Source organism: Taudactylus pleione, unplaced genomic scaffold, assembly GCF_031769625.1.
Source record: "Taudactylus pleione unplaced genomic scaffold, aTauple2 ptg000190l, whole genome shotgun sequence".
Classification (NCBI taxonomy): Eukaryota; Metazoa; Chordata; class Amphibia; order Anura; family Myobatrachidae; genus Taudactylus; species Taudactylus pleione.
In genome coordinates, this window is record NW_028284592.1 from 1285001 (window position 1) to 1777500 (window position 492500).

General features: G+C 43.9%; 3 protein-coding genes across 3 annotated transcripts in view; 1 reads left to right on the top strand and 2 right to left on the bottom strand.

Moving 5' to 3' along the window:
• The first annotated feature begins 106331 nt into the window (after window positions 1–106331).
• On the top strand, window positions 106332–110153 carry LOC148519342 (relaxin-3-like). The gene is made up of 2 exons (XM_088476627.1): window positions 106332–106713; window positions 109616–110153. The coding sequence occupies exons 1-2, from the start codon at window positions 106467–106469 to the stop codon at window positions 109981–109983; spliced, it is 615 nt and encodes a 204-aa protein (XP_088332753.1). The 5' UTR covers window positions 106332–106466; the 3' UTR covers window positions 109984–110153.
• Window positions 110154–140013: 29860 nt separating this feature from the next.
• JAK2 (Janus kinase 2) lies at window positions 140014–391666 on the bottom strand. The gene is made up of 24 exons (XM_088476585.1): window positions 391163–391666; window positions 336494–336739; window positions 287354–287477; window positions 284055–284172; window positions 238240–238385; window positions 231901–232222; window positions 228982–229101; window positions 219525–219682; window positions 211137–211248; window positions 208828–209014; window positions 206692–206819; window positions 201829–201963; window positions 201201–201288; window positions 199005–199132; window positions 192988–193126; window positions 191656–191807; window positions 187920–188070; window positions 187442–187578; window positions 179375–179564; window positions 176482–176606; window positions 171915–172087; window positions 170722–170839; window positions 161768–161881; window positions 140014–143742 (listed from the first exon to the last, which is right to left on the bottom strand). The coding sequence occupies exons 2-24, from the start codon at window positions 336711–336713 to the stop codon at window positions 143635–143637; spliced, it is 3393 nt and encodes a 1130-aa protein (XP_088332711.1). The 5' UTR covers window positions 336714–336739; window positions 391163–391666; the 3' UTR covers window positions 140014–143634.
• Window positions 391667–490610: 98944 nt separating this feature from the next.
• RCL1 (RNA terminal phosphate cyclase like 1) overlaps window positions 490611–492500 on the bottom strand; it is a 29639-nt gene continuing 27749 nt past the window's right edge. The window contains exons 8-9 of the mRNA XM_088476628.1: window positions 492469–492500; window positions 490611–491915 (exon numbers count right to left, since the gene is read on the bottom strand). The exon at window positions 492469–492500 is cut by the window's right edge and continues 72 nt beyond it. Of these exons, the coding sequence (XP_088332754.1) occupies window positions 491768–491915; window positions 492469–492500 (180 nt within the window). The 3' untranslated portion in view covers window positions 490611–491767. The remainder of the gene's footprint in view (window positions 491916–492468) is intronic.

Sequence of the window (492500 nt, forward strand, 5' to 3'; positions counted from 1 at the left end):
AGCAGAGGCCTGGCAGAGCATCACCAGGGATGAAATCCTGCGTCTGGTGATGTCTATGCGTTCCAGACTTCAGGCTGTAATTGCCTGCAAAGGATTTGCAACAAAGTATTAAAAAGTGAAAGTTAGATTTAGGATTGTTTAGTTTGTCCCATTACTTTTGGCCCCTTAAAAAGCGGGAGGCACATATAGAAACCGTTGTAATTCCTACAACGTTCACCTGATTTGGATGTAATTACCCTCAAATTAAATCTGAAAGTCTGCAGTTAAAGCACATCTTGTTTGTTTCATTTCAAAGCCATTGTGGTGGTGAATAGAGGCCAAAATATGAGAATTCTGTCAATGTCCCAATATTTATGCACCTTACTGTATATATATAATGTGTGTGTGTGTACTATGCATGTATATATACATACACACATGTTGGTAAATAGGGATCGTACAGGAGCTTCAGGTACATTTAAGGGGACTGAAGCAGGTGTGGAATGATGTGTAAACATTCATCATGTTGATAGAATGTCAACATGGTCATAATGTTGAAGTTGTCCGTGTCGACATTCACGTGGACAGTGATGGAATGTCGACATATCATCCCTATTGGCCCAGTCCTCAATGACCTGCTCTTGATGGCTGCAGTGACTCCAGCATGGCTTCCAGGTTCCAGCGGTCATGACCTCTGCGGCTCCAGTCTTCCAGTGAGTATCCCCCCCTAACCCTAATGCCTACCCCTAACTTATAGTGCCTTTCCCTAACCTCCCCCCCGCAGTCTAACTGTAACCTCCCCCTAGTGCCTAACCCTATCCTTTTCCCCCCGTAGCCTAACCCTAACCTTCCCCTAGTGCCTAACCCCCCCATGTAGCCTAACCCTAATGTTGACATGTGCATCACTGTCAACATATCACACCACACCTGCTTCAGTCCCCTTAAGTGTGCCTCAAGCCCCTGTACCATCACAATTTATGTGTGTATGTGGGTGTGTATGTATGTACACACCCACATACACATATATATAGCAGTCAAATGGGCAGCACTCTGGATGGCTTGTATAAAACACACTAAAACTCAGTTTAAGTTATCAGTGCTTCAGAACTTGTATTCATTCTTTCATCAGGATTACTGAAAGGACGACTACAAGTTCTGAAATGTTGATAACTTAAATAGATTTTAATTGTTTTATACAAGCCGTCCAGAGTGCCGCCCATTCGACTGCTAGATGGTTCCCTCCCTTCACAGGCAGAGGTAATTAGGAGGGCACCAGACGCCATAGCACTATCCTTTGCACAAGAGTGCTGGTCTACACATGCACAGTCAGCGGCATAGCAGGGCTAACTCCTGAGCGGCACGGTGCCGGCACGGTGCTGCTTAAGTGTGTAACGTCATGCAATTGCGTAGAGGTACTGAGGCCGCCGGCACCTGAAAATGCAGCACTGCTCGGAGCGTCCAGGGAGAACGCTGCATTGACCCCACATTACCAGTCACACTGCTACGGCACTTGTCACACCCCCTTCAGTGGCATACAATAGGCCCATCAAAAATTTCAGCTCCAGGCCCATGTGGACATTAATCTGGCACTGCCGGGACAGACAGCAGCACTCTAGAGACTGCAGAGAGGTAAGTATAACCATGTGGGTGCAGGGTATGCAGTGTGGGTCCCCCTGTACCCAGGATGAAGTCAGGAAGCCGGTTTCCAACAGTGAAAGCCCAGCATAGGCTGAATGATAGGCATCTAAATACCGACGCCTATCATTATCCCCACGCCGAAATCCCAGCATACCAAACGTAGGTAAGCTGGGCGTCGGGAGCTCATAGCCGCGGAAATGGGGGGGGGTTAGGTTTAGGGACTCCTGGGGGGCTTAGGGTTAGGCACTTCCCCCTCCTGGGAGGGTTAGTGTTAGGCTAGGGGAGGGGGGGTTAGGGTCAGGCATCACCAGGGGGGATTCGGGTTATGCACCCCCCTGGGAGGGTTAGGTTTAGGCGCAAGGAGTAGCGTGGAACCATGGCGCCTGGAGAGAATGCATGTCATAGTGCCCCCCCCGTACTGAACTGCGCCAGTGGGGTACGGGCAGGCTGTAGGGGAATACCGAAGTGAAGAGAGAAACAGCAAACAGTGACAGTATCACGCTGGGCGTAGAGGTCCAATTGGATGAATAGAATGCTTCGGTGATCTGGCATTAGGGAGTAGCTCCTTTGGCACTGCTTTATTTATGTATAGCACCTAGGATCTGGTATTTATCTCCATTAAATCATTGTTATTAGTCAATAGAGGAGATTGTATTATATATTCTGATCATTTAACTTAAATGTACAGAATACATGTGCTAGAGTGAAATTCCACAGGGTGCACAGCTTATTACTGCAATTACTGCCCCGAGGAGCTTTCACTGGAGTGGGAACACCTATGGGAAGCTCCCTTCTCAGCTATGCTCCTACAGTGACAGAAGCCAACAAAAAAAGGAGAGGAGAGGGGTGGTGACAGAAGCCAATAAGAAAGGAGAGGGGAGGGGTAGTGACAGAGGCCAATAAGAAAGGAGAGGGGAGGGGCATAGAGCCTATCACAAGGTAGAGAGGGGAGGGAATTAAAGAGGTGAGAAATGAATGTAATCTTTCTGACAAGAAATGGGAGATGACAGAAGATGATCACAGAGGAGGGAGAGTCGGAGGGGAGGCAATCTGGGCAGCTTGAGGGAGCAGTGGCGTATCTATAATGGGTTCAGTGTGTTCGGGGCCCCCGCACCGCACACACTGCACCCATATTATTTTAAACCTACCTGCCCGTGGTCCCGCGTCGGGTATCAGCGCTGCTCAGAACACCGGAAAATGGCCACCGCTCCATAAATTCCGGAACCCTGGATGGCACATGCTCCACTAGGGGCATCTTAAGAGAGGAAGAGGCCCGTGTGCACTCCCCGTGTGGGGCCCCCTCCTCTCTTCCCGGTGGCCGGCAGCCGACTGATGCGGCTTGCCAGCCACTGGAGCATTAGTAGACTCCGGGCACTAGAGTGTGCCTGGAGTCTACTGCGCATGCGCAGAACACCAGAAAAATGGCCACGGCGGCCATTTTCCGGTGTTTTTAGCCGCGCTGACACCCACCGCAGGACCACGGACAGGTAAGTTTAAAATAATATGGGTGCAGGGTGTGCGGTGCAGGGCCCCCCTGGACCTGGGGGCCCTTGTGCCCCGCACACACTGCACCCATTATAGATACGCCACTGTGCTCCACTGGAACCGCCCTCGCTACTCCTCTGGGTTTAGGGTGTGGGGATGGGGGGTTAGGTGTAGGCACCCCTGGGGGGAGGTTAGGGTTAGGGTACTTACTTACCTTAGTCAGGATCTTCATCTGCCGGCCTTCCACCATTGGAATTTCATCCACCGGGCTTAGGTCTGGCGGTGATACATACAGATTCCCATGCACCCATTATAGATACGTCACTGATATTGATATAGATGTACTAAAACAACATCAAAACATTGGTGTTTATATTATATATAAATATCTATAGTATTTAGAAAAGAAGGCACTCAAAATAAAATAAAACTTATCCATAGCAAAAAATCAGCTCCTACCTATTATTTCATAGACTCTACTTGATAAATGTTATTTCAAAGCTGATTGTTTGCTATGGGCAACTTCTCCACTGGTTCACTTCTCCATGCTTTACACTGCTTGATACATAAACCCCTTAATGAAAAATCAGAAATATATAAAACCCTGGGAAATATATAAAACCCTGGGGCTCCGAGTCCACCCGAGCCGTGGCTCGGGTGTTCCCGCCTGACTCGGATCCCACTTCAAGGCCGAACACCATCCTCCCGACGTTGGATTCTCGCAAGACTTGGTACTATATAAGGCGCCGTGACCTGGACTCGGCGCCATTTCACTGTTCACTCACATGCTGTGCACAGCTCTGCAAAGTCTCTCTACTTAAAAGTCTGTGTCCAGAACCAGAGTGCCTGTGCTGTTAACTGTTAAGTGATTGTGGGGGCACACTGATCCAGAGTGGCTGTGCTGTTAAGTGACTGTGGGGGCACACTGCACGCTGGATGGCTGTAGTAGCCTCCAGACTCACAAGTTAACTTGTTAAGTAACTGTGTATGTGTAAAGGGGCTGATGTATGTTGCACTATTCTGCTGATTAAAGCGGTTGTGTCCGTCTCACAAGTGGCTGTGTGTACAAGGCATGCTGATGTATGCTGCACTGTACTCATGCAAATCTGCTCCAGTATAAAAAAAGTAAAATAATATATATTTTTTTTAAGTAAAAGAAAATTAATAAAAGTAAAAAAACCTGTTTTTTTGTGCTGTATCTCACTGTGCGCTGTGACTCCTTGGGCCATAGTCCTCTGTGTACACAAGCATCGTGACTCCTTGGGCCTTAGCCTTCTGTGTATACAAGCACCATGACTCCTTGGGCCGTAGCCCTCTGTGTATTAAAGCACAGTGACTCTTTGGACTGTACACCGCTGTGTATACAAGCACCGTGACTCCTTGGGTCATAGCCCTTTTTGTATACAAGCATCATGACTCCTTGGGCCAAGCACGGTGACTCCTTGAGCCTTAGTCCTCTGTGTATACAAGCACTGTGACTCCTTGGGCCGTAGCCCTCTGTGTATACAAGCACCATGACTCCTTGGGCCTTAGCCCTCTGTGTAACTGTATATAAGCACTGTGAATCCTTGGGCTGTAGCCCTCTGTGTATACAAGCAACGTGAGTCCTTGGGCCATATCCCTCTGTGTATACAAGCACCATGACTCCTTGGGACATAGCCCTCTGTGTATACAAGCACTGCAACTTCTTGGGCCTTAGCCCTCTGTGTGTACAAGCACCATGACTCCTTGGGCCATAGTCCTCTGTGTATATAAGCACCGTGACTCCTTGTGCCTTTGCCCTCTGGGTACACAAGCACTGACTCCTTGGTCCGTAGCCCTCTGTGTAACTGTATACAAGCACTGTGACTCCTTGGGCATTAGCCCTCTGTGTATACAAGCACTGTGACTCCATGGTCAGAAGCCCTCTGTGTATACAAGCACAGTGACTCCTTGGGCCTTAGCCCTCTGTGTATACAAGCACCGTAACTCCTTGTGCCTTTGCCCTCTGTGTATACAAGCACAATGACTCCTTGGGCCTTTGCCTTCTGTGTATACAAGCACCGTAACTGTGATAAGTACTGTGACTCTGCAGTGAGTAGTGATTAGTAAATACATAATATTAGTAACTTAGTAGTTTTTGTAGAACTTGAGTGTTTTCATCAATATGGATCACGACAACCAACTGAGAGGAGAGCAGAAGCAACAAGCAAATGCTAGCACACAGCTGCTGGAACCAGTCATGATGACGATACTTGTCCTTCACTATCATCTAAAGCTGACGCTTAAGGGCGTAGAGGCTTTAAAAAATTAGGGTATCTGAAATTAAAAAAATTGAGATTTTTACAGGAGTAAAGGCAAACAAACCTCTAAAGGTTAGTGCAGAAAAACAGAAAATTGGTTACATACCATTCACCACACGCAGTATCAAGGAAAGGCTCAGGCCTTGCGTTTGTTTGTGAGTGGGGTGCAACTGTCAGTGAGGCATCTTCTGCCTCTCATGACAATGAAAGACCTTTTCACTCAGACTATGGAAGAAGTGTAAAAAACTGAAAACCACTAAGGCAGTAGATAAAACTGTGCATTCAGAAACAAAATGTCAGAAATCCCTGAGGAGAGTCGTGTGTCCATGAGTGCTATGTGTGAGCCTGAGCTTTCAGAGAAGCTGCCTTTCACAGTTTCTTCTCCCTCTGTATTTGTGGGGATGAGCAGCATAAGTATTGCTGATGACATAGAAATTGAGGATGTCAACGTGGAATTGCAAGAGGATGAGGGGGATATTTATGTAGCTGATGCCGGCACTAATGAGGATATTGAGGATGAGTATGTTGTTTGTGTAAGTCAGGCACCAGTGGAAGCAGGAAAAAAAGAAGAAGTAGCGCTGGTAGACAAATATAAAAAACTATTTATTATAACACAATATCAGGTTATACAGTAATTATAAACATAGAAAAATACCAATGGACCTAATTGGGTATGTAATAACAATAAAAAATAATAAATAATAATTAATAAACTGCTAAAAAGGACAGGACGATGACAGTAATTTCTTCAATATGTAATTTCTGACATGAATCAGTCCAGGTAGTGAATGTAAACAGTAAGGAAAAATAAAAATAAAATATCACCCAGTCTGAAAAGGGTCTGCAATGTTCAGTCCGATTAAGTTAAATGTATTCCTGTAGTGCGTTGTGCGTGCAACACAAGGGAGTGAGGATAGGAGATGTCGGAGTATATGGATTGATTAGAGGGTGTCGTGGTGTAATTCCCGCTCTGGTCCCGTGGCTCACCTCAGCCTGAATAAGCTTCTTTTGATGTAATCTCCATTTAGATCTCCTAGAGCTGTTCCCGCAATGAGCTATATGTGTGGCACTGTGGGTTTGGAGCCGCGTGATGGAGCGGCACTGCAGGGTGTTAGCCGCCTGGTCCTATGGCTCACTTTTACCTTGATGGATTATTTCTCAGGATACAGATTATTCCCCCTTGACTTGTAGGAACTAGTGGCTTTAATAGGTTATTATTAGTATCGACATCACTGAGATAATATATACTGTATACAGTATATATACTCCTTTGCTTGTGCGACGTCACTCCCTTTCCCCTTTCCCTTGTTACTTACATCTCTTAGTTTTTCTAAGAGGTTGTCAGAGGTATGCCTCTTATTGAATCCGGTGATATACAGGACCAAATGTAATATGGTGAGAGTTTAGAAATTGTAAGAGTTTTCTCAAACTTTTTAAACTTGGCCAATGTAATAGAGTTTGAGAACAAAGCAACAGAGCAAACTTGCATGCTTCCTCCAAGTTCTATTTGACACTAGTAAGATAGCTGTGGCACAGGTGAGGGGCAGCAGATTTAGGAGCAGCAGTTCTTTACCCTGACTTCTCTGATTCTTATATGTGGTAGACTTTCAATCCTAAACGCAGTTTATCTACAGACCTATTTGACACTAGTAAGGGTACAAACTATGTTGTGAAAATCAGAAATTTCAAACTAAGAAGATAATGTAATCACAATATTTCAGTACAGACTTTTGTGGATATATTATCTACAGTTTCAGGGTATAAGACCCCTGTTAATAAATACATTTTTATATCTATATTTCTGTATATATATGTATGTCTGTCCTGTTTTATCTGAAACCAGGTGGCATCTATTTTACAAAATAGAATAAAAGTTACATTTTATACTCAATTTTTTCCATTTATGTACAAAGTGCTCACCAGAGTTTTCCCTTTTTTCTAAAAACTATGAGATGTCATAGAAACAGGACTTCCCCAATTGGACTCTCCTCAGGATTTGTGATTTCTGATAATGCCACAAATATTGTGAAAGCATTACAGCTGGGTGAATTTCAACACATCCCCTGTTTTGCTCACATGATCAACTAAGTGGTGCAGGTTTTTTTTTTAAATGACAGGGGCGTGCAGGAGATGCTGTCTGTGGCCCAAAAAATGTTGTGACATTTTCGGCATTCAGCAACAGCATGTAGAAGATTGCAACATCCACAAGAAGAAGTTTAATTTGCCCTGCCATCAACTGAAGCAAGAGTTGGTAACAAGGCAGAATTCTACCCTTCAGTGGAAGGTGTAACAGCAAAAAGCCATCTGTAGCTATACAACAAGCCATGACATTGGGAGAAGAGGGGAAATGTACATTAGCCCACCACGGTGGCAGTACTTTCTGTCTTGTGCAAGGTGCTCAAACCATTTGAAGTAGCCACATGTGAAGTGAGTGCTGACACTGCTAGCTTGAGTAAGGTGATTCCCCTAATTAGCCTTTTGGAAAATCAGCTGGAAAAATAGAAGGAGGAGATTAAACAAAGTGAATCCGCAAAGTATGCTGGACTTGTAGAACAAGTCCTTTATGCACTTCACCAGGATCCACAGGTGGCCAATATCTTGAAATCTGATCACTACATTTTATCAACCTTGCTTGATCCTAGGTTTAAGTTGTATGCTGTGTCTTTATTTTCAACTGACCCAGATCTTAAAAGATACAAAGAGCTCCTGGTGAGCAAGTTGGCAGCTCAAGTGACACATGGCACTATGACGTCTCCTCATTCAGTTTCTCGAGCAGCAGCCAGAAAAAAAAAATCAGCTTTCCCAAAAGACCCAGTGGTGATGCAGATAAGTCAAGTCAACATTTTGACATTTGGTCTGGTCTAAAAGAATTGCCCAACATTAGTGACACCTCTACCATAGCTCCATCTGATACGATTACCATCCAAAGAATGGTGGAAGATTATTTTCATGACACCATACAAACAGACATGTCACAAAAGGCCTGATTCAGACCCACTCGCAAGCGCTATGCGCTCGCAAGTGGGTCGATGGTGGCTCAGTGCGCACTGTGCGTATGTGAGCCCTGGAGCGAGTGCAAAAAGTGCTCGCTCTGGGACTCACTACAAAAGGGGCGGCTGTCGATGTTGATCAACAGCTCGCCCTATTTTGTAGGCATGGCAGGGGGGTGGCTTCACAAACGGAGGCGTTCCCATGCGAACACCTGCCAAGTGTGGGCGGTCCTAATGACATCACTAGTGATGTCAGTAGGTGGACTTCCTGCTCTAATAGTGCAGGAAGTCCACTGGGGTTTGGGGCAACGAGACCCTACCGCAAGGGTCTCGTCACAAGCCTGATGGTCGCGATGGTCTTGACCATCACGACCATCATCATGGGCGCTCGCATAAGCTGTGGGTGGTAACTCACAGCTATGCGAGCGGCCAAGAGGCCACAACAAAAAAAAAAACACGCCCTGATTCAGAGCGAGCGCACGCTTTTTGCGAGTGGCTCTGAATTAGGCCCAAAGTCCCTTTGAGTTCTGAAAGGAATGAAAGGCAATTTGGAGGCTCTTGTACAAACTGGCTTTACATTACTTAACTGCCCACCCTTCAGTGTGTACTCAGATAGAGTTTTTCAGCACAGCCGGGAACCTTGTGAGCAAACGGCGTAGGAGACTTCTTCCTCAAAATGTGGAAAATGAACTGGAAATTCCATGATGAAGACCTTTCCCGGCAATTACATCACAGTACAGAGACTTCTGTTGCGGTGGAATCCAGTGGGGATTAATTAATATTGTGTTAGGATGATGTACACGCTGATAAGGTTGAAGATGGGAATGACAGTGACATCTTGTTACTGTAGAGCTGTTGCCTTAAGCCAATTTGTAGTTTGTTTTGTGGGGGCCCAAACAAACCAAACACTTAAGCCACAAAAGTGGCAGTCCCTGTTGCTGAAGTGCTTGGTTTGTTAAAGTATGCATGTCCTTTTTAATATCAACATAAGGGTGGGAGGGCCCAGGGACAATTCCATCTTGCACTATCTTTCATTTCTGCCACTGCTGTGTAGCAATGTTTCATAGATGTGCTTTAAACTGCGGTGTCTGTGCCGCTGCTCCGTCACTTAGTAACCAGCCAGCTCACTACAACCTCTGGCCAATAATGGTGAAAACAATATTGTGAGCTGTGAGATGGTCTAAATTGACTGTAAATGACTGGAAATTAATGTTATTGAGGTTAATAATACTCTAGGAACTAAAAAGCCCAAATTAAGAGATTTTAGGGTTTTTTTGACAATTTTTGTCATGGTGGTTTGGCAAATCCAAATCCAAAGCTGGACAATGAATCAGACCCAAATCCAAATCCAGCAAAAATGGTCCGGTGCACATCCCTACTTTAGAACCAACCTTGTTGCAGAAGATGAATGGGTTTTGAAAGTTACACTGGACTTGACCCTGAGGTAGAACCTGCCTTAAGTTTCCCTGTCAGAGATAAATCTTTCAGTGACCCCTATGACAAAACTTTAGAGAAAGACCAGTTTAAAATTGCAGATGTGGTTTATTGTGGCACTGGTTAAGGCATAAAACTAGGGTGACCTATTTTAGAATCTCATAACCTCCTTAAGGCCACTAGTATAACCATACTTATTATTGGCCAAATATCTGACTTCATAGGAAATACCTACCAGGCTTATAGGTTGGCCAGAGCCAGCCTAAAAGAATAGTCCCTATGCTATTAGATATACCTACTGTGGTAGATGCAGACCTGCTTGACACTGATGTTTTTGATGAGATTAAAGCCAGTTTTTAAGGCTAAAGATCCTTTTCCAACTTCAAAGTAAGTCAAGATTCTAGAAAGCCCTTTTCCCAAGGGGGCTAACCTTTCAACATTGGGTGTTCTGCCCAAGAGTTTATGGGTGCTTCCAGAACCCAGAGAGGAGGCTTCTCCAGCAGGGAAATATAATCCAGAGGTGCTGGGGCCTCCACTTGAAACCCATTGAAAACAGCAAGTAATAGTAGTATATACATCCCCACAACTAGGAGTCTCATCCTGCTTTGAGGCAGATTAGCACAGACAAGTGGCTCCTACTGTAAATAAAGAATTGCTGCATCTTGCTGGAGAAGAACCTTTTGCTGACTTGAAAACTGGAGAAGATAGAATTACAGGATCCATCCTTGAAAGGATGGATGACCCACCTTTTCCTATAAGAAAATAAGATGGGTCATACACACTGGTGTTAAACGAAAAGTTGCTGAAGTTTCATATAACAAAGAGCAGGTTCAGAATCTTGGGTTTCTCTGACATCCCTCTTTCGCCAGAGACTGCTACTGCCTCAAAATATATTTAAAAGAATCTTTCCACTCTCAGTCAATCGCAGTCATAGGAAATTGCCTGTTTCAGTTGATGATAATGGTATTCAGCCTCACAATTGGCCTTTATATGTTCACATGTCTGATTTCTCATTTCTCACTTTTACAAAGAAAAGAGTGAGATCTAAGTAATTGAGTAAAGTGTCCTGATTTGGGTGGACTAGTAACAAGTCATCCATATACAGTATATTATAAAAGAGTCTATTGTATAATATATTTTATATGGATGACTTGTTACAAGTCCACCCAAATCAGGAGACTTTACCCAATCACTTAGATCTCACACTTTCTTTTCTTTGCAAACTGAGGTTCTATATAAACAAGTTTCAATTGGTTATAAACTCCTCCCAAACTCGTAAATACCCTTTCTTTCTCCCTTGCTGTGCCTCAATAGAAGAGGTCAGAAGTCCACAACTCTGTAACCCGTATGCTGCTTTACTACAATATAGCCTTAAGGTATCTAGCCAAAGTTATTGGGAAGATGAAGGCCTTATCTCTAGGATTCCTGGATGTCCCTCCTCTCTGCATACAATCCCAAAACATATTGAGATCCTTGCTCCAGGGCTCTTACACATGATCAGACAAGATATATCTGACTACTCCAATTGGCAGGAGATGGCCAGTTGGGCCAGCTTACTTTCCCCTCTTCTAAGGCCTATTCTAGACCCCCCTCCAATGATTACCATAGATTCCTCTCCAACAGGTTGTTATTGGGTACATTTACTAAAGGGTGGGTTTGGTGGTGTTTTCAACCTGCTATCCATCGTTATAATTTTCACCTCCAAACTGCAGATTTACCATTTGGCTATTGGGAAGATCCTTTTAAAACTGCTGGTGTTGGGGGGTGAGTTTAAAATGGCCAAACTCACCAGCGGTTTGCACCAAACCACCAGAAAAGCCTTCCGCAAAACCACTACACAACTGCAGCATCTATGTAGCCAAACAGTACTCCTTTAACAAAGGCAATCATTATGTGTTAATAAAAAATACCATTAATAAAATTCTGCATTTCAGGAGAGGCATCCCAAATAGAAGCCCGTAGGCTTCTATTGGATAACGCCATCGGGCTTAGTTCATATGGATTATGCGGTAAAACCCCTAAGAACTCCATTATCGGAGGTTTTAGAGCATTTTCCTCTTTAGTACATCCCGCCCCATGACAGGCTCAGATGGCTTCAGCCTTGTGATATATCCAGTTAACCTACATCAATTCAGCCAGCTGAAATAGAATGTTGTCCATTATAAAAGCAGACAGTTTTTATAATGGCCACCTAGAAAATAGGTAACAGAAAGTACACCACAGTGGGTTACAAGATTCAACTGCAAAAATCTGTGTATAGTTCCGAACCTGGTCACTACATTCACATTACAGGGCTCCTCAATTAATACAATGTATACCACAATCATCACATCAACAAAACTATATTACTGCTTACGATGTTTTAAGCTCAATTCACACATTAACTCTATTACAAATACAACATTTGCAATAAAATACAGTCTGTAATCATTAGGACTTTAAGCAGTCAGCTACAGTAAGTTCTGGCAGCAAGAGGAGGCAGGGGGCAGTTACTAAGACAAGACCCAAAGAGAATAGACTCTTACCTAAAGTGAGTTGTATCAAGCTTTGGCGAGAGATAAAAAGTGGAGATGCTGCTCAAAGCAAACAATCATCATCTAACTGTCATTGCAAAGACTGTGCTAGAGAAATGGCAATTAGAAGCTGAATGGTCACTTTGAGCATTTCTCTCCAAGACTTGATGCCTCTCCCCCTGGTGTGTACTCATTTCAGCAATCTGTATCCCACTTCTAACACCAAGTGATTGTTAGGGAAAATGTGAAGAAAATATCAGAGATTTAAATTACTTGAGGTCTATTATTAAAAATCTAAGCATAAATTATATAATTTAGTGAGCAATGCTAAAAAGGGCCTGATTACAAGCCTCCTGCAATCCCTACATAATGTTCACATAGTTGAGCAATTACTTGCAACTGAGCAAAAATTTCTGAAAACCACCATGATGCATGTGTTACACAGAGTGTATGCATGAAGGTGCTGCTGTATTCAATTCAGACAGTATCAGAAATGTTTGTCACAACAAAGAGAGCTAGGGGTTGTCTCGGGTGGCGCACATCATAAATAAAAATTAACTTTTATTAATTTATTAAAATATTTTGGTATTGAAGCGAAATATAGTAACTCATCACAAACACATATACATATAATAGTGACAACACAAAGAAATGAAAGGAAAAGTGTGAAATAAAATGAAAATCCCACTGTATATCTTGTTATAATGATCAAATATTATGATCCCATGTAGAAATCTAAATGGCAATGTGCTATAATGAAGATTGAATACACAATACTGCAAAAAAGGCAGAGATATTCTCAGTATCTATTCGTGGCACCCTTACAGATAGACTCCCCATCCAACCATATGGGAACATATGTCATTGTTAGTAAACCTATCATGGGTGCAAAATCGTTATCTTAGTTGAGTGATTAGTCACAACCCTGCAGTGTATTAAAGTCAGTATATTACTTTCATTGGTCCCACCACCTGCGTATCAATGATATATAAATCAGGGGTGCGGATTCACTGTCATAACTAAATGATGAACACTGACCGTACAGTATATTAGAGTCAGTGTATTCCTAAAACAATCCTACCGCCTGTATATCAGGCATAAGTAATATCACAATCTGCTGGTTGTAAGGAACATCATTGCACGTTCTTATCTGACTTTATTTTACTGCCTATGGATTTGATGAATTACAGCCTTACAGTATTTCAGTAATCGTGATAATAATATCCCTTGTCAGGTAAGTTGAATAATCGATTATCTGCTATACTAGGTTATCACTACATGTGTATTCCATTTAATTCCACATCGATATAAGTATCGACGGTTATAATAGGAAAATATTAATTGCTTCTCAACAATATGGAAGCATACGTATATGTAATAAAAATTAGCACATTGCCCAAACTTTAGAATGTAAGATATCAATCAGCCATATATTGCTGTCAACATAATCACAGTGATTTCAATGACTTTCTCATTACATTGCTAGACTTCATATTGAAGAAAAACTATTGTAATGAACAGTACTATCTCCAGGTAAGAGGGACGGCGATGGGCACAGCTTGTGCCCTGACATATACGCTAACCTCTACCTGGGATGGTGGAAGAGGGAGGTACTTTTTAAAGAATCACATGATACATATACGAAACATATTTTGTTGTATTTGAGATACATAGATGACATCCTGATGTTCTGGGAGGGAGATAAAGATCTGTGTGAACAGTTCATTGGTATGCTGAATCATAACAAATTGGATCTGAAGTTGACCATGGAAATGAGCCAGACACAAATTAATTTTCAAGATTTGACAATACATGTGGGAGAAGATGAAATGATATCTACTGATATATACAGAAAATGCACTGCCACTAACAGTGTACTTCATAGTAGCAGTGCCCATCTTCCCACAACCATCAAGGCCATCCCGAAAGGAGAGCTACTATGAGCAAAACGTAATTGCTCACAGTCAAATACTTATGAAGAAAGGAGCAGTCAGATATGTAGTAGATTGGAGAAGAGAGGTTACAGTAAAACAATTATCAAATGAGCTTTCAAAGATATTAAGAAATATCCTGGGAATCTCTACTAGTACCTAAGAAGAGAAATCCAGAAGATGAGCCAGTTAGATTCATAGGGACTTTTAACATACAATGGAAACAGATTAATCAAATCTTGCAGAAACACTGGCCTGTTTTATATTCTGATAGAGATTTAGCCAAAATCTTACCCGCAAAAGTACAAACGAGCTAGAGGAGGTCACGTAACTTAAGAGATCGATTAGTACATAGTCACCTTACATCTGTTAAAATGCCAAGGTACAGCAAGAAGGGATCTCATAAATGTGGTCATTGTAAATCTTACCAATATATGATACGTCAAGAACAATTCCCTGATAAATTTGGCAAGAATTGGAGTATTACAGATTACATAGACTGCAACACTATTGGAGTTGTATACCATCTGGAGTATCCCTGCGGCAAAAGTTATGTAGGAAAAACCAGTAGACCTCTTAAAATCAGGATATTGGAACATGCTGGTACCATTAGAAATTCAAGACAGGATCGAATGAAATTCAAACCTCTAACCTCTGTGGCTAGACATTTTTTGAAATACCATGAAGGGAGTCCTCAACGATTGAGGGCTTTTGGTATGAAAAAAGTCAACCTAGGAATCAGAGGAGGTGACCTTGATGAAGAGATCCTAAAATGGGAAACAAAGATGATTTTTCTTATGGATTGTATATACCCCAAAGGACTAAATGAAGGGAATAGTTATGGTGCCTTTCTATGAGGTTGGGCATTCCCCTTATGGGGAGTCGTATCTTATTAGGAGCTATATGGGTAGACTAATCTGGAGAATCTTTCATGGCTGGTATATATTCTTTGATAATGGTATGGAACTGGAAACAGCATAAATATTCCATACATCATTTCCATATATATGTGTTGGATTTCTACATAAAAAAATATGGATTTGACTATATTTTTATCACTGATAGTGAGATATTTGTACTACAACATTTTTATTTAAATATAGTATTATATAACATCAAAGTATTAATAGGATAACAATGATAGTATAATGGTAGTAATTATGAGGGTGGTTGACACAATAATTTAAGGATACTGCAGTATTAGTGACACATCCTTGGGGAGAGTAATTTATTCAAGATAAGCTTTGATATATTTTTATATTTTTAATTTTTTTGTGTTTTTGTGTTTTTTTTTCATTTAGTGGTTGTTTTCACTTTCATCACTAGTTTGGATAAATATTTGATGTTATTTTCACTGAATTAAGAATTCACTTTATTATTATATATTTTTCATTTTTTATTTTCTTTTTCTTTTATTATTGTGAATTGTACACAATATTTGAAATATATGTTAGTGGCACGTAACATGTGATTAGTATACATCCACCATTTTCAGCACCGTGTGTGCATAATCATTTAATTTATACTTAGGATGCACAGTCACTTTCACATATACTAATGAGAGCACTTAGTATGCTCAGTCACTGTCACATACACTTATGAGAGCACTATTTTATCAAATGAAGTTCACTAGTCACTTTAGTATATTATGGTTATTAATGTTTAGGATCATAGATATATATATATAGGATTCAAATGGAATCAGATCTACACAAGTAAAATTATTATTATTATAAAAAATTTTGGTGTTTTTGAATTTAAGTAATGGTATTGAATATTAATTTATAAAATATTTAGGCATTATTATAATTAATTAAGGTACTTGTGAATTAATATTTAACTGTGATATCAAGGATGGGAAAGGTTTTTTATATAAATTTTTGAATATACTGAATTATATAGGTAATACTTTGTTAGTTAATATGATCTATATGAAGGAAATTGATTACATATAATCAAATATATATTGGAGAAATGGTTGCATAAAGATAAATGTAATCATTAGGAGAATATTCCAATATATATTGATTACAATGGCTAAATTAAATACATGGGATATATTCAAATATCAAAAGAACAATAACTCGAATATACAGCGTAGTTAGAGAATCCTGATTGGTGGATTAGAAAGGACTATTTATGTTTGAATATTACCGGGAATAGTTCAAACAGTCAATGTCAGGGATCGATGATATCATTGGTTAGGCTTATAATGATAGGTCCTCTTGTAGAATAAAAGGCTGGAGAATGAGGCATTCTGGTTAGCCTTGAAAAAGTAAGTCCATAGCGAAACATGCGTTGGCCAATGTCCCACTGTTAATATCATAATGAATATATTAAATGTATGATGAGTTCCTATGTTTAAATGTGGATTGTCCTACCTGACAGCGTAGACAGCTATAGCTCACAGTAGCGGTATACTGATCATTTTAACTGTCTGGCTAGGCTGAAAGAGCGGAAAGGGATACAATGTAAAGCTGCAAACTGTTACAGTTTAGCAGTTACGAATTTCAATCATTTTATAACCTGCAACAGTGTCGCTTTTTACTAGCAGTCTGCAAGCTGACACCACCGTGTATTAAGAACGTTAATTGAATTGAGTTACCTTGCCCAAATGTATAGGCAATATTCATTCATTACGCTAGCCCAATTGGATTGGTAGTGTTCACTTATTTAAGTGTGATACTAATCACTCCAGCCCAAATGCACAGGCAAAATTCACTTATTATAGTGTGATTTTATTTACTCTAGCCGGAGTGTGCGGGCAGCTTTTGCTCAGGATAGTAGCTGATCTAGCTGCCTCACAAGGGGGTTGGTGTCAGCGATAGTTGGTGATATATTTTGGTGTGGTGGTTAGGATCTAATAACTGCCTATTATAAGTAGTGGGTAATACATAATTTGATAACCCACTATGAAGGAATAATGAATTGAATTTACCCAGCACATCAGTAATAATATAGGTGGTAGGAGAAACACAAGATTATGTTGACAGCAATATATGGCTGATTGATATCTTACATTCTAAAGTTTGGGCAATGTGCTAATTTTTATTACATATACGTATGCTTCCATATTGTTGAGAAGCAATTAATAATTTCCTATTATAACCGTCGATGCTTATATCGATGTGGAATTAAGTGGAATACACAGGTAGTGATAACCTAGTATAGCAGATAATCGATTATTCAACTTACCTGACAAGGGATATTATTATCACGATTACTGAAATACTGTAAGGCTGTAATTCATCAAATCCATAGGCAGTAAAATAAAGTCAGATAAGAACGTGCAATGATGTTCCTTACAACTAGCAGATTGTGATATTACTTATGCCTGATATACAGGCGGTAGGATTGTTTTAGGAATACACTGACTCTAATATACTGTACGGTCAGTGTTCATCATTTAGTTATGACAGTGAATCCGCACCCCTGATTTATATATCATTGATACGCAGGTGGTGGGACCGATGAAAGTAATATACTGACTTTAATACACTGCAGGGTTGTGACTAATCACTCAACTAAGATAACGATTTTGCACCCATGATAGGTTTACTAACAATGACATATGTTCCCATATGGTTGGATGGGGAGTCTATCTGTAAGGGTGCCACAAATAGATACTGAGAATATCTCTGTCTTTTTTGCAGTATTGTGTATTCAATTTTCATTATAGCACATTGCCATTAAGATTTCTACATGAGATCAGAATATTTGATTATAACAAGATATACAGTGGGATTTTCATTTTATTTCACACTTTTCTTTTCATTTCTTTGTGTTATCACTATTATATGTATGTGTGTTTGTGATGAGTTTTTATATTTCGCTTCAATACCAAAATATTTTAATAAATGAATAAAAGTAAATTTTTATTTATGATGTGTGCCACCCGAGACAACCCCTAGCTCTCTTTGTTGTGACAAATAATTTGTTTGGTTGTCATTAGGCAGCACCCCCTACACAATATAATATTAATCTATTATGACAGTGATTTATGGGGTTCCATTTATACATAAGTAAGTGATGTGACTGGTGCAGTAATTTGTTTCTTCTTTGTTTCTCCTTTTTGCGGAAAAATAAGTATCAGAAATGTGGCGGAAAAGTGATGGACATTCCTGGGGAGTGACTGGGAGGTGGCTAGTAGTACACGGTCAAATGGTCCGTACAGTGGGTGTATTATGGGAGTGTTGTGGGCATATCTATGCAAACAGCCATGAGCATAGGAGGCCAGACGGAAAAACTGCACCTGCCATAACCTGACAATATCCGATGGTGGCATATAAGGATGAACTAGTTGTTATTACAGCGTGCATGGGTGCTAACAGCAGAGCCGTAACTAGACTTTTTGGTGCCCTGTGCCAGAAAGAGCATTGGCGCCCCCTTCATTTTTCAAAGGGACATAATGCACCCAAAAAAGGGCCATGGCTTAATGGGGAAGGTCCAGGGAAGAGATAGGAGAGGCCAGGAGATGCTGGGGATTAAATAAGAGGAACTACAAGCAAGAATGTTAATAAACAAAAATTTTACAGGCCCAAACAGTGCCCCCTGACTTGTGGTGCCTGTGCGATGGCACCGGCCGCACTACCATAGCTACGGCCCTGGCTAACAGTGGGCATCTTAGTTCTTGCACATCAAAACCACATGGATGTACACAAGGGAAGGAGTGTGGAGGCCATTTACTCACAGATGGATGACCACCAATAGACACTGCTGCTTTTATTTTTGCATGCAACGTAGAATAAGACTCAAGTGTTTAATTGCATTCAGAATGCAATGCTTACTAGCACGTACAGTTCAGGAGTGATATATAGTCTAAGAATTGTTGATATTATCTTACGTGTACTTGGTAATTTATGCTTGGGTAGTATTTCCAATTACTTAATCAAAAAACATAAACATAACCAATCTATTTGACAACAATAATAAGATTGGCAGACTAACAGCAATCTATAGTCTGTGAGAAGTGCGGTTATACCTGTCTCCTTGACATATACATCACATTGCAGTACATTCTAGTATTAAAAAAATATATATTTTCATTTAGCTAATACCATTATTTTAAATTAATGGATATGTGATTAACCCTTACATAGTTGATGAATGTTTTTCTTCCAACTTTTTAACTTTCCTCATTAGTGGACACTTTCTGTGTAATTCATTAGAGAAAAATAAAATTTGCTATTACAGGACTCTTCAAGGCATGAGGTAAAGACTATTACTTTTAGCCTATGACCACTAGTCTCATAAAGTACGTCCTTATCATCTCTGATCAATTAGTGGCGCATCCAGCTGTTCATTACGGTAGTTTCATCTGCTATCTAATGAGCTGGCCCTGCAGCCACTAATTGAACTGTGTTTCTTCACATAGATGCAGACTTTGTGTTATTTGCCATAAATTAGTGAACAAATGAAGATAAAGAGATCTGAAACCTCATGCTGTAGCCAAACATGTATAAAGGCTCAGCAGGTCTATTTTTAGGGGCCAGAATGTGGGTATTTTTCAAATTAAAAAGACATACGCAATTTTTTTTTGTTTTTTGTCTGTATGAACTTTAGGTGTATAGTTTCCTGAATACTTGGCACAGAAGCTCCGGAGGGAACAAGTTCTACACCCATGGCCTGCCCGAACAATAGTGCTAAAAGTCAATGAACACATATAAACACATATATATCTATTATACATTAGCTGGGAATGGAAAGGTCACATGTTGATGTAACAATGACGAACAGAAGAAAGCCTGAAACCAGAGGTGACATTCTTTAGTTATTAGCGCTGAAAAGCTTTGTCTCCACATAAATCTCTGCAAGTACACAGATTCCCATAAGTAGGAGAACTGTTCACTTTGTGTCAACTTTACGTGAAGCACAAAATAATTGCTTGAACATGTCTGTTACGGAGATCGTTATCCGGATCCTGCTAATTTGATGTTATTTGGTAGTAATTGCCCACATTTTGTCTTCATTATTCCTGAACCATAGATGTGAAACCCACATAGTCACTCAAAACAGTCATCATTAGATAGATAAGTGAGTGGAAATGAAGACGACCCAAAATGAAAATAAATAGACCTATGTCACAGGAGCTCTAATAACATCTGCAGTACTGAAAGGGCTTTGTTCTTGTTAAAGTAAGTATTAAACCCAGCTAAAAATATTCAATATATTTTCTTTTAGTTTTATGTGATAGAGACATTATCTTCTTTTTACATTTTATTGGCTCATTAAGTTCCTGTACAAGTCATAATGAACTAGCCACACTTATCTCTGAGGGAATGTCAATGAAATCCATCATATCATTGTACCACGGGGACATACCAGGTTACTGAATAATAGCATATGTTAGAGGCACAAACAAAATATAAAGCATCTGATCCCTGTTGAATTGGTTTAAGGCTGATGTGTGATTTTTTTTCTAGCTTGGTGACAGTGACCATATCTATTTTCTTCCTGTCTACACGGATGACATGTTGACATAATAGAATGACGGCCTAATGTCCCTGTTGGCCCAGCACTTGTTTACCTGGAAGCATCATCTCCAGCATCGTTTTTGAGGTCCCAGAGATCATGTGACCAGCGGTCATGTCACCAGCACTTCTCATGGAGATCAGCACTAGGCAGGGTAGATGGGCCAAGTGGTTCTTATCTACTGATCCCGAAACCTCCCCCTTGTGCCCGACCATTACCACTCCGCAGCCCACCCCTAACCTTCCCGATGGTGCCAAATCCTAGCCGACGGCATTCTGATAATTTTGACATTTCACGTGGCGACATATCAGATGTCAACATTGTTGACATTCTTAGGATATCGACATGGTGTCTGTCGACATTGTGGTTTCGACATTATGAATGTCGACATGATAACTGTCGACCATGTGACCAGCTCCCCTGTAGGTGTGAAATTACAAAGAGTACTAAAATAACGACTGGAGTTTTGATTGAAGTTAAATCTGTGTCTAGATTATTACGTTATGCTGGATTAATTTTCCAGTGGAAGATGTGAGGAATAACAAAGAGCAAATGAGACAATGTGCAGCTCATGTAGAGAGATGTACACATATGTACTCTCAGTGTACCACGTATGTGTTGAGTCTCAAGATGCAGTCCTCTCAAAGAATGCAGAATCTCTTGAAGTAATATATTTGGCATACATGACCGCATCAGGATGTAGTTATGAGATCGGCGGTCGCATGGCTGGCGGTCTCAATCCCAACAGCGTAATCCCGGCAAGGGATTTAACATAGGCGTCAAATTACCAATGCATATGTTAATCCCGATGCTGGAACGTTGAGGATGCCGGACCGATCGTCCTCTCTACCAGGTAAGTATACACTTAGCCCAGGGATGGGGGGGTTAGGTTTAGGGACCCTCGGGGGGATTTAGGGTTAGGCACCCCCCCCGGGGAAGGTTAGGGTTAGGCTAGAGGAAGGGGGGGTTAGGGTTATGCACTAGGGGAAGGTTAGGGTTAGGCACCCCCCCCCGGGAGGGTTAGGTTTCGGCTGCGGAGAGGCGGGGTTAGTTTAGGCACCCATGGGGGGAGGTTAGGGTTAGGCACTAAGGGGGGAAGTTAGGGTTAGGCACCCCTAAGGGAGGATTAGGGTGGGAGAGGAGAGGGTTAGCATACTTACCACGTGGTGTCGGGGTCTTCACCTATCGGCCTGTCACTGTCGGGATTTGAAGCAGCTCTTGAGCCGCCGATACTTCAATCCCATTCCGACTGCATCACAACACTGTACAGGACATGCATTTAAAGATCCAAGAGAAAGAACTATCTATACACACAAGCTAAATTGTGCCACATATAATATATATTGTTAACAAGTGGAGTCTATGTGGGAAATGTATCAAACCTTGAAGAGAGTTGAAAGAGATAAAGTACCAACAAATCAAATCCTGTCATCTTACAGGATGTGTTTAAAAAATAACAGGAGCTGATTGGTTGGTACTGTATTTCTCTCCAAGGCTTAGTTCATCTCCCCTATGTCTGGACATACAATACAGAGGTATTATCCCCAGTGTTCTATACAATATAGACACCAGATCTTACAAACAAAGTATTTATGAGGACAATGAGCAAAACCCTGTAAAAACCCCTATTTGCACAACTACCTAATAAAAGTAAATGCCACATTATTTCAATTGGCTAACCAGCTAAAAGTGGTATTAATATATAATATCTTTTATATCAATATCTTGGACAAATTAGTAATTTATAATTATGAATTTATTTCGGAATAAATTATCTCAAAGGTGGCTCTGTCTGCCACTATTTATGTAGCAGAGCTATAGCAACATAAGGAAATAATTATCATATTACTATCACACAACATGCATTAATAATAAAACAATAATATGAATAAAAGAAGACACTAGACAGGTACACAGTTGAAAAACATTTTATTATCACCAATTTGTTTCTGCCTTTTCTACAGTTGTTAGAACAAATATTTTGCTGCTAGTTCTTAAAAGAGACTTCACACAAATTGTTTAACATTTCATCTATTTGTTTAATAAAAGTTACACTTTATTTAGCAGTGTTCTATTTACAGACACTTCTTCTTTTTGTGCATTTGAACCATAAAGTTGCCTTAACCTATGAAACACAAAATAATAATGTAATAAAATGTCATATAAACAAGAGAAAATTAAACTTAGGGGTATATTTACTAACCACTGGTTTCATATTTTCTGCGGTTTTCTATTGGCTTTGCTACAGTATCTGCAGATTTACTAAAGCCAAACCTGACAGAAAACCATAGAGAAACCACACTTTAAAATAAACAATCAGATCATACTTTCCTCGGGAGGCAGCTGAATGTCTGCATACAGCGGGGGGCGTGGCCAGGTGATGATAAAGCATTGGGACAGGGCCAAGGGCGTGACCGCGTGATCGCGTCCCCACCCCCTCTTCATAATGCAGTTAAGTTTCGGCATTGTGAAGCAGGGGACAGGGCCATGATGATGCGTTTCAGCACGAATCGCGTCACCCCCCCACTGCAGAGGTTTCTATCATTACTGCGGGGGAGCTGGACAGGTCGGTGGCTGCCAGGAGACTTGCCTGCCTTTCAAGGGGGCAGGGAGCAGAACCAGATACTCAGGAGGCTCCCGGTCTAATCGGGAGGGCAGACAAGCCCGCATCAGATCACCATCAAAGTCTCTAACATTACAAGTAAAGAAACTCTTTATTTACTAAGCATTTGCTTTAGAAACCATTGAAAAACTGCTGATAAACCCCTGCTGATAAACCGGCGAAAAATAAATCAGGTGGTTGTGAGACAAGATGGCTTCAAATGCATGTTGTCTGATCTATCAGGTCAATCAGAAGCAGAGGAATCACAATGCACTTATAAGGATGGAAACTGTTATATATTGAAAAAGAAGTAAAACAAAATATTACATTGATAATTTCCTTATATGGGAAATACTATTTTATTAATATGCTAGAAGGAAAAGTATTGTTTTATTTTAGTAATAGTACAAATACTACAAAATGATTTATTAATTGTATTAAAGGACTATATTAAGGAATTGCTAATTGGAGTTTAAAAATGCTTTTAACAACAAGGGAAACATTTATAATTGTATGATGTAAAACTACAGCCATAGCCAAAAGTTTTGACAATGACACAAGTATTGGTTCTCACAATGTTTGCTGCTGCAGTGTTTTGAGACCCTTTCGTCAGATGTTACTATGGTATACTGAAGTAAAATTACAAGCATTTCATAAGTGTCAAAGGCTTGTATTGACAATTACTTTAAGTTTATGCAAAGAGTCAATATTTGCAGTGTTGACCCTTCTTTTTCAAGACCTCTGCAATTCGCCCTGGTATGCTGTCAATCAACTTCTAGGCCACATACTGACTGATGGCTGTCCATTCTTGCCTAATCAATGCTTGGAGTTTGTCAGAATGTGTGGGTTTTTGTTTGTCCACCTGACTCTTGACCACAAGTTCTCAGTGGGATTAAGGTGTGGGGAGTTTCTTGGCCATGGAACCAAAATTTCAATATTTTGTTCCCCGAGCCACTTAGTTATCACTTTTACCTTATGGCAAGGTGCTCCATCATGCTGGAAAAGACATTGTTCATCACCAAACTGTTCTTGGATGGTTGGGAGAAGTTGATCTTGGACGATGTTTTGATACCCATTGATACCATTCTGTATTCATGGATGTGTAGCCCACTCCCTTGGCTGAGAAGCAACCCCACACATAAATTGTGTCAGGACACTTTAATGTTGGCATGACACAGGACTGATGGTAACGCTCACCTTTCCTTTTCCGGTCAAGCATTTTTCCAGGTGCCCCAAACAATCTGAAAGGGGATTCATCAGAAAATAACTTTACCCCAGTCCTAAGCAGTCCAATCCCTGTATATTTTGCAGAATATCAGTCTGACCCTGATGTTTTTCCTGGAGAGAAGTGGCTTCTTTGCTGCCCTTCTTGACACTAGGCCATCCTCCAAAAGTCTTCGCCTCACTGTGCGTGAAGATGTGCTCACACCTGCCTGCTGTCATTCCTGAGCAAGCTCTGCACTGGTGGTGCCCCGATCCCGCAGCTGAATCAACTTTAGGAGACAGTCCTGGCACTTGCTGGATGTTCTTGGGCACACTGAAGCCTTCTTCACAACTATTGAACCTCTCTCCTTGAAGTTCTTGATGATCTGATAAATAGTTGATTTAGGTGCAATCTTACTAGCAGCAATATCCTTGCCTGTGAAGCCCTTTTTGTTCAAAGCAATGATGACTGCATGTTTCCTTACAGGTATCCTTGGTTAACAGAGGAAGAACAATAATTTCAAGCTCTACCCTCCTTTTAAAGCTTCCAGTCTGTTATTCTAACTCAATCAAAATGACAGAGTGATCTCCAGCCTTGTCCTCATCAACACTCTCACCTGTATTAACGAGAGAATCACTGACATGATGTCAGCTGGTCTTTTTGTGGCAGGGCTGAAATGCAATATAAGTGTTGTTTTAGAGATTAAAGACCTGATTCAGAGCCGCTCGCAAAAAGCGAGCGCTCACTCTGAATCAGGCCAGTCGCTTTTTTTATTAAAACTGGCCTCCTGGCCGCTCGCTAAGCTGTGGGTGACCACCAACAGCTTTTGCGAGCAGCCACGTGATGGTCACAATGGTCGCGACCATCGGGCTTGTGAAGAGACACTTGTGGTAGGGTCTCATCTGCCGCAAGCCCCAGTGAGCTTCCGGCTCTAATAGAGCCGGAAGCTCACTACTGAAATCACTGGTGATGTCAGTAGGGCCACCCACAAACGTCAGGAACGCCTCCGTTTGTCCAGCCACCCCCCCCACCCCGCCTACAAAACGGTCAACATCGACAGCCACCCCGTTTTGCTGCGAGCCCCGGAGCGAGTGATTTCTCGCTCGCTCCGGGGCTCGCATACGCACTGCCCGGCCATCGACCCACTTGCGAGCGCATAGCGCTTGCGAGCGGGTCTGAATCAGGCCCTAAGTTCATTGTCATGGCAAAGAGGGACTTTGCAATTAATTGCAATTCATCTGACATTCTGGAGTATATGCAAAGTGCTATCATAAATAAAAACTGAAGCAGCAGACTTTGTGAAAACCAATACTGGTGTCATTCTCAAAACTTATGGCCATGGCTGTACTGCATCTATCTGGCCAATCAGTCAGAGAAGAATCACAATTTACTTTCAATAAGGGCAACTATTATGTATTGAATAAAGAGGCAGAAACTGTAACATTGATAATTCTCTTTGGGGGAAATACTATTTTTTATTTTTTGTAAAAGATGTTTTTATTAAAGTGAAAACAACTCAATTAGAATCATACACTAATATAAAGAGGGAAATAAGCCCTTTCACAGAGATAAGTGACTATATACTGTAAGTGAACATGAGAGAAAAGTGTATTTTAAAAAGCAAAGAGTAAACCATAAAAAAAGTGAATATGTAAAGGAAAGCAGAGTAGGATCACACAAAAAGCCAAAAAGGGAGGGGAAATGGAAGGGGGTTCACATACCCAATATATATAAAAGTGTTGAGAGCAGGGGTGTATTTCTAATGGGTGCAGGGCAATGGCAGAACTAGCGGCGGTGCAGCCGGTAGCTTACAGCGGGGCCTGCTGTTGTGCAGGGGCCCATAGCCGCTGCACCTGCCGCCACTGTCCCCCAGGCCCCACAGTATTTAATTGTAGTGCAGATCGCAGTGAAAGCGGTCCGCACTACACAGTAACAAACACCGCCGCCAGCGGCGGCTGTGTGTTGATTATAGCAGCCAATGAGAGTCAGACATACTGTCTGCTGAGTCCACGGAAGGAGCCGGCTGGAGCTCACTCCTTTCGGCTCTCCCCGCAGATACGTCTCACCCATAGTGCAGAGCGGGCCGGGAAGAGCGGACAGCAGCGGTCACGGCAGGAGCGGGGATTCAGGTAGATTGTGTTTTTTTTGTGTGTGTGTGTGTAAGGAGGACAGGCACTGACACTGGCACTGCATAGGGGGGGCGCTACTGGGGGCATTGTATAGTGGGGTTGGCCACTACTAGGGGCACTGTATGGGGGGTGCTACTGGGGGCACTGTATAGAGGGGGTGGGGCACTGTATAGGGGGGGCTACTAATGGGGGCAATGCATAGGGGGGACTACTATTGGGGGCACTGCATACGGGGAATACTACTGGGGGCACTGCATAGGGGGGACTACTACTGGGAGTAATGCATAGGGGGGACAACTACTGGGGGCAATGCATAGGGGGGATTACTACTGGGGGCACTGCATAGGGAGGACTAATACTGGGGTCACTGCATAAGGGGAACTACTACTGGGGGTACTGCATAGGGGGGACTACTACTGGAGTCAATACATAGGGGAACTACTACTGAGGGCACCACGTAAGGGGGACCACTTCTGGGGGCACTGTATAAGGGGTATTACTGAAGGCACTGCATAAGGGGACAAGTACTGGGGGCACTGTATATTGGGCACTACTGGGGACACTGTATAGGGGGACCACTACTGGGGCATAGCATAGGGGGGCCTAAAGCATATTCTTACACCTGGGCCCACCACTCTCTAGTTGCGCCACTGGTGCAGGGTGTGGGGTGCACACAGGCCCCTGGGTCCTGGGGAGCCTACACCGCACACCCTGCACCCATATTTGTTTATACTTACCTTTCTGCTGTCTTCATAGCTCTTCTCTGCAGCGCTGGACCGGCACTGCAGAGGATCAAAAATCACAGGGAAAATGGCGGCGGCCATTTTCCCCGTGACTTGCGCATGTGCAGTAGATTCTGGAATTAACCCAGAATCTACAGTGCTCTCTGTGCACTGTCAGAGAGTAGGGGGGCCAAACGGAGGCTGCACACGGGCCCCCATCCTCTCTTAAGACACCCCTGGTTGAGAGTAACATTCAATTTACAGATCATATAAGGAGAACAGATGAAGAAAGCATTTCAGTGTATAGGTATAAAGGACAGGGCCCTCTTAATGTATGGGCACACTGGGCAGCTGACCAGGGTCCTACGATTCTAGAGGCCCGTTTTGGCTGGTACGTACTGCACTATTTTTTATCAGTCTGTACTGGCAAATGAGGTTGCACCAACTTGTATAGGGCGGTTGCCCGGCAAAGCCTTTCCCCATCTGGTCTGTATAGCAGCGCTGCTGAAGTGTTAGGCTGACAGGCGGCTCCACTATGGTTTTCTGCACTGATGCTCGCATGAGGACGTCAGTGCTAATGTAGAGAAGGATGGAGGAGTCACCACACACTGGCAGCACTGTGGCTGTTTTATTAAGATAATATACAGTATACTTAGTATCATTGAATGATGCTACTATATGGTACATGAACCAGTGAAGAGAGTTTAAAAAACGTAGTGTAAGATTCAATCTTCCCACTGGCAGTGTGTGCAGCCAACCAAGTGTCCTCAGGGTGCCCAGTCAACATGAAACTTACTGGTGCTGCCGGGGCTGGCACAGGGTGCATTTGTGCCCTGTTATAGCCCTGCTCATTAGCGTAGCTATAAAGGGTGCAGGGTGTGCAGTGCACACGGCAGTGATGTGCGGTGAGGTGAGGCAGGTTAGAAAAAACTGCAGAAAAAATTATAAATATATTTTTTTGTATTATTCTAATCATTTTTATAGTCAAACCTCTGGAGTAAGAAGTGTATAGCAGGTGAGGCACTGCCGCCCCTGTCTACCTTATCTTACATCCCTCATCAAAACTCACCAAATTCCCAGCACTATATACTGCTGCACCTTTGTTTGTATAATTCCCACATGAACCCTCGGGCTCATATATGTATCTATAAATATGGCTCTGATACCAGCCAGTGCCTCCCCAGCCATTTACCTCACCACACGTCATTGGCACATGGGCCCCTAGATCCAGGGGTGCAAACCCTGCATCCATAATTATACTGACTACTCCTGAGTCCCACGTCGGCCAGCACTGCAGAACTGTAGAAATCATTGGTAATATAGAGCTGCTGGCATTTTCCTGCTGTTTTGCACATGCGCAACAGAGAAGCACAAAGCCAGAGTCTACTGCTCTGCCAGAGGGGAGGGAGCCTGTACGGAGCCTGCACACAGCCCCTCTCCTCTCTTAAAAGTCCTCTGAGTATGCTGTATATTCTGTAGTATACAGGGGGCTCCCAAAGTGTCAGAGATGTGGGGAGCTGAATCCTTGACTGATGCCTCCTGTTATATATCCCTGAATATAACCCCAGCAGCAGTAACCCAGGAACTGGCAGCAATCACAAATATCAGCCCTCACTCAGTATCTCACAATGAGATGCTCCTAAATATGACATGAACTGGGGGGGGGACACTGGACTGTGATTCTGCTATGGGACATGAAATCACAGATCATAGCAGAATCACTATCACAGTTGCATTATGAGGGACAATTTCAGTGTAAATAAGGAAGAATAAAGAGCACAATGAGGAAGTAGCTATTTAACGGGATGTAGTTTGGAAGTCGACGGTGTAAATCCCGACCGCCGGCTTCCAGACGTTCTAATCCCGGCGTGGTGCTAATGACAGGCGTCTAAATCTAGATGCCTGCCATTAACCAGACGCCGGAAGACTGACACCCGGCATCCCAATCGAAGTGATGCCGGGCGAGGACAGCCGCGGGGGGGAGGGTTAGGTTTAGGGCACCCGGGGGGACTTAGGGATAGGCACCCCCCCCCAGGAGGTTAGAGTTAGGCTAGGGGAAGGGAGGGTTAGGGTTAGGCACCCCCGGGGGGAGGTTAAGGTTAGGCACCCCCCGGGGGACTTAGGTTTAGGCGCGGGGAAGGGGGGGTTAGGTTTAGGCACTTAGAGGGGGGATTAGGGTTAGGCACTTGGGGGGAGGTTAGGGTTAGGCACCCCTAAGGGAGGGTTAGGGTTATGGGGTGGAATTAGGTTAGCGATACTTACCTTAGGGATGATCAGGATTTTCTCCCTTGCCGGGCTGCCACTGTCGGAATTTGAACTGCCTGACATGTGTCCAGCGGTAATACCTACTACATCCGGTTTAACTGGCTTTCACTTATGAGTTCCAGCCAATTATAAATCAATTATCAACAAAGAAATTTTGCAAACATTTGTGTTGATTAATAATAAATTATTCATGAATTCATACTGTACGGTATACCAGTTAATTATCATATATTAAAATGTTTGTGTTTTTCAAGGCTTATAATGCTCAAAAGGTTCTGTTGATTAATCCTCGCTTTACATCACGTTTTTTATGTTTAAACATTGTTATTGTTGAAAGTACCAATAAATCTAAAGGTTAAATTTTTATTCCCGTGAATGGGTAGATAGATAGGTAGGTAGGGGCCCCAGAGCATTGCTTTGCCCAGGGCCTACATTGCTGTTAAGGCAGCCCTGATAAGGGAGAGTAGTACCTTACAAAAATACTGTATATCACGTAGAGGCGAGTAATTGATCCATTAAATATCATTCAGTGTTTTCAATTAGTTTGTAGATATGTCTGAGGGTCTAATTGGTGGAGATATAGGCCCCATTTAGTGTGACATTTAGTACGCCCTTTTCCACATCTGGCAATGAAGAGTGTCTATAGAAATACAATAATTTTAACAACCATGTCTTCAAATAACTAAGGGAGGATGGAGATCTGTTTGTCCAATTCAATAGTATGACCTTCTTAGCCACCGTAGCCATGACTGTGAGAAGTGGGATAACAGTCTTACTAAAGGGGCAATATTAATTAACTGTCAATTAGTGTTTTTTTGGATGGCTGGGTAGCATTTTTTATTTTATGGCTAATATAAATGGTGCCCACATAATAAAATAGTAAATATTGCCCCGTCATAAATGCATACAGCTCCAGAGTCAGGGAAACATCTGAAAAAATGTTTGCCTATTACTGAAATAAGTCTAATTTTGTAATATTGTAAGCGGTAAAAGGAAAAGAAATAATAAAGTAATGCAGTAAGTAAATGTCACTATAAATTGTGTGACAGTGCCAATACTAGAACATGGATATGTAAACAGCAGTTAAACAAAAAACACAACCATATTTCTTAAGTATATTTTAGCTTTTTACAAATATTTCTTTAAAGATGTAATTGACCTACTTATTACGTATTTTGATGAAATTGTAATTAGTATTAGTAAAACTAGTAAAGTTGCTCTGTAACAAATTGTGCTATTGTTGTGCCTCGAAATACAATTAAACAATGATTGAAAATCCCAGGGAACTGATGTTTGTGTAGGAGTGTGGCACTTGCAGGGCTGTAACTAGCAAAGCTGTCTTAACAGCAGTGTGGGCCCTGGGCAAAGCAATGCACTGGGGACCCTACCCACCCATGACACCTATTAGACACACATCATGCAGTTATCAACGTTATCACAACAGGTAGACTGATGCTCTTTCTGAATGCTGTAGTAATAAGTAATAACAGGTAGAATGTCCCTGAGGTACCCACACCTCAAACCACATTAAATGCACATTAGTTATGACAGGGCACCCCATTAACACAATAATCCCCTTCAGTAGTTGCCTACTTATATTGACGGCAGCTTTTGTGTTGACTTAATATGCATGGGAATGTAACCTACCAGTTTCTGAGCCTGTCATAAGTCATGATGACTAGGACACTTTTGATAATGTAATGTATGTTACCTTACATTATCAAAAATGTCCTAGTCATGACTCATGACAAGTTCATAAACTGGTAGGTAGGTTGTATTCCCATGCATATTGAAGGCAGCTTTGTGTTGACTATAGTGGTCCTATCACTCAGAGAGACCAGACCCCGGGACGATGACGGACGGATCCTTGACCTGCTCCAGTGACCTCACCACCACCAGTCTGGCACCAGAGAGACAGTCAGACTATGCGGCAAGCGGCAGCAGTGGCTGAGTGGCACACTACAAGGAGGAGGAGCCACCAGCAGATGGCCTGGGCGGAGCTGCTGCGTCTTGCGCATGAAGTCAAGCTGTCGTCTGACTGGCGCATTAAGTGGACTGGTGAGTACTCGTGACTCATCAATCAGGGGTGGGGGCTGGGGCACGGAAAGGGGGCGGGGGGGCAGGGGTCGAATCTCTCGTCACCCGGGGGATGGGGGGGGTTGAATCGGAACACACAGCTACAGTGCTTTTTAAAAAAAAAACAAAGTTACTAACTGCCCGCGGCTGCAGGGGGGCTGGCGGGCCCCTTGAAGCTTTGGGCACTTGGGCAACTGCCCAACAAGCCCAATGACAGAGACAGCCCTGGTAACTAGGGGTGTGCAAGCAGTGCACCAGCACAGAACACAATGCCCTGCATCCGGCTATCAAGGTGCCTGGAACGGCTCCCTGCAGCTAGAATCCCTGCAGCAGTGCCATCTGAAGAGTCCTGAAGATGCACCCGGGCATTGCCGTTATTCCCAGTGATGGTGGACCCGTCCCCTCCTCATTATGTCATGCGCTCAGGGGGCCTGCATAGGGCACTGGGACACACAGTTACCATGCTGGGCACTTGTCACTGTTATAGCACAGTGTTACTAAATGCTATGGGCCTGTTTCATAGTCATACCTAATGCCAATGTTTACATACTGTAGATGAGCAATTATATGTGTGTGTGCATGTTTAATATGTGGCGGGGGAGGGGGGAGGCGCCATGTGGCTTGGTGGGGGCCCCAACAACTTAGTTTCCCCAGGGCCACCACAAGCCTTAATCCAGCCCTGCATCAGGGTGTAGCAAATGACCACTGAAGAGGCCTGGAGAAAACAGCAATTGTATGATAGGGAGACCTGGAGATAACGGAGACCAGAGGCAACAGCAATTGGATGTTGAGGAAAACTGTTGTGTCAACTGCAACTGACCATCGATGAACTCTGGAGGCAATAGCAATTGGATCTTGATGAAAATCGGAGGCAACAACTAAGCCTTAAAAGATGTGGTGCAGCATCAGGTAGCAAGGTCTGAAAATGCCTCCACTGGTATCACAACTAGCACCAGTTCCGTACAAGCTAACCTTTTCTGCAAAAGATGACAAAGAGTGATGATGTTAAAGCATATTTAACAATTTTTGAAGGAACAGCTGGAGAGAAAGTTGGCCTAAAGATGAGTGGGCTGGCCTTTTAGCACACTTCCTGTCAGGAAAACCGCAAAAGGCGTATTTTGACATGATCCTCCCTGATGCCTTGGGCTATGACAAACTAAAAGGAACTGAAATAATAACTTGTTTGGTTGTTACTATGTCTGTTCGATGTTCGAGCACATCAAGAGCATCAATAGGGTTACCAAGTGGATAAGTCTCTCCGTTCCTAAATGCATGACCACATCCATCTCACCAAGAGATAGTTGTTATGGACCGATACCTATGGCTACTGCCAGCAGCTCTGGGCAAGTAGCTAAGCCACGGGACCCTAAAATAACAAGCCAGTTTATGGAAATGGTGGAGATGTATGTGGCCATTTGATTTGCTGTATGAAAGACATTCAATAGGACTGCTGGATGTTGCAAAAGAGACATGGGAGGGGCAACCCAGTATTTATAAAACTGTTATTGGACAAGTTTCTGAGATGTAGGAAAGAATAGCTGCAGTAGTGCCGATAATGAAGGAGCACATGGAACAGGCCCAACAGGCACAACAAAGGGTGTACAATCTTGTCTAATTACTTAACTTTGCTCCTAGGGACAGAGGGCCTGATTCAGAGCCGGACGCTCTGACCAGAGCGCTCGCTCTGAATCAGGGCCCTCCTACCTAAAAATGGAGCGGCCCCCTGGCCGCTCGCATAGCTGTGGGTAACCACCCACAGCTTATGCGAGCGGCCAAAAAGATGGTCGCGATGGTCAAGACCATCGCGACCATCGGGCTTGCGACGAGGGTCTCTCTGCCGCAAGCCCAGGAGTGCTTTTGGCTCTATCAGAGCCAAAAGCACTCCCACTGACATCACTAGTGATATCAGTGGGGCCGGACCCAGACGGCAGGTGTTCCCATGGGAACGCCTCCGTCTGGGCAGCCACGCCCCCTGCACGCCCACCAAAGGGGGCGTGCTGTCACTCACCATCGACAGCGCGCCCCCTTTGGTGCGAGACCCATAGCGACAGCTTGGCTGTCGCTATGCGGGTCTCGCGCATGCGCACGACGGGGCTCCCTCCGTCGTGCGCATGCGCATTAGGGCACCATCGACCCGCTTGCGAGCGCTCAGCGCTCGCGAGCGGGTCTGAATTAGGCCCAGAGTGCTTATTTTAGTTCACATAGTAGAAAGTAAACTTTTGACAAAGTTTCAGGGACCATTTGACATCACAGAAAAAGTGGGTGAGGTTAATTCTAAGTGTACCAGCCTGTGAAAAGAAAGCCAGAACAGATCTACCATGTAAATCTGATAAAACCTAGGAAGATAGAGTAGCTCTGTCAGCCACCCCAGCTCTGTCAGCCACCCCAGTGCCTTGTGTGAGTGAACTTATTGAAGGACTGGGAACAGCACAATACATAATCACTATAAACTTAACAAAAGTATACTGACAAGTACAATTGACAGTCAGGGCAAAAGTAAAGATACCAGGCCTGCTTGCTTTTAACATTATCCAGAAATGTTATTCTGACTAACAGGTAAGGGGGTTTTATGTGACTAATTTATTAACACTATCACTTTCAGAGTCAGTGACATTTTCTCCTTGCCTTTATCTGTCACTTTACATTGAATCAGCCTGAGTTCATCTTGCTACTGCAACCATCGAATATCTTGCCTCTTAATAGATCACATTTATATTGGCATAGTTTTTGGTGCTGAAATACACAAAGTCTGGACTTTTTTATTTGAAAAGTTCTAAAAGTTGCATCACCAGTTTTAGGTTGCTATTTTTTACAGTTCTTCAGGAATACCAATAGTAAACAGCTTGAATAATCATATAACGGTGGTATCTAAAGTCCTGTCTTAATATGTCCCTCAAGTTTATTTTGAGTCTGGCTGTAGGAGCTATTTTTTTTTACAACAATGTTGCCAAAATAATGTAATCCCAATGTGCCCAATGTGTCTAGGCTGTAATTGAACTGAGTCTAAAGGCCCCAACACATGGAACGATATAGGCAATGATACGATCTCGTTAATGATTTCCCTTGAACTTCTGAACCCTCCCCGACAAATGATTGTGCATACACATGGAACAATTCTACAAACGATCAAACTACATAGATGGGTTGTAACGACTGCAAATCGTTAACGATATATCGCTTGGCAGCAAACAACCTCACGATGCATCTTCTGTCTCCCCGTCGGCTCGCAAAAATGGTGATGGGGAGTGGCCAGGAAAAGTGATGACAAATCGTTCGTCGTCCATGAAAACGTTCGTTGTGCGTACACACGCAATGATTTGTGACAAATCGTGAAAGATAGGTCATGATTTTTCTGTATGTTCAAAAGATCACAGACCATGACCAACGACCAGCAGGAGCGCGCATGGACATCATTATCATGCCTACACATGGCAGATTTTAAACGATTTGTCGTTCCAATCGGTCGAAAACGGCAATATTGTTTAAAATATTGTACCATGTGTAGCTACCTTAAGTCACACGCAGCTCTGAATACAGCCAAACTCAGAATGCAAATGGATTGCAAATGAGACTATATGCATGTCATAATGCGTACGCATCTATTCGATCGCACCGCCCCATTATTTTCTTTACGAGACAACAGCTGTCATTATTGTTACTATCTGCACCTACACCTACCCATGCTGGGTGCAGGAAAATGCATACACATGGATTAAAGACAAGCCCAAGTGATCTGTAAAAGCATGGGGAAGAGCTACAATATTTAGGGGTCTATTTACTAAGCAGTGTTAGGAGACAGAGTGAAAAGTGATAAGGTGCCAGCCAATCAGCTCCCAACTGTCATCTCACATGCTGTGTTTGAAAAATGACAGTTGGGAGCTGATTGGCTGGCACCTTATCACTTTTCACTCTGTCTCCTAACACTGCTTAGTAAATAGACCCGTTAAAATTTCAACGCCAAGGGAAAAGGCAAAGTCAGAGTCATGGGTCAAAGATCTGGATAGGTGGCAGACAGAAGGGTGCTGTGACAAGATCCAACAACCAGGAAATGTAGGTTATCCAAACAGCATGTGTCTGACAATTGCACCCTGATCTAGGTGGTTCATCTACATAGCTCAGAAACTGATTTCTGTGTGACCGCTAACCTAGATGTCTTTTTACAAATGCCTGTGTATGTCCTAGTCCACAGCTCACATTGGGATGAGACGGGGTATATTTACTAAAGTGCAGGTTTATAGAAGTGGAGATGTTGCCAATAGAAACCATTCAGATTCTACTTAACATTTAACTAGCACCTTCTAGAAGTTAATAGCTAGAATCTTCTTGGTTGCTATGGGCAACATCTCCACTTCTAAAAACTCTCACTTTAATAAATTTACCCCATAGCCTCTGATTGATTGCTATGGGCAACAACTCCACTTCTATAAACCTGCACTTTAGTAAATATACCCCTAAGAGCGTGTTTATTACAGAGTCATTTTTCTGTATTGTATTATATAATGCATTTCTATAGCAGTACAGTAGTATTGTGGTACTTGATGTTGCATTTCTATTTACTGTATTATTTAGTGCAGTCTAATACACACAGCTGTTCCTCGTATACTGCAATTGTAGACATTTGAGTAGGGAAAAATTTCTTATATACTTCCCCATCCATGTTGGATGGGGAAGTATATAAACTAACTGTCCTATCTGCAGCATTCACTCTATTATGATATATCTAATAACGGCTCTATGCTCACTTAGTACAATTATTTCCTTTGGACCATTTTTATTGAAGGGGGATGGGTAATATTGGCCCTAGCCTCCGTCATAGAATTTACTCAACATCACAAGCAATTGGAATGCCCCCTGGGATTTTGAAGCCCTATTGACAAAATGATAACACATTACAGACTTACAGATGGGGCACATATTTTCCAGTCCTCTATTCTTGAAACTGTTTTTAAGAATGACTGTAGTCAATGACCAGAGAGAAGCCTATATATACAGGATTCATACTGTTATTATTTCAAAGTGGAATGACACATATCACTGAATGGGCTCTAAAGAGGTGCAGAAATGAGGAGTGATTGGTAAGCATGGGTTATGTCATATACTAATAATGGATTAGAATATGAAGTACATATGACAGTCCTAAAACAATTGGGGGCAAATATATTCTACTAGAGAGATTATAGCACCTTGTGCTAATCTAGACTCAGTATTATTGGATCCCAGCCACCCCAGTAGTTGTGTAATAGAATATTATTATAGGTATAACAAGCACAAACGTATTTCTCTATGGTTGTGTTGTGGTCTGTGGAGCTGCTGTGGAAGAAAGTAGATAAGATGCAATGCGAATTGTCTCAGCTTCTGTATTTAGCCATCACACTGTGATCTGCGCAAGATGAACTTCCATTAAAAACAACTGTAAGACAACAAAACAGGGAATCTAAAGTAATGATGAGAATTTGTTCTTATTAGAGGAAACATGAAACATTTGCTTCCTGACAGTATTGATTAGGGCACTAAGGTCCTGTGCGTTTGTCTCAGACTTTGACAGGTACAATGAGCAGCTGTTTCTTTGCACAGCCCTCACACATTCGTATCATTTATACAGGCACACAAAATAAAAGCTCAAATTAGGCCCTCTGAGGTAGGATTTCCGGGCATTAGTTGCTACCATGATTCATTATGACGGCATTGTATGATCCCGTCAGTGTGGATGTGTCAATTACTGTGAATTGCGTGCCGTATTTCTCTTAATTGGTCAGCGGTGTTTGACAGAGTATAAACTTGTGTTTTCGGACCAGACTGTAAATCTGTAACTGTTAGGGGGGTGAAATTGCAAACTGTAAATTGCTGTCAAAAGTATCATTATTATCATTATAATAAAACCTCAGTCATTTCTTGTGGCTGTTCTTACCTAATTAATAGGAAAATCTAAAAGGGCAGAACTGTATATCGTAACTTTTATTTCAATATGACCAATGTTGTGCTCGGTGATTGTGCACAGAAGTGAAAGTTTAATAGTCAGCATTTATATTATATTTGGTGTATAATTGGTATGTTATGATATTTTCATTTCATGAGGATTATTTCCATCCGATGCATGTCAGCACAGAAGCTCATTAGCCCACATGTCAGCAGTGTTATTTCCATTGTATGGCCAGCACCATATATTAGATTGCAATATATATGATTTTCTAGATTAGCACATCATTGGAAAGACAAAATCTAGTCATCTACATTTCTGGCCATATGATGCCTGAACTTTCCTTCTACGGTTATTGAATCATTAATAACATGACTTTTGAATGGAATCTACTCCTGAACTGCCACAACCTTGAAAAACAAGCAATTGTCTTAGCTGTAAGCAAGATTCATTAGCTGTACCAACCAATCAGCTCCTAACTGTCACTTTTCTAAAATGTACTATACAACAAATAACCAAATGACTTTTGGAGGAAGGATTGCTGTTGCAATGTGCTTGGCCATAATTTGGGTATAATACAGTTTGCCCTATCAAATATGTCCATATAATATCAATTTATTTATATAGTTTAAAAATGTGTTTTGCCAAAGCAGGAAGAACTTTTAGTACTAACTTTCATATGTGCAGGAAAGCTTCCCAAAAAATAATAGCTACATTTTATTAGCTTGCTTTTGTCCAACTCCAGGTTTTACCTACACAGGAAAAGTGCAACTTGCATTCTTTTATATGACGTATTCAAGTATAACTACTGGCTGACATGTAACGGTGCAATACTAATCTCAGCATTCTACACATCGAAATGTTTTATGTGTATATATATATATATATATATATATATACACACACTGGAACATGTGTTTATAAACCTTTTTATTTTCTATAGCAGAAATCTAAGCTCACATTACTCTTCGTCTTATATAGTCTTATAGTTCAATGTTTCAACACCCACATAATTGTGTCCAATAAAACATGATTGAGTTGATTTTGAGATTTGATTTATTAGTTGTGTGTTGCTCCACCTGCTACCCACATACTGTATATAGAACATTTAGGCTTAATATATTTTTCTTGTTTAATGTTATTCCTGTTGTTGTCGTCATGAGAATCAAAATGAAATAAGCACAGAGTATCTATTTTTTTTGTATTGTTGTCTATAGGCCTGATTCAGTAGCATAAGCAAATGCGATTACGGACGCACACCGACCAATTGTTTATTTATTGCTCATGTGCATAAGCCACACTGTGGGTGCGCAGCTATTGCACTGCGACTACGAACGCACAGAGGAATCCATGACAAAGTGAGTGACAGGCTGTCGGCGTTTGGGGGGGTGGTTGGAAGAACGCCATTTGAAAGCCGTTTCATGGGCGTGCATAAATTAGCCACTGCGAGTGCATACACAGCATGAGAGCTCTCTGTGTGCGAGGAGTCTTGCAGTGACTGGTGTAAATGCTGCGTGACGGGTCGATGCACGTCGATGATACCGATGTTTAATCAGAAGAGTGACATTAGACGGATATGAGAAAACATTAGGTATTTTTTTGCGTTCCGTGCAAATTCACAGCTGCGATCGCAATAGCATAGAATATATGCTAGCAATAGTTCTTCACAGTATGATATTATCTTTATAGTAAATCTGTTTATAATTTAGTGTTTTATGTTTTCCTACAATATAAATGTTTTGAGTTTTTTTCTTTCTAAGAATGAACTGTACTTTGGTTTCCAACAAAAAAGTATTGCAGGACTCATTGGCCTAGACCTACAGAAGCGGACAAGAGTTACTGCAATGAAAAGGACATACGGAGCTTCTCTTCTCTTTACTTTAACATCTGTATTAGGTAATAACTGTACTAGTGACATTTATTTATCTATTGTTGGGTTTTAGATACGATAATTATAATTTATCTCTGCTAATCACGGTAATAAAAAATGAAGGGTCGCTGGAATTGATTACAAAATACATGTAGGGAGACAGGGGCTCTGATTCGTATTCATATTTATTTGTTATCATCAGCAAAACAAGTTTGACAGACGAAATTACGTTGCACAAAAACACGCTAAAAAACAATGAAATAGCAATCCATGGTAGAGGTTATTTCAGACAGTTACATAAAATAATGATGTTAAATTAACTAAGAGATACATTCATAGCATTCAGCATTCACACAGCAGATGGACAAAAACTAACCCTCAAATGACTCGTACGTGCCCGTAGTACTCTGAACCGCTTTAAAGACGGAAGCTTATAAAAAAATTCATGAAATGGATGGCTTGGATCCAATATGATACCCTTGGTTCTCTTTAGAACCCTAAGCCCATAAACATCATGGATAGTTGGCAACTGCATGCCAATGATTTTACTAGCGGTCCTAGCAACCCGTTCCAGTGCACTCCTTTCACTTGCTGTGCAGTTGCCATACCAGACAATAATACCAAACTTCAGAATGCTCTCAATTGAGCATCTGTAAAAGTTTAACATGTTACTTTACTAACTCCTGAAGCCCTCAGACCTCTTAGGAAAAACAAGCGCTGTTGCACCTTTTTAATTAGGGACAGTGTGTTTAAAGACCATGTCAAATTTGACGCAACCTGGATACCCAAAAATTTAAAAGACTCAACTGTCTCAACATCCTGATTGCTAATAGACACTGGCAATTTCTGCTCTAAACATCTCCTATGAAAATCAATTACCAATTCTTTTGTCTTATCACCATTTAGGAGCAAGTGATTATCACCACTCCAAGAAACCAATTTTTTTATCTCCTTTCTATAATGGGACTCATCATTCCTGCTAATTAACCCGACGACTGCAATATCATCAGCAAATTTAATGATTTTCACAGAATCAGAAGTCGACACGCAGTCATGGGTAAATAGCGAGTATAATAGGGGGCTGAGAACACAACCCTGGGGAACACCAGTCTTAATCAACACTTCCCCCGACACAGCACCTCCAATTCTAACTACTTGTGGTCTGTCAGTTAAAAAATGTAAAATCCAATTACAAATAAACCCACTTAACCCCAAGTCAAACAACTTAGATGTTAGTGAGACGGGAATAACCGTGTTAAAAGCAGAACTAAAATCGACAAAAAGTATCCGAACATAAGAATCCCTCGCTTCCAAATGAGCTAAAATAAAGTGAAGTACTGTAAGTACCGCATCATCAGTGCAACGATTTTTCCTATATGCAAACTGAAAAGGATCAAAATCTGCTGGGAAAGAAGATTGAATATGTCTTAATACCAGCCTAACCATGAGATGAGTTAGTAGTGGTCACTAATGCAAATTTGAGATACTACCCCATAGTGTTGCAGCACTTCAGTAGTCCTGTGTGACTAGGGGTTATTCTTATAGATGCGGTGTTAATCATGCTAAATGCTGGACTTAACCCCTGCTCCTCTTGTGTCATGTTGTTGTATTACCCATAGAAGCTCATAGGCTTCTATGGGTAACGCCATCAGGAAGATGGCATTACCCATCGTGACCAAGCCCAGGAGTACATCACATTCTGGGGCTTGGTGCATATGAGAAACGCGGTCAAACATGCATTTTAGGGGTTTGACCACATTTCTCGCTTTGCTGCATCCCGCCCTGTGACTTGATAGTGTGCTCTACCTCCAGGCTGACAATACCTCATATTCACAACCTGCACCTGAACTCCGAGAGAAAATAAAACCCAGGATTGTTTAGAATTGTCACATTCTACTTTTTGCTATTAGGTCTTCTGTTGGTCCTTTTTTACAGCCTTCAATGCTATTCCCAAAACTCACTTTAATAAATATCATTGAAATGCTTTTGTTGTTGATCATTGTACTCTTTGAAATTACTGGCAACATTGTTATGAGACTCATTAACAACCCTTTTGCCACCAATCACACCTCATTGTGTATTCTAAATGTGGTATGAGGAGTGGGACACATTTTGATTTATTCTATTTAATCTGTGTCTATCACCTTGGGACTTCATTTATTTTGTGCACAGCCTCTACAGATCACTGCACTGATAATTGACACTGCATGGTAATGAGGCCAAAATTACTGTAGACTTGGGTATTTTAATAGTACATTGATTCTGTCTGGTTCTTAAAATATTTAAATGGTGAAGTGCCTGGACATATATTTTGATTGTTATAAAAAATATACATTTGATGAACTGTTGGTTTTATTACCCCCCACACCATACAGTGCAATTATATTTAATGAGAGATTTTATTTTCTTATTATGTTGATTTCAGTGCTTGGGAAATTAGAAGTAGTTACTGCCAGTCTTATTTTACTTGAAGGAATAATACATTTTTATAATGCAATAATGTCAGTTCAAAAACTTGATAGTTTTCAGTCTAAAATTAAGTAATTTTGGAAAAGAGGACCTGATTCAGACCCGCTCGCTAGAAGCGTTCGCACGCTAGATGTGTATGCTAATTCTTCAAGGCAGGCGATGGCAAGGCATTAGCACGCCCACTATGTCTTAGCGTGCAGTCGCATTGTGTATGCAGACGCCCACCAGCCTGTCTTAAGACGCCCACTTGCGCACGTCATATCCAGTGTATGCAACAATCAGTAACATCAAGTAACATCAGATGTGATTGCAGCACTTGGTCAGAGCCGTAACTAGACTTTTTGGTGCCCTATACCAGAGAGAGCATTGGAGCCCCCCCCCCACCTCCCATTTTTTAAATGGGGACATAAGATAGTGCACCTGAAAAAGGGCCATGGCCTCATGGGGCAGGACCAGGGAAGAGATAGGGGAGGCCAGGAGATGCTGGGGATAAAAGAAGAGGAAGCTACAAGTGAGAATGATAATAAACAGGAAAATTGACAGGCCCAAACAGTGCCCCCTGACCTGCGGTGCCCTGCGCCATGGCACTGGTCGCACTACCCTAGGTACGGTCCTGCTTGTGGTTGACCATACCCTGCCGCAAGCACTGCGAGTGAATACTACCAAGTGACGTGTACAATGACGCTGCCTTTTAATTATGCACGCCTCTGAAACAGCGTTAAGATCCTCAGGCACGCCTGCGTTCGCACCTTCACTCCCCCATTTCTAGTGGCCAGCCCCTGTCACCACCCATAAACGGCTTTTCCTGTCACTCATTCATCCGGGCTATCTATGTGCAGCGAGTGAACGCTTCCCGTTCGCTCGCGCTGGCTCGCGCACCCGCATTGCGATGCATACACATGCGCAGAATGCAAACAATCGGTTGGCTGCGAGCGAACGCATCCTAGCGAGCGGTCTGACTCAGGTCCAGAATACAAGAAGTGTAAATAACATTAGTTTGACAAAATATTTGTTATATTGAACCTTTAAACTTTTTAATGGATTTTTTTAAGCAAATAAGTGATATCTTTATTTTTATGCGTTGTTTTATTGTATTGGCACATTTTCTATCAAAGTATCTTTCTCTTTAAGGAAAATATTGACTTTAGATGCAATAAACTGTTCTTGCAGAAATGTAGTGTAATTTGAAACAATATTTTCAGTACATTTATTTATACTATTTTATAGCAGCAATCCTACACAGGTTTACTTGTTTCTTTAAATAGAGAGTAAAGTACATTTTAAGTATATCTCTGATAATCATTCTTCTTAGCTATCCTTCTACAAGTCATTATCTCATTTTCAAAATTTCTTTATAGCAGCATCCACCTAGGCTGCCAATCAAACACAGTCATTTGAAGGCAGAGGGAAGATGCATAGGATTTTATAGACCTCTCAGGGCTCTATTTATTAACATTATTTTTACTAAAAATAATGTGAAAAATTGTGTTTTCAAATCCTTTTCACATTATTTTATTATCACCTACAGTTACTAAAGGGCAATTGGAGTAAAATTCGTAAAATTCTACTCCAAGCCCTAATTATCACTTATTTTTAGTAAGCACATCGCATTTCCCATAATTGTAATGGGAAATGTGATCTGACCAAAGTTACTAAAAATAAAATGTGAAAAAATACCGGGGAAAGCCCTGTGATAATAACGCCACCTGGAGGTGGCGTTATCCAGGGTCTTCCCCGGTTACCGGACTCCTGCTTCGCTATAACAGGCAGAACAGAGCCCAGAGCCGACCCCAGTGATCAGCTGTGTAGTCTAAACAGACCACACGCTGATTCACTGTAAAAAAAATAGAAAAGAAAAAGAAAAAAAAAGTTACCTGAGTCCAGGGACCGGAGTTCGGGGCTCCGGTGATGTCCTCCCTCCAGTCAGCTGGTCTCCCATGGTGCACTGGGGCCTGGTTGTCACCTGACAGGATCCCAATGCAGTATGGGATGTCACCTGACCGGAGCGACAGAGGACATCACCGAAGGCCCAATAACTGCAGGTAAGTGTAATTAAGGGAGGGGGGACCGCAGGGGGTCTGCGATCGTGGAGGGTGGGGCTTAGCGATGGGGGCGGGGCTTGGCGACAGGGGGGGTAGCAGCGGCGGCCGTTCGGAGCATGCGCGGGGCACTTGTCATGGTATTTTTTGCGAAAATACTGTGATAAGGCTCCGGAGGGGATTCGCAGGGACAGAGCTTTATAGCAAGCTCTGTCCCTGCAAGGGATTTGTAGTAAATCCCTGTGATATTGCCTGAATTCGGTAATATCACACTACAATCTGCATTACAAATGCGGATTGTAGTAAATAGAGCCCAGAGTGCCTTCAAAAGAGCCTCTTGTCTCTGCATAATGTTTACTGTGACTGTGGTTGCAATGGTAGTCCAAGACACTTTGCAGAATTATAAAGCAATAATAGCCTGGAGAAACAACCAAGGATTAATAGTAAGTAACAATACTAAGATAGGCTATGGAAATGAGTAAATATTAAATTATAAAGGGGCCTAATGTATGCCAATAAAACATTCTTCACACCATTACACCACCATTAGAAACTGGAACAGATGACAGAAGGCAGGATGGATCCATGCACTCATGATAATACACAAAAAACTATTTATGCAGCTTTTTCCCTTATAGATAACCACCAGCCCAAAACCTAAAACAACTTATTACAAATAACAAGTGAAAAAATGGCTTCTATAATAAAATAACAGAACTTAAAACACAATGGGCCTAAATTATGAGTTGGACACAATGTCGAGTCACAGTTGCAATTGAGATGCACAATCTCAGAAATGTCTTGAAAATGTATTGGGCCATCCTGGGCGGTAAAACGGATGTGGCTATGCAGACGCAAAGAGATGCACTTTATGGGCATGTTATGGGAGTGTCATAACTGAGATGGTTCACCTTATTGGCATTTTATGGAGGGTCGCAACGGAGATGGTCCACATTATGGTCATGTTATTGAGGGTCGCCATAGGCAAACGCAGGGGTGGGGGGTTCCATCTGCCTGGAAACCTCCCTCCCCAGCACATACCATGACCACAGTAGAAATAGTAATATAATAGAATTTTACTAGTGCTACATGTTCTTCTCAGTATCACAAATTAAATAATTAGCACCACCTGTGGATCTTTTAACATGTATCAGCCAGTAATAAATAACCTGTGCACCAACTAGGAGATCTGGAAAACATGCACTGTTATGGATGCACTGCTATAGAGCCCAATATGTACATATATGTCCAGGGAAGTGCTAGGTTCTTCTGCTGCTCCTCCAGGCTCCCGGACTTGCTCCCATGCTCTGGAATGGTGCCCACATCTAAAATAAAAACATTCAGCTCAGGCAGGATGGCCCTACTGCTGCATCAAATGACTTACTGTGATCCTGTATATGCTGGATTTGTGACACACAATACACATGTATGACACATATTAAAGCTGGATAAGTACTAATTCTGCCCTATTCACGGACTGGCCACACTCGCTCTAAAATCAAGCATTTTGAAACCCCCATCTAGAAATCCTGCGTTTGCCACTGGTCTCAACGGAGATGGTCCACCTTATGGGCATGTTATGGGAGTGTCGCGCGTGTGTTGCTGATAGTGGTTGCGCACTCAGATGCATAATCGCTCACATTTGAGGCCATACTCTGACGGAGAATCAGCACCTAGCATGGGGCTAGTGCAAGTTTCGATGGTGCAACCAATGGTGGTATCTAAAGAAGTACCAATTGGTATTTGAGCATCTAAAGATGCTCAAAGTGGGCGTCTCAGTCCTTGCACATTCAGGCGCATGGCTATATACCAGAGAAAGGCTTGTAGTGCTATTAACATATAGTTGCAGAAGCAATACCGGCAAAAGACACACAGACGGACGCTGCAGCATCCAACTCAGAATCAGGCCCAATTCAAGTCCCCCCAAAAATGGAATAAGGCCCAAATGAATAAAAATATTGAATAAATGTGAAAATATCCTCAATGTATATGGGGCATATTCAATTGGGTGCGAGGTTTAGCAAGGTAACAAAACCTTGCTCCCCTCGTGCCCAATTTTGGAATACCGCAGGTATGCGAGCTCCCGATACCCACGGTATCCAATTCAGCTCTGAAAACCCGCGCCGCGTAATTTTTTTTTTATAATTCTGCACTTACCTGCCCGGGGGTCTCTAGTGGCCTCCCCTCTGTCTTCTCACTGGAAAGGGGGCTGCTGGGAGTCCCGGGGGCTACTGGGAGGCTCCAGGGGCTGGTGGGAGGGGCAAGGGCTGCTGGGAGATGTAGTTATCCCAGCACCCATTCTGGGGGGCCACACTGACACGGGGGGGACACATACACCGGGGGTCACACACACACTCACTCATACACACTCAAACACACTAACATACTCACCGCTACTGCAATAGTCCGGGACCCGATGAAGAAGACAGCACTTCGGAAGGTGAGTAATTACTGACTAATTAAGCTAATTGGAAACTTCCAATTGCTTAATTAGTCCTCAGGGGGAAAAAAAATCACACTTGCTCTGGAGGAGCGAGAATTAAAACCTCCCGCTGCGTAACAAAAAAAGAATGCACCTATTTGAATAGCAAAAAACCTGCACCTGCAGGAAAAACCTCGCAGGTGCATGTTTTTTGCTATTCTTGCACCCAATTGAATATGCCCCTATGTCTTTGTTATTCTTTAATCTTTGTTTTCACAATAATATGATGCTTAAAAAGTGATGCACATAAATCTAACAAGGAAAATATAATCAGCATAAATCAATACAGAAAAATCTAGTCTAAAATCATCACATAATGCTGGTGAAAGAAGACAGTGATAGTGTACACTCACCACCACCATAAACGGGCAGAAGTATATACAGTGGCGGGCTGGGCCGGGGGGCAGGGTGCCATGTGCCCACCGGGCCGCAGCGTCATGTGGGCCGCGGGCAGTCTGTGTCACTGTGACACAGACTGCACCGCGTGTGTAGCGCTGACTGGACGGAGTTCGGTCAGCGCTACACAAGTGACAAACACACAGCCGCCGGCTCCGGCAGCTGTGTGTTTGTTGTAAGCAGCAGCCAATGAGAGTCTGTCAGACTCTCATTAGCTGTTGCTGCGCCCACTGCAGGAGCCGCTCCATCTTCCGGCTCCCGCAGTGGGCAATGGGAGAGGCGTCATGACGTCATATGACGTCTCTCCCATAATGCAGAGTGGCCCGGCCTGGGAAAGACAGACGGAGGAGCGGATGGCGACGGTGGGAGCGGGGATTCAGGTAAGTGGGGTTTTTTTTGTTTTTTTTTACTACGTGTGTCTACTGGGGGGGAGGCTGGCACTACAAGGTGGAGACCACTACTGGGGGCACCACAAGGGGGGAACCACTACTGGAGGCACTGCAAGGGGGGGGACTACTACTAATGGGGGCAATACAAGGGGGGGACTACTACTACTGGGGGCACTACAAGGGGGGGAACTACTGGTGGCACTACAAAGGGGGAACCACTACTGGACTGGGGGCACTACAAGAGGGAGGGACTACTACTGGGGGCACTACAAGAGGGAGACCACTACTGGGGGTAGTACAAGGGGGAGACCACTACTGGGGGCACCACAAGGGGAGAACCACTACTGGAGGCACTGCAACTACTACTAATGGGGGCAATACAAGGGGGGGACTACTACTACTGGGGGTACTACAAGGGGGGGAACTACTGGTGGCACTACAAAGGGGGAACCATTACTGGACTGGGGGCACTACAAGAGGGAGGGACTACTACTGGGGACACTACAAGAGGGAGACCACTACTGGGGGTACTAGAAGGCGGAGACCACTACTGGGGGCACCACAAGGGGGGAACCACTACTGGGGGCAATACAAGGGGGGACTACTACTACTGGTGGCACTACAAAGGGGGAACCACTACTGGACTGGGGGCACTACAAGAGGGAGGGACTACTACTGGGGGTGCTACAAGAGGGTGACCTCTACTGGGGGTACTACAAGGGGGAGATCACTACTGGGGCACTACAGGGGGGAGGGCACTACAAGGGGGGACCACTACTGGGGATTATAACTGGGGGCACTTCAAGGGGGGGACTACAACTGGGGGCACTACAAGGAGGGGACTACTATTACAAGGGGGAACTACTACTACTACTAGGGGCACTACAAGGGGAGGGGACAACTACTAGGGGCACTGCATAGGGGGGAGGGGACTACTACTAGGGGCACTACATAGGGGGGTGGGGACTACCACTGGGGGCACTGCATCGAGGGACCACTGCTGGGGGCTCTATAAAAAGGGAAATACTGGGGGTACTGCATAGGGGGGAGACTACAACTGGGGCCACTGTTTAAGGGGCACTGCATAAGAGTTACCACTATTGAGGGCACTGCATGGGGGGTGGACTGCTACTGGGGGCACTATATGGGGCACTGCATAGGGAGTACCACTAATGGGGGCACTATATAAGGGGCTTACTACTGGGGGCACTGCACAGGGGGGACCACTACTGGGGGCACTGTATAAGGGGCACTACATAGGGGGGATCACTACTGGGGGCACTACTGGAGGCCTGCATAAGGGGGTCCTCTCCTTGGGCACAGGGGGGCACTGCATATGGACACCACGATAGGGCTGTTCCTAATCTTTATTTTTACTTTACATTAATCCCATATGGACCCGCCTCCTCCCTGGAACACTTGAGGGGGGGGGCGCCATAGCACGCACGTTCTTCGGGCACCCTGGCTACACGCTACCCCTATGCCAGGGCCGCCTGCATGCATTTGCCCCCCAGGCTAAAAGTTGCCAGCCAGCCCCTGAGTATATAAGTGTATATAGATAAAACTTACATCAAATAATGATGTAATGAGAGTTATCTGTAAATGTCTCATTTGGGCCTCTAGTTTTAGTGTCCTCTGCTTTGTATACTTCCCTTCTTCTGTATAAAGCTTATATCATATGGCCGTCTCCCTTATCTGCTATATGTATTGTGGTGCATTTACACTACTTCTGTGTATTCTCTGATTTTGAGACAATGCGAATGTACAGTATGTATATGAAGATGTAGCCTCCAAAACTGATTGCAGTATTTTACGTATGGTCTCACCAATAACCTATACAGAATACAGTGACATCACCAACTTTCTTTTTATGCTACTAATTCCTCTTCCCATGCAAACTATCATCCCACTGGCCTCTTCTACTGCTTGGCTACATTGTCTCCCTACCTGAATAGTGACTTCTAGATCTCCCACCTTCTCTGTCTATGCCATTTTGCGCATTTAGGCAGGGTAGACACTAGGAGACCCACCAACGCGACACCCTCTGGTACGATGGCACAACATATCGGGCAGTCGGTACACACTGCACGATCCAGTGAACGACCGCCCAATATATCGTTCACCTGCACCATTCACCTTCCTGGCTTCTGCAGCTGGGTCGCTCTATCGGCCGACCCTGATGTCAGCACATGGGAGCACGCATAGTGCTTACACAATAGACGCTCCGGATATGTCAGTCCAGTCCGGCATATCGTCCAAGAAATCGTACAGGGTGTACCCAGCATTACTTCCTGAGTCAGCCAGCCGGTCATCATAGGATTTTTGTTTCAAAAGGCTAAATTGCAGGGGAATACAGCTTGGATAAAGATCCATGAACATGTCAAGCTCCACTTTTTTGTTTTTGTTTAAATATTTTTTTTTACTTAAGTTGTATTAATGTGTAAACTAGTCACTGAGACAAATAGCAATTGCTAAGCAAGGTGTCATGCATTTTTTAATAGTTCCAGAATTGAAAACTGTGAAAGCGCTCGCCTAATACTCAATATTTAGATTGATGACCATTGTAGATAATGGTTTGCACAAATACCTCATTAACCTATATAAAATGAATTTATGTACAGGACACCTGGGAGTGAGGAAAAGAAATTGTGAATTGATGGATGAACAAATATGACTAATGATAATACAATCATTTCTTTCTAAAGGTAAGAAAATTGTGTTTTATTTCCAGTAACCAAGTTTGTCTTTTATTATTTTTCTCCATCTGCAGTTGGAGAGGCAGATCCTGACGCAGAAGCAGACGTGGGAAAGGCAGGTGGTGACCATTCAGATGGCAGTCCAGATTGCCTAGATGCAGGCGTTGCTTATGTATTATAGAACTTATTAGATGTGGCAGTACTTGGAATGACAACAGTGTTTGCAACTTTTTAATCAAAAAAGGCCTTGACCTCCAAAAATAACCTGATTGACAATGCTAATGGTTTATTTGTAAATAACAGCAAAATCTACATCTGTATATGCTATGTTTCCAGGGTATAATGTAGTGCAATAAATATGTGTAGTCACATTTCCACTTTTTATTTGGAAATTGTCTTCCTCTGCAAACTTTCTTTGTTCTAGGGAATAGGATTGCAACCTAGCAAGGGTGAAAAAGGGTAAAGTGGAAAACTTTCTCACTTACCTCATTCCTACAGCGCAAGCGGCATGGGCTCCATCTTTGTGATGCTCATGTATGTGTGTAACGTGCACGCCAGTGATTATGAGAGTGATCAAACTCCACCCACTCAAGTCAGATTTTTTATTAGATGAAGCCACATTACTTTAACACACAAGGAAAGAAGATACAACTAGGTCAGTTCCAACATGAAAACTGTTTACTAGCAACTTCAACAAATGTAAACAGCAAAAACAGTAATGATAAGAAACAATAGAAGATGAAAGCCTACAAGACAGAAAACACAATCACATGTAGTCATTAACTGTGTATGCAGAAGGTTAAAGGCAACTCGGTCAACAAAGCAGCAACAGGACTTGAAGGAAAGTTGACTGTAACAGTAGATCTTTTGCAGCTACATTGGCGGTAACAGGATGAAAGGGTTTATGGCATATGATAAATAACACCTCTCAGAGGAACAGTGAACCAAAGATAAGAAGAAAGGTACTGTACTCTACCAGATGAATGGATCTCTGGCCCTCATTCAGAGCCGTTCGCTATTTGCGTTCGTTCGTTCGTTCAAAAACAAGGGGTGGCTATTCAAATGATCCGTTCGCACATTGCAGTCTGTTCACACCTCTAAGTCTGAACGAGCGAGCAAAACATACGCTCTTTTATTTCGTAAAAACACCCCCTGGCCACTCGCACCATACGTCATGTCCGCTATTTATTAGATTAATCGAGTACATCGAACAGGATATGAACTGCTCGCTATTCTTGTGGTTGGTTTTTTCAACCGCTATTTTGCGAGCAGTTCTGAGTAAAAAAAAAAACAAGTGACGTGGTCATTGACGCTGCTATATTAATTATGCACACCCATAAAACGCCCGTTTTGACCTTTAAGCACGCCTGCGTTCTGATCTCCACTCCCCGTTTTCAAGCACCTTCCCCTGTTACCACCCACATACGCCTCATTCTGTCACTCAAAATAGCAGGCACTCGCTTTATTGCGTAAAAACGATTTTCGGCCGCACTGACTGGTTCGCGCATGCGTACTAAAAACCGTACGCATGCGCAGATGTGCGAACATCGCTCGGAACGAGCGTACTGCCGCTAGCGAGTGGCTCTGAATGAGGGCCACTGACTCTTCTTAATATTGCCAAACTCCACAAGTGGGTTTTCAAAAAATAAGTCTTTGTGTGACCCTTAAGGATGATGTGATAACCCACTTGATCTGAATCACCCAAGGGTCTGAGATGTCCATCACACTGAGCTCGCCGAGGAGGGACACCAAAGTGCCAACTCCTCCTCAGTGATAGGAGCCCGGTGCTGCACTGTAGCATTATGTGAAGCACTCGGCTCCTGACACAGTGATGGAGCCGGAACTTTTAAACAGACTTGTCCCTGGGGGCAGCCCGCATCTCCCGGACCCCCGAAGTGACTAAAATGGGGGTTCTGCCTGCGAAGCCATGCCCCCACCCACGAAGCCATGCCCACTGCCCTGCAAAGCCATGCCCCCTATTTGCCATTCCCCGCCCCCTATCCGCACTCGGTGTCTCCTCAATGAGAGACGCCACTGAGATGAAGCAAGCTTCCATGCTAATACAGTATTAAGATGTCAACATTCATAGACACCAAGAATCCCAAAAAAAGAATCAATGTCTCGGGTGCTGGAATAATGTGGGCAACAAGGCCTGTGCAAAAACACCCCATTCAGCAGTGTTAAAGCGTATCTGCAGGTAGCCTAGGGACTACAAAATCCAGGGTTAAGTATTATGAATGACTAGTAGCTGAGGTTAATCCTGCTTCAAATTTGGTGGCAAGAAAATCCAAAGCCAAATGTAAAAGAGAAGAGAAGTACCTGCAGAGGTAGCTCTCCAGGGGCTCTATTTACTACAATCCGCATTTGTAATGCAGATTGTGGTGTGATATTACCGACTGAATTCGCATTGTGAATTCAGGCAATATCACAGGGATTTACTATAAATCCCTTGCAGGGACAGAGCTTGCGAGAAAGCTCTGTCCGTGCGAATTCCCTCCGGAGCCTTATCACGGTATTTTCACAAAAAATACTGTAACAAGTGCCCCGCGCATGCGCCGACCGTCCACCAATGCTATCCCCCCTGTCGCCAAGCCCCGCCCCCGTTGCAAAGTCCCGCTCCCCACAATCGCGGACCCATCCCTTAATTACACTTACCTGCAGTTATCGGGCCTCCAGTGATGTCCTCTGTCGCTCCGGTCAGGTGACATCCCATACTGCACTGGGACCCTGCCAGGTGACGACGGGCCCCACTGCACCATGGGAGACCAGCTGACCGGAGGGAGGACATCACCGGAGCCCCGATCACCGGTCCCTGGACTCAGGTAAGTTTTTTTTGTTTTGTTTTTTACTTTTTTTTACAGTGAATCAGCGTGTGTCTGTTTAAACCACACAGCTGATCACTGGGGCCGGCTCCGGGCTCTGCTCTGCCCGTTATAGTGGAGCAGGAGTCCGGTAACCGGGGAAGACCCTGGATAACGCCACCTCCAGGTGCCGTTATTATCACAGGGCTTTCCCCGGTATTTTTTCACATTTTATATTTAGTAACTTTGGTCAGATCACATTTCCCATTACAATTATGGGAAATGCGATCTGCTTACTAAAAATAAGTGATAATTAGGGCTTGGAGTAGAATTTTACGAATTTTACTCCAATTTCCCTTTAGTAACTGTAGGTGATACTAAAATAATGTGAAAAGGGTGTGAAAACACCCTTTTTCACATTATTTTTGTAAAATTATGGTAATAAATAGAGCCCTAGGTATTAAATGCATTAATAATAGCATAATATCTGGATCCTTGTATTGGCCTCAATGAATAATTAGGGCCACAGAAGATGCTGATAATTTGGAGTCAGTGAACAGTCCATAATATTGTCATCCACATGCTTTGTGGCAACACCTGTATGAAATCTAGAGTCCCCTGGGAACAGTCCTTGGTCAAACCTGGGGTAATTTTGTGACCCTTGTGCAAGTGACTGGTCATAAGGAACTAGACTCTGGAGGTCTAAATGGACTAAACTAGTATGAAGTGAGACACTTTGTTTACTCTGATTGTGTGCAAAACCCTCAACAATATGGCTGGTGGGGGAAAGGCGTATGGGAGACTGAGTTCCAACCATCAGGGTTCCCTAGAGGGGAGGTACTCTTTACTCAGGCCCAAACTTGTTGGAGGGGCCCGGGTCCAGCCCCCCTTAACAGGCAGCTGGGATATCGGCAAGGGAGAAAAAGGATTGACTTCCGCTCAGCAGCAGCAGCCTCTCTCCCCAGCACATGCTGCTGTGTGCTGGGCTGCGGAGGGTGCAGGGGGCTGTTGCCACTGAGCAGCAGCAGTCAGTCCTCTCTCTCCCTGCATGATGTGCGGAGTGAAGTGATTGCACTGATCGCCCACCCCCTGGATCTGCCCTTGGCTGAGCAGTCCACAGTTTTTCCACATTTTTGTATGGGATGTGGTCATGCATCCCCAATTAGGCCACACCCTCACTACCCAGGCCTGTCATTGCTCTCAATGGGCCTTCCAACCATGAGACCATGAGATTGACAGTGCATCCATGCAGAATGCTCCCTGTGTCCATAGTATGGACAGAAAGGAAATCTGAACACTGGATAGAGTCACGAAAATATCTACTCCTGAAGCCCAAGGGTCTAGACTATATATTAAAAAACCTCTGTTATCAAAGCCATCCTAATCAAGGTGAGGTCTTGGTGTGGAAGAGAATTGGCCAGCTTGTTTAGTACACTGGAAACTAACCACAGTTAGGAAAATTGAGGTTTTAATCACCAACTCACAAATATTTAGGGCTTCTCAGCAAAGGAGGAGAGAACAAATCCTCCAATTTTGTTCACATAAGAGACCAATGTTCAGACACATCTGAAAAGATAGGTCTCAAAGGTGACTGGGAATATGTTCAAAGCGAGCATACTTGGTTTCTCAATTCCAGGAGATTGATGTGACATTTGGTATCCTGGACAGACCATGTACCTTTTATTGCTTAGTCCTGAGTGATGGTTTCCTCACTCTCAGATAAGCATCTGAGGAGACTATTACTATTGGTGGGGAGTCCCAGAATGTTACATCCCAGTTATGCTTCTTCAGTCAGATAAGTAGATATAATTGAAATGCATACACACAGTTTCGAAGCAAGAGGGACGTGACGTTGTTGCACATGGCATTCTGGGAGCAGGCAGCTGGCACAACGGTCAAGTGAGAGAGAGGATTGACTCCTGCTGCTCAACAGCAGCAGCCTCTCTCTACAGCCCAGCACATGCTTCTGTGTGCTGGGCTGTGGAGGGTCCACAGGGCTGAGCAGCAGCAGTCAGTATTTGCTCTCCCTGCATGATGTGTGGGGGAAAAGTGATTGCCCTGATCGCCCCACCCTCTGGATCTGCCCCTGGCTGAGCAGCCCATAGTTTTTCCACATTTTTATATGGGGCGTGGCCATGCATTCCTGATTTGGTAATGCCCCTCAGTACCCAGGCCTGTCATTGCTCTCGATGGCCCTGCCAACCATGAGATTGACAATCCATGCAGAATGCTCCCAGTGGACAGAGTCATAAATATATCCACTTCTGAAAGCCCAAAGGTCTAGACTATAGAATAAAAAATTGATAAACAAATGGGATCGTATTACTTGGAATCTCAAGCGAAACTCACTTCTGCATATCACGAGTTCAAGAGTAATCCTAGTCCTGCTTCCTGACTGTCATATTACCATCAGAAAACTCTATTTGATAATGTTTTGTCCTCAATGGAGTCAAAATATACATTTAGCAAGGAATCTAAATTTTATAGCCATGGAAATAAATCCAGCAGATTATTGTCTTATTTATTGAAGGGTCATCACTCACCCACATTTATTAAAGCTTTAAAAAGTAATGATGGAACCTTAGTTAGATCTAATGCTGGTATTACAGATACCCTTAAATCATTTTATTCGCAACTATATTCTAAACCTGCTATAGATTAGTCAAAGAAAGCGGCTTTTTGGTCCAATATTCATGTACCTGGTATGTCAACAGATCAGGCCTCATCGCTGCTGAGACCAGTGACTACAGACAAAGTCACGGTAGTGATTTCTTCTTTAAAGAATAATAAAGCTCCAGGTCCTGATGCCCTCACAAATGATTTCTACAAGATTTTATCTTCTAAAGTTTCTGAGACCCTTACAGAGGTATCTAATACTATTCTATCTGGCAATAGTCCTCCACAATATTTCAATTCCGCTATCATTAGTCTTGCCAAAGTCAGGTCGTGACCCAAATTGCCTAGTTTGTACCGTCCGATTTCGTTATTGAACACTGATTACAAGAGTTTTACTAAATTGCTATTGAACTGGTTAAAATTGATTTTGCCATCTGTCACGCTTGGCGCTGGGGAAGTGGAAACTCTGGGTCCGGGTTGCGGGAGGAAACGAAGGCGAGGGGCCTGGATATATGTTCTCCTCATCCACAGCTCTCGAGTGTTGACGAGACCTGGGCAATGGTGCGGAGTCTAACCCACAGGATGGTGTTCGCCAGTGACCCCTCCAATCGGGATTTGGGCTTAGCTGCACCCTGTGAGCAGGTCGCGGTCCTATGACCAGGTACCCGAGCTCAGTGGGAATTGGAGACACAAATAACCGTGGCCCTAATAAGAGATGCCTAAGATTTAAGGAGTGAACTACTGTGGAGTGATCCACAAACAACGTAAAGGAGTCTGGCAATACTGTAGCACAAAGTTCACTAGTGACACGTTTAGCACACAGGCAGATGGTAATTAACTGTTGCACCTGGTTCACTAGAGACTTGTTTAGCACACAGGCAGATGGTAATACACTGTTGCATGAAGTTCACTAGAGACACGTTTAGCACACAGGCAGATGGTAATACACTGTTGCATGGAAGTTCACTAGAGACACGTTTAGCACACAGGCAGATGGTAATTCACTGTTGCACAAGGTTCACTAGAGACACGTTTAGCACACAGGCAGATGGTAATACACTGTTGCAAGAAGTTCACTAGAGACACGTTTAGCACACAGGCAGATGGTAACTCACTGTTGCACAGGGATCACAGTAACGTCTTGGCACACAGGCAGAGATGGAACACACTGTAGAGGAAATAGAACGCCAGGAACCTGGACCGGAACTCAACTAGGGACTAGGAGACAACCGTTGTTCAGGCAGTTTGCAGAAAGGTGGATGCAGGCTATATACCCCACAGAACCCTTTGATAGGTGCACAGCGATCAGCTGACGCTCACCTATCCCAGTCACATGGGCCGACTGACATGGCGGCGCCCATGCCGGGAACCCCGATTCCAGACACCGGACCGCCCGCAGTCCCCTACGCACGGGGAGAATGCTCAGCCGCCGCGCCAGCTGCCCGACCGCCCGGGAGATCAAAGGAAGCCGGCGAGGAGGTAAGGCCGCGCTGATCCCCGGAAGAGCCCTGACACCATCTATTATTCATGCTGATCAATCTGGATTCATATGTGGTCACCAATCTGTTGTGAATATTAGAAAAGTGCTTTCAGTCATGCAATGGGTGGGCTCCTCTGGTTGTTCTGATAATAACGTAATTCTATCATTAGATGCCGAAAAGGCCTTTGATCTAGTTACATGGGATCACTTATTTGAGTCATTGCGGAGGTTCGGTGCACCAGAGGACTTCATCCATTTATTACCTAGATTATATTCTGATCCTATGACACAGGTGATAGGTAATGGTTTTTTGTCCTCCCCATTCTTTATAGAGAGGATCACCCGCCAGGGGTGTCCGTTATCACCACTTCTTTTTGCATTGGTACTGCCCTGGTGATTGCCCTTAGAGATTCCTCTTTGTTTACTGGTATTGCAGTGGGTAAGATGGGGGCTAAAATAGCATTGTTCGCAGACGACATGCTGTTATTTATATCTAACCCCTCTATTTCTGTTCCTGCGATAATCTCTCTGATTGATGACTTTGGATCTTTTGCTGGGTACAAGGTCAACCACTCTAAATCAGAATTACTCCCTTTATCAGGTGATGTTGCGCGGTTTGGCCTTCATCCGACATTGTCCCTTTTTCCAGTTGTCACGACTGCACTGACATATTTAGGAATTCGGATCCCTCCATCTTTGCATGATTTATACTCTATTATATTTTAAGTCTATTTTGGCATCTATATCTAAGTTTTTATCTGGTGGATAAATCTACCTCTATCTTTGCTAGGCAGAACCACTGTAACCAAGAGTATAGCCCTAAGTTGCCTTATTTATTACAAATGCTCCCTTGAGTCTTGCAAAAAAGGATGCATCTTACGTTGACTCTATTTTCTCCAAATTTTTGTGGAGTAATAGGAAACCAAGAATAGCATTCTCTAAACTACAATTGCCTCACTCGGAGGAAGGGGTAAATTTGCCACATTTACAAACATTTAGTAGGGCTAAATTTTTTAGGTATATATTGGACGGGTTCTGGTGTCGCTCTATGGGCCTGATTCAGACCCACTCGCGAGCGGCTGTCCGCTCGCAAGTGGGTCGATTTTATGGACTGAGCATGCGCACGACGGAGGGAGCTCCGTCGTGCGCATGCGCCAGACGCGACGAGCGAAGGAAAGTCCTTCGCTCGTTGTGTCCGATCAAAGGGGGCGTGCTGTCAATGTTGATTGACAGCACGCCCCCTTTGGTGGGCGTGCCGGGGGCGTGCCTCCCTGCCGGGGGCGTTCCCACGGGAACGCCTCCCGTCAGAAGCCGGCCCACTGACATCACTAGTGTTGTCAGTGGGAGTGATTTTGGCTCTGATAGAGCCAAAATCACTCCGGAGCTTGCGGTTGAAAACCTCAACCGCAGGCTCCGGCTCACAAATTCGATGGTCGCGATGGTCTCGACCATCGCGACCATCACAATGCACGCTCGTATAGCCTGTGGGTGGTGACCCACAGCTATACGAGCGTCCAGGAGGACGCTCCATGAAAATGGAGCCCGGCCCTCATTCAGAGCGTGCGCTCTGCTCAGAGCGTACGGCTCTGAATGAGGGCCTATATTTGTTAATTATAACTTGGAGTTAGAACTGTTTTTTCCATTTTCTCCCAGTGCATTGCTTCATTCCCCCAAGAAAGATATCCTTGCTAGGATATTTTCTAGTATTTTAAATAAAAAACAATATATTAATATTATGGCGCTGGATATCAAACAATTTAACACTATAGAAAATGTCCAGTTCTAGAACTACTTATTAATTTTTAACGTATTGTTGGGTAATTGGGTAGCCTTCTTCTGTAAATGGTCAAAGCCTTCCAGAGTCCTCCATACCGTATGTACCGGAAAGACAAGAGGAAAACATACAAAATATTCCCCAACTCTGTTATGATTCCTGGAGGGAATCGATGGTATAAATGTAGAGCCAACTGATGACAGCCTTGAGGGCTGGAATGTATAGTACTAGTTGTGCCGAGGGCAAGAGGTGTGATGCAGCCTGTGGGCTGTAGGAGCAGCCTTAGGGGCTGGCTGTGGCCTTTATAGTCGTGACCAAGGGACTGGTGATGTGAAGCAGCCTTGGGACTGTTGGAGCAGCCTTGGGGGCTGATTGTGGCATTTATAGTCATGGCCAAGGGACTAATGGTGTGATACAGCCTTTGGGTTGTTGCTGCAGCCTTGAGGGCTGATTGTGACCTGGGGCCCCAGGGCCGTTGCAGCCTTTGGGCTGATGACACTCAGGTGATGTATGCAACAGAACGTAGGGCTGCTACCAGTGCTGCCGGGATGACCTGGCGATGGTGTGCTTAATAACGCACCTGGAATGCAGAGTTGCTACCAGTGCCGCCGGGATGACACTGGCGATGGTGTGCTAATTTGCGCACCTGGAACGCAGAGTGGCTACCAGTGTCGCCATTATGACACTGGCGACGGTGTGCTTGATTGTGCACCTGGAACGCAGAGTTGCTACCAGTGCCGCCGGGATGACACTGGCACTGGTGTGCTAATTTGCGCACCTGGAAAGCAGTGTGGCTACCAATGCCGCCAGGATGACACTGGTGATGGTGTGCTAATTTGCGCACCTGGAATGCAGAGCTGCTACCAGTGCCGCCGGGATGACACTGGCCACCGGATGGTGACAGACACTTCTGGGATAGGAAGTGCTCCGTGCTGCCCAGATGGTACAAGTAGCATGTGAGGATGGGATGCAAGTGGAGCCGCCTGGATGGAATAAACGGCACACACGAAACACAGCTAAACTGACTCAGGAACTCGACTGACAAGCAGGAGACTGGAACCGGAAGTACGAAAAAACTTCTATCACCGGCATGGAGTGATGGACTGGCTGGAATTTAACTGGTACAAGGCCCAAACAGAGCAAGTCTCCCTTAATGATAGACCAGTATGCAGCTGTGCACAGACAGGGGAATTAATTAGCATGCACCTGACACTGCCCACAGACAGGCAATAATTAATGCAGTGCTTTAGGCTGGAAGGTGCAGATCCTGACAGTACCCCCCCTTGACGAGGGGTTAAGAAACCCCTAGCTCCAAATTTTTCCGGAAAATCTTGAAAATATGTTCTTACTAAGACAGGAGCATTCAATGATCTCACAGGCACCCAGGAGCGTTCTTCTGGTCCATACCTCTTCCATAGGACCTGGAACTGAAGGGCCCCTTGTGAGAGTCTGGAGTCCAGAATTTTCTTCACCACAAACTCTTGATGTCCTTGGATGGGTGGAGGTCTTGCTGGTCATCTAGAGTTGTACCTTTGAGAAGAGGACACCGGCTTGAGTAAGGAGCAGTGAAACGTATTGTTAATCCTCAGGTTAGCAGGCAACTACAGACGGAAGTCCACAGGATTGATATGAGAGATAATCCTACATGGTCCAATGAATCTGGAACCTAATTTCTGCGATCGTTGATGGATATTAATATTCTTGGAAGACAACCACACCAAATCGCCTACTTTGAAATTGCACGGACGTCGATGTTTATCTGCCCAGATCTTAGCACGACCGGATGCTTTCATCATACTTTGGTGAACTTTTTGCCAAACAGAGCGGAGCCTCCCCACCAATGTGGAGGATGGCATACCAGCTGAAACTGCCTCAAAGGAGTTTGCTCTAGGGTGCAGCCCAGAGTTGCAGAAAAAAGGTGAAACCGATGAAGAGGAGTGACAAGAATTATTAAATGCAAATTCTGCAATGGGAAGAAGAGTCACCCAGTCGTTCTGGTCCTTCTAAATGAAGAATTGGAGATACTGGGGGTCATTCAGACCCACTCGCGAGCGGCAGTACGCTCGGAAGTGGGTCGATGTTCCCCACTGCGCATGCGCACGACGGAGGGAGCTCTGTCGTGCGCATGCGCGAGACCCGGCGAGCGACGGGCTTTCCATCGCTCTGGGTCTCACACCAAAGGGGCGTGCTGTCGATGTTGATTGACAGCACGCCCCCTTTGGTGGGCGTGCCGGGGGTGTGCCTGCCAGACGGAGGCATTCCCATGGGAACGCCTACCGTCTGAAGCCGGCCCCACTGACATCACTAGTGATGCTAGTGGGAGTGATTTTGGCTCTGATAGAGCCAAAATCACTCCAGGGCTTGTGGCTGGGAAACCCGACTGCAGGGTTTCCTTCGCAAGTCCAATGGTCGCGATGGTCAAGACCATTACGACCATCTTGTTGGACGCTCGTATATGCTATGGGTGGTGACCCACAGCTATATGAGCATCCAGGAGGACGCTCCATTTTAATGGAGGAGGGCCCTGATTCAGAGCAAGCGCTCTGGTCAGAGTGTCCGGCTCTGAATCAGGCCCACTGCTCCAATGACTGGTTCATCCGTTCTGTCTGCCCGTTTGACTGTGGATGGTGCCCAGAAGATAGGCTGATGTTCATACCCAGAGCTGAGCAGGAATTCTTCCAAAACCGCGCCACAAACTGAGTCCCTCGGTTGGAAACGATATCCATTGGTAAGCCATGAAGTCTGAATATGTGGAGTACAAATAGTGAAGACAATTCTTTAGCAGAAGGCAGTTTGGTGAGAGGAACAAAGTGAACCATTTTGCTAAAACGATCGACAATTGTCCAGATGACAGAGCAGCGGGAGGAAGATGGTAGGTCCATGATGAAGTCCATGGCAATATGGGTCCACGGCAGGAAAGGAGTAGGAAGAGGAAGCAGGAGCCCAGACGGAGCTGTGCGAGGAGACTTTTTGCGAGCTCAGACATCACAAGCCAAAATTAATTCCCGAGTCTCTTGACCCATAGATTGCCACCAGACCGAACGGGACAGCAATTCGGTAGTTTTTGCAATTCCTGGGTACCCTGACGGCTTGGAAGAATGTAAATCCGCACCGCTCTCCGAAATCTTTCCGGAACGAACATGACTCCAGGCAGCGTTTCTGCTGGAGCATCCGACTGACAGGTACAAATAAGATCCGCACGATCCCTGGTCACAGCGAAATGGATATTAGAGGTAGAGATGATGGTTTCTTCCAGTCTGGTGAGTGATTGAATTGGTTGAAAACTGCGAGATAGCGCATCTGCCTTAACATTCTTGGAGCCAGGCTGAAACGAGATGACATAATTAAAACGAGTAAAAAAGAATGTCTGGCATTCAACCTTTTGGTGGTCTCAATATAAGAAAGATTTTTATGATCAGTGAGCACAGTGACGACATGATTCGCTCCTTCCAGTCAATGCCTCCAATCCTCAAACGCCCACTTGATAGCCAACAACTCACGATTCCCTACAGCGTAATTCCTCTCAGCTGAGGCAAATTTCTGTAAAAAATAAGTGCAGGCATCTACTTCGACAACAAATGGGAGGTCAGTATTAGGATGCCGAAGAACTGGAGCGGAGGTAAAGGCAAACTTTAAGGAGTCAAAAGCCTGAAGAGCTGTGGCTGGCCAGTTTGCTACGTCCGCTCCTTTCCTAGTAAGCTCCACAATAGGCGCGACTATGGATGAGAAGGAGTCAATAAATCTCCTATAATAATTGACAAAGCCAAGGAAACGTTGCACTGCTTTTAGATTGGTGGGTTGAACCCAATCTAAGATGGCCTTGACTTTGCTTGGATCCATTGAAAATCCTTGAGAGGAGATAATGTACCCCAGGAACGACACTTCTTGAACTTCAAAGTTGCACTTCTCAGGTTTCGCATATAACTGGTTCTCCAGGAGTTTACGCAGCACCAGTCTCACGTGCTTGCAGTGTTTCTCCAGGTAGCTGGAAAAAATTATAATATCATCGAGGTAGACCACTGCGAATACCCTGAGATACTCCCTCAACACATCATTAATGAAGTCCTGGAAAACAGCTGGGGCATTTGACAGGCCGAATGGCATCACCAGATATTCATAATGGCCGGAATGGGTGTTAAAGGCCGTTTTCCACTCGTCACCTTCTCTAATGCGGACCATATTATATATGCCTCTGAGATCTATCTTGGAGAAGATGGAGGCCCCCCGGAGCTGATTGAACAACACAGAAATCAAGGGCAATGGATAGGAGTTCTTCACAGTGATATTATTTAAACCTCGAAAGTCAATGCACGGTTGAAGAGAGCCATCCTTCTTTTGCACAAAAAAGAAGCCTGCTCTGACCGGTGATTTGGAAGGCCGAATGAATCCCTTCTCCAAAGCGTCCTGGATATATTCTTCCATAGCCTTGCTTTCAGGAAGGGAAAGAGCATAGAGTCTGCCTTTGGGAAGCTTAGCACCGGGTAGGAGATCAATCGCACAATCATAGGAGCGGTGAGGAGGAAGGGTGTCTGCCTTCTTCTTAGAAAAGACTTCCGGCAAGTCCTGATACAGAGTCGGAATCCTGGAAGCTGATTCGGATTGGACAGCAGCCGCTAGGCAGACAGGGAGAGTAAGGCAGGTAGAGGCACAGGAATCACTCCACTGGAGAATTTCTCCAGTCGGCCAGTTGATGACAGGGTTGTGTCTTCTGAGCTAAGAAAGACCTAACACCAATGGAACTAATGGACACTAGAGTAATAAGAACGTAATCTCCTCAGAATGCAGGGCCCCGATGGACAACTGGATGGGAGAAGTTTGAGAGACCACGACAACTGTGGAACGTTCTTCTCCATTGAGCTCAACTACCGAGAGAGGTTGTGCTAAAGGTTCAGATGCTAGTCCCAATGATTTGAAGGAGATGTCCATAAAATTCCCTGCTGCACCGCTATCTAAGAATGCTGAAATGGAAACTTGGCTGCCTTTTCCTTGAATAACGGTGGGGATAAGGACTGAATTTGCAGGAGAGACAGATGCAAGGCCTAGGTGTAGCTCTCCTACGACACCTAGACCCTGCCTTTTCCCGATTTAACAGGACAATTCAAGGCTGTATGCCCTTTTCCTCCACAGTATAGGCAGAGGCCCTGGGAGCGTTTTTTTCATTTCTCTTCGGCAGAGAGCCAATAGGCACCTAACTGCATAGGCTCTCCAGGATCCGGCTGAGTTACCCAAACTGGAGAGTGAGGAGCAGCTGTAGGAAGCTCCTTCTCCATTCTACGTTCTCGGATGCAGCAGTCAATACGAATGACTAGATGCATGAAGTCTTCCAATGTCTCCGGAATGGTATGCTGGACAAGAATATTCTTAATCTGGTCTGAGACACCAAGATTCCAACCGGTGTCATTCGCCCACTTACGAAACTCTGTGCAGTAATCCTCTGCAGATCTTTGATTTTGTGACAGGGACCGAAGTTTCGACTCTGCTAAATCCGTCTTGTCTGGGTCATCATAGAGGAGGCCTAGAGCGGCAAAGAAAGCATCCACCATCTGCAGAGCACTATGAGCAGGAGGCAGACCAAAGGCCCAGGTCTGAGGGTCACCTTGGAGCAAGGAAATAATAATTCCGACCCGTTGAGTCTCTGATCCAGAAGAGGCCCTTACGGTTGCCCAAAAAACGATCCAGCAGATTGAGTTTAGGTTCGAGGGGCCGAGCTGAGGCAGAAACAGAAACTGAGGGGGGAGCTGCCCGTGTCTCTTCTACCTGGAGAGAAAGTTCCTGGACCTTTTGTGTTAGACCCTGTATTTGGGCAGCCAGAATTTGAGCTAGGTTCTAACCTGGCTCCATGATCACAATCCGTGGCCTTTATAGTCATGGCCAAGGGACTGATGGTGTAAAGCAGCCTTTGGGCTGTTAGAGCAGCCTTGGGGGCTGATTGTGGCCTTTATAGTCATGGCCAAGGGACTAATGGTGTGACACTGCCCACAGACAGGAAATAATTACTGCAGTGCTTTAGGCTGGAAGGTGCAGATCCTGACAAACTCACAGTAAAGCGGGCTGGAATGTTCCTATCTAGGTATCTTTTCCTCCTCCCTCTTGGTTCTATTCCCCAGTGAGTTAATAACAAACGAGAAACGTGAATAGGAATGGGTGCGTACCCTACTTACAAGCAGGGATATATCCTGAAGCTCATCAAGGTTTCTTTAGTGGATCTTCCTATATATTTCTATAGCAGGATATGTAGTGCTTTCCTCCCCTGTCTAATGATGCTGAGAGTGGGAGAGCTGTGCAATAACTAAATAACTAAGGCCCTGATTCAGAGCCGGACGCAAGTGGCTGCTCGTTCGCTCCGAGCGATGTTTGCCCAACTGCGCATGCGTACGGATCGTAATACGCATGCATGAACCACTCAGTGCGGCCGAAATTCATGTGCTCGCAAAATAGCGAATGCCTGATAATTTGAGTGACAGAATGAGGCGTATGTGGGTGGTAACAGGGGAAGGTGCTTGAAAACGGGGAGTGGAGATCCGATCGCAGGCGTGCTTAAAGGTCAAAACGGGCGTTTTATGGGTGTGCATAATTAAAACAGCAGCGTCATTGACCTCGTCACTGGGTTATTTTATAGCCAGAACTGCTCGCAAAATTGTGGTAGCAAAAACCAACCACAAGAATAGCGAGCAGTTCATACCCTGGTCGATGTACTCGATTAATCTAATAAATAGCGGACATGATGTAGGATGCGAGCGGCCAGGGGGCGTATTTTTCCAAAAAACGAACGCAAGTTTTGTTCGCTCCTTCAGACCTAGTGGCGTGAACAGACCGCAAACAGCGAACGGTTCATTTGAATAGCCACCCCTTGTTTTAAAACGAACGACCGCAAATAGCGAGTGGCTCTGAATGAGGGCCTAAATCCACTAAAGAAACCTTGATGATTTTCAGGATATAGCCCTGTTTGTAAGTAGTGTACGCACCCATTCCTTTTCACTTTTCCAGTAGTTTGTTCACTGGAAACTAACTACAATTAGGAGAACTGATGTTTCAATCGCCAGCTCCCAAATATGTAGGACTTCTCAGCAAAAGAGGAAAGAACAACTCCTCCCATTATTTTCACATAAGAGACCAATGTTCAGACACATCTGAAAAGAGATGTCTCAAAGGTGACTGAGCATATGTCCAAAGTGAGCATGCTTGGTTTGTCAATTCCAGATTGATGTGATATTTGGATTCCTGGACAGACCATGTATCTTTTATTGCTTGGTCTTGAGTGAAGGTTCCCACCCTATCAGATAAGCATCAGAGGAGACTATTACTGTTGGCAGGGAGTCCCAGAAAGGTCTGGGAAGAAGAGGAGGTAAGGAGGTCCACTTGGTTATTTTCTGGTATTCTGGAAGAGTCAACCGAATCTTGTCTAATTACATATAATTTCTCCAGAACAAGGACCTCATGGGTTTTTAGACTGTTGCATAACAGAGGTATGTGAAGGAAACCAGTGCAAAAGGTCTTCAACATCCCAGTAACCTTGACTAAGGGGCTGATTCATCATCGCACGTATATGCAATGCTGTTCGCAGATTTCCGATAATCGTGAATCTGCGTGTGTGCAGGACCCGTTCTGCAAATGTGCAGAACGGGTCCTGCGTAATCACATGCAGCCCCTTCTATGAGGCATTTAAGGAGCGGGGCAGGGGCGGCCGGCATTCCCAGAAATGAGGGCGTGTCTGCCCCATTTTTTGGGAGTGGCAAGGCCAGAGCCTACGTCTACAGACGCAGTTTCCTGGCCTCACAAGTCGGCCAGCCTGAGTAAGCTGAGGCTTACTCAGCTAGCCGGCGGCCGGGCGCCGTCCACAATTGCGACCTCGGTCGCATTGCTAGGATCGCAAATGCAGCAGGGGGTGACAGACACCACTTGCTGCATTTGCATATTAGCATGAATGGAATTGCAAAGCTGTCTGCGTGCAACTTTGCAATTCCGTCCTTAGCTGAATTAGCCCCTAAATTCACTAAAGAAACCTGGCATAATAGAAACCAGGAAAAGAAAGCTTAAACCTCTGATAATTAGTCTAGAGGAATGGCTATGGGGAAAGATGGCGTATCTATTAGAAACCCCCAAATTTTATTGTGTGACAAGTCTTTAAAACTGGCTTTTGATCATTTATAGAAAAAAATGTGGGTGCTGAGCTCTAAGGGCTCTATTTATTAACATTATTTTTACTAAAATGGTTAGCGACGGGGCGGGGCTAAGCGGCGGCCGGTCGGCACATGAGTCAGCTCTTGTCACTGTATTATTTGCGAAAATACCGTGATAAGTGTGCGGAGGGGATTCGCAGGGACAGAGCTTTCTCGCAAGCTCTGTCCCTGCAAGGGATTTGTAGTAAATCCCTGTGATATTGCCTGAATTCGCAGTGCGACTTCAGTCGGTAATATCACACTACAATCTGCATTACCAATGCGGATTGTAGTAAATAGAGCCCTAAGTGAGCTCTCGGTATGGGTGGACTACCAATGAATCATCATCCAGGTAAATTATAAAATAGACTCCCATTTTGTGGAGATAAGCTATCACTGCTTTCATGAGCCATGTAAAGGTATAAGGGGCAATGGAAAGACCATCACCATCTACTGATAAAGGCTGTCTCTCCAGAAGAATCTCAGGAGACAGCTGTGATTGGGATGAACAGAAATTGAGCCACAGGAGAAGATGGAGCAGCAGTACACTGCAGCAGCTGGGCATGCCCGCTAGAGTGATGAACAGGGGGCGTGTCACAAAACCACACCTATTTCGGAAAGCGCATGCGCCAAAGGCCCGCTTTGATTTTTGCAGGATTTTTTTTGTGTGTGTGGTGGGGGTCGCCGAAGGGAACTTTTGTCCTGAGCTCCACTAGGTCTAGAACCGGCCCTGGCGTAGACCCTTGTGTTTTGGTTAAGGTTCTGATTCACATGTTTTGGTTTTAGTTTTGGCAAAGCCACACTCAAGTGTTTTAGTTCGGTTTTAGAATTGAGAAAAATCGATAAAAATAAAAATCGATAAAAGCAGCTAAGCTCATATAATTTGGACCTGTTTACATGCTATCTAAAACCCAAGTTCGGTTTTTAAATCCGAATTTCAAATTTATAGCAGACCCGAGCGGTGACTTAATCCAAACTGGGATCCGATTCCACTCGGAATCCCTAAGTTCGGGTGTGTTCGTTTTTCAGGAAAACCAAACTGCACATCTCTAAGTATGACTACTATACCTGTAAATTACATACAGTACTACTAATGGAAATGTGTATAAATATTTTACTCTTAACATACAATACTGTAAGGAATAGTCTTAGACATGTACAGGAAGGTTGCATTTGTGCACACGCAGATTTGTCAAACAAGTCACTGAAATCTTACAGGAGTGATTCACATCTGACATTCAAGAAAGTGATGGAAAATGTCCTGTATGGAATATTTTTTTTTTTTTTTTTTAAACAAGACAAGAAAATCTCTTATCCCATACCAAGTGCTGACACCCTAATAATCCTACTTTACAGGTTAATCGCTTACTTTCACATTGTACGCTTCATTGTAGTTGCCATATTATGTCAACAAGCTTCTGTTTACGCCACAGCCAGAAATAATTCATGCCGTAGACAGAGTAATCATTTATGTGCACCATTGTAATTGGATTGGGTGTAATAGAAACTGTAATGTACTTTACCAACTGTTTACAGACAAAATGCCGGCATGCTGCATTATGTGTGTTTAGACTTAATAAAGGGGATCTCTTAAAAATAAAGACACCAGGTTTTCTTTTATCAGTGTACAGTATAGACCACAATTTATTCAATAAAAAAAAAAAAGTATTGCCTCCAACAGGGCCCACTGTGCTGTGATAAAGTTTCACCTTGTACATATTACTACCAAAACATAGGTGTCAAAGAGATCATTATATCTATTGTCATTTTGCTTTAATCAACATTTTATAACATAAATTCATTTTTATATTAAAATGGCACTTTTTAGGAGGAATCACCTCTTGAAATAAAGTAATCATCATATTGCTGCTGGAATATAAAGTTGAATGTATATATCGTGTACAATATCCTAATTATTTAATTTTTTTTTTTGGATGGCGTCAAATATATTGGTGCAAAATCAAAAACTAAGCTGATTTAAAAGTCAGAATTCTTCTATCAAATTGCTGACACAATTGTTAATTAAAAGTAATAGTCAAACTAATGTTATGTATGCAATGTTTTTTTACATTTGTTTCCAATGGGATGTAGTCATGTGACCGGCATCTGCAAGGCCACCATTCATAATCCCGACAGCGGAATGCCGGCTAGGGATTTATGATAGGTGTCAAAATACCAACGCCTATCATAATCCCGATGCCGGAATACCAAGGTCACCATCCCGAACGAAGGTTAGTCCGGGGCACCCTTAGCGCTAACCGCAGGGGGGAGAGTTAGGATTAGGGAGTCTAGCGGGGGTAGGGTTAGGTTTGGTGGGGGAGGAAATTAGGGTTAGGCACCCCTAGGGGGGAGGGTTAAGGTTAGGCATCCCCAGGGAGAAGTTAGGGTTAGGCACCCCCCAGAGAGGGTTAGGTTTAGGGACTAAGGCGGGAGGTTAGGGTTAAGCACCTCTAAGGGAGGGTTAGGGTTAGGGGGGACAGGGGAGGTTAGGGTACTTACCTGCCCCTGTCGGGCATCCGCCACCAGCATTTCAATCCCATTCCGGTTCCAATATGTAAATGGAATTATTAATGTCATTATTTGAATTAAAGTCACAGACCCATGAACAAAAGGCGTTTGCTTGCTGCATAAATAACTCTTGTTTACTTTAGGAATATATATAGTGGTGATCTATTCTGCTTTTTCTTTTTATACTCAAGTTGCTATTAATGATATACAGATGGCAATCACATGACATATGATCAGGGGAGGTGTAAGAGAGGAGAGAGCCGTGTGCAGTCTCCATGCAGGCTCCCTCCTCTGGCAGCGCAGTAGACACTGGCTTTGTGCCAGAGTCTACTGTGCATGCGCAGGTCACTGGGAACATAGCGTTCGCGCCATGTTCCCAGTGACTTTTCTACTGCACATGTACAAATTACTAGGACAATGTCCACCACGTCATTTTGCCAGTGATTACTGCTGCTCTGCAGTGCCAGCTGATGAAGGACTCTGGGGAGGTAAGATTCATTATATGGGTGCAGGGTGTGTGGTATGGTTCCCTCTGGACCCAGGGGCCGGTATGCACCACACACCATGCACCCATTATAGATACACCAATGCCTATGAACCATACTTGCCTACCTTTTGCTTCTCCTCCCCGGGAGAAACCAGGGGAGGAGAAGCAGGTGGGTTGTGATGGGGCGGGGCCTGACGGTTAGCACCATTAATCCCCACCTCCTTTGCGTTAAATTGCCGTGATTGGCTTACATTTAAATAGGGGGTGGGGCTAAATGAGGCGATTCATGGAGAATCGTGTCATTAAGCTCCATCCCCTACACAGGGTCCCGCAATCGCTGCGGAAATTCTGCCCACTTCACAGTGGGCAGAATGCAGGAGAAGTGCCTACCCTCGAAAAATCGGGAGCCTCCTGCGAATTCCGGGAGGGTAGGCATGTATGCTATGAACGTTGTGAATGAGCTTGAGTGCTAAAATACAAAGGCATTGCAGCTGAGAAGCTCCACAGTCATTGTCCCCACAGAGAGATTTTGCAAAGTGAAGATTTGATTATATAGGAGGAGATATTAGTTTCATGTTATATAGATACAAAACTAAAATGTGTATGTGGGATTGCAGCATTTCTACAATTATAACATGCAGGACACCTGCCATATATTTTAGAGTTATATAATTCGTTTATAATGTTCTGTAAGGAAATCACGTTGTCGTGATGTAATGGGTCAGTACAGGAGGATTTGCTCATGTTAAGAGTAAAGCTGGCCACACATCTAAAGATTATCTGTCCAACCAGCCAACTAGTTGATGGTTGGAATGAAAATCTGGTAACGTATGGGAGTAACTGATGATCAGCAATTTGCTCCCAAATGCCAGAAAACAGATGAAAATGGTCGTCAGACAAGTTTGTTAAATGTTTGATCTAAACAATTTATTCAAACAACAGTTTTTGTCCATTTTCCGGCGTTTGGGAGCAAATTGCTGATTGTCATTTGCTTTCATCCAACTGTACTACAAAATATACTTTAACTATCAGCTCTATTCTATAGTGTCTGCTGGTATTTGTCTCCTCATAGCTAAGAGGCAAATTATAATCCATAAACAATGCAGAAGTGATATGAAATATTAAGTACATTTTGCTAGAGGACATTTTGCTGTAGAGTATCAAAACTGTGAAAGAAACCACGTTTTCTAGTTTCAAGCTAATACATTGTGGTGGGATTGTCTCTCACCTGAATTACCAACAAGCTGGTGGAATCAGGGCCTAATTCAGACCCGCTTGCGAGCGCAGGACGCTCGCAAGCGGGCCGATGGTGCCCAAATGCGCATGCGCATGACGGAGGGAGCTCCGTCGTGCGCATACGCAAGACCCGGCGAGCGACGAGAAAGCCGTCGCTCGGGGTCTCGCACCAAAGGGGGCGTGCTATCGATGGTGAGTGACCCAAGGGTTCTGGGTCCTTTCCCCACATTTGCACCCCAAAATAAAGATTTTGCACTTCTTTTCACCTGCTATTCATTGGAGATACTTTTTTGCTTAATTCAATGCATCGAGTTTCTGCTTAGGCTAAATCGTCATGGAATTGAATTAGGCAAAATGTTTTTAGGCTATACTGTATTTTCCCCAAAAAACAGGCGATAAAGGCTTTTTGCCTCTAATTGAATATGTCCCTTAATGTGTTCCCACTAGGTACTTTTAGCAGGGCACTATGGGCCTGATTCAGACCCGAAGGCAAGCGCTGTGCGCTCGCAACCGGGTCGATGGTGGGCCAGTGCGCATGTGCACATGCGCGAGACCCAGATAGCGACGGCACTCTGTCACTCCGGGTCTCGCAACAAAGGGGGCGAGCTGTCGATGTTGAGTGACAGCTCGCCTCCTTTGGTGGGCGGGCCGGGGGAGTGGCTGCCCAAACTGAGGCGTTCCCATGTGAACGCCTCCGTTTGGGGGCGGCCCCACTGACATCACGAGTGATGTCAGTGGGAGAGATTTCGGCTCTGTTAGAGCCGAAATCTCTCTGGGGCTTGCGGCCACGAGACCCTACCACAAGGGTCTCGTCGCAAGCCTGATGGTCGCTATGGTCTTGACCATCGCGATCATCTTACTGGCCGCTCGCTATAGCTGTGGGTGGTCACCCACAGCTATGCGGGCGGTCAGGAGGCCGTTCTAAAAAACCAGAAGGCCGGCCCTGATTCAGAGCGAGCGCTCTGTCAGAGCGTCCGGCTCAGAATCAGGGCCTATGTCCTGCCCATTTTGTTAACTGTGAAATGCATTCTGCCCATTTTGTGATTGATGAATTGTGCCCCGCCTTTTCAAAGTCAGACACACACACACACTGTGGGATGGAGCTTTAGGGGAAGGCGGAACAAAGGGCCGGGTGCAGCTACTCAACCCAGCCCCCAGTAGACGCACGCAATAGATGGTATTTATTTATAGCTCTTTGTCATAACAATTTTACCCTCATATATTTCATTTGCTATTTAAACCACGCGCACATTACGGAAACCATGCCAGCATTTTTGTCACGCCCATTTTTACATTGTATTCGCTAGTAGAAAAACTGGGCCACTTGCTTGTGTATGCCCCCCAGGCTGAAAGTTGCCAGCCAGCCCCTGTCCTTGCTCCTGATGCTGGACACAGTGGCGGAACTCCTGGAGACAATGGAGTAATTTGCCGCCGGGCTCCAGCAGTGCAGTGTTTGCTACGATTAAAAAGCCAAGTACCTGCCTGTCTGGAGTCCTCATTTCAAGTACCCATTTTACTATATATATATATATATATATATATATATAATACAGGGTTAGAGTTAGATATTAGGGGGAGGGTTAGGTTTAGGCAGCGACAGTGGAGGGTTAGGGTTAGGCTACGGGAGGACAGGTTTAGAGTTAGACACTAGGGGGAGGGTTAGGCTGTGGCAGTGCAGTGTTACCGTTAGGCTATGGGTGGACAGGGTTAAGGTTAGACACTAGGTGGAGGGTTAGGGTTAGGTGGTGGCAGTGGAGGGTTAGGGTTAAGCTACGAGAGTACAGGGTTAGAGTTACACTAGGGGAGGGTTAGGGTTAGGCTGCAGGTGGGGAGGTTAGGATTAGGCACTAGGGGAAGGTTAGAGATACTGACCACCGGAAGCACTGCAATATCACCCGGAAGTCACCATCAGCTGACTGCCAGACTCGGAAAAAACAGCCAGAGCTGCCGGATGAGGTTATCACTGCTAGACCACCAGGAACGTTTTGCCAACATGCTAATCATGTTGACATTTAATCAGTGTTGACGTGATGAATGCCGATATGATCGATATTGACATGCCAAGCATTATGAATGTCTACAAAACATATTGAACCCCTTATGAGATGCTTCAGCAAACTATCCCTGCCTCTCCGTCGGCCTGTCCCGACTCTTAGGGTCTGCAACTGATGCAGGTCTTACAAGCCGGTGCTTGTACACATGGCACCCAACTCCTCCCAGCAGTCTAATCCTCCATAAACAATATATAAGATGGGATAACTTGCACCCTCTAACTGCAGCTTAGTCCCGCCCACAAGTGCCTCACTTCTTGAATAGTATACAAAATACAAAAAGAGCAGTCCAATGAACTGTAGTGGAAAAATGGTACTTTCCGCAACAGTAGCAAAGAGTATTGTGTGCTGTACCTCTTTCCATTTGTGATTTTTTTTTATATTACCTCTATTTTGATAATTTTAAGCAGTTTATTTTAAACACAAAAAAAATAGATTAAAAAAAATAAAAAATCTGATATTTATTGAAACATTCTATCATCAAAATTCATCCAGGTTTTGTCCTTCTCAATACGTTAAACTATTTGTAAGCAGGACATTAATACATTGTGTTTAATAGTGATACTATTAACAAAATCATTATTTAGATACCCACACAAAATACAGGACTGCATCCGAGGTCACTCACAATTCACAATAACAATTAATTGAAAACACGCTGAAAAATGGTTTGACATGTATAATGGCTAGAATGTCCTGCATCTCTTATATAATTAGATACAGATGCATGTCCTTTTATTTCTGCTTTTACCAAAAAAATTTCAAACCAGATGCAAAGGTAAATGATTAGCATGTTCTACCTACCAAATACTTAGGGTGCTGCTTGATGTTTAGTCACACAGCCTGAATCAGTGTTGCAAGAAACTCTGGGCCTGATTCAGAGCCGGACGATCTGACCAGAGCGCTCGCTCTGAATCAGGGCCCTCCTACCTCAACTTGGAGCGGCCTCATGGACGCTCGCATAGCTGTGGGTTACCACCCACAGTTTATGCGAGCGTCCATGATGATGGACGCGATGGTCAAGACCATCGCGACCATCGGGCTTGCGACGAGACCCTTTGGTAGGGTCTCGCTGCCGCAAGCCCTGGAGTGATTTTGGCTCTATCAGAGCCAAAATCACTCCCACTGACATCACTACTGATGTCAGTGGGGCCGGACTCAGACGGTAGGTGTTCCCATGGGAACGCCTCCGTCTGGCAGCCACGCCCCTGGCACGCCCACCAAAGGGGACGTGCTGTCACTCACCATCGACAGCACGCCCCCTTTGGTGCGAGACCCGGAGCGACAGCTTGGCTGTCGCTATGCGGGTCTCGCGCATGCGCACGACGGAGCTCCCTCCGTTGTGCGCATGCGCATTAGGGCACCATCGACCCGCTTGTGAGCATCCTACGCTCGCGAGCGGGTCTGAATTAGGCCCTCTGCACAATGGGCCTGATTCAGCAGTGCAGGCAGATTCCTGATTGCAAATGTGCAGAATGGGTCCTGCTTGCTCGCACACAAGCAAGGCATTTAATAAGCGTGTGGGGCCGCCCGCTTGCCCGGAATCGGGGCGTGTCCACCCTGTTTTTCCGAAGTGGACGTACGCAGTCTGCTGGGCTCGCAAGCCGGCCAGCCTGAGTAAGCTGAGGCTTACTCAGCAGGGCGGCACCCGGTGCCATCCACCATCGCAACCAACGACCACCGATGGTTGTGATGGTGATCCCAGCCTGCGACCTCCATCGCAGTGCTGGGATCGCAAATGCTGCAGGGGGTGTCATACACCTCCTGCTGCATTTGCATTATTGCAAGGATAGCAGGCAGCTTTGCAATTGTTATCCTTGCTGAATCAGGTCCTGTATACGGATCTCATGATTTTTAGCAACTGTGCATCCATTGGAGCCCTCATACACAACGTTTAGCAAGTACGGGTGATTCACATTCGTATGCATCTCAGTCGCATCTCCACTTTCAGCTTTGTGATGTAACTGGGTGGCAACAGAGAGGTGGCAGGATAAGGGTGACGTGGGTGTATCGTGGGCGTGTAGACAGGGTTGCTGGCTGGCCAGAGTTGTGCACATGCAGAGATCAGTCCGATTTCAGATAGATCTCTTGTACCAAGGATAGGACTGATAATGATGACGGCTACTTTCACCAGCACATGTATGGAGGTGGCGGTTGCATAGATGTGGCCAACTTTGAAAACAGGCTGATATTCTCCTTTATTTCTGGGCACGGAAAGTGGCCACAGATGCGCAAAGCTCTGAATCAAGCCTATAGTTAGGAATAAATACAATTTGATGCATACTTGCCTACTTTTGAAAAAGCATTTCAGGGAGATTGTGAAAGCACCACCTATGAGCACGGCTGAAAGTGGGCGTGTTCTGCTACTTCTTAGGGGCGTGTCATAAAACTGATTTACATCCAAATGTAAATGAGCCCCAAAGCAGTTAGTAAGATCTACTTGTTGATGAAAACTCACTGATACTTTTCAGAAAACATAAGTAACTATAGGGATCATTGGCCCTCATTCAGAGCCGTACGCTCTGAGCAGAGCGCACGCTCTGAATGAGGGCCGGCCTCCATTTTCATGGAGCGTCCTTCTGGACGCTCGTATAGCTGTGGGTCACCACCCACAGGCTATACGAGCGTGCATTGTGATGGTCATTGTGATTCGACCATCGAATTTGCGAGCCGGAGCCTGCGGTTGAGGTTTTCAACCGCAAGCTCCGGAGTGATTTTGGCTCTATCAGAGCCAAAATCACTCCCACTGACATCACTAGTGATGTCAGTGGGCCGGCTTCTGATGGGAGGCGTTCCCGTGGGAACGCCCCCGTCAGGGAGGCACGCCCCCGGCACACCCACCAAAGGGGGCGTGCTGTCAATCAACATTGACAGCACGCCCCCTTTGATCGGACACAACGAGCGTCTGACACTCGTCGCGTCTGGCGCATGCGCACGACGGAGCTCCCTCCGTCGTGCGCATGCTCAGTCCATAACATCGACCCACTTGCGAGCGGACAGCCGCTCGCGAGTGGGTCTGAATCAGGCCCATTGTGTCTTATAACTAATGCAGGGAAATGATACGGGTTGGGCATGGGAGATCGGCAGTTGGGATGTCAGCTGTCAAAAGACATCCCAATGCTCAGACAGGAGTTAGGTAAGTATGTTAACCCTCCCCCCTTCACCCCCTAATCCTAACCGTTGTTTCCTGCATCCTAACCATAACCCTCTTTACCCCGCACCCTAACTCCGTTAGTGCCTAAACCTAACCCTTCCCCCTTAGTGACTACACGCGCAATCAGCCGATTGTTGCGCTCTGCTCATGTATATGTATCGCAGTGCGCGAAGACTCCACTGCGATCGGGACAGCGATCGCAGTGACTACGCAGACCCATCGCAGAGTAATTCACAGGAAGTGACCGTTTGGAGGTGGTGATGAGGGGGTGGTCGGCGAAAACGCAGGCGTGCCAGGGCTTTTCAACACCCTTACAGGGGCGTGCATAAATTAGCCATTGCGGTGCCATACGCAGCTTGGGCTTTCACTGTGTGCGATGAGGTTAGCAATTCCTGAGTAAGTGTGCGTGAGGCTGCGATTGTACTCGATGTTACCAATGGTTTTGCAGACTTGCAAAGTATTACGGATGTGTGTAAGGTAAAGTGGGCAACCTTATGTTTGGCTGCGACGGCATTGTGATAGAAATCATTACCATATTTTCGCAGTGAGACTGCGTGCGTAATAGTAGTTGTGATCGCAATAGCGATCTATAATGAATCAGACTCTAGGTTCATTGTTGCAATATACTTACTTACTGTAATAAGCCAGCCTCATGCATGTGTGGTCAGTCCATTGGCTTGGTGATATTGAGTGCTTGTTAGCGATTGTGCATGTGTGTAAGTCGCACTGCACATGTACAGAGAATGTAATGCGTTACACTCTCTCAGAGGATTCACTCGCAAAGTAAGTGACAGGTAGACAGCGTTGGGGGAAGGTAGTGGCAGGTAGCTAGAGAAACACAGGTATGCCAAACCATATAAATACTGTTTTCTGTGCGTTCTTTCTGCAATTTGGCAAGTATGATTATGATTTAATAAATAAATAAAAATTAGTGCTATTGGTTGTGTATGTATGTATATTTTTTAGTGAGTTCCGCACTGGATGCAATACGTACACTTCTTATATAAAACTTTTTTTAAATAAATGTAAAATGTATATAAAGTATAAAATTCAATTGAGGTTAGCGATGTGATCGCTTTCAGATGTTTGTAGCCCTTTAAGGGGATGTAGAGAGTCCCGTCCGGCACAGCGGCAGGTGTTACTGGACAGGGGAGCCTAATTATGGAGGTGCTAGCTAGCCCTAATTGTCCCAATCTTACCTCCTGGCATCCAATGCTGTGTGGCAGGTCTTCTTGTTGTTGCTGCTGCCGGGATTATGAATGCTGGGTCTGGTTGTTGGCGTGGCAGGGGGGCAGTAAGACAATGATAACACTCACCAGCATCGCAATCGCGGGTCTCCTGTGTGTCTTCTGATGCTCTCTCCAATGCATTTTGTACCATTCTGGGTACTTTCTCAAGGAGAACATCAGAAGACATACTCAACGGCGAAATGTTTTTTGATCTGATTCTTGTCCCTTCAAGTCTTTAGGGTTTGTCCTCTATGGGCTTCAATTTCTAAGTGGCATTTCAGTGATGTTACCTCACTTTGGTTAATATTACTCAGTAAACAGCATGAGACAAAGCTGCCGTCTCTCACCGCTCATCTTTGTACTGATAATTGAGAAACTTGCTTAGTATTTATGAACATTATAGTCATCGAAAAAGTGCATTATCTGCCAATGATACTATGTTGACAATTACACAACCTCATGTTCCCTTGCCATCCGCCAAGAAGGGGAAGGGGCAGTGGATACAAACTACTCAGGTCAGCTGCTAAGGAGGACATTGTCCCCCCGTGGGGGAACTGAGACTCCCTCTAAAGCGGTCGAGGAGGGGATGTGAGGGCAGGGGAAGCGTGCACTCATGAGAAAATCTTTCCCCATAGGTGCCAGCTACTGTGGGCCTCCCTTCCATCTTCCTTGTGCACTCAGGAGACTTCCTCCTTCCTTATCCGCCAAGAAGGGGAAGGGGCGGTGGGTACAAATTACCTTGGTCAGCTGCTAAGGGGGACTTCCTCCTGAGTGCACACGCCCCCGCCCTCATGTCCCCCCCTCATTGCCATCCTATTGGTGCAGGCTGCTGCAGCTTCTGACAAATTACCCCCTATGCGGCCACCGGCACCTCCTGTGCAGCCATCAGCGCCCCCCTGTAGAGCATGCTGCACAGCACATACTATTTTTGTCTTATTTTTTAACAGGGGTCATGGCCATGCATTCTTGGATTGGCCACGCCACCTCTCAGTACCTATGCTACCTGTGTTGGATCTTTACTTCACACTTCATGGAAACTTTAAATTGCTCCTACAAAGCACAGATATTTAGACAACTCCACATACATGAGAAAGTAACATATGTAGTAGGGGGGCACTGGGGATCTATGGCAGTGGCAACATATATAGTCAGAAACAAAAGTCAAATAACTTAACTAGATTAAGTAAAATAAGAATTAGAACACTACAACTTTATGTGGCCATGGGAAGTGAACATATAGAAAAAGGATGCAGAGCCTGGATCTTGAGAAGGACAAAATGAGCACAGGGCTCAGGAAATGCAATTACATTGATCTGTTAAGGGGTCTAATGATTATGCCCTCCTAGATTACTCTAACTCAAAATAAGAGAAAAGAGCCTAAAGCTCCCAGACTGATCAACAACAGTATGTAAAATATCATAGATGTATCTCGGTAGATGGCTGTATAAAACCAACAGAAACCTGAAATGAAAGAAAAAGAACAAGCAATCAACAAACAAGCATTCCACAATCCTAGGAGCTGTTTTTCAGGTAAGTGAGGAGAGAAGTGTTTGTCAGATGGAAGGCTTGGATGGAAGGTTTGCCATTCTGGGAGAGGGATCATTGAGATATCATAAACCTCACAGGAAAAACCTCTGAAAAGCAGCTGTCCCCACGATCAGTATCGCAGCTACAGAAGTAGCTGTGTTACTTACCTCCTCCTCTGTCGGGAGGATCCCCCTTTGCATCCCCAGAACTCCTTCCCATAAGAAGGAGTGGGGCTACAAGAGCAACGCCATCTGAAGATGGTGCTTGTTCTCGTGAGCAAACTCTGAAAACTTTCAGTTTTCGGAGTTTGCTGAATATCGGACCCCTAATGATGAATGGCTTGGTAACTAAAACATGCGGAAACTAGTGTTTTATTCATGGTTACATGGTTACCGGGCCATTTATCGTTTGATGAATAGGCCCTTATGTTATTGTTATATATATATATATATATATATATATGGAATCGGTATGTAATGCCGGCTGTTGGGATGCCTCTTGTCAAAATACCAACAACGGCATCCCTATGATTGGTATCCAAACTTACCCGCTCCCTCTCCCCCTAACCCTCCCTTTTTGTAGCCTAACCCTAACCCTCCCTTTTTGTAGCCTATCCCTAACCCCCCCCCAGTGGTGCCTGACCCCAGAGATATCAGTATACCGGGCCCCAAAATTTCTGTTGCCAGCCCTGGACACAGGCAGGAAAGTAGTAAGCAGAGAGGAGAGGCATTTCTGAACTTTGGTAACGGCACTATTCCATACACATCTGGAGCTGTTCAGCAGGGGGAGACTCTGCTCTGCCTCACCACATTGTGGTCTAAGCCCAAGGAGCCGGAGAAGGGACAGAAAGCAGCATTTATCTTACTAGAAGGCAGGGGCGCCGAGAGGGGGCGGAGCGGCTACAGATTACCGGGGCCCGGGCTTCCTGAGGGGCCCGGCGGGGGGCCGGGTTCGGCGCCGTTCCCCCTCCCTTACAGCAGCCCAGCACACAGCGCGTGCTGAGCTGCAGTGGAGACTGCCACAGCAGTCTCCTATGCCTGTGGGGGGGAGCGATCACACTGATCGCACCCCCCCTGGCTTTGAGCAGGGCTGAGGGGGCTCAGAGCGCCCCCCTCCCCAGCGCGCAGCGCCGCTTCGATGCACTGCAAATCTTTTTCTTTTTTTCAGGAAGGAGGCGTGGCCACGCCTCCCATTATTAGGCCATGCCCCCTATTAACCGGGCCCAGCGCGGCTCTCAGCGGGCCTGCCAGTAGGTACATCTTGGTAAAATACTAACAGCTGGCTATTCCTGTGCATTGGGGAGAAGTATCCAGGGAATTGGACCGCGCAATACACCTTGCTGGAGGACATTGTATGTTCTATACAGTGATTACATACCTCATTCGCTCATTTTGAGGCGAAGTTTTCACCTGCTTACTCAATGCAACCTATTTTCACCCTATTCAATTGTAAATCAGGCGAAAACGTATATTGGAGTATGCAGCGAATAGCAGAACTTACGAAAAGGTCCAATTTTTGGGGGGAAAATAAGTCTGTACCCCCAATAAAGCCTAACTCACCTGGGGAATCAATAAAGAAGTGTATTAATAACACTAATAAAAGTAATTAGGGTACTTAAATTGAGTCAAAGGGCTATTATATGCATAGTTGGATAAGTGTGGAAAAATGATGGAAAGCACATAATTAAAATTAAAATGGGTACTAGTATATTTTGATGTCGATACAGTGCAGATTTAAACAATGTTAAAAATACACCTGCTGCAGCCACCTGCAATCCTAAAAACATCTGCCCAATCCATACAGCACCCCAAGATGCCTATCCCAGTACTTTAGACCCATTTTCCAACACTTGTTAAATTTTTGCCCCAAAAATGACATGTCTTTTTTGTGGTGAATTTAGAAAAAAATATTTTATTTTTGCCTACTTAGTCATTAGGGGGAGGGGGTCCAAAGGGTTCTGAGCCAAGTCCCACATTTGTACCCCAAAATATGGATTTTGCACCTCTTTTCTCCTGCCTTTTGATGGAGAAACTTTTTCGCCTGTTTTTGCCTATGGAGTTTTCACCTAGGCGAAAATGTCCTGGAATTCAATAGGGCGATACTTTGGAAACAGGCGAAAACCGCGCATCGGCAAAAACTTTTTGCTAATCGTGGCTTTTTGCCTCTAATTGAATATGGGTTTAACACTATTTTATACACTTGTATGTAATACAAGTATATTGAAGGTGACTGGACTCATACCTTTTATATATCTGTGGCCACAGTATATTTCTTTAAGTATTATATTATAGTTTGGATGATTCTGCATGACCTGTACTGCAATGTGATATTTTTATATTCTTTTTTTATATTAGTGTAATGTGGAATTAAATTAATTAACAGGTTTTATATTAATTTTTAAACCAGCAGTTGTATGCGAGAGCCTTTATTGTATTTGGATAGTGTCCTTGCAGCCGCCTAGGATGTTGATATTGCTAGGAACTGCAGAAGAGTCTCAGTGGTTGAGCTTGCTGGCTGCTCTTCGGCAGGTCCTAGAGAGCGCCGAATCAACTTGCCTGCTTGCCCATGGATTGAGCCAGAGCTCACCTCATCTAACACCTTCCCCTAGGCAGGATTAGCATATTCACTGTTGTTCCTACCCTCAGTTAAAATCCCTGGCTAAGGTTCCTCCAAGGGAAACCACATTGTACTATCTCTTCCTCCCGGACTATTCTGTTCGCACACAAGGATATCTTTTTTAATGTCAGGAAAATATCAGGAAAATTCACCTTATATTGGGAGTAATTCAATGTAAAATTAAATAGAGAGATTTATTTTTTGGTCCAGAAATTTAAATTAATATTTTGGGATAACACCTACGTACAATCTTCAAAATATGAATGAGATTCGCAAGAAAAGGGTATAGATTTGCAAGTGAAGTATAGGGAGAAGAGAGGTTAAATAGATTATTATTATTAGAGTATTATAAACAAGAGAAGTATAATTTATATTCCCTATTACTAACTAAAATCACTTTAATATCTGGATTGTATCTAATTAAAAGAGCTAGGGGTTTGATTATAAGTGCAAAGATAAGAGGGGATAGTGCAGGCCCTTGCCAGGATGACAAGAAAAGAGACAAGACCTGGTCAAATGAGGGCAGATGAGTCCATTGGTAAAATACAAGTGGTTAAAAATTGAAAAGAATGTACTCAACTGACAAAGATCATCTTGATCCTACAATAGAAATCCTGTACATGAGAGTAGGAAGTAAAGTGTTTAGCTAAAGGATACCATAAATGTCTTGCACTATAACATTATCTAAGCAGAGATAATGTTGTTAATATAATTATCTTGTTCTATAATGGTTTAGGAGAATGTTCATGTGCTGTTAGAGATAAGGGTGAACAGTACTTGATCTATCCAATTTTGGATGTATTAACATGTTCAAATACAGGACCGTAGAGAAGGCAGTGCTAACGGTGTCATGGTCCTGGGCCCGGAGCCCAGGGGGCGTCACTGTTGCTGCCCCACGGCGCCTGTATCTGACTAAACTGGAAAGACACCCTGTGGCCCAAAGCACTGCTTTAGTGTAATTCAAAGGAGGCTCTGGGCATGCTCCTGCAGTGTTAAGAGCCACCCCGAGCGTTTGGGCAGATCTAAATATCTTGCTGGCAGCCCGTGTTTTGATGGGTTCGGTGGCGAGCCAGCACAGAGCAGCAGGGAGCCATACTCTGTTACTATTCAAACACCCCTCCAAAAATCTCACCCTTCCTATGTCGAGCAAATTTTACCTATGTTGATAAATAAATAATCTTGGTTTTAATTAAAGGCATATACATTAATGTACCTGAAAGATTAGTCAAGGTACCATAGAGTATGAGATACCTCCTTGTAAAAGTGTCCATGTATGGCACATAATAATAATATTACAGATATTATGATACACTTGAAACCACTGAAGTTTTCATTGGATACCTCGCTGTTTAATAGCATCCACACATTCCCTTGTATTACTTAGGCCACACCTACTCTAGTCTTATATTATTTAAATAACATACAACCCTCTAAGAGTTCTTTTCTCAATAGTTACTGTACTTACTGTCTCAAGACTATATGTATATACTGTATTATAGCAAACCCCAAATAACAAGGCAGACATATATGTATAAAATGTATACCTGTATATTACCTGGACATCACATTTGTTATATATGTTTCCAGTAACATAATCTCACACATAGCACACATAACAGTTTAACATAGATGATACAATATCTGTGTGTAGGTACAGGGACGATTTTAGACCAAGCAGAGCCCAGGGTGAAAATTTCATACAAAAAAAATTAACATATCTCAGTTTAAGCATAACGATACGTGGTGCGAAGAATGGTGCGTATCGGACCTCTGACCTTTGGCTTTTTTTACCCAGCGTGCATACTTTTTCCTGCATTTTGCTTCTTAATTCAATAATAGTGTACTAAGTACTATACTTTGGATTAGTAACATTAATGACCTCTGTATACCCGATGCTACATTACTGACCCCTCTATATCCTACTTTACAAATACGGAGCCCTCTATACCCTACACTACATTACTGACCCCACTATAACTTATACTACATAACTAACCCCTCTATACCCTACACTACATCACTGACCTCACTATAACTTATACTACGTAACTAACCCCTCTATACCCTACACTACATTACTGACCCCCACTATAACTTATACTAGATAACTAACCCCTCTATACCCTACACTACATTACTGACCCCTCTATAACGTATACTACATTACTGACCTCTCTATACCCTACACTACATTACTGACCCCTCTATACCCTACACTACATTACTGAACCCTCTATAACGTATACTACATTACTGACCTCTCTATACCCTACACTACATTACTGACCCCTCTATAACGTATACTACATTACTGACCTCTCTATAACCTACACTACATTACTGACCCCTCTATACCCTACACTACATTACTGACCCCACTATAACTTATACTACATAACTAACCCCTCTATACCCTACACTACATTACTGACCCCTCTATAACATATACTACATTACTGACCTCTCTATACCCTACACTACATTACTGACCCCTCTATAACGTATACTACATTACTGACCTCTCTATAACCTACACTACATTACTGACCCCTCTATACCCTGCACTACATTACTGACCTCTCTATACCCTACACTACATTACTGACCCCTCTATAACGTATACTACATTACTGACCTCTCTATACCCTACACTACATTACTGACCTCTCTATACCCTACACTACATTACTGACCCCACTATAACTTATATTACATTACTAACCCCTCTATACCCTACACTACATTACTGACCCCTCTATAACGTATACTACATTACTGACCCCTCTATACCCTACACTACATTACTGACCCCTCTATACCCTACACTACATTACTGAACCCTCTATAACGTATACTACATTACTGACCCCTCTATACCCTACACTACATTACTGAACCCTCTATAACGTATACTACATTACTGACCTCTCTATACCCTACACTACATTACTGACCCCTCTATAACGTATACTACATTACTGACCTCTCTATAACCTACACTACATTACTGACCCCTCTATACCCTACACTACATTACTGACCCCACTATAACTTATACTACATAACTAACCCCTCTATACCCTACACTACATTACTGACCCCTCTATAACATGTACTACATTACTGACCTCTCTATAACCTACACTACATTACTGACCCCTCTATACCCTACACTACATTACTGACCCCACTATAACTTATACTACATAACTAACCCCTCTATACCCTACACTACATTACTGACCCCTCTATAACATGTACTACATTACTGACCTCTCTATACCCTACACTACATTACTGACCCCTCTATAACGTATACTACATTACTGACCTCTCTATAACCTACACTACATTACTGACCCCTCTATACCCTGCACTACATTACTGACCTCTCTATACCCTACACTACATTACTGACCTCTCTATAACGTATACTACATTACTGACCTCTCTATACCCTACACTACATTACTGACCCTTCTATACCCTGCACTACATTACTGACCTCTCTATAACCTACATTACATTACTGACCCCTCTATACCCTATGCTACATTACTGACCCCTCTATACCCTACACTACATTACTGATCCCTCTATACCCTACACTACATTACTGACCCCTCTATACCCTACACTACATTACTGACCTCTCTATACCCTACACTACATTACTGACCCCTCTATACCCTACACTACATCACTGACCTCTCTATACCCTACACTACATTACTGACCCCTCTATACCCTACACTACATCACTGACCTCTCTATACCCTACACTACATTACTGACCTCTCTATAACCTACACTACATTACTGACCCCTCTATACCCTACACTACTGACCTCTCTATAACCTACACTACATTACTGACCCCTTTATACCCTACACTACATTACTGACCCCTCTATACCCTACACTACACAGTAAAACATCACTATACTACCTATCTGTACTAAATCAGAGCGAGAGAAACACTGGTAAAAGTATGACAAAGGGTAAATTGTGGGAATGGGTATGAAATACCGCCGGCCGCATGGTTCGATTCCCGTCAGCGGCAGCCCAACATGAGCAGAGTTCCGAGCAGCGGAAGCTCGACAGCGCTGGAAATCCCGATCGTGGATAGGTGAGTATCTACTAATCTAACCTAACCCCCCTAACCCTAACCCTCCTTAGGGGTGCCTAACCCTAACTTCCCCCCCAAGTGCCTAACCCTAATCCCCCCTCTAAGTGCCTAACCATAACCACCCTCTTCCCCGCTGCCTAAACCTAAGTCCCCCGGGGGGGTGCCTAACCCTAAGTCCCCCCCGGGGGTGCCTAACCCTAACCCTCCCTCCCCCTAGCCTAACCCTAACCCTCCCGGGGGGGTGCCTAACCCTAAGTTCCCCCCGGGAGCCCTAAACCTAACCCTCCCCCCCTAGTGGCTGTCCGCTTGCGGCGCCCGGCATCACTACGATCAGGATGCCGGACGCTGGTCTCCCGGTGTCTGGGAAATGCCGGGCGTCTACATCTAGACACCGGCATTTCACCCTTGCCGGGATATGACAGTCGGGAAGCCGGCTGCCGGTATTTAGGCAGTCGGCTTCCCGACTGCATACCAAATTGGGCATTAGACATTGACGCACTGGACAGAGGAGAGAGTCTGAAAAAAGTAAAACACTGGGGAAAGGTAGGGATTCTTACAAGACACACCAACATGAAGGGGGGAGGGGGAGTGGTGGGCTAGGCAACAAAAATGCTAATCTAACACGTACTCACCTTAGTAGTAGTCTCCATGATCTACATTACTACTCTCTGGGCTGCACAGCTCTTGACTTCCTCTTGCAGCTGCTGGACCACAATAAAACCAAGGAGAGATCAGTCACTGGCCACAGACAAGAGAAGAGGCAGCAGTTGCAGGGAGCAGGCGCACGGCAGTAGTACAGAGCATGGAGAGGCAATATGTAGCAGGGGGGAAAGCAGCAGCACCACAGATCAGGAGGGAGCCGGTATGCAGCTAGGGCAGTGGTCGGGGAACAGGGGTAAATTACCCCATTTGGGGTAAAACTGAAATTCCTGGGGGTAATGGACAGACAGCCGGGCATGCATATGAATCATTGCATGCTCTGAGGTTCTGGTTTTGTTGTGGGCCCGGGGTGGTAAAAGGAGACACTGAAGCAGATTTAAAATTAAACGTGGAGTTTTTAATGAGTGGCTTAACAGACATGAATGTGGAAAAACAAACAGTCCGGGTATAGCACTAAAGTGCACCTGGGAAACCGTAGTGAAGTAATGAGAAAAAGTCCAGGTAGTGATAACAGAAGGTAGTCCAGTATTCCAGGGTTTGTGAGGCTGAAAAGAATTGCACGCTGAAATGAGTTGCAGACTGAAGTGAGTGGCAGGCTGAAGTGAATGGCAGGCTGAAATGAATTGCAGGCTGTGAAATAAAGTCCAGGAAACTGCAAGTGGAGGCAAGGTGGAGGGTAACAGCTGACACAGGTACTCAGGCAAGGGAGAGGCAAAGGAGGAGGCAGGAGCCAGCGGGGTTGGAACAGGCAGGGTGAAGCAGGCTAGGTAATGATCCCAACAGACAGGTGAATGAGCACAGGAACTCTCTCTCTCAGCTCTCGCTGAGAAACACGTTGCACTGGCAATGAGAGGAATCTAGGCATTCCCTTAAATACCCAGTGCTGCACTGTGACAGGCCAGAGAGAGCATGTGACACACAAGGATAGGGCGTCTAGGTCACATGACTGGAGGCAAGATGGCAGCGCCCATGCCAGAGTGGAATGGAAGCACCACCAGGCCTAACCAGACCAGAGTGACAGTATGCCCGCACAGGTCTACGCGCAGCCAATGCACCCTGCCAGATACCAGCGCCACCGCCAGACGCCCCCCTCGCCATAGCATCCTCACAGGTAATACCTGCCAGCCGGCATGCCGAGAAACCCTGGTCATGACAGTACCCCCCCCCCCCCTTATGGGTAGCCTCAGGACACACACCAGGCTTTTCAGGATGGACAGCATGGAATTTCCTGACGAGTGCGGGAGCATGGATATCCCGGGCATCAGTCCAACAGCATTCTTCCGGGCTGTAACCCTTCCAATCCAGAAGGTACTGTAATCGACCCCTGTGGACACGGGAATCCAGAACCTGGGAGACCTCGAACTCCACACCTCTAGCAGTCTAGATACGAGGGGTAACAGGGAGAACTTTGAGGAACTTGTTTAGGATTAATGGCTTAAGTAAGGAAATGTGGAAGGAGTTTGGAATTCTTAAGTAAGAGGGAAGCTGAAAGCGATAAGCCACAGGATTTATGATTTCTGTGATGGAGAAGGGTCCGATGTAACGTGGGGCAAACTTCATGGAAGGGACTCTGAGGCGTAGGTTCCGGGTGGACAACCAAACCTGGTCTCCAACTTTCATGCAAGGTACCTTCCTTCGCCTCCTGTCTGCTTGTAGTTTGTAACGAGAGGACATCTTCTCCAAATCAGTGCGCACTCGAGCCCATATGGACGCAAATCTCTGTACAGTATCCTCTATGGCTTTAACATCAAAAGCCGGCAGGCTCCGGAATTCAGGTACTCGAGGGTGAAGACCGTAAACCACCTGAAATGGAGTTTGATTCATAGAGGAATGATATGAGGCATTGTGCGCGAATTTGGCCCAGGGCTGTAACTTGGACCAATTGTCTTGGGATGATAACATGAATATTCTTAGAAAAGTCTCAAGGTCCTGGTTGACTCTTTCCGTGGATCCATTACTCTGTGGGTGGTAGGCTATGGAAAAATTTAGTTTTACTTGCAGAATGGAACATAAGGCTCTCCAAAACTTTGCCACAAACTGAACGCCACGAACTGAGACTATTTCCGCAGGAAGTCCTTGCAGGCGGAATATGTGCTGGACAAACAAATGAGCCAAATCAAAAGCTGTGGGTAATTTCTTTAGAGGGATGTAATGGACCATCTTCAAAAATCGATCCACCATGACCCAGATGGTGGTGTAGCCCTCTGAACTTGGTAAGTCCGTTATAAAGTCAATGGAGAGGTGCATCCATGGACGTGATGGAATGGGTAGAGGCAACAACTCACCCACAGGGGCTTGACGGGAGGATTTGTGCTGGGCACATGGGGTACATGAAGAGACAAACTCCAATACGTCAGTCTTCATCGAAGGGCCACCAGTAGGACCATTTCAAAAATTCCAGGGTCTGCAGAGTACCAGAATGACCTGCAAAGTGTGAGGAGTGAGCCCATGTGAGCAGCTGCTTCCTTAACTCCGGGGCCACAAAGGTTTTCCCAGTAGGAGGCTGTAGCTGTGTGGTAGCAAACACCCTTGATTCCAGCATGGGGGTACTGTGTGAGGTTTCAGTATTGCTGTCACAGAGAAATGATCTAGAAAGAGCATCTGCTTTCTGATTGAGGGCTCCAGAGCGAAAAGTCAGAGTAAAATGGAATCGAGCAAAGAATATTGCCCATCGGCCAGATGAGGACTTACACACTGGATATTTTTGAGGAAGAGGAGGTTTCTATGGTTGGTGAAGACAGTAAAAGGGAATTTAGCTCCTTCCAACAGGTATCGCCACTCTTTAAGTGACAGCTTAACTGCCAAAAGTTCTTGGTCACCAATAGCATAATTTTTTTCAGCAGGAGAAAACTTCTTGGAGAAGAAGCCACAAGGGTGAACTCGGTTATCCTCATACCGTTGAGATAGAACTGCTCCCACTGCCTCCGAAGATGCATCTACCTCCAAAAGAAAAGGTCTATCCACGTCTGGATGTCTTAATACTGGAGCAGTGCTAAAAGCTTGTTTCAAAAGCTGGAAGGCTGTCTCAGCTTCAGGAATCCATAGAGTAGGATTAGTGCCTTTACGAGTCAACGCTGTGATGGGAGCCAACAGGGACAAAAATCCTTTAACAAAGCGTCTATAGTAATTGGCGAATCCGAGCAGTCTCTGGATGGCTTTCAATGCCTGGGGTTGGGACCAATCTAGAATTGCCTGAACCTTTTTGGGGTCCATTTCCAGACTGGAACTGGAGATGACATAACCAAGGAATGGCACACTGGGTACACTGAAGACACATTTCTCTAGTTTACAATAGAGATGTTTTTTCTTAAATGAGACAGCACTTCCTTCACATGTTTATGGTGCTCCTCTAGAGAGGAGGAAAAAAATCAGTATATCGTCCAGATAAACGACTACGGAGACATACAACAAATCCCGTAAAATCTCGTTGACGAAGCCTTGAAAGACAGCAGGAGCATTGCATAAGCCGAAGGGCATCACGAGATATTCAAAGTGTCCATCTCTGGTGTTAAAAGCGGTTTGCCACTCATCTCCCGCATGGATAAGAATAAGGTTATAGGCCCCTCGTAGGTCTAATTTAGAAAAAACTATGGATCCCTTGACTCTGTCGAATAACTCTGTAATAAACGGAAGAGGGTATCGATTCTTGACTTATGTCATTAAGGCCTTGATAATCTATACATGGTCTTAACCCACCATCCTTCTTCCTGATGAAAAAGAATCCAGCACCAGCAGGGGATGTAGAGGGACGAATGAACTCTTTCTCTTAATTCTCCCAGATGTACTCGGACATTGCTTTGGTCTCTGGCAAGGATAGAGGATAGATGCAACCTCGAGGAGGCATCTTATCAGGCAGCAATTCGATGGGGCAATCCCATTCCCTGTGAGGAGGTAAGATATGAGCTTGTTGTTCAGAAAAAACATCAACAAACAGTTGATACTCTTTGGGAATAGCTGGAGGTACTAACGAGACTGTTTTCCTCATAGGTCGTATCTTGGTAAGATAAGATCTCTGACACTCAACTCCCCATGAAAGAATTTGCATAGAGCACCAGTCTATCCTGGGATTGTGCAGACGCAACCAGGGTAACCCCAGAACGACTTCTTGGGAAGCCTCAGGAATCACAAAAAATTTTAGATACTCAAAATGGAGTGCTCCAATGCGGATTAGCACTGGTTTAATCTCCTTGGTGACAACTCAGTTAGCCAGAGGATGTCCATCTACAGCAGTCAGAGAGATTGAATGATCCAGGGTAGAACAGGGAATTTGTAATTTATCAACTAGACTAGAGGTCATAAAGTTTCCGGCTGCTCCAGAACTAGTAGAGCAGTGACAAAGGCAGGTTTAGGCTTGACATGTATGGCCAAGATCAGGACAAAGTCTTTGGAAGTTGGGGACAGACAGATTACTCCTACCTTGATGTCCCCAGGGTCAGTTAGGAACGGACATTTCTCAGTTTGCGGGTACAGGAGGCCACCAGGTGACCCGATTCTCCACAGTATAGGCAAAGGTTTTTTGATATTCTTCTCTGGCGTTCTTCTCTGGAGAGGTGGGTATGATTCACCTGCATTGGCTCTTCATCTGTAGGAGGAGGAGATGGACAGGTAGAGGAAGGAAGAGTGACGGACATAGTACGGTCAGTTCTTTGTTTCTCAGCCTGACGTTCTCTAAAGCGGAGATCGACCTTGTTACAGAGAGAAATCAGATCATTGAGATTAGTAGGAAGGTCACGGGTGACCAAGTCATCCTTCAGACGGTCGGAAAACCCATGCCAGAAAGCTGAGGTGAGGGCTTACTCATTCAACTTGAGCTCTGATGCCAAAATCTGGAACTTTACTACATATTGGCTGACCGGACGGGTTCCTTGTTTCAGTGACATAATGCTAGTTGAGGCTGATACAGTTCACCCATGTTCATCAAAAATCCTCCTGAATGATGTTACGAAGTCTGTATAGTTGTCCAGTAGAGAATCTGAATGCTCGCAGAGTGGGGAAGCCCAATCCAAGGCGGGACCAAACAATAGAGACACCGGGTAGGCCACTTTGGTTCTAGCAGTGGGAAAGTTGTTAGGCTGTAGGGTGAATTGTATATCGCGCTGATTCAGGAATCCACGGCAGAGCTTGGGGTTTCCATCTAATTTACTTGGCATAGGAAGGTGTAGTCGAGGGGATGCCCTGTAACTGGTATTATCAGGTGGAGTAGTAGAGGTAACTATAGTTATATTAGTGGTAGACAAAGAGGTTTGTAGATTATCCTGTCGTTTGGATATTTCTTGTAGAAACTGAGCCATTTGATGTTGCATAGCTTCCAGGTTTTCCAAGTGGTCTGCAATACATCTGAATAAATCCGCTCCAGACTCCTGTCCCGTGGCCAGGTCCATGGGGCCAGTGCAAACTGTGAGGTTCTGGTTTTGTTGTGGGCCCAGGGTGGTAAAAGGAGCTGACACTGAAGCAGATTTAAAAATAAACGTGGAGTTTTTAATGAGTGGCAAAACAAAAAGTCTGGGTATAGCACTAAAGTGAAGCAATGGGAAAAAGTCCAGGTAGTGATAACAGAAGGTAGTCCAGTATTCCAGGGTTTGTGAGGCTGAAAAAAATTGCAGGCTGAAATGAGTTGCAGACTGAAATGAAGTGCAGACTGAAGTGAATGGCAGGCTGAAATGAATGGCATGCTGAGAAGTAAAGTCCATGGAAACTGCAAGTGGAGGCAAGGTGGAGGGTAACAGCTGACACAGGTACTCAGGCAAGGGAGAGGCAAAAGAGGAGGCAGGAGCCAGCGGGGCAGGAACAGGCAGGGTGAAGCAGGCTAGGTAATGATCCCAACAGACAGGTGAATGAGCACAGGAACTCTCTCTCTCAGCTCTCACTGAGAAACACATTGCACTGGCAATGAGAAGAAGCTCGGCACTCCCTTAAATACCCAGTGCTGCACTGTGACAGGCCAGAGAGAGCATGTGACATACCATGATAGGGCGACTCGGTCACATGACCGGAGGCAAGATGGTGGCGCCCATCCCAGAGCGGAACAGAAGCACCACCAGGCCTAACCAGACCAGAGTGACAGAAGGCCCGCACAGGACCACTGCGCAGCCAATGCATCCAGCCAGATACCAGCGCCACCGCCAGACGCCCCTCGCCATAGCGTCCTCACAGGTAATACCTGCCGGCCGGCATGCCGAGAAACCCTGGTCGTGACACATAAATAGGTCACTGGCACCAGGTGCAGTGGCGCACCCGCTGCATTCGGCATCGGTGACCTCCAGCACGGCTCCTTCCCTGCAGCGCCGCATTAGCCAGAGGCTGGAGTTCTCTTCTGAACTCCAGCTTCCGGCTCTCCCCATGCGCACTATGGGAGAGACGTCATGACATCTCTCCCATAGTTCCGAGGAGCAGCCGGGCAGACAGGACGGCGGCGAATGCAGGAGCGAGGATTAAGGTGTTTTTTTTTTGTACAAGCGGCACTACAGGGGCATAACTATGGGGGCACTGCTACAGGGGCACTATATGGGGGGCACTGCTACAGGGGCATAACTATGGGGGCACTGCAACAGGGGCATAACTATGGGGGCACTGCAACAGGGGCATTATATGGGGGCACTGCTACAGGGCATAACTATGGGGGCACTGCTACAGGGGCATAACTATGGGGGCACTGCTACAGGGGCATAACTATGAGGGCACTACTACAGGGGCATTATATGGGGGCACTGCTACAGGGGCATAACTATAGAGGCACTGCTACAGGGGCATAACTATGGGGGCACTGCTACAGGGGCATAACTATGGAGGCATTGCTACAGGGGCATTATATGGGGGCACTACTACAGGGGCATAACTATAGAGGCACTGCTACAGGGACATTATATGGGTGCACTACTATAGGATTTCCTTCCTTTCAAACCAAGGGTGTAACGTCGGCGTATCTAAATATATTTTGGGGTAAAGGGTAAAAAAGTTCCCTGACTCCTGAGCTAGGGGAAGGCAGCACGGACCAGGGGAAAAGGTGAGATAGATGGGGCAGCACCACAGAGCAGATGAAAGGCAGCACGGATGATGGGGTGGGATGGTGCAGAGGAGAGGCAGCAGCTGCATATACCAGGAGGGGAGGCGGAATGATGCGAAGACTGATGGGCTGGGGTGTCTGTGAACTTTCAGGATACGCTCCAGATGAAGACCCTGTCAGACCGCCCCTGAGCCATCCCTGTGTAGATACATTTACTTCCATTACTGATCTTTTCCTGTGTCTCTCATATCACTCATATGTCCATGTGCTGAGTATTATCTCATCATGACATTTTAATTTACATCTCCAATCCTGAGGTCTCCTTCGCCCCATTGATGTCTAAAATCACTGAGATTTGTACCTCATCTGGTTTCAAAATTTTCTTTGATAAGTCTCTAGATATATGGCTTTGCCCTGGAATCACGCAACCTTGATGGACCTGGAATTTGCCTCTAAAGTGGGAACCCACCTCCATCCCCTACTTGGGATCACGCAACCTCGATGGACCTGGAATTTATCTCTAAAGTGGGAACCCACCTCCATCCCCTACTTGGGGATGGAGGTGAGTTCTCCCCAAAAATATATCCAACTTTATCAGTGTAACATTACTAAATTAACTTCTACAATTGATGCAGAAATAAAGCTGTGGAAATGCCCTTATCTTTCTTAGTTTGGCCGGCTCTTCTTTAAAAGTTGAATTTTCTTAAAATGTTATATTGCCTTCAAACATTGCCACTTCTTTTGTCTTGCAAAGACAGTTCTTGTATAGATGCCATATTTCACTAATTCTTAAAGGGTAATAAGAAGCCACGTCTGAGTCTTATAAAACTGCAACAACATACCAATCATGTAATAGCGTCATCCAGACCTGAATACAAAATACTCTTTTTCTGTCTCTGATTCGTCAAAAACTGTATTATATTTATAGGATGGATTGGGTTGAAGCATCCCTACAAAAAGACTTGTGTACCCAACATTTCTCTGCCACATGGGAGAGTTTAATATCTATTTTATCACCTCATATTCGATTATTGGTACTTTTTAAAAAAAATAAAATACTCTTTGGTATGAGACTTGTACTTATGACAATGACCCCCCAATCCTTTAGTAACATGGGAACCCTTTGTTCCTTATGAATCAACGTTCTAAGATGAATGTCTGGGCCCAATTCAGACCCGCTCACTAGGCTGCGTTCACATGCAGCCTGCCGATGTTTGCAATCTGACAGGACAAGCGTTTTGTGGGTGGTAACAGGGGTTGGTGGATGGAAACGGGAGAGTGGTGGTGCGAACGCAGACATGTCTGAGCATTATAACGCCGTTTAAGAGGCGTGCATAATTTAGACGCAGCATCATAGTACACGTCACATGGATGAATTTTACACTGAAGCACTCGCAGTGCTTGCGGTAGGGTATGAGCAACCATAAGTGCTGCGATTGCATCCAATGGTACTCGATGTTACCAATGGTTGCATACACATCCTGGAGATGACGTGCGTAAGTTGGCATCTTAAGACAGGTTGGTGGGCGTCTGCATACACACCGCGATCACATGCCAAGACATAGTGGGCATGCTAATCCCTTGCCATGCGATCGCCTGCCTTTGCCGGATTTGCATATGCTGGGTGCGTGCGAACGCATCTAGCGAGCCGGTCTGAATCGAGCTCTCTGGGATTCATTCAGAGCCGCTCGTAAGCAGCCGCTCGTTCGTTCTGAGCGATGTTTGCACAACTGCGCATGCGTACGGATTGTAAAACGCATGCGCGAACCAGTCAGTGCGGCCGAAAATCGTTTGTTCGCTAAATAGCGAATGCCTGCTATTTTGAGTGACAGAATGAGGCGTATGTGGGTGGTAACAGGGGAAGGTGCTTGAAAACGGGGAGTGGAGATCAGAACGCAGGCGTGCTTAAAGGTCAAAATGGGCGTTTTAAGGGTGTGCATAATTAATACAGCAGCGTCATTGACCACGTCACTTGGTTATTTTATAGTCAGAATTGCTCGCAAGATAGCGGTAGGAAAAACCAACCTCAAGAATAGCGAGCAGTTCATTCGCCTTTCGATGTACTCGATTAATCTATTAAATAGCGGACATGACGTAGGATGCGAGCGGCCAGGGGGCGTATTTTTCCAAATAACGACCGCATGTTTTGTTCGCTCGTTCAGACATAGAGGCGTCAACAGACCGCAAAGAGCGAACGGTTCATTTAAATAGCCACCCCCTTTATCAGAACGACCGTCCGCAAATAGCGTCCGGCTCTGAATCAGACCCTCTGATCCAAGCTCTTCGTGTTACTCTTTGTTTCATTTATTGATATTTTTAGATATTGATAGCACATGTGATTGTTATTATGCCATGTTATTTTATAAGTATGTTCATAGACTTACTGATGTCTAAATGTTTTGCTGAAAAATAAAGTTTAAAAAAAAATTAAGGAAAGGGATTAAATCAGCTAAGGAGGCATACTGTAGGGGCATATTCAATTGTGTGCGAGAATAGCAAAAAACCCGCACCTGCGAGCGTGGTTTTCGATGATGATTTTAAGAAAAATCACCGGACCTTGCTCTAACACCCCCGCGGCACCCCCCCCTGAGGACTAATTAAGCAATTGGAAGTATCCAATTAGCTTAATTAGTCATTAATTACTCATCTTCCGCATCTTCTTCTGCATCCAGCGTCGGGAGCCAACTCTTCTGCAGCAGGGTACGGTAAGTATGTCAGTGTGTGTGCTGTATGTAAGTGTATGTAAGTGTGTATGAGTGAGTGAGTGTGTGTGCGTGACCCCCGGTGCGGTGTGTGTGGCCAACCTGGAATGGGCACTAGGAGAACTACATCTCCCAGCAGCCCTTGCTCCTTCCATCAGCCCCCGGGACTCCCAGCAGCCCCCTCTCCAGTAAGAAGAGAGAGGGGAAGCCACTGGGTGCCGCGGAGATCCACTGCCAGGTAGGTTTTTTTTTACGCGGCGCGGGGTTTTCAGAGCTGAAAACCCGCGACCACAATTTTTTAAATTGAATACCGCAGGTGGCGGGTGCGCGCGTATTCCGGAATGGGCGCGAGGTGCACAAGGTTTTTAACTCGCTAAACCTCACGCCCAATTGTAAATACTCATTAGTCTGAGAAAACTGAAAGTCAATTTAATGAATCTGCAGGTTCAAGAAGTATGTGGCATGGAATGAAACACATTACTGATTACAAGATTAAGAATTTCTGTGCTCATGGTGTGGGTGCCCCATCTGTAGATGAGTTTGCAAGATTTGACAAAGTAAGATGTTAGGCTATGTTTGAGTAGAACAAATGTTAGGGAAAGGCTGCGGGTCCTGATTGTATCCCAGGGAGGATACCGTCTAACCTTTACTGAAAATTGCACTCATAATCACAAAGCCAATACAGGGATATTTTGCCCAGCCGCCATTATTTAGGGTAGGGCACAGTGATCCTAGTCCACCTTCCCAAGGACCCTTCTCTGCTCTTCTGAGATAAATGCCTGGGAAATATACCATATGTACTTCTCATATGAGAGAGATGTTATAGACTGCAATTTGCAGGAATCAGCATGACTCCGGCAAATCTGTCCAATGTTTTAAAGCAGTAATCATTTAAAAGGCAAAACCAAACAGGCTATTACATTTCCTTCTATGTGGGGGTAGTGGATACGGGATGTAGTCTGGAACCCGACGATCTAAAAGCCGACTGCCGGCTTCCAGACTGCTTTATCCCGACTAGGGCCGAATGACAGAGGTCTAAATGTAGACGCCTGTAATTTGCCCGACGTAGGGAGACCGGCGCCCGGCATCCCGATCGAGCGAATGCCGGGCACCGCAGCGGACAGCCGCGGGGGGGGAGGGGGGTTAGGCTTAGGGCTCCCGGGGGAGATTTAGGGTTAGGCACCCCCCCGGGAGGTTATGGTTAGGCTAGGGGGAGGGTTAGGGTTAGGCACCCCTTGGGGGAGGTTAGTGTTAGGCACTCCCCTGGGGGACTTAGGTTTAGGCAGCGGGGAAGGGGGGGTTAGGTTTAGGCACTTAGAGGGGGGGTTAGGGTTAGGCACAGGGGTGAGGTTAGGGTTAGGCACCCCAAAGGAGGGTCAGGGTTAGGGGGTTTAGGTTAGGGGGTTTAGGACGATCGGGATTTCCTCCTTTGTTGGGCATCTGCTGTCGGGAATTGAACCGCCGGCCGAGCAGCCAGCGGTAATACATATAACACCCGTGGATACATGAACAGATAAGCCTTGCACATATGTGTAGAAAGAAAACAATATGAACAAAAGATTAGAATCTAAAAATATGATGTGATATAAAGACTCCTAGCTCCCATGAATTGATTACGAAATGAGAGTCTAAAGTTAGATGATTAAAAAAAATAAAAAAATCACTCCTATTGCCTCCTGTCAAGCTGGAGACCACTTCCACCTTTGCCAGCTACTTTAATTACATAAATGACCATGCAAGTAAGAAAGATTGAAATCAAACTGAACCGTTAATGAGTGGAAGTAAAACAAATGAATATTTATTTAACTAATACATTCATACAAACTGAAACTTTATTGCAAATGGTTACCTATATAAAGTCAGCGGTGGGCCTAACCATTCTACAAGAGTGGCAATTATAATGGTCTATACATGCCTTACACTAACCATTACAAATTGTGTGATATCAGTACACCAGCAAATTAAAACAAATAATGTTATTAATAATAATATTACCTGTTCCAAACTGATGGAAACTAAGGACTTAAGGGGACTCATTTATTAACAAGTGTTATCACCAAAATGAGTGATAAATGTCACTGTGTATGGTAAATGGTGCTCCAGCCAATCAGCTCCCAACTGTCAACTGTTAGAGAAATTACAGTGGGAGTTGATTGGCTGGAGCACCATTTATCATACACAGTGAAATGTATCACTCGTTTTGGTGATAAAACTCGTTAGTAAATGGGGGCCTTAGATTTTTGCAGAATACAAATGTACATTCTTGAATAAATCTATTATATATAACTGAAGGGTGCTACAAAGTTATGTTATCACATATGCATGCAAATCACACAACATGCATGAAGTGTGTAATGGGTGCCATATGCTCCCTGTTTTGCACTGTGAGTCGGGGAGGGGGATGTCCTACACACTCCACCACCACCACCAACCCACCACCCCTCACAGCTCTCACTGGCAGTTTTTTCAGACCCGGGGTACAGCAGGTAGGCTATCTATCCTTCTGCCAACACGGAGCGCAACATAAAATGTATGGGAGCTAAGAGTTTATTTTAGAATCAGTAACATTGATACCACCGCCCAATATCTGTCAGACCGATTTTTATTGGTTTCAAATTGATCCAAATCGATGTTGCGTTTACTATTAGATAATTTTTATTTTATTTTTAAGTTTTAGTAAATGTTTAAATTTGCCCCAGAAACACAACATCGATTTAGATCAATTTGAAATTGATTAAAATCGATTGATATATATATACCATTAGTAAATGTACCCCTCTCTCTCCTGTTCGGTCACCTATCTCTCTCTCTCTTTCTTGTTGGGCCGCCTCTCTTTACCCTCCTTCCACAAATAGGGATGACGGTTCTGATTGCAGCAGAGTTCCCTCAAATTGGAACTGTCCCCAAGAAAATGTGATGGTTGGGAAGTACAATATATATGGGGGGCCCAAAGCCCAAGAGTCAGCATCTCGCCTAGCTCCTCTTGAAATCTTAATCCGGCTCTGGATGGTAGGACAGGGTTTCAAGTTTCAAGATGTATTTAGCAAATCACAGGGACATGGTATGTTATAATCTATACTATTACTTATAAAGACAAATGGTGAGAAGTAAAAAAAAAGTGTGCATGCTTTGCAATATATTATGAGTGGTACCATTTTGGCTAATATGTTGGTGACTATTATTTTATTATTGTTTACTTATTATTGTTTTAATATTGTTTATTATAGCACCACTCACTAATTTACAGATGCAGTACAGAGAATATATGTCATTTGTTGTCTCTGTCTTCTTTGAGGCCACAATAATTTACATATATGCATACATTTAGGGCATACTTCATTTTGATGGTACCTCACCCTGCAAAATTGGTATGATATGCTGGTGGCTGGAAATCCCGATGGTGGAAGTCCAATGGAGTGAAATCCCAACAGGGTCGGTAAGTAGCCCAACCCTCCCTTGGTGGTGCCTAACCCAAACCTGCCCCCGGTGGTGCCTAACTTTAACCCCCCTCCCCGTAGCCTAACTATAATCTCCCCCCCAGGGGTGCCCAAACCCACCCCCTCATCCGCGGCTAAGTATCACACTTACCGGTCTTCTTACCTTCGGGATGGTGGGGGTCGGATGCAGACGTGGTACCATCAGTGCTTAAAGTGGCTAGAGAAGTGGGGGAACTCACCCTCCTTCTCTCCCAAAAAACGACAATGCACACGGTGAAAAAAGGGGTGTGGCTACCAGAAGAAAGGGGAGTTGCCACAAAATAAATGGGCGTGGTCAGTCACACAATTGTATTCCCATTTCAAATTACACCACTCAGTAGCACAATCTTGATTCACCCAATTCACATTACACCACATAGCAGTGGCCCTTATTCATGTATGACACACAGCAGTGCCCTTTTTACACAATGCCCACATTTGTGCCCCTTATACACAATGCCCACAGTAGTAGGGCCCTTTATACAATGCCCACAGCAGTAGTGTCCCTTATACAAATGCAATGCCCATTGTAGTGATGCCCCTGATGCAGTCCTCCCAGTAGTGGTGCCCATTATGCAGTGCCCACAGTAGTGGTGCCCCTTATGCAGTGCCCCCAGTAGTGGTAGTGCCCCTTTTGCAGTGCCCCCAGTAGTGGTAATGCCCTTTATGCAGTGCCCATAGTGATAGTCAGGGGCTGGCTGGCAACTTTTAGCCTGGGTTCAAATGCATGCAGGCGGCCCTGGCAGATGAGTAGCATGTAGCCAGGGTGCCCGAAGAACGTGCGTGCTACGGCACCCCCTCAAGTGTTCCAGGAAGGAGGCGGGTCCATATGAGATTAATGTAAAGTAAAAATAAAGATATGGGGCAGCCCCGTCGTGGTGCCCATATGCAGTGCCCCCCTGTGCCCCAGGAGAGGACCCCCTTATGCAGGCCTCCAGTAGTGCCCCCAGTAGTGATCCCCTATGCAGTGCCCCTTATACAGTGCCCCCAGTAGTGGTCCCCCCTGTGCAGTGCCCCTTGTGCCCCCAGTAGTAAGCCCCTTATATAGTGCCCCCAGTAGTGGTACCCCCTATGCAGTGCCCCTTATATAGTGCCCCCAGTAGCAGTTCACCCCCCATGCAGTGCCCCCAATAGTGGTAACCCTTATGCAGTGCCCCTTAAATAGTGGCCCCACTTGTAGACTCCCCCTATGCAGTACCACCAGTATTGCCCTTTTTATAGAGCCCCCAGCAGTGGTCCCTCGATGCAGTGCCCCCAGTGGTAGTCCCTTCCCCCCTATGTAGTGCCCTTAGTAGTAGTCCCCTCCCCCCTATGCAGTGCCCCTAGTAGTTGTCTCCTCCCCTTGTAGTGCCCCTAGTAGTAGTAGTCCCCCCTTGTAGTGCCCCTAGTAGTAGTCCCCCCAGTTGCAGTCCCCCTTGAAGTGCCCCCAGTAATAATCCCCAGTAGTGGTCTCCACCTTGCAGTGCCGCCAGTAGTGGTCCCCCCTTGTAGTGCACTCCCCCTGTAGTCCACCCCCTTGTAGTGCCCCCAGTAGTGATCTCCCCCTTGTAGTGCCCCCAGTAGTGGTCTCCCTCTTGTAGTGCCCCCAGTAGTGGTTGCCCCTTTGTAGTGCCCCCAGTAGTAGTAGTAGTCCCCCCCTTGTAGTGCCGCCAGTAGTAGTAGTCCCCCCCCTTGTAGTGCCGCCAGTAGTAGTAGTCCCCCCCCTTGTAGTGCCCCCAGTAGTAGTAGTTCCCCCCTTGTATTGCCCCCAGTAGTAGTAGTCCCCCCTTGCAGTGCCTCCAGTAGTGGTACCCCCCTTGTAGTGCCCCCAGTAGTAGTAGTCCCCCCTTGTAGTGCCCCAAGTAGTAGTAGCCCCCCCTTGTATTGCCCCAAGTAGTAGTAGCCCCCCTTGTATTGCCCCCAGTAGTAGTAGTCCCCCCTTGTATTGCCCCCAGTAGTAGTAGTCCCCCCCTTGCAGTGCCTCCAGTAGTGGTTCCCCCCTTGTAGTGACCCCAGTAGTAGTAGTCCCCACCCTTGTAGTGCCCCCAGTAGTAGTAGCCCCCCCTTGTATTGCCCCCAGTAGTAGCAAATCCCCTCTTGCAGTGCCTCCAGTAGTAGTAGTCCCCCCTTGTATTGCCCCCAGTAATAGCAGTCGCCCCCTTGTATTGGCCCCAGTAGTAGTAGTCCCCCCTTGTATTGCCCCTAGTAGTAGTAGTCCCCCCCTTGCAGTGCCTCCAGTAGTGGTTCCCCCCTTGTAGTGCCCTCAGTAGTAGTAGTCCCCTCCTTGTAGTGCCCCCAGTAGTAGTCCCTCCCTCTTGCAGTGCCCCCAGTAGTGGTTGCCCCTTTGTAGTGCCCCTAGTAGTAGTAGTCCTCCCTTGTAGTGCCGCCAGTAGTAGTAGTCCCCCCCCTAGTAGAGCCCCCAGTAGTAGTAGTTCCCCCCTTGTATTGCCCCCAGTAGTAGTAGTCCCCCCTTGCAGTGCCTCCAGTAGTGGTACCCCCCTTGTAGTGCCCCCAGTAGTAGTAGTCCCCCCTTGTAGTGCCCCCAGTAGTAGTAGTCCCCCCCTTGTATTGCCCCCAGTAGTAGTAGTCCCCCCCTTGTATTGCCCCCAGTAGTAGTAGTCCCCCCTTGTATTGCCCCCAGTAGTAGTAGTCCCCCCCTTGCAGTGCCTCCAGTAGTGGTTCCCCCTTGTAGTGACCCCAGTAGTAGTAGTCCCCACCCTTGTAGTGCCCCCAGTAGTAGTAGCCCCCCCTTGTATTGCCCCCAGTAGTAGTATATCCCCCCTTGCAGTGCCTCCAGTAGTAGTAGTCCCCCCCTTGTATTGCCCCCAGTAATAGCAGTCGCCCCCTTGTATTGGCCCCAGTAGTAGTAGTCCCCCCCTTGTATTGCCCCTAGTAGTAGTAGTCCCCCCCTTGCAGTGCCTCCAGTAGTGGTTCCCCCCTTGTAGTGCCCTCAGTAGTAGTAGTCCCCTCCTTGTAGTGCCCCCAGTAGTAGTCCCTCCCTCTTGTAGTGCCCCCAGTAGTGGTTGCCCCTTTGTAGTGTCCCTAGTAGTAGTAGTCCCCCCTTGTAGTGCCGCCAGTAGTAGTAGTCCCCCCCCTTGTAGTGCCCCCAGTAGTAGTAGTTCCTCCCTTGTATTGCCCCCAGTAGTAGTAGTCCCCCTTTGCAGTGCCTCCAGTAGTGGTACCCCCCTTGTAGTGCCCCCAGTAGTAGTAGTCCCCCCTTGTAGTGCCCCCAGTAGTAGTAGTCCCCCCCTTGTATTGCCCCCAGTAGTAGTAGTCCCCCCCTTGTATTGCCCCCAGTAGTAGTAGTCCCCCCCTTGTATTGCCCCCAGTAGTAGTAGTCCCCCCCTTGCAGTGCCTCCAGTAGTGGTTCCCCCCTTGTAGTGACCCCAGTAGTAGTAGTCCCCACCCTTGTAGTGCCCCCAGTAGTAGTAGCCCCCCCTTGTATTGCCCCCAGTAATAGCAGTCACCCCCTTGTATTGGCCCCAGTAGTAGTAGTCTCCCCCTTGTATTGCCCCTAGTAGTAGTGGTCCCCCCCTTGCAGTGCCTCCAGTAGTGGTTCCCCTCCTTGTAGTGCCCCCAGTAGTAGTAGTAGTCCTCCCTTGTATTGCCCCCAGTAGTAGTAGTCCCCCCCTTGTATTGCCCCGGTAGTAGTCCCCCTCTTGCAGTGCCTCCAGTAGTGGTTCCCCCCTTGTAGTGCCCCCAGTAGTGGTCTCCCCCTTGTAGTGCCCGCCCCTCCCCCAGTAGGCACACGTAATAAAAGAAAAAAAACCCACTTACCTCAATCCCCACTCCCGCCGTCGCCATCCGCTCCTCCGTCTGTCCTTCCTGGGCCGGGCCGCTATGCATTATGAGAGAGACGTCATATGACGTTATGACGCCTCTCCCATTGCCCACTGCGGGACCCAGAAGATGGAGCGGCTCCCGCAGTGGGCGCAGCAGCTAATGAGAGTCTGACAGACTCTCATTGGCTGCTGATCAAAACAAACACACAGCTGCCGGTGCCGGCGGCTGTGTGTTTGCCACTTGTGTAGCGCTGACCGAACTCCGTCCGGTCAGCGCTACACACGCGGTGCAGTCTGTGTCACAGCCCCCGGCCCTGCCCGCCACTGGTGATAGTGCCCCTTATGCAGTGCCCTCAGTAGTGGTACCCCTTATGCAGTGCCCCTAATAGTGGTGCTCCTTATGCAGTGCCCCATATTCAGTGCCTCCAGTAGTGGTGCCCTTTATGCAGAGCCCACAGCAGTGGTAGTGCCCCTTGTTCAGTGCCCCCAGGAGTGGTGCCCCTTGTAGTAATGCCCCCATAGTAATGCCCCCAATAGAAGTGCCCCCAATAGTAGTGACCCCTGTAATTGTGCCCCCAGTAGTAGTGCCCCCTGTAGTTGTGTCCCCTAATGCCCCCTGTAGCTGTGCCCCCTTAGTAATGACCCCAGTAGTAGTGCCCCCTAAGTAATGCCCCCTGTAGTTGTACCCCCTAAGTAATGCCCCCAGTAGTAGTGCCCCCTAAGTAATGCCCCCTAAGTAATACCCCCTGTAGTTGTGTCCCCTAAGTAATGCCCCATATAGTTGTGCCTCCTAAGTAATGCCCCCTGTAGTTGTGCCCCCTGAGTAATGCCCCCTGTAGTTGTGCCCCGAGTAATGCCCCCTGTAGTTGTGCCACCTAAGTAATGCCTCCTGTAGTTGTGCCCCCTGAGTAATGCCCCCCAGCCCCGTATTGTGAAGCCAATAAAAAAAAAAGAAAGAAAACGTAATACGTTCCTTAAGTCCCGCTCCCGCATCCACTGCCATTGCTTGGTCCGCTGAGCTGCTCCTCTGAACTATGGGAGAGACGTTATGACGTCTCTCCCATAGTGCACTGCACTCAGCGTGAGCCGGAAGCTGGAGCTCATGAGTGAGCTCCAGCCTCCGGCTGCTGCTGGTGCTGCAGGGAGGTAGCCGGGTGCCCGCTGGTAAGAAAATCTCAGTGGGTGCCTGGCAAATTCAGTCTCCCTGCGGCGCCGGGGTAAGGTGGGTCAGAGGAGGCAGAACTGGTTCCGTCTCCAAAAATAAGTGACGGAATGCAGTTCCACCCCGTTCCAGCCCACTTTAACCCCTGGGTATCATGATCCTCTTTGGTATATCGTCAACAGTATTATGCCGGGCTTCGGAATTCTGGCATTGGTATATCGACACCTGGGAACCCGTCCGCCAGCATATTCCCGAAAACACCGACAAATATGAATTGATAAATAGGCCCCTCAACAGTGCCGGATTAACGGGGGGGGCGACAGGGGCGATAGTCCCTGGGCCCCCACACGCTAAGGGCCCCCACACCCATCGGGGTTAAAGTGGACCGGAGGAGACGGAACCAGTTCCGCCTCCTCCGGCCAACCTAGCCCTGGCGCCACAGGGAGGCTCCATTTACCAGGAGTCGGAGGCTTGAGCTCACGTGAGCTCCAGGTTCCGGCTCACGCAGAGCACTATGGCAGAGACGTCAGGACCTCTGGCATAGTGCAGAGGAACAGACGGGCGGACTGGAGTGGACGCAGGGCTAAGGTTAAGGTAAGTATGAGCTTTTTTTATTTTAAGTGCAAGCGGCCTACTGGGTACACTGGCGGCATTACTACTGGGGGCATTACTGCCGGGGGTATTACTACAGGGGACATTACTCGGGGGGAGCATTACACCTGGGGAATTACTCGGGGAGGGGGGAGGCATTACTACTGGGGGCATTACTGGCAGGGGGAGCATTACTACTGGGGCATTACTCTGGGAGGGGGAAGGCATTACTACTGGGGGCATTACAGGGGGGGGGCATTACTACTGGGGGCATTACTGGGGGGGAATTTACTACTGGGGGCATTACTCGGGGGGGAGGCATTACTCGGAAGGGGAGGCATTACTACTGGGGGCATTAATCAGGGGGCATTACTATTGGGGGCTCTACTAGAGAGGGGGCATTAGTATTGGGGGCACAACTACATGGGTATTACTACTGGGGGATTTATACAGGGGGCATTAGTACTAGGGCATTACTATTGGGCACATGCCCAATTACTACTGGGGGGCATTACTATTTGGGGCACAACTACAGGGGTATTACTACTGCGGGCATTTATACAGAGGACATTACTACAGTGGGCACTAGTAATGGGAGTATTGCATAGGGGGCACTGCATAAGGGGCACTACTACTGGGTGCACTGCATACAGGGCACTACCACTGTGGGCACTGACACTACTGGGGGCTCTGTATAAGGTCCCCATTGTGCATACCCAAAGTTTGTCACATTTAATAGGGGCCTCCACATGTATGTTGCCCAGGGGCCCCCACAGACCTTAATCCGGCCCTGCCCCTCAATCCTTCAAGCACAGCAATCTGCATCATAATACGATTTTTACATTTGGCTATAATGTTTTTTAATAATATTTTAAATGCTCATCTTCAGTGCATATTAAGTTGGGTTATGAAGCCTATAGAAAAAGCACAAACAGAGAAATGTAATGAAATAAGCAGAATAGAATAGATGCACTAGGCAAGTGGGGACATTTCCAGGGTCAGAACTTACTAGCTGGGTATATGAGCAGAGGATAACCATGTACCATGAGTGATATCAGCTATGGCATAGATATATACTGGGAGGGAAGAAGCCCTGGCTGTGGTGAGAGGTAGGCAGATGATGGAGGACACAGGCGTGGGAGGAGAGGGGAGAGGGGTGAGTCACGGTGTGTGAGGGGGGATATAAGGCAGCAGCGGAGCGCGGTGCAGGACACTAGCAGTGACAGCAGGACCAAGTACCAGGCACACGCACGCAGCACCCCGGGGTGACAGCACTGCACAGCCTCAGCAGCGCCCTCACCAGGCCAGGCTGCCGGGGAGGAAGCGCTTGGTGTCGCCGGCGCTGTCACACTCACCTGAGTGCATATGGCGCTGCTCAGGGGCTCGCTGCTGTTCGCGGGTGTCCTGCTGGTGCTGGTGCCGGCGCTGCCCGGAGAGCTGCGGGGACGGAGGAGCCCGGTGATCGCCTCGGAGTACGGGGTGAAGCTGTGTGGCCGCGAGTTCATCCGCGCTGTCATCTTCACGTGCGGGGGGTCCCGGTGGAAGCGGCTGTCCCCGGAGCAGGAGGAGGAGCAGGAGCGGAGGAACCCAGGGTACCGGGTGAGAGTGGCAGGTGAGGAACACATGGGGGGTACTCTGCACACTAAAGGGGGGCTAGGTGAGTAGAGGGGCAGCGCTGTACTTACTGGCACATTTGTGCCCTGTGCCCCCAGTAGCTGGCGGTGTTGCAGTGTACACAGGCACATTACCTTGATACAGAAAACTTTTTCTATAAGGAACAAGCGCACAGAACGGTGTAATGAGGCAGATTTCCCGCTGTCATGTAATTGCTGCAATCACTATCATAATAAGACCGTCCATATGTTCATGTCCCTATTCAACCTCTATTACTCCCATCAGTGAGACACCTCGGACACCCTGAGGATCCCCGGCGTCCCTGCTGTCCAAGGTGCTGTTACGATTATTTAGCATTTTGACAGTAAATTCTCATTCATAATGCACAGTTCTGTGGACAGGACTGTAACCTATGCTGCATAGATTGCCTACATTCATTTGTTTCCTCCTCCGGGTAGACATAATAAAACTTCCCAAAGAAAGTTGAGCGGTATATTTACACTCAAATCTACAATATTCTAACTGTAATTTATGCTTCAGCTTGTACATAGTCACATGTGTAAGGAAATTAAAAGGATTTTCATTTATTTTAAACTCTGCAAATCGTGTGTGTGTGTGTGTGTGTGTGTCTTTTTAACTTTATTTTGTAAGTTTGTACGAAATCTACAGTATAAACAAGCACATCTTCTAATATTACAATGACAGACTGTCCACATTTTAACAGTGTTGACATTGTTAATGTCGACCTAATTATTAAATCCCCACATGTACCCTGATGTTAACTGATTTATAATAACACTTATTATTCAGTTAGTGGCAAACGTATTCAAGTAGAATTAACCTCAGTCATAAGAACAAATAGGAGTGAGAATAAAAAGTTTATTTTGTATATAAATTATTTAATTAGACCCTAATCGGTTTACAAAGAAACAAATTAATTTAATGTGTCTCAGAACTGCCAATTCAAGCCATGTACAATATGGTAACTTGTCCTTGCTAGTAGCATTGGTAGGGTGATTGTTATAATGACTTGGACCAGTTTGAAACCTGGTTGGATCATTTCAAGTAGAAACAGTAGCTCCATCCCCTGAAATAATAGCATGAAATGTTAGACTATGATATGTGTTTGCGCATGTCAGATAACAGAGCTGTTTTATGTGTAAGGTAACCTGCTTTAAAATGATTGACTTTTTATTTTAATATGTTTCTTTGTAAATTAACTTTGGTACACTGCATAGTAATAGGTTTCATATATTTTAATATGGGAAAATAACAGTTGTCTTCTTTAAAGTAGTAATACTATGGATAGAATATTTAGAAATGAATACTCTGTTATGACATTGGATTTAATAGTATATTGTTCTCCCTCAGGGGGAGATGTATCAAGCCTTGGAGAGAGATACATTGGAGAAGTTGCCCAAAGCAACCAATCAGCTTCTGTCATTTAACTAGCACAATCTATGAAATGACAGTTAGAAGCTGATTGGTTGCTTTGGGCAACTTCTCCACTTTTTCTCTCACCGAGGCTTGACACATCTCCCCTTCAGGCTGACTAGCATTCACCAATATTTCAGACACTGCAAAAACCCAGATGACAAGTTTTCAGTCTAAAAGTAACAGTGTACAGATTAATAATTTACAGTAAATATAACAGATTATTTGCATAGTCTAGTATACAACGAACTTAATAACTGCCTGTCCATAATCTATAGACAAGTGACCACCATATGTGCAATTTATAACCAGTAGCATGAGAGCAAGTAAAGCAGTTTCCAGAGACATGGAGACATAGGCTACTGACATTTTCTAGTACCATTTTTACAGTTTACCTATTAAATAGCCACAGTGCAAGAAACTTAAGGCAATGACTATTTATTTCACCTGAACAATCTAATCATTTGGAAGTGGGGGCAAAAATGTAGCTTCCTGTTATTTGGGTGACAGGGGTACAAATGACCAAGAGGTCTGTTTGGCCCTATACTAATGGAAAATGTTTCTCAAAAGGACTCTTGCACATGGATTAAACAAATTATTGAAAACGTTTCTTTATTTCTAGCTTGAAATATACAGAACTTGATACTTATTAGTGCTACTCCTATTTTTTGCTGTATAAAAATGTGACCTTCCAAACCTAGAAATACATGTTTCATTGTAGAATAAAGTCTAAAGCATTTTACTAATAGGGTCTTTTATTGTGTCTAACACAACATTATACAGTATTCACACTTATTTATTACCAGTTATTTATATAGTGCACACATATTCCCAAGTGCTTTACAGAGAATATTGGCCATTCACATCAGTCCCTGCCCCAGTAGAGCTTACAATCTATATTCCCTATCACATGCACACACACATACACACTAGGGTTATTTTTTTTTTTTGTTGGGAGCCAATTAACCTACCGTTATATTTGTGGAATGTGGGATGAAACTAGAGCACCCAGAGGAAACCCATGCAAGCACAGGAAGAATATACAAACTCCACACCTATAGGGCCCTGTTGGGAATCAAACCCACTAGGGACTGACCATGACAAGCACAAGTCACCCATTTAAGGGTGAATCCACTGACAAAATAGGACAATAGTTGTGATCATGTCATGATGCAGCACAGATTGGTAAACTTATTTTCTCTTATTTTGTGTCACATAGGCAATTATATATACAGTTTGCATCATTATGGTAAAACAGTGTGGTTATGACAATGTGAGATTTTACTACAGCCACTAAAATGTTAAAAGTAGCTATTGCCAATTACTCTGTTGAAGTTGCAGTTAACTCTTCTGTTTAATTATCTTCCACCAAGTTTTGCTTAACTGCCATATAACATATATTTGTAACAATGAGTAAAACTTGTTGCTGTTTGTTACTTTTTTGTAATTATATTTTTGTTTCCAAGATGGTTTGCAGGATTCCCCAAATAAAGAACTAAATCAACTGCAGTTACAGGCACTCATGGAATCTCATCTGGAACAGCTACAAAAGTCAGATATTCCCATAAGACAGCAGCCATTGCAGAACTCCTTTAATTCCTATGATGATTACAACAATTATGTACCAATATCTGAAGGGTTTAATGAGTATATACGGCAGGTGGAGGATACAACCCAAAAGGCTCAGAGTGGATCAGAAAATATGGCTGCTGTAGGTTCAGATGGCTTTCCTTGGATCAAATTCTCAAGAAGACGAAGGGAAACGTCAATTGGAGTGGCGGGCATTTGTTGTAAATGGGGCTGCACGAAATCGGAGATCAGCACATTGTGTTAAGATGTAAATAATACTTATAGATTTACTTAGATCTCATGTACAGTCTACACAGACTTACCATTAATGTGAACTACCAGAGTATTTCACATTCATTGACTATACAAAATATTTGGTTGATTGCTCTTTGTACTTTCACCATAGGCCTTTTTGTGGCTTATATACGTTAATGTGGTTATTATGAGATTTATCAATAAAAAATGTTCTCTTTTGCTGTGGAAAATGTTTTGATCATTTTGAAATTGTCAAAATACTGTAGGTGTCCGTTTAGATGTATTTGGAATATGAAAGAACAGAAGAGGTCAGTTTGATGGCTGTGGAATGCCACCATAATGCACATATCACAGAGGGATTTATAACTGATAACATAGTGTTTTATTACTGATAATATAGGATCTGGCAGATTGTTCTTATTGATAAAGCACCTAGGGCCTGATTCTGAGACGCACACAATCCGTACTTAATGCTGATGTGCACATAGTTTAGCGATTTTTTGCAACTTAGAAAAGAAATGAAAAACCCTAATTGCATGCTGCAAAGTGGCGCTGCAAGCTCTGGAGGGGGCGTTGTGAGACCCTCAGCCCGGCACAAATCCAGTGGGGGCATGATCAGTGTGATCGCTCCCCCCCACGGGCAGAGGAAAGGAGACTTCTACTGCTCAGTGGCAGCAGCAGTCTCCTTGGTCTCCTACTGCAGCCCAGCACACAGCAGCATGTGTTGGGCTGTTGACAGGTAAGAGGGAGGGGGGGCGGCAGCTGACCGCACCTGCCGGCAGGGCCGGCTCCAGGGTTAGTCGCGCCCTGTGCCAGCTGGGTGTATCGCGTTCCTTACCGCGCGCGACCGAAAAATGGTGGTGTGGCCTAATTACAATAGGCTACGCCCCCTTAAGTGACGTTATTTGGGGGCGTGCCCGCATGGCACACCTCCAATGTAACATCAGGTTGGGGGAAGCCCAACACTCGTCACTAGCTGGGCTTCCCCCAGCCCTCTCCCGGCACTGAAAGGATACCGCGCATGCGCGCAGCATCCATTCAGTCTCCAGGGTCCGGCACCGTCGCACAGCTGCAGCAGGGGGGGTACCCAACCTCCAGACCAGACCACCCATGGGCCACTTCACCCCATGGGTGGAACAGCGGGACAGTGTTGTCCCGCTGAAATCGGGATGTTGGGGAAGGGTGCATCCTCTATGGGGTGGGGCCCCTGTTCGACTGCACTGATCGAACACCCCAAGAGCTCGCCCTGCCCACCGGGCCCCTCCAACAAACCCGAGCCCTGGTAATTAGTACCTGCTCCGGTCACGGTGGTGTCAATGCAAGCGGCTGCATTCACAGACACATGGCCGCAGTCATAGGAGGCCAGAGACAGACAAAGAATCTGCACCTGCCATGGGGCTGGTGCAAGTGTTGTTGGTGTGCTAATGGCAGCGTCTAAAGATACACATGGGGTATTAGAGTGCAGAGATGCTGAAAGTGGGTGTCTCAGTCCTTGCACACTCAGGCGCATACTTGTACACCAGGTGAAGGGCTGATACCAGCATTTGCACAGACTCACAGCTGCGTCTCCGGCAACAGGTACAAGAGCGAACGCAGCTGCGTCTATTTCTGAATCAGGCCCTTAGGCCATAAAAGGGAACCAAAGCAATAACTTACATATATATGCTCTTAATTGTATGGGGGTTAATCTATATTTGATTTTATTAAGAGAGTGACTGAAAAATGACAAATATTCTTTTTGTCACTACACGTTGGGCCTGACTCAGAGGTGGACGCTAATGAAGCTGCAACTGTATATTTCTGCAGCGTGGCTGCATCTTTATGCTAATGCCGCAGCTGAAGGGGTTAATTCAGAGATACCTACTGGCTGCGGCACTAATCCGCCACTTTGTGTATTAAAAACATCGAACATTGCACCATCCCTATGCAAAGAATGTCCGTCTGAACATGACCATCGAAATCAGTGCAACTGCGGCAAAACCATGACACTCTCACGACACACCCGCCTCTGGCTAGCCACCCCGTTACCACCCAGAAACATCCACTGAAACTGCCCCTCTCTGCGCCCAATTCGTTCTGCGACTTTTGGTAGTAACCATTGGGAAGCATGCACAGTGTGACTTAGACAGGTGTGCAGACTGAAAACATCGGCCGCTTGCATCAAATATCGAGACTTCATCCACTTCTGAATCAGGACTTTTTAAAAAATTAATTTCACTTTATTTTTGGAATTATATTAATTGAATCCATTTTTACACAAATCATAGGGTCTATGTACTAAGCCTTGGGTGGACATAAAGTGAACAGAGATAAAGTACCAACCAACCAGCTCCTAACTGTCGTTTTTCAAACACAGCCTGTGACATGGCAGTTAGGAGCTGATTGGCTGGTACTTTATCTCTGTTCACTTTATCTCCATCCAAGGCTTAGTAAATAGACACATAATAGTTAAAAAAATATATATTAAAAGTAGACTACAATTATTGTTCTATTCTTAATGTTGTCAAAGTGTAATTTGCTACCACGTTACAAATATTCAAGAGCCGGTGGGAGTTTTTGTCTCACACTAGAACTGTGAAACCATCATTACTTTTTATGCATTTGTGTCTTTTAAACTGTGAGATTATTTTGTTTTACATTTTATTCATTTAATAAAAAGAGTATTTATTCCTGTATGAAAACAGTTAAAGATATCAGGGGGTATATTTACTAAAGTGTGGGTTTATAGAAGTGGAGATGTTGCCCATAGCAACCAATCAGATTCTACTTATCATTTATTTAGCACCTTCTAGAAGATAATAGCTAGAATCTGATTGGTTGCTATGGGTGACATCTCCACTTCTATAAACCTGCACTTTAATAAATGTATCACCAGGAAAGAGGATTATAGAAGTCACACTCAATCAGGAACACCGTCAGCGTTCTGAATTGAAATCCTTCATTAATATCCCATTAAAGTGAGTGCATTTGTGAAACAGAGGCACCTGGTGTAGGGTTGATTATCTGCTTTACACAACTGAAAGTTTCTTTTTGTTTGCATTATGGAATATATTCATCATTATCACAGTTGTTTAAGCAGTCACTGGGCCTGAATCAGAGGTGCATGTAATGATGTTTTCAGCCTGCACATTCATCCGAGTCGCACTGTGCATGCTTACCGATGGAGCAGCAGAACCAATCTGGTTGCAAGAGCTGGGGATGTCAGTGGGCATTCCTGAGAAGTAACAGGCGGGTGGCTAGCCAGACTCACGCATGTTGCGAGTGTGTCCCGTCTGTAGATGCAGTTGCACCGACACAGGCAGAAATGTTGAGATGGATAATCCATAGGGCTGGTGCAATGGTTGATGATGCGACCAATGGTGCGTCTTAATACGCACAGCATCTAATTAAGGCAGCAGCCGGTGGGTGTCTTTGCACAAATACCATTGGCTGTGGCATTAGAATAAAGATGCTGCAGCAAAATACACAGTTGCGGCTGCAATAGTGTGCACTACTGAACAGGCCCTGTGTGTTCTCATTTTTGGATCAAAAAAGTGGAATGCTATTGTATGTTAGGAGACAGAGTGAAAAGTGATAAGAAAGTGATAAGGTGCCAGCCAATCAGCTCCCAGCTGTCATTTTTCAAACACAGCCATGTGAGATGACAGTTGGGAGCTGATTGGCTGGCACCTTATCACTTTCTTATCACTTTTCACTCTGTCTCCTAATACTGCTTAGTAAATAGACCCCCTTGGTGTCATAAGTATATATCACATGTGGTTTATTTACACTATGGGCCTGATTTTGTGTCCAACGTAGACACAGCCGCTGCCATGTCATGCTAGTGCCGTGGCTGATTTATTTTAAACTGAGACGCCCACTTTCAGTGATTTGCGCCTGTGGAAATCACCTTGATGCGTCTACAGACGCACCATCGGTCACACCATTGAAATTGGCAGCAGCCCTATGGCAGATGCAGTTTCTCTGCACATGGCATCTTGCGTGAGCGGCTTTGTGTCTTTGGACGCAGCAGCTGTCAGCGACACGCACACATCTGCCTAACCACCGCCACTGTTACCTCCAAGGTATCCCCACTAAAATCCACACTCCCTGTATCCAAATATGTTCTACGTCTCTATGCGTTAACAATGGGATGCATGCGCAGCACTTACTACATCGACCAACTACAAGTACATCAGTATTGTATGCGATCAGTGTGTGACTCAGAATCAAGCCCTATGCGATATATGATTATACATGAAATTCATTAGCTGTTATTTGTAGGTGGGAGCACCATTGTTCAAATTCATTTTACTTGATAACTTGATTTTATTTGATTGGGTAAATTGTCAGTTCTCTGCTATATTTCCCATACAACCCCCATGATCAGCAATGAAGATCAAATTTCCACTGGGATCAATAAGGTTATGTTAGAGTATGTCAGGTGATCATGTTGGCCAATGACCATGATCTGTAGGTGTGTGCATTTATCGACCAACCTCATTAACCAGGCTCCATGCAATTCAATTGCTTGATGCAACTTCTAAGTGATTGTCTGTGTGTAAGTAGCTTAGGGCTATAGGGATCTATTGCCATCTTGGAGAGTCCTCTCCTAAGCAATCATGTAATACTGTATCTCAAAAAGATGAAGCAGCAAATTACTTAGGGCCTGATTTTGGACATGGACGCAGTGTTGATGTTGAAGTAGTTGAGCGATGATTTGCTACTTAGAAAAAGTCCTGGAAACCCTTACTGGGCATGTACAAATCCAAGTGTCCAATACCATTCACCATTGCGTACGGTATCGCTAACACTTGAGAAGGGGTTTGTGTTCCCTGGGTGTTTCAGGGTGGAGACTGGGAGGCGACCTAAAGTGATCGCAGAAAGGGGCCATTTCATGGGCGTGTTATGGGAGTAGACCCTAGGCTATCACAAATGTCTTGGGTGTGACTGATGTGTTGATGTTGGTGTGTTTACAATAACCATTGCAAATGCCCAGACCACGCAGCCTGAACATGGGAGTCTCACAGCTTGTTCCAACACACTGGGGAGCTCAAAAGGAAGGCTGACATTAGCATTTGTATATTCCAGCAACCACTATTGAGAGAGAGAGACTGCGAACGCTGCTGTATTACCAACTATCTCTGAATCAGGCCCTATGATATATTGAAGCCATTGTGAGACAATACACCAGTTTGTGTTATTTGCAGTGTAGTAGTGTAGCCAGGGCCTGATTAAGGGGGGTAGGGGGTTGACAAGGGCAGTTATCCTGGAGCACCCACATAGAGTCACTCTGACCCTGATATTGCCAAGAACAGATCCCCAGTAGTGTTCATTTTGTCATCGAAAATTTTGACTAAAAGTAAGAGGACTAAATTGTAACAATAATGATAATATAAACGTTTTAATATCGAAAATTGTGACAAGACCTGTTATCAATTTTAAATAAGTGACTAAGGGCTCTATTTATTAAAATTATTTTTAGTAAACTAAAGTGAAAAAGGGTGTTTTCACACCCTTTTCACATTATTTTAGTATCACCTATACTTATTAAAGGGCAATTGGAGTAGAATTCGTAAAATTCTACTCCAACCCCTAAGTATCACTTATTTTTAGTAAGCAGATCGCATTTCCCATAATTGTAATGGGAAATGTGATCCGACCAAAGTTACTAAAAATAAATTGTAAAAAAATACCGGGGAAAGCCCTGTGATAATAACGCCACCTGGAGGTGGCGTTATCCAGGTTCTCCCCCAGTTACCGGGCTCCTACTCTGCTCTAAAAGGCAGAGTAGAGCCCGGAGCCGTTCCCAGTGATCAGCTGTGTGGTCTAAACAGACCGCAAGCTGATACACTGTAAAAAAAAAATTCACTTACCTGACTCCAGGGACCGGTGCTCGGGGCTCCGGTGATGACTCCCCTCCGGTCAGCTGGTCTCCCATGCTGCACTGTGGCCCGGTCATCAGGTGATCGGGTCCCAGTGCAGTATGGGATATCAGCTGACCGGAGGCATGGAAGACATCACCGGAGCACCGATGGCTGCATGTAAGTGCTATTAAGGGGGGGGGGGGTCGCGGGGGGTCCACAATCACGGGGGGTGGGGCCTAGTGTCAGGGGTGGGGCTTAGCACCGGGGGGGGTAGCAGCGACGGTCGGTCGGCGCATGCGCGGGGCACTAGTCACGGTATTTGTTTGCAAAAATATCGTGACTAGAGTGCGGAGGGGATTCGCAGGGACAGAGCTTTCTCGCAAGCTCTGTTCCTGCAAGGCATTTGTAGTAAATCCCTGTGATATTGCAATGCGAATTCAGTCGATAATATCACACTACAATCTGCATTACAAATGCTGATTGTAGTAAATAGAGCCCTAAGGGCTCTATTTATTAACATTATTTTTACTAAAATAAAGTGAAAAAGGGTGTTTTCACACCCTTTTCACATTATTTTAGTATCACCTACAGTTACTAAAGGGAAATTGGAGTAGAATTCGTAAAATTCTACCCCAACCCCTAAGTATCACTTACTTTTAGTAAGCAGATCGCATTTCCCATAATTGTAATGGGAAATGTGATCTTTCCAAAGTTACTAAAAATAAATTGTGAAAAAATACAGAGGTAGCGTTATCCAGGGTCTTCCCCGGTTACCGGACTTCTGCTCTGCTCTAACGGGCAGAGCAGAGCCTGGAGCCGACCCCAGTGATCAGCTGTGTGGTCTAAACAGACCACACGCTTATTCACTGTAAAAAAGTAAAGAAAAAAAGTAAAAAAAAAAAAAACTTACCTGACTCCAGGGCCAGTGATCGGTGCTCTGGTGATGTCCTCTCTTTGGTCAGCTGGTCTCCCATGCTGCACTGCGGCCCGGTCATCACCTGACAGGGTCCCAGTGCAGTATGGGATGTCAGCTGACCGGAGGACATGTAGGACACCACTGGAGCCCGGTTCATGCAGGTAAGTGTAATTAAGGGAGAGGGGGGTCGCGGGGGGGTCCGACAGGGAGTGGGGCTTGGTGACAGGAGCGGGGCTTAGCACCCTGGGGGTAGCAGCGGTGGCCGATCGGCGCATGCGCTAGGCACTTGTCACGGTATTTCTTTGAGAAAATACCGTGACTAGTGTGTGGAGGGGATTTGCAGGGACAGAGCATTCTCGCAAGCTCTGTCCCTGCTAGGGATTTGTAGTAAATCCCTGTGATTTTTGCCTGAATTTGCAATGCGAATTCACTCGGTAATATCACACTACAATCTGCATTACCAATGCGGATTGTAGTAAATAGAGCCATAAGACTAAAACTACATTTAAAATCTAGTGAAAATTAACACTGCTCTGGCCCTAGATTTACTATTTAAGTAGCAATGCCTGCATCACAGACTTTTACCCAGCGGGTGTTTAGCGTTACACAGGGGACCTGACATGGGCCCGACACAACAGGGCAAGGGTCATCTTGGAGAGAGGTGCCTTCCTGAACGTAAACGGAGATGAGTACACCGTGTTACATAAACTGTAGGACAGGAAAATCACAGATTAGCTCCATTTTATTACACTGATGTCCATTATTTGCAGTTTCAGCAATTTGGCCGTTAATCAGTCAGTTTGTAATTTTTTAATACTGTCTTTTATACAGTATTATCACTATGTGTACATACTACTGTGCATACACTACTTTCTATTTTTGAAGTAGGGCTATTTAAAATTTTGAAAGAACAAGTATGTGTTCTAGATGGGTTGGGTATGGGATGCCTGTGCTCGGGATGTCAGCGGTAAGAATACTGACGTCTGCATCCAGACATGGTTATGATGTTGACACCTGTCGGCCAATATCCTAACCCTCTCCCTCTCCCTCTCCCTACCCGTAACCCTCCCTCCCTGCTGCCTCAACCTAACCTCCCCCCTAATGCCTAAACCTAACCCTCCCCCTAACCCCAGTACGTACCGTCGGGATGCCGGGATTCTGACAGGTGTCGGGATTCCGGCGCCGGCATTCTAAGCGCCAGCTTAACACTGCTTTGGCCCTAGATTTACTATTTAAGTAGCAATGCCTGCATCACAGCCTTTTACCCAGCGGGTGTTTAGCGTTACACAGTGGACCTGACATGGGCCCGACACAACAGGGCAAGGGTCATCTTGGAGAGAGGTGCCTTCCTGAACATAAACGGAGAATAGTACACCATGTTACATAAACTGTAGGACAGGAAAATCACAGATTAGCTCCATTTTATGACCGCATTCCATTCTAGATGTTTGCAGAAAATTAATATGTTATATGTGCTAAATATATATACCTGTGTGAAGGAAATATGATTGTGTATTGCACGTGTTCTAACAAACTTAAGGCATTCATTTGTATACGATGTATGAGAGGTAAGTCAGTATATAACTCATTCTCACTCTACTGAGCCTAGATTACTAAACACATAGCTAAAGGTTTCATGACATCAAGTTCTCAAGAGAATTTTAGAGAAAAGTTCTTCAGTAAAATCCATCACAGTTCTAATTAAACAGTTTTCAAAAATTATGACGAAAATATTGACTAAAATTAGACTAAAAACTGAAATCCACTGAGTAAATGTTGACTAAAACAAAGCAAAAACCGAGACTAAAGTGTGACTTTAAAACAACTACAATTTTAAATAAGTGACTAAGGGCTCTATTTACTACAATCCGCATATTGAATGCAGATTGTAGTGTGATAATACCGAGTGAATTCGCATTGCGAATTCAGGCAATATCACAGGGATTTACTACAAATCCCTTACAGGGACAGAGCTTGCGATAAAGCTCTGTCCCTGCAAATCCCCTTCGGAGCCTTAACATGGTATTTTCGCAAAAAATACCGTGATTAAGTGCCCGCGCATGCGCCAACCGGTCGCCGCTGCTACCCCCCCGGTGCTAAGCCCCACCCCCGGTGCTAAGCCCCACCCCCGCAATCACGGACCCCCCCATGACCCCCGCTCCCTTAACAGCACTTACCTGCATGCTCCGGGCCTCCGGTGATGTTCTCCATTCCTCCGGTCAGGTGATCTCCCATACTGCACTGGGGCCCGATCACCTGATGACCGGGCCGCAGTGCACTATGGGAGACCAGCTGACCGGAGGGGAGTCATCACCAGAGGCCCGATCACCGGTCCCTGGAGTCAGGTAAGTAAATTTTTTTTTTACTGTCATTTTTCAAGCACAGCCTGTGAATTGGCAGTTAGGAGCTTATTGGTTGGGACCAGAAGATTAGCGTGGAACCATGGCGCCTATAGAAAGTGCATGTCGTACCGTTCTCCCCCCACCTCCCTGTACTTAACTGTGCCAGTGGGGTATTGCCAGCCTGTGGGGGAATACTGAAATTAAGAGAAAAACAGTGGCAGTGTCATGCTGGGCATCGAGGTCCCATTGGGGGAATAGAATGCTTCAGTAATACACTGTCTGACATTATGGGGTAGTTCCTTTGGCACTGTTTTATTTATATCACCTAAGATCTGACTTTTATCTCATTTGCATTGTATTTGAGATTGTATTATATATTCTGATCATTCAACTTAAATTGACAGAATACATGTGCTAGAGTGAGATTCCACAGGGTATACAGCTTATTACTGCAATTACTGCCCCAAGCAGCTTTCACTTGAGTGGGAACACCTATGGAAAAGCTCCATTCTCAGCTATGCTCTATGCACCTATATTAATGTGAGTACTACTAACCATGTTCTGTCTACCACCATTATTTCAGGTCTTCTAATACAGTATTTTTTAAAAGATCTTTCAAATAACACTTTGTGGTCATGCCTAGGAACACCACCATCAGGGCCTGGTCCTTCCCCATGAAGCCATGGCCCTTTTTTGGGTGCATTATGTCCCTTTGAAAAATGAGGCGGGCACCAAATAGTCTATTTACGGCTCTGGTTTAAGTATTTTGTCTGATTCTAGACTGTGTGCACCTAATAATGGTGTCTTTGTTATGCCTTACACTATGCTTTGTGTATATATAATTTTGTATATATATATATATATATATATATATAAATTTTCTTATACTTTTTCAAGCATATATTAATTATGTATGTGGTATTCACTTTTTTCACATCCACACATTGTTAGTATTTTTTGTAGGTGACATGTACTGTATTTATAGCACTTTATTACAGCGGTTTACTGTATCTTAAATAGTTTTTGTTCACAGGTATATCCAGTCACCAGTTTTTATTAATTGTTTTATTCGGTTTACATAGTATGTTTGTTATTATGTATACAGTGTTTCCATGGCAACGCCGCCGGGGCCCGTTGCGTCACTCCGGCCGGATGTATGTCACGTTTCCGGAAGTGCCCGGATGGACACCGTAGGCAGTGGCGTAGAGAGCGCCGCCGGCCCCTTGTAAAGAGTGGGCATGGCGTAATTGTGGGAGGCGTGTCCATGCCCCCTTGAAATAAATTAAACCAAAAAACATACTTTTGCAGCGCCGCGTAGGGGCACTGTGAGCCCCTGAGCCCGGTGCAAAGCATTTTCTAAACTCTCACTCTCACATTTGGCCCATGATATTTAATTACATATACAATACAATAAAAGATAATATTGCCCGTACATCAAAGATAAACAAAATTGCTTATTTTATTAAGACATTAAAGTCCTTCAAATATCTGATTCAGTTGCTAACAGCAGGTGACAGTATAGTAAAGCATATTTTCTTGGAAAAAAGCTTATTTACAGTAATCTTCTGGTAAGCAATGATTTATGCATTTGTTACAAAGGTACACTTCGTACCAGGAATGAGGAAGTTGATAACTTGCTACCTAGTTCCCAGGCTTTGTGTATCTTGCTAGTATAATTCAATGACTCGAAAGTACTATCTATCAATTCTGGGACGATTCTATTGCCAAGATTATACTGCTTTCATTCATTTTTACAAAGCTTATACTTGTATTTCCCTGTATAACTACTGCATGTCTCTTTCCATATCAGACTGAAATTGTTGATTTTGGATAGTATTTTTTTACTCTGATTCTGTGGTGCGTTTGATCATTACCCCTAAATTGTTCTACTACCTTCTCGAGTTCAGTAGCAAAGGATCTTTTATGGTTCATAATTACAGTTTGAATGGTGAGAATGCCTATTTTTTAGAGGGAGCCACTCCTGGTCAGATCATATTTGTGTTCTTTGATTCTCAGTGTTTTCTGCATATGTTTGTGTTATTTTGATGTTATGTCCAGTTTTTGTAACTTTGTGATCTTGCTGCTAAATCATAGCTCTGGATGGGTGGTAGGAGGGTTTAACTTTGTTCTTCATAGATCTTTGATTTTGCTTCTGCAAATGTTAGGTCCTAAAATGAGCCTGTAACAGCAATATTTATAGTATCCACCAGAGGTCAGTAATACCACTTGTTAAATATTGTTGTTTTAAAGCACAGTGTATGTAAATTTGAAGAGTGTATGGAGAGTGAACTGCCCTCTAAGAGGAAGTCTTTTACATCTAGGGCCTGATTGTCAGACACAGTTTAGCGATTATTTGCAACTGTGCATGTTCAAAACATTCTGAAAACTGATAAGACGCATGCGTTACACAGAGATTACGCACAAAGGTTCATTTGCAATCGGAACAGTCAGCATCAGAAAGGTGGAAGAAAAGTGATGCCCATACCTGGGTGGTGACTGGGTGGTTTGAAGTAAATGCAAAAATAGTCTGTGTCATGGGCGAGTTATGGCAGTCACGGGTGTGCCAGTGCAAACGGCTACATTCACGGACGCACAGCGGCAGGCATAGGAGGCCAAGGTCAGACAGAAAACCTGCACCTGTCATAGGGCTGGTGCAGGTTTTGATGATGTGACCGATGGTGGCGTATAATAATAAACCAATCAGTATTACAGTGTACAGAGGTGCAAAAAGTTGGCGTCTCAGTCTTTGTGCATTGAGCAGCACAGATGTACACAAGGGAAGAAGTTTGAAGGCCATTTGCATAAACTCACAGACGGGCGAGTTCACTTTTTCACTCGAATGTAATAACCTGCTCGTTGTGACAAAATTTCTGTCATTTGCCACAACTGGCAGGCTATTATATTTGGCCTATTTTGTTTATTAAATGAGATGAGCAGATTATTTTTATTATCGCATATTTACAGTATGTAGCACTACCAACTTACACATCGCTTTACAGGGAGAATATTTGTCATTTGGATCAGTCCCTGATCCATTGGAGCTTACAGTCTGAATTCCTTTGCACACATAAAAGGATCCAAATTAGTCAGAAACCAATTAACATACCAATATGTTTTTGGAGTATGATAGGAACACAAAAAAAAAAAAAAAACATGCAAATGTGGGGAGAAGATAAAACCTCTACACAGATAGAGCCCTTGTTTGGAACCAAATGAATGACACAGATGAGAGATGATAGAAGTTTTATTTACTAAACTGCTTTTTTTAAGTTTTGAACAGGATATAAAGAGGCAATTTTGTAAAGAATGTATGATATATATTGCCTTAAAAAAACAATTGGTGTTTTAAATCCCACAGCAAGATTGTCAAAACACTAGTTTGTGAGAGCACTGTTTAATAAATATACCCCTTAATCTTATGTGTCGATTCACAAACGGCACAACAAATTGCCCCCAATTCACCCCGAAATTGCATTTTTTTTTTCACAGTCCCATAATTGAGCCTATCAAAATACACAAGTCTCCAGGACTACCATGTCTGACATATACACACTAATCACGGGCATAGTCTGCATCGCCTGCGATTGAGTCAACCCCTTAGGGTTCCATTTCGGGGATGTGTAGCTATGGTCTGATCAGGTGACGCAGCTTTATTCCACAGTGGCTGCTGCTGCCTACATGGTGGTACTACAAAAGTAAAGGTGCCCATCCACTAGCAGACATGAAAACGACTGCACGATTACGACATTGTCTGTGAAGAGCCTGCACTGAATGAGCATTCGTTTCCCCAGAGTCTCTCAGCCACACAATCTCCCTCTGCACCATCTCTCAGCACACCATCACCTCCCCCCTGCATCATCTCTCATCCACACCATCGCCTCCCCACCGCATTCTCAGCCACACCATCATATCTCCCCGAGTCGTCCCAGACACACCATCGCCTGCCCACTTGCTGTCTCTCAGCCACACCATCATCTTCCCCGCGTCGTCTCAGCCACACCATCATCTCCCCTCGCGTCGTCCCAAGCACACCATCGCCTCCCCCCGTGTTGTCTCTCAGCACACCATTACAGATACACACACACTAACACACATACACCTTTTTCACACAAATGCAGCCAGCCAAATAAATACATCACTGACATCTATTGTTTTTAAAGTCCCCCCCTCCACCCGGCAAAAAAACTAATGAATACCCTGCTGCAGAGCAAAGAGAGCGCCGGGGAAGGAATAGTCACTCTGTCACCCGGCAGCTCTCGAGATGGGAATGACTGCCTGGGAGGAGCTGCGCGCTTCTGCTGCAGCTCCCGCTACAGTCAGCACCAGCAGGCACAGTTGCCTGCCCATTACACTATAAGAGTGACAAGTCTTTGGTCCGGGGCATAATGGTGGCGGGGGGCAGGTATGATGCCCTGGCCGGCGGCGCCCCCCTCTGTTGGGCCTGCCATGGCGCCCAGGGCATGTGCCCAGCTCAGCCCCCCCTAGTTACACCACCGGTTATGAATAATAGTGTAAATCTCCCCATTCACAACTTCCCTGCCTGTTTTTTCTCCCTATGCAATACTTCTACCCTCTTCCCCATTATACCACATCTCTACCTCAGTTTCAAAACCTCTCCATGCAAGCTTATATCCATCCTCCTACATAACTCCACCTCCTCTTTCTTCAGTAGCTCAGCTTGGCTCAGCCTTGTCCCTCATTACTTACACTATTCCCTTTCTTGCCAGCAGGCATGTTCATAATGCTGTGCTCCCGAACATGTTAATCTCTCTCCTTTCTACACAAGCTGGAACACCCCACACATTGCTATATCGCAGTCACAGGTTCTCTTTCTCACCCACTTTCTCTTCCTGCCTGCTGGGAACATCTCACCTATTCCTAATGACCTATTGCTTTCTAATTTCTTCAGCACTTTTGCCATTACTGAAGGATAAGAAAATCTGGCGTTAAAAAATGTCTTTGTGAATGATGTTTAAATATTATTTATATAATTACACTTCAATATTATAATATATTTATAATATATATAATATAATTTATGAATGCTGCTTCAAGCAAAATGGGGAATACAGTGCAACCACAACAGACACAGGAAAAATATATACCAACATGAAACACTGTCATATATACTTTTATTTAAAAATGCATATATTAAAAATAATAACAATTTATCACTCATAAAACATAGAAGAACTTTCACCACGCCTCACAATTAACACCACAAATTAATAAGGAATGTGTGGAAAAAGCCTCTCTTTTCTCTGGATATTATCAAACTAATTATATTAGCGGCTCGGAGTAGTCACAGTTATAGCTTTGTAGCCAGAGATGGTTAGTCATTGTCTGTAGAAGTTCACAGAGGGGAGTGTATCCAATTAATCCAGTGCACAGTACAAGTTTTACTCCCTAATTGCCACAGAGTTACTTTGTAACATTAGTTGTTTTGGCTGGTTACAATGTATCTTTTAAACTATCCAAGAGAACGGTATATCTTAGTTCTTTTCCCAGCAACAAAGAGACATTTTCTCTGTCACTCTGTGGGTATTAGCTGGCAATCAAACTTCCAAGCATAAAGGGAGAGTGTATAAGTTTTTATCCTGATCCACAGGATATTGGTTCTCTTTGTCAAAACCTCAATCTCCTCTTTTTGTTAAAAACAAGGAGCTTTCATTTAAAATCCACAAATAGTTGTTGAAAGCAAATTAGGGACTGTTTAAGTAACAACATCTCACGCTTCGTACAAGTTGTTAGCGGCACAGCAGCAATCCAAATTAGGGAGGTGTTGAATCCCCAAATAAGAGGCTGTCAGCACCAGTTGTTTTCCATGCGTTTCTCCGCCTATGTTAATCAGCGGCTTCCTCAGGAAATAGTAAATATGCTCCTTATTAATTTGTGGTGCTAATTGTGAGGCATTGTGATAGTTCTTCTGTGTTTATGGGGCATATATATCAAAGCTTGATGCGAGATAAAATTGTGAGATATATATCACCAACCAATCAGCTTCTAACTTACATTTTGCAGGCTGTGTTTAAGAAATGATAGTTTGGAGCGGATTGGTTGGTGATATATATTTCACAATTTTATCTCACATCAAGCTTTGATATATAAGCCCCCCAGAGTGATAACTTATAATTATTTTCAATTTTATTCTTGTTTTAATATGTTTTAATATATGTATTTTTTAAATAAATGTATATTTGCCATTACTGAAACTGGTTTCTCCCTCTCTACTATTTCCACTTTCGATCTCTCTATGGAGGTCCTTCCCTCATTGGTACTAATGAAACTACTAGCTGTCAACCCTCTTTCTCTTTTATTTGAGTCCATACCTTCTGCCTTTTCTTCCCATTTTGGCTTTACGTGGAAGACATCTATCCCCCTGTGGGCCTGATTGAGTCACATGCAAAAGCGCCCACAGCAGCATCTATTGGCGATCACCCATCTAGGAGTTTATGCAGATGTCACTACAAACTCCTTCGCTTGTATACATCCATGTGGCCGAATGTGCAAGGACTGACAAACCAATTTTTAGCGGCCTTGTATGCTACAATACCGACTGGTGCATCTTATACACCACCATTGGTCACACCAACCCTATGGCAGGTGCAGTTTCTCAGTCTGACCACAGCCTCCTATGCCTGATGCTGGCTGTCTGGGAACACAACCGCTTGCATTTACACCCTCTGAAGGGACCATTTCTGCGTGCACTACTAACCACCTCCAGTCACCGCCCATCACTTTTCCACAGCATTTCTAATACTGTCTGTCCCGATGGCAGCAGCTCCTTTGTGCATACAGTACCGTACATTCTATGTAACACATGTGCCGTAGGGCTTTTCAGAAGTTTTTGCATAGAGGCAGTTGCGAATAAAAAATTGCTCAACTACATCCATTTTGTTTGTGGACTGTGTGCAATTTAGAATCAGGCAAAGTTTCTCAACTCAATACCTCAGGGTTTTTTTTAGATATACTGTAGCATCAAGTGCTATCGTGCTACCTACTTTTAAGACGACTTACTTGCCGAATATTACAAAACATTTGTACAGAGTAACTTCAAAGCTAAACTCTTGCTCCTTCTATAGAAAAGGCAATGATAGGTCTGTTACAGGTCAGGGAAAGACCAGCCATCATAAATCTAACAGACCCATAACATTTATCCAGGTTGAATTTAAAATCTGCACAATGTTATTCTCTGCATCCGGGTCAGAAGGTGTCATGCCCGGTAAGTCCACTTAATATCAGACACCAATATCATAATGTCAAACAATACATGTATTTATGGACTCCAGGACCTTGGTCATCAGGGTGGTAAAAACTGCACAGCGGTCTCATCTTTGGACTACTCTACTCTACCTGTCCATCCCTAATTCACAGGAGGCCAATCTCGGGATGATCTGGATGGGGGAAGGAGGGCCTGTAAAAGTTATTTTTTTTTTGTGGGGGGCTCTGAAAGTTTTATTTCTTTCCTGTGGGCCTGTGCTTTTGGATCCAAAGCCTAGGTCACAGGAAAAAATAACTTTCCAGGCCCCCTCACACCGCAGGAATAAAACAACATGGGGGGGGGGGACAGGAAAGTTATTTAAATAATAATATTTTTATTGCTCAACTCAATCCAGGGATCGAGAATTTTTCAACCCCAAATCCCAGGATTGAAAAAATGAGGCAGGATTGGCTTTCCTACTAATTCATCTCCTGTACTTATTCTCTAAGACAGTGGTTCCCAAACTGTGCACCGCAGCACCCTGGGGTGCCTCTGGATACTTGCAGGGGTGCCTAAGGTTGGTGGCCCAGCACCAAATCAAATTATTTATGGTCAATGTAATGTAAATATGTGAACAAAGAGAAGCAGAAACCTGCCCACCACTATATAACTGAACCTAAGGATGACAGGTAACCACAATTTTTACTTCACTTTACCATTTTTTTTCCTGAATTTCTGAATAACAAAATGTTGGCGTAGGGGTGCTGTGAAAAAAAATACTGATATTCTAGGGTGCTGTGGTTCAAAAAAGATTGGGAACCACTGCTCTAAGATCTTGATCTGTGTAAATGATCATGGTCTCTATTTATGAAAACATGAACTGGTTACTAAAAGATATCACTATATATCACATTGATGCAATATAAAGTTATGTTTTGTAGTCATTAATGTTTTCTTACCTGTCCGGCGACGTTCTCTGGTAAACAACCCCTCTGCGATCCCAGGATGCAGCGTGAAGAGATACTGTATCAGAAATCCAATATGTCTTCTTCCCACTGCACATGCCCCGGCGTCTGAAACCAGCAGGTTAGGTCTGCTGCAAAGGACGCTGATCTAAATGGGGCAGAGCCAGCTCCGGGTGATGGCAGGGAAGTATTCAACTTCTCTTCTCTTTTAGCTTTGCAGTGCAGATTACGCTATCCTGAGATGGGGAATCTGTACACAGCAGAGGAATTGAAAGCTGAGCTTTCCGTTCTTCTATGAATACTACTGTATCTTTGTCTCAGTATTCCTGGTCCTTCCCTAGTTAATCTACTTTGCTATATTCTGGAATTTTATGTTTTCCTTCACAAGTCCATGGACGCAGAGAGGAGGGGGCGAGTGGGTACTAAATACATTATGTAGAGGCCCAGGACCGTCCCCCTCTCTTACCTGTCAGTGGCAGCACTCTGTGTCTCCCCAGCCCAGCACATGTTGCTGTGTGCTGGGCTGCTGTGGGTCCAGGGAATTTCCTCTGGCTTTCCGGTGGTGGAGGATCACACTGTTCATGCCCTGGGTGAGGGGCACATGGCACCCCCATGTGGAGCGCTCCACACCTTCTAACATTAGGCCATGCCCCCATGTCCTCCTCCCTGTGCACAGAAAAAACAAATGCACAGTTGAGAGGGTGGTGGACCTGGAGTTACTAAGGTCACCCAGCAGAGGAGAGTGATCAAAACAGATCAATGTCTAAGGGGTCCTTTTAGATGTCTGAAGCCCAGTTAGTAATTTAACATGCAGTTTTCTGCTAGTTTTAAAATAAAATGGCCAAAGGGGCAAATGTTGGTGTTTCAATGTTGGCAATATTGGGAGATGAAGTCTTCTTGGGTTATGTCTGTGGTTTCTATTTTGGTGTGCCTTACAGGAGAGTGTGCCATGATGCCACTAGACCATGCTCCTTTGTCTGTGGATGCAACAGGGAAAGGATTAAAAACCCAATTGAATACACCACAGATCCTGTCACTAATTCAATACATAGACAGCTATTTAAACTATCCTATGATGAACCCACATGCAGTGCGGAGAAACACATAAGGACTGTGGCTACACCTCTTGATGAAACTGCCAGGGTCTAAGATGGAGAAACGCATCAGTTGACCCATGACATCACTGACACTCAGGTGGAACGCATGCCCGATACCGGAATTTGCTTATCAAAAGGTCCCGGCAGTGGAGTGGCCAATAGTGCTGGAGGGTAGGACCCGGACCAGTGAGAGAAGAGGTCCCTCTACCTTACGGGACCCCATTCCACCACATACACCAGCGGACCACAGCCGGTCAAATATGCTGTGCGGTCACTGGTCTCATGTACACTGCAAGTGGTTAGTTCACAGGGCTCTGCGCTATCATTTTCAAGTGCTGAGGTGCTGCAAGATTTTTAGCACAAGTGTTGAGCCACACAGTTTATTTGCATCCACATCAAGTACCCCATTTTGGACTGACAACTTTAGGGGTAAGAAACACCTACATGGGAGCACTTTTTCCCTTTAAATTGATGTTACTATATATATGCTGCATTAACTATCATACTCCGCTTTGCTACTAACCAACTGCTATAAGCGCTGATTAATACATCTGCTTATGCAACTTCACTATTATTGCAGATTACTGGACTTTATATGACTAGCCTGTGGCCACAGAAAGTTCTAATATATTGTTTGCATCTACTGCATGTGTCTTTGAGAGTATATATATATATATATATATATATATATATATATATATATATGAAATGTATCTATTATTATTAATATAATAATAATACTTTTTATTGATATAATTCTTGTTGTGGCTATTTTTATTACTGGTGTTTCTATTATAGTTAGTTACCAGAAATACTTTGATGGGGCAGCTGTCATAAGTTCTAAATATCTACAGATTATATATCACTAGCGCCCATATTTTAATTTTTTAGTGTGGGCTACAACTGATAAAACTGCTAACCGCAAACTGGCATTCATGCAACCATTTATTAAAATGGAGTAACAATATTGGATGCACCGCATCCTCATCTAATACCCTTTTCACACAAACTTCAAAGTCCCAGGTTTTTGCACGTGAACACGCATAGACCCATGATATTGGTATGTCAGAAAAGAAACAAAGCGAGATGATGTCTCTGGTCCACGACGTTGCTCTTTAGCAGAGTAAGGCCAGGCGGGATCCTGAGGAGAGGATGCCAGGGCTGAGGGGCCAGGTGCCAGGACTTGTAAGACACCAGAATGGGAGCAACAAGCTGCTTGTTATGCTTGCCTTGGCCAGACGTAGCTGCAAGGATAATTGTATCAAACAATCTGGCAGAGTGCAGTGAGCAACCCAGATATATAGTATGTACAATATGGCACAGTGTAGTGCGCAACACAGATATACAGTATGTGATAGCCCTTACAAATATAGGTAGATGTGAGGTACAATAAACCCCCTATACCTCAGTCTTCCAGGGTTATACTGAAAGAAAGGGAAAGGTATAAGATGACAGTTTGAGAAAAAAAAACAGACAGCAGCGCTTGCACAAGTCACATACAATGCAGAGTATACAATATAACTGCAGTGGGCACTAAATTCAACTACACAGACCGCAATGGCTGGTAGGAAATAGCGCTGTATAACCTGGCCCTTCGGAGAGGTATACAGGTAGACCCTACCCATCATGGCTGCCGTGAGTCTCAGAGGGGACAGAGGGTGAGGGAGGAGGAGCTCAGGTGCGGCAAGACCCAAGACCGCAGTGGAATGGCATCTTGAGCTGGTTGAGGGGCCGCAGGGAGAGCGCCTTCTCCCCTATGCTGACATCAACCACCGGGTCCCTGGCCTTAATCTGTGCCCTGCGAGAGTATTGTAATGCCCTGGTGGTCTAGTGGCAACCGTTGTCCACATCAGCGCCTCCAATCTATCTCCTGAGACCGGAGGCAAGACTGCGCATAGATACAAGTGGGGATCCAGGTTACCTGTCCCCTTGAGTCCCGGCTGCAGTCTGGGGTCCATGGATCCCTGCTAGCTAGGTCCCCCCAGAGCCCCATCGAGAGTACTTAGCCGAGGGCTGGTTTTGCGCCGCTGCAGAGGGGTAATGGAGCAGCAGTGCAGACGTCCAGAGGACTGACCAGCTCTGCTGCTGCACTTAGTAAAAATGTAAATAAAATCATTAAAATAAAGCTTGGGCTGCTTAATAGCAATATTCTAAAGGTGGTCCAGATCTTGCTGGACACCAACGAAACGGAGTTGCCTTCAGGCTGTGGGAGGGGTATAGGGGAAAGGACTGGAGCATCCAGGGACAGGAAAAAGCTTTGCTGCTGGTACCCGGTCCTCCAAGTACCACCTACACCCTATTGTCTCCTATTGTGACTATGGAGCCCTGAAGAAAAAAAAAAAACAGGATTCTATACGTAGGTTTTTGCAAACAGAAACAAATAAAATGTGTAGAAATTATAGTACCCCAAATAAGGACATGGAGGGGAGAGATCTGGGCAGAAGATCCCCCCTCCTGTTAATGTCTGGTGATTACCAGACAAATACTATAGGGACACAGCATTTTAAAGAAGTGTCTCCTCTTTTTCAAACAAGGTGTCCCCAAGTGTGTGGGTACAAGGATAGGGTTGATTGTGCATTTGTAGCACCTCCCCCATTCCCTGGCTTTGCTAACAGTGCAGGGTGATATTGTCTGGTGATCTCCAGACAATAAGATAGAGGTCACGTAATTTGAAAGTGGGGGCTAAATTAATTTGGTTTACCCTTTGGTGATCACACATCACCTAGATTAACTTCTCAAGGGCTACATCAATTGATAGAGGGTATTTCTGTGCATCAAATGAGAGTAGCCCTGACTTTGTGGGTGCCAGGACTGAGGAGAGTGATTTTAGTGTACTCCCCTGGCAGTGTACAATTGTCTTCAGTATTTTAGCTGTGAGAGGAGCATAATGCATATTGCACTCCTCCTTGATGAGTCATAAAAAGACTTAACTGAGGACTAATGTCCATTCTGCCCTGAGGAAGAGCTACTGCAAACAGCTCAAAACACATTGACTACAAATATTGGACCCTAAGGAATGCTGAGAAGAACCAGCACAGACAGTGTAATGATTAGCATTACTGCCTGACAGCACTGAGGTAATGGGTTTGATCCCCACTACGGAACTGTGTGGAGTTTGTATATTCTCCCTGTGCTTGCATGGGTTTACTCCGGTTTCCTCCCACACTCCAAAAATATACTGGTAGGTTAATTGGCCCCCAACAAAAATTAACCCTAGTGATCATGTGGTAGGGAATAAAGATTGTAAGTTCCAGTGGGGCAGGAACTTATGTGAATGGCCAAATATTCTCTGTAAAGCACTGCGGAATATGTTTGTGCTATATAAATAACTGGTAATAAATACAACTTTTGAGGCGGACAATCCAGGACCTTCACCACACCAACACTTTTTTGAAGTGTGGTTCTGGTTAGGGATGTGCAGGCTCTGATAGGTTCGAATGTGCACACCGAGTTCGGATTTATTCCTCCAAAAATGGGGTCTCAGAAAGAGGCAAAACATCATCTTTCATGGACAAACATCAATTTCCATGGACTTTTGTCCAGGAATGATGATGTTTGTCCATGAAAGATGATGTGCCTCTTTCTGAGACCCGATTTTTGGAGGGAAAAATCCAAACTCGGCGTGCACATTCAAACCTATCAGAGCCTGCACATCCCTAATTCTGGTACAGTTCCATTTACTATTGTTTTATTGTAAACCGTACTATTTTTTATTAAACCAGTTATTCTTTTATGTGCACTGTGTGGATTTTCAAATTTTATTGCATGCCCCTTGGGGTATGACTTCCTAATTTATTGATAACAGCCCACATGCATGAAAAGATACATATTACGCAATCAAGTCTATCACAATAAGCAGATTACATTGAAAAATTCTCACAAACACTCATGGACCTTTATTCATTCATTATCTTTATTATTATGACAGTATCACACTATTGTTGTTTTCTTTTTGTTTTTTTTATCTGGCATCAACCAAAAGGAGATCAAATCATTACTACTTCATCTTCGAAGAGAAGTGTTATTTCTTCTTATATTTACTTGCTTATATGTATTTAAACTTAGTCAAAGTTAACAGCCTAGCGAGGTTCCTATTTATATTGTTGCTGAAATATTTTGGTTTTATTTGGGTGAAACCAGGAAACACTCAGGTTGCTTTATTCCTTTTCTGAAGCACAATTCTAGCCCTCTACACCCCTTAATTCTCAACTTAAATCCCAAGCCTGGCATTCCAGGCTTGCCACCCTTGCAGTTATTCTGCCCTGCAGAGGGCCAATGAAACTTTCTCCATAACAAATACCTTGGTTCTTTACCATTCTCTATAACCAAGGAAATGCTAAAGCTGGGTACACACTCAACGAGGTGTACCCAGCCAGATGTCGTCCACGGCGGGTCCTGGCATTGGCAAGTGCGTACATACTTGCTGATGCCGGGAGCGACGACAGGGGCCATGCTGCATTCGGTACCATGGCCCCCACTGACTATCTCCTTTCAGACCTGCATGCACCTCCAATGGGTAATGCCGCTGACGCCCACACGGGAGCACGCATCGCCAGCGACATAGCGGGTACACACTGCCCGATGAGGATGCTATGTCGTCCGATCTGCCAGATCTTAAGGGGTAGATTTACTAGAGAACATGTTGTCAAAGCCATTGATCATTGGCAGCTTTGACCGATTGTTTAAAAACTGCAATAGGAATAAATGCTAGCTTTATTCTTATATCCATTTTAAAGCTATCAGTCAAAGATGCCGATGATAATCAGCTGCTTTGACAAACCGCTCCTTTAGAAATCTGCCTCTAGAACTCTAATAAACATCGTGGTAAACCTCAGGCACCTCTTCGAAACATTCAACTTGCTTTTACTGCCCACTTCCATCACCCTCCACTGGTTCCTTCGCTGCTTCTCCGGCACCTAGTTACATAAAGAAGCCTTTAACAAGTCAGTAATTACATAATTTTATATAAACCCCTTCATTTGTTTTAAGATGCTGTTTTCTAAGGATATGCTGCTAGGGTTAATATAAACAAATCTGCAGTTATGAATTTTGCATAACAAAAAAAAAAACTATAACACTGAGGGGGAACCTATATAAAACCCCAGTATTAAAAAGAGCTTATTTCATTTTTAAACTTCATCTTTAGTGAGCCGGTTTTCTCTAAGGTGCCAATTCAGCTCTGTCATAATCTGTTTCTTTATGATTATGGCATGAACAGATTCCATTGCATTAATTACAAGAATCAATTTTAGATTGTTCTCATGAAAGATATATCTGGGAATTCAATTAGACCAGATATTTTTTTAGGCAAATAAAACATGATTTTAACACTTGAGGCAATTCAATCACATCCAGTCTCCTCACCCTGATTGCTGCACTGTTTTTTTTTTTTAAGGGGGAGTAGGCCACACCCCTATAAGTGCGGTCTTCGTGGCCAATTGAATTTCCCCATAGTGTTTTCTCGAAATGTTTTAATTGTGGCGTTACATGTACCAGACACATCTTAAAATGGTCACTGTACACACACGGAATGAAGACTGAGATTCGATCATGTACACTCCTCAAAGTTTTTAAAACATACTTGTTTTCGTCTTTATTGACGTTTAAGCAATTCAGGTGCAATGAATAAGCTGAAATGGTACAATGGCATGCAGCAACCCTCTAGTTTAGCAAAAACTGGAATATATATATATATATATATATACACGTAAAAAGTATTTTTCAGTGAACAAGTAATGGATTAAAAATGTACAGCTGTTCTGCGATACTGAAAGAGGCATGCCTGGGCCATGAAGCACCGGCAGTGGACAGCTGTGACTGGATGAAGAACTTATGGGCCAATTAATCAAAATTGTAAATCTTTGAGTCATCACACATTGATTTTGTATGGCATAGAGTAGGTGAAAAGATGGTGTGGGGGGTTTATTTACCAAGTTTCCTGGTGAGTTGCCGCCTAAACTTTAAAAGGGCAATAATATTAAAAGCACTGTCCTTATAAATTTAATAAATAAACTCCAACACCAACTGTCAAACATGGTAGAGAAAGCGTAAAGTCTGGGGCTCTTTTGCTGGATCCCAAGTCAGCGATTTGCAGTGTGACAGGCAGACTAAAACCGAAAGGGCTGCTACAGCATTTTGCAGCGCCATGCAATAACCTCTGACCTACACATAGTTGGTCAAGGGTTCATCCTACAACAAGATAAAGTTATGTCAGAACTACTTTCGAGGAAAAGAACAAGACTTTAGGCTTCAAATTATTAAATAGCCAGTGCAGTCTCCAGACTTAAACCCCATAGAGCTGGTTTAGGATGAACTGGACAATATGGGTGAAAGCAAAGCAACATACAACATATTTGTGGAAACTTCTGCAACAGTGTTGGGAAGAACTTTCCGAACAATCTTTGACCTCCGTTCTAGAAAAAATACCATGTGTGGTTATATCTGCAAAAGATGGTTACTTTGAGAAATCAAAAACTATTTATTCTATGCTTTCATTTCTGAGGACATAGACACATTAAACTGCATAAATTTCAATAAAAACTTGTAAATAGTCTTCTGGTCAAAAGCTTTAGAACACCCTCATTTTTCATCTCATGATGGTAGGATCACCTCTGGAAGAGAGTACTGTGTTTACTTTACATTTATAATGAATGGTTTAGGATTAAAAATTGACTATTACAATGAATTATGAATTGCCTCCTTACTATACGGATTTGTTTATTGAATTTATGTTTTTTGAATATGTTATGTGGACTAGTTTTAAATTCATACACATCAGCAATAAACAGTGTATATATAAAGCTATATAAGACAACAGGAACTATACACCTCTGAGGAAGTTGTGGGATCTACATAACAAAACACACAAGCTGCATTTATTTGCTTTTAGGATTAATATGGCAGTGGAACCCAGATACAGGAACTTTCATATATATGCCAGCCATGATGCAAGGAGACCGGGATATTGCTTAAGGAGAATTCCCAGCACCATATAGACCAGAGGTGGGCAATAAGTGGCCCTTCAGCTGATGTAGACCTAAACATCCCACACTTGTTTTTCAGTGAGGACTTAAGGTCCACTGGTTCATTCAAATAATGTATTTTGTGGCTACTATTAAATATTAAGGGGTCTATTTACTAAGCAGTGTTAGGAGACAGAGTGAAAAGTGATAAGGTGCCAGCCTATCAGCTCCCAACTGTCATCTCACAGGCTGTGTTTGAAAAATGACAGTTGGGAGCTGATTAGGTGGCACCTTATCACTTTTCACTATGTCTCCTAACACTGCTTAGTAAATAGAACCCTAAATGTGGTATTTAAATACATTTTGTTGGGAGAGAATTATTTAGAGCACTGTACATTTAACTGTTTGGTCATCTTCTCTCTTAGTTTTGCTAGCCCTCCCTTAGCCCTAGTTGCTGAGAGAATATTACTTGGGACGATTCATGTACCCTTGTTAGTGCAGATGTCAGCACTCTAACTATAATAGAGTGGGAAAAGGCAGAGAAGCTGTTAAATTCTTTTTAGATAACAGCGATTATTCTGAAGATCTTAAAATGTTTATTTTAAAAAGGTATTGCTTTAAACTTACAGAATAATTATTTCTATTTTAATGGTTATTATGTAAAAATATTGGGTACAGCTATGGGTACCAGATTTGCCCCGTTATGCAAATCTCTTTATGGCATATTGGGAAACTTTGTTTATTGAAAGCCATAGAGACGGGGGCAAGCCTGGTAGGATGGTAGTGTTTTATTGACAACATTCTTTTTATCTGGCGAGGGGACTCTTTTAAATACTTTTTGCTAATTTTTACATTTTAATTCTTTTAAAATTAAATTAACTTTAAATCTCAGTACATCTGAAATTGTGTTTCTTGGATCTGGTGATTTACATTAAAGCTGGCACTAACTGTACCAAGACACAAGAAACACACCGATTCAAATTGATATATAAATATCAATAGTGAACACCATATGAGGTGCCACCAAAACATACATCTGGGACAATTAAACAGGCTAACAAAACTGTACAGATGAGTGGGTTTTGGATGATCAGATAAAATAAAATGTGTGCCATGTTCCAGTTTCAAACCAAAGTATATCCTGTTGAGCTTTTATGTAATGCCAGCTTTTATGTAATGCCAGTTCTAAAGTAAAATAAATCAATAGAGAAGAACTTTTAAAAGAAAAACCCAAACACACTGAAAGCGAGAATAAATACGATTGGGCTTATATTACACAATATGGGGCACATCATTAAATATTGGAGAAAATTATCAGAAGTAACTGGAAAATATTAGAGGATGCCCCTATACTGGGAAAAGTAATACCTATTAAGACCACCTTTATTTATAAGAAAGCGCAATCATTAAAAAATAAATTCATGAAAAGCGCTTTAATGGAAAAAACAAGTACGAGTGAAAGAATACTAGGAAAACTACTACTTAAAATGAATGGAAAAGAATACAGAATTAATGATTTTATCACTTGTAATTCCAGAAATGTATGGGCAGTTTAGTCTACGTAGGACAGACCTCAAGGAATTTAAAAATGAGAATGTCCGAACATATTCATAATATAAGAAAAGGCCTCTCAACACATTCGGTTTCGGACCATTTTGCCAAAAATCATGAGAAATGTTTAAAGAAAACAAGATTTCTTAGTATACAATGTATAAAAGAAAATTGGAGAATCAATCAACATCGACAGCACGCCCCCTTTGGTGCGAGACCCGGAGCGACAGAGAGCCCGCCGCTATCCGGGTCTCGCGCATGTGCACGACGGAGCTCCCTCCGTCGTGCGCATGCGCAGTGGGGCAAAATCGACCCACTTGCAAGCGTCCTGCGCTCGCGAGCGTGTCTGAATGACCCCCATTATTCCATGAAGACCTATGGGAACCAAGCACCTTACATTCTAAACCTTTTATGTTCAAAACTTTTTATACTAATTTTTCTGTATATTTTATGCTATTGTTGAAAAATTGTTTATAAATGACCATGTTAATGGAACAAGGTAGCACTGATGATTGTCCTTTTAAGTGGTTTGGTCTAAATAGTATATTTATGTTTTTATTATGCACTATGTCACTTTATCTGATAATGTATGTTTAGCGCTATTATTATTAAGAATGTAATGCATTTAATTTTTTATTGTGCTTTTAAGTGATGGAACGCATGCATTACTTCCAGTAAAAGATGGCCATGGGTAAAGGAAGTGTGCATCTTGTATACTCAGACGTCACTTCCGGGAATGATGGCGTCTGAAACCGAAAGTAAAGATGTGTCCTCATACAGCTAGCCTCCTTGCGCGTTAAACAGCCCTTCTAATCGAGTCATGTTGTGGCGTGACTCGGTAGCACCGAGCGTCTTTGTGCTACTTTTTACCTTCAAATGCATCTTGTTCACATAGCGATGTGAATAGCTAGCACAAGCTTCTGCTGATTAAAGTGATATGCAGCATGCCTATGTTCTCTGTGCATCTAAGGGTGTATCTGCATGCGAAACGCTACATAACAGTGTTATAGCTGCTGACACTGTAACGTAGCGTTTCACATACAGATACACCCGCAGACGCACAGAGAACATATGCATGCTGAATAACATTTTAATCAGCAGAAGCTGATTGTGCTAGCTATTCACATCACTGTGAACAAGATGCATTTGAAGGTAAAGCGTTGCACGAAAGACACTCGGCGCTACCGAAGCACAGGGAGCTCTCGCGTTGTGTGGAGAGACTTGTAGCGCATGGAGGATAGATGTATGTGGACAAATCTGTACCCATGTGGTGCCCACTGCAGCACCTTGTTATCGTGAGAGGCTGTTTTTGGTCACCCCATTTGTGATTTGTATTTTTATGTGACTGTTATTATGTTTTTAGTCATTATATGTTCTTAATAAATTTGTTCTCTTGTATTATTATCCTGGTTTTTGGATATATTTTTTTTACAACATCTTCTGAGGTAATAGCGCCATTCCTCCCACCCATTTTTCTTTGTCTGCTCCTTAAAAACAAACAATAATAATAATAGGATTTCTTTTTCCCATCAGGCCTGCAATATCCAACTGTTTGTATATTTTACTCCAGAAATTGTGTATTTAAAATATCAGAGAGAAACAAAGGAGTAAATCAACACTAACAAATGACACAAAAAACAAACACATTTAGATTTCTTTAATAAACAAAACATGATTATCACACCTAAAAAAAAGTAGAATATGTACATCTTATCAAGCCTGATTTAACCAGTTTCCTATGAAGTGATTGTTCATTCTTATTTAACATTCAGTACAATGATAGGCAAGCTGTGAATCCATGCTAGCAAGCAAAGCATGATTGGAGAATTACTGGCAATAGCTGCATCACTACAGATTGCTCAAGTCTAACTTAGAATTATACATAAAGCGGTCATTAAAAAAAAAAAAAAAGGTGACCTATTTTAAAAGCTTATATTTTCTTTTATAATAGCCTAATGAATAAAATAATATTTGTGACAAAATAACAAAACAAAAAAAGAAAAAATAATCAAAACAAATTGTGCTCATCCCTTGAATTTAATAAAAGGTTATAGTCCAGAACTGAACAAGCCATTTCATTTTTTGTTTTCTTTTGGAAGATGCAAATTACATATTTATAAAGTATATACATATCCCTGAGTTTTTACAGAAACAAAAAAATATTTAACATACTTCTTTTTTTACATCAAAATTGTCCATTTACCTTAAATTCCAAACCATAGCAGGACAGATTAGGCATGGGAACAAAAGTTTATTTTATTTTTTAACTGAAAAACACACACAGTAAAGCTATACACAATTATTAGACCATAGAGCAATATTAACACAGTGAAACATACTTGTAGAGTTGACCCAAGACAAAGGACTGTCCAAATCACAGATTGTGGCAATCTGAACATCACAATTATTTTCAAAATCTGGTAAAAGACTTCGATACTGGCACTTGGCTCTATCACCTGTAAATGCAACTTAAATAAAATATTAACAATATTCTGAGGTAATGAATTAAATCAAAATACAATTTTTAGACAAGTACTGCAAAACGAAAATGCCCTTTAACAGGGAGAGGGAAAACTATGTTGGACTTGAATAAATTTTAACTAGCCAAAGCAAAAAAATAAAAACAGCTTTGGAGACATTTTGTAAGCGTAACATATTTTTGACAATAGCTATTTTGCTACAATATACATTTGTTTTCTGTAGATTTTGTGCTTATTTATTGCCCATTTTCATTTTATAGTTCAATCTGTACTTCATCCCTGCATTTACGAATGAAGGATGCACATATGTATAAAGAGGCCTGACTCCAGCTTTTCTTGGTCACAGTATTTTTTTTGTAGAGAATAAATAATCCACATTAGTATATAGCAAATAGAAGTATATATGGCATAAAGAGTATAAGGAAAAAAAATTACCTTATTTTTACAATTAAGGAAGTGGGCGTTGGTTGTTTTTTGTGATTGATCAGGAAAGCACAATAAGAGACTATTTAACAGGTTAGATTTCAAAACTAACCTCATAGTTTACTCTGGCCTATTTTATATGCCATCGGGTATTGTAGCGCTCCACTATTCTAAGTCTGGTCAAGTAGAATTTACATCAAACACCTACTGTAAAGGCCCCCATACATCAGCAATTGATTGCAGTAGTCGTGCAATTTGCAATCGATTGTGTATAAGAAACTTTCCCTTTTTCAATCGATTGTGGCAAATCTGCAACCGTTGGAAAAAGGGAAAGTTTATACACAAATCGATTGCAAATTGCACGATTGCTGCAATCAATTGCTGATGTATGGGGGCCTTAAGTCCTAATTTCACTTTAAGGGTAAACACACTTGTTAAAGTTTATTATAAGGCAAAAACATTTTCAGCATGTTATTACCAGTTTTCTTTAATTAGCTACACTGTTAATATTGAGGTCTATGGAAGGCTTGGCTGAGCTTGTTGGGAGTCCATACTAAACTACTAGTTTTGATATGCTTTCAATAATGCACTTAAATACACATTGACTATGACATTTTACATAAATACTGACAGACTATTATTGAACATTTTTCTAAATCAAGTTCATGCATTTACTGTGCTATGAAAAAGACACATGTAAACTGTATAGATGACGCACACAATAGTTTAACGACTGACATTTGATTGGTAAACTAAACTTGCTCTATTTGGATATGGGTTGAACAAATTGACAGGCAATAAAAACGTGCAGTACTAAAAAACTAGTGCCGAGGGTTCACTGTTAAATGAAAAGGGATGTATAGAAAATTTGCAATGTTAAAAAGATCTGATAAAATACTGTAAACAAATATTACATTTTAATTTATATATATTTTTTTGGTGTGTGCACCTTTCGCACATATCAGTCCATTTGTATCTAAGAAACATACCATACCTACTTGTGTCACATGACTAGCTCTGAAAGTGTTTCATGCATGACTGAGAATAAAGGCAAAACAAACCAAAGCTCCAGAACTCGCTGCCTGTGATTAAAGAACATCTAAATGCTTATTGCAGAAGTGGTTAGATGAATCCTTTGCCCATCGAATGCCTACTTCTTATGGACTGCTGTGCAAATACAGAAAAAAAAAAAATCTATATTGCCCACATAGTCTCTGAAACCTCAACAAGCAAACCCAATTTAGTCTGAACTTCAGCTTGTGCAAACTCTCATAGTGCAAATATCAGTGTTAAAGGTTGGATGGGCTGTTCTACACTTCATACACAACAGTGGTGAAGAGTTTTGTGTTTCTTATACACTGTAAAGAAACAAAAAACTGAATACATGTCATTCACAATCGCACTAAACCTCTTCTGGCATTTACATTGGAAGGTGAAACTGGCCATTAAGGAATTCTGAGCAGGTTTTTAAATACACATTTCTGACTTGCAACAATAGGTAAAGAATGGCATAAAATTATGCATTTAATGACTTAATGTATATGTCTTAGTCTATAGAAGAAGTATTTAAAATACGTTAAAATAACTTTGTTGCAAATTATTATAAAATATTTTACCCCACAACAATAAATGAGAGTTTTCAGAATAAGTCAATAGTAGTTCCTTGTGACAGCGATATTTCCCCCATTTGGGCGGCCTCATGCTGTGACCATGGTATAAAACATTTCTTTCTTTACATATTGCTCTTTTCTTACTGCTCACTGCATAATGTAATCCAAAAACTACTCCAGTTCCCTCCCATCCATGGTAAAATGGAAGTGGGATATTTACAATATGTCTATGTCAGGAGTTGGTCAAACTTCAAACCAAATTTAAACATACATTCTGGCCCTAAACCAGGTCTAGATTGTTTGCTATACATTTTCTTTCCTAATACGAATGTATACGTTTTATTTACTAAATTTATTTTTGTTTCCTTCATTTTCTCAGTTTGTATGATGATTTTGATTTCATTTGGCCAACATCAGAAAAGTTATTGGAGGCAACCTTGATAAAAAAAAATACAATGAACAAGTAATGTTTGAAACTGCTTTCTGCCTAGAAAGGTAAATCAACATGAGTAACAAAATCCATCCACAGAAACAGAGTTTTGGAACATTTGTATAGCAGTCTGTCAGTGGTCTATGGCAGCAATTTATTTCAGATTTACTTGCTTACAATTCATTACTTTGGCCTGAGTTGCCCCAATGCCAATAATGCAAGCATTTTATATTTTGGTGTTGTCTGAATTATTGATGATGGCCTCAAGATGTACTTTACACATTTCCAAAAGTCTGTCAAATTGAACATTATCCATCTCTATTTAACACATAGGGTGGTATCAAATTAGCCCGGAAGCGCCACCAATTGTGTTTTTTATTTCGAAACCGGATGTGTCTCGAGAAAAAAATCCACGTAAAGTGTTTTTTCCCCCGCCGCCAAGGCAAAAACACATAGTTCCGTGCATTTATCACGGATCCTGTGTGTTTTGGGCCAGAATATCCTATTATTTTGTCAGAAATAATAGGATAGGGAGTAAAAAACACATTGGCGAAAAATTCCAGTTTTTCAACACTTGCGGCAAATTGGATATCTACCCACCAGTTTGAATGAAGTGAGTCTGCATTGATGCAGAGTACTCCAAATCGGTGCTTCAGTGCTTGTTTCAGGATTGATTATAGGTAAGTATCAGTATTAAATGTAAGTGCTAGGTACAATTACAAAGGCACAATGGTAAGTAGCAATTATATTTATGCTGTGGCAGTGCTCTCTTCTGATTTACATAACCAGAAGAAAACCATCTCCAGTAATGTTAATGAGCAATAACACAGTAAGCAAAACTTCTAAGGAAGCATCTGACAATGATATAATCAGGACTGCCTAGTTATGGAACATGGTCTATTTCACAAGTAGCTTTGTAGAATTAAATAGTAGGATAGGATGTACAGACAACTCTCACTGCTAGTAGAATGTCAAAAAGTGCATAGAGACCATTTTATCTAAGTGACCACCTTGCTGTGCCCAGACAGGTAAAAGATTGTAATCAGTCAGCCTCTCCTATTTTACAGTATATACAAAAAGCACTGTAGCAAAGGTATAAACTTAATATCAATGGTTGGGTCAGTCAGAGGTAAGAACTGCATAAAAATTACATGGGTAAAAATCACATTCAGCAACAAGCATACAAGATATATATATATATATTACATTAAAAGCACTTGAGCTATGAAAATGATGGGGAATGCTTTATCCCTTTCCCTTGTGATATCTTAACAAAAACAAAGAAGCTAATTCATGTCGTCTTAGGTTTCATTGGCTAGTAAATTGGTTTTATAGGTACACAACTAGTTATATTCCAAAGTGTATTAAATATGTTCTTATTTTGTTGCAAATTTACAGAAAATGACCGATGTACATATTTATAAATGTTCAATATGTGCTAGATTCAACAGAAGCCCTTGAAAAAAAAGCTAATGTATAGTTTGTCACTGTACACAATTCCTGTGCATTTCAGGAGGGACGTATCACAATAAATCTCCTCAAACAAGATATATTCTGTCTGCGTAGTTTTAACACAGCACTGTCCATTTACCATGTTCATCCATATCTTCACTGTCTGTTACAAACATCAAGAACTGAAGACAGTGATTCAGCTCAATAAAATTGTCTATTTGCCATCTTAAAGTTGGGCTAGCTCAGATTGTGCATGTCATCCTTCCACAGTCTTCATTCCAGGAGCTAGTAAGGCTTGCACATACCATAGAGATTTGCAATGCATCTCATTTTGTTTGCATAAGGCAGGCTATGTCCACATGTGAATTTATCAAGTCATGCAACCATCACACTCCCATGTATTCCCATGATCGTTCAATTCTTATAGTGAGATCCAGAAAGGATGGACGTTGATTAATGTTGTTATTCCAGCACTCAGTCATGATGTGAAAAATCTACAAAAATGAAAGGGAAAATGAATACACAATTAAATGTTTTTTTTTTGTTTTGTCACTTAACCTTCCAATTTAATAATGCCGCTTTTGGACTGAAATGCCCAGTCATTCTCTCAGTCTCTACTGTTGCATAAATGAAATAATCCAAAATGGTGTTTCATCATTCATCTAGACCTTTTTATCAATCTTAACAGATAAGAAAATTGATTATTAATATTAGAAATTTTGTAGCATGCAGCTATTTTTGCTGAACTGTGTATTATTTGACAGAAAGGGGTGAGGGGAACAAAATTATTCTATATATATATATATATATATATATATATATATAAACACACATTATATATATATATATATATATATATTAGGGGTGAGCGGGTTCGGATTTCTGAAATCCGAACCCCCCCGAGCCCCCCCGATCCGAGTCCGATCCGAGTCAGGCTCGACTTTTCCCGCCTGACTCGGATCTGACATCGAGGCAAAACGTCATCATCCCGCCTTCCGAGTCTCGCGGGTTTTGGATCCTATATAAGGTACCCGCGTCGGCGCCATTTTCTCACTCGGCTGTGGACAGTGAAGAGGGAGGGTGGGAGTTAGTGCTGTGTAGTGTAGTGTAGTGTAGTGCTGCTGTTGTCCACTACTTCAAAGTCCATAGGGGCTGGCTGTGTTGTGCTGTGCTGCTGTTGTTAATAGGGGCTGTGTCCACTACTTCAAAGTCCATAGGGGCTGGCTGGACTGTGTTGTGCAGTCAGTTCCAAAGTCCTGTGCAGTGTCCCAGTCCTAAAGGGGTGCTGTAGTGTTGTCCAGGGGGTGCTCTGTCCATCAGGGGTGCTCCCCCCAAGTGCTAAAAAAATAATATATTTTCTGTGTTTGTGAATTGTGTGCGCAGTAGCCGCACGTGCATCAACAAAGTAGTGCCAAGCGTGCGCCTGTGTCATAAGTAAAGGGCCGGCTGGCTTGACCGTTAAGGGTGCTGTAACCCCCGAAAGTACACTCCAGTCCAAACCAAAAAAAAAATTATTTTCTGTGTTTGTGAATTGTGTGCGCAGTAGCCGCACGTGCATCAACAAAGTAGTGCCAAGCGTGCGCCTGTGTCATAAGTAAAGGGCCGGCTGGCTTGACCGTTAAGGGTGTTGTAACCACCGAAAGTACACTCCAGTCCAAACCTAAAAAAAAATTATTTTCTGTGTTTGTGAATTGTGTGCGCAGTAGCCGCACGTGCATCAACAAAGTAGTGCCAAGCGTGCGCCTGTGTCATAAGTAAAGGGCCGGCTGGCTTGACCGTTAAAGGGTGCTGTAACCCCCGAAAGTACACTCCAGTCCAAACCAAAAAAAAATTATTTTCTGTGTTTGTGAATTGTGTGCGCAGTAGCCGCACGTGCATCAACAAAGTAGTGCCAAGCGTGCGCCTGTGTCATAAGTAAAGGGCCGGCTGGCTTGACCGTTAAGGGTGCTGTAACCCCCGAAAGTACACTCCAGTCCAAACCTAAAAAAAAATTATTTTCTGTGTTTGTGAATTGTGTGCGCAGTAGCCGCACGTGCATCAACAAAGTAGTGCCAAGAGTGCCCCTGTGTCATAAGTAAAGGGCCGGCTGGCTTGACCGTTAAAGGGTGCTGTAACCCCCGAAAGTACACTCCAGTCCAAACCAAAAAAAAATTATTTTCTGTGTTTGTGAATTGTGTGCGCAGTAGCCGCACGTGCATCAACAAAGTAGTGTCAAGCGTTCGCCTGTGTCATAAGTAAAGGGCCGGCTGGCTTGACCGTTAAGGGTGCTGTAACCCCCGAAAGTACACTCCAGTCCAAACCAAAAAAAAAATTATTTTCTGTGTTTGTGAATTGTGTGCGCAGTAGCCGCACGTGCATCAACAAAAGTAGTGCCAAGCGTGCGCCTGTGTCATAAGTAAAGGGCCGGCTGGCTTGACCGTTAAGGGTGCTGTAACCCCCGAAAGTACACTCCAGTCCAAACCAAAAAAAAAATTATTTTCTGTGTTTGTGAATTGTGTGCGCAGTAGCCGCACGTGCATCAACAAAGTAGTGCCAAGCGTGCGCCTGTGTCATAAGTAAAGGGCCGGCTGGCTTGACCGTTAAGGGTGCTGTAACCCCCGAAAGTACACTCCAGTCCAAACCTAAAAAAAAATTATTTTCTGTGTTTGTGAATTGTGTGCGCAGTAGCCGCACGTGCATCAACAAAGTAGTGCCAAGCGTGCGCCTGTGTCATAAGTAAAGGGCCGGCTGGCTTGACCGTTAAAGGGTGCTGTAACCCCCGAAAGTACACTCCAGTCCAAACCAAAAAAAAATTATTTTCTGTGGTTGTGAATTGTGTGCGCAGTAGCCGCACGTGCATCAACAAAGTAGTGCCAAGCGTGCGCCTGTGTCATAAGTAAAGGGCCGGCTGGCTTGACCGTTAAGGGTGCTGTAACCCCCGAAAGTACACTCCAGTCCAAACCTAAAAAAAAATTATTTTCTGTGTTTGTGAATTGTGTGCGCAGTAGCCGCACGTGCATCAACAAAGTAGTGCCAAGAGTGCGCCTGTGTCATAAGTAAAGGGCCGGCTGGCTTGACCGTTAAAGGGTGCTGTAACCCCCGAAAGTACACTCCAGTCCAAACCAAAAAAAAATTATTTTCTGTGTTTGTGAATTGTGTGCGCAGTAGCCGCACGTGCATCAACAAAGTAGTGCCAAGCGTGCGCCTGTGTCATAAGTAAAGGGCCGGCTGGCTTGACCGTTAAAGGGTGCTGTAACCCCTGAAAGTACACTCCAGTCCAAACCAAAAAAAAATTATTTTCTGTGTTTGTGAATTGTGTGCGCAGTAGCCGCACGTGCATCAACAAAGTAGTGCCAAGCGTGCGCCTGTGTCATAAGTAAAGGGCCGGCTGGCTTGACCGTTAAGGGTGCTGTAACTCCCGAAAGTACACTCCAGTCCAAACCAAAAAAAAAATTATTTTCTGTGTTTGTGAATTGTGTGCGCAGTAGCCGCACGTGCATCAACAAAGTAGTGCCAAGCGTGCGCCTGTGTCATAAGTAAAGGGCCGGCTGGCTTGACCGTTAAGGGTGCTGTAACCCCCGAAAGTACACTCCAGTCCAAACCAAAAAAAAAATTATTTTCTGTGTTTGTGAATTGTGTGCGCAGTAGCCGCACGTGCATCAACAAAGTAGTGCCAAGCGTGCGCCTGTGTCATAAGTAAAGGGCCGGCTGGCTTGACCGTTAAAGGGTGCTGTAACCCCCAAAGTACACTCCAGTCCAAACCAAAAAAAAATTATTTTCTGTGTTTGTGAATTGTGTGCGCAGTAGCCGCACGTGCATCAACAAAGTAGTGCCAAGAGTGCGCCTGTGTCATAAGTAAAGGGCCGGCTGGCTTGACCGTTAAAGGGTACTGTAACCCACAAAGTACACTCCAGTCCGAACCAAAAAAAAATTTATTTTCTGTGTTTAGCCGCACGTATATATCAAATCGATATAACATAAATGGAGGACCAAACTTTCTCCGATAAAAATAAAATAGAGAAAGATCAAGAACCACTTCCTCCTAGTGCTGAAGCTGCTGCCACTAGTCATGACATAGACGATAACATGCCATCAACGTCGTCTGCCAAGGCCGATGCCCAATGTCATAGTAGAGGGCACATACAATCCCAAATGGCAAAGTTCAGGAAAATGACCTTGAAAAAGACATTTAAATCAGCTGAAGAGAAACGTAAACTTGCCAATATGCCATTTACGACACGGAGTGGCAAGGAACGGCTAAGGTCGATCCCTAGTATGTTCATGACTAGTGGTTCAGCTTCACATGACGATGGAAGCACTCCTCCCACTAAAAAAATCAAAAGAGTTAAGCTGGCAAAAGCACAGCGAAGAACTGTGCTTTCTAAGAAGATATCACAAATCCCCAAAGAGAGTCCAAGTGTGGTGGTGGTTGCGATGCCTGACCTTCCCAGCACTGGACGGGAAGAGGTGGCTCTTTCCACCATTTGCACGCCCCCTGCAAGTGCTGAAAGGAGCACCCACAGTCCACTTGCTGATATGCAAATTGAAGATGTCACTGTTGAAGTACAACAGGATGAGGATACTGGTGTAGCTGGCGCTGAGGAGGAAGTTGGCGAGGAGGATTCTGATGGTGATGTGGTTTGTTTAAATCAGGCTCCGGGGGAGACAGTTGTTGTCCGTGGGATGAAAAAGCCCATCACGGTCATGCCTGGGCAGAAGACCAAACATTCCACCTCTTTGGTCTGGCAATATTTCTATCCAAATCCGGACAACAACTGTCTTGCCATATGTACCATATGTAAAGGTGAAATAAGTAGGGGTAGGGACGTCAACCACCTAGGAACATCCTCCCTTATACGGCACCTGCAGCGCGTTCATATAAAGTTACTGTCAAGTTCAGAAACTTTGGCTAAGACCGTAAGCAGTCCAGGGACACCTAAATCCCGTTGTCCTGTTGTATCCAAGCGCCTGCAAACCACACCGTCAACTCCCTCCTCGTCAATTTCCTCCTTAGTCAGGATCGGAAGTAGTCCTGCAGGCCATGTCACTGGCATGACTGACTCTCCTATCCGGGATTCCTCTGGAGGATCCTGCATTGCTACGCCTACTGCTGCCGCTGCTGCTGTTGCTGCTGCTGGGAGTCGTTCATCATCCCAGAGAGGAAGTAGGAACACCACTACTTTTACTAAACAATTGACCCTCCAACAGTCCTTAGCGAGGAGGATGAAGTACGACAGCAGTCATCCTGAAGCAAAACGTATAACTGAGGCCTTGACTGCTATGTTGGTGTTAGACGTGCGTCCGGTATCCGCCATTAGTGCAGTGGGATTTAGACAATTGATGGAGGTAGTGTGTCCCCGGTTCCAAATCCCGTCTAGATTCCACTTCACTAGGCAGGCGATACCGAGACTGTACAGAAACGTCAGAAAAAGTGTCCTCAGTGTCCTGAAAAATGCCGTTGTACACAATGTCCACTTAACCACGGACATGTGGACAAGTGGAACAGGGCAGACTAAGGACTATATGACTGTGACAGCCCACTGGGTAGATGTATCACCTTACGCAGCAACAGCAGCAGCGTCACCAGTAGCAGCATCTCAGAAATGCCAGCTCGTTACAAGGCAGGCTACGCTGTGTATCACCGGTTTCAGTAAGAGGCACACCGCCGACAACCTCTTAGAGAAACTGAGGGAAATCATCGCCCAGTGGCTTACCCCACTTAGACTCTCCTGGGGATTTGTGATATCTGACAACGCCACCAATATTGTGCGGGCATTACATCTGGGCAAATTCCAGCACGTCCCATGTTTTGCTCACACAATAAACTTGGTGGTGCAGAATTTTCTGAAAAGCGACAGGGGCGTGCAGGAGACGCTTTGGGTGGCCCGAAAAATTTCTGGCCACTTTCGCCATTCAGCGACTGCGTGCCGAAGACTGGAGCGCCAGCAAACACTCTTGAACCTGCCCCGCCATCACCTGAAGCAAGAGGTTGTGACGCGGTGGAACTCAACCCTCTATATGCTTCAGAGGATGGAGGAGCAGCAAAAGGCCATACAAGCCTATACATCCACCTATGACATAGGCAAAGGAGGGGGTATGCACCTGACTCAAGCGCAGTGGAGAATGATTTCCGTGTTGTGCAAGGTTCTCCAGCCCTTCGAACTTGCCACACGTGAAGTCAGTTCAGACACTGCCAGCTTGAGTCAGGTCATTCCCCTCATCAGGCTTTTGCAGAAGCAGCTGGAGAAAGTGAAGGAGGAGCTAAGACGGAGCGATTCCGCTCGGCATGTGGGACTTGTGGATGAAGCCCTTCATTCGCTTTGCCAGGATTCCAGGGTGGTCAATCTGTTGAAATCAGACCACTATGTTTTGCCCACCGTGCTCGATCCTAGGTTTAAAGCCTATGTGGTGTCTCTCTTTCCGGCCGACACAAGCCTGCAGAGGTGCAAAGACCTGCTGGTGAACACACTGTCAGCTGAAGCGGAACGTGACACGTCAACGGCTCCTTCTTCATTTTCTCCTGCAACTGGGGCTGCCAGGAAAAAACTTAGGTATCCTAAGCAACCCGCTGGCGGTGATGCAGGGCAGGCAGGACCAAGTTTGGGTATCTGGTCCGGACTGAAGGACCTGGCAACAATTTCTGACATGTCTACTGTCACTGCATATGATACTGTCACCATTGACAGAATGGTGGAGGATTACATCGGTGACAGCATCCAAGTAGGCATGGCAGACAGTCCATACCTGTACTGGCAGGAAAAAGAGGCAATTTGGAGGCCCCTGTACAAACTGGGTCTATTTTACCTGAGTTGCCCCCCCTCCAGTGTGTACTCCGAAAGAGTGTTTAGTGCAGCCGGGAACCTTGTCAGCGAAAGGCGTAGGAGGTTGCTTCCACAGAATGTGGAGAAGATGATGTTCATCAAAATGAATTATCAGCTCTTCCAGGGAGACCAGCCTCCAGAAGGTACAGAGGGACCTGTGGTGGTGGATTCAAGTGGGGACGAGTTAATACTTTGTGAGGATGAGGATGTACACACTGAAGAGGGTGAGGAATCGGTGGATGAGGAGGATGAGGATGACATCTTGCCTCCATAGAGCCAGTTTGTGCAGGGACACATTAATTGCCAGCTTGTTTTGTGGGGGCCCAAACGAACCAATCATTTCAGCCACAGTTGTGTGGCAGACCCTGGCGCTGAAATGATTGGTTTGTTAAAGTGTGCATGTCCTGTTTATACAACATAAGGGTGGGTGGGAGGGCCCAAGGACAATTCCATCTTGCACCTCTTTTTTTTCTTTGCATTATGTACAGTTTGGGGCCTAGTTTTTCAAACTGCCATCCTGTCTGCCACTGCAGTTTCACGCCTAGATGGGTCACGTGTTTGTGCCGCCCACTCGTGTCGCTTAGCATAGTCATCCAGCTACCTCGGTGCAACGTTTTGGACATAAAAACACTATTGTGAGGTGTGAGGTGTTCAGAATAGACTGGAAATGAGTGGAAATCAAGGTTATTGAGGTTAATAATAGCATAGGAGCAGAAAAACCTACAAATTCTGTGATTTTAGCTGTTTTTATGCTTTTTTTAAAAAAAATACAGATCCAAAACACAAAACCCAGAACCCAAAACACGGAAGGGTGGTTTTGGCAAAACCAATCCAGATCCAAAACACGAAGAAAGATCCAGATCCAAAACCAAAACACAAAACACGAAAAGTGGCCGGTGCACACCCCTAATATATATATATATATATATAAGTTGGGGGTGTAAGAAAAAACATTACATATATGAGAACAGTGTGTATATCCATACATATACAGATGTGTCCTCTCATCTAGCGTGATATGCCTGGTGTGAGTGAGCCCCCAGGTCCCGTGCAACTCAGCAAAAAAAGATGTCCAACGCTAGCAATGTGATGACTAGGACGCACCAGGAGACTGTGCTGAGTAATTTGATATGTGAGAATTGTACATCTATGTGATGCGTCCTATTTGCATTGCGACTTAGATGCATTTTTGGCAAAAAAAGACACAAAAAAGACGCCCGATATCAGCAGAATCTCATGGGACCAAGCGCACCAAGAGGAGCTGTGTGGCGCGACTGCAGCAAAGACTAGCAAGGATACATCTGTACACACACAGTATGTGTAATATATTATAAATTATATATATATATATATATATATATATATATATATATATATATACACACACACACACAGAGTTAGGACTCTCCCTCACCCATGGCACTAGAATTTCTAGCTGCGTCTCTGGTCGTGGAATACCATCCAGTTCAATTAGTACAGTATGCATAATCAAACTATTGTTACTTAAATAATTCATTTCAGAAAAAAGGATTTGAATGATAAGCTGTGCTCCTCATTTTGTGTTTTATTACTTATTAACTCATTCTTGAACAGCCAATGGTATAATTTACGATCCATTTAAAATAAAGTGAATTACTTCACTATGGTAACAAAAAAGAAAGTCTTAAATTAAACAACACATAGCAAACTTGTCACAAGGATATAAAATATTTATGGTCATGAATTAGTTAATTGCATGGCTTTCAGTGGAACCTTAGTCAAGCAGTGAGTGGTAAAAAGAAATAATAGCACTATAAAATCAACAAATAACTTGCCTTTCAGGTAAGCACATATTTAACTGCAACACTCTTAAATATTTGAGTGATTGGGGCCTAGATTTCAACTAATAACAATATTATCATTAGAATGTATGCAGAAAGCATTTGTATGACATTAATGTATGACATTAACATAAAAATATTTTGTCACAAATCTGGCTATTTCATTAGTCTTGTACGCCAAACTATTCCTATTACACAAACCTGTAGAGTACAAACGCATGGGTCAATGCAATTTGACATGAGCTAAAAACCCTGTGGCGATGATTGTTAGCTCTTCAATTAGAAATCCACAAAGTTAAAGGGGGTCTCAATAGGAGCTAATGTAGATTTTAGTTTGTAGCTCCAGAGTAAGTGAGATGTAGGGAAAAATCCTTATTTTAAGTAAAAAATGTTGAGAGACAGTCCAGTGCTCCTGGGACACCCCTCTCACTGAAAAATAATTTAGACATTTTTAAAGAGGAAAATATGGACAATAAAGACATGATTTTCTCTAAAAAGCAAAAAATGAATAAAAAATGGTAATATGATGTGGGACATGTATGCTGGGGTGTTGTAGTAATGGGAAAGAGGTTTTTGAACTTGCAGATGGTAGTTACCAGTGTTTCTTTACTTTTTAAAGAAACTTGTAAAAAGAAATTTTAATGTACCCCAAATACTATAGACACTTATTTGCTGAAATATACTTGCAGGCTAAAATTTTTCCATCATTTATAAAAGCTACAAAAATCAACCGTTTGGCACCATTTAACTACATCCAATACCATATAGGTGGATGCCAAGTTCAGTAACTTATCACACTTTTTGTTATATTTATGAACTACCTCATAAGATTGGCACAACACCAGACTTCTGACAATCTTTACAATGTATACCACATCAAAACCATGAAGCTATAGACCTGTGAGCCTGACCCGTCATTCGTAAATTATTTGAAGGAAATCTAAAGAATGATATTCTAGAAAAAAAGTGACCACATGGTCTAATTACAGTCTAAATCAGGGGGAGGGAACCTTTATTCTGCCGAGGGCCATTTTGATATATATAACATTATTTGCGGGCCTTGTGTAGGCCACGCCCCTCCGTGTGATGTCACACGGGGGCGGTGGCACAATTGCCGGAGATTACAGCAATGCCCGGAGCATCCTCAGCTGTAAGGGCAGCGGTGTGACCATCTGAAGCGTCCTAAGGATGCTCCAGGCGGCACTGCTGCATAGATTCTGGCTGCAGGGTGTCATTCTAGGCACCCTGCTAGCCAGCTGAAGCTAGCAGAAAAAAGCTCAGAGGGCCAGACCAAATGATTCCGTGGGCCTTATATGGCCCCCCGAGCCTGACGTTCCCCATCCCTGGTGTAAATAATGAGGTGGCAGATTTCCAACTGGATCTTGACAAAGAGACTGATGCTATTTATATGTATTTTGAGAAAGTGTTTGTTACAGAGAATAGTTTCAAGACACATCAACCTGTCTAGGGAACTGGTTTCAGGTTAGAAAGTATAGCCGCTCCAAGGTAAATATAAACGGAACATGTTCAGACTGGGCATACATTTCTACTGGAGTACCACAAAGCTATTGTCCTTTTCAAACATTTATTAATTAACCTGCTGATGGCCTAGAAAGTAAAGCTGCGTACACACTTAACGAAGTGTGTATCCAGCGATGCGATGGATGACCACACCGCCGACTGAGCCAACAAATTGGGTGGCTGGTACACATTACACGATCCAGTTCCCGACATGTCAGCACCAGCTGCATCCCGTTGCATGGGGTCTCCAGTCGCATTGTCAGATTAAAATGCATAAAAGCGCTCTAATTAAGGTACAGGTGTAATGTATCTTATTTATCCAATAAGCGTAAAAGGAGGTTCAACACTCTTGTATTCTAATAATCACTTTTGCAGTTAAATTGTCCCATATATATTACAATCCTCAAGGTGTGAAAGAGAGCATATACTGGTTGGAACGCGTTGGTGGTGCTGCCATCCAGTACCTAACTGGGGGAGCAGAAAACCCCTATAAGTTTAAGATTGTGCCTTTCATAAAAGGTCCCTGATGGTACACGACCATTTTTATCTATGCTATGTTTCTAAATAAATGTAAATGGTTTTACACTATATGTGCTTTCTCCACTTTTGTCTTTTAGGAATAACTGACGCTAATGGATAATAGTATGGAAACCAAGTGGAGAGACCAGATTTTTTGAGACCATACAGAAGGATCAGGATTGAAATATATGCGACAATTGAACTGCAAAAAGTGACTATTAGAATATAAGACTGTTGAACCTCCTTTTACGCTTATTGGATAAATAAGACACATTACACCTGTACCTTAATTAGAGCGCTTTTAACCATCTTTTATTTTGTGCACATATACGTTTGTGATTGGTGAATATCACACAGGTTATCAGCTGCCTGTTGTAGCGTGGATCGCAAGCATTTATTATATTGCATTAAGATGCATGTAAGACTGACCTGACAATGTGACTGTTGACCAAACGGGAGTGCATATGGGCCGAATAGTGCGTACACACTAGCTGATTTTGACGATACAGTATGTCGGCCCAATCTGTTGGATCTGGCAAAATATTGTCTAATTTGTACCCAGCTTAAGGTGTCTATATTTGCTGAGGACCGTAAAATTATTAACGTTATTAAAAGAGAGCGGGATGCCAGATTACTAAAAGACAATTGTATACCTTGATAGAAAATGTGTCATGAAATGACAAATAAAATATGGATAAATATAAATGTAATGCACCCAGGCAGCAGTAATAACTAAACCACTTAAATATTATATGTAATGAATTGGGAAGGAGTGGGCCAGCGTCCCATATTCTAGTCACTTGCTGAGCAAAGTGGGCGGCCCAGGGGTTTTAAAACGCGATTCGTAATGAATCGTGTCACCAGCCCTGAATCCCCCCTTGTAAAATATTGCAAATCGCGACTCTGAACAGTGGGGAGCAGAGTCACAATCACAGTGCCAACTAACAAACCCCCTATTCCATTGGCTTTTTAAAATATGGCAAGTATGGACTTAAACCATATTAGTTAACTGAAACGGAGAAGCAACACTTGGAGAATAAAATCTGTGGATGCACAAAAGGGGGGTAAAAGTACACAATGCAAACTTATTATCATCACTGCTTAAGTCACTCGTAAGTCTATTTTGGACACTTCACCATAAGGAGGACATAATAGGGTTCAGAGGCAGGCAATCCATTTACTAAAGAAATTGAAGGATTAACTTAAACAGGTTAGAAAAACTAGGTTTATTTACTTTAGAAAAAAAAAGTACCTCACGGGCAACCTTATTAATATGTATAAAAATATCCCAGCCCAATAAAAGGATTTGTTTAATTAACTTTTTATACCAAGGACCATAGAAGGGGTCATCAATTTGGAATAAAGAAATAACGGTTTCATCAACTGCAAAAGGAAGGGATCTTTACTGTAAGGGAAGTTACTCTGATATCCCTTGCCACATGAAGTGGTTGTAACAAACTCACTTTCACAATTTAAAAATGCCTTTTTTGTGTCAGAATAAAAAATGGACTGAATGCCTTTCTTGGTGTTTTCTGTAGCTATAATTGGTAGATTAGATTATGTAGGGAAAATCTATATAGTCACCTTTTTATGGCGTCAGGAAGAAATTCCCAGTCACCTGTGCGGTCAAATTAGCAAATGGCATCCTCTGGATCATTGCATTTAGAATAAATTAATTATTCTACCTTACTAGCTCTATGAATTGTGCCAGCATGGTCATACAGCCCCTCGCTTGTTACTTTAGGCAAATTGCTTAAAACAAGAGATATGGTAAGAACTTACCTTTGTTATCTCTGTTTCTACGAAGTCCATAGGGTCCACAGGGTTGACCTTGGGGTATAGCTGGATCTGGATCCACGGGCACCACGCAGCTAAAGCTTTGCTGCTCCCAGGATGCACTTGGGTCCGTCCTCCTCTATACCCCGCCCCCGACCACAGGCACCTCAGTTGGTAAGCAGCTAAGGCCGGAGGAGGAGACTAAACAGAGAGAAGGAAGACTGGAACACACAAGAAACCATACTCACAGAAATGGGAGACGGAAAACCGGTGACCAGCCACACAGCCCATTTGAAGCCAGGTGCGTCAGGGCGGGCGCCCTGTGGACCCTATGGACTTCGTAGAAACAGAGATAACAAAGGTAAGTTCTTACCATATCTCTTGTTTTCTACTTCAGGGTCCATAGGGGGTCCACAGGGATGACCTTGGGGATGTCCCAAAGCAGTTCAACTAAGGGCGGGGACGCTCCTGTGCTGAAAGGAGTACCCGGCGCCCAAAGGATGCATCCTGAGAGGCGAAGGTGTCAAACGCATAGAACCTCAAAAACGTCTGAATTGAAGATCACGTGGCCGCCTTACACAGCTGAACAGCGGAGGCGCCACGTCTAGCAGCCCAAGAGGGACCCACAGAACGAGTGGAATGAGCCTTAACAGAGGCAGGCACAGGTAAACCCGCCTCACAAATAACGGAATGAAGCCAACGGGCTAACGTTTGCTTGTTGGCAGGCCAACCCCTCTTGTGAAAACCGAAGAGGACAAACAAAGAATCAGACTTCCTAACCGAAGCAGTCCGGTCCACATAGATTCTAAGTGCCCGGACTACATCTAAGGAAGCCTCACCAGCAGAAAGATCAGGTGACTGAAAAGATGGCACAACAAGTTCCTGATTAATGTGGAACTTTGAGACCACTTTGGGCAAAAACTCAGGACGCGTGCGGAGCACCTCCCTGTCCTGGTGAAAAATCAGAAAAGGAGGGCGACAGGAAAGCGCCCCCAATTCTGACACCCTCCTGGCAGAAGCAATTGCCAGGAGAAAAATGGTCTTAAACGTCAGCCACTTGAGCTCCACCGACTCAAGCGGCTCAAAAGGAGGACCCTGCAAGACCCGCAGTACCACCGCCAAGTCCCAAGGAGCCACCGGAGGCACGAAGGGAGGCTGGATCCTGAGAACACCTTGGAAAAAGGTGTGAACATCTGGCAGTGTAGCAATCCGTCGCTGAAACCACACGGACAAAGCAGACACATGAACCTTCAGAGAGGCCAGGCGTAAGCCGAGGTCCAAACCCGATTGAAGAAACTCCAAGATTCTGGAAACCCAAAACACCTGCAGATCATAGTTTCTGGATTCACACCACTGAAAATAAGTGCGCCACACCCTGTGGTAAATCCGCGCGGAAGCAGGCTTGCGTGCCCTAAGCATGGTACCAATGACCAAACTAGAGAAACCCCTAGACCTCAAGACGGCTGTCTCAAGAGCCATGCCGTCAAAGACAGCCGACCCAGATCCGGGTAAAGGCAGGGCCCTTGAGACAACAGGTCCCGATGCTGAGGGAGAAGGTACGGAGCGTCGATGGAGAGGCACCTCAGATCGGAGTACCAAGGACGTCTGGGCCACGCCGGAGCTACCAGCACGAGCGTGCCGCCATCCTGCTTGAATTTCCGCAGAACCCGAGGAAGCAGGGATATCAGAGGAAACAGAAACGCCAGGTGAAACGTCCATTTCACCGACAGTGCGTCTACCAGACAGGCGCCTGAGTCTCTTGTACTTGACCCGTAAACGGGCAACTTGTGATTGTGACGGGAGGCCATCAAGTCCAGCTCCGGCAGCCCCCACCTGTCCACGAGTAGCTGAAACACCTCTGGGTGAAGCGACCATTCCCCGGGATGCACGTCGTGACGGCTGAGGAAGTCCGCCTCCCAATTGAGGACTCCGGGAATGAAGACTGCCGAGATCGCTGGAATGTGACACTCCGCCCAAGCAAGAATGCGAGACACCTCTGACATTGCTGCCCGACTGCGAGTTCCCCCTTGGTGGTTGATGTACGCCACCGTGGTGGCGTTGTCGGACTGCACCTGAACCGCCCTTCCGTGAAGAGCGGGGCCGGACGACTGCAGGGCCCTGTATACCGCCCGCAGTTCCAGGATGTTGATGAGGAGAAGAGCTTCTTCCGCGGACCAACGACCCTGAAGCGATAATGAGCCGGTCACTGCCCCCCAACCCCGGAGACTGGTATCTGTCGTGAGCAGGACCCAGTCCGGGATCCAAAAGGGGCGCCCCTCGACCAGATGCGCTGTCTGAAGCCACCAAGCCAAAGACTGCCGAACCTCCGGGGACAACACCAGCATCTGAGAGCGGATCCGGTGAGGTAACCCGTTCCATTCCGATAGAATCAGCCCCTGCAGGGGCCGGGAATGGAACTGGGCAAATTCCACCATGTAGAATGTCAACACCATGGACCCCAGAACTCTCATAGCCGAATGGACCGACAGGCGGCAACCGCTCAGGCAACTGTGTATCCGCAGCTGCAGAGAGGAGACCTTCTCCGGAGTCAGGAAAATCCGTTGCTGACGAGAATCCAGCAGGGCTCCCAAATGAACCATCCGCTGTGATGGAATCAGGGAGGACTTCTTCCAATTTATCAACCACTCGTGTGCTTGAAGACAAGCAATGGTCAGGTGGAGATGTCGAAGAAGCACCTCCGGGGAGCTCGCCAGCAGCAGAAGATCGTCCAGGTACGGCAACAGACGTAGACCCTGACCCCGAAGGTGGGCAGCCATAACTGCCATCACCATGGTGAACACCCTCGGAGCCGTGGAAAGGCCGAAAGGCAACGCCCAAAATTGGTAGTGATGGTTCAGGATAGCAAACCTCAGATACCGCTGATGTGCCGGTGCTATGGGCACATGGAGATAGGCGTCCTGGATATCGAGGGAGACCATATAATCTCCGGGTTCCATCGCCAGAATGATGGAACGTAACGTTTCCATCCTGAACTTGGGAACTCTGAGGTATCTGTTCAGAGACTTCAAATTCAGGATAGGGCGATGAGAACCATTGGGTTTCTGTACCAGAAACAGAGTAGAATAGTACCCCGTCCCGCGCTGAGACTGCGGAACGGGAACAATGACCCCTGCTTGTAGCAAGGATTCTATAGCTACCTGAATCTGGCCAGCTTTGGTCTTGTCCAGAGAAGGACTCGTGCAGAAAAACTGGTGGGGCGGCCTCAACCGAAAAGACAGGGCGTACCCCTGAGAGACTACTTCTCGAACCCAGGCATCCGTGGTGGTATTGTGCCAACACTGGGCGAATTGGAGAAGTCAGCCTCCCACTCTGGGCCCCCCAGAGAGAGGCCCGTCCCATCAGGCAGCTTATCCTCCTGCTTGGAAGAAGGGCGCCGAGCACTCCATGCCTGCTTCTTGGGCTTGGGTGCGGCTTTGGTCGCCGAATGTCTCGGGAAGGACTGGCCCTTGGCCTAACCCTGAACCCGAAAGGACCGAAAGGCAGAGCTCCTCACTTTAGCCAGCGCAGAGGCTGAAGGGAGGAAAGCCGACTTGGACTTAGCCAAAGTATCCACTATTTTGTCCAAATCCGGACCAAATAGTAAATCACCATTAAAAGGCAAGGCCTCCAGACCCTTTTTTGAATCTGCATCAGCCCTCCAGGACCTCAGCCACAGGGAGCGCCGAGCAGACACCGCTGCAGCCGACACCCTAGAAGTGAGCAGGCTGGCATCCAAAGACGCTTCTCCGATATAGGAAGCTGCATCCCGCATCTGTCCCACTAACGCTCTCTGGATATCCGGAGCCTCATCAGGAAAGGCATCCTCCAAGGCATTGGCCCAGGCCTCAATGGCTTTAGCCACCCAGGAGATAGCCATGGACGGACGAGCCACCGCCCCGGAAGGAGAATAAATGGACTTTAAACAAGTCTCCACCTTCCTGTCCGTGGGATCCTTCAAAGAGGAGATAGACGGCAATGGCAGCGTCGCGCTTTTGATCAAGCGGGTGACGTGGGAATCCACCGCCGGCGGAGTCTCCCATTTCCTGCAATGAGCTTCAGGAAAAGGATAGTTCGCCGCCAACCTCTTCTGTGGATGGAACCTCTTACTGGGTAATTGCCAGGCCGCCGCCATATGATCCGTTAATTGATCAGACAGGGGGAACACAGTTGAAGTCACCTTGGCCTTTTTAAAATTAGGAAACTTCGACCTAGGAGCCGATGCATCATCCTCAACATGTAGGATAGCCCGCACCGCCCTAACTAAGGCTGGAACATTAATGGAGGACTTAGCTTCCACCTCTTGCCCCATGGCATCAGAGTCAGAGTCCTCATGGATTTCTCCATCATCTGAGGACACTTCCGAGTCCGACAACTGCGCAGCTAGTGAACTCACAACCGGACGTTTAGACGCCCTTGGTGGCACATCACTTTGCAACATCGACTGAAACGCCGAGGATGAAGCCGCCAGACTCTGTACGGAGCTGGAGAGAACATCCACCCAAGGCGGAGGAGCCGTCGGAGCAAAACTCTGCAAAGGCACTACAGACTGACGCGTCACTGGGGGAGACTGCACATACACAGGCAGTCCCGAGTAAGGACCCACAGTCTGGGCCCCGGGGGGAGACCGCAATATTTGCGGAACACCCGGGGAATGGGGGATGGTGGGCTGAGGCAACGCCCTAGAAGGGACCGCTGATGGGACTGATAACCGGTCCGCAATAGACGCCAGCACCTGTGAAAACATCGCCCAAGGAGGGTCCTGTGACACAGGGGGGTTGGAGGGGCCCGGTACCAGCTGGCACCGCCCGCACAGACCATCCTGAGATAAGTCCTCCCCATCAACTCCAGCAGCACAGCGTCTGCAGGAAAATAGCACAGGAGCCACAGAGCGCTCAGTCTCCTCATCAGACATGATACCGTAAATACACAAGAAATACGTATCACCAGAGGAATTACGGTTTTTAACACCCGCGCACTCACCAGTATGCGACACAACAACCCAGATATGGTACTGTGTAGCACACAACAGTATGTGACTGACCCCACAAATACGTGATTTATATAAGTGAGGGTCTCAGAAAAACGCCCTTCCCCCACACACCTGCGGGCCGTAGGAGAAGGAAAGGGATTATAAGCTGACAGCAAGGAGAATAAGTCACAGACAGGCAGCACTAGCAATAGTCACATATAATGCAGAAAAGCGCCTCCGGTCTGTCCCCAGAGACCGGAGGCTTCTGACTGCATATAAAGTATCCGTGGGTCGCCGCATGCTTACCTGATCCCCGTCGCGTCCGGCAGCAGTCAACGGAGTCCCCAGAGCACGGCTAGTACAGGCTCTGGGGTCCCGCCGCGATCCCCAGAGCTGTACTGGCGTTGCGGCGCCAGCGGGGAGAAGCGGCAGCGTGGACGTCCCTAAAGGACAGTCTGATGCTGCCGCTCTAAAAGTGTAAAAAAAGTAGAAAAAAATTAAAAAATTTCTCTTTTAAATTAAAGCTTAGGGGCTGCTCCTGCAGCCCCACTGCGACAGGGTGACCCGACTCCGGCCGGGCACCAACTAAAACTGAGGTGCCTGTGGTCGGGGGCGGGGTATAGAGGACGGACCCAAGTGCATCCTGGGAGCAGCAAAGCTTTAACTGAGTGGTGCCCGTGGATCCAGATCCAGCTATACCCCAAGGTCAACCCTGTGGACCCCCTATGGACCCTGAAGTAGAAAGAAAATATTTGTGTAGACAGGCCGCTCTCGACTCACTTCTCCCACACATCCCTTCTGGCATGCCCATTCCTTCTATACCATCCTACTGCCCAGCTTTCCCAGTATAACCCAATAACTATGTATCCATTCCTACATGTGGATGGCTCGCTGTCTGTCTGAAGAGGTTTGCTTATTTTACTATTTGTATTCAAAACGTCAATAAAGGAAAAAAAAGTGTACAACGAAAATCTAGATGATTATTTCATGTGATATGACGACTAGAATTAGCATCTAAAATAAATATAGCTGCTTTACAGTGGTGTTTTTTTTTTTTTTGCTGTGGTGGTTGAAGGTAATAAAAAGTGCTAAATGAAACAAGTAGTATACGTACCTCGTTAGAGCAGCCCTCAGGCTGTGGCAGTCTCCCATTATTCTTCAACAGCTCTATCAAGTGAAACACAATCATTTGTCCTTGTTTATCATGCCCAATCATCCTCATGAACTCCTAAAAGATACACAAAACAGGAACAAAAAAAGAAAAGGAACAATATGAAGATCCAGTAATCTGAGCCAATTAGGTTAAGGTAGGAAGTATGTAACATATTCTAAGCTTTGTTTTTTAAAGCAATATTTTGACACAATTACATAATTATAAACATACAAGTGTAGTGTCAAATAATATTTAGAACCACCAAGAGAAGATTTGTAGTACAGAACTCAAACATTAATTCAATATATAGTTCTCTAAAACACAAAACAATACATACATTGAGGTACTATATAATTTCCTTGAACTGGGTACACACTATACGATATATAATTTGGATGCAGGTTAGAACGATATATCATACACATCGTATAGTGTGCACACCCAATCAGTCTTTGGCGGCTGTCATTCATCACAGTGTCCTATCTGCTGTGCTGCACGTCAGATGGGACAATGCATGAGTGACCAGGTGCTGTTACAGTACATGCAGCATGTAACACCACATTTTAGGAACATCCACTAGGTATGTAAATCATCTTTCTACAATCCACTTATGAAGAGAAGGGGTTTGTGCAGTCAGCCAGTTCTAAGCAGCAGAAAATGGCTTATAGAAGACAAAGAAAATGAGAGGTGAGCAAGGGTAACTAATGCAAAAAAGGTGACACCTAGTGTGCACTCCCTATCCCTGTCGGCTCCTCCTTAGTGACAGGAGTCGAGTGCTGCAGGATAATGTCACACTGCAGCACCCAGCTCCTGTCACTGCGAAGGAGCTGGCATTTTGGTGTCACCTCCTCAGAGTGTGACAACCAGTGCAGCCTGCACCCCCGTAGCGATGCCATTGAGGATGCCTAAAGGATAGGGCTCAGGTTCAAGATGAATTGAGAAACATATAACATGGATGCAAAGTGGCTGTACTAGTGGGCAGCCACGGAAGCCAGATTTACTACTTTATACTGAAACGAGAATCTGTAGGACTAGTACAGGGGTTTGCGTGTCTGCCAGCAAAAAACCACATTGCTCATTAATTTTACATAAACCACAGCAACAGTAATTAGTAGCATCTGCACTCGCACCAACCCCATGCTAGATTCAAGAGATCAGTTAGAAACAGGGGTCCCTACTCTCTATGCATGACTCAGAATCGCATGGAGCCTCACGACAAAAGTCAGGACGGTTAGCACGATCGCATTGTCAGTGCCCACTTCCTGGCCCAAAAAGCCCTGTTTCACAGAGAGACAGATATGACCAAGTTCCATCCGAAACAGAATAGGGAGGAGATACACAAAATAGCATAAATTCGCATCTGCGCAGTATGAAAAAAATTGCCTTTTGTGCCCATGATCAGAGATCGATCAGACTCTGCATCAGGCCCAATGTCGTGAAAAACATCTGCTATGTAAAATAAATAAATAAATGATTCATTACTACCCCAACTTTTTAAACGTGCGACATCTCTTCAATACTGGACCTGTCATCATGATTATGCAGAGTATCTGTTTTGCCAAAACCATCTAAGGGCCGTATTCAATTGCTGGTGAAAAGTCACGGACTTTTCGCATGCCAGAGTATTTGCCGTCATCGCTTGTTTTGCCTCCGGAAAAGTATCATGCTCGTCACCGCTTTTCGCCCTATTCAACTGCAAAGGGCATGAGAACGCGTCCCGGCGAAACTGAAATTGGCGAAAAGTCCTGTCAGATTTGGGGAAATCATCCTGACACCCCCTAAAAGATGCACTGATAAGGGGGAATCACTATGGATACCCCCGAATAGCCCTGCTGAAGGTATTTGGGGTGCTTAAATGATCTCAATTGGTGCTATTTAGCGTCTTTGCACAAGTGGTGAAGAATAGCATTTAGCAGTTTTTTTTTGCTAAAATATGTAGTCCCAGCAAATTTGGGGTACCTGAAAACGGGTGCAAGCATGGTTAAAAAAACCCGCTAAAGTGCGTTTTTAAAAATAGTAACAAACGCACCTTCAGCAAACACCTACAATCCAAAAAACACCTGGGGCATACTTGGGGGACTCTCTGGAGTCTTTTTAGCTAGTTTTTAAGTTTGTCCCCCAACTTTGTTTTTTTTTTAGACCCCAAAACGAAAGTACTTTTTTGGGGTGTACTAAAGTAATTTTTAAACTTTTTTTGACGCAGTTTACCTTTGGGGGACTGTCCCAAGACTGCAAGTGTGTTCCCACAACTTTGCACCCCAAACCCCAATTCTGCACTTTTTTATGCCTCCTTTCAGAGGTGAATCTTTCCAGCTGGTTACAAGGCACAGACTTTTCGCACCGGCAAAAAGTCTTTGGAATTGAATATGGGGAAAATTTATTGCCTGGTGAAATGACGTCACCGGCGAGAACTTTTCGCCGGCAACTGAATACGGCCCTTAGTCTATGCATGTGAAATATAGAACACTTTTTTTTCAGGATAATACTGTTTTTACGTAACAATGACACATGATTTTTTATTTTACGGGCATCATCTAAAACAAACAAACAAAAAAAAAAAAAACAGGAAAAAAACCTGACACAGACGTCATCTCCATAGTTACTTTTATATACTCAGAGCAAATACTCTGAAATGTATTTGCCCAATTATGTTGAGCATAGAACCAAATATGTGTACTTTATGCAAAGCCTTGGGGCAGATTCCGTTCGCTGTGAGGTTCTATTACGAGCACAATAGTTTCTAGCTCAACAACTAGAAACATAGTGGTCATATACATATGGGATCAGAAATGACGAATCATGCAAGAGGACAACTCATACTTGGCTACATTTAGGACCTTTCCTTTGGGACTAAGCAGTGGGGAAGCGATTCGTAACGAATTGTGTCATAAAAGCACTGTATACACACTTCTAAATAAAGAGAATTGGCAATCAGGAGTCTCCCGAACATTCCTGGGGAGCAGGCAAGTATGGTGCGATTCCCTCATCTGCAGATTGACATCATATTGCATTTAAAAAATGTAGAACACCGCACAAATTCTATTCGACAACCACCCTATAAACATACAATCATTATTTATTATCCAGAAATGTATATATGGGTGGTGTGCTACCAACTACCGTTTTACATAGATACAACAAGGAAAAAGAAAAAGAGGTAGTATATCGGTGCACAAGTCGATTGGTTACAAATTACTTAAAACATAACTTTTATTAGATATGTATTATAATATATATCACCCCTCTAGGGAAATAAAGCGTCGAAGTATTAAAATATATAGAGAAAGAAGAAATTAGAGTTAAAATTAAACTGAGGGTCTTCTCTTTAATGGGTTTATTAATCAATATCTTCTAGTGAGAAGATCAACTATCTCATCTGTGATCGGATATAGTTTAAATTATACGTCTGTTATTGATCCATATCTTGGATCTCCTATGTGAACTCCCACAGTATATAATTTGTATAATCTATAAAATTTGTAGATTATACTCCAAATGTTGCAGATTCAGCTGCTTCTATAATATCGGCACCTTCATATCAATTAACATTTACAATTATATTCAAAACATCGATGTTATGCCGATTAAATCATTGGTCCAATTATCGCTATACTAATGTTTGGGTTGCCTCTATAAATAGGCAAATAGATCCCTGATGTTGCGCAACGCTTGTACGTCGATTAATAGATTATATTACTGCAGTCAAAAAACAAACAAACACTACAGCCACTTTATCATAAATCTCGATAAATAACAGTATTCAGTTTGAATCTCAATATTACAGATTCAGTTGTTGAAATATCAGCAGCCTTGTATCTTATATAGTATCAGCCGTTTACGATCAATTATCGGTTGAGAGTTGTATAGCTGAAATCAAAAAATCGATGTTATGCCCATTAAATCATTAGTCCAATCATCACTTTATTGGTATTTAGATTACCTTTATGTATAGGCGAATACGTCCCTGATATTTAAATATCTTTATAGAGCTGCTTCTATATTATCTGCAACTTTATATCACTTAAACATTTACAGGTTATATTGCCAGATTCAAAACATCGATGTTATACCGAAATGTTATACCACTAGCGAAATGCGCATCGGACTTTCGCCGGAGCATCCCACCGGCCGCTGGTCACATCATCATCATTGATGATCCACAGACTGGTTGGTCATTCACTGTAGCCACTTATCCATGTTTTAATTGTTGCAGGGCCGGGAGCTGAGGCGTGGCTTCAGTGCTTTTCGGGGAAGCTACATGCCTCCGCCCGCGACTGTCAGGAGCCCCTAAAAGCCAGCCGCACTGTCTGCCTGTGCGGCTGGCTCTGTGTAAGTATTAGAGACTTGCAGATCTGAAGTGTCCCTCTGCCGGCGCCTGTCCCCCGCCCCTGCCGGAAGATCTCTGCCATAACCAAGGAGCAGAGACCGGCATTGTGTGTCCTCTGCCGCCGCCCACCTGCCAGTCAGTGTGTGTCCATCCCCCGCGGAATTATAGTGAGACACGGGAGTCGGACAGCCCTTCATACTACTCATATATCTGATCCCTGGACCTTATTTTTACTGCTCTGGCCTCTTAATTGCTGGGGCTTCCCCCCTCCCTACTACTACTTTTACTGCCACTTGCTCCTGCACTTCTCCCTGCTACTCATCACTCCTATGGATTCCTATACATTCCACCTTTACAATCCTCAGATGGAGTCTGCAGCAACTGGTGAGTAATAACAGATTTCAGTTATTATTCCTCTGCACTGTGTACCCCTCCACCCCTTGTTTACGCCACCTCCTCTGTGTGTCTCATTATTTTTAAGTTCCTCACTACTGTGTACCCCACAACATTTTTCTGTAGGTGCCAATGTGTTTTCTTTTTTTCATGCAAAGCCTATGTATTAATTTTATTCCCATTGGTGCCATTGAGGGCAATTCAATTTAGCGCACTGATTAATAGCGCCGAGCTGTTCTCAAAGCTATTCAATTGACCATGATGTTAGTCGGATTTATGCTCGCACCCTCCCAACTAAAGTGCCAGCCACAGTGCTGTATTTTTAGTTTAGCGCGGTGCTGACAGCATCATGGCCGGCACTTTATATGAAAATTGCTGGTTATCGCTCCTAAACAGCCGACTTAAGGCGCGCTAATCAGCATCTCCTGACTAAGTGCCGGGGAAAACAATTGAATAGCTCCAGGAACTCCTTCCTGGCGCTATTCACATCACGTTTAATTGAATTGCCCCCAATGCGTGCAATTTTTTTCATGTGTTTATTCTGTTATTTTCTTGCAAAACCTATGGGGAGAATTCAATTCCTTTGGGTAGTGTTAAAACTTATGGGCGCCTAACGGATCAAACCTGTCTAAACTCATTGTATCAGCATCAAAACTGTCATTTTGGCATCCAAACCACGGACTTTCCGCACATTTTTCTCACCACCTCAGGAGGTTGCGAGAAGAAATGTCACCCACAGAAAAGCGTGCTCCTTCAGGCGCCTATTAGCATAAGCGTCACCCAGAACAATTGAATTCCCCTGTATGTGTTTTATTTATTTCTTATGGGGCCTATGTGTTTGAGAGTAACGAGAGAGGTAAAAAGGCGAGATGAAAGGATGGAATGAGAGATGGATGCAAGACACATGTCCCCTTTTTGAGTGACCACACCCCTCATGACACATAGACACGCTCTTGCGAAGTGTGGCCACGCCCATTTTTTGGGGCATGCCGGAGGCGCGCGCACAGTCCGGTTTCATACCCCCACTTCAAAAATCCCACTTCGACCACTGATACAAATTATATACTGTGAGAGTTCACATAGGAGATCCAAGATATGGATCAATAACAGACGTATAATTTAAACTATATCCGATCACAGATGAGATAGTTGATCTTCTCACTAGAAGATATTGATTAATAAACCCATTAAAGAGAAGACCCTCAGTTTAATTTTAATTCTAATTTCTTCTCTCTCTATATATTTTAATACTTCGCCGCTTTATTTCCCTAGAGGGGTGATATATATTAATACATATCTAATAAAAGTTATGTTTTAAGTAATTTGTAACCAATCGACTTGTGCACCGATATATTACCTCTTTTTCTTTTTCCTTGTTGTATCATATTGCATTGCCAGGTTACAGAAATCTAGTCTCTAATGCATTTCAAACCAGACCAAACTTGCACAGAGCATTTTTGTTTTTCAAATTTGCATTTATTTTGCTCAGTATACACATTTGGACAGAGCAGCTAGTACCCTAATCCATTTTATCCTTTGCACTTAACGATCTAACACAATTTTCCAAAATTATCAGGATTCCAAAACACAGCAGTATTGTAGTGATTAATGGAATGTAGGGTCCACCCATTCCGGCAATGTTCAATGTCCACTCATCTGGTAGGACATCCAAAAAAACTTCCAGAGTGCCTATGGTATTTGCAGTGGCGGAACTCCCGGAGACAATGGAGTAGTTTGCCGCCGGGCTCCAGCCCTTAAGGGTGTACCTGGATCCATTGTCCCCCGGGCCGTTCCAGGCACTGCTATGGAGATGGAGCGCCACCTACAGCGGCGTCAATACGAGGGGTGCGGTCGCACCCCCTATTTGCCAGGCGCCCGCAGAGTGTGTTACCAACGGGTGCCCGGCTCCTTCTTTCCCCCCGGTGTTAGCCGGAGGAACGGAGCTCACTCCTGAGCTCCGCTTCCGGGTCCCGCAATGCACTATGGGTCCCATAGTTCCGAGGAGCGGGCGCCGGGGACAGACGGCAGCAGGCACTGGAGCGGGGTTTAAGGTAAGTATTGTTTTTTTTTTTGGTATGTGTGTGTGCTGGCAGGGGGGGGGCTCACTACAGGAGGCGTTACTGGGAGCACTACAGGGGGCATTATGGGGGCTTACTACAGGCGGCATTACTGGGGGCTTACTACAGGCGGCATTACTGGGGGCTTACTACTGGGGGCACTAAAGGGAGTTTACTATTGGGGGCTTACTACTGGGAGCACTACAGGGGGCTTACTACAGGGGGCTTTCTACAGGGGGCATTACTGGGGGCACTAAAGGGAGTTTACTATTGGGGCTTACTACTGGGAGCATTACAGGGGGCTTACTACTGGTGCCCTTACTACTGGGGCACTGCAAAGGGGGACCACTACTGGAGGTACTGCATAGGGGGACCATTACTGGGGGGCACTACATAGGCGGCACTGCATAGGGGGACCACTACTGGGGGAACTGCATAGGGGGGCGGCAGCTGGGGCTGGCATAGGTGCTGGGGGATGGTACATTTTAATTTGGGGGGGGCACCAACATTTATCTTGCCTCCGGACACCTGGGATGAAGTTACGCCACTGGGTATTTGGCATCATTTTCCCACTAGAGCAACGGTGATATTAGCCACATTGAAATTGGCCAATGTGGCATGACCTGCAACCAATGTTCCAGCTCATTCCAATGGTGAATTAATTTTTTTGCATTTAGGGAAAATACACCTGTGTTTGCATGTAGCAAACAAATACTGGCAACCTTTGTCTAGACAACAAATTTCAGACTTAAGCTAGGATACACCTCTTTCCAACTTTAAATCTCTGCATATTTAACTCTGCATTACAACATGGTTTTGCCAAGGTGTAAATAGCTTCACTTTTTTGCCCCATAACATTGAGATCACCAAACTTTCAGCAACTTAATATGGGGCCCCAATCTAAACGAGAACCACCCCCAATAACATGATGCCACCTCCAACAAACTTCACATTTAACAATACACACTGAAAGCTACTGTTCTCCTGACATCTGCCAAACCTATAACCTCACACTGGACTTACAGGTAGTGTGGTTTGATTTGTAATGTCACGTCATGCTTGCCATTGCGCCATTCAATTTCAGCTTTGCATCAGTCAAAATGAGATGTATACGTATGTGTTTGCATCTATTTATACTTGAAGTATCACACAGGTGACATGCCCAAGCAGATCCATCAAACTTAGTGGTTACCAGCTATTCTCTTCCAAATTCTGTATTTTCCTACTACAATAAACTCATCCAAAACCGCACAATAAGTGGGAAGAGCAAGAAAAGACCACGGTTTACAGAATAAAATAGAACATCTTGCAAAGTATGGCTAAATAGGAAAATTAGCCATTGAGCTCTACAGTTTAGACCTGTGGCAAAATACTAAATCCATTAATCATCCACCAAAAACGGAATCGGTATGTAATGCCGGCTGTCGGGATACCTAAGGTCAAAATACTGACAGCGGCATCCAGGTGGTTGGTATCCTGTCAGGGGTCGGGAAAGTATACTTATCCTACCCCTTCTCCCCCTAACCCTCCCTTCTTGTATCCTAACCCTCCACGTTAGTGCCTAAACCTAACCCTCCCTCCTTAGTGCCTAACCCTCCCCTCTAGGTTTGCCTAACCATAACCTTCCCCCCCCCCCAAACCTAACGCTAACTCCGCTATGCTACCTAAACCTTACCACCACCCCCCCCCCCGCGACTAACGCTAAGGGCGCCCGGGACTAACCTCGTTCGGGCAGTTATCCTGGATTCCGGCACCGGGATTAAGACAGGCGTCGGTATTTCGACGCCTATCTTAAGTCCTTTGTCGGGGCTTCCCCCGTCGGGATTTAGAAAGGCGGCATCGTAGCCGCCGCTCTCATAACTATATCCCACCAAAAGCAACTTTCTTTGGTTAACTATCAGACTGTCATTTACAAAAATGAAAGAACCTTTCTTTATTATAAGCCAGCTGACCTGCCAGCTAAAGCAAGCACATGCCTACTTTTTTGTGTCCAGTCATTGCTCTGAAGATGGAATAAACTGGTCCATTGTGAAAGCCTCCAACTAAAGTGTTATTGCACATAACAGAACGGAAAATGTTAGTAACTCTGATAATTTGCTGGTAATGTTAGTTTTATACTCTTTTTATGACATACTAACCGAAGGTGGGCTTTTATTTTTCTCACTGTAAGTAAACAGCTCATAAAGAACAACTCCAAAACTCCAAACATCTGAAGCCACAGAAAACTTGCTCTCTGTCAGACTCTCTGGAGCATACCTGTAAGGATGACATGAGCAAACTTGTGATGACAAATAATACATACTGCAGCTTCAGCAATTTATATAATATTGTCTTTTACCATCATTTTCAATCACTAACTAAAAATTCAGCATAACATCCTGTTGTCACAAAGCCTGATTTATATCAATATTTGCTGAAATGTTCCTCATGAATGGTCATTGCTGTCCTACATATACCTTTTCTGTTACTTTCGGGCAATTTAAATGATCATCAGGGGCCCAAAAACAATATCAACTTCTAGGTTTATTTGTTGAAGATAATTTCTAGCACAGAACAGTGATTAATGGGTTTATAATTTGGTAGCTCCAGCCGGGTAATAATTACACATTACAACTGTTTGGAAAATGTTATTATACAAAAAACACTATTTTGTTTGTAATGAGATTTGAAGTTTGTATATTATAATTGTAACAATATAAAAAAAATAGTATAAGAGCCATGCTTCATATTTACCACAATAGTGGACATGTATAAAACTTCGCGTAGAAGAAAAAAATATTGCAGTATCCATTGTAACCGGAAGTTTTATTTCACTTTTAATCATCATTCTAAATAAATGAATATGACTGGTGGTGGCAAGTTTTTCTAAACAACCCCAATTCCATATAAACAGAAAAATGTGTTCCAGAAGTTTCTTAATTAATGGCCATAGTTGTATATGCATTTGTAATTAAATGTTTCACATTACTAAGTCCTGCAACAAAGTATTAGATCAACAAAAACATTTATTGCAGTGTCGCTAAATATGAACCTAATAAATCTGCATTATTTATGTTACCTAGGAGACAAAAAGCAATGATAGGGACAAAAGCAAGATCCTCTCCTAAGCAATGCTTAAGTTTTCTAAAAAATATTGAATGGGTGTTATTTTGAAAAGGTTCCCTTGAGTGTAAACATTGCAGTTATTTCATGTATATTATTTTTATATATGTCTATTATATAGTCATTGCAATATACTGCTATATTCGTAGATGTTGTTTACTCATCAAAACTAGTTTTCTAAGCTGAATCTGGAGTACACCAGCTAACGAAAACCATTAAATCCACCTACCAGAATATAGGACTTTCTCCAGGCTCTTTAACCTTGTAGTACTCTTTGTCTTGTGGTAGTACTTTTGTCAATCCAAAATCCCCAATCTTAACTCTGTTCTCATTTTCAACTAAAATATTCCTTGTTGCCAAATCTCTGTGAATATACCTTTTGATAGTGAGATATTCCATGCCCTGTAAATCCAAAGACTACAATGTTCAATAAAATACAGACTTCAATTACTTGTTCAACCAATTGTTACAGAAACTTTGCAGTCATTGCAGTGCGCACTAGGGCCAGGGTCGACCAGGAGTTGGCTGCGCCAGCTGCTTGTCACCACCTGCGAACTACTACTAAATACACTGGTGATGTCTTTATTGAAGGAGGATGACTGTAGAACAGGCCCTCAATATATGAAGTAGCCGAGTCACACATCACACAGGAGAAACAAGGAGGATGGACCCAGGCCTTCTACCCAGCAGAGTAGAACATTAACGACGTAGCACTGTAGCAAAGAACAGATTAGTTTGTTATAATATGAGCTGTATACATGTACAGTACACTTCATTTACTATTAGGGGCATGTGGAAAAGTCTGATGTCTTAATGAGCATCTGAAGGAGTCTTCTGACATATAAAGGGCATGTGGAGAGGTCTGATAGCATGAGGGGCATCTGGAGGAATTTGATGATATATAAGCTGCTTTTGGAGTGGTCTGAGGACATGTGGAGGGTCCGACAGCTTGTAAGAGGCATGGTGAGGAGTCCTATGACATATGGGGGATGTGAAGGCCTCTGATGGCACATAAAGGTATGTGGAGGGATCTAATGGACATGTGAAGGAGTCTGATGGCACCTGACAGGTATGTGGAGGGATCTTACGGCATGTAATAGGAATATAAGAGGTATCTGAAGGGGTATGATGATATTTAAGTCGATTTTGAAAAGGGCTGATGGCATATAAGGGACATGTGCAGGAATCTGATGGCCTTAAAAGGGGTATGCGTATGGCATATAAGGAACATGTGGAGAAGTCTGATGGCATGCAAGAGGCATGTGGAGGGGTCAAATGGAATAAAAGGGGCATGTGGAGTGGTCTTTAATGCATATAAAGGAGTCTGATGGCATAAGAGGCATCTGGAAAGATCTGATCACATATATGAGGTATCTGGGAGGGTGAGATGGCATATAGGGGGCATATGGGAGAGACAAGTGCAGGAAGTGTATGGCACAAGATACATGTGGAGAGATCTGATGACTTATAAGGGGGGATGTGGAGGAGTCTGGCAGCATATAAGGGGCATCTGGAAGTGTCTGATGGTTTTAAAAAGGTATGCGGAGGGGTCTGATGGCATATTAGGGACATTTGCAGGAGTCTGATGGCATTAGGGGCATCTGAAAAAGTCTGATGGCATATAAGGGACATATGGAGGTGTCAGATGGCATAGAAGAGACATATGCAAGAATTTGATAGCATAAGGGGAATCTGAAGTGGTCTGATGGCATAAAAGAGACATGTGGAGGTGTCTGATGGCATAAAAGGGGCATGTGTTGGAGTATGTGATAACTTTACAGGGGTCCAGTCTGCTGTTCTTGTGCAGTTTATTCTATTGTATCTGTACTTACATGCTTGAGAATTTCTTTTTGCACTCTGCGTTTGCCCTGACCTGTGTCTTTGTTCATTCCTGTCTACTTGTGTGTCAATCAATTAAGCCCAGTTACTCAATCTCTCTATACTTTCCCTTTTACTTAAATGATGTAAATGCTTGAAAAAAATGTCTCAACTCCATGGTCTGAACCCTAAATTTTTCTAATTATAGTAAAAACACAAAAACAATTACAACTCTAAAATAATGACTACATGCACACAGTATCTAAATGAAGACAACAGCTGTTATGCTCCTTATACTACCCCATCGTATGGTTGGCTATGCCTCTGTTCAGTGGCTACACTCACTTTGGAAGATGGTCATGCCTCTTCAGTGTGCTTTTACCATTGCATTCCCCTTGTGGGCAGGGACTGGCTGGCAACTTTTAGCCTGGGGGGCAAATGCATGCAGGCGACCCTGGCAGAGGGGCAGCGTGTAGCCAGGGTGCCCGAAAAACATGCGTGCTACGGCGCCCCCCCCCCCCTCAAGTGTTCCAGGGTGGAGGCGGGTCCATATGGGATTAATGTAAAGTAAAAATAAAGATTAGGAACAGCCCGTCGTGGTGCCCATATGCAGTGCCCCAGGAGAGGATCCCCTTATGCAGGCCTCCAGTAGTGCCCCCAGTAGTGATCCCCCTATGCAGTGCCCCTTATACAGTGCCCCCAGTAGTGGTCCCCCCTATGCAGTGCCCCTTGTGCCCCCAGTAGTAAGCCCCTTATTTAGTGTCCCCATTAGTGGTACCCCCTATGCAGTGCTCCTTATATAGTGCCCCCAGTGGCAGTCCACACCCCATGCAGTGCCCCCAATAGTGGTAAACCTTATGCAGTGCCCCTTAAATAGTGGCCCCAGTTGTAGTCTCCCCCTATGCAGTACCCCCGGTATTGCCCTTTTTATAGAGCCCCCCCAGCAGTGGTCCCTCGATGCAGTGCCCCCAGTGGTAGTCCCCTGCCCCCTATGTAGTGCCCCTAGTAGTAGTCCCCTGCCCCCTATGCAGTGCCCCTAGTAGTAGTCCCCTCCCCCCTATGCAGTGCCCCTAGTAGTTGTCCCCTCCCCTTGTAGTGCCCCTAGTAGTAGTAGCCCCTCCTTGTAGTGCCCACAGTAGTAGTTCCACCCTTGTAGTAGTAGTCCCCCCCCCCTTGAAGTGCCCCCAGTTATAATCCCCAGTAGTGATCTCCCCCTTGTAGTACCCCCAGTAGTGGTCTCCCTCTTGTAGTGCCCCCAGTCCAGTAGTGGTTCCCCATTTGTAGTGCCACCAGTAGTCCCCCCAGTAGTAGTAGTCCCCCCCCTTGTATTGCCCCCATTAGTAGTAGAGCCCCCTTGCAGTGCCTCCAGTAGTGGTTCCCCCCTTGTGGTGCCTCCAGTAGTGGTCTCCCCCTTGTAGTGCCAGCCTCCCCCCCAGTGGACACACGTAGTAAAAAAACCCCAAAAAAACACTTACCTGAATCCACGCTCCCGCCGTCGCCATCCGCTCCTCCGTCTGTCCTTCCCGGGCATTATGGGAGAGACGTCATATGATGTCATGACGCCTCTCCCATTGCCTACTGCGGGAGCCGGAAGATGGAGCGGCTTCTGCAGTGGGCGCAGCAGCAGCTAATGAGAGTCTGACAGACTCTCATTGGCTGCTGATTACAACAAACACACAGCTGCTGGAGCCGGCGGCTGTGTGTTTGTCACTTGTGTAGCGCTGACCGAACTCCGTCCGGTCAGCGCTACACACGCGGTGCAGTCTGTGTCACGGTGACACAGACTGCCGGCGGCCCGCATGACGCTGCGGCCAGGGGGGCACATGGCACCCTGCCCCCCGGCCCAGCCCGCCACTGCTTGTGGGCCATTCATGTCCCATTCCACAACTGGCTAGAGCATTATACATAGCTTCCAAGTAACTACTCTGATTTTTGTATCTGTGAACAACTTTTCTACAAAGTGCAGTTGTTGTACACAACCAAGACAGAGTTGCGACTAATTGCTGTGACAGGCACGGTATTGTGAGAGAAATGGAACGTTCATATTTATTATCTTCACAATTTTTTTTATTTTTTTTAAATAATTTATACATGGGATACCTTTTAGTATCACAGCTCTACCTTGCACGAGTCAAAGTTTAAAAAGCAGTTTATAGGTTATTGTTTTAGTGTGATGCCCAACAGTCACAAATTCTTATTTTTTTTCTTGCACTTAATGCGGAGTTTCCCAAACCCTGCCATTACAGTTCATATTTTAAGGACATCCATGCTTGAGCATAGGTGACTTATAGATGTGTCCTCATACATCATTGCTGCAGTCGCGCCAAACAGTCCCTCTTGGCGCTCCAGGTCCCATGCAACTCTGCTAGCGCCAGTACTATTTTTCACCCTAAAATGCGTCTTAGTCACAATGTGACACAATCTAGGATGTGCCAAGAGACTCTGCGGATTAGTTTGATATGCAACACTTATATATCTGTGTGCAACAGAGTCTGAATCTTATCTGAAATGCTTTTTTCCATGCCAAGTTCAGTTTTGCTTCGTACACAAACTCAGTCGCTCACAGATATACAAGTTTCCCATATCAAATTAATCCGTACAGTCTCCTGGTGATTCATAGCCGCACACATTTTCGGGGAAAAAAAAAGACGCCCGGCACTTGCAGAGATGCACGGGACATGACGGTTCACTCCCACCATGGATATTAGTACCTTCGTCAATTTGGGTTAACCATCTGGCCTCAAGCATGGATATTCCTAAAACCTGGACTGTAATGGCAGAGTTTGGGAAACAGTTTTAATGTGATGGGAACAACTTGAAACTAGAAACTAAAGACAGATCAAAAGTTATAACAAATCAATCTAGAATGTTATGGTGAATATATACATCATGGCTCACGTTAAGCACAATTTTTAGGGAAAACTATTGCTTTATATGATCTGCCATAACAAAATTATGCAGCCACATGTAAGAATTACCTTGCATATTTGGATGGAATACTGTAGAAGCTTTTTGAAGTCCAGTCTTTCCTTATGTTTTTGCAGATAGTCTCTTAGACTTCCATATGGCAAATACTCCATAATCAATCTAAGGTTTCGACGTCCTTATAGTAAAAAAACAAAAACTTTGTCATTTGTAGTAACAACAAGGAATCAAATGTACAAAGTAAAAAAATAAATAAAAAAAGAGGCAAACATTTAGGCAATAACTACTTAAACTGTTATTTGTAAATCCAAAAAAGTGCAACTATGTATAAAAGATGAATAAACAGAATAGCAGTAAACAAAGTGAGCCATTCATTACAGTTTGTACTATAAAAGATTTCCCAGCTATAAAGACAACATTGGCTCACTTAAGGGCCTACAGTATTTATCATTAAATATTTGCGTGATTATCCCTATAGGGGCTGTAGTGCTGCCAGATTTACCAAGCTCTTGGCTCTGAAATGATAACGCTATCTCCAAATGGCATTACCCTATAATAGCCTATGGGCTATTAGTTTGCATATTTTTCCGGAGAGGGAAGTGTGCGCCGGGGGATCCGAACCAGGAAGCAGTGTGATAAATGTACACTATCACACTGCTAACTGTTCTTTGCCTGGAGGAGAACTTATTGGAGCCCGTCTCCTAGCAACAGAAACTTAGTAAATTTGCGTTAAAGTATTAATTTTCACAAAAAATATTTATCACATCCACATTAAAAAAGTGGAGACATGAAAATAACTTCTTGTATGTTCATTTGACAAACTATATACCTAAAATTACTTTAAGCTGTTACACTACAATCCCTGCAGTGCGGAAGTATACAATATCTTGCATTTATGAAATCTACTAAGATTGAAACCACTTTCAGAAAGTTGTATATATAGCTCTATATAATTATTTGCATGTACGAGGTTTGGCTATTAAATAACAAGACTGTACTTGTAAAAAAGAAACCATACTGGGCTTGATTCAATTCAATGCGAAATGAATAGCGTTGGGAAGGAGTTCTGAGTAAGGATTTCTTCTCGCACCCCTCCAGGGGTGCGAGCAGAAATCTGACAAAACTCATGGCGCTATGCGGTTTTCTGCCCTTTGCGCCGCGGAAACAGCATTGTGCCGGGCAGTTTAGTTGGAAAATGCTGGTTCTAACGACTAAACACCTTGTTGAGAACGTGAGAACGTGCATTCTCCGATATAACAGCACGCTGACTTGAATAGCCCCGTGAGCTCCTTTTCTGCGCTATTCAATTTGCGTTGAATTGAATCGTGTACATCATGTGAGTTCAAAGGGAGTGGGGGAACATTAACATTGGACTATCCCAAAAGATATTGCAAGTTCCATCCCTCTTGCACAGATAGTTTGCTGTCACACAGCATTCAAAGATATTGTATTCTTCCGGTTTGTTGCAAAAATGCTTAGTTCAAAAGTAGAGCAACATGTTAACTTAAAATTTCTAGATAACTTGAACAAAACTCTCACTGAATTTTTCCACATGCAAACCGTGGGTGATTTTGTGTCATGTGCACGTATTTGAGTGGCACAAAAGATTTAGGGACAATCATGAAGATATCAAAGCTTTTTAACATCCAGGAAGACCGTGCATATCAAAAACAAATGAAAATGTGGAAAAAAAAAATGATAATTGTTTGAATTGACTGTCGACTCTGAATGATGAATCAATATTACTACAAAAATGTTCTATCAACTGTGCAGGAAAGAATCAGAAGAGAGAGGCTAGAGTTGTGAAAAAATTGTTTCATCCTCCATCAGGACAACGCATCAGTCCAGACAGCTCTCTGTGAAGCAGTTTTTGGTCGAGGAACAGATTGCAGTGGTAGAACACCCTCCATACTCACCAGACCTAGCACCGTGTGACTTCTTTCTTTTCCCTAAAGTCAAATCTGTACTCAAAGTAACCCGTTTTGCTTCAGTTACTGTGATAAAGAACAAGTCAACAGCTGACAGATAACGAGCTACAGCATGGCTTTGACCAATGGAAAATAAGAATGCAGCAATGTGTGGATGAATAAGAGGAGTACTTAGAAGGGGTACGGCGTTAAAATGTACTTAATATAATGAAACAAATTATAGCATCAGCCTTGTTATTTAATAGCCACACCTCAGATCCTCCTAAAATTCCCTAACTTAATCGTAAGTCATTAATGATTTTTTTTCCATTAATCAAAGTAAAGATCATTTGAACATTGTCTGTTTTAAGAAGAATATTACTGCATTTTAATTACAGAGCAGAGCTTTTAGTTCCTTCTAGCACGCCTCACCCAAACTTTACTAGTGGTTTTGTATCACAAATTCAGAAACACTCAGACAATGCTGACATATAATAGAATTGAAAGACCAAAAATGGCATTATGTTACTGTATATTTCCCTATTGTGCAAAGAGGTGGCACCAACTGTAATGGATTAGTACAGATGAGTATGACAATACCCACCTGCCTTCTTTGTGATTCCTTGATGATTTCAGAGTCTGGGTTGCAAGGCCGCCATCAGGGGGGACTGTCGGGGAATCCCACTTCCTATCCAGCTATTCCTGTGGTATAGACAGACCAGGTACAGAGCCTCCTGGTCTCCCACCCTCACCCTGCTCCCACACCTGCTCTCCCACCCCACCCTGCTTTCCCAAATTCACCCTGCTCTCCCACCTTCACCCTGCTCTATCACCATCACTTCTACTGTATATTATAAATTGACACGTTAACACCCACCCTCACAGCCCAAACGTTGATATTTTTTTTAATCTGGTTTACGCACATTATCCAGAGCAACGCTCCACCTCTGACAAACTCCAAAGGAGGGGGGGCCCTGCTTATTTTGTGAGTCCCTTGCTGGATTTTTCCACAAACCGAGATGTTTCTGAATTGACTCACCTGCGCTGTAGCACACTCCCTTGTATTTGACAATGTTCTCATGCTGGAGGGATTTCAAGATCTCAATTTCCCGTTCAAAATCCCTCAAATACTCTTCAGTGCTATGCTGGAGTTTCTTCACAGCTACGACTTCACCAGTGTTATCTTGCAGGGGGTCATACCGGCACAGTTCAACACTTCCAAAGTTACCCTAAAATTAGGAAGTAGCCTTTCACATAATATTCACTGAAATTCTGCATATTGTTCTGTTGATCCTGGTATAGGAATCCAATAACATTTGCACTAACCTTCAAGAGCGCACAAGACAAACATTTTGAAACACTGAGAAAGGAACACCATATAAAAAAAACAGCCAGTATGGGTGTTATGAGGAACAACTACACAGAAAATGTATTTTAGTTCCTAACTCCATAAACATTTGAACTGTAGCATAAGACACCACTTACATATACAGGTTGAGTCTCCCATATCCAGATACTCCGAAATACGGAATATTCCGAAATAATGAATTATTTTGGCATGACTGAGATAATGAAACATTTGATTTTTGATGATTCAATGTGCACAAACTTTGTCTAAGGCACACATTATTACAAATAAAGTATAAAATTACCTTCAGGCTGTGTGTATAAGGTATATATGAAACATACAGTCAGGTGCATAAATATTGGGACATTGACAGAATTTTCATATTTAAGCCTCTATTCACCACCACAATGGCTTTGAAATGAAACAAACAAGATGTGCTTTAATTTCAGACTTTCAGATTTTATTTGAGGGTAATTACATCCAAATCAGGTGAACGGTGTAGGAATTACAACGGTTTCTATATGTGCCTCCCACTTTTTAAGGGGCCAAAAGTAATCCTTTTCCCCTCCCAGCACACATTCACACATAGGAGCGCACGTGAAAACCCCCCCCCTCGTCCAGCTTGTAACAAACAGGATCTGGTACTCCTGCTCCACGTGCAGCACCACCATAGCCCCACTTTCCGCCCCAGCCCACCCGGAACCCCCCCCCTTTTTTTCCCCCCATCCTGCTCCCCATTCCCCCTCCCCCACACATCCCTATAAACATACCCTCTAAGACTTGGAGCGCGGACCACTCTGTTCATTAGCCAAAAGTAATGGGACTATCAACTCAAAAGCGATTTCATGGACAGGTGTGGGCTATTCCCTCATTATTTCATTATCAATTAAGCAGGTAAAAGGTCTGGAGTTGATTCTAGGTGTGACATTTGCATTTGGAATCAGTTGCTGTCGACTCTCAATATGAGATCCAAAGAGTTGTCACTATCAGTGAAGCAAGCCATCATTAGGCTGAAAAATCAAAACAAACCCATCAGAGAGATAGCAAAAACATTAGGTGTGGCCAAATCAACTGTTTGGAACATTCTTAAAAAGAAAGAACGCACCGGAGAGCTCAGCAACACCAAAAGACTCGGAAGACCACGGAAAACAACTGTGGTGGATGACAGAAGAATTATTTCCCTGGTGAAGAAAAACCCCTTCACAACAGTTGGACAAATCAAGAACACTCTCCAGGAGGTAGGTGTATATGGGTCAAAGTCAACAATCAAGAGAAGACTTCACAAAAGTGAATATAGAGGGTTCACCACAAGATGTAAACCATTGGTGATCCACAAAAACAGGAAGACTGAATTAGAGTTTGCCAAACAACATCTAAAAAAGCCATTACAGTTCTGGAACAACATCCTATGGACGGATGAGACAAAGATCAACTTGTACCAGAGTGATGGGAAGAGAAGTGTATGGAGAAGGAAAGGAACTGCTCATGATCCAAAACATACCAACTCATCAGTGAAGCATGGTGGTGGTAGTGTCATGGCGTGGGCATGTATGGCTGCCAATCGAACTGGTTCCCTTGTATTTATTGATGATGTGACTGCTGACAAAAGCAGCAGAATGAATTCTGAAGTGTTTCGGGCAATATTATATGCTCATATTCAGTCAAATGCTTCAGAACTCATTGGACGGCGCTTCACAGTTCAGATGGACAATGACCCGAAGCATACTGCAAAAGCAACCAGAGAGTTTTTTAAGGCTAAAAAGTGGAATGTTATGCAATGGCCAAGTCAATCCCCTGACCTGAATCCGATTGAGCATGCATTTCACTTGATGAAGACAAAACTGAAGGGAAAATGCCCAAAGAACAAGCAGGAACTGAAGACATTTGCAGTAGAGACCTGGCAGAGCATCACCAGGGATGAAAATCAGCATCTGGTTATGTCTATGCGTTCCAGACTTCAGGCTGCAATTGCCTGCAAAGGATTTGCAACAAAGTATTAAAAAGTGAAAGTTAGATTTAGGATTGTTTAGTTTGTCCCATTACTTTTGGCCCCTTAAAAAATGGGAGGCACTTATAGAAACCGTTGTAATTCCTACACCGTTCACCTGATTTGGATGTAATTACCCTCAAATAAAATCTGAAAGTCTGCAGTTAAAGCACATCTTGTTTGTTTCATTTCAAAGCCATTGTGGTGGTGAATAGAGGCCAAATTATGAAAATTCTGTCAATGTCCCAATATTTGTGCACCTGACTGTACATTAATTTCATTTCTGTACACAAACTTTGCTTGAGCCACAAAATTATTCAAAATATTGTATAAAATTACCTGCAGGCTGTGTGTATAAGGTGTACATAACACATAAATGCATTCTGTGTGTATATTTGGGTCCCATTCCCAAGATATTTCATTAAGATATGCAAATATTCCAAAATACAGAATATTCAGTTATCCAAAATACCCCATGTCCCAAGCATTTTGGATATGGGAGACTCGACCTGTACTACTACACAATTTGTAACATTTATGAATCACGCTAATGAAACACAAAGCAAACATCCACATCCCTAACCTTACTGTGCGCCTTCCAACAAAGCTGCAAATAGGCCAGTTAATTAAAAACCACAAAACAGAGCTCTCAATATATTAAACCACACATTAGCTCAGTTAATTGCAAGAAATTAAAGCTCTCCCAATTCATTCATCAACAAATCAGAATAAGTATTAGCATAGTAAGAAGAATTTAGCACTCATCCCGGTTCAATTGCAGTCACTCAGCACCCATCTCACTTCATCATATGAGATACACTTTAACACTACTTGAATCATAAAAACAAAATTATAGCTCCCATAGTGCTGCTGTCACTTTTACATATTAAATATTAAAGCACTTCTCAGTGTGCCCACAAAACAAGACATATACAGGTATATCATTTCCTGTGATATAAATGATAGGCAGATTTTAGATCCTAACAGAACAGAGCAGAGTTTCCAATGTCAACTCAGAACAGATATAGGGGTGCAATGGGTGTGACGTCCGATCCCAAATTAAAGTATTTGTGCCAGAAAGTTTATAGGCCAGGGATGTTCAACTCATCAATCGCTGGATGTTGGGTGGTGGATCAACAATGTTTTCAATACATTATACAGTATATTTAATACTGAAAGGAACAGTCTACAAACTACTTATCACGATACTAGTTTATTCAATACGCTATATCAAATAGACTTGTATAGTCAGTGCCAGATTAAGGTCTACATGGGCCTGGAGCTGAAATTTCTGAAGGGCCTTTTGTGTGCGGCCGCAGGGGTGTGTGACTAGTGCCGCGAGTGTGTGACTAATGATGTGGGGGTGTGGTCTTCACAGAGGGTGTGATATTTGGAGAGGGAGTGACTAGCGTCTACCTTCAAAAACCCTCAATCTCCCTCCGCTCTTCGCTTAATGTGATAGTCTACAAATAAATGTGTGTTAATGTGACTGTTATATGACAAAAAAGAAAAATGGCACTTAATGATGATGTAAATATGAAACCCCTCTATTATGAGGGTCACCTAGTGATGTCATGAATGGGAAATCCCTCTATATGCAAAAAGAGAGACCTTACCTTACTAATAGCTATAGGGATATATCTATTCAATTATGTGGTCTACCCCTGAAAATTAAAGCTGGGTACACACGTAAAGATTTTCTGTCCAACCATCCAACTAGTTGATTGGTTGGAATAAAAATCTGGTAACGTATGGGAGTAAATGATGATCAGCAATTTGCTGAAATGCCAGAAAACAATGGTCGTCAGACAAGTTTGTTAAATGTTTGATCAAAACAATTTGTTCAAACAACAGTTTTTGTCCATTTTCCGGGAACTTGGGAGCAAATTGCTGATTGTCATTTGCTTTCATACCTCACCAGATTTTCATTCCAAACAATCAACTAGTTGGATGGTTGGACAGAAAATCTTTACGTGTGTATGCAGCATAAGACTCAAAATTGTGGCAAGAGAGATTCTTGGTCCGCTCGGATGTATCCATTTTAATCCCTAGGACAAGGGCTCTGATAAGAGCCCGTCCTGACGATGAGAAAGTATTAAAGTAAACGTATCCACAATCACTTTACTTCTATCTACATACCTCCTTGTGACTATTGGAAAGCCGCACATGCGCAGCAGTTGCAAATGTGCTGTAGATAGAAGTGAGGTGATTGTGGATGCAAAGCACTTCGGGACGTCCTGTAGCCCACCAGAGAGGGATTGCAAAATCCCTTTTCGGCAGGACAGTCCTATAACAGGTAAAGATGGTGTTAGCTCATGCAGACCAGATCTATAAATCTTTCATGATCTTGGTAAATACCGTCCCCATGTAAATCTATGGGGATGGATGCTGAGTGAGCAGGTGGATGGAAAACAGGAGATCTCTTCAATATCTCCTGCTTTCCTCTTTTGGCAAACTTTGCAAAGCATTTTGGGACGTCCTGCACCAGAGAGGGGTTGCAAGATCTCTCTTTAGCACGGCATCCCAATAGCAGGACAGGACGGCTGCAGCAGAAGTGAGCAGATTGAGATATCTCCTCCTTTCCCCTTTGGAACATATATATATATATATATATATATGCAACAGAAGGGTGAGAGCAGCACTCTCGACGCATAAAAGATATTCATAAAATCAGGCCTGACGAAAAAAAAGTAAAAGTTCTCTGAAAAGTGCAACTTAAGAGGCTGCTGTTTAAATCATTTTTATGTGTCCAGAGTGCCTGTCTCACCCGCCTGTTGCTTGTACCATTGGTAATATATAAAAACTTTATAATATAAAAGCAATCAGTTACATACATTCAAAGTTTAAAATAAGCAGCATGGAACAAGCTTGGTGCACTCGCTGATCTCCAAGGACCCATTTGCACCGTTTCCCGAAAGGACTCCTGTAACACTCTGTGTTCCGGAGTCCCTGCCGGTTAACTGAACAGAGTATAACTGATTGCTTTTATACTATAAAGTGTTTATACACTTTACAATTGTGTTCTGCTTTCCTGTTCCTAGAATACACAATACCGGGCTGGGTGAAGCTTTTAAGAGAAGCGACCCTTTTAAGGAGCAGAGGTCATAGACTAAGCACAAGTGGACTCAGGCCCTGATTCAGAGCCGGACGCTCTGACCGAGCGCTCGCTCTGAATCAGGGCCGGCCTTCTGGTTTTTTAGAACGGCCTCCTGGCCGCTCACATAGCTGTGGGTGACCACCCGCAGCTATAGCGAGCGGCCAGGAAGATGGTCGCGATGGTCAAGACCATCGCGACCATCAGGCTTGCAATGAGACCCTTGTGGTAGGGTCTCGTTGCCGCAAGCCCCAGAGAGATTTCGGCTCTAACAGAGCCAAAATCTCTCCCACTGACATCACTCGTGATGTCAGTGGGGCTGCCCCAAACGGAGGCGTTCACATGGGAACGCCTCCGTTTGGGCAGCCACTCCCCCAGCCCGCCCACCAAAGGGGGCGAGCTGTCACTCAACATCGACAGCTCGCCCCCTTTGTTGCGAGACCCGGAGCGACGGAGTGCCCGTCGCTATCCGGGTCTCGCGCATGCGCAGGATGGAGCCGGCTCCGTCGTGCGCATGCGCACTGGCCCACCATTGACCCAGTTGCGAGCGCACAGCACTCTCGACCGGGTCTGAATCAGGCCCTCATTGCGCAATTATCCAATATATATATATATATATATATATATATATATATATTCTATACACACATAATATATATATTTTTATATATATATATATATATATACACAGTATATATGTATATATATATATATATATATATAAATACACACACATCTATATATATATATATACTACAAATACTGCTCAGTATATATGTGTACTACATATACAATATATACACATACATATATGTGTGTGTATATATATGTATATATCTTGTCAGTACATATATATACTACATATACAATATATACACGCACTTTTATATATATAAATGTATTTAACTATATATATATATATATATATTATATATACACACACACATATATCTTGTCAGTACCTGCAAACGGATTATCAGCAGCACTGCAGCAGCCAGCAAAAGGCTTCTGTTCTGTGTCCCCCGATCACCAGCAGCCAGCATGACACCTCAGAGCTACAGTCCCTAGCCGTCGAACAGCCCTCACAGATGAACGATAGTACGTGGCCGGACTGCTTCTTTCTGGGCACCGCCGCGGACCGTAGACAGGGTGGAACTTAAGTGACGTCGCACGTCGTGACGTCACAAGGCGCGGGACTCTGTGTATGCGGTGCAGGGAAGGCTAGTGAAGCCTTTCTCTGCGCCGCTATGTAATCAATTTGTGCCACTATTTGATCCCGGGGTGGGAGGGGGAATTGCGGATCTCGGTTGAGGGGAAGGAGTCTTGGATGCCCGCTAGCAGGCTGCTGTAGCAGGAAAAAAAAATCCTGTCTACAGCAGAACAGAAGATGCTGTGGGCCTATTTTAATGAGGGGCCTGGAGCTGAAGCTCCATCCGCCCCATTGTTAATCTGGCCCTGTGTATAGTGACAAATAGTTTGTAGACTTCCCTTGTTCCCAGCGTGCCACTTGCAGATAGTTAACTGCAGAGAGGACTTGAGGAGCCAATTCTAGGACAGTGGCATGATGTTATATATGGGGACACTGTGGCATGATGTTATATATGGGGGCACTGTGGCATGTTGTTATATGAGAGCACTATGGCATGATGTTACATATGGGGGCACTGTGGCATGATCTTCTATATGGGGGCACTGTGGCATGATCTATATGGGGGCACTGTGGCATGATATTAAATATGGGGGCACTGTGGCATGATGTTAAATATGGGGGCACTGTGGCATGATGTTAAATATGGGGGATCTGTGGCATGATGTTTAATATGGGGGCACTGTGGCATGATGTTCTATATGGGGACACTGTGGCATGATGTTCTATATACTGAGGTCATGGGTTCGATTCCCACTAAGGCCCTACCTGTGCGGAGTTTGCATATTCTCCCTGTGCTTGCGTGGGTTTCCTCCGGGTACTTCGGTTTCCTCCCACACTCCAAAAATATACTGGTAGGTTAATTGGCTCCCAACACAAATTAACCCTAGTGTGTATTTGTGTGCACATGTGATAGGGAATATAGATTGTAAGCTCCACTGGGGTAGGGACTGATGTGAATGGCCAAATATTCTCTGTAAAGCGCTGCGGAATATGTGTGTGCTATATAAATAACTAGTAATAATGATAATATATGGGGGCACTGTGGCATGAGGTTATGTAGGGGACTGTGGCATTAGGCTATGTAGGCATTATGATCTCCTCTCCACACCACCCTCCATTCTTTACCCATATCTGTCCCATCATCTGTTAGTCTCTGATCCTTTGTGCAAAATTTGTTTTCACTAAGGGTGCTGTGGCCCAAAAAGGTTTGGGAACCACTGGAATAGAGTGGTATGTCACATGTAGTACAGTGGAAATATGATAAATGATTTGTAAAGTTCTATTTAAACTACTTGACTGTAACTAACTAGAACAATGACAATTGCCTACAAATGAAACATCAATGAGGACCAATACTGTATTTAACTGCCACAACCATAACCAGGCCTTAGCTAGGAGTAGAAAGTACTTTAAGTACGCCTACTGTAATCTCCATTTTAGCCATAACCACATCTTAACTTTCACAAGGAGGAGGACAAAAGTGTGTGCTACTGAGCTACAAAATCTAAATATATATATATAAATTACCTTGCCAAGTTGCTGCAAGAATTTAAGATGTCTCTCCTCAAAATTAGTTGGATCACGGTCTTCAAAGCCTCCAGAAAAGCCAAATGTTCCAATTCTCATATTTGGAAGTAAATCACTTTCTGCCAATAGCTCATAGTCTGGAAAAAAATAAAACGACAAAGTAGTGAACATTACCCAAATCACTTCACAAAATGTGAAACAACTGCTGGAAACAAAGACAGTAACTGAGTAAACACTATTGCAGAAGCTCCCAAACTCTGACCTTAAGGCAGCTCAACAGTTCAGGTTTTAGAGATTTCCATGCTTGACCACTGGTGATTAATTAGTACCTCAGTCAATTTGATTTAACCAACTGTGCTCAACTAAGGATCTCTCTAAAACCAGAAGTATTGGGGTGCGCTAAGGACAGCATTTCGGAACCTCTGTTCTATTGCATTTGCTAAACAAGTTTCTTGCACCACTGCTTCTGGATTCCTACCTGGAGTGAACAAGCTGTTAAGCTCCCTTATAACTGCTCGAAATGAAGGTCGGAAATCTGGCTCATAGTCCATGCAACTATTTATCAGGTTTGCAAGCTCAATCCATTTTGGCGTTGGAAGTTGATGTCTATCTTCATAAAATTGCAACTTCTAAAAAAAAATGGCAGAAAAATAAAATAACCATTTATTTATTAACAGGAAATTTCCACTTCGTATGTAAAGTTCCACACAAATCCATTTTAATTTCAAATTCTTACAAGCAGGTCCACTGCAATGCAGACACTGAGAGGGAAACATTATTTCATTCAGATCTAGGTCTGTGTGTGATTTTTGCTGTACATACTGTAATGTATGACATAAAAGCCACACAGCCATGCCATTGTCTATGTCAGTGGTCAAACTCGGTTTTCAGGACCCCACACAGGTCACATTTTCCAGGTCACCCAGCAGGTGCACAGGTGTACTCATTACTCACTGACATTTTAAAAAATCCACAAGGGGAGCTAATTATTTCACTTGTGATTCTGTGAGGAGACCTGGAAAACATACACTGTTTGGGGTCCTGAGGACAGAGTTTGTAATTAAGAACACCTGGAAGATAGAAATAATTTTTTTTTGTTTCCATTTTCTCTCCTTCCTTCATTTCCACCACACCACTGGTACCTGCATAAAATACCTGTTGCCAATGACTGCATTAATATTGGTGGCTGATCACGCTTCTGCTTTACAGTAGCCACAAAACCACTACAATTACTATTCTGCTTCCTTATGTACAAACTGTTCCCCACACCTCTTAAGCTGGGTACACGCTGTGCGATGTGTACCTAGCCGACATATCGGATCATGGGTACACACAGAACGAGGTAATGGACGGAACGATAGCTTGTTCAGTCTATAATTACCTGCAATGGGGCCACTTGCGATATCATCAGCACCTGCAGCACGGGCGACCGATGTAACAAGTGTCTGCAGTAGCGCGCATATTGGCCGTACACAATGAGCGATGCGGCCGATATGTCGTTCCGATTAGGCGAGAAACTACATATTGTGCCGACATTGCTACAGTGTGTACCCGGCATTAGATTGCAAGCTCCTATTGACAGGACCATCTTTACTTTTTTTTTCAGGTCACTGAATGTTATTTATTTGCATCGGGATCCACTCAATCTGCTGTGGTGCTTTATAAATAAAGGATAATATTGATAAATATATATTAATAGATCACTCGGGGGTCTATGCTTTGTAGAACTGTGCGTTTTAGCAATAAGTATGTCTGTTTCTCAAATCACAGTGCAGCTTCCCTTCCCCCTACTTTACTGACTGTGCTCATTTCCTGTCATTCATACTGTTGGCAGTAACTGAGCAGATGAGAAATGCTGGAGACGACGGAGAGGAATATGACAATGGCAGCCTAGCTAATAGTGTGTGAGGGGAAGGGAAGCTCTGTACTGTAATTTCACCATTTCTCTTTACATGTTAAACAGTGCAGAGCTCCTTAAATTAATGGGGAAGGAAAACCTATGCTCTCAACTTTATAATCTGATTGTGTCAGAAAAATATTAACTAACACTGGTTCTGTTATTACTATGAATCACCTCACTCGTTATACCTAGGAAAAAAAATATTGCTTAATGCTAGATTTGAAACAAACACCAGTGCTATAGACTAGTAATTAGGTAAGGACTTGGACAGGGCATCTAGGCATATATTTATTTAGTCGCTACTATAAACCAATGTAAAGCGTGCCTTGATCAAGTCCACCATAACCAAATTGAATTATATTTTTTCATTGAAATTCTGCGGACAAAGCTTTTTTGACCAAAGCCATGATTATAGTTATGTATTGGGATACAGAATTACTCCTACATGTTTCAAGTGAAAAGAAAACTATACAAATCTTAGGTGTAATGGGAAGAATCCCCACCTCAGTTCTGCCATTCTAATCCCCTACAGCTAGCTAAAAATGTTGAACCCCAGGGCATTGTCCCAGTAAGTGGCAAATTTCATCCCTGCATTTAGGACAATTAGTTATTTCTTCTTTCCATTGTATTCAAGCTGATGGGTGATAAATACATTCTATACAGAACATATCAATGCATTTGCTAGAATCTAACAAATAATGTAAGCATCTAATTGGTCTTACATTTATTCTGTTGTATTCATTATTCTGTATTGTGTTCTGAATTTATTAACCACTTAACTGGTCACATTTTTATATGTTTATAATGTAATTAAAATCCTAATCCTCATATGTAACCTGTGCAACATAATGTTCCCATTTATGCCATAATGTGAGGAGGTCGCCAGGTGTAACTTGAGGATGTTTGCATATAATGTTGAAAGTGTATAATTATTCATTTTGACTGAGTTTAGGATGTTTAATAGATAAATGGGAAAAAAATAATATCAGACATTTATTGCAAATGGAATCGGTATGTAATGCCGCCAGATCTATTCCCGGCAGATGAAATACCGACGCCGGAAGGCCGAAGCATGAAGATTCTGACTGGGGCAAGTAAGTTCCCAAACTATTCTCTCTCCCCCCCAATGCTAACCCTCCCTTAGTGGTGCCTAACGCTAAAACTCCAGGGGTGGTGCCTAACCCTAAGACCCCCCCAGGGATGCCTAAACCTAACCCCCCTCCCTGCCCCCTAAACCTAACCCTCTAGGGGGGAGTGCCTAACCCTAACGCCCCCTCCCCCTAGCCTAGCCCTGACCCCCCCCCCCCACAGCTACATGCTACGATTCCCCACTTACCTTCGTTCGGGATACCGACCGTTGGAATTTCAGCGTATGTCTAAAGACAGGCGTCGGGATTTAGACGCCTATCTTTAGTACAAGGTTGGGCTTCCAGCATTGGGATTACGTCAACCGGCATTCCGGACAACGGTAATTGAACTGTATCCCTTGCAAACAACATTTCTCAAACACAGCAAGACACAATGGGGCTGATTCAGAACTGGTACCAAAGCAAATTTTTACCTTGGCAAAATTATGTTGTACTGCCGGTGGAATAGATTTAAAATGTTCTGAGATTTATGTGAGGAGCGACCAACCATTTTAATGATGTAGGAAATGATGCACACAAACTATATTGTTCATACACGCTTACCAATTGACGGCACAATATGTATGTTCAGAAGAACCCATTTCAATTTGCCTGCCCAGTTTTGATGACATTTTCAAAGGTTAATGTGGCCAACATATTGTGCGGGCATTTATTTGTCCGTACACACAACAAGATGTGGATGACATATCTGCGCAATGTATTGCAATGGTCGGGTCAATACATCATTCATCTGCTGTACAAATGATATATCGTCTAGCGGGTACCCTGCATTAGAGTTGGGAAGGGCGTGTCCTAGCTGTACTTTAAATGCCAGGGTAAAAATAAAGCCGCCCCATATTTGAGGGCTAAATAGAAATGAAGAATAAATGTATTTGTACAAGCTTACATTGTAGCATGGTTTGTCTAGGTGCAAAGTGGCTCTTTATTTTAATTTTTCTTACTTTGCTCCCACATCTGACTAAGCGCCTATGGCTGCAAAAAAAATCCCATCTCCCAAGCCAAAAATAAGTGAATTCATAAACATACTTCATTATGACACATTTTAAGTAGATATGAGAAATATTTTACTATAAACACATTTAGATTCTACTGAGCTACTGCACCGAAATTAAGTATCCGTGATCAGGAACTGTTTCTGATCACCATATACTGTAGATTAAACTCACTCTTTGTGAATCCAGCGCATTCAGAGGCTTGTCACCACCGCTGCATATTTCCCACAAGGTGGTACCAAAACTCCACTTGTCTACCATTGGGTTGAGATTTTTCGGATTGTCAATGCATTCAGGAGCTACCCAGGGAATTCTTTCCAGAAGGACTTAATGGGAAACAGGAGCAGTGATGTATATTATTAGTACACATTATTACCTTCAGTTTATAAGGCACCACAAAATGTACACAGCACTGCACAAAGTAAACATACAAAACATTTTACATTAATAAGGAATTCAAACTGAATCAAAGTACACAATGGTACCACAACATAAAGAAAAAACAATATATATCACACCAGACTGGGAGAAATAACTGGGGCAAAAATAGGGCAACTCACTGAAGTGAGTCACGGGTGGGAATATTGTACCCAATGCAAATAGAAGCAGACACAGTCAAAGTCACTGAAGGCGGGGAAGGTGACAAGTGGTAGAGCACTGGTGACATGGAGTGTGCTAGGGAGGAAAAGGAGTCAGGAGAGCCCTGCCTGTAAGAGCCTACTAAGGGGAAGGGAAGAACAGTTGGAGGGAGAACTGGGAAAGTTAAAAGAAGAAAGGCCAGAGAAGTATCAATTTAAGGAGGGCTAGTACGGTTTAATAAACTATACACTTTAAAGGCACATTAAAAACTGGGGAGTCTGTTAGAAAGTCTGAAAAGGCAAGGGTGTGATCTCTAATGGATGGGGGCACCTTTAGCAAAATGGAGGCGTGCGTGAGAGGAAGTGACGGGGTGGAGAAGCATTGGTCAGAGGAGGAGCGGAGAGGGCAGGAGTTAGTATGGACAGAGATGATGTCAGAAAAGTAGGTGGTGCTTAAAGGCTTTGTAGTCGAGGGCGAGGAGTTTGAGTAGGTGGAGAGCCAATGAGTTATGTTGCATAAGGAAAGGCAAACGCCGTGCAGGGGAAGGGGGTGTGTGGGGAAAATATGAGCCGGAGGAGAGGGACAGGTTGAAGAAATGGTCGAGGTGACAGTGGGACATCGGCAAAGAAAGTGGAGGAGGTAGGAGGGTATGGCATCAGTTGGAGGGATGAGATGATGAGAATAAAATACAATGGAGTACTATAGATGTTAAGTATATAGGACATTATGCAACAGGGAAGCTTTACTCTTGCCTCTAAATGTTATAAGCACATGTATTAATGCATATCAATATACAAGATTTTGTCAATGTTTTAATGAGCACTAAATTTCAGTTTGTTTGTACAAGTCCTAACTCCTTTGACAAAATGGCCACACAAAAGCAAAATAAGTACACTTATAAAGAAACTGGCATGCATATATTTTTACTTTCTCTTGGCAGAACTGCAATACTGATTCCTGGATCGCTGAGCTTAATAAAAGCAGGATTTCCTGTTTTCCGGTCTTCTTCTCTGACCAGCAAAATGTTCTTTAGACATACGTTGCCATGCACCAGATTTCGATCTTCCTAACATATGAAAAAGAAAAAAGAAACACCTAAACTATAATTGAAAAAAGTGTAACCAATTCTTTGCACTGTTTCTATATTAGGGGAGAAAATAATTACAAGATAATGCATAGAAAACAAACTGCTTGGATAGTTGACAAGACTATATCTGGCTATAGTTATGCTTTAGTGGTAGTAGCAATAGTATATACAAGTTGCATAAACCCATAGTAGTATAAACTAATGCTGGGTACACATGGAACGATGTGCTGCATCAACGATATCACTGAACGACTTCCCTTGCACTTTCTGTAGTGCAGGACAAACTATATAGGATGTGTACACTGATAGATATATATTATAGATATCTTTCAGAGAAGTCATTCTGCCACATCTCTAAACAGGCAATTCTTGATGTTATCGTCCAAATTGGCCTTCATGTACGGACGACCAAGATATCGTTATCGGTCAGCAGGAGCGCAGACCGTTGGTCGTTCATTGCATACACACGGAACAATATGAATGATATATCGTTGAATATCATTATCGTTCAAAGATATCATCTCATGTGTATGCCCCTTAAAACTTCAGTAGAGTGTGGATATGACCATGCAATTAGAATTTCAGTAGACAAACAAACCAAACCCAACATGGCAAATATATCTGTGGTAATCTGAATGTATTTGTACAATTGTGCTTTTATACTTTACAATGTACAAGATCATACACAACACCATCTGTGTTATAGACTTGGCTTTCATGGCTAGATGCCTTCCATGTATTTTCCTGTAAATAGGAACTCTTGTGAAAACTTCCCCCCATTTCGGAATAACTGGATGCAGCAATACATAACATATTTTCCAAGATTAAGTTAACATACAGTAACTGTAGAAATGGTAGTCCGATTACTTGTGTGTGAACATTTAAACAAAGAAGCCACTTTTTTCACTTATGTTGCAGCGCTTGTCTTTAGAATACCTGCTCTAGCCAAATGAATCTATGTTGCAGCTAGCTCCAATATGCTCATTTACATCAAAGAAGTGGGGACTTAAGCTTGGTACATACTGGCCAATATAGAGCTCCTTCAATCGAATGGCTGATATACTGTGAGTCGGCGTTTGTGTACCAGCGATATGTCTGAACAACGTCGTCCACAGACATATCGTGTGGGCTGTGCAGCACAGCCAATGCCAAATATATCTGCAGATATCGGTGATGTGCGGTGAAGTCAATGGCTGGGGAGGCACGCATGTATAAAAACACAGTTTTTATATCAAAATGCTGTAGCATGGCAGAGTTTATGTATGATAGCGGACACTCTGCCTCCCCTGACTACATGTCCCTGGCAGATATACAGTATTAGTGCATCGTGCTGTGTGTACAGGTGTTCAGACTGTCGCACAAGCACATGACACAGCAACCTGTTGCTGACAGCGTTAGGCCGCCAGCAGCTGAGCAGAGAATGCAGCCAAGGAGGTGGACGTTGCAGGACCTCGCCGGAGGGGTAAGTAATGTTATATACCTGTGGCATACTCGTTCGTATCACTGCGTTGCTTAATGAAATATGCAGCTGGTATTAAGGTTTGTTATTAAATGGGGCCCTATGCATGAAAAACAGTTTTTAGGGATACCAGAGAACAGGTGTGAGAGACTGACCTATAAGAGCAATCTGGATCATTAGAGCCAACAAACCTGGGGAGACATGTATCAAGCCTATAAGTAAGGGAGAAATTGAGACGTTGCAAATAGCAACCAATCACCTTCTAGTTATTTTATAGAATATACTTGATAAATGCTAACTAGAAACTGATTGGTTGCTATGGGCAACTTGTCCACGCTTTCGAAAGCTTAATACATCTCTCCCCTGGTAGCATAAGTCTTTTCAGTTTACAAATGATCTGCTGGTGGGGCCTTAGTCAGGGTTAGGGAAAGTCTGCTTATGTGGTAATGTTTTGTATAAATAGAGCTTAATACACACCAAACACTGCATAAATAAAACACTCTCTTGATAACAAGCAGGAGAACAACCCCATTTATACACGTCTATTCTTGCTATTTTTATTTGATCATATTTTAACCCCTGCTTCTCCTCTCATGTAAATGTAAAGTGATTTGGACTTTTAGTGGCAGCTAAGAGACAAACTGTATTACAACGGGTAGATTAATTGTATTCTTATTATGAGTAAACTGTCTTTTATTATGTTTAATATACATATGTTTAATCTAGATTTGAGAAGATACACCGGTTTTGAATACTAAATTATTGCTCCATGTTTTGATGCATCATATAAAATGCATTTCTGATGTTCCATACATTCAACACTGCGTATAACCACATACGCCTATATCACGTTTGATATTGGGGAATGGGCTTGAAATGCCGGGAACCATTTAGCCACAGGTTCAAATCCCGACAGCGGCACGTAAGTAACCTAACCCTCCCTTAGGTTTGCAATACCTAACCTTTCCCCCTAGTGCCTAACCCTATCCTCCCCCCAGGGGTGTCTAAACCTAACACCTCTCCCCGCACCCTAAACCTAACCCTCCCGACCGGGTGCCTAACCCTAACATCCCCCTTCCCCTAGCCTAACCCTCCCCAGGGGGGTGCCTAACCCTAAGTCCCCCCTGGGTGCCCTAAACCTAACCCTTGACCCCCGCGGCTAAGATGACGGGCGCCCCGGACTTACCTCGTTCGGGCCCGCGTCATCCTGGATGTCGGGATTATGATAGGCGTCGGTATCTTGACGCCTATCATGAATCCCTAGCCGGCATTCTGCCGTCGGGATTGTGACCACATAACTACACACCGATATTGGTACATGCATAATATAGGTTGGAAATAGTGGGCACACATACTTGAAACCTGATTAGTAATGTGTTATGGATGGCTGCCGGCATGTTACTCTAAGGTAGTGAAAGGACAAATCACTTTGTTCATTAGCTACAGATTACCAGTCTCTTATCACTAATATTATATTTTTATTTGATTATGTCTGATACACTGTTAATCTCCACCACCGAGATGAAAGACTTGCTCAGTGCATTATTATATACCCTTTTTTATCTTGGGTTCTGTGATTTTATATTATATATAAGAATGCCATAAAGCAGATATTACCAAACTCTGCCATTACAGTCCAGGTTTTAACATATTCATGCTGGAGTCCAAATGGTAAAATCAAATTGACTGAGCTACTAATTGAGTTAACTGGGCTCAGGCATGGATATCCTTAATACGTGAACTGTAATGGCAGAGTTTGGGAATTTCTGCCATAAAGGAAAGGTTAAATTCAGAAGTTGGGATAAAAGCACACACAAGACATGCATATTAGCTGATACTTCAGTGTATCGCAAGCCATCCTTACAAGATCACTGCATAGTGTGGCACAGACAGTAATACTTAACTCTATCTCCACGGCAGTGAACAAACACTACAGTGAGATGCCGTAATATTGGACTTGGAGTCAAGGACTAGCTACTGCGCCAAACATACAACAAAACAGACATGAGCGGTATTAATTGCAAAATGCAGTACATATGACCAATCACACTTTGTTAAAATACCAAAATGCAGTATATAAACAAAAAAATGACAAATTAGAAAAATACGTATGTAAATCTGCAAACTATTTGAACAGCATAGAAAAAGCGGATGGCTGCAGTACAGAAATACCATGCAACATAAATCATATACAGTATGTATAAATATCTTATGATATTGTGTCGAAAATATTGTAATGGAAGGCAAATTAAATATGACAAGCAGGTCTGTCAGCAAGGGCATTTGATAACACAAAATGTTGTCTGCAAAGGTAGGTAACATAGGCAAAGTGAAATAAGCTTTTATTGACCCTGTTAAGTACCAATTACAGGCTACTCCAGAGGTTGGAATCTTCAAGATCTACTTATCATAATGGACTTTTGTACCCACCACTCAGGTAACACTATGACCATTTGGTTACTGTATTCAATACAGACAGTCCTCTTTTTCCTCTACCACCACTTATTTATTTATAAACTCAGATGTGGTTATTACAGTCTACAGTCCCTATGTAAACTTTTATACAACAAGAAAGTTCCTCCACTTTCAGGAACATATGAGTAACCACAATTATTTGTCAGGTCTTTGCAAAAAGTTTCTTTGGACAAACCTATTCCCAGGGGCTGGCTGGCAACTTTCAGTCTACGGGACAAACACAAGCATATGGTTCTGGCTTTTCTACCAGTGAACTGTGATAGAAAGTTAGTGTAACAAAAATCTCGCAGAAGCGGTTTACCTAATATGGGTGTAGTTTAATTAGCCATTTAAATATATAAAAAATATTCTTATATCAAAGACCTATAAACAAATACAAAACCTACTAGTGCTAACTGATAAAGCAGTTGGGGCTAGTGTCTAAACAAACAATTAAAATCAGACTCCAAGGGCCAAATGTAATAGGGTGAGAGTTTAGAAAATGTGTGAGAAATCTCTCCCATTTTTAAACTCAGCCAATGTAATAAAGTCACAGAACAAGCAAACTCGCATGTGTTTCAGACTCAAAAAACTCTCAAGATTTAAACTCTCATCCAGGTGTTTCCTGTTTTGAAAATACAACTTGATCAATGTAGTAATGTGAGAGTTTTACTGCTAAACTCTCACATTTTCTAAACTCTCGCCCTGTTACATTTGGCCCCAAGGGGTTTATTTACTAAGCATCGGGTTCTAAATCACACACCGTTTCTGATCATGTATAGGCACAAAATTTAAAATGGCATTGCTTTTACGTCAAAACACGGCTAATAAAAGCACTGCCCTTTTAAATGTTGGGCATAAACGTGATCAGAGGCACCTAGTTTTAAAATCCGACGCTAAGTAAATAAACCCCCAAATTTGACAGCCTCTCCTTGTTCATTAAAAATGATATGTCAGATCTAACCTTCAAGCTGCAGAGTTCACAGACCCAAACGGAATTATACCTCCCACACACGCCTGATTAAAAATTATACCTCAAATTTGCCCCCCTTCTCCCTCAATCGAACACCAGATTTGCCCGCTCCCCAAAATACAATTCCCTAATTACAAATAATGCCCTAGATTTGTTGTGTGTCCCCCCTCACAAACCTGCATAGATAAAAATAATGCCACAGATCTCCTCACAAAAAAATAAACAAAATTTGACATCCCTTTTTATTAAACATTATGGTCTGAATCTGTGTCTCCCCCCTCCCACATTCCAAATAGTGCCCAGTCCTGAAAAAAAATGGTGTACCAGCTTAATAAATGTGACCTCAGATCTATGGGGTGACCCAACCATAGAACATAATCACCCCATCAGTCCCTAATTGTGTTTTCCCACAGCCTGGAGTTATCCACCAATCAGTGTGGGGAGACATTGTCATTGGTGGATGGATAGAGCCATCATGGCTCCATACTACACCTCTGGTGACCCCATATACCTGGCCACATTCCTATACTACAACGTGTCTTTGCATGCGACTCAGCGTGCAGCTACCTTTTTAAAAGGTGAGCTGCGTCCAATCTAAATATTAAAATTAAAAACACACTAAAGCAAAATTTCATGGGTAAAGTTTAGGCAAATTTAAATTTGGAACTAAAATGTCCATTTCTAAGAGGTGCAGTCCATGATGTGTCAGTCTTTGAGTTCCACTTCTTTTTTGCCTTTCTGCTAAACACCATTACAAACTTAGGTTACATTTCATGGTATACTGTACATAGTATATGAATAAAGCTGGAACAGCGACTTAAATTTATTACATTGTGCGGCATGGTTGGAGTAAAACTGGGAAAAATATGCAAATCTCAGTTACACGTGCCATATTTCATGGCCACATGCGGATTGAGCAGGACACTGAGGAACAATTTTGGAATTTCGCTCATCTCTACTTATATACTCACAAGAAAATGCATGGCCCATGCAAGTTGTTTTGAAACTTCTAATTTCCACATAATATTAACTGAAAGTTTGTTTTTCTTCAAGTATATGTCCAGTGAGCCAAATTTTGCATATTCTTGGACTAGAATACCTAAGAGGAGAGAAACAAAGCATAGCAAGGTTTGCAATATGACAAACAAATAACTTCAACAACCTTAGCCTCTACAGAGATTAAATAAAAGGTAAGCAAGGAAGGTTTAATGTAAATTCATTAAGCTACATATGCAAACTCCAAAAGTTGTCAGTAGTTGTGGACAGTCATTGATCACCTCAAATTATTTGCAAGTAATCCCAAACTAAAATTCATGTACTATTTTCTAGTGCAGTATGATGTGGTATAATGTTTGTGGCTACACTGCCTATAGTCAACCGGAAACCAATCTGAATTCACTATAAAAAACATACCCATAGTCATACTTGCCTACTTTTGTAAATGCATTTTAGGGATATTTTGAATGCAACGCCTATGAGTGGGATGTAGTTAGCAGACCGGCAGCCGACACGAGACTTAAGATGGGCGTCTGTATTTCGACGCCTATCTCAATCCCGATGCCGGAATACTGAAAAGATGCCAACCCAAAAGACGCAAGCTGGGGCAGTCTTAGCTGTTAGCCGCAGGGCAGGGTGTTAGGCTTAGGTAGCATAGAAGGGTTAGGGGTAGTTTTTTTTTTGGGGGGGGGGGTTAGGCACTAAGGGAGGATGGTTAGGTTTAGGCACTAACGGTGAGGGTAAGGTGCAGGGTGGGGATGGTTAGGCTACTAGAAGGGAGGGTTAGGGGGAGAAGAGGATGGGGTTAGTATAGTTACACGACCCCTGCAGGGATACGAACCATCAGGTTGTCTGTATTTTAACAGGAGGCATCCCGACTGTCAGTATTAAATACCCATTCCCCTATGAGTGTGGGTTAAAGTGGATGTTTACTGTTACATCTGAGAGGCGTGCATAACATTGACTTACATCCAAATGTCAATGAGCCTCAAGCAGTTAGTAAGGTCTGCTTGTTAATTAAAACACACGGGGATGCATGTAGCCATAACCAATGCAGGTAAATGATACTAACAATCTCAGTTGAATGTATACTGTATATCTCTGTTTTTATTTATATGTAGCAGCTACACAATGAGGATACAGTGCAATCAGGGAGATTGCTACTATTTCAGGGAGTCCAAGTATGCCCATAGTGCTGTAACCAATAACAGTGCTGAATATTTCCTAATAGATTTTAATCCTGCACTTGATGCAAAGGAGGTTACGTGAACAAGAGTTCTGTACATTAAGGGGATTTTAATAATCGTTAAAGTATTTTTACTGCATGTAGTGCAGAGTGCCAAGCAAATTTGTATTTTAGTGTGCAGCTTTAACTTTGCACGTCTTTGCATAGTGTGGCAAGATCAGGGTAAGGTTGCCGTCTCCTGAGGTAAACAGCTGTACTTGTCATGCAGCAGCTAAGTAGTACTACATCAGTTCATGAACTTGGTACAAGTAGCGACAGCTAGTTTTAGTAGCAGCACAAAAACAAACAAAACAATCCTGGCCTGTCCAGCTCTAAAGCTGGGTATACACTAAGTCGACGACCTATCTGACGATTGGTAGTGTACACACTTACCAATCTGCCCGAAGTGCCGGGCTTGACAGCTCAACTGGGCGTGTATCTATATTTGCTTGTCCAGTTGAGCTGTCAATCACAACCGACAGGTTGCCCATACACACCAGCAGATGACCAATATATCTATGAGATATATCAGCCATCTGCTGTGCTGCACAGCATTTGGGATATGATCGCTCACAGACATATCCGCTGTACACACCCGTATGGAACAGGCAATATATATTGATCAGTGTGTACGCTTAACTAAACAAAATTATTCCCTAAGAGCGAAATGACCCAACATCCCTCTCACAAAACAGAAGTCTTTAGCACAACACTTACATTCGGTTATCACAGTGTCTTTCCACAGATCTCTGACTACAGAAACTGACAAAGCCTTTAACAGCCCTCTAACAGGTGGTCTGGCAATCAAGGCTGCTAATCGGTTTGCCAGACAGAAGCTAAAAACCTGGGGTAAATATATCTCCCCTTGACCACCTTTCAAGTGTTTTTGTCACAATAGATATTGGGGCACTAAAAATGAAAATGAGGCAAAACAAATTGTACTTACTCTCGTCTCCACATACACAGACTCCATAATTTAAGATCAAATGTCTGTAGGATAGCTGGCTCATCATACTTGCTGCTTCAAAGAAAGACTGAAAATTCCACAAACAAATAACATCTCAGGATTAATATGTTAATGTATCAAAACACCACAATGAGTTTGTTCTAGTGACTTTTTCTCACGTGCTAATTGAAAAGTAAAACTCAAATTATGCCAATAAAAATAATGTAGATGCATCCAAGATTCTTCTTTAGTCTACAATTCTCAAATAATTGTTTTGTTCACATGTTTGTAATGCTTTAGTAAGCAGACTAGTTCTGTTTTGTGATTTACTATAGAAAAATAAATTAATTATTTTCTGGAATACATCATCAAGCAAACTGGTGATTAAAAAAAATCATCTTTAAAACACTTAGGTGCAGAATTACAAATATACATACATTTTTTGTGGTTCAATATATTTGGTTTGGTTACGTTTATTCATTCACAGTTTATCAGAACAGCTATGAAGAGGTTTCCATATAAGTTATCACTAAAAATATCATCTCATAGCATATTTCACAATCCCCTGTTCCACACAGAGTGTAATTTCATAATACTTATCAAATGGGATAAAAATTGAAAAACCAACCTCAGAATAATTTCTGTGTGTTTTATCCAAGACTTTCAGAAGAACATCTGTTTCATAAATTTGATTGTAGTCTCCTAAATCTTCTCGTTTACCCTTAAATATCTTGGTAAAGGTACCCTGTCCAAGATTTTCCTCCTGGAAGACAGGTAAAAATACAAGTTAATAAACATGCAAAAATAACATTTTGGAAGTGAAATGAGCAAATAAATGTTCTGTAGATTTTGTAATTCTTTCCAGTTTTGCAATTCTATACAATACAAATTGCATTGCAGGCTGTTTATTGTCTCTGATTAAATATGTTCAATTCTGTATTATAGAATATCCCTGCAGTCAAACACATGTCCTCCAATGTCTTGGATTTGGTCTTTTTGCAGATCACATCCCAGTTATCTACGTAGCAATTTTTATTAAACAGGACAGTACAATCAATAGCAATTTATTTTGGCTTGATTTATGAAAAATCTGTCTGTTTATAATTATTTTTATACAAATGAGATATTATTCCTCTATCAGAGGAGTTTCTACTGCTATAAAAACTAGGGGTGAGCGGGTTCGGATTTCTGAAATCCGAACCCCCCCGAGCTCCCCCGATCCGAGTCAGGCTCGACTTTTCCCGCCTGACTCGGATCTGAAATCGAGGCAAAACGTCATCATCCCGCCTTCCGAGTCTCGCGGGTTTTGGATCCTATATAAGGTACCCGCGTCGGCGCCATTTTCTCACTCGGCTGTGGACAGTGAAGAGGGAGGGTGGGAGTTAGGGCTGTGTAGTGTAGTGTAGTGCTGCTGTTGTCCACTACTTCAAAGTCCATAGGGGCTGGCTGTGTTGTGCTGCTGTTGTTAATAGGGGCTGTGTCCACTACTTCAAAGTCCATAGGGGCTGGCTGGACTGTGTTGTGCAGTCAGTTCTCCATAGGGGCTGTGTCCACTCCAAAGTCCTGTGCAGTGTCCCAGTCCTAAAGGGGTGCTGTAGTGTTGTCCAGGGGGTGCTCTGTCCATCAGGGGTGCTCCCCCCAAGTGCTAAAAAAATAATATATTTTCTGTGTTTGTGAATTGTGTGCGCAGTAGCCGCACGTGCATCAACAAAGTAGTGCCAAGCGTGCGCCTGTGTCATAAGTAAAGGGCCGGCTGGCTTGACCGTTAAAGGGTTCTGTAACCCCCAAAGTACACTCCAAAACAAAAAAATATATATTTTCTGTGTTTGTGACTTGTGTGCACTGTGGCTGCACGTGCATCAACAAAGGAGCAGCGCCAAGCGTGCGCCTGTGTCCCATAAGTAAAGAGCCGGCTGGCTCATTTCTTAAAGGGTGGTGTAACCCACAAAGTGCACTACTCTCCAGCAAAAATAAAAAAATATTTTCTGTGTTTGTGTGCGCTTTAGCCGCACGTATATATCAATATAACATAAATGGAGGACCAAACTTTCTCCGATAAAAATAAAATAGGGAAAGATCAAGAACCACTTCCTCCTAGTGATGTTTGCTGCTGCTGGGAGTTGTTCATCATCCCAGAGAGGAAGTAGGAACATCACTACTTTTACTAAACAATTGACCCTCCAACAGTCCCTAGCGATGAGGATGAAGTACGACAGCAGTCATCCTGAAGCAAAACGTATAACTGAGGACTTGACTGCTATGTTGGTGTTAGACGTGCGTCCGGTATCCGCCATTAGTGCAGTGGGATTTAGACAATTGATGGAGGTAGTGTGTCCTCGGTTCCAAATCCCGTCTAGATTCCACCTGCATCCTCAAAGCAGCAGCGACAAGCGTGCGTCTGTCTGTTAAAGGGTGGTGACACCCTCAAAGTGTGCTACACAAACAATTAAAATATTGTTCTTTTTTTTTCTGTCTTTGTGAAATGTGTGGGCTGTAGCCGCACCTGCATCCTTAAAGCAGCAGCGACAAGCGTGCGTCTGTCTGTTAAAGGGTGGTGACACCCTCAAAGTGTGCTACACAAACAATTAAAATATTGTTCTTTTTTTTTCTGTCTTTGTGAATTGTGTGGGCTGTAGCCGCACTTGCATCCTCAAAGCAGCAGCGACAAGCGTGCGTCTGTCTGTTAAAGGATTACATCGGTGACAGCATCCAAGTAGGCATGTCAGACAGTCCGTACCTGTACTGGCAGGAAAAATAAGCAATTTGGAGGTCCCTGTACAAACTGGCTCTATTTTACCTGAGTTGCCCCCCCTCCAGTGTGTACTCCGAAAGAGTGTTTAGTGCAGCCGGGAACCTTGTCAGCGAAAGGCGTAGGAGGTTGCTTCCACAAAATGTGGAGAAGATGATGTTCATAAAATGAATTATCAACTCTTCCAGGGAGACCAGCCTCCAGAACGTACAGAGGGACCTGTGGTTCCAGCAGGGACGAATTAATACTCTGTGAGGATGAGGATGTACACACTGAAGAGGGTGGGGAATCGGTGGATGAGGATGACATCTTGCCTCCGTAGAGCCAGTTTGTGCAGGGACAGATTAATTGCCAGCTTGTTTTGTGGGGGCCCAAACGAACCAATCATTTCAGCCACAGTTGTGTGGCAGACCCTGGCGCTGAAATGATTGGTTTGTTAAAGTGTGCATGTCTTGTTTATACAACATAAGGGTGGGTGGGAGGGCCCAAGGACAATTCCATCTTACTCCTCTTTTTTTCTTTGCATTATGTACAGTTTGGGGCCTAGTTTTTCAAACTGCCATCCTGTCTGCCACTGCAGTTTCACGCCTAGATGGGTCACGTGTTTGTGCCGCCCACTCGTGTCGCTTAGCATAGTCATCCAGCTACCTCGGTGCAACCTTTTGGACATAAAAACACTATTGTGAGGTGTTCAGAATAGACTGGAAATGAGTGGAAATTAAGGTTATTGAGGTTAATAATAGCATAGGAGCAGAAAAACCTACAAATTCTGTGATTTTAGCTGTTTTTATGCTTTTTTTCAAAAAAATACAGATCCAAAACACAAAACCCAGAACCCAAAACACGGAAGGGTGGTTTTGGCAAAACCAATCCAGATCCAAAACACGAAGAAAGATCCAGATCCAAAACCAAAACACAAAACACGAAAAGTGGCCGGTGCACACCCCTAATAAAAAGATGATTCCCAGTAGAGCAAGAGTGTGCATATTTTAGGAACCTTATATAAATAAAAGTGTTCAGAGAAAAAAGGCTTCACAGAGACTGTGTTGCACTTCCACCCTTTCTGACTGTGTACACTACACATTGATTGACGATGATGACTGAGGACACTTTCATTGGGTATTTTTATAAAAAAGAGCAGATAAACATAGTCATAAACTGGCTTATGGTGTTTATTTTGAACTGAAATAAGTCCCCGTCCCCAATCTGACCAACAATCTCACGATCTATCTTGTTTCGTTAACAATTTGCAAATCGTTTGCTAACCAAACACCTCACGATGATCTTCAAGGTTTCAGCAAAATGTAAATAATGGGCGGGCCTAACTAGGAGGTCATGCATTTAATACACATTGGTGGATAGGGGACGGGACACATTGGTAGTCTGCGGGTCATGCATTTAATACACATTGGTGGACAGGGTTTGCACTAATAAAACATATTGGTGGACAGCAGCACTATATATTTACTTACCAAAATATGTAATGTGTGATCGGGTGTGCCAGCTGCTGTAATCGCGTCCTTCTTCCAAGGCACAATGTTGCACAAAATGGAGACTGGGCGTATCCAGCGATATGTTAGTCAAGTGATGCGGATTGGACGATAGATTGTGCGATAGATCGTTAGTGCCAAAACACGAACGGTCTGCACAAAATCGTGTACAAGATTGGCAAATCTTTAGTATTTAATAAAAATCACATATCAAATCCAAAATGGAGGTCCTAAGAACAAAAACAAAGATGACCCAAAACTTCAGATTTTAATCGAAACGCGTTTGTGGTTTTAAGGACTCTGCACCAATGGAGAAACTTCTGACTATTAATACCTCACTTCAATACGGTACAGGACTAAATCCTAGAGACTGTTCCGGACTGTTTTTGTGGATTATATTCCTGTATGTAATCTGTACCTGAAGTTTAGGGTTATCTTTGTTTTTATAACCTCCATTTTGGATTTTATATGCGATTTTTATGAAATAAATACTAAAGATGATGAACTTAATGCAGATTTCCGTTCGAGCCTCAGGAGGAGGTGTACAGGAATCTGTGGTAAGAGGCTGCTGCAGGCTGTAATTGAATAGCCCTTGGCAGTGGCATCACAAAGGGGGTGCAGGCCACATACGGGTGTCACCCGCCGAGGGGTGCCGACTCACCCTCAGTGGCAGGAGCCGGGCGCTGCACTGTAGTATTAAGTGCAGTACTTGGCTCCTGACACTGAGGGAGCCAGCACTGCACACAGGACAGGGAAGTCCGCAACTCCTGCACCCCCCCCCAGTAAAAAGCACGGGGCGCAACAGGGTTTGCGCCGCGGAGTCATGCCCTTCCTGCAAGGCAACACCTCCTTCTTCAAGGCCACTCCCCCTTTTCGTTGGCTCGCGAGGCCGCCGCACCCACAGTATCCCTCCCCGCACCAGGTGACAACGCGGGGAGGGAAACCTGGGCACTGCATTACGGGTAATCTTTGAGGCTAATTGAATCCAGCCCATAGTGTAAAATAATAAAAAGTTTTGGTTAATAGTTTAAAATTATAGCAGATATTTTTTTTTTATTTTTTTTTTAGGTGCAGCAGACAATCACTTAAACAAGTGCCAGAGATTAATGGTTTAAGTATATCTAATTCTCAGCACTTTCTTCATTTTGGTTAATAGTATAAAATAATTCTAATCTTATGCAGCCAAGTTTAACGAGAAATAATAGGATTGTTATGAATGCAGTCTGAATGCATCACTATAGAAAAAACATACATAAATCAAGTCTTCACTCCTGATCTTATGAAAGACCATCTGATTCACATTATTGTGCCTCTGCAAAGATGGTGTTGTAGGGACCTCTGAAACTTTGTTGCTCCTGAAGATAATTAAGTTTGATTTCTCTGAAAAAGGACAAGAATTCATCAATTAGAAAAAAAATCCCCAAACACTGATCTAATCCAGTAAACCTCTATAACATCTAGCTGAACACATTTTAAGAGAAGGCCTTCTCACAACAGTAATGGGTACAGTAAAAGCAAATATACTGAAGTTTAAAAATAATGCTCCACACTCGAGTAATAGCAAAGTGTGAAATGTAAGTAACTTTTTCTAGTGATTTGCTGTGTTATGTTAAAGTTAAATTTACTTCTATCCATTTATATTATCCAGCACTTATAAATTATTATTTTGCATTATAAATGCCTCAGGTGCACCTAGTCAATATGCAGAATGGTACATTAAGAACGTAACTCCAATATGTAGACTAATGAAATTGTCATATCATTTTTGCAATGTTAATTTGCTTAGCATGCCGACATTCATAATTTCTACATGGCTGACATGTTGGCCCGGCGTTCATTGGTCCCTGGCGGCTCCAGCGCATCTTTCAGGTCTTGGCGGTCATGTGACCATCACTGCTGTTGCAGATTTCTGATGGAGTGGCAGCTTTGGTAAGTATTTTAACCCCAACCCTAAACCCTACACCTATCCCCACAGCCTAACCTTCCCGGCGGCGCCTAATCCTAAATGGCAGCATTTTTAGAATGTTGACATTTCACTTGACGACATTTCAGGTGTTGACATTATGAACGTCGACATGTTAAAACATGTAGACATTCTAATGTTAACATTATGAATGTCGACATAGTAACTGTCACCAATGTGACTGGATCCAAGGAAATATCTGTCACTGGATCATTGCTTAAATTATTATTTTAACACTAAGACCCGAATTCAATTAGAAGCGGAAAGCCGAGATTCTCGAAAAAAGTATCGCAGATTGCGACTTTTTGCCAGGCGGAAACTTAACTCCGTATTCAATTCCATCTGCATTTCGGGTACGCGAAAACACAATGCAAAAGGCGAAAAAGATTAGCCTATGAATAGGTGGAGAAAAAAGTGCAAAATCGCTATTTAGGGGTGCAAAGGTGGGGAAGCCACTCAGCACCCTTGGGACAGCCCCCTAAAGGATAACTGCGTAAAAAATAAACTAAAAAAAAGTGAGGAACACCCCAAAAAAGCACTTTGAAAAAGGGGGTGAAAAAGTGCAAAGTGAAGGTACAAATTAAAAAGTAGCGAAATAGACTTTTGGGGGGTCTGCAAGTATGGGTGAGGTGTTTTTTTCATTGCAGGTGTTTGCTCAAGGTGCGTTTTTTTACGTTTCTTATAACTTCACTTTAGCAACTTTTTAATATGCTTGCACCCATTTTCAAGTACCCCAAATTTGACAGGACTACTTATTTTCACCCCAAAATACTGCTTTATGCCATTCTTCACCACTTGTACAAAGACGCTAAATAGTGGCAATTGTGCATACTTAAGTTTTTAAATGGCTGAATTGTGTGTAGTATTTTTAGAATATTTATAAGCACTTTTTGCACATTGTGGATAATTTATTTATCAGAACACTTCGTGCTTATTTAAGCAGTATCTATTTATATGTATGTTCTATGTGTTTATTTTATTATTAAATTGTGTTTATATTTTTTCATCTATAGACACCTTGTGTATTATGTTTTGTTGGTTGAATTGCACACTTAATTATTGCATTAATATACGTCAGTCGCTCATCACCTAATACACTTACAACATTTCACTATTAAGGGCTACCCCACAAGCCCTTTCACATTGGGCTCAGCTGACACCCTATTATACTAAGGGAGTACGTATATTTTTTATATATCCTGAGTAATCCTCTGGACTAACTCCAAGTTGGCGCCGACACTTCTTTGTGTACTAATAATATATATATATATATATATATATATACATACACACACACACACTGTATGTATATATATATTAAGAAATGATTATAAAAAAATTTTTAAGTGTTAAGCTACACTTCGTGAAAACAGTCACAAAGCAAAAATGGTCCGATTACTATAAAGCAATAAAAACACTGCTGACCTTTAGTTTTAGGGGGACAACACCGAGTAAATTGGAATATGATGCCATCAGAGCGGACGGTTTCCTTCTGGTAGCAGTTTAACAAATCCTTTAGGGTACTAAAGTTTTTCTTGGCACCTCTGAGGTTGTAGTCTCCATTACTATTCTTCGTTATCAAGCAGTGCTTATATTCAAGAACCCCAGCTCTCTGTACAGCAAAAGCACAAAAGAAACAAATGATTAAAAAAAAAAAAAAAAAAATTTTTATAAACCACATGTGCACATTACATTGACATACATTAAATGATATACAGTCAGGTCCATAAATATTGGGACATTGACAGAATTTTCATAATTTGGCCTCTATTCACCACCACAATGGCTTTGAAATGAAACAAACAAGATGTGATTTAACTGCAGACTTTCAGATTTAATTTGAGGGAAATTACATCGAAATCAGGTGAACGGTGTAGGAATTACAACAGTTTCTATATGTGCCTCCCACTTTTTAAGGGGCCAAAAGTAATGGGACAAACTAAACAATCCTAAATCTAACTTTCACTTTTTAATACTTTGTTGCAAATCCTTTGCAGGCAATTACAGCCTGAAGTCTGGAACGCATAGACATCACCAGGCGCTGGGTTTCATCCCTGGTGATGCTCTGCCAGGCCTCTACTGCAAATGTCTTCAGTTCCTGCTTTTTCTTGGGGCATTTCCCCTTCAGTTTTGTCTTCATCAAGTGAAATGCATGCTCATTCGGATTCAGGTCAGGGGATTGACTTGGCCATTGCATAACATTCCACTTTTTAGCCTTAAAAAACTCTTTGGTTGCTTTTGCAGTATGCTTCAGGTCATTGTCCATCTGCACTGTGAAGTGCCGTCCAATGAGTTCTGAAGCATTTGACTGAATATGAGCATATAATATTGCCCGAAACACTTTAGAATTCATTCTGCTGCTTTTGTCAGCAGTCACATCAATAAATACAAGGGAACCAGTTCCATTGGCAGCCATACATGCCCACGCCATGACAGAACCACCACAATGCTTCACTGATGAGGTGGTATGTTTTGGATCATGAGCAGTTCCTTTCCTTCTCTTCTCTTCCCATCACTCTGGTACAAGTTGATCTTTGTCTCATCTGTCCATAGGATGTTGTTCCAGAACTGTAATGGCTTTTTTAGATGTTGTTTGGCAAACTCTAATCCTGTTTTTGTGGCTCACCAATGGTTTGCATCTTGTGGTGAACCCTCTATATTCACTCTGGTGAAGTCTTCTCTTGATTGTTCACTTTGACACATATACATCTACCTCCTGGAGAGTGTTCTTGATTTGGCCAACTGTTGTGAAGGGGTTTTTCTTCACCAGGGAAATAATTCTTTTGTCATCCACCACAGTTGTTTTCCATGGTCTTCCGGGTCTTTTGGTGTTGCTGAGCTCTCTGGAACATTCTTAAAAAGAAAGAATGCACCAAACAGTTGATTTGGCCACACCTAATGTTTTTGCTAACTCTCTGATGGGTTTGTTTTGATTTTTCATCCTAATGATGGCTTGCTTCACTGATAGTGACAGTTCTTTGGATCTCATATTGAGAGTTGACAGCAACTGATTCCAAATGCAAATGTCACACCTAGAATCAACTCCAAACCTTTTACCTGCTTAATTGATAATAAAATAATGAGGGAATAGCCCACACCTGTCCATGAAATAGCTTTTGAGTTGATAGTCCCATTACTTTTGGCCCCTTAAAAAGTGGGAGGCACATATTGAAACTGTTGTAATTCCTACACCGTTCACCCGATTTGGATGTAATTACCCTCAAATTAAATCTGAAAGTCTGCAGTTAGAGCACATCTTGTTTGTTTCATTTCAAAATCATTGTGGTGGTGAATAGAGGCCAAAATCTGAAAATTCTGTCAATATCCCAATATGTATGGACCTGACTGTATAGCATTCGGATAACAACATTTCAAGGGACAAAAAAAAATAAAATCAAACCATAGATCAAAATCCCAGAAATTCACTTTGAATTTGAATATACTGTATGTATTATAGGTTTGTTAAAAGTAGAAGCACTTAGGTCATAAGTAATGCTGTAAATTGTAAATTAATACTATATACTACTATTACAAGCTTATCATAAGGACACTAGAGGCTTCTATGGTTTCAGCCACTGGATTTAAAGGGGCAGTTCTATTCAATACAAAGCACAACCAGTTTTATATTGAATATAATTGCCCCTTTAAATCCAGAGCTTGAAAAATGCAGAAGATGAGGCAGGTTGGAATAGAGCCACATAGTAAATGTAACCCTAGGGCCACTGTATAATTACCTCTACTGCAAATGTGAGGAAGTACTTGTTAAATTCTTTAGGGCTGCATCGAAGTATAAAAACTCCTTTTTGGTTGCCAGATTTTTTCAGCTTATCAATGGCGAATTCCATCCTATATTTTGAAAGAAAGAAGTAAGAAATATCAAGAATTGATTGATTGGAAATAAAACGTTCATCAGTGTGAACTAAAGGCGTTCAAACCACATTTAAGTACAAATAACATACACAAAAAACAGCATTTGTAACATTACTGGTTGGAGAAGTTACAATGGTTTCAGTCCTGTACTAGCAGGATGGCAGTCATGAGCTGGGGCTGAGTTGTAGGGTATGGACTCGGGATTGACTGGCACAGACTCCAGCACCAAATAAGCTCTTGCAGTATGGAGCAGAGAACATACCTTTATACCACGACAAATAACTGTATAATGCAGGTTTTTTAACCATGGGTTAACGTACACACACTACAGCAGTTAGAACAATATACCTAGGCAAAAAAAGTATAATACAATAGTGATCTTCTAGTGACCACTCAAGGGGTACTTGTTTAAGGCTTAAGCCATGGTAGAAAGGCTCCTTTACAGTCAATGCTGACAAGGCAGTCCCTCGCTTCACTGTAGCAACACATTCTGTGGGCACACAGATACACAAGACCTGCAGGGATTCAAGACAAAGAAGGAGGATCATTGGTCTTCATCCATTCCAGTGGGAGTCATAAGCAATTGTAAATCATTCAGCTTCTCTCCATTCTCCACACACAGCTTTTTATGCAGGGTCTGGAGTCTCTTCATTCAGGGTGGCACTTTTCTTCTGGCTCTCCAATTGGAACATCTCATCACTCAGGGCTCTGTGTTGCCATTACTAAATTACCTTAGTAGTGGCTCTTTTCTCCTGGGAGCTGCAGTGAATGTATCTGCACTGCCCACCCCCCGTTTCAGATCTGCTGCCAGCAAGGGATTCAAGACAATACTAAATTACTCATTGGACCACCCAAGAAAAAACAAATCTCTGCAAAGGAGATTGACAAGGGAAATGTTCATTGATTTAACCCATGAAATGCTGGTCTGCATATTATTGCTCTCTAAAATAGCATTTTCATATTCTTCTGGATGCACTGCCAGACAGGGTCCAAGGCAATGCTTACCACACCTATGGAATAAGTTGCACTTAACTTGATTTTGGCAGGATCGGTCTTACTCAGGATGGCTATGGCTCTTTTACAGACCTGATACATAGGTATAAATATGAGGCAATTTCAATGGGATTACCAAAGCAGGGTGGGTCACAGTGGGTTTAACCATTGTTGAAAACGGTCAGTACATGCTGTTCCTTACACCTTGAAGTCTGGAGGGGAAGACAAAGAGGAGTACAAAAGCAATGGAGGGGTGACGTTAACCCCTCATTTTGGCACATTCTGCTCCCCGTATTAATCAATATTACCCAGTGCCTCAGGTTTACCCTAAGCAATTTACCATATTTAAAGTATGCAGCGGCTGCTTTTTCATCTAAATGCAAGGGAATAACAGGCAAAAATCCATAGTCAGGTGTATGGAGCATCAACAACCCCAACATATTTAGCTAGATTAGCAGTGTGTTACTCCCAGGTCCTTGGCTGGCGCTTCCCACTTTTAACTAAACAACTACCAACTGTGCGAAGGTTGTAAAATATTAAAGCCCATGTGATTCCCAACATCTTAGGAGTCCTTAGCGAACATATCTGGTGACTAGTTAATAACTTGGGTATTGAAAATCCTCTAAGTCCAGTACTGTCACTCCCAAATGCAAAACCAAAATTAGCCATGTGGAAAGAAACTGTCCTGGAAGCTCTGCAGTGCTGGCAAGTCCTACCACATGCCTTTAGCCACAAGCTGAGTGCAATGTGCACCCTTTCCTCTCTCTTCTCCTCACATTCTCTTTTACTGTCAGTTCTCCTTCCAGGTATTTGCTTACAAGTACCACTGACACAATGCAGTCCAATGCTGAGATTCTGCTATCATCTCATCATATAGGTATACATCAAGAGCCCCTTTGACCTCCAGCTGTCTCGTTCCTGGATGGTAGTCGCTGGCACCATAATCCGCTGCTAGCTTCTCAAAGTAGCTGTATATATCTAAAAACCTTCTCTAGTTTGGTCAATTTTGTATGCACCAGTAGACCTCCTCCCTTAGCAAAGCTGGCTGAGAGTCCAGAGCGAACCTGGAATAGGGCAGTAGCTCCATGCAGCTGGGCATTATTCTCTCCAAACATCTCACCTTCTGGAGTGGAGCAGCTCCTCCACTTGCTGAAGAAGCAGATAAAATACCAGGAAATAACCAGGGGACAAGCAATCCTGGCATGCCTAACCTTTATTGCACATACTTAATATCTGTTTTTCTTTGAGCTTGAAGTTCTGGTGGAACAAAAGGAGTAACAATTTGTCCATACTTTGTGCAAAGAGAGTTACATCCATAGTGGGGTGTAGTTACAGGCAGGGTTGCATAAAATCGGATTTAAAAAAAACCAAAAAAAACAAAACCAGATTTATTTGATTTAAATCAGTTTTTGGCATTAGGATTTTTTTAAATTATTATTTTTAAGTAAAGGTTTTAAATTTTAAACGTTTATTTAGAAAAAAAAAATTAATAAAAATTCCTATTTAAATCAAATAAATCTGTATTTTTTTTTTAAATCCAATTTTATGCAACCCTGGACAGGTAGCATGTGATTTCACCAATGCCCCCCAAAATAGAAAATGTGATGGCCCACACGTCAGCAGTCCTACGAAATTATTTCATGATGTTTGGCAATGCCAGAAAGGCAGGGTCAGTGTTGGCAAGGATGAAACATTCCTGCAAACATTTTTTGATAGTTTGATATAGTCAAACACTGTTTTAAATACAGTCCTATTGGTGCCATAACTGCATTACACAGGCAGTGAACAGAACAAATTAAGCAAGTTGAAGAATTTGGATCCTTAATTATTCATATCCCGTTTAGGGTGTAGTAGGTATTACCGCTAGCCTTATGGCCAGCGGTTCAAATCCCGACAGCGGCAGCCCGGCAAGGGTGAAGATCCTGATCGTCCTTTAGGTAAGTATCGCTAATCTAATTCTACCCCTAACCCCCCCTTAGGGGTGCCTAACCCTAACCTCCCCCCCAAGTGCCTAACCCTAATCCCCCCTTCCCTGCTGCCTAAACCTAAGTCCCCCGGGGGGGTGCATAGCCCTAACCTCTCCCCGGGGGTGCTCTAAGTCCCCCCGGGAGCCCTAAACTTAACCCTCCCCCCCCTGCGGCTGTCCGCGCCCAGCTTACCTTCGCTCGGTATGCCTGATGTCAGTATTCTGGCGTATGGTTAATGACAGGCATCGAGTTTGACGCCTGTCATTAGTACCACGCCAGGATTAGAGAGTCTGGAAGCCTGCGGTTGGCATTTAGACCGTCGGCTTCCAGACTACATCCCCATCTGGATCACTAGCAGCTATAGAAAATGTTTAGTTTATGTACCCCAATACCCTGGTGATAGGCTTGAGCTTGATGTTGAATTTTTGTGAATGTCGGAATTGAATACACATGGGAGGATTAATCCAGTCATTGAAATTTATGATAAGAGCAAGATGGTGCTGGTGTTTGTAACATATAAGTGAAAAAGTCAATAAAGAAATACTTAGACTTAAATTGTAGGTCAATTAGGAACAGAACTTCCCCCAAGTGGCATCAATTCATAAGATGGCACATCCAGTTTAACATAAGACACAACATACATCTTTTCTAATATAGTGTTTCAACAGAGAATAGACAGATATAACAACATTAATTGGTCTATGTCAATATGGCATACCCACTCACTAAAAACCGGGTGGAGTTTAAGCTCATAAAGGTTTCTTTTTATCCTTTATCCTTAAGGAGGGTATATAGGATGATGCTCAATATGATATCCCATATACCTTGAAAAAGATCCCACATAGGGATTGAATCGCGTTGGTGACGGGACTTTGGGATTCATTTAATATTCATCACTATCGGAGGAGCTGTATGCCCATGCCGTTTGTGGAGTTCTGAAAGCCACTTACTACACCCATCAGGTCATTTCTGTTTTAACATCTATTTAGCTTCCATATTACCAGCAGTTTTTTATCTCGTCTGTAAATAAAATTGTTTTTTGATTAAGACCATCGTCTCCTTCAATTTATGAGGATCTGCACACTGATTACAGCGGTTTTGGGGGACTGGACAAGAATATACCCTATCTAAAAGATACCTTCATACGAGTTTGAAAGACCCTACCCATGTGAGTAGGGTACGCACCCACTTTTTTTCCTGTAAAGAAGATATTTGGAAGGATAAAAAGAACCCTTTATGAGCTTAAATTCCATCCATTTTTTAGTGAGTGGGGTACGCCATATTGAAATAGCCATATGAATGTCATATCTGCTAATTCTGTTGAAACATGGTGTTAGAAAGGAATCGGTAAGAAATATCGCCGGCCGCATGGAATCCCGGCAGCGCCTGGCCGACAAAAGCAGAGTTTCCGGAAGCCCGACAGCACTGGAAATCCCAATCGTCGATAAGGTAAGTATAAACTAACCTAACCTAAAACCCTAACTCTTCTTAAGGGTGCCTAACCCTAACCTCCCCCCCCAAGTGCCTAACCCTAATCCCCCCTCTAAGTGCCTAACCCTAAGCGCTGCCTAAACCTAAGTCCCCCGGGGGGTGCCTAACCCCGAGTCCCCCCCGGGGGTGCCTAATCCTAACCCTCCCTCCCTCTACCCTAAACCTTCCGGTGGGGTGCCTAACCCTAAGTCACCCCCCGGGTGCCCTAAACCTAACCCCCCCCCTCCCCCCCGCGGCTGTCCGCTCCTGGCATCCCTTCGATCGGGGAAATGTCAGGTGTCTACATCTAGACGCCCGGCATTTCACCCTCGCCGGGATATGACAGTCGGGTAGCCGGCTGTCGGTATTAAGGCAGCTGGTTTCCTGATTGTATACCGTTAGAAAAGATACTGTATGTATTTTGTGTCTTTTTCATGTTAAACTGGATGTGCCATCTTATGAATTGATGCCACTTTGGGGAAGTTCTGTTCCTAATTGACCTACATTTAAGTCTAAGTATTTCTTTATTGACTTTTTCACTTATATATGTTATAAACACCAGCGCCATCTTACCTTCAGAGGTTTATGTTTAGTTATCGATATCTGGGATTATTGTGGTGAGATCCTTTTTTTTCTGATTAGTGGGAAGGCAGCAGGGATTGTTGCGCACTTTATTGAATTATCAATTTTTGTATCTTTATGATAAGAGCAAGGCTATAATGATTATAGATGAAGCTATGTACACAAAATTTTATGCCAACATTCTGATAACACACATTACATTAGTGTTCCTAGTGACCAATTACCTTTCATTCAATGAGTATTTCATGGATGGGAAATTAGATTTTTTTTTTAATATACAACACCGAGTAACACCTTTGTATTGTCTCCTGAACATGCATAAAAGTTTGGTCAATCCTCTAGGTCAGTGGTTCCCAACTCCAGCCCTCAAGTACTGTACTTCCAACAGATCATGCTTTTGGGATTTCTGTCTGTGGAAGCAGGCGGATAATTACTGACCCTGCAAAATTGATAAACTCACCTGTGCATGATTAAAGAAATCCACAAAACATGACCTGTTAGGGGTACTTGAGGACTGGAGTAGAGAACCAAGGTAGTTCAATGTTCTAATCTACAGTATACCTACTGAATGTAGTGTTACAAACAAAATCGTGAAAATTACATAAATTTGACCTAATAAAACTGACTTTAAAGGAACCTGCAAGACTCAGACAAATTTGTTTCTGTGTACTATAGATGTTAAAAATCATACTGGTATACCACATGAATGTGGTATAATGCCTGTATAAAGCAATTAAAGACAGTTACTTTTGCTGACTGGCTACTGCAACTGTCATGCTGATTGACTTTTTAAATTAATTACACACTGCAAAGTGTATCAGACATATTAACACTGATTAAAAACTTACAGAAAGAGAAAAACTTCACCATCTGTGAGCCTGGCAAAAACCCAACCATTTTGTGTAGTACAAATTGCCATCAGCATAGCAAAGAATGCACTTACAAAATGTTCCCTCTATTCCTTTATTTTATTACAATAATCTAATTTCCAAAATATAATCTCTGCATTGATTGACAGTTCCATGGTACCGCTTCCATGAGTCAGTGGAAATGTAAGCTTCTAATCCTTTGCAAATGTAGCTACTTTGCTTCACTAAACTATCTTTACCCAGTAGAAAGCCAGGGTCCAAAGCTGTATTTGTACTACGAATCTCTTAAAATTTAACAAATGGAATGTAAATATTCTTATTTGGCGAATCATGGAAAAGATTAACAATCACCTGGTTTTAAGACACAATTTAACATGTGAAGCATCAGTCTATGCACTTTATCAATATAAGCTTGTTAGTGTATATTTACAGAATTTTTGAATTACTATTATAGTTTTCCATATTGGACATTTGTGACTGACATTACATAAAATATATAATCTGTACACCGATCCAATGTGACCATATGCTTAATATAGCAACCCTCCCTATCCAACATGTGTCCGGTGATTTTAAAGGTGTGTAATAGCTGCTATTGCTGGGGGAGTAAGCTATTTACGAGCAGTGTGCAGCTAAGAATTGGACCAGTTATAAAGCACAGCAATGATCATGTGAATAGCTATAGCACTGAAATGCAACTTTATATTTAGAGAAGAAAGACTTTGGCATGAGTTGGTCATTTAACATGTACTGCAATAAAGGAAAAACAGTCCCTGTCTGTAATACACAGCATAGCTTTAATATAGAGTACAGTTTGAATAGCATTAATCATGTCTCAGGTGAGCGCAGAAGCCCCCATGTCTGTTTGTACAATGTGGCTATATATCTCTTACCTCCAATTTTGTAAGGCTAAAATAATGGGCAAATTGTAAAAAACATGTAGCAAAATATAATCACTTTCAGGAGAAAAATAACAGATATGTGATGTACCCTAGTTTGCCAACTTTTAGTTCATGCAATCCTGGTTCTATTCATTACGCTAGAATGTATATAGAAGTACAATTTATAATCCGGTTGGCCATAACAACTAATTAGGAAAGGAAGAATTACGATCAAAGCATTGTTTAACATTTGATGTTGAAAATGGAATATCTTGCAGGCCTGGGGCCCCCTGCCGCATACCTCAGAAAGGCATATACCAATGTGACCACCCAACACATACTGAATCATTTTAAACTTTCTTGGAATAGGTCTTTAGCAGCTAGATGTTGTTGATTCTGAGGACACACTGGATTAGAATACATATAGCGCTAGGCCTAATTGAAGCAATTACAGACTTCTCTTGTCAGGATTTAGCAGCTGCTTAACATTTTGGCTATAGCATAAGATCTGATTATTTTGCAGTGAGAACACTTTGTACATCCATTTATTTACCATGGTAACCTACAGTTACACATGTACATTGTTTTACCAGATTAATTAGCAGTTACATTTTTGGCTTCATGATAAAAATGTTCTATGAGGTGGGAATGAAACCTTATAAAATCACAAGCTCAAGGTCTGCAGAACTGTTACATAGTATATACTCTTAAACCCTATTCAGATAAAGGGGGCGATTCAATTCAGCGCCATCCCCCTAAGCCTAATACTTACAATCAGAATGCCGGTGGTCGGGATTCTGGAGCCGGGATTATGACTGCTGTCGGGATTCCGCCGCCGCCATTCTGACCACCGGGATGGTAACCACATCCCCTACATCCAACTTTAGTTGGTCTTGTACAGGTTGTAATTTATTGATAGCAAAAGCCAGATGAGGTGGCAATTTGTTTTCCCACTGAAACACTAACTAGATATACGTTACTATCATACCCAGTGAAACATGGCATCTCTACCATATGTGTAAGTCACAATGATAATCTCATTGCCCACAACTTCAGTTAACAGCACCCCAAATACTTATTAAAGCCCAATGTACACACTTCAGTCTGTCTGGCTGATGCACCTGCCAAACAAGCAAGTGCAAGGCACTGCTCTAGTTCTTCATGTGCTTCGCAGAGCAGACTAGATACAATATTGTCAAACAATGGAATCACATATGAGGAGATGGAGGTTACTGTCCCACCCGAATTTTGCACCAAGCAAGATCAAATCACAACTGATTTAAAGTTTGGCGTTTTGAGGAGCTGTGAATAGTACACTTTTAGGAGAAGATATCTTGATATTTGTGGTTAAGAATCACTGAATGATATACATACTGTATATATTTAAAAAATATAAATAAAAAGTAGTAGTTTGCGTTTGAAAAACAAGAAGGCATAACATTTTTTTTTTTTTTTTAAATGGGCAAGTGTTTAATACAAAGTATACTTACGAAACAGGGCCATGGCAATAACTCTGAATACTTTCCAGTATTTGAGGAGGCACTACTTCCTTGCAAAGATAATGGTGTGCGTCTGCTGTCAGTCTGTAATACCCATCAATTAGAGACACAAAGGACAATGCTTCCTTTAATGAGGAAAATTCCACTTCCTAGAGAATATAATGTGGCCATTAGTTAGAGAAAGGGTCACCTGTTTCACAATGCAGGTTTAACAAAGTGAAGTTATAATTGATAAAATACACAAACACATATGAATACTTATATCTGAAGTGTCTGGTGTCGAAATTTCGCTTACTATAAGCCTTATAACTTGTTTCAGAGTGCTTCAAGTAGGGATATTTTAATTCTAACAGCCCTGTATATTTAAAGTATCCTACACCAGTATTGTACACTTCCAATGGCAAGCGCTAGGAACAATCTGAAAACAGGCAGTGTGCTCCAGGACATAACTGACAATTATTACAAAAAGAACATTAGCATAGTATGTGGAATTCACTTTGGGTATGGGGAAAGGGTCAGATAACAATGTGCAACGTTTCACTTTACTTTTGATTTACAAATTGGCATGTTGGCTTTGGATGGAAGATCAGAGATGGAGCTATTTTTGGCCTTCCTAAACCCTGACTAAACGGTGCCTGGCTACTGAGTATGATTAGGGTTTGAGGAGAAGGGCTTTAGGGATGCATGGACAGGTTCAGAAAGTGGTTTCCAATTTTCATACACCACTTTTTTCACAGAATTAAAACAGCTTTGTAGTTCTAAATAACTCATGATAAAAAAAAAAAAAAAGTAAAAATGCACTAAAACATACTAAAAACAGTAATGGAATGCAATGCCAATTCACACAATTAACATAGCGCCTTATTCAGAGTCAGATGGAGATGCGATTTGCATCTTTTTAGGTCTCAAGTTGCATTTTTTATTAGACATGATGAAAACATTCCCATTTATGCAAAACCCCTAAAAGTGCCTCAACACTATTTTACACTGCAGATCACAATCCTTTTACGCAAATAAAAAATGCTTCATATTCAGTTGGGGTAGGGGAAGCCTGCTCATACATTTTTAAGTGTTGGCATTAAATAAAATAACATTTCCTATTTGTGTTTGCTACAGGCTTCAATCCATTTGGATACTTACGATCTGCTCTATCTGACCATTAACTGTAATGTGTTTTCACTGTGCTGCAGGGATGGGTAACCTCAGGCCCGGGGGCTGTATAAGGCCTACGAAATCATTTGGTCTAGCCCTCAGCTTTTTTCTGCTAGCCTCACCTGGCTAGTAGGGTGCCTAGAATGGCACCCAGCAGCCAGAATCTATGCAGCAGTGCCACCCCTGGAGCATCCTTAGGACGCGTCAGACGGTCAAACCGCTGCTCTTACAGCTCCCCGTAGCATCCTCAGGATGCTCGGGGCATTGCTGTAATCGCTGGCGATTGCGCCCCGGCTCCCGTGTGACATCACATGGAGGAGCGTGGCCTGCACCAGGCCCGCTAATAATGTTATATATATCAAAAGGTTCCCCGTCCCTGCTGTACTGTATATTGCAATTCATAGCAATTCCAGAATTCAGAAACCACACCCCCAGTGGGAATCTGCCCACATCAGATCTAGGTGCAAAAAGTGCAGGGAACCTCTGCCAAGGAGAGGGACTTACATCTCAAGACTTGTGTATGTGACTAACTCTGAATAAGTCACAAAACCTTTTCTGTGTACATATTTCGTAAGTCCATAAGCGTCTGACTCTGAATAAGGCCCATAAAATATAATTCCAACCTGCCAACAAGATGCCTGGTTTCGTTAACTCTGAGAGGCAGATTCAATTTGGAGCGGCAAACTAGGCTTCTATGCAATAACTGCAGAAGGCACATTCTGCTCATAGCCTAAGGAGCTGCTAACAGAATTTACCTGTAACAGATTAAGGTGTGTGTGGAGAATTGCATCTGCTTCTGAAATTGCCTTTAATTCACATGCAATATAGCCTACTTTTTAGTGTAACATCTCAAAGTAGAATATACAGAAAAGCTTACTTCGTAAGAATTAAAAATAACTTAGCAGTTATCAAATGCCAAAAAAAGCAGCCAGTGCATAGCTACATATCCATGTTTAGTAATGTTAGAGATGAGCAGTAAGAAAATACTTTTACTTGTAAATAATTTGCTGGATCTGGTCGCCCTTTTAAATTTTGGTACATTAACTGGTCCTTGCATTACGTTATAAATTAACGAGTAGATACAATAAAATACACACACACGTACACACGTTGAAGTGTCAAAAGTCATGTGATGCCTAGTGTCGTGTAGGTCCGCCTCTAGCCCGGCGCTCAAGCAACTCAATGTGGCTTCGATTCCACAAGTGGACGGAAGACCTCTGGAGAGATTTTGACCCATGCCATCTGAATAGCTTCCACAGCTCACTGCTATTTGTAGGTGCAGAGTCTTGGGTGTAAATGGACATCTCCAGGTCACTTAAATGCTTGATTAGGTTCATGTCGGGCGAACGTGGTGGCCACACCATTCGTTGGAGCTCTCTAAAATGCACCTCAAACTAATTCTGGACAACTTGGGACCCATGACATGGTGCATTATGCTGCTGGAATATTCCAGCAGCATAATGCACCATGTCAAGTCCCGTTGTGGGGGTACATGAAGTCCATGAAGGACTGCAAATGGTCATCAGTCAATGCAACAAAGCGGCTACCAGCCAATGACGTGTTTAGGCGGACCAGCAGACCCAACACCATTATGGAACCACCACCAGCCTGCATGGTGCCTTGTTGACAACTGGGTCAATGACCTCATGGGGTCTGCGCCGACACGAACCTACCATCAGCCCGAAATAACTGGAACAGTGACTCATCAGACCACACCACATGTTGCCAGTACTCCAGGGTCCAATTAGCGACTTCACAAGCCAAGGTGAGGCACTGTGTACGGTGTTTTAGTGTTAACAGGGGCACTCCGTTGTCACTTGTCTGTTATCACAACAATTTTGGCCAGATGCCACTGGTCACGATCATTAGGCACCTGTGGTCGGCCACTGCCCTGTACACCGTGGGTGGTAATGCCTCCCATGCGGTATTCCCGGCACACGTGTGACATTGTAGATCGAAGAATGTGGAATGTTGAATGTCTACACAACTTTGGAAATGGAAAGTCCCATTCGTCGGGCACCCATTATCATACCGCGTCTTTCAGATCGCCTTGTCATGAGCAGCCTAGCCGGTGTTAAAACTGACTCACACGATGTCAGATTACAACTGATGCAAGTCTGGGCATATCCAAGATGTCACAGTACGGTGACGCCCTACCACTACTGCTATCCCATGACTTTTGGCCAAAAGCTGGGATTCCCGGCATTGCCTGGGGTGAAGAATGGACCTTGAAGTACATCTTCAGTCTCCCTCACTGTTTGCTAAAATTGTTTTAGTCCTGAAAATTACCTATCTATCCATTTATATAGAGTATTTAGACACCATTACTTCAACACTGAGGTATAAAAATTTTTGTTTGTTTGCCATTAGGAGCCAGAATGAAAAGGCTGTTGGAAGACCCCACTCTGACTGTTTGGAATGTTGCATATCAGGAGCAGAGTAAAGAAATCTCTTCAGACCAACAGTGGAGAGCATTGCATATGAAAATGTGCTTGGAGGAAATTAGTAACAGTCAGTGCAGGTGCAGGAAAGTTGATCTTCCGACTCACTGCTCTTCCTGTGGATCTCTGTCTGCCCCCTACTTGTATATAGCAGTCTGTGCCTTCAGATCAGTTCAGTTTTAGGCACTGGAAGACATCCTGAGGGAACTTGCTTAAATAGACATTTCAAATCAGAAACTCTACAGCCTACTTGGTGGGCACCATGTAGACCTCCATGGCCCTGATGAACTTTCGACACTGAGAGGATGAGTATGAGTGAGGGGAAGGGGAGGAGCAAGAGACAGAAAGAAAGGTAGGGAATGTGTGTGGGTGTTTGTATAGAGCAGTAACTAATGCAAGACAGAAACTGTGAGCTCTAAGGTCAGGTGATTGCGAGTCATACATACACACATCGTTCAGCCATAACATTAAAACCACCTGATTAATATTGTGTAGGTCCCTTTGTGCCACCAAAAGGCTCTGACCTATTGAGGTATAGACTCCACAGACATTTGATCTGGAACCAAGATGTTAGCAGCAGATTCTCTGTAAATCCTGTAATTTGCAAGGAGGGGCCTCCATGGCTCAGACTTGTTTTTCAGCACATCCCACGGATGCTCGATTGGAGGCCATGTCAACTACTTGAACCCTTTCTCATGTTCCTCAAGCCATTCCTGAACATTTTTTGCAGTGAGGCAGGGAGCATTATCCTGCTGAAAGAGGCCACTTCCTTCAGATTATACCATTGCCATGAAGGGGTGTACTTAGTTTGAAACAATGTTTAGGTGGGTAGTACTTTTCACAGCAATAGCCACATGAATGCCAAGACCCAAGCAGAACATTGCCCAGAGCAGCACACTGCCTCAACTTGCCTTCTTCCCATAGTGCACCCTACTAACATCTGTTACCCAGGGAAATGACAAACACAATGGCCATCCACATGATGTAAAATAAACTGTGATTCATTAGACCAGGTCACCTTCTTCCATTGTTCCATGGTCCAGCTCTGACGCTCACATAGGTGCTTTCATCTGTGGACAGGGATCGGCACTCAGAACTCACTGTGCATCGCTGCTTGCTGTGTCAAACACCTTTCTATCATAGCCAGAACAGAATTTACTTTTTCAGCAATTTGCTCTGCATAAGCTCTTCAGCTGACTCGAAAGCAGAAGGAGGCTCGAGTGACTTGGAGTCGCAACATGTTGGCCAGGTTTGAGGACGGTCGCTCAAACTCTGTCTGGGAGGTCACCAGTGGCGATTAATCTTTTATCTACAGTTTCGACCCAGAGACCAAAACAGTCCACCCAGTGGACCCCAGTTGGAGGTGTGCCATCACAGAAGTTCCGGCGTGAGCGCAGTGTGGCCAAGAAGATGGTGGCTGTTTTTGTGGCCAAGACTGTTCATGTAAGATCTGGTCAATATCCAGACAGTTGGGATGCCGGCGCTTACAATGCCAGAACCCGCATCCCGACATCTGTCAGAATCCCGGCGTCGGCATCCAGATGGTAAGTACTGTGGTTAGGTTCAGGCGCCAAGGAGGGAGGGTTAGGATACTGACAGTCAAGTGTCGGTATCTTAAAGTTTTGGGGATGCCAGCTTCTGGATTCTGACCGCCGGGATTCCAAGCACCGGCATCCCGTAACCAACTCGGTCATATATCTACCGTACGACTCATGCAGCAGTCACTGGGGACTGATACGCCAGACAATGCCTGCCATAAGTGCTGGAAGCCATATCCAGGTGCCATCCAAGAACTCACTCTCGTAGTGCTCTTTTCCATCACGACAATGCACCTGCCCACAAGTAGTGGATTTTCTGGCCCATGAATGCATCCAGGAGCTTGGTCATCTGCCATACAGTCCACACCTAGCCCCCTGCGACTTCCCCCACAAATCAAGCGCAAGATGCGTGGGATTCGTTTTGAGTCAACGGAAGCTGAAGTGGAAACCTTCATCCTACCTGTAAAAGACATACCTGCTTCGGACTGGTACAGCTGCTTCACCAAGTGGTTTGAGCACATGTAACTTTGCATAGACTACTCTGGTGAATACTTTGAAAAGATTAAAATGTTCACGGTGTTTGTAAGTAGAATACTTTTTGAACACCCGGAAACTTATTGCATACCCCTCGTAAATACTGCACAAGCCACATTAACTTCTGAAATGTTTAGCAGAAACTAATATGGTGTACACATTTGAACCACAAATCGTTAGATCGGTCAACCCACCGACCGATCTAACAGTTTGTCAAGGTTATGTACAAACAACCTTGTGCATACACACTATGTGTCTGGCCAGAAGAATCAGCTGTCATGTAATTATCGCTGGTTCCTGTGAACAGCATATGGGTCGGATGATCGTGTGTACACACAAGCATATGTGAAACATAGGTATTTCAGATACATCTCATCTCCCATGCAGCACAGCTGATAAACTATATCTGTGAAGGACATCGTCACAGTTTTATTGTGTACACACACCGCCAGATAAACTGAAAGATATATCGTTCGTTAGCAGTACAATGTATACCCAGCATGTAAGCCACTAAATGCAGTTATGAGTTATGAGGCATCTACATACATGTAAGGGAGAGATGACAAAATAAAATGTTACCATATCCAAATATTCCGAAATACAGAATATTTTTAGCATGACAGACAGTGAAACCTTTACTTTTTGATGGTTCAATGTACAAAAACTGTTTAAGGCACAAACTTATAAAAAAATATTGTATAAAAATACCTTCAGGCTTTGTGTATAAGGTGTATATGAAACATAAATGAATTCATGTATGTAACTTTATTTGAGCAACAAAATGTACACAAACTTAGCTTCCACAAAATTATTGAAAATATAGTATAAAATGACCTGCAGGCTGTGTGTATAAGGTGTATAGGAAACATAAATGCATTCTGTGTTTAGATTTGGGTCCCATTCCCTAGATATTTCATTTAGGTATGCAAATATTCCAAAATACAAAATATTCCGATATCCAAAATACCCATGGTCCCAGGCATTTTGGATATTGGAGACACAACCTGTAGTATTAAAAATAAAGAAGTAGACCATGTACACTTAACTTGGAAGGAACAACAAGCGTTTTTCAGGAAGGAAAATGAAGTTGTTTGCAAATAGCTGTCACCATGTAAGATAGTTTGCTGATCACTCAAGAACAGAGCGACACAGGAAACCTGATTGTGGTAAGATTTGTGAAAGTTCAGTAGCCCAGTACACCACACAATTATCAGTTACAAAACACAGGAGTGAAGTAACAAAATTGTCTACACACTGTTTACTTTCCCACAGTCCCCTTTTGTTTACAACTAAGGCATAGTGAGTACAGTTTGAAAATATTTAGTTAACATATAAACAGTTAATAAAATGTGATATAAACAAATAGCATTTTTGTCTCAGCCAAGATAAATTTAATTACAAAACAGATGTGACACTTTGCTATGACAGTATTAGGTACAAATAAGCAACCAGTATCTTCTCTTCACTACAGGTTACTAAATCTATCACTATGGGGCCTATTCATCATCGATACATGGCCCAGTAACCATGGGGAAACGCCAGTTTCCGCATATTTTAGTTACCGGACCATTCATCATCAGGGCCCCCAAATGGACCACCTGATATTCAGCAAACTCTTCAGATGGTGCTGGTTCTCAGATCCCCACTCCTTCCTATGGGAAGGAGTTCCAGGGATGAGAAGAGGGATCCGAGCAGATCCCTCCACCGCCTCTTCTCTACTTCTCCGTCGGCGCACAGCCGAGGTCACGCATGCGCACAGCTGCCAGGGAAGAGGTAAGTAACGCAGCTACTTCTGTAGCTGCGATACCAACCGAGGGGACAGCTGCTTTCCGCAGCAGCTGTTACCGCACCGGAGCAATGATGAATTGCTTTGGTATCAAGTTTTCCCTGCTGCGAGTTGGATACTTAAGTATCCCTCGCAGCAAGATGATAACAATCATCGACGGCCCCCGATGAATAGGACCCTATATTCTAACAAAACAATAATTTGAGTACTCATACTGGCCTCAGTTGCAGTGTACAGAGAATTTACTCACAACACAAGGCAAACCTTCCCAGTGTCTTCATATTTATGGTTGATGCTCCCTTCTACGGCAATAGTTTAGACCAAGCTTCATCAAATGTGCAACTCACTAGGCTGACACAGAATGCCAGTAACTGGAATCAGCATGATCATGTTGCCCTTCCCAGTCCAGGGGCCAGTACAGTCTCAAACACCATGTGTCAAAATGTAGATTCTTCTAATCTCCCCAGTTCCCACACTAATGCTGTCAGGGCATGGGTTTGTGTGAGGGATGGAATGCCTTGCACTTTCTTCATGACTAGGGGGCTTGTTACAGGATGAAGACCGTCTACCTCTCCCTTAATACTCCACTAGGACTAACTTGTCTGAGTTGGGCAGGACAGTGAGAGAAACAACAGAAAAATATAAGGAACAATGGTCCATGAATATCTCCCTGTGGCCAGGGCTTCAATACCTTGTAAAATACGAGGGCAAGTGCAATGTAAAAACATGCAGCTCTTTAAACTAGCTTAGTCTTTCACCACTCAGACATGAAGCCATAATATATTTACTCGCTTTTACACTTGGACATTTACAGACTCTTAAGTCTCATTCCAGACCTGAGATTGGATCCCAGGCAGTCTTGACCATTATTAATGATACCTGGTAACCCCATCTCTCATCACAAAGTACATAATAGATATTCTAAATATAAGTCAACCTATGTAGAGTTACTTCAAAATGTCAGTAATCCTAGAGTAAACATTACATTAGTAGATCACTATTTTGACTTCTAAAACACTAGGGCATCCAGTTTTCTCAAGAAAGCAGCATAAGCACAAAAAAAATGAATATGTAAGGACTTCAGAGGTCAACCTGTTTAGACCGGCTTTGAAGTTGAAATAGGCAAATTGAATTTGCACATCTATCTGCCAGTAACGGCTCCATAGGCTGCGAGCAGAATTTGCCTTGTACAGTTAATATGCGAAAGTCACTTGGACCGGTTCTGGCGGATTCCGCAACTAATGGACTCTGGGCCTGAGTCAGACCCGCTCGCAAGTGGGTCGATGGCCGGGCAATGCGCATGCGCGCGAGCACCGGAGCGAGCGAGAAATCATTCGCTCCGGCGCTTGCATCCAAAAGAGGCGGTTGTCGATGTTGATCGACAGCTCGCCCCGTTTGGTAGGCGGGTCGGGGGAGGGGGGGGCGCTGGCCAAATGGAGGCGTTCCCAAAGGAACGCCTCCCATTTGGGGGCGGCCCCACTGACATCAAGAGTGATGTCAGTGGTGAGCTTCCGGTTCTATTAGCTTGCGGCAGATGAGGCCTTACCACAAGGGTCTCGTCACAAGCCCCGATGGTCGCGACAATCATCTGGCCGCTCGCGAAAGCTATGGGTGGTCACCCACGGCTTAGCGAGCGGCCTCTAGGCCGGACACCAAAAAAAAAAAAAATGCCCTTCAGACCTGCGAGCCTCTGTCCCTATGTTTTGTGTTGCACAAATTGTGCACCCAACTGACTGCTCTATTACAGTTACCATTTCCAAAGATTAGTATGACTCACTAAAAACTAGTAACATTGAAATATCACATTAATATATATGCGTGTGTGTGTATATTATATATATACACATTTTAATACAATACTACTTTTTTTGAGAAAATCATATTAACAGCATTAACAATACATATTTAATCATACCACCACTATTCAGAACTATGCAACACTGAACTTCTAGAAAAAATGGGCTTAATTTAATTAAAAAGAAAAAATTATAATTTACCAGAGACTTGTTGTCCTGTTTGTGGATGGTCACTATTCGTCTCTCACTGGAATCATCCTTGCTTGCTTGTTTAATGCTCACATCAATGATGTTAGGAAAGTCACAATAAGTATGTAATTCCTGTAATACATTACATAGGCACTTCAACTAATGTTGTACCACTGTGCTTTAAGCAATCAATTAAATTTATAATCATAGATTTGGCAAAGCCCCCCAGAATGTCGGGAGAACAGGACATCTATAACATACAAGGGAGACAAAATAAATGCAGATGTAAACACAACATGTAGTGAGGGTAGTGTAGTGCAGACTGCAATCAGTTGCATTAGTGTAAAGCTGGGTACACACTTGTCCAATCTTCGGGAGATCCAACTCCCGATTGACGGGTCTGCTCGACATTGGACAAGTGTGTACCCGCCGCAGACAGATCCACAGACTAGATTCTGGTCGCCTGTCAGGTATCCTGGGTTTTAAGTATGCTTAAAAACTAGGAGACCCGACCACCGACCAGGCAACCAATGTTTTAGTGTGTAGGCTGCGGAGACTGGAACTGGCGACTGTTCTCCAGTCCCGGCAGCCTAACACACCATCAGTGTGGCAGCTATGCAGGTTCTGGTGGGTTTCTCGCACCTCCCGCGCTGCGGGACTGGCAGTGGTGGCGGGCGTTGCTGTGGGTGGACGATGCGAGAGATGGCTTACCTTGCAGAGTTCGGCAGAGGGCGACGGCACGGCTTTCCATATCAAAGATGGCATTGCGGAGCCATTTTTGAAATACAAGATCTCGCCGCATCATCGCCCCACCCCTTTATGCTGGCTTATATAAATCAGCGCAAGGCAGCGGGTGTCAGTCCAACAGTGGAGGAGAAGTGAAGAAGAGCTCATGAAGATCGAAGACGCCTTGAAACTCCTGGATGGGCAGCAGCCATGAAAAAGAGCTTAAAGGCCGCCGCCCCCCAGGTGAAGGAGCAGCAAAATAAATTATTAAAACATTTGGTGTTAGGTTTTTATTTTACTATTTCTTTTACAGGGGTACTATAAGTACCAGCGAGCCCTTAATACCCCATCTGCTAGTACTTGTGGTTCTCCAAGTACCAGCATGCGGGGAGGCTTGCTGGGACCTGTAGTGTCACCCGTAAAAGACAATATTGCACTTTTAAAAATGGACTATCAACTCACCAACCACAGCCCAGGGGTGCCGGGGGATAGCCCCGGGCTTCAGCCCTTGCCTTGGGTGCCCTGGAGAGGGGGGAACCCCACTTCCCCAGTAATCCCCTGCCTGGGCTGACTAGTTAGGGGGGATTAATGCTTTGGCCAGGGGACCCCAGCAAGGAACATCATGCTATAGTATTTTGTTTTTGTGGAAACCTGAAATCCTGTCCCCCTCCAATAATCAGGTTATTAATTCTCAACCTCCCCCTCTTTACAATTATAATTAAATTCATCATTAATAAATCCTCTTTCTTGCACAGTGAATGTATTTTTTCAGCAGACTGTTTCAGCAGACACAGATTGGTGGTCTGCTAAAAAATTGGACAAGTGAGTAGCGAGGAGTGGATGTAGAATCTGCGAGCAGGTCTGCAGAAGGATTGTATAAACAGTCTGATCTGGGGTCTGATCTCCTGAGGATTGGACAAGAGTGTACCCAGTAAGCTCTAATAGAGATGGGTTTTCAGAGAACATATTAAGATTTGTAGGTCTGTGAGTCTGATTGGTATGGAATGCCAAAAGTGGCAAGGGATAAGTCTTCTAAGTGGTAATGTAAAGCTGGGTACACACTTGTCCAATACTCGGGAGATCAGACTCCAGATCAGGCTGTTTATTCAATTGTTCTGCAGACCTGGTCACAGATTCTACATCCAATCTATGCGTACACACTTGTCCAATTTTTCAGCAGACCTCCAATCTGCATCTGCTGAAAGGCTGAATCACCGTACACACTGTCTTTGGTAGACAGGCTACCATTCACTGGGATGAATTGGGAGAATAATTGGACAAACCAGTCTCAAGAGCGAGCACACTTCTAAATTAGTCTGGCGATTGGCAATCCGGTCTCCTGATTTTTCAGCAGGTTTAAAAATGTTTTCACAAGACCAGAAGACCAAGATTGTATGAAACTAGATGTCTTGTGAGCGTACACACTCTACCAATGTCTGAAAAACCAGTTGGTCTGAAGTTGTGTACCCAGCTTAGCCTTAAGGTGGTTATCAGATGTAAGGTGCAGGTCACAAGGTTATAGCTGTATGAAGAGGTAGTGGTATTGAAGGCTTTGTACATAAGGGTGACTTATCTAAGAAGGTTGCATAAAAGAATGAGAGATGAAAAAATATGAGGTTTTGATTTCTCATTCGTTTATGGAACAGTCATTGAGTTATGATCCCAGTGCCAAAGCTTCAATATTTTATTTTTGTTTTATGCAGTATGGAATAACTTCATATGCATATTGAGTATAATGTAATTGGTTACAATACATTTTAATGATTACTGAGAGCCCATAGAGATTTTTTAAGTATATTATGCAGCCTATTTTACTTCTACTACAATCTTTCCACATCACCTTCAAAGAAGCCTTCATGTGCTGCTCAGTTGCATTTGACATATAACAAACACATTTAATAATCTTTTTTCTAGCATTTTTCAGACTACAGTAGATACTAGATGTGTTTAATGCAGCAGGTAAAACGGTTAATGATTTATAGTGTCAGAGCCAATCATTTGCATTTTACACATATTAAAAAAACACATGTAAAAGGCACTTAAAAAACCCAGTAGTTATAAAGCTTTAATCTGGCTGAATGTTCCAGAGTAAGAGGAGCCAAAATATAATGTGCTTTTGTTAATATTCTAATGTTGTAATGGATCCAAAATTGTCCTAATGCTATCCACTGCTAAGCTACAAGTTATTTCTGTTTCATGTTTTACCTGATCATCAAATGTTTCTCGATCTTTAGCTCTGCCCCTTGAATACCGAATCCCATCATTTCCAGTTACCACAATGGTGGCAAAAATATCTGCTCCTGAAGGATCCCGACTGGCTTCTTTAACTTCGAAATGTTCAGAGTAAAAAGCTGACTGGAGAGTCTCGAGGTTTATAAGATATTTCAGTTTTAAGTCCCTGGCAGTAGCTTTGCATTGACTAAACTGTTGAATAAATCTTCGAAACCTGTACCGAATCCTCTTGCGGGTCAAAATATGATAGTCTTGAATTTTGGCACGAATACATTTCGGTAAAAACTTCTTGTAGCTGTACAAAGATAAGAAAATAAGAGTTATGGTAGACTTACCATTGATAACTTTTTCTTCGAAGTCTATAGGGTCCACAGGGATACCATGGGGATAATGGGGTTTGAGTGATTCAGGCACCAAACAGTTGAGCTTTAAGCTCCCATGATGCCTCACGGTCCTCCTCCACATATACCCTGCCCCCGGCCACATGCATTCAGTTTTGTAAACAAGCCCAGGCAGGAGAAGGAAAGAGGAGAAGGAAGAACAATCCTACACCAGAAACACTCAGCAAATGAGGGATTCCGTGACCGAAAGAAAAATTACCCAATGAAGCCAGGTGCGTCAGGGTGGGTGCTCTGTGGACCCTATGGACTTCGAAGAAAAAGAGTTATCAATGGTAAGTATACCATAACTCTTATTTTCTTCTTCAGGGTCCATAGGGATCCACAGGGATACCATGGGGATGTCCTAAAGCAGTTCCCCTAAGGGTGGGGGACGCTCCTGAACAGACAGGAGAATTTGCTGCCCAAAGGAAGCATCCTGAGATGCAAAAGTATCAAAGGCGTAAAACCTAACAAAAGTGTGGACAGAAGACCACGTGGCTGCCTTGCACAATTGTTCAGCAGAGGCACCACGACTAAATGCCCATGAGTGCCACACAAACCGGGTAGAATGTGCTGTTGCCATGTTTGGGACAGGGAAATCAGGCTGTGTGTACACCTGAAAGATAGTCGTACGTAAGCATCGAGCCAGAGTCTGTTTGTTAGCTGGCCATCCTTGTTTCTGAAAACCATATAGCACAAAAAGAGCATCTGATTTTCTAACAGAGTTTGTACACTCCACATATATACGGAGAGCACAAACTACATCTAGGGAGGCTTCACCTACAGAAAGGTCTGGAGACTGAAAAGCTGGAACCACAATCTCTTCGTTCACATGAAAACGGGACACTACCTTAGGAAGGTAACCCTCCCTTGTATGGAGAACAGCTCTATCCTGGTGAAATATAAAAAATGGGGAGCAACAAGAAAGCGCTGCCAAATCAGAGCCTCTGTATGTAGAAGAGATAGCGAGGAGAAAAAGTGTCTTTGCTGTCAAACATTTCAAATCAACAGAGTCCAGAGGTTCAAATGGAGGAGCTTGTAGCCCCTTGAGAACCAAAGATAAATCCCACGGTGCTACCAGTGGGACAAAGGGTGGCTGAACTCGGATAACCCCCTTAAAAAAAAAAATCTAATATCCTGCAAAGAAGCAATCTCTCTCTGGAACCAGACTGATAGTGCAGAAACCTGCACTCTCAGGGTGGCCAGGCAGAGACCAAGGTCTAACCCAGCCTGGAGAAAAGCAAGTACCCGGGTAACCATTGACCAAAAGAATGCCAAACTCTGTAATTGATGTGGGCAGAGGAAGGTTTTCGTGCCCTAATCATTGTTTGAATCACAGAGCTGGAGAAACCTTTGGCTCTTAAGATGGAAGACTCAAGAGCCACGCCGTCAAAGACAGACGTGGTAAGTCCAGATGTAGGCAGGGACCTTGCGCTAACAGATCTGGCCATAGAGGAAGAGGAAACGGAATGTCTACGGATAGATTCCGTATGTCGGTGAGCTAATTATGTCTGGGCCAAGCAGGAGCCACTAGTATTACAGTTCCATCTTCCTGCCTGAATTTACTGAGGACCCTTGGAAGGAGGGAAATCGGAGGAAAGAGATACACCAGTTTGAAGTCCCATCTTACTGCCAGTGCGTCTACAAAGGCAGCTGAGGGGTCTCTGGTCCTGGACCCGTACCTGGAGACCTTGTGGTAGTGACGTGATGCCATGAGGTCTATGTCTGGTAGTTCCCATTTGTTCACTAGGAGTTGAAAAACTCCCGGGTGGAGAGGCCACCTCCCGGCGTGTATGTCCTGATGACTCAGAAAGTCCGCTTCCCAGTTGTGGACTCCCGGGACGAATATTGCCGATATAGCCTGAAGATGACGTTCTGCCCAGATTAGAATGTTTGTCACTTCCCTAAGGCTGCTTGATGTCGCGTGCCTCCTTGCTGATTGAGATAGGCTACTGTGATTGCACTGTCGGACTAGATCTGGACCAACCATCCCTGGAGCAGGTCCTATTCTATGATGAGTGCTTTGTATACTGCTCGCAGCTTCAGAATGCTTATGGGCAGATTACTTTCCTGATTTTTCCATCTTCCCTGAAAACCGCGAAGACTGGTGTCCATGGTGAGAAGTACCCAATTTGGAATCCAGAATGGGCGCCCTTTGTCTAGATGATCCTAGCCACCACAAGACACAGACGAACCTCCGGAGAGAGAAGTATCCCCTGGGACTTTATTAGATGATACTGTCCATTCCACCGGGAGAGAATCAATTTTTGCAGTGGCCTGGAGTGGAACTGAGCATATTCCACCATGTCGAAGGTGGATACCATTAACCCCTGGACCTGTATTGCTGATAGAATGGATACCCTTCGATTGCGTCGGAAACACCATTTGAGTCTGAGAACCCAGAAATGCCCCCAGATGTACCATCCGCTATGTTGGAGAAAGAGGATTTCTTCCAATTGATGATCCAGCCGTGCATCGGTAGACAGGCCATGGTCAGTTGGAGATTGTGTTGTAGAACAGCTGAAGACTGTGCCAATATCAGAAGGTCGTCCAGATATGGTAGCATTCTGATTCCCTGACGCCTGAGGTAGGCCATCATAACCGCCATTATTTTGGTGAAGACCCGAGGGGCCGTTGACAGACCAAAGGGCAGTGCCTGAAATTGGTATTGTTGTTGCAGGACAGCAAACCGTAGAAATTGTAGGTGGGATGGCGTAATAGGCACATGCAGATACGCATTCTGAATGTCCAGGGAAGCCATAAAACCCAGGTTCTATTGCCAAAATAACTGAAGAATCTCTATACGGAACTTGGGTACATGGATGAACTTGAAGATTTTCAGATTTAGAATAGGGCAGTAAAACACATTTGGTTTCTGAACAAAAAATAGATTGGAATAACCCCTTCCTTGTTGACTCACAGGAGCCGGGATTATCCCCCCGGCCGGCAGCAGGGAGTAAATTGCCTCCTGGAGGGCCAAGGTCTTGATAGAATCTGATGGGAGAGTTGTGCAAAAAAACTTCTGGGGAAGATGCCTCTGGAAAGAGAGGGCATACCCGAGAGACCACTTCTCTGACCCAATCGTCTATTGTTGTTTGATGACAGTAGTCCGCAAATTGAAGAAGTCGGCCTCTCACCCGGGATCCCCCAGGAGGAGGCCCGCCCCATCAGGCAGAGGGTTTGTTGTCTGGCTTAGAAGCTGGATGTCTGGCTGGCCAGGACCTTTGGTTGTTCTGCGAAAACTAGACGGCCTGAAGGAAGACTGTCCTTTTGCTCATCCCTGAAAAAGAAATGACCGAAAAAAAGACAGCCTAGACTTCAACGTAGCTGTTGATGGCAGACCTACAGATTTTTAAGCTGCCAGAGTAGCTATTATCTTATCTAATTCTGCTGAAAATAGTATATGCCCCCAAAAAAGTAAGGATTCCAGAGCCTTCTTTGACCCTGCATCTGCTTTCCAGGACCTAAACCAAAAGGGCCCTACGAGCAACAACCAAAGCTGCCAATGCTTTAGAAGCCAGGAGCACAGCATCTTTTGCAGCTTCTCCCAAATAGGAGGCCGCTTCCCTGTATGTGGGAGATATACGTCAGCTGTTCTCTGGTAGCATTTGGTAGAGTATCTTCCAATGCCCCCGTCCATTCTTCAACAGCCTTGGCTACCCAAGCCTCAGCCATAGCTGGTCGAGTAACAGCTCCAGATGATGAAAATACTGCTTTAAGACATGTTTCAATTTTCCTTTCTGTAGGATCTTTGAGAGAAGATGCTGACGGAATAGGCACCGTAGCATTCCTGACAAAATGTCTCATGTGAGCATCCACAGTAGGAGGTATTTCCCCACTTAGTACATTCAGTAGCTGGGAAAGGATACAAAGATGCTAATCTTTTCATAACATGGAACAGTATATCCGGTTACTCCATGCTTCTTCCATAAGTTCAGTGAGCTGCTCAGATTTAGGAAACTCAGCTTTTACCACCTTCTTAGGTTTAAACACTGGCGACTTCTTTCTAGGAGCCGGTTCACCATCCTGTATATTTAAGATTGATCTAACTGCCCTCACCAAAGAAAAGAAGGAACATCCACTGTAGAAAGATGGTCCTCCTCTCCCGAGCTAGACCCTGGTGAAGAACCCGGCGCATCATCCGATTCCTCCGATGATGTGTCTGAATCTATATGCTGAACAGACTGATACAAAGATAAACTACGCTTAGGCGCCTTAGGGACTACTGGTCTGTTCGCAACAGCCAACTGAGAATTGTCTGGGCATAAACAGCCACCCAGGAAGCATGTATAGGAGGGGCAAACATAGCATGCTGTGGGTATCCCATTAAAGGAGGCAGTGTGGGAGTAGCCAAATGATCCACTAGCTGCGTTATCACCTGAGACAAGGAGAACACCCAAGATGACCAAACCATCCTTTATAAAGTCCTGAGGGGACAAGCTCACCAAACAGGATTTACATGAAACCAGCACAGGGGCCTCCACCTCCTGTTTCCCTTTACCTTTTGACATATCAATTATAAAGGTAACAATGCAATGTAATGTGACAGCCTTCACAAATAACAAGTAAATGTGAAGTACCAAGAAAGACCCCCCACACACCTGTACAAAGGGATAAGGAGAAAAAACAGTGATAGTTATAACTGACAGTCAAAAAATAAAAGGCAGTATTAACACAGCAGCTAGCAAACAGATGCATACAAAGCATATATAATATTAAGTTGTCATAGACCCTGTATCAACTACTCAAACGCGAGGCTTGGTAGAATATAGAGCACTATATACCTGACCCTGGGGAGAGGTATACAGGGAGACTGACCCAAAACCTCCTGAGACCAAACAGCGTCAGGTGAGCACCAATAATGGACTATGAGCGTCTCATATAAACGAGGAGGAGTGACCAAGACGCTGGAAAACCTTTGATGGATCTGTGTCTGGGTCGGAGCTGTCAGGGGAGATCCTACCTCCCCTAAGCTGCATCAACCGGCTGGGTACACTGGCCTCATGGCAGCAGAAGCGTCTGCTGCCGATCCCCGGCGTCAGACGATAAGGCCCTGGTGGTCTAGTGAGGGAGTGGACGGCTGCGGGCCCTCACTGTAGAGACTTCTGGTGCATCTCCAGCGCTGGAAGAAAGGACTGACGCGCGCGATACCCCATTAGCAAGAATCACCTTACCCGACATCTCCATGTTTCAGATTGCAGTCCGGGCCCCAGCATCGCTGCTAGCAAGCTCTGTCATGACCCAGCGAAATCACCAGAGGTGTTACTGGTGTTGCGGCCCGGCGGAGGTAGACTGAGTCACAGTGCATGCGTCTTAATTAAGACGCTCAGCACTGTTAACTCAAAAACAGAAATAAAACATAAAATAAAAGCTTGGGATGGCCTGAGGCAGTCCAGTTACAAAGGTGCGTCTGAATCCTGCCGCACCAAACAAACAACTGAATGCTTGTGGCCTGGGTATTTGTGGAGGAGGACCGTGAGACATCCCGGGAGCTGAAAGCTTAACTGTTTTGTGCCTGGATCATTCCAATCACACTATCCGCATGATAGCCCTGTGGATCCCTACGTACCCTGAAGAAGAAAAAGTGTTAATTTATCAAATACTATGTCAGATGGTATGTGCACATATCACCCCAAAGCACAATGCTCAAAATAAAAATTCAGATTTTGCCTACTTTGGGTAATCTACTCTCTTTCTACTTCTACTACTATTAATGGCAGTGAGTCTCCTGCACCACAAACCTTTGCTTCTAATAGTGTGCCTGCAGCAGAGACAAAGAAATGGCTGGGGCCTCACTGGAGCTCTAATTGGGGAGAGGGCTGGACAGTATTGAGAGAGAGAGAGTATTGACTAAAAACAGACAAACCCATGTTTCAATTTATTCTTTTTTTATAAACACAAAAATAAATTGGTTTCGTATTACAGTAAATACCTGACAGCATTGTAAATTGCAAGTGGACTTTGTTCTTTTTCACTGGCCATACGCATCATGTCAAGAATAGCCATCCCAAGGCATTCCTCCTGGGTTTCATGTGTTATGGGCACTGTTATCCAGCCGTTCACAAAATCGTCTCTCCACTTAATGAAAAGGAGAAAAAAAAAAAGAATAAAAAAAGGTGACACTTTAAAAACCCATATCCTCAAAATTAAAAGCTAGGCTGAATAATGTGAACTTTCTGTGTAATTTATCATGAGAGAACAAAGTATTATAAACTGGTGTACTTTATGTGGTGAGTTTGTATGTTCTCCCCATGCACACACTTTGTAAAGTAATGAGCTTGTGGCTGCCTTTTCATGCCTGTACAATTAAATAATGTAAGTTAGATTGTTGGATTGTACATTACACTATATACACTGCTGAAAAACTTACAACACCAGCCATATATTCCAAAAGTTTCTTTAGCCTATTTGGCGAAAATAATTCCTTACTTAATCAAAGGCTTGGAATTGCCATGGAAGGTACTCGTACATATAACATCTGGCCAGATCCTTCGCCCAGGATGCCAGGCAACAAACTGAAATGCATTTTAAATTATGCAGTAGATTCTTCTTTATATAAAGTGTAACATCATCGTACCCCATCCATATTGTATAGTATAGAACAGCTGCTCTCCACTAGCACTGTACCTGTGATGGATTTGTGGCAACAGAAAGGCAACATTAGTCAGCATGCTGACAGAGATCATTCTTCTTTAGACTAGACTGTTAATATCTAAAATTCATAACTAGACATAGTTCAAGATACCGGGATTAGGTCAATGACATTAGCTCCCTTTGATTCTAGGAACAAAAGCCCTATATGTGAAAGAGAAGAAACGCTACTTTTCTATTAAACTGAAAATAATCACATAAGATAACAAGGACTTCTATGGATAAGAGCTATTTAAAAAAAAAAAATGTAAACAGTCTCTAGTGCAGTGTACAACACCAGCAGTCCCCATATTGACTCCAACTCTGCACAAAGATTAAGAGAGTAATTGGGAACATGCTGTCCTTTTTGTGGACAAATCATCTTTGCAGAGGAAAGAAATTGCAGCTTGTTAACATAAAAGTGACTGGAACTAAATCTTAGTTTAAAAATAAAAAAAGTACATATTAAATATGAAACAAAAAGCTGCATTTTTATAACCAATTCTTCAATTTACTATAAAACTAGTTTTTAAAATATTAAATTACCCTCAAATGAAGTTTCAGGGTGTATGTCAAGGCCTTTATAGCTGCATTGGAGCGAGATGTTTAAGTTGGAAGATAACTATTGTATTCCTTTAAGGGGGTGTCTTGCAAATTTTGATTATCCCCTCCTTTAATATTATCACAACTTATGACATTCAAAACAATTAATTTCAACAATTTTTGTCTGCTTGAACCCTGCCTCTGCACTCTTATCATTTATAATATTGTAATTATTAAACAGAAAACAGACTTAAAATCAGAATCTTTATTGGAGGGTTGCACTTGTCTCTGGCAGTTAACAAGAAGAAAACAAAGAGCAACATGATGAGTATATATTTGTTACAACTCTTGGGGGCATATTCCATTGGGCGTGAGGTTTGAGGTAAAAAACCTTAGACCCAATTTTGGATTACCGCGGGTATGCGTGCTCCCGATACCCATGGTATCCAATTAAAGAAAAGGGTCGCAGGGTTTTCAGCTCTGGAAACCCCGCACCGCGTTGAGGAAAAAAAAAAAAGTTACATTTACCTGCCCGGGGGTCTGTGGTAGTCTCTGCGGCTCCCGGTGGCCTCCCCTCCATCTTATCACTGGGGAGGGGGCTGCTGGGAGGCTCCAGGGGCTGCAGGGAGACGCAATGGCTGCTGAAAGATGTAGTTCTCCCAGAGCCCATTAGGGGGGCATACACTAACACAGTGATGGGGGTAGGGACACACACACTCACTTTACACACCTACAAACACGCATGCACACTGACATACTCACCACTGCTGCCAGAGACTGGGTCCCACTGCTGGAGGAAGAAGACAGCGCTGCGGAAGGTGAGTGATTAAGCACTAATTAAGCTAATTGGAAACTTCCAGATTAGTCTTCAGGGGGAGGTGTCGCCGGGAGCTTAGAGCAAGTCCTGCAGATTTTTCTAAAACGAACGGTTTTAGGAAATATTAGACGCGCTGTGGAGGTGCTCAAAAAAAAAAAAAAAAAACCTCTCGGCGCTTAATCTAATAAAACCCAGCACCTCATTGAAAAGCAAAAATCCTGCACCTGCAGGAAAAACATCACAGGTGCAGGATTTTTGCTATTCTCGTCCCCAAATGAATATACCCCTTAAATTTGAATCCTTGACTTTCTGTTTACTAAATTGGAAGACAATGTTATCAAGGGCAGAAGAAACTGGTTTATAAACTCCCGAGCCATGGTATACGTCTTGGTACCCTAGTCATGTCTGAATCCTAATACAAGGTAAAATGTTGCGAGCTTTATTTGAAACTTTGTTTGAAAATCATAGTACTTTGTACAAAAGGAAGATAAAACAACATTTACTTTATATATTATATTTACTTATAAACTTTTCATGACATGGACAATTAAACTAACCTGCATTTATTTTCCACCCACACAGATATTACCGATTCCACCCTGTCACTGCAGAGGGTCTTTACAAACTCCTTGTAGTACCAAATAAAACAGATGAAAATGTTTCAACCAGGCGCTTCTTCAAATTTAATATTTTTAACTTTTAATGTATGTCAAGAACTAAGAGAATGCTCTATAATCATAATTCATGAACTCATAAAACAGTTTCAAGGTTGGAGGCAATTTTGGGTGGAATCTGTAATAATATACTAACTCTGACTAAAACTAAAATTAAAAACTTCTAATTTTATGTATCGACGATCACAATAATGCTTGTACAGGTGTCTGAGTCATTATGTCATGGCACTCCTCAAGTTCAGTATCATGAACACGAGCCTGCTCAGGATGTTTTCTTTTTATAGAATAAAGTTTTGTTGAAAGAAAAAAAAAAAAAGAAAGCAATACTGTAGTTGATCTGTGAGTGTTATTAACTCCCTGAATCTCCTAGCCATCACGGAATCCTGGAATTACCCCTCTGACACCATTTCTTCCGCAACACTGTACTCTGGTGGCCTCGCATTCTCTCATATCCCCCATCATAGTTCTATCAATTCATACCTCAGAACAGTAGCTTTCATTCTCTACATTTGAGGCTTATGCTACTCGCCTATTCCAACCTCTTCACCTTTGAGTAGCTGGGGTCTATCGTCCCCCTAGCCCTACTTTTAATTACTTGACCACTTTGCTTTCTGGCTCCCCAGTTTCTCTCTTCAGACTTTCCCCCTCATCTTAGGTGGCTTCAATATCCCTATCAATGTCCCCACTGACCCCTCTACCACTAAATTCTATACCCTCACATGATCATTTGATCTCTGTCAACAGACCCTTTCACCCTCCCATGTGAGTGGACACTCACTGATCTGGTCTTCACTCACCTTTGTGATATAACTGAGTTTACCAATTTCCTCTCTGACCATCATCTTCTTTCTTTTACCTCATCACTCACTCTTTCTCAACCTCTGCCTCCCAAGGCTACCATCACAAAGTGTAAACTTGAGGCTATTGACAATATGTCCTTATTCTCCCTTTTAGACTCCCTCCTCTCCCCTGGTGTGTTTCTCTCCTGCCCTCAGAAAGCAGTTTCCCTATACTATTCCCAAACTGCTATTGACTCTGTTGTTCCGGTGGTTACTACTCACCTTCGCAGATCCACACCTCAACCTTGGCATTCCAAATGCACAAGTAATCTGCAAAAATGATCATGGACTGCAGAGTGACAGAGGAGAAAATCATGCTCCAATGCAAATTACTTCCATTCCAAATTTATAGTCTCGACCCTCTCTTAACAGTGTTATATCAAAACCCTTATCTCCTCCCAGTACTCCAACACCTGTCATCTCTTCATTACATTCAACTCTCTCCACTGTTTACCTTTTGCCCTTGACTTCACCAATCAGTTAACATCCAAAATTGAATCCATCCATCAGAAAATGAGATCCCACCTGCCCCTCGTCATCCCATACTCTCTCCCAGCCTGCTTCGCCCCTTCCTCGCAAATCATTTTAACTACTCTAACTACTTTTTCCTCAGTATCTGGAGATGAAGTCATGACCCTTAATCTGGTCCTCGCACCCTTCCACTTCCCCCCTTGATCCTATGCACTCCCTCTCTCCCATTGCTAGTTCCCAACTTGCATATCTCTTCAATCTTTCCCTCTCATCAACCACTGTCCCCTCTTTATTCAAGCCCTTGTCTCCCTATTCTCAAAAAACAATCTTGATCCAGACACGCTCTCTAATTAGCACCCCATCTCCCTCCTCCTCTTTGCCTCCAAACTCCTAAGACTGATAGTTTACAACTGCTTTTCTTTCCTCCCAATAAGTGCTTGACCCTGTTCAGTCTGGCTTTCGTCCTCTCCACTCTACAGAAATTGTCAGCCATGACCTTCTTGCTGCCAAATCCAAGGGCTACTACTCTCTGCTCATTCTCTTTGACCTATCTGCTGCTTTTGACATTGTGGACCACCCTCTTCTCCTGCAAATCCTTTGATTCATCAGTCTGCATGATACTGCACTCTCCTGGCTGTCATCCTACACTTCTGACCATTCTTTCTCAGTCTCCTCTCATGACTCCACTTCTCTCCTACTTCTACTACCAGTAGGTGTATCAAAAGGTTCAGTTCTTGAACGTCTTCTATTCTCTCTTTACTCAAGGTGAGCTCATTGGCTCATTTGGCCTCCAATATCTTCATGCTGATGACCTTTCCCCCTCTCTTCTCATTCGTATCTCTAGCTGTCTCCAAGCTATTTCCTCAAGCACTTTCTTAAACTTAACATGTCTAAGACTGATCTGATAATCTTCCCACTCTCCTGTATAATCTGACCTTGCTCAATTAAAATAATTATTGACAGAACCACCATCTCTTATAGCCCGCAAGTGAGCAGTCTTGGAGTTATCCTTGACTACTCCCTCTCATTCAAACAACACATTCAGTACATTTCATAGTTCTGTCACTCACTGGTCATCTCTAGACTGTACTACTGTAACCTCCTCTTATCTGGCCTCCCTGTCTCCAACCTTTCTTCACTTCAATACAGCTGCCCAGCTCATCTTCTCTCCAAACGTACTATGCCTGCATTCCGTCTTCGACAATCCTTGCACTAGCTCTCCTTCCCTTTCAGTACCCAATTCAAGCTTCTCACATTTACTTACAAAGCCCTCAACCAATCCTCTCATTTATATTTCTGACCTTATCTACCTGTACACTCCCAACTGCCCACTTCACTCCACAAATGAATGCCACCTCTCCTCTCAACGGATTACTTCCTCACACTCCCACCTCCCTGCTTCCTACCACTGGAACACTCTCCCTAACAAACTCTCCACTTCTATAAAGTTTCAAACTGGCTCTCAAGACCCACTACTTTAACAAAGCTTTTCAGCTCTCATTCTAACACACTGCTTAATGATCCTTCCTCGCCGTCTCTCCCATGTATGTCAACCCTGTCTGCTTACATCACTCCTTTAGGCATTTTTCCCTCATGTGCTTTTTCTTCCCTCACTTATACCATTGTCACCTCCCCACTGCCTACAATGGCACCAAACATTCAGTTTATGCTGTTTATTTAGGTACTAATGCAGCAATGTTTATAAACCTGGTCTATGGCCTGCAATGTTTTGTTCTGCTAGCCATGACACTGAGCTTGTTTCAATTATAAGGATATATTAAATAACCTCAGAACTTTCTAAACCCAGATCCCCCAATGAATGCCTATGACATTACAAGCAAAATAGAGAATACATACATTTTAAATAATATAAAGCTGGCCATATATTGCAATACATACTTGCCTACTCTCCCGGGAGTCGCAAGAGGTGCCTGATTTTTCGGGTAACCTCCTGCACCCCCGGGAGAGTAGGCAGATCTCCGGCATCCCGCCCACTTCCTAATGAAGTGGGCAGGATGGGGAGATTTCCGGAGAAATTTGCAGGTCCGTAGGGAGGGGGCTGGACGAAAGGATGCATCATTTATACACCATTACATCTAACAATAATAATGATCAGAGGGGTTTTGGTTCATGAATTGATCAATGCACTTAAGCTTGCAGCCCCCGTCAAGGGACCCCACTTTACTGCAAGTCCCTACTCTATTGCTCAGAATTAAAACTTGGAAATTGCTATCACATTAGTGATAATTTCTTATGCACCACTTTTAACCTGTTTAATCTAGTTTGTGTCAACTGTTTTTCAAGGTGCTTTGCAACAGGTGTGCTAGGTGACTGTCTCACGTTTAAAATCAAAGTTGCTATGAGTTTTAAACCAGATAGCATACTGTCGAATCCAAAGTGGGAAGTGGACCCGGACTGGGTGCAGTTAAGTCCTTGTGAGCATTTTCCTGATATTGGAACGAGACTGGACGCAGGGGGTAATTGTTTATAATGTCTCTGCCTTAGCTGGATGATGCGGAGGACTGATATCACAAGGAAAAGGGAACTCCAGAGACGCTGAGGTATGGGAATCTAGTACCGGTGCTGACTGGGAATGCTGGCGGAGGATACTCTGTAACATAGCGCAGGTAGCAGCAGATTACCGGAACTGAGATGAGGAGAGCACTGGCAGTGGCACTATGAACTAGAGCTGTCAGCAAACAAATTCACCAACTGAGCACTGCAACTGGGACACTGGAGGTAAACGAGACAAGGAGCACAGAGAAGTAGCACACAGACTAGCTGTGTAATATGTTGCACTGGCAACCTGAGATCTCCCAGAAAACCCTTAAGTACCCAAGGCTGGAGCTGGATCGACTATCAGAGGCCATGTGAATGGGCACAGACTCCCAGCCACAGCAGCTCCAACATGCCAGAGACCCAACGCTGCTCCTCAAGGACCTGCCAGCACAACGCACTAACTGCCGGCAGTCTAGACCCCCCCCCCCGCCAGACGGACCTCGCCAGAGTGCCTGGACATGTAAGTGCCGGACCACTCAGGATCCTCCAGAACGGCCCGTGACATTACCCCCTCCTTTTGGGGTGGCCTCTGGACACTCTTTGGGTTTTCTTGGGTTCTCAAAGTGAAACCTGCGGACCAATAAAGGGAGCATGGACATCGGAAGAGTTCACCCGGCAACGTTCCTCTGGACCGTAACCCTTCCAGTCTACCATATACTGGAGGTGAATACAACGAAGACGGGAATCAAGGATCTTTTTTATTTCAAATTCAATTCCTCTTTCGGTGAGTACCTTAGGAGAACGAGGCAGAGTTTTGAGAAACCGATTCAGAACCAGGAGCTTTAGAAACGAGATGTGAAAAGAATTGGGAAACTTGAGGTAAGAAGGCAGTATGAGCTTATAAGCAACCGGGTTGATAACTCCTTCCACTGGAAATGGGCCAATAAAACGAGGGGCGAATTTCATCGATGGCATTCCTAGACGTAGGTTTCCAGTGGAAAGCCATACTTGGGGCCTGATTCAGAGCCGGTCGCTATTTGTGGTCGTTCGTTTAAAAACAAGGGGTGGCTATTCAAATGATCCGTACGCACATTGCAGTCTGTTCACACCTCTAAGTCTGAACGAGCGTGCAAAACATACGCTCGTTTATTTGTTAAAAACGCCCCCTGGCCGCTCGCACCATACGTCATGTCCGCTATTTATTAGATTAATCGAGTACATCGACCAGCGTATGAACTGCTCGCTATTCTTGTGGTTGGTGTTTGCTACCACAAATTTGCGAGCAGTTCTGGCTATAAAATAACCCAGTGACGTGGTCAATGACGCTGCTGTTTTAAATATGCACACCCATAAAACGCCCGTTTTGACCTTTAAGCACGCCTGCGTTCGGATCTCCACTCCCCATTTTCAAGCACCTTCCCCTGTTACCACCCACATACGCCTCATTCTGTCACTCAAAATAGCAGGCCCTCGCTATATTGCGTACCAACGATTTTCGGCCGCACTGACTGGTTCGCGCATGCGTACTAAAAACCGTACGCATGCGCAGATGTGCAAACATCGCTCGGAACGAGCGTACTGCCGCTAACGAGCGGCTCTGAATGAGGGCCTTGGTCCCCTACTTTCAAACTTGGAACTGAGCATCTTATTTTATTCGCCCAATTAATGATTTAAAGTTTTTTGCAGTGTATATTGAACTTTTTTCCAAATCTTGGAGAAGTACTGTGAGGATGTAACTGCTGGCAGATCAAAAGTTGGTAAACTTTGAAACTCAGGTACCAGTAGATGTGTGCCATAAACAGTAAAGAAAGGAGTGTGACCAATGGAGGAGTGATAAGGACTATTGTGTTCGAATTCTGCCCAAGGCAGAAGATCCAACTAGTTATCTTGCGAGGAGGATAGATGAATACAAAGAAACATTTCCAGATCCTGGTTAACAAGTTCTGTAACTCCGTTCGTCTGAGGATAAGCCGTTGAGAACTGCAACCTAACTTGTAATGCTGAACACAGAGCTCTCCAAAATTTTGCTACACATTGAACTCCACAATCGGAGACGATTTCAGAGGGTAGTTCATGTAAACGAAGATTTCAGTAATAAAATGCTGAGCCAATTCAGGAGCGGAGGGCAATTTCTTAAGAGGGCCGAAATGGACCATTTTGGAAAATCGGTCTATAACCACCCAAATCGTCGTATATCCTCTGGAAGCCGGAAGGTCTGTTACAAAGTCCATCGCTAAATGCATCCATGGACAGGTATGAATTGATAAAAGGTACAAGGTTCCCAGCTGGATTTTGCCTGGAGGTTTTATGCTGTGCACATTTAGTGCAAGATGATATGAATTCCAATATGACAGACTTCATAGATGACCACCAATAAGAACATTGTAAGAATTCTGTGGTTTTATGGATACCAGTGTGTACGGCAAAGCGGGATGAATGCGCCCATACCAATAATTGCTTACGTAGTTCTGGAGCAACAAAAGTTTTACCAAGAGGCGGAGTAATTTTTGTGGTAGCAAAAACCCTGGGTTCTAGGACAGGAAGTTCTCTTTGGGTTTCAGAAGGATTTTCTGGGATGATCGAGCGAGTCAGAGCATCAGCCTTCTGATTCTGGGATCCTGGACGAAAGGTCAAGGTGAAATTAAATAGTGTAAAAAACAAAAGCCAATCGAGTCATTCTGGTATTTAGACATTGGAAATTCTTCAGAAATAATAGATTCCGGTGGTCCGTGTATATAGTGACTGGAAAATGTGCTTTTTCAAAGAGATAACGCCACTCCTCCAATGCTAGTTTGACTACATGCAACTGCTGCTCCCCTATGGCATAATTCTTTTCTGTGGGCAAAAACTTTTTCAAGAAATATCCGCACGGGTGGAATTTATTATCCTCAAATTTTTGCAACAGAATTGCCCCAACTGCTTCAGAAGAGACATCGACTTCCAAGAAAAAGGGTATATTTACACCAGGCTGGCGTAAAACTGGTGCAGTGATAGATGCTTGTTTAAGCAGCTGGAAGGTGGTCACGACTTCAGGGGACAACTGTGTGGAGTTTGCTTCTTTGCTTGTCAAGGTCGTAATAGGTGCTACTAGAGATTAGAAGCCTTTAATGAACTTGCGGTAGTAATTTGAAAAGCCTACAAATCTCTGTATAGCCTTCAAAGATATTGGCCGTGACCTATTCAGGATGGCTTGCACCTTCTCAGGATCCATCTCTAATCCCGAGCCAGAAACTATATATCCCAGGGTACAGAGGTAACTTCAAATTGGCACTTTTCCAGCTTGCAATACAAACTGTTCTTTCGCAATCTGTACAGAACTTCTCTTACATGATGCCGATGATCCTCTAGATTGGAAGAGAAAATTAGGATATCGTCGAGATAGACTATAGAGATGAAGAGTAAATCTCTGAAGATTTCATTAACAAAACTCTGAAAAACTGCGGGTGCTTTGCCAAGACCGAAGGGCATGACCAGATACTCGAAATATCCGTCGGGAGTATTGAAAGCAGTCCACCACTAGTCTCCTGGGCGAATTCGGATGAAGTTATAGGTCCCTCGCAAGTCCAATTTAGTGAATATTGTAGCTCCTCTTACCCAGTCAAACAGCTTGGTGATAAGGGATACTGTTTTTTATTGTAATGTCGTTTAACCCACGGTAATCTATGCAGGGACGAAGTCCTCCATCTTTCTTTGTTACAAAGAAAAATCCGCCACCTGCAGGTGAGGTAGATGGACGCATAAACCCCTTGGCTACATTTTCCTGGATATATTCCGACATCGCTTTAGTTTCTCGAACAGAGAGTGGGTAGGTTTGTCCACGTGGAGGAGTTTTTCCAGGCATCAACTCTATGGGACAGTTTCAACTCCTATGAGGAGGTAAGGTGCTCCTGATTTACAAAAAAAAAAAGCTTTAAATGAGGTGTACTGAGAGGGAAGTTGAGAAAGTTCAGGTACTTGAATCTTATTTACAGGTTTCACACGTTGAAGACAGGAAGAATGACAAGAACAAAAGGCAAAATTTGCATTGACATCCAATCAATTCAAGGACTATGCATACTTAACCAAGGATAACAAAATAATTCCATGGGAAGTCTTCGGTATAACTAAAAGTTCTAATAGCTCCACATAAAGAGCACCGACACGAAGTTGTAGTGGAAGAGTCAGGTGAATGACTAATTCGTTAAGAATGCGACTGCCATCAACCGCAGAGAGAGATAGCATGAGACACTGGCTGTACAGGAATTTGATACTTTTAGACTAATTTAGCTTAAATGAAGTTCCCGGCCACTCTGGAATCTAAAAAAGAAAATACATTTATAGATCCTTGAGTCAGCTCCAAGGCAACAGGGATAGTAGATTCAGATTTAGTAGGAGACAGTGACATTACTCCCAACCTAGTGTCTCCATGGCTGGTTAGGTGCGATTGCCTCATGTACCCGTCGTCTGGGAAACTAACAGATGACCGGCCTCTCCACAATACATGCAGAGATTCTCCCAGCAACGTTTCTGATGTTCTTCTCGGGTAAGTCATGCCCGATTGATCTGCATAGGTTCTTCATTGGTGGTCTCAGTAGGGTCATCAAGAGGAAATGATGGAGTAGGCCGAAACCTAAAGCGATCTGTATTACACTTTTCTGCCTGTCGCTCACAGCAGTGTAGATTCACCTTATTGCATAACGAGATAAGGTCATCCAACAAAATGTTGACAGAAATTTACATAATCTGCCAACAGGTGATAGGCGCGTTCCCAGGGCTGGACCAGAGAGGAGTGATGCAATGTAAGCGACTTTAGTTTTGGGAGAGGGAAAGTTAGCGTACTGGAGCGAAAAATGGACGTCACACAGCACTTTTTGGATTTCCATCAAACTTTCTTGGGGGCGCCAGGTGGAGATGTGACGAAGAGGTAGTTACAGTAGGACTCATAGGAAAACCATGCTGAGGAATAGTTGTAGCAGGCATGCGGACCGTGACAAGGAAGGCTTGCAGAGTGTCCTGTCGGTGAGACATCTCTTGAATAAATTGACCCAGCTGATGGTGAGAAAGTTCAATACCCTCTACACGACTGGCAATACTTTGAAACATGTCTGCTCTGGAATCCTGACTACTATTATTATCATCATTTATTTATATGGCGCCACAAATGTTCCGCATAAACAAATTGTAGACAAGCGACTTACAGAATACAATACAATACAGGACCAGGACATGGATAATATATATTGCTACATTAGCAACCATAAACACCCAGATAAGCAACGGAGCACAAGCAACCAAGTGTTAGGTGCACTAATGATGAGTAAGAAGCAGATGAAACTAAAGTAGGGAGAAGCACAAGAGGGTAGAGGGCCCTGCTCGTAAGAGCTTACATTCTAACCGAATCCATGGGGCCAGTGCTAACAGTCAAATCCGAAGTGGGAAGTGGACCGAACTAGGTGCAGGTAAGTCCTTGTGAGCAGTTTCCCGATATTGGAACAAGGCTGGACGCAGGGGGTACTTATTCATGAATGTCTCCGCATCATCCAGCAAAGGCAGAGGATGGAGATCACAGGGAAAAGGTAACTACACCCCACTGAGTATGCAGATCACTGCTCCGGAGACGCTGAGGTATTGGAACCTAGCACCGATGCTGACTGGGAATGCTGGTGGAGGATGTTCTGTAGCATCTGTAAGAGCTTTGTTAGCTCTTTTTCTTTCCACCACTGCAGTCCTCTCCGGTCCTCAACTTCATTCTTCTGCCGCAGGTAGCGGCAGATTACCAGAACTGAGATGAGCAGAGCACTGGCAGTGGCACTATGAACTGGAGCTGGCAGCAAACAAATTCACCAACTGAGCACTGCAACTGGGACACTGGAGGTAAATGAGACAAGGAGCACAGAGAAGTAGCACACAGACTAGCTGTGTAAGATGTTGCACTGGCAACCTGAGAACTCCCAAGAAGCCCTTAAGTACCCAAGGCTGGAGCTGGATTGGCTGTCAGAGCCCATGTGAATCATTCTGACTGGATTGTCTCCTTCCTGACATGTGACTAAATCCAAGGTGGCAACGCCCAGCACCTGGCAGTGTTTGCAGACTCCCAGCCACAGCAGCTCCAACATGCCAGAGACAAAGCGCTGCTTCTCAGGGACCTGCACGCACACCGCGCTAACAGCCAGCAGCCTGCACCCCCGCCAGACGGCTCCCCCCGCCAGAGCTCCCGGACAGGTAAGTCCCGGACCCCTCGCGGCCCTCCACATACCTTGAGTTTAACACTAATGTGACAGCTATTTCCATGTTATAATTCTGAGCAATAGAGCTCTTTACACCTTGACAAAGGGGCGCGCTGCCCCGAAACGTTGGTGACGGTGATATGTGTTTAATACACATTAAATGATCTTTTTTCAGTCTCCAAGTGCGCCGATTTTTTGCATATATATATATTATATATATATATATATATATATATATATATATATACACACACACACACACACATATATATGTATACACATACATTCCATAGACGAAAGACCTTACGGATTAAGGCTGCTTAGACATGATCTGAAAATTCACAAACCTATTGAATTGGGGATATCTGTATTACGCAAGGAACACGTCCATTAAGGCGTCAGCCTTCATGATCGTAATTTCATTGCTTTTTTGGAGTTTGAGTGGCAGAAATTCAATAGGTTTGTGAATTTTCAGATCATGTCTAAGCAGCCTTAAGGGGACACGTGAAACCGTAAGGTTTATTTGTCTATGGAATGTTATAGCTTTTTTACATTTTAAAAACTATCAGAGTTTGGATGAGCAAACCAGGCCAACTGCAGGGGAGAAGGGCAACAAAATGGTACACTAATGCAGGTGGAAGAGGAGCCAGCACACAGGAGGCGGTTTGGGAGGAGCAGAGTGCGAGACGGCTGCAAGGGTGCGGGGTAGCAGCATCAGCAGTGGTGCAGAGCAGTGGCAGCGATGCAGTGCAAAAGGGGCATCAGCAAGCGACAGTGGGCTCACTGGTAGTGCGCATGCACCTGAGAAAATAAACTCAATAAGTCACAGATGCATGAAATGCAGCAGTGAGATCCATCTACGCATCTATGTTAAAAATTAAATGTGTAAAATAACAAAAGGTGGCCCCCCTCCCCCCCAAGCACAACCAGCACCGGGCTTTTAACAGCCAGTCCTGGTTGTGTTTAAACAGGGGAAAAATTACGTAGGGGTCCTCCGTATTAAGCACAACCAGCACCAGGCTTTTGAGAAGCAGTTCTGGTTGCCAAAATATGGGGGCTAAATGATGTAGGGGTCCCCCGTATTCAGTGCAAACCAACATTGGGCTCTGAGCGGGCCCTGGTTCTAGAAATACAGGTAATAAAAATGCGTATGGTCTCCCTGCATTTACCAGAACCGGACTCATTCTAGCTGGGGGGTAATGCCACAGCCAGAGGAGTCCTTTCACCGGGCCCCCAGCCGAAGCATCACCCCTGCCCGCTAGTCAGCCCAGGCCGGGGATCCCTGGGGAGCTGGGGACCCCCCAATAAACGGGTCCCCCTCTCCAGAGCACCCCAGGCTGATAGACGGCTATCCCCGGCACCCCTGGACAGTGGGTGCCAGGTTGTAAAGTGTGCTGTGGCCGGGATGAGGGAGAGAGGGGGTAGGGGTTAGCGAGCGTCAGCTGCGGTCAGGAACCAGGGATGGTAGCGGGCATTAGCGGCGGCTCTTGCGCCGCTACCACCCGCCGCTAACGCCCGCTACCGTCCCCGGCCGCAGCTAACGCCTGCTAACCCCTACCGGCCGCAGCAAACACCGGCTTCCTTACCCACTGGACCCGGTCCCCGCCCGCAACTGACGGCCATCTTGGTAAACCCAAGTGAAGCCACAGTGATTACACCTGCTGAAGGCTCCTAGTGCGGCTGCGCAACAAGTTGAAAAGTCCTATCTATACAATGGCGGATTCTTGAGGTAATAGTTTAAAAACTGTAACTTTCTAATTTACCTGAACCCCAAAGGGCCCTACCCTGGCACAATAGCTACCTAATAAAACAAACCCCAAGTCTAAATTCGCCCCCTACCCTGAGTTATGCCCTCCCAACAAAAACCCATAGACTACAGTAGAAAAGTGGTCCTAATTGAGAATGTCAGAAAAATGTGACAGTTGGAACTTTAGATATTTTATGCGACAATTCTACCAAATTTCAGTTCAGTACCTCAAATATCTTTTGAGGTGTAGCCCCTTAAACACCATGCCCCCCCACCCCCCCGAATTCTCTATTGGAGAATTGCAGTTTTTTACACGCAGCCTTAGTATAAGGGCACGACTGTGCCCTTATAATACACACACACACATTTATACACAAACATTTTATTTTTAATTTACAAGAGCGTGGGCACTCACCCATCTTTGAAATGTATATCAAAGTCTGAATTTGGAAGTTAATGTTGGTCGCTTTTCTAGGACATCGTTCCTTTATGGTACGGCTGGGCAAAGAAGCTCTCCCACTGGGCAACTAGTCTAGTCGTGGACAGACAGAGACACACACATGCTGTTCTCTTCGTGGTGGTGACCATCTAAGGTAGGGGTGGGCAATAAACGGCTCCCCAGATGTTGTAAAACTACACATCCCAGCATGCCCTGCCAGAGTTTTGCTATTTGGCCATGCTAAAAATGCATGCTGGGATTTATAGTTAAACAACAGCTGGAGGGCCGCTTATTGCTCACCCTTGATCTAAGGGATGTGATATTCAAACCATTAAGTAGAGATATATAAATAAAGAGCAGCCACAGAGTATGGAGGTGTCACTAATTGCACTCAAATCAAGATATAGACATTTATTTATTCTAAAACAATAAGACAAAAAAATCAATATCATCACAAAAATAAACAAGCACAGATAAAATCAATAATTCATTTACAAAGATAAATGGATAAATAGGACATGTAGCAACACTGCATATTCCCTACATGTGGCTCAATATTGTTACTTTCTTTCCTCCAGAAGAGTTTAGAAAGTCTGGTAACAAAGTCACTGAGTTAGTGAAGGGCATGCATACCCATACAGTGATGGAATAAATCCTTGCAACAATAAAGTTACCTGCAGGCTCCTGTCCTGTGGTTGTGAAGAGCTTATAATAAGGACTGACAGGAGATACAATGCTTCTAGCCCAATTGTAAATACGCTCAACCCGGCCAGCGGGGAGCATCTCTTGCCGGTGGCTAGCGTGAGAGTGTCCCTGATGCCGCGAGTGTCAATGGTAATAGTAAGTGTGCTCTGAGTTTGTTACAGCTCCAGCTGATTCCTTGTGAGTGAGCACAGCAACACAGATGGGAACTCCGTCTTGTGCTTTGTAAGATAATTATTGATTTTATCTGTGCTTGTTTATTTTTGTGATATCATTGATTTTTTGTCTTATTGTTTTAGAATAAATAAATGTCAATATCTTGATCTGAGTGCAATTAGTGACACCTCCATATTCTGTGGCTGCTCTTTATTTATATATCTGTATTTGCTTTTTGAGGGTGACTACCTCATTCAGCCACACTGATATTGGAGGGATTTGAGAATTGTTTAACTCTTTAGCGCCTGGGCTTCATTTCCGGTTGTTCAAACCATCAAGTTCAGTTGGCAGATGAGCTTTAAAACAGTTAACAAATCTTCAGTTTAAACTCTGATAGCAGTTACCAGATTTCATAAGTATGATTGATAGTGTAAGATCTGCAGAGAAATGGGATCCCGTGATGTGGGCTGCAGGCTTAAATGCATTAAACAGTCCATGAAACAAAACCCCATTATTTAAGTATTATGGTGAGAGATTTTATGATGGCGAGTGCCGAGTTTTGTGTTATTTATTTATGTAAGCAATGTGGTCACAAGCCATTTTGCACCCCAGGTCTGGGAATGGTGAGTGCAGTGGATATAAGACCTCTCAAGTGTAAACTTCTCTATTTCATTCTAGTTTCCAGGCATGCCAAAGCAAGTAGACCACTGATTACCCTCACACCCACTAGACCGCACCTCATAAATCATACTGTCCAAACATCAGTTGTTAGATGGCGGGGCTGGCGAAAACAATGTCAAACATTGAGGTGCGTAGTGTCATATGATTTCTGCGTCTAAAGGCACATCAGCAGCTGCAATTCATCGCCAACTTGTCTTTTCCAGCATTATGGAGCACCTTGTCATAAGGCAAAAGTGATAACTAAGTGGCTTGGGGAACAAAACATCAAAATTTTGGGTCCATGACCAGAAAACTCCCCAGACCTTAATCCCATTGAGAACTTGTGGTCAATCCTCAAGAGGCGGGTGGACAAACAAAAACCCAGGGATTTTGACAAACTCCAAGCATTGATTAGGCAAGAATGGGCGGCCATCAGTCAGTATGAGTTGATTGACAGCATGCTAGGGCGAATTGCAGAGGTCTTAAAAAAGAAGGGTCAACACTGCAATTATTCACTCTTTGCATAAACGTAATGTAATGGTCAATAAAAGCCTTTGACACTTATGAAATGCTTGTAATTTTGCTTCAGTATACCATAGTAACATCTGACAAAAAGGTCTAACACACGGAAGCAGCAAACTTTGGTAAAAAACAATACTTGTGTCATTCTCAAAACTTTTGGCCATGGCTGTATACACACACACACTAGCTGATGTGCCCGGGTAGACTAGACCTTAGATATTTACTGTTTCCATTTCCATCTCACCATTCCAGTAACGCATTAATCACTCATCTCTATAATAATGTATCTCCTCCCTCACCTCCCTCTGTATTAACCCATTTCCCTTACTCACTCGTGTTGTAACACATTTGACATTGCCCTCCCCCACCTGTGTAGTAACCCAGTCTCCTACCTCACCTGTGTAGGAGTCAGTAGACCACACAGGAGTCCCGAAAGAGGAGTGAAGTGACCGCTGATGCCATCACTTCTTATTGCCGAGAATAACAGCGATAAGAAATTACAATTATCGGGTATAAAACCCAAAAATGTATAAATATGTACCAATGTCTTTTCACCAATATGGTAATTTGTGTTTCCCTAACGGGAATTAGGAAAACTTGAGAGGTTCTTTAAAATTAGATAACAAGCAGGCAGGATAAAAACAATGAGACCTAACTGTACTTCGTGGATCACTTATACACTCCAAAGTCGATTAAAGGAAAAAACATTTTACTTGGTCACAAACCGAACATGATGCTATATTTAATGAAAAGAATATTTTTGAAAAAGCCCAGAAGACCTATAAAATGTACTTTATTCTGCTGGGAAAAAACTTAATAGAATGACAAAGGTCAAATACATGTCTGTCACACTATATTGCTTCTGAGAAGAACTGGTGACTTATACTATGCCCCAGGAGAATTTTGGCATTTTGAAACAGAATTGCTTTATTATACCCATTCAAATGAAGGTATTTAGTTTTGCAGATCATTCTCATGGCAGAATTATTAAATTAACGTAGTAACTACGCAAGAGTCAGTGAAGTCTTCAAAACAAAAAAAAAACAAAATAAAAAGGATTAACACCACTTTGGGAAAATTATGCACTAAAACGAATACTCCTTTCACACTGCATTCCCGGGTCGCTCCCAGACTTTGTACACCGGGGTTCATCCTGGGTGAGACCCCTTCCAGACTGGCAGCCCGACCCAGGTTATTGCTGGTTCGATGAAGTCACCCAGTCACGTACCGAGCTGTCGCTTGGAGAGGAGTCTCCAAGCACCGGCTCTTCCTATGCTGTGAACGGGACCCAGGCCGCATCGACCCGTGTTACCTGTTCAACCATGCTAGTTACCAGAGTTGGAATGCCGGGTCGCTCAACCCAGGTTTTTTCAACTGGGTCCCTTTCACACTGCACAATAACCCGAGTCTCTGCGCGTTCACGTAAAACAAGCCAGGTTATTGCTGGCAGTGTGAAAGGAGTATAAGCTGCAGCCAACATCTGGTGCATGTACAGTTGTAGCCTAAGACATTGGCGCCCTTGACTCTAGCCATGGATGAGCTTCCTGCACAGTTCAATTTTACTAAGTTTGGTCCACTCTCTTAGTACAACAACTCTATTTCTTCCAGATATAAAAGATGTCTTCTCCCGGGCTTTCCACAGTTTTTTACGGACTTTAGACTTGGACCCATTGCAGGACACTCACAGAATATTCCAACATCTTGTCTCAAATCCCTTTGTTTTCTATAAACAGATTGTCAAGTCACTGGGAGCTTGTTGCTTTGGGTCAGGACCCCTGGAGCTAGCTGTATGCACTGGAGTGTAAACAAAGCTGGATGGCCTGACTATACTATTTCTGATCAGAACGCTGGTAGTAGCAGCAGAGAATGATGCAACTGAATAATAAGGAGCAGATAATGAGACTATGTACAGGCTGTCAATATAACCCGTGGTAGTAGCAGATTGGAAAATTTGAAACAGACGGAAACAATAGTGTAAGCGGGTACCGGAAACACAACTGGAGTATCTTGTTGGAGCTAGTGAAACTGGGTGCTAAAGCACAATAGAAGCAAGCTGCAGGAACTTTAGACCTAGGTGCCAGATTGATTCAGATTTGGGAATAGAGGAAGATATAAAAAGTAAGTGTGTACCTGGACAAACCATGCTGCAATGCAAGGGGTGCAAATACATACTGTTTTTGCATGTGGGGTAAATACTGGCTGCTTTTGCATGTAGCCCACATATGCTGGACAATTTTATTTTTACACTGCAATTTAGATTTCAGTTTGGACACTTTCCTCCCGAAACTAAATCTCTGCACATTTTAAATCTGCTTCACCTGCAGTGCAACATGGTTCTACCAATATGTATAGTTACTTGCTCTTTCTTATGCTGGCCACACACATAGCGACAGATCGTGTAAAATATGGCCAAATCCTGAGTAAATCGTGAGTCCCCACTCACACGATCACGATGCGATGCGCATCCCCGCTGGTCACACAGTGCATCGTCAGATCTGCCGTGCAGTAGGGCAGATCTGACAATCTAGGACACGATGCACTGTGAAAGTCTGGATGCAGGCGAGATCGCTTAAAGATTGGACACCAAATTGTGTGCAGATCGTGTGGAGATCGTGTGCAGAGCTGCCGAGGAGAGTTTCAAGGGAAATCGTACACATCGGCTGATCGTGTGCAGAGTGACCATGTGTGTGGCCAGCAGGCCCACTGAGCAGGTAATTGAAACAGGTGCAGAATGCTGTGAAGCAAATAAGGTACACGTAACTGGAACAGGTGCAGAATGCTGTGAATAAATGGAATGGTTCCAGCTCCATCTTGAGATCTGTGTTGTAGATAGATTTGATCTTGTTCCCGATGCATTCCGAAATATGTAAAAAAAAACAAAACAAAAAAAAAACTAATATTGTGTGATATTGTTAAATGCAATATGTTATATTCAATTAAATTGAAAATGCACTCACCTTTTGTAGGTGGTATTTGAGTGTTGGTCCAATTTCCGCCGTGGTCCTACGGTGGTTACGATATAAAACGTTGATCAGATGTGTTCTTGGATCATTCGGGAACGATGTCAGTCATTAGGAAGAAACAAATGTAACATGCCTCCATAGTGCAAATCAGTAAATAATATAAAAGCACAGAGGCTCTGTGAAACGCATTGCTAGGTAAACCATTCATTAGTTCTCTTCACTCCTTCATTAATTTTTTTTAGTATATTTTATTTATTTTTAAAAAATATATATTTTTTGAATATATATATTTTTTTATCGTGTATCTTATATGTCCTTTTAGATTATTGATATAAATTAGGTTACACCAATTGTGGACCAATAAAAGTATTTTTTATAAAAAATACTGCAATTTTCCTTTTTTTCATAAATCAGTCTTTTGGAGCCAAGGACCATAAATCCCATATAACTGACGGACATCGGTTGTTACAAATAAATGTCCAAGGCTTATATCATACACCACAGAAGGTGAGTATAATACAAAATTTTGTAGGACTTCTTTTGGGTTTACTGATTTGCACTATGGAGGCATGTTACATTTGTTTCTTCCTAATGACTGACATCATTCCCGAGTGATCCAAGAACACATCGGATCAACGTTGTATCTCGCAACCACCGTAGGACCACAGTGGAAATTGGTCAACGCTCATATACCACCTACAAAAGGTGAGTGCATATTCAATTTCATTGAATATAACACATTCCATGTAACAATATCACACGATATTAGTTTTATAATTTTTTGCATATTTCAGAGTACACCGGGAGCAAGATCAATTCTATGTACAATCCAGATCTCAAGATAGCGCTGGAACCATTCCATTTCTTCACAATTACTCTCTGGGGGCACTGTTGAATGGCCCCTGTTGTTTCCAGGTGCATGTCTGGATCTATTGGATCTTACAGGGAATTTGGCGCTAGTCATACACATCTCTGCAGAATGCTGTGAAGCAAAACTGGAGCAGGTACTGGACCAGGAGCCAAGTTACTAATCCTCAGAGAGATATTGTACTGGAAATGAGCTATCAGCAGTTCCTGGTTTAAATATAGCACAGGATCATGTGTTACTGTCCAAGTTGGCAGCGGCCATGATGCAGAAGAGCACGGTCAGCAGAGAGTGGGAAGCCAGTCACGATTACATATGAGTGACCAAAGGTCTCATGGATGCCACATATGACCAGTTGGGTCATAGCCGGCAGCAAGGTGACACTGCTGGATCCGGTGAAGGGGATCCGGACTCTAATGTGTGACAGGGATGATGTATGTGCTTTACCAAAAACTCTAATTTGGTCTCATCTGTCAGCATGGGATTTTTCAAGAAGGATTTTGGCTTGTCCCGCCGGCGGGACTTTTGACTCGTGTTGATGCTTCTAACCCTCTTTGAAGGCTGTTCGAGAAAGACTGATTGAGACCAGGACTTCCAGTTTGCACCCTGAAATGCTTTTAATCATTGCCATCTGATATATGGATGAGTACTACTCATGAAAACTATATTGAAGAAAATCCTCTGAAGTTTGGTGGAAGAAGAGCCTTTTCTATACAGACATCTGGTGGGAATATAACCAAAAGGGTGTGCGGTGACCGGCTGATATCCTTTTAAAGGAAAATAAAATATTCTATCATTGGGATGCACTCATTTTATTATACACTTTTACAGGAATGTGGGGTGATTTGTTTCTTGGTTATAATACACATTTCCCAAGTGCGAATCAATGTGGAATATATGTATTGAAAAAGATATACTGCCCCATTTATGTGTTTTTCTTCTTCCTTTACATGTATTGTACATTGTGAGGATTTGTTATAATGTGGAGTGAGCAGTTTAAGGAATACACCTTGTAGAATATAAATGGAACATCATGGTCACTGAAGATTTGTAGCCTTGAGATTGTCCATGTTTGGCTACAATCTGTCTGACCTTGTCAGGAAATTCTCTGAATTTATTTTCTCCATGCACTTTGCAGAATACAGAGTAACACAAAACTCAGTTTAAACTCATTAAATTAGCGATTTTTGTATTGCAAGAATTGGCAACTCAACAAAGCTGAGGGAGGATCAACTCTAACTACTTTTAAAAGGTGCCAATAATTTTGTCTGGGACATTTAGGGATTTTTGTGTGGAATAAGCCAAGACTTGGTAAATGTTTCTGCTATTTGTGCTTTATTTCACTGCAAGCCAAAGAAACACATACCGTATGTACAGTAAATATCAAAATATTTTTTACATTTCAACACTTCTCTGTAAAGACTGCTACATTAGAAAAAAAATTGCTAGGGCGCCAATATTTTTGTTAATGAATGTATAAACAGTGCTGCACACCACTATCCACATAATATGTGTATAGTTGTGTGCAGTATAATTAATGTACAGTAATTTTAGTCTCCTAAACATTTTCAAATACAAAATTCAGTAAACTTTTCAAGCGCCACACAAACCTAACATACTCACACCTGCTGGTACACATAATGATTCCTCTAAACTGCAGACAATGACTCCGAACTATCAATGGCTACATAGCTACCAACTTAAAACATGGAATAAGTGTTTATTTACAGACTGCTGTATGTTTCATAAATAAAATGGAACATTTATAAGTATGCTTTAGTTAACTTCTTTAATATTAGAGGTTGGGATCAGTTTTATTTTTGAAATAAAACAAAATACTAGCAGAATCCCATCCTATCATTTTCCAACTTATGCAGGTGGCATTATACTAAACTTGTGTAAATGCAAGTGGTCATATCTTAGGTAAATAGCAGCAACATATTACACAGCGCTCTACAAACTAATTGTTCACATCAGTCCTTCCCCTATAGAATCTTATATCTAATGCACCAACAAGTTAATGATTAGTGTCTGACCAACCACACAATATGCAACAATTACAAAGTATGAGAACTCTAGTTTAGTATTGTTATAAATAAATAAATATATATATATATATATATACACACATACAAACACACACACATATATACACATGGGATGTAGTTAATAGACCGGCGGACAAAATGCCACCGGTCCATATCCCGATTGCTAAAGTCCGACGGGGGAAGAAAGGCGTCGAAATACAGTCACCTATCTTAATCCCGACGCCGGAAGACAGACAGACGCCAGAGTGAACGAGGTAAGTCCGGGTGTTTTAGCACTTAGCTACGGGGATGGGGGTAGGGGATTAGGTTTAGGGACTCCGGGGGCACTCCCGGGGAGGGCTAGGTTAGGGGAAGTGGGTGTTAGGCGCCACAGGGGGAGGTTAGGGTTAAGGCACCCCCCGGAAGGGTTAGACACCCCCGGGGGGACTTTGGGTTAGGCATCACTAAAGGAGAGTTAGGGTTAGGGTTGGGGGGGGGTGAAGAGGGGAGGGCTAGGGTAATTACCAGCGCTAGTTGGCATCTTGTCCATAGCCACCTGTATTTCATACCCATTCCATATATTTTACACACAGGGCAACTTCTGCTCTCGTGCCTTCCTTAGGAGGGAAGCACCCTTCATATACATCCAAGCCGAAATAGGGCGGCACGCAGAGACTTCATGTAACGTGAAAACGCAATCATTTATTGTGCAAATCATCAATGTTTTAGGTAACAAGTCCCCTTCATCAGGATTTTATAAGGTTTTCCCCGAAACATTGATGATTTGCACAATAACTTCAGTTTTCACGTTCCATGAAGTCTCTGAGTGCCGCCCTATTGCGGCTTGGATATATATATATATAACGGTAGTGTGTGTGTGTGTATATATGTATGTATATTATATATATATATATATATATACATACATATACATACATATATACACACACACACACACACACACACTACCGTTCAAAACTTTGGGGTCACTCAGACAATTTCGTGTTTTACATGAAAACTGACTTTTATTTATCAAATGAGTCACAAAATGAATAGAACATTTAGTCAAGACATTGGCATTTTTAGAAATAATGATTGTTATTTGAAATAATAATTTTGTCCTTTAAACTTTGCTTTCGTCAAAGAATGCTCCTTTTGCAGCAATTACAGCATTGCAGACCTTTGGCATTCTAGCTGTTAATTTGTTGAGGTAATAGGAAGAAATTTCACCCAACGCTTCCTGAAGCACCTCCTACAAGTTGGATTGGCTTGATGGACACTTCTTGCGTACCATACGGTCAAGCTGCTCCCACAACAACTCAATGGGGTTGAGATCTAGTGACTGCGCTGGCCACTCCATTACAGACAGAATACCAGCTGCCTGCTTCTTCCCTAAATCGTTCTTGTATAATTTGGAGGTGTGCTTTGGGTCATTGTCCTGTTGGGGGAGGAAATTGGCTCCAATCAAGCGCTGTCCACAGGGTATGGCATGGCGTTGCAAAAATGGAGTGATAGCCTTCCTTATTCAAAATTCCTTTTACCTTGTACAAATCTCCCACTTTACCAGCACCAAAGCAGTCTCAGACCATCACATTACCTCCACCATGCTTGACAGATGGCGTCATGAACTCTTCCATCATCTTTTCACTTGTTCTGCATCTCACAAATGTTCTTCTGTGTGATCCAAACACATCAAACTTCGATTCGCCCATAACACTTTTTTCCAATCTTCCTCTGTCCAATCTCTGTGTTCTTTTGCCCATATTAATCTGTTCCTTTTATTGGCCAGTCTCAGATATGGCTTTTTCTTTGCCACTCTGCCTAGAAGGCCAGCATCCCGGAGTCGCCTCCTCACTGTAGACGTTGACACTGGCGTTTTGCGGGTACCATTTAATGAAGCTGCCAGTTGAGGACTTGTGAGGCGTCTATTTCTCAAACTAGAGACTCTAATGTACTTGTCTTCTTGCACAGTTGTGCATCGGGGCCTCCCATGTCTCGTTCTACTCTGGTTAGAGCCTGTTTGTGCTGTTCTCTGAAGGGAGTAGTACACACTGTTGTAGGAAATGTTCAGTTCAGTTTCTTGGCAATTTCTCGCATGGAGAAGCCTTCATTTCTACGAACAAGAATAGACTGTCGAGTTTCACATGAAAGTTCTCTTTTTCTGGCCATATGGAGTATAATCAAACCCACAAATGTGATGCTCCAAATACTCAACTAACTCAAAGGAAGGCCAGTTTTATAGCTTCTCTAATTAGCAAAACCATTTTCAGCTGTGCTAACATAATTGCACAAGGGTTTTCAAGGATTTTCTAATCAGCCATTTTTAATGCGCTTAGCAAACACAATGTACCACTAGAACACTGGAGTGATGGTTGCTGGAAATGGGCCTCTATACACCTATGTAGATATTCCTTTAAAAACCAGATGTTTGCAGCTAGTATAGTCATTTACCACATTAACAATATACAGAGTACACTTCTGATTAATGTAATGCTATCTTCATTGACAAAAACAGTGCTTTTCTTTCAAAAATAAGGACATTTCTAAGTGACGCCAAACTTTTGAATGGTAGTGTGTGTGTGTGTGTATATATATATATTTTTTTTTATTATTTATTTATTTCAATATGATGGGGAAAGAAAAAAAAAAAAAAAAAAAAAAACATTAAAAAAACCTACTGGGACTAGTGTTCATGCTGGCCTTTTTTTTTTTTTTTTTGACAGTGCACCACGCAGTACCCTGCCCATATTTTGAACTGAGAAATAGGCCCTGCCATTATTTGGAGCGCTCCACTGATGCCTGGACAAAGCGAACATTGGAGGCAGTGACAAGCAGTCATTGGAGGGCGGAAGTGACGAGCCATCATTGGAACATTGAGACAGGGGGGCTGGGCCGCAGTGATCTCTCATCCACGGCAGTTAGCACATCTTCCTGTTGGGAACCCAAAGACAGTGTAGTGTAATGACTATCGCATCTGCAGTCAGTCACACAAGTGAGAAGAGGATATCACCCTGGAGCCAGTATGTACAATATGCAGCATATTCTTAGAACACTATATTATTTACACTGATAATGGACTACTGTTGCCACTTGTTCTGGGATTACACTGGACAATCCAGTGTCAGAAATCCCGGACGGGCTGGGTCTGGAAAGGAGACGCTGGCTGGGCACCATGGGGGGCATAGACATCATAGTCAGTGTCAGACTGGGGCATGAAGGGCCCACAAAGAGAATGCAATGGTAGGGACCCACTGAAGGGAGGCAACGCAAATCTGAAGAAGTGTGGCAGGCTGATTGAGGGGGTGTGACAGAAAGCATTGCAATGCCCTCAATATTGTACAGAGAGCATTGCAGTGACCGCCATATAATGAAGGGAGTATCACATTGACCACCATATAATACAGTGACCGCCATGTAAAGCAAAAAGAAAATGACAGTGCCTGCCATATAATACAGAGAGCATCAGTGACCCACTTATAATACAGATAATATGAACACACACACACACACACAGATGGGCACTCTGGGTGAGGGGGCAGGGATATGAGGGATTAGCAGAATACACAGACAGGAAGGAGGAGAAGAGGTGGCGCAGACTCTGACTTAGGCGAAGGAGTACTTGTAGTGTTCACTCTATGTCTGGCGCCGGGCAGGGCGTCGAACCTAGAGAAAGAGCACTTCTGTGCCTAAGGCACGTGTGCACCGAAAAAGGAGCGTGGATAAGGAAAAGGGTGTGTGTCTTTATGACGCATCCCCTTTTCATCACGTTGAGGGCGTGCCCAGCACTTACAGACATGGCGGGCAGCCCCCAAGCGCGCACATGCGTCCGGCATCTTTTCACCGGTAGTGAACGGTGCACCGCAGTTTTCCCCACCCGCGGGACACTGCGGCCCGCGGGAGGGAACAAAACCCGCAGGCTGTTTCAGCTGGGCGCCACGCCAGAGGGCAGGGTGCTTTCTGTCCTTTAGAAATAGGGCAGGTCGCGGCGACTAAACAGCGTAGCAGGAACGCTAGGCATCCACAGCTCAGGTGCTGGCAACTGGTTCTTAAGAGTAGAAGCCACCTGTCACTAATTACACAGTTCACCAGCGGGACCCCTGTGATCTGACCAGGCCAGAACAAGATGGACAGCATCGCCACGAATCCCCCCTCAAATAGAGTCCCACTAAGCCCAGCCCCTCAAAGAAAGGGGTGGGCCTTCAAGCAATGGGGCCTACGGGGCATTTACCTGCCTCGCAACTGGACAGTCTTGGCCTGATCCTATTTAGGCAACATGCAGCGGCTCACAGAGCTCTTCTACTAAGAGCTTTTTATAGCTAGGAGCTATCTCTATCTATTGTTTACATGCGACAATCCCACGTTACCTAAACCCTGATTTATCCTACACAAACTGCTTATTAGGTCTGCTGCAATTGTTTTTATAAAATCATAGTTTTTATACTATAACTGTGATAGACCAATCTAGACATATTTCAAAAGGTGTGTGTGTATAAAGATATAAATACTGTCAAAAATTTAATCAGTGTGTGCATTATACTGGTCTTCCAATGTAACACAGTGTTTATCAGATCTGTATCATGTGGCATTTTAATGAATTAGGGGCACTATTGTGTGGGTCATAGAATTTGGGCACTACTGTGCCACATTTCATAAATTGGGGGCACTGTTGTCATGCTTATCAAGCATTTGGAAACCCCATTATGTGGCATATTATGAATTGGAAGCAGAGGCGTCACCACGGGCGGTGACACCAGGTGTTCCACCTACTGACCCCTCGCCTTAAGTGTGCACGAAAGGGGGCATGGCCTTGTGCCTAAGTCCACTCATGTGCTGTCATGCAGTCATGCCCTCATCACGCTGGGGGGCTTGCCCAGCTCTCCGGGAGCTGCAGGGAGACCTCCAGCCTTCCTAAGCAGTGTGAATGACGCGTGCATACACACATTATCCACCACCTCTTTAGCACTATTCAGTTACACCATAGCTCTGCTATATTGCTGTCACCCCCTCGGATAGTCTCAGCCAGTGTGACTCGCGCCCCCCCCTAGTGAAGCCACTTATTGGAAGCACTCCTGAATTTGTATAAGAAAAAGTTATGGTTTGAAGAAGTAGGAATTAAAGAGTTCAAATATTGTGCAGGAAGCCATTGTACACATTTAAATGTATTGCAATCACTGTTTCAGCTTTTTGTTGCCCTTCTAAATTGAAATGTGCCCTTCTCAGTAGTCAGCACCCTGCCCCCCAAAAAATCGTACAGTGAATACTACGAGCCTTCTTCAAACTAAAGACAAAAAAAAAAAAAATACATCTATCAGACATGTATCTGCATAAGATAGCTTCCTCTTTTTACATATGGTTTAGAGAACTGAAATAACTTGTTGCAAAACGGTCAATGATACAGTGTCAACAAATATAGGTTTACAAGTTCAACACAGTATTCACCTTAGTGGATTCAAAATTCACGCTTGGAAGTTAATTTTAATCAAGAGCTGGGAGACCATATTTGAGGAGCTTGTCCCTTTCTTTAGGTATCAAAGACAAAATGTAATTATTATTATTTTTTTTTTACTTTTATTTACAAGACGCCCCAAAGTCAGGGCCGGCGCTTCCACTAGGCAAGTTTAGGCAGCTTCCTAGGAGCGCTGGCCACTAGTGGGCGCCCGTCCCTCCGATCACCCCTCCTCCCCCCATTTACCGGGTGCCTGCTGAGATTGTGTTACCAGCGACTCCTTCTTAACCCCTCTACTCACCCGCACCCTACGGCGGCGGCAGCCGGAGGACGGAGCTCACTCCTGAGCTCCGTTTTCCGGGTCCCGCAGTGCACTATGGGAGTGACGTCATGACATCACTCCCATAGTGCCGAGGAGCGGACGCCGGGGACGGAGCTCAAGAGTGAATTCCGTCTTCCGGGTCCCGCAGTGCACTATGGGAGTGACATCATGATGTCACTCCCATAGTGCCAAGGAGCGGACGCCGGGGACAGACAGCAGCAGGCACCGGAGCGAGGTTTAAGGTAAGTGTTATTTTATTATTATTATTTTTTAATTTGTGTGTGTATGTGTGCGCGCAGGGGGGAGGGGTGGTCACTACAGAGGGCCTTACTATTGGGGAGGACTACAGGAGCCTTACTATTGGTGGGGACTACAGGAGCCTTACTATTGGGGGGGGGGTAAAGGGGCCTTACTATTGGGGGCATTACAGGGGCCTTAATATTGGGGGCCTTACTACAGGGGCCTTACTACTGGGGGCACTACAGGGGTCTTACTACTGGGGGCACTACAGGGGTCTTACTACTGGGGGCACTACAGGGGCCTTACTACAGGGGGCACTACAGGGGCCTTACTACAGGGGGCACTACAGGGGGCTTACTACAGGTGGCACTACAGGGGGCACTACAGGGGCCTTACTACAGGGGGCACTATTGGGAGCACTACAACTGGGGGCACTAAAGGGCCCTTACTACAGGGGGCACTTCAAGGGGCATTTACTACTGGGGGCACTTCAAGGGGCATTTACTACTGGGGGCACTTCAAGGGGCATTTACTACTGGGGGCACTTCAAGGGGCATTTACTACTGGGGGCACTTCAAGGGGCATTTACTACTGGGGGCACTTCAAGGGGCATTTACTACTGGGGGCACTTCAAGGGGCATTTACTACTGGGGGCACTTCAAGGGGCATTTACTACTGGGGGCACTTCAAGGGGCATTTACTACTGGGGGCACTTCAAGGGGCATTACAACTGGGGGCACTACTTTTAGGGGCATTATTACTACTGGGGGCACTGCATAAGGGGCATCATTACAGTGGGCATTGCATAAGGGGCACCATTACAAGTGGGCATTTGGTGTTTTAGGGGAACTACTACTGTGGGCATTGTATGACCTAAGTTAGGGGGGGGCCTTAAAATTGTTGCTATGGAGCCCAAAAAGTTCTAGTTACACCCCTGATACTGTGTGTGTGTGTACACACATATATATATGTGTGTGTATATATACATACTTCTTCCTGCGCCCCCTCTTCGTACTCATTTAGTCCCTCAGGTGAAAATGACTTTGCACAGTTGGAGTGGTGGATAAGTTTTGTGTTTTAGTTTTATATATATATAAAAAAAAATGTAACACAAAACTTAACCGCTACTCCACCTGTGCAAAGTCATTTTCACCTGAGGGGCTAAATATGTACTGGGGTGGGGGGACAGCCGGGGGCGCATGCAGAAGTTTTGCCTAGGGTGCCTAGAAGTCTAGCACCGGCCTTGCCCAAAGTGTACGAATCGCTGTGCAAGGTATACATAAAAAAAACAAGGTATCAGCGCATAAACACCAACCACTACATCACAGACTGAGTAGAACAAATTTCAGGGGTACGGCAACTCGCTGAAGCTAGCAGGATTATACAAAAAGCTAGTCGATTCATTGCTTCGTGATCCTGTGCACAACATATGGGCAAGCAAACAGAGATAGTGGAGGAGACGAGGGAGCAGAGTGGAGCACTGGTGGCAAGGAAAGTGCTAGGGAAGAAGAGAGTGGAGGGTCCTAAGAGCTTACATACTAAGTGGAAGGGGAGAACAAATGAAGGGTAAACTGGGAAGGATGTATAGAGGAGGATTGGAGAAGAACATAATCGAACAACCAGTAGGGCTGATACACGTTAATAAAAAGACACTTTTAGAGACACTTTTGAAGCTCAATAGACTGGTTAAGTCAGGGCTCGTCAAATCCCGGGGGCCATGTCGCCATGGCTACCAGATTTTGCTGCCTGGCTACTAGATTTTGCAGTGAGGGAGGAAGCAGATCCTCATCAGTTCCAGCGGAGATTCGTGCCTATAGTATTGCAGTGTTCAAATCATGCACAGGAGTGTCGCCTGCGGTGACTGCTGTGCCTCTGTCCGTCCTGGCCTGCACTGACTATGCCTCTCCATCCAGGCCTGCTCTGATCCCTGTTGTCTGTCCCAGTCTACACTGATCCTCCTGTACTTCCCGGCTGTCTACTGTCTCCTATTTCCGAATGCACGGATCTCTCCGGTAGTAGGGTCTATGGTGTGACCATGAGGGGAGAGGGGTTTTGTTGTACTTTCTGGCACCATTATTTTATGTGAAATGTGGTCCGTTATTACTGGAGGGTGGGGGGTGGAGAAGGGGAGCTGTGCAGAGCAGTGAGGGGGCCTCCATTTTACTGTATCCATTCAATGGGACCAGTATAGTGTGTATAACAGTTCCATAACACACACAGCTGTGCTCCAGACTCACTCCTGTAATTTTTTTGGGGGGGAACGGTGGCCTGGCTCCTAGATTTTAGAAAAATTGGTCAAGCCCTGGGTTAAGTGTCTAATTGGCTGAAGGAGTGAATAATTGTATTCTATCTGATAAGTACAGTACAAGAAACATCATTACAGAAATGCTAAACAAATTGAATTATGAATTAATAGCAATAGGTTAGGGTGCCCTTGGAGGAGCTCCAATGCCATTGCAATGGCGCATCATAGATATCAAATTGAATTAACCCCTTAGTATGTGTCCTATTACTGGATAAACAATTGTGGATAGGAGGTCGGCGCTACACTTGGTGTAATACGTAAAACTGACACAGTAGATGAAAGTGTAAAAAGGGATTATTTTATTAATTAATAAGATAGGGGGTCACAATGCCCCTTGCGTGTGTAACTTATTGCAGAGTGGTGAATCTCAGTGGGAGAACTGGATTCGGGGCAGGGTATATGCAAGATGGCGATGAATCTCAGTATAGGAACTGGAATTCGGGGCAGGATATATATAGGATGGTGGGGGTATGTATCAACTGGGATACAGGGCAGTCAGTGATACTACCTAGGGTAGTGTACCATGGAAGGTGTAGCTGTGAGTCAATTCGAAGTCCTAAACGCGGGGTATCCAAGTCTGTGTCTGGCGGGGCGGCGTCCCGTATCCCCCAGGTGCACAAAACTTACCCTCGACGTGCTTGTCTCTTCACCTCCGGGGTTAGTGAAATCCTCTTCTCCCGTCTGTGGTCCTCCGGTCCTTGGCTCCGCTGTGTAGAGCAGCGCATGTCAGGACGCGCTGCTGGACGCGCTGTGTCCCCACCGGCGGTCTGCGAGACTTCCGGGTGTATGCACTCTTGCGAGATTGTGCAACTCCTGGGCTCAGCAGGCACTGCACGGCGGCTCGACTCGTCGCCGCGAGGAGACTAAGGAGTGGGACTCCGCTGTGATGATGAGTCTCTGATAGAACCCCTGAGGAAGGCACAAGCCGATACGCGTTGGGAACTACACACCGATCACTCCGATTCTAGGCACCCCCCCCCCGGGAGGTCAGGTTTAGGCTAGGGGAAGGGTGGGTTAGCGATAGGCACCCCTGGGGGGGACTTAGGGTTAGGCACCCCCCGTGGGTTTAGGTGGCAGGGAAGGGGGGGTTAGATTTAGGCACTGGGGGGGTTAGGTTTAGGCACCCCTAAGGGAGGGTTAGGGTGTAGAAATAGGTTAGTATATACTTACCTGGGGACGATCGGGATTTCCTCCTCTGCCGGGATTCCAACCGCCGGGCATGGGTCTGGCGGTAAATCATACCGATTCCCACACCAGTGTCCAACCTTTTCTCCTTCCCTGGCTACATCTGACCTGGCTGCATCAGTGCCTCTTTATGCTACTGTATTAGTATCTAGATTCCGAGTTGTCCCTTGTGGTGAAAGTAAATTCTTTGATAATCATCTCTAGCCACCTCTTTGCAACAATTACTCTTACCAATTTCTAAGTGAACTTCTCCTGAGACTGCTGTATCACACCTGAAGTAGACCCTAGAACTAGCCCTTGATGAAGTAGCTCCAGCTACCCATCACACTCCTAGTAGACTTAGACGTCAACCATGGCATTCCAAATTGACAACACACCTACAAAAACTCTCACGTAAAGTAGAACGTCAGTGGCGTAAATCTTGTACTCCAAGTGACTTCCTCACATATAAGACTATCTACCACTCTTATCGTAATGCACTGGATACTGCCAAACAAACATATTTCCAATCTGTCATATCTGACCAAGCCTCTAACCACAAGCAATACATTTAAATCACTTCTTACCCCTCCATCACCCAACCCACCTGCTACTATCAGTGCACAAGATCTTTCTTCCTATTTCAAGGGCAAGATTGATAATATCCAAAATGAAATGGTGGGCTCTTCCTCAGCCAGGGACCTGCTGAATTCCCTACCTGAGCCCGGTGGCATGTTCTCATCATTTGACCCCACTAATAAAGATGAAGTATCTACACTCTTCTCATCCTCCTACTACCTCTCCTCTTGATCCTATACCGTCACAAATCAATAAAGCTCTGTCTCCTGTGCTCATCCCACACTTAACTAAGATCTGTAATCTCTTTCTCTACTGGTATTTTCCATCACTGTTCAAGCATGCAGTGATCACTCCCATATTGAAAAAACTAAATTCTGACCCTAACTCTCTCTCAAATTACCATCCTAACTCCCATGCCCCTCCAAGCTACTGGAGAGACTTGCCTACACTTGACTCACACACTTTAACACCCACAACTTATTGGACCCACTTCAGTCAGGCTCTCGTTCCCAACATTCCAGAGACAGCACTGACTAAGGTAGTAAATGATCTGGTCACTGCAAAGGCTAAAGGCCATTATTCACTTCTAATTCTTCTAGATCTCTCTGCTGCCTTTGACACTGTTGACCACTTTCTTCTCATACAAACACTACAATCCCTAGGTCTTCAAGACACAGCCCTTTCGTGGTTCTCATCCTACCTATCTAATCGTCCTTTCACTGTTCGCTTTTCTGATTCTACCTCCACTTTGCTACTTCTATCAGTTAGAGTACTGCAAGACTCAGTCTTGGGTCCTCTGCTTTTCTCAATCTATACCACCTCTCTTGGCAAACTAATCAGCTCTTTTGGTTTTCAGTATCATTTGTACGTGGACAATATTCAAATCTACCTATACTCCCCAGATTTGTCACCATCTGAGCTGGTCCATCTCCACTTGTCTACGCTTTAGAAGATGTGATATATTTCCTCCTTAGTGTTATATGCAGGCCATTTGACAACATTGAATAGGTGGGCACCGAAAGCATGGTTGAAAGGTTATATATTTGGGCGAGGCAGGGAGTTCTATAGATAGGGAACAGCGCAGGAGAATTCTTAGAGGCAGGAGTGTGAATAGGAAATAAGAGGATGAAGTCAAAGGTGGAAGAGAATTTGAGCTTTGATGTGTCTAGCGATGAGATCAGAGATGTAAGAAGGAGGTGAACATTGGTGAGGACTTTGCAAGTAAGGGTAAGCAGATTGAGCCAGTAAAGGGAGTTAGAGACATACACAGGTAAAGAGAAGCCATCTACATTTCTCTTTCGGTGGATAAGGAGCCTATTGATTTTTAAAGAATAAATCAGATATTTTGGTCTATTATAAGCCATACAGGTGGCAATATTGGGCCAGTTAGCAGTGTCTAGTTAGTATTAACAATTCCCACAAATTGAAAGCCCAGCTGGGCATGGCCATCTGTCTTCTGTTTCAGTGGGGGGCGATTCAATTTTGCACAATGTTTAATAGCCCTGGGAAGGAGTTTCCGGAGCTATTCAATTGACCACCCTGTTAAGTCAGACTAGAACCACTTAAGTCGGAGAATGCCAGTTATCAATCCTTAAGCTGGTTCTTCAGTCAAGCTAACCGGCATTCACTGCCGAAAGTGCCCACCACGAGGCTGTTAGCGCCACGCTAAGTGGGAAAACAAAAGCCTGTAGTCAGACTTAACATCAGTGAATAGAATCGCCCTCTATGTGTGTAGTAGGTATTACCGCATAGCTGGTGGTTCAAATCCCGACAGCGGCAGCCCGACAAGGGTGAAGATCCCGATCATCCCTAAGGTAAGTATCGCTAACCTAATCCCCCCCCCCCCAACCCTCCCTTAGGGGTGTCTAACCCTAACCTCCCCCCAAGTGCCTAAACCTAACCCCCCCTTTCCCGCAGCCTAAACCTAAGTCCCCTGGGGGGTGCCTAACCCTAACCTCCCCCTGGAGGGGAGCCTAAGTGATAAGATACAGAGTGAAAAGTGATAAGTGATAAGGTGCCAGCAACTCAGCTCCCAACTGTCATTTTTCAAACACAGCCTGTGAGATGACAGTTGGGAGCTGATTGGCTGGCACCTTATCACTCACTTATCACAGCTTAGTAGACCCCCGAGTCTGATATTTGCTGTTTTGAAATACAACACTAAAATGATGTATAAATGTTTCCAATGAGACTTTGCCAGCTCCAAATGTGCAGAAGTCCTACCAGTGAAACAGAAAATACGACTTACTGCATGCATGACCCAAATTCACCCTTGAATTTGAACATTGAAAAACAGTATATTTATTGGAGGAGGCAGCCAGCTCAACACAACGGGGGGTGGGGGGGGGGGGGGGGCGTGATGCAGCATGCAATGATTACAGAGGGGTTCGGCTGGTGGCAGCTGGCAGGGAAACTTGTGTCCTTTTACCGCAGAGGCAGAAATATTAAAGATTATAAGTTCAGGACATGCCGCTAAACAGGTTGGCTATAAGAACAGTTATCCAAAAGGGCAGTAGCATCCAACAGCAGCATTTTGACAAAGCTAACCATAAACTTTCAAGTTTAAAATATTTAATCATTGATCATGTCCCTCCCTTAGTGCGAGATACGCCAACTTGAAGCTAAATAAAACCATAAATTAGGTACACCAGCCCCCCCGTGGTCACATAAATGAGTCCCTAGGTTTACATTGTTTTTTGTAAATACATTTTCTCTTATTAATCGAGTCAGATTTATCGGATACATGTAGTTTTTTTTTTAATTAACATTGATGTTCTTTTGCAGAATGGTCCAGTTATACTTGCAAGCTTAATTATTCAGTTCTCTGTCTAGACACTAGAAGCCCTTATATACATGTCTGCTGCATCTCCTGGTATGTTAAACTATTTTTTTTTTATTATCTACAATGTTTTTTTTACAGTATGTTGATTACTATTCTTTTGCACTTATTTATATATACATAGCCACTTTTTTCCCCACACACTTGTATGTGCGCGTTATTGTGATATTTGTATACAGCACGCTGCCGCTCACGGCAGACCGATGCATTGTTTACGCTTGTTTCCCAGCAACAGGGCACCTGACTCTGACATCACTCTCCCGCAGCCACAGTGACTGGAAGCGGCCAGAGCAGTGGCCAGAGGACATTACGATGGGGTACTATGTTTTATGTAATTCTATGCCTGATGAAAGCACTGGATTAAATTGTGCTGAAACGTTGCTGTTTCAGCAACAACATTGACTTGAGAATGCTTTATTTGGAGTGCCGCCAATCATCATTGGATAAACAGACAAAGGCAGAGGTGGGTACTCCAGACAGATATTCTTTCAGGAGTCAGAACAAATGGATAATATACACTAAAGTGCCAAAAGACATGGGATAGATGCCTAGGGGTATATTTACTTAAGTGTGGGTTTTTAGAACTGGAGAGATGTCGCCCATAGCAACTAATAAGATTCTAGCTGTTATCTTCTAATCTAGAAGGTGCTAGATAAATGATTAGTAAAATCTGATTGGTTGCTATGGGCAACATCTCCACTTCTAAAAACCAACACTTTAGTAAATATACTCACTAGTATCTTGTACGACCCTCTATAGCCCGAGGAAATGCAGCAATTCGACGTTGCATCGATTAATGGACGGAAGACTCCTGGAGAGATGCTGACCCATGCATCTGGATAGCTTCCCACAGCTCCTAGATATTTGTAGTTGCAGGAGCTTGGGTGTAAATGGACCTCTCCACCACATCCATAAATGCTCGATTGGCTTCATGTCTGGCAAACGTGTTGGCCTCTCCATTCGTCAGAAGCCTCCATGAAGGGCTGTAAATGGTCACCAAGCAATGGAACGCAGCGGTTACCGGTCAATGACATGTTCAGGCGGACCAGCAGACCCAACTCATGCCTTGTGAACACACCCAACACCATTAAGGAACCACCACCAGCGTGCATGGTGCCTTGTTGACAACTAGGGACCATGGCCTCATGGGGTCTGCACCACACCTGAACCACACCATCAGCAAAAAACAACTGGAACCGTGACTCATCGAACTATGCCACATGTTGCCAGTCCTCCAGGATCGTTAGCGAAGTCACCAACCCAGGTGAGGCGCTGTGCCCGATGTCGTAGTGTTAACAGGGTCACTTTGGTAGGTCTTCTAGTCCCATATTCCATGGAAGCTAAAGTATGATGCACTGACCTGCTAGATGTGTGTCTGGTACCTCCTACATTGAATGTGTATGTGATTTGAGCCAGTGTCACTTGTCTGTTACCACCGACAATTTAGGCCAGACACCGCTGGCCACGACCATTGAGCACCCGTGGTCAGCCACTGCGCTGTCTAAGGTAGTTGATAATGCTTTCATGAGGTATACCCAGTACACACGCAACACTGTAGATCAGGTATGTCAAACTCTAATTAACCCAACCGGGCCGAATATTGAAGGTCTAAGAGTGTGTGGGCCGCAAAAAAAAAAAAGTCATATGCAATTTTCAAAGGTTTATTATTAATAAAAACCAATGCAGTGCCCCCTGTAATAGTGCCCCTTATGCAATTCCCCCTGAAGTTATGCCCATTATGCAATGCCCCATATGCAGTGACCCCAATAGTGCCATTATGCAGTGCCCCAGTAATGCCCCTAGCAATGTCCCTAGTAGTGCCCCTTATGCAGTGCCCCTTATGGATTTTGTCCCAGTAATGTCCCTAGTAATGCCCCTTATGTTGTTCCCCCATTAATGAACCTTATGATGTGCCCCCAATAATGCCCCTTATGCAGAGCCCCCAGTAGTGGCCCTAGTGCAGTGCCCCAGTAATGTCCCTAGTAGGGACCCCAGTAATGTTCCTAGTAGTGCCCGATATGTTGTGCTCCCAGTAATGCCCCTAGTAGTGCCCCTTATGCAGTGCCCCCAGTAATGCCCCTAGTAGTGCACCTTATGTTGTGCTCTAATATAGAACAGGCCCCACTCCACTGTGCAGTACTTACCTCTCTTCACGATGGCCCCTGGGCATCGATCCAGTCCATGCCGTCATCACTCCCACCGTCCCGCGTAGACGCAGCCGCTGACTGAATCTAATTAGTTCCTGAGCAGCAGGATCCTCATTGCGGGAGTCATGACGTCACCCGTGCGTTGCCTCACTGGGAACACTGGCCTCTGAAGTGATCAGAGGCTTCTTTAGTCTCTGATTGCTTCAGAAACCAGTGTTGCCAGTTTTAAATAAAGTAAACACAGCCCGATCGGAGCTGAACACCGATCGTGGCAGGGGTGTGGGCCGCATATTATATATATTTGGGCCCACACTGTCGAGCAGCATAAAATGTTTATTCGGACCACATGTTTTACATGGCTGCTGTAGATCAAGGAATGTTGAATGTCCACGCAACTTCGGAAATGGGATGCCCCACCCATCGATGTACCCACTATAGTGGCCCTTTCGAACTCCGTTAATTCATTTCGCCTTGCCATGAGCTGCCTAGCCGGTTTCCAAACTGACTCACAAGATGTCAGATTACAAGCTATACTTGATCCTGAGAAGACCCGAAACGTTGCTGTTTCTTGCATCAAATAAACTCAAAACTGGGAAAATTGTCAAATGGAGATACGAGTCTCATATATATGCATCAGGTTTTTAGGGTATGTCTGGTAGACAGAAGCTGATTATCTGCCTTGATTGCCAGATCAACTGTGAGAGGCTGATAAAGGATGTGGCAGTCTCTCTAGTGAGTCTCACATTACCTGGGAAACAGGTTGACAGACCTGTTGAGAGATACTGCTATGGCTTTATGTAAGTACTGTATTTAAATGCTATTGTGAGTTGGAAATTAAGTCCTTCCATCCTTAGAGAGAGCGAGCCTTCTGCTTAGTTACCTGCAGTGCTCAGAAGCGGTAACACTCAGTGAAACACAAAGGAGTACAATTGGAAAGCTCATTAAGAACATAACACATGCTGCATGGAATATGTGAGACATTAATTAATGGGTCTCTAAAAGCAAGAACAAAATACAAGGCTTTCTTCATGCATTAAGTAGCAATGTTTTTGAAATTCCTGTCTGAATGAGCCCTTAACCCAGCTATACATGTGATGACCTACCTGGTTGTTTGGTACTAAAGCAGAGGGGATAGATGTAATGGTGAGTTTAGCAGACGATCAACTCATAAGCTGATAGCAGTTATCTACCAAATGGATTTTCAGTTATGCCGTGATTTATTTTGATAAGATCATTTTCATACTGCATAGGGATATCAGTATTGAATCCACAAGACTGAACCTCATTTCCACAGTAACTTGAGAACACTATGTTGAGGCTGTGTGTCTAATACAGAGGTATTTTTAGCTTAGCTCTCGGTGCGACACACATTCAGTAGAGTGGCGTGAGATGGTGGGCTCCATTATTGATGCCATCTAAGATTTAAAACGTGTATTTTACTACTACTGTAGTCTGTACTTCATATAGAACTTTGAATTACAAATTGACACAAATTTAGCAAAAATGTAAGCAGATTAGCAAAAAAGTAGCAGAATATTAGCAAAAAAGTATCAAAGAACATTATGACTAGTCAACATTACGGTCTATCCATAATACTTACTATGCAACTAAAAGTGGAAAATCAGGTTGTGGTACATTGTTGTTTGTCACATATGTCAAAAATCACTGTCTTATATGTATAATGTCATTTTCCATATTTAGCTGCATTATTAATCTTATAGACAGCAATGTTGACTAGTCTAAATGGTCTTTGCTAGCGTTTTGCTAATTTTCCGCTAATTGTTTGCCAATATTAGCTATTTTATTTAATTTTTAGCAATTTTCTTGCATATTTATTATGGACTAACAGGAGTCTTTTGATTGACCTCACACATTACAATTGGCCGATAACATGTGGCGCGAGATAGAAGGGTCTTTGGAGCACTTTTAATAAAGCTTAGTAAGGACAAATCTGTAGTTGCCTGACCTGGAACTCAATAGAACGGTTCTTGGCAACAATATTGAGATCCAGAAGAAGTTTTTAAATGATGCTCATATAACTCAAGCTGTGACACAGCACCTAGATGTTTATCAACATCATAATGTGTGTTGTTACAGGGACATTTCACTTAAATATCAGTTATTCTAAAGTATTTACTTTATGGAATATAATAAGAATACTTGCCCATCAGTGACAACTGTCAAGTCATTGCTTTGGAAAAATAAGCCCGCCATTTTCAATACAAATAACCAGTTTATCACAGTGTATGTAAATATACCCTTTACTTATTTTAAGGATCTTTTCAAAATTATTGAGAGAATATCTATACTGACCGACTCATCAACGCTCAGCCCAAACCACTGAACCAGGAAACATGAAATTCGGGGAGTATATGCCTTCCATGATGTAGGTACCACTTAAGAAAGGATTTTTTGAAATATGACTCCTAAGGTGGTGAAAAGGGCTAAAATGGTTCCTCCCCCTGTGCAATATCCTCCCTGACTGTCTCATTGTGACTGCAGAACAGCTCATATTCAAACAGCAACGGTCACCCCAAGTGCTGCTACACATCACTGGCAGGTGATGTGGCTCCTCTATTTGAATAGTGAGGGAGGGGAATGTGTTAATACATAGATGAGGGAGAGCAATGTGTTACTTCAGAGGTGAGGGAGAGGAATAAGTAACTACAGGTGTGAGTGAAGGTAATGTGTTACCAACAGGTGTAAGGAAGGGATTGTATTTCTACACAGGTGATGGAGGGAAATGTTGAATGTGTTACAACACAGGCAAGGGAGGGAAATGTGTTACTACAGAGTTGAGGGAGTGGAATGTCTTAGTACACAGGTGGGGGAAGGTAATGTCTTACTTTAGCATTGATGCTTTACTATAGAGGTGAAGGATTAATGTGTTACTGAAGTAGTGAGATGGAAACAGGATACATATCGAAGGTCCACCCGGAGAAAACCAGGTACATCAGCTAGTGTGTGTGTGTATATATATTATATATATATATATATATATATGAATGAGAAACAAGGTACTAATCCTAACGCTTAACCTATCAGACGTTTCTGTATATACTTTTCAAAATAGTTCAAAGAAATGTTCTGCTATGGTTCTGGTCTCCCAGTGGCAGCTCAAGTCCTCCCAAATGGATCCTCGTTGTGTGGTCCCGGAGTATTATGAAAAACAAAATGTGAAAGACAAGCGCCTCATAGCGTATTCTGTTTTAACACGGAGTACCCACACCATACGTGTCCAGTATGCGTACCGTTAAGTGCTCATCCGATAGCTTATATGAGATCTTTACATCACGCCTGAACCTTTAGAATGGTGCTTTAGCTCCTCCAGCGTAGATATATGCCAGAAGGAAAATACTCACATAGTGTATTACCATAGACAATTTTATTCACAAACAATAACACATATCTAAAAATTGCATAATTACATCAAAGAACAACAAAAAGGCTTATCTGAGAGAATCACTGGGTCAAACAACAGAGGTCCCCACTTCCTCAACGCGTTTCGTCGCTTACACCATTAACCATTAAGTCCAACCTTAATGGTATAATCCCCCCTCTAAGTGCCTAAACCTCCTTCCTCGCCACCTACACCTAAGTCCACACTGGGGGTGCCTAACTCTAACCTCCCCCCAGGGGTGCCTAACCCCCCCCTTCCCCTAGCCTGACCCTAACCTCCCGGGGGGGGTGCCTAACCCTAAGTCCCCCCCGGGAGCCCTAAACGTAACCCTTCCCCCTCGCACGGCTGTCCGCAGCCAGCAGCCCTTCGATCAGGATGCCGGGCGCCGGTCTCCCGGCGTAGGTAAAATGAGAGGCGTCAAGATTTCGACGCCTGTCATTTAACCCTTGCCAGGATTCAGCAGTCGGGAATCCGGCAGTCAGCATTGCGTATGCCGGCTTCCCGACTGTTTCCTATGTTATACACGAGGTCTTTCTAAAAAGTTGGTGAATGGTCTGATATATCTGTATGCAATGTGGTCGCTCATGCGAGCTGACATGCAAGGACAAGTCTGGATGTGCCCCCAGTCGGGGTTTGCCCGAGGCCACCACCGCACTGCCATTGCATTCATTTCAACAGCGTGTCCCGAGCAGTGTGCGTCGAACAGCAATGGAGCTAGTCTTCCACCGATTCCTTGCCACTGCGAAAGCGCGCAAGCCAATCGTACACACATTTTCTACTCACAGCATCCTGCCCGTACACTTTCACCAACGTACATATGTATGTATGTAATATATATATATATATGCATGTTATAATATATATACACACACACATATATATATATATATATATATATATATATATACATACATACATACACACACACACACATTTTATACACCAAAAACCAACGCAGTTGCATTAACAGCCCGTGGTAAGGTAGGAAACGATGAAGAGGTGGTTTTCTTTCCCCTTACATTTAGATTTAGAAGGGAAGTATCACAATATTTAATAGAGGTTAGCTAATGATAGGTAATAGATATTTAGGAAGTACATGAAGTTACAGTTTACAATTCTATACTATATCATTCTATACAATAGGGCTTGTTCACACTGGTATATTTTTGCAGGCATTTATGAAGAGGGAATTGGCTAAAACAGGACTGCCAATTGGAGCACTTTTTACTGTGTAATTCTTTGGGCAACCTTCAAATAGTGGCATATCGCATAATATACAAGAATAACTTAATGTGCCAGATGTAGCGTGAGCAAAAAATAGTTTTATGTGACGCATAATCTACAAAAGGTAAATAACTTGCCATAAAAGGATATACACAGCGTGCTGCTCACACACAGAAAGGAAACAGAAAAAAATAAAAAGTATTTTACCCAGCATTAGCACTTGTCAGCTTAGTCCAATTTTCATAATATAAAGCCAAAATACATACCACAACAAATATATATTGGCACAATAACTAGTGCTACATATGCAGGATAATAAACACAGCTCAACAATCATGATACCAACATAAACAAAATGGGAACAAAACACGTTTGCTATGCCTGACAAAATATGAACGCACCATCCCTCCAATCAAAGCAGTTTGCATTAAAGTTGTTTCCAACTTGCAGTCATTGATAAAGCAAAAGGCTGCATTTTTTAATAGATGGAAATTCAAAACAGCTTAAGTAAAATGAGTACAAAACGTTTTCAAGTAAACAAAATGAAAAGCTTTGCGTGCACATTTTGATAAAACCGCTCATCACAGATGTATTGACACACTTATTACTGGTTTTATTACTTGTAAATGGACAGGCCAAACATATCATTCGGTAGGCTGGGTTCCCTGAAGTACTATAAGTGTAATATGTTTGCTGTTATTATATAAAACACTTTATGCTACTTATATACTGACATAGCTCTTAAGACAAACACATTGCAATATTTTATATGTGGGAGAAAACTGTAATAAGAATGCATATGTTGTGGGGTGTGACACATGAGTAAGTACAGGAAGCAAAGGCACAAAAACATAATTTTATGATGCAACATGTCAATTATGAAACACTGCCAAGAAATATGTATATATAGAATGGTTTCAATTTCATCATCCACCACAGGAAAGTAGCAGAGAAGAAGATGACAATGATACCTGAAAACACCAGCTGCCAACCCTATTAATATCCTATAATTATCCAATGATCATTCCAGCTCATGTAACTAATTAGGCTGTGTTTTGCGTGTTCAAAACTGAAGGAGTAGAGCTGATAGCAAAATGCCGATGTTGCAAGAAAAGACAAAAGCAAAAAGAACACAACTGAAAAAAATTAAGCGAAAAAAAATTGAACTGGAAATTGTGAAAACTATTTCAATATTATGGGGTCAATTCAATTAGGAGCGAGTTTGTTTCATAAAATTTGCAGACTGAGTGAATGCGTGCCCCCGCAAAATGTAAGACTCAATTAGAAATGACAATTTGCAGTACTCGCGGCGAGATTATGCAACTTTTTTTTCTACAAAAAGCAACCTAGAAGAAGTGTATGAAAAAGTTGGGAACCATCCGGGATCCCCAAAAATTGGCAGCTGAGATAGCAGGACCATATAGAAGGTGTTAGTGGCCATAAGAAAAGTACTGGAGGTTCTGAAAATGTGTCAAATGGCTGATCTTTGCACTTTTTATTAATGCTTGAAATAATATAGCGAGCAAGTGTTTTTCAGCAAATTAAAGTCTGTACAGCATTTTGGGGTCTAGGAAAAAGTCTGTGTAGTAATTTTTCACTGTATTTATAAAAGTTTGTAAAAAGCTGAAATAAAGATTAACTTCACCTTTGCAAGTTCAAAACTCACCCTTCCATCAGTACAGGTTGGATATGAACTCCCATCTGTCGGGATGCCGCTGGTCAGAATACAGACAGTGGCAAACCCGACAGCCAGATTCCCGACACCCATAGGAAGTAACGGTAAGGATTTTTCTTACCCCTGCCCTAACCCTAATCCACGCTCCCTGGTGCCTAACCCAAACCTCCTCCCTCCCTAGTGTCTAAACCTATCCTCCCCTTCCCGGCACCCTAATACTAACACTCCCTACCTGGTGCCTAACCCTAACCCTCCCCCTAATGCCTAACCCTAATCCCGTTACCTAACCTTAACCTCCCCCTAACACCCCGATACTTACCTTCGGGATGCCGGAGGTCGGGATAGTGGTGCCAGGATCCCGACCTGTCTACATCCCATCAATACGCCTCCACACACCAGTCTTGCATCAGTTGACATTATTGAGATTTTCAGGGAAACTCCCATGAAAACTGACATGTCTTTACTGGCCAAATAATATGAGATATGGTAAGAACTTACCCTTGTTATCTCTATTTCTACGAAGTCCATAGGGTTCCACAGGATACCTTGGGGGTATAGGTGATGACGTCAGTCTTCAGGCACCACAGAGTTAAAGTTTTCAGCCTCCCAGGATGCATCTGGGTCCCTCTTCTATACCCCGCCCCCGGGCCAAGGCATCCCAGTTTCGTCGGTGCCTGGCCGGAGTCGGAGGCACTGTGCAGAGGGGGGCTATGAAGAGCCCCTGAAGTTTCTTTTAAAGGCAGAGCTGGCTGCACATCTGGGAGTACAGCATGGACAGTCAGTACTGACGTCCATGCCGTCTCCCCTACACCCCGCCGGTACCAGAACGCCGGTACTGACGTCATCACCTATACCCCAAGGTATCCTGTGGATACCCTATGGACCCTGAAGTAGAAAATGCTATTTAAGCCCCTCCAAATGCATGATTATTCCCCCTGTCTGTTATGGAAGAAGCACATGTGCAAAACGGATCAGCTCTTCCTGCCCCCAGCAGTGATGTTGTGGTCTGTAACTGCCGACATCACTCCCTAAATTGTACCCCAGAATGCCGTGCGACCGGCACTCTGAGGCGCATGTGCCGGAAACCAAAAGTGGGAGGAGGGGAACCTTCAGGCACAAGTATGTAGAGATGAGCTGTAGCAGTGGGGACTGTTATTTGAGTAAGAAATGAAAGTTATATTGATCCTTTAGAGGGAAGGGGAGGGGTTATTATGCACACACATATATGGGCTGTGGGTACAAAAACAATGGGGGCCTAGGGATACCTGTGGGTGGAGGTAATATGCTAAAGGGGAGTGGTGGGGGGTACTGCCACCAGGGATGTTTGTTATTGGGGATCTATAGACACAGGGGGGTGTGAAGCAATTTTGCAATAGGGGCCAAAGGAAATGGGAAGGGGGGGCATATATATTATATATATATATATATACATATATACATATATACATATATACACACACACACACACACAGTATATATTTATTTTTATTTTAGCCAGTTAAGGGGTTAAAATAAAGATTTTCATTATCTTTTTTTCAGGTGAATTGATTTGTAAATAGAATTCGCAGGACCCAACTCGCACCTAATTGTATTGACCCCTATGTGAGTAAGTGATGCATAAGAGATGAGAGGGACTGTCCTTTTACCTGAGCAAACAAATAAGACATGACAAAGTCATCTAGAATTGGGCTCTCAGATCCTCGTGCAACTCCATAACGAAATGCTCTGCTGCTCCCATTGCTGTACCAGTGTGGGAAATAAAACCTATATAAAAAAAAAATAAAGATTGCCCGTTTAAAATGGGTATATTTATTAAATAAGCAATAAAAGTAAACTACACAAGTATTCTAAACATTTCATATAAATCAGGATAACTTATTAGTTACTTTAGCAAATTATATATTCTAGCTGGGATACCCAACGTTACTTGGGTTTAAAACTGGACCCTGAAGTACACCTGCAGCCTTCATAGTAAATGACAGTGCAGGCAGGCGTATTCTCATGCCGTTTGAAAGGGGGTATATCTGGGGTATATCAGGAGCAGATTGACTAACAGAACAGAAATCAGTATAGCTTCCAAAATCACTTGAGTTTCAGAAATTACTTCAGAGCATAGAGGGTGATGTAGCTGCGGACAGATATGCCATCCTATTTTAGCAGCTGCGATAGCTGTAATATGGTAATGCAGCAGGAGGCGTCATGCATGCATTACTGAATTAAGCTGCAGGATGCAGCATCGAATCATCTGCGATCCCTCCAACCGACCCATGGGGTCACACAAGCTGTCCGCTGCAGAGGAATAAGAGGCCAGGAGATCCTGGCCTGTCCACTCCCACCCAACAGCGGTGACACGCCTCCGTTTTGGGAAGTGGAGGCCATCGCCGCCCCCTTCCCCATCCAGAAAAGGCAGCAAACTGTCAATCACTGTCAGTCTGCATACACATTTGCAGTACGGGTCAGGTGCATGTGCAAATTGCAGATAATCGGGAATCTGCGTGATCCTCCTGAAGTCACTCTGCAGACCAACATTAAAGACCATGTCTAGCAGGGTTGCCATGGGATGTAGTCCGGAAGGAGGCGGTCTACATGCCGACTGCCGGCTTCCAGACACTGTAATCCCAACAGCCGCGGGGCGGGGGGGGTATAGGTTTAGGGCTCCCGGGGGGGGGACTTAGGGTTAGGCACCCCCCGGGAGGTTAGGGTTAGGCTAGGGGGAGGGAGGGTTAGGGTTAGGCACCCCCCCGGGGAACTTAGGTCTAGGCAGCTGGGAAGGGGGGGTTAGGTTTGTCGGGCAGCCGCTGTCGGGATTTGTGTGTATTGTATGCGCTGAGCTGCTCATGAGCCTTCCAGGATTTCCTCCTTTGTCGGGCAGCCGCTGTCGGGATTTGTGCGGCCGGCGGTAATGCATATCACACCCACTGCCATTAGGGAGTGTATGACGGGACTGGAGTCCCATTCCCGGACAGAAGGGGGCCCGCCCGCAGTGTCACTGTGTGGCTGCGATCAATCTCCCCTGCTGTTTGTAATCTCTGTATGCAAAGCTTTGTCAGGACCAAAGATTGTATATTGATTATGCTATCTACCACAGTCAGTATGTATTGAGCGCTGAGCTGCTCATGAGCCTTCCAGACAGTGTGTGTATGAAGCCAGACCCTCAGCCCCAGTTTTATGGGATTGTGTGACAGCGTGTGGCCCATGAAGTTCAAACCTAAGCAAAAATGTAATCCTGGTCAAACTACACCACCATGCCAAGAGGAGGTTAGCATAATTACCTGCCTCCATCAAGATTTTCATCCTGTCGGGCAGCCGCTGTCGGGATTTTAACCATTTCAATCCCATTCCTTTAGCATGACGTCGTTCATTGCATAGTCTCAACTGCTGTGCAGCACAGCAGATGGGATGATGGAATTAACGCCCCACGGGCATACGCGAACAGGTAATGGTAATGAAAGGTAATGTATAGTTTGCAATGAACAATTGATATTTTGTTTATGTTTTGCATATAAACTATTTATCCACCTCTAATGCATGGACTGTAAAAAGAACAATGAATTAACACTGCAAATTATTATTTATACCAACAGGTTTTAAACCTAGTGAAACATCATTAGTAGAACTATGAAATATTTAATATGAAGAAAGTGAGAAATTGCATTGCACATGGAGGTGAAAAGAAGCCTACATTCCTTCCTCTGCATTTGTACACACATACAGGAGAGCTGGTACAGAATTGGCTGCTGTTTAATGCCAGTGGCTTGATCCAGCTGAAATCTCTACTAACAGAGCTGAACAAGGTCTCTTTATTCTAAACAGACTTCTCTTACATTTATACACAAAATATGATATCCAGCTATGAATAAATCCTCAATACGCTGCTTGTAGAAACAGGCACTGAGTGTATATGCAAGTAATGGGCACCATCAATTTGTTTTTTCCTGCGTTCACTGCATTTTTATTTCTTTCCTTTTACTGGTCCCCGCAGCCCCTTAACAAAGGTGTTGTGGACATAACATCCACTTAATTTATTCAGAAGCACATATGCTTCATCGTGAAGTGCTAAAGCAAATCTATCTTAAAAAGTCATAGATGTGTTATTGTTCATTGTGTTAACTTAAACCAAAATACCATGTATGTACAACTTAGATGACTTTGGAACAATACTGTACACTACAATTGGTGTTCAATTTCAATATACTTTTTAGTCAATGCTCATAACTTTGGCAAGAATAATCTACATTTGAATGAACACAGTAGGTTTTTTTAGCTTACGTCTGAAAGCTGTTGTCATAAATTTATAACGAATATTGTAATTAGGCTACTGGAAAAAAAAAGGTAAATATAAAAAAAAAAAAAACCTTACGCTATATGTTTATTAGACTTGAAGACCAGTGTAGAATTTCTAATAAATCGTGAAATTGTTGATTACTTATCCAATGCACTGTCAGAAAGTAATTTCTGGTAACTGAACTTGTAAAAGTAACATACATTGTACGCTCAGGTCAGTCACTTGATAAAATAAGCAAATGTAATGGAGCCTATCCACTAGGCGACCTGAAAGACTGAACGTCTAACGTTCAGACCTTCAGGTCGTCGAGGTGCGGTGCTCGCACTGAACGTCATTCAGTGAAGGAGCCCGACCTTGTATCTCTGAACATGCCAAACCTGACGAGCTTCGTCAGGATGGCGGGCATGTTCAGTAGATAGTCGAGGTCGGCAAGGACCCAGCGTGCACGCACATCGCTAGTCCTTGCCGGCTTATCCATTACCCAACTTTGTGAATAATGCGACCAAAACCTCCTTGTTTTGGTCGGATTGTTCACAAAGTCGGGTAATGGATAGGCCCCTTAAGAGTTTTGCCAATTTTCATTCATCAGTTGTTGGTTCCTTTTACAGAAACATTAAAACAGTATTACAATACCTGCCAGCATAAAAAGACCATACACACCTTACTCGGAAATTGACAATCTGTTTGCTTGTCTCATCAACTATAAAGTTATGGTTAGGAGGATACCATATTCTGTCATCCTTGTCCATTAAAGCAAACAGGGTATAGTATACAGGTGTCACTCCTGAAACACAAAAAAATAACAGAATAGATCAGTTGACCGTGTTTGACTTTGTATCATACTGTTCAACCACTAAAATATTTCAAGGGGTTTCAATTTTCTTTACAGTACACTTTAATAAAGGTTATTTGTATGTCAGAAAAACATTGCTGAAAATGTTCCATACATTTATCAGACCCAAAAATGATAGTAATCGACGAGTCAGAGATTTTTAAAAGTGTAATATTTTGCCGATCCCCCTTCCCCCTCCTCAAAGATTGCTAATCATCGGAATCCGCCAACTCGCCATCGGGTAATCACCTGTTCGATGTACAGCCCGCATAACAGAGATGTTTTGCAATAGGTCAGGCATGATCTGCTCAAGGTGTGGTTTTACAGACTATAGCATATACTCTTCTGGCTTCAAGCAATACTGTAGGTGACTCTGCCACTCCATTCAGCAACTGCACTCTTTCCATTCTTCCACTGGACTCTAAACCACCAAACTTTGTGGTAACAGACATTGTTTCTTACAGCCCACTGTACTCCACAGAAACAATAATTGTGGAAGTCACCAATAACCCAATTACTGGCAAACCTAAAAGAATGTATATTACTGCACCTCCTAGATCCAACCAGTCTTCAACATGTTTGATATGTCCTATTGTTACAATCATCCATGGTCTATCCTCACATGGGTTTCAAGTTATCTTTTTAATCCGTCATTCAGCATAGGGGAGCCACAAGGTTCAGCACAAGGTCTTCTGTATTATCCCACTCTACTTTTAATGGTAGTTTCATTTACGACTAAAGGCTAACATTTTATCTGTATGCATATTATTTCCAAGTCAATCATTCATCAACTTGCCTGACCGGACCACCCCACAAAGAAAATCACATTTTAAAATAATATAGTTAAGACAAAACTTGTACTCTTTCAACAACTTCCATCATGTTCTTATTTACCTGCTTGTTCGTTAAACCACTTAAACACCATCCCCTAAGCTTGCTGACTTGGTGCCAACTATGTATTCGCTGAATACCCTTTTCCAATTTCCATATTTCATCATTCATACTGCTCCTACATGTACAACAATGAGTATTTACTCTTAAGTCTGTTTATACATCTGACTCCTCTATAACCGCTTTACCTGTGCCAGTTGATGGAACTGGCTTCCTATAGCCTCAGGAATCCAAATCTATCCTATGAAATGACATGCCCATCCTTGCACTATTAGATGCTCTTTCAACTGCACTTGCTAAGGAAAATCATCCTATATACAGGTTGCCTTAAACAGTCTTTAGATCTCACACAGTGTACACTTTGACAAGCAATACCCTCTTCACCACTTGTACCAATCTGTATTGTAAAATAGTTTGTCTGCCACTATTTTCAAGCTCTCCAACTGTAAAACACCGTAAAATTTACTTGGCCCTTTATTTTTTTACATCTCTTTATATATAAGGGTAGATGACAGATAATTAATAAAAAAGAAAAATACATGAAACGAAAAGTTTTTCAACATCAAACAGTACAGAGCCACATCTAAACAAAAAATACATATAACAGTAGTACTGCGGTATGTGACATAATACCTAAAAAAAAAATAATTAAAAAGTACAGTATACAAATAAAGGTAATCGACAACAACCACATTTTCTTCTTTTCTTTTAAATCACAATACGATAGCCAACAAATTGTAATAAATACAATGAATGTAAAAGAAGAATGGATTGTTGGGGGGAAAAGAGGTGGGAGCGCCATGTTACAGGGAAATAAGGGCACTAGGAATATACTTGATAGCAAATGCAGAAGTGGAAAACTGTACTAATACTCTACAGTAGAGTGTTCCAGCCAGATCTGGGTTTTATGAAAATGATAGTACCAAGGGGTCCAAACTTAATGGAATTTTGTAACCTCATCTCCATTAAGGTGGTGTACCACATTCTATTAATTAGTGCCAAAATAGACGGTGAAGTAAATTGTTTCCAATTAGTGGCTATCAAAAGATTAGCTGCATTAAACACATGACTACATCATTTGTTATATGGTTTAGAAGAGTCAGGACACGGTTTACATAACAGAACAATTAATGGATCCTTGTTAGGTACAGTGCTAAAGATACCACCTCTCAATGATAAAACCTCATCCCAATATGTAAAAATCAGTGGACAATCCCACCATATATGAAAATAGGAGCCTTTTTGTCCACACTGACGACAGCAAAGGTCTGATTTTAGTGGGTAAATAGAGTGAAGTCTTTCAGGGACCATATACTATCTGGTATAAATACTGAAAGAATTTCCTTTAAGGTTGGTAGCAATGAATGTCGTCGAAACAGTTGAATATCTAACCACTCTGCATCGTCCAGAGTCCTCCCCAGGTCAGTCTCCCAAACCAGTTCAAATTACTCTTTTAGCTCAGACGGGGACCCTGCCAATAGAGAGATAGAAATAGTACCCTTACGACCAAGATCGTAAGTGCAAAGATGCGCAAAAGGGCAGAGTTCCCTAAATTTATGGGACTTACTAAGAGAACTGATAAAACTGATTATCTGTGAATATGCAAAATGGTGCCAAGTGTGTATATTTTTCACATAACTCCCCAAAAGTCCGAGGGGCAAAGTCCCCAGTGACATGTACATTTCTGACAATAACCCAGGGATGCAAGTAGGGACCTATGCAACCTAAAGGGAATTGAGGGTGTCTCCAAAGAGGTGACAGTGGAGATGGGTACGGAGCAAAATCTAACCATTTACTCAATCCCAAATATACAGAGTGGCCTAAACACAGGGAACCAAATGTCCCGAGGCTGTCTCACATATGGAGGGAGCCATGGAAGAAAACTCACTCTGATCCCCAATTAAGTCACTTTCAATATCAACCCATTTCTTATGGCCAGGGCCTAAATGTCAGGACATAATGTGACTGAGCTGTGCAGCAAAATAATAACATTCAAAAACAGGGAGGCCTAGACCCCGTTAATAGAAGATCTAGCCAAACAACTTCTGCGGGTATGTGGTTTTTACCCTGGCATATAAAAGCACCACATTTTGATTGGACGGTGCATAAGAACATCGTCGGGACAACGACTGAGATTGTTTGAACTAAGTACAGCAGCCGTAACAAAATATTCATCTTAACAGAATTTATAAGTCTAGTCTAGGAAATACAGAGGGGAGCCCATCTGGCTAAATCTGCTTTAATGGATTTAAAAGAGGGACGTAGTTAGCAGTGTATAATTGGTCATATAATTTCGATATCTGGATATCAAGATATTTAAGAGATTTCGGATGCCAAAGGTAAACAAAAAGGAGTTCTAATAATTTAGAAACAGAATGAGAAAGGTGAAACACCAACGTCTCCGATCTGAATCCATTAACCTTATACCCAGAGTAGGCACCATATAGGCCACCTCGGGACCCAAATTAGGAACTGATGTCAAGGGAGGGGTTCAGCAGTACATCATCTGCAAACAGCAACAGTTTGTATTCCATATTCAAGACAAATACTTTTAATGTTGGGTTTATTCCGTATCTTAGCCGCCAGGATGTCAATACATACTGCATAGAGTAAAGGGGAAGGAGGACAAACCTGCCTGGGACCATTACGTATCTTAAATGTCAGTGACAAAAGTACATTAGTCGATACAGTCGCAGACGGGTTGAAGTACAGTGCTTGGACTGCCTGCAAAATATCACCACAAAAGCCTCATGTCTGTAAAGTCTGAAGCATAAAGAGCCTATCAAAAGGCTTTCTCTGCGTCTAACGAGAACAGTACTCAGGCCATTTGTAAATGAACTGTCATAATAATGGATCCTGATTTAGGCACAAATTGAACACTGACAATTATGTAACATACAGCAGCACTACGGTCATATGTATTATGTATTTTTTGTTTAGACAAATTATGATTTAATTGATAAATGGGGCTTTATTTATGAAGCATCTTTCAAAAGTCGTCGCTTCCCGGCAGGTTGGAGGTGAAACTGTAAAACCCCACTTGTAGTCAGTGTAAAGCATGCCAGACTTTTTACTGATTGCCACTGCAGATTTAAATTTTCACCTCAAGCTCTATGGGAAGCTGCGGATTTTACAAAGCAGCCTCTTTGGAAATACAGTTCTTAAATTGGTGTCCAATCGAGGTACCAGAAAAAACCTAGAGCCAGTTTCAGAATCAATTTAATATGTGCAACTCTCACTTTCAATGGCATCACCGACTTTGGGATCAACAAGTTAAAGCAAACAAAAAATAAACACAATACCACACACCAATACAAATGCAGTTACAATTTCACCAAATGAATGCTTTTTTTTTTTATTTCACAAAAGTTTAAAAAGCACAACAAATTACCATGTAACCTTTTGGATGACAAACTCCAAATATAACAATCTAATAGTATGGGGGCAGCATATGTAATAATTTAACAGCAGCACATTATATAGACTGAGTGACTATTTTAATAAAAGTGCAAGTTGGAGAAAGTTGTGATAATTAAAAAAAAATTACATTTGTTAAAATATCAATATCACGTTGGTATGCACCTCATAGCACCTGCAACAGACTGCTGTATTTATTATGAATTATTATTATAAATGTTCTCAGTGTCATAAATAATTTGCAGCTGTCATTAAGCAGAAAATATATGGGAGGGGCCCTAGACTGCACACCATAACTACAACGTGGTGGGTAAGCTGACAACTTTGGCCAAAATGATGCAAAAAAAAAAAAAAAAAACTTTCCTTTATTTGATGCAAAATGTATTATAAATTTGTATAGTAATATTTGTATAGTGCACCTACATTCTATTTTTCTGTGTACAGCCATGGCCAAAAGAGTGATCAGATGAATTGCAACTAATTGCAAAGTCCCTCTTTGCCATGACAATGAACTTAATCCCAAAAACATTTCCACTGCATTTCAGCCCTGCCACAAAAAGACCAGCTGACATCATGTCAGTAATTCTCTCGTTAACACAGGTGAGTGTTGAAGAGGACAAGGCTGGAGATCACTGTCATGCTGACTGAGTTAGAACAACAGTCTGGAAGCTTTAAAAGGAGGAGGGTGGAGCTTGAAATCATTGTTCTTCCTGTTACCTGCAAGGAAACATGTGCAGTCATTAAAGCATCCTGAGACCATTCATGTGTGCGGTTGCTTCTCAGCCAAGGGAGTGGGGCTCACTCACAATTTTGCTTAAGAACACAGCCATGAATAAAGAATGGTACCAAAATATCCTCCAAGAGCAACTTCTCCCAACCATCCAACAGCAGTTTGGTGACGAGCAATGCCTTTTCCAGCATGATGGAGCACCTTGCCATAAGGCAAAAGTGATAACTAAGTGGCTCGGGGAACAAAACATCAAAATTTTGGGTCCATGGCCAGGAAACTCCCCAGAGAGGAGGAGGCTTTGCCAACAGTCCTCCATCACATACCCAGGATGTCTGACTGGGGCAGTTGGTTCACTCAGGGAATGTCCCTACATCTCATCTGGCACTGCACAGATTGGGAGGTTGTGCTACACACGCTATCTCGTTCCTGACCTTCTAATCCCACTAAGGAGATCTGAAAAATTTACACACTGAGCTAGAAATTGCTCAGTATGTACCAATCCATGACACAGGACCAAGACTTTTGGCCTGGTGTCAAGAAGGGCAGCAAAGAAGCCACTTCTCTGCAGAAAAAACATCAGGGACAGACTGATATTCTGCAAAAAGGTACAGGGATTGAACTGCTGATGACTGGGGTAAAGTTATTTTCTCTGATGAATTCCCTTTCAGATTCAGATCATCTGGAATAACGCTTGTCCGGAGAAGGAAAGGTGAGTGCTACCATCAGTCCCGTGTCATGCCAACAGTAAAGCATACTGAGACCATTCATGTGTGGAGTTGCTTCTCTCACAATATTGCCTAAAACACAGCCATGAATAAAGAATGGTACCAAAACATCCTCCAAGAGCAACGTCTCCCAACCTTCCAAGAACAGTTTGGTGATGAACAATGCCTTTTCCAGCATGCTGGAGCACCTTGCTATAAGGCAAAAGTGATATCTAAGTGGCTCGGGGATCAAAACATCTAAATTTCGGGTCCATGGCCAGGAAACTCCCCAGACCATAATCCATTGAGAACTTGTGGTCAATCCTCAAGAGGTGGGTGGACAAACAAAAACCCACAAATTCTGACAAACTTCAAGCACTGATTAGACAAGAATGGGCGGCCATCAGTCAGTATGTGGCCCAGAAATTAATTGACAGCATGCCAGGGCGAATTGCAGAAGTCTTATAAAAGAAGGATCAACACTGCAATTATTGACTTAATGTAATTGTCAATAAAAGCCTTTGACACTTATGAAATGCTTGTAATTTTACTTCAGTATACCATAGTAACATCTGATGAAAAGGTCTAAAAACACTGACGCAGCAAACTTTGTGAAAGCCAATACTTGTGTAATTCTCAAAACTTTTGGCCATGTCTGTATGTATTAAGTCTCAGTATGGTAGCACCTCTCAATATTTGTAGTTAGGGTGTGCAGTCTAGGGCCCCTCCCCTATATATCCAATATTATGTATATACATTTGAAGGCAAGATAAGCACACCGCCCCTGATTGTTTTTAAATAGGGATCCCAGCATTTGCTGACTGCACACTTGAACCCTTTGAACGTTAGGGACTTTCCCGATGATGAGGTTACCTGGGCGTGGTGGGTAAGACAATAACTTTGGCCAAAATTATGCAAAACAAAAAAAACTTTTATTTGATGCAAAATGTATTATAATTTTGTATAGTAATGTTTCTTTAGTGCACCTACAATCTATTTTTCTGTGAATTAAACAGAACATGCCCTTAATGTTGCACTAAATTAATAGAACACAGTAAAAATTAATTATTTTCGAAAATGTTAGATGTGCAATCCAGCCAGACTGGGGTGTCCACTGGATCACCTAGACAACAGCAGAAGTACCACTACTGCAGCTACACAGGGCATAAAGGTGTGTGCGGCCCGGCAACTACAGGTTACACTCTCAATGCATTCCCTCTACTCACCTGGGCCCTCCCAAAAATGTTGCCATAGGGCCAATGGCTGCATTTAGACATATACATTTCATGTCTATTTGATATCTTGGCGAATTAAAACTGCACTATAAAGTAGAAAGGATTTAACAAGTATTCCGAAATTGTGTAGAATTTTTTTTTTATAATTGAATCAATTAACTCAATTAGCAAGTCTCCCATAAGAAAATGTCAATGCCCAAGACAGCTTCTCCTGAACTCCTATGTCCATCTACATTGTTCTTATCCTCTGTGGCTGGAGACGCATTCACATGGCCAAGATGGTGGCTGTGGCACCGAGGGTTAATCCCTTCTCCTGCAGAGCAGTTTTCATATGAACTATTGGCGCTAGGAGCCATGTACTGTAAATGCATATTTAAAAATGTGTTTTAACTATAGGTTATACAAATTTATTGTGCTATGTGCTGTTGTAGAATTGCCTGTTTAAATGTACAGACTATGCACTTATAAGGAATGTATAAGGTGTTTTGTTTTAAAGGCTTTGACATTTGGAAACCAAATGTTCATAGGACATTTGTCAAGTAGTAAGTGATGGTAATTGTCCTGGCTCTAGCAGAGGGTTGGTGATTGACCAAACCTTGTTTATAACACTTTCTTTGAAAAGTACACTAGGGGTCTATGTGTCTGTGCACTTTTTGGCGAAAACCAGTTTGAGAAAAGGGAATGCTAATTCTATTGCTGCTTAAACTACATAGATATTTGAAAGGATGAATGCAATTTACCAGTTCCTAAGAAATGTGAGTTATATTTACATTTTAAGCTACAGTTATACTGTATGCTAAATCAATTTGTGATTTAGGAAAGCCAATTGGTTTTGGGTGGTAGATCTTAAAAAGGAGGAAATTTGGTTAGCTCCTTCGAAATGCTTATTGCAATAGTTGTTCCTATATATACTTCCGGATGCAAAATATTAAATTGCAATAAGCACCACTCTCGTATTGAGAAAAAGGGACCATCCAATGGGTATATATTTACCAGGTCCTTTCACCGATAGAGGAGAAGTGTTCCTATTGGCATATGCAGCACTTGGAGTCCTCAAGATAACACTGTGTACATGTCCATGATAGTAACATTTCAAAAGTTCCCAAACAGCGCGAGTCCTTATGATGAATTTGGTAAGTTGGTCCAGACTTTTATAGGAGACAGGTGACAAGTCACAAAGTCACTTAAGGGTAGAGGCTGGGTTACATAACGCGTTTCGCTGGCTAAAGGTGGAGGTAAAATATCCTGAATGGTCTTTAAATACCCCTCTAATTACTATTGCTCGTTTGCACCTGAGAATAATCATACATCTAATTTACTCATATTAATAAAAACATTTTAAAAATTCTTAAGAGGCAGGCCTATATACTAGGTTAATCATATATATTCATAAAAAAGGCAATTTAAATAGGCATCTAGTCTAGTCATACAGATATTTTTACCTTCTCCTTCTATTTACTGCTCTAATCCCGGTCACGTGATGTACACATAGTGTCACATAATACTTTCTTCTATTTCCTCCCCCCTGCAGGCTGTTTCAGCAGGGCACCGCGCCAGAGGGCAGGGTGTTTTCTGCCCTTTAGAAATAGGGCAGGGCACAGCGCCCCGCTGACACAGCCTAGCAGGAACGCTAGTTTTGTTCATTACGTGGACACAAGTTAGACATCTGTTTCCCTCACATTTAAAAAAAAAAAACCTTTTGGTTTGGGTTGTAACCACAGAATACTTCTGATACTATCATTTGGAATGTCTATGGGTTTCAAGAAGCTTGGCGCTAATAAGGTTTTTAATAATTTATTTTTCCGGAAAATAAAAACAGGTTTTTGTGGGATAAGATCATTTAATATATGATCCTGTCGTAAGATGTTATAGTTTTTTCGTATAATATTTTTCATTTCAGAATAGTAATTATTATAAGTGGATATGAACGCTACTTCCCTATCTCGAAGTGTATCTTGTTTTTTTGTTGGTTTATGTTCTAAAAGTTTATTCCTATTTATGGTTTTAACTTCTTCAGTTGCTTTTTTGTGATGTTATCTGGATATCCTCGCTGTTGGAAGGAATTCAAATTAACACTAGCTTGTTTTTCAAAGGTCCCTAATTCTGGAGAGTTTCGTCTCAGACGGAGCAGCTGACCTCTAGGGATATTTCTCTTCCATGGGGGGGTAGTGTGTACTATTATAGTGTAGATAGGCATCTCTTCCTACCTCTTCGGAATAATTTAGAGGTATACATTTTATGGTTTTTGACTTCTGGGGGCAGATAGAGGAAGTTGGTTCGATTCTCGTGATAGATGTGAGTAAACTTTAAGTTGTAAAGATTGAAGTTAAGAAAAGTGACAATTTGTGTGCAGAATTGTGATACTCATCCCAAATAAAAAAATAGATCATCAATATAACGGCCATAGATGACCACTTCCACTGCCCCACACATACCTTGAAGTAAGCGGTTTTAGGTGCCAGCGTAGGAGCCTGGGAGAAGCGGTTCCAAGTGCTGGTGTAGGAGTTTCGCGGTGGAAGTGTGTTACTTGTCCAAAGCGCAGTGGGCGGAGTCAGTAACAGGAAGTTACTGACGGTAATAGGGAATCCCTAATACTCCAAGATCCGGCGAGATCAAAAATAATCGGTGATTGCTTAGCGAGGCCAATTGGTCACAGCCTCTTTTTACAAATCATGTACAGAAACTTAAATTAAAGTATTTCTACTCCCTCTTGGTGTAAAGCCAAGGTCAAGGGTTTGATCAGTCAGAGAACATTTTCATTAATTAGCTGGCAAATATAGTAGCCATAAAAATGTTACAGATATGCTCGGACATAACAGATCCAATAATTGAGCAATTAATAGAGACATGCAACTTGAATTTAAAGAATTCCAAATGAATTCATTTTAATATAATGAAGGAAGGAAAATAAAATAGAATGCAATTTTTTTTTTTATTTTTTTTTTAGATATTTGTTAGTTTCTAAAAGGTCAAATGCATCCCGATGGGCTAATCCCGGCAAGTGGCTAATGACCGGCATCAAAATCCAGACGCCTGTCATTAGACCTATGCCGGGAGCCCGACACACGGCCTACCGATCGAAGGTAAGCCGGGCGCTGACAGCCATGAGAGGGGCGGAGACAGGGTTAGGCTAGGGGTGGGCAACCCCGGGGGGTAGGTTTGGGTTAGGCACCCCCCCCCCCCGGGAGACTTAGGGTTAGGCTGTGGGGAAGGGGGGGTTAGGTTTAGACACTTGGGGGGGGGGGAGGTTAAGGTTAGGCACCCCTAAGGGAGGGTTAGGGAGGTTAGGTTAGCAAATAGAAAAAATACTTACCTGTCGGGATCTTCACTGCCTGGCTTCTGCTGTCGGTAAATCATACGGATTCCATTGAAATATGTGCAAGGTCCTCTTGTAGCCTCGTATGATGCTTGTAGCAGTAGTCACTGATAATTGTATGTACTGTGAATTAAACACACAGGGCCTGATTCAGAGCCGCTCGTAAGCAGCCGCTCGTTTGCTCCGAGCGATGTTTGCACAACTGCGCATGCGTATGGGTTGTAATACGCATGCGCGAACCAGTCATTGCGGTCGGAAATTGTGTGTTCGCAAAATAGCGAATGCCTGCTAATTTGAGTGAGAGAATGAGGAGTTTGTGGGTGGTAACAGAGGAAGGTGCTTGAAAACGGGGATCAGAACGTAGGCGTGCCAAACGGTCAAAACGGGCATTTTAAGGGTGTGCATAAATAACAAAGCAGCGTCATCGACCACGTCACTTGGTTGTTTCTTAGCCTGAACTGCTCGCATGATTGCGGTAGGAAAATCCAACCACAAGCACTGCGAGCAGTTCATACGCCTTTTGATGTACTCGATTAATCTAATAAATAGCGGAGATGACGTAGGATGCGAGCGGCCAGGGGGAGTTTTTTACAAAATAGCGAGCGCATGTTTCGTTTGCTCGTTCAGACATAGAGGCGTCAACAGACCACAAAGAGCGAGCGCTCTATTTAAATATCCGGCCCCTTTTTCTGAACGAGCGAGCGCAAATAGCGTCCGGCTCTGAATCAGGCCCACAGTTTTTTCTTTGCTATAATTAGAGCCATCCGTAGCTAAATTAGTGCCTTAGGCAAGATTTTGGGTGGCGCTCCACCCAGTCAGATCATAAAAATGGGTGTGGCCTCACTGTTTTGTGGACCCTTCTCCCATTGTGCTGTGCTCCCAAGCACAGTACGCCTCTGAGCAAAGCACAGATCACAGCACCCCTCTCATAGCACAGCACAAATCACATCACCCCTTTCCCAGCACAGTACAGCACCCTTCACTCCTTTCCCAGCACAGTACAACACCCTTCACCCCTCTCCCAGCATAGCACAGAACAGATCATAGCACTTATCACCCAACACTGTACACAACACATCACCCCTCTTCCAGCACAACACAGATCACAACAAGCACCCATCACCCTGGTCCTCACCCAGAACCGCACCCCCCTTTCCCAGCACAGCACGGGGTCATCACCCCTCACCTGACCCAGCACCCCTATCCCAGCACAGCAGTGTCAGCACACCCCTATCCCAGCAGAGCACCACTCTCTCCTAGCAATGAGCACAACAGCACCCCAGCCCTTTCCAGTTCCAGACTTACTTTACTTGAGTGCAGCCTGCAGAGCCATCCAACTTATCCCTGCTCAGGCTGACAGGCTGCAGCTGTAGGTGATGACTGCTGGAGGCGGAGCCCGGAGCAGTGAGATGTGACTCAATACTCCAAGCTCCGGAAAGGCCCATGGGAGAAGCTGCTGTGGGTGGAGCAGTCCTCCTACGGCCATTTACTTATAAGTTCTGAATTAGCCTCTGCCCATGCGCAGAAGCTCATTCTGATCGCGGGCACCACCGGCCGCCGTCCCAGTACATGCTGCCCCAGAGCTGGACCATTGCTAACCACTAGCTGCCTTCCAGGTGCCCCATCCCTACAAATTGCCGCTGCCCGCTCACTGCTCTCAGGCTCGATCGGAGCGATTAGCTGAGTTCCTATCGTGGACGCTACGCAGAGGCAGTAGCAGCTGCCAGTGTCTTTGCCCACCCGGCAGCAGGTGTCCCGGCCGGCCCTGCCCCAAACCACCGCTGGCCCTAGACGGGCCTGGATGCCCCTAGCCATTCCAAATGTCCTAGGCATTTGCTTATGCCTAGGGCCGGCTCTGGCTTAATTGACTCTGTTTTGTTATTTATTTATTTTTTTTGGATATAGTTACTGTGGTATGTAATTTGCCTTTGAATATTTTAATACACATTTTATTATAATTCTACATTCAGAAAATTTTAACAAAAAGTGTATTCTTGTCAATTTAGTTATAGTTACAAAACTTTGTAATGGACATGATAGGTGACTGAGTGCAACCAACAGATTGAAGGTTTCCTTAAATTACAATGATGACACATTTGACATGCATTGATCTTAATGCACTAGCACAAGGTGTCTGTCAATGAAGGACACTCCATTCACCTCAATATGTCAAGTCATGTAAAATAATATATATATATATATATATATATATATATATATATATATACACATATACAGTCAGGTGCATAAATATTGGGACATTGACAGAATTTTTATATTTTGGCCTCTACTCACCACCACAATGGCTTTGAAATGAAACAAACAAGGTGTGCTTTAACTGCAGACTTTCAGATTTAATTTGAGGGTAATTACATCCAAATCAGGTGAACGGTGTAGGAATTACAGAGGTTTCTATATGTGCCTCCCACTTTTTAAGGGGCCAAAAGTAATGGGACTATCAACTCAAAAGCTATTTCATGGACAGGTGTGGGCTATTCCCTTGTTATTTCATCATCAATTAAGCAGGTAAATGGTCTGGAGTTGATTCTAGGTGTGACATTTGCATTTGGAATCAGTTGCCGTCGACTCTCAATATGAGATCCAAAAAGCTGTCACTATCAGTGAAGCAAGCCATCATTAGGCTGAATCAAAACAAACCCATCAGAGAGATAGCAAAAACATTAGGTGTGACCAAATCAACTGTTTGGAACATTCTTAAAAAGAAAGAACACACCGGAGAGCTCAGCAACACCAAAAGACCCGGAAGACCATGGAAAACAACTGTGGTGGATGACAGAAGAATTATTTCCCTGGTGAAGAAAAACCCCTTCACAACAGTTGGCCAAATCAAGAACACTCTCCAGGAGGTAGGTGTATATGTGTCAAAGCCAACAATCAAGAGAAGACTTCACAAGAGTGAATATAGAGGTTTCACCACAAGATGTAAACCATTGGTGAGCCACAAAAACAGGAAGACCAGATTAGAGTTTGCCAAACAACATCTAAAAAAGCCATTACAGTTCTGGTCCAATGTCGTAAGATGACCTTTTTTGCGACAGTAACAGTTACAAAGAGGAAAGGCGTTAATGTTTGAATGTAAGAATTTATCTCCCATCCCGCAAAGTTTGCAAATAGGAGAGCTAATGGGTCTAATGTGAGATTAAGATGTAATTTATTGTTCAATTATATCAATAGTTTATTCCAAAACTTTTTGATTACTTCCTACCTATATATCTGTCTTTTAACCAGTTTTGTTCTATTTATGTTTCCAATTGTAAAGCGCAATGGAATATGCTGCGCTATATAAGAAACTGTTCATAAATAAAATAATTACTCCGCACTCCCACATGCAATGGATAAAGGAAGAATTAGAGTATCTACACTTGCCGCAGGACCCTGATTCAGGGAGAACCAACCATATGTTTGTGTTGGGAAGGAGCAATATATGCTCTGTTTAGGGTTTTGACTTCCTGCAACAAAGTAGAACAAAATGCGCGCATAGTGGATTCAAAGTTCTGAAAGAGATCTCTTTCTATAATTATAGAGGGCATGTCTGTTTCCCAAGATTTCAACGTTTTTGACCAAAATTTTTTAGCCTCAGGTGAGATAAATTCTTTGTATAGAAATCTGGTTCTATAAGTGGTTTTTGAAATTTGGGAAACTAAAGACATCAAAAATTCCTGTGAATGGGTCATCGTCATAGGAAGCGGTATTGATTGTATATAATGTCTTAATTGGAGATATAAGTAAAAGTAAGACTGAGGAAGTTCATACTTCTCTCTAAGCTCTGAAAAGGATAATAGTTTGCCACCTGGGTCAATTACGTCTGCTGTAGAACGGATACCTTTTACCTGAAGTCTTTTAAATATAGGATTTACCATTCCCGGGAGAAATTGTGGGTTGCCCCAAAGTGGGATAAATTTGGAGTGTCTAGGGATTTAAGGGATTTGTTGATGGCCCACCATGTGGAGTAAATGTCATTAAGTTCTGTAAATAATCAGGAGGTATTCGTGATTTCGGGGTGTGTATGAGAGCTCCCAGAGAATAAGGTGACAATAGCTCACAATCTACAGGGTAAATTGTATAGGTGCTACGTGAGAGTAGCCAATCCGAGGTGTAACGAAAATGTACTGCATATGTAAAGTTTAAAAGGTCAGGGAAGTTAACTCCTCCGTTTTCTCTAGTAAATTTTAATCTGGCCTGTGCTCTTCTGGGTTTTTTGTTAGACCAAATAAACTTTACAAATAATATAGAAATACAGGTAATATCTGTACGAGATAATGTGATGGGCAGCATTTGAATCATGTATGATAGTCTGGGAAAAAGGACAGTTTTAATTACTGCTAGTCTACCAAGCATTGATAAAGGTAGCAGCATCCAGCGGTCTATCGTCTTGCCTATTGACTGAAGCAGAGGTGAAAAACTTAGGGAGTATAATTTAGATACTTGAGCAGGTATTTGTACCACTAAATATTTAATATGAGTGTCCAGAATCTTAAATTTACTCAATGATGGGGATTGTGTGATTGAGGCTATGTCTCCAGAAACAACCAGGATCTCGGACTTCTCAATGTTAATTTTATAACCTGAAAATTTTCCGAATTCCTCAATAATGGCCATAACTTTTGGATCAGAATCAGAGGGGGATGATAAAAATAGCAGCATATTATCCGCGAATAGTGCTACTTGTAAATCTATGTTGCCGACCATAATACCCTGAAAAAAGAGTGGGGATTGTCTTCATGCAAATGCCAGGGGTTCAAGCGCCAAGGCAAATAGTAGAGGGGATAGTGGACATCCCTGGCGAGTGCCTCTTTGTATTAAGAAAGGGGCAGAAAGGTGTCTATCGCAGACCACCTGTGTAGTGGGGGATTGGAATACAGAGTTTTTCAAATATTCAGGAATTCCTCTCTGAAGCCAAACCTCTCCAAAGTAGAAAAGAGATGAGACCATAACACCATGTCAAATGCCTTTTCCGCATCAAGTGACAATATAATTTTGGCTTTGGGGTTGGAATGTTTATTAGCAGCTAAAATGGTCTGATATTGACCACCGAATGTCTGCCAGCAATAAATCTGGTTTGGTCTTCATGGTTTATTGAAGGTACGAGATGTTTCACTCTCTCCACCATTATTTTGGTTAATTACTTTGTAATCTAAATTGAGAAGAGATATAGGGCGATAAGAACTGGGATTACGGAGATCACGACCTGGTTTTGGTAGGATTTTGAGGGTCGCTGAATTGAAATGGATTGACATGGCATTATGTTGGATAATATGGTTTAATACAATTGTGAGGGTGGGACAGATATTCTTAAAGAGTATATGGTAGTATTCCGCCGACAGGCCAACAGGGCCTGGTGCTTTACCATTTTTAAAATTTTGTAATGTCTTGCTCACCTCTGCTTCAGTAATCGGGGAGATCAATATATCATTAAATGAAGAGGAGACCTGTGGCAAAGGCAAAAACTCCCAAAACTTCTCCGAAGTTCCATTACCTGTGTCCCTGAGGTGGTGAGGGATTCATCAGAAAGGCGTAGGGGGTGAACTACCGAGGGGGGATTGCTACCACGGAGCAAATTAGTGAGCAACTTTCCAGATTTATTTCCAAATTTTGATAAGAGACCATCAAAACAGGTTTTGGCTTTAAAGTAAGCAAGTCTATTTTAGTTACTAGGTAGTGAAGTGTAAGTTTGAAATGACTGCGTGAGGGATTGTTGAGCAGCTAAGTAGTCTTCTGCTAGTCTTTTTCTAAATAACCACACCCTTAATCACTGCTCTGGATGCTTGCCAGAAAAATACTGAATCTGATTGTAAATGCTCAAGATTATTTTGTTTATATTCCTCCCATGCTGTTTCTATCTTAGATCTATTTCACCCTATTTCATGCCCAAAACCTTGTTGGGCAAGGCCAATTGCAAGGGTATACAATCGGGAAGCCTGTTGCCTTAATAACGGCAGCCGGCTTCCCGACTGTCATATCCCGGCGAGGGATGAAATGCCGGGCGTCTAGATGTAGACGCCTGACATTTCCCTGATGCCGGGTGCCGCGAGCGGACAGCCGCGGGGGGGAGGGTTAGGTTTGGGGCACCCGGGGGGGGAATTAAGGTTAGGCACCCCCCCCGGGAGGGTTAGGCACCCCCGTGGGGGACTTAGGTTTAGGCAGCGGGGAAGGGGGGGTTAGGGGGTTAGGTTAGTTAGTACTTACCTATGCACGATCGGGATTTTCAGCGCTGTCGGGCTTCCACTGCCGGGAACTCTGCTGATGTCGGCCAGGTGCTGCCGGGAACCGAACCGCCGGCCATGCGGGTGGCGGTATTGCATACCGATTTCATTGCAAGTGGGTCATATGTAAGTGAACCCCCTCTGTGGATTCTAAGTGTCCAATTTGTTGCCCAAGGCTATTTAATCCTTGCACAACTACAGCTACTTATTCAAATATATAAATTGGTGATTGTGCCCACTTTACCACCCTATTTCATGCCCAAAACTTTGTTGGGCAAGGCCAATTGCAAGTGGGTCATATGTAAGTGACCCCCCTCTGTGGATTCCAAGGGGCTTATGTATCAAAGCTTGATGTGAGATAAAATTGTGAGAAATATTTCACCAACCAACCAGCTTCTAACTTACATTTTGCAGGCTGCGTTTAATAAATGATAGTTTGATGCTGATTGGTTGGTGATATATAATTCACAATTTTATCTCACATCAACCTTTGATACATATACCCCCAAGTGTCAAATTTGTTGCCCAAAGCCATTTGACCCTTGCACAACTACAGCTACTTATTCAAATATATAAATTGGTGATTGTGCCCACTTTACCACCCTATTTCAAACCCAAAAAACCTTGTTGGGCAAGGCCAATTGCAAGTGGGTCATATTTAAGTGACCCCCCTCTGTGGATTCCAAGCGTCAAATTTGTTGCCCAAGGCTAGTTAACCCTTGCACAACTACAGCTACTTATTCAAATATAGAAAATCTAGTCCCTGTGCCCACTTTACCACCCTATTACATGCCCAAAAGCTTTGTGGGCCAAGCAAAATACAATTGAAATTTGTGTAATAGATACCATGTTTTGTTTATTCAATATAAGCTTATTGATTCTATTTGATAAAAATGTTTTAATATAACATATTCTGAAAAAGAAGCTGGAAAATGAATAAGTAGATGGAGCTCGAATAAGAAGTGAATAGTAAGCTGGCCGAATAAGAAGCTAACTTCAGCCTCGTGCTTTGATTTTAACAGGCATAGGGCCTGATTCAGAGCCGGACGCAAGTGGCTGCTCGTTCGCTCCGAGCGATGTTTGCCCAACTGCGCATGCGTATGGATCGTAATACGCATGCGCGAACCAGTCAGTGCGGCCGAAAATCGTGTGCACGCAAAATAGCGAATGCCTGCTATTTTGAGTGACAGAATGAGGCGTATGTGGGTGGTAACAGGGGAAGGTGCTTGAAAACGGGGAGTGGAGATCCGATCGCAGGCGTGCTTAAAGGTCAAAACGGGCGTTTTATGGGTGTGCATAAATTAAAACTTCAGCGTCATTGACAACGTCACTGGGTTTTTTTTAAACCAGAACTGCTCGCAAAATTGTGGTAGCAAAAACCAACCACAAGAATAGCGAGCAACTCATACCCTGTTCGATGTAATCGATTAATCTAATAAATAGCGGACATGACGTAGGATGCGAGCGGCCAGGGGGCGTATTTTCCCAAAAAACGACCGCAGGTTTTGTACACTCGTTCAGACCTAGAGGCGTGAACAGACCGCAAACAGCGAATGGTTCATTTGAATAGCCACCCCTATTTTCTTGACGAGCGAGCGCAAATAGCGTCCGGCTCTGAATCAGGCCCATAGTCCTTCAATGACCATGTGTACGAGCCCTAACTCCATAATAAAGTATTTTATCTCAGCCCTGCACTACACCTACATGCTGCTATATTTAAACATTGCACAAATTAATTAGCAAGATATAAACAATGACTAAAGCACTAATTTATTCTGCACAAAACATTATGTGCATTGTTTTTGTTATAAAAGTCAATCGGTGATTAAATAAACAATTGAAATCACAATAAAGCCTCTAACACGCAGGTCTCATGCATTCCATCCATGACACCATTATATAAAATTGTGCTCGCCATCAAGTGCTTAGGAAACATAAACACTAAAAAAAAAAAAAAAAAAACACAGTGGACTTTCATTTCAAAATAATAATTCAAACGTGTTTAATATGGCCTCATTGGTGTACAACAGGTGCCCATCAGCTTGACAAGCTTTTCTTTGATGACCCCAGCTTTGTGCTGCCAATCATATTTATTGTCTGCTTTGTTATAAAGCAAAGAATAAGACTGAACGGGTGCAGCCGATTGTCAAACCATGTGATTTCCTTTGCACAATGAAGGAAGGTGAGAGTAGTGAGAGGAGGAGAAAGTGTGCACCATGGCCCTCATTCAGAGCCGCTCGCTATTTGCGGTCGTTCTTTCTAAAACAAGGGGTGGCTATTCAAATGAACCGTTCGCTAATTGCGGTCTGTTCACGCCTCTAAGTCTGAGCGAGCAAAACTTGCGGTTGTAATTTTGAAAAATACGCCCCCTTGCCGCTCGCACCATAAGTCATGTCCGCTATTTATTAGATTAATCGAGTACATCGAACAGCGTATGAACTGCTCGCTATTCTTGTGGCTGGTTTTTTCAACCGCTATTTTGCGAGCAGTTCTGAGTAAAAAAAAAGTGACGTGGTCAATGACGCTGCTGTATTAATTATGCACTCCCTTAAAACGCCCGTTTTGACCTTTAAGCACGCCTGCGTTCGAATTCCACACCCCCGTTTTCAAGCACCTTCCCCTGTTACCACCCACATACGCCTCCTTCTGTCACTCAAAATAGCAGGCATTCGCTATATAGCGAACAAACGATTTTCGGCCGCACTGACTGGTTCGCGCATGCGTATCAAAATCCGTACGCATGCGCAGATGTGCGAACATCGGTAAGAACGAACGGCCGCTTGCGAGCGGCTCTGAATCAGGGCTCATGTGCTCTCACACCGTCACTGGGCAGGCTAAGTGCATGTAATTTTACACTAATGGGGGAGATTTTAGATACATGTCAGGGAGGTCTGAATAGCATGTGAAATGCATGTCTAATTGCAGCAATTCTACAATTTGCAATCGATTGAAAAAGGGAAAGATTTTTATACACAATCGATTGTGGCAATTCTGCAATCGATTAAAAAAGGGAAAGATTTTTATACACAATCGATTGCAAATTGCAGAATTGCTGCAATCAATTGCTGATGTATAGGGGCCTTACGTGGCAAATGGGAAGGTCTAAATGGAATGTGGGGGAGTTATTAGAATAAATGTGGTATCTGAAGGCACGTGGGGGTTTTTAAGGCAAGTAGAAGTATGTGGGGCTATTTTGAACAAGTATGAGGTCTGAGTGGCATGTGGTGTAACTGTAAAACTTGTGGGTCTCCAAGGTAGTTTTTTGGGATGTTTTTTCATCTTGATGGTAAAATATTTTAATTGATGGTAAAAGATGCATTTTTTTCTGTGTTTTTTTTATTTTGCTAAATTGGTTCTCTGGTCACCATCTGTCTATATGACCTTAAAGTTTAGTCAGTTATCAGAAAGTAAATGTAGTGAGGCACCTAAGTCACCTGCAACAGGCAGGTGTTTGGGAACATGGTGTAATTTTGCATATACGAATTATGCAAACACAAATGGAAATGTTAGTTTCCATTTAAACCTTTTTTCTATGGGAAGGCAGGTTAAATCTCCTTAAAATGTTATTCTTAATACTAGAATTCTTGTTAAGCAGACAAACAAAAGCAAACAAGTTCACTGCTATAATATATGCTGTGTTGGTATAGACAGCTGTTAAAAAAAAAAAAACACAGCAAGCATTATGGAGATACTCGAATGGTCCTGCTATATTTGTAATCAAAATTTAATCAGTCAAATTTGTAATTTTAAAACTTTACAAAACAAAAATAACAGACACAAATACTCCTATAGATTGTAAGCTTGCGAGCAAGGCCCTCTTACCTATATGTCTGTCTGTTATTACCCAGTTTGTTCTATTAATGTTTTTCTAATTGTAAAGTGCAACAGAATATGCTGTGCTATACAAAAGATTGTTAATAAACGGTTAATAAAAATGAATATAGAAAAAATTACTTTTAGACAAAACTTTTAAAATAAATTTTTACTTTAAAGAGGAATTAAACACCAAAGTAATAATTTGACAAAGAAAATTAAATTTTTAAACTTAAAAGTAACACCATCACACACTTTGGAGAGTCGTCATCAGCCTGGTAAAAGCAAAAGTGCTAAATGGATTAAACCCAGTGTAGATTTTAAACACACGTCCTTTCGTGTTAGAAGTTTACACTTCAAACAATTTTTTAATCTGCATAAATAGTCACATACACACAAAACACACACTTAATTTCCCTGGCACTTGAACCAGGCCTTGAACTCCAGTGCTGTGTTTTTAAACAGTTTAAGTTACAAGTCATCCAATAATTGCTATGGTAACACAGTGACGCTACCAGTGACAGTATACAGGGTAGCATTTATTATTACTATATATAATTTGTAATAATCATCCATACATATTTGGCATATTAGACTTAAAAATAGTCTATCTTTACCCAGCCCACCAAAATGGATGATATCTACTTTCCATGAGCTCCGTGACAATGACATACTCAACTGTAATGCAGTGTATATATTACAAATCTATAAAAAGATATTACCCAAACATTTGTTCACCCTTTCCAGCCTCATCCTCACTTATAGTCTCCAAAAAGGATCTGTGCATTTGGGTCCTTTGTAAATATGTGTTGACCTACCTTCAAGCAAATAAAATCTAAATTGTCCATGTTTTTTCTTAACTCTACCACTGTAACAGTTTGTACAAAATTACAAATATATAGTAAATCCTAAACCATAAACCAATTTCAGCCACACCCATTATCAACAAATAAAAAGGCTAAACAAAATTAATAAAATCAAGCAATAAACCATGCAATCTCAATAGTCAAAAATGTAAGTCAATTGTTCTTTAGTACAGACCCATTTTACTGCTAAATATGACATGGTCATAGAATGCTAGCTTAGTTACCCTGGTCAACGGAGACTGCTAAAGTGAATAGCACATAATATTCAGTTGCAACATTCAGTTCCAAGGCCCTTTCTTCTTTCAGCATTAAATATCTCCCCATGCACAAAATGAGGTCCATAAAAAAATGGTTTGTCAGCCTCTAATCCATCTAACACATTTGGATGAACTGAAATGATGACTGCAATCCAGGATTTATTACCCAATGTCAGCACCCAACTTTACTAACAATTTTGTGGCTGAATGGATGAGAATCTCTGCACCAGCGATATCGGTGAAAGTCCAGCATGCGAAAAGTACGGAACTATTCGCATGCTGGACTTTTCGCCGACATCGCTGGTTTTCCATGCGGAAAAGTACTGCGCTCATACCCGCTTATCCCGCGTTCAATTACAAATCAGCGAAAACAGAACCTGGTGAATTCAAATCCAGCAAAAAGTCCTGTCAGTTTTGGGGAAATCAGCCAGAGACCCCCCAAAAGATGCAGACATTGGGGATCACTATAGATGCCCCCGAATAGGTCTGCTGAAGGTATTTTGGGGTACTTAAATGTTCTCATTAGCTGCTAATTAGCGTCTTTGCAGAAGTGGTGAAGAATAGCATTTAGCAGTTTGTTTGTTTTAAGAAAAAAAGTAGTCCAAGCAAATTTTGGGTACATGAAAATGGGTGCTAGCATATTTTAAAGTTGCTAAAGTGAAGTTTTAAAAAAACGTTAAAAATTCACCTGCCGCAAACACCTGCAATCTTTAAATCACTTGGGGCATACTTGGGTACCCCCCTGAAGTCTATTTTGCTGAGCTTTTTAGGTTGTCCCCCAACTTTGTTTTTTTTTTTTCTGCCCCCAAAAAGTAGAGATATGGTAAGAACTTACCCTTGTTATCTCTTTTTCTACGAGGTCCATAGGGTCCACAGGAAACCTTGGGGTATAGGTGATGACGAAGACATCCGGGCACCATGCAGTTAAATTTTTTCTCCCATGTTGCAACGGAGCCTCCCTCTATACCCCGCTCCTGGGCCGGAGTTTCCTCAGTTAGGTAGCAAGCCAAAGGCCGGAGAAGGATAAGAGAGAGAGAAGAAAGTCTGGAACACACTAGAATCACATTCTAACACCAAAGGAGACGGAAAACCGGTGACCAGAGAGAAGCCCATCTGAAGCACAGGTGTGTCAGGGCGGGCGCCCTGTGGACCCTATACACTTCGCAGAAAAAGATAAGGGTAAGTTCTTACCATATCTCTACTTTTCTACTTCAGGGTCCATAGAAGGTCCACAGGAAACCTTGGGGATTCCCAAGGCAGTACACTCAAGGGCGGGGACGCTCTGTGCAGAAAGGAGAATCCGCCGCCCGAAGGAAGCATCCTGAGTGGCAAAGGTATCAAAGGCATAATACCTCAAAAAGGTCTGGGTAGAAGACCACCTGGCCGCCTTACAAAGCTGTACAGCTGAGCCACCACGACTAGCTGCCCACAAAGGGCCTACAGACCGAGTAGAATGAGCAGTAACAGGGGACAGTACTGGAAGGCCCTCAGAGATAGTCATGCAAAGCCATCTAGCCAAAGTTTGTTTATTGGCTGACCATCCTCTCTTGTGGAAACCATAAAGAGCAAACAAGGAGTCCGATTTCCGAAAAGAACTGGTACGATTCACATAAATCTTGAGGGCACGTACCACATCCAATGAGGCCTCCTCTGCCCCTGCCGAGAGGTCTGAGAAATTAAAGGCCGGCACAATAATTTCTTTGTTAATGTGGAAACTAGAGACCACCTTAGGAAGGAACCCAGGGCGAGTTTGAAGCACTGCCCTGTCCCTTTGAAAAACTAGAAATAGGGAACGACAAGAGAGCCCCTAAATCAGAAACTCTTCTGGCGGAAGCAATGGCCAGAAGAAAAACAAACACAGTCTTGGCAGTAAGCCATTTGAGATCCACTGAGCCCAGTGGTTCAAATGGAGGGCTCTGGAGAGCCTTACAGACAAGACAACAGCCAAATCCCAAGGCGCTACAGGAGGGACAAAGGGAGGCTAGATACGAAGTACCCCCTGCAGAAAAGTGTGAATATCAGGAAGAGGAACAATCCTTCGCTACAACCACACTGAAAGGGCCGAGATATGGACCTTCAGTGTAGCAAGGCGGAGACCAAGGTCTAAACCCACTTTCAGGAAAGCCAACACTCTGGGTATCCTAAACACCTGGGGGTCATAACTTTTTGGATGACACCATTCAAAATAGGTATGCCATACCCTGTGGGAAATCCTAGCAGGAGCAGGTTTACGTGCTCTGAGCATGGTGTTAACCACAAAGCCGGATAAACCCTTGGACCTTAGAGGGATGTCTCAAGAGCCACATTGTCAAAGACAGACGACCCAGCCCAGATCTGGGTACAGGCAAGGACCCTCAGACAACAGGTCCAGACGCTGAGGCAACAGCCATGGAGTGTCAATGGAGAGACTCCGAAGATCTGAGTACCATGGACGTCGGGGCCACACTGGAACCACCGGCAGGACCATGCCTCCCTCTTGTTTGAACTTCCGAATTACTCGAGTAAGGAGGGAGATTGCAGGAAACAGGTACACAAACTGGAAAGTAAACTTGACTGACAGAGCGTCCACCAAAAGAGCACTGGACCCATACTAAAGCAGCTTGTGATTTAGTCGAGAGGCCATGAGGTCCATGTCTGGAAGGCCCCACCTGTCCACTTGGAGTTGAAACACCTCTTGGTAAAGAGACCATTCCCCTGGATGCATGTTGTGATGGCTGAGGAAGTCCGCTTCCCAATTAAGCACTCCTGAAATGAACACCGCCGATATGGCTGGTAGATGGCTTTCCGCCAATGTCAGAATGTGCGACACCTCCATCAGTGACGCCTGACTTAGAGTTCCTCCTTGACGGTTTAGATAAGCCACTGTCGTGGAATTGTCTGACTGCACTTGCACGGGTTTTCCGTGAAGCAACAGCCTGGCTTGCTGCAGAGCCCTAAAGACTGCCCGAAGTTCCAATATATTGATTGGAAGCGCAGGTTCCTCTGCAGTCCACCTTCCCTGAAAGGAGTGCGGACCAGTCACTGCACCCCAGCCCCGAAGACTGTCATCCGTCGGCAGAAGGACCCACTCTGAGATCCAAAAGGGACGCACCTTGGTGAGGTGAGCAGTCTGTAGCCACCAGGTCAGCGACAGGCGTATCTCTGGAGAGAGCACCATCATTTGAGTCCGTATATGATGGGAAATCCGTCCCACTTGGAGAGGATCAATAGCTGCAGAGGCCAGGAATGAAACTGGGCATACTCCACCATGTCGAATGTTGACATCATGGATCCCAGTAACTGCAATGCTAAGTGGACCGACACTCTGCGATTGTGAAGACATCTACGTACATGCGTCTGCAAAGTGGAGATCTTTTCTGCTGTCAGAAAAATCCTTTGCTGTTGTGAATCCAACTGGGCTCCCAGATGGAGCATCCTTTGATAAATTGGAAAAAGTCCTCACTGATTCCGTCTCAACCACCCGTGTACCTGGAGCACAAATATCGTTAGCTGCATGTGGTGGTGAAGTACCTCTGAGGACCCTGCTAGTAGTAAGAGGCCTTCCAGGTATCCTGCAGCCAAAAGATTGGGTTCCAATACTGCCATGACTTTTGTAAATACCCGAGGTGCAGTTGCAAGGCCAAAAGGCAGAGCCTGAAACTGGAAATGTTGTTGTGACACAGTGAACCTGAGAAAACATTGGTGAGCTGAAACAAATTGGAATATGCAGGTATGCATCCTTAATATCCAGGGATACCATATGATCCCAGGGTTCCATAGCCAGTATAACTGAGCGTAGGGTCTCCATTCTGAACCTGAGTACTCTGAGGAATTTGTTCAGGGACCTAAGATTGAGAATAGGACGGTAAGAACCGGTTGGCTTCTGGACTAGAAAAAGGCTGGAATAATACCGTTCCTCTTTGTGACAACGGGACCGGTACAATGACCCCTGCCTGCAGCATGGATTGTACCACCTCTTGAATAGCCACAGCCTTGTCCGAGTTTTTCGGAAGTCCTGTCCAAAAGAATTGATGGGGAGGCCTTCTGTGGAAAGAGAGAGCGTACCCCAGTGAGACCACTTCCTTCACCAAGAAATCTGTGGTAGTTTGACACCAGTACTGGGCGAACTGAAGAAGTCGGCCTCCCACCCTGGGGTCCCCCAGGAGGAGGCCCATCCCGTCAAGCAGAGGGCTTATCATCAGGCTTGGCAGCCGGATGTCTGGTACTGCAGGGCTGCTTCTTAGGCCTGGCAGATTTCTTGGCGGTGGATGGCCTGGGAAAGGACAGAGTGGCCTGATAGGTCCGAAAGGACTAAGGGGGTCATTCAGACCCGGTCGTTAGCGCCGATGCACTCGGACCGGGTCGATGGCCCCCCACAGAGCATGCGTACAACGGCGCCGGCGCAGTCATACGCATGCGTGAGACCTGCTATGGCTGACAGCGCCGGTCGTAGCGGGTCTCGATCCAAAGGGGGAGAGCTGTCGATGTTGATTGACAGCTCGCCCCGTTTGGAAGGCGGGCCGGGGGGGTGGCAGCCCAAACGGAGGCGTTCCTATGGGAATGCCTGCTGTTTGGGGGAGGTCCCACTGACATCACTAGACTCTCCACTGACATCACTAGTGATGTCAGTGGAGAGCTTCCGGCTCAGACAGAGCCAGAAGCTCTCCGTGGCTTACGACAAGGGAGACCCTACCCTAGGGTCTCGCCGTAAGCCCCGATGGTCGCGATGGTCTCTGACCATCGCGACCATCACCGGAGCGGTCGTTAGAGCTGTGGGTGTTAACCCACAGCCTAACGACCGCAACAGAGGCGGGCGGTCAGGATGCAAGTGACCGCCCAGTTTCTGAGCGACCGCTTGCATCCTCCGACCGCCTCTGAATGAGGCCCTAAATGTAGACGCCTGTCATTCGTCCCTAGTCGGGATAAAGCTGTCTGGAAGCCGGCGGTCTGCATTTAGACCGTCGGGTTCCAGACTACATCCCGTCATATCACTCTCACTGGCAGACATAGTAAAAAGTATCACTTAACAGAGACTGAGGGCCTGATTCAGAGCCGGACGCTATTTGCGCTCGCTCGCTCAGAAAAAGGGGCCGGATATTTAAATTGAGCGCTCGCTCTTTGCGGTTTGTTGACGCCTCTATGTCTGAGCGAGCGCACGAAACAAGCGCTCGCTATTTTGTAAGGACGCCCCCTGGCCGCTCGCATCCTACGTCATCTCCGCTATTTATTAGATTAATCGAGTACATCGAAAGGCGTCTGAACTGCTCGCAGTGCTTGTGGTTGGATTTTCCTACCGCAATCATGCGAACAGTTCAGGCTAAGAAACAACCAAGTGAGGTGGTCGATGACGCTGCTTTGTTAATTATGCACACCCTTAAAACGCCCGTTTTGACAGTTTGGCACGCCTGCGTTCGGATCTCCACTCCCCGTTTTCAAGCACTTTCCCCTGTTACCACCCACAAACGATCGCACTGACTGGTTGGTGCATGCGCATTACGACCCATACGCATGCGCAGTTGTGCTAACATCGCTCGGAGCGAACGAGCGGCTCTTAATCAGGCCCTCAGTCTCAGCTGCGACTTGTGCCACACCAGCACCACACCCGTGCTTATGGCCCAGAATAGCAGAATAGGTACAGGGATAGCAACAAAAGAATTTAGTTTTTGCAAAGAAAACAGACAGACCGTGCTAGCATGCAGTCGCAAACAAATGCGGAAAACAATAATACCTGCATTTAATGGCACTTCCTTAAGTCAACTAGAGACTTAGCGTATAGTAGGACCAAAATGCTACATACATTGACCACCAACCAGAGGAGAGGTATGTAGGGTGACCTGTACACCATACTGCCTGTGAAGATCAGCGACACACAGCCAGGAGAATGACCATCGAAGAATTTATGGGGAGGCGGAGCCGGAAACAGGAAGCTGTCACAGATCAAGCCAGACCACAGTTTAAAGGCGTGTTCAGCATCATGGAGGAGCTGGCTGTTAGACCGGGAAGGCTGCCTTCCCTGGCCAGCATTTAACCCCTGGGACGCTGAAGTGTTCCACAGAACTCCAGTCCCAAGTCCCAGACGGCTTAGTGTGAACGCAGGACTCAGTGCCTGGCCACACTTGCTGGCATCCCCAGGGTGTCCCCCAAGCCTGGAGGAAAAAGACTGCATCTCGGTACGCACCACTGCGGTGCGTGTTGCTTACCTGCACACCGTAGCATCCAGCCACAGTATAGGAATCCACCTGGGTCCCTGCTAGCCAAGACCCCTGAGGCCTGCCGAGAGGCACGGATCAGTAGCGGCATCTCGGCACCAGTGGGGTAATGATGCGGCTGTGCAAACTTCCATTGGACTGTTCACGCTGACCGCACTTACAAAAAACTTGAAATTTTCAGGGCCGTTAGTAACAGCTCCACTGCAATACAGTGACCCGACTCTGGCCGGGCACCAACTGAAAAGGAGGAGCCTCTGGCCTGGGGGCTGGGTATAGAAGGAGGTCCTGTTGCATCCTGGGAGAAAAAAAAATGTAACTGCATGGTGCCTGGATGTCTTAGACATCACCTATACCCCAAGGTTTCCTGTGGACCTTCTATGGACCCTGAAGTAGAAATGAAAGTACTTTTTTGGGGTGTTCTTAAGATTTTTTTTTCTTTTTTTGACACAGTTTACCTTTGGGGGACTGTCCCAAGGGTGCAGGGTGGTTTCCACAAATTTTCCACCCCAAAATCCCAATTCTGCACTTTTTTCCGCCTAGTTTCATAGGTGAATCTTTTTCCCCTATTCCAATGCATTGACTTTCCGCACCGGCGAAAAGTCCTTGGAATTGAAAACGGGCGAAATGACGTCACCGGCGAAACTTTTTTGCCGAAAACGGCTTATCGCGGCTAATTGAATACGGCCCTAAGTGGTGGCCACATAATTTTGGCCATGTAGTGTAGATCGACCAATTTTTGGATACATTTTTGTGTTGCAATAAGTGACTACAAAAGGGGGGGGGGGGGGGGGAGGGGAGAGAGAGAGAGAGAGAGAGAGAGAGAGAGAGAGAGAGAGAGAGAGAGAGAGAGATTGATTCCATGCCGAATTCAGAGAGGCACAGGACAGCCCCTCATACTGTCCGGGTGACTGTGCACCTAGCTAGTACAGCAACTGGGGGACACTAATTGCCCACCCCTAATTTAGCTGATATCTGGTCTCATCTTTACTGCTGAGGCATTTTAATTGCTGGGCCTTCCCCCCTTCCTACCTCTACTTTAGCTGCCACTGCACTTCCCCCTACTTCCCTATATCTTCCCCTGTGACACCCTGACAGCGGCCAGTGCTCTATGGTACAGTATTAACCCCCTCTCTGCCAGAGCGTGCACAGGCTCTACACATACATACTGCACGCGTGCCCACTGTACACATACATACTGTATATTATATACACATACTGCACACATCCCCATTGTATACATACATACTGTCCACACACATGCTGTAGTTATACATACTGCTCACATGCCCATTGCACACATACATTTTTTATTTAAATTGTATTTTTTTTTTTTTTTTCATTAATCATTTCCTTTTATTCTATTAAGCTGGGTGCACACTGATAGATATATTGCCTGTTCCATTCAACGGGTGATATATCTATAATGCATCGCCGCGTGTGTACAGCAGATGTGTCTGAATGATGTCGTTCACAGACATATCCGATCTGCTGTGTAGCACAGCAGATGGGCGATATATTGGACATCTGCTGGTATGTACGGGTGAACCGCCAATCGCTTATACATATGCTGCAGGGACCCGGTGGTGAGTGACAGCTCACCTGGGTGGGCAAATTTAAATGCCCGCCCAGTTGAGCTGTCTAGCCTGGCACAACGGGTGGGCAATTGGTAAGTGTGTATACACTTGCCAATCGTCAGGATTGCGGGTCGGCTGTCTGGCCAATTTGTCTACCTAGTGTTGACCCAGCTTTATTGCAAAGCTGTGCTAATAATTTATTTATTTTTTTTTTTTTAAAGGACAATCCAGCATTTTCTACCAGTGAACAAGGGCGTGATGAGCTGGGTACATTCCTTGGGTGCTAGGATGAGGACATGGCTTGGCGGACATTACGAGACTCTAGCTTCCTACCAAGTACCGAATTACACCCAAACTTCATAGTGCATGAGATAGGACAGCTCTCCCACGCAGGACCTGCAAACAGCAGTGTTTTAAATTGTAATAATAATAGCTGCTGCTATATTTTCCTTTGTAACGGCGTTCAATCGCACTGACACGACTGCGTTTCGCCGACCACCCACCCGTCAAGACGCCCAACTGGTCACTTCCTGTCAATCACTCTGCGATGGCTGAGCGTGGTCACTGCGGTCACAGTGTGATCGTATTGGAGGCTTTGCGCACACGCACTGTGATGCGACACAACAATCGGCCGTCCGCCTTCATAATTGCATCGGGCCCTATGACACAGATGCTGATAGAGCAGCAGAGCATAATAGGAGAATAGAGGGCCTATTTCCTTTCCCTTTGTAAGTTACAGGAAGAGTTGGCACATTTCACAAAGACGATCTGCCAGTGTGTACGGAGTAAAAGATTAATTGGCCAATGTCCTCACAACAGATATCTTTAGAAGGCAGTGACGGTTGTTCAGTGTGTATGAACAATCATCATCTGCAGATATATCTGTAGATCGGTTGATCTGCAGATATATATTTCAGGTGTGTACCCAGCTTAAGATCGGAAGATTATATCCGATTTGCTGCACATTTGTGCATTTCCATTTAACATTTCTGCCCTTTTTAAAAAAAATAACTTTTTGACGAGTTTTAAGATAAAATCGGTTAAAGATGCACGATAAATCACTAGTGTGCATACAAGAAATCAAATGTTCTCAAGATTGTTTCATCACTGAGAAAACCATAAAGTTGGTCAGATCGAGAGTGAAACTGTTCAGATGTGTACCTAGCTACTATGATGCTGGGTACACACCTGACAGATCTGGCAAACAATGCAAGGGACGAGACAGTTTTTGGAGCGTAAAAGTTATCCTGAGAAATTCTGATTTTCAGCGTACACACACTACACAATTATTGAGCAGAGAAGAGGCACGTCACTGCCGATTTAAATACAAACACCCTGACTTTTTATCATGAACTATCAGCATTAATCTGAGCCCAATTGTAGGCACTACATTTTTCAGCTTGATAATTTACCAGTAATTCTGATGAATTTTGTGCAGTACTCGCCACTAGTTGTAGTCAAACCATCTGCAATGGGTGCAGCATACACACCATCAAATACTTGGCTTCTCACTGTACCTGAAATGCTTGCAGAATCAACATTTTTACCTTAAAATGTACCGGCTCTTCAAAATTTGCCCTATAGATGTGATAAAACTTACAGCTTTGCTGTAAAACCAGGGGTGTCAAATATGTGGCTCTCCAGCTGCTGTGGGACTACATATCCCAGCATGCCCTGCTACAGTTGTAGCATGCTGAAATAGCAAAACTGTGGCAGTGCAAGCTGGGATGTGTAGTTTCACTGCAGCTGGAGGACCGCATGTTTCACACCCCTGCTGTAGACAAAGGAGGTAATACTGTAATTTACCGCTGTGGTTCATATCGGAACATATTCATTTTTGAGGGGATCCTATAAGGTGGAGATAAAAGCAAAAAAAAAAAAAAAACATACTAAAAAGGAAGTTAATTTTTTTTAAATAATATAACTATATATATTAGCAAAAAAGGAAATAAAGAAAAGCATGCTCTAGCCTGCATTTTTGCTAAAAGGACATCTTATTTACCAAGAAATAACAGTTGTCCCCAAGCACAGACTACTCACCTCCTTCCTCTCCATGACCCACTCCACTCTGGTTTCTGATCTTTACTCTGCATCCAACCAGAAACTGCCATCATCAACAATCTCCCCATACTTAAATTAAGGGCAACTATCTTCATTCTCCTCAACCTCACAACTGCCTTCAACACGGTCAACCACCCTCTTCTCCATTGGCCTCCATGATACAGAACTTTCATGGTTTGTCTCTTAGCTGTCCAATTGATCCTTCTGCCTAAATCCCCTCCTCTCCCCCTTCTTGTTTTTTTTCCTCTCAATATAAAACTCTCCCTTGGATTTCTGATAAGCTTTTTCAGGCTACAATATCAATATCACATTTGCACTGATGAATGATGAACCTCAACTTTACCAGTCCTCACCTGACCTTCTCATTCTCCATCCCCCTACTCTGTCACCAATAGTCTTTCAGTCATCTCCTCTTGGATGGCCTTATATTTCATAAAACTCCAAAACTTAACTCTTCCCCCTGTAAGGTCCTACCTGCTCAACCCCTCTCCCACAAGACATCAAAAAATCACTCTGCCCTCTCACTTGCTCTCTACATTAAGTCCCTCCCCCTATCCTGTCTCTAACATCCGTAATATTTTCAGGATCCGATTCCGACAGATCAGAATGACAAATCTTTCAAATCATCAAGTGTGTACGCACTATGCGTGCTCCCGCAACATCAGTGACATCTTCATGTAGTCCCCACATGCAGCTCAATCAGACAATCTCGTTAATGAATTTCCCGCAAACTGTGCAGTGTGTACATATTACTGGATGACCAGGCAATATGTTAATATTATATAGTTAACAATCTAACTACCAAACGATGCAAGATATATCGTTTGGTCATTTGGAGGATCGCACAGAGAGTATGCACTATATCGTTTGTCAGGGAGTTCAAGGGAAATCTGGACGACCATTGCATCGTTAGCTGATCATCTAATGTGTACCCAACTTTAGTATTATAACAGTTTTTACTCTAGAACTTTCCATTAATATTGTCTCAGTAAGAAACTGAAATATGTTATACAGGTACTGTGTTTGTCCAGCAGAACAGTTGCAAAGTGTATTAAAAAATAAAATAGAGCACCATCCAATATGCAAAGGAATGAATTAACATAAGTTTAAAATGCTTATCTTGATATTAGAATGTCTTTATGCGTTCCTCCACAGCCTGTGTGTGGTTTCTTCGGGCAGTGGAGCTGGAAAGATATTACTTGAAGATTCAAATACATGTAAGATGGTTCATACCTAAACACCCATTCATTATCATAAGTGATTGTGTAACTGGAAAACTATTTGCTGCTCTGAAAGGTGGTGGAATGAGAAATTCAATAGTTTTATGGAAACTCTTAAATAGGCATTTAATGTTCTAACATGCATTTTTCATATTGCACTAGTTTTTATTTTAGGTTTAGTGCCCTTTAATATATATTCAGTATAAGCATGGAATTTAATTTGTGACTTAAAATAGAATTTTTGGATTCTGCATTTTGGTGGCAGTCAAATCTAGAGTGGATACAGAACAAGACAAAAGGAAATAAATGATGAAATCGGTCAATGCTCTAGGAAGCTCTTTAATGTTTATGCTGAAACCAATAATGCAAGTGCACAATTATGAAAAATGAAATTGGAGGTTGGAGTGGCTAAATTAAAAAAAAAAAAAAAAAAGGAAGAAGACAGCATATTTTATTTCTAAAAAGGGATAAAATCAATTTTCTTAAATGAGATCAAAATGTAATGACTAGCACATTTCCAGGCACAAGTAAAAATAAAGCTACAAAACTCAAAATCGCTCACAAGTAAAAAGACTTCACCACTAAGACTAAAAGCAATAACATTTTAGTATATGAATCATGACGTCAAACATAAGCATATAATTATTTACTGAAAATAGCTTCTAATCTAAGAAGAGTTAGAAAATACAAAATTTCAGATAGAACAGCAAGAAGTTTTAACTATTGCTAAGAATTAAAGGACCGTGTACAAATCTCAGATACAGCATGAGCTATGAATGTCTTTCAAAAGTGAACACAAAATTGGAAGACTAGACCAAGCATGTCAAACTAAAAATCCCAACCGGACCGAATATTCAAGATCTAAGAGTGCGTGGGCCGAATGAAAAAAAAAAAAAAAGTCTTGAAAGGTGTATTAAGAAAAAGCAAACAAAGTTTAAGCAAAGAGATGTCAAGTATCGGGAAGAAAACATTAACTTTAAATGTTTTCTTCCCGATATTTGACATCTTCTTGCTGTCGCCAATTTTCCAATTTTAGGCAAAATCTTAATGGATGTGATAACTTTTAAGACTGAACCAAGATGAAAGTCTGTCAGTCTGGACCTAGAAGGCGACTAGTTTCCTTTCATTAATGAGAATAATTGCTGGTTGGTACATCCGAACATAGAAATAATTTCACATGAGAACTTGCAAGTTTCTACAAATCGCGCAAGCAAATACTTCAAAAAGTGAAGTACACTATCTTCGTACACCATCTTCATTGAATTTGAGCTTCGACTTTGAATCGCATTGAATCTCAATTACTTCCATTTGCAGCCTCATACACACCCGTTTCCCCAGATTCTATAACTGTGAATGGTAGGCAACAGTTGTGTGACTGCACAGACAGTGCCGCTTAGAGTGTGGCAGCAGCAGGCAATACTTACAGGTGTGTTATTATGAGTGACTCCAGTCTCAGCTGCAGCGCTTGTTGTGTCCCGCGGCTGGCTGAGCTTGTTTCATAGGCGTCTGTACAGAGGTCTCGTGTGCAACAGAGATTCAGCTGGGGAGCGCGGCAGTAGGCCTTGTGGCGTCTCTAGCTGGCAGCATGTTACTGCCGGAAGGAGGGCTTGTGGGAACACAAGCCTTGTAGTCTCTCTCCCCGGCAGCGGGAAGGCGAGATTCTGGGAGTGCAGGCCTTGTGGGATTTGGAGTATCTCTCCAGCGCAGCATCACATGACACTGTCACTGTTGGGCTGAATAATGTGTGTATTTTGGTCCTCACGGTCGGAAAGCATAAAATGTGCATTTTGGCCCACGCGGCCTGCATGTTTGACATGTCTGCACTAGACGATATGTTGCACGATCCCATGGATCAGGTCAACATACCGTCCACATCGGCCAGTGTGTACCCACTATGCGCGATAACCCAGATGCAGACGCGGGCATAGTGGATAGAGCCGGTGCCCGACATATCAGGCGGGCACTGGATCGTGCAGTGTGTACCGCCCGCCTGATATATCGTGCGTTTAGGTGTAGCATCACTGGATGAAAATCTAGTTTCTACATTAACTGTTCGGTTGAGTTGATTAATCGTTTTTTTGTGAACATAATTGTTATTGCAGGGAAATCACAATATGCATAAGGCTTTATTGATAGACTATTGAAGATTAATACCTAAATTAATGGTTCTCAACTTCAACCCTCAAGTTTTCCCAACAGGCCATGTTATGAGAATTTCTGTCACTGGAAGCGGGTGGGATGATTACTGACCCAACAAAACAGATTAACTCACCTGTGTATGATTAAATAAATCTACAACACATGATCTGTAGGGGGTACTTGAGAGCCTTTGACTTCAATAAACACTGAAAGGCCCGGCAGACAGGCATGCATATATTGGTAGATGCAGAACTAAATTGAAGTGTAACAATCATTAATAAAGTGGAAACCTGTTACAGTCAGATCCTAAGTTTGGGTGCCTGTTTAAATAATACCTACATCCTAGTATCAAAAAAGGGCCATTTGAGTGGGGAAGGGAAGCTTTTGCATTGTTGAATTTCCAAAACTGTAATGTATTTATTAAAATTTGATTATGTTGTACACGGTTTTCAAAGTGTTAGAATTTCTAAAAAGTTAATATTTTCTAGTAATTTCTCAAATAATGGCTACTGTTTGAAATGCCAATGAGGATTCACTTCATACATGCCTACCCTCCTGGAATTCGCGGGAGGCTCACGATTTCTCGGGTAACCCCCAGCACCCCTGAAAGGGTAGGCACTTCCCCCACATTCTGCCCACTTCCTAGTGAAGTATGCAGAATGGGGAGAATATTAGCAGGGATCGGAGGGTCCGTATATTGGGGGAGGAGCCTAAAAGCGCAATTCTATGAGAATAGCGTCATTTAGCCCCATCCTTTATTTAAAATATGCTTTGCCATGGCGAATTCCCATGAGGGGGTGGGGCTTAAAGACAGCCCCGCCCCCAACTCCACCCACCTGCTTCTCTTCCCCAGGCTTCACCTCCCAGGGAGGAGAATTCTCAAGTCGGCAAGTATGAACCACTTTGGTCTGATAAAACTAGAAGAAATGTTCAAATTAGGCCTCTATGTACATCACTCCTGTTTTGAAAAGACCTGCTGTAAGGTAAAGATAAAAGAAAAGAAAGAAAAGATAAAGCAGACATTTGCAGAAAGGTGACACAATGGTTTGCATTACTGCCTTACAGCGCTGGAGTCATAGTTTAAGTTCCAACAAGGACACCATATGTTCTCCCTATGTCAGCATGAGTTTACTCTAGGTGTTCCGGTTTCCTGCCACAGTCCAAAACACATTGGAAATACAATTTCTGATATCCTCATGTGTGAGGTAAGGACTTTAGACAGTATACTATAATGGAGTCAATACTTTTAAGTGCTATGGCACTATGCAAATAAACATCAGAACAATAGTAATTCAAATCTGCTTCAGAGATTTCACAGCTGTACAGGTAGTTTTGCAGGAGTCTGACGTTCTAGCGATACATATCCTTCAACTCTGCATTTGGTTTGCCAGTACAAACTGTCTGTACAGTTACATAAATTCATAGCTTATTTATAAAGTTGAGGCAATGACTGCAGTTCAGTCTGCTGTATGATTGAGTTGGAAAAAACTAGGATCACATGTCTGAATCAGGTTGGGATTATCAATGGATTTGTGCCCCATGCATTTTCAACTAATTACCTAATCTATAGATAAAATCTATGCAAATAGTAGTAGCTAGTAGTGAATATAGTATCCTGATCCTAATCGGCAGTGTTGAGGAATACAGTGCTGTACACCAGGTGTGGCCAAAAGTTAGTAAAGTATGATTTTTTTCATCTTTAAAACAAGTATTTCCCAGAACAAAAATTATATTTCAGCCCAAGAAATGATTTATAAAAGCAAGTGTGTAAAGTCTGTCCTTTCTCCAACATGTGCGCACACTTGGCAGCCAGGGCAAGTGCCCCAAAGGCTCCCACAGCTAGGTAGGCGGGACAAACCTAGCCCCAGAGACTATGTGGACCTGGAAACGGAGTAACAGGGAAGGGGCGTGTCTATTTACTGGTAGAATATCAGAGCAGAAGAGTGACTTTGCTGTCCGAGTTAAGAAATAAAGCTTTGTGAAGCACAAGTGAAATATTTAACCCTAAACCTAATTACCTACATATCAGAACAATCTTAAACTGCATGCAGTAACTAATGTTTTAAATTGCAGATGGGGAGGGTGATGGGCGTCTAATATAGGATCTAAGACTCGCCGCCATGCCACCAATCACATGCGGGTATAGATTCATTATTTCCATACTTTTACAAGCATTACAAAAAAGTTTAAAAAAATAAAAATAAAATCAGCCTTAGCCTACTATTTCACTAAGCATTGAAGATTAAGCTGCGTGCATTTTCCAAACAGAAGTAACTAGTGAGAAACAGACTAGCTTGTGTCTGGATAATCAACAAATAATAAGATGTATCACAACAAAATTGAGGATCTAAGGATAACTGAACTGATTGACTCCAAAATGTAATATCTGAAATATGAGACTAAGGTAAAAGGCATTGTCCATTTCTGGCTTCTGCATTGCTTCAGTGAAAAATGGACTTTTATACAATTTTTTGTGCTCGCATGTAAAAGAAACAGCAAATGAGCTAGATGCTGAAAAAAATTGGATTGGACATATCAATGTAATAATGTGACAGGGGTGGAGCTTCTGTCCACCTCCCTCCATAACATGTTTGGTCTTAAAGGGAACAGAGTGTGGTGAACACCTGATACAGAAGGTAGCAGAATAACAGTTGGCTATTGTCAGGTAGCAGCATCGTCAGCCTCCAATAATAAATAAAGCAGTCATTGGCAACAGATATTTCTGTGCAGGTAAGCGCAGAACCATAACAAGACATCTTGGTGCCCTGAGCAAGAGATGCACACACAAATAGCAGTGACCACTATACACAACACAGAGCATTGCAGTGACCGCTATAGCTCCATGACGTGTCAGTAGACGGCGACTTCCTGCCATCATCTAGTGTGCGCTCTTATGTTACTAACGAAGCCGAACTTGGTCTTGAAAATTCAGTTGTAGAGGGCACAGTATAATGGTCTGCTTGGGTTGACCGCATAGGAAGGTTTCGAAAGGGTTTAGGGATTTGGAGCTTGGCGTCAAGATCTTCTAAGCGCAAACGTTCAAAGTTATCCGTTCCATTTTTGACAGCATTTTGTCAGTCCGTCATACCTAGTGCGAGATCCCCCCCAGGTGTCATGAGACAGGCCGCTTGAAGCCAAGTTATGCTTCAAGGCATCCTTGTACCACAGGTATTGATCCCCAGCCTTGTGTTTCCACTCAAAAGCTCTGAGTACAGACAGAGGCCCTGATTCAGAGCCGGACGCTCTGACCAGAGCGCTCGCTCTGAATCAGGGCCCATCTCCATTAAAATGGAGCGTCCTCCTGGACGCTCGTATAGCTGTGGGTCACCACCCACAGCATATACGAGCGTGCAGGATGATTGTCGCGATGGTCTTGACCATTGCGACCATCGAAACTGCGAGCAAAAGCCTGCGGTTGAGTTTTTCAACCGCAAGGCCAGGAGTGATTTTGGCTCTATCAGAGCCAAAATCACTCCCATTGACATCACTAGTGATGTCAGTGGGGCCGGCTTCAGACGGTAGGCGTTCCCTTGGGAACGCCTCCGTCTGGCAGGCACGCCCCCGGCACGCCCACCAAAGGGGGCGTGCTGTCAGTCAACATCGACAGCACGCCCCCTTTGATGAGACACTCCGAGCGAAGGAAAGTCCTTCGCTCATCGCGTCTCGCGCATGCGCACAACGGAGCTCCCTCCGTCGTGCGCATGCGCAGTGCGGACCATCGACCCACTTGCGGGCGGACATTTATCTGCACTAGGTGTCCACACCATCTCAACTGGCCCCCGAGAGTGGGGGGCAGCGGATACTAATTACCCAGGCTTGCTAGAAGGGCCCAGCGCCGCCCACCCCCTCCCTCTCATCTCACAGCAGCCCAGCACACGCTACTGTGTGCTGGGCTGCAGTGGGAGACTGCTCGCAGCTGCTGAGCAGCAGAAGTTGCAGCAGTCTCCCATACCTGTGGGGAGGAGCAATCGCACTGATCACGCCCCCCCCCAGCTGTGTGTCGGGCTGTGGGGCTCACAGCACTATCCGTCCCCGGCGCGCTACAAAATTTTCTTCTTTAAGCCTAAGGGGGCGTGGCCATGCTTCCTTCCCCAGGGCTTGGCGCAGCTCTTGACGTCCCTGAACCTCATCAGCAAGCACAATGCAGTTCATCTTGGTCTGACGAAGAATCTCAGTGTGGGGACACGATCCTGCCAATTCACACGCAGAATTGCCCAAAGTCATTTCAGGAGGACGCTGTTCAGTCTTCAAATGTCTTCCCTGTAGAGGCACCAGGTCTCAGAGTCGTACAGCAATAAGGGCAGCATGATTGCTTTATCTACAGCTGGAGACTTCCATACTGTCTGATTGCAGAAAGCAGGAGCAGTTTTGCCAGTACATGTAGCAATTTCGGACACGAGGCAGTTGTCTCGTATTATGCATCCTAGGTATGAATGTACATCTTCCAGCTGTTTTACACCCAGGTGGACAACAATGTATCCAAGTGGCCCACGTATTGCTGCAAGTTTTCCATGCTGTCAGCCATAAGGCAAACATCATTGGTATACAGAACTTCTCACACAGAGACTTGCCTGACTTTCCGTTTTGCCCTGAAGCAAAATAGGTCATAATGGTCCTTACGTTTATTTGCATTTGTCCACTGCAGTTTTTCAGAGAATCATTCATCACAGCAGCAAAGTAAATGGCGAAAAGTGTGGGAGCCATTACACAGCCTTACTTGACACTGCTGGTGACTGGGAATCTGTCTATGAAGTAATTTTTATGTTGTACTCTGGCCATCATGCAGTCGATAAATTGGCTTACTAAGTTAATCAACCACGCCATACATGCAATCTTGTTGAGCATAATCCAAAGAGCAGTCCTCGGTACCCTGTCAAAAGCTTTCTCAAGGTTAATGAAGCACATATAGAGAGCCCGATGTTGTTCCAGGATTTTTTCTTGAAGTTGCTTAACAACAAAGATTGTGTCAACCGTGCCCCTATTGAGACGAAACCTAAATTGACTCTCCGGAAAAAGTTGCTATGCTAGCATATGCAGACATTTGTTAATTATATGACTGAGTACTTTACCAGCTGCACTAGAAGCAGCTATGCCCCTGTACGATCCGAAATCCGACAAATTGCCCTAGCCTTTGTACAGTTCATATATGGAAGATTCCTGAGGTATGGCTTCTGCCTACCAGATATTATCAGCTTTTTAAATTCGTACCGCTAAACTTAAAGACTTCTGTGGGCAGACTATCTGAGCCAGGTGGGCCATTTTTGAGTTGGTTCACTGCTTGATGGAATTCCTCAAAAGACAATGGGTCTTCAAATTCTAACGCTGTTGTCAGATTCTCAAGCAAGCTTATGCAGAGTAAAGGTGCATACACACAACGATTTTGTAACCAACGATTATCTGTCAGATTTTCCCTTGAAAAAGTGAACGATTTTTTGAAGTGTAATGAACGATTTTTTACAATGAACGAAAAATGTTCCTTCCCTTAATGAAAATCGTTATGTTGGACAGTCTGAAATGGACGATGAACTACAAACTACAAACAGGAACACGCTTGAAGGATTATCGTTCATCGTTATAACTCAGAAACTGAACGATTTTTTGAACGATTGAGCGATAACAACGTCGTTAACGACAAATCGTTCGAAAAATCGTTACGTGTGTTTGCACCTTAAGTCTACTCCCTGGCTGCCTGGGTTTAACACTTCAATGAAGTGTCCAGCCCATTGTCCAAGAATGTCCTCGGGGTCAGTAAGTCGCTTGGTTTTACCACACGAGTAGACTGGGGCCATCTGCTTACATCTGGGTCCGAAGACACTGTTGAGCCCTTCAAAGAGCTTTGCAGTCTGGTTGGTACAGTATCTGCAAAAATATGAGATATGGTAAGAACTTACCCTTGTTATCTCTATTTCTACGAAGTCCATATGGTTCCACAGGATACCTTGGGGTATAGGTGTGACGTCAGTCGCTGGGCACCATAGAGTTAAGCTTTTCAGCCTCCCAGGATGCACTAGGGTCCCCCTCCTATACCCCGCCCCCGAGTCAAGGCACCTCAGTTAGTTATCAAGCCATAGGCCGGAGGAGGAGAAGGAAGAGAGAGAAAAAAGATCTGGACACATACAAGAATCACATTCTCACCAGAGGGAGACGGAAAACCGGTGACCAGAGCAAAGCCCATCTGCAGCACAGGTGCGACAGGGAGGGAGTCCTGTGGAACCCTATGGACTTCGTAGAAATAGAGATAACAAGGGTAAGTTCTTACCATATCTCATATTTTCTACTTCAGGGTCCATAGGGTATCCACAGGATACCTTGGGGATGTCCCAAAGCAGTATCCTTTAAGGGTGGGGACTCTCCTGTGCAGAAAGGAGAATCCGCCGCCCGAAGGAAGCATCCCGAGAGGCGAAGGTGTCAAACCTGTAATACCTCACAAAGGTATGGACAGAGGACCACGTAGCAGCCTTGCAGATCTGAACTGCCGAGGCACCACGTCGAGCTGCCCACGAAGGACCCACAGACCTAGTGGAATGAGCCTTCAGAGAAGGAGGGACCGGTAGGCCTTCATGAAGATAAGCTTCAGAAATAGCCATACTGATCCAGGCTGCCAAAGTTTGCTTTGAAGCAGGCCAACCCTTTTTACGGAAGCCATAGAGGACAAACAAAGCGTCCGACTTCCTAAACGAAGAAGTGCGGTCAACATAAGTCCTTAAGGCCCGCACAACATCCAAAGAGGCCTCACCCAGGGAAAGACCCGGTGAGTTAAAGGCCGGAACAACTATTTCCTCGTTAACATGAAACTGGGAAACAACTTTGGGAAGAAACTCGGGCCGAGTGCGGAGCACTGCCCTGTTCCCATGAAAAACCAAGAAAGGGGGTCTACAAGAAAGAGCCCCTAACTCAGAAACACGTCTGGCCGAAGCAATGGCCAGAAGGAAAACAGTCTTAGCTGTTAGCCATTTAAGATCCACTGAGCCCAGTGGTTCAAACGGCGGTCCTTGGAGAGCCCTCAGGACCACAGCCAAATCCCAAGGCGCCACAGGTGGAACAAAGGGCGGCTGAATGCGGAGAACACCCTGCATAAAGGTGCGCACATCCGGGATTGTAGCAATCCTACGGTGAAACCAGACAGATAGGGCCGAAACCTGTACCTTCAAAGAAGCAAGGCGAAGCCCATGATCTAGTCCCGCTTGCAGGAAGGCGAGAATCCGAGACAGACGAAACTCCCGCGGTGCATAACCTCTCGGTCGACACCACTGGAAGAACGTATGCCACACGCGATGGTATATCCTCGCGGAAGACGGTTTCCGAGCTCGTAACATGGTACGCACCACAGAGCTGGAAAACCCCCGGGACCTCAGCATGGCCGTCTCAACAGCCACGCCGTCAAAGACAGCCGAGTCAGGTCCGGGTGAAGGCAAGGACAGAAGGTCCGGTCGTAGCGGCAACCGCAGAGGACTGTCCACGGACAGACCCCGAAGGTCTGAGAACCAATGCCGTCTGGGCCACGCGGGAGCTATCAACAGGAGCGTCCCTCCTTCCTGTTTGAATTTCCGGATTACCCGTGGAAGAAGGGAGACCGGAGGGAACAGGTATGCGAACCGGAACGTCCACCGGACGGACAGAGCATCCACCAGAGACGCCCCTTCGTCTCTTGTGCGAGACCCGTACACCGGCAACTTGTTGTTGTGCCGGGACGCCATGAGGTCGATTTCTGGAAGACCCCACCTGTCCACCAGTAGTTGAAAAACGTCCGGGTGCAGGGACCATTCCTCCAGATGAACGTCCTGGCGACTTAGAAAGTCCGCCTCCCAATTTAGCACTCCCGGGATGAAGACCGCTGATATGGCCGGAAGATTGCGCTCCGCCCAAACCAGGATCCGAGAGACCTCTACGAGAGCCGCCCGACTGCGAGTTCCTCCTTGCCTGTTTATGTAGGCCACGGTGGTAGCGTTGTACGACTGGACCTGCACCGGGCGACCCTGGAGAAACCGCTGTGCCTGCTGGAGAGCATTGAAGACCGCACGGAGTTCCAAGATATTTATTGGAAGCTCTGCTTCTGTCGGCGTCCACCTGCCCTGGAACAAGTGTGGACCCGAAACTGCTCCCCAGCCCCGAAGACTGGCGTCCGTTGTCAACAGGACCCAATTTGGAACCCAGAACGGACGTCCCTTGTTGAGGTGGGTCGTCTGTAACCACCACGCAAGGGACAGGCGAACCTCCGGGGTGAGCACAATTGTCTGGGACTTCAGAGACTGAGGCAGCCCGTTCCACTTGGACAGGATCAGGTGCTGCAGAGGTCTGGAGTGAAACTGGGCGTATTCCACCATGTCGAACACCGACACCATGGAGCCCAGTAACCTCATCGCCGAGTGTAAGGACACACGGCGGCTGTGCAGGCAACTGCGCACCCTTGACTGTAAAGCAGAGATCTTGTCCTCCGTCACGAAGATCCTTTGCTGTCCCGAGTCCAATAAGGCTCCAAGATGAAGAATCCTCCGTGACGGGATTTGAGTGGACTTCTGCCAGTTGATTAGCCAGCCGTGCCGTTGCAGCAGTGCAATGGTCAGGTCCAAGTGGCGTAACAGGAGCTCTGGAGATCCTGCCACCAATAACAGGTCGTCCAAATACGGCAACATGCGGACTCCCTGCAGCCGCAGAGAAGCCACCATGACCGCCATCACCTTGGTGAAAACACGTGGTGCTGTTGCCAGGCCAAAAGGTAACGCCCGAAACTGGAAGTGGTCGCTGCGGATTGCAAACCTGAGGAACTGTTGATGGCGCAAAAGAATAGGGACATGCAGGTAAGCATCTTGTATGTCCAATGACACCATGTAGTCCCCAGGTTCCAGCGCCAGAATGATGGACCGTAGGGTCTCCATCCGAAACTTCGGGACCCGCAAAGACTTGTTGAGTGCTTTGAGGTTGAGAATCGGACGATATGACCCATTGGGTTTCTGTACCAAAAATAGATTTGAATAGAAACCCTGGCCCCTCTGGGAGAATGGAACAGGCACTATAACTCCAGCCTGGAGCATAGTGTGCAATACCTTCCGCAGCTCCGTAGCCTTGTTCCGGTCTGATGGTAGACCCGTGGTGAAGAATCGAGCCGGGGGTCTGTGCCGGAAGGAGAGGGCGTACCCGTGGGAGACCACCTCCAGAACCCAAGTGTCTGTCGTAGTGAACGACCAACACCGGGAGAACTGCAGCAGGCGGCCTCCCACCCTGGGATCCCCCAAAGGGAGGCTCGGACCGTCAGGCCGCAGGCTTGTCATCTGGCTTGGGGGCCGGACGTCTGGTACTCCATGCCTGCTTCCGGGGCTTGACCGATTTCTTAGGGCCAGCCTGTCGAGGGAAACGACTGTGGTTTGGGCCTGCCCTGGGCCCTAGATGACCGAAAGGACGATGGTCCAGAACCAGAAGGAGCAGCGGCCGACGGGAGACAAGCAGATTTTGGCTGCCGCCAGCGTGGCCACAATCTTATCCAGATCCGGACCGAAGAGAACTTCTCCGGTAAACGGCAACGCTTCCAGACCTTTCTTGGAATCTGCGTCTGCCTTTCAGGATCGCAGCCACAAGGTGCGACGAGCAGCTACCGCTGCTGAAGAAATTCTAGACACCAGAGTACTAATGTCTAGAGCCGCCTCGTTGATGTAGGTGGCCGAATCACGGAGATTGCCAACCAACTCCGCCTGTTCGGCCGGACAGTCGGATTCAAAAGAAGCCTCTAATGAATCTGCCCAGCGCTCCATCGCTCTGGCAACCCAGCAAATGGCCATAGCCGGCCGTGCTGCCCCCCCTGCAAGGGAATAAGCGGACTTCAGGCAGATTTCTACCTTGCGGTCCGTAGCATCCTTAAGGGAGGACATGGATGGCATCGGCAATGTGGCACTACGGACAAGACGGGTCACGTGAGAATCCACCTGTGGAGGGGATTCACACTTAGCAAAATAATTATCCGCGAACGGATAAGCCACCGCCAGGCGTCTCTGCGGCTGGTATCTTTTGCCAGGTTGTTTCCACGCCTCCTCTAAATGGTCCACCAACTGACCCGAAAGAGGAAAGACTGTGGCATCGCCCTTCACATCTTTGAAAAAGGCATACTTAGATTTAGCCGCTGGGGGAACTTCGTCCTCAATCACCAAGGCTGTGCGGACCGCCCGAATAAGTCCAGGAATATATACTTTGGACTTAGCATCAGCGTCCTTAGTATGGAGAGGTTCCTGATCGTAAGGATCCAGAATCTCCCCATCATCAGACGTCCCTTCGTCATCCTCATAAGGAGCGGACAGAGACGCCACCGGCCTTTTATGAGGCCGCATCACAGACTCCCCTTGCAACACATCCGACAAGTGCTGTACAGAACTCGTCAGGGAGTTAACCCACGCTGGCTCCTGAGAACCCGGGAGCGGGGAAATAGGGAGACTGTGGGGTACCACCAATTTTCGTGGGAACCCCTGCATGGGTGACGACACCACAGACTGCTGGGACAAACCCATCGGAGTAAACGCGGGCTGCGGAGCTAACTGGCCCACTAAAGCTGTTAACGCCTGAGCGAAACAAGCCCAGGGCGGCTCCTGTACCGGTGCTGTAACTGTAATAGGCCGCGCCATGGACAAACACTGCCGGCAAAGGCCCTCCGCGCTACCCTCCCCCTCCGCTAACGGTACTTTGCACGTGGTACACTGTAGCCGGAGGGGAAAATCACTTTCAGACATGATGGCACCACGTATGTGACCTCTCTCACCAATTAAGTATTAAATAGGCGAGAGACCACCCTGCAGCACCGCACCGCAAGGGCTTTAGCAGAAAGAACAGGGACAGTAATAAAGCTGACAGTTTAGAGAAGAAAAGTTACAGGCAGAGCTAGCACAGTCACATACAATGCAGAGAAATAACAATTCCTGCACTAACAGCGCTGATCACTCAACTACACAGACACAGGGCCTGGTAGGACACAGCGCTGCATACACAGACCTGAGCCACAGCGGAGGAGAGGTATGCGGGGGGACCCAGACCACGATGCTTCCGTCCAGCGCTTCCAGCAGCGTTCACCATGCGTTCTGGAGAAGATGGCCGCCGAGGAGCAGAGAGGAGGCTGGCCTGGGGGAGGAGCGCTGCCACAGGACCAGTCGGCAGCATGCAGAGAGGGCTGTGTGCAGCGGGGGAGGCGCCGGCTGTGAGACAGGGAAGGCGCGCTCCCCTGGCATGCATTTAACCCCTGGGACGCCGCAGCGCTACCGCTCTGCTGCGGTCCGCTGTCCCAGGGGGTAGTGGAAAGCACAGGTTGGTCGCCTGGCTCCACGCTGCAGCCAGTCCCCAGGGAGCCCCCTGCCTGGGGACTTAGGACCATGTGACCAGCGGGGACCCACCACGGGACCCCGCTGCTTACCTTTGCCCCCCTTGGATCCGGCCATGGTCCGGAACATCTGGGGTCACCGCTAGCTGTGACCCCAGATGCTCACCAGCATCCCCGGATCGGTACCGGCGTTCTGGTACTGGCGGGGGTGTAGGGAAGACAGCATGGACGTCAGGACTGACAGTCCATGCTGTACATCCAGATGTGCAGCCACAGCTGCATTGAAGAAAGCTTCAGGGGCTCTTCTGGCCCCCACTCCGACAGGTGCACCCCACGCCGGCCGGGCACCAAACTAAACTGGGGTGCCTTGGCTCGGGGGCGGGGTATAGGAGGGGGATCCTAGTGCATCCTGGGAGGCTGAAAAGCTTAACTCTATGGTGCCCAGCGACTGACGTCACACCTATACCCCAAGGTATCCTGTGGATACCCTATGGACCCTGAAGTAGAAATGCTGTAGTTCCTCGGCCTTTGCAAGGCACCACCGATTTTTCAGTACTCGCACCTTCAATTTCAGTTCCTGCTGGATGATTCTGTATTGTGTTATATGTTAAATTCTTTAGGAAGCACATCGATTGCTCAATGAGCTTCTGTATATTGGCATCAGATTCATCAAACCAATTATGTTTTTTCTTTTGCGATCTACCAATCACTCGCTGGCAATCTGTATGTAGGGATTTCGCATTATTACACCAGCCTTCATCAATTGATGCGCCCTCTTCAGGTATGAGTGTCGTCATACAAAATAGAGAGCAGCATATAATAGAAAGAACACCACAGTGACTGCATATAATACAGAGAGCATCACAGTGACCACCATATAACACAGAGAGCATCAGTGACCGCCATATAATACAGAGAGCATATCAGTGACCGTCACGTATGGGATGTAGTCACAATCCCGGCAGTCGGGATACTGGAGCTCAGCATACTGGCGCCACCTTCCAGACGGCAAGTATTAGGGTTAGATATCGGGTAAGGGGTTGGGATGCGCAGGGAGGGGGGGGGGAGGTAAGTTAGGGTTACAACCTTACCTAGTTGGGTCGGTATTCTGACCACTGCATCCCATGTCCAACCCACACACACACAAATATATATAAACACACATATACACATAATACATATACATACACTCAGCAATACACACACACATACACCATTTACTGTACATTGACACATACTAAAGAATCTGGGCCTGATTCAGCGTAGGACGGAATTGCAAAGCTGCACGCAAGCAGCTTTGCAATTCCATCCTTGCAATTATAGTTATGCAGCGGGAGGCATCACTCCTCCTGCATGGATTACTTATCCTAGCTGCGTTGTACAACGCAGCATCAGATAATCTGGGAGGACAATGGCCGGCTAAGTGGCCCGGTCATGCAAGCCGGCCGCCGCAGATAAGAGAAAGAGGCTAGAAAATCTCTGTCAGCCGACGGAGATACTTTCCTCTTCCTTCCCCCCAATGACACGCCTCGATTTCGGGAAACGGAGGCAGTCACTGTCCCCTCCCACAAATGGCCAGTTTGCGTGTGAACACGCAGGACCCTCACTGCACATGCGCTGTACGGGTCAGGCGCCGGCGCAGATTCTAGACCAGCAGTACACGCTGAATCAGGCCCCCTGTCTGCAACACCTGCCTTCTCTGCTACAATACAGAAGAAATACAAAATGAATTTACATTTGCTTAGGATTTAAATAGCAGCGAAAGAAAAGCAAAACCTTAGTTTATGCATTTTAGTTGAGATTAAAGAAGAATTTGGCATGTACACAGTTTTTCAAGGCTGCATACCAAGTTTAGAGCTACTGTCAGTGTACCCTGGATCATGTACCATGCACCAGTGCCAGCTGATCTTTGCCTTGATCTCTGTTGTTCAGAAGAAAGTCAATTAATAGACTGGCAGAGCAGGAACGCATTTAACTCTGTAAGCAGTCTCAGCTGTATAACTTTCTTACTACACCCTACAAATGAATAGACTTTAATCTCAACATAATGTCTATTCGGGCATGTTTTCAGAAACAGAATGTTAAATGCTTAATGTCGTATAGCCAATATGTAGTCTAAGAATTACCACAGTGGTGTAATTCTACACGTCATAGCACTACTACAAGGTTGTAAGAACTGTGGACCTGATTCAGAGGTGTACGTTCTTCGAAGGATGAACGCACATCTCCGATACTGAAGGGTCTGCATAGGACCCGTTCTATGCATGTGCAGAACGTGTCCTGCGATTTCGCTCGCAGACCCCCCAAGCAGCAGCATGATTGACATGTTGCAGCGTTTAGGGGGCATGCCTGGGCTCCTTTCCCCGCAAACGGAGGTGTGTCGCATCCATTTTCCGAGTGGGGCGAGGCCAGGGTCTGCGTTGGCGGATGCAGATTCCTGGCCTCATGCATGACCAGGACTCAGCCAGGCTGCAGGAGGCTTCAGCTCCTACTGCCTGACCGAAGGAGCATCCATCGCGACCATCGGTTGCGATGGTCGCAATGGTGATCACAGCCTGCAAGAAGGTGTCTGACACCTCCCTTCTGCATTTGCATGCGATAAGGATGAATTTGCACAGCCGCTTGTGTGCGCCTGTGTAAATCAGTCCATCTCTGAATCAGGCCCTGTATGATCAGCTGGCATTGGTCATCCAATAAAAATCCATTTAACAGATTAATATATTATGGAATATGGCAAGTATTGAACTTTAGACAAACCTAGTCAGTATATCCATAATTATTTGTTCTAGTCAAATAAGGCTGTGTGATCTAGATTGAATTAAGGACCTTCATTCCGCATCCAATATTACTATAATCTACATTAGTTCCAGAGTTAGTCAGACAACAAAGTCCTACAGTATATTCTCACATGGAAACAATTTAAATTACACCGAGATGTAAAACACTGACACAATGATGAATGCGTTAAAACATTTGACACAATACCACACTCCAACAAAAATCCCAAATTCACAAATATAAAAACGAAATCTGTACTTACCACAAGCTTTAGCAGCAGTGATGCATATCTCTTCCGCATTATACTCCCCAGGGGGTAACACTAGGTAATCTCCTTCAGTCTTGCCCAATGCATGATATAGGAAAATGTGAAATCCTGGCTCACTGAGCCTTGCGGAATTTATATTCAGTTGGACATCTGCACTCGGGCGAACAATAGGAATTGTGGTCATGTTCATTTCAGTCATTGTGAGGCAAGCCATTACATCACTGCACTAGGAAGCATTACCTTAAAAACAAAAGAAAAAAATATATATATATTAGTGTGTTTGAAGACTACTGAACATCTTGGATATAGAACTAGTTTCACAAACTATGCACGATTTACAATTAATGCATGTTGCCATCTCCCCGGTTTACATTATTTTGTTGGCAATAAGCTCTTGTCCTGAAAACATAAAGCAGAGTACTGTAGAATATGGTGATGCGTTTGAGAAAGTTGATCTTAGGCTACCCACATGAGATTCCATTTTGTAACAAGATGGTGTATGCCTTTAAAAGTTATTCATAAGTTTATATACTTTGAAATGGTTAGACACAGATTTTAGTAGCTTCATATACTCTTGAGATTGGAATGTACTAGAGATAACAGTATTGTGCCAATTAAGGATGCTATACTCCTTAAGGGGCCTAACCATTACATGACTTTTTAAATGATCCGACCAAAACCAGGAGGTTTTGGACGCATCGTTCAGAAAGTAGTCTAATGGATAGCCGACAAGGACCAGCAATGCGCGTGCACACTGGGTCCTTTCCGACCCAGACTATCTGCTGAACATGCTGGTCAACCTGACGACGTTCATCAGGTTCCACATGTTCGCAGATAGGGAAGTCTGTCTCCTGCACTGAATGACATTCAGTGAACGCCGTTCAGTGCGGGCACCGCACCCGGCGACCTGAAGGACTGAACGCTAGACGTTCAGTTTTTCAGGTCGCGTAATGGATAGGCCCTTTAGAATGTTCCTTTTTACTCCTTAGACCACAGATAAGAAATAACGAGGTATGATTGTATAATGAACAAGCTCTCTATAATAAGCTGTCTAGAATTAATGAGTGTTTATACTTATAGTGATCTCACAGTATAACATGTAATTATTGAGTTTGTAGAAATCTTCTAAAAAACTGTATGACACGCAAAAATATATAGAGTCAGAGAATCTTAGAACACAGGACTGTGGGTCAAGTGTTATTTCTCTCCAGCTGATTCATTGAGGAGCGCTCACACAAGGGTTCTGATACACATATAGAGAGCTCTTGCCCGGTGACTGACCATTGAGGACTCTAGTTTAGATCCATCACTCTTTTATTTGAACTAAAAGTTCTTCTTGTAAGACGTCCTCTCATTCAAGTCCAGAAATGTTAAAATCTAAAACATGGCAAACTGTATCAAGTTTGAGGATGATCAGTTTATGTGGCAAGACGTGAGGCAAAATCAAAATGGGCAGAGCATAACAGCACATTTTCAGGAAGCATTTTCATCTCTTTTTCACTTTCAATTGTTTATCCCCACTGTGACTGCGTTCATTTACCTCCAAAATGGACTAACTGGCCAGTGGATTCTCCCTGTTCATGGTCGAAAAATATTTAACTTCACTTTATGCTGGCAACATTCTCCATTATCACCACTAAGATCATATTGCCACAGGAAGTGAATAGTTGTACGTAAGTAAATTTTAGAACATCGCTCAGCCAGAGCAGTAAATGCACTCTTCAGCACAGAACACATAGGTGTTGCTTACACAATCTCCTTAAAATGCTTTTTAAAATGTAGCAAAATGTGGTGTGTGTGCGATGATACGTTAGGGAATTTATACTGTAAACTCCAATGGGACAGGAACCAATATAAATGACATATAGGCTCTGTAAAGCGCTGCGTAAATTGGTGGCACTATACGAATAAATAGTAATATGTAAATGTAACCAAAATTAAATTTCCTATTCATGTTAACACACTGAAAAAAAAAGAAACTATGGGCTTGGTTCAGGTCCGGAAAGGTATTGCACAGCCTTACCGTCCAGCAAATATTAAGATATAGTAAGAGGTGTCTATAGGAAGCAGATACCTTCTGACAGCAATAGAGATCCGAGTGCAACATCCGTAGACGCTGCCTTGGATCACCATTGGAACGATCGGCCATGATGGCAGCAGCACAGCCCAGTATGAGAAAGCTTCAGCTTACTCAGTCTGTCAGCCTCCAAAGCTGACATGACATTCTGCATGAGAGAGTTCAATTATTTTTCACAGGTTATGTAAAACATAAAAAGAAAATAAATAGTGGTGTGGATGGATGGATGGATGTAAGGAACAGATGCGTAGGGGCAAAGAGAAAGATAACTGAAGGCAGACAGGTGAGGAGCCCCACAATTCATCTGAAAAATTGTGCAACCATAATTGAGCAGAAAAACTGACTTGTAGCTTCTATACTATTTGTTATGCTCGCACGTAAGAGAAACAGTCTGTCAGGGTCATTACGCATCTATTTTGCAATGAAATAATGCACATGTACAAGATAGTCGGGAAATTTTAAATGAAATGTGTTCCATATAGCTGCATATAGCAAACCTACACCCTGCTACATTTGCCATCAGAATCCAATGCAAAGATGAAAATGTCACATTTTCAAGACTTTGTGATTTAGTTCATACAGTAGTTACAAGTAGAGCTTGTAAGCATGTAAGACGACAAGAAAGTCTGTATGTAATAGGATCCTAATAATACAATCACACTGCACAGAGTAATAGGGCATACAAGAATACTGCTCAAAGTAATTGTAGACATATTATACATACACACACACATACATAATATATACACTCACACCATAAAAGCACACTACAGCAGCAAGTAATGTATGCTGAGAAAGAGGCTTTCCTATTTTGTGCCCCATGGATGTACCTGGTATGTCAGTAGTACAAGCATACTAGGGGCCCAGAACGCTTTTTAAGGGATGGTAAAGTCAGCTTGTACAACCAATGCTAATGTGATTATATTAGAGAGTCCTAATCATCAAATGCATTTGCAATAACTATTAATCCACCTGTATTTTATTCCCAATAGTAAAGTGCAATGGAATATGCAGACTCTATATAAAAACATTATTAAGCTTCATCCTGGCCTTCAATAAAATGTATTTTTTCCCCTCCCCCATACATGTTGCCAGACAGTGGCCCTGATTCAGAGACGCTCGCTGCCGCTGCGCGCACGCAGTGATTGTGGGCGTTTTGGGTTTTTTTTTTTTGTTCTCCGGCCGCTCGCAAAGCTGTGGGAGACCACCCACAGCTTGTGCAAGCGGCCAGGAGACCATCGCGACCATTGGCCTTGCGACAAGACCCTACGGTGGGGTCGAGGCTTCCCCAAGGCCAAGTGGACTTTCGGCTCTAATAGAGCAGGAAGTCCACTACTGACATCAGTAGTGAACTTCAGTCGCTCGGCGGGGCTCACGCACGCCGGACGTGGTGCATGCGCAGTGCCTCAACATCGGGCCGCTTGCGAGCGGCTCTGATTCAGGGCCAGTGTCGCACAACTAGCACACAGTAAAACAGCCTGTGTCCACCTCGCCACACCAACAAGCAATTTATCGCTCCTACCCAATACAATATATTGCCATCACAACTTTAAAATGTGCCCTGTTAGAAAACAAAGAAAAAATGGGATTTTGGTACTTACCGGTAAATCCTTTTCTCTGATTCACTGGAGGTGCTTACGCTGGTGTATAGAGGTGTGGATAGCTGGAGCCGGCACTTTTCATTTAGAAGTGTGAAGCTCCTCCCCCTCTATTCCCCACCAGCCCTCAGTTTAGAAAATGAAGACCGAGAGGAGATAAGAGAACAACCGGAGTGAAAGGAAGTGGATATCACACAACAACAAAACCATCCAACATATGGAACAGACTGAACAGGCAGGCGAAGAGCGCTGAGGTGGGCGTCCAGTGTCCCCTGTGGAATCAGAGAAAAGGATTTACCGGTAAGTACCAAATTCCCATTTTCTCTTTCATCCACTAGGGGACACTGGAGGTGCTTACGCTGGGGACGTCCCAAAGTTTTCCCCACGGGCGGGAGCGCTCTGAGGAACCTGCAGTACAAGGCGGCAAAACATGATGCTGAAGCCGCAAATGTATCAAATCTATAAAACTTCACAAAAGTGAGCACCGATGACCAAGTGGACGCACGGCACAATAGTAAGGTTGAGGTATCCCTATGTGCTGCCCATGACGTACCCACAGAACGTGTGGAATGAGCTGACACGGACATAGGAGGCTGACGATCATGCTGATATGAGCTTGACAGATTGTCAGTCTAAGCCAACATGCCAACCCTGTTTGGAAGCTGGCCAACTCTTCTGAACAGCCTTATAAAAGGACAAAAAACAACTCAGACTCGCGTAAGGACGCCGTCCAAGCAACATAGAGGTGGAGAGCTCTAACCACATCCAGGGTAGAAGAAACACCAGAGTCCCCTACCAAAGAAGGTACCACAATAGGCTGATTTATGTAGAAAACAGACACAACCGTAGGAAGGAAAGTAGCTTGCGTCCTGAGCCCCGCCCTATCATCATGAAACACAAGGCTTATAAGACAGAGCCCCCAAATCAAACCCCTACGAGCCGTAGCCAAAGCCCGGAGGAGGACAGTCTTCCAAGACAAATACTTAATATCAACCTCTTGGGAGGTTCACACATGGAATACTGAAGAAACAAAAGTACCAAGTATAAGACTCAAGGAGCCATAGGTGGTACAAAAGGTGGCTGCACCCGCAACACCCCCTGAAGAAAATCTGCCAACCTGCATTGACAGAAAATAGAAAGAGCAGAAATCTGCACTTTTAATGATCCTAGGCGAAGACTAGAATCTAATCCCGTTCGGAGAGAATTAAAAACGGGATAACGAAACACCCTTGACGGAAGGCCCAGACTGTAACACCATATGATAGAAGAGCGCCAGATGCAATGATAGTGCGCAGCCGAAACCGATTTCCTGGAGCGAAGCATGGTGGGAATAACAGAGTCTGGGATGCCCTTCCGTTTAAGATATCGGATTCAAGAACCACCCCGTTACACGCAGTTGTGCCAAGTTGGGGTGAACTAAAGGACCCTGCTGCAGAAGGTACGGATGAAGAGGAAGTGACCCGGATCGACTGCCAAGAAGGACAGAAGAACCAACTCCTCCAAGGCCAGTTTGGTGCCACGAGAATGACTAAGGCCGACTAGTGTTTTATTCGTTTTAGTAGACGAAGAATTAGTGGTATCGGAGGAAACAGGTAAACCATGTCGTAAGTCCATGGAACTGTTAGGGCGTCGACAGCCTCTGCGTATCCAGAGTTCTTGACACGTATCTTGGTCACTGATGTTTGATCGAGATGCCATGGAGGTCCGCCTGAGGACGACCCCAGTGCGTGAAGCTTCCATTCCCCGGGATGGATATCCTGGCGACTTAGGTAATCTGCTTCCCAGTTGTCCACTGCCAGGATGAATACTGCCGACAGGATTACTGACTGAGTCTCGGCCCACTAGAGAATCTGAGATCCTTTCGCATGGCCATACGACTTCGAGTGCCGGCCCGGCAGTTAATGTAAGCAACGGCCGTCGCATTGTCTGACAGAACGGACGAGACCTTAAAAACTGAGCTGCTTCTAGCCGAGCATGGGAAACTGCTCCGAGTTTCAACACATTGATGGGCCACTGTCTTTTCTGTAGGGACCACCGATGAAAGTGATAGTCGAGGACCACAGCTCCCCATCCTCGGAGGCTGGCGTCTGTCGTATCCACCAGAGGAGTGCCACCCTGGTTGCCGGGGCAAATGGATCAGTTTATTAAGATGCAGGTGAGACCCTGACCCCTGTGTTAGCAGGGCCAGCTGGAACACTCGGGAGTGGAATCATCCAAATTGTAGTGCCTTGAAAGCAGTTACCATATTCCCCAAGAGACGAAGACCGAGAAGCAAGGACACCCTCCTTGGTCTGAGGGCTAGCTGAAAGAGCAACCAGATATCCCGTGCCTTTTCTTCCGAAAGGAAAATCCGCTGTAATGCCGTATCTAGGATCATCCTCAGAGTCTTTGGAACGGACTCGGATTGGGTTACTTGAAATTGATTATGTCAGTGAGGCATGGTCCAAGAGAAGTGGTTCCGATGGAGCCTTGATTAACTGGTCGTCACGACAGACATAATTTTAGTGAAAACACGGGGAGCAGAGGATAACCCGAACAGCCACGCCCGAAACTGATCGTAAGTTTGCAAAATCGCAAATGCAGTAAAGCCTGATGCAGTTCCCAATTTGGGACATGGTGATGCGAATCCTTTATATACAGAGAAATGAGGAACCCTGCCGGTTCGTAGCTTGCAATGACAGACTGCAGCGACTCCATAGTGAAATGATACAGCTTCAGCTACTGGTTTGAAGACTTTAGGCTTAATAAGGGCCTTGTCCGTGGACACCGGCAGACTCGTAGAGAAGAACCGACGTGGAGTGGAAACCTCGAAATCTATTCGGAACCGCACGGAAAGCAGCTTGCGAATCCACGGATCTAAAGAGGTCTGGTTCCAAGCTGTGCACGAAAGGAATGAAATGAGGGACCGATGCAAGTCCTCCTGGGTGACGGAGCATTATAAGGGAGGAAAGAAGACTTACCCCCAGTGGCTTGGGATATCCATTTGTCCAGTTCTGGACTAAGAAGCATATTACCTGTGAACCGTAGATCCTCAACAGCCCATTTGGATTCTGTATCCGCCTGCCAAGAGCACAAGCAGAGAACCCTGCGGGCAGAAATAGCAGAAGCGGACATACTGATCTGACTGATATCATGTAAACTGCTGACTCACGGAGAGTTCTGCTAGTAATCGTAACTTTGTTCTGGAAGTATCCAAGCCCATAATCAACTGTACCGCCCAGCAAATGACAGCATTGTTAACCCAGGCGCTAACCAGAGTAAGCCTAAATTGGGCTCCTGCTGCAGTGTAAATGGATCGCAGTGTTAATTCCAACTTGCGAGCAGAAGAGTTGAAGAACCACAGCAGTATGTATATGATCAGTAGGCAGCAGAAATACAGCCACACACACAACTATGCATTGGAGAAACATCAAAACGCTGCAAACCTTGACTGACTGATGCAGAAGTGCTGCGACTTGTCCAGCAATCAGCCTATAGGTAGCCACAAGACTATAACCAATCGCATCGCTGGTTACATGAGTGGCCCGGCAAAGGAATCGTTGTTTAGTTAAAAAAAAAAAACTAAAAACAAACACATCTACTGGATATGTTTTCCACTGTTCCATCATGGATAATGGAAGTGGATAGCCGGAAGGGAAATAACGTGGATTTGGAACCGCTTATCCAGTTGTTTCCAGGCTACAGAAAGCTTGTCTAAAAGCAGTTGTGTGAGCTGCAGGAACTACTTCCTCAGGTAGATTAAGGATCTGCCGGACCGCTAGAATTAAAAGGCTCCACCCCCTGAGAGACAGATTCTAAATCCGGCGGGCGGAGCTGCGAGGGGTTCCTCATACGACTGGAGGACAGTCGGCAGAGGACGCTCAGTGCAGGCTTATGATAGGCAGTGGAGGACAGTGTAGAAGCAATACACATAATCTGTACCAGTCCAGGTATTTGGTTAACCCTCCTATTAGCCGTCAATTCTGACGTTACAGCCGCCATAACTCCTGCCATGTCAGCGACCCATGGAGGAGTAGGCGAGACAGAAATAGCCACAGAGGTTTCTAATGGTGTATATATAGTGGGAGGAAACCGGAACACCCGGAGGAAACCCACGCAAGCACAGTGAGAACATACAAACTCCACACCCTAGGGCCGTAGTGGGAACCGAACCCACGACCTTAGCGCTGTGAGGTAGCAATGCTAACCATTACACCATCTGTGCTGCCCCTTCGGTTACTAAACAAGCATCACATAGCGTGGTGCCAGCAGCATTTGGCTTAGTTTATTGTTACATTTGGAACAACCAAACATTTTCTGATAATTCGTATACACACACAGCCACTCAAACAGAATCAGTACAGAGACAGAAGGCTAGTGGGAAACAGAGGAGGAGGTTTACACCACTCCCTCCCAATAATTCAGATTCCCTGCACTTTGTACACCCCAGTGTTATCTTGACAGCCCCTTTTGGAAAGGATCCTGTAGAAGGGATGTGTGCCAGGAGATCATCCTTCTGCCCACACTGTGTGGCTTCTGCACTCTCCTGTAATGAGGAGAGATGCAGGTAGTGAGTTAGAAACGGCAACCACGCTGTTGTAACAGCCGCTTGCCGCGTATAGAGAGCCCGCTCATTAGACTCCGCCCCCATCCTCCTCCTGAGGCATGCAATATGGCTGCTTAACGCTGGCCATATATTAACTTCCCCCTCTGACTGCCCCACTACTGGCCGCTCTACTAGCGGGGAGAGGGGTGCCTGTGTAACGCTGGCTGCAGCACCTGTCAGCCCCTCTACAGTCCGTGTTCTAAACTAGCGGGGAGACTTATTAGATAGAGAGCAGCGCTGTAACGCTGCTCTAAACCAGTGTCGGGAAGCAGGGCGGGAGATGGAGGATGCGCAGCTGAGTATACTCACTGTGCTCCCTCAGAGGTCTCTTCTCTCGTTCAGCTCAGCACTTCTTCTTTCTTCTTGCAACCTTGTCACTGTGTAGAAATGTGCTGTGGCGATAAGGAGGTGTCAGTTGCTTTTAGGATAAGCACTGTGCACTCCTTCCTGCTTCTACAAAGAACAGGGCGCCAAGTACCCGGACCCCACCTTTAGAGAGGTGGCGAAGGGTACCTAATAAGTGTAAAAGATGTAGTAAAAAAAAACTAAGCTAAATTAAAATAAAAATGAAATGTAATGCTGGAGCACAGTAGATTGTGACCAGCTCCTAGTAGGCACATTTTCTAAACTGAGGGCTGGTGGGGAATAGAGGGGGAGGAGCTTCACACTTCTAAATTAAAGTGCCAGCTCCAGCTATCCACGCCTCTATACCCCAGCGTTAGCACTTCCAGTGTCCGCTAGTGGATGAAAGAGAAACAAATACATTTACTTTTACACAGTGCTTTCAATAATAAAGAACAATAGGTTGTGTCTGGGAGAAGGCTAGTAGCACATGCAAAAATAATCAGTTCGGTGGGCGTATTATGGGAGTGTGGCAGGCTTGTCAGTGAAAGCTGCTACGTTCATAAATGTACAGGCGCAAGAATTGGAGGTCATGGTCAGACAGAGAAATTGCACCTGCAATAGGGCTGGTGCATGTTTTAATGGTGCGACCGATGGTGGCGTATAAGGGTGCACAACTTGGTATTACATCGCACATGGGCGCTAAAAGAGAGTGCCTCAGTCCACAAGGCAAAGATTTTTTAGCAGTATTTAAGATGGACGACCGCTAATAGACGCTGCTGTGCGCGCTTTGGTAAGTACCCCAACCATCATTTAGGGGTGTTCTAACCTCCCCTCCTAGTGCCTAACCCCCCCCAGGGGTGCCTAAACCTAACCCTCTCTCCCTGCAACCTAACCCTCCAGGCGGGGTGCCTAACCCTAACCCCCACCTAGTGCCTAACCCTAACCTCCCCTAATGCCTAACCCTAAACCCTCCTTCCCCTAGCCTAACCCTAACCTTCCCCGGGGGGGGGCCTAACTAAGTCTCTCCTGGGGGGTCCCTAAACCTAACCCCCCCATCCACGGGCTAAGTATTATACTTACCCGTCAGCGGACGATCGGGATGGCGCGGTCGGTCCAACGGCGTCGTGATTAAGATAGGCATCGAAATGGCGATGCCTATCTTAAATCCCTGGTCGGGCAGGTCCAGTTGGGATTTAACTACATCCCATATATCAGCAGGGAGTTATCCATTCCTGTACTATTATCCTAGACTGGTTCATTGTTGAAATTTATCCCATGTTATCAGTCTACTTAAAGTACCAGCTTTATTTCTGCACTGTACCCTGTGTGGTAATTAACCTCAGTGGTTCACCTATACCTTAGTAGTGTCATATCATTCCTGACCAAGTAGACACACAGGGGAATTTCCCAGACACAACACGGGTGGATTAAATCTGCATTGATTCTATAACTGGCATTATGGTATATACAGATGTGTGTTTAGTGAGCTTACCTAATTAAGAAAAAAAACAAAGCAAGACTGTCTGTTGTAGTATGTGCACAAAATATCCTGGTTATTTGCAGTGCATGGAATGCTGGCCATTTCATTTTTAAGTATTAGTTACTGACCATTTTATTTACTAGTTAATATGTGCTATGTTAGTATGTTTGTAAGTTAATGTAAAATACATACACACACATATAATGAGAGAGGGCATTTATTGTAGACAAATACCACTACAGAGTACGCAAAACAGTGTCAACAACACACTCTCGTGGCATTCAATAAAATGTGCATTTAGTACACGCATTTAGTATCACCTTGTCCAATGTTCTTTACACATATGGGTGACTGAACATGAAAAATAATACATGCTTTAGGGATGTGTTTAACACAATTTTCATGCACTGCTGCTTTAGCAACATGATTCATTTTACTGAAAGTGCAAATTAACACATAAGAACTATGTTGCGCAGTGTACTAAAATGTTCAATTCTGTAGTACAATTTAGAAAGAAATTTTGGAATGCAGCCTATAAGTAATCTATTTTTAATGTGCTTTTTAGCTTTTAGCACAAACGTTCCCAAACTCTGCCATTGCAGCCCACATTTTAAGGATATCCATGCTTGAGAACAGGTGACTAATACCCCTTTCAGACATACGACCCGGGAAATTTCCTGCTCAGACCCGGGAATTTCTCCTGTGCAAATCCCCGGGTATTCGGTCGAGACCCCCCCTTTCACACTACAGTGTCTACCCGGGAAATTCCCAGGTAGACCCCTTTCAGACAAGAGTAGGGTTTTTTAGTTATTAATATTACCTGCCTCTCCTCTGCCCTTCCTAGCCTATCCCCTCTCTAACTGACGCTGATGATGTCATCATCATGCAGTAAGCAGCCGACCAACCACTACCACCATTTTATTTTATTAAATTATTTAAATCTACCCTGGTAGTCCAGCGGGAGTGCGAACGGCCTGCTGTGACAGAGACCAGTTCTCTGTACACAGCCTCCGGCACGGGGGGTGGTGAGCAGCAGCGCTGAGCATCCTATAGGACGCTCTGCGCTGCCAACTCAATGTAAAAACCTGCTTGGTGCAGCCCGGGAGTAGTAAATTCCCGGGTAGCACCATTCAGACATAAGCAGGGTCGATTGAAGGGTCAGCTACCAGGGAACGTGTTCCCGGGTAGGTACCTTTCAGACATACGAGGCAACCCGGTAATTTGGCTGAGGCAGGCCTAATTGCCGGGATTCTCGGTATGCCTGAAAGGGGTAGATGTATGAAGCAGTGAAAAGAGTGGAGAAGTGTGCCAGTGGAGAAGTTGCCCATGGCAAGCTTTGAGGCTGCATTTATCAAGTACATTCTATAAATAGGTAGAAGCTGATTGGTTGCCATGGGCAACTTCTTCACTCTCATCACTGCTTCATACATCTACCCCTTAATTAATACCTCAGTCAATTTGATTTAATCATCTGGAACATTATAGATATTCTTAAAACCTTGACTGTAATGGTGGAGTTTGGGAACCTCTGAAAGCAGATGAAATATGCAACATCAGTGGACAGTCGTCTACAAGCCTTCAGAAAACCTACTTTTCTCACTCATATGGAACTAGCAAGGAAAGGGAAACATAACATACATGATTAAGAATAACCATTAACACAAGAATACAAAAAAAACGCTGAAGATTTTAGCCAATTATGTAGTAGCCCTATTCAGATATTTCTAGTGCTTTCGACTAGCACTATTTACCATTTTCATCTCTAATATAATCAAAAACCTACAAAACTAATTGTAAAATGTTGCAAAAAGGAAACAGAAGATATAAAGCAGCCACAATGCTGTAGGCAGTCCTATACCAGATAATGAAGTCTGTGCAATCATTTGTATGACTGTGGGATCAACATTAGAAACATAAACGTTTACTTAAAAAAAGCAAATGAGTTTAAAACTAGACTTTAACCTAAGGCTATGCAACATGATTTGTAGTTTTAGAAACTTGAAACCAGTAAAGTAACACAAGTAAAAGTCACAAATTTTTAGTAAACATTTTAAAGCTAGAAACGCAGTATTACTGTTCAGTGTGTGTCAGCAACAAGTTAATGGTCTCACATTTGGCTCAATCTGTAAGCAACCAGCTAGATAATACATCTGAAGTCAGGATCAGTTAATCTTCATATACAAGACTGCCATAGATGGGCCATGAACCATACTGCTGATCTCAATAACAGGGGCCTGAGAGAAACATATGCCAACCAGATTTAGAGGCCTATTAATTAATAGTTGTGGCAGTACTGCATTTATTAACAGTCCATCTCGCAACTGACTTTCTAATTTTTTTACAAAAATGTCCCACCTATGTTCTAAAGGAAACTCGCAGGGACAGCGGTTGTGATCACTGCTGTCCCTGCGAGTTACATTCTTGGCATTTTGGAGGAGTCATTCATATTTGTGAAAGAAGCCTTGAGGAAATCAAAAGATCCGTTTCCTACGAATATGCCTCCATTCTGTAGGCATGAAGTGGTTTACTGCAGAAAAAAGGGGGAAAGCAGATGCTTTCCTATGAAGTGGTTTACCCCAACTGAGGCGTATACATTTGGTAAGTGGTAAAGAAAAAAAATCATGTAATGTAAACAATGTAATGTACACAAGTTTTATGTAAGAACCAGACCAATGTTTTGTTTTCTTGAATGGCAGGTGGCATCAAATTGCTATTACTTGATGCAATGATCTCAATTCTTAAGCTAGATACGCACTGGCAGATATATTTGCAGATCAATTCAACGGGCAATATATCATTAACTGATCGGCGGTTGTGTACAAACAATACGGTATGTCTGAACGACGTTGTTCACAGACATAACGCGTCGGCTGTGCTGCACAGCCGATGCCCAATATATATCTGCAGATATATTGAATCGTGCTGTGTGTATGACTGACCAGTTCAGCGTGTCACCTGGATGGGTCGGGTTATTCATATGAGATTTCTGGAGTCAGCATGGGAGCAGCAGCTTCTGCAGTGCAGTGTGCGTCTCGTGCAGACAGGATCCAGCTGCCATCGGAGATTTGACCTGTGAATAGTTTACATCCACAGGAGGCCGGGACACTGTTGGAGGTGAGGCAGATATCGGGAAGCGGGAAACCACACTCCGAAACTCTTGCCCTCCATCAGGCGAAATTAATTCAGTCACCAGAGAAGAGATATCTGGGGGGGGCCAGCTTCACACACTGGTGAAGGAATAGGAGGGAATCCTGACCATTGAGAGAGGAGATCCAGCTGAAAAGGCCTTGAGGGGAAACTGCCGTATGGAATGGCCTCTAAAGCCACAACTATCCTCCCGAGGAGTCGTATGCACAAATGCACCGATACTACTCACTTCCCTGAAATCCCAAAGATGAGCTCCCACCCTAGGGTCCCCCAGGTGAGAGGGAAACCAGTCATGCACTGGGTTTGGTGGTGGACTTACTGTCCTTGTGGGTAGAGGGCGCTGCAGCTCTGCCACGGCCTCTGTAACCACGAGAAGTTGTAGGTCCTCCTCTGGAACGGCCTCTGAATCTTTCCGAGGCACGAAAGGACCGAAAGGAAGGTCCAGAATAAGGCTTGCGAGTAGTCGGAGCAGCTGAGGGGAGATAAGTAGACTTACCCCCTGCAGCCTGGGAAATCCACTTGTCCAGTTCAGGCCCGAACAGGATGTCACACATGAATTGTAGGTCTTCCACCGCCCTCTTTGATTCTGCATCAGCTTGCCACTATCGCAGCCCAAAGCACTCTGTGGGCCAATACTGCTCGTGCGGAAGTCCTAGAAGCGAAATTACATACATCTTTTGACGCCTCGCCGAGATAGGTGGCTGACTCCCCAATTTGTTCTGCTATAGGAATAAAATCAATGCCTCTATCCCCTGTGACACAGGTTCGGGCTCCTCCGGGACCTGCTCCTCCCCAGAGTCCTGTGGAAATTTGCCCTCCTCTAGAGGGGCATATCATCATCTGGTGAAGGCCTCGCGGAACGGGCACGGGACGAGGCCATTGTGGTGATATTTGAGTCTGATGCTCTAAATCACAATTCTCACACAACAGAGAGCTAGGATGATTGCCCCTGTGTGAACTTTTCTGCATATTTGTGCAAGTAAAGGTCTTCTGTGAAGCCTTATAGTCCTTTCCAGCCATGGTACACAACACTGACACACAAACAACACAGCAGCGTAGTGGACGGTGTTAGGGTAGAGACTGAAATGTGCAGAGAGGCAGGAGAGAAGGGCAGAAAGGGAGGAGAATCATACCCGCTCTAACAGCGCTGTTAGCTGTGATAAACACTAAGCACAGTTAGATACAGTAACTAAAGTGAACCTCAGTTACCATGTGCTCCAAACGCTCTCCTAACAAGTCTAAACCCCACTGATAACTAACAGAAATCCTGGGTAGGCTGTCTAAGTCTCAGTGCCATCAGGAACGATCAGTGCAGCCAGCAGCAACAGCTATGGTAGTGGAAGCAGTTGCGATATGGCAGCTCCATCGTCGCAGACAAGCAAGGCAGCCAACTGTCTGTCATGTCCTCAATGCTTGCTGTAGATGATCATCTGTCTATAAAAGACTGAAATATGCTGAGGAGAAGCCCAAAGTGTGACCAGCTCCCTTGGGCACAATACGAAGACTGGCTTATAGGGGGGGATATAGAGGGGAAGGAGCTAGGCACACTTTCTAAATTTAAAGTGCCAGCTCCTGGTTGGTCACAGTACTGGGATCACCATTGCGACCATTGGTGGTCAATGGTCGTGATGGTCGGCGGCCGGTTAGCTAAGTAAGCCTCAGCTTACTCAGGCTGGCCGGCTAGCGAGCCCAGCAGAATGCGTACGTCTTTCGAAGTCTCTGGCCTGGCCATTCCCGGAAAACGGGACGTGGCCGCCCCCGCCCCCTCACACCCCTTAAATGCCTCTGCCCGTCAATCAGGCAGAGGCATTCAAGAGCTAGCGTGTGTGTTAGCAGGACCCATTCTGCACACTCGCAGAATGGGTCCTGAGCATCCGCAGATTCCCGCTAATCGGAAATCTGCGTTCAATTAGCCTCTTTATCTTTAATAATTTTACCTCTCTCTAAGCTTTGATAAATACACCCCCACCCCCCCACGTGGTTAAATGGGCATAAAAATTACCAAACTGATTTCATTAATTCTATTTTAGTGGGAAAAATAAATGATAAGTACTGTTTGGGTGTTAGATGGATTTCAAGATAGCAGTTAAATTTGACTCGAAAAATGTAACTGCTGTTTATGGTACTTTTACGCCTGTCCCTTTTGCGTGAGACTCCTTGCGCAATTTCCATACTGCACGCTTTTCCCCTAATTTTGCTATATTTTCCTCAGTTTTGCCTCTTAGAGGGGAATTCAATTTGAAGCGAATATATTCGCCCTGTCGAATCTGCGCGGCCGCTATCGCACTTTACAGCAGCGGGATTTCACTCAAAACTGTTTGCTACTCCATAGGGTAACGAGCACTTTTGAGCGAATCGGGCATTCGGCTGACCGTGCGAAGGGTGCGAGAAGGGCTGCCGTTGCTGGAGTTTAAACACTGTGGCAACAGCAATTCGCACCCTTTGCCTGCAAGTGAATTCCCCTCATTGTTCCCATAAAGTGTACTGTATACTTAGGATTGGTGTTTTGGTGCAGCATAAGTAGCAAAGTGTAAGGTGTGCTACATGGGGCTATTTGGTGCAATTTGAGGAGAGGTGTTTGTAGACACACCTGTAAGCCTACATTCCCTGTCTGAATAGAGGAAATATCTGGTGAACTGGGCAGATGGCATGAACTATGTTGCCTAGTTTACCAACCCCCTTGAAATTCTGCCAGAAGGCCAGTTTACTTAGAATCAGCCCCCAGTAACTATCATTTTTTTGATTGGCAGACAATACAAACATTAAGTGAAATATATGCGTAACGATTCACTACAATTCTGCAAGGGTGATGAAAATGACAAGCCAACAAATGAAGTACTAGGCAAACTTCTCTCCAGTGCATAAACCTTGTAATCGTGCCTTTCTAAATAGCAGCTGCCAAGTTTCTCGGCCTTGGACACACCTGGACAGCAATGCAGACAAAGGCAAACATATGAGCAGACAATTGCACTCTGTAACTTGTTCAAAGTGGGGGCAGTGAACTGTTTTCTATGTAAATTAGTCACCATAATAAAACAGCACTTATTTTTTTTTTTAACTGATTTTGGCCAAACAAGATCACAGTAACAAAAAAAAAATGTACATCCCAGTCTCTACATTAGGATGCAGAATCTGTGTAGGCAGCCACTCAGAACCTTATTCAGCAGTGGATGGTAATCACGTTGGTACTGAGAGGTTATGCTAATGCCGCAACCGCTGTAATTTGTATAGAGATGCCCACCGACTGGGGGGCCCTATTCATCAACACTAAAATAATTGTTTTAAAAGGACATTTTCCTTAATTACCTTTTTTTTTTTTTTTTTGTAGTATTTAACACACTTAACACAGGGGAGATCACTGATATCTCCTGGTTAAGTCCTTCTGCTTTAATTTCCACACTCCCCATACATTAGTATGGGGACGTAGAAATTAGGCTATTTATCAAATTCCCAAAATTATGCATTTTCGGAATTTGATGGTGTTACTATCTGCCACTGTGAGGTGACGTACAGCGGGATATACTTACCTGCTTTCAGCGTGAGCAGGTCCTCGGCTCCCTCCGTTGCTCCCTGGTCCCTCCTCTGGCTGTGTTCTCCCAGCAGAACACAGTAAAGTTATAAAATCTTCAGACGGGATTTCGGGGTCTGCGGCCAGGTAGGTGGGAGAGGGGAGCGGAGGGGGGTTGGGGGGGACACAGAATTACCGCAGCTATAATCAGTGCTGCGCATGCACCGCTTTTGTGAACATAACGGCGCATGAGCAGCACTGATTACAGCTGCGGTAATGCAGTGTAGAGAGGTAAAAGTATCTATTTCCTGAAAAGCTGACCGCAGAAATTACAGTTTTCGGAATAGATACTTATGGAGAAGAGGAATGATGAATTCCTCCGGTAATTAGGTAGAACTCCATGCAGTTCTAAACTTAATTACCTAATGACCTGAGGCCCTGATTCAGAGCCGGATGCTCTGACAGAGCGCTCGCTCTGAATCAGGGCCGTCCCTCTTACTTTTTAGAGCGGCCTCCTGGCTGCTCGCATAGCTGTGGGTGACCATCAGGCTTGCGACGAGACCCTTGTGGTAGGGTCTCGCTGCCACAAGCCCTGGAGTGCTTTTGGCTCTATCAGAGCCAAAAGCCCCCGGCACGCCCACCAAAGGGAGCGTGCTGTCAATCACGTCCCCGGTACGCCCACCAAAGGGGGCGTGCTGTCAATCACCATCGACAGCACGCCCCCTTTGGTGCGAGACCCATAACGACGGCTTGGCCGTCGTTATTCGGGTCTCGCGCATGCGCACGACGGAGCCGCCTCCGTCGTGCGCATGCGCACTTGGGCAACATCGACCCGCTTACGAGCGCTCAGCGCTCGCGAGCGGGTCTGAATCAGGCCCTGAGTCTCTAATCTACCACTTGCTTACAAAGACACACCATCGTTCTCAGCAACCCTATAGTTGCTTAAAATGTCTGTCGGAAGTAAGCGGATGGGGCAGAGAAGCTGCATACAAAGACGCAGTATCTGGTTGCAACACATCCAAAAACCAATTGCAAAGCACTCACTTTTGACAATCCACCCCCGTTACCTCAGTGAACAGTTTTATTCTAAAGCCAAAAGGGATAATACATTCTCCTGTGGGGTGTGTGTGACAAACCCTGGATAATGCTGGGTACACACTGACAGACATATTGGCCGATCAATTGATCAGCAAATATATCTACTGCACGTCGGCCAGTGTGTACCAGCGATATGTCTGTGAACGGCGTCATTCACAGACATATCGCATTGGCTGCGCTGCACAGCCGATGGACAGATATGTCTTCAGATATATCTGTCCATCGGCAGGTGTGTACGGGCGGTCTGCAGACCACCCGTACACACAGCGGCAGCCGCAAGGAGGGGGCCGGGACACACTGCAGCATGCAGATGATGGTTGTTCAGTGTGTATGAACAACCATCATCTGCAGATATATCGCTTAGGTGTGTACCCACCTTAAAAACTTTTTCTGTTCCCTCCAGCAGCCCTGTGAGGACAGATAAAACTTACCCAATTGTGGTCTATAAATCACTATTTTGAAGACAGTGCAAGGATCGGACACACAGATCACAATAATTACAGGTTTAGTTTAATGCAGGTTATTAAAATACTTAAGCTGGGTACACACTGGGCGATATATCAGTCGTTCAATGGAATGGCCGATATAATGCGAGCATGTCGGCAGATGTGTATCCCCAATATGCCAACATAGTTCACAGACATACCGAATCGGCTGTGCAGCACAGCAGATAGCCGATATATTTGCAGGTATATCTGTGCATCTGCTTGTGTGTACGGATTGCCGGTACACATGCTGCAGGGACCCATCGGTGAGTGACAGCTAAACTGGGCGGGCAAATTTAAATGCCTGCCCAGTTGAGACTTCATCCCTGACACATCGGGAGGATGATTGATAAGTATATATGCACTTACCAATCGGCCAACCCAGTGTGTATCCAGAATTAAGAAGTAACATTCTTATGCTTCCTTATTTTAAACAGGTAAGTGCCTACATTTTATCAGCCATACTAAAAACACAAACTGAACAATCTGGACTTCCGGTTCCGGCACTGATGGGAACCGACGCTGGCTGATCTAGCTCCGCTGTGAGCCCTGCTAACCGGACTCACAGTGCCGCTTTCAAGCCAGAGAGCCGCATCCTGGGCACCCAACCGGAGAAGAACACACCCTGCTTCCTATTGAGATTTCTCTCCATCTCAATGCCAGCTAAACAACAGCGCTAGCGCTCTGACAAGAAGACGGAAACCAATATGACCGCCGTGTCTGATACGCAGTAGAAGACACGCTTGATTCTTCATCTTTTTCTGACTCTCAGCCCACGCTTGCCTCCCCTGCAGCTCCCTCTGAAGGTCCAGATACATATAGTGATGTGGTCAAAGCTATCCAGGACACGATGGGTCCTATAATGGAGGCTCATGCTGATAAGCTTACCCAAGCTGTCCAGGATATTAAGTCCCATATGTGTCGAAGCTGGATAATTGGCTGAGACAAGATCAGTTTAAAATTGAATCGCAGCGACGCCATCTTGCGACTGGCCGCAAGACGCCATCTTGGAAATGAGATCGCAAGATGCCATTTTGCGAATGGCCGCCCAAGCGCCATTTTAGATAAACTCACATTTAAGTACATATGGCGATATTACTATTAGCACCATGCGATTGCATCTTTAACCATATACACATTAATACGCACAATTGCGCTGTTAACTAGTCGCATATTAGCGAATGCATAAGATCCTATATGCAAACGCTGTTTAGTAGCTAAATGCGCACGTATCTGTCCCAAGTTAACTAGCGTCTTTATATCAAACCCCGCATACTCACACATTACATATCCACATACAAGGTTCCATAAGCTTTAAGGTATAAGATTTAAGTTCGTTCATTTAGTATAAATGCTGTGAAATAAAGATTATTTGGTAACTAAGGTTTTATACATGCTAAGTAAGCCGTGTTTGGTTTTGTACTGATGCGTACTCTTTCAACATTATTCCGGTATTATCGGTGTGGAGATCGCATCATGCATTCTCAACTTATGGACCGCAGAGACTTCAAGCAACAAAATGTATATTATATGAACAACTGTTAGGATGTTGCATGAGGCAGGAAACCAGAGACCCCCAGTTGTCGGAGGCTGGGTGGGGTCTATTTGAGTCAGCCTGTTAAATGCTCTGTAACAGATGCATCCCCCTTGGAAACCAATGGCATCAGCAACAAACTACTCTATTGTGTTGTCCATTTCTGGGGGGTATAAATATGTGTGCTCCAACACTGGGTTTTTAGTCTTCGTGCTGAATGCTGATTGATGAGGGGTTTCTTGCTGATGCCCAAAATCCGGAAGCGCTGCGTATGTATACTGTACTTGGGTCTGTATAATTCCTTTGCGCCTAATTGTGTCTGGATCAATAGCGTGTAACTGACTGTACTTTTACTTGAATAATACTTGTGCTTTGGAACCACAGAATCCAGGTCTGAAGTCTTTATTTACTGTATGACTGCGTACACAAATTAGCGTCATCCTTAGAAGGTATAGGCAGGATATTAGAAGGTATAGGCAGGATATTATAAGGTATAGGAATAAGTGTATAGAGGTTCTAAGTCAGTATCGTTATATGAAACAGCTTTCTCAGAGTGACTACCACTGAACAGAGACTGGGAGAAGTATCCACGATGTTGCTGAACTCATTATCAGCTCATTAATCAAATTGATGACCTTGAAAATAGGTCCAGAAGAATTAATCTACGTATCATAGGTCTTCCCTAGTCCCTTAAAGGACCAGTGCTTATTCAAATTATACAATCGTCCCTACCTGAATTATTACATGTGCAGGACTCCGTTCTGATATTATTGAAAGTGCTCACAGACCTGGGTCCAGCCCGCACATCTCCTGACAGCAAACCGTGTGCAGTAATTTCCCGCTGTTTAAACTATCTTCATAAAGAAGCCATCTGGTCAGTCTCAAGACGTCAGTGTGATTTACTTTGGAACGGTTCTGATTCATATATTCCAGGACTACTCCGCTGAAGTAACCAGAGCCCGAAAAGAGTTTTCTCCTTTATGCTCAAGACCCTTTAAAGCCAAATCGGAATTTTGCCTTTTTGTATCCCTTTCGTCTTAGGCTTTTTGATGGTTGGTGACTCATTCAAAGATTTTCTAAATGTTGCAAACGCAGAGGGCTATTTAGCTGAAGAAATGGCATCCACTACCTCAGGCTCTCCTAATTGTCCATCTTAGTCTTGTGAGAGTATGATTTGAATGTTTCCTTTGTTTTACCAACATATTCATATTCATTTATTCAATAGTTATTATTTACATTTCTGCCTTTAGATTACTATGGGATGTTATGCTGTCCGTCCAGATTTAGACGTTATATGCCTCAATGTTGTTTTATTCCATAAACAACCTACATAATGTCTAATCTCCTTTTTCAATTGCTTATCTATACTTATATCGGGGTGTTTGCTTTTCTCCAAATATAATAATAATAATATTTTACGGTTTACATATATTTGTGTGTCTTTAGACGTTGTGTGCTCAGTTTCACAGTTTATTTTTGACTCATATTGTATTCTAAATTTAACACTGTTTAAGTTAGCTGGGCCTCGCTAGGGGCGCCCGCCTTCTTCGTGTTACCATGGAAACCTTCATATTGTATCAGATGTCTTTATTTGCATTACATGCATGGGCCTTTTCTGGTCTATATTTTATTTTGTTGTTTTCCTTTTTTATTATTTGTTTTACCATGTACCCCCCCTTTTCCCTCTATGTTTCTTGTCTTGTCTCCCCCTGGCTAGTTACATTTTCTACATATCGGAAGTTTCTGACAGTGGTTGTCATGTATCTTAATTTCTAAATACCCGTAATTTTTACTCGTATGAGATCTGATTATTCACATTCTGATTATATATTATGTCTAATTTAAACTATTGGAACTTTGAATGTTGTGGGTATTAACTCACCAATTAAACGGAAAAAAATATTGATTTATTTAACTAAACTTCATTTAGATATTGCGTTTCTTCAGGAATCCCACCTGCTGCCTCCTGAGATTCTAAAACTGAATATGCTCAAATGGTCTGTTTTAGCCTCTACAACATATTCCTCGAAAGCTAGAGTGGTTGTCATTTAAATTAAAAATAAATTTTTACACTATTGTCCACTCACTATAAATTCCTCCTACCTGTTGTGCAATATATATGCTCTTAATAACTATTCTAAGGATTTCTTTATACAAGTTATGAATTGTTTATATAAGTATAATAATTCTTCTATTATTTTTGGCGGGAACTTTAATATAGTTGCTGCTCCGCAGTTGGAGAGATCCTCTCAATTGGGGACAAGGGTTTCTGCCCCGAAGGTCGGGATTCCATACATCTCTAACCAACTTCATTTGGCTGATGTGTGGAGGGCATGCCATCCATTAGAGCATGATTATACTTGTTTATCTGCAGCTCATGGCACGCTCTCTCACACCGACTTTTTGTTGCCATCGGAAACCTTGTTCCCTCGAATACTAGATTCTAAGACTGAACCCGTCTGTATTCCTGATCACGCTCTATGTTGGGTCAGAATATCATCCTCTACTATTAAAGGTCCGTATAGACAGTGGAGCTTCCCGTCACACCTATCTCACTCCTTAAAATTTTGCAGCATAGTAGAGTCTGCTTAAGTGAATTATAAACATAACAATACAGACACAGAGCGAGACTCGCCGCTCCTTTTCTGGCAGGCCTCGAAGCCAGTAATACGAGGTGACATGTCTTATTGTGCTCATAGAGACAAAATATTTTGCAACACATATCTGGAAACACAAACAGCTCTGACTGCTGCATATCAACAGTTTATAGCGGATCCTTCCCCAGCAACTAGAGAAGCTTATTTTCACCAAAAGTCATTATTTGATAATATGCTAACACAAACACAGGCTAAATTTTATTTTCATTCTCATTGCCGGTTTTATAGAAATGGGAATAAACCTATCAGGATGCTTTCCAATCTATTGAAAGGCCAACATCCTCTATCCATTATTAAATCTCTTAGATCTCCAGACGGTAATACAGGTTGTGCTAGATCAGGGGCTCAGATCTCTATTTGACAGGGTTTTTTTCTTTACAAAAAACTTTATTCGTGGAAGGCTGTGGGAATTGCTGCCATTCGAGACATCTTCGATCCCGTTGGTGTAATTCATACATTCACCCATTTGAAAGACACTTTCCATTGTCCGCATAATAATTTCTTTATGTATCTGCAAGCCAGACACTTCGCACAAACTCAACCCCCAGTATTACTTGAAGATCAAGAAGTTGATCACATAGTTACTTTAAATGTCATTCCTACATGTCAATACTTTAAGGATTACATTTCTGTACTCAGAACTTATAGCTCCACAGAAAGAAGTCTTGTGGCAACGTTCATATTTGAAATTGTCAGCTAACATTGCCTCTCTTGAGTCTCCAAATGCTTGGTTACAACATTGTTCTACCTCATTGAAATATTTACAATCCGCCGCTTTACAGGAGGTCCATCTGAAAACACTTCATAGAGTATATATTTCCCAGGCGCAACAGAAGTATATGGTACCTTCTGGTAGATGCTTGAAATGTCAAGCTCCAGATGCATCCTTTTTTCACAACTTCTGGCAGTGTAGCAAAATAAGAACATTTTAGGACTAAAACTATAAAATTGTGTAAACTCTTTATTCTCTGTACAACTGATTTAGGACCCCACTTCATGCCTTCTTCATTTCACAGGTTGGGATTTTGACACTAGAGGTAAATCTATTGTCCCCCAACTTACAGTTATTCTCACTATAGCTAAAAAGCTTATTCTTAAACAATGGACTTCTCGATCACCACCCACAGTAACTGGTATCAAAAGTATGCTTCTTCAAATTCTGTTTTTTGAACAACAAGCCGTTCTGCCAGATGTGGAAAGGGGTGTTATCCGTTTTGTTTTTTTATAAAAATGGTGTCCTTACATTGATCAAATAAATGATGACACTCAACTATGCATTCAAAAAAATCTTTGAGTCTACTAACTGGTTCCTATTGAGTCAACTGGAAGTATCTGAATAATCCTCTGTATACGCCAAATGCACTACATATGTTCCACTTATCATGCCTTTGTACTCTCATATAGACTATCACTGTCTTGTCTTCCCCATACTACTATGTTTCTATATTCCCCTTATGTGCTTCCCCTCCTCTCCTTTTCCTTTTTTCTTATTATTACTATCATTTTAAAATCTTATTAATGGTTTTATACCACCTGCTATGCTTTATAAATCTTAGATTTATGTCTTCATATTTCATTTTGTTGGTCCTATATAACTCAGTCAATTTCATAATTTGTGAATGTTCTGTTAAGGACTTGTAATTTGCCTGTCTATGCTCTGTTTTGCGATATTGTACATGATGATCTTTGTGATATTCTTTGATTTGTCTCTCTCTTTGGAAAACTTAATAAACTGAAGAAAAAAAAAACTGAACAATCTGAAACACCAGTGTTTTGCTACATTAAAAGGTGAATAAAAAAAGTGATATTTTACTGTTCATGCTAAATCAAGAGTAGTGACACCTTCACTTTCATTTTGGAGAGCAGAAATAAAGTAAGGCGGCAACATTGCAAGAAAAATTAATCTCTTACCAGTAAATAAACAGTACTCAGCCTACACTATTACATGGTCACTGAGCCACTGCTACGGTCGAGATGGCCAAAAACATTCTTTAGTTTTGTTTTTAAAAGTATACATGTCTGTACAATTAGATGTGTATGTTACAATGTGATAATTTTAATCAATTTGTTAATTTAAAAAAATAGGAAGCAGTTAAGTAGCTGTAAGATCATTAGGCTTGAATTGAAAAGAAAAAACACATTAAATACCAATTGGTTCTTGATTAACAGTGATGCGGATAAATTATTGATGTGGACATGATCAATTATCAACTACACATGTCGATTTTTTTTATTAAAAAAAAATAGAAATATATCGTACATCCAATAATCCTATGTTTTTTTGTTTTACGGGGATTTAGTGGCGGGTGGGGGGATTCTATATAGCTTTTTTTTTTCTTCTCTCTTGTTATATGAAAAGGAATCATAAATAAACTAAATAAAAAAACATAGGATTATATTGTCAGATAATGTGACAATTTTGAAAATTATTTTTTTTAGAAGGCTGATGTTGTAAAATGATGTCCATAAGGATTAACAGAGAAAATTATTTGCCAGTTATCCAAGAAAAACTGAAGTGTTTATGACTAAATGGAACAGATTGTCTCTTTCTTTGTTACAAGCAAAGATTAAATGGATTGGTTTAGTTATAGAGTGTCATACACTTGCAAATTGCTTGCGGTTATTTATTTATTTTTTTCATGCAATATTCAAAGGCAGAATAAATAAAAATGTTGAAACTTCTCTATTTGCTCTGCTATTCTGTTTACCAATAAATATATTTAAGAGATTATGAAGTATACTGTAAAAGCAAGTCAAAGTTATGTAAATGATTGTTCTATACACTGCACTATTAGTAAGAAAAATAAGAAAAACTATAGTAAAGCAGGACATTGCGACCTAGCAAGAAAGTAATAAAATAATTTGACATGCGGACAAGTCGAAAACAAAAAACAAAAGGTCAACTCTGTATTCATCTTACAAAACCAAGGTTACATTTTATTTGTGGGTCAAAGTCTTGTAACACAATGAAGCAATCAATGACACACTGAATAGAACGAGTGATATGAAGACCTTAGCAGCTGATATGAGATCTGCAATACTAATTTTATTGGCATGGGAATATAAATATAGAATGGGTCCTTGAAAAAATATCACACCTCTGATCTAATGTTTTTAGAGCACTGATGCTGAGCAGGCAGTGGGGAAAACATACAACAGGAACATACAAGAAAGGCAAAATAAGTGTAAACATGGCAAGAGTATTGAGGGCCCTGTTTACAAGAGAGCCTAATTGGAAGATGCCATAGCTGGAACAAGATGAGCAAGTGTGGCTCAGAGTGGAGACTGGTATAGTATTGTGTTATGCTCCATAGACATCTTAACGACTTCACTCACAATCCAAATGACTTTACAATTTCCAAAGTAATTAACAATCTTGAGTACATCATATTTCAAGTGTACAGACTAATTATCATTAAAATTCAAATCATTATCTGTCTCAAGATCATCAAAAAGGTGACTTTTTAACTTGTAAAGTTTATTAGTGTTTTTGAAAATACAACCAACATTGGCTATGATCCAATAATTAATAACACAAAGATAAGACAAATGAAAAGAGCAAAAGGTGACATTTTTAAATAAACTATGGGCAGAAATGTAAGGCAAATGATCAGAAGGTGCAGGAATATCAGCAAATTGTTTTAGAAAAATGTTGAGCAACAGGTGTGAGCCAATCATCTACTCTAATGGCTTTTGGTACGATAATCGGCTCCAGGTGCTCCATACACAATCTGAACTAAGCAGCCAAAAACTATTGTATAGTGTGTACCTAGCTTTAGCGTGGGCAGCATACTGTAGGCAGAAGTAGGTTAAGAAGGTAAGAGGGAGAGTACAGTATATTGAGATGATATGCATGAAGGGGTGGTGGTGTTGGAGGCTTTGTAAAAGGTGGGTAATTTGAATTAGATTCTGGGGAAACCAATGTAAGGATTTGCAAAGAGCTACATTTTTACCACTGTAACTAACAAACTTTGAATTATAAAGCAGAAAAAAGGGGGAAATGCAGGTTAGTGCTTATAGTGTGCATCTGCATTTCCCCCCTTTTTTCTGCTGTAGAACTACAGGTCTCAGCAAGGGAGCACTTCTTATTATGTTTCAATTAGGAATTTGAAAAATATCCGGTGTTTCTTAAAGTATGACTAGAATGTTACAATACAATTGGACACTGAAAAAAAAAAAAAAAATGTGTCAGAATAATCACTATAAATGGATGTTTAAGAAATGTGATCGCTGTATATAACCATCAAAATATTAAAGTTTGTAAGGCACAAATCTCTGCAGGATGTCAAGAGACGTGTGGAAACCAGTAAATGCCAGCTGAAAATAGCAGAATACAAGACTATAAAGGTCTTCAAAACTAACACAGAATAAATGAATGCAAATCTAAGCCTTATATAATAAAAATAATACTAATAATAAATAAATTAATTTCATACAAGTCTTACGAATATCATCCAATGACGCCTACACCTATTACACCTACTACTTATTGGCCAACTTGGACGAGACTAGGCCATTAAGGGGGGTATTTATCAAAGCACGAAGAGAGATAGAATTGTGAGAGATAAAGTACCAGTCAACTTTTAACTTACATCGTACAGGCTGTTTGAAAAATAAGTTAGGAGCTGATTGGTTGGTACTTTATCACTATCAAATTTATCACTTCCAAAAGTTTAATGCATCTGCCCCTTTATCGCTAACAATTTTATCTCTCCAGGCTTTGATACATACCCCGATAATCATTTTGGGAGCACATGTGTAATGTAATTACAATTGTAAGGCACATGAGAATATGCTGGCGCCATAACTGCAAATATTACAGCATGTCTAGTTAGTAGTATTCACTCTAGGTCCGGGCGCCGGACCTAAAGAAAGAGCAATCCTGCGCATTCTGAAGACGTCCAAAAGGGGGCGTGGCCAATTAAAAGGGGGCTTGTCTATGACACGCCCACTTTTCGTCACTCTTGGGGGCGTGCCCGGCACTTGCGGACATGCCGGGCAACCCCCTAGCGCTGCGGTCACTGAACTGTTGTACCGCCTTTTTCCCCAACCGCGGGACACTGTGGCCCAGAGTATGGGACAGATCCCACAGGCCGTGCTAGAGAGCATGGTGCTTTCTGCGCTTTAGAAATAGGGCAGAGTGCGGCAAACCCCTGAAACATCCTAGGGGGAACGCTAGTTAGCATTAGGCTAGTGAGGGCATGGAACAGGAGTCAGGGAACTTTTTTACCTTTTACTCCAAAATATATTTAGATACGCCGTTACCCCCTTGATTTGAAAGGAAGGAAATCATATAGTAGTGCCCCCATATAATGCCCCTGAAGTAGTGCCCGCTTAGTTATGCCCCTGTAGTGCCACTTGTACAAAAAAAAAAACACTTACCTTAATCCCCGCTCCTGCATCCGCCGCCGTCCTGTCCGCGTGGCTGCTCCTCGGAACTATGGGAGAGATGTCATGACGTTTCTTCCATAGTACACGTAGAGAGGCGGAAGCTGGAGTTCAGAAGAGAACTTCAGCCTTCGGCTAATGCGGCGCTGCAGGGAAGGAGCTGGGCGCCCGCTGGTAATAACATCTCAGCGGGCGTCCGACTTAGAGCCTCCCTGTGGCATAGCCGGGCATGCATATGAATCATTCTATATATTGTCCATCCATTACCCCCAGGAATTTCATACTTACCCCATGTGGGGTAATTTACTCCTGTTCCCTGACCACTGGCATGGAAGCTTTATTAGTATAAACAACTGCATTTTTTAGTATTTTCAGGTTGAATAAGTATTATTGTGATTTTAAACACAGTAAAAGCAACAACAAGCTGGTGCCTTAAGATGATCTTGAATTTAACTTGGAGCAGGTTTTCCAACAACTGTTATGCATCACTAATTCGTGTTTCAAAGCTTTAAATCTGAGATCACACTCAGCAAAAAAGCTTTTGGGTCTCGGGGACCCCTCAGTTTAAAATATTGGGGTCCTACTCCACTGCTTCTGGGTCATCACATATGTGTTTGAGCTCCCCATATAGCATCAGACCACCCCACATGCCCTACAGAAATACCTTGTACAGTACGGGTAATGCTTATAATTACATTGCCGTGATCTCACAAAGCCTACAGGTGCAGTGCTGGGGAAAGAGAGGGGGGGGGGTGAGGGCAAGCGGCAGTTGGAACAGTGCTGGGGTCAGGTGGCAGCTTGGGCAGTGCTGGGGGTAGGTAGCATATGAGATTGAGGGGGTTAAGTGCAAGAAGCAGTTGGGGTAGAGCTGGGGGTAAAGGCAGGCAGTGTGCTGGGGGCAGGCATGGGGTAAGTATATATAGCAGCTGTGACAGTGCTGGGGGTGGGGTCAGGTGGAGGCTTGATTGCAGCGTGTTAAGCTGGGTACACAATAAACGAAGTGTGTACCCAGCGATGCGACGGATGACCGGGCGGCCAGTACACCCGCCCAATGGGTCAGCCCTAGCCGCATCCCGCTGCATGGGATAATCAGTCACATTGTCAGATGCACTGACGAACAAACAGGAGTGCACATGGGTCGCCATAGTGCGTACACATTAGGTCATTTTGACGATATGAAACAACAAGTCCCAGCATGTTTTACCAGTTGATTTGAAGGAGGAAATGCTGAAACTTGTAGTTTCACAACAGCTGGAGAGTCACGTATTGGCCAGGCCTGATATAGATCAAAATATAAAAGGTCCAGGTTTCTGTATAAAATGATGACTGAGTGCATTATTGTTCTGACGTACATTTACGGCTAATGATAATAATCTCATAGTCAGCATATGAACAATGATTCCTATCACATTCGAAAGCCCACAGCATTCATGTCAGCAGTAGCAGACACTTGCAAGAGATAAATACATTAATCAGTAGCACTATTACCACTTGTATTGTAACAGAAGCACAACAGAACCTTTTAAGCTGGGTACACACATGAAAGATATATCTGCAGATGATGGTTGTACACACTGAACAACCATCACTGCCATCTGGCTGGGGGTCCAGCTGGCCAAGGTTCGCATCGTGCCCCCCTACCCAGCGGCCTGTGCTGCAAGTGTGCGGGATGTTGTCTGACCGCCCGTACATACAGCACGATGTGCAGATATATCTGCCATCGGCTGTGCTGCACAGCAGACACGATATGTCTGAACGACGTCGTTCAGATATATCGCCTGTACACACTGGCCAACGCGCACACAATATATAGGCCGTTCAACGGTCGATAGGTCAGCCAGTGTGTACCCAGCATTAAACATTACAATGGCAAGTTATAGGTGTAGAGATTCTAGTTATCCATCTCTTATGGGGGAAAAAAAATACATGGTAATCTATTCCTTGAAATATTAGTATGTAGCCTGCTGAAAAAAAAGCAACTAACCCAATAAGTACAGCTTTTTTATGCAATATTATTGCTTAGATGGCATGTATACCTTTCAAAGAGAAGGCATTACCAATCAGCTGGAGCAGGATTTACAGGATAAAAATAAGTTTAGTATATATATTAAAAAAAAAAAAAAAAAACAAACACAGGCTACGGAGTTTACAGGTTCTTTTAAACCCTTATTATGATCTCATGCTAAATATAATCCTTCTGGGACAAACAGCCCTGCTTATATAACACTCTGTACGATCTTACTCAAACAGCTGGAGAACAGTTAAATTCATTCACAACCAACTAGCAAGCCTGTTGTAACTCAGGCCAACAAAAAAAACACTATACCTTTAGATATGCATAGGCACTGGATACATATTTATCATTCCTTCCAACATGGTCCATTTCATCAGGGACACATTTATCTATTTTTCACCAATTCCCTATGTAGCCTGCCCTCCATGAACCAAATAGGGGGCTTCATCCAGCAGCCCCTCCAACCTTTGTCAGAAACCAATCACATTTACAATAAGTAAATTTTTCACTGCAGCAGAGTTGCAGCTCATGGGTCACTGTAACAATCCTTCCAGTCTCCTTTAGTAGAATTTTATGGATCTCTTATAAAAGTGGACTGGACAAATGAAACAATGTGACCCACAGTATTATCTGGTGGGTGTCTCAGCTTCGGGAAGTAGTTAATAGACCGGCAGACGCGATGCCGCCGGTCTAAATTCTTACTATACATGCCCGACAAGGGACTTAAGATAGGCGTAGAAATACAGACGCCTATCTTGATCCCGACCCCCGCCATCCCGATCATCAAGAGCTGGGTAAGTATACTACTTAGCCCAGAGATGGGGGGGTTTAGGGACCCCTGGGGGGATTTAGGGTTGGGGAAGGTTAGGGTTAGGTATATCAATCCCATTCTCTCAGCTTCACATGGAGGAGTCCCAGAAAGGAGGTCTCCACCCATTTACTACACTAGGGGATAGAATATATTTAGCAGTCCCCTTACTGTGGCTAAGCCTCCTAAATCAAAATTTAACTTGATATCTTTAATACAAAGAGGGGTGTTTGTCAAAAAATTATAGATATTGTGATCTTTTGACCAGTATAATAACAGCCATCCTATCAAAGGAACAAGGTAGGGAAAGATTTGATGGTTTTAGGGTTTATTTAAAAGCAGCAACCCACAACCCCCACCCCAAAAAAGAAAAAGACAAAATAGCCTTACCTCCTACTGTTCCAAAGCTAAGCAAGAGTATACATCTATATCTGCACCAGAGGAGAGTGGGAATGGATTGGTTCAGGGATTTTTTGTTTTGTTTTTTAAGAATAAGTATGAGGGTTGTTCAAAAAGTAATGCCTAAATGCTCACAACTAAAATTTTATTATAGATACAGATTTGAAAGTTTGCAGTAAAATACTTTGAAGTCTTAGTAACAGAATGACTCTACTCAAAATATTCACCATCTGCCCTCAAACATTATCTCCACCTCTCAACCCAAGCTGCGAATCCACTTATCTTTTCGGTTGGCAGAAAAATCCTTTCTTGTTGTGAAACCAACAGCGCTCCTAGATGTAGCATCCTTTGAGACTGAATCAGTGAGGACTTCTTCCAGTTGACCAACCACCCGTGTACATGGAGCACAAATACTGTTATCTGCAGGTGGTGAAAGACCTCTGGAGACCCTGCTAGTAGTAAGAGGTCGTCCAGGTATGGTAACAGGCGGATCCACTGCAGCCGCAGATAGGCTACCATTACCGCCATGATCTTTGTAAACACCCGAGGTGCAGTTGCAAGGCCAAACGGTAGAGCCTGAAACTGGAAATGCTGTTGTGACACAGCAAACCTGAGAAACCGTTGGTGAGTTGAAACAACTGGAATATGCAAGTATGCATCCTGGATATCCAGAGACACCATAAAATCCCCAGGTTCCATAGCCAGTATAACTGAACGTAGGGTTTCCATCCTGAACCTGGGTACCCTGAGAAATTTGTCAGGGACCTAAGATTGAGAATAGGACGGTAAGAACCGTTTGGCTTCTGGAATAGAAAAAGACTGGAATACTACCCTGTTTCTCTTTGGGACATCGGGACCAGTACAATGACTCCTGCCTGCAGCATGGACTGTACCACCTATTGAATAGACAAAGCCTTGTCCACGTTTTTCGGAAGCCCTGTGCAAAATAATTGATGGGGAGGCCTTCTGCAGAAGGACAGGGCGTACCCCAGAGAGACCACTTCCCTCACCCAGGAATCCGTGGTAGTCTGACACCAGTGCTGGGCAAACTGATGAAGTCGGCCTCCCACCCCCTGGGGTCCCCCAGTAGGAAGACCATCATCAGGTTTGGCAGGAGGATGTCTGGTACTCCAAGGCTGCTTTTTAGGCCTGGATGATTTCTTGGCGGCGCATGGCCTAGGAAGAACTGAGTTCTAGCCTTACCTGGGGCCAGATAGGTCCGAAAGGACGGAGTCCGAGCCCTTAAAGAAGCTGGAGCCGAAGGCAGACAAGCCAACTTAGCTGCTACTAAAGGTATACACGATCTTGTCCAAATCAGGGCCAAACAAGACTTTACCGTCAAAAAGCAAACATTCCAACCCCTTCTTGGATTCCGCATCAGCTCTTCAAGAACGGAGCCACAGAGAATGGCGAGCCGCAATGGCCGCCAAAGAAACCCTGGCATTTAGTAGGCCAATATCCAAAGATGCCTCATTTATATAGGTAGCAGAATCTCAGATTTCCCACCAGATTCAGCTGGTCCCTAGTAGCATTAGAGACTAAGGATGTTTCAAGGCTATTAGCTCAACATTCCATGACCCGAGCCACCCAGCAAATGGCCATAGTTGTCTGCACACAGCCCCCGAAAGGGAATAAACAGATTTAAGGCATACTTCTACCTTCCTATCTGTAACATCCTTCAGGGACAACATGGAAGGCATAGGAAGCGTTGCGCTTCTTACCAAGCACATGACATGGGAATCCAACACAGGTGGAGTCTCCCATTTGGAAAAATAATTCTCAGCAAAAGGGTAAGCAGAGACTAGACGCTTCTGCGGTTGATACCACTTTCCAGGAGTTTTTCAAGCTACCTCCAAAGTGATTCACCAATTGGTCAGACAATGGGAATGTAGCCTCAGTCAGCTTGTATTAGCCCTGGAACATATATTTTAAACTTGACCCCTGCCTCCAGAGAGGAGGTGGCTCAGAGTCAAGACTCATCCAGAAGCAGACAATGAACAGATGACACACCATCATCCCATACAGTAGATTGCGACGATAGCAAGACCCTTTTAGCTGGTCTGCTGATAGGTACGTAATTCTGAAGTACCTCAGTCGCACCCTGCAATATAGCAGGAACTGTAATAACCCATTGAGGGGGCAACACCTGTGAAGGTGTAAGTGGTTGCAGCAGGTTTTGCGCTGGCAAAAGGTGCGGTTGTTGAAAACTGAACTGTGGACACATAGGAGGGCCTGATAAAACGCCCCACAATGGTTGTTAGTGCCTTTGCGAAGCACTCCCATGGCGGCACATAGCCTCAGAAGGACCCGGGGCAGTGTAACACAGGAAACATAACTCCTCAGAGGCTATGTCTCCTGCCCCTAACACTGCAGTAGATTTTTTACAGAGCAGTTTAATAGGGGCTAAATTAGTCATATCACTCTCACTGCCAGACATAGTGAAGAGGATCACTTAGTAACTGAGACAGCGTCTCAGCTTCCGACTTATGCGACACCCGCACAACACCAGTGCTATGGCTCAGAATAGGTACAGGGATAGCCAAAAAAACAACAACAGTTTACAGCAAAGAAAACAGACCGCATACAGTCACAAACAAATGCAGAAAACAATAATACTTGCACTTAATGGCACTTCCTTGAGTCAACTATAGAGACTTAGCATCTAGTATGACAAAAGTGCTACATACACTGACCACCAACCAAAAAGGAGAGGTATGTAGGGGGACCAGGAGAATGACCGAAGAACTCATGGGGAGGTGGAGCCGGAAGCAGGAAGCTGTCACAGTTCAAGCCAGACCGCAGTGGAAAGGTGCGCTGAGCAGCAGGCAGGAGCCAGCTGTTAAACAGGGAAGCGTGCCTTCTCTGGCCAGCGTTTGACCCCTGGGATGCTGGAGTGTTCCACAAAAACTCCAGTCCCCAGTCCCAGGTGGCTTAGTGTGGATGCAGGACTCAGTGCCTGGCCACACTTGCTGTCATCCCCAAGGTGTCCCCCAACCCTGGAGGAAAAAGACTGCACCTCGGCACGCACCACGTGACGCTTACCTGCACCCCTTAGCATCCAGCCACAGTCTAGGGATCCACCGGGGTTTCTGCTAGCCAAGAACCCTGAGGCCCGCCAAGAGGCACGGATCAGTACCGGTGTCTCAGCGCCAGAGGGGTGATGATGATGCGGCAGTGCAAACTTCCACTGGACTGTTCGCGCTGACCGCACTTATAAAAAACTTCACACTGCGATACAGTGACCCGACTCCAGCCGGGCACCAAAAGAAAACTGAGGAACTTCACCATCACTTATACCCCAAGGTTTGTTGTGGACCTTCTATGAAGTAGAAAAAAAAAAAAAAAAAGATAACCACCACTGGGACATCTGAAAATCATTTATTCGGATGTTTTCAAGGTGACAGCAGAAGAGCATCCAGCTCTTCTGAAACAGGAAATGCAATAGCTTGTCTTTGTTCCTTTAGAAAGAAAGACTGTAAAGCGGGACTCGTGTCCTCTATCTGCATCTGCAATACTGGCGGAATGCAGAAAAGAAAGGCTCTATCCCTTCTGACACTGCTTAGTGGTACGGGAAAGAGACATGGTTTTTGAGATCCCATGGACTTAGCGAAGGACTTCACTTACACTCTTAGAGCCGCTGACCCAGAAGCAGCTCTATCTTTCTAAGCCTCCAATGCAGCATGGGACATAACGAATGCAACCTGCACCGTCCTATACGGTGAACATGACATCCCTGAAGCTTGTTGTTCAGGATTTCAATATTTACAGGGAGAATACCCAAACTCCACACTGCCAGGGTTGCAGTGGGAACCGAACCCACGACCCCAGTGCTGCGAGGCAACAACGCCAAGCATACCATCCGTGTCACACAATAGGGAGTTAGATGACTGCCCCTGTGTAAAGTTTTCTGCATGATTGCATGAATTAACGTTTGAGACACCTTAGAGCCTCATGCTACATACAGACCCCACACAAACAACAGTAAAGTGTAGTGAAAAAGGTGAAAGAGGAAACTGGGATACAGAGAGCCCCTAATAGTGCTCCTAGCAGTGTCAGAAAATGCTAGGCATAGAAGAAAGTAACCACTTATACTAAAGTAGTAACAAACTGGCTAAAATGCTCTCCTGACCAGACTAAACCTCACTGATTACTTACAGATAAGGTTAGGCTACCAGTTTCTTTGCAGCAGCGTTATGCTTAACAGTAGACAGCGTCCCTTCCATGTAATGGCCGCCAGCACACTTCCAGACAAGCGCTGGGGCATACGGGAAGGAGCAGGATTCCGGAGCAAGGCTCCACCCCCCGCTATGGCACTTATCTTTAACTATAAGTGCGCTCTCTGACACTGTAAATTAGTTTTTTTTATACATAGCTGTGTGCTCAATTTGTTGAGCCATAGCTGAGACATATTGTAATATCGGTCTCTTGGCTGCCCCGCTAATCGGAGCAGCCTGCTGCTGCATGTTCCGCCTGTGTAGAAGTTAACCTGGCTTCTCCGCTATTCGAGGAGCCAGGGGATACGGAGCTGCGGTGCTGCCGGTGGCAGTCTGACCGATGGGTGCCAGCATTCACGCTGCAAGCTGCGGCATGCGGAACCCCCTTTAATGGATACGGTCTCAGCAGTCGGGGACCCCAGGCGAAGTGCGGCAGCTCCATCATTGTGGACAGGCAGTGCAGCTGCTGTCTGTCTGTTCCTTAATGAAGCTTCTTACTTCAGCGCCGCAGCACTCTAACTAAAATACCCAAACCTGAGGAGGAGTGTGAATACACGTCCAGCTCCCCTCGGACACAGATTAAGACTGGGCTTGAAAGGGGGTATAGAAGGGGAGGAGCTAGTCACACTTCTTAAATTTAAAGTGCCAAGCTCCCATTCAGCACAGTCTATACCCCACTGTCTTTAGCCTACAGTGTCACATAGTGGATGAAGGAGAAAGAGCGGTTTATGATAAAAAGGATTGAGAGCCTACTATCGCATGCATATTATGGATTAATTATATAGATTCTGATCAACAGTGCTTAGGTGCAGCTTCTGCTCACAGAAAACATCTTCTGGCAATGAGACTAAGAGAATCAAGCTGGAGCAATGTGTACCCAGATGAAATGGCAACAGACTTCCCAACATATTGTTTCTGTAGTACACATCAGAACAAAGTGAGTGAAGTATGGAACAAGGAATCGTTCCGTCCCGTCCTTGATTACCTTGCACGGCCCCGCATGCAATATCGTACAGGTTGGCCGTGCAGCACGGCGACCGGAGGATATCGCCAACTACTGCAGGAGTGCGAAGACTGGCCATAAACACTGAATGGTCGGCCCGATAGGTCATTCCAATACAGCTACAAATGACCTATCGGGCCGATATCGCTCCAGTGTACCCAGCTTTACGCTCGTTTTCTCAGATGTACATGCTGTAATCAAAAAGCACCACAAACTTGGTTCTTTTTATCAGGATGTTATATATCTGATCTATGGAGCAATGTAATTGTTGCCTGTATCTTATGCCATTGTTTCTGGATATGTAAATAAGGGATCGCTCTTATTTGCTGCAGCTATATGATGTAAATTCTGAAAATTGGCATGTGCATATGTAATTACCCCCTTTGCTATGAAGCCCCTCAAAAGTTCTGGTGCAACCAGTTACCTTCAGAAGTCACATAATTAGTGAAATGAAGTCCATCTCTGTGAAATCTAAGTGTCACGTGATCTGTCAGTATAAACACAGCTTTTCTGAAAGGCTCCAGAGGTGAAACACCACTAAGCAAGAGGCATCACACCATGAAGACCAAGAAGCTCTCAAAACAAGTCAGGGACAAAGTTGTTGAGTAGTACAATTCTGGGTTGGGTTCTAAAAAAATATCCAAATCTTTGATGATCCCCGGGAGCACCATCAAATCCATCATCAACAAATGGAAAGAACATGGTACCACAACAAACCTGCCAAGTGAGGGCCACCCACCAAAACTCACAGACCAGGCAAGGAGGGCATTAATCAGAGAGGCAGCACAGAGACCAAAAGGTAACCCTGAAGGAGCTGCAGAGTTCCACAGCAGAGACTGGTGTATCTGTGCATGTGACCACAATAGGCCGTACACTCCAAAGAGCTGGGCTTTATGGAAGAGTGGCCAGAAAAATCCATTACTTAGTGATAAAAATAAGAAGACACGATTTGAGTTTGCCAAAAGGCATTTGGGCGACTCCCCAAATGTATGGAGGAAGGTGCTCTGGTCAGATGAGACTAAATTTGAACTTTTTGGCCACCAAGGAAAACGCTATGTCTGGCACAAACCCAACACATCCCATCACTACAAGAACACCATCCCCTCAGTGAAACATGCTGTGGGGATGTTTTTCAGCAGCAGGGACCGGGAAACTAATTTGAGTCAAAGGAAAGATGGATGGTGCTAAATACAGGAGTATTCTTGAGCAAAACCGGTTTCAGTCTGCCTTTGATTTGAGACTGGGACGGAGGTTCACCTTCCAGCAGGACAATGACCTGAAGCATACTGATAAAAGAAACACTGGAGTGGTTTAAGGGGAAACATTTAAATGTGTTGGAATGGCCTAGTCAAAGCCCAGATCTCAATCCAATTGAGAATCTGTGCTCAGACTTGAAGTTTGCTGTTCACAAGCGGAAACCATCCAACATGAAGGAGCTGGAGCCTTGAGGAATGGGCAAAATTCCCAGGGGCAAGATGTGGCAAGCTCAGAGACTTATCCAAAAGCGACTTGCAGCTTTGTCACAAAAGCTGGCTTGACAAAGTACTGACTTTAGGGGAGTGAATAGTTATGCACGCTGAATGTTTCTGTTAAGTTGTCCTAAATGTTGTTTGATTCACAATATAAAAAAAAAAAAAAAAACAACTTCACAGTTGTAGGCATGTTCTGTGAATGAAATAATGCACATCTTCAAACAATACATTTTAATTCCAGGTTGTGAGGTAATAAAACATGAAAAATGCAAAGGGGATGAATACTTTTGCAAGGCACTGTATATGCTTAATAAGGAATTGTTCTCAGTTGCTGCAGGTGTGTGAAGAGAATAAGAAGTTACTCTCATTTGCTGTAGATCTATGGAGTGTTGACATTTTATCACATGTAGTCTATGCTTGAATTTATACTTATATTTTGGACATGTAAAGAAGGAATTGCTCTCAGTTGCAGACACATTTATATGTAGATTTTCTTTATAGTACACAAAATTGTACTCGTATAAATATATTTATGTCTAAGGTAAAGCCAGCTGGATAGTTTCATTGTAGTAGTCATATATTTGAGTGTCCTTACAAATGCACCTTAAAGGACCACATACACAGAAACAGACAGAAACCTCCCGTGGAGCAGAAGGGAAGAAGGTAAGAATAAGCTTGGCTAGAGGGATGACTTTCAATAGATCGCAGCGAGGGAGCTCCTCTGCTACGCACGAAACCCTGACCCAGAATCAGGTCGTCTAACAATGATTCAGCACCGGGTGCACGATCCGATGGCTGACATATTGGGCGGTCCCCACACACAGAACGATCCGTTGCTCGACATGCCCCCCCCCCCAATAGACTAGCATGAGATCGTCCGTCGATTCTCCAGATCTCTTGTGCAGATAGAAAGGTCTGGAGGAGCGATGGACGACCTCACAGGAGTGCACAGTGGCCGATATCATGCCTACACACGGAACGATAGAACTGCGATATCGTTCCAATCCGTTGGATCGGCCACTAAATATAGCTCCATGTGTGGGTGCCTTAAGCTTAGGAACTTACTAAATGACTTTTTTGACTGTTTTATATTGACGTTTGATGCAATTAAGAATATATTTCACCATTATTCTACTAAGGGAATATCATCACATACATCAGTAAGATTTACCGCCAGAAGACCGGCAGTGAAGATCCCGACGAGGTAAGTAAATTAACTATTTCTAACCCTCCCCCCCCTAACCCTCCTTTAGGGATGCCTCACCCTAACCCCCCCCCCCCCTAGTGCCTAAACCTAACCCCCCCTTCCCGCAGCCTAAAAATAACCCTCCCGGGCGATGCCTAACCCTAACCTCCCCCCAGGGGTGCCTTACCCTAACCCCCCCCCTTGCTCTAGCCTAACCCTAACACTCCCGGAGAGGGTGCCTAACCCTAAGTCCCGGCTTACCTTTGTTCGGTATGCCAGGCTCCCGGCGTAGGGATGATAGGCGTCGGGATTTCGAAGTCTATCATTAGACCCCTGCCGGGATTTGACAGTCGGGAAGCCTGTGGTCGGCATTTCGACCGTCGGCTTCCTGACTACATCCGCTTCAGTATTTGTATATCCATGACAGGTATAAAGAAGAATTATACATTACCTGCATAACTTTGCATCAAACGTAACACACACAAATTAGATATTCTAAGGAGGCAATTTAATTGTGGCGCATGCCCCCCGCTGGCCGTCTATAGTGCCCCGCTGGGCATCTATCAGAGTAATTCAATTGTTTCTCCAAAAAACGCCCATTATCCGCGGCAGTCACATTTTCTCGCAGCTGCTGGTGGTGCGAGAACAAAAAGTGTGTTAAAAAGTCCGTAGTTTGGGCACCCAATCAAGTGCTTTAGACGCGGTCTGGCACGTAAACTACTAATGGGTGGCAATAGGGGAAAGAATCTAATTGCTCTGATAAGACGCCCATTACTATAGACGTCCAGTGGGGAAGGGGGGGGAGCGCGCATCAACTGAATCTCCCCCTAAGAATCCTTTCCCACAGAGCCTTAATATTTTAGGAGGATGTAACCTTTGAATATTATTTGATATGTTTTTGTGTTGTATGTCTTTCCTCTTTCCTTATCTATAGACGGCACATACTTACTGCTTATAACTGAGAACTCAAACATGTCAGACAGTCCAAAAAGTAAAACACGGAAATAACACAGCCAAAGCAAGAAAAAAATAAGTGATGAATTCTTCACTTTAATATGACATTTTTACTTACCTGAAAAGCATGCATTAATATGATTTCACTATGAAGTTATGTAATGTGGAGGCAAGTGAGAAGTCCTTTATAATCTCTCCATTAAAATAGAATGATATTGTGGAATAGTTTTTATTTATAGATCTTGCTCTCATGCCTTTTTTTTTTATTTATATTTAACAAAGCTTTGCCGAAGACAATTTTTAAAACTTTTCTTAGCCATGTGACATGTAATATAATTAGAATAATGGATACTGGTGAAGTGCAAACAGATTTTGAATTAAGCACAAAGTTTTTATCAATATGAATATGTACAGAAATCAGAATATGAACACAATATAAAAACTAGCAAAGAAATTACTGAATGAAAGGGAAGGAGCAACAGTAGGTTAATGAGATCCGAGAGCAGGTACTTGTGAATGCAATATTTATCTCCTCAGTAATTGTTTGGTTACCTAAAGACAGATAACAATGCTGCAAAAGCAAAACTGCAAGATTCTCTGCAAGGACTATAAGCTGCATCAGACTTTGGTGACAAAAAAATTTCAGATCTAGAATTATTTGTTGTACAATGAACACAATTATATTATACCTTATGTACTATACCAAAACCCTGCAATACCAAATATATTACATTTACATCAAGTCTATCTTCTTGACTTTAAAAAAAGTTATAGTTAAGTAGTAATTTTTTTTTTATAAAGCACTGGTGCAAAATATTCCAGGCAACATTTAAAATGGCTAAATGGACACTTTAAAATGAATACAAAATATGGCAAAGTGCTCGAACAGTCACAGCTTGGGAGACTTTCAAAACAAATTCATATTAAACAAAAACTATTACAGTTAAATAACATGGACATGTAAAATTAAGCCAAAATAGACCCAAACTATCAGGGTGAAAATTAAGACACTTGGCGGACAATTCAATTCAGAGCGATGTTTAATAGCCCTGGGAAAGAGTTCATGGAGCTTTTCAATTGACCATGTTGTATAGTCCGACGGCAGGATTTCTTCTCACACCTCACCCCCTGACGAGCGAGCAGAAATTCAACTTCCAGCCACTATGTTGATTTCCGGCTTAGTGCGGCACTAACAGCCTTGCGGCCAGCATTTTAGTCAGAGAATGCCGGATTAACGTATCCAAACACCCAGTTTAAGACGCAGTAACCGCCATTAGGTGGTTTTAGACGGACTTAACAGTGCAGTGAATTGAATAACTCCAGGAACTCCTTACTGGCACTATTCACGTTACACTGACTTAAATCACCCCCTTGAGAGCCAATCACAGATTTTATTTATATTTATATAAATGCATCAACAGAAATAGCCACTGTTTGGTGGAAAAGAGGGGCAAATTGAAGAGGAGTAAAAGCACCATAAACCCATAATCCCTAATGGATCAACAATATATTTCTGCTGAGTTTTTGACAGCTTTATTGTAAAATATGGCACAGCAGAGTACTAAAACACTATTTATATATATATATATACTATGAAAAATAAAACTAACTTCCTTCCAATTTTAGCGCCAAAAGGTATTCTACTTATAGTATGCACGTTTGTTATTATTCATCCTGAGAACTGCAGTCCAGTAGGTAATACACACACATTACAAAAAAAAAAAAGTTACACCATGCCACATAACCTTCCATACAAACAGATCTCTCAATATGTAGCTCAACATTTAACCTTAGAAAGAATTTTGCATTAGTTAGACAACTAAAATGGATTGTACTGAACATCATCTATAAATAGACCCTAAAAGAATTACTACAAATAAACTGGTATTCAAGATCAAGCACATCACCATTTTCTACCACTCTATAAATCATCCAATGGATGTTCTCTGCAGCTCGCTAGTGTCTTATCAAAACTCAAACAGATGGGCAGTCTTCCATGTTATTAACCACAACCCAAGCTCATACTTCAATGTTAAACCCTTCAAAACAACCCAAGCTTGCACATCAGTAAAAATGCATAAAGAAAATGTTTTTCATACATATTCTTTTAATCATATTCAGCTAATCATTGATTTTTATTTTTTTTTCGGGGGGACCATATCTACTTGACCCAAATACTAAAATGGTTACCAATGACGATTCAAATATACATACAATATTGTACTTTAAACAAATTAGAAGTATAATACGAGAACAGTGCAAATAATTAAATAGTGAGTGGTTATGTAAATAAATATATATTAATATATTTTTTATTTTTTTTTATCGAGGGCCTGATTCAGACCCGGTCGCTAAGCTGTGCTCGCTAGGGGCAATAATCGCACATCTACGCATGCGTATAATTCGCAGTGCGATCGTGAAGCGGCCGCTCGTTCACAGACTGACCGCTACTTTGAGTGACAGATAGTGCCATTTGTGGGTGGTAACAGGGGTTGGTGCTTGTGAATGGGGGAATGGTGGTGCAAACGCAAGCGTGTCTGAGCTTCAAAACAGAGTTTAATGGGTGTGCATAATTAGCAAAGTAGCGTCACTGAACACTTCACTTGGTTGTTTTTTTCCCTGAACCGATCACAGTGCTTGCGGTGGGGTAGGGTCTACCTCAAAGGCTGCGAGCTGCTCCGATGGCTCTTGATGTTACCGATGATTCATACACTTCCTGGAGATGACGTGGGTTAAGAATGATAAGTGGGCATCTTGAAACACCAGCGTACGGTCACTGCCCTCGCTCTCTAAGACATAGAGGGCGTCCTTATGCCAGACAATGCGATTGCGGGATTTGCATAGCCAGCCCCTTTTGGCAACGAGCGAGCACAGTTTAGCGACCGGGTCTGAATCAGGCCCTGAGTCTCCCATATCCAAAATGCTTGGGACCAGGAGTACTTTGGATATCGGAATATTCTGTATTTTTAAATATTTGCATACCATAATGAAATATCTTGGTAATGGGACCCAATTCTAAACACAGAATGCATTTATGTTTTATATACACCATCTAAAACACAGCCTGCAGATCATTTATACAATATTTTCAATAATTTTGTGGCTCAAACAAAGTTTGTGTATATACATGAAAATTAATTTATGTTTCATATACACCTTATACACAAATCCTGATGGCAATTTTATACTTTTTGTTTAAGGCACAAAATTATTAAACATAGTGTGTACATTGAACCATCAAAAAGCAATGGTTTCACTATCTCTGTCATGCTAAAAAAAAAATCCATATTTTGGAATATTTGCTCAACCTGTAATAAAAAAATATTACTATAAAGCAATACAAGTAGCACCTGTAATCTATTAAATACATGTTCACTAATAAATAATAAAAAAATACGTACATAGTTCATTCGCTAGTGTGTTAACAAGCAACACCCTGAGATTGTACCGAAAAAATACATCTGACCAAATTATCGATATTCAGTAAAGTTCAATCCTTTTGGACTTGACATATTAATCTGAAATTGTGCAATATTAAACTTTGAATCTGGATAAATATCTTGGATACAACTATTGCCACATGCGTGGCTTGGATGGGGAAGGGGTGAACCAAATCTTAAGGTGTCTATCCACTACAAGATTAAAATGAAAGATTGAACGATAACTATATCATTCAAACATTGTTTGAAAATTTGGAATTTTAGACATCTTTCAGACATCTATCATCGTGCAAACATGCTGGTCAACCTGACGATATCTTCAGGTTCAACATGTTTGCAGATGATTGATTGTGCCTGCACAGAACGACGGTGTGGGCACCCTGCAGTGTGTGAACGAATGAACGATAACGTTATCGTTATCCTCAGTAACATTGGAATTTATAAGTATCTATAAGAAATGAAAATAATTATATTGAACAATAACATTCGCCTTTATCCATAGGGTTCAACTCTAAAATAGTAGAGAGTATAAAGCACAAAAAGGGTTTTTTCGTTTTTTTTTTTTTTTTCAAAGTATACAGTAAAAAAGTTTTAAACTGCTAGAGTGCCCCCAACCAAGAGGCTTCTTATATAGTCTGAGTCCACAATTAAGTGAATCAGAAAACTTTACAGTTCAAAAAGAATTGCACAAAAATGCACACATTTATCTCACAACAAACTGCTTTCAATTTCTTGGCTGGCAAAGATATGTAATGGAGGATACTTTCAGTTAGTCAGTTGACAAATTAACATATAAAAGTGCAAAATCAAGACCAAAATAAGTCAAATTCAGCAAGTCACACCTACATTTAGTTAAGGTTATAACAACTTTCTGCAAACAGACTGACCATCAGCAGAAAAAAGTTCTCTAGTACATCCAAGTACAGGTTGAGTCTCCCATATTCAAATATTCCGAAATCTGGAATTTTTTTGGCATGACAGATAATAAAACCATTGGTTTTTGATGGTTAAATGTACACAAACTTTGTTTAAGAAACAAAAATTCTTAAAAATATTGTATAAAATTGCCTTCAAGCTATTTGTAGAAGGTGTATATGAAACATAAATGAATTTCATGTATGTACATAAACTTCGTTTGAGCCACAAATATATTGAAAATATTGTATAAAATTACCTGCAGGCTGTGTGCATAAGGTGTATATAAAACATTCATGCATTCTGTGTGTATATTGGGGTCCCATTCCCAAGATATTTCATTATTGTATGCAAATATTCCAAAATACAGACTATTCCGATATCCAAAATACCCCTGGTCCCAAACATTTTGGATATGGGAGACTCAACCTGTACCACTATATCCAATCTTCAACACCGACATCCTCCACAAACTGTGTTCTCACTACACTTCCCTTTCTTTTATCAAGAAAACATACTGTAAGTCCTTAATATACACCCAGTCTGTTAATAACCATATTGGCTTCCCCGTATTCTCCAGAATCCTGTTAAAACTACAAACCATCACAAACACCACTACCTAAAATATCATTGACCTTGTTGTGAGCTATTGTAATAATGATGTGCCCTCTTAGACCTGCACTTCTCTAGTCACCAACCTTCAAATTGTGGTGCACCCTAATTACTGAACCCTCCTGCAACATTCAAGCACTCTAAAAAGTTGCAGACAAATCTCCACCTGGGACTACTCATTCTAGATACTATCAATCATCATTTCAAATCCTAGCATCGCAGAATTGACCTTGCTCTCTAAACTACAAACTCTAACAAACAGTGCCTTTCCTGTCTCACACCCGCACTTTCACCATCCCTATTTGCACTTCCTTGCTTTTATGTATGCTTTATTTATGTAAATTAGTTTTTTGGTAAGATTTAGTATAGATTCTGCTCAGTGCTGCAAAGTTATACCCTGCATACTGTATAAGGATAACGGTATGCTCTACCCCTTTAACAATTTTTGCCCAAGTTTTTTTTATTTTAAAACTATTCTTACTCCTTTGTGTATGACACTTCCCTTCCTACACGAAAAAACAGTCATTTACAACTGAACATTCAATGGTTTTCCACGAGTTTGGACAACGATGAATTCAAGGAAAGAGGTTCCAAGAATCAACAGAACTGATAAAACGATAAGAAAGTAAAGTGTTCCCATTTAGGAACAATGGGAAAAAAATGGGCTAAGGCACCAGGAATTTGGTACAAGCCTGTAACATTTGAGACTATGGACAAGTATGAAAGAATAATAGAAGATCCACAAGCTATATGAACAATTGGCCAAGGCTCATAGACTGCCCTCACAAAGGCTGTAACACAACACTCTGTGGTAGCGATAATCATTTACAAGGCCTATTCATAAATATGTAATTTTAATCTGTTTTGCACCCCTGAAAACTGCATGAAATATAAGCATTCAGTCACTGGTTGGGGCAATATGTTGCCACGGAATACATATAAATTACCGGCAGTCCCCTGGCCAGCGTTTGGAATCCCGACACCAGGAGGCCGGCAGAGGAGGAAATCCTGATCATCTAAAGGTAAGTATCTACTAACCTAATTCTAACCCCCTAACCCTCCTTTAGGGGTGCCTAACCCTAACCTTCCCCTCCAGGGGCTACCCCTAATCCCCCCTTCTCCACCGCCTAAACCTAAGTCCCCCGGGGAGGTGCCTAACCCTAAGTCCCCCCCCAGGGGTGTCTAACCCTAACCCTCCCTCCCCCTAGCCTAACCCTAACCTCCCGGGGGGTACCTAACCCTAAGTCCCCCACCCCCCGCGGCTGTCCGCAGCGGCGTCCGGCATCACTTCGATCGGGATGCTGGGTGCCGAACTCCCTGCGTTGATAAAACGACGGGCATCTACACCTAGACGCCGGTCATTTCACCCTCGCCGGGATATGACAGTCGGAAAGCCGGCTGTCGGTATACTGTCAGCCAGCTTCCCGATTGCATCCCATTGCCACTGCTCACTAGAATATAAATTAGCACTAAACCGGTGGAGAGCATATTATGTTCAGCAGCTATAAGACCATACAGAAAAAAGTCCTCTTGTGATATTTGTTTAACAAAACAAATTTAACTAATGCATTTGAATTTCAGAGCAAACTTGTCATAAATGTTTAATTGTTCCCTTTATGCTAAACAAATGTAAGTTATTTTATATATTAGCAATGGAGACATTGGTACTTAGCTAGTAACATATATTGAAAAGTTAATTCTATTATTTGAAATGCATAAGTAAAAAACATAAAAGGAAAATTTTAAATAATGAAAATATTGAAAATGTGAAAAAAAAATGAAAGATATAATTTAAGGAAAAACAAAGTGGTTGTGAAATCTACACCAATCAGCCATAACATTAAAACCTAATATTGTGTATGTCCCCCTCGTGCCGGCAAAACAACTCTGACCTGTAGAGGCATGGACACCACAAGACCTCTGAAGGTGTCCTGTAGTATCTGGGACCAAGGTGTAAACAGCAATTCTTTTAAGCCCCTTAAGTTGCGAGGTGGGTCCTCTCTTGGCTCAGACTTGATTGTCAAGCACAACCCACAGATGCTCATTCGGAATGAGATCTGGGGAATTTTGAGGCCAAGTCAACACCTTGAACTCTTTGTAATGTTCCTCACACTATTCTTGGACAATTTTTACAGTGTGGCAAAGCACATTATCCTGCTGAAAGAGGCCACTGCCATCAGGGAATACTGTTGCCATGAAGGGGTGTACTTGGACTGCAACAAGGTTTAGGTAGGTGGTACATGTCAAAGTAACATCCACATAAATGCCAGTACCCAAGGTTTCCCAACAGAACATTGCCCAGAGCATCACACTTGTCACGAATGGTGTCTGCGAGTTACCTCTCTCAGGTGGTGATCGGGATTCAACAGAGACCGGCATGACTGGAACCACAGATGACGTAGATAGCTCTATTTGCAAGATTTGTGTAGCAGTGAAAACTGCCTTTGATGATAAATGACAGGAACTAGGAGGAACCGGACTGGGACCGGCAGGAAGACTTGTTGAGTTGAACTGATGAACTAGGAACTTGACTCTGGACTGGAACTACGTACATAGAACTGATATGACAGGAACTTGACTCTAGACTGGAATAACGTGACAATGGCTGAAGGGAAATCAGGTAATGCTCAGATGAGGGTTAAAAGTATCGCGAGTGACGTCATGTCTACAGGCGGAAAGTTTCAGCCGTATTCAATTCTTGTGACTTTTCGCCAGTGCGGAAAGTCAATACAATGTACCCATCGAAAAAATTTTAGTCTCTGAATAGCCGGCGGAACAAACTGCAGAATTGCAGTTTTGGGGTGCAAAGGTGTGGAAAGCATTCTGCAACCTTTGGACAGACCCCCAAAGGATAACTGCGTAAAAAAAAAATATATATATACATACACACACATACAAAAAAAAGCACATTGAAAATGGGGGCGAAAAAGGTGGGGGTACAAACGCAAAAAACTAGCACTTAAAACTTGACTTAGCGATTTTTAACTATGATTGCACCCATTTTCAAGTACCCCAAATTTGGCAGGACTACTTATTTCCACACAAAAAAAAAAAAACTGTTTAATGCTATTCTTCACCACTTGTGCAAAGCCGCTATTTTGGAGCAATTGACAGCACTTAAGTACCTAAACTAGCTTCTGTAGGGCTAATTGGGGGCATCTACATTGATCCCCAATGTTTGTGTATCTTTTGGGGGGTGTAAGGCTGATTTCCCCAAATCTGCCAACACTTTTCGCCTCTTGAATTTCGCCGGGATGCGTTTTCACGCCCTTTGGAATTGAATACGGCGAATAGTGGGTACTGGCCCGATAAGTTTCCTCGGCTAAAACACGCGAAGTCGGTGAAAATTGCGGCATGCGAAAAAAGTATCGCAGGTGCAAAATTAATTGAATACGGCCCTTGGAGGGGAATTCAGTTAGACACGAAAAAAGTGAAAATTCAACGTCGGAATAGTTTTCGCACAATTTGCATGTTTTGGTGCGATATTTTCGTGTCTGGTCTATGCGCGCTTCCATTTTTCGCCCTATCATATCAGAAGCGATGCAAAAACGCATTAGTGTGAAAACTGGTTATGGTGAAACCAGCTAAAAGTACAGCACAGTTTGGGGAAATCTGACATAGGAAATCAATATAGAAGTGTAATAGTGGACCTAATAAAAGTATTTTGGAATTTTAATTGTGTTAAATGGCTGTCATATGAATATAAGTGTGGAAAAATTATTAAAAGCAATATTTATTGAGAAAGTAATTGCTGCAATTAAATTAGGGGTATGTATATTTTTGTGTCTTGAAAGGTTAAAAAAAATAAAAATAAAAAAAATACACCTGCTCCAACCACATGCAATGTTTAAAACACCTGTCCCATCCATACAGCCCCCCAAAATACCGGGCCAAGTACTATAAAGCCATTTTCCAACACTTTTTACATTTTGACCCCAAAAAGTTACTTGCTCTGAGATGGTGAAAACAGTTTGCCGGTTTTTGTCTATGGAGTTTATGCACATGCAGAAACTTCAGAAATGGGATTACACGATAAGCATTTTTGTGTGAAAACTTCGCACCTGCGAACACTTTCGCAGCTAACTGAAATTGGCCCTTAGTGGGAAATGCAATTGTTTTAAGCTCTACAATAATTAATGGGCGCCTGTCAGAGCAATTCAACCGTTATGGGTGCCCATTAAGTACTGCGCCTGTCGTGCCCAAAAGCAGTGTCTAAAATAGTGGTTAGGGCGCTCAAATTGCTGTTTGAGCGCCTAAACCACGGTCTCTTCGCACATTTCTTGCTTGCCACCTCAGGAGGCTGCGAGCATAAATGAATGCTGTCGTGGCACTTGCACCCGATCGGGGCTACAATTGAATTGTTTCATCGCTCATCCATTCATTACAGCCACAATAAAAACAATTGAATTCCCCTTTTAATAATCCTTTGTTTTAGTCTATTGGAGAGAGCCTTTGTTTTATCTGTATTAAGTTTGTATAATGAGGCTATTACATAGCCATGTAGGATATCATGGAGGACAGGCAATGAGGTCTTGGGACTGGTTACAACTACCAAAATGACCTCTGCAAATAAGCATAGTTTATGTTAGGTTTCCTATTTTAGTGTTTTTGATAGTGTCTGTTCTTCGTATTATCTGCGCCAGCGGTTCCTTAGCAAGTAAATATATGAGGAGACAACCTCACGGTTTTTATTAGTTATATCATAGCGGGATGAAATTAATTCTTTATAAAATACACATGTTGAGTACTATACATAATAGTAGTGTCTTCGCTAGGCTGTTTGAGCACGGTGCCACACCCTGCCCGTTTTTTTAAAAGAAAAAATGCACCCTGCCCTTTCCAAGAGCGCCATGAATTGCTAATTGCAATTCAAACAGCGAGGAGTGCAGCTTAGCTGGGGAGGCAATCAGTCCTGGAAGCCCATGACACCAGTTATCCTCTCAAATCTCGGATTCACGAAGTACCTTGGGCAGCTCTTTTGTTCACTGCGAGTGTCGTACTTGAGAGTAGCTCCACGTGGACAGCATTCAGGATCCTGCTAAACCAAAATGTTGCCGTTAAAAATTAAAATGTGCCCTCCTCAGTGATCAGCACCCCATCCGAAAAAAATCCTATAGTGAACTCCAAGTAGTACCAACTGTAGGAACAAACTGAACTCAAAATTTGTTAGACACTTAGTGGCATATCCAGGGCCGTACCTAGGGTGGTGCGAACTGTGCCACGGCAGGGGGCGCTGTTGGGGCCTGTTAAATTTCTGTTTTTTATCATTCTCACTTGTAGCTTCCTCTTCTTTTATCCCCAGCATCTCCTGGCCACCCCTGGCACTTCCCCATGAGGTCATGGCCCAGTTTCGAGTGCATGACTTATGTCCCTATTTGAAAAATAGGGGAGGTGCCATTGTTCTTTCTGGCACAGGGCACCAAAAAGTCTAGTTACGGCTCTGGGCATGTCCATTTAGCAGTGTGGTTTGATAACATTTGACAGTCGATATCTATTCAATCAGGTCATGTATTACCACGCACAATGCTGATTTTTAGGAAAGATCTGCAATAAATGCATCCTATAGGGTTTTGCGTGCAGGGAAACCCATAGGTTCCAGCATTTTAAGCAAAATATATGAGTTACAGCGCATTACCCCAGGGCAGAATTGAATGGCTCTGGGCGTGAAACCTGGACCTTAACCCTGCACCTAATTGAATATGCCCCTTATTATACAGTATATCCTCAGTGAAGCAAATTGAACATCTTTTCCATGTCTAATGCTGGGCACGCACGTCCAGATAGAATGTCTGTCGGTCTGACAGGCATTTTATCTGGCAGCATGCCAGCCGCAGATGTCCGCAGCATACACTGTGAGATTACTCACACAGTGTATTAGCCGACATCTGTGCTCCGCCCCCAGGGGAGGAGACATTTCCCTGTTCCTTCCATGGGAAGGAACACAGGAAATATCTGACTGTCGGCCACGGCTGGGCATACACTGCCCGATGCGGCCAACAGTTTACACCATAAATATCGCATCGGACGGGCATACTGGACAAAACAGCATGCCGACTGAGCAATATTTAACACTCGGTCGACCGCACACACACGCTACAATTACCGGGGCGATCTGTGGATATCGGGCGGATCGCCCCAATAATTGTAGCGTGTATGGCCAGCTTAAGGATAATAGGATCAGGTATATGGATTTTGTTAAATGTTAAATTACAACATTGAACACATCTGGTATTATCTGGGGCTCCTCTGTCTTTCACAAGCAAAACCTGATCCTGGATGACTATGCTAGGGATAGCCTACTAGCTTATTGAGATTGCAGTTTAGCAGTGCAATTGGATGATAGTCCTAGCAATATAGTAATGATTTGAGCTTCCAATATCTCTTTAATTACTCCAGCTCCTTCAATGAAAGTCTTGTTAATATATGAGTCTCAAGTTCTGTAGTCATGGAATATATATATTATTAGAATACCCATCAGAACCAGGCACTTTAGAGGTTAGTTTTAAGGGAGATACAAATGATTTTATAGTCTGCTGCAAGTTGGTGTATAATATGGTCTAGATGGAATGGGATTGAAATACCGATCTAGACTATATACCAGCTGTTTTCAACCGGTGTGCCGAGGTAAAAAAATTTTTTTCACTTCTAACAAATAAAAAACAACAATTAAATGGCGCAAGGATAATAGCTGTTAGGTAACTGACATGCTATAGATATATCGATTTCCTAGTGCAAGATAAGGGCTTTTATTTACTAAAGTGTGGGTTTTAGAAGTTGAGATGTTGCCCATTGCAACCAGATTCTAGCCATTATCTTCTAGAAGTTGCCAAATAAATAAGTAGTCTCTGATTGGTTGCTATGGGCAACAACTCCACTTCTAAAACCAACACTTTAGTAAAATATACACCCAAGGCTTAATACGCCATGCAGCATGAGGCACCTGGCGCGAATGAGCGGCGCCATGAAGTGTACCAACTTTATAAATTTGCACCTTATCCACACCACGGATGCAGTGAAACACCACTCAATCTGTATCAGAGACACCGGCTGCAACTTTAACTGTACAGTAGTTTTAAATATGTACCAAAGCGACGGATGAAGCACAACAGAAAAAAAAAGCCACGGCTGCTGGAACATAGAACTTCATATACAGATTCAGACTCATTCACACACAGATGTACAAATTCCACATATCATACTAATCAGTGCAGTCTTGTTAAAATGGTTTTGTTGCAGCAGATTGCGACTAAATAAACATGTATTTTAGCAAAAAAGATGCTCGGTCACACGGGACCTGGCACACTGAGAAGGGTCATTTGGGGCATTACTGTGGCAATCATGCTTGAGGACACATCTGTATATAGCATTTGCTGTACGGTGACAAATACTTTTATCTCCTGGACAAATCTATCCTTAGTCTGACAAAGTGGAATAGTGTTGCTGAAATTAACATTTATGGGTCTGATGCACACAACGATTTTGTAACCAACGATTTTCTGTCAGATTTTCCCTTGAAAAAGTGAACGATTTTTTGAAGTGTAATGAACGATTTTTTGAACGATGAACGAATAATGTTCCTTCCCTTAATAAAAATCATCATGTTGGACAGTCTGAAATGGACGATGAACAATAACTACAAACGGGAGTGCGCATTTGTGATTATCGTTCATCGTTATAACTCATAAACTGAACGATTTTTTTGAACAATTTAACATTAACGACGTCATTATCGACAAAGCGCTCAAAAAATCGTTACGTGTGTATGCACCTTAAGTCATAAAGAAATTATGCACGCAAAACTAACATTTCTGTCCATATGCAGAGCTTGGGATGCGTTCCAGTTGGAAACAGTAGCTTAAGTATCTACTTTACATCAGGAACTTACTTCTTAAAAAATATACTTAAACACTACACAAAAGCATAAACTATGTCCGAGTGATAAAAGATCTTCAACCATCGTCAGTAATGCGATCACAAACCATCAATCACAAATGGTTCTCTAGTGCCAGTGACAGTCACCTTCATCCTCCGGTATGGTTGCTGCTATATACTATGTTGAGAAAGGACCTCTGTGACATATCAACCACGTGACTGCTGCAGGCGGGCTGGACCGCTCCTGTGTTACCATCCACGTGGGCATAGAGGGGGAATAAATTTTTGTGGCGAGCATAGCGAGCCACCATGCCCGAAGCGTAGCGAGCCCGCGAGGGGACACTTTTGGTCCCCTGTTAGCATCCCCACCCCTGCCCCTTTGATGCCGGGTCACGTGGGTGTAACGTCACAGGTCCATTAGAGCTTTCTAGTCTAGACCTAACCCTCCAGTATCTGCAACTGCCTCTGATCACCAGCAAATAATATGGCTTCCCAAGGTGTATAATTTTTTTTATGGTTGCATGTGTTGGCAATTGTGAAATACAACCAGATCAGTGCTATTTGGGCTTGCCTGTGTGATGAAATCTCTCAGAGAAGCAATCTTTCTATAAGCCAGTCTGTCTGGCCAACATACAGTAATAATGACCACTGCATTTTGCCTTTATATTTCACTGCACACAATATGTATAGTTCTGCTAAACATGAATGTCTTAAGTAATTTTGTTACTACCACACTTTTCATTTAGCATAGCAAAAATAAAGATTTCCAATGTTCCTCTTCCAATTGTGGAGAGTAGCACAATAGCATATATAGTACCTATTCCATCTTTGTAAGTTCAGCTCTATCATTGTATTATGCAAGATAAACATAAATATACTATAGTGCCCCCTAGTGAAAACTAGATCGATTCAAAGTTTCAGCACTTGGAGTAACATCAAGGCATTTATACATTCTGCATAGCTACTAATTTCAGGTCATTTCAAAATATTGCAGATTAAACAAAAGTAACAAACGCTATAATAAAATCAGTTTTGCAGTAGTCTGGTTATGTTTACAATTTAAATCCTACCGACTTGAAAAGTGATAGGTTAATTATTGATACTTCTATGTGCATAGAGTTGAATTTACTGTGTGTGTGTATAATATATATATATATATATATATATATATATATATATATATATATATATATATATATATATACATACACACACACACACACACACACACACACACACACACACACACACAAAAAGCCCTTTACAACTGTGATAACAAAAAGATACAATACCCCCCATACTGTCAATGCAGTAGAACTGTTTAACCAGTTGCATGAACGATGATGAATGTTTGCTGTTGAAGGAATAATAGGAGGAATAGAAATGAAAATGAAAGTTTTAATGGCATTTGCATTTAGAGTCGATGAAGAGGATTCGAAAGACAGTAACACGTAATAAAGGGCATTAATACATATTTATTAAGATCTGACGTGGGGGACTCTCAGGAAAGAAAGGGCAGCCATGGCATCCACATCACTTGGCAGCACCCTAGGGTTCACAGCTGGCACCTGAATCGGACATGGTCTACCCCTGGGAGCACGCTGGACGAAGCATTACAAATAAAAAGCTGACACTTATCAAGTGACCCACAAGAAGTAGACAATGGTCTCTCCCTGCTGTTTACACACAGCAAGGTCAATCTGTGGGTATATGTCGTATACTGCTGCATGTGACAAGCACTTGTGTTTACATACAGAAGCACAAATACATGCAAGGACGCACATATCCACCACAATGTATGTATGCCCGTCACTCACACACTCACGTAGCTACTACAGGAAGCGCCAGTGTATCATGATGCAAATTACTCACCTCCACCATGGAATTCAGCGGCACTTCCCCATAAGTCCCTTATTATGTCCCGGCGGCAGTCTCACCCCCATGCCGTGTGCGCGCAGTCTTCTCAGGTGTGAGGGGCAGTTATCTTATCTCCCCCGGGCGCTGATGCTGGATCTGGGGGCTCTGTGCTCCGGTGCGAGAGCCTGAGGGGGTGTGGTGCGGTTACTGACGCAGGGGGGAATCTCCGCCCTCCTAGATGAGGACCAGCACCCGCTGCAACAGCCGCCCTCCGTCACGCACACACGTACCGGGCGGGCGCAGCTGCAGGCGGCTCTGGCAGAGCTGCTAGCTGGGCTGTGTATTGGTGTCACTGTCACAGACCCAGCTACACCCCCTCTCGTACTTGCAGTTCCGGGGTGGAGGAGCGCAGCCTATTGGCCGCCCGGATTAGCGCTGCGGTGTACACACAGGGGCTGAGGGACGTCGCACATCAGACTGCTGCACAAATTAGGGCACAATAATTCACGCAAGCATAGGCTGTAGTGCCAGAGCCCCGACCGGATACACCGTGCGCACTATGCAGCAGCCTCACTCCCACTTCTGTGCTAGCGGCCAATTGTGCGCCACCTCTCATGCACCTTTGGTTAGCAGAATGTCATCTGAATTATGATTGGCTGGTGCCAGATCCGATGCTGTTCTATGTGTAGATACAAATGATAAGAGGATCATGATGAGCATAGCATACAAATGCAACAGCATTTCCCCAGTTTCATTAAAATTGATAAACTTCAGCCATTTAACAACAACAAACAAGTATATCTTTTTTCATTGTTGAGTTGTAAAATATGACATCCTATAATAATCCATCATGCTAGTGTACTATAGGATTAATCACTATACTGAAGTCCTTATTTTGCACTCCAAACATACATATAAACATTTCAATGTGTATATGCTGCGTCACATGTATCACCAGATTCCTCCAATTTATTTCTGCATAGGTAAACAAATGTTTATACTTATGCCTAACAGGCCCTAACTACAGCACAGAGATACACATTGACAGTGTATGCAGCAAATGTACAAGTTTCTTTAACCCTTACTTGTCAACTTTACTATATAAAATGCAGGGACGTGCAGTCAGGGTATGCAGAACCTCCCCTGTCATACTCCTGAGATTTGACATAAAAATGATTAGAATAATACAAATAAGATATTTATAACTTATAAACATCTTCTTTGTTTATTGTAGTCATTTTTATAGTTAACACTCACCAGGGGCGTAGTAAGAGAGGAGGGGGCCTGTGTACATTCCCCTTCCGGGGAACCCTCCTTCCTAGTGGCCGCCAGTGCACTGACAGCAGCAGTAGACTTTTGGCACAAGTCTGTGCCTGGAGTCTACTGCGCAGGTCACCGGGAAAATGGTGCGGCAGCCATTATACCAGCGATTTCCCTACTGCGCATGCGCAAAACACCAGGACATTTTACTTGTGTTTTATGTAGCGCTGCTCCAGCCAACGTGGGACTTCGGAGAGGTAAGTATTAAAAAGTATGGGTGCAGTGTGGGCCACCCTGGACCAAGGGGCCTGTGTGCACTGCTCATCCTGCACCCATTATAAATATGCCCTTGACACTCACCAGCTCTGTGGAGTTCCCTGGGACTGCAGGGAGATGAGGCAGAAACAGCTCAGCCTCACTTCTGTATAGTCATACACTGCTTGTAGAGCTGGGAGTGGGGCCACTCCACGGACAGAAAGAGCCAATAGAGGCATGCCTCTGAGTATGGGGGCGTGCCTTGAGCTCTGATGGACACAGCTGCAGTGGTACTAAGGAGATGGCGCCCTTACAGCTTGGCGCCATACACGGTTGCGTACCTAATGTAATGGGCTGGCCGTCCCTGTATAAACCAATGTGTTTATTGTGCAAACAACATTTTGATTCAGTATGATTCTCTTTCAAGCTCAACCAATTCATATACACTACCGTTCAAAAGTTTGGGGTCACTTAGAAATGTCCTTATTTTTGAAAGAAAAGCACTGTTTTTTTTCAATGAAGATAACATTAAATTAATCAGAAATACACTCTATACATTGTTAATGTGGTAAATGCCTATACTATCTGCAAACATCTGTTTTTTTAAAGGAATATCTACATAGGTGTATAGAGGCCCATTTCCAGCAACCATCACTCCAGTGTTCTATAAGGTATGATTTCTCATATTGTTGTTTCTTTCACACCCTAGATGACAAGGCCATTCCGGCCTTGAAATGTCGGCTGAATATATATGCACTTTATGCTCTAACACAAGTCAGAATGAGTGCCGCCTTCTTCTACTACGAGGAGACCTGATTAGTATATTACCCCCTATAGAAAGGCACCACGGCATAAGGCTTTATTACCAGGAGTGCCCATCTACATGATACTGAATATTTCAGGGGTGCATATCCTGTACCCCTGTTAAGAGTTGTGGCACCTGGATCTGTGGAGATATATTATGATTTTCTACTTCAGGGTCCATAGGGTATCCACAGGATACCTTGGGGTATAGGTGTGACGTCAGTCATCGGGCACCATAGAGTTAAGCTTTCAGCCTCCCAGGATGCACTAGGGTCCCCCTCCTATACCCCGCCCCCGAGCCAAGGCACCTCAGTTTCGTTTGGTGCCCGGCCGGAGTCGGGTGCACCTGTTGGAGTGGGGGCTAGAAGAGCCCCTGAAGCTTTTTCTTCATGCAGCTGTGGCTGCACATCTGGATGAACAGCATGGACAGTCAGTCCTGACGTCCATGCTGTCTTCCCTACACCCCCGCCGGTACCAGAACGCCGGTACCGATCCGGGGATGCTGGTGAGCATCTGGGGTCACAGCTAGCGGTGACCCCAGATGTTCCGGCCCATGGCCGGATTCAAGGGGGACAGCAGGTAAGCAGCGGGGTCCCGCTGTGGGTCCCTGCTGTTACAGAGTCCCCAGGCAGGGGGCTCCCTGGGGACTGGCTGCAGCGTGGAGCCAGGTATTGAACCTGCGCTTCCACTACCCCCTGGGACAGCGGACCGCAGCAGAGCGGTAGCGCTGCAGCGTCCCGGGGGTTAAATGCATGCCAGGGGAGCGCGCCTTCCCTGTCTCACAGCCGGCGCCTCCCCCGCTGCACACAGCCCTCTCTGCACACTGCCGACTGGTCCTGTAGCAGCGCTCCTCCCCCAGGCCAGCCTCCTCTCTGCTCCTCGGCGGCCATCTTTCCAACGCATGGTGAACGCTGCTGGAAGCACTGGACGGAAGCATCGTGGTCTGGGTCCCCCCGCATACCTCTCCTCCGATTTGGGTCAGGTCTTTGTATGCTGCGCTGTGTCCTACCAGGCCCTGTGTCTGCGTAGTTGAGTGATACCTTGGGGTATAGGTGTGACGTCAGACATCGGGCTCCATAGAGTTAAGCTTTCAGCCTCCCAGGATGCACTAGGGTCCCCCTCCTATACCCCGCCCCCGAGCCAAGGCACCTCAGATTCGTTTGGTGCCCGGCCGGAGTCGGGTGCACCTGTTGGAGTGGGGGCTAGAAGAGCCCCTGAAGCTTTTTCTTCATGCAGCTGTGGTTGCACATCTGGATGAACAGCATGGACAGTCAGTCCTGACGTCCATGCTGTCTTCCCTACACCCTCGCCGGTACCAGAACGCCGGTACCGATCCGGGGATGCTGGTGAGCATCTGGGGTCACAGCTAGTGGTGACCCCAGATGTTCCGGACCATGGCCGGATTCAAGGGTGACAGCAGGTAAGCAGCGGGGTCCCGCGGTGGGTCCCCGCTGTTACATGGTCCAGAGTCCCCAGGCAGGGGGCTCCCTGGGGACTGGCTGCAGCGTGGAGCCAGGTATTGAACCTGCGCTTCCACTACCCCCTGGGACAGCGGACTGCAGCAGAGCGGTAGCGCTGCGGCGTCCCGGGGGTTAAATGCATGCCAGGGGAGTGCGCCTTCCCTGTCTCACAGCCGGCGCCTCCCCCGCTGCACACAGCTCTCTCTGCACACTGCCGACTGGTCCTGTAGCAGCGCTCCACCCCCAGGCCAGCCTCCTCTCTGCTCCTCGGCGGCCATCTTTCCAACGCATGGTGAACGCTGCTGGAAGCACTGGACGGAAGCATCGTGGTCTGGGTCCCCCCGCATACCTCTCCTCCGATTTGGGTCAGGTTTGTGTATGCTGCGCTGTGTCCTACCAGGCCCTGTGTCTGCGTAGTTGAGTGATCAGCGCTGTTAGTGCAGGAATTGATTTTTCTTTGCATTGTATGTGACTGTGCTAGCGCTGCTGCCTGTAACTTTTCTTCTAACTGTCAGCTTTATTACTGTCCCTGTCCTTTCTGCTAAGCCCTTGCGGTGCGGTGCTGCAGGGTGCTCTCTCGCCTATTTAATATATAATTGGTGAGAGGGGTCACATACTTGGTGCCATCATGTCTGAAAGTGATTTTCCTCTCCGCCTACAGTGTACTACGTGTAAAGTACCATTAGCGGAGGGGGAGGGTAGCGCGGAGGGCCTCTGCCGGCAGTGTTTGTCTATGGCGCGGCCTATTACGGTTACAGCACCGATACAGGAGCCGCCCTGGGCTTGTTTCGCTCAGGCGCTTACAACCTTAGTGGGCCAGTTAGCTCCGCAGCCCGCGTTTACGCCGATGGGTTTGTCCCAGCAGTCAGTGGTGTTGTCACCCATGCAGGGTTTCCCACGACAATTGGTGGTACCCCACAGTCTCCCTATTTCCCCGCTCCCGGTTTCTCAGGAGCAGGCGTGGGTTAACTCCCTGAAGAGTTCTGTACAGCACTTGTTGGATGTGTTGCAAGGGGAGTCTGTGATGCGGCCACATAAACGGCCGGTGGCGTCTCTGTCGGCTCCTTATGAGGATGACGAGGGGACGTCTGATGATGGGGAGATTCTGGATCCTTACGATCAGGAACCTCTCCATACTAAGGACGCTGACGCTAAGTCCAAGGTATATATTCCTGGACTTATTCGGACAGTCCGCACAGCCTTGGTGATTGAGAACGAAGTTCCCCCAGCGGCAAAATCCATGTATGCCTTTTTTAAAGATGTGAAGGGCGATGCCACAGTCTTTCCTCTTTCGGGTCAGTTAGTGGACCATTTAGTGGAGGCGTTGAAACAGCCTGGCAAAAGATACCAGCCGCAGAGGCGCCTGGCAGTGGCTTATCCGTTCGCGGATAATTATTTTGCAAAGTGGGTATCCCCTCCACAGGTGGATTCTCACGTGACCCGTCTTGTCCGTAGTGCCACATTGCCGATGCCATCCATGTCCTCCCTTAAGGATGCTACGGTCAGCAAGGTGGAGATCTGCCTGAAGTCCGCTTATTCCCTTGCGGGGGGGGCAGCAAGGCCGGCTATGGCCATTTGCTGGGTTGCCAGAGCAATGGAGCGCTGGGCAGATTCATTAGAGGCGTCTTTTGATTCCGACTGTCCGGCCGAACAGGCGGAGTTGATTGGTAATCTCCGTGATTCGGCCACTTATATCAACGAGGCGGCCTTAGACATTAGTACTCTGGTGTCTAGAATTTCTTCAGCAGCGGTGGCTGCTCGTCGCACCTTGTGGCTGCGATCCTGGAAGGCGGATGCAGATTCCAAGAAGGGTTTGGAGGTGTTGCCATTTACCGGAGAAGTTCTCTTCGGTCCGGATCTGGACAAGATTGTGGCCACGCTGGCGGCAGCCAAATCAGCTTGTCTCCCGTCGGCCGCTGCTCCTTCTGGTTCTGGACCATCGTCCTTTTGGTCTTATAGGGCCCAGGGCAGGCCAAAACCACAGTCTTTTCCTCGACAGGCTGGCCCTAAGAAATCGGCCAAGCCCCGGAAGCAGGCATGGAGTACCAGACGTCCGGCCAATAAGCCAGATGACAAGCCTGCGGCCTGACGGTCCGGGCCTCCCTTTGGGGGATCCCAAAATGGGAGGCCGCCTGCTGCAGTTCGCCCAGTGTTGGTCGGTCACTACGACAGACACTTGGGTTCTCGAGGTGGTCTCCCACGGGTACGCCCTCTTTCCGGCACAGACCCCCGGCTCGATTCTTCACCACGGGTCTACCATCAGACCGGAACAAGGCTACGGAGCTGCGGAAGGTATTGCACACTATGCTCCAGGCTGGAGTAATAGTGCCTGTTCCATTCTCCCAGAGGGGCCAGGGTTTCTATTCAAATCTTTTTGTGGTACAGAAACCCAATGGGTCGTAACGTCCGATTCTCAACCTCAAAGCTCTCAACAAGTCTTTGCGGGTACCGAAGTTTCGGATGGAGACCCTACGGTCCATCATTCTGGCGCTGGAACCTGGGGACTACATGGTGTCATTGGACATACAGGACGCTTACCTGCATGTCCCTATTCTTTTGCGCCATCAGCAGTTCCTCAGGTTTGCAATCCGCAGCGACCACTTTCAGTTCCGGGCGTTACCTTTTGGCCTGGCGACAGCACCACGTGTGTTCACCAAGGTGATGGCGGTCATGGCGGCTTCTCTGCGGCTGCAGGGAGTCCGCATGTTGTCGTACTTGGACGACCTTTTATTGGTGGCGGGATCTCCAGAGCTCCTTCTACGCCACTTGGACCTGACCATTGCGCTACTGCAACAGCACGGCTGGCTAATCAACTGGCAGAAGTCCACTCTAATCCCGTCTCGGCGGATTCTGCACCTCGGAGCCTTATTGGACTCGGAACAGCAAAGGATCTTCGTCACGGGGAAAAAGATCTCTGCTTTACAGTCGAGGGTGCGCAGTTGTCTGCACAGCCGCTGGGTGTCTCTACACTCGGCGATGAGGTTACTGGGCTCCATGGTGTCGGTGTTCGACATGGTGGAATATGCCCAGTTTCACTCCAGACCTCTGCAGCACCTGATCCTGTCCAAGTGGAACGGGCTGCCTCAGTCTCTGAAGTCCCAGACGATTGTGCTCACCCCGGAGGTTCGCCTGTCCCTTACCTGGTGGTTACAGACGACCCATCTCAGCAAGGGACGTCCGTTCTGGGTTCCAAATTGAGTCCTGTTGACAACGGACGCCAGTCTTCGGGGCTGGGGAGCAGTTTTGGGTCCACACTTGTTCCAGGGCAGGTGGACGCCGACAGAAGCGGAGCTTCCAGTCAATATCTTGGAACTCCGTGCGGTCTTCAATGCTCTCCAGCAGGCACATCGGGTTCTCCAGGGTTGTCCGGTACAGGTCCAGTCGGACAACGCTACCACCGTGGCCTACATAAACAGGCAAGGAGGAACCCGAAGTCGGGCGGCTCTCGTGGAGGTCTCTTGGATCCTGGTATGGGCGGAGCGCAATCTTCCGGCCATATCAGCGGTCTTCATTCCGGGAGGGCTAAATTGGGAGGCGGACTTTCTAAGTCTCCAGGATGTTCATCCGGGGGAATGGTCCCTGCACCCGGACGTTTTTCAACTGCTGGTGGACAGATGGGGTCTTCCAGAGATCGACCTCATGGCGTCCCGGCACAACAACAAGTTGCCGGTGTACGGGTCTCACACAAGAGACGAAGGGGCGTCTCTGGTGGATGCTCTGTCCGTCCGGTGGACGTTCCGGTTCGCATACCTGTTCCCTCCGATCTCCCTTCTTCCATGGGTAATCCGGAAATTCAAACAGGAAGGAGGGACGCTCCTGTTGATAGCTCCCGCGTGGCCCAGACGGCACTGGTTCTCAGACCTTCAGGGTCTGTCCGTGGACAGTCCTCTGCGGTTGCCGCTACGACCGGACCTTCTGTCACAGGGTCCTTGTCTTCACCCGGACCTGACTCGGCTGTCTTTGACGGCGTGGCTGTTGAGACAGCCATGCTGAGGTCCAGGGGGTTTTCCAGTTCTGTAGTGCGTACCATGTTACGAGCTCGGAAACCGTCTTCCGCGAGGATATACCATCGCGTGTGGCATACGTTCTTCCAGTGGTGTCGACCGAGAGGTTATGCACCGCGGGAGTTTCGTCTGTCTCGGATACTCGCTTTCCTACAAGCGGGACTAGATCATGGGCTTCGCCTTGCTTCTTTGAAGGTACAGGTTTCGGCCCTGTCTGTCTGGTTTCACCGTAGGATTGCTACAATCCCGGATGTGCGTACCTTTATGCAAGGTGTTCTCCGCATTCAGCCGCCCTTTGTTTCACCTGTGGCGCCTTGGGATTTGGCTGTGGTCCTGAGGGCTCTCCAGGGACCGCCGTTTGAACCACTGGGCTCAGTGGATCTTAAATGGCTAACAGCTAAGACTGTTTTCCTTCTGGCTATTGCTTCGGCCAGACGTGTTTCTGATTTAGGGGCTCTTTCTTGTAGACCCCCTTTCTTTGTTTTTCATGGGAACAGGGCAGTGCTCCGCACTCGGCCCGAGTTTCTTCCCAAAGTTGTTTCCCAGTTTCATGTTAACGAGGAAATCGTTGTTCCGGCCTTTAACTCACCTGGTCTTTCCGTGGGTGAGTCCTCTTTGGATGTTGTGCGGGCCTTAAGGACTTATATTGACCGCACTTCTTCGTTTAGGAAGTCGGACGCCTTGTTTGTCCTCTATGGCTTCCCTAAAAAGGGTTGGCCTGCTTCAAAGCAAACTTTGGCAGCCTGGATCCGTATGGCTATTTCTGAAGCTTACCTTCATGAAGGCCTGCCGGTTCCTCCTTCTGTGAAGGCTCATTCCACTAGGTCTGTGGGTCCTTCGTGGGCAGCTCGACGTGGTGCCTCTGCAGTCCAGATCTGCAAGGCTGCTACGTGGTCCTCTGTCCATACCTTCGTGAGGTATTACAGGTTTGACACCTTCGCCTCTCAGGATGCTTCCTTCGGGCGGCGGATTCTCCTTTCTGCACAGGAGCGTCCCCACCCTTAAAAGATACTGCTTTGGGACATCCCCAAGGTATCCTGTGGATACCCTATGGACCCTGAAGTAGAAAGTATGAGATATGGTAAGAACTTACCCTTGTTATCTCTATTTCTACGAAGTCCATAGGGTTCCACAGGACTCCCGCCCTGTCGCACCTGTGCTGCAGATGGGCTTTGCTCTGTTCACCGTTTTTTCCGTCTCCCTCTAGTGAGAATGTGATTCTTGTGTGTGTCCAGATCTTTTTTTCTCTCTCTTCCTTCTCCTCCCCCGGCCTATGGCTTGGTAACTAACTGAGGTGCCTTGACTCGGGGGCGGGGTATAGGAGGGGGACCCTAGTGCATCCTTGGAGGCTGAAAGCTTAACTCTATGGTGCCCGATGACTGACGTCACACCTATACCCCAAGGTATCCTGTGGAACCCTATGGACTTCGTAGAAATAGAGATAACAAGGGTAAGTTCTTACCATATCTCATATTATAATTGAACATCAGTGTGAACCACTTACTTTATATGCTCGCACTTTTTGCTCGATTGCACAATCCAGCATTGGACTCTTTATTATTAACACTTGGCACTTTGATATAGTTTGTATTCTCTGAGGCTACAAATACATTTATTACAGCATGGAAGCTGGACCAGGGAGAAGTGATCCTCTGTCCTTTATTAATTCGGATCTACCAAAAGGAGAAACATTGTCATTTACAGACGCACAAATCTATCTTATTCAAGGATTCAGACAATACTTCTTTGGAATATAATACTGCAGAGGATATTTATAATGGCCTTATGAAACTTAAGAAAAAAGAGATTGACTATCTGCTACATGGGAGCACCCTGTCTGACTACTTTAGATCTAAATTGATTCCACGCGGTTTTAGGGTGAAAAATTGTCCCACAATAGGCAGAAATAACGCTGACTTCTGCAGCCGCTGGATAGCGATATTAAATAAATGCAGTCTGGACCTAATGATTTTGGTCATAGAACAAGCAGGAAAAGAACTACATAATGTCAAAACCAAAATTGAATCTTACACTACAACACATAAGAGCATGTTAGAGGATGTGACATACCAACAATATTGGAATAAATTAACCAATCAGTGTGAACAATATAAAAAAGATCTTTTAAAATTCAAGAAAAATAAATTGGATAAGGTTACCAACGACTATGAAACCAACACAGTATATAAATGGCTGAATGGAGCAGAGGGTAATAATACACAGCGAGTAAAAACTTCGAGGCAGACATGGAGGAATAGCAAATATCACCATCGCAAGGAAGGATCTACATCTAATAGCGACAGTGACTTTCACATTTTAGACTCAGACGATCCCTCTACATCTAGGCAGGTCCCTTTAGGGGTGGCTACCAGGGCTCGAATGGATATCCCTCCTATAAACACACAAGACATCTTGGCCAAACTAAAAGGATCAACAAAAACAAACAAGAAAAAAAATTTGTATTTAATTTGTCATCTACACCACTCTCAGACCCTGAATTAGCTGTACTTAATAAGTATTATTCTTTATACCAGTGGACAGTGGTTGGGGAACAGGTGCCCATGAGGTAAAAATGAAATTTCTGGGGGTAATGGATGGACAGCCGGGCATGCATATGAATCATTCTATAATATAGAAAGATTCATATGCATGCCCAACTGTGCCACAGGGAGGCTTTAAGCCGGACACCCGCTGAGATGTTATTACCAGCGGGCGCACGGCTCCTTCCCTGCAGTGCCATGTTAGCCGGAGGCTGGAGTTCTCTTCTGAACTCCAGCTTCCGCCTCTCTCCATGCGCACTCTCATGACGTCTCTCCCATAGTTCCGAGGAGCAGCCGGGCGGACAAGACGGCGGTGGATGCAGGAGCGTGGATTAAGGTAAGAGTTTTTTTAGGTTTTTTTTGTACAAGCAGCACTACAGGGGCATTATATGGGGGCACTACTACAGGGGCACTACTACCGGGGCACTATATGGGGCACTGCTACAGGGCCATTATATGGGGGCACTACTATATGATTTCCTGCCTTTCAAATGAAGGGGGTAACGTCGGGGTATCTAAATATATTTTGGTAAAAGGTAAAAAAGTTCCCTGACCCCTGATTTATACCAACAAATAGACAAAGATTTTAACTGGAAAATAGAAAATATCAATTTTCCAGACAATTGAGATTGAAAGAATTTTTCCAACTTAAACCGGTAGCTATCACATCGGAGTCCTTACCGCCACACATTGGCCCCCCGTCAACATTCTATCCCCCCTCAACGAATCCTTCTATAAAAACCTTTTCCCGTCTGATGGATGACTCTGTGCATAAGTATAATCAGGCACAGAAGAAGATATACCACAATCTGTTCCCAAAGGAACAGGCAGCACTCAAAAATCTATCTAAATGAACCAATATCATTATCCGCCCTGCCGATAAAGGCAGGGGGTAGTGGTACAGGATATGACTGATTATAAAGTTGAATTGGACCACCAACTGTCAGATCTAGAAACATTTGAAAAGTTACAAGGCGACCCTACGGAAATATATAAGAGGGAAATGGATGATACACTAAATAGATTAAAAACAAATAATCAAATAGATGCCAAAATATCTAAGGCACTGTGAACAGATCATCCGAAGGTACCACTAATCTATATGGTACCCAAAGTACATAAAGATCAAAAGAAGCCATCGGGCAGGCCCATTATCTCTGCCCATGGCTCTTTATTCCAACCCGTCTCCCAATTTTTAGACTTTTTAATACAACCATATGTGATGAAACAAGAAACCTTTTTAAAGGACACCACATCCTTTTTAATTAAGCTTAAAGATCTTAATAACATTCCGCACAATGCACTCCTATGCACCTTAGATGTTAAGAGTCTGTACACAGTCATTCCCCAACAAGCAGGCCTTAGAACAGTGGAGCGCTTTCTGGCGTCCAATTTGTTCAATGAGTGCGATAGGGAAGCCTCTGTACAACTATTGAGTCTGACTTTAACTCACAACTATTTTTACTATAATGGGACATTTTACAGGCAACAAACTGGATGTGCCATGGGCTCTAACGTAACTCCAAGTTTCGCAAACATCTACATATTTGAACATGAGCATAAGTTCTTCTTTTCGGACCCCAATATTAAACAACATATTTTAACATATATGCGCTATATTGATGATCTGTTCTTGATATGGACAGGGGAGGAAGCTCTTTTTAGGTCTATAATTGCCAACATCAATAAAATTAATTCACCAATAAAACTAACATCCAAATGCAGTTCCAACAAAATACACTTTTTAGATGTTCAAGTTGCCTTTAGGGAAGGAACAATCTATACAGCAGTGTTCTCTAAAGATACAGATCTTAATACGCTTCTGGCATCTAATAGCTTCCATCCCCCTGCCCTGAAAAAAAGTTTGACAAAGTCTCAGATGATGAGAGCTGCCCGTATAACGAATACACTTGACGAGGTAGACAAAGTGCTTGATTCCATTGTGGACAAATTCATACAACGAGGATATAAAAAACAAATACTTCTACAGCAGAAATATGAGGTATCACAAATACCAAGGGAACAACTTTTAATTTCCAAAAACAAAGGAAACATACAACAAAAGATCCCATTTGTTACAGAATTCACACTGGCTAGTCAGGTAGTTTCAAAAGCTGCTAAGGCTTTATGGCCCATCATCCGCGTGGACAAAGAACTGCCAATACTTCAGGACAAATCGCCTCTTATAAGCTATAAACGGGGAAGAAATCTAAAGAATATTCTAATGAAGACAGATATAACCCCTATGCTCCAACAACAGACAGGCACGTCATATAAAAAACCAGGATGCTACAGATGTGCTTCCTGTGTAAAATGTGGCTACTTAGAACCGGGCCCTTATTTCAATCACCCTCGTACAGGCAAGAGATGCAAGATCAACCATGTCCTGACATGCACCTCCAGATATGTCATATATCTGTTGACGTGCCCTTGTGGTTTAAGCTATGTCGGACAGACAACGAGGATGTTCAAGGAACGCATGGCTACACACCATTCCTCGATCAAATTAGCAATTCAGGGAAGAGAATCTGACCAGCCCGTGGCACGCCATTTCAAAACTGCAAACCATCAACTTTCTAGTCTCCGATATAGAATCATCAATCACGTACCCCCCCCTCATACTTGGAGGAAATCGAACAAACAAATTACCACAAATGGAATCCAAATGGATTTCCATCCTTGATACCATTCAGCCGAGGGGACTGAATGATAAGATCATCTGGTCTGCTTTTATGAATTAATACAACCTGTATAGGAATGTTTCAAGCTATTTACATTGAGTTAAATTACTTAGAGATTCTGTATGTGACTTATGTGATCAATTTGGTGGACACAATTCGTCTTTTAATTAATAGACTGACTTCTGACACACTTCATCGACATGGTATATGTTTACTACTTTAAAGAACCCCGATACTGTTTAATATGTTCTTTCTATACTTCCTTGTCTATAATATATATATGTGACTTAGTCCATTTTTATTATATTTGTTAGGTTGTGCCCTTCACACTAATCTACATGATTTTATCTGATTTGTTTTGCACTTTTCTCTCCCTCAGTCGCGGTGCCGGGGGATGTTGCTACGGAACAGCCCGATAGCTGTTACCCGTGTGCATTCTTAGTTACCATCCCATGAGGCCTGGTTGTTGGTCCCTGCTTGATGATGTAATCACCCTGTGGCGCCCGGCTAATGGAGACACGAGACAGCACAAGTTACCTGTTACCTTTTTAGGTATCGTATATAAGGTATGATTTTTCACATTGTTGTTTCTGATGACAAGGCCATTCCGGCCTTGAAACGTCAGCTGAATAAATATGCACTTTATGCTCTAACACAAGTCCGGATGAGTGCCGCCTTCTTCTACTACGAGGAGACCTGATTAGTATATATATATATATATATATATATAACAGCAAAATGAACGGCACTCAAGAGACTAATAATGAAAGCAAAAAATGACCATGACACCAGTCGGCGTGTAATCAACGTTTCAGGGACCTATCCCTTTTATCAAGACTTACGTATCACATAGAAAACAGACAATAAATACCTTAGTGCGACACCCCAGTGAATCAATCAGCCGCGCGGCACCCGAGTGGAGACCTGATGACGTCATTGGCGCGACCATGCGCCCACATTCCAGACGTCTCCAGGGGGCGTGGCTATACTCCATGCACCATCACCATGGTGATGTATAAACAATAATACTGCAATATAAAACAGAACTTTTATGCACTTCCAAGATGCTTAAATAAATAAAGAACATCTAGACAAACAAAAATATATGAAAATAAATATCATGCCTATAACCCTTAAACTCCCCTACAACACTGTGTCCCTACTTACTGGCTGCTACTCAGCATCAGGGCAATGAGCATCAGGTGTGAGAGTTTTAAACTCTTCCTGTGCTCCAGTGATTATTCCATCTGGGTCTGTGTAAATGTGAAAACCTGGAATTCCACACCTCCACTGCTAATACAGAATGCACAGGTTTCACTCCAGCCTCCCTTGGAGGGAGCTGATTCCACCAGAATGTGGGTAATTCAGGTGAGAGACAGTCCCTCTCGCCACACATCCCCCCTTTTGCTTTTCCAAGCTTGGGGAAGCGCACATCTTGTTTCACGGCAGCCGACTCCACTCAGCTTTCTCAAACTTCCGAGACAATGCATCTGCATTTCTATGTTGAGCTCCCGGCCGATGCTGTACGGCAAACTAGTACTGCTGGATGGTCAAGAACCAGCGCATCACTCTCTTCCCAGGAGATACTTCAGAGCTTCTCATGCCCACTTTATCGCCAAGCATTCTAGCTCAACTATGGGATATCTTGTCTCTCATGGTAACAGCTTTCTACTTAAGTAGAGGATCGGCTTTTCTTGACCCGCAATGAACTTTAACAAAACAGCTCCTAAGCCTGTTGTGGAGGTGTCAGTTTGCAAGACAAAGGGTTTTCTGAAATCCGGTGCCTGCAGAACCAGTTTGGAACACAGAGGCGTCCTCATATCTCATATCTTAACAGGCTGCTTCAATTGTTTTTGTCCAGAGAATCTTTTCCGGTCGAACCTTCTTAAAGGTCTCTGGGCCTGATTCAGACCCGGTCGCAAGCGCTGAGTGCTCGCAACCGGGTCGATGGTGGCCCAGAGCGCAATGGAGCCGGCTCTGTCGTGCGCATGCGTGAGACCCAGATAGCGACGGGCAATCCGTCAGTCCGGATCTTGTACCAAAGGGGGCATGCTGTCGATGTTGAGTGACAGCACACCCCCTTTGGTGGGCGGGCCGGGGGGTGGCTGCCCAAACGGAGGCGTTCCCATGTGAACGCCTACCTTTTGGGGCCGACCCCACTGACATCACAAGTGATGTCAGTGGAGAGATTCTGGCTCTGTTAGAGCCGAAATCTCTCTGGGGCTTGCGGCAACAAGACCCTACCACAAGGGTCTCATCGCAAGCCCGATGGTCGCGATGGTCTTGACCATCGCGACCATCTTCCTGGCCGCTCGCTATAGCTGTGGGTGGTCACCCACAGCAATGCAAGCAGCCAGGAGGCCGTTCTAAAAAAAAAAAAAAAAAAAGACCGGCCCTGATTCAGAGCGAGCGCTCTGTCAGAGCGTCCAGCTCTGAATCAGGGCCTCAGTCAGGGGTAAAGCTGTGGATGCAAAATTCGGTTTGAAATGGCGGTAATAGCCTAGCAGCCCAAAGAAAGTTCTCATTTGTTTCTTGGTGGAGGGTCTTGGCTAGGACTGAATCGCCTCCACTTTCCTCAGTTGGGTTTTCACTTGCCCATTGACAATCACTTACCTGAGGTAATTGGCCTCTGAAAGTCCAATGGTACACTTGGCTGGATTAGCCATAAAGCCATGCTGTAGTAAGCTGTTTTACACTTCTTGGACTTTGGGCAAGTGTTCTTCCCAATTTTCTTTATAGATGACAGTCGATCCATGGCACAATGAAATGTCGCTAGTGCCCCATGAAGGCCAAAAGGTAGCATTTTATATTGAAACAGGCCATTAGGGGTCGAGAAGGCAGTCTTCTCCTTGGTGGTCTCACTTAGGGGAATTTGCCAATATCCCTTTGTGAGGTCCAGGGTCGTAAGATACCGGCTACTTGCAAAATTATCTACCAATTCGTCCACCCGTGGTAGTGGGTATGCATCAAACTTGGAAACCTGATTCAGCCGCCTAAAGACATTGCAAAACCGTATGGCTCCTGATGGCTTGGGGACCAACACAATAGGACTTGACCAGTTACTGCTGGACTCTTCAATGACCCCAAGTTAGAGCATCTCTTTCACCTCTTGCTGGACTGCTTGCCGCCGCGCCTCTGGTATGCAATATGGTTGCTGCTTTACAACCACTCCTTTAGGCATATTTATCTCTACTAAAGCAGTGCACCCTGGCAGGGAAGAAAACACATCCTGATTATTGTGAACTAAGGCTTCCGTTTCTATCGGCTGTTTTACTGACAAGGTGTCCGCCAGCGGAAATTCTGTAGGGCAAAGCAAACTAGGGTTGGCAGTTTCCAGCACATCCATGACAACATCTGTATTGGGTATGACATCTCTGCCAATATTTTTGTATATATTTTGTACACTTAAAAGTAGAGACTAATTCTATTTGGAATTTGCACCCCACCCATCTGCCCTTAGGTGTTTTTAATCACCAGCCCAGGTAAAATAATATGTAGACAGAAATGCAGGAACCTGGGCTCTGGTTGAGAGCAGTAGAAGACCATCGGATAGAAAACTTCATTGGGGTAAGTAGGGTACCCGGGGTAACGGGATGCAGCCCCTTAAGGACCTACCACCATTTGACATTCTGACATTAACTTGAGTGCTGACAATTTGCTCCCAAAACGTCGGAAAATGGACAAAAAAATTGTTTAGATCAAACATTTAACAAACTTGTCTGACGACCATTTTCATCTGTTTTCTGGCATTTAGGAGCAAATTGCTGATCATCAGTTACTCCCATACGTTACTAGATTTTCATTCCAACAAATTAACTAGTTGGATGGTTGAACAGAAAATCTTTACGTGTGTACCCAGCTTAAGTCTTTATGGTCAGTTACAACATTGGCAGTACAGTTGCATAGCCACAAGATTTTTATTGAATATTACTTTAATAAATAGACATGTCTATGAATGTAATACCAAAGTTTTAAGTGACATTATTCCTTCAGATGTACTACTGTACATTATTTCCAGCATGCTATAACCAGTAATTTGCCTACACATTATGTAACCAAGTATCTAGCGATAGATACATTCTAACATTACTCTGGTTTACTATATACAGTACACAATAAAATAAGAAGTTGTATTAAGTAGGGTAGATGACTTCTACCATGTTGGACACCATAATAGAGCCAAACAAATTTCTGACCTTATTAAAATATTACCTGTAAAAAAATGGCTAAATCAGTGGACAATTTGTTCACATTTGTGTGGCAGTGAGATGCAACATAAGTAGAAGATGGTATCTTGATCGCCATTAAATGTTAATCCACATACGCCCATAGACCATCTATATAGATTTAAATAGATAATATATTCTTGAAGGGGTAGGTGGGAGGGTGGTAGTTGGCAGGGGGACAGTGATGCATTTTTATCATTGAATAGCTGATTGCCCAAACGTTGCTCAACATGGTATGCACCAGTCCCCATGCATGCTCAGTCAGTGGCTCAGCACTATTAGCCATAGGAGCTGTATAGTCTGCTCTGATGGTAGTTTTGCCCCTGGGACATAACCATGGGCCTCGATTCACATTCTTATGCTTAACCGATAAACAAGCCTCCCCTTATTACTAATATATTTGCTTTCGTTTTTTACTTTCTCATTACTATTTTGCTTTTTTTTTTGTTTACTGATTCTTTGGCTACCTATTTGCTGTCCAGAGCTCTGCTGCTGCTATTACTCCTATACTACTTACAGTATGTTGGTTTTCCCTTTTGTGCCAAAAATTGTGGATGTTTCTTTTTGGTAGAGGTTAAACTTACTTATTTATATATGTTATATTGGGAAATAAATTATTTTCTTCTATCTTTTACAATATTAACCTAATACTAAATAAATAAAATAGTCAATTCTGTAATACAATAATTTACAATATTACAATCCTAATTAAAAAAGGCATTATTCTGAGCTTGTAAAATAACATATAATCTCCAGAGACTCAAGGTTGCTTTGTGCCAAATTATTGCTTCATAAAAATGAGTGATCTGCCATTTCCATTATAAATTGCTCTCCAGGTACACAATTACTACAGTGTCTGTCATGATAATGTACTGCTAAGACAGCATTATGTAAGACAGATTTTACTCATGTTAATAAATGAAAACAAAGCAGCGCATTAAGGTTCTTAGAATGCAGAATATCAATATATTAATAGCAGAAAGACTACTATGAGTGACATATTTCTATGATGCCGTTATCTAAGCAAGCACATCATATACCAAATTAAAGGTTCTGGTTCATAGATTTGCAGAAATATATTGGCGTTGTAATTGGTTGCTTAGTTTCGGAGTTATGTGGCAAAAGTTCCACCCACCATTTACAATACGTCACTATTGTGCTTTGGAAAATGTGACAGTTGGTGTACTCTACCTGTGCCCCTGCTGGGTTACCTGGAACATATGATCTGCTGGGAGGTCTGGAAACTGGGACAGTTATTGCAGCAACATATATCACCGCATCTTGCAGGGACCTCAATCACCGATGTTATTTCATTATTCACATCACCTAGCATTGTTTACACCAAATATGCCTAATGGCCGGGCTCGAGGACATCGGCGTTGTGGAACTGTTACAGCATACTTGCCTACCTTTATATTTATGTTGCCGGGAGATGCCCGGGCAAGACAAGCAGGAGGCTGGTGATGGGGGGTGGGGCCTAGCGATTTGTATCATTTAGCCACGCCCCCAATGGCAAATTGCCACGATTGGATCAAATTTAAATAGGGGGTGGGGCCAAATGACGCAAACCATGCAGAATTGCGTCATTAAGCCGCGCCCTCTGCACGGAGACCTGGAAGGAGTCAGCTGATTGTCGGCAAGTATGCCAATAGGTAGTGAGCGTTGCAACTTTCCTGTAATATATTTAGCCTTTCACTTCTGTAGTAACACATTTCAAGCACCACCCCACCATAACCTCTGTAGTCACACATTCACCATCCCCCATCTCTGTAGCATCTCCCCAAACATTTAAAACATGTTGTGCACCAGTGCTATATAGTCACGTAAAACTTTTAATGTTTTAAACACGTGTAGGACATTAAAAATGTATGTACTGTATGTGTATTTTCTTGCATGCTGGCATATACCTTGTGTTCGTAAGTCTTTTTTTTTTTTTTTTTTAAATAGCTTAATAGCTTTCAGTTCCCCAACAACTGCCATTGCTCTCCCAGCAGAGCTGTTATCTGTTACACTCAGGGTTTAGTGTGTGTTAAGATAGAAAAGCAAACCGAAAGCAAAATCCCAAACTTCTCTGTATGTATCATACTCTATTTGCAGTTGGTTCAAAATAATCTTGCAATTACTTTTTTTTTTAGATTTTGTGTCTCCAAAATGGTTACTTTTTGTTTTTTGGTGTGTTTACTGAAGTGCATCATTTATAATCGTTCTTAAATGGTTAATATATAGTTTTACTAACTAGACAAAAATAACCTTTTTTTATTTTAAGCATATGCCAGCAATACTTTATTTGTTTTATTAAAAGGAGCCATATTTTATTATTTTCAAAGTAGACACTTATTTGTTTGTTTTTTTTGTGTACAAACTAGGGCAATTATTTATTAATAAATAAATGGCAGTCCTTATAATTAAATTCTTAACAGTTATTTATATAGTGCACACAGTTATGCAGCAAATATTCAGTCATGCACCTCACTCCCTGCCTAGTGGAGGTTACAATTTATATTCCCTATCACATGGAAACACATACACTCTAGGGTTATTTTTTGTCACAAGCCAATTATCTTACCAGTACAGTATGTTTTTGGACTATGGGAGGAAACCAGGGCACCCAAAGGAAACCCACACAAACACAGGGAGAACAATGAACCCATGCCCTCAGAGCTGTGAGAAAATGATGCCAATGACTACATCAACCATGCTGCCCATTATTATTAATATTAATATAACATGGGCATAATATACATGATTATTACGCTGGTATAAACAGCCCAGGAGTGCCATGATGGGCCAATGCTATCTACTTCACCAGAGGACTATACCCAATGCTAAATAGCGTTTTTTGTGGTGGTACTTTTTTTTTTCCCAATCTAATTTTAAATTCTTGAAACAAGTTCCAGAAACAGGAAGAAATCAGTAAAATAATTTCAGAAATGAATTAAATAAGAATCTGCACACTTATCCAGAGTGTATAAGCTACTATAAATCTTGTATCAACTTGTGACTTTAGGTTGGGATTTGTAGCAAAAATTGTTTTAAAGATAATATTTTAAATGGGAAAAGATTTATAGACAATGTCATTTTTAATTGGCTACGTGACAAGTTCCTTACAAGAGTTTTTAAGTTACTTTAATAATATAGATTTTTACCTTAAATTCGAATTCACTTTTAATGAAGAAAGAATTATGTTTGTTAGATTTAGGGGTCAATTCAATTAGCCGAGAGTCCCCCACTAATTTTTGTTCGCAGCTCCATTACAAAGGCAACTCACTCAACTTGTTTCAAATTGAATTGACCACTTAGAGATATATTCTGAAGGTAATTAAAACCACACTAAAATACACTTTAAAGATGTGGATGCAAACAATTATTTATTAGCATCAGTGAGACACAGTGGAGAAGTTGCTCATAGTAACCAATTAGTTTCCAACTGTCACCTTTTATAGTGTGCTAGATAAATTATAGCTAGAAGCTGATTGGTTGCTATGGCCAACTACTACACTTTGGCTGCAATTCAAATGTTACAGATGCTCCCTGTTGGGTGTCTATACTAATATGTGCCCCACAGAGTAATTAAATGGTATCTCCGTTTGGGCACCCATTAGTAGTTATCGCGGCCACAAGCACTGGATTTAGCTGTGCACAGTGGCTAAACCCGTCTAACTAAATGGTTAGGGAGCCCAAACAACTGTTTGGGCACCCAAAAAAACGACATTTGGACACTTTGTTCTCACACCGCAGGAGGCTGCGAGAAGAAATGTTCCACCCCCCACCCTGCAGCTTTTGGCATCCGAACAGAGCAACAATTGAATTGCTATGTCGGGCGGCTATTTGTATAGACGCTTAGCAGTATCTAATGTAAGGTCTGCAATTGCAACAAAAAGTAACCAATCCCAATCAAGAGTTCAACCAGAGTACAAACATATAGATAATATCACCTGTATTTGTGACTTTGAGTTATACCTTTTGGAATGCTCATGTGGCCTACAACATATAAGTAAAATTCATGACACCCAAAACCATGATCAGAGAACACATTTTAAATATTGAAGAAAAAAAGCTTTTACCACACAACATTTTCATGATATGCTTGAAAATATTATTTTGTGTCTCAAATTCATGGGTATAGAAAGGATCCACAAGTCAGACAAAAAAATATTAGTGCAACAAGAAACATTTTAAATATAACAATTGAAAACTGTCTCTATATGGATTAAACCTGGATATTGATTTGGTATGCAGTCAGGATGCCGACGGTCTAAATGCTGACCGTTGGCATCCCGACTTTCTAATCCCGGCAAGGGTCTAATGACAGGCATCGAAATCCTGACGCCTGTCATTTTACCTACGCCAGGAGCCCGACACCTGGCATCCTGTTCGAAAGTAAGCCGGGCGCGGACAGCCGCACATGGGGGAGGGTTAGGTTAGGGGCTCCCAGGGGGGACTTAGGGTTAGGCACCCCCCTGGGAGGGTTAGGCTAGGGGAAGGGGGGGTTAGGGTTAGGCACCCCTGCGGGGGAAGTCAGGGCTATGCACCCCCCCGGGAGAATTAGGTTTAGGCTGCAGAGTAGGGGAGGTTAGGGTTAGGCACTTGGGGGGGAGGTTAGGGTTAGGCACTTGGGGGGGAGGTTAGGGTTAGGCACCCCTAAGGGAGGGTTAGGGGGAGGGGGTTAGGTTAGTAAATACTAACACACTTACCTGTCGGGAATAGAACCGCCGGTATTCCAGCATCGAGATTAGAATGCGTCCGGCGGTATTTCATACTCCATCCCATTGATTTAGCAGCTTTATTTTAACTTATTTTTTGTTGTGCTCTTTCATTTGCTGATCCTAATTTCTGATGTTTTTATCTGCAGCTGGATACCAGATTATTTTTATTGCACCTTTTTTAAGTATGCACCACAATACCCTAAGTGCTCCACTCATTTTAAACCAAAACATTCTCCCTTTATAATTTGCTATTTATGGCATATTAGAGCTTCCTCTTTCCAATTTCCTGCCCTGCACGAGGACAGCAACAAGCTCACATCTTTTTACACTGGTTGACAAAATTTTACTTTTCAAAGTTAAATTAATCCAAAAGGGTGCTTTTTATAGTATTTATTTGCACTGATTTCAATTCTGTTTGCCAAAATTACATGGAGGGCTGGGTTTTTGAGTAATATGCTTTTAAAAATAATTTACATTTGAATTTTCCTTATATTCACAAGACATATGTAGTTAACTCACCTAAAATTAACTTTTAGTGGTTTTTCTGCTTTTTAGTGTCCAGCAATAACCTGCAGGCATATTTGGATTCCATTTTTTCTTTGTAGCGAGTTCCCATCATTGATATATCCTGCTGGAAACGTACACCATGTTTGTAACTTACATCTCCAAGATGTTTTGGAAAAAAAGTCCAAATGCGAATTCCAAAAAAATTATTTTCAAAGACATATTGCATCCCAGAAATTTAAGAAATTTATAACCAGTTCTTTGTAGTTCTCCGCTTTCTTGTTTCCCAGAAGATTTTTCACAACTTGGAATGAACCACATGCAGCTGCCTCAGACTCGTTCAAGCTACTCTCAAAATTTTCGTCCTTCGTGAGCTCTCGTATTTCGAGTCTAACAAATATCCACTCTTTGATTTTAGCTTCACTTATTCTATGAAACTTGCTTTTTAGGAAAAGGAAGCCTTGACCTTTACGATTCATCGCTTTAACAAAATTCTTCAGTAAACCAAGTTTGGGATGTAGTTAATTTGCCGGCGGATGGGATGCCGGCTGTTGATATCCCGGCGTCGGAAGCCCGACCTGGGACTAAACACAGGCATCAAAATCCCGACACCAGTTTAGATCCTGACACTAAATCCTGACAGCCGCCATCCAGATCGTAAGTACATCGGGGATTCTTATATTAGCTGCGGGGAGGGGAGGGTTAGCTTTAGGCACCATGGGGGGTTATGGTTAGGCTTTGGGGGGCAGGTTTGGGTTAGGCACCACTGGGGGAGGGTTAAGGTTAGGCACCACTGGGGGGGTTAGGCACTAAGGGGGGACGATTAGGTTTTGGTACTAATGGGGAGGGTTAGGGTGCGGGTGGGGAGGGTGCAAGAAGGGAGGGCTAGAGGTAGAAGGGGGGAGGGTTAGTATACTTACCCAACCCCTGTCAGGATACCTAGCATCATGATGCTGCTGTCGGCATTTTAACAGCAGGCATCCCGACTGCCTGTATTTCATACCCAACCTGCCAAGTTTGATATGCAATGGTGGATGGTATACTTTCATTGGATTCACAAGAGGCTGATAAACAAAATATATATTTCCAGGTATGAGATCTTTTCTCTTTGACCACTGCTTTTTAATAAAGTGTTTTTTTCCTGTACCTACTATCCCACGCTATCTACTTTATTTTCTGCTTAGACATAAATCAATGATTCATAGGGAATGGCTAATGCATTTAACATGATTGTTTGCTTATTATGAAAGTCTTGAAACAAAAAATAAATAATAAAAAAAAATTAAATAAAATACCTATACACCAGGTTGTTCTGAGCAAAATGTATAATTAAAAAAATAATTATATATATATATATATATATATATATATATATATATATGTCTGTTTACAAAAAAATGGAGCCAGTAGGACAAATTCTGACCTATTTATCGAAATCAGCACCAGAAAATACATACAAATCAGTCAAAATTATCCATTTAACAAAACCATTCTCATCCAGTGTTATAATCATTTTCTTGTCTTTCTTTCCTTACTTCCTAGCTACCTTATTTTCTATCATGTGTAAATGATATCTCAAATGTATTTCCCATATTTTCATTGTATTAAATATAACATCCCATGTGTATTTCTCATCTTTTCTCCAGTATCTTCTCCTCTTAAACATCATGCATATACAGTGGCATCCAGAGGGTACTAATTACCCGGGCTTGCTGAAGGGATCCGGAAGGGGCCCGGGTTCTAACGCCCCCTCCTCCTCCTTATCTGTCAGCTGAACAGCCCAGCACACGCTGCTGTGTGATGGGCTGCAAAGGGAGACTGTGGGGGGGGGGAGCAATCATCCTGCTAATGCCCCCCACTGGATTTATGCTGGGCTAGGGGTGTATTAAGAAAGGAGGGGGTCTGTGTTCACTACCCGTCTGGTGCCCCCTCCTCTCTCTCCTGCGGTCGCCGTGTACTGACAGCCTCAGTAGACTCCGAGCACTAGTCTGTGCCCAGAGTCCACTGCGCATGCGCAGGTCACTGGGAAAATGGCGCGTCAGCCATTTTCCCCTTTGATTTCCCTACTGCCTCCTCTGCTGTATACTTACTCCTACCCAGCAAAGAGTGACCCTCCATCCAGGTCTGTCCCATCGCCCACTGCAGTGGTGCGTGCCCCAGCTCTCACAGCATATGACCGGAGATAATTTAAAGGTATATAATATATATATATACATATACACACACACACACACACACAGTATATATGGAGATGTAGAGAAAGAGGGCACTAAACTTACACTTGTAAGAATTCACCTTGTACAGTGAACCTCTAGTGATTAGACATAAATTTAAATATACAATATGACCACAGTAATCAGTCCATAAGACAAAATTTCAAAACAGATCAGTCCAGAATGGATAATAACTAGGTGAGAGTCCTTTCTTGAGGTAAACTTAAAAGATATCTTTGGAATTCTCCATAGAAGGTTGGGAACCGGAAATTGATTTTCTCCAAATTATCAGATCCTTTCTTTCGGGTCATGCTGAAATAGACCCTCGCACCAGAAAGTCACCCAGACAAATCAGGGCAGAAGGCCACCATTAATGTTTAAAAATATTTAATTGACTTAAAACCATTTAATCACAAAACAACTGTTAGGTTTTTCTTACATAGAAAAGATGTTATATTCAATCCGTGATCGGGTAGGTTATTACATCCACTGTTGCACCATAAGGTTAGAAGCTCACAATGGTGGACCCCAACTATTCAACAGATATGACAATATAATGACCGGCACTCCACATTCAGGCTATAAGTAACTGCCCTGGTACCCTACAAGATGTTCCCAAACAAACAACTAAATGCACAATGAAAGTAAACGGCGGCTCTCACAGCTCTTGTAGATTAAGAATCACACTGACAACTGTGTGCCTTATATATGTGTGTCTATATATAGTAAGATATATAGAAAGAATCGTCCTTGATTCCTTACTCTGGTCTGCTTAGTCAGATGGCTTCTTTATTTCATCACAGATACACTGTAACCAGTGACATTTGGTGAGGTAAATGGCTGGGGAGGCACTGGCTAGTATCAGAACCAGATTTGCACATACATATATGAGCTCGAGGGTTCATGTGGGCATTATACAAAGATGCAGCAGTATATAGTGCTGGAAATTTGGTGTGTTTTGATCAGGGCGGAATAGGTAGACAGGGGAGGCAGTGCCTCACCTGCCATACACTTTATACTCCAGAGTATTTACTATAAAAATGATTAGAATAATACAAAGAAGATATTTAAAATATTTTATTTTTTTCTTATAATTTTTGTAGGCATAACTCTGGATTATACCTAAGTATTACAGGGAAGGCTCTGCTAACCTGTCTCACCTGACTGCACATCACTGACTGTAACACAACAATTGACACAGTCCACGGTTTTCTGACACTAGCTGAACCCACCAGCCCTACCTATCATCCGGCTGCTATTCAGCATCAGATGCCCTGCCCACTGGATCTCACAGTCCTTTTATCCTCCCCACACATCCCAAACCAATCACATCCATGCAGTGCACCTGTGTGCAGAAGCCTTCCTGCAGGTAACAGCAGGATATTTAACCCTGTCTGCCCCTTTTCCTGAATGAGTTCTGCTATGGACAGCAGAACGTAGCAAAGTACTCTCTTTGCAATTATATGTGTATATATATATAATATATATACAAATGCCTAGGGGGCACCTATAGTGTAGTAGTTAAATGAAAAGATTCAATAGTATTTCAGTAATTATATGTACATTATAAATTCTTGTGTTTGTTGCTTATCTGAAATAACACATGGATCAGGACCTCCTCCAATTAGTGCTCTCCTTTTTTTGGATTAGGGTCACTCAAGCTGACCACCTGTGTGTTATTTGATGAAGAACGACTCTTGTTGGTGGGTCCTACAAATAGACCCTCATACTATGCACCCAAGAAAGACAACCAAAGGCCACTCATAAGGGTAAATTTACTAAAGCGAGAGTTTTTAGAAGTGAAGATGTTGTTCTAGAAGGTGCTAGTTAAATGTTAAGTAGAATCTGATTGGTTAACATTGGCAACATCTCCACTTCTATAAACTCTCACCTTAGTAAATTTACTCCATAGTGTAGTATTTCAATCAATTATTTTAAAGAATTTGTTAAATATATGATTACTTAAAAAAACACTCTCAATCGATGCAGAAAAACTCTATTAAAGCAAGATGGACAGAAGTAGTTGCTCCTAGCGGAAAGTCAATTCTGCATATTCACCCTATGCATTTCATCTAAGAGGTCTTTCTCAGAGGTGTATCTTATAGAAACAAATCGGGTGTCATACTAGTACAATCAACAGAATTATATAAATATACAATCTTATTGGAACAATGTACAATTTTATAAATACAAAAATATGATTTTTACTCACAGTAAAATTTCTTCCGTGGAGTCCATCTGGGGGATGCCTTACATCTGGATTATGCATAGTGAAGGGTGGAGTCGAACAATAGCTAGTTGAAAACTGCCTCCCACCCCCTATATAACCCCTCCCCTTCCACCGTAAGCTCAGTATAATTTTTAACAAAGCCAAAGGAGAACCACAGAAAGAACTGAGAAAACCAGAGACCATGGGTATCTAGTATGAAAACCAAATAAGGGAGGGACCTTGGCATCTCCAGATGGACTCCAAGGAAGAGATTTTACGGTAACAATCATATTTCCTTTTTCATCCATCTGGGGATGCCTTACATCTGGGATATACCAAAGAATTCCAATTAAGGGTGGAGGGGAGCGTTGGAACTGACGGCTCTAAGAATTTTCCGCCCAACACTGGCATCCCTTGCGCCAAATGTATGGATTCTGTAAAATTTTGTGAAAGTGTGTATGGATGACCAGGTAGCTGCTTTGCAGAGCTGCTCAACCAAGACACCATGCCGTACAGCCCAAGAGCCATTACATCTATGTCTGGAGATCCCCATCTGGCACCTAATTCTGCAAACACCTCCTGGTGTAATTCCCATTCCCCTGGGTGCACACTGTGGTGACTTAAGATATCCGCCTCCCAGTTGTCCACCCCCGGAATGTAAAATGCTGAAATGGCTGGAATCCAATTTTCTGCCCAATGAAGGATGTAAGAAACTTCCCTCATTGCTAGTCAGCTGTGTGTGCCACCCTGCTTGCTTACGTGAGCAACTGCTGTGGCATTGTCTGATTCGTACTGCTAAATTCTTTAGATAACATTGAGCCTGCATCAATGTATATCGAATTGACCTTAATTCCAGTATATTGATGGGAAGAGCAGCTTCCTGGATAGACCAGAGACCCTGTAAGTGTTTGTCCTGAACCACGGCCCCCAATCTGTTAGGCTGGTATCTGTGGTGACAATGGTCCAGTCTTTTACAGACAATTGACAACCCTTGTTCAGATTTGCATCCAGCAGCCACCTCCGGAGAGACTGCCGGGTCTGCAGTGATAATCTGAACATCTGCCTGTTTAATCGAGAATCTGGTTTTATCCAACGATGAAGCAATTGGTTTTGTAGAAGTCGGGCGTGAAATCTGGCAACAGGAACAGCTTCGAATGAAGCTACCATTTTCCCCATTATCCGCATAGCCCTTAGAACCGAGATATGGGATATCTGTAAAATGGTCCTTATTCTGAATTGCAGATCCTAAATCTTTGCCTGCGGAAAGAACACTCTGTGACACTGAAGAGAAGACCCAAAAATACCATCCTCTGAGATGGAATTAAATTTGATTTGGGAAAGCTGATGATCCATCTGAATCTCTGAAGCATGTCTAAGGTGATCTGAAGATTTCGTTGCAATAGAGCTATTGAGGGAGCCCATAGCAACAAATCGTCCAGATAAGCCAACACATTTATTCCCAAATGTTGGATATATTCAAGGTGCAGGGTAGGAGTTTTTCTCAAACCTCCTCTAAGAGCAGCTGTGTATGGGTAGCCGAACCAAAAACAACATCAAAATAATATAAAAACACAGCACTATAGTGGTGAATTAAACACAATAATTGTTTCTTGTTCAGCAATTTATATGTATTTTTATATATTCAAAAAACGTTTAAAGCATTCCATGAATCTTCAGTAAAGCCACCATATATTACAAATGTCAATTAATATATTTTTAAATCACACTTGAAAAGTATGCGGATATTAAAAACTTTTTCAGAAAGCTCCTTTTTATCCCATAACAACCATTTAAAAGTTGAATTGGTCATATGTTTCAAATAGCACAACACCACAATTGATTATATATCTGCAATGATTGTTATACTAATAGGTTTCAAACCTGTAATAAACCATCCATTTCTCACGGATTTGCCAGGTTATATATGTGTCCAATATTATGGAGTGTTTCTCCTTGATTCAATGTGAATAATATAATTATGGGAGACAGTAGAGCCAGTTTATAATATGTCAATAAGGGCTCTGGTGAAAGCACTCACCCATAGTATCAGACACTGTCGCTGTTCATGGACTTTAGAACAAGTAGGTTCCAATATATATGGTCCTGGCTGGTCACCAGATAATGACCACTTGTCACAGAGAACGGCGCCAATAATGGCTCCAGTGAGATCACTCACTGCTAGTATATAGACGCTGTCTCTATCCTCAGATAGCCACCAGATAATAACCGCTGGTCCCGGAAGGCAGAGAATGGCGGAGCCGGCTTGCGACCTGCCAGTATAGGCTCCGGTGAGAACACTCACCGCTAGCTTGTAGACGCCGTCTCTATCCACAGATCAGGCACTCTGCTGTAGGTATTTAGTAACAATGGCAGAAATGAAGTTACAAATGGGTGTCCAATCTATGTTGCAGTATTGTGGCAATATGTTAACAAGAGCTTCCTCAGTCAGAATTATTCAGCTACACTACTTGAAGTGTAGTTAACTAGTATGAAGCCCTCTGACATGTTTCTTCCGACTACATTGGATTTTTTCAAAGGATATTGAAAAGAGTAGGGAGCTCATGTGTGCCATAATCTTGTAAATTCTCTGGGAGCGGTGGCCACACCGAATGGCAGAGCCTGGAACTGAAAATGCTGATGTCCCACTGAAAATCGCAGAAGATGCTGATGACCCCTCTATATAGGAATATGGAGGTAGACATCCTTGATATCTATAGAAGCCAGAAAATTCTCTTCTTCCATTGAACAAATGGCTGACCTTATTGAATCCATCTTGAAGTTTTCCATGTGAAGATAAGCATTTAACCCCCTGAGGTTGAGAATGGGATGAACAAACCCATCTGGTTTGCCTACTAAGAAGAGACTGGAGTAGAACCCCAGGCCTTGCTGTAGTACCGCAACCGGAATGATTACTCTGGAGTTGGAAAGCGCAGAAACTGCCTGCAAGAGAGCTGCCTTTCTGAAACCCTCCACAGGGAGAGAAGTGGCAAAAAATCTTTTTGGAACAGGACCCTCTAAATCCAAAATGTAGCCCCTGGTTACTATTTGATTAACCCAAAAATCCAGATTGGATAGAATCCAATTTTTCCGCAATCTGAGTAAAAGACCTCCCACCAGAGGATGGGTACCAGTCCTTTGACAGTCATGTGGATTGACCTGCTGGCTTTGCAGCAGGGCAACTGATGCTGGGGACACCTTGTCCCCTAAAGGTCCCTTTTCGGGGACCCCTAGGCACACCTCAGAAAGCCAGAAAGCTTCCTCTGCCTTGAGTCTGAAAGGAACAAAACCTAGGAGATTTTGTTTTAGGTGTAGTTACAGTAAAGTTACTTTTTTCTTCTGTAACCTGAGAAATTATTTTTGATTAATCTTGACCAAACAAAGAACCTCCTTCAAAAGGCAATGCCTCTAAAGCATGTTTTGATTCTATGTCTGCCTTCCATGTTTTAAGCCATAGTGAACGCCTGGCAGAAACAGCCAAGGCTGAAGTATGAGACTGTACCTGATTAGTATCTATTAAAGCATCACCTATATAGGTTAAAGCTTCGGAAATCTGATCAGCTAAGGATTTAGCTTTAGACTCATCCCCTGATTGAAAACCAGTAATCATCTGATTCATCCAGGGACCGATAGCCTTTATCACCCAGACACTGGCCAGAATTGGCCGCAGCAATACTCCTGACAAACTAAATAAAGATTTAAGTACAGCCTCATTCTTTCTATCCATAGGATTTTTTTTTATTCGTTTATTGAATAGAGTTAACAATACAATGAGTGAAAAGATTATCATAGTGCAAAATATTAGTAAATAACATATAAAAAACAAACAAGCATCAACAATTGTCAGAATAGTTATGGTTATTCGAGGAGCCATAACCATTTGTAGAACGGGCATGGTGAATCAGGAAAAGAGATCAATAAAAAATGGAACTTAAGGAAATTTATAGAAAAAAAGGGGGTGGGGGAGAGGGATTAAATAATAGAGAAGAAGGTCAGAGAGAAAGGGGGAAAGGGAAAATTGTGAGGGAGCGAGTCGGGGAGAAGACAGAGAAAAGAGGAGAGGCAAAAAAAAAAGAAAACAAGAATATATATTTATGTATAGTTGCAGAAGTAAGAGTCAGGCTGGAGCTAACCAAGGCCTGGGAGAGGTGAGTTTTGATAGGTATACTAGGGGTACCATATGGCATGGAACTTCCGGACATTATTGTTCTGTAGCCTGGTGATATATTCCATTTTTGCTATGAACCAAATTTTATTCAGAAGCTCCTGACCGCTGGGAGTTGAGGGCAATTTGATATTTGGCTGTGCAGGAGATATGAAGAACTAATTTATTTGAAGTATTGGAGACGGAATCAATTGGAGCACAAATTAGAAGATTAGTTGGGGTGAGAGAAATCGGGATGGTAGTAATTTGGGATAGTATAGTACGGATCATATTCCAAAATGGGACAATTAAAGGGCAAGTCCACCAGGTTTGAAAAAATGTTCCCAATTGGCCGCAACCTCTCCAGCAGGAACTGGAGGAGCTGGGATATATCCGATGTAGACATTCTGGCACAAAGTACCATCTGGTATACATCTTCTAGGAGTTCTCACGGATGGCCACGCTGATAGAGCATTTAGAGATGGCTAGGCGTATAGCATCCCATGCTTCTTCCCCAAGGGAGAGGCCAAGATCCAACTCCCAAGCCTGCTCGTGTGTTTCAAGTGAAGGATACTCCAGTGCCAATATAGAGTTATATAGGTGCGAGATAGCCCCCTTGTCATTAGGTCTGTAGATGCATAATCTCTACATGGGAGTGGGATTAGGAGGGGAGCTGGCGGGGGGGGGGTTGAGGAGTTAAAATGGCTGATTTGTAGATATTGATAATGGAGTTTTATTGGGGATTCTGTGCTTGTCTTGAATGTCCGTGAAGGACCTAGGGGAAGAAACCTTGTGACGCCTGTTGATATCCAAGGTTAGGCCATTGTATGGGATAGACCTGGGGGGAATGTTTTTCGTTGAGCAAGTCCCAATTATTAAGTGTCAGTGCTATAGTGGGAAATAGAAGAACGGATCTAGGTCTATGTTTACAGGGCAACTAGGGTAGATATGAGACTGAATGTACATCCACCAAATCACTCTCCAGATCAACCCATCTCTTGACATGGTGAGATGAATGCCATGCGGTCATCTGACTCAACCGGGTCATGTTATAGTAGCGGTGTAGAGTGGGAAACCCCAAACCTCCATCCCTAGAATGCTTGGTGAGTATATCTCGATGAATCCGGAGTTTTCGGTAGTTCCAAATAAATTTACAGAGTGTGGTTTGAAGGATATTGAGGGTATGAGAAGGGATAGGAACAGGGAGAGTTTGGAAGAGGTGTAGCAATTTGGGGAGAATGTTAATTTTTACGGCGTTGATGTGGCCCACCCATGAGAGAAAATATGTTTGCCACTGTTGCAGGTTCCTTTGGATTGATCTGATGAGGGGAGGGTAGTTAGGCTTATATAGGAATTCATAGGATTTAGTAATACCCTTAGATATTTAAGGGAATCTCTTTTCCAAGTAAAATTAAAATTTGACTGCAACAACGACCTCATACTGCTAGATAAATGAAGCAGATGAGCCTCGGATTTAGTGTGGTTAACTTTGTAGCCAGATAGAGGGCCGTATATAGAGAGTTCCTGAAGCAAATTGGGAAGACATATGAGTGGTTTTGTCAGCGTGAAAAGTACATCGTCCATGAATAGGGAAAGGGTGTATTGGGAGTGTTTAATCTTAACTCCGCTGATGTCGGGATTGGCCTGTAAGCGAGTAGCAAGTGGTTCAATGATGAGGGCTTATATAAATGGTGACACAGGGCACCCCTGTCTAGTCTTGTTGGTTATTGAATAGTCGGAGAGCAAACCTCCTGCTGAGACAGTAGCGGAAGTATTGGAGTAAAGGACTTGAATAGCTTGTAAGAACTTTCCTCGAAACCCAAATTGGCGCATTGTTTGGAGAGAAAAGGCCAAGAAACCCTGTCAAAGGCCTTCTCCGCGTCCAGAACAAGCACCAGAGAAGGAAGTTTGTGGACATTGATATAGTGAACTAGATCGATTGTGCGTCTAGTGTTGTCCAATGCTTGCCTGGATGGGACAAAGCCCACCTGGTCGGGTGGATTAATGAGGGAAGGAGGGGGTTCAGTCTATTTGCGAGTACCTTAGCGAAAAGTTTTAGATCAGTGTTGAGTAGTGAAATGGGATGGTAATGAGACACTAGAAGGGGATCCTTATCAGGTTTCGGGATGACGGTTATGGTAGTTTTAGTCGTGTTTGGGTAAAATGAGGAGCCTTCTAGGATACAGTTGAAAGCCATAGTTAGATGGGGTATCAGGGAAGTTTGAAAACGTTTTATAATAGGACATTGGTAGTTCATCGGGGCCGGGTGCCTTTGAAGATTTTTGTGTCTTGAGCACTGAAACAATTTCTTCTGCAGAGATAGGGTCATTTAGAGCAGTAGAGGCAGCGGCATCAATTTGGGGGAGATTGCAGGAAGCCATATAGTCCGCAATTAAGGTGTCCGTATTAGTGTCAGTGGGTGGAGGGAGGTTGTAGAGGTGTTCATGGTAATTTTTAAATAGAGAGTTGATAGTAATTGGATCATAGTGGCTAGTACCATGACCGTCTTTTAATGTTGGCACAGCGGTCCTGGCTTTCCCAGCTATCAATCTATTGGCTAACAGGGAGTCAGCTTTGTTGCTTTATTCATATAATTTTTGGTTAAGCCAGCGTAGAGCTTGCTCAGTCTTTTCAGCATTAAGGGCATTGAGGGCCATCCTGGCGGATGTCAATTGGGCATATAAATAACGGGAGGGTGTATATTTATGAACAGTTTCAAGACGTTGAACCTCCCTGGTCAGAGACATTATTTGGGATCTACGTTCTTTATTTCTAGGAAGCGTAGCTAATGATATGTCCACGGATAACAGCTTTATGCACCTCCCACGCCAAAGGGGTGCAAGTGGGGTCATTATTTAAAGAGAAATAGTCCTCAAGGGCAGATCTTACCTTTTCCTGAAATTTAGGGATGGTAAGTAGAGTTTAATTTAAATGCCATGGGGGTCAAGAGAATAGAACATCAAAAAATTGAAAGATGCGGTGACGATTGAGTGGTCCGACCAAGAGTTAGAAACAATAGAGGAGTCGACGAGGTGTTTGGAAGCTGGAGTACAACATAGAATAATATTTATCCTCGAGTAAGACTGGTGGGGTATCGAGAAAAAAATAAAATCTCTGGACGAGGGGTTGAGAGCCCGCCATGTATCGAATAGACCCGATTCGTGGAGGTGTTTGTTTAGAGAGCGAGTTACTTTGACAGGGTTGTGTATTGGTAGGGGCCGGACCTTTATCAAGTTTGTGGTTAAGGAATGCATTGAAGTCTCTTCCGATAATGAGGCTGCCTATCCTATATTTGTTTATTTTAGAGAAAACGGAATTGAACTGACCTGATTTGCCTAGTTTGCCCGTTAAGATAATATACCTCCCGTCTGTGTCTACCGCGTGCAAGGAGAAAGGAATTTTGCTCAATATTGCCACTCCATTGTGTTTAGACTGGCTAGAAGAGTAATACGTGGTGGGGAAATGCTTAGTATGTAGTGCGGGGTGTGAATGAGCTTAAGTGGGTTTCCTGAATCAGGACAATCCCAGCCTTGAGGTCTCGGATAGTTCGAAAAAGCGATGAGCGCTTCTAAGGGGTATTAAGGGAAGCAAAAGTCAGCGACATTTGGGAGGAGTGTAATAATCAGTGTAGGTAAAAATATAGATAGGAGATCCCCGACTCACTGAGGGACAGAGGTAAAAATTAAAAAAAAAAGGAATAAAAAAGGAAAAGAAAAAAAAAGGAAAATGGAAGGGGATTAAAAATGTGAAAGATAGGGGGATGAGAACCAGGTGGGAGTTCCCCGTGTCCAGCAGAGAACACACACGGAAATCAGGACTGTGCAGTCCAGAAAGGTAGTAGGGAGGATAGTCCGAACTACCTTGGGGAGACTAGTTAGAATAGATTAGAAAGCAAATAATTGCATATATAGGAGGGTACAGAGTATGTATAGAAGAAGAAAGTGAGAGTGTCAGAGAGCTGTAGCCATCCATTTTTGGTTGTGCAATAAGAGAGAGTTAAATGAGAAGACCTAATATACATTGCAGAGGTGTCACTGTGGATTGTCAGAGGAGGAGGGAAAAAAAAGGAAAAAGTAGAAAGGCCCAGGTGAGGTTGTACTTATCAATGATAAATTTCAAAGTCAAATATGACTAAATATAGAACATACATAAACAGTTTGAATAGATTCGCCGGGGGTTCCTAGGAACACTTTAAGATCAGACGAGTATTACTCTCGTGAAGCCCACGTGTGATATTCTTTTGGGCATAACATACCGGCAGCCCCCATAAAATTGTAAACTGCTAAAGATACAGCTACATAAAATCAAATATAGCCATAAGGCAATACAATAACACAATAGAACAGATGAAACAGCTGCAAACATCAGAGTATAAAATTATATGACTAAGAAAAAGGATATGAAATGGCTATCTGTGTAGGGACTCAGGGCCAGAGTAAGAGTCCCGTGATGGAGGAGGTCAGACCCTGCCATAGAGTTGGAGGTTTCTCAGAAAAGTGTCCAGTTATCATAGATAAGCGTAGGCAGGGAAGAGAGGCAGCATGTTACCTTGATTGCATTATATGGCCTCTGACATGGTCGAGGAGTATTTTTAAGAGTTAGAGACTGAGTTGTGGAAAGAAAGGTATTCCTGACCATCCTAGCAATAGGAACATCCACCACTGGTGGAATTTCCCAAAACTTGGTAGCCTCTTCTGAAAAAGGATAAAGACCCTTAATTTTTTTCAGAATACAAAATTTGGAATCAGGCTTTAACCAGGCTTCTTTTAATATTTCCTCAAAATGTGAAAATTATGGGAAAACAGATACATGTTTCTTTTTACATTTAAAGAAAGAAAGTGCACTAGTCTCTGGAATAGCCACCTCCAGTAACTGCAGAGTTGCCCTGACCACATCTATCAACATAGAAACTCTTGAATCCGAATGGGAGTCTCCTTCCCAGTATGAGGTGTCCTCCCAGTCATAAATCAATTCCCCTTCTTCCTGGGAAGAGGTAGCTGAAGCCTCTTCTCCAGGAAAATCTACTGAGGAATGGCCTGAACGTCTTTTAATGGCTGTAGCCCCTGCAGGCGGTATTATTTTATTTAGAGAAGTCGCCATCTTAGCGAGACACCGTCCCATAATCTGGACCCATCTGGGCTCTACCAAGGGATTAGCCAAAAGAGGAGCTTGAGTATACGGTATCATATAAATTTCCTGAAAGTGACATAATTCACCTATGGCGTCTAATCAGGCATCACTGACTGTTCAGCCGAACATCCCATTAAAGAATCCTCCTGTGAACAACCAGCACAGAGCGACCCTAGGTCCGTACCTTTTGCTAATTTTTTCTCACATTTTGTAAAAGTATAAACAGTGACTGATTCCTGTTTTTTGGAACCCTTATCTGGCTTACCCATACTGAAAAAGAAGGACAATTCTACTCAAAACAGATAGCTATCTAATTTCCCATAGAATAAGTGTAGCACTGAATGAATAGAAAGAAGAGAGGTTAATGAAAACTCTTATTCACCCATCTGTTAATGCAAAAAAACCCTGGCTATTAATAGACCAAATTGTTTGCCAATAAACCAAAGGTAAATAAATGTCACACACCCCTGTATGTTACTACCTCATTTTCAAAGAAAACAGTGCAGTAAAATATGCTTATAAATCTATAAGCCCAGAAACAACAGGTTAAATACATAACAGTAATAATCCCAGTTCACTGCTTAATTTGTCAGCTTCCATCCCACAGTGTCTGCTGTGGGTTCCACACCGACTTCAAGCGCTGTGGCTTTGCAGCAGCTTGAGCTACTTGAAAATAAATACCTGGGGGTTGGAGACGTGGCCAGCCTCGGTGTCCTGCTTACCCAGGACACCTGTTTACCATTGCCTCTGGCATTCCCTAGAGACTACCCGTGGCCCGGCATGATGACTGCGTGACTACCAGGGGCGGATTGGGAAATGAAAGTGGCCCTGGAAAAGAACATGCAGAGGCCCTATGAGTGCGCGCCGACGGCGCGCGCCAAAAAAGTGGGTGTGGCTTTACATCAAGGGGTGTGGCCTTGTGTGAAATGTTATGCCCGCAAGCTGGTCTCCTTGTTTTCATCATGCTGGGGACATGCCCACCGCTCCGGGAGCTGATGGATATGCCCCCAGTCCCTCTCACCAGAGAATAAACAGCGTGTGAATAAGTATTTTCTTACCTTTTATGATTTCTCTGCAACTCTGAAGAAACTGATCCTCCCTGGACAGGCAGTGTCCTGAGTCAGTAGTCACTATTCATGCAGGAGATCACATGGTCCGGAAGCCGCCTGTTAGCGTATGAATAAAGCCCATGTCATCAACATGCAACAGAGGTTCTCACCAGTACCATCCCCCCGTCACTCTCCAATACCATCCCCCTGTATCTCACCAGTACTAACCCCCTGTATCTCACCAGTACTACCCCCCTGTCACTCTCCAATACCATCCACCTGGGTCTCTCCAATACATCCCACTGTCCAGCTCCTGTTCCTCTTTGCCCCCATTGCTATCTCCTTTTTGCCCCAGCACCATCTCCTCTGTGCTCCCAGTGTCAACCCCTTCCCCACATCACAACATCCTCCCACAGCACAGCAAAACCCTCTCCCTTCACAGCACTCCTCACAGTCCCCTTCATAGCCCCTCACAGCACAGCCCTCCTCATCACAGCCCCCTCATAGCACAGTCCTCCACACCACAGCCCCCCTCAGCACAATCTCCCTCATATGACAGCTCCTCACAACATAGCCTTCCTCACCACAGCCCCTCACATCACACAGCCCTTCTCACCACAGCCCCCCTCAACACAATCTCCCTCATATGACAGCCCCTCACAACATAGTCTTCCTCACCACAGCCCCTCACATCACACAGCCCTTCTCACCACAGCCCTCACAACACAGCCCCCCTCAACACAGCCCCCCTCAACACAGACCCCCTCAACACAGACCCCCACAACACAGACCCCCACAACACAGACCCCCACAACACAGCCCCTCACAGCATAATCGCCTGCATAGCACAGACCCTCTAACAGCATAGCCCGCTCACAGCACAGTTTAACTCATATGACATCTCCCCTCAGAGCATAACCCCTCATTACAGCCCGTCACAGTATAGCCCCCTCATCACAGTCCCTCATAGCACAGCCCCCTCATCACAGCTCCTCATAGCACAGGCCCCCTTATCACAGCTCCTCACATATATATTATACCCACATATACATTATCATCAAATTATAAATAATATAATGTATAATATACATTATTATAAAATGTAACCCTGATCTAAATTAGGTCGCAGCTCTGGCATGTCAAACCTAATGTGCACAGTGCCCGCCTCAGCGTCCATAGCACGCGCACACTGCAGTAATGGGTGAGAAAAGCACTGGGGTAAGTATAACAGGACAGGAGGTGGTGGGGGGCAGAGAGAGTATGGGGACAGGAGGAGCTGCAGAGGAGGCGACTGTGGTGACCCAGCATGTCTATTAATTTACACACGCACACACACACGCACACATTCTACACATTCCTCTGTTTAGTATGAGACTAAGGAAATATTTTTCAAAGCAATTTACTGTAGCAAAAGAATGCTTTCAATTTGGGATTTCACCAATTATACTTCATTTGTGACTACGGCAAAGAAGAGAGCCACTCACCCTTTTCTGCAGCAGGTTACCTCTCTTCTCTGTCAGGGACACACATCTGTTACTGAGCCAAATCGGTATCCACTAAGTTCTGCTAGTAAGCAGCTCAGCCTTCTCCTCCTTGGCTCTTCTTCACCCAGGAATTCCATGGCCATGCGCGGCATGACGTCATCGCGTCACGTCACATGAATTACCAGCATTTATTCCTACTGGTTAGGGAGGCAGAAGAGGCGGAGCTCCGAAACTACAAGTGGGTTAGCCCTCATATGGCCCTTCCCTCAGCCTCCCCATGGATGCATGCGCTACTGGGGGCGGGGTTACTGACTGGCGCCGGCAGACTGGAAGGCACAAGGTGAGTGACACGCTACTCGGGTGGGCTGCCTGTGAAGCATGCAGGAGGGACCAGCGCAAGAGACGCCGCTACAGGGGGCGGGGCCGCTGACAAGCCATGGCTGTCAATCATACAAGGACTAGAGTGTGTGACGCGCTACTGGGGGGAGGGGCAACAGGCAGCCTCATGGTCCCTTCGGCCCCACAGATCCGTCGGCCCACCGGGAAACATTCCGGTGACTTTAACGGCCAATCCGCCCCTGGTGACTACACGTGTAGTGGTGACCTAGAACATAGCAAGCCTTAAAGGCAGCATCATGTTGCTGCTCTCTAACCCCTTCGGCAGCCAAGAAGAAGCTGCAAGGGACTGAAAGCAGTGTGGTGCTGTGTGAGGCAAGCTGACTCTCAGTACACTGTGAGTAATAACAAGCCCTGGCTTTCTGCTCAAAAGCAGTGTGTCAGGAAGAAGTATAAATTGGCAACAAGGTCTTTACACTTTGTAACAAGTCTTAGCTTCTTTTTGCCTGCGGCCCCCTCAGATGTGTTTCTGGCATGGAGAGAGAGACCCAGGGACTTTAGTTTGGTGACTAACTCAGGGGCCGTCTTTAGAGTGGGATCAGATTCACACAGATCTCTAATCTATCTAACTCCCACTCTGTTAGTGCTGTCTCCAGGAACTAAGCACCCAAATAAAAAGATAAAAATAAATAAAACCTAACTAGTAGCTAGGACCTAGCCAATGCCTTACTCCAAAGGCAAGACTCAGCTTATGGTGGAAGGGGAGTGGTTATATAGGGAGTGGGAGACAGTTTCAACTAGCTAGTGTCTGACTCCACCCTTCACTATGCATAACCCAGATGTAAGGCATCCCCCAAATGGATGAAAAAGGAAATTGACAAGCAGCATTCGTTTACAATATAAAAATGCAACTCTATTTCTAATATCAACTAATTAATTGTCTCCTTCATACATCTGGGCACTAGCACCTGGGGTCACCGGAATGTCCATCCTCCGACCAAGGGTTACTGCTCATGTGCAGTGAGCACCATCTTTGCTGTGTAGAGTGTCACATACTATGCGGATGCACAGTACTCAATTCCTCATAGGTGGTACCACTGTTACCTGTTATATACTGCTGTTATAGCCACCAATGGTACCCTGCCGCACCACTGTATATGTACTGTTGTTACTGCTGTTACCAAGAAACCCAGCATGCTAGATAAGGAGATCTGTTTGGCCTAACATCCACTTTCCTCTTGACACCTAGGTTCCACCCAATAGGTTATGGGCCCAGTCACCCTAAGTGTGAAATAAATCAAAAGCTTCTGCATTTTGGAACAGCACACAGAAAATTCACAGTGCAGCTGTGAGCATGGCCTTCACCAAACTAAGAGGTTCAGAGAACTATGCCACATGGAAATTCGCAATGGAGATGCAGATGAAATGAGAGAGGCTGTGTAAAATCACAAATGATCCAGATGACAATCAAAATCCTGATGAAGTAGGTAGGGCCATGGGGACCATAGGCCTAGCTGTAGAGCAGCTTGTGTAATTCAAAGTTTTCAGCACATGATATGTGGATAGCCCAGCAAACAGTGTATGAAGAGAAGGGTCTCATGAGGAGGATAAACCTGAGGTGTATACTGTATGGCTCTAAACTGAGTACATGCAGAGACTTGAATGAATAAATTGACAAGATATTATCCATATCTCTGCAATTGACATCTCTAGGAGTCCAGGTGGACAATGAGGAGGTGGTGATGGCAATACTGCAGAGTCTGACATTTGGATTTGAGTACTTGCTGGTGGCTTTAAAATCCAGTATAACAAAGCTGTTAGTGGAGATCACAATGGATAAACTGCTGCAGTTCCAGGAACACATACCAGTTGAGAAAAATGCTGAGAGCTCTGCTTTACTCACAATAGACACAAGTGTTTAATATGCTACAAGGTGGGACATAATGTATCTGAATGCAGACTCAAAGAGTGGCACACAAGTGTTATTAAAGAAAGTCTCAGGAAGGATTGCTGATCCATGGATTCTCAGTTGCAATCAAAAATGTTTTACATCACTGAGCACGTTATCCTATAACACTCAGAGGGATTGAAGACAAAGTCCTTAAAGCCACAAAAGTTGTGACAATTACAGGGCGCCTAATCATAAAAGGTGAAACCACACTCACAAACATCCAGGATGTGTTATTTGGACCAAATTTGGGGTCACATTTCATTGCTATAAGCATCCTAGAAGACAAAGGATTCAAGGACAAGTTTTCAGAGTGCAAAATAAAAGACGGACTGAAACTATATGTCCTAGACACAAAAGAGTGTTGTGCAATGACAACCTCTGAGACATGTCAGAATATGGAACTGTGGCACAAGTGGCTAGGCCTCCTGGGGTATAATAACATTCAGAAACTTCTTGATGGAATGGTGATGGGAATAGCTGTGAGTAATACAGAGACCGAGCTGCATAACAGGCAAACAGACCCACTGTCCCTTCTCAAAGTCAGCAACTAGAGCAGAGGCACTATTAGCATTGGTGCATACAGACATGTGTGGCCCGATGGAAGTAAAATTGATAAGTGGATACCAATATTTCCTAGTTCATATAATACGTTACCTCATCAAAAGTGAAGAATGAAGTAGCAGGCAAAATAGCAGACTACAAGAGTCTGGTGGAGACAACCAGATCAGAAGCTAAAGATCTTGAGATCTGATGATGGCAGGGTATCCAAAAATAAAGCATCCGGTAAACCATTGTGTACATGCCAGGGCAAAATGGTGTCAGCACATGTGCAAACTGCACAATTGTAATCGTAAGTCGGCGAATTCTGCAATAAAGGTAAACCGGTCATGTGGTAAGTATATATGACTGCAGGAAATATGATTTTCTTAGACAGCGATATATACGATACATTATAGATATTAAGAACAATGTGATATGCGTAATAATGTGTTCAATGATAATGATGCATTCTGTTCCTTACGTTCTCCCAGATGATGTATATTTTATATGTGGAAGAAAAGCGTACAAGTCTCTCTCTCTGAACTCTGAAGGTTTATGTTATCTTGGAAGGGTGGTCCCAGAGGTTATGACTGTTACACATGATGAAATGATTGGTATCCATAAAACCGCACCACCTCCATACATACACACACAGTATGAACATCGTGACAAAAGAAATATGATCCCTGGTGAAGAACATATAGCCACACAGTTGATTAGTGAAACAACTGGTTTCCAAATTTTAGTAGCATTAGATCCCACCAGGATCACTCGGGGAACTTTAAATTTTAGATATATCCAAGACCTGCCTAAATTAATAGACAACATCACCGAGATGTATGATGACACTGTCAAGTGTATGGGTAAGGAGCTACAGGCTTATTAAAAGGAATTGATACAACATAGGCTAGTGTTAAACTACCTGACAGCTGTTACTGGTGGATATTGTGTGACTTTGGCCACCCAATTTGGTATCAAGAGTTGCATGTACATCACCAATAATACTGATGACCCCAAAGAGGTGATTGACCGGAAAATGGATGAAATCCTACAACTGAAGTGGGAATTTCGGAAGGACCATAATGGGGGGCATCCACTAGACGATTTTATCCCTGTCCAACCTCTTAACGATTTTCCCTTGAAGTTTCCCTTGAAATATGATCTTCCACTCTGAACAATTTGCAAAGGATTTGCAAAAGATTTGCAAAGGATTTGCAAAAGATCTGCAAACGATTTGCAAAAGATCTAACAATAAACTATGTTGTTTTAATCTGTAATTGAGAGCTTTCAGCTATAGTGGGCAGACAGTGGTTCATCGTTTGATCGTTCAGCATGAACGATGTGTAAACGATGTGTAAACGATGTGTAAACGATTTGTAAGCAATCAAGTGAAATTGACCTGCATGTTCAGTCGATGGAGGAGACGATCAAACGACCAGCGGGAGCGCGCATCGTACATCGTTAGAAACAATTACTGCACGATTTGCAAACGATGTTCAAACGATGTTTGAACGATTATCGAACGATTTTGTCATTATCGTTCAATCGTTCAACTTTATCGTCTAGTGGATACCCCCCTTTATGCTTCCTTGTATGAGACTGAGGTAAAGGTAGAAGATGGTTCTCATGGTTAAACCCTGTCAAATGGTTCGCCGGTCTGGGAGAGTGGGTACAGGAGATAGTTGCTAGTGTAGGTAAGCTTCTTATTCTTATACTTGTTATCATCTTAGTAATTGGTTTATGTGTCAGATGTGTTCTTACTGTGGTGAAATGTGGAAAATATAACACCAAGGTAAATCGTGAAAATGAGATCATGATGATGGCGAGTGGTGGTGTTATAGGTACTAAGGTTGACAAAGAACTGTATTACAATCCTGAAATTAAATGAACCATCAGATAATAACATGTGAATAGGCTTGGTCATGTATGATAAACTATTGTAAATGTTGCGTTAAACATCCTAGATAATGTAGTCTCACCCCCCCAAACTTCCTTTATAGGTTCGATGAGGCCCCACATCTTACCAATGGTCCCCTATAGATCCGCTGAGTGCGTATAAGGGTTGTTTTACCCTTTCTTGAAGCGCATTATTGACGGTTCAATGACTGAATTGTGTCATACCATATAGAACATTAGATGATAATTTATTATGCATGACTAAATAGGTTAAGAATAGAATTTGATAGTTTTATGTTTGCTATCAAAGGGTGGACTGTCAAAGTCAAAAATAATTGAATATGATCACTGTACAATTATTATCTGACGATATAGTCGTCTATGGTCGGATGACTTGTTATGAGGACGCTACTTTGTGTCATGCAATCCAATGCGCATAAATGCGAATCAATCACACACATACACAGACGCACATAGCAAATGCATACATATAAAAGGGTTCCCACACATTATAGTTAATAACCAGTGTTATTAAAGTTTTTGTTAGCTAATAAATTACGATGTAATATGTACTTAAAAGAGATCTAAGGTTCAGAATACAGTGAACATGTCATGTTTGGTATCATACTAAATCCCTGTTTATTTGCAGACATCCGTTTCTATCGGTGAAGGATTCACATCTTACGTTCGCTAGTTATGGATTACAGGGAGTTATTGGTTAGAATGCGATTACTTGTATGCAGTGTCTGTAGCCAGTATTAACCAGTTGTTCAGTGGGAAGTACACAATGTGACCGTTGGAGGATTGAGGCATACCCCTGATGACACCGTATGAACCTACCAATGACCAGATTGATCAAAAGCAAGAACCAATAAGAAGCTATCATTTTGTCTCTTTGTTAACTCTGAACTCTGTAAGATATTTAGGCTGTGTCCCGATCCCAGTGTTCAGACATCTTCTTGCGACCACAGACTTCTGGATTGATGACTGTATACTGGGACCAGTGCCCATGCGTATGTATAGGCTTGTACTATTTTCATTGTTTTTTACTCTAATTGTTAAATCTTTCATCGTGTAACCTCCTTTTTACATAAATAACTTTTTGTGCTTTGGAACCACACGATTGGACTGGAAAGCAATTCTTTCTTAAGTGACTTGCAGCGCTAAATAGCGACTAGCGACTATTAGGAATCAATACCAGCATCCTGGTTTCCCGGTTTCATCACTGAGCTGTTGAAAATCCAGACTGCGCATGCGCGAGTCTGGATGGGGCAGAGACGGGGCTGGAGTGAGGAGGATGTAACAACGTGACTTTGCTACTGCAGTGCTAGAGGCTGGCCACTGCAGGGTTGTGAGCAATGGTGGCTGCTTAGCATATAATCAGACACACAGACTCCCCGCAGTGCCTTCCCACCTGGAGTCACATTGCAGTGACTGAAGGCAGCAGCGTCCTTCCCCTGATGGCTCTAAACTGATCCCCTAGAAAAAAACAGTAAATGTAAGTAGCAGATACTCAGGGTCTTTTGTTTATTGTATGACAGAGCTTGCATAGTAACAGTAAACTAAGCAGCTTTGTTTACTGTTGCTTTGCTCTGTGCAGATGGTATCCCGTGGATGGAAGGATCGAGAGTTAAGGTTGGGATTACCTTATCTTGCAGGGTTGTGATCTCTGTGGACACTTCTCTGGAATGACAGGCAGTCTGCACTCTGCAGGTCCCCACTGGAAGGATAGACTGCCTGTCATTCCAGAGCGCTGTCTAATGAGATGAAAACCTTGCAAGATAAGGCAATCCAGTTAGTCCAGACAGCCCCAGGGCCCAGCTTCACACTGAACCTCCTCACATTCACTAATGTGAAAGCCCATCCTTTTACAATAGACTACCATGCTCCCACCTATACTGACACTGGTGCACCCTTGTTACTGTCCCCATAGTTCTGTCTGCTTCCCATTAGATTGTGAGATCACCAGCATGGCTCTCTCTACCTTTTGTTCTCAAATCTGCATTTATTTTGTCTAACTTTAATGTCCCTTTTTTATGCATACTCCATTGTCTACAGTGCTACTGTAGCTGTGAAATAATTTACAACAATAAACATTCAGCCATATATTAGAAAAGTGTATGCTTTATTTTACCTGCCTCTGCAAGACACCCCCCTTAGTGGGAATAGATGCCCCCTTAAGTGAAGCTAGATACGCCCTTTGGTTGGAGCTGGCCACGCCCCTTCTGTGGCGTCCATGCTGCGGATTCTACTACAGCCTATAATCTCCCTGAAACTTATTTTCAGCAGTAGGCAAGTATGTATTAGACTACTTAATATATGCCCCTAAACTATACTAAACAAAAATGTGCTTAAACCATTATTTAGTGAATATAAACATAAAGTGAACTTCACTATCCTAAACTAACCCTACTTATTTACTATTGAAATACTCTACTTCCTATGAATAAATGTTCACAGTCAGGGCCGGACTGGGACTAAAAATAGGCCCTGGCATTTAAAGAGCGCACAGGCCCACCTCGCGTCAGCATCTGGCTCCTGGCATAGACTCCTGCCCTTACTATTCCTGGCCCCTCCCACTTCTTAGTCTATTCTCTTACAAATATAATTGATATTAGAACAACATACTGTACAAGTACACATCATTATCTGTATTAAAAATGTAATACCTACAACAGAGCTTATCCTGCAGGGCATTCAAACATATGCCATAGTCAGACATTACAGGTGTAAGTCACACGCAAAGAAAAGGGAACGCAATTTCCCAAATGACCAATCCCTAGCTTAGCAGTTGTACAGGATTAGATAGTGGTCACTGCAGGAATTATTTAGGGCAGGGGTGCTGAACGCAGAGGACACATCTGTGCATACCAAAGCAGAGCTGTAACTACACATTTTGACAAAAGTGCATTTGTGCCTCAAACCACAGGTGAAGCAGGGATAGCGCGTGCAAAAAACTCCAGTTTTGGTCTCGCTGGGAAGACGCGTCAGCACATAATAGTACCCCAAATCAAATTATGCCACACAGTAGTGCCTCTTAGTCACATTATTATTATCCTCTATTTCTATGGCACCATAAGTGTTTAGCAGCACCTTACAAAGTACAGTACATAAACAAATAAGTGAACAAGAAACCAGTGACTTACAGTACAATAGAATCCAGAACAAGTATATGTTGCATTAGCGATCATAACACTCAAAATAAGCAGCAGGGAGTCAGCAATCACGTTGCGTCACACAGTAGTGCCCCATAGTCATGTTATGTCATACAGTAGTGTCCCTTAGTCACTTTACACCACACGGTAGTGTCCCTTCGTCACACTACACTGCACAGTAGTGTCCCTTATTCACATTAAGTCACACAGTAGTGCCCCATAGTCACGTTATGTCACACAGTGGTGTCTCTTAGTCACATTATACCACACGGTAGTGTTCTTTCGTCACACTACACTGCACAGTAGTGTCCCTTATTCATGTTACGTCACACAATAGTGTCCCTTTTTCATGTTACGTCACACAGTAGTGCCCCTTTTTCATGTTACGTCACACAGTAGTGTCCTTTTCATGTTACGTCACACAGTAGTGTCCCTTTATCACGTTACGTCAGTGACCCTTTTTCATGTTACGTCACACGGTAGTGTCCCTTATTCACATTACACCACACAGTAGAGACCATTCAGTTATGCCACCCAGAGCCCATTCACATTATGCCACACAGTAATAGTGCCCCTTATACATTATGCTATGCAGTAGTAGCGCAGCCTATACATTATGCTACCCAGTAATGCCCCTTATACATTATGACACACACAATCATGCCCCTTAAAACACATTATGCCACTCACAGTAATACCCTGGCATCTGCAGATGGTGTCTGTCAGCAGATCATGAGGTGTCCTAAGATGGCATCCAGTCAGCTTCTCGCCCGCCCTTGCCACGCTTTTAATCCATCGGCCGGCCGAGTCATGACATCACTGCGGCCGCACGTGACACTCCAGTTACTCCACCATGTCCTCAGCATGGTGCCACTGGGCAATCCTGCTGGCAGCTCACAGGAGCTGTCAAAATGCCGTCCAGCCAGTCCTCCGCAGTGCATCACATACCAGGCCGCATTACTAAGTAATGACGTGGCCCAGGGCTGTATTAAGATTTGTGGGGGCCCCATCAATAAAATTGCCAGGGGGAAGGGAGAGAGAGAGAGAGACAGAGAGAGGGAGGGGAGAGAGTAATAGAGAGAGAGAGAAGTGGAGGGAGGGAGAGAGAAAGAGGGAAGGACAGGGAGTGAGATATATAGGGGCCTTTTCATTGTCACTTAATTTTTACAAAAGCAGAGGAAAATGAACATTTTCACCTGCAATTGTAGAAATTAGGTTTTTGGGCCATTCATTAAGAAGGTAAAGCAGGAGATATAACAGATATCTCCTGCTTAAATTCCTCTTGCAGAATGGCCCATGTCCCCATATGCTCTTGTGCGCATGCGTGACTCGTAGGTCACACATGCGCACTTGTCTCCTCTGAAAGGAACAGTGAAACACTTTGGGGAGACAGCTGATTTTTGGATCAGCTGTCCCAACGCTGGAGCAATGATGAATTGCTCCGGCTCTCGCGTAGCATTAGAACGTTAATTATCAGGGTCCGTTGGGACCCTGATAATTAACATCAAATAGACCCCTAAGAGAGGGAAAGGTGGGGGAGAGAGAGAGAGAGGGATTAAGGGACAGGGAGGGAGACAGTGTAAGAGAGGAGGGAGAAAGTGAGAGAGATGGAGAGAGACAGAGAGTGAGATAAAGGAAGAGAGAGGGAGGGGGGACAGGAGTAGGGGACAGAGAGAGAGAGAAGTGGAGTGAGGAAGAGAGAGAGATTGAGAGGTAGGAAAGGAGTGTGTGTGGACTGTACACTCTCTCTATAGCACTTAGGTACCAGCTTTCCTAAAGGGGGCGGGCACTTTGCGGCATAAGCCACGCCCCCTACTCACGGCATTATTTCATAAAGTTAAAAGAGTGATGCTGCCGGAACGTGGGAGCCAGCCAGGGGCCCCAGGACGACCGCCCTGCCTATAATCTGGCCGTGACGTGGCCACACATAGTAGCTGCCGAAGCAGGGCTGCTAGGCACTGTAGGCAGCCCTGAACATTGATGGCTCGCAGGATCCGTATGACTAATTCACCTGCCCGGGGGTGGATGCTGCCTCGGCGGAGCTTGACCGCTGGCCGCGTCATAACGTCATTACGCAATGACGCGGCCACGGTTTCAGAGCATGGCGCCGCCCGGGAGGTAGTTCTGCCGGGCACGCCAGCGCTTTGTCAAAGCAGCCCTTGTGGCCATTGGCCCTTCTGGCATTTGCCAGAAGTGCCCAATGACCAGTCCGGCCCTGTTCACAGTATATGGGCTAAAAGTAATAGAGTACGAGCCGGCGCCACTGCGGGAATACATGCGTGTAATCCCATTATTTTTTTAAACAGCAAGCATGTTAAAGGCAAAACCAGCTTGATTTAATCTTTAACATGCTTGCTGTGTTGAAAAACAATGTAAATACTCGCATGTATTCCCGCAGTGGCACAGACTCGTACTCTATTACATTTAGTCCTATATATGAAACCTAGGCCTGGTTCTGATAGTCCTCAAGATCTAGGTGATGTATAATTTTAACCTTCTTTGCAATTATATCGGTGCCTCCACCCAAGCTTCTAGATTTAATGACACTGTCCAGGGGTACTGTAGGCTTGGGTCAGCCCCTGTGCATTAATATACACACAGTGGATTTATAACTTTCCTCTCACCCTCTCCCAGATGAAGGGACAAGCAAAGTAAGTGAGATTTTCACATATACATTAAAAATAAATAAAGGTATTTTATTAGACTGGAACTATACAGGTACTTCTTGCCTCAGACCTGTTGAACAAAAGATTATTTCCAACACTCAAGCTCAAGAGCTCAAGAAACACAATGAATTTAGGCCCATATAATCCCTACACAACCTTTTCCTAAATCCCTAAAATGCGGTAGTAGATCTCCAATGAGATACTTACATAATAAAACTATTAATATATTTCCCTCCCCCAAAAGCCTAGTAACCTTACTGTATGTTTTACCACTATTCTTAAAATTAATAGTTTTTCCTTCACACACACCACAATTACCAATTACTTCAATATATTACATTAATATTGATAATGACACCTTAAGTCTGTCAAGTCTTATAACACTATATCATAACTCTATATAAATATTTTAGAAATTAAGGTGTTAATATGAGTGCACTCATTCTATTAAATCAACTTGAGTTGGGATATCTCTCTAAAGCTGAGTACACACTTGTCCAATCTTCGGGAGATCTGACTCCAGACCGACGGGTCTGCCTGACATTGGACAAGTGTGTACCCGCCACCGACAGATCCGCAGACCAGATCCTGGTCTCCTGTCGGGTCTCCTGGTTTTTAAACATGCTTAAAAACTGTCACGACCAGGGTTTCGCAGCGTGGAGGTTGCAGTCCTTGACGGTGGGGGCGCTGTGGCGTGGTCCTTCCAGTGAGGGAGCTGGCACGCGTGGAGACTGGGATTTTGTGTTAGCGGGGGTCTGCCAGAGTTGGGCCATCCTGGCAGGGGTAAGTCTGGCAGTGTCTCAGCATCACAGGTACATGGGAGTGGCCATCTTGCCTCAGATCATGTGACATAGTGGGCCTATCCTGAATCGTCAGGTGATCTCTCCAGCCACTCACGCTCTGCTGCTGGGTACCTAAGGTGGTTTGGAACTCCCTGTAGTTGCCAGTGCAACCGTGTGTTTCTGCATCATCTATGAGAGAGTTCCTGCGCTTCTGACCTTAGTCTTGTGTTCCGCTGCTTGCCCTAACTCCTGGTTGGTCCCTGGCTCCCTTCACCATGCTACCCTGCCTTGCTTTCTACCCATTCCTTCCTGAACCTGTTGTTCCCAATTATCTACTCCAGCTTGCACCTGAGTTTTCAACAGCTATGACAGCATTTCCGGATTACCCCGCGCAGTCAACTCTCAGCATTCCCTACCCTGCTATTACCACTGACTTTCGGGACTTTTCCTTCAGCTCCACAGTTACCTCAGTAATCAAGACTTTATTTTAGTTCTGTCACTGACATTCATTTATTGCATCACTATTGTTCCTTCAGTCACAGATGTTAATCTGTATTATTCTTGTACTTGTCTACTAGTATTTACATTAAACAACCCACCTTTCAGTTTAAATCTGTTCCGGTGTCTGCTCCTGTTTCCACCCCGGGTCCACAGCAGACACAGAACCTGACAAAACGTAGGAGACCTGACCACCGACCAATGTTGTAATGTGTAGGCTGCGGAGAACAGAGCTGGCAACCGATCTCCAGTCCCGGCAGCCCAACACACCATCAGCGTGGCGGCGGTGCGGGATCTGGTGGGATCCTGCACTGTCCACCACTGCTGTGGTAGGTGGCGGGAATAAAGTTGGTGGTGGTGGTGGTAGGCATGGTGGCAGGCCACGCATGGTGGTGGTGGTGCGGGAGGCAGTGGCGGGACAATGTGGGAGGTGGCTTACCTTGCAGAGTTCGGCAGCACGATGAGCCAATCACGGCTTGCCACGCCATCGTGTCATCCCTTTATGCTGGCTTATATAAACCAGCGCGAGGCCGCAGGTGTCAGTTCGACAGCGGATTAGGAGCGAGGAAGAGCTCCTGACGATCGAAGACCCCGGGGAAGTCCTGAATGGGCGGCAGCCATGAAAAGGAGCTTAAAGGCCACCGCCCCCCAGGTGAAGGTGCAGCAAAGTAAATTAGTAAAACATTCGGTTATGTTTTTATTTTACAGGGGTACTAACGGCACCAGTGGGCCCTTAATGTCCTGCCTGCAGGTACATGTGGTTCTCCAAGGGGGACGCTTGCTGGGATTTGTAGTTCCACCTGTAAAAGACAATATTGTACTTTTAATAATGGACTATCAACTCGGCACCCACAGCCCAGGGGTGCCGGGGATAGCCCTGAGCTTCAGCCCTGGCCTTGAGTGCCCTGGAGAGAGGGGAACCCTTTATTGTGGGGATCCCCACTTCCCCAGGAATCCTCGGCCTGGGTTGACTAGTTAGGGGGATGAATGCTTTGGCCGGAGGACCCCGGCAAGTGTGTCCCCTTTCTGTGGCATTACCCCCTGCTAGTGGAGCCTGGTGCTGGTTCTGAAAATACGGGGGCCTAAACTTGTTTTATTCCTCGTATTTTTAGAACCAGTGCCAACTCCAAGAGCCTGGTGCTGGTTCACCAAATATGGGGGACCCCTACATATTTTGTTCACTGTATTTTTTTAACCAGGGCCAGCTCAAAGAGCCCATGACTGATTATGGCTTTGGGGGGAACCCCATGCCATTGTATTTAGTTTTTTTTTAAATCCTGTCCCCATCCAATAATCAGGTTATTAATTCTCAACCTCTCCCTCTTCACCATTATAATTAAATTCCTCATTAATACATCCACTTGCCTGCACAGCCAAATGCATTTCTTCAGCAGACTGTTTCAGCAGACACAGATCAGAGGTCTGCTGAAAAATTGGACAAGTGAGTAGCGAGGATTGGATGTACAATCTGCGAGCAGGTCTACAGTTGGATTGTATAAACAGTCTGATCTGTCGTGGATTGGATAAGTGTGTACCCAGTTTTAGAGTTCATAAGTTCCTATAATGGCAGTAAATGTTTGTCTTTAATTGGTTGGTGTATTACTCTTCAAATTGCTGTAGGGACTTTAGAGAAAATATTGTCTATATTGATATCTGGCTTTCAATTGGCTTGGTGACCAGAAACTTTACTTTAGGGGTCTAAGGAATCTCTAAAGAATGGCTATTATTTTATCAGAAACATTAGTTTGCAGGAATCTATGACCTGCAAACTCTTTTTGTTCTATGGTATAGGTATGCCACCTAGCAATAGTTGGGGGGTTTGGGTGTAAGTCTCAACACATCGCAGAGAAAGAAAGATACTTTCACTTACCTTCTCTGACTGACGGGGGAGTGGGCAGTGCATCTGCCGCAGCTTGCGCATGTGCATCACAGACACACAATTGACGAGCACAGAGACGCTGGTCACGTGTGTGTGTGTGTGGTCACGTGCGAGCCAGAACCAATCCCTTATCATATTTTACAGAAGCTCACAGATGGTAATCCTAAGTAGAACAAGAGAGAAAAGTCATAACTGATATAATTCCTCTACCATACTAAGGTCGGACTAGAGACTACTGGACGCAGAGAAATAGTGTTTACTAGCAATATGGGATCAACAGTGTGTACTAATAGTAATCATCAAACAATTAAACAATGTCTGGGGAATCAAAACGGCAAAAAAAAAAAAGGGTGGTGAAGGATCACCCATCTTGTTGTCTAGGGATGGAGAAACAGAAGTCAATCTCAGGAAAACTTGCAGCAGAGAAAATGATTGGAGTTATTTCTGCTCTTTAGGTGGTTGCACCTGCTGTTTATTCTGGTCCTGTGGAGCACTTAGAACAAAAGTAAAGATCGAGTATAAGTAAAAACTGAACTCTGGTCTAACAGGGCAAAAGGGCTTACGGCAGGTGATGAAAATACTGGAAATGTTGCCTCTTAACAAGGTTGTGTAAATCATATAGGATGATAGGCATTGATCCAGGCAAAGATCGGTATTCGACTGGTCCTTACCCAGGTCATATTCCACAAGGGGATTCCAAATTGCACATCAAACTTAGCAGCTAGAAAATCTATTGCCAAGTTGAGATTGGAAATTGAAGGGGCGGGTGCAGGTTGTGTAGACCTCCAGGAATTCAATTGGTCTATGATGGCCTGGTATTTATATCTCGTCCTTGGTCTAAGTGAAGCGCTAATCAAGGCCCTGGAGGAAGCCGAAAGATTAGAGCTGGTCAGCAGCGAAGTAATGTTGCTATCCGCATGCATTGGGGTTCCTGAAGTAGGTCTGGAGTCCCTTGTAAGCAGTCCTTGGATAAGCCTAGGGGAAGTTTTTGGTCTCCCTTTGTGGAGTGCCAAACTGGGTAAAGTAGAATGAGCTGAGATACCCTGTCCAGTTTGACCTTGTAGGAGGGGGAAAGGCATAAGAGAGGGAAGATTGGTCCATGGGAAGGACATCGCATCAATGTGAGTGGCCCCCAGGTCAAAATCCTGGAAATTAAAGTTGTGATATATGCGTTGGATGGGGTCGCAAACAGGTCCAACTGCGGCTGACCGAAGGTTGAGACAATATTGAGGAAAATCTCAGGTTTTAACCTTGCTGGGTCCAACGTGAGTCTCTTCCTGGACAGGAAATCAGCAAGCTTGTTTAACTCTCCTGGAATATATGTGGCAGACAGAAGCATGGAGCATTTCACTGCCCAGTTCCAGATCTGTATCACTTCTCAACAGAGGAGAGATCGCGTACCTCCCATTAAGTTTAGATATGAAACTGCTGTTCTGTTGCTCAGGCAGATCTGGACAGAAATCTTTTGAATATGTGGAGGCACTAAGGAGAACAGTGCTAAATTGGCCGCTCTCAGCTTCAGAAGGCTGATGTGGTTCACCGATTACTGGACCAACCACTTTCATCTTACTGCCTTGTCTTTTGTAAATGCATCACAGACAGTGAGAGAAGCATCGGAGGTGATGATAATGTATGGATGAGGTTTTAGAAGTGGCCTGGGAAGAGGCAGCGAAATGATTGTACAACTCTGAATCTCCCAGTGGACTGCAGGGGCTAACGGAATTTTGTGAGGCTAAGTGAACTCCTTCCTGAGTATAGGTGACAGAAGGATCTGAGAGCATCTGCATATGAGGGGAGCATGGCATAAACCTGGATTTAAGACTAATTTTTCCTGAGAAAATCATTGGCTAAATCTCTCATAGAAAGCTGGTGTTGAAGAACCTGAGACACAAAGACCTGGATGTTCGTCCATTTCTCTGCTGGGACCGCTATTGAGAAAGAACAGGAATCTATTAGGAATCCTAGAAAAGCTATGGACTGGAAAGGCATCAATACTGACTTGTCGATGTTTACTGCGAAACTGAGATTCTGAAAATGGATGAGAATGAGGTCGTAGTGGGAAAGAAGTCCTGGTCTGAGTAAACTACAAGGAAGTCATCTGAATAAATTATACAAAGGACTCCTTTCTGGCAAAGGTGCATCACTACGGCCTTCACAAGCTGAGTAAATGTGTAAGGTGCGTTGGACAGGCCGAAAACCATAACGGTCCATTGGTCGAGGACATCGTTCCAAATTAATCTTAGAAGCCTCCTGTGATTTGGGTGGACCTGTATTGTGTGAAAGGCCTTTTTGATGTCTATTTTGGAGAAGCAGGAAAGGCACGTCTGCAAGACCATCCATGCAGAATTAAAGAGACTTTATGTATTGGTTCAGGGATTTGACATTCATAATTAGTCTGTAAGAACCATCCTGTTTCTTACGGGAAAAAGATGGCTGATCCTGCCTATCTTGGAAGTGTCTGCTAACTCTGTCTTACCCTGAAACAGTGCTGGGGACAGGACACCATCCAGCAGAGGGCTGGCATTCTTTGAGCAGTGAAATGTCTGGTGAGGAAAGCGGGGAAGGGAGAAACCTTTCTCTATTTGTAATAGTCACCAGGAAGCTAAAGATTGAGAGAGAGGAGGGGAGGGGGGGTAGTGCAAGAGGGTAACTTACTGTATCCTGTCTCAATGGACACCGAGCTTCTTGCGTCTCAAATTCATAAGCTTGGCCAATCATTAAGGTAGCTCTGCTAATAGCCTTTACGAGGGCAGTCTTGGATGCTACCAGGGAGTCTAGGGAGATCTTTGTATTGGATTGACATATGAGGTAAAGACGGACTTTGACAAACTTGGCTAAATGATCTTCTGTCTGACTGCTGTTTGGTGAAATATACCACTGGCCATTATTGTCCTGCCTTGAGAATTGAAAATTTCAGGGAACATTGTGTATGGGATTGAGTATTGGAAATGGGTTATTGGATGTTTATGTCTTAATGCCACCTGTTATAAAAAAACTCTCCCTCCACTCTGCTACTAACAAGCAATACAAGTTACATATGAAAGTTTTTTTTGCATAAATTCCAGTATATGTAACAGGACCAATCTTTAGATTAAGTTAGTTTGTTGCAGCAGGTGTTAGCAAAATCTCAAATAATTAGATGCAGCTTTGTAATGAAAGCATATAGGGGGTGATTCAGTAGTGGACGGAATTGCAAAGCTGCATGCAAGCAGCTTTGCAATTCCATCCTTGAAATAATGCAAATGCAGCAAGAGGTGTCTGACACCCCCTGGTGCATTTGCGATCCCAGCACTGCAACCAAGGTCGTAGGCTGGGATAACCATCGCGACCATCGTTTGCGATGGTGGATGGCGCCGGCCAGCTGAGTGAACCTCAGCTGGCTGGCTTGCAAGGCCAGGAAACTGCGGCCATGGACACATGCCCTGGCCTTGCCACCCCCAGAAAACTGGGCCAACGCGTCCTCGTTCCTGGGAATGCCGGCCGTCCGCACCCCCCACATGCCCCTTAAATGCATCTGCTTGTCAATTAGGCAGAGCATATCGGGGCTGTGTCCAATCACGCAGGACCCGTTCTGCGCAGCGTGCAATGCTGAATCAGCCCCAAAGTGCAGTATAAGCTTTTGTTGTTACATCTTTGCAAACGGGAAAGAGTTCTTATTTTTACATATGTTTAATAATAGAAAGGTGTTTTTCTGCTGCAAATAAGTGGGACTGATATTAAAGATATATTACATCTCCTGTCAGGAGAAATGTTTGATTGCATGCATTATATTTTTTTAATTAGTGTTCCATCGCTAATATTTTTAGTCATTATTTGTTGGTGCAATTTTTGCATTAAATTGATATTTTAAATGTTTTAGGGGCCTATTCATCACTACATAATTATCACTAGTGACAATCATGTTTTAAACTTGAATCATAAATGCCTAGTCTCCCAATTTGACCGAGAGCCTCCCGAAAATCGAGTGCTGCTCCCGGCCCCCCGGAAAGATAGACAGGCCTCCCGACCCCAACCCCGACCAGGCCCCCCGCAATGTAGCTCCAAACCCCCGCAGCGGAGGGGCTGACGAGCTTTGTGCCGAATCGCGTCATCATGACCCCGCCCCCTCCATCGCAATGCTGAAAATATTGGCATTGTGCAGCGGGGGTGGGGCCTAAATGACGCGTTCACATTGCTCCACCCCCAGTCCCGCCCCTAAACAGCTTACAGGCCCCAACCCCGGCTAAGCTGACCTGGCTGCTCCCTCCCAGAAGAAGCAGCCAGGATGTAGGCAAGTATGACTTGAATGCCTACAAAATATTTTTAAACTTGCATGATCATGCCTCCCTAACAAAAGTATCACTTCTGAAAAGCCCCCTTACCACTAAGGTATCCCTAAGGATTACATCACTGCGTGTCTCTCCCTCCCCCCTCCCCCACTGCCAGTGTCCGTCCAGGCCCCCCTGCGGCCACTGGTGTCTATCCCGGGGCCACCCCGTTTGGGTGGCTGATCCGGCCCCAAACCCTCCCCGCGGGTGTCCATTTCACCCCCCTTCCCAGTAGAGGTCCATTCTGGACCCACCCCCGCATGGGTGTCTGGTAAGCACCTAAACTCTGCCCTTTTACCTGTGTCTTTTCTGCCGCCTGTGCCCCCGAGCTCTCAGCTGTCTGCGGTGCCCTGAGCTCTCAGTTCCAGGGATCTGCAGTGCAGACACAGCAGGGAGGGATCTTAATAGATCCCTCTGCTGGCTGCAGTAGCTGGGATGCCTTGTAAATCTTCACAGGCTGCTGTTTACACGGCAGCCTGTAAAGATATTCGGGGTCTGTATGCCATCTCAGGGTGGTGTAGTTTCGCGGTCAACGTTGGAAAAAAAAAAAGCATTTTTGGAACTTGATGAATTTCATAATTTCAACATCACCATACTTAAGTATGGGGATTGTGGAAATTACCGAGGTACATTTGTAACCAGGAGATATCTGTGATATCTCCTTCATTACAAGAATGATGAATGAGGCTGACACTTAATTTATACAAAATTAGGAGAAAAGTTATGCAAAAGCAGGTGAAAAATAAAATTAAGTAATGATGAATAGACCTCTTAGTGATTAATAAAATATCAACTGATGAGTGCCCTAGTTATTTTTTCTTTAAATCATTGAAAGGGTGTTCAGTTTCCCCTCATATTATTAGAGGCATCTGTCAGTGATTGATATTGATAGATATATTCTCTGCATAAACTTAATTGTAGTAACCATCCAGACAGTTAGCGCCTGCTTAATTTTTTCAGTCTAGGGAGCCAATGGAAACTGAAACTGCCTCATTCATTCTGGATAAGGCAGAGAAAAACAGTGGACCATCAGCATCTGAGACTTTATATTTAAATTTTCGGAATAATTTATCAATTGCGTCACTCTTGGCCTTATCCCCAACAAGCGAAGAGAGTGCAGGATCAATCTCTGGGGCAAAGAGGGCTGGGACATCCGGAATGCAGGTATGGTGACAGAGAACCATTTCATCCTCCTTAATGGAGGCTGTTCTAAATGCTAACTGGGCAAAATTATATACCTGAGAGCGTTCGCTCAGAGCCCAGTGAGATGTATACATCAAAGAAGGAGGCAGTCTGCCCTCCAGAACTACATGGGCCATCTGCAGGTCACTATACTTATCGCTGCAAGAGGACGCACTGGTTCTAGTAACCTCCTCTCTCTCCCAGTCCACAGAAGAGTAACTTGTAAAGAGCCAGCCCTAGGCATAGGCATTCCAGGCAAATGCTTAGGGAAATTGAATGCCTTAGGGGCATCCTGCAGCTCGGCGACAGGGGCTATGGAACTATTGGCGGTGCAGCCGATGCATTGCACTGGGGCCCTCTACAATGAAGAGGACAGCAGCCGGGCAGTACTAATAATGAGTCACACTGACTCATTATTAAAGTACTCTGAGTCTGCGCTATAGCTGGCCGCTGGCTGTACCAAAGAGGGAGGCGGTCTGATACCGGAGGAGGGGTATCAGCTAAAAACCTTCTTTTTCTCGCTCTACTACCTGAACAGGCTGTCACTATACTGCCCAAGATCCAGCCCCTTCCCCCCCCCCCCGAGTCCCTGCCCCCTCCTCCATTTATTCTGGCACACTCCTTTCCCTGCCCGAGACTCCACCCTCAAACCCTGGTACCCCGCCCTTCCTCTCCAGGCTGTCATAGTCTCTCCTCTCCTTTTATGTGCCATGGAGCCCAGCCCCAGTAGGGACCACACATCCTCTTCCAGGACATGTCAGTGCCAATGAGGCATCCGTATGCAATGGGGAGTGGTGTTTTACTCTCTGTGGTGGGGTGGTGTATTAATATAGTGTGTCTGTGTGAGGGTGTGTTCATATTATCTGTGTTATAAGTTATATGTGGGTCACTGATGTTCTCTGCAATATATGGAGCTCGCTGCGGCGCTCTCTGCATTTAATGACGCTCACTGCAATGCTCTCTATATTATATGGTGCTCACTGCAACGTACTCTGCTTTATATGGTGCATCTGTATTATATGGCTGTCACTGCGACGCCCTCTGCGCATGCCCAACCGCAGGCTCTCCTCACATCTCATGGCTCCGCCTCCATCAGCCACCCAGCGCCCACCAAGTCCAGCAGGGACAGTCCAGGAGCTGGAAAAACAAGCAGGGGTCGCAGCAACTGCTTCCCTGGCCCTGAAGAGAGTGAGGACCTCATTCAGAGTCGGTCGTAAGCATGCGTACGAGACCTTGCGATGCAAAATGCTGTCGATCGTACAGCTTACGAGCAGGAAGTGGCTTCCGAGAGTTGATTGACATGAAAGGCCGTTTGTGGGAGTTGACGGGGGTGGTGTTCTGAAAACGCAGGCGTTCCTCACCGTTTTCAGGGCGTTTTAGGGGCATACATAAATTACCTGACCAACATAGAAGGCCGGAAGTAGTAAAACGTCACTCTGCAAGCAGGTACGAGGCCTGGCTGATCGTCCAGCTTGAGGTTGGGTACATGCTCTCGCAAGCCCCAGAGTCTAATCGATACTATCGAATGTTATTGATGTTAGGATTGATGTTTCTATTTTGAGCCACACAATGCAAGCAGCTAATAATCGTTTGATGAAGCTAATAACACTGCTAATAGGATTGTAATTGATTAAGCTGCGTTTGCATTAGCGAATAATAAGAATAAATATATTTCATGGGGATGGCTTATTCTATGCGTTTTTTTGTTCATTTTTAGTGTAATTTGCACACAACACAAGCGGCCGCAACCATCAGAAGAAAATGAACAAACAGCGACTGACAATGACTGACGATTGACTCGATCTCTAGCTGCTATCACTCGCTAGCTAGAGGAGGTGCATTGTTCACGCATGGGCATCACTGTGGTTGCGACCGGCCGGCCGTGCGATTGCTTCCTTTTTCAGTTTTGCGGGTGTTAGGTGTACGACCGAGTGGCCGCTTACGACCGACACTGAATGAGGTCCTGAGTCTAAAGCTGGGTACACACTTAATGATGTGTACCCAATGCGATATCGCTAGCAGCAGGATCCGGCGGGGGTCCCAGCATTAGCAAGTGCATACACACTTGCCGCTGCCGGAACAAACCAAGCGACGGAGAAATGGCGGGGGCCATAATACATTCGGCAGCATGGCCCCCACTGACTAAATTGCCTGTCAGGCCTGCATGCGTGCATTGTTAGCAACATAGCAAGTACACACTGGCCGATATGGACGTTATGTTGTTCTAATCTACCGGATGACAAATAGTCATCTAGTGTGTACCCGGCGTAAGGGCCCCATTTATTAACAAAGCTAAACACCAGCAGCATTTTATTGTTTAGTATGGCAGTGATACAAACGAAAATGCCACTGGTGTATATCAATACTTACCCCTCTGGCAAGGTTCAGCAAAGTCCTCCTCGTCGGCCACGGACAGCGTCAGGCTTCTGTGTAATGCGTATGGACGACCATCTACGCATGTGCATGGCACTTAACCAGGAGGGCACCTGGCAGTGCCTGGAAGGTTTCACTGAAGCCGGAAAGGGCAGCACTGGATTCCCGATGCTGTGACAAACAGCAGCAATCTTAGATTACCGCTGTTTGTTGAATACATAAAGGATGACATAACCCCTTTAGTGAGCGCTAAAGGGGTTGGTTATGTATCGTTGATAATGGAACCCTAAGTAAGTCATCTGAGCTATCAGTTGGTAGAAGGGTGCTGCTGGATGACTGAGAGGAACTGACTGTGCCGGGAAAGGGGTGCATAGAGTAGAGGCCAGCCTGGGTAGGTGTGCTGGGAAAGGGGTGCTTAGAGGCCAGCCTGGGTAGGTGTGCTGACTGTGCTGGGAAAGGGGTGCATAGAGTAGAGGCCAGCCTGGGTAGGTGTGCTGGGAAAGGGGTGCTTAGAGGCCAGCCTGGGTAGGTGTGCTGACTGCGCTGGGAAAGGGGTGCATAGAGTAGAGGCCAGCCTGGGTAGGTGTGCTGACTGTGCTGAGAAAGGGGTGCATAGAGTAGAGGCCAGCCTGGGTAGGTGTGCTGACTGTGCTGGGAAAGGGGTGCATAGAGTAGAGGCCAGCCTGGGTAGGGGTGCTGACTGTGCTGGATGACAGAGGTGCTGTGCTGGGAAAAGGGAGCATAATTAATGAGGCCAGAGGTGCTGTGCTGGATGATGGGTGTTGACTGCTGGATAAGGGGTGCATAATGAGGCCAGGCATGCTGTTCTGAATGTGGGGTGCTGGATGAGGCCAGGGGTCCTGTGCTGGAAAAGTGGTACTGGATGAGGACAGGGGTGCTGTGCTGAGAGGGGTGCTGTTCTGTGAGGTGGGTAGTGAAGGGGGCATTATGTGGTGCTATGAGGTGGGCAGCAACTGGATTAGTGTGTGATGTAAGTATGTGTGTGTACATGGAGAGAGGGAGTGGGGAATGGAGAGAGAATAGATATATTAAAATGGGGGCAAATGAATTACAATTTTATGTACTCTGACAGACTCCTAAAGGAAGAAAGAAAGAGAGGAACACCTAAGAGGTAAGTGAAAACTGAGTATCATGTTTGAAGAGGTCGGGGAGAATGTCTGTAGAGTGTAGTGTGGTGGGATTATCTGGTAGGGGGCACCAGTCAAAATCTTGCCTAGGGCACCAAATTGGTTAGGACTTGCTCTGAACTCACGTCCTTGTATGTATAACGCTGGTTATGGGTTAAAAGAAGTACTGTACTCAAATGTATGCATTATTCATAAATGTAAGATTTGTGAGATAAAACTATGTATATAGATGTATGTAATGCATGAAATGTATATTTGAGCAATGCATGGTGTATGTAAACCTTATTATGGGCTCTAAATGGGGTTAAAATATACCCCAGTGTATGGGATGCACATGCACTGTAGAAAAGGGACAGAATAATACAGCTGGGAGTGAATGGGTTCATGTCAAGGAAAATAGGGTCAAGTTCAGGGAAAGATAAAAGGTGCTGCCAGTAGACTGACAAGTGGTCTGGAGAACTTTCTATCGGGTGCTCACCCCCTGTGTCCCGAGCAGCAGCAATAGGCTGCCGGGTGCAGGGGGTGGAGCCGGAGAGGGAGCAAGGAAGCTAGTGATGAGCGGAGTTCTCGGCTCACCTGACGGCGGTGTCATCAGAGGTTGCCAGCATCAGCAATGGCAGAGGTTGGCAGCAGCAGCAGAGTCCCCGAGAGGTGGGCGGCTCCTGACGGCTGTGGGGTAGCAGAGAGCGGCGGCTGTGCAGGCGTCTGCGTCCGATGCTAGAAGCTGGGATATCTTCTCGGCAGGGAGATGCTTGGAGTGTACTTGGCAGCAAGTTGACAGTGGCTGTAGCGCCCTGTTAGTAGTGAGTAAAAGTATTTGAACTGCATTCACCCAGTACCTGTAGCAGAACCAGTAGGTGGAGGCTCAGTGCTTATAGCTGTTATCAGAGAGAGATAGGGGAGAGGTTTATAACCACAGATGCAGCTGATGTAAGGGATAGAAGATGACTGATGACTGCAATTTGAATACTGTACCTCCACAGATGCATTTACTTCACACAGTATCACTATAGTGAGATACTCTGCCGTTCCAAATGTTAACAGTGTGGCAGCATAAAGCCGGTAATTATACAATATAACAGGAGACATTGTTTATATTTGTAACAGCCATTGGGAGCTGAGACAAACTGAACTAAAGGTTCAATTTATATTCTCATGCAAAATAGCAATAAAGGTGAAACAACATAACCCATTGCAGCTACAGGTAGATAATGGTCTTATTAGGGTTTTGAAGCAGCATACAGCTCTGGGTCTACATCTGGTGATTTCCCAGCTATACAGTTATATAGGGGAGGAGCAAGTAAAACATTATTGTCTTATGTACAAGCTATTTGGAAATTCTAACCACACTCAGAGACTGGACATTCACACGGGGCTACTTAATGCAATTCCTGTTTAACACTAACACCCAGTCTCATAGGACATTTGCAAAAATTCTTATAATAACGGAACATAATAATAATATTGCTGTTTAAGTATATATATATATATATATATATATATAAAAACACAGTTATACATTTAATCAGTTAAAATCCTTGCAATGGTATGTTCAAAACTGTGTAATAAAAGTGTATTATGTAGTACCTGTTCACTGGTATTTAATTGATTATATATCTAGCATTTTAAACCTTGATGTAAGTGAGCTTTGTTATAAGTAATGTTATCTTTTTACACTATTCTCACGACTGCGCTCTCCTCATTGTTCATATTCCTTCCGACAAAATGATTTTGGAGATCTAGCTGCAATACATGCTCGGAGATAATATCTGGACACCATTGGGACAGACTGCGCTGAAGTGCATTATTTTTTATTTGACAATATACATACATATATATATATATATATATACATATATATATATATATATATATATATATACATACACACACACAAGTTTTGAGAATGACACAAGTATTGGTTTTCAGTTTGCTGCTTCAGTGTTTAGACCCTTTGTCAGATGTCACTATGGTATACTGAAGTAAGATTACAAGCATTTCATAAGTGTCAAAGGCTTTTATTGACAATTACATTACGTTTATGCAGAGTCAATATTTGCAGTGTTGACCCTACTTTTTCAAGACCTCAGCAATTCGCTTTGGTTCGCTGTGAATCAACTTCTGGGCCACATACAGACTGATGGCCGCCCATTCTTGCCTAATCCATGCTTCGAGTTTGTCAGAATTGGTAGGTTTTTGTTTGTCCACATGCCTCTTGCGGATTGACCACAAGTTCTCAATGGGATTAAGGTCTGGGGAGTTTCCTGGCCATGGACCCGAAATTTCGATGTTTTGTTCCCCGAGCCATAAGGATATCATTTTTGCCTTATGGCAGGGTGCTCCATCATGCTGGAAAAGGCATTGTTCATCACAAAACTTTTTGGATGGTTGGGAGAAGTTGCTCTTGGAGGATGTTTTGGTACCATTCTTTATTCATGGCTGTGTTTTAGGTAATATTGTGAGTGATCTCACTCCCTTGGAAGAGAAGCAACCCCACACATGAATGCTTTACGGTTGGCATGACACAGGACTGATGGTAGCGCTCACCTTTCCTTCTCAGGACAAGCATTTTTCCAGATGATCTGAATCTGAAAGGGAATGCATCAGATGAAATAACTTTACCCCAGTCCTCAACAGTCCAATCCCTGAATATCAGTCTGTCCCTGTTTTTCCTGGAGAGAAGTGGCTTCTTTGCTGCCCTTCTTGACACCAGGACATCATCCAAAAGTCTTGGTCCTGTGTCATGGATTGGTACATACTGAGCAATTTCTGGCTCAGTGTGTAAATATTTCAGATCTCCTTAATGGGATTAGGAGGTCAGGAATGAGATAGCGTGTGTAACACAACCTCCCGATCTGTGCAGTGCCAGATGAGATGTAGACACATTACCTGTGTGAACCAACTGCCCCAGTCAGATATCCTGGGTGATGGAGGACTGCTAACAAAGCCTCCTCCTCTCTGGCATCCTTGTCACACCAGCCATGTTCCTGTCTCATCTTTACCGCTTAGTCCAACCCCTGGGAAGCCAGTGGTTAGTTTGGTCACATGAACAGCTTGTGCGTCTCAACTGTGCCTCTTCCCTCAGAGGGCGCTGGGGATGCTCCTATGCTGCAGAACCACTGAATGGTTCTCTCTTCAGTCCTGATCAGGACGTCACTGCTCTTCAGTCACCCTCAAGGTAGGCCTCGCACTGGATAACTGGGCTTGTATTTATATGGCTGCTCTAAGCGTGGACCCTACAGCTCTATAAATCTTCCTGAGCGCATGGTCTTTCTAGTAGAGTACAGTCAGTCTTGTACCTCACATTAACGCAGTAGCCTATAACTTTACAGTATTTTCCTATAGAGCCATATAGGTGTGGCCACATACATCTAGCTTCCTTACCCTTCTAGTTGCGCCATGCCACGGCGCGACTTGGTAGTGCCAAGTGTCTTCTCATGTGGCTTTTTCCCTTAAAATGTGTCTTATTCGAAAAGCAATGAAAATAGGATGCACAAGCAGCTTCTGCTAATTAAAATGATATGCGGCAAGCCTATATTCTGTGTGCAATTGCGGCTGTATCAGCATGCGAAATGCTACGTCACAATATCACAGCCGCTGATACACTAACGTATCATTTTGCATGCAGATACAGCCTCAGGACCATCCTAACAGCATTGTAGGCCCTAGGCAAACCAATGCACTGGGGACCCTACTCAACCATTCACAGAAATAAAAATGTAAATCGTCAATAAAATTAAACCTTTAAGCTGTGTACACGGAATCAGGGCCGGCCGGCCGGCCCATTATGCCAGTTACGCATCCGCGTACCTCGCCAAGCTGTAAGGGCGTCATCTCCTGAGACCCGCGCGATCCCCCACAGCTACCGGCATTACAATGAGTCACACTGACTCATATGCCGCTGTGCAGCCAGCCGCCAGTGCTGCAGCCACTACCTCTACCCCCAGTGACACAGCTTGTGAGAGTTTGTGCTCAGCTGGATGGATGGCTCCGCTCTCCACTCCGCCCCTTTCAACCAACCCCAGCTTCTTCTCTCTCTCTGGGGCTGTGCTGGACACCGGGATTCTGACGTCACGATCGCGTGACCGTCCCCGGCGTTAAGTCAAAGGAAGCAGCTAGATCCCCTTCTGTAGATTGACCATGAAGTCATCAGCTAGTGTCCAGTGAGGTCCAAGGAGGAGCCACCATCCACACGCTGCAGTAACTTCTTGCCCCATGTAAGGAAATTGAAATACCCTGTATGGCTGTCACCCTGTCCCTGTCACCCATTGGTCATCCACTGCTTTCACCCTCTCCCTGTTACCCAGTGCGGTCATCCTCTCCCAGTCAACTTCTCCCTGTCATCACCCTTTCCCTGTCACCTAGTGCAATTGCCCTCTCCCTGTTGTCACCCTCTCCCTGTCACCTAGTGCAGTTGCCCTCTCCCTGTCGTTACCCTCTCCCTTTCATCACCCTCTCCCTGTCGTCACCCTCTCCCCGTCGTCACTGTCGCCCCCTCCCAGTCATCACCCTTTCCCTGTCACCTAGTGCAGTTGCCCTCTCCATGTCACCCAGTGCTGGCTTCCTCTCCCTGTCGTCACTGTCACCCTCTCCCTGTCACCTAGTGCAGTTTCCCTCTCCCTGTCACCCTCTCCCCATCATTCCCCTTTCCCTGTCACCTACTGCTGTCGCCCTCTCCCTCTTGCCCAGTGCTGTCACCTCTCCCTGTCGTCATCCTCTTACTGTCACATCGTGCTGGTGCCCTCTCCCTGTCACCCACTGGCTGTTTCCCACTCCCTGAATACATATCTTAGGGTATAATTATAGCTTTGCATCCACGGTGGTCCTGCTGTATAGGAGCTCTATAACACCATACATTTTCTTGTGGGGGCCTATGTGTGTGTTTTTTTTCATGCAAATTCTATGTGTTTTATTACTTTTATTTGGGTGCTAATGTGCGTGCTTTTTTTCTCATGTGGGGGTCTATGTGTGTTATTTTCGGCAAAGCCTATGTGTTTTGTTTTTTTTCATACAAAGCCTACTTGTTTTATTATTTTCATATGGTGACATATGTGTTTGTTTTTTTCATGTTGTGGCCTATGTGTGTGTGTTTTTTATTTATCATGTGGGGCCCCACACAGCGGGGTTAATGTGTATGTTTTTTTCCCCTGTTAGATCCATTGTATTTTATTACTAAGGATTCTGTTTGTTCTGATGCAGGAGAAGGTCCATGTGGGGTAACACCATTAGGTACTGCACTCGGTTACACCAACCCTAGTGACACCACTGAGTATAGTATTATATTATAAACATGGTTTTATAAAGCTGGTCTTTTGATCCACAGATTCCCTTTTGTCATTGTTACATTATTACATGTACTCAGGATATTTCACACACCAAAATAGGAGGCTTTATTTCAACAGGGGGCGCTAAAATCAGTATGTAATGCTGCCGGATCTATGCCCGGCGGTTGAAATACCGAAGCATGAAATTCCCGGCTGGGGCAGGTAAGTACCCCAACTTCCCCTCTCCCCCCTAACCCTCCCTTAGTGGTGCCTAACCGTAAAACTCCCAGGGTGGTGCCTAACCCTAAGACCCCCCCCCCCCCGAGGGTGCCTAACCCTGAGCCTGTGGCTACATGCTACGATTCCCCGTTTACCTTCGTTCGGGATGCCGGCTGTCGGGATTTCGGTGTCTGGCTAAAGATAGGCGTCAGGATTTAGATGCCTATCTTTGGGACGAGGTCGGGCTTCCAGCGTTGGGATTCCGTCAGCCTGCATTCCGAATGCCTGTAGTTGAACTGTATCCCCATATATAAATGCAGTTTTACTGTCAAAAATTCCTATTATCATAGCAAGTATATTACATTGAGGGTACTGCCTATCGACAACAGATTGACATAATCTATACACAAAGGGAAAACAGAAAAGAGATGATTCAAATAAAACATAAAACTTTTATTCCATCTTAATAAAATATGAACAGCAAATATTTTAAAACCTTTTTATGTTACATATAGTAATTTACTCCCTAGTGCAATAATGAAGAAGAACTATAAGTATTAATATGTGGAGAACAACAATACTGGACCTCAAGTTACTGATCTGTCCTTATGCTAGTGGACTAAATAGAGGTTAGGTATCCAGTAACATCTCCCTTCAAGTAATTACTATATGTACCATTATATAGGTCCCATACACTCGCATCATCCCCAGTGTGTCCAGATAGCTATACCGGGATACATGATCTAGGGGTAACTAGGAATTATACAGTATTTGAATACAGTAGGTCGGTGCATGAAGTGACAGTACCTAATTATATGGAGCACTGAAATACTCGACCTGCCTTATACCTGTGGACACCAAATATTACTTTATTTTTGGGCATATACCAGAATAGACTTAAAAGATATAGAGTATACTTAAATACACACAATATCCTAAAAAGATAAGGGTATGTAATAAAACACACAGTGGAACCTTTTGGTTTTAATCACTGCTTTATGTATATTGTCTTCAGTGGGTTTTTTTTCATAAAAAGATTTTAAAATATTTGTATAGATTATCTCAATCTGTCTGGTGGAAAGGAAATCTGGTCCGCTTTCCAGTGTAACAAATTTCTATTGACATTTGCTCCCATACATTACCAGATATATCTATTTATTGGTACTTTCGGGAGCTACCAAATCACAGCAGCTGGTGGTTTGCCCAAGTCCGTTTTCCAAAGGACTGGTAATAATACTGGAGAAATGAATGGGGTGGGCACACCATATAGCGCTAAGATAATGTGAACATAAATCAAATCTGCACACTTTCTGGCGTTTAGATACTGTACACATAAATCAACTCTATACCTACACAAAAGTGATCATTTGTATAGTGGATGGATAGAAAGTATCAAAAAACAGTGCTAAAATTGGGATGACTCATTGAGATAAATGATTGATGTCAAACAGTACTAAAAATATTTTGTACATTTATTAGTATTTACCATCATAAGGGGAGTATACACATTAAAACAACAGACATGTACCTGTTAGGACCTGAGTTTGTTGTGGACCCGGGGTGGAAATAGGAGCAGACACATGAACGGATTTAAATTGGAAAGTGGGTTTTTAATAGGTGAAGTTGCAGACATATATACAGATAAAATAAAGTCCAGAGTATAACGAGGAAGGTGATGACTAGAGGCTGTATTGTAGTATGAATAGGTAATGTCCAGGTAGTGGCAGAAATAATAAAAGTCTTGTAATCCAAATGGTAACTGCAGGGCTGCAGACAGGATAACAGTCACTGACTAGATACTGGTGAGGTAAAATCCAGAGGGGCTATGGAGTAATTAGAATAGTAACAGCTGATGGAATTAAGTGGAGAGTAGAACTGTGATGGCTCAGAGTGGAATCAGAGAGCTAGGTAAATGGAGACAGGGCAGGTTCAGGGTTAACTGTAGACACAGGTCCTCTGGCAGGGAAAGGGTAAATAGCAGGTGCAGGATGGTTCTGGCAGGAGACTGGAAGCAGGCAGAGCAGGGCAGGCTGTTTGGAAGCTGGGATCCAGCAGGAGCACAGGAAAGTACTCAGACAGATAATTCAAGGCACTCAGACTCTCTCACAGTTACGCTGTGAAACACGTTGCACTGGCAACTATGGGAAGCTCTGAACTCCCTTAAGTACCCAGTGCAGAATCGTGATAGGTCAGAGAGATCATGTGACACGCCAGGACTGGAGCAGCTAAGTCACATGACCAGAGGCAAGATGGCGGAGCCCATACCAGAGTGGAATGGAAACACCACCAGGCCTACCCCGGCCAGAATGACACAGAGCCCGCGGAACACTTCGCACAGCCAATGCCCGCCACCAGCCCCTCCGCCGGAAGGACCACGCCACAGCGCCCTCACAGGTAATACCAGTCGACCCCTATGCCGGGAAACCCTGGTCGTGACAGTACCCAGAAGATGGGTAGCATTAGTGATTCAGGAATATCTGGGAGATTATTACTACATTTTATTTATAGGGTGCCACAAGTGGTCCGCGGCGCCGTACATACGTCAATAGTAGGACAGTACAGGGTACACAGAACATCACAATACAGTAACCAAAAATAGAGCACAACAATTAGCACCACAATACTCCATACACAAAACAGCTGGGAAGGTGAAGGCTGTCATTGAAGTGCTAGAGAAGAGGGCTGTGAGACAGTAGGTGGGAGGACCCTGCTCCTAGGAGTTTACAATCTAGGGGAAGAGACCTAGATACTTGCGCTCTGGTAGCTCGGGAGGCCTGAAGCAGAGAAAGGCATGTGTAACTCTTTTTCATGGATGGTAACCGCAGGAGCCAATAGAGGCAGCACTCGAGAGTCAGTAGTAGCTGGGTATGAGTAGATGTTGGCAGCAGAACAGTACTGTAACAGGACGGGGCCAGGACTGGAATTGAGCACAAACTGTAACCGGATTGGAGTCTGACTGGAGCACAAATAGACTGGATTGTAGTCAGACAGCAGCACAAACTGGGACCGGACTGGAGTACGTCTTGGCAACTGGAGCCGGAGTGGGACCGGACTTGGCAACTGGAGCCGGAGTGGGACCGGACTTGGCAACTGGAGCCGGAGTGGGACCGGACTTGGCAACTGGAGCCGGAGTGGGACCGGACTTGGCAACTGGAGCCGGAGTGGGACCGGACTTGGCAACTGGAGCCGGAGTGGGACCGGACTTGGCAACTGGAGCCGGAGTGGGACCGGACTTGGCAACTGGAGCCGGAGTGGGACCGGACTTGGCAACTGGAGCCGGAGTGGGACCGGACTTGGCAACTGGAGTGGAATCACCATGGTAGTAGACAAGAGAACCATAGACAACGTACTAGGGATTTGGAGCCTTGGAGATCTGACAGCGATGAAGCTCAGGCACAGAATGCTGTCAGTGCAGGATACATCTACCCTGGGTCTTGCAGGGATTGGCTGATGTGGTCAAGTGATCTGAGATCAGTTCTGAGTGGTGGAGCAGAGTCAGCTGACTGAGTCCAAAATGGCTGCATCCATACGGGGTTTTGGAGGGAACTCTGGCATGCAGTCTGAGTACTAGCATGCTGTGGAAGTGTAGAGGGAACAGCATACACAGAGAATTGCATCTTAAATCTGCAGTTCAAGACCAACACTACTATTTGGACTGCATACACTGTTCTAATCAGGAATCTGCAGAGCTCACAAAGAAGAAAACTCAGGTGAATAATCAACCTGGAAGGAATAGCACAGTCTCATGCTAACACTGGAGGTGTTGCAGACTTCTCAGGCAAATCAGAATATTACCTCTGCCACAGGACAAGTGGCAGAGGTAAGTCATAATAACAAATGAGAGAAATAGTCAGGATCCTGACAACCCCTAGGTTAACAGTTCACTAGAAGTCTGGATTATCCTAAGGGGTCAAACACAAAGGGTCCCAATGCTTACACGTTTCCCGAATGCCTGGTCTGGTCTTTGGTAAGTACACACACCTATTGCTGGCACGTTTCGACCTGGTCTTTGTTAAAGCATATCTGGTGTGTTCTGATGGCTCTAAAATACTAATGGGCAGGAGTACTTCCTGTCATACAGGATGTGGTCTAAAAACATATATAAAAGTTACACAAAATACAGAATTATGGTATGAACATACCTGTTGATAATTATTTTTCTTCGAGATCCATAGGGTCCACAGGAATCACCTTGGGATATATAGGTGGATGGCGTCCATTGCACCAAACAGCAAAGCTTCGGAGCTCCAAGCATGCACTGGTCCCCCTCCCTATATCCCCCCCAACCACAGGCATTCAGTTTGTGACTAAGCCTTGTGGCAAGAGTCAGAGTGGACCTTCAAGAAAAAGAATTAACAGGTATGTTCATACCATTATACTGTATTTATTCTTTGGGTTCCATAGGGTCCACAGGAATCACCATGGGACATCCTAAAGCAGTCCTTAGGGGTGGGGATGCTCCTGAGAGGATAGGAGAATCCGTTGCCCAAAGGAAGCATCCTGGGAGGCGTGCGTGTCAAAAGCATAGAACTTTATGAACGTACTCACAATAGGACCAAGTGGCTGCCTTGCAAAGTTGTTCAGAAGAGGCACCTTGTCTTACCGCCCATGACAGTCCGACCGACCTAGTAGAATGGGCTGTCACCCTGTTAGGTACAGGTAAACCAGTCTGTGTATAGACCTGTGAGATGTACTGTAAGTCTTTGGTCACGTATTTGTTCATATATTTTGTAAGGCGCTGTGGAACACTTGTGGCGCCATATAAATGATGATTATGATAATAATAATAGTCATACGAAGCCAGCTGGCCAACCTCTTTTGTGGAATCCATACAACACGAATAATGAGTGTTTTCTTGATGGCCTTGGTCTGGTCCACATAGACCCTGAGGGCTCGGACCATATCAAGTAAATCTTTGCCTGTAGACAAGCCCGACGCCTGGAAGACCGGAAACCACAATTTCCTCATTAATATGAAAACGGGAAACTACCTTATGGATAGCCCGCCTTGGTACAGAGGACAGCTCTATTCTGATGGAACACCAAAAACAGGGAACGACAGGACAAAGCTGCCAAATCAAACACCCTTCGAGATGAAGAGATGGCCAGGAGAAACGTTTTTGCCATCAGCCATCTCAAGTCCACCTTTTCCAAGGGTTCAAAGGGATGCGTTTATAGCACCATAAGAACCAGAGGGAGAAATGGAGGTTGCAGTCGTAATACCCCCTGCAAGAATGTTCTGACATCCGGCAGGTGAGCAATTTTGCGCTGAAACCACACAGTCAGAGCTGACACTTGTACTCTCAGGTCCTGTCACAGAGGCAGTGGAAACAGATTGTCTACTAACAGATGCTTCAGATCCACAAACCAATTCCTCCTGGGCCAGGCAGGAGCTATTATCACCACCCTGCCACCCTCCTGCTTGAATTTCCTGACTACCCTTGCGAGAAGGGAGATTGGAGGAAACTGGTATGCTAGTTTAAAATTCCACCTTACTGACAGAGCATCCACAAAGGCTGCTGAGAGGTCTCTTGTCCTGGATCCATACCTGGGGACTTCGTAGTTGTGACGTGATGCCATCAGGTCTACAACTGGTAGCCCCCATTTGTCCACAAGGATCTGATACACCTCCGGATGAAGAGCACATTCTACGGCGTGTCTGCCCCGAAGAAGGTCCTGCTCTAGAAGAAGTGCTCTGCTTACAGATCGAAGCTCTAAGACATTTATGGCAGATGGCTTTCTAGGTCCGTCCACCTTCCCTGGAAAGTGTGCTGACCCATTATTGCTCCCCAACCCCCATACAGCAGCTGGCACCCAGTCACATTCAATGCATAAAGAGGCGCAACCGCAGTACTCACTCAACTAAACCAGCTCCCCAAGGGGGATGGTAGGATATAGAGTATGCTATATACCAAACCCAAATGAGAGGTATATAGACTGACCCAAACCTCTGAGAACTCCGTTGCTCCGCTGAGCAAATGCTAAAACTGCACGCTTCTCATACACGAGGTCATTTATACGAGATGCGGGAATCCTGCCGGAAGTTAGCACCTGGGGGGAGGAGCGGCCGGGGGAGTGCCAATCTCCCCTAAGCTGCGATTTTGACGGCTGGGTACGCTGCACTTACAAAGTGGCAAGACGCCAACCAGTGCGTCTTGCCACCCATCCCCGGCCACAGATAAGGCCCCGACCGCCGTAGTGAGGAATAGTCTGTTTCACAAGTACGTCTTTCACACGCAGCGGCCTCTGATGCATCTCAACACCAGAGGCTGGAGACTGCTCGCACACGATCCCCCAAAGGGAATCCTTACCGAACATCTCCGTATCCCTGACCTCAGCGTCTTCTGGACACCCACAGCTTTGCGAGCAGCCAGGAGGCCGATCTAAAAAACAAGGCAGCCGGCCCTGATTCAGAGCGAGCGCTGTCAGTGCATCCGGCTCTGAATCAGGGCCACTGTGTGCATGTGCACTGTCCATTTCTTCCATGCAAGATTATCATAAAAGTGAAAGACTTCTACAAAATGCCGGGGATATAATTTGCAGGGAGAATGGTTATCACAACCGATGGCCATGCTAGTTTCCTAGTACATGGCAGGGATATTTTCATCAAAAATTGCATTCGATTATTATATATCACCATCTACCTATATAAATGGTATCAAAGAGTCATCTCAGGCCCTGGTGCGGCTCATTAGGGCTGCACCTGAAACTGAGAATATTAAGCTATTAGAACACTGACTTAACTCAACCTTTGATGTGGCTCAGATCATTAATGGGTGGATGCTGCAATAATGTGTATTTACTCTGTAAAAAAAAAAGAAGATTTAGAAAATGAAAAATAGGATAGGTTTTTTTGCCATTTGTAATCCATTAATATATAGGACAGCCCTGTTGTGATTGAAATTGAAGCTCACATTCTAGTTGTTTTAGAGATACTGGGCCTGATTCATGTTTGTACGCAAATGTAATTGCTCACGGATCATAATTGCGAAAATATGCTAATGACTCCCTCTGCCGTCCAGTGCATAAAGACGCCCACTGATATCTCACATCCACCGCTCACACACAACCAAAAACATTGAACGCAGATCTGACAGCCAGCAGCAGGCTGAGTAGGTCTATCCTGACACAGTGGGTCTGTAGACACGCAGAGGGCTTACCTACTGTAAGCAAGAACACATTGGCTAATATATGCACGCCCAGAAGAGTGTTTACACGGTCATGACACGCCTGCGTTTCTCTAGTCACCCCCCATTACCTCCCCCAAACACTGACTACCTGTCACTCACTTTGCAATTGAATCCACTGTGCAAACATATTCGCAATATAATCGCTGTGCATGCAGAATGGCTAATAGCTCAATCTGTGTAAACATCAGCATTTGCGTACAAACATGAATGAGGCCCACTGTTCAATGAGAAAAATGTGAAATCAGTGAGATTCACTATAAAAGTGAAAAATTAAATATCTGTAGATTGAATGAAAAAAAAAAATAAAAGCTGTATGAGTTCTGAGACATGAATGACAAGTAGTCCATATATAATGCAGTGCATTTAGGTTTTATCCCAAACCTTTAAACTTTTCCAACCTTGAGTGTCATCTATAGGTTGAAAGAGGGTACTGCATCATCTTAATGACATTTGCCACAAACACAAGAATATCTCAAAAAATATTTCTAACCATTAAAGGGACAATGTCCTGAAAATGACTTATTTTAACAACCATGTGTAATACAGGAGTTTTCTTAAGAGTATCCTTGTTCTACTCATTATGTCTGAGAGATGCACATGACCCCAAAGCCTGAAAATTGAGGACTAGAAGACATATGCACATCATTAAGACAATTTTCCCAAAGTGATGACATCCCATGTGTTCATAATTCAATTTTGAAATGTCAAGAACTAAATTAACACATTAACCCACAACTAGATAGTCAGGAATTTAGTTTCTATACAGTTTTAAAGAGATAATTTCCAGAAAAAATAAAATTCTTACATTAGCTTCTATTCTTTTTCAACTGAAGATAATGTAACCCTCACTGCCATTTATGATACAGGGTCAGCAGCAATGGGCTATTGCAGCATGACAGTGTATAATACAATGAGGGGGGAGTCATGGCGACGCAGATGCTGATTTTGCAGAATGGGTCAGAGATCAGCAGCAGGCATTTTAAGAGAATCAGACACCAAGGTGCTAGATGTGGCTTGTGTACCATGCAGGAATAGTGTACAGCAAGACTCAGGTGTTATATATAGGCAAGGATCAGTTAGGGGTAGATGCACTAAGCCGTGGAGAGAGATAAACAACCAATCAGCTCCTGCCAATTTTCAAACACAGCTTGTAACATGGCAGTTAGCAGCGGATTTGCTGATACTCTCAACTTTATCGCTCTCCAAGGCTTAGTACATCTCCCCCCTCAGTGAGAGAGAGAGTCCAAGGGCTGTACTCATGTAGTTATACAAATATGGATTGTTAGTTTTCACTATACATCACATAATTCCTTCAGCTGTGGTCTTATGAGATTTCATGATGATCGGGCAGCAGGTCCTGTGTGCGTATGCCCCAGCGAAGCAGCCGATTAGGGACGGGACGACGCAGAGTGAGCCGAAGCACTGGGCATTCAGAACTTTATTAGTCTAAACACTGGACAGAGCAGCGGGGTAGAGCGAGCCGGACGTGGGGGTCACCGGGCAGTGAGCAGAGTAAGGTGATCTGGCATAGGTTGGGTGACTTCACTAATATATATTCTCCAGAAACCTCTGTCAGTGTCCTGGTCACACATGGGTAGCAGAGGCGGTCTCTCTACTCCTTTCTCCCTGGGCACCGCTGATTGGCTGGTGCCAGAGAAGGAAGCGGGGAGAACAATCTCTGCTGCTCTTCTCACCTCAGGATGCTCTTTATGGCAATTTTTTTTTTTTTAGAAACAAAATGAAAAGCTAAGCTTTCCGTGCTTCTTTGACTCGCTCTCCCTATACTACGAAATGTCATTTTTTGTGGTATTAAAGAATATAAATCCATCCCAAAATGTTAAACAGCAATGTCATAAATAAACAGGTATTGTTTTATTAACATAAATAAATCTGTCAGGCTAGGAGATTCTTGGCATTTATCATTTCCTTTTTTTCTTCTTCACACTGCTATAAGTGATTTATGATTCAGACTACCACAGAAAATCCAGTCACATGATGTAGTGAGTATAAAGGCTTTGGAAAGCTCCACTGAGCTCTGACTGTCCTGTGTCATCTTTATTTTCTCTTATATCTGCCATCACATGACATACTAAGAGCCTGCACAGACTGACTGTCAGCTACTTTTGTTTGCCCTCCAGAGAGATTCCGAAAAGGAGATAATAGTTAAGAAAGACACATGCTTAATAAGATACTTAATTGGAAATTTAAAGGAAAAAAAAAGGTATTTAGGATTGCTGTTTTAAACAGCATTTACAGTGGCATATGTTAAAGTACTATTGCAAGTAATGTCGATCTATATTTTGTCTATCTAAAATACATGTCTAATGCTGGTCATACACGCTACAATTATCGGGGCGATCCGCCTGATATCGGCGGATCGCCCCGATAATTGTAGCGTGTGGGGGTTGACCAAGGGTTAAATATTGCTCGGTCGGGCATGCCGGATTGTCCAGCATGCCCGTCCGATGCGATATTTACCAGTAAACTGCCGGCCGCATCGGGCAGTGTATGCCCAGCCGCAGCCGACAGAAAGACATTTCCTGTGTTCCTTCCTACGGAAGGAACAGGGAAAGGTCTCCTCCCCCGGGGGCAGAGCGCGGATGTCGGGCTGACACACTGTGAGAGAAATCTCAGAGTGTATGCCGGCGACATCTGCGGCTGGCAGGCTGCCAGATAAAATGTCTGGCAGACCGACAGACATTTTATCTGGCCGTGTATGCCCAGCATAATTAAGGTGGTCGACCTATTAATGTTCAAACAAGACGCGTCCTATCTAATAAACCATATCCTTTCAGTTCAGACAGACTGAAAAGTGGGACATTAATTTGGTCCTCTCCCTCCTCCAGGATTCAACCTGAAAGGCACAAGACTTGGCTAGGTTAGTGTCTATATATATTTGGGGAATCATTTATTTGCGACCAACCTCATATTTTCAAGTTGAGTAAATCTGATTTTACTGTACAATACTTTCTTTGAGTTTGTATTTCAGGGTTGATATCTCTGAAATTTGTTACAAAAGAGACTTTTCAAACTAATCAAATTGTAATTTTAGGCATTTCCTAGTGAGGAACTGGTCCAAATCCAAGAACATTTTCCTTTTGAAACAGGTGGCCAAAAGTTAATTTATGTATGTCATCCATTCTTACAGACATCCTTGTCATACTAATATTGTGACCATGCTTGTTTTTGATTTGAACTTATGACATAACTTTGAGTTGTCTAAATAAAAACCTATTACAAAAAGGAGCAGACTGCCCTGTATTAAAAAGCAGGAAAATACTGATGGTTGTTTTAGCTTCCTTTAAACTTTGTATGAAGCAATATAAAACCTTCATCCAGTCCACTCAGAAAATAATATGTAATACATTTCTTTCATACTGAGGTAGTTGGGTAATTTGTTCAGATTCTGAAAAACATATGTACTTCCAAAAGAAATAAAAAGCACATCTGTTAAAATACACAATAGATCTTTATCCATTTCACTACATAAGGTCATTTCAAGCCGCTAAGCAGAAAAACATGACAGATAATAAAGGGCACAAGCTCCACAACAGCTGCATTACTGTCATGCAAGTTGGCAGCATAACGGTGAGCGATGAAAATTCAAATAGTATATTATAAACTAAATGGCAGCCCCCCATCTACTAATGATGGACCAAAGCAAAGTTAAACAAAAGTTGGTTGTAACTGGTCCCACTGTGCATGTATGGACTAAGTGTATTTTCCCTCATATGCAGAGGTGTATGAATTCTGTGAGCTGACAGAACCTGGTGTTATAGCTGTCATTGTTGTCAGTGCGCACGTGAACCAGTTCTACCATTGGTGCACTGTCAAAGGTCAGGCTGAAAACAGACGTATTTACGCACAATTCTGCCTAGCCAGCAATTCCATCTGCCTCCCTGTACTGTACCTATGTCAGAACTCCCCATTACAGCCATTCAGTCACAGGTGGAGATGCCCATCACTCTGCATCGGCAGTAGTGGTGTACCCATGGTTCCAAAGCATGCATCATGAGAAAACAAGCAAGATATACTCCACAACTGACCTGTGTTCTATTCTGTATCAGCATCAATATGTCTGTGTGCCTACATTATTATTTTATCCACACCCTAAATAGGTTAGATTAAAAAAAATATATATATTGTGAGAGAATGTTTTAATCACCTCAACATTTGGCCTTTAAAAAAAAAAAAAAATTATATATATGAGTTATGGTAAGAACTTACCGTTGTTCACTCTCTTTCTTCGAAGTCCATAGGGTCCACAGGGAGACCTGGGGGTATAGGTGATGAAACTGAATCCAGGCATCACGCAGTTAAAGCTTTCAGCTCCCAGGAATGCACTTGGTCCACTCTCCCTACACCCCGTAATAAGCCAAATGCTGGAGGAGGATAAGAGAGAAGAAAGACTGGTACACTCAAGAATCACATTCTCACACAGAATGAGACGGAAAACCGGTCACCAGCAACAGAGCCCATATGAAGCCAGGTGCCGTGTGGACCCTATGGACTTCGAAGAAAGAGTTAACAAAGGCAAGTTCTTACCAAAACTCGTTTTCTTCTTCAGGGTCCATAGGCTCATGAATTTCTAATAACCTTTATACCCAAAATTTTGCTGTTTATCGCATCGTATGCATATGAAATAATAGCTTTCCAGACTGAGTGGTTCCAAAGCACAAAAGATATTATTCACATAAAAAGCATTGTTACACGCTGTGATCTAAATACAATTAGCGCAAAAGATGATACATTAACAAGGTACAAAACCAATACTTACGCATGCGCACTGGCCCAGTATGTAGTATTTCAATCCTGAATCTGCGGTCACCGTCACCCAAGGATATGGGGGAAATGACTGCCTACTGCCCCAGCTCACAAGCCTATATTCGGTACAGGTTTCAGAGACAACAAAGGCACAGAATAACAGATGCTCATTGGTTCTTGCTTCAGGTCACTCCGTTCATTGGTTAGTTCATATGGTGTCATCAGAGCTATGGATCATCTTTCCAACTGCTTCTTTGTGTAGGTTTCCCTCCGAAGGACTAATAAATAAACACTACATACAGAGATACATTCTAACCTATAATTCATATCTTGCGAATGCCTGCTGCGATCTCCTTGCCGATAGAACCGAAAATCTGCAAATAAACAGTTTTAGAATTGTACCAAACATGACATGTCTACTAGCTTCTATACCTTAAAATATATACATACATTTAACAACATAAGTATTCGCTAATAACACCTCTAATATTAAGCTTTTAATGTGGAACCTTTTTATAAGTTTTGGTATGTGTATGTGTGAGAATATTGCATAGTTTTGCTAATGTGTGGTGCGTTTGTGTTTTATGCTTTGATAAACATCGAAACTGTGCGCTGTGATTCTTGTATATTTATAGGTTTTATTTAATGTGTGCATGCATGTAAGTTTATGTGTGTGTTATGTAATTTATGGTATTTGTGATAGATTAAAATATAGAGTCAGGTGCAAAAATATTGGGACATTGACAGAATTTTCAGATTTTGGCCTCTATTCACCACCACAATTGATTTGAAATGAAACAAACAAGATGTGCTTTAACTGCAGACTTTCAGATTTAATTTGAGGGTAATTACACCCAAATCAGGTGAACGGTGTAGGAATTACAACAGTTTCTATATGTGCCTCCCACTTTTTAAGGGGTCAAAAGTAATGGGACTATCAACTCAAAAGCTATTTCATGGACAGGTGTGGGCTATTCCCTCATTATTTCATTATCAATTAAGCAGGTAAAAGGTCTGGAGTTGATTCTAGGTGTGACATTTGCATTTGGAATCAGTTGCTGTCGACTCTCAATATGAGATCCAAAGAGTTGTCACCATCAGTGAAGCAAGCCATCATTAGGCTGAAAAATCAAAACAAACCCATCAAAGGGATAGCAAAAACATTAGGTGTGGCCAAATCAACTGTTTGGAACATTCTTAAAAAGAATGCACCGGAGAGCTCAGCAACACCAAAAGACCCGAAGACCACGGAAAACAACTGTGGTGGATGACAGAAGAATTATTTCCCTGGTGAAGAAAAATCCCTTCACAACAGTTGGCCAAATCAAGAACACTCTCCAGGAGGTAGGTGTAATATGTGTCAAAGTCAACAATCAAGAGTAGACTTCACAAGAGTGAATATAGAGGGTTCACCACAAGATGTAAACCATTGATGAGCCACAAAAACAGGAAGACCAGATTAGAGTTTGCCAAACAACATCTAAAAAAGCCATTACAGTTCTGGAACAACATCCTATGGACAGATGAGACAAAGATCAACTTGTACCAGAGTGATAGGAAGAGAAGAGTATGGAGAAGGAAAGGAGGTGGTATGTTTTGGATCATGAGCAGTTCATCAGTAAAGCATGGTGGTGGTAGTGTCATGGCGTGGGCATGTATGGCTGCCAATGGAACTGGTTCCCTTGTATTTATTGATGATGTGACTGCTGACAAAAGCAGCAGAATTAATTCTAAAGTGTTTCGGGCAATATTATATGCTCATATTCAGTCAAATGCTTCAGCACTCATTGGGCAGCGCTTCACAGTGCAGATGGATAATGACCCGCAGCATACTGCAAAAGCAAGCAGAGTGTTTTTTTAAGGCTAAAAAGTGGAATGTTATGCAATGGCCAAGTCAATCCCCTGACCTGAATCAGATTGAGCATGCATTTCACTTGATGAAGACAAAACTGAAGGGAAAATGCCCCAAGAACAAGCAGGAACTGAAGACATTTGTAGTAGAGGCCTGGCAGAGCATCACCAGGGATGAAACCCAGCATCTGGTGATGTCTATGCGTTCCAGACTTCAGGCTGTAATTGCCCGCAAAGGATTTGCAACAAAGTATTAAAAAGTGAAAGTTAGATTTAGGATTGTTTAGTTTGTCCCATTAATTTTGGCCCCTTAAAAAGTGGGAGGCACATATAGAAACCGTGGTAATTCCTACACCGTTCACCTGATTTGGATGTAATTACCCTCAAATTAAATCTGAAAGTCTGCAGTTAAAGCACATCTTGTTTGTTTCATTTCAAAGCCATTGTGGTGGTGAATAGAGGCCAAAATATGAAAATTCTGTCAATGTCCCAATATTTGTGCACCTGACTGTATACATTATCCATTTCTAACATATTTTAACATCCAAGCATTGCCTGGACCAATTCTAAGGTGTAAATGGAAGTTTATTTCTAAACGTGGGGGTGGGGTGTGGAGGGAGGGGGGGCCTGTTTCGAGAAAGAGAGAGAGACCAACAGCTGCTTGCAGGTGCCACATAGTCTGGTCAAGTAATTAAAATGTAGATGCTAGTTTCTATGGACCAAAACAGCATTGAACCATAGATATACAACTGCTAATGATTTGCAGGTCCATGACAGTAATTCGTAACTTTACATTTAGACCACTTCCTTTGAGCATACTAGTCTCTGTGTACATTTTAATAAATTTTTTACAGGCACAAATACACATTTGTGCTGCAATCAGACTGAGCTGAAGCAGAGCATCGTCCAACTCGCTCTTCGACAGACCATCGACTACCAGATCGTCAGATAATAATTTGCACGATGATCATAACCAATTATTTGATTTCTACAGGCTCCACAGGGTAGACTTTGGGGATGTCCCAAAGCAGTCCTTTTAAGGATGGGATGCTCCTGCGCTGAGGAGAATTCGGTACCCAAAAGGAAGCATCATGAGAGGCAAAAGGTATCAAAAGGCGTAGAATCTTAGAAAGGTCTGGATAGGAGACCACGTGGCCGCCTTACAAAGCTGAACAGCGGAGGCGCCACGGCGAGCTTCCCACGAGGGACCCACAGAGTAGAATGAGCATTAACAAAAGCCGGAACAGGCAGGCCAGACTGCGTGTAAGCCTCTGAGATAGTTATACGAAGCCATCTAGCCAATGTTTGCTTATTGGCTGGTCATCCCTTCTTGTGAAATCCATAGAGCACAAATAAGGAATCCGATTTCCGAAGGGAACTGGTGCGGTCCACATAAATCCTGAGGGCGTGGACCACATCCAAGGAGGCCTTACCTGCCGAGAGGTCTGGTGATTGAAAGACCGGGACTATAATTTCCTCATTAATGTGGAAACTAGAAACAATTTTAGGAAGGAACTCCGAGCGAGTGCGAAACACAGCCCTGTACCGGTGAAATATCAGGAAGGGGGAACAACGGGAGAGTGCCCCCAATTCTGACACTCTCCTGGCAGATTGAACAACAAAAAAGAGAAAGTAGGGCTATTGTTTGGGGCACTCTTGTGAATTTGTTATTATTCTGTTAAGACATAACTTATTTTATATCAGTAAAATAATATAGTACCATATAGTTTGCTCATAATTGGATGATCTCAGTTCATCACCTATAAGAATCAAACTACATATATGTAGTGAAATCTAGTGGGGAATTATTGATATGTACATAACACAATTTTAAACTTGAAGAGAATTATTGATACCACAAATAAATACTAAAATTGTGTTAATAGTGCAGGACCATATGCAAAAAAACAACCCAAGTATTTTTTCTTTTTGCTATATCTTAACCTACAGCACCTGGTATTCCCAGGAGGTCTCCCTTCCAAGTTTAAATAATGTTATTTAAACAATAATTTGGACTATACAATAACCTAGTCCTACATTTATAGTGCTTTGACCAGGTAATGGTGCAATTTTTTCCCATACCTACAGCCATACTTGATTTGCCCAATCCAGTCTGATCTTGGAAGCCAAACAGTAATTGGCCTGGTCAGTACTTGGAAGGGAGACCTCCTGGGACTACCAGGTGCTGTAGGTTAAGATATAGCAAAAAGAAAAAATACTTGGGTTGTTTTTTGCCCGTGGTCCTGCACTATTAATACTATTTAGTATTTATTTGTGGTATCAATAATTCTCTTCAAGTTTAAAATTGTGTTATGTACATATTATCAATAATTCACCACTAGATTTCACTACATATATGTAGTTTGACTTTTATAGGTGATAAACTGACATCCAATTATGAGCAAACTATATGGTCCTATATTATTTTACTGATATAAAATAAAAGTTATGTCTTAACAGAATAATAAATTCAAAAGAGTGCCCCAAACAATAGCCCTACTTTCTCTTTTTTGATTATAACGGAGTCGACCTGCGCACTGGGATAACTAAACACAAGGTGAGCTGCTAACAACTAGTAGGTACCCCTACCTACAAAGTATATGTATCAAAGGAGAGTGTTGTAGCGCTCAACCTTGATATGAAATAATATGTTACTAGATACCAGTCTTAATCATACATATCATGTGGTATATATGTCAAAATAGAAAAAACTAAGTTGCTGGTGACAAATGTAAATGCCTGGAAACGGGCTAAATTAGTACTATAAATAATCATGAAGGCAAATACAGTGTCCTGAAAAATGACTGTTTAGAATAAAGCTATAAAACAGTTGGAAATAAAATTAGGTTAATTTATTAAGTAATGCGCTAAACCAGAGTGAGCCAGAAAAGATGCACTTGCAGGATAATGAGATTGTCAATAGGTATCTCTCAGAAAATTAGATGATGCATCCGATTGGGGAAAAAAGGTGAAAACAAGGGGGAAATATGTTCATAAGCGGCGTCCCGCTAGAGTGCTGTCTGTAGAGATGAATAAAACAGATGCCCGGGGTTATCTTCTTTCGGACAGAGAGTACGGTCGCTGTTTAAGGGGAGAGGTTACCTGGCTCCAGCACGTGTATAACCAGCGGTGCAGGCGCCGAATGGTGCCTGAATGAACAGGCTACCTCCGGCGGTCCGCACCACACGGCAGTAAGTGCTACAGTCTGCGGGGGGGGGCAGCACGGATGCAGCGCCAATGAAAGCAGTGCACCGGGCGTTCTCCACCGCAAATGGGGGACTTACCTCTCTACCCACGCGGGCACCGCTCCTGTCCTGCCGGCTCTTGTCCACTTGGTAGTGATGCTTGCTTCCGGGGTTGGTCACGTGACTTGAGGGTGCCGAAATGGCTGGGCGGTAACACTCTGCCCATGTCAGAATGCGTGACACTTCTGTCATTGCTCCCGACTTCAAGTGCCTCCTTGATGGTTGATGTAAGCCACTGTGGTGGCATTGTCTGACTGAGCCTGCACAGGTTTTCTGTGAAGTATGTGCTTGGCCAGCTTGAGGGCCCTGTACACCGCCCGAAGTTCCAATATGTTGATTGGAAGGGTTGCTTCGACTGCTGTCCAACAGCCCTGAAAACAGTGCAGACCGGTCACTGCGCCCCAACCCCGGAGACTGGCATCCATTGTTAGGAGTACCCAGTCCGGGGTCCAAAAGGGGCGACCCTTGGTTAGATGAGAAGTCAGTAGCCAACAAGACAGAGACAGACGCACCTCCGGAGAGAGCCCCATTGTCTGAGCTTTGATCCGGTGGGGTAATCCATTCCACCTGGAGAGGGATCAGCTCCTGCAGAGGCCTGGAATGAAACTGAGTATACAGTATTCCATCACGTCGAAGGTGGACACCATGGATCCCAGAACTTGCATAGCTGAGTATACTGACACCCAGTGACTGTGGAGGCATCTGCAAACTCTTAGTTGTAATGTGGAGATCTTTTCTGAAGTCAGAAAGATTCTCTGCTGTTGAGAATCCAGAAGGGCTCCCAGATGAACCATCCTCTATGAGGGAATTAGGGGAGGACTTTTTTTTTCCAATTGATTAACCACCAGTTGTGTAGAAAAGCAATTGTCATTTGCAAGTGGTGGCGAAGCACTTCTGAAGAACTCGTCAAAAAGAGGAGGTTGTCCAGATATGGTAGTAGCCGGATACCCTGACAGCCATAATTTTGGTATATACCCTTGGAGCCGTGGGTAGTCCAAAGTGCAGCTCCCGAAACTGGAAGTGTTGCTGCAATATAGCAAACCGTAGATAACGCTTGTGAGAAGGTGTTATGGGAACATGTAGGTATGCATCCTACAATCCCCAGGTTCCTTAGAGAGTATGATTGAGCGCAAGGTTTCCATTCTGAACCTGGGCACCCTGAGAAATTTGTTCAAGAATTTGAGGTTGAGGGTAGGCAGTTGAGCACCATTCAGCTTCTGAACCAGAAAGTAGAATAACCATTCCCTCACTGAGATAGTGGAACTGGTACAATTACCCCTGCTTGCAGCAAGGACCGTATGGCTTTCTGGATCTGCAAGGCCTTGTTCTTGTCCGAAGGAGGACCTGTGCAGAAAAACCCGTGGGGAGATCTTCGAAGAAATGAGAGGGCGTACCCCTGGGAGACCACATCTCTTACCAAAGCGTCCTTGGTGGTTTGACACAAGCACTGGGTGAACTGAAGTCGGCCTCCCACTCTGGGGTCCCCCAGAGGGAGGCCCGCACAGTCAGGCTGAGGGTTTATCCTCTGGTTTGGAGGCAGGACGTCTTGTGCTCCAGGCCTGTTTCTCAGGCTTGGCGGCCTTCTTGGCAGTGGACTGTCTAGGAAAGGACTGCCCTTTGAATTTTCCTTGGGGACGAAAGGACCTAAAGGAGGAGATTCGAGACTATGAAGGAGCAGATGCTGAAGGCAGAAATGCAGATTTTGATTATGCCAACAATCTTGTCCAAGCCTGGACCAAACAAAATCTCCCTATTATAGGGTAAGGCCTCCAGGCCTTTCTTAGAATCAGCATCCGTGCTCCAAGAGCGCAGCCACAGGGAATGGCGAGCAGACACAGCAAGACCCTGGAGGTCAGTAGACTAGCATCCAGAGTGGCCTCACCGATGTATGCAGCCGCATCCCAGATGTGGCCAACCAGTGACACCCGTTTCTTTGGAGTTTCCGAGGGAAAGGAGTCCTCAAGTGCATCGGACCAACTCTCTATAGCCTTAGATACCCAGGAAATAGCCATGGACGGGCAGGCAACAGCTCCTGAAAGAGTATATTGATTTCAGGCAAGTTTCCACTTTCCTATCTGTAGGATCTTTCAAGGAAGGGATGGAAGGCATAGGTAATGTTGCACTTTTAATCAGTCGTAACGTGGGAATCCACTGCAGGGCGTGATTCCCATATTTACAATGAGTCTCAGGAAATGGGTAACATGAGGCCAAAAGTTTTTGAGGTTGATACCTCTTACCAGGCGATTGCCAGGCAGTAGCCATGTGATCCATCAGCTGATCTGACAGAGGGAATACTGCCGAAGTCACCTTTATCTGTTTAAGCAGAGGGTGTTTGGATTTAGTGGCTGGCTCGTCATCTATAACCAATACAGATCTGACCACACGCACCAAGGCAGGAATATTAATCCTTGACTTAGTCTCTGCCTCTTGCAAAGGGGAGTCTGGGTTAGGAGTCAGCCACTGCTCCGTCATCAGATGACATCTCAGACTCTGATCGCTGTGTGGGTTGAGAGGACAACACAGGACGCTTAGCTGGCCGTACAAGTTTCTCACTCTGCAACATGGTCTGAACGGCCATAGAGGAAGCTGCCAGACTGCACTGTAGTAGAGAAAACATCCACCCATGGTGGAGGTATACTCCTGTGGTAATCCTGGTGTGGGAATGACAGCCTGCTGTGATACAGGAGGGGTCTTCATTAGCGGTAGTCCCTGCAAGGGATTGACAGGCTGCTGTGGTAACCCCATAGGAGAAAAAGCAGCCGGGACTGCTAGACGGCCCGCAAAGGAGGCCAACATCTGAGAAAAGAACGCCCAAGGGGACTCCTGTACCGATGTCGGGGGGTTTGAGGTAACTGGTGGATTATAACACCTCACACACCAAATCCTCCTCACTGAAACCTGCAGTACATAATCTGCATTGCAGAATGGTGCAGAAATGTGTTCATTACCCTTGTCGGACATCTCTGCAGAGTAGTGGTGCCCATCCACTAGACAATTAAGTTGAGCGATTGAACGATATCAATATAGTTATCGTTCAAAAATAGTTTGCAAAAATGTCTAAAACGCCCAGCGATGTGCACTCCCGCTGGTTGTTTAGACATCAGCAGCAAACATGCTGGACAACCTGACGATAACGTCAGGATGAGTATGTTAGCAGATGATATGCCTACACTGAACGACTGCTCGTTCACATCGCAGACTGACAAACGACTGCACGATTACAATGTCATAATCGTGCAGTCTTTTGCCTGTCTTCTAGTAGATGGGTACCTTTAGATAACACACAATATGGCACTGGGTACAATGCAACCACGAGTATGTACTAATACTAGCGGGAGCGCAATATACTGGTCCTGTCTTATGCTTGGGTAAGCTGCAGGTACCTGCTGTATAAATATGGCACAGTGCAGCACACCACAGTATGTGACAGACCTCACAAATATTGTTAAATAAATATATATTTATTTATGAACCACCCTAACACCTGTATTAGGGCATTGAATAAAGGGTATAGCCATATGCTGACAGATAGGAAAAAAAGAGACACAGACAGGCAGCGCTAGCATAAGTCATATACAATGCAGGAATTACTGCAAATTGGCACTACACTCAACAACACAGATTCAGTGTCTGGTAGGAAATAGTTCTGCATATGCTGACCCTGGGGAGAGGTATGTAAGGGAACCAGCCCAGGTGCTGTCCTTGGAGAGCTGCGACTGCACCACGAGGAAAATGGCTTCCAGAGACCTCAGAGGGGGCGTGGCATCAGAGGGGGCGTGGCAGGAGGACAACAGTTCAGAGAAGCCAGACCTCAGAGAAAAGGCTGAGGGGAGGAGCCACCTAAACAGGGCAGCTGTCTCCCCTGGTTGATCATAAACCCCTGGGACACTGGTGTTGCGCATCAAAATGTCCCTGGTAGTCTAGTGGATTGCGTTGGCTGGAGCCTGCGTAAACACTCAGGCACCTCCGGTCTGTCCCGAGACCGGAGGTATCGACTGCCTTAACATGCAGGTCATCGCGAGCAGTGACCCACCTTACCTGTCCCCTAAGTCCGGTTGCAGTCTGGGTCCTCTCCGGGGGCCCTGGCTAGTGCTGACCCCTGGAATGTCCACCGAGATCCCCAGATCGGTACTGGCATCGCTGCGCTTAAGGGCTGCCTAAGCAGCCCCCCTGCGTAATGGTGACCCAAACTCTGGCCTGGTACCAACAAAACTGAGGTGCCTCTGGCTCGGGGTGCAGGGAGAGTGGACCCAGTGCAGCTGAAAGCTTTAACTGCGTGGTGCCCAGATTCAGTTCCATCACCTACACCCCAAGGTCTCCCAGGGGAGCTTATGGAACCTGAAGAAATTATTAATTTTCCTCTGTAAACATTCTTCTGTTCCTGTTGCAAAGTCCCTACATTGGGTGCCTGCTGTACAGAATCAAATCTAACAAAACAAAACACTGACAGCACAGTATCTCTGCATCACTTAAAATATCCCCAACTCAATCCCTCCCTTGCAAAGGAATTTCCCCAAACACCTTACCTCATAGCAGTGCTTCCCAACAGCGCATTTACAGTCCTCCAGAGTGTCAAAAATTTTAAAACGTGTCAACCAGTAATAAATACACCTTTGCACCAACTAGGAGAACTGGAAAAACGCACTGTTAGGGTTCCCCGAGGACTAGTCAGGTAACACTGACCCGTAGAGATAGTTTGGATAAAACGGTTGAAAGCTTTCAAAGGAACTGAAAATACATTAACCACATGTTCATCATTAAAGTCAGCAGTTGCTATGGCATCCAGGAAAACGGTTAACTGTTGAAAAAGAGTGACCTGATGAAAACACTACAAGAACGACAAAAGCAATCAGAAGTATTTGTTAAGCTTCAGTGCATTCTATAAGATTTCCAGCAGGGCAGTAACATTAACTGTGCTCGTTTGTTAAAGCTTATGGTTTGGGCCATGTATACAGCAAAAGTAAACTGGTATCACAACCTACTCAATGGAGAAATGCTGTATTCCTTCATTTCAAAATGGACAGGAAGCATGTCCTTGAGTACTACCTGACTGACCCAGCAAATGATCATCTAGTCAGAGTTCGCCCGCACAAAGACTACAGTAAAGCCAAAAGATGTAGACCTAGGAAATGTACCAGGTCTACATCAAACCAGGTATTTTGGGCACAAAAAAAAGTAAAAAAAAACCTTGAATATTCTCTTTCAATGACATCCTGGTGTTCCTTACTCAGGCAACTAATCTTGGAAGATCATATCACCAGATTATCAGAAGAGTGGATCTTGCCTACCGTAGCCATATAGGTATCCTTTCTTACTGTTGCTTCTGTCGGACCAAATAGTCCCTCTCGACATGCCAGTTCCTGTGCGACTTGGGCACGTGTCTCACTCAAATTACTATTCGTATAAATAAAATTACAGGGAGCAACGAAACTACGCTGCTTGCGGTCACTGATCGATCAGATGTGCGACATTTGTACATCTGTCTAAAAAAAAAAAAAAAAAAAAGCTCCAATGCGAGCAGCCACAGCTTTTCCTCACACTGCGTTCCATCGTGCTTCATCTGCGACTTTGTTACGTGTGAAACCAATTCCTGTGTGGTTAAAGTCGCAGGCTAGCATCTCTGGTACATCGAGTGGCTTTTCCCTGGATCTGTGATGCAAAATGTGAAGAAAAATACAGTACTATAATCCTCTCGGAGAGTCCCAATAGGGTTTTTTTATTTTTGTAATTGCTGAATTCTTAAACAGTCACATTTTTTTCAGAGAAATCTCTATTTCCAAGAACTCGGCAAGAAAAGATGGACATGGAGAACAGAATGAAATTGTTGCTAAAGCAGAAAATCATTGTCAAAGTTGCTTTTCTCCAAAGGAAAACCTTTTTTAAAACAAAAATGTTATTGTGGAGAAGCAGAATGGGGGTCAACTTGCATTCCTGGACTTAAGATAATCAAAAAGCAGGTCTCACAGAATCACTAGTGAGATATTAGCTCCACCTGCAGATCTTTTAAAATGTGTCAGTGAGTAATGAATACACCTGTACATCTGCTGGGTATCCTGAGGAGAGTTTGAGAACCACTGTAGTAGAGTAGAGTAGTTATTAATGCTAGCCAGAATGACAAGAAACACACTAAGGGGGAAATGTATCAAACCTTGGAGAGAGATGTTAGAGTTGTAGTGTGCTAAGGGGCTTTAAAACTCATCAGAGCTCCTGTCTAAAAGTACTAGGGTTACATTTCTCATCATGGGTGCTGTCCAGAGAAAAAAAATTATTCTGTGGATAAAATATGAGATATGGTAAGAACTTACCCTTGTTATCTCTATTTCTACGAAGTCCATAGGGTTCCACAGGATACCTTGGGGTATAGGTGTGACGTCAGTCGCAGGGCACCAAAGAGTTAAGCTTTCAGCCTCCCAGGATGCACTAGGTCCCCCTCCTATACCCCGCCCCCGGGCCAAGGCACCTCAGTTAGTTACCAAGCCATAGGCCGGAGGAGGAGAAGGAAGAGAGAGAACAAAGATCTGGACACATACAAGAATCACATTCTCACCAGAGGGAGACGGAAAACCGGTGACCAGAGCAAAGCCCATCTGCAGCACAGGTGCGACAGGGCGGGAGTCCTGTGGAACCCTATGGACTTCGTAGAAATAGAGATAACAAGGGTAAGTTCTTACCATATCTCATATTTTCTACTTCAGGGTCCATAGGGTATCCACAGGATACCTTGGGGATGTCCCAAAGCAGTATCCTTTAAGGGTGGGGACGCTCCTGTGCAGAAAGGAGAATCCGCCGCCCGAAGGAAGCATCCTGAGAGGTGAAGGTGTCAAACCTGTAATACCTCACGAAGGTATGGACAGAAGACCACGTAGCAGCCTTGCAGATCTGAACTGCCGAGGCACCACGTCGAGCTGCCCACGAAGGACCCACAGACCTAGTGGAATGAGCCTTCAGAGAAGGAGGGACCGGTAAGCCTTCATGAAGATAAGCTTCAGAAATAGCCATACGGATCCAGGCTGCCAAAGTTTGCTTTGAAGCAGGCCAACCCTTTTTACGGAAGCCATAGAGGACAAACAAAGCGTCCGACTTCCTAAACGAAGAAGTGCGGTCAACATAAGTCCTTAAGGCCCGCACAACATCCAAAGAGGCCTCACCCACGGAAAGACCCGGTGAGTTAAAGGCCGGAACAACTATTTCCTCGTTAACATGAAACTGGGAAACAACTTTGGGAAGAAACTCGGGCCGAGTGCGGAGCACTGCCCTGTTCCCATGAAAAACCAAGAAAGGGGGTCTACAAGAAAGAGCCCCTAACTCAGAAACACGTCTGGCCGAAGCAATGGCCAGAAGGAAAACAGTCTTAGCTGTTAGCCATTTAAGATCCACTGAGCCCAGTGGTTCAAACGGCGGTCCTTGGAGAGCCCTCAGGACCACAGCCAAATCCCAAGGCGCCACAGGTGGAACAAAGGGCGGCTGAATACGGAGAACACCTTGCATAAAGGTGCGCACATCCGGGATTGTAGCAATCCTACGGTGAAACCAGACAGATAGGGCCGAAACCTGTACCTTCAAAGAAGCAAGGCGAAGCCCATGATCTAGTCCCGCTTGCAGGAAGGCGAGAATCCGAGACAGACGAAACTCCCGCGGTGCATAACCTCTCGGTCGACACCACTGGAAGAACGTATGCCACACGCGATGGAATATCCTCGCGGAAGACGGTTTCCGAGCTCGTAACATGGTACGCACTACAGAACTGGAAAACCCCCGGAACCTCAGCATGGCCGTCTCAACAGCCACACCGTCAAAGACAGCCGAGTCAGGTCCGGGTGAACACAAGGACCCTGAGACAGAAGGTCCGGTCGTAGCGGCAACCGCAGAGGACTGTCCACGGACAGACCCTGAAGGTCTGAGAACCAGTGCCGTCTGGGCCACGCGGGAGCTATCAACCGGAGCGTCCCTCCTTCCTGTTTGAATTTCCGGATTACCCGTGGAAGGGAGACCGGAGGGAACAGGTATGCGAACCTGAACGTCCACCGGACGGACAGAGCATCCACCAGAGACGCCCCTTCGTCTCTTGTGCGAGACCCGTACACCGGCAACTTGTTGTTGTGTCCCGGGACGCCATGAGGTCGATTTCTGGAAGACCCCACCTGTCCACCAGTAGTTGAAAAACGTCCGGGTGCAGGGACCATTCCCCTGGATGAACGTCCTGGCGACTTAGAAAGTCCGCCTCCCAATTTAGCACTCCCGGGATGAAGACCGCTGATATGGCCGGAAGATTGCGCTCCGCCCAAACCAGGATCCGAGAGACCTCTACGAGAGCCGCCCGACTGAGAGTTCCTCCTTGCCTGTTTATGTAGGCCACGGTGGTAGCATTGTCCGACTGGACCTGCACCGGGTGACCCTGGAGAAACCGCTGTGCCTGCAGGAGAGCATTGAAGACCGCACGGAGTTCCAAGATATATATTGGAAGCTCCGCTTCTGTCGGCGTCCACCTGCCCTGGAACAAGTGTGGACCCGAAACTGCTCCCCAGCCCCGAAGACTGGCGTCCGTTGTCAACAGGACCCAATTTGGAACCCAGAACGGACGTCCCTTGTTGAGGTGGGTCGTCTTTAACCACCACGCAAGGGACAGGCGAACCTCCAGGGTGAGCACAATCGTCTGGGACTTCAGAGACTGAGGCAGCCCGTTCCACTTGGACAGGATCAGGTGCTGCAGAGGTCTGGAGTGAAACTGGGCGTATTCCACCATGTCGAACACCGACACCATGGAGCCCAGTAACCTCATCGCCGAGTGTAAGGACACCCGGCGGCTGTGCAGACAACTGCGCACCCTTGACTGTAAAGCAGAGATCTTGTCCTCCGTCACGAAGATCCTTTGCTGTCCCGAGTCCAATAAGGCTCCAAGATGCAGAATCCTCCGAGACGGGATTAGAGTGGACTTCTGCCAGTTGATTAGCCAGCCGTGCCGTTGCAGCAGTGCAATGGTCAGGTCCAAGTGGTGTAACAGGAGCTCTGGAGATCCTGCCACCAATAACAGGTCGTCCAAGTACGGCAACATGCGGACTCCTTGCAGCCGCAGAGAAGCCGCCATGACCGCCATCACCTTGGTGAAAACACGTGGTGCTGTCGCCAGGCCAAAAGGTAACGCCCGAAACTGGAAGTGGTCGCTGCGGATTGCAAACCGAAGGAACTCTTGATGGCGCAAAAGAATAGGGACATGCAGGTAAGCGTCCTGTATGTCCAATGACACCATGTAGTCCCCAGGCTCCAGCGCCAGAATGATGGACCGTAGGGTCTCCATCCGAAACTTCGGGACCCGCAAAGACTTGTTGAGTGCTTTGAGGTTGAGAATCGGACGATATGACCCATTGGGTTTCTGTACCAAAAATAGATTTGAATAGAAACCCTGGCCCCTCTGGGAGAATGGAACAGGCACTATAACTCCAGCCTGGAGCATAGTGTGCAATACCTTCCGCAGCTCCGTAGCCTTGTTCCGGTCTGATGGTAGACCCGTGGTGAAGAATCGAGCCGGGGGTCTGTGCCGGAAGGAGAGGGCGTACCCGTGGGAGACCACCTCCAGAACCCAAGTGTCTGTCGTAGTGAACGACCAACACCGGGAGAACTGCAGCAGGCGGCCTCCCACCCTGGGATCCCCCAAGGGGAGACCCGGACCGTCAGGCCGCAGGCTTGTCATCTGGCTTGGGGGCCGGACGTCTGGTACTCCATGCCTGTTTCCGGGGCTTGACCGATTTCTTAGGGCCAGCCTGTCGAGGAAACGACTGTGGTTTGGGCCTGCCCTGGGCCCTAGATGACCGAAAGGACGATGGTCCAGAACCAGAAGGAGCAGCGGCCGACAAGCAGATTTGGCTGCCGCCAGCGTGGCCACAATCTTATCCAGATCCGGACCGAAGAGAACTTCTCCGGTAAACGGCAACGCTTCCAGACCTTTCTTGGAATCTGCGTCCGCCTTCCAGGATCGCAGCCACAAGGTGCGACGAGCAGCTACCGCTGCTGAAGAAATTCTAGACACCAGAGTACTAATGTCTAGAGCCGCCTCGTTGATGTAGGTGGCCGAATCATGGAGATTGCCAATCAACTCCGCCTGTTCGGCCGGACAGTCGGATTCAAAAGAAGCCTCTAATGAATCCGCCCAGCGCTCCATCGCTCTGGCAACCCAGCAAATGGCCATAGCCGGCCGTGCTGCCCCCCCTGCAAGGGAATAAGCGGACTTCAGGCAGATTTCTACCTTGCGGTCCGTAGCATCCTTAAGGGAGGACATGGATGGCATCTGCAATGTGGCACTACGGACAAGACGGGTCACGTGAGAATCCACCTGTGGAGGGGATTCCCACTTAGCAAAATAATTATCCGCGAGCGGATAAGCCACTGCCAGGCGTCTCTGCGGCTGGTATCTTTTGCTAGGTTGTTTCCACGCCTCCTCTAAATGGTCCACCAACTGACCCGAAAGAGGAAAGACTGTGGCATCGCCCTTCACATCTTTGAAAAAGGCATACTTAGATTTAGCCGCTGGGGGAACTTCGTCCTCAATCACCAAGGCTGTGCGGACCGCCCGAATAAGTCCAGGAATATATACTTTGGACTTAGCATCAGCGTCCTTAGTATGGAAAGGTTCCTGATCGTAAGGATCCAGAATCTCCCCATCATCAGACGTCCCTTCGTCATCCTCATAAGGAGCGGACAGAGACGCCACCGGCCTTTTATGAGGCCGCATCACAGACTCCCCTTGCAACACATCCGACAAGTGCTGTACAGAACTCGTCAGGGAGTTAACCCACGCTGGCTCCTGAGAACCCGGGAGCGGGGAAATAGGGAGACTGTGGGGTACCACCAATTGTCGTGGGAACCCCTGCATGGGTGACGACACCACAGACTGCTGGGACAAACCCATCGGAGTAAACGCGGGCTGCGGAGCTAACTGGCCCACTAAAGCTGTTAACGCCTGAGCGAAACAAGCCCAGGGCGGCTCCTGTACCGGTGCTGTAACCGTAATAGGCCGCGCCACCCTCCCCCTCCGCTAACGGTACTTTGCACGTGGTACACTGTAGCCGGAGGGGAAAATCACTTTCAGACATGATGGCACCACTTATGTGACCTCTCTCACCAATTAAGTATTAAATAGGCGAGAGACCACCCTGCAGCACCGCACCGCAAGGGCTTTAGCAGAAAGAACAGGGACAGTAATAAAGCTGACAGTTTAGAGAAGAAAAGTTACAGGCAGCGCTAGCACAGTCACATACAATGCAGAGAAATAACAATTCCTGCACTAACAGCGCTGATCACTCAACTACACAGACACAGGGCCTGGTAGGACACAGCGCTGCATACACAGACCTGAGCCACAGTGGAGGAGAGGTATGCGGGGGGACCCAGACCACGATGCTTCCTTCCAGACTTCCAGCAGCGTTCACCATGCGTTGCAGAGAAGATGGCCGCCGAGGAGCAGAGAGAAGCTGGCCTGGGGGAGGAGCGCTGACACAGGACCAGTCAGCACAGTGCAGAGAAGGCTGTGTGCAGCGGGGGAGGCGCCGGCTGTGAGACAGGGAAGGCGCGCTCCCCTGGCATGCATTTAACCCCTGGGACGCCGCAGCGCTACCGCTCTGCTGCGGTCCGCTGTCCCAGGGGGTAGTGGAAAGCGCAGGTTCAGTACCTGGCTCCACGCTGCAGCCAGTCCCCAGGGAGCCCCCTGCCTGGGGACTTAGGACCATGTGACCAGCGGGGACCCACCGCGGGACCCCGCTGCATACCTTTGTCCCCCTTGGATCCGGCCATGGTCCGGAACATCTGGGGTCACCGCTAGCTGTGACCCCAGATGCTCACCAGCATCCCCGGATCGGTACCGGCGTTCTGGTACCGGCGGGGGTGTAGTGAAGACAGCATGGACGTCAGGACTGACTGTCCATGCTGTACATCCAGATGTGCAGCCACAGCTGCACTGAAGAAAGCTTCAGGGGCTCTTCTAGCCCCCACTCCGACAGGTGCACCCGACGCCGGCCGGGCACCAAACTAAACTGAGGTGCCTTGGCCCGGGGGCGGGGTATAGGAGGGGGACTTAGTGCATCCTGGGAGGCTGAAAGCTTAACTCTATGGTGCCCTGCGACTGACGTCACACCTATACCCCAAGGTATCCTGTGGATACCCTATGGACCCTGAAGTAGAAACATATATTTTAAACAAGATTTCAGTTTGAACACATGATTAAAATATAATAAATGTATTGCACATAAAAAGCCAAGCAAGACATTTATAATGTTAAAGAGATACTACAAATGGAAGAGAGATGTCACAGCTACAGTGATGTTTAGCTGGAGGTCAGAAAGAGACACTTCACCATTATAGGCTTGTGCAAGTGTTAATGGTGGATCAGAGAGTGCGCAGATTGTGGTGTGTTTGGAATCACCAGTGGATTTGCACTGGCCATGGGCAATGAAAATGTGCATCTCAGGCCTTGTACTGTGTGAGGGTGTCATGCTGCATCCGGCACCATGGCATCGCTAGCGATATTCCCAGAATGAGCTGCATGTTCAGGCATCTGGTGATATCGTTAACAACCCATGGGAGCGCGCATCGTCCGTCGTTTACTGCATACACACTGAACGATATATCGTTCACAATTATCGTCCAATGTGTATGCAGCTTAACTGTACCACAGACTTCAGGTATTTCCCAACACGGTCAGTTGAGCGGAGTGCTTATTAAATCTGTCCTTAGCAGCTGGGTCAGTAACATATTATTCTGCACCTAATGGCCATAAGCTAACTTCTTAGAGCAGTTTTTGTTAGAACTATTAAGTGAGGAAACAGAGACTGTCACTGTAGAGGTAAGTGTGCTCTGCCACTAACAAATCCTGCAGAGGGGGAGCAGTAGGTACTATACTCACAGAGCTTCACTTCTTCAATCAGTGGCAATTCAACACTATTGCAGTAACAGCTCCAGCGGTCAGTCCTCAGAAGCTGTGGCCTATCCTTCCCGCTGCAGGCTGAGGGGCTGGTCCAGTCAGCAACTCCCCCACCTTCTGCTGCCTCAGCTCACACAGCCGCTGGTTCCTGTCAGAAGCTTTTTACCACAGTCTGCAGCGCCCTGCTCCCCAAATGTTACCTCAGAAACTCACTGTTCAACTGCTGCTCGCTTCCAACTGTCATATGTCTGATCAGCTGACACAGGTCATGTGACCTGCTCCTGACCTCTTGAGCAGCAGCAAAGATTGCTGGAAATGGTCTGCCTGTGTAATGATATGTCAGAATACCTCACTTAGCAGGCATTACAGTTTTAGGGTCTCCAGTCTAAAAATGTATAGATTCTGGTGATGCATTTATTGTCTGATCTAGTCAGTAATCTAAGTGAGATGAACCAAACTCCCCTGCCCGTTTTGTGAGCAGAAAACTGTGCCATGCTGACTGGATAACCAGCACCAATCTGGACACTCCACTCGAGTGCAGCCATTACCCTTCTACCCCGTGCAGACCTAATCGGCCACACCAGTTACCAGAGCAAGTTCCCCAAGACATTGTAGAGCTTTATGCTGTGAGCAGGTGTTCCCATATCTGACAGCAGCAGAGACCTACGCTGATCGCACCACTGTTGCCCTGAGCCTGAACTCATCTCTGCTGAAGAGCTGCACCCAGGTCTGATGGCATGACTGAAGGACTGAAAGGTGATCTAAGGCATTGAAGGGGCATGTGAGGTAAGAAGTTAGACAAAGGAGCCTGTGGAGCATTGAACGGGAAATATTTATAGTACTTTGCCAGACATTAGTGCAGAGGTTCCTGAACTCAGGCCTAAAAAACAAACAAAAAAAACCCGTAACAGTCAAGGTTTTAAGGATATATTACATCACCTGTGGTCAAGCATGGATATGGAGTTAATTTTATTTAACCACCTGTGTGCTCAACCATGGATATCTCTAAAACCTGACCTGTTGGGGTGCCTTGAAGACCACATTTGGGAACCTCTGTATTAGTGCTTACAATTTATAACACGCTAGACATGAGTCATACAAAATTTTGGCCTTCAAAATTAAAGTTCACCCTCCATATTTCTAAGCACCTTACCCAAAAGTGTCCTAGGGGTATATTTACTAAAGTAAATGTTATAAGAAGTGGAGTTGTTGCCCATAGCAACCTTATTCTACTTATTTTTCTAGCAGACAATAGCCAATATCTATTGATCGCTATGCCCAAAAACTCCACTTCTAAAAACCCGCACTTTAATTAGATCCCCTAAAATTAACACTAAATAAAAAAATAAAGTGAACACTAATAAAAACAAAACTATTTTGCTGTAATCAATAGCCATATGTAAGGTTGTACTTACCAGATCATGGTGTGCAACAACAGTATACATCAAACTAGTCAGCAGCAAGTTAAAATGTATAACTATGCAAGAAAAACTATCCTACTTGCTAAACAAGACACTTATTTGAAAAACTAGGGAAGGGTGCATCATATATAGTTTTTCACTAACCCCATCTAACCATCTACTGCTGAAGTGTCCTAGTACCACAGCAAATGGTGTTCTAGACCCCCTTAAACTACTGTATCTTTAATTGCACAGATTTAAATTTCTGTATAATGGCTCATCATTCTCTAAGGGGGCAATTCGATTAATTGTAGCACACGACCCCTGCCGCATATCGGCTAAACCAGTCTAAAGAGGTTAGGGTGCCCAAACAGTCGGGGACTTGGACACATTTCTTCTTCTTGCACCTTAGCAGGCTGAGAAAAGGAATGTCCTCCCCAGCAGCTTTAGGCATCCAACCAAAGCAACAATTGAATTGCTCAGGTCATTCGCATAGACGCCTAGCAGGGTGCGCACACCACAGTTGAATTGCCCCATAAGAGTCCTAAAGGCAAGATAAGCCTTCTGGTATCATACTGCTACTAAAAGCCAATTTCAGACATGTCATATTTGTGTTATTGCATGGTTTATTAAATTCAGTCTTGTAATGGCAATAAAAAAAATCAAACTGTTCCAAAGTTTAAAGAGATATGACTTTTTGTTCAAAATGCCCTTTGCAAAGGGGGTGACTACGGTGTGACCACATTGGACACAGCTTGAGAGTAGTCCCCACCAAGTGTAAAGCAGAAAGATAACACAACTACAGAAACAAAAATTAGACTACAATAATTGAAACTAGATATGACTGAACAAGATACAGACATCACGACTTTTGTGGCTTGCAGCTCAAAGACTACTGCTGACTATTGATATCAGTGGTTAGCATTTTTACAGTTCGCATACCAGTGTACAATTTGCTTTTAATATGCTACTGACATTTCTGTGCCACAGGTATCTCAACTAGGCTAGAACCTCTCCTACACAACCCCCACAAAATAGCTATTTAAATGCATCGTATAGTAGAGGAAATATTAAGCAGGGAAAGAGCAGAGATCAAGAAATAAGCACGATCATACCTTCCTAAAATGGAGAATTAACCATCTTTTCTTTTAAAGAACATTGCTATGAATTTAAAAGGAGGAAATTAAAAAAAAAATTGTAATTCTGGTAGTGTTCCCTAGGTAGTACATTTTTTTATTTTTATTTTAAGTATTGGTCCCAAATGGGATGTTAACAGGTGTTGAATTTAATTTTGACTGAAAGAACTACTGAGCCCGTGGAGGTGAAGTATAAAATATGGTAAATGTGTGGATAGAAACCAGTCAGTCAGAGATCCTAGAATCTCCCACTAAGGATCAAAAATACATACTGTATAATACCTGTAAAGATCCGATACCTTCAGACCACCGCAGGATCTATATGTAAAACTTCTGTGGATGCATACATCAGTACTGCTCTACATAGAAGTAGCTGTGGCCAACACGTCTCTGTAACAATTTAATATTCCTGGAAAATTATCACAAATCTGTGGAATGAACACCATACTAATGCACCGGAGCCCAACAAACAGCTAAACCACTCCTAAATTGCTATATATGTGCCAAAGTCTCACACTAAGGCACTTCTTTAACCACAGAAATCCTCTCATTATTGATTAGCTGATGGCTTTGGATATCTCTCAGGTAAACATAAGTCATGTTAGCAAAAACCTATTCATTTATTCAAAGTATAAATGCATAAAAAGGCATACGTGATGAAATTCTGACCTCGTCATGCACTTCACGGTTTTCCTGTATGAGTCAATTGTCTGTATAGTAACCTGTAGTTTCACTTTAACATTTTATTTGTGTAATCACGTCAAGGAATAAAAAAGTCAAATAATACTCATAAAAAGCTTGTAAAAAAAAAAAAAAAAAAAAAAATACTGAAATCTGAATGTGGTAAAACGTGTAACTGTTTTGGGAGGATAAACAAAACAAAACGAAAACAAAATTACAGCTCCATTTAAAGCTGCATCCAAAACAAACAATTCTGATTATAAAAACATGATTTGATGGAATATCTTTAAATAACTATAGTACAGGGCTTTGGAAAAAACAGAAGTATTGGTGTTGAACAGTGTTTTTGTAAACAATAATTTGACACACAAGGACAGTCAGTGTTTTGATAATGACATTTTGTAAGTCTATGGCCTACTCGTTTGGAAAGCAAAATCCTGTTTGCTTAGTTATATCACCCAAGACAGAGGGTTGCTGTGGCTGAGCCAGCACTAACTGTTGTGCGATTCAGACTCTTGTACAGTCATAATGACAGATCAGTTCTCAGAACCTTTTAACAGTCTTAAGCAGAAATTGCTTTTATTACTTTATGGTTTTGTTGAGATTGGAAAATCCAACGCCGACACATGTCAGAAGGACTTTTTCTGCTCCTTTACGTTCTTCAAATGTCTTGCTCTCAATTTTAAACATGATCTGGAAAAAGCTTCGCAAATGTCGCAAAAACTCAATCCTGCCACACACACACACAGAGCAGAAAGAGTTAAAACAAAGCAATGAACACAATTTCTCAATTTTATCAAAAACAGCTACATTTCCTCTTTTAGTTACTTAGCAACACTATGCATCTGCAGTTTATCAATTGCTTCATTTTAGGATACAGGAAAATCTAAGATTTCTACACATTTCATACTATTCATTAGTCAACAATTCCCCAATAAAAGGAAACTTTACATTTAATTAACATTTTTAAATATCTACATTAAGATGTCTCCAAGGAGGTCTTTGTCCTGTGTATTGAGACCAGGAGCAGTCAGTCTTTTGATGGCACCACCATTCTTCAGTTATCACAGTACTGTACCTTACACACATACAGCACCGGTACCATGATAACCGAAAAAGGGCAGTTCACATTCTTAGACTCCACATGGAACCACGCTGATACATATAGAACACTTACATTTCACAATATACTATCAAAGATACCCGACGAGCACTATAAAATGTGTTATTGTTAAGAGGACAATTCTGGGTAGCCTGGTTATACATTGTGAAAATAAACTTACGTGTAAGGAGACAACGGTCCGAGCAAGACTTT

Bases quoted from the DNA above. Each gene is read 5' to 3' on its own strand.
- JAK2 (XM_088476585.1), bottom strand. From the start codon at position 336,713: ATGGCTTGCCTCACAATGACTGAAATGAACATGACCACAATTCCTATT. The intron at 209,015-211,136 runs GTAATTATACAG...TTTGCTGTACAG, and splicing joins TCCTCACATTTGCAGTAGAG to AGAGCTGGGGTTCTTGAATA. The intron at 193,127-199,004 runs GTGAGTATATAA...TTCATATGTTAG, and splicing joins CATGGGCCATGCATTTTCTT to GAAGATCGAAATCTGGTGCA.
- LOC148519342 (XM_088476627.1), top strand. From the start codon at position 106,467: ATGGCGCTGCTCAGGGGCTCGCTGCTGTTCGCGGGTGTCCTGCTGGTG. The intron at 106,714-109,615 runs GTGAGGAACACA...TTTGTTTCCAAG, and splicing joins GTACCGGGTGAGAGTGGCAG to ATGGTTTGCAGGATTCCCCA.